Source organism: Paralichthys olivaceus, chromosome 15 (genome assembly GCF_024713975.1).
Source record: "Paralichthys olivaceus isolate ysfri-2021 chromosome 15, ASM2471397v2, whole genome shotgun sequence".
Lineage (NCBI taxonomy): Eukaryota > Metazoa > Chordata > Actinopteri > Pleuronectiformes > Paralichthyidae > Paralichthys > Paralichthys olivaceus.
The window spans coordinates 6,323,626-6,758,153 of NC_091107.1; the positions used below are offsets into that span (position 1 = coordinate 6,323,626).

Below are 434,528 nucleotides of genomic sequence, written 5' to 3' on the forward strand. Positions count from 1 at the left end.
TTTGCACAGACCTCCAGTAATTCCACATCAGCCTTTCGGTCACCCGTAAAGATTCCTCTATATGTGGCGATAGAGACGACTGACAGGAAACTGACCCAGGCCCTCAGTTTTTCTTTCCCATAACAAAACGCTTCCCATTATAAAGTCCAGATGAAGCGTGCTGTGTGAAGTGAAGGTCCATCTGCCTCCATCCTCACTCCTCATTATTTCTGCCTGCCCAGTGGCCCAGTTCCACACAGGCAGATATTTACTGATGACAACTAACTTGCTCCACAGGCTGGGCAACAGACACACACACACACACACACACACACACACACACTCAAATATAAACATGTCTCTCACCTTAGTATAATTCTTGAGGTTATACAAACACAAGTTTAATTCTACTCTACTTTTCGGCTCTTCATATTGTTCAGGATACAGTGATTGAAAATATTATGTCCCCTGATTATTACTGGTTATCGATCACCTCAGCAGTTTTTCCTGACTAAGGGAAATTGCCTGTTTTGGAAAATAAAAGGTTACTAACGAGCACACGTGAGTTTTACTGAGAGACACTTCACTCATCAAAACTAAAACTGTCGCAGAATCAATAATGGGCTGTGAGATCAGCAACACCAGCGAGCATGTACAGTAAGTGTGAGATATGCACTGTGAATGTGTTGAAAGCACACAAAGAAAAGAGGGTGATGCAACGTGGATGTCAGCGACAGGAAGAGAAGTGGAGGCCGGGTGACAAAACCTTCCACTGTCAGCCAAGTGTCGGCAAGTCAGAGACAATGTTCGATAAGACTCTGTAAAAGTGTCTCACATTTCCTTTTTGTGTCCACATCATGCTGGAATCACAACATACTGGAACACAGTGGCCTTCACCTCCTACCACCACCACCTATTTCACCGATCAGGCAAAAGAACTAAATGTACCGTGAACGATCACGCGGCAAAACCTGCTCATAGATGTTATTTTCTGTGTTACTAATATGTTTATCACTATAAAACCGTATCCACTCTCATTGACTGGTTGTTTTTATGCAGGAAACAGAAAAGTGAGAAGTTTAAAAGAGCGATCAGATAACAAATAAACACATCAACATGTCAATCTGAAGTAAAAAACCTACAATTACTTATCCATACAATTATTGGAAAATTATTGTAATTAAAGTGTTTTGTAAATAAGTATGATCCCAAACTGTTGACACTTTGAATTACTATTATTAACCAATCTAAGCTTTTACAGAATGCTGCCAACATTGTCATATTACACAGCAAATATTCTCTTATATTTATATTGACTTCTTTGTACAGGAAGCTCTGCACCAGACACCACTTATGTGCTGAGTATCACCTGGAGCTCAGAGGACTCTTCTTCATCACTTCATGTTAAGTGGAGTATCATCATCCAGAAACATGCTCCACAACTTCCTCCTGCACAATGGATTCAGATTCTGTCTTACTGCTCATCAATGAAACGCTCAGGGACAAAGTGTATATGGTCTGCAGTGTAAGTACTCCAATCAGGCAACGCAAACTATTTTAGAATGTAATGATACGATTTCATAATGACGTCATTTATATCATATGATGACTGGTGCATTTAAATAAGATGATGATCAGATCTCTAATCTCATTAAACCCCCAAATTAATGCAATACTTCACAATATGACATCATATTTTGACATCATCATGACGTCATGATGATGTCATTATCCTACCATATTATTATAAATTATTTTCTCATCTATATAAGTTTTAGGTTTTGTTCATAGTCAAACAGACGAAACCTTCAAACATGTAGTTTTGAATTATTTAATCATTTTCTGACTTCGTTGTGATTTGTTCACGAGGTCACTAATCATATGTTGTGATATGATGGGGAGTAATTTTCTGATCAGTATGAGCTTCAGATTTTCTCTCTAACCTTATTTGTGTATTATGTAGAGATATCTTGGGATATGTATGTTTTGGATCATATTTATGTTGACCACCTCCAAAAGTTGATCATTTGGAGATACCCTGAGAAATGATCATCCCCCCAATTTTGGTAAAAATTCATCCATGCATTGTTGAGTTATTACACACACACACACACACACACACAGTACCCTGCACAGTACGCATGGAGAGCAGGGTACTCAGTTCATTTCAGATTGAAATCATTATGCCGTCTACAGCGAGCATGTACATAGAGGGTGTTTAACATTCTCAGGAAGATCCGTAAAACTTAATAGTTGACAGACGTTTCATGTTTAAACACAGAATTATGGAATTATGAGCCAATTTCCGTGTAAAGTAAAACCTCTGCTAATGCGGCTCTGCTGCGAGTTTCTGGCTGTTCTACCTTCTCTCTGTATCTAACACACTTAGCAGAAGGAGGTGTGTCACCGATTGAACGAGCCCACTTACAACATGTTGCCTTCTGAGTCATTTGGACACGAACCAGAACCATAAATTAGAACATGACCGAGCAGTTTTTACCTTACACTGAATATCAGCCTGCTCCGAGCAGCATGTACGTTTCCCTCTGCTCTGACACTCTCGCTCTGCTTAGAATTGTGAACAAGTGGAATTGGAGGAACAAACAATATAACTTCTGCAGGCTTACAACAACACAATAAGTCACCATTCCCCACCACACCCTCACCACAGCACTACCTGTAATGAAATATGTTGTTATTCCTTTGTGCAACACTCTCTTCAGTTTGTTTTCCACAGTAATAACCTCAAACGACGTCCACGTCCTTCTCCATTTCCAAATCTCTTTGTGTTACCGTGACTCGTCACAGCTTTATTTAAAAGAATAAGACAGACAGAGCGAGAAATCTCTTCTTTTTCAAAGAAAAACTCCCAGTGAATGATCTCGACATTTTCATTAATTTCCAAGTGAAATGGAAAGCCTGATTAAGCCTGTCTCATTTGTAAAAGGTGCAGGATAAATGGGAAGGCAGAGAAGTGAGGAGAGAGCCACTCTAATTAGACCGAAGAGAAAACGACCAGAGAGGATCTCACTCCTGTTACTACAAAGAGGGAGACGTTTAAAAATTAAAAAAGCAGGCTCGCTTACAGAAGATTAAGAGGGCTGGTTCTCTTAATAGGTACATACGTCTGTTTAAGCACAAAGAAATCCTGCTTCTTATTGTAAAACTTTAAGAAACACCAAATAAGGATCTGCTTGCGAGCGTTTTGCCACGTTTCATAAATGCCTCCTGCTGAAATCGAGTTTGTATAATTGAAAGCATTGAAATATCAGAGAAATTATCCACTAATGTGCAGAGCCACAGCATCTGATGTTTACCCTGACCACCTATTGGGAGAGATAGGGCCTGGATGTACATAATTACAGAATGCATGCGAGTATAATATGATTTCCATACCTGCCTTAGGTGCCATCGATAATACTGTGTGAAAATCTCATAATCACCAAATATGTTTTTCTTGGAGGGGATATCAGAGTCCCGCAGCTTGTTCCTGCAAACACGGAGCAGATCAACTGATTCTGTTCAAACTGGTTGAGCCTGTGCTCTTTCACATCCCGTCGACGTCCATTTAGGTCGTGTCCAACAAAATATAGAGATATATAAGAAATAACATTCAAATTTTAGTATCCCTCCTAATTGTGCAAAGGCTAAAAAGAGGGTTAGTGCAGCACTGCAAATGGTTAGAAGAAGCCGTGACCCGAAAGATTAAAAGCTGCAGAAGACAAGACACTGGCGTCTGGTGGCATCTGATGTTGTCTGATGGCTTCTGATGTTGTCTGATGTTGTCTGGTGGCGTCTGGTGGCCGATGGTTACCACATAACCACAAAGCCCTCACTTCGATTCCTGGCAGGAGGATCTTTGTTGCATGTCATAAACATCATCCACTCAAAATGCCACAAAAATAATCTTTTAAAGGATTCTGTCATTTCCAGATAGATTCAAGTGCAAATTGTTTCAATGACAATTAATCGACATGTGATGACTGAGCATTAAATGAAATATATATGTGTGTGTGTGTGTGTGTGTGTGTGTGTGTGTGTAATCTGCTTTATAAGCTACACACATTTCAAGGATTTTAGGATTAAGCCTACGGAATACCAGACGATTGTTTGTAAATTGTTTATCATCTGTGATCAGTGACTAATTATTGTGAAATATTGAGAAAGAAAATAACCCCAGTGTTTCCTATTGAATGGAATTGGGTGAGGGGGTGTCACGAGACCACACACAAACCAAGAAACAGGCTCACATCATGGAGAGGGTCGTCAAAGGGCTGATCTGGTGGCTGAATGGTGCATCACCCTTATGCTCCTGTCTCCACCTAATAAAGGCCAGGAAAGTATATTTAAAATCAGATTTGGCTGCAGTGTGTGTGTGTGTGTGCATGTAAACCAGGTTGTGCCACGGGAAAATCACATAGTGGAAAAGCAGAGTCTGTCACTGATAAGCTCCCAAATGGGCATTTTGAAGTTTATAGTTGGGCTTTACTGCTCACTGCCTTTTAATCAGCCAGGAAAACAAAAATCAAAGTTTGCACAGCAAAGTTTGATTAAAAAAAAAAAAGTAAAACCTCCAGCAACCACCTTGTTGGAGTGTGATAGCAGATGTTGGTTAATCAAGGAAAACATACCAGACTTAAAGCTGCGGTAATGTCAGTTATTTCCCAAACTGGCTCCTAGAGATGTGATTTTATGGAGTAAAAAGTCAAGTCAATTAATTGCAATTTCAATTTGCAGCACATTTCATACAGAGGTAGACTCAATGTGCTTTACAGCAAGTGTAAAAAACATTAAACAAATGAGATCGAAAATATGCATTGATAAGCTAAATTAACATTTCTATATATATTACAGTGACCCAGACAGCATGTATATGAAATCCAATATTCTCATTTGAGTATTTACTCGCTCTCTCTCACACACACACACACTAACTACCTAAACTTTTAAGAGAAAATAAATGTTTGAAGTTTGCAGTAAATTCATCGAACGTTTGCTTAAGATCATTTTCTGACTATTCCTCACAACACTTAGTATCATCACTGTGTCCCCCCCCCCTCCTCAACTGGTGCACTGACACCTTCTACATTGCACCAACTGCACGGCTGCAGACGTGTGTGCACGACACCCCCTGACGCCGCAGCAGCATGTGTGTGAGTTAGTGAGAGGTACGTACAATGGGGGGAACTGATCATAAAAACATTGGCAGGCAGCACTGCTCATGGGAAAAATGTGCTCAGAACCTTAAATTGCCATTTCCTGCAAGGATCCTCAGTGTGTCCTCAACTGAGCTTCCTTTTTTCATTTTATGGCAATACTGGAGCGGTCAGGCTGGAGCGAGGCAAACATCCGTTTTTAGAAAGAAGACGACATTTGTTCCATGACAGCACACGTCCTCTTCTTTTTGTTTCTCTTCCCTCTCTCGTGCAATATGTTGATGTAAACAGTTTCTTAATAACACGTCGCTTCTGTCTGTTTGTAACGACGCAGCAACGTGGAGCCAAAAGGTGACATTTCCCTACAGGGACAATTAAATTATGATCTCTCTTCTCTGCAGTTCAGCAACTTCAAAACAAACGACTTTACAGCTCGTGTGAAATGACGATAGGTTTTTGATTTTGGACTGTTTCTGTTTTTCTACCGTCTATTTCTGTGGGTTTCATCTCTTCAGGTGTGAAAATGAGACTCGGGGCTGCGAAGATAAAAAGACGGTAAATGAGCTGAATTATCTGCAGCATTTTGGGAGCAGGTTTGAAGAGTGAATGATTTCTTCCACATTCTACATGTGAGTGTGGATAAAATTCACCACGGATAACTTCACTGAGCTAGTTGATAATAACAGCACGAGGAAGAAAAGCTCTTCGGTTTTTTTTTACACATTAACTCGACTCTGACAGAATTAAGTCTCCAATCCCCCATTTAATATCAGCTGTCTCCTGCTTTCTTAAAAATCTAATTTAAAAACAACAACTTTCAGTTACTGCCACCTCCCGAGGTCACGCTTCTACGAATGTGGAGGGCAGCGTTGTTGCTCGTTCAGATAATCTGGTTAAATAAGTGAGTTTCAGACATGTGGTGCATCTGTGATCAGCCACGTCCCTCTGGGAGTCAGATTTATGAGCTTCAAACTGGATTGTTCTATTCTACGCCAGGTTTTGAAAGATCAGCAGACGTTTTCTATAATGTCGGCCTTTTGAAATGCCACTTCTTTTTCTATTAATCCTGCTCAGTCTGTAATATCAAACCCTCCCATTTAACCCTCCCAATAACCCTGGTGTGCCTGCATCAGCACACACACACAAACACACACACACAAACACACACACGATATAGAGCCTCCCTCCCATCCTCCACCCAGCTTCCTCACATTCAGTATGTGCTGCACACTCAATGTGCAACTTCCCATAGGGGTGTAATTACGTTTGTGGTTTAAACTGGATAATTAGCCGTGTCTCGACTTAGCTCTCAGCTGGAGTCACGGAGGGGAACGAGCGCGGCAGCCGACAGAAGCATCAGCACATCTGCTGACTGTGATTCCAGCGCAGGATAATTCAGCTCCTGAACAAATCATCACAAAACACATACTAGCATAATGAGAATGACTTTGTACGCTGTGTATACAATCACCACGGGTCCCCTTTAATGTTCCGCTCAATGATTAACAACATTACAAGCAACGCCACACAGACTTTCTGCAGTAAATCCAGTATGCACGTTCCTTTTACCATTTTGAGATCGAGTCGTTTTCAGACAAACTTTGGAGGATGTCTGCAGAACTGGGTCTGGACTCTCTGCGGAGTTTGTCTCTCACACAAATCATGTGTTTTGGTTTACAACACATCAACACTGGCTCTCTTGACATCTTCGTCTGTGTCTTCTACGTTTGTGTTATCGTGTTTTCATCCTGACATATTTTTTGTTTGGTTCATGTTCTTGGAAACTCCACTGAAAGTCCGGAAGCTCTCCCTCAGACATTTGCATCCAGATAATGTCTGGAGGTTCTCCAGAGTTCAATGCATCTCTAAAGCAGCTTAATAAAGAATATCAGACTCTTTATGCAGCTGCTAAATACTCCACTACTTTACCTGCTAGTAGCCAACTGTGTCTGTCTGCTGTTTGGTGATGGAAACTGAAAACAGCTGTCCGCCACAGCTGGATGAGAAGCTGAGAATAGTGACGAGAGTTAAGTGAAACATTACTCTTTAGAGCCAGATGACAGTAAAAGCTGCAGGGAACAGCAGAGACAGGCGATAAAGATTATATACATCATCTAAATTTGATCTAATATGAAAAACAAAAAAGCAAACAAAGACTTTTTCAGCAGCAAGAATCCACTTTATTCAGGAGTGGATTTAGTTGAAGTCATCCCCATCTGTGCCGACTGCATAGTTAAAGCCCTCTCCTCTCCTTCCTCTCACCTGGTAATGGAAAAGTAGAATAAATAGAACCATTCCAGTACAGTAGGTGTATCTAATCCTGCAGATAAGCAAAACAAACAGGATTTATCACATTCTAATCTCTCTGTGATCAGATTAGAGGTTATGAAAATAAGGTTGTGAGACAGTTATCCACCGGCTCATCCAGGCGACACTGCAGGTGCACTTCAAAGATGGCATCACGAGGACTGACTGCAAGACGTTAATCCGCCAGATGGGTGCGGCATTAGGTGCTGATAAACATACCGAAAAATAAAATAGAATTTGAAATATCCCATCATCACAGCTGTCGAGCTCCCACTACTTTGAAGGTACAGTTTTAATCAAATTCAGGATTTCACTTAAAATCTAGCAGAACAGAGTCAAACATGGGTGGAAGAAAATAAAAATAAAAAGAGTAGCCAGACAATCTGACAATTACAATTACTACCAAGAAAAATGTCTAAATATATATTTACATCTTGCATTAATGTGCTTGTGTGAGACGTCTCGGCCACCGTAAGTTTGGATTGATTGGAGAGCTTGGGAGATTTTTGTCTCAACGTTATTACAGTGCAGGAAAATGGATTCTCATTCTTTCTTACAGTTTATATCAGTGTTATATATCTTATTATCTCGACTAACACTGTTTCTTGTACTCAGGATGTGATGAAATACTTTAAAACTACAACAGTGATCCAGTCCCCATAAATAAATAATATGCATAGCGCTGTAGAAGAAAGTGTATATGCTTGTCTCTGTTTTATTAGAATTAAAAACCTTCAGACGGTGTATATAACTCTGCATCAGTGCACAGGGTGAACACCAAGCTTTGCTGCAGTGTGTGATAAACTCACTTCTTCATCTGACTCATAAATGTGATGAGCGTCTTTGTTGACTTGCCTCCAAACGTGCTGAACAATTAAAAGGCAAACATCCATCAGAAGACGGTGTGTCGCCCACTTTGTGCCAGTGAAGTGACATTTAGTTTGGCTGCACACACGTTTCCCACCTGCTCATATTTTTGTGGAATTGCCGTGAACTCACAAGTGAGGCCAGGTGGATGAAAAGCTGTGGCTGGGACAATCATAGCAGGCAATGCAATTTGGATGCTGTGTATTCCAGGTGTTTGTGCTCGTGCCACCCAGCCAACACACACACACACACACACACACACACACACACACACACACACACACACACACACACACACACACACACACACACACACACACACACACACACAGAAACAACCATTAAACCAGTTTTAATGTCTCTGAACTCTGGAGGGATGAACAGTATTTTTCCAAACTTGCATTCTTCTCATTCTGCTGCTGTCAAATCTCTACATTGCTCTCTTCAGGGAAAGTGCAACACATCATCAACTTAACTTTAAAAACATGTTTTGAAGGTTGGTTAAGATTCAACAAAAGATTTGAGGGTTTGGTTAAATGTCAAAAAACACATTCTGCATCGGCAGTTAAAGTGAATTTTTTCTGTATTAACCAAGACCACAATATTTATTTAACATTCACAAAGATAAACCTAACTGAGACATGACTCAGTAATCAAGTATAAAAACTGTATCTTCAGATTCTTCATGTTCAATGAGGGATTCAAACCTGGAGAGATTGATTAGCTGTGTCAGTCAAGACATTCTTGTACGTACAATAGTAACCTTTGTAAATATGTTATATATAACATATCTAAAATATATATATACATGTGCATGTATGTTTCATTTAATGATCAAGCAAAGACAAACTGCTGTGCTCTATTACGAAGCCTTTTTGTATCCACATTGAATGGATATTTTTTGTGAATTCATTCACCTGCATATTAACATTATTAACTAAAATCCCTTATGATTGTATTTTTCATTATTTGTATCTTCCTTTTTCTTTATTTAATTCTTCTACTTATAATTGAATCAGTCCCTGGTTCCAGTTTGTTCTGGGTCTTGTGTAATTTTGACCTTGGTGGTAAAGATGTGAGATAAATATTCAACATGTTATGAATGTGTATTGATGCTCGCAGCACCATCATGAACATTTCATTTCCAGTGAAGTCTTACTATAGACTTATAGTATACCACTATAACGATTACTGTAATGTTCAACAGCAATCTGCCTGTTACAGCCCCTACATCCTTACTGCATCCAACAATTTCCCCATTTCAGTAACGTTGTTCACAGCTTTCCTTCACCGGTCATTTAAAATCTCCCCGTCTCTGAAGAATTATCATGCATAAGTACAGGCACACAGTATTCACTGTGCATGGGAGCCTTGTTTCCAACATGGCCTCTGGCTCTGCAAGTGGAGCAGAAAAAATGTACATAAATGCTGTCGGGCCAAATCTGTTTATGATGGAGAGAGAGAGAGAAAGAGAGAGAGAGAGGGCAAAAGGGGAAGTTTGTTTAACTGGTGGCGGGTAGGAGAGAGAGACAGAAACATAGTCAGAAGAAGAGACGCAGCACGGAGTGGGAACAGAAATCGATGAGCAGCTCAGAGAAGAGAGAGCTGATGATGACGATGATGGTGGAAACTGTTTGATCCAGAGGGTGGACAGGGAGGCGGAAGAGAGACAAATGGGGAGATGCACTTTATCCATCTCTCCGTCTGTCTGTCTAATTCCAGTAATCTGTGTGTGTCTGGATCCCATCTTGAGAACAACAACTTGAATAAACAGACGAGCGGTGCACTGTAGCAGCGACTCACTGACGTAACTGATGACGGTGCGTTCACTGTTTGTATATGTATATATTTCAATGTTACCTTCGTTATCAGTGTTTTTGTATTTGTGTGACCCTGGACAGAGGACAGAACACGGACATCATTATTTCAAGATGTCTGTGTTTTGCACATTAAAAAAAACCGAATGAATAAAATAAAAACCAATGAGACTAAAGTGGTCACTTGTAGAGAAGAATCTGTGGAGGCGGCCGTGGTGTCGTTTCCAGTCACAGGAAGCTGCGAGAACCAGTTACTGCCGGTGAGAGTGTGTTTAGCATCTTGACTGAACTATCTTGTTTTTCTTTTAATCAAATTTTACCTTCACCAACAGTCAGTGAACTAAAAACAATTAAAATGTGACTGCATCTGCGTCAGCGGTGACTCAAACACTCCAATAATGTTCACACACGTTGTTTACTTTGGTAATTAACAACCCCTTACTGACGAGCACCCTCCACTTCCGCCTTAGATGCTAATCTTCATAACGAGGAGTGCTTTAAATTCATGTGTACATTTGTGTGAAATACAATAAGAAAACGTACAAGGGAAATCATTACAGGGCCACTTATTGCCACTCAAACCCCAAGTCTCAGGAGATGGAGAAAATCACAATCAACTTCCTGTGTTCAACCCGGAGAGCCGACTGAGCAGCTTGTGTCGCTACACAAGTGAAGCTAATTACAACAGGAATCAAACAGCGCCATATTAGTTCATTTGTGAGCACATGACTAAATATACCACGACAGCGTCCACAGCCTCCATGAAAGTGGTTTGTTCGCTGCCGATCTTATTACTTCTACATATTTAGATAATATGGAACTGAAATGAGAAATTTCTGAGCCCGAAACCTCAATTATTTCTAGTCCATCATGCAAATATGCAAACTTTCCCGAGGAACTCTGAGTGCCATCATCATCTGATGCAGGAACAGTGGACCGGACATCATGGAGCTGAACGGACGTGTCGAGGGGTTACATGTGATTCAGTCTGTAATAACAACTGAGGGACGTTTTTGAACAGCGAGGATTATAGTTTACTTTAAAAAGTGAGATTAAGGGGGTTTAATGGTCCACAACCAAGTTATAACAACACATTACCCACAAAGCAACTCTTTCAAATGTTTATTACAGCAGCAAGTTAAGAGTTTAATCCGGCTCCGACCATAACTTTGACCCCCTCCTGTCGGAGCCTGCAGGTGGATGCTGGGGTGGTGGGGGGGGCTGAATCGACAGACAGCAACACTGACGCAGAGCAGCAGAGGAGCTGACAACCAAAGGGAGAGATGGGAAATCTTCGCAGTTTAAATCGACAGCCGAACTGGGAGGATGCGTATGATCCAGGAGGAGGTCACACGGGTGGAGCAGCCTGGAATAACTCTCGAGACTTGTTCCATTTATTCAATAATTACAACCACAAATGAGGCAAATGAACGCCAGGGGACCAACTTAAATTTGTATTGGTTATTGCAACGGGTTGAAGAAATCAGTGGCATGACATCATGATCTCTGTAGTTCACCTCCACAGGCGTCCTCAACTCTACATCTGATCGAATCTCTTTATGGTGAGGGTTAGACAAGCGTTTCACTTTCCCAAAGGTTATTTGAATGTGCACAGTATCTCAATGAAAAGCAAATGTTCTGACAAAATAAAAGTGATGTTTGAAAACTGATAGTTCTGGGTCTTGGTCCAACATCTCAGTAAGTACTATAGGTATTATGTTCGGGGGTCTTGAGAATGTAAAGTCTGTCTCTCTCACACACACGTAGACGAGAACTCGAACTGAACTCCAGCGTGTTCTCCGATAAGACCGCTGACAGATAGACTGTGATCAGGACCGCGACCTCGCCGATAACCTCCGCTCATTTCCATTCGCCGTCCTTGTTGCATCACACACTGATAGAGACAAACTGTATATTCACCAGACTGAAGGTCCTGCATTCACAGAAAGATATGACAACCTCACCAGTGATTCAGTCCACCAGCCGCTCAGCACGTCACATTCAGATAAAGTTCTCCAAGGATATTACAAACAAAAAAAAAAGTATTTCTCTTAATCTCTTCAGTGTGTCCTCCTCCGTCCCATAATGCCTGGGGGCGGGCTGGGGATGCAGACTGATGGGTCTCAATCTTAAGTCTCAATCACCAGTGAGGCTTTAAGTTGGAAATTACTTTCTGATCTCATGGACTCTGGTGTAGATTTGTAGAACAGAACAGAGCTGTGTCGTCTGCTTTCACTGCAGAATTTTAAATGTCCCGATTTGAGATTTGACCAAAGCGAATCTGAAGCGTAGGCGTCACTTCACATGTTGTGTGTTTGTTTATCAGTGACACATGATCATCTAACACTCACGCAAACACAGGGAGAACAGGCTAAAGTGTCTCAATCGCCCCCTGGTGGCTGGCTACAGTATTAGCACAAACCCCTCCTCCTCCATATTAGTGGATGGGACATGGAGCATTAAGGTATAGCTCCCATAAGGTAGCTCTCATCTCACTGATCTTTGTTCCAAGTGTTGGATTAGTTATTTGACGCTACAAAAGCAGCGTGAAATGTCATGATGGATGATGTGTCGAGCTTGTGAATCTACTGGACCACGATACTGCGGCAACTGAAAGTCTTGAAACGACTTTGTCAGCACAAAATGGCAGCGTTTCTATCTGGAATATTTTTGGCTTCATTTCTATTGGGGAGAAATATATAGAGGCTACAGCTACAGAGGCGAAAAAAAAAAAAAAAGGGTTGGAGAAAGATAATGGAAAAACATGAGGGAGAGGTGACACTGGGATGAAAAGATCAGTGTGTGTGTGTGTGCGCGTGTGTGTGTGTTTAATCTCCCAAACCTCCTCACACAGCATGGCAGGCAGCAGGCAGGAGATGGCACTGATGATGCTCGGAGTGAGGGGAGCAGGCGGCCCGCTGCCAACATAAATCAGTGTCGTGCCCTTGGGCCACACCTTGGCGGAGAGGAGCGCCACTAAAGCACTGTCCTTGCTTTCCAGTGTCTAAATGTGTGCTCACAGTGAACGAGGAGCAGTTTGAAATGTGATACACACATTTCGTTTCAAAGTGGTTCAGTGTAAATGCGCTTTGAGAGCAGTGAAACACTTGATTAAGGTTTTTTTTAAGGGCTTTTTGGGTCCACATGAGATGATTCACAGTGACAAATGTGAAGGTACAGTGAGGTACAGTTTTTTAATTGTTATATTGTTCTGGAACACTTGTTATTTTAATGGTTCAAATCCTCTTCATGTCCCAATAACATGATTATATTAAGTATAATTAAGTTTGTTAAGTGAAAATAATTTGCTGGCCAGTCTCCACAAGTGGCATAGACACACAAACACTGCTGAAGCAGAGACATCAGCAGTAGCAAGTTATTTAAAACAAAAGATAATTACAAGTCATGATTGAAGATCTTTTTATTCATCCCTTCTTTAAAGGGCAAACAGCAAACCAAACCTTTTTTTTTTTTTTTTTAATAACAAAGAATCCCTTTAAAGGGAACACAGATAAAACAAATGCAAACATCTTCCACACATTTCAGCCACGTCTTCATTTTTAAAACAAAACAAATAAATCTTTGCCTTACTTCAATTCCACTGATCATTATTGAACTTGTAAAAGAAAAGTTGATCTTAACGCACCGATCGAAAACTCACTTCTATTATAAAAAACCTTTCTTAAAATGTCATTAAATTAAAAAGCTAAAAGCAATTTCCAATGTTTCCAAACGCGGCCGGTTGAAGGAAGCGAACAACTAAATATCAGTCTTTTGTTTGGCTGCCATTTCTTCTGGTGAATCACCGTCCGCCTCTCTGCCTCTGTCAGATCTGCCATTATCTCACAGGAGGAAGACGACTGACACACCAGAGGTCGGCTGGAGACGTGTTTAATTACCACACGGCCGTTTGGATGACTCGGACCGAGTTCAGCTGGCCAATGAGCGGATGTTACTGAGGAGTCTCCTGCTGTATTCCCTGTGGTCCAGTGGTTGGACTTCAATAACTGTTACCTTGACTCGAGTCTCGTCCTGAGGAGGGAAGAAACGTTTAGTCTGGATTTCAAGAGCAGCAGCAACGTCTGATGAAAAATAAAGAAGATATTTCTAATGGATTCTAGCAGTCTGCTATTGGAGGGGTTGACCTATACCAGCTTACAGTTATAACAATAATGATAATAACTGTATTTGACTTTACATGTGGATAATTAAAGAGCATGTTACGATACTGCGACCACCACTGGAGAACCAGGTTGTTTCCGCCTCTGAAATTCAGTTTAACGTGACTTTAATTACCAAGGTAAGTAGAGTTGTGACAGATTATTGTTGTTATTGTTTCAAAATTAAAAAGCACAACTAATGCCACATTACTATGAGAAAGCTATGGCTACACATTTCAGTCTGATCCAGTAATAGTCAGCGCTTCAAATTATGTATCATCAAACAGGGCAGAGGTTTCTGATTAAGACATAGAGCCATCCACTCATTTCCATTATAATCGCACTTGCTATGAGCGGGATTAATTAATCAATTAGCAATTCAGTCGGCATAACCAGCTTCAAAGAGTTGACACTTTCCCATTATCTCATATGTGATTCAACACCTCTGTTAGTATTTTCAATTTGCATTTAACTTAAGATATCAGGCAAATTAAACAATACATGTGTCACGACAAAGGCTCCACTTGACAAAAGGTGAAAACATATCTAAATCTCATGGTTTCCCAAAGGATAGAATAGTGGCTGAGGGACTGTTCATTTAATGGACTAATATTCCACACCAGCACACATCATGAAAAGTGATTCAGTGGCCTGACATTCACCCCAATTCTCCAACTCCATTTCTGACAGTGGGGGGAGGTGAGCTTCTTCCCTGAAGAATTAAACTTCTACAGATGCTGGTACTCAAAACAGAACACTTGGGAGAATACCTTCTCACGCTGGAAACAAAAAGTCAACACACAAACCTTTAACACAGAGAATTAATGAGATACTACCCTGAAAAATAAAATGTTACTACGCTGAAGAGTCAAATTATATAAAACAGAGGATCCCTGCGGAGAAGTTTGGATAATGAAGTAGTAAATAGTAGCAGTAAGATGTGAATACGTAATACAGCACGTTTAAAAACAAACCTTCAGCTTCTAGAGACGCTCGTGCTGGCAATGGATGAGTCCAGCACTGTGGTACTGACTGAAATATCTCAACAACCTCTGGATAGATGGTCATGATACAAGATAAATGGTCCACAGAGGGTGAATCCTACTGACTCTGGTGATCGCTCAACTTTTCATCCATCTTTGAGGATCACGGGGGGAAGCTGGAGCCAATCCCAGCTGTTGGGCAAGAGGCGGGGTGCACCTGTACAGGTCACCAGCGTTTCACAGGGCCAACACACACACAAAGAAACATTCCACTCCACACAGACACACCCGGCCTGAGAAGCTTTCTCTGTGAGGCAACAGTGAAAACCACCGCACCAACGTGCTGTGTGAAACTTTTTATCAGACGATCGGAAATGTCTGATCACCACATGGACTGCCTCTAAATTCTCTGAACACATTCATGGTTTCCAGACGATGCATCCCACTGACCTGTAGATGACCTGCAGACATTTCCTGCAGCGTCACCATAACGATAATGTCTCAACAACTTTCGGTAAGTTCACATCTCACTCAGGACACATTGCAATAACCTTTCATCACTTTTTAGCAGCATGATCATCTCTGTAGCCTGTGTTACAACTGACTGTCAGTGTGCTAACGTGCTAATCGTCGTTACTGAACATCCAGTTACGTAAATGATTTGAATGACAGCTTCTTCATTTTCCATCTGCACAGGAAGTTTTCACCTTCAGCCATGTGGAGGCATGAGTCACATTTTTCACATGCTGAGGGACAGACCTGGATGTGAGGTCTGCTAAGTGTGCGGTTTGTTCATGATATAAAGTGAGTGTATTAGGTGTCATTGTGTGGGACTCAATGGCCTGTCTGTTACCATGAGTCAGGAAAAAGATGCTGTCATCTACTAATGTATTCACTGAGATAAAATCGATTCATTCAGTTCAGACAGAGTTCTCTCACACACACACACAGTTATTTTTCACATACACGTTCAAATAAATTCTGCAGACAACTGTTTATATTTGATCTATATGTACATTTGCCTGCCTCATAAACTCAACATTAATTATTGATGTGATTTTTTTGTTTTTACTGCACTGTGTTGGACAGTTAATTAAAACTTTTCCCTTGTGTTATTGTTAAAAGCATCTACACTTTACTTTCAGAGTTTTTAACAGTACTGGATGTTTGTACACTTATCTGGATGATGCATTCATCCTCTTTATGGCCTGAGTGTTGTAAAGAATGCAGCCACTTGAATGCACTTTTGTATTATTTTGCTGTTTATACTTGTTCTTCATCTGTTTTCTTACCTCTTTTGACTGTTTCTGTGTAAAACGTTTCAATCACAATAAAGCGCAACACAATTTACTGGAGTGGAAACCAAGATTTTTAAAAACACATTATTAAGTCGGGAGCAGAACCAAAGACTGCTGCTGCACTGGAATCACCAGCTGAACAACATTCAGCTGAAGGCATCTGTGTTTTCATATTTACAGTTGATGGAGAAAAAAAACCCTTTAGAGATTCGAGTGCATTGTGCTTTTAAGTTTTATCTTCACTGCTCTCCCCTTGAATAATTTTGTTTTATATACAAGAGACACAAAAAAATATGATCCTAAGTTCTTCCTGTGTCCCACTAAAAAAGTAAAAATTGTGTAACTTCATTTGTCTCATTAAAGATCCTGATAATGCTATTTGATTCCACACATTTTTATATTTCCCATCTAAACACGAATGGAAAGAACTGTTGTGAATATTGATCAGTGTTTACAGAAGTCAATAGTGCAGAATCTGGCCCCTGTGATTATTTGAACATGGAGGTCATGATCACAGCGTGCTCTCTGTTGCTCTGACTTCTCACCACCTCCTTCACTTACGCCTGCGGATTCAACACATGAATCAGACAGTGAGCAGGTCAGTAACGTGCAGAAATTATAGTCATGGGTGGTTGAAATTCACAGAATGAGTAAACGCCCCTGAGTTAAAATAGTTTTGCAGTTTTTTTAATCAAGAGATACGATTAACAAAGTGGAATACGGTATTCAACAATTTAACATTGTAGGGACTGTGGTTTGTTGGGGTTTCAATTCTTGTCAGTTTCTTCTGCACAAAAAACACAAAAGATTTTTTAATACATTCATTAAAGTTAATTTATTAAGCAATAAGAGCATAATACAGTTGTATGCAAATGCCTGGGCACCTCTGAGAAACTACATATTTGATGATTTGTTCAGTGTGCGGTCTTCAAGATCTTGTTTTAACTTTCATCATTTCCCTCAACTGTCATTTCTTAATGACATTCCAGACTGTGGAAATTTCAAGCTGTAAAAGCTTTGATATCTTCTTTTATGGCCTCCTTTGCTTTGCAGGCATCATTTAGCTTCATTTTCAAATCCTCTGCCGGTTGCTCGGAGGAGTCCATGGCTGTCGAGTGCTGCCACAAGGTTTAAATACAATTTTATGGGTTTTGGAAATGCCATTAGCTGACTTTTCTAAATGACAATTCTTGGTTCACCTTACAAGTCTTTACGAGTCAATTAAGGCCTAACTAGTTAATTTAATTCTGAGTCTTCCATAACGAGAATAAGCTCAAACAGTTGCACGTGCCACAATTACAATTATTATAATTTTTTTCTGAAATCTAAAGTGTGAAGAAAGGCCCATGTTTACGTCTTCTTGCTGAAGGGGATGTATTTATATTTTTGACTTCAAAAATTGGCAAAATATGTAATTTGCCCAGAGGTGCGTAAACCCTTGTTTTTAAAGAGAAAAAGCTGCATAATAATACTTCAAACTGCCGCTGTAACACTATTTACTATTCCCATTATTTGCCGGGTGGGGCCTCTGGCTTGTGATGACTGTCAGTCTATATGTCCACACTGTATTAAATTTGCTGTGTACTCATGTTCCTCAAAGGACAATTTACCAAGAACATTCGTGCTCCCAACTATTTGTTTTAAATGACCCCATGACTCTCTCTGTAATGCAGCCCTGTGGACAAACTATATTCCGAGCTCCACTTCTGGTACGACTGTAATCTCAGAAAATAAATATCAGTATGTTGTTTGTTCTGCCCGACATGTCTGTATTGTGGTCTGTAATGAAAAATGCAGCCTCCAGCAGTTAGTTGTTAGTTGGTCTGTAGCAGTGGAGCTCTGACATTTACTGTAAACAGACAGTCAAGCTCATTTTACTTCAGTTGGTAAGATTACTCTTCATTGCAAAACATATTACTGTATGTAAAATTACACTTGAATCTGCAGGAAATGTGTACTCGACTGTATAAAGAGTGAATGGCAATATTTTGCCTGGACTTTGAGAAATTCCTTGAAGAAAAAATGCTGTGCTCCAGACCATGAAGAATGTCTCGTGAACTGTGCACAGCATCTCTTGCAGGTTTTCCTGCGGTCAGGACGCATACCATTCAGAGCGCATCCTACATCTCAATCACGCCTCTCGTCCCTCCGTAGCAAATTAGTTTCTGAATAATTTAGTTAATTAGGCTTCGACAGACAATAGCTACATGCTAATTAGCGCCTAATTAAGAGAAATGAATCCACAGCTGTATTTGTTTTATTATCCAAACTATACTGGCTATGCAACAACTCCCTTGTCATTGTGACGCTAATTAAAATGATTTTGGATTCATGTTGTGTGACTGACAGGATGTTGTGATGACATTACAATTCTGCATCTTGTTTTGTCGCTTTACCTTCTTGGGACCAAAGTTCAGCGGAAGATAACAACTGATGGTCGGTCTTGTTGATATGAATTTCCCGGATGGCAGACAACTAATCAATTAAAACACAACACTGCAATGTACCACGCTTTTATCACCGGGGGAATTTTCACTTTTTCCAACAGTAGTATTCACTGTGTGTTCCTTGTCCAACTTAAAGTCACAAAACATCCCTCACACCTTGTTCTGCCACCAGTTCATCCTAAAGGCTGCTGCTCATCTCGACGTACTTTATACCAAAACCCAAAATCTGTAACTCTGCAAGCAACCGAAAGAGGAAGTGCTAATTGGATCTGGCAAAGACAGAATCCTGTGTGGTTCATAAACATCAGACGCTTGCAATCATATGTCATTATTCTGTTTTTCCTGGGAAACTGAATTGCATCGTATCAAATTCTATTATGCTCCGGTTTATAGTCACTTACATTGTACGTCTCAATCTTGACTTTGTTTTTAAAGATGTGCGTCTTGAAGTGAGCTTTCTGGAAGACTTCATCAAATGTCGTCTCGTCCTGAGGAACACACACACACACACACACACACACACACACACACACACACACACACACACACACACACACACACACACACACACACACACACACACACACACACACACACAATGTTGACTGTAGTAATCTGTTAAAGACCTCCTGGAAAAACGTTGAAGGCAGTTTTCTTGTCTGACAGACTAATTCTTGCAGAACTGTGTGTGTGTATGAGTGTGAGCTTGTCTTTCTATAGTTATGAGGTTCTATACCCTAATTATGAGGACACTGACGTGAGTACATCTTAGCCTCACAAATTCAAAGGGTTGCTCGAGGGTTAAGACTTGATTTTAGGGTTAGAATTAGGTTAGGTCAAGGTCAGGCAATTAGTTGTGATGGTTAAGGGGCTAGGGAATGCATTATGCCAATGAGTGTCATCACAACTATAGAGAGACTGTGTGTGTGTGTGTGTGTGTGTGTGTGTGTGTGTGTGTGTGTGTGTGTGTGTGTGTGTGTGTGTGTGTGTGTGTCTCTCTTACTGTGTCTCTTAGCTCGCCCAGTGTTTGTGCACTGTGTCCCAACAAGACCTCAGCTGTCTCCTGGAAGCATGTCACCCACTGGTTCTGCCCGAAGTCTGCCAAGTTGGCCTGAGAGTTAGACAGACGGGGATGATGAAGGGGAGAGAGATTATTTATGTGCATGTTTGGGTGTGTGTATGTGTGATAACAGAAGATACAGTATTTCTTGCAGTCAGAATCATGGTATGTGTGTCAAACAGGCATTAATGATGTGCACTGTATGCACTTACAGAGAGTAGGAGTCTGTACTGAAAGTTGGGGAACTCTCGGTTACACTTCTCGCAGCGGTACATCCCGTTCTGTTGGTCTATAACCTTCTTTTTGCAGTCCGCAGATGGACAGGCCTGGTACAGACAATTCTCCTTACGAGTGTACAGCAATGTTGCCACACAGCTGAAGTAGTCTGCCTGAATGGAGAGAGGAAATGGAAGAGGAAGAAATCTAATTATGGGGATAGAGCAAAAAGATCAATAAAAAGTGCCAAATCACATCAAACTGCTGCAATTTGAACGTTTAAGAGAGTATAGTCGATTTGCAGGTGCTTACACGATATTGTGCTGAGGAGAACTCAAACTTGCAAATCAAGTTACAAGCGGGGAAAATATTCCAAACCAATTGAACCTTAACACAATCATTTAATTACAGAGCCTGTTTGAGTTGCACTCTGTATATTTGAGTGTGATCATCTCTTTCCATGTTTAACTTGTAGCTTTCTCATTGGACTGTTTTGGTTGTTGCTTGTGATATTGGCAGATATTTAAAAAATAAAGATGACTTTAGCTGCTCTTACAGCTGCCTGATTCTTTAATCCCAAAAAACAACTCATTATTTGAAGTCTTGAGTAAAACAGTGTTCCTTTTCAACGTGAAAAAAAATACATCATATGAAAAATTCATGCCTACATAACACACAAGAGGTTATCTGTTATTGCTGTATAATGCTGGATAATGGATTTCTTTAGCTGAAAATGTCTTCATGTAAATTGTGATATTTATGACGACAGAGCCCCTTTACTGTTGACATTATTCAAAACTATCTCGAACTTTCTGTAGAGAGCATTTGCTTAGAACACAACATATTTTTAAATCTTATTTTATTTGTGTCAACAGGTCCTGGTTGAGTAATCATCTTTGTCTGATTTTGAAATTTAAGGATGTAGATCCTCTCTGTCTGTAAGTGTCATGCTTTTTACCAGGGGATGGTGTAAAAAATGTTTTTGATTACTATGTGTGCTGGAGGAAGAAGAATGGACATTGCAATTTTAAAAGGCCCACAGTGAATAAACCGGAAAAAGACACCTCATCAAAGTGCTTGTTATGTAGGAGGCTGCATCTTGGTAGATGAACAAGATAACAGGTGGCACACAATGAGTAATCACTGGTCCACACAAGAGTTACAATCACAGTACAATCGTAGTGTACAGTGCAGTCACAATACTTCAAAAGTCTTTCCTGTTGGGGTACAACTGCAGGTCAAGTAGCCTAAAATAGCAGTAGTTGATAACTTAAAAAACAATAATGCTGCCACTACAGGAAAGGTTTATCTGAATAATATCCTTGATGTCAGACACATAACAGCAGCATTAGCAAACAGCGATAAAAAGAAACTCATCAAATGGTCTTTGTTCTCATTTGAATGCTAAAACTTTTTCTTTTTTTATCATTATTGGTATCTTTAAATCATAACTTAGCAACACAGAGCAAATACCATAAAACTAAAGCTCATCAAACATGTAAGAGATGAGGATGCGCAAAAGTTGTCCTTCTAGTGCCGGCAGGACAAACTTCAAGAAAATGAATTTGCTGCTTAGGGTGGAGAGAGAAACATTGAATAAAATAAAAATAAACTCAGATCAAACTTGGCATCATAAATGAAACTGTTTCCAGAAAGTCAGTCCAGCTGGTAGATGCACGCTGTTTACAGATCTCTATTTGACTTCCAAACAATCTTGGACGAGTTTAAAAAGAAAGCAGGGAGAGTTTGAGAATTCTATGCATAATAGATGGAAGATGAGATGAATCTCTCCGCATCTCTCATATACATAAATTGTGCTAATGTACACACACACACACGTCTGACATGCAAGTTTATATGCAAAGACCCAAACTTACACATTTGCAATACATATACAATGAGCGAGAGTTCTTTCAGTTATGAATTTAAATTAAAGTGTACACAGTCAAACAGAATCAAATTAAAATGCAGTGATGTTGCAGTAATTTAAACAGATATTAGCACCTTAGGCAGCAGAACTCACACTGGTAAAACCAACAGCAAAAAAAGGGAAAGAAATGCCAATTCTGGGGGAAGAAATATTCTCTCATCCAGTGGAGAAGCACAGCATTTGATTTCCATAAATATAAATACAAAGAATGCACAAAGCAGATGTCTCATCGGTAAGAGGCCCATACATGTGTCCACGCCCGCATGCAAATAAACAGATGCACAAGTGCAAGCACAAACCGATACATGTGCTGTACGTTGTATGTAAGAAACCAGAAAAAATCCTTGTTTAACCAGACTTTAAACAAGATGTTGGAATTACAGCCAGAATGCAAAATGAAATGCTTTAAAATGAATTTGAAACAACAGCAACTACAAGCTCGAACTGGGCCAGACTCATTTCTAATGTTGGCCTTAATGAGTCCATCAAAGACTCTCTTTAGGATACAGGCCAAATTCACACGTACACACACACTGACTGAGGATTGCTGCTCCTTCGTTATACAACCCACAGTTTGCGTGAAGTGTTCGGTAAGAGCATTGAATGTGAAAAGACAATTGTGTTTTCTGCCTTCCTTGCGAGATGGTTGACGATGAGTCCTGCGTCCCCGCGACCTCTACAGATACTGTCAGTCAGACTTAGAGCTCTCTGACACTTTCTTCCCGCGAGCTAACACTGACTCACAGCATCATAATCTGTCCACCCATCCATCGACCCAGCGCCCATGCAACACAGCAAGATCACCCCTCCCAAAAAAAAAAACACTTACTCAGAAGGTTTTATTAATTAGGAGAATTTCTCCCGTTAGCAATAGCCCTCTCGTCCTCAACACTCCACTCCCATGTTTCTGCTTGTGTGCCTGCCTCATCACATTTTAGACTTGGGCAGATGAGATCGCTGGGAGCCTGGAGAGGTGGGAAGGCGATGGGCGGGGAAGGTGGTAGGAGGGTGGACATGGCAGGGAGAAAAGTACAGGATGCTTTCAGTCGAGGCTCTTTCACGGCACGTGGTGTTGGCAGATGCTGCCAAGAATATGAGGGTGGAGGTCAGCAGGATCTGGACCGTAACTGTTCCCTCACAACAAGACCACTCTAAATAAATCCCCCTGCACTTGCCATCATCTCTCCCCTTGTCCTTGTGAGCGTTTGTTTTCCCTCTCCCTCTAAATCCCAGTGTGTACACAGACGCCTTGGGGCAAAGTCTTAACCTTAAGCACACTGTGGAGAACCAAGAAGAACAGCATGACTAACGCTGCACGCAATAACAGATACACAAAAACGCTCAGGCTCAGAAACATTGAAGGATGTGTGACGACTAACCTAGAGATTCTCTCTCTCACTCACACACACACACACACACACACACACACACACACACACACACACACACACACACACACACACACACACACACACACACACACACACACACACACACACAAAATAGTTTTCATTCTCATCACAGCAAATTCCTGTGTCACCTTCTGGCACCTAAATGCAATTAAAATTTGTATGTGGAAGGGCAGCCATGTGAAAGTCTTCCTCACATAATTGACATTAATTAGAAATGGCTTGTACACACCAGTCTCACACATACAGTACATGGAGGCAAACAGGTGGAATGTCATATTAGATAGCTTCAAAGTTTAAGCTAATGATTTGGATTTCATTATTAGAACGAAAGCAGCCTCAGAGTATGTGACAGACTTCCTCCTTAAAGGCGTTCAATTACAGAAGCGTTCGGGGGTAAACAAAGCACAGACAGAGAAAGAATAAGGGAAGGAACTAAAAGAGGAGGAAAAAAAAAAAGAGCTTGAATTATTTACACATTCTCACCTTTCATCTCCTTCTCTCACTACTGCCGGTTAACTGTTCCAATCTCTATCCTTCTCTAAATATCCCTTGACACTTGTCTCTCTTTGTCTCCACACTCTTCTTCTTCCTGTGCCCTTGTTTCCTTCCATCCTTCGACACAGCTTTGTAAGTGACAAGAAGTTTAAGTGGCTGTGCCTGGCTTTTCTACACCTTCTCACTCTACCACAATCTCAGCCCTCGCCATATCCCTCCTGGTAATGTTATGCCCTGAGGCTTCCTCCACCTCCAGCACGTAATTAGAATTTCTTACGAGAAATGACATTGATGCAGGAGCTACCCATATGTGGCTTCTAATTAAATATGAGGAATGATGGAGACAACTGGAAAATAAAGCTAATAAAATAGATGGGAAGTTTATGCAAGGCACCCACAGCTATTAGCTCTACTTTTAGTTAAAACAAGGATAATTCTTTGCGATGACACTTCTTTAAATGGCAAACAGTTAAATTTGATACTTCTACATATGCTACTCCAATCATGTATGGCACTTATTCATTGCAGCTGATGTGTTCACATTGCTATCCCCTTCCAAAGGCTGCAGCAAGAGATTCATGATACTAATCCACGACGTCATAGCAAAGTAAAACCGAGAGCTGCTGTGTTTACCATGAATGGAAGACTGACTGTGGGTTTGTGTTTGTCTAAATGCTTACATTGAAATGAGACGAGGAAGCAGTCAGTCTTATAAATCACTAAACCCGTGTCTGTTCACAGAATATTATCTGTGATAGTTTGAATAAGAGGCTTTCAGGATGATCTCTGTATGGCTGAAAAAACAAACCAACTAAAAAGCCCCCAAACGCAAATTAACATTTATGTTTACTGATGTTCAGCAGCAGGAGTTTTAAGCACACCTGATGTCAGTTTTCTACTTTGTGGTCAAACCAACTATTCCAAATATACTGTATGTCTGCTTGTGTGTGGAAGGCATATCACCAGAAGCACTTATCTTATCGGCATCAAACCTGGCGTGTGTATTGTTAAGAGCTGAAGGAAGGGCAGTGTTGAGTTTGGTTTGATTTGAGATTTCTAGATTTATGGTATTCATCATTAGATTAAGTAAGTAAGTAAGTGAAAGAGGTCAAGATGATTTACTCTTAAAGTCAAAGACCATCAACGTGAAGAAGCTGATGTGGTGCGACTGTGAAATGTTGCTTCGAACCAGTGAAGCTAAACGTTTGATTGTGAGGGACTGACACCAAAACCCAGTGTTCACCAACATCACAGGAAGATTTTCTGTCTGATTACTGTGGCTATGCTGATATTATGTCATCTGTGTGGGGTTTCTCTCCTTCCTCTTTAAACAGCAGCCAGCTGCCTGAGTGACAGAGGGATTTACTGACTCACACCTAAATCTGTTTCCAGCCAAATTTTTTGTAGAGTCGCCTCAATGATCCAACTAAAACTGCAACAGAAATAAAAAAGGTTTCTTTTTTGTTCTTACACACCTTGTGGTTTTATTGATCTACTGTAGATCTCACTTCTCTGTGACTCAAATACGAAAGACTGAGTCAATGTAAAACTCAAACATCAAACCCTGAGTTACATGGAGCAATAAAAGAGCCAATGAAACTGAAACACTAAACATATATGTAATAAATTCTGTGAAATGAAGACATACAAACTTACATTATGTATTCACCGCTTGCTATTTCCACCACTTACTTGATCTTCAATTGGTAAATGATAAATGAGCTGCTTTATATATCGTTTTTAGTCTAATGGACCACTCAACACGCTTTAAAATACCGTCATATTCATTCAACAATGGTACTTAAGGGGCAATTTGGGCTTCAGCATCTAAGGACTAGAGGAGTTGGGAAGCAAACTACTGAGTGACATAAGAGTGGATGCTCGTTCTACCACCTGGGAAAACAATCACTCAGATTCTCTCTCTGACCTTTAATTTTAATAACTAATTGTGTCCAGCCGTGACAGTAATTATGTTTCTGTCTGCCCTGATTTCAAGATTTTTGCATTTTAGATGAATTCCCTGCTGCGTGTGCAGTTTGTATGTCGGCCTTTGTGCACTGTACCTTCTCTCCATGTCCCATGTTTTCGTTCTTCACATCACTCAGTGTTTTCCAGTTTATCTTTGTTCCGCTACTCGCTGACCTTGTGTTGGTCAGGGATTGGCTTTTGAGAGCGAAGCCCCCCTGGTCGTACCTGCACATGAAAACACACACAGCAAACATTCAAATAAAGTTATGCGCAAACACGCCTGAGCATCAAAACACACTTACAGACTCATACATGTGAAATATGACATACATTATGTCAGGTGTAGGGAGACAGAGCGAAAGAAGCAACTAAAAGTGGTTGATAATCATAAAGAAAACCACAAACAGAGCATACCTAGCAGATATAATGATCCCTTAATACTGAGGTTATTATATTACAGAGGGTGCACTCTTTATATTAGTCATATATATTCCATCTTTATTTTGAAAATGGCGTTGTAAGTATGTTTGTTTATATGAACATGTTGTATTACCACACTTTGATTTGTCCTCTGAAGGAGAAACTGAGTTGTATTACACATGACACTGTATTTGTCTATTGCTATCTAAAGAAACCATCTTCAGCCATGACTGAATTTCCCCCTTAATCTCTGACTGAACTGATTCACAGCCACTGCATCTGTACTCTGCCATCTCTTTTATCTGACATACTGACTGCTGTCGAAATGCATTCATACATCAATCAGCCTTTAATCTTTAAATATATTTCAGGCCATATACACTGGGGGAAAGAAGAGAGGAACAAAACTCATCTGTGCTCTTGTCTACCCACTTCATCTATTCATTTATCTACCTTTTTAAACATGCCCTTTAAAATCTTAATGCATCGGAGTGACTCCTGCTCTTTATTTTAGATGAGCAGAACAATCTAACCAAGGCATCATCCAAATTCATCCCTTTCTTTCAATTAACAGCGAGCCCGGTCAAAACAATCCCACAACGCACCACATTGCTACAGGAACTCGAGTCAGACAGACACTCCTCGTGAAGATCTCACTGTTAAAAGGAGTTTCCCCATGAAAAACAGTCATTGTCATTCATTAACTGCTTTTCCTCAAAGGTAGATTATGGCACAAGGAAAGGCATCAAGAGACAAGCAAAAAATGTCAGACAATGTTGTAAAAGGACCAATTAGCTAAATTTATGAAGCAGACATTAACGAGTGAAAGATTGAACACAACAATGCCCTCAGGTACCATGATGCACGCTCCTTTATTTACTGTAACACACTGAAGCTGTGAGGATGTTTTTTGATTGAATTCTACAAGAATAGATTTCCGTGTAACTCTAAGGTAATCACATGCACACTGAAGCCTAATACATACACACAGGTAATAAAAAGAAAAAAGGCCCATTCTTTTCAGCAGTGGCCAGACTTGGGAACAGCCCTAATGAGCGTATGAGTCATAATTCAAAACCCTCCACAGGAACTGGAATCCAGTTTGATGTGGCTCGTTGTGTGCACCGTCTCTCTGCGCACATACTGAACCAGTTCAGAGCTAGAATCCAGAAATATCCGCGTTCTGCTTTTCTTTTATTCCCAACCTCCAATCCTTTCTATTTCCTGTCTAGAGTCCCACTGGGACTGATGAGGCACACGCCACCAGGTTCTTGACACGTGATCATCTGGGCTTGTGAGTGTGTGTGTGTGTGTTTAGTGTTTATTATTAGAGTGATATCTTAATGTTTACACACATGTCTTGTGATGAGTGTCCATGGACTCTGTACATGCCAGCATGACAACACTGTATAGACCTTTCTATATGTGTTTTGAATGTGTGCGTGTTTGTGTGTGAGCACTGCACACCACTGACTCACCAGGCCCTCAGTCTAAAAGCCTCTGGTATGTCTGGGTTGACCATGACAGTTGAGCTGAACAAAGCGGAGAGAGATATGCCTCCAAAATCAGACAAGCGAGCCCCTTTGATAGCGACCACAGGCTGCTCTCTGCCGTCAAACTTCTCTGCCTGGAGAAAGAAAGAAAAAAAACTGCATCAATGAAGGTAATTGAGGAGAGACAGTCTGAACACAACAGACAGCAAAAGCAGTTGTGTTCTTGTTTCTTGTATGTTGAGTCTATGTCTACGGCTTGGAAAGCAATATGCAGTGTAGTTTGCTTTGATAATTGCACAATCTACAAGTTAATTTGAAAGTCATTTTTGGATTTTAGCAAAGAGGAGGGATTAGCTCTTGCAGATTGAATGAGCTTAGAGAAGAATAGCACCATTTCATGCACATTCGAGAGTTATTTAGCCCTTCGTCTCAAATCAGGGACTACGGTCCAAAACACTCCTGAAGGTCAAAGGAATGATTTGACCAATTCAAATTTTCCGGCCCAGGAAACGCAATCAAACTGCTCTGCATGCAAGAGCACACACACTGTTGTGCTATGTGCACTGACACGGATACATACACGCATGGACACCTTTATAAACACACGATTAATTACAGTCTGCTCAACATGTTTTTACATTAAAAATCCATCCCTGGATGCAGAGGGAGAGCAGGGAGACAGATAGAAGGATTATAGTCGTTACCTCCTCTCCCCACAGTGTGACTGTCACCACTGTGCCTGTTGCGTCTATTAGGCTGAGGGCCCTCTTGGAGACTTCTCTGCTGGTTTTCGTGGTGATCCGGGATACATCTTCCACACTCTTACAGACACCGATAACATCTGAAGACAGAGACAAATATTAGGAGGTATTTGTCCATAACGCTCCATCTATAGAAATCCCTTACACATATGATTAAAATATGATTTCAGATAAAAAATTAGAAAACAGTGTGTTGTGTGAACAGAGGCTATATATAGTATCAAGAGTAAAAACGCCTCTTTGATATTTTCGATGTGAATTATTATCCCAACGTGAGGAGTAAAGATCTAACCCGACAGAGAATTGACACCCCTTTGATATTGCCAAGTTACTGCAGACTGACATAAATGTCATAGCAGGCTGGCTAACACCCAGGCCCATATTCCAGATCACAACAAACAAACTCATTCCTCATTCATGTTTCCTGTCAGGCTCAAGGCCTAAACACTTCATTCAGGATTACTGCACTGAGGAGCAGTCACTGCTAAGGTGGACCACCATGACTAATAATCAGAACGAGGAAATTCAATTTCTAAAGCACATTTTTGTATAAATAGAATGGCACTAAGTAGAGCCCATACCTCCGCCAAGGCCAGACGCTCTCCTTAAATTCAATCATGTCGCACCACACTGCCTGCACTCATAAATATCAGTCCCTTAAGAATGCCTGATTTCCCCCCCTGAAGATCCATAAATAATTTGCTGGGAAGTCTGTGAAAAATTTCAAGAAATATATTTTCAGATCCGCAAATTCGTCCCGATCCACACAAAAAATTTGTTGAGTACAAACATGATTTTTTCATAGTTCACATGAAAACTATGAAGGTTTCAGTCTTCATCCTAGCTTCAGAAACTCCACAGGCTTTCAAATGGCTTAACAATGAAGACAATTGTGTGATTAATTTTCTGTCCATCCTCTCATGCCATCAGGACTAGTGCCCATGCATTGGATAAGATGACGGGACAGAATTATAATATAGACTTTTGAAACCAGTCATGCTGTGAACTCCATCCTCCCGTCTGCTAACCTTTTTTTAAACTTGCTCACTCTAGTCCTCCCTTGCTCTCTGTCTACACTCTCCCGGCTCTCCTTAATTCCATTATGATTGAAACGATGTCACCCACCTCTGAACTCTATTATCACCACAGGAACAGGCTGACAGTTCTCATTACCATGTTATAATCCCCTATTTAACAAAGGAGCAGAAAGGAAGTGAGTGGAGAGAGTGTGAACAGAGAGACAACAGATGATGCCCGGGACATGTAATGCTGCCCCTCTGCGACCAACAGAAACACACTCCTCCAGGTAAACCGCTCAGTGCATCCCTTAACTGTGTAATGCTCTGCTGTGCTGCCCTGTATTTCTCTAAGCTAATGTAATCATATAATATTACTGCTCAAATATTAACCCACAATGCTCAAACCTCAGTAGATTCCACCATTGAGTTCTCTATGTCCAGCACTTAAAGGAATCAATAGCCCTCCATATGGTGCTACCCAGCAGTTGCTGCATGTTTTTCATGACCGTATGCAGTGAAGTAAAAAAAACTATTCAACTATGCAATACACCAATCCCATCTGGATGTGTGATCACAGGTACAAGAGACCACATGGACCTGTGCTGATAGGTCTAGTGAGAAAGGCAACTTCAAACCCATGTAAAATCAGTAGAGCAATAATTTGAACCCAAACAAGATTTGGTTGGAAACGTCCCTTTTAAGCCGAGCTTCGTGCTCCGCTTTCACTCTACTTTAGCACATGTTCATCTTGCTTTGAAAACCTGTTATCTGTTGGGTACAGACTGAAATTAGTTTGAATACCAAGTATCAGAAACTTTCAAGTTCCAATTATGTTTATTCACATAGTTCTCAGTTTAAATTAAAAAGAACGGGTCCACTGATTTGAACTAAATCTTACAGTTATAATTGTGTTGTTGAAGAACCAGGGGCTTTTGTAGAAATAGCATGTTTGCATTTCTCAGAAGTAAATTATCTAAACTCTGTATCAAAACGTCACTAGTAAAGAAAACTATTAAATTATACTCATCCCTATTCATAAGTAAAACAAAGACAAAACTGATTAAAGCGAGTCGAAAAAGTTCACACTACTGGCGCTGTGACAAAAATCTCCTACACAGACCATTTTCTAAGACCAAGAGCAGTTTCTAAAAATACTAACGATTCCAAAATAAAAGAAATTAACATCCTAATTGCCACAGCTACAGAGACACCACTATCCTACATGTGCATCATAGCATTTATGACGTTGAGCACATTGTTGAATCACCACGTTCAACCCCAATCTACACATGGACCATCCCAATTTACCTGTCGCAGAGATAACACTTACCTGTCAGGCACAGAGGGCAGACACCCCAACTAAAACAGTGGAATGAGCATCATCCTCTCTTTATCTCTCCCCCTTACTGTCTGCCTGAATTAACCTTCTGATGACCCAGTCATAATGTATTCTTCCATGAAATCTGGTTCACAACTGACAGATGTGAGTCTGTCTATTAACTTCATTCGACTGAACGGAGAGATGGTTCAGCTGATAACCCACATGTTCAAATCTGTTTATAAAGATGGATGACGCCAAAAAGTCTCGATCACCACCTGGTGGCCGGCTGCGGTATAGGTAATGGGCAAAACTAAAAATAGTACACGTCAAATAAGTATTCATCAAATTTGGTTTCTGTCATTTTAGGTAGTTCTTATTGATGCTTTTAATTAGTATTTTGATATAATAGAACAAAACAAGGTCAAATGTCATACACAAATTTATGTCTGGATGTTGTGAGGAAGTGGAAACGTAGCATCCATCTTTATTTACAGTCTATGATTAAAATACTGGCAACAACTTGCATGACAATAGCAGCCCAATTTTTGGTTACTCAGAGTGATTCATTCTGAAGCGGCACATACCAGTGATTTAAAAGAATCTGTGGCATTCACTAGTTTTTGTTATGAGAACAAACAAAATTAAGTTATAATGCCTAATGCCTGTAAATCAATTCAAACTAAATTATTGCAAAATCCTCAGGATGATCACATTATTATCATCATCATGGTTTGAGAAGATTTCCATATGCTGATTTTATTGGCATCTAAAATTAAACAAACATATACAGTTCAGCAGGTTGTTGGAAAATTGTATCAACCCAACATTTGCCTGAGGGTCTTTGTGCAGGTAGCTGTCAAGAAAAGTCTTCAGCTGCACCTGACAATGTAAGATCTCTATATTAGACTTTAGGCTGTCTCATCTAACAGCTACATGATTGTCACATCTCCTTGATTGCCTCTCACATTAGTCATGGACCACTTTGCAGAAGAAAGACATCTTTGAGCAGCTATGTCATGTCAGAACAGTCACTCATATTTTTGTGCCATTGTTGTGCTGCTCAATGACGTCAATGACTTTCCTTATTGTTTCACGTCCCCTTCCTCTAAACCAACACGGCAGAACTTGTTTTTTGTCTCTGACAGCAGGACCTCAAGCTCTATGGCACAAGGGAAACATTTTTGTGAATTAAAGCTTCCCACACAGAGCACAGCAGGTTGCTCTTGAGTTTATTGCAATTTTAGGGGCATTTATATGTGACTGAACACATTTCATGGACAAACATCCTCACTTAAGAGGACTTATGTGTTATGGAAAGATCTTTCTTTACATTGACATCCGTCCAAGTAAATTGAGCTGCAAAAGATTGACGGTCCTCATCATCTTAACCTGACAGTTCTAATGTGCCACACTAGGTTTTACAATTACTGAATCTCTCATCAACACTCTGTTTCAGTCCTTAATCACAAGGTTTGGAGATGCAGAGACTCATATAACATTTGCACAGAGTGCTGATTGGCTTGACACACCTCTCAATCAGATGGTTGAAAATGTTTTTTGAGATTTGATTGTGATTTGTGATCGAATATTTAGCTCCTCAGATTGAGTCCCGAATGACTTTAGACTGCACCTACTCACTCACTGTTTAGTTTCTCTTTTATTGGTGTATGAAATGTAGAAATTAGGTCTCACAGATATGAACTTGTCTTACCAATGATGGCGTCTTTGTCTCTGTTTTCCAGCTCTGCAATGGGCACAAAGTCACAGTGCAGTGTGGGGACTCCCTGGCTGTCATCGCACAACACAATGGACGATTGGGCATGAAGTGTTATTTCATACTGATTCTTCACTTTGGTGTACTGCTTGTTGGCCACCTTCAGTGTAGCCTTGGAGATGTAGTATACCTGTAGGGAACAGATGAATGAGGTGCCATCAAAATGGTTATTCCCGTAAGTCCGGAGCAACTATGACTGATCCAATTGGGCGACCACTTTATTGATCCTGCCAAGGAAATGGTTATAACAATAAAACTTCTGTTCCACCAGAACCTCTTAATAAGAATGAAAAAACCTTCAAGTCCATTTAAGATGTGGTGTCGTATCAGCCCCATCACTTCTCTAATTCACCAGAAACTGTGAGTAAGTGTGCTAAACAGAACAATTTAAACTCGATCGGCAGGGCTCACTTCTTCATTTACTCTTCCAGATCACCGTCCATTATCATTCTCTCTCTCTCTCTGCCTCTGAATTTGTTTCTCTCTCCTTCACTTCTTTCTGATTTACCACACACAAAGATAGGAGCATGAAACTAATGTGATAAGCATTCAGCCCAGTCAGAGCCAGTCACACCAACTTGCTATTCCGTCAATAGTCAGACCACGAAGGGAAGACTGATTCATCCCTTTATTTATCTTTGAGGGGCAGGGGGCACAAATTGGATCTGGGGCTGTGTTGGGAGTCACAGCCAGTTGCTGATACCTGAATCAGTGCGACTAACAAAATGATGGCCGGGGTTAATTGAGTCATTAAGCTCTGTGGGACAGACTGAATTGAGCATGGGCTTTAGCATGTGTCCTACCTGGCTGCAATTGCACAGATATAGGGGAACATGCAAAGGGCATGTTCTGAGGGCATGTCACTGAAACTGGTGACAACTGACAACTGTAATCTGCTCTCTCACTGTGGCATTATGTATCTAAACACCTCATCTTACATTCAACTTTATCTTTTGTCAGTCAATGTTGTTCTTCCACCAAGTGCTTTGGCTACAAGTTCAAGTTCATACCTATTAACTCTTATAAGCCGTTTTCTAATCTAAGATAGATACAATATCTACATGTTGTGAGAGATATTGATCATTCCCCTTGTGGTGTGATGATACCCAAACTGTAACCAACACAAAGAAGCCTCTGGAAGTCCAAGTTGTTTTCCATTGGACAGGAAATGTGAGTATTGTGTAAAGAGAGATAACAACCTAAACTTATCCTTTCATATCTTAGAGGATATGTTTATTTAAAAGATATAATCTCTCCATATAAAGAGGTTCACACATGCACATCCTCCAGAGAAAATACAGATGCAGAGTCCAGTGCATTGAGAGACAAACTTTATATACATACTCCACAGAGAGCTCAGCCTGCCAGACTGGCCGCCACAAGATAACCAGATGTTTTAACAACACCCAAACAATAAAATATTATCCACCCAACTGCTCAATATGTCTCAAACACATATATTTCAGTAAAATATGACTTAATAAATCCCTTCCATAAAATCCTCTTCTACTTGCCTATAGCACAGTGATTGGACAGAAGTCCAGCAGGCATGGGGGATTTTGTAGAAGCGGTTTATTAGACACTACTTTACAAATGATACACTTGTTTGCAGCACTATGTGGATACAAAATAGATGCCTGTGACTGAGGCATAGTCTGCAAGTGTTCTGTGAATTTATTGTAACCTAAAGATATTGTCTTGGTTTTGTCTAAATGAGTCTCGAGTAAATGACTAAGGCAGCTTTGTTCATGAGTTCCTTTTGAAATAATGCTAGTAGACTTGCAGCTTCCACCCATCGTGGGTAAAGTTCTACATGCAAACATTATGTTTTTTTTTAGGTTTCCAAGAGACTCTTATTGCCTAATGTGTGGATGGATATGTGGGAGTGGAACATGCTCACCTTGCCTTGCTCCACTAAAGAGAAAAACTTGTCCACTTCCTTGTTGAATGCTGTGACCCTGATTTCTCCCTGTCGACCAGCACATTTCCATAAAGACATTTTGTGGGATGAATAAAAAGAAAAACAGCCATTTGTGATGTACATTGACATGCAATAAAGAGATATTTAGGCCTCACTACTCTACTCACACTCTCATCCACTATTTCAAAGGTGAAGAGCTGGCCCTCTCCTTTAGAGTTACTCCAGGTGCGGATATTGGACTTGTTGGTAACTCGGGCTCTGATAGTCCATCTAGGAATACACAGGGTAGACATCAGTAATACTAAATCAGAACTTAACAGTTGATAAATCATTTTCTCAATCATTTTAAAATAAAAAAATTTACCTTGATATGAATTAATTTGCTGATAGAGAAAACTTCTCTATCAGCTTTACAGCTATGTGCTATTTGAAAAAGTTGAATCTTCTATTTTCATCCACAGTTTTCTGTTGTGTAAAGACCAATAAATATACAGCATGTACTTGTTAATAAATACATTTTAAAGGTTCTCTTTGACCAACACAGTTATGTGCAAGTTAACTAGAGGATGTGGTCTAAAGGTCAGCACAAACAGAGAAGACTGCTGCAGAGACACTTTGAAAATCTTTTTTTGTTAATGAGCATCCCAACTCTGCTGACATCAGTCACCAATGTGTAACACAACAACGCAAGAGAACAATTCCCGAGGAAATTGGACGAGAGTCTTTTTAAAGTTCCTTGAAAGAAAAAAAAAAAAAGGAAACCATCCAGCAACTTTCTTTTCAAAGAGTGAACTAGGTGTTGTACATCTTCCAACTCTAGGATGCATTTAAAATGTGCCTCTCCTTCCGTTTTTAACAACAGCCAGCCAAGCTCTGCAGTTTATGCAGCAGTGAGCTTTTTGACTGCGTTGATAATTGTGCAGTGGAGGATATTCATACCATAACTTTGCCTGCAATTAAATCCCCTATCATGAGAGCAGCTGCTGGCCCAGAGTGAACCCCATTCCCTGCTCAGTATGGATAAGACTGCTCCAACAAGGTTTATGGCAGCCAAAAGCCAATTATAGTCTTCTCTAGATGCTGTTACTTAATACCAGCAAAAAGGAATGAGAAAGCCATGCAAATGGCCATAAAGGACCACGTGCACATACAAATCATCACCATATAATCTACTGTATGTATGTAGCACTTGTGACACACAAACACACACCAGCTCTTTTCATTTAACACAACCGCACACAGAAGAACCATCGCTGCTGAAGTCATCCATTTTAACTCACCGTAGGTACTCCCCAACATCAAAGTTAGAGCAGTCATCAGTTTATTACAACACCTGCAGGCGCAGTTATCTTTACAGCGTGCAATTTCAAACAAAGCCACGTTATCAGAGCCCAAACATAGACGGAGAGTTGACAGGGTAACTTTACTCCAATCTGGAAAACTACATTTTGCCATTTCTGTGCTTTTGTCTTTTTGTGGTCCAACTTTAAGGTCAGAGGAAGAGACATAAGCCTAATGAAATGATAAGAAGCAAGACTGCAGTAACATTTAACCCTGGAGGAGGTGAGGAAATTGTGAGAGGGAAAGATGTGGGTAAAAAAAACAAGAGGTTGGTCAAACCCCCACTGGATCAAATAACAGAAAAGCTCAGCAGCAAATCAGAAAGACCCAGCGGTACCTGCCATTTAGGTGTCAGTTTCTGAGGCAAGATCGGTCATTCCATTTCATTTCTATGCAAATGGAATAATCAGCGCGCACGATATGTATTAAAAAAATGAATGCTCGCACATACGCATATACACACATGCCCCAAAGTGGCACTAAGAAATGGCCGCAAACAGATGTGAAAGCCCAGCATGATAGTAAATAGTCAGGTTAATGAATGAGCACAAGGGGAAACGCAAGCAAAGTGAAATATCATGAATAACGTGTACACAAAAGAGTTTGTTTGGAGTTAGAGAGGAAATGGACTTTATAACTATCCACTGCAGAAATAAATTTGTTGTGTTTGAATTATCTTAGAAATACCACAGATGTGAAAGAAGTCACAAAAACAAAAACACACACACACACATACACACTTACCTGCTTAGGTAGGGGTGGAGGGTTTCAATAGGCATAACTTTTGTTGAAGAACCTGGAGAAGAGTCGGTAGCCTTCATGGGCGAAAACTTCATGGGTGACGTCTTCATGGGCGAAAACTTCATGGGTGACATCATCATGGGTGAAGCCTTCATGGGTGACATCATGGGTGAGGCCTTCATGGGTGAAGCCTTCATGGGTGACATCATCATGGGTGAAGACTTCATGGGTGAGGCCTTCATGGGTGAAGCCTTCATGGGTGACATCATCATGGGTGAAGCCTTCATGGGTGACATCATCATGGGTGAGGCCTTCATGGGTGATGCCTTCATGGGTGACGTCCCCACAAAACCTCTTCCATCGCCTCTGGGAGGAGAATACGCTGTTTGGAAACAAAGTTAAATACTTACAGGTGAATTCCAAAGATGACAATTTAATTGTGCCTAAAGATTAGTAAATACATGTATTAGTTGACAGAGATCTTTATTTTGTCAAGCAAAAATACAAAATAATATTCTCCAAAGTGAGAAGTTTCTAATTTTAGTTTTAAATCTTTTTTTGTGAATATCTTTGGGTTTTGGAGTATTTGTTTAAGTTTTTGTGTGATCAAGTAAAACACACACTGTGGGCTTATGGATATTGTGAAGGAGAGAACATTTGTGTCTTCATGAGATATATATTAGTCCTATTGTGAGATAGTACCTCAGAGCACATGTCAAAGTGAAGAAAAACTATATCTGACATTGACAAATGTACTGGCTGTAACTGATATGTAACTGGCCGAGCATCAACCCGTTTGCCGTGAGGCAGCACAAACTTAATTAAACCCCCTGATGAACATATTTCATCAGTTCTGAAATATAACTGGTCGTTCTGTTATCTGATCGTGTGAGCTGCTGCCAAAATCATAAAATACCTGAGAAAGTAAAACTCCCCCTACAGACCTCTCTGCAGAGTGACTCAACTCTCTGTCAACCTGTTAACATAAACATATTTAAATGTGTTTTTCCTCTCGTGTAAGACTTTAAATTCATAATAGCTGTACTTATAAATAACATTTTAGGGATTAGTTGTCAGAGTATCAGTCTTGTGGCCAATAACACACCAGGTACAGTCTTCACCACAATCATCCTCCATGACCGTTTGGTATTTAGTTTGAGTCCGAGAAGAAAAAGTTTGTGGTGTGTTGCAATTGTTTTAAAAAGAAACATGATTATTTTCTTTTTAAAACAGGCAGTACAATATATAGGAGCAATAAATAGCTCCCCTCTCAACCACTTTGTTTCTTCATTTGCAACACAAGTTTCCTGGCAGTTTCTGTTTGAAAAACTAAATGCAACACTATGAGTGTTTGAAAATTAGCTCAGGTCTCTTTCTGTCACTCTACTTTCAAGTACCGCCCTTCAGACACTGTGTCCCTTGCTGAATTATATTTTGATTTGATTTCTGTCATGGTTGGGTTTGCACTAACTCCACTAATACCTAAAACAAAACTCATGTACAAACAAATCAACAAAACCTTTAAAAGTTTAGAATAACGTCCATTTGTTTCTAAAAGAACAACTCTGTTTTTTTTTTTCTTCTTTTTACAAATGGCAATGCTGGAAAACTTGAACAGTTTGTCCAGCCCACAGAATCCCTAGGTTTTATCTCACCTCCCACAATGAAGTAGCATCAGCCTCATCAGTAGTGGTTCAGACGAGACAGTTAGCTGTTACCAGAATATTTTTATGTAAGGCCTAATACCCGCCACACTGAACTACAGCGTTTGGGGAAAACTTTTGCTCTTTGCGATAAAAGATGTAATTCCACAGAGACCCTCCCCTGATTTAAGCTCATATGCTGGTGAACAGGAAATTCACCTCTATGATATCCTCCTTTGTGGGTGTGTTCTTCTGTATGTGTGTGTTGCACAAATTCCTTGGGGAAAATCACAGGTTGAACAGCTATTTCCAGGCGCGGGGTAATTAACATCAATATTCATGCACACGCTTTCAGGATGGAGAGTAAGAAGGAAGGAGCTGGTCGCGAAAGAAGAGGAGAGATAATAGGTGGCGGGGATAGATGGAGGGGGAACAGAGCAAAGTGAGGGGCACAGAGCTTTATCAAGGATCTTCATTTTTTGAGATTAAGATCAGAACAGGCTCTTTGTGTGTACGCCAATAACGTATTCAACAGTCCCTGTTTGTAAAGTCTGCTCGGTGGTGAGGACACTGTAGGAAGAGACACAAAGAAAATATACAGAGAATAAAGCAATGAATAGAGAAAGTGAATAAGACACAGCGTGTGAGTGTTTGTGTGTTCTGGAGAGACAGAGGAGAAGAGAAAGAGTTGTGAATACAAAGGAAACCTGCAGAGAATGGTTACTGATGAATAATGAATATTTTTTTAACCGCACTTCAGCGAGTGCAGATCTCTTTGGAATTTAAATATCATCTGCGAAGCAGTTTGACGGTAGTCTATTTTAAGTGATGGCTCCTGATGAATATTTAAATGGTAACAGAACCATCGCTGGCATGATGTCATGACCTCTGACTCGACACCTACTGCTTAAAGACTGTTTTTTTGTCTGTGATTTCAGAATATTGATATTGTGACTTGAATATTGATGTTTTTTTAGATGGTGGGAGTTAAATGTCACTTGTGGCTGACAAGCACAAAAACTATCAAATGCTAACACCTAAAGATAAAGGTTCTCTGATCACGTCCTCCCACTCAGACAATGTCAGAGGTCGCTATAAGACCGCTATAAGGTGCTTTTTGTTCTAACTATGCCTCCTACCGTCCTGCAGCCCTTGACCGGGAAAATGATCAAGGTCCGTCGTTCCAGTCCTGATGTACATATAGGAGAAAGGAAGCTAGGAGGAAGGAATCACAAGTCCGTCCGTCAGTTCAGTGATTGGTTTGTCGATCCGAAGAGAAAGTGCAAGTGAAAGTTTTTATTGAAATAAAACAGCACCGGGGACGGCTCTACTGTGTTTCATGTCTTTAGAGAGAATACAAATTATGAAATGTTTAATCTGAAGTCTTTGACTGATGTTTTCTTCTTTCTTCTTGTTTTGTTCTTCTTCTACTTTTTTCTGCTTCACGTGGCTCTTAACTAATTCAGAGAAAATGCTTGTCCAGCTGATCAGGAAGTTATTATTAGTCCTATAAAATCAAGCTTGAGCCTGAATCGTATGCACCGGACGGCTGAGGCTTAGGAGGGCGTCCACTAACCACAAGGTTGGGGGTTCGATCCCTGCATGTTTAAGTGTCCTTGGGCAAGACACCAAAATAAGATTTTTGACTGTGTCATCTCTAAATGATGAGGTTGTAATGAATGTGTATGTGAATAAGATTTGCAGTTTGAAAAGCTCTGAGTTGAGAAAAGTGCAATATAAATGCAGACCTACTGTATCCTCTCACATTTGAGCTCTCGAGAAACCTACTGACAGGAGCTGAGACACGAGGATGAGACATGAGTAAAGGAGGCTCGAGCCCAGATCCTCCAATAAAACAGCAATTTCTAATCACTGCTTCACCCAAAGCTCATTGGAAATGTGTAGTATTAAGCAATTCTGTGAATGCACACAATTGTAACTTCTTCCTGAAAATGCAATTTACAAAAATATTGGAAAGTAATTAGACACTTAGCTGAATTGCACAAGAGAAAACACTGAGAAATGTTATGCATAAGGTTTAGTTTTGGCTCTACAGCAGCATGCAGGACCATTTCATCAACAGAACAATTAGACAGAGCAGCAGGTCTCCTGTATTTGGCGGGATCTCTGAGGTAACAAGGATCAGAGGATATAATAAGGATAGAGTCTGATGAACAACTTAATGCAGAGCCTCATCTTTGCCGAGTCAAATTAGTCGACTCTTTTCCCTCTCCCACCGTCTGTGCTTAGCTACATGGGGATTCGGTCCACAACACAATATTCATGAAACCATGAACTCGAGGAGCCACCAGCCCACACAAGCTCCCCCAGTCACAACACACACATACGGACACACACCTACGCATGCACAAACACACAATATATACCAAGTGCTCATTATCCACCCACATGCCTACATCCTCCATGGAGGAGGACTATTGGGTACATTTCTGCCACACAACAAAATCAATGTTGATGCTATGAGCAGTCACTGGTATAAACCAACTGAGTGAAACAAAGGCTAAGCTAAAAAAAGAAGCTGCGATAAAACACAGGCTACTTTAGGCATGATACACGGCACCAGTCGCTCTGGCAGGAAACCAAACGTTATTTGGGGGGGGTTCCTACTCTGTTATAAAAATCTGTTTGGTTGTAAAATAGTGAAACAGTGACTTATTCACTCTACCAGCCACGGTGGCTATTCGGCAACAAGATAGTTTTCTTCTCAGATAGCTGAGAAGTACTTATGAAAAAAATTTAATCTGAAAAATAGTCACTTGATCAGAAGGAATTGAGATTTTCAATCAACGTAGCATTACCTGTGGCTGGGCACCTTCAACATTATGATTCTGTTTCATTTTGCTCTTAGCCCACACATAGACTACAGCCTGTGAACACAAGTCCAATGAATATTAGAGGATAGAAAACAACTTTTTTTTATCTGACACATTGAAGTGTCTGAAAAATGAACAACAAGGAATCTGTGGGAGCAATACTATGTCTGCAGAACAACAATACTGAGAAGAACCAGTGAGAGGAGAGAACATCATTTATCAGCAGTCCTCCTTCTAAGGGTACATGGCTCCCTCTGGTGGTGAGATACGTTTTTAATAACTGGGGCAAAACTCATCCAACCATCTGCTCAAGTTTCCTGTTATTTTGGAAGGATCGCTTAGTTCTTAACTTGAAAATAATCTCTACTTTCTTCCCTGGCTTCATATTATTACTGTATGTATGTAAGCACAACTTTTCAAGAGCTACTTCTGCATGACTGCAGAATAAAGCCAACAGAACTATTCAGGTTGCATTATTCTTAATGATCAGTGCATATAACTACTAAATAAAGAAATAAGAACAGGTTTATGTTAGTGAAGTGTTTAATCATTAGAGGAAATAAGTATTAATCTATATAATGTAATACACACAAACATAAAGCTTAAAATGATTTAAGTAGTTTGTGTACTACTGTCAATTCTCCATGGGTGCTGCTGCTTTAAAAAACAGATCTATTAAAAACTAAATCACTCTAAGAATGTCTGCATTGATTTTAATTTGGCATGAACCTCATGCCGCTCTGCTGTGTATATTCTTTGTATATGTAGAATGTAAGTCTAGCAATCAATAAGTGTGCTTGACAAATATGTGAGACATTCATCCAATTTGTTAGCTGTAAAAGATTTTCGAAGTGGAGTCTTGCAGATGATGCCTATTAATGATACAACATGATTCTGCTAAAGCAATCAGATTTCACTTTAATAACTGCTGCTGTGAATGAGAAGCGACTTTGCCAAGGCAAGAAAATCACTGGTGTTAAATGATAATCCTTGAAGTCTAATAAAGAGGATTTATCACAGTCCAGCACTTCAAGTATGTGTAATGACTGAAAAGACCAAAGAATCATGTTTATAGAAGCATATAGAAAATGTTAAACAAGACACACTCACTGCTGCTGCTCTCGTTGGAGGGTCCCGGTACTGCGGCTGATGAAGATGACACAGAAGTTCTTGAGCCCAAATTCCCTAGGGATGGCATCGTATCTGCAATTTGAATAAAGAGCATAATGACCTGGAGAAGCTTATTATTAATGTTTCTTACTTCATGCATGTACATTTTTAAAGAAACAAACCATCTGTGCCATATGCAGTGGGACTTCCAATCCTTCCTTGAGTTTCCTCAGCCGACTGCAAGATCTCTATAGCCATCACAACCACGACACGCCTGGAACACAAGAAGCAATAAAGACAAAGCTGATTTCAAGCAGCAAAAGGAAAGGAGAGTAAGAAAGTAACAGGGAACACATACCTGCCATCTGCCAGAGTGTTGGTGATGGTCTTCTTCAGCATACACACACAGTTTGGTTCCAGGAGGTTCTCTTCAGCCAGATTGTTTAACTGAGTGACCAGCAGGAAGGCTACGTACACAAACACATCAAAACCAAACACATTCATATACAATTCAAAACTAAAATACTCCATCATCTTTGTTGTCCTCTAAAATATAATTAAGGATTTTACTCTTATTGGACTTCAGGTTCATCTGTTAGTCTGCTGCCAACACCCCAGAGACTTGTCATTACATACAGCGAGATACTCACAGGTTGATGAGTGTTGACCGTCACTCATCATAAGCCGGAACCTGTTTGGTCCAGTGGGACTGCTGATCTTACGCATGTTCTGACAAACACAGAGGAAGCAAAGGAAGTTATACACAACACAACAACATTTTAAAATCTCTGGATACTTTTGCTAGATAATGAACAGTTCATGATGACTTATCAACTGACCTGTGTACACAGTGACGCGATACACTTATCTAAATGCTATCTTTTTTTGTCATCCACAAATGATTATCGGCAAGAACGGTATGAGTGCCATTCTAGTTTGATAGTGTGACAGCAAAGGTAATGTTCCATCCTAAATTTCCCTTAGGATATATAAAGGTGCAATAAGTGAAATAAATGAGTCAGATTTCCTTACTGTAACATCAGACTTTTACATGTTTCTATTCAATTTTATCATTGTGAGTATGTATGTCACTGGATAAGCAGAAACTCCAATCTACTTCAAGTAATCCATGACCTGTCAAACTATTTAACTTCACCCTATTCCATTATAATGAGGAAGTTAGACGTGACGTGATGGGAGATTTTATCCATGATCCCTTCTGAGGTGGCGTTTGAGATAAAATATGGGTGGATTGGCAGATAAATGATTTAAAATGCAGTAATGCACTCACCAGCAGCTGCAGAACAGGGTTGTTCACCTGTGAGCCACCCAACAGGGCCTACAACACAAACCAGTTTAACATTCGAATGAATAAAGTAAAACCCCGTGTTAACCTAATGACCTCACGTGAAGAGAAGCTCACGGTGTCTCTCAGTTCTCATCATTTAAATCAAAAAAGTTATTCACCACAAAAGTTTAAACAACAGCTGAATCAGCTGTCACTTCAAATCCCGTTAGCTAACAGTGCTAGCATGCGTCTGCTATTGGAGCTAACTAAATACAAGCCTGGCGACACCGAGTTAAGAGTTAAAAGATTCACTGAGTTGTATTAATGTTCACACTTACGTTGATGGCCCCCTGTGTTAGCTCCACACTCATGTCTCCAGGATGAAGCTGCGCTCAGAGCTAACAGACTTTAGCTTTCCTCAGGCGGAGCAATAGTAAACATGTGGGCGTTATCGCGAGACTAGCGACGCAAACGATACTTTCGAAATGTCAACAGAGAGAAACGTGACGAAGAAGAGACCTGCCCCGGAAAAGGCTCCTTGTTACCTTCAAAATAAAAGAGTAAAAGGGCTCGTTTGCGCGCGCGAGAGAGAGAAACTGTGTCTGAGATCTGATCATTACACTTTAACTTCCCGTGGCAAATAATGGACTTCCTACTTTTATATTCGTTATATGTATATTTGCACATATATACGCCACAGTAAATTCCTTGTATGTGTAAACCTGCTTGGTAATTAAACCAGATTCTCATTCTGATCTCCTCAGACAGAGGTTGTCTCTTAATTAAAGTGTGTTATCTATATTATGTATAATCAGGAGACTGTGTATTTTGGGGGTCGTGGGTTCAAGCCCCACTTAGAGCTTTTAAGGGGAGAAATTGAGCACGAAATGTGTCTTGTAGTTGTGGCTAAGCCAAGAACAAAAACTGTAAGAGATTGGACATATTCCAAAAACATGTGACAACGTGTTTTGGAACAAAGTAATAATGCTACAGCTTAACATGATTAACAGAGGATCTATTTCCCCTGGTTTCATACACACGAATCACGCATCTATAGCTGATCAGTTCTCTCCTGAGTCCAGCAATTTTCTTTGGGGCCTTCAGCTAAGCCAAGAGAAAAGCTCAAGCTTTCCAAAGCATGGTAGGAGTGTACTTGATCATGAAGAAAAAGGGATATATGACATAGTACGGCTAGCATGTCAGAGCATGTGGTCAAAGAAGTTTAGTTTCAAGCCCCATGTTGGTGTTGGAGCTTTGAAGAGGAGGAAATGAGAACAAGATTTCTCATCCAAGTTTTTTCTCTGCTAAAGCTTAATGTGATCCACCACACAGGGAGCCAGATGAGACCGAAGCCCCAACTTAAAAAGGCACCATAAAGCCTGGACACTCGGATGACACCCTGTTCTGCAGGTTACATTACGTTATTTTATACGGTTAAAGAATCGTTCACCATTGACTTTAATTGTATTGGAATGGCTGCAACACTGTTTATCTCACAAACACTTCACCCACCCCTCCATCGGCATAGTGGTGGGTAGAGAATGAGTTAATTGTCGGTTTTGGGTTAACTACCCCTTTAATTATGGAGATAATGATTCCCCCTTGAGAGCTGTACAGCATGCGTCTTATTTTGAAAGTCTTTGTAGGGAAATTCCCTGTAACTTCAGAGTCGGCGGGACACGGAATCAAACCTCACACTCTTCTTCTCTGCTCTGGAGTCTGTCTTCATCATGGACCTTCCCTGTGTCCAGTGGCAGGACCACGTTGCACAGAAATGGACGAGGCTCGATACCGAGTTACAGGAGCGTTTTACATCCCTGACGGAAGTAGATGATGTTTTTAAATGTGCCTTAACTCTGACAACGTGAGTAGCTGCAGCTAAAACCACTGTGGTCACTCACAAGATGTTCTAGAGTATGATCCTATTATTGTTTTTATCTAAACTGTGTAAAAGCTGCTGCTGTGGTCAGTCCTCAGGGGACAATGATCTGGACCAAACCACCTGATCCACTTTTATATTACTCACCAGTAAAGTCTCTTGTCCAGAGTGAATAAACTACATGAATGTGTTTCTATTCCCCTGTAATCCTGCTGGGGTCCGTTTTTAAACAGGACCCTGGTTCAGCTGTCAGACACAAACAGAGAGTTTCCTCTGGGTCTCATTAATGGAAACATGTCTCTTGTCCTCCAGCCAAGATGATCTGGACTTTCTGGAGTCAATCTGTGAAAGAGACTCGGGACAGAAGGACACAGAGCGAGCAGCAAAGTGCAGAGAGAAGGGAAACTGCAGCTTCAGGAGCAGAGACCACACCGCGGCCGCTCTGCACTACTCACAGGTGAGGCTGGTGTTTGAAAAGAGATTTAAACCTCAATTCATCACAAAAGAAGACTTCGTCATTCGAAATATCTTCTACAGCTTTTTATTTCCATCTGATGTGTCTGTTTTAGTCTTGTTCCACGAGTGTTTTCAGGCAGCGACACTGTTTTCGGTGAACTATCCCTTTAATACTTGTGCATCATTGCTCAGCTTCTGTCTCTTGTCTCGACAGGGCGTCTGTTTCGCTCCCCTAAGGTCAGAGCAGCTGCCTCTGTGTTACGCCAACCGCTCTGCTGCCCTCTACCACCTGCAGCTCCACCAGGTGAGATGCTGCCATCCTACACTTCTCCTCCAATAATGGGGGAGCACCGATCCCACGCTGATGTCGCAGAATCAGATACTGACTCACACAACTGGATCTGGTATCTGACATTTGGGGTGATCTAACATTTAGTTATATGAAGGGTTTAAACGTTAATCCCGTAAATTTGGACCAAGGTTTTTCCATATTATATAAAGAAGCAGTGTGTGAATAGTGGTGTCATTAAAATTTGTTTGAGACCAGCTCTGCTTCTGCTGATGTTTAACATTCAGTTTAAACAGCACTGCAGTGCAGTCATCCTGCAGGGGAACGTTACCGTGACGCCTGTTATTACTGCTGTTACAACAGTAATGTCACAGGTTCAACTTGCTGTTTGTACTGGACTCATGAATAACAGATGATTTACGAGGACCCATGAATGAATGATGTTAGAATACAGTGTCAGGATTTGGACCTTTTCACATGCATCATTGACATCTAATTATTTTCTCCACTTGGTCACTCTTGCAATATGCACTGAGTGAGAAGTGTATTATGCAGGTCAGTGTCAAACAAATGCAGTCCAACACAAAATTCCTACAATAACCGTTCATGCGAGAAGTTAATAATGTTCAGTTTGTGCTGAAACTCTTCTGGAATCTTTGAGTTGTGGTGTAAATATAAAATTGCCCACAGCATTTAAATCAATGAGGTTAGGCTGAATAATCGAAAAATCTGCTTATGAAGCAAGTGGTAACAAAATCTGTTATTAAAATCTTGCGAGCTTATTTGTATGAACTGTAAGTCGTCTTACAGATGCATCTCAGCTCAGGGTCTCCTGGTTTACATTTTGGTTTATTTATAAGTAAAATCATTAAGTCTGTTATTTTATCTTTTGCTCACAAGCTTGGGTTTGGTTGTCACACCATGTATTTCTTTTTTTTTTTTTTTAGGAATGCCTGAATGACATTGATAGAGCCCTGAAGAACGGCTACCCCTCTCATCTTCTACACAAACTAGAGGAGCGTCGCACCCAGTGTCTCAAACACATCTCTGGAGGTCAAAAGGAAAAAGACGATCGTCACGGTCCTGCCTCAAAGAATCATAAAGGTGCAGACAGAGCTGAAGCACCATCTGTTCTCAAGAGTGAGATTTGTCCTCAAGCTGCTGTAGGGTTCAGCCCGGAGAAAGGCCGACACCTGGTGGCTGTGCAGAGAATAGCAGCTGGGGAGGTGATCCTCACTGACAGGCCGTACAGCTGCGTCCTCATACCAGGGATAGAGGAGGTACAGGGGCGGAGAGGAGGGCTGGACACAGAGGGAGGAGGGTTTGGAACCGAGCACAGACGCTGTCACAGGTGTTTGAGTGAAACGCTGTGTCCTGTGCCATGTGACGGGTGTAGTTACAGCCGATACTGTTCCACCGGCTGCCAGCGGGACGCCTGGGAGGAACATCACCGCTGGGAATGTCCACTGGGAGCAGATTTGATGGTGATGGGTGTGATGTCACAGCTCGCTCTAAGGGTAACGCTGAAGGCGGGGTTAAAAAACGTCCAAACAGCCAGGGAGCCAATCAGAGGCAAGCACACAAAGTCCGAGCCAGACGGTCCAAGCAGAGAGTCAAGTGAGACTTATACAAATCAACCCGATCCTGCTGCTTCACACTACGGTGACTCTTACCTCAGCGTGTTCCACCTGCTTCACCACCTGAACCGCCACAGCCCTGCTCTGCGTTTCCTCAACGCTGTTACCGTAGCAACGCTTTTCCTGAGGCTGAGGGAGACAGGACCCCCGCCTGCATCTTGGACCCTCAGTGGGCCCTCAGCGGCGCCGGAGGAGGAGGGAGGTAACACAGATTGGAGCACAGAGCTGTGGCTGATGGGAAGTGCTGTTCTGAGGCACATCCTGCAACTTAGGTGTAACGCCCAGGCGATCGTCACGCTGCAAGATGCAGGTAACGTATAAAGATTTAGTTCAATGTTCTCTACCTGACTTTAAATTTAACGTTGTCGCTATTACCAATTAAAACTCCGTTAGAGTGAGAAACCTGAATGAAAAATCAAAGTTTGTTCTCTCATCAAATTCATCAACTCAGAGTTTCAGTGAATCAGTGGGAAAATGAAGGATGATACAGTTGTAGATTATTTGGGTCCCTATATGAAAACCACAACAAAAAACGTTCTTTTTTCTCCTAACATAGTTATGCAACCATGTTTTTTTTTATTATATGAAAAAAAATGTCAATTCCTGCAATTTATGTCTATAAGAACAACTATTTTCATAACAGATTACGCTATTTCATTAATTCATTTCTACACTAAATTAATTAAAAATATTCACTGAATTTATAATTTCGCAAAAAAAATCTCGTAATGTAATTTGACAAAAAATCCAGAGGATCCAAAGATTTTTTACGTTCTCAGTAATAACATCTTGAATTGTTGCTCTTCAGTTACATGTTGACCCTTCACACTTTGATTTCTTGCATCTGACAGGAGCAACGAACTCACCGGTGCAGTCCCGCAGGGAAATCCGCATTTCCACGGCAATATTCCCAACTCTTAGTCTCCTGAATCACTCCTGCTGTCCCAACACCAGCCTGGGGTTCAGCACCGGAGCTGCTGTTGATCCCTCCGGGTCGGATCTGTCTGCAGACCTCGGTGAGAGTGTGTCTGAGCACGGAGTCACTGTGAGTGTCAGAGCAGCCGAAGTTATCAATGCAGGACAAGAGATCCTGCACTGCTACGGTAAGAAAATGATTATGAGCATTTGTATGAATCGAAATCACTTTAAATTTGGAAAAACTGCAAAAAAAGATTCTAAAGCACACCTGAGAAGAGAGAGTGTGTTTGGTTATGTTTTCATATTTTAGATATTTGTTTTATTGATATTAAGGGATTTTACAGCTTTACATTTATATCTACTGAAATAATCATTACTTACAGTTTCCTGTGTGGCTCCATAACCTTCTTCTCGTCTTCTTGGTTTATGTATACGTTTTGCAGCTTAACCAGCCCTCACTGTCTCTTCTCCAGGTCCTCACAGCAGGAGGATGGTGACCCCCGTACGCCAGCATCTCCTGCAGGGGCAGTACTACTTCCTGTGTCAGTGTGAGGCCTGCAGCCAAACCCAGGAGGAGGGAGGTACGGAGGGCAGACAGCAGCGGTCGGGTGGTGGAGGTTCTCGACGCGAGGCTGGACTCCTGTGTTTCAAGTGCAAAGGATCTCTCAAAGTATGTCCTATTTTGAAAGTCTTTACTCTTTCAAGATCGACCTAATGACTGTTGACTTTACCATCTGAACTTTTCTCCAATATTTTATTTTCAGAAAAGCGGTGCAGACAAAGGAGCTGGATTTATGTGTTCCCAGTCGTCCTGCTCTCATCGTGTGTCGTCATCTGAAGTGAGCCTCATGCTGCAGGAGATCAGAGTCGACCTGGAGAAAGCTGTGGACCTCATGGAGAGAGAGAGGACAGGTGAGAAACTAGATACAGATAAATGTACAGTTTAAGTTCTTTGTGACATCTTCATGTTATCCTCCTGCTCTGCCCCCCCGTCAGATGAGGCTCTCAGACTCTTGAACAGGACTCAGTGTCAGGCTGCACGAGTCCTTGCAGAGACGCACCCTCTACAAGGAGAGCTGGCTGATGCTATGGCCAGAGCATATGCCACAGGGGGTGAGGATTTATTTATTAACTGACATCTCTACTGATATCATGTAAAATTTCACATTTCTTTGCTAAATCCAATAATAGAATTGTCAGACACCCTTCACGGCCAGTTAAGATTTTTCCTGCTTTGCTTTGTTGTTCGTAGGTGACTGGAATAACGCAGCCTCCCATCTGGAGCGCAGCGCCGTAGCTATTGGCTCCCAGTACGGAGATGACAGTATTGAACTGGGTCAGCAACTCTTCAAATTAGCTCAGCTACACTTCAACGGGTGAGTAAGTTGTAGCGACAGTGAGGACAGTCTTCAGGGCTCGCCACTTCTTCCTGTCTGATGGGAGACGTGTAGTCACAGTGCAGCTGTCCAAGTAATTTCCTTTAATGAGGTTTAATGAGTTGAAGAGCTGTACACGATTTTACAACTCAACAGTTAGAAAACTTGTAGTATTTATTGTTTTGACTGACGTTATCAGTAAAGGTCCTCTATTCTCGTCTCGTCCCAGGGGTGCCAGAGGCCCGGCCCTCTCTCTCATCCCCAAGGTCAGAAGACTCCTCCGCCTGCACTCTGGTCCGCACTGCCTGGAACTACAGGAGCTGCAGGCCATGGAGGACTGTCTCAGAGGGTAGTCTTCAATAATAATATGAGGAAAAAGCTTCACGCAGTGCATCTTATTCTTAGTGAAACTGAATAAAACTGTGAAATTATCTGAAAGTGCAAATTTGTTGTGTTCTTTTTTATTTTTGTTGTTCTTACTCACAAGCTAAATACTGTGTACAGTGCATGTAAAGTATTAAGTATAAAGAAAGGTAGTTATATACTGTATAACATTTCAAAGTAAGTATACCAGTGTGGATGCAACATGTACAACTATGCACTAGCTGACATTTGATTATTTACATTAAATGCAAAGATTAAGATAGATAAAGATTTACACATTTAAGAGCAAGATTGTTTTGGAAGTGACATGTAACCCTGCACAGCTTCTAAACCATATACTAACAACCTTGTATTTTATATGCATAGTATATATAACAGTAATTTTATACTGAGAATCATTTTAGAGTAAGTATACAGGTTTAGAAGTAACATGTAACCCTGCACAGCCTCCAGTCTGCCACCGGTGTACGTACGGTTCAGTGTGACTCTCTGACCTCTTGGTGTCAGAATGTATCCATCAATAATTTCAATTTCATGCTCCAGTGGTGGTCCTGCAGTGTGAGGCAACTTTTCCGCCAGGTGCTTCCAGGTTAAATGTATTTCTCTAAATAAACTGAAGGACCTGCATGCCTTTTCATGACACTGCACTTTTTTGAAGAAAACGGTTTAAACTGTTGCAAGTTAATTAATTTATACAATCTGCAAATACTCTCACTTACCACACACACGTACAGTGGCCCTCTGACCTTTAGGTGGCAGCCGTTATCCACTGACAAATTCAATTTCATGCTTGGATGGCAGAAAAGCAAGATGTAGCTGTGACTCTTGAACCTTCAGTGCCCACCCCGTGTCCTCCAGGACCTGCATACCTTTATTTTAAATGTCTTTACGAGCCACTTCTATCAAGAGTTAATTAGATACTTTCTCTGTAACTATAGAAGAAGAGAAAACGATTGCTTGTGCGCCACATAAACATTTAAATAATGAGTCAAACCTATTGAAAGCTCTGCTGCTGATGGTTCATTAGTTTTCAGAGATGAGAGAAAGCTCACGTGGAGCAAAGACAATAAAATCTCGATCACAGCTGGAGCTCCTGAGGCATCTGCCAGTTACACATCACCAGTATCTGGAGGGCGGCCAATCTGACAGACGGGCATACGTGCACACAGAAGGTCAAGACTCAGAGGCAGCTGGTGAAATCAGCTGAGGAGCAGTGTTTTTACTGTGAATCCCAGAGGCTCCGCAGGGCAGGTTCCTGCTGATAACTTCAGTGACAGGGTGGCCGCAGGCCCAGGACTAAAACAAGTGAAGACGCTGAGCAACTGCTGGAACTAAACTGAGGTCAAACTGTATGATGGTGTCACAGAGATTGTTCTGCTTTCTCTTATTGAGTCTTTGACCAAAGACACTCAAAGTCAATCATTCTCATCATCTGTCAATCTCCTGTTTATTTTCTAGATGAATCATTTGAAGCCTATCAGAAAACAGTGAAGAATGAACAACAGCCTCCCACAGCCCAAGGTCACATCAATAATGTTTATAACCCCGGAACAATCTCTTTGTGATGGGACTTTGGTTTATATTGATTTTTGAATTTCTTTCTTTTTTTGCACATCCTGTCTTACTTTGAAGCCTCTTCCTTGGTTTACTCCCTGACATTGTCTGGACAGAATCACTTGTTTGAATCCAGATCTTATTTTTGTATAATTAAAATACTGAAGTGACTGAATGAGTCACACTGATGCACAGTCGGTCGCAAATAATTAATTTTTAAATTCAAATTAACTTGATACAGTAATCGCCCTCCCCACTCAAATCCCTCTCAGAAAACCCCAGAGCACATTCCTTTCCTAATAAACTGCTGTAATATGAACATAATGTTGTGATGTGACAGACAGAGATCGTCTCACAGTGGGTGAGTCACTGATGCAGCTTCATATCTGTGAATGTAGAGACACAGATAAGACGGTTTACATAGACATCAAGAGAAAAGAGATACAGCTCACAATAGATGTTCACTTATGCAGCTTAACACTCTGAAATAATGAGCAAGTGATAACATAGTCTTCATATTAATTAGACATAATAAAGCTACAGTATTTGAATTTTAAATGAAGTTACATTCAACTGATGAACTCTAATAAAAGTCACATTTAAAAAGGGTGAAATTTCTTATTTTTTGCCACATAGGTAAATCATAGACCAGCTTAGGTTTGTGTTTGTATTCACACTCTGGCAAATTCTATACATCTCTGCTTATCATGTGTCCTCAGAGCTGTTTATTTGTTTGCTCATCCCTTCCTGTATCTTTAAGCCTTGGAGCCGAGAGAGAAAGATTGCAAAGTGAGGAAAGGGACAAAGGAGGATGAAAAAGAGAGACACCAGCAGCGTAAATAAGTCTGCAGACGTCCCCGTGCTGCTCCGGTATCAGATCACAGGGCCCTTATTTGACTGCCCGGTGCCATTTGAGGCCATTTCCAAAGGCTGTGACCTCGATCTTATCAGATGTCTTGCTATACATAATGCAATCAAAACTGTCCAGACCGCAAACAAAAAGCTGTCGCGTGTGTATTCTGTGACAAGGCCTGCATCAATATCTGTGACATACACCGGCCGAGTTACCGGCAGCCGAGCCCGGCCTGACTCAGCTGCTGGTCATCAACGTTACAACCACCCCCTGCATGAATTATACACACCGTCGCTGCCATGACAACGAACTCTGACCTTCAGTCAGAGGCTGTGGCTGGAATGGAGGGGAAAGACCAGCACACTTACATCCTGAACACATGCTCACACCATCAGCCAGAGGTGAACAAACTACTCAGATCTTTTATTTAATCTTAACACCGATCTTAGTAGTTTTTTTTGTTTTTTTTTACTAAAGTCAGTTTCTTTGACCAAGAAGCAGATTCTTTAAATGGCTTTCCCCAAAACATTTGTCCCAAAGTGGCAACATCACAAAAAAGACATGGCCATCATGTTTATGTTATTTATATGAAGCGGTGAGGTTTCTCAGATATGTTCATAGAATGTTGATAACTATTAGAATATATATACGTGTATTGTTTAGTTTTGTATAGTTGTTGAAAGGAAAGAAACATTGAACCCAGACCAAAAAGGAAGATCATTAGGACCAGAAACTAAAATAGGAGGAAGATTTCGTTTTTCCTTTTATATTTCGATAATAAAGTGGAAGTGTTGACAATAAAGCTGGAATGCCGAGAATAAAGTCAGAAATCGGAGAGAAACATCAAACTAAATCAGAGGATATTTTTTGCACTTGCAGAACAAAGTCGTCTCTTCAGAGACGCAGTTTTTGGCAGAATCTCTGTTAAGTCCTGACACTGATTACCACTGTGTTTGTGAGAAAAGTAAGAGAAGAGAAATAATATATCACCAGTTCATCCACAAGATAATTTGTAGAGGCAGCTATGTGCTCAAGAATAGTTTGATATAATCTTAAATGTTTGATTTTAACTTTGGATTTCAAGTTTACTTTTCACATCTTGACTACACAAAATTAAACACATCTCTGATTCCATTTGACTTTATTCTCCACATTACAGCTTTCCTTTTGAAAAGGAAATGGAAATAAATTCTTCCCCTTCTCTTTTAATTTTCTTGTGCCTGCATGGTCCCAGTACTCCAATGGAACATACAGTATATGTTGCTGTAATAGTTCTACTCGTAACTCTTTTTATTTGGTTGGATCATAACGTCTTTGCACAATAATGTGCCCCCTGATCTCCCTCATCCATCAGCCTGCACTCTGAATCCTCCCTGTAGACCCCTGTGCAGGGTCTTGTGTTGACCTTTATCGAACAACGTATACCACTACCCTCCCATCCTGACAGTTACACGAGCCCCTCACTCCTCACCCCGAGAGCTCCGACCTCCTCAGACTCTCCGGTGTCCGCGTCTGCCTTTAAGTGGATTTGTTCCTTTGGTCCGTCTCCTCCGTCTTTCAGCCCCTCTCTCCACAGGACATCTGATACATGATGCAGATGATGGTAATGTGGCTGGTGCTCATGTAAAAATAAAATCCCCATCGCTCTCTCACACAGGCAAGGTTATTACCAACTATTATGGAAATGGCTGGCGGTAAATCATTGTCACTCACCACTGAATGTTAAGTACAGTGATGAATTTAAAACAGTTTGGGAAGACTCTTGATTTCAGATGGAGCAAAAAATAGAAACATTTATTTGTATTTTTTTTGCTTTCACTCTCAGGCTACGAGTTCAAAGTCCAAATCTTCATTAGAAAGACAAAGGAAGGCCGAGGTCATCGATCTATGTGCTTGAGGGAGGACTCATTTCAGTGAGGGACTTGCTAAATTTGGTACGCGTGCATGAGAGGTGTGCACTGCGCTGGACAAGGTGAGGGTCAGCCGGCCAACGGACCCACCGGCCATCACTCTCCTAACACAGTGTGTCCACCTGCTGGAACAAACACACTGATGACTAAGCAGCTGAAAACAGTCAAGGTTTTAACTGGAGTGAATATTTTTTGCATTGATGACAATTTTTAGCTCCACAGACGGAAATATAGGTTTGATCATCGATAGATCGATTGGTGAACTTCACCTCATACAAGCAGCTTATGTCTTCATGTTTGACATTAAGCAGGATTAAGCAAAAGCTACGGGAAAGTTCATCACAAAACCTGGTGGAGGGATGAGGTTTGGGTCAGGAAAGAAATCAGTAAAGTTTGGTTCTGCACTGTCACACTGCCACACTTTCATCCGGCCCACATACCGTGTGGAATGATGGTACTCGGCTGCTGCTGTTTGCCAGATCTGGGCCACAAGTACTGTATGTCTCAGCAATGCTGCATTTCAACCAAAGAGTTGAGAGATCCAAATAAAAATCTAGATCTAGTGGATTTAAGTGTGACACTTTAAGAAGCTTTCATCAGTTGATTCTTGTAATTTAAATCTTTATTTACATGAGTGAATTTTTTACTCTATAATAATTAAATCCTGGATTCATTGTCAACACATTGTTTTCCACAGGGAGAGATGTTATTATCAAACTCCACAGAGGAAAGATTTCTCTCATCCTCTGACTAGAGCATCGGCCTTCTTGTTATGATGTTCCCAGATATGAAAGTTGAATATTGCTGACATCATTCATCCCGCTCCGGGGAACAATAACATCGATGACATCCTTCGAACCTCAATATAAAAAATATTGAGGAGAAAGTCGCCGCTGGGGAAATTTATTTATTTACTTAGGTTATTTTCTGTGGTGTAAGCATTTCTCTCTGCCTTATGCAGAACTAAATAAGTGAACGGTAGAATAAAAGGCCGTAAACTATCTTTTTTTCATTATTTCCATAAAATTGTACTCATTGACAATCCAGTATTTCCCTCTCATTTGTGTGTGTTTGATGCAGCAGTAGTGTAAGAGAGCTGGACTTTTGGGGTTGGGGTTGTAAAACGGGCTCAGAACTGAGGAGCTGTCCTGTGGACCAGCCATGGGGTAAAAGCTAAGAATAGATCCCTCTCCCTCTTCTCTCCAGATAAAAATAATTACCTCCCCTGTTTAATTTGCTCCACCATAATAAATGTAAGATAATCTCCTCCTCCTCCTCCTCGCCCATCTATCCACACCTCCTTCTCCCTGCAAATGTTCTGCTCTGCTCTCGGCCGTAATGGCACGAGTATTTTCAGCACAGTGGATGGATGATGAAGACATTTACCCTTATGGTTGTCCATGCTTCCCATTCATCATCTGCCCCTCCCTGTAATGTAATGTAATCCTTTATTGAAAGGGGTAAATTTCATTTCAACTTTCTCCATTGCAAAAAGAAAAAGTGCAGGATCAGCTGCAGAACAGTTTGTGATTTGGAGACGTGTTCAAGGACATCGTGTAGGGATGATGCTCACTGGTCCTCCTGTTAATGACTAGTCCCCCTACTACAGGTGGTACTATCAGCAAAATGTACTGTACAGCAAACTGTCAGAAAAGTAAGAAAACATCTCCTTAGGCTGATACAGTATATGATGATATACGACATTATGAGATTGTTCCTACTGATGTAAAGATGTTTTTGACTTGTATCACTGGTTGGAGTGATTTCTATATCTTTTGGTAGTTCAGTAGTTCCAAACTCATGTGTAGGTGAGGGTCAGAAAGTCAAAAAGGCTTGTAAGTATGCAACATATTAAGTACTCAACACATAGTACATAGTACAACATAGTATGCACAGGGTGGATCTAAGTTGTCTTTGTTTTGTTGTTGTATAATTTATCCTCTCTGGGATGTGAACAGTTCTAAAATTAGAACTTGCAAACAAGAAACATGACAATAGGCCTCAAGCAGACTGGATCACAAACCAAAAACTGGCTCAGGAGGCAGAGCAGGTTGTCCACTAACCAGAGGGTCGGTGGTTCGATTGTGTGGAAGTGTGTGAGTGATGTGTGATAGAGAAAGCGCTGCACATAGATGCCATGTGTGCAAATGGCCAAACGTTACTGTAAAGTGCTTTAAGTGGTCGTCAAGCCTGGAAAAGAAGCTTATAAACAAAGACCATGTACCATCAGCCAAAAGGATGTGAATGATTAAGCTTATCATGTTTTTGACTTAAACTGTCATGTAAATGTATCGCAGTTAGTACACAAGTGGACGTATAAAGTAGAGGACAGTGAAAATACTCCAGTGTTATACTTGAGTACAGTACTTGAGTGAATATACTTAGTTAATTTTCCTGCACTTCTCACGTCACACGTCTCTCAGCAGCTACAAATACATTAATTATTGAATAAATAAGAGTGGAGAGCACCACACTCTGCAGCCGTGAAGCTCCTCCCTGACTGAGCAGAGGCGAGAATAGCTGGTGATGGATGAAGGGCACCACTAACGCTCATCGTCTGACCCTGCCCAACATAAATATTGTCTCTTACTGTGCCCCCTCAGGACAAGCTGCCAGGGCCAAAGTTTACTGGAATCAGTCAGTATCTGGGTGCACGTACATGACTGCTCTGAAAAATGTTGTTCCAGTCCTTTGTCATTTTATTTACTATATATATATATATATATATATATATATATATATATATATATATATTATTATATTTACTGTTATTTAATTATCCACTGAAAAATCGTTAACCAAACCCAGATCCGAACAGTGACCCTGATCCCTGATAAACTAGAACCCCGTCTTAAATCAAATTAAATTATCTGTATTTTATTCCCTGGTTTTATTTACCTTAGTCCTGAAATATTTGAATCCTATTTCCATATAAAGCACTTTGAAACTAGGTTGTACGGTAGAAAATCACTATTGTGTTATTGTATTTTAATTAAATGGGAAATATCTATGTTCCTGGGACATAAAAACATGCAATACAGTATCTATAGTGTGATTACATAACACATTAATAAAGGTAAACCCCATTTTCCAAAAATATTTTATCCGTAGAGTACTGTAACCAGATCACCCAGCCCTGGGACTCATTAACCCCTTCTAACCAGACTGGCGGCCGCCCATGTCTCTTGTGCCTTGACTCGAGCAGTTGGTTCACTTTCCAAGGTGTCACTGACACATGGCAGCGTCTGAACCGCCGCGGAGGCCCCTGCACCATCAGTCAGCAGCCGGGCGAAGGACAAATAGAGGTCACCTGCACATCAGATATCAACCGTTATGTAATTCAATCTAAATAGAGACATTGCAAGCCAAGTATCCATTATCATTTCTCTGTTACGTGATCGTTAGAAACTCAGTGTTCAATATGGACCAGGAAGAGACGTGAAACCAATCCAGCTGGAAACTGGAGGAGTCAATACTAACTGTGTAAAAGCATAACGACGACTGACGCTTAAAAAGATGCAGGAAGTCATAGATATCTGTTTGTGTGTTTGTCACTTCTGATCGCATTACTTTAAAATCTTCAAATCCATATTTATATGAGTGACTGTAAACAACATGAATATACAAACAGTGATTACATACAAACATTATTTTGATCCTTAACTTGTGGGATTCTTTGTTTCTCAAGCTCAAAGTCTTAGAAGAAAGAAGTAATGAAGTTGAATTTTTAAACATTCTAATATATAACTGGTATAAAGTAAGTAAAGTAAAGTTATATCTGTAAAGAGACTATACATGTATTTAGGGACATAAATCTTCACCACTCCACCAATACCTATTGTATTCCACATCATGTTACATCCAGGTTCTAAAATCATCGTCTAAAAAGAGTTTTAAGAGGGACGATGGATCATCACTGAGTGAATGTGACACATCACATAAAAACTACATACTCCCAGTCAAGCCTGTAATTTGAAAAGTGATGAATTCACACTCTGTTGTAAAGTCTAAAAACATTCTTCACCTGCAACCTTGACGTGGAATATTAACTTTTCATTATATGAAGGCTATTTGGTAGGTAAGATGGTTAATTGAATATTATATTGAATCTATAAATATATTGTTTAAATAAATCATTTTTATATTAAATAACAATTCAATACATGAAGAGAATAAGAGAAGAACCATGAACTTATATAGCCTGTTTGTTTTTTAATATTCTCTTTCATCTTGCATGTACTTTTACTACTTGAAGTGTATTTCTCCTGTTTTTAAAAATCCCATATTAATGTTGTATGTCCGTTTCATACCTTGAATCAGAATCATTTACTGCTGTTGTTTTTAGGGTCCTACATTGATTTACATTTCATTTTACTGCACACTGACGAAAGGCTATTAAAGTTAAATTATTATTATTGCCTCATAAATTATTCTACCTATAATCTTTTATTTCTGTCTCTGAAAACCCAACGAAGACAATATAAATGTGCATCTGCATGTGTTTTATCTTGTGTTGTGCTATGACATGGACTCAGTGATTCCCCTGCTCACTCTTTAGTTTTCCACTCAGGACACACACAGAGTGATCAGCAGCCACAGCTAACTCGTCTGACTGAGTGACTTGGCTTTGTTTGGCCGCTTGTGTCTGTCTGGCTGTGGCTCACTCCATTACAAGTCTAAATAACTAATTAATGGTCCTGGGACAGGTGACACCGGCTCCTCAAGATCCATTTACACCCTGATCCCCACAAGGCTCCGACTGGACTCGGCTGCACATCTTCGCCTCTCATCCACCTCCATCCTCTCCTCCTCTGCCTCATCTCTTATTCATCCGGTGGCAGAGTACTGTTTAAGGAGCAGGTCTGCGGACAGACAGATCGGCAGATTGAGAGACAGGTGGACCCGACGACTGCGGGTGCAAGCTGCATCCTGGATGAGAGGGAGGGTGGAATAAAAAAAGAGGGAGGCAAACGATGTGTAACTATCTTTACTGGCTTTTTTAAAAATAGTTAGTCTGCACGGAAAATTAATGAACCCTGATCTCCACCTCATATGAGCGTGTGTCCCTTAGCCCCCATCATGGGGGGAGAACAGCAGAATAACTGTGTGTGTGTGTGTGTGTGTCTGTGTGTGTGTGTGTGTGTGTGTGTGTGTGTGTGTGTGTGTGTGTGTGTGTGTGTGTGTGTGTGTGTGTGTGTCTTCATCCTATACGCCGTTGGACTCAGCTTCTTATTTCTTTTTACAACTTCAAGTCCTTGAGCCTCTAGAAATCAATTTCAACTTTTATTAAAGTTACTTCTCATCTTTTCCTCCTTTTCAAGCAAAATTTTAAGGAATATTACTAATCCGCCGTAGGGAAGAGGGGCAGAAACCACTGAAGCTGTAATATTGGACACTGTGGGAAGCAAAATGCTGTTTGGTCAAAGCACTGCACATTCAAGACATTATTACATAACATTTCGAATCTGCAGTATTTCGTTGTGCAGCATCTTCACACAGTAGTTTCTCTCTGAGTGATTCTCTGCCTGAGATATCATCAAAGTGCAGGTAATGTTTCTGATTTGTTCCGAGACGCTGCGTTGAGTCGTGTTGGGAGATCTAAGCTCACGCTTCCTGCACTGACTGCTTTGTGAATTGTGATACCTTCAAGCATTGAAGTCTGTTTCTGCAGTCTTCACATGGTCCGCGCTGCTTCTGTCCTTTAGATGAGATGTATTGGTTCATGATGAATAATTAGTAAATCTCAGTCCAGGTTGGCCGTTAAAACTGTTATATTATTGTTAGACATCATGCTTTTGCCTTTTATGCCATTTGATGATGTGAGAGCTGCTAAACTAATAAGACTGGCATTCAATAGAGTGGCACATTGCACACACTAATAAATATCAGTCCTCTGATATGTGTCAGATTCATCAACATCCATTAATGATTCCCTGGGAAATCAAAAACAACTTTATCTCCCAATATTGAAGAAAGTGATCAAAGAAATTCCCAGATCTGCCGCTTTGCCCAGACATCCAGGTAGGTCTCAATTGACCCATGTCCTATCCTACCACCAAGTTTTATGGAAATCTGTTATGTCATTTTTGCATAACCTAAATAGCATTCATGGGTATCATGCCTGACTTTTTAAATAAAGATCCATGAGTTATATTCTGAGAAATCAACAAAAATGTTGAAATGATCTCACAATGTATCCTCGACTGTTCCCTGCCCTTAACCCCTTCCTTCCACTGAGTTTCCTGATAATCTGTCCAGCAGTTGTTGTGTAATCCTGCTAACAGACAAACAAACGCAGCAGAAAACTCAACCTCCTTGGTGGAGGTGATACAGAACCAGATGTCCCGTGAACACTTGGTCTCATGCACTTTTATCCACTGTGAAAACTCTGCAAGAACAAGCTTAATAAATGACAAACAACACAATAAGTTTGAATGATGAAGCCAAAATGTGAGAGAGGAAACTTAGTGGACATATAATTCTACACGCAGCACACACGCAAAATGTAATCCTACGACATAACGCTCACTACACAGTACACATATCCACAAAAAACAGTACGTTGCTGCAAATTAGCACGTGCACCAGAGCTGTCACAAATAACAACACACTCGAGGACTGGAGGAAAACTCCAAGGTTACTGGCAAATGGTCGCACGCCCACATCTTTGGACACACACGCTGTCGTCTGGAGATAGGGTTGGGCAGCCTTGGGTAAATCAATTACGAGGTTCAGTGTCAAGTTGAAGGCCAAGAGGAGGGCACCATAACAATATCCCAGCAACAGCCTGTGAATAGCCGCCACCACTAAATCAGCTCTGTGTGTATTTCTGATAGAGAGGACACCCATACAGCGGGCGTAGGGGTCCTGAGAGGGGGACGAGCAGGACTGAGCAGATGTCCTTGTTTGTTTGGTGGGAGAAATACTGTCCCGTATGCTGTAAGAGGCACAACAACTTGACATTATTATGGCCTGTTGTGCTTATCAGGAGCACCAGACGTAAGCCTGCTCTCCATCATCCTCTATCTCTCTCTGTTTCGTTGTCTCTCTGTCTCAGTTTCACCGTCTCTCCCTCTGTATTTATATCTCTTCTGTTTATGTCCCTTTCGTCCAGATGGAGTGCTGCAAAAACAACAGGCCTAAAAAACCTTCTATGTTTCTTTTTGACCTTTTCAAGTAAAAGTTTCCAGTTTCAGGAAAAACTATTCTTATTTGCTTTTTTTGTGTCCAATGTCCTGTTAAAAATAGAAACCACATTAAACCCAGTACTAACAGTGATGATTGCTGTTTGAATTTGGCTTTTCATTCCGCAGTTCTTTACTATCTTATATCTTATCCTACTATCCTATTTTATCCATTGTTCTGAATTTCTCTTTCTTTGTGTTAATTCACGTCCTTTTCACTTTTTTATTTGTTTTCCTTTCTTCCCTCTTTCACTCTTTCAGAATAAACTGTGCCGCTCTGTCATTCGGAGCTATCCATGGTGCTGACTTGTGCACTATTTGAGATATTGTCTTTTTCTTCACTTCAAGTTGTGTTTTCTATCCTTTCTTCCTTCCCTCCTTCTTTCCTTCTTTCCTAAACTAAGCCCTGTACTGAACTGCTGAACCTCTAAACCTTTTTTTAACTGACTAACATCTTGAAAATCTAAAAATACTTTTATTATTCTGTTCATTCTTTGACCTTATTTGTGTGTCCACTACTAATTATTTTATTGAGCACTGGATTATATTGGTAAGTGGAAGAACAGTCGAAACATTATAGAACATTATAGCAGTGTATTTTTGTCATCACATCCTCATACAGCCAACTCTTTTCATAATTAGAGTAATTCACTTCGCCCTCATTAGCCTACTTTCTGACTTAGATAGAAAACCTTATTGTTTCATCCAGGTGAGATGTGAGCTGAGACAAAATGACAGATTAGTCCCACATGACTGTGCAGCTTCACAACCCGATGCAAATCTCCCAGTTGGAAGCATATATTCAAGCCTATTGATTTGTTTGCCAACTCTTTACTGCCGACGTGCGTGAGCAAGACCCCGAAAGCAAATTTTGTATCTTCGGGAAAAAAGAGATCAATTGGAAAGAAGTGACTGAGCCCTCATTACACAGGCTCTAGTGCCTGTGTGTAATTACAGCAGCTGATTTGTAGCAAACACGATGCTGTAAATTCACGCTGAGATAATGGAAACAAGATGAAAAGAAAACAGCCAACTCCTTTTTTCTGTTAAACTATCCTCTAACAATCTGGTCATGATGTTTGAGGTCATTGGTGTTCAACAGTGATTCTGTCTCTTCTGAAAACAAACAAGTGAATCTATATAACATATAGAATATATATAATCAAAACTGTTTGATGAGATCTGGCCGAGGATACAGAAAACAAATATCGCACAGGAACAAAATGCAAAACAAAATCTCCTCTTGTCTTTATTTGAGGATACTCCCTCAGAAAAAAAACCTAATTTACTTATGCATCTATCTTTCCTTTTGTTCTTCTTCACTCATGTTGGTTAAAAACATGTATTTATTTATTTATTTCAAATGTATAATGATGATGATGGTGATGATTATTGATGTTGTTATTATATTGGACAATTTATACTGTGAGGGTCTCAAATAAATACAAAGTATAAAAAGTATATATTATTATAATTAATAATAATATTAATAATAAAAATAATGATAGTAAAACAACAATATACATTAATAGTACTTGTGTTTCAGCCCCCCTCTCTCTCTCTCTGTTTCTCTCTCTCTCTCTACCCCCCCCCCCCCCCCCCCCCCCCCCCCCCAATCGCTCTCCCCCTCTCTCTCCCCCATATCTCTCTCTCTCTCTCTCTCTCTCTCAGTGACAGGCGTCAAAATTACCACCAAGGGAGCGTGGATCAGCAGCTCTCCACGCAGCCACACCGCGGCTGATGTCCGCGTTTCCGATGCGTAATAACCCTGAAGAAGACCCATCCTTTCTCCAAATGCAGGCGGGCAGAGGAGACATGACACCGGACGCAGCGTCTCCGTGTCCCGGTGGCTCGAAGTAACCGGTGCCGCCGGTTTAATCGACTTTAAAGGCTTCACCTGAGGAGATTGTTGTGTTTGGTCGCGGGACTCGTCGGTAGCTTTGTGCTCTGAGATGAAACTGAGGAGGAAGATGTGGATATTTCACGGTGCCAACAGTTCAGTGCGTCTTTCCTCCACTTGGACCCAGTGGTGCTTGCGTTACGCTGCGGTGTTGTGTTTGTTGTGTTCGCCCGTCAGGACGGATGACGCGTGTCCGTCCTCCTGCGTCTGTGCCAGAGACTCGGGGACGGTGACCTGCCGTGACGGGGAGGACACGGAGGTACCGGGGGACATACCGGAGTGGACGTCCGCCCTGATCCTCCGGGGCAGGAACATCTCAACTTTACAGCGCGGTGCGTTCATGAGCAACGGTACAGAGTTGGACATGACGACTCTCTCGCTGTCCTACAACGGGATACAGGCTATTGAGCCTTACGCCTTCCTGGGGCTCCCCCGGTTGCATTTGCTGGACCTGAGCAATAATCGGCTGGAGTCGATCTCATCCAGAGCTTTCCATGGATTACCTGATCTGCGCTCTCTTTACCTGAATAACTCTGTTTTACCTTCAGCCGCAGTGCAGCTCTCAGACGCGCTCAACACACAAACTTTGCAAAACCTGCACAGACTGGAGCTGGCAGGGAACAGACTGAGGTCAATACCTCTGCTGAGGTTGGACATCTACAACCTGCACGCCTTGGTGCTGGTGAATAACTCCATAGAGAGCCTCGACTGGGAAAACGTGACCAACCTGTACCAGCAAACGCGAATACGCGTCTACTTGGCGTTGAACCCATTCCGGTGCAACTGTGGACTGGAGGCATTTTACTACTGGCTGAAGAACTCGTCCCAGTGTGCAGATGCAGGGCGTCTCCTGTGCAGCGAGCCGGAGGCCAAGAGGGGGGTCCCCGTGGAAATGCTCCGGGGAGAGGACATGGATTGCATGAATGAGAACCTCGAGGCTGTCTCCTACGTTTTCCTCGGTTTAGTGCTGGCTCTGATTGGGGTGGTGTTTCTTATGGTGCTCTATCTCAACCGTGGGGGCATCAAACGTTGGCTCACCAACATCAGGGAGGCGTGCAGGGACCAGATGGAGGTCTACCATTACCGCTATGAGCAAGACTCTGACCCCAGACTGGCCAACGTGGCTGTTTAACCCATTGAACCCAATAAAACATGAGTGAGGAGACATGGAGGCCAGTGTTTCAGGAAGGATGTCTATGACTGTAATAGACTGAGGTCATTCCCTGGCTGTATCCTGTCACAAGCAAAAATCTATAGTTTTTAAAACCATTTTTATCATTTTTAGCAGCTGGAACATTAACTGCAAGTGGTGTCCCTCTCGCTGTGGGATTTTCACACAGCCAAAGACAGTGAAATGACTATAAAGCTGTTTTCAGACATGAACTTCGCAGAACTGGGTCACTGGGACTTTCTCTGGAGTTTCTCCATGTAGAGATTCTCCATGTAGATGCATTCACAACAACACAGAAGTCTCCGGTCGGCCGGTGTTGTCTCTTATCACAAAAGCTCTCTTGACATTTTTGTTGGTGTCCTCTACGTGTATGACTTTTGATCCTGGGGTATTTGTATTCTTTTTGTTTTGATCATTTCTGCGTCTGTCACATGTTAGAAATGTCATCAACATGCCCTCTAGCTCTCGGTAATTCCTTAGGAGAATCTCCTGCATTCTCTGGAGATTGTATCTGGGGGCTGGCTGGAGAAACTCCTGACAAAGTCCAGACCCTCTCACTTGGACATTAGCGTTCTCGCCGGAGAGTGTCCGGAGATTCTGCGTAGTTCAGTGAATGTCTGAAAGCAGCTTAGAGACCATGAAGTGTTCAACTTGCACAACTTCTAAGCAGTAGCCTATTGTACATATTGATCATAAGCGTCCTCTTAAGAGAGGGACACTTTTCATGCATCACGTTAACTTACGCAGTCTACAGCAGCTTATCAGACTAACTTAGGCCTATTTATCTTATTTATAAAGGGACAGCTATACAGTAAAGGTACATCCGAATTTCTGGTGCTGGAATACAATCGGTAAATCAGTGCAGCCTCTAAAACATGTGCAATAGTCTCCATTCAGGACGCCCTGCAGGGAGAACAAGGTATTTCTGCGGATGAAGTGAAGCAAGGGAGCTGACATGTTTCGTCGGAGTGCCATGTTCGTGCAAGCAGGTGACTCTGGAGCAGGCTGTCATGTTTCATCATCGACCTCATGGGATAAGTTACCGACCCTGTCTTCGTGAGCAGTGGTGGATCTCTGGAAATAGCACTTGTGTGTATCATTTGACACGAGGTCAGTTCATCAGTGAAGGGGCTAAAGAGGAAGAGACAAAGTCTAACCATGCATGTGATTGTTGTAGACATAGGAAACCAACCAAAACGTGAATAAAAAGGTCAAATAAAAAATTGGTGAGTTAGCAGTGTTCTTTACGTCAGTGCTATTCACTGTCACTGTCAGAGAATGTTGACTTCATGCAGCACCGTGCCAGGCGTTAAACACAGGAAGTGGATCCCTGTTGTGTTTTGTGAAAGGAAATAAAGTACATTTGGTGTGTGTGTGTGTGTGTGTGTGTGTGTGTGTGTGTGTGTGTGTGTGTGTGTGTGTGTGTGTGTGTGTGTGTGTGTGTGTGTGTGTGTGTGTGAGAGAGCTCTCCCTGACTCATAGTCTGAACTATCTTAAGATCGTCACCAGCTTTGCGCTCATCAAATAAAGTAAGAGACTATTTCTCATCCACCTGATTTTTTTGTTGGGAAGAGTGAAATACATGCAGAGAGCAAAGGTGTTAATCGAATCAGGTTTGTGTTTAACAAACCGTGGAAATTAATGATCGACCTTTGAAGTCAGTGTCTCTCTTCGGCCCAGAGCTCATCAAGCCTGTTGCCTAAAGGGTCTGAGTTATGATCACAAGGATTTTGGAGGCAAGTCAAACGTTAAAGTCTGAGGAAGAAAAATAGGAAGAAGGTGTGTGTGTGTGTGTGTGTGTGTGTGTGTTTGTACATTTTGATTATTTCTTAACCACTTTCAAAAGGCTGCAGGTTTACACTTGCTTTTAGGGTTTTTAGGATTAGGTTACAGTTAGGATAAGGATTAATGTTGTGATAGTTAAAGTCAGGGGGCCAGTTGGGATTTGTGGTTAGGTTAAGGTTTCAGGAGTATGTATGCGTGTGTTTATCACAATTCACCTTTTCTCTTTATCCTGTAAATCATACACATGATCGATACCCCTGGTTTATCACAGTGAGGAGAAAACATCATCATTTACAGTGGTAGACTTGATGAACAACTAAGAAGACAGAAACAGAGCACTCCCTGAAGACCAGCTATTAATAGACATTTCTGTTCACCACCCAATTATAATCAAAGATACATGCAAATTCAGATGGAGGGAGGGAGGGATGGATGGATGGATGGATGGATGGATAAATGGATTGTCCGTAACGGCCGTGCAGGGGTGTGTGAGTGGTGTGTGATAGATAAAGCAAAGAATATAGTATTGTGTATTGTGTGAATGTAGGAATGTTATTTGTGGAGTAAAACGTTTTGAGTTTTCCATTAGACTACAAAGCACCATGTAAACACAGTCCATCAGTTTACATGAAAAACAGATATTTCATTATCTTTTCTTTGTTATATTCACAATCTCACTCCAACCTGTCTTTGACTGCACGTCCTCCATCTTTCCTTTGTGTTCAACTGTTGGCGTTTTCTGTCTTCAGGGGATTCTGGGAAATAAATAAAGAAGCAGAAACACAATGTTCAGATGCTGATCAAAAAAGACTGAATTTGCCTTTCAAAGCAGTCAGGCCTCAACTCTTCATTCTCCCGTGCACTTCATTCTGTTTCCCCCCACGTCTTTGTTCCTCTTTTTATTTCGCTGTGTTCTCCCACGACGTTTGTCACAGACTTCCTCTCTGACCTACACTCTCTCCCTCTGACTGTTCCCCTCTTTCGCTCCTCTTCATCCAGGTAAATGACTTTATCCAGCTGAGTGACTTTGTAAGGAAGCAGGGACGGGTTTAAGCTGAGCCTAGCAAAAGGGAAGAGCAGCGAAAAGGAAGATAAAGAAAAGGGGGAGTAGAGAAAAGAGTTCATTAGAGTCCTATAGTTAGGACACCCTGTGTCCTTCCCTTGTTCAATAAGATGACTCATCCTCTTGCTCTATATATGAACATTTGGCTAAATCCCAACTTCCAACCAAGGGGGAGTTCAAACGTGAAAATATTATCTTTATTGTGAAACAGCTGCTGCTCTGGAAGAATTCAATCACATCAGAGCATCTGCACCTCAGATCACTTTTTAAAATTTTCTCCACCTTTCCTCCCGAGCGACACTTTCAGCATGATGTGCTGTTTAAGGTCTCACAGCCCATCAACCTCTGATTGAATAATATTGTCACTAAGGTTGTGGGGCTGTGTGAAACCACTCTGGGTGCAGTCACACATAAACAACGGTAAGTAAATGTTGACGGCCTTCCCGGGTGGAACCGGTGTCTTGGGCCGCAAGAAGTTCATGATGTGATGTATGAGGATGAGTTTGTTCGTGTTGCAGTTTGTGCTGATTATGGGTTATTGATCGCTGGATGTGCGTCTCCTGCTGCCTGGAGATAAGAGAAAAGATTTGGCAGGGAGAGGACATGGAGAACTGTGGCTGTGCAGGAGGGAGCTGAAAGTCAAGAAACATTTTGAACTAAACTTTAACTGTAATGTCAGCAGCATAAAAAAAGTTTAAAAAAATGCATTCTTGCTTCTGGTATCATTGTCCTACACAAAACCAGTGAGCAGAACTTTTAATGCTCTCTTTCAACTTTAAAACATAAATCATGAGCACGCTGCCGCAGCAATTAGGAATTTATTGCAGGTCATATTCATTGTTAACAAAAATGGTGTTGGACAGACGGAGAGAGCAGCTGTTAATTTGAATTAAAAGGGACATGGAGGACACTTCACAAGGACTGAATCATTTGACGTTGCTTTGTTGTCTCCTCTGAGTCACGGAACGCACCGCAGCTATGTGCGTCACACGAGCAGCCGCATACAGACTGAAGGGACAAGGAGTACAGGACTCTGAAATTAAATGTAACCTCCACTGATCACACTCACGAACATCAATCAAACATTAGAAATGCATTTTACGGATGGTTTATTAGAGTGATGGATTTCTAACTGTGCTGGAAATCAAACTTTGGTACTTTTTTTGACATTGAAATGTTTTTTCAAAAACTGCACTTTGTCTTCTTTGATCCAGTTGACATAAATATTGATACGTTTTAAAAATCAATAATATATCAGCAAATGATATTTCTTACATGAACACATGATGATAAAATAACCTTTATTATGATCTAATTTGTTTTTATTAGCTCAGCCAAGGAATTTATGTTTTCACTCCTGTCCCCTTCTTATTTGTCAGCAGGATTGTATAAAATTACTCTGATTTACGTTTAAGTCAAAATGTTATCAAAAAATATTGCTTTGTTTTAACTCTGAAACTCAGATATCGTGTTTCCACTCCTGAAAATGTTGAAACACTATGTACACTTGTATATCATCACTTTATATCCTAGGATAGGACAGAGGAAATAATGAAAGATCAGAATGCATCCTGGGTAAATACGCTCCTCGAGTGTCCACCATTGTTCACTGACTCCCTAAGCTCATGAAAGGGGTCGATCACACAGGCATCCACTCGAGATGTGACCTGAGGTTTCCGAGAGTCGGCTCGTCATTTACAGTAAGACGTGACAGGGATTCCCACAAGAGGAGGAGCTGGAGGAAATGTCAGAGAGGACGTGGCTGAAACACACACACACACACACACACATACACACTCACACACAGTTTGCCGTATGACAACCACCATGTTTACTTCAAATTGTTTTCGTCCATTTCCACTGTGTAGACTGGTGGGTCTTAATGAGTTCTAGCAGGTTCTAATGAGATTAATTAAGCTTGAATTTGAACAGTCAAAGGTTTGTTTGTTACAGAAAAGCTCATTAACCAGTAATTAACTGGTAATGTCATCACACATGGAGCTCATTACAAAGACTCCCAGGAGTTAAAAAGGCACAAGTCTTTTGTCTGAGGTCACCATGTCCTACTTGATGATAAACACACCCTCAGGGAATTCTGTGCATTTGTTCCATCATAACATGATAATCTGGACTCTTTCCTTACATCCAAAGCTTCCACACAGGAAGATAAATCTGTATATAGGAGTAAAGGAATATTTCTCCAGTCAATATTTCTGTTTTCTGTCGACTGTGTTGTTATTACAAACCATGGGAACCAATGTGCTTCAGTCTGACACTGTGAACGTTTGTCTGGTCTCTGAGCTCAAAGGCCACGAGGGGTTCGATCAGGAGCATGGGCCAGTGCCACGGGTCGATCGGCCTCTGACCATGAGAGCGGATTTCTGTCTTAACAAGCAGTACTACAGATCTATACACTAATTAAGACCACTGACCCGCCTGTCAATTACCAAAAAGAAATAGTCAGCATTGTACAGTGTGAGAAAGATGTAGCGAGGAACTTCTGACCTTAATCTCTCAGAGGACAAACTTCATTACATGTTGATTAACAGTGTAAATGCAAAGGTGTGTCTCAGACAGTTTCCATCATTCTTGGATTGCGACCTCTAAAACGGAGGACTTGCACCTTAAACCATTCCCGGCTGCAACTGTTTATGTGTTTGTGAGTCATGACTGAAATGTTAAGACTATGATTTGATCTGTAAGAGTAAAAGAAAAGGTGTATTGTATTGTATAAATGTTTCCCCAGTAGACAGTGCTGTGATGCCTACACTGCTGTAAAACCTTGTTAAGGATAACTATGCTTCTCTGTGCATCACAGAAAGATTTTCTGATGATCTTACCGGTAATGTCATTTCTTAAAAGCCTCGTCCACAGCAGTTTTACAGGTTGTTTCCCATGGTACTGGATATCCGCTGCTGAGAGGCTCTTAATTAAGCTTTTACTGGCTGGACCGTCCTGTCAAGGACAAGAGGGAAGAACAAGTGGAAATAACTCCATCAATAACTGAATGAATAATTACTTGGTATGAGTATTAGCTGTGCTTTTTTTGTGCCAAGCTCATTTTGGCAAAAGAAAAAACTAACACTTTCTGTGGCTCCTGTTTGAATCCTGCATGATATGAATATGATGCTGAAATCAATTTAAAAAACAATTAATATTGGTTTGCAAATTATTAATACTTTCAATAAGTTATATCTTCACCCTTTTCTTCTTCTTCCATGTTGGTTAATTGGTTGGTTGGCCGGTTGGGTAGGTGGTTGGTTGGGTGGGTGATTGGTTAGTTGGTTGGGTAGGTGGGTGATTGGTTAGTTGGTTGGGTAGGTGGTTGGTTAGTTGGTTGGGTAGGTGGGTGTTTGGTTGGTTGTTGGTTGGGTGGGTGGTTGGGTAGGTAGGTGGTTGGTTAGTTGGTTGGGTAGGTGGTTGGTTAGTTGGTTGTTGGTTGGGTGGGTGGTTGGGTAGGTAGGTGGTTGGTTAGTTGGTTGGGTAGGTGGGTGTTTGGTTGGTTGTTGGTTGGGTGGGTGGTTGGTTAGTTGGTTGGGTAGGTGGGTGTTTGGTTGGTTGTTGGTTGGGTGGGTGGTTGGGTAGGTAGGTGGTTGGTTAGTTGGTTGGGTAGGTGGTTGGTTAGTTGGTTGGGTAGGTGGGTGTTTGGTTGGTTGTTGGTTGGGTGGGTGGTTGGGTAGGTGGGTGATTGGTTAGTTGGTTGGGTAGGTGGTTGGTTAGTTGGTTGGGTAGGTGGGTGTTTGGTTGGTTGTTGTGCTCAGGATTATGCATAAAAAACTAAAGAACAGATTTCCACAAATCTTGGTAGAAGTCTATGAGTGTGTGCAATTTAGTGCACATTCTAATCAACTACTAGATCCGGCGGACTGATGGCAGAGGTGTGCGTGCCATCTGAGGATTTCATGCCCTGACCTTTCTGGTGGAAAGTGTTTTTGGATTTTACTTTTTAGAATAGATACAATCACTTATTTTTGGCATCTGTTTTAAGTTCACCAAAACAAGTAAAACGTAAAATATACATCATTATGTTTTGAGGGAATATTTTCCTCCGATCCCTCCCCTAACCTCCTCTGGGGTTCAGGGATGAGCACCCAGTCAGTGCAGCCATAGAATAGTAATAATTTGTTGTTACTCTATGTTCGCCTTAGTTTAGGACATATAAGCCAGATCATTATCATTTATTTATGAACCCATGAATCGTATTAAAACATAATCAAAGAAGATTCTCTTGTTTTGATGAGGGAAAATTCTCATTTAATCGTATACGCTTGTTTCTCAACAGAACTATCCAGCTCCACTTGTCTTGCTTTGATTGTAAAACATTTACTCATCTCTTTGGTGTAATTGACAAAAGTGCACCACAGTGGCTTCAGTTTAATTACAGTTTAACACAAAAACACATTCCAACACACTGGTTTTCCCTTTTTTATTACTGAACCATTCAGATGCCGTATGACAATTACTCATCCACATGACTTTGAAGCGTTAAGTGCTCATTAAATCTGGCTCTCATTAATCACACCACCATCTACTGTAGCTCTGCTAATTAGCCGCCAGTGACCGTGAGCAGTGTTTGTCTGTGATGGGCAGCGTCTCACTCAAACGGGTGTAGAGGAAAAAAAGTGCAGAGTCTGCAGTTTGAATATTTCATGTTGTCCTTCACTGAAGAGGAGCTGCTTATCATCACACCCACCTCCGTTACCTCAGGGAAAACAGCATCCGTTCTGACAACCTGTCCGTCAACGTCTGAGCTTTTTCTGCTCGGTGCAGTCTGAAGTCAACCTGAGTTTTAATATGCAACCTCAGTCACTGTGCAACACCATCACTGCTTCTACCCTCCAATGTGTGTGAGATGTTCTGTAAAGCACATGTGCACATATACCCAAGAATGTTAATTGTGACAGAACACTGACCTCTTCTGGATCCTGCACATGTTATCATCAAACTGAAGGAGCTCTGACATCATGTTTTCTGGAGAGGATCAGTACAACCTATATCACTCTGTGTGCACATGAATGCACACTAAATTTTTGCAGCATCCAATTTTATGATATCTAGTGTTGAAATTGCATGTTGCAGTTGAACACCCCTCACCTCAACCGCCCCTTCCAAAAGTGGAAAAGAACCTGTGGTAGCCTTTAGTTGTCATAAAAACTTGTCTGGACTGATGTAAAAAAAACATGGCGGCCTCCGTAAAGAGGGTCCCCTCGATGTAAATATAAAGTATTGGAATATAAAGGGCCTTTTCTGGGGTAAAGAAAACTACAATTCATACAATTTAGATGAAATGAACTAGATAAAACATCATGAGGAGTAATCTCCATTAAATATCTGCCAATAGTTCCCTTTCACCTAAATCTTATACACTGGACCTTTAAAATATGTCAACCACTGCCTCCCTGTAGTTTTTTTGGCAGCTGCAACATTTCAGTTGGTTTTCCATGTTCAGGTGTGTAGTGTTAGCCAAGCCTTTTCCTAAATAACCCTTGGGATCAATAAAGTAACTATCTATCTACTATGCACCGCCTGCAGCACACTATATTCACTTATTCTAGTTTTTATGTTGCCTGAAAAGTCAAGTTTGTGCTCAACTGTTTCACAAAAGAACTATTCTCAGAGTTTCTATCCAAGCTCCCGAAACTTCAAAACCAATTTTCTTCTCCGTTCATGTCAGTTGGAGGAGGTTTTGCTTCATTAGGAGCCTCCTGGCCACTCATCTATCGTCAACCAACAACCTACATAAATCAAAGTCCAGCCTTTATCCTCATGATTTGATTCTGTCCCTCATTATAAGTTGGACAAGGTCAGTCAACTAAAATATGGCTTGAACATACGATAGAGTTGCATTGCAGGGAACGCATAGAACATTAATGCTGTGATTATTCATGGCCTTGTCTTAGAAGTACATATATTCAGTCTAATCTGGCAATCTGACACTTTCATGACTGACTCATCGGAATTTATAACAAAAATTCATTTTATCATTAAACTAGACCTACTGTCTCCAGGTCAGAAGCATTTGTTTCAGGGGGTGCACCAGAGCTTCTTCTTCGTCTCTCTCCCAATTGGGAGATAACAGGTGCATATAATCAATCTGGATTTTCAAAATAAGCCCCCCCCCCCATAGCAACAGGATGTTATCAGGAAATGTGTAAAGAACCTTGATTTTCAAAATAAGCCCCCCCATATTGAGCGGTTCATATATCAGCCGATCAACATCCAATACTGTTTCTGAAAGCTCATAAACACCTCACTTGGTATATGTTGTATTCCAAACATCATTACAAGGAGATCTTTTAAAGTTGTCTAGGAATGTTCGGATGTTGCACAAAAGTAACTTCTCCATGTTTTATGAGTCGTCAGCACAGTCTCCAGCCTCTGCTTCTGCAGAACTTTGTCTATTCAGCAAAGAACTGTGCAAACAATCTGAAGTTTAATGGCACCTGAAGTTCAGTGTTTGTCACACTTAACCCTCCAATTAAAGAGAAGTGACTTCAGAGAGGGTATCAGGGGTGTGGGGGGGCTGCAGCCCTTTAGAGAAGGTTATAATTGCGAATCTCCTAATGGATGCAGATGAGATTAATTAGGCTTAAGTCTAAACAGTTAAAGGTTTGTTTGTTACATTCAAGGTCATTAACCAGCATCCTTTGGTAATGACATCACAAATAAGGCTCATTAGCAGGTTCCCAGGAGTCAGAAAGGCAGCGGAGAATCCTTTTGTCTGGGGTCACCATGTCCTATGTGGGTGTTAATAGTCCCCACGGGAAAACTGTTCATTGCCAATGTCATTATGTTAAGTCGTTGAGTCACTTTATACACTTCAAGTTTATGCAAAGTTTGGTGGGGTCTTTTGTTGGTGTTGTTTTTGCACTTCTTTCTCACTTGTACTCAGACTATTTGCAATTGGATAACGGGTCCGAACTGGGTCAAGATGTGACAATAGTACCAGCATCTCAGACCAAAACAAATCATCATCCATCGAAACCTCATTCCTCAGTTCCTGTTGTAATCAAGGTGTGCCAGCCATACAACTACACTGTCTACAAGTGTTGCAAAAACCAAGTAAAGTAATAGTATTAGTTATACATTGTATTTATTAGTGCATTTCACAACACTCAAGGTCACCTTACTAGGCAGAGATAAAAACAGAACATAAAAACCAATGTATCAAAAAGATCAATACAATTAACAGTGAGTGAAACATTATGCAACATATCAAACTGAATATGCCAAATTAAAAATATTTTGCTGTTGAGATAATAAGTTGAAGTGCTTAGTTTCAGAAACACAATCATTAGAAGTTTGTTTGGGCGACTCTCAGCGGATCAATCTTTTATTTCGTCCTTGTTATTCTTAATTAGAAGGTTGAATGTTACCTCGGGAGAGAAGTGAGGGGGGTATATTTTCTACTGAGGTCAGGTCAGACGTGCAGACAGTCAGTGGCTGCTACTGATGGTGTCAGCATCATATGGAGTCCTACTGTGCACAGTGATCTGCAACAGACCAGGTGCAGCAACAGTAAACTTGTATTTTGTCCTGTGTTCAAATGAATCATTATAATACAGAATGAGAAACAATGTTTTCTTAATGCACATGTTTAAAGGTTTGTTTTGATGTATGTGATTGGAAAGACTAATGCAGTCGGTGATAAGATGTCATGTTTTCCTCTCGTTCAGACTTGAGACATTTCACACTGTGTGGTCCAGAGGAGGAGCTCAACTATGTCTCTTGTAAATGACTCTGGCATCATTCATCCTCCAGGATTCTATATCATCGGATTCCAGACGTTTCCCTACATCAGTGTCTTCATCATCTTTATGGCGTTTGTCTATTTAGTCACAGTCGTGTTCAATTTGTTATTGATGTGCATAATTGCTCTTGACCACAACTTACACACCCCAAAGTTTTTAGCAGTCGTCAACCTTGCGGTAATTGATGTGATGTTGAACACGAGCACGATTCCCAGCATGATTAAGACGTTCTTGGTTAAGGACAACTTTGTTCCCTTCAACCTCTGTCTGCTGCAAATGTTTGTGCACTATTTCAGTGGATCTCTGGAGTCTTATGCGCTCGCTATACTTGCCTATGACAGGTTGATTGCAATTTGTTTCCCTCTGCGTCAGAACATTTTAAACACACGGGCAATAATGTTTTGCATTGTTGGTGTGACTTGGGTTTACAACGTGGGATTGCTTACATACAGCACAGTGATCATGACTCGACTGTCTTTCTGCAGATCTGTCAGAGTGTTCAGCTACTTCTGTGACTATGCGCCGGTGTTTAGACTCGCCTGCAATGATATCTCACTGCAGTGGTCCGCAGCTTCAGCTTCTTTGTTCAATCTGTTAGGCCCCTTCACTTTCATTCTTCTGTCCTACATCAGCATCATTGTGACTGTGTTCAAGATGAAGTCAGTGAGCAGCAGGATGAAGGCTCTCACCACTTGCATTGAGCACCTCATTCTTGTGGGTATATTTTTTGTTCCTATTTTCAGCATTTTCTTAATTGGGCTCTTTCTAGGATCTGTTGATCCAGACCAGCGAGTGCTCAGCATGTCGCTCGCCTATTGTCTCCCCCCCTGCATTAATCCCATTGTCTACTCATTGAAAACAAAGGAGATCAAAACCAGAATCGTGGCATTGGTGTGGAGAGTGAAAATAAACCCTTGACATCTTCATTTCAATCCTGAATCAACGAGAAGAGAAGAGAGAGAGAAGAGAGAGAGAAGAGAAAGAGAAGAGACACTTTTCTGAGCCTTGTTTTTGAAATTTTCTATTGATTATCTAACTCGTCAGCATGTGGAACGGATAGAGATGAAAATCTTATGATTCAATTTTCAGAATATTGTTTTTTTAAATGTTCTGTTATTACATTGACACTTGGCAAATGTATGAATAAAATACATGTCCCAGGTCATTTTTAACACTATCGTTCTTTCTGTAGCCAACACTTTAAATTGAACATGATGTGATGAAACATAAAGTGCAGTTATTGTGTTTAACTGTGGTACTTGCAGAGATTTTAAGTCTATGTGCTGTTTGTTGTTCCTCATCAGAAATGCAGTTTGTTAATTAAGTTAAGGTCGATCTGAAGGTTCATTTCACCTCACTGAGGACACAGGCCTCCAGGCCTTAACTTAAATGTATTGTTCTTCATGTTCTGTAAAACTGAGTAAATAAAGACTATGATACAGTGTGAGACAGTAAACCGTCCTTTGTGTTATTATACTCAAATGTAAGCTGTACCTGTAGAAAAAGGTAATTGCATTTCTATAAACTCAGGATTGATGGATGAAGATAAACTGTTTGGATAGGAACACTTTGTTTGTTCATTTTGGTGCAGCGCTCCAGGAGAATGAGGAATAATTCACATGTATTATTGAATGTTCCTCTTCATGAAGTGACACAGAGACTAAAATGAAATAACATCTATATTTAAAGACACTTGCCTAAAAACGAATCTATAACAACCAGCGGATAATTAGGTTTAAAGTCTGAATGGATGTTGGTGTTTTAAGGTCTTTGAGAAGCTTATAATTTATAAAACAAAGCAGAAACTGCTGGTTTGAGCTTAAACATCTCATTTGGTAAAAAAGAAAAAAAAAGGAGTAACCAGAGGAAATTTGCCTTCATCTTCAAACTCTTAAAAAGTATAGGTGTTACTTCAAGTAAATTGCAGCCTCTCAAAAACAAAAACACTCAATCTACTTGTTTTTATCACCAGTGGGTACAACTGAGATTAATTAGCCTGAAGTTTATACAGTAAAAGATTTGTTTGTTAAAGACAAGGTCTTTAACCAAAACTCTCCAGCGATATCAACACAAACTGAGCTCATTAGATGTGTTTAGTGTTCACTCACTATGTGACCTGTTTAATTATAAATGCATCTTCAGAGAACATTATGCAATAGAGTGTTCAACTTACCCTTTGAAAAGATATGTTTGCAACAAGCTCTGATTTCTGAGCAACAGAAGTAATACAAATAATATTAGCACCTTTCATACCAGAAATACCACTCAAATTACTTCACATACAATAAAGATACAAAATTAAAACATACTTAACTGTACTTTAAATAAGAAGAGAACACATTCTAAGAAACATAAGGACATGTTAAGATGACATTTACAAGAAAAGGAAAGAAAAAAGAAAAAGAAATCAAATTAAATTAAAATTAAAAAATGCAGAAAAGCAGAAAAGAAAGAAAGTAATCAAAAATATAAGAGTGCAGGAGTGCAGGCAAGTGCAAGATGGAGTTAAAGGCTGAAGCGAAGAGAAATGTTTTGTGTTTTCTTTCACAAACATTCACTGAACTAGCTTCTCTGATGTCAATTGTTTTCTTCGGCAGGCCTGTAAAACTGCATTGATCCAGTCAGCTAGAGATAAAGGCATCAAGGTGTGCCAGCCGTACAACTACACTGTCTACAGGTGTTGCAAAAACCAAGTGAAAGTAAGCATTTTATTTATAGGCGCCTTTCTCAGAACTAGAAGTCACCTTACTAGGCAGAGATAAAAACAGAACATAAAAACCAATGTATCAAAAAGATCAATACAATTAACAGTGAGTGAAACATTATGCAACATATCAAACTGAATATGCCAAATTAAAAAGATGGGTTTTGTGACAGGATTTGAAAATGGAGAGAGAGTCAATGTTATGGATGTCTGTTGGGAGGGAGTTCCAGAGGCAGGGGAGCGGAGTGTCTGAAGGCTCTATTTGCCATGGTGGTCAAGCGGGCAGGTGGTACAGTGAGGTGGATGGAAGAAGAAGACCTGAGAGTGCGGGTGTGTGTGTCAATATGCAGGAGTATGGAAAGGTGTGAGGGAGCGAGATTATGGATGGCCTTCAACAGTGGCTACAAAACACAACCAGAAGCACAACTGAATAAAATCACTGTGTGCAGGAAACCAAAGAAGAGAAAAAATCCAGCTAGCCATGTAGACTGGTAAACTAGACCCACCAGCAGCTTCCTGTTTGGGTCTGAACCTCTGTGTGAGACTCTCAGTGGGCCTACGTGCAAGTTAGCATGGCTGGCATTGTTAGCACCGTGCCATGTGTAGCCCAGAGACTGGTGGACATAGAAAATAGTTGTTGTCTGCCATATTGAAGTTTAAAATCTGATATATAACCTTAACATTTCAGTTCCAAACCTCGCTGACTAGGTTTCAATGGTATTTATTACTCCACCAATATTTTGCTGTTGAGATAATAAGTTGAAGTGCTTAGTTTCAGAAAAACAATCATTAGAAGTTTGTTTGGGCGACTCTCAGTGGATCAATCTTTTATTTTGTCCTTGTTATTCTTAATTAGAAGGTTGAATGTTACCTCGGGAGAGAAGTGAGGGGGGTATATTTTCTACTGAGGTCAGGTCAGACGTGCAGACAGTCAGTGGCTGCTACTGATGGTGTCAGCATCATATGGAGTCCTACTGTGCACAGTGATCTGCAACAGACCAGGTGCAGCAACAGTAAACTTGTATTTTGTCCTGTGTTCAAATGAATCATTATAATACAGAATGAGAAACAATGTTTTCTTAATGCACATGTTTAAAGGTTTGTTTTGATGTATGTGATTGGAAAGACTAATGCAGTCGGTGATAAGATGTCATGTTTTCCTCTCGTTCAGACTTGAGACATTTCACACTGTGTGGTCCAGAGGAGGAGCTCAACTATGTCTCCTGTAAATGACTCTGGCATCATTCATCCTCCAGGCTTCTATATCATCGGATTCCAGACGTTTCCCTACATCAGTGTCTTCATCATCTTTATGGCGTTTGTCTATTTAGTCACAGTCGTGTTCAATTTGTTATTGATGTGCATAATCGCTCTTGACCACAACTTACACACCCCAAAGTTTTTAGCAGTCGTCAACCTTGCGGTAATTGATGTGATCTTGAACACGAGCACGATTCCCAGCATGATTAAGACGTTCTTGGTTAAGGACAACTTTGTTCCCTTCAACCTCTGTCTGCTGCAAATGTTTGTGCACTATTTCAGTGGATCTCTGGAGTCTTATGCGCTCGCTATACTTGCCTATGACAGGTTGATTGCAATTTGTTTCCCTCTGCGTCAGAACATTTTAAACACACGGCCAATAATGTTTTGCATTGTTGGTGTGACTTGGGTTTACAACGTGGGATTGCTTACATACAGCACAGTGATCATGACTCGACTGTCTTTCTGCAGATCTGTCAGAGTGTTCAGCTACTTCTGTGACTATGCGCCGGTGTTTAGACTCGCCTGCAATGATATCTCACTGCAGTGGTCCGCAGCTTCAGCTTCTTTGTTCAATCTGTTAGGCCCCTTCACTTTCATTCTTCTGTCCTACATCAGCATCATTGTGACTGTGTTCAAGATGAAGTCAGTGAGCAGCAGGATGAAAGCTCTCACCACTTGCATTGAGCACCTCATTCTTGTGGGTATATATTATGTTCCTATTTTCAGCATTTTCTTAATTGGGCTCTTTCTAGGATCTGTTGATCCAGACCAGCGAGTGCTCAGCCTTTCGCTCGCATCTTGTCTCCCCCCCTGCATTAATCCCATTGTCTACTCATTGAAAACAAAGGAGATCAAAACCAGAATCACGGCATTGGTGTGGAGAGTGAAAATAAACCCTTGACATCTTCATTTCAATCCTGAATCAACGAGAAGAGAAGAGAGAGAGGAGAGAGAGAGAAGAGAAAGAGAAGAGACACTTTTCTGAGCCTTGTTTTTGAAATTTTCTATTGATTATCTAACTCGTCAGCATGTGGAACGGATAGAGATGAAAATCTTATGATTCAATTTTCAGAATATTGTTTTTTTAAATGTTCTGTTATTACATTGACACTTGGCAAATGTATGAATAAAATACATGTCCCAGGTCATTTTTAACACTATCGTTCTTTCTGTAGCCGACACTTTAAATTGAACATGATGTGATGAAACATAAAGTGCAGTTATTGTGTTTAACTGTGGTACTTGCAGAGATTTTAAGTCTATGTGCTGTTAGTTGTTTCTCATCAGAAATGCAGTTTGTTAATTAAGATAAGGTCGATCTGAAGGTTCATTTCACCTCACTGAGGACACAGGCCTCCAGGCCTTAACTTAAATGTATTGTTCTTCATGTTCTGTAAAACTGAGTAAATAAAGACTATGATACAGTGTGAGACAGTAAACCGTCCTTTGTGTTATTATACTCAAATGTAAGGTGTACCTGTAGAAAAAGGTAATTGCATTTCTATAAACTCAGGATTGATGGATGAAGATAAACTGTTTGGATAGAAACACTTTGTTTGTTCATTTTGGTGCAGCGCTCCAGGAGAATGAGGAATAATTCACATGTATTATTGAATGTTCCTCTTCATGAAGTGACACAGAGACTAAAATGAAATAACATCTATATTTAAAGACACTTGCCTAAAAACGAATCTATAACAACCAGCGGATAATTAGGTTTAAAGTCTGAATGGATGTTGGTGTTTTAAGGTCTTTGAGAAGCTTATAATTTATAAAACAAAGCAGAAACTGCTGGTTTGAGCTTAAACATCTCATTTGGTAAAAAAGAAAAAAAAAAGGAGTAACCAGAGGAAATTTGCCTTCATCTTCAAACTCTTAAAAAGTATAGGTGTAACTTCAAGTAAATTGCAGCCTCTCAAATACAAAAACACTCAATCTACTTGTTTTTATCACCAGTGGGTACAACTGAGATTAATTAGCCTGAAGTTTATACAGTAAAAGGTTTGTTTGTTAAAGACAAGGTCTTTAACCAAAACTCTCCAGCGATATCAACACAAACTGAGCTCATTAGATGTGTTTAGTGTTCACTCACTATGTGACCTGTTTAATTATAAATGCATCTTCAGGGAACATTATGCAATAGAGTGTTCAACTTACCCTTTGAAAAGATATGTTTGCAACAAGCTCTGATTTCTGAGCAACAGAAGTAATACAAATAATATTAGCACCTTTCATACCAGAAATACCACTCAAATTACTTCACATACAATAAAGATACAAAATTAAAACATACTGTACTTTAAATAAGAAGAGAACACATTCTAAGAAACATAATGACATGTTAAGATGACATTTACAAGAAAAGGAAAGAAAAAAGAAAAAGAAATCAAATTAAAATTAAAAAATGCAGAAAAGCAGAAAAGAAAGAAAGTGATCAAAAATGTAAGAGTGCAGGAGTGCAGGCAAGTGCAAGATGGAGTTAAAGGCTGAAGCGAAGAGAAATGTTTTGTGTTTTCTTTCACAGACATTCACTGAACTAGCTTCTCTGATGTCAATTGTTTTCTTCGGCAGGCCTGTAAAACTGCATTGATCCAGTCAGCTAGAGATAAAGGTATCAAGGTGTGCCAGCCGTACAACTACACTGTCTACAGGTGTTGCAAAAACCAAGTGAAAGTAAGCATTTTATTTATAGGCGCCTTTCACAGAACTAGAAGTCACCTTACTAGGCAGAGATAAAAACAGAACATAAAAACCAATGTATCAAAAAGATCAATACAATTAACAGTGAGTGAAACATTATGCAACATATCAAACTGAATATGCCAAATTAAAAAGATGGGTTTTGTGACAGGATTTGAAAATGGAGAGAGAGTCAATGTTATGGATGTCTGTTGGGAGGGAGTTCCAGAGGCAGGGGAGCGGAGTGTCTGAAGGCTCTATATGCCATGGTGGTCAAGCGGGCAGGTGGTACAGTGAGGTGGATGGAAGAAGAAGACCTGAGAGTGCGGGTGTGTGTGTCAATATGCAGGAGTATGGAAAGGTGTAAGGGAGCGAGATTATGGATGGCCTTCAACAGTGGCTACAAAACACAACCAGAAGCACAACTGAATAAAATCACTGTGTGCAGGAATCCAAAGAAGAGAAAAAATCCAGCTAGCCATGTAGACTGGTAAACTAGACCCACCAGCAGCTTCCTGTCTGGGTCTGAACCTCTGTGTGAGACTCTCAGTGGGCCTACGTGCAAGTTAGCATGGCTGGCATTGTTAGCACCGTGCCATGTGTAGCCCAGAGACTGGTGGACATAGAAAATAGTTGTTGTCTGCCATATTGAAGTTTAAAATCTGATATATAACCTTAACATTTCAGTTCCAAACCTCGCTGACTAGGTTTCAATGGTATTTATTACTCCACCAATATTTTGCTGTTGAGATAATAAGTTGAAGTGCTTAGTTTCAGAAAAACAATCAGAAGTTTGTTTGGGCGACTCTCAGCGGATCAATCTTTTATTTCGTCCTTGTTATTCTTAATTAGAAGGTTGAATGTTACCTCGGGAGAGAAGTGAGGGGGGTATATTTTCTACTGAGGTCAGGTCAGACGTGCAGACAGTCAGTGGCTGCTACTGATGGTGTCAGCATCATATGGAGTCCTACTGTGCACAGTGATCTGCAACAGACCAGGTGCAGCAACAGTAAACTTGTATTTTGTCCTGTGTTCAAATGAATCATTATAATACAGAATGAGAAACAATGTTTTCTTAATGCACATGTTTAAAGGTTTGTTTTGATGTATGTGATTGGAAAGACTAATGCAGTCGGTGATAAGATGTCATGTTTTCCTCTCGTTCAGACTTGAGACATTTCACACTGTGTGGTCCAGAGGAGGAGCTCAACTATGTCTCTTGTAAATGACTCTGGCATCATTCATCCTCCAGGATTCTATATCATCGGATTCCAGACGTTTCCCTACATCAGTGTCTACATCATCTTTATGGCGTTTGTCTATTTAGTCACAGTCGTCTTCAATTTGTTATTGATGTGCATAATCGCTCTTGACCACAACTTACACACCCCAAAGTTTATAGCAGTCGTCAACCTTGCGGTAATTGATGTGATGTTGAACACGAGCACGATTCCCAGCATGATTAAGACGTTCTTGGTTAAGGACAACTTTGTTCCCTTCAACCTCTGTCTGCTGCAAATGTTTGTGCACTATGTTAATGTGTCTCTGGAGTCTTATGCGCTCGCTATACTTGCCTATGACAGGTTGATTGCAATTTGTTTCCCTCTGTGTCAGAACATTTTAAACACACGGCCAATAATGTTTTGCATTGTTGGTGTGACTTGGGTTTACAACGTGGGATGGCTTACATACTGCACAGTGATCATGACTCGACTGTCTTTCTGCAGATCTGTCAGAGTGTTCAGCTACTTCTGTGACTATGCGCCGGTGTTTAGACTCGCCTGCAATGATTACTCACTGCAGTGGTCCGTAGCTTCAGCTTCTTTGTTCAATCTGTTAGGCCCCTTGACTTTCATTCTTCTGTCCTACATCAGCATCATTGTGACGGTGTTCAAGATGAAGTCAGTGAGCAGCAGGATGAAAGCTCTCACCACTTGCATTGAGCACCTCATTCTTGTGGGTATATATTATGTTCCTATTTTCAGCATTTTCTTAATTGGGCTCTTTCTAGGATCTGTTGATCCAGACCAGCGAGTGCTCAGCCTTTCGCTCGCCTCTTGTATCCCCCCCTGCATTAATCCCATTGTCTACTCATTGAAAACAAAGGAGATCAAAACCAGAATCGTGGCATTGGTGTGGAGAGTGAAAATAAACCCTTGACATCTTCATTTCAATCCTGAATCAACGAGAAGAGAAGAGAGAGAGAAGAGAGAGAGAAGAGAAAGAGAAGAGACACTTTTCTGAGCCTTGTTTTTGAAATTTTCTATTGATTATCTAACTCGTCAGCATGTGGAACGGATAGAGATGAAATTCTTATGATTCAATTATGATTTTCAGAATATTGTTTTTTTAAATGTTCTGTTATTACATTGACTCTTGGCAAATGTATGAATAAAATACATGTCCCAAGTCATTTTTAACACTATCGTTCTTTCTGTAGCCGACACTTTAAATTGAACATGATGTGATGAAACATAAAGTGCAGTTATTGTGTTTAACTGTGGTACTTGCAGAGATTTTAAGTCTATGTGCTGTTTGTTGTTCCTCATCAGAAATGCAGTTTGTTAATTAAGTTAAGGTCGATCTGAAGGTTCATTTCACCTCACTGAGGACACAGGCCTCCAGACCTTAACTTAAATGTATTGTCCTTCATGTTCTGTAAAACTGAGTAAATAAAGACTATGATACAGTGTGAGACAGTAAACCGTCCTTTGTGTTATTATACTCAAATGTAAGGTGTACCTGTAGAAAAAGGTAATTGCATTTCTATAAACTCAGGATTGATGGATGAAGATAAACTGTTTGGATAGAAACACTTTGTTTGTTCATTTTGGTGCAGCGCTCCAGGAGAATGAGGAATAATTCACATGTATTATTGAATGTTCCTCTTCATGAAGTGACACAGAGACTAAAATGAAATAACATCTATATTTAAAGACACTTGCCTAAAAACGAATCTATAACAACCAGCGGATAATTAGGTTTAAAGTCTGAATGGATGTTGGTGTTTTAAGGTCTTTGAGAAGCTTATAATTTATAAAACAAAGCAGAAACTGCTGGTTTGAGCTTAAACATCTCATTTGGTAAAAAAGAAAAAAAAAAGGAGTAACCAGAGGAAATTTGCCTTCATCTTCAAACTCTTAAAAAGTATAGGTGTAACTTCAAGTAAATTGCAGCCTCTCAAAAACAAAAACACTCGATTTAATTGTTTTTATCACCAGTGGGTACAACTGAGATTAATTAGCCTGAAGTTTATACAGTAAAAGATTTGTTTGTTAAAGACAAGGTCTTTAACCAAAACTCTCCAGCGATATCAATACAAACTGAGCTCATTAGATGTGTTTAGTGTTCACTCACTATGTGACCTGTTTAATTATAAATGCATCTTCAGAGAACATTATGCAATAGAGTGTTCAACTTACCCTTTGAAAAGATATGTTTGCAACAAGCTCTGATTTCTGAGCAACAGAAGTAATACAAATAATATTAGCACCTTTCATACCAGAAATACCACTCAAATTACTTCACATACAATAAAGATACAAAATTAAAACATACTGTACTTTAAATAAGAAGAGAACACATTCTAAGAAACATAAGGACATGTTAAGATGACATTTACAAGAAAAGGAAAGAAAAAAGAAAAAGAAATCAAATTAAATTAAAATTAAAAAATGCAGAAAAGCAGAAAAGAAAGAAAGTAATCAAAAATATAAGAGTGCAGGAGTGCAGGCAAGTGCAAGATGGAGTTAAAGGCTGAAGCGAAGAGAAATGTTTTGTGTTTTCTTTCACAGACATTCACTGAACTAGCTTCTCTGATGTCAATTGTTTTCTCCGGCAGGCCTGTAAAACTGCATTGATCCAGTCAGCTAGAGATAAAGGCATCAAGGTGTGCCAGCCGTACAACTACACTGTCTACAGGTGTTGCAAAAACCAAGTGAAAGTAAGCATTTTATTTATAGGCGCCTTTCACAGAACTAGAAGTCACCTTACTAGGCAGAGATAAAAACAGAACATAAAAACCAATGTATCAAAAAGATCAATACAATTAACAGTGAGTGAAACATTATGCAACATATCAAACTGAATATGCCAAATTAAAAAGATGGGTTTTGTGACAGGATTTGAAAATGGAGAGAGAGTCAATGTTATGGATGTCTGTTGGGAGGGAGTTCCAGAGGCAGGGGAGCGGAGTGTCTGAAGGCTCTATTTGCCATGGTGGTCAAGCGGGCAGGTGGTACAGTGAGGTGGATGGAAGAAGAAGACCTGAGAGTGCGGGAGTGTGTGTCAATATGCAGGAGTATGGAAAGGTGTGAGGGAGCGAGATTATGGATGGCCTTCAACAGTGGCTACAAAGCACAACCAGAAGCACAACTGAATAAAATCACTGTGTGCAGGAAACCAAAGAAGAGAAAAAATCCAGCTAGCCATGTAGACTGGTAAACTAGACCCACCAGCAACTTCCTGTTTGGGTCTGAACCTCTGTGTGAGACTCTCAGTGGGCCTACGTGCAAGTTAGCATGGCTGGCATTGTTAGCACCGTGCCATGTGTAGCCCAGAGACTGGTGGACATAGAAAATAGTTGTTGTCTGCCATATTGAAGTTTAAAATCTGATATATAACCTTAACATTTCAGTTCCAAACCTCGCTGACTAGGTTTCAATGGTATTTATTACTCCACCAATATTTTGCTGTTGAGATAATATGTTGAAGTGCTTAGTTTCAGAAAAACAATCATTAGAAGTTTGTTTGGGCGACTCTCAGTGGATCAATCTTTTATTTTGTCCTTGTTATTCTTAATTAGAAGGTTGAATGTTACCTCGGGAGAGAAGTGAGGGGGGTATATTTTCTACTGAGGTCAGGTCAGACGTGCAGACAGTCAGTGGCTGCTACTGATGGTGTCAGCATCATATGGAGTCCTACTGTGCACAGTGATCTGCAACAGACCAGGTGCAGCAACAGTAAACTTGTATTTTGTCCTGTGTTCAAATGAATCATTATAATACAGAATGAGAAACAATGTTTTCTTAATGCACATGTTTAAAGGTTTGTTTTGATGTATGTGATTGGAAAGACTAATGCAGTCGGTGATAAGATGTCATGTTTTCCTCTCGTTCAGACTTGAGAAATTTCACACTGTGTGGTCCAGAGGAGGAGCTCAACTATGTCTCTTGTAAATGACTCTGGCATCATTCATCCTCCAGGCTTCTATATCATCGGATTCCAGACGTTTCCCTACATCAGTGTCTTCATCATCTTTATGGCGTTTGTCTATTTAGTCACAGTCGTGTTCAATTTGTTATTGATGTGCATAATCGCTCTTGACCACAACTTACACACCCCAAAGTTTTTAGCAGTCGTCAACCTTGCGGTAATTGATGTGATGTTGAACACGAGCACGATTCCCAGCATGATTAAGACGTTCTTGGTTAAGGACAACTTTGTTCCCTTCAACCTCTGTCTGCTGCAAATGTTTGTGCACTATGTTAATGTGTCTCTGGAGTCTTATGCGCTCGCTATACTTGCCTATGACAGGTTGATTGCAATTTGTTTCCCTCTGCGTCAGAACATTTTAAACACACGGCCAATAATGTTTTGCATTGTTGGTGTGACTTGGGTTTACAACGTGGGATTGCTTACATACAGCACAGTGATCATGACTCGACTGTCTTTCTGCAGATCTGTCAGAGTGTTCAGCTACTTCTGTGACTATGCGCCGGTGTTTAGACTCGCCTGCAATGATATCTCACTGCAGTGGTCCGTAGCTTCAGCTTCTTTGTTCAATCTGTTAGGCCCCTTCACTTTCATTCTTCTGTCCTACATCAGCATCATTGTGACGGTGTTCAAGATGAAGTCAGTGAGCAGCAGGATGAAAGCTCTCACCACTTGCATTGAGCACCTCATTCTTGTGGGTATATATTATGTTCCTATTTTCAGCATTTTCTTAATTGGGCTCTTTCTAGGATCTGTTGATCCAGACCAGCGAGTGCTCAGCCTTTCGCTCGCCTCTTGTCTCCCCCCCTGCATTAATCCCATTGTCTACTCATTGAAAACAAAGGAGATCAAAACCAGAATCGTGGCATTGGTGTGGAGAGTGAAAATAAACCCTTGACATCTTCATTTCAATCCTGAATCAACGAGAAGAGAAGAGAGAGAGGAGAGAGAGAGAAGAGAAAGAGAAGAGACACTTTTCTGAGCCTTGTTTTTGAAATTTTCTATTGATTATCTAACTCGTCAGCATGTGGAACGGATAGAGATGAAATTCTTATGATTCAATTATGATTTTCAGAATATTGTTTTTTTAAATGTTCTGTTATTACATGGACACTTGGCAAATGTATGAATAAAATACATGTCCCAGGTCATTTTTAACACTATCGTTCTTTCTGTAGCCGACACTTTAAATTGAACATGATGTGATGAAACATAAAGTGCAGTTATTGTGTTTAACTGTGGTACTTGCAGAGATTTTAAGTCTATGTGCTGTTAGTTGTTCCTCATCAGAAATGCAGTTTGTTAATTAAGATAAGGTCGATCTGAAGGTTCATTTCACCTCACTGAGGACACAGGCCTCCAGGCCTTAACTTAAATGTATTGTTCTTCATGTTCTGTAAAACTGAGTAAATAAAGACTATGATACAGTGTGAGACAGTAAACCGTCCTTTGTGTTATTATACTCAAATGTAAGGTGTACCTGTAGAAAAAGGTAATTGCATTTCTATAAACTCAGGATTGATGGATGAAGATAAACTGTTTGGATAGAAACACTTTGTTTGTTCATTTTGGTGCAGCGCTCCAGGAGAATGAGGAATAATTCACATGTATTATTGAATGTTCCTCTTCATGAAGTGACACAGAGACTAAAATGAAATAACATCTATATTTAAAGACACTTGCCTAAAAACGAATCTATAACAACCAGCGGATAATTAGGTTTAAAGTCTGAATGGATGTTGGTGTTTTAAGGTCTTTGAGAAGCTTATAATTTATAAAACAAAGCAGAAACTGCTGGTTTGAGCTTAAACATCTCATTTGGTAAAAAAGAAAAAAAAAAGGAGTAACCAGAGGAAATTTGCCTTCATCTTCAAACTCTTAAAAAGTATAGGTGTTACTTCAAGTAAATTGCAGCCTCTCAAAAACAAAAACACTCAATCTACTTGTTTTTATCACCAGTGGGTACAACTGAGATTAATTAGCCTGAAGTTTATACAGTAAAAGGTTTGTTTATTAAAGACAAGGTCTTTAACCAAAACTCTCCAGCGATATCAACACAAACTGAGCTCATTAGATGTGTTTAGTCTTCACTCACTATGTGACCTGTTTAATTATAAATGCATCTTCAGGGAACATTATGCAATAGAGTGTTCAAAAGATATGTTTGCAACAAGCTCTGATTTCTGAGCAACAGAAGTAATAATAATAACAAACTGTATTTCTATAGAACTTTTCATATAAGAAATGTACTTCAAATAAAAAGAGAACAGATTTGAAGAAACGTGTTAAAATAACATTTACATTTTCTTTTAGCAAACAAAAGTTTATATTCATCAATCAATCCTGAGTTTATAGAAATGCAATTCAAAATGTTTATACGTGTACAGATTCAATTTGAGTATAATAACACAAAGGACGGTTTCCTGTCTCACACTGTCCCCGGTTTATTTTCACTCTCCACACCAGTGCCACGATTCTGCCTTTGATCTCCTTTGTTTTCAATGAGTAGACAATGGGATTAATACAGGCGCCGTCTCGGCCACCGTAGTTCTCTCCACACAGCGGAACTTTTGTCTGCGTGTCCGCGGAGGTATTTTCCGGGTGCACTGTTGTCCGCCGCTCTAACGTGTCCCCCTGTGTGAAACCGAGTCGTGCGGGTTATTTTGAGTTAAAGTGGGTTTGTGGACGGACCCGTCGTCACACAGACAGAACCAGCAGCTCAGGACTGTGGTGAGAGATGTGAATATTTGCGGTGGTTAGTTATATTCTCGAAAATGTTGCGTAAAGTCCGAGGAGCCTCTGCTGCAGTTTGACTCTTAACCACAGCAACTCAACAGATCATCACATGTAGAAGACCTGTTTTCAACACGAACATTTATCTGTATCGTTGCCAACTGAAATTACTTGAGTTTTGTCAAATGTTGTAGTTTGCAATTTATTTAGAATAGAGGAGGAGATGGTGGATATCCATGTACGTTTGAAGGACAATGTAAGTGACGTAACCTCAGGTGTTCACCTTAGCTTCATCAAGTGTTTGTCCCATTTTAGAACGAAGGACAAAATGGAGAATATCCCTTTTAGGTTCTACCTCAGTAATTAATGACTACCTCCATCTGATGTTATTGACCACCAGCAAAACAAACAGGTACAAATAAAGTAATCTAACCTAACCAGTGGCTGTTAGGGACATATCTCCAGTAGTGTACCTTAGTGTCATCAGGGGTTTCGGCCGTGTAATCACAAGAGACCCTCTTCTAATACAGATTCCAATGCTACGAGAACAGCAACGACTGCGTGAAGGAGCGGCTACATGGTTGTGTAGTTGTTTTGTGGTTGTTGCATCGCTAGTTTATATGTAACATGGTGTGTTTTCCTCAGCAGCGGCCTGAAACAACACAGAATGACGTCCCCCTCACCCCATGACCGCAGCCGGAATGATGACGAGGACGACCCCGTTGAACGGATGATATCTCAGACTGGTTGTGCCGAGCTGCATTACGCTGTGCAGGAGTGCATGGCTGAGCACCAGGACTGGAGAGTGTGCCAGAGCCAGGTCCAGACTTTCAAGGACTGCATGATGGATTTCCAAAACGCCCGGAAAAAACAGCTGATGAAGCAGCAGCCAATGTCCACTGAGTCTACTGCCAGCTGAACTCGCCAAACCACTCTCTCACACACACACACACACACACACACACACACACACACACACACACACACACACACACACACACACACACACACACACACACACACACACAGCAGGGCCTGCTTCACATGTTTTGAATCAAAAGACTGCACCTACTTTAATAATATATGAAACTAAATTATAAGCATCTTGATAAAATCCTGAGTTAGATTTTTTGGTGTGTTGTGGGGAGCTGAACGATAGATATGATGTGTTGATTAAAATAGACTTTTCATACTGATTTATTTATATTTAATGAGTGTGTGTGCATGTTGGAAGAAGAACATTTTATTTTCTGCGCTCATTACACATCTTGGTCGGAACAGTTATAAATATTATTTTTGTGTTTACAAATAAACAACCTAAATTATTGAACTAGTTAAATACATTCTCTAGTTTTCATTAAATGCACTAATTCCCCAAACTTCTTCCAGGCCAACTTAGCCAACACCACAAATTGTCTAGTTGGTTTATATGGGTCTCTTTTAGCTCAAGATTATCTTTCAAAACTCAAATATTCACAGTTTCAATTTCCAGTATATTGTCAAGACACAACCTCTAAAATATTCCTCAACAAAATGTGATGCTATCAAAATGTAACATCTGATATTTATTTGTATATATTATAATATAATACAAAGTTACCATGAACAATATTAGTCAGTGATTCCAAACAGCAGTAGGTTTCCAGGCTGGTCACACATGCCAGAGAAAATCAATATGTTTGTTAACTTGCTGGGACAACAATTTTTATTTTTTAAAAAAGTATGAGAGCGCTGGTTTAGACGACGGTTTAGTGAGCCTGACTCATCTGTCACTGATTCTATTTTGATAAGTTCGTATGTTTTTGAAAGTGGCGTCATGAGATACTTAAACTAACTTTTTACATCAATAATCGGATGTTTATTTGGAGCACCAGAGAAGCTGAGTCGGAGCAAACAACCACCTGCTCTCCATGGATACAAGTAACCTCAATAATAAGAGTTTTATCTCAGGAGATCAGTGAGGACTTACTATATCTTCCACTGTTCCCTGGTCAGACTGCGTGAAGATGAAGCATCAGACAGAGCTGCTGCAGAACAATCCTTTCATTAACAGAGCATCAGGTATGGAATAGTCAGATTTGTACTTTTCTACTTTTGCATGTATGTTATGAATATATTCTATATAACACTAATACGGTTATGCATGTACCCAAGTGTTTATTGAGGTCTAATGTAGAATAAGATCTTAATGTCCTTGTTCTTTAGACTGAAGAGCCTTCACACAGAGGCCGACCTCCAGCACTCTGGAGCCTCTGGAGCTCAAATGTCTTTTCCCAGGACTGTTTTAAACGACTCTGTCATCGTTCATCCTCCAGGCTTCTACATCATTGGATTTCAGAAGATTCCCTCTGTCAGCGTCTACTTCATCTTTCTGGCCTTAGTCTACGTGGTCACGGTTCTCTTCAACAGTTTGGTGATCTATGTAATTGCCTCTAATCGTTGCTTACACACTCCAAAGTTTCTGGCTGTGGTCAACCTGGCAGTGATCGATTTAGTCCTGAACACGTGCACGATTCCCAGCATGATAAAGATATTTCTCATGAAGGATAACTTCATTCCATTCAACCTATGTTTTGTACAAATGTATGTGTATTACACGTGTGTCTCATTGGATTCGTACGCTCTTGCTGTACTTGCTTACGACCGGTTGATCGCGATATGTTTCCCTCTGCGTCAAAACTCGATCAACACACTACGGAGCATGTCTTGTATTGTGGGCCTGACGTGGTGCGTTGCTTTGGGAGTGACGGCATTTGCAACCATTATAATGACCCGACTGTCTTTCTGCAGATCTGTCAGCGTGTTCAGCTACTTCTGTGACTATGCGCCTGTGTTCAGGCTCGCCTGTAATGACTACACAATGCATTGGTCTGCAGCTTCTGTTCTCTCTTTTGTGAATCTCGGACTACCCTGTACGTTTATTTTTCTGTCTTACATCAGCATCCTGGTGACAGTGTTCAGGATGAAATCTTTAGGAAGTCGATTCAAAGCTTTGGCCACGTGTGTTGAACATATCATCCTTGTTGCTATATTTTACATTCCTCTGCTGGTCATTTTCATGATTGGGTTTTATCTGAGGGTCATTGAGCCAGACCAGCGTGTGCTCAGTCTATCACTGGCCTCCTGCATCCCCCCCTGCGTCAATCCTATTGTATATTCATTAAAAACTAAAGAGATAAAAGTCAGAGCCCTGGCGCTTATTAGAAAACATAAAACCAAGACGCAACAAAAAAGCAATTTTTGGAGGGTCAACATAGCACAGCAATAATTTAGGATAATTGTTTCAAAGCCTAAACTATAATCTTATGACATCTTTAGCGTGAAATAATGCATACATATTCTTTTTGCTGTCAACTGATGACTCTGGGCCTTGAATCTAATTCATATATAATTGAACTGTTTCATTTTACCTCCGTCATGTAACATGAAGCTTAAAATAAACGTTTTCCCACATATCTGAATAAATACTGGGCAGATGTGATATAACTGTTAATAAAACATAATTTTATCAAAAGAATCATTTTGTTTGTCAATGCTTCACAGAGTGATTGCACCACATATACTGTTTATACTTAGGGGCGGCTGTGGCTGAGGGGGTAAAGTGGTCGTCCTCTAACCAGAAGGTCTGTCATTTGATCCCAGATTCCCATCTGACGTATGAATGTGTGTGTGAATGGCAAAACAATAAAACAGTTGTACTGTAAAGGTCTTTGAATCATCAAGACTAGAAAATCTATATAAATGCAATGTATAAAAAAGTGATGCAGCTCCTCAGATGACCCTGCAGGTTCTGCTCCTCTCACACAAACACACTTACACATTCACACGAAAGATGGTTTTTGGCAAACTCCCGTCATTTCACGCAAGACTACAAGTGATTTGATTATAAAATCCTGTCGTTAATTTTTCAGGTTTCTCACATTTCAAACCACTTCAGCTGTTCACTAACGCTGAGTTTAACTGATGAGACATTTTACTGATAAACTGAACACGGTCGATCCCTCGGTCAGACATGAGGGGTTAGATGTAATTCAAGAAAAGAAGAATATAACCATTCTGTTGTATTTACTCAATTCTAGTGTCACACCTACAGACAAGGAGTCCCCAATTAACCTGCAACTGTGTTTAGGCTGTGGGCAGCATTCAGAGTAACTGAGGAAAACCCACACAGGCACAGGGAGTGCATCGAAGAACACTAAACCAAAAAGTGATCTGAGTGTGAGAAGAAAATCTGAAATGTTATTTATTAAATTACACTAAAAAGTTACGAGGCCAACAGCAGAACAGTTCTTCCCCATGAACATGAAACACAAGTCTGTGAATAATTATAGAAGCAAATAAGAATCGGAATGAAATCAAACTGTACATTTAAATCTACTTTTCTAGCATAAATGCAAAAGTCAGTGGTGACCATGAATTTACTTTGCATATAATGAAAGCTCCATAAAAACATTGTACACTTCCACTTGATCCCCTCAAGTTTTTAATTGTTATTCTTAATTGGTGCAACTGAGATTAATTAGTGTGAAGTTTAAGTAAAGAAAGCTTCAGTTGTTTCAGACAAGGTCGTTAACTATGATTCTCTGGTGACGGTTTCACGTCTTGGTCTCATTAGAATCGTTTTGTTTTGGCTCACAATCATTTGTTTAATGATAAATTCATCCTCAGGGAACATTATGCAATAGATGAGTCTGTTGCACTTTGAAAACAAAGTTCTCAAAAAGTTCTCAAAGTTTTATAAAGTAACTCATGAAGTTGTTAGAAGAGTACATTTATTTATATCTAAACAAGCGACATCATTTCTTCTCCGAGTTTAATGTGACCAAGCACAAGAGAGAAACTGTGAAGCAGGTCAGAGGTCATCCTCAGCAGGTCGGACGGTTTTCTTTGCTCTGACTTAGAAAAAGAACTGTTTATGTGTTTCAGGCAAACTAATGAATAGAACCTGCAAATTTCTATTATTGTTATTAATATTATTATTTGAAGAATCAGACTAATAGCAAGAATAATTTTGTATAGCACTTTTAAAAGCGGTTTATCAGTTCTTTACTTAATCGGAATACACACATACAAACATCATTTCCCAATTTTGCCCTGTTTTATTCTATTTTATTTTATATTAATTTGGTTGCATGTGCAGTATCACAGCTTTGAGAAGGAACGGTGAGATGATCAAACTCATCACATCACTATGACACAAATCACAATTAGATGTTTATTTTGAGTGCATATCGTTTTAAATCTAAATCTGAGCTCCAGCGTTGCTCTCTGAGGATCAAATTAAACGTCTTTGACTTCCTCGATATCAGTTGGACGTAGAAATCCCTGGAGGTTGACAGGGAAAGTATATTTTCTGTCGTCAAAGAGTCCGACAGCTGCTGACACTTCTGCTGCAGGAGTTGGCGTGACACAGAGTTCAAGTCAACCTGAAAATCAGGTGAGACGTAGTGACGATGATAATGTTTCAGTGATGCATCTTTATTCCATGATTGTGATTTTCTCTCTTTCTCAGACTGAAGAAGCTGTGTGAGCCCAACTATGTCTTTTCCCAGGACTGTTTTAAACGACTCTGTCATCATTCATCCTCCGGGCTTCTACATCGTGGGATTTCAGATGTATTCTTCCATCAGCGTCTACTTTGTCTTCCTGGCGTTTGTCTACGTGGTCACGGTTCTCTTCAACAGTTTGGTGATCTACATCATTGCCTTTAACAACTGTTTGCACACGCCAAAGTTTCTGGCTGTGGTCAACCTGGCAGTGATCGACGTGATCCTGAACACGTGCACGATTCCCAGCATGATAAAGATATTTCTGGTGAAGGACAATTTCATTCCCTTCAACTCGTGCTTGGTTCAGATGTTTTTCTACTATGCTTTTGGGACTCTGGAGTCGTTCGCTCTTGCTATACTTGCCTACGACCGGTTGATCGCAATATGTTTCCCTCTGCGTCACAATTCCATCAACACTCTGCAGAACATGACTTGTATTGTGGGCCTGACGTGGTGCGTTGCTCTGGGACTCCTTCTGTTTTCAGTCGCTATAATGACTCGACTGTCTTTCTGCAACTCTGTCAGAGTTCTCAGCTACTTCTGTGACTATGCCCCTGTGTTCAGACTCGCCTGTAATGACTACACCATGCACTGGTCTGTGGCCTCCTTGCTCACTTACTTGCTCCTTGTTGCACCCTTCACTTTTATCCTCCTGTCTTATCTCAGCATCCTGGTGACAGTGTTTAGGATGAAATCACTGGACAGTCGGCTTAAAGCTTTGGCCACTTGTGTCGAGCACCTGATCCTCGTCGCTGTGTTTTACATTCCTCTGATCACCATTTTCATCATAGGGTTTTATCTGCGAATCATCGACACAGACCAGCGAGTGCTGAGCCTGTCACTCTCCTCTTGTCTTCCTCCCTGCGTGAATCCCATTGTGTATTCTCTGAAAACCAAGGAGATCAAAACCAGAGCCCTGGCGCTGGTGAGAAGAGGAAAGATTGGAGCAGTCCATCGTGAGAACAAACCTCGGAGAGTTCTTCCAGTGAAAGAAAAATCAACACGATGAGTAGATTTTGAAAACTTTGCCATTTCAGATTTTTTTTATTAATTATAATTTCTAATTGACCCTCTGCCTTTCTATGGTCATTTACAGTATTTAAATAAAATTAGCTGAAAGGCTTTCAGAGGAGGCCAAATGTAAAAAATAAATAAATTGTTTCTTTTACCGTTTGTTTCCTCTTGTAGGTTTTATTCTGTAAATGTACTTTTAACATCTGTGTGCTCTGCTTCTTTTAAAATGTTCTTACCAGCAAATCAGTCTCCACTTTTCTTTTGGAGAAACTGATTAAATGAGATGTTTGCTGTTGTTGAACTCACTAATACAACATCCCTGTGCATGTACGCATCATATCATTCTTACTCACAGTATGGTGATTATATTGTATTGATGATAATGATAGTATGGTGAGGGGCTGCCCTCTAGTGGCTTTATGTGCATAATGCTGTACGAGTGAGGGGCTGTCAGGGTCATTCTTTAATTTAAAATATTACAAATTGCAATGAGAGTTAGATTTGTAAGTTTCATTAACATGTTATTATTGGACATGTTAACCTTGTCTTTAAATAAGCATTATGATAAATGATGGTGTTGATATGGAAGGGTCATATAAATGTTTGGCCCCTTGATCGACAAAAATTCACACAATAGGATTAAATGTATTGTCAAGGAGGAATGAATGCATTAAGTTTAGAGCCATTCTGAAAACATCCAGCTAAAGGTACATGACATCAAGTCATTGGGAATTATATAGAATAATATATATAATTACATAATTAATTATAATTCATGTTCCTCCTCAGTCTCTAACTTAAATGCTGCCACAGAAGGTATGGATGAATATTTTGATCGCTGGTACCTAAAATTTAATGTTAAATAAAATAACTTAACACTCTAAAGCAGGCTGAAATGACAGCTCATCATAAAACATAAATCATCATAAAATACATAAAAATAACCTTTAACAATACAATTGTTGGTATATAATTATATTTAAGTGATGCCTCATGTTACTTTGCAAATACTGAGACATTTTGAAAAATAAAGCAGAGAAAGAAAACTGATCAATATTTTTGACTTAAGGTACTGATGTGAATATCAGGGGACAAAGTGTCTCTTGTTCTCTACACTGTTGAGTTTTATGATCCAGGCGTACGGATGTTGGTGCCCAGAAAGAAAACTGGATCATGTGTCGTGTTGCTGATCGCAGCACAGAAGGGGAGGAACAAATACAGACTCAACAGACAGGCTGCTCGAGTGAAGGAGATTTAATGGTGTCTGGAATAACAGATTCAAAAATGTAACATCATTTGACAGTAGCAATGACAGCAGCATCAATAAGTTACAATGATAATGATTGTGCAGCTCTGGAGTCACATACCTGCAGAATGAGAACAGGGGGACAAGGTGTCATATTTTTCATTTAGTAAAAAGATACTGAAACATTACATGAAACATTACATGAGCGGAATGAGGAACATAATTACTCATGATTTCATTGAAAACTCATTCACCTTTATTTAACATCTGCCCTTTATTTAATACACTTAAAGTGGTTGTATTGAACTTTATTATACGTAAAATAAAAAAAGGATTGAAAACTCACCTCCAAGTTGAACATCTGAGTGAAGTCAGTGAAAGAAGTTGAAAATTGCGGCTCTCTCTCCACAGGGAGGCGCCATCACTCCTCCGTATTTAAAGCCGGGATCAATGACTCACATCAATTAAAAAGTGTTTTAAGGAACAATTGGAGACTTTCTGTCTTTGATCTTATTTTAAAATATATATTATCCTTTTAATACTCACTCCTGTCAGTGGAATTCAGCGGCTAATGTGCAATGCAGTCCAGTGTATATAGTCTGTTGTGTATATGTGTGTATATATATATATATATATATATATATATATCAGGGGTTCTCAACCTTATTTACTTCAAGGCCCACCTTTACACACACGTAGTGGTCCAGGGCCCATTAACACACATATCCCTAATTACTTCCGGCTAATTGATTCTAGTCTTTATTTTATCTTCATTGTATTAAATATCTACAACAGAGCCACTCCCTGTTTTACAGAAGAAGAAAAAAACATAAAATACAATGTACAGATAAAAAACTAACCGCTCCTTTAAATAAACAACATCCTACACTCGTATGAACTGCGAGTATATGACGAAGGCTAATGGAACGAAGCTCAACCTGCTGCAGGAGTCTGAGAACTCATGATTCAACATTTGCCAAAGCAAACCAGGAAGTACTTCAAACCAGGAGCAGCTGGTTTTAAACGCACATCGTGAGTTAGAAATCAAAGCACAGACCTTCTCTGCTTTCTTTGAAGTAGTGGACTGGTTTCCCAGCGACAGGTGTGAGTCTGCTCCCAAGATGCTTCAGCGTAAACAAAGTAAACAAACCGAATCTAATGAAATCAGGTTTCACTTCGTACAAATTGGAAGTTTGTTGTTGGATCAGTAGCGTCACTGTCTTTGTTTCCCATCACTCCACTCACTACAGTCCAGAGTTAGCATTAGCTCACCTGTCGACCCGTCTCAAACTGATGACGTACGCGGCCGTCGCGGCACTAGTATTAAATTGAAAACGTTTCACGGGCCACTAGAGGGCGCTCACAGATGGTTGAGAGTTGTGTTCTATATAAGATTTCTATTATATCTCTATTTAATTGCTCTTATATTGCATGTTTACTTATTTATTACTTTTACCAATGACTATTTTTGACCATCCCCACTATTACTGCACCACAGCAGATCTCCCCATTGTGGGATAAAGAAAGGATCTTTTTATTTTTTCTTAATAGATGATCAAAATCATCGCTGACAATAAAATGTTAAAGTATATAATGTAGGATGAATATAAAAAGGATTGTACTAGTAAAAAACCATTAGGGCCACATTGAAGAAGACAATCTATCCATCTATACTGTGTTTTATCTAAAGTTAATTTCAATAGTACATCATAAAATATTTGGAGAACAAGACTTGTTGAATCAACTTTATTTTGGCCCCTTTAAAAATCACGGAATAAATGAGTACAGAATGCAAAGTACAGTGTCAGGTGACTTTTTAAAATACATGTCTAATCTATGTAATCTTTTCCTTTTTACCTTTATTCACCAATTAGTATATAAATATAAATAGGGATATAGATAGGTAGTGGACACAATGTGTGGACAAGGACAAACAAATAAAACATGATAGTTATAATAATGATAATAATAAATTAAACAGAAAACATATGATATAAAGACAAATTTACATAAGACAAAATTAATTTAAAAAGAGATAAATAAAATAAGTGTAATCTGTTGTGGTTTGTAAATATTCATAGGCCTTTACAGGATGGCTGTGGTACTTTGTTCTGTTCATTTAACACAGCTCCACTCTTCCACATTTCCGTTCTGTTCCTTTTTCCCTTTTACTTCTCTGTTTTCCATTTTATTTTGTATCTTCCTTTTTGCCAACTTACATTACTTTACTTTTCACGTATAAGTTGGGGCATTAACTCAATACAATACAATAAATTCAAAGATTGTTGAGTAGCAGTTATAGAACCGTTTTATTTTTGTGCTGCTGGTTGTTGTTCTATTGATATCTGTTTGCTAAAAGATCCAACCATTGTGACGTACTGATTTATTTCTTGCTTTTTCCAGTTGTTATTCTTATTCGAAAGTTGTAATTTCTTTCGTGATATTTGCTTTAAATGTTCTCTTATATTTTAACATATGTGAAATGTTGTAAAGCAACAGTTGCTGGGGATTCAGCTATTTTCCCACATTATTGTCAATGTGCAGTAACAACACATCGCATCATTATCCACCTACTGTCAACACAGCTTCGATGGATAGATCACAATTTGGACGAGGTGAAATTATTGAGTCTGTTTCTTTTATAGAGTTTCTTGATGGAGATCAGCACTTCCTCCGTCTTCAGGGAGTAAACTATAGGATTGAGTAAAGCAGGTATGGTGTGTGTCAGAGAGGAGTTTATGATCCTGGCGTTGGGGTGGAGGGTCGATGTCACTGCTGCTATATTGGTGCCCAGAATCGGTAGGAAGAAAATAGCCACGATGATGAGGTGAGAGGTACAAGTCCTCAGAGCTTTGAGTCGCTCCTGCGCTGACGCAATCCTGCTCAGAGCCACGGAAATGCCAACATATGTGAGCACAATCAATATCAGAGGTAAGATGAGCACTATAATGAAGGCAACGTAGGCCATTATGTTATTTAAAGAGGAGTCGTTACAGGCCAGAAGATACACCGGAGCGTGATCACAGAAGAAGCTTTTCACCACCGTAGATCCACAGAAGGAGAGACGATCGATGAGTCCAACAGTGAAGGCCACCAGGCTCAGGAGAGACGCCCACACTGACAGCAGCATGACCCCGATGGAGGGTTTGGTCACCATGCTGTGGTACTTCAGAGGGAAGCAAATGGCTACAAACCTGTCGTACGCCATCGTGACCAGCGTCCACGACTGCACACTCAATAAAAAAAAGACAAAGAACATGTAACTCAAACAAGCCTCGTACACAATGTATCTGTTGTTGAACAAGAACGTGTCCAGGAGTTTGGGGATGAGAGCGGTGCTGCCAAACAGATCCGTCACAGCCAGGTTGAACACGATCATGTATCTGGGAGTGTGAAGAGTCTTGATCAGGCAGATCATGGAGAGGAGGAGGCCATTCCCAAGAACAGTGAAGACGTAGACAAAACACAGAAAGATAAAGTAATACTTCACATAAGGGATGTTGGAGAAGCCACTGAGGTAGAATTTAGCCGGACGAACAAACGTGGCGTTGAACACGGCGGCAGCTCTCTCCTCTGAGTCCATCATGACAATCTGTTGAGATGTGAGAGGAGAAAATAAGAAAATACATACATGATAAAAGACAAGACAGGAAATGTTGTGACCAGACTCACCTCAGACTGAGTTGTCTGTGGGAGAAGTGACAGTTATATTTCATCCTCTTCACCTCAGAGCGGTGGAGACCGAATCACGTGATCATAAACTCCACACTGATTTACTGGTGTTTCTGTCACTGATGTGATGATGCAATATAATTAGTTCACTTTCCACTAGAGGTTTATTATCAATGTGACAAAAACACAATATAACATATAAAGCATAAAGTTGATTAATAAAGAACATTGAAAACAACCAGTGTTGTTACATAAAAACAAAGAGTATACAAATAAAATAAAATAAGAGGCAATAACTAATTGGTGACGAAGACTGTTTTAATAAATACACCGTGGAATTACAGGTTTGGTTTTTATACTGAAGGATCGTTGAAAACAAAAAGTCTGATGAAACTTAAATTCTTTAATTGGAATTTTCCCCTGTGGATGTTTGCTGATAATAGAAGAAACAAAGTCAATTTGTCCTTCTACAGTAAAATCTAATTAAAACACTAGATGGTGCAAGACTCACAGAATCATGAACTCTTCCCTGTCTTTCTTAATGTTCTAATTACTGCAATCCATGGAATGAAACCTCCATGGAATTCTTTTTCTTTTTTTTTTGATTGAGTGTCATATTAAAGTTTGATTCCACAGCTCCACTATAACCTGACTCAGATTTAATCAGACTAAACTGAAGGTTCATTTAATTTAGTTCATTCAGTCCTGATTCACCTGGTTTCAAACCATCACAACACACTGAAAAACTGGAATGAAAAATCAATCAATCTTTTTCAGAAGTACACACACTCATAGATATCACTTTCCTAAATGTGCCTTTTTTCATGAAGATCCATGAATTATTTATTTATATATTATGTATATAGTAAAAATGTCGAAATGGGTTTGGAATCTAGATCAGTAAAAAAGAAGATCCTGCTCAGGACAATTAAATATTTGATTTATAAATAACATTAAAAGAAAGGTGGAAATCAAGAAAATCTAAAAAGCAGAACAAGACAGAGACTCTCGGTGTGTGATGGATTCACATATTGGGTTGTTTCTTACAGTCACTTAATGTGTAGTAAAATAATCTAAGCTCAAAGTTCCACTTTGCAAAGCTTTCAACTGCTCTGCATTTGACAATTAGAATTCTTTACACTTGATATAGACGTTAACTTTTCGACAGAGGCAGCTACCTCCTGTAACACATCATTTAGATACAGGTTTTATTCGGAGTAAGACAGAAATGACACAACAAATATCTGATTCAGCTCAATTTTAATTGCAATGACAAAGTTAAACATGATTTGAATCTTTCAGTTAATAAAAATGACAGAAGGAATATAAGTCTTAGGCATGTTGCTATGCATTATAAAAAGAATTTCTTTTAAAGCATTCAACTTAAAACACCTCTGTACTCTGCACTAACATGGTTATAGACTCTTAGACTCTTTTAGTCATATAAAAATCCATCCTTTTTTTCTACATGTAGAAACTTAACTCAGTTACGATGCACAGAAATATCCATAACAACAAAAACTAACTCATCACTGATTTTAGAAAAACAAAATTCAGCTTCATTACACAGCTTTCAACAAAAGAAACTAGATTCAAATAAACCTCATATAGTTTTTCTATTTTAATATTCCTATGACATTAACAGCAGCTTTACTTTGAAATCACAGAAATAGTTTTACCTCAGTGTCAAACATGAGAGTTGTTATTTTATGCTGCTTTGATTTCAATATCAAATATCTACTTCATCTATAGATTTGTTATGATTGTGTGAGTATATTTTTATAAATATTTCATACACAGCAACTAAAGCACTCAAAGAGACTTTATAATATATTCCAGGTCTAAATGGTCACATAGCTGTTATTTTTTTTAATTTCCCTCTGATGTTTAACAGCTTCTTCAAAGATTCTCTGATTTCCTGTGTCTGCAGAACGTAAACTATGGGGTTCAACATGGGAGGGAAGACGGAGGTCAGAGACAGGTTTATGATCCTGGCATTTGGTTCAATCTTCTCCATCAGGGTGAAAACGATTAACAGAGGGATGAAGTAAACTGCCACCAGTGACAGATGACCGATACACGTCTTAAACGCCTTGAGACTTTGATGAGCTGTGGCCACTTTAGCCAAAGTGCAGCCGATGTACAAGTAACCCATCAAGATGAAAACGAGCGGCAGCCAGAAAATAAGAACCGGGTACAAACAACTGAGGACATAATTAGGGTAATGGTCGTTGCACGACAGCCGGTAGATCTGCCCGTGGTCACAGAAATAACTGTTAACCACCACAGACTCACAGAAGGAGAGTCTCGTGATGAGGCCGACTGCAATCAACACAGCGACGATAACAAAGGCCCAGAAAGAGGCGATCAAATACAGCATGAACCTGTGGGTGATTTTCACTTGGTAGTGCAGCGGGAAACTGATCGCTATGAGTCTGTCGTAGGAGAGAGCCACCAGGTTGAAGGACTGCATGGAGAGGCAGGTGTAGCAGAAGAACAGAAAGGTCAGGCAGTCGTTGTACGGGATGTGGTGATGGTTGAACAGGAAGACGTCCAGGACCTTCGGCACCAGAGCAGAGTTACCAAACAGGTCCACGAAGGCCAGGTTAAACACTGCAATGTACTTTGGAGTTCTCAGATTGTGATCCAAACAGATGACGGCCATGACGGCGGCATTTCCCAGCACTGAAACGATATAAACAAAAAACAGAAAGACGTAGTAGTGTTTTATATTTGGGATGCCAGAGAACCCACTGATTATGAAATACGCCGGGTGGACGAACGTGATGTTTTTCCCCAGAGCTGAGTTGAATAAATTCATATTAAAAACAGCGTGAGAGCTGGGAGTGATGTGGAGAAGTTTCTGTCTAGAGACGGAGGTGAGCTCTTCTCCTCCTCTCTTCTCCCCTTCTCTATCCCTCCGTCTCTGTAATGACAGAAGCTTTTATCTGGTTTGACAGAGGTGGAAACTAAAAAACTGTTCTGTTTGATCCCCTGAGTGTATTTCATGTTCACTCATCATCAGACAAGGTTGTGAAGTGGAGCGGTGGCGGCTGTTAGAATATCTATTTATCTATCTATCTATCTATCTATCTATCTATCTATCTATCTATCTATCTATCTATCTATCTATCTATCTATCTATCTATCTATCTATCTTTCTTTCTTTCTTTCTTTCTATCTATCTATCATCCAACTATTTATCCATCTTACTTTCTTTCTATCTATCTATCTATCTATATCTATATATAAATATATACATAGATATATACATGTATATATAAATAAATATATTTATATCTTTTTATGTAAATACCAGTTCTCATTTTCTAAACTCACTTTGTTTCAGTCATTACAGACGAATCTTCCTCTATTACCCGATGATTCTAACTTGACACGTTCTGAAAACCACCTCTGTGTTTATTCATCTGACACATCAGTAAACAACTTCTATCAGCTGATGCAGTGAATCTCTCTGTTCTGCTTCTCCTGGATATTAGAACAGAATTGGACACACAGCCGAACCGACCCGAGCACAGACTGTCAGCCACTGAAACACATTTCTGCTGATTAAAGTTCCACCTCTGGCAGGATTTCAACTGCAGACCAGTTGCTCCAGCTCGTCTGTGTCGGAGCGTCTCTGCTGGATCTCACAGGGATTTGAGCTCAGTCTTTTTCACATCTTACATCTTAACATGAAATCTGAGATTTGTTGGTCTGTTTGCTGTTTTCCAGCTGACACAGTGAAGGAGAGAACAGGGGGCGAGAGAGAGAAAAGAGGAATGATGCAGATTCAAACCAGGGAGCTGCAGCTCAAAGCACATGTGCCTAACATCAGGTTCTGTGATATACTGTAGTATTGACTTTTATATATGTTATGGAACACAAGAAAAAAAGGTTTATGAAAGATTTGTCTGCCTCACAGACATGATGATGTGCATCGAATCATCCTGCAGCTAAAAAAAGACAGTCGGCTAAATGATCCCAGAGACAGACTTTGTTCCACGACGACGATGGACAGCTTTACTGTCATCTTACAAATCCTGAAGTTCACATACACAGACTCTGCACTTCTTGAAGATGCCTCACAATAAAATTCACATTAAAAGAAAAGTCATGATGTCCTTGATCGGCAGCAGAGGTTTAATATGAAGTTGTGTTTCAGCAGAGATGCAGTGAAGTGCTGCAGAGCAGAGAAACACACACACAAATAAAAGCTCTCGTTACTTTTTCACCTTTATGAGGAATCAAAAATCATCAAGAGGCCGAACATTTGATCAGAAATTATCTCTCTTCTTTAATCATTTATTTAAAAAATACAAATGTGCAAATCTTTTTCTTTGTCTAACATGTTGCATGAAAAATAAAAAAATATTCTGATATATAAATATACAGAAGTCTGATGATTACAATAATAAACTTTATTTCTAGGCACATTTCAAAAGTCACAAGCTGCTTCACAAAATCAACTATAAGAGCAAAGTTAAGAAAAGAAAAGCCAGATCATACTCAGCAATGCAATAAAACAACACCGATGAAAGAACTAGAATGAAAGAATAAAGAACAACATTAAAACAACTAAATAAATACAAATATATACAGTTGACTGTTTGAAGAATAAACTTGCAGTTATCACACAGTACATAAGTATAAATAAATGCAATTAGCAGAGAACTTCTTTCTTTTAATTAGCTTTTATATTTCACCCTGGTTCTTTCAAAACATTTTCCTTGATTTGAAGATGAAATGTATTACATGTGACTATTTTCAAATTCTTCTGGATTCAATTAATATCAAGACATTTGTGGGATTCTAAGATATTTATTTATTCACCTATTGGTGTTACTGTAATAGACATAATGTCCTGAACAGAACAGCAATTGTTATTTTAAATCACTTTCTTAATATTCTGATCTTTAATAATTTTCTCACAGATTCTTTGATTTCTTGCGTCTGCAGAACATAAATAATCGGGTTCAACGTGGGAGGAAGGACAGAGCTCAGAGACAAGTTTATGATCCTGGCGTTGGGATGAATATTCCTCCCAAATATAAATGTGAATAATATCGGAAAGAAATAGATGGCCACTAATGACAGATGAGCTGTGCAGGTTTTTAAGGCCTTCACTCGCTCCTGAACCGTGGCCACTTTGGTCAAAGCATAGCCGATGTAGAGGTACGTGCACAAGATGAATATCAGAGGGAACCAGAGGATAACAACTGGTAACAGAAGAGCAACGACAAGTGTGGGTGTGATATCGTTGCAGGCCAGACGAAACAACTGACCATGGTCACAGAAATGGCTTTTGATCACTACGGACTGACAGAAGGAGAGTCTGGTGAGAAGGCCGACTAAGATCAGTAGCGCAGTGACGACAAAGAGCCAAAAAGAGGCGATAACACAAAGCATGAACCTGTGGGTGACTTTCACTTGGTAGTGCAGCGGGAAACTGATCGCTATGAGTCTGTCGTAGGAGAGAGCCACCAGGTTGAGAGCCTGCATGGAGAGGCAGGCGTAGCAGAAGAACAGAAAGGTCAGGCAGTCGTTGTACGGGATGTGGGGATGGTTGAACAGGAAGACGTCCAGGACCTTCGGCACCAGAGCAGAGTTACCAAACAGGTCCACGAAGGCCAGGTTAAAAACTATGATATACTTTGGTGTTCTCAGATTGTGGGCCAAACATATCACGGCCATGACTGCAGTGTTTGCCAGCACAGACACGATATACAGAAAACACAGAAAGACAAAATAATATTTAACATTAGGAATTCCGATAAATCCGCTTATTATGAAATAAGCAGGACGCACAAAGGTGATGTTCTTCCCGAGAGCTGAGTTGAAAAGTTCCATCGTGAAAGATGGACTGACGTGAAGAAGAGCGCAGCAGGTTGTGTGGATGATGGAGGTGAGCTCGTCTCTGTCTGTTCTGATGAGGCTCGGACAAGCTCTGTTAACTGATCCTCTGTTTATTTCATTCAGCGTCTGATCCCTGGAGTCTATTCTGTGCAAGCAGGAAAAAACTTCTCAATACACTTGTTACATTTCATTTAAAATATTATATTATTTATGTATTTTATATTATATTGCATTATTGCAATCGAGCATCTATTTTCATGTATTTTCAGTGTATTTGAGTTTGTGACAGTTTGGTTAGTTTGCTGTTTTCAATTCATTTGTTTTCTATAGAGATAATCACAGATATACAATGAACAGGGACAATAAGCACAGTTAAGAGGAAACATGTATCAATGATTATGGATCTTAAAGGTTATAAGATCCACTCACATTTAATACTACTAATGCTTCCAATGAGGCTCTGTATTTATTTACCTTGAAACCCAAACTAATAGCGTAAACATATATTTGTAATCTCAGAAACTTCAATATAAATAATAGTACTGATTGTATTTGCACAGCACACATCAATCACACACTGTCAACACAGCCGTCAGAGATAACTTGGTATCTTGCCCAAGGACACGGGGGTCGAACCACTGACCTTCCAGACCCCCGCATCCCCCTATCTATCTATATAGATATAGCTATAGATATAGATAGATAGATATATACATATATAAATATCTTTTTATGTAAATACCAGTTCTCATTTTCTAAACTCACTTTGTTTCAGTCATTACAGACGAATCTTCCTCTATTACCCGATGATTCTAACTTGACACGTTCTGAAAACCACCTCTGTGTTTATTCATCTGACACATCAGTAAACAACTTCTATCTGCTGATGCAGTGAATCTCTCTGTTCTGCTTCTCCTGGATATTAGAACAGAATTGGACACACAGCCGAACCGACCCGAGCACAGACTGTCAGCCACTGAAACACATTTCTGCTGATTAAAGTTCCACCTCTGGCAGGATTTCAACTGCAGACCAGTCGCTCCAGCTCGTCTGTGTCGGAGCGTCTCTGCTGGATCTCACAGGGATTTGAGCTCAGTCTTTTTCACATCTTACATCTTAACATGAAATCTGAGATTTGTTGGTCTGTTTGCTGTTTTCCAGCTGACACAGTGAAGGAGAGAACAGGGGGAGAGAGAGAGAAAAGAGGAATGATGCAGATTCAAACCAGGGAGCTGCAGCTCAAAGCACATGTGCCTAACGTCAGGTTCTGTGATATACTGTAGTATTGACTTTTATATATGTTATGGAACACAAGAAAAAAAGGTTTATGAAAGATTTGTCTGCCTCACAGACATGATGATGTGCATCGAATCATCCTGCAGCTAAAAAAAGACAGTCGGCTAAATGATCCCAGAGACAGACTTTGTTCCACGACGACGATGGACAGCTTTACTGTCATCTTACAAATCCTGAAGTTCACATACACAGACTCTGCACTTCTTGAAGATGCCTCACAATAAAATTCACCTTAAAAGAAAAGTCATGATGTCCTTGATCGGCAGCAGAGGTTTAATATGAAGTTGTGTTTCAGCAGAGATGCAGTGAAGTGCTGCAGAGCAGAGAAACACACACACAAATAAAAGCTCTCATTACTTTTTCACCTTTATGAGGAATCAAAAATCATCAAGAGGCCGAACATTTGATCAGAAATTATCTCTCTTCTTTAATCATTTATTTAAAAAATACAAATGTGCAAATCTTTTTCTTTGTCTAACATGTTGCATGAAAAATTAAAAAATACTCTGATATATAAATATACAGAAGTCTGAGGATAACAATAATAAACTTTATTTCTAGGCACATTTCAAAAGTCACAAGCTGCTTCACAAAATCAACTATAAGAGCAAAGTTAAGAAAAGAAAAGCCAGATCATACTCAGCAATGCAATAAAACAACACCGATGAAAGAACTAGAATGAAAGAATAAAGAACAACATTAAAACAACTAAATAAATACAAATATATACAGTTGACTGTTTGAAGAATAAACTTGCAGTTATCACACAGTACATAAGTATAAATAAATGCAGTTAGCAGAGAACTTCTTTCTTTTAATTAGCTTTTATATTTCTCTCTGGTTCTTTCAAAACATTTTCCTTGATTTGAAGATGAAATGTATTACATGTGACTATTTTCAAATTCTTCTGGATTCAATTAATATCAAGACATTTGTGGGATTCTAAGATATTTATTTATTCACCTATTGGTGTTACTGTAATAGACATAATGTCCTGAACAGAACAGCAATTGTTATTTTAAATCACTTTCTTAATATTCTGATCTTTAATAATTTTCTCACAGATTCTTTGATTTCTTGCGTCTGCAGAACATAAATAATCGGGTTCAACGTGGGAGGAAGGACAGAGCTCAGAGACAAGTTTATGATCCTGGCGTTGGGATGAATATTCCTCCCAAATATAAATGTGATTAATATCGGAAAGAAATAGACGGCCACTAATGACAGATGAGCTGTGCAGGTTTTTAAGGCCTTCACTCGCTCCTGAACCGTGGCCACTTTGGTCAAAGCATAGCCGATGTAGAGGTACGTGCACAAGATGAATATCAGAGGGAACCAGAGGATAACAACTCGTAACAGAAGAGCAACGACAAGTGTGGGTGTGACGTCGTTGCAGGCCAGACGAAACAACTGACCATGGTCACAGAAATGGCTTTTGATCACTACAGACTGACAGAAGGAGAGTCTGGTGAGAAGGCCGACTACGATCAGTAGCGCAGTGACGACAAAGAGCCAAAAAGAGGCGATAACACAAAGCATGAACCTGTGGGTGACTTTCACTTGGTAGTGCAGCGGGAAACTGATCGCTATGAGTCTGTCGTAGGAGAGAGCCACCAGGTTGAGAGCCTGCATGGAGAGGCAGGCGTAGCAGAAGAACAGAAAGGTCAGGCAGTCGTTGTACGGGATGTGGGGATGGTTGAACAGGAAGACGTCCAGGACCTTCGGCACCAGAGCAGAGTTACCAAACAGGTCCACGAAGGCCAGGTTAAAAACTATGATATACTTTGGCGTTCTCAGATTGTGGGCCAAACATATCACGGCCATGACTGCAGTGTTTGCCAGCACAGACACGATATACAGAAAACACAGAAAGACAAAATAATATTTAACATTAGGAATTCCGATAAATCCTCTTATTATGAAATAAGCAGGACGCACAAAGGTGATGTTCTTCCCGAGAGCTGAGTTGAAAAGTTCCATCGTGAAAGATGGACTGACGTGAAGAAGAGCGCAGCAGGTTGTGTGGATGATGGAGGTGAGCTCGTCTCTGTCTGTTCTGATGAGGCTCGGACAAGCTCTGTTAACTGATCCTCTGTTTATTTCATTCAGCGTCTGATCCCTGGAGTCTATTCTGTGCAAGCAGGAAAAAACTTCTCAATACATTTGTTACATTACATTTAATATATTATATTATTTATGTATTTTATATTATATTGCATTATTGCAATCGAGCATCTATTTTCATGTATTTTCAGTGTATTTGAGTTTGTGACAGTTTGGTTAGTTTGCTGTTTTCAATTCATTTGTTTTCTATAGAGATAATCACAGATATACAATGAACAGGGACAATAAGCACAGTTAAGAGGAAACATGTATCAACGATTATGGATCTTAAAGGTTATAAGATCCACTCACATTTAATACTACTAATGCTTCCAATGAGGCTCTGTATTTATTTACCTTTAAACCCAAACTAATAGTGTAAACATATATTTGTAATCTCAGAAACTTAAATATAAATAAAAGTACTGATTGTATTTGCACAGCACACATCAATCACACACTGTCAACACAGCCGTCAGAGATAACTTGGTATCTTGCCCAAGGACACGGGGGTCGAACCACTGACCTTCCAGACCCCCGCATCCCCCTATCTATCTATCTATCTATATAGATATAGCTATAGATATAGATAGATAGATATATACATATATAAATATCTTTTTATGTAAATACCAGTTCTCATTTTCTAAACTCACTTTGTTTCAGTCATTACAGACGAATCTTCCTCTATTACCCGATGATTCTAACTTGACACGTTCTGAAAACCACCTCTGTGTTTATTCATCTGACACATCAGTAAACAACTTCTATCTGCTGATGCAGTGAATCTCTCTGTTCTGCTTCTCCTGGATATTAGAACAGAATTGGACACACAGCCGAACCGACCCGAGCACAGACTGTCAGCCACTGAAACACATTTCTGCTGATTAAAGTTCCACCTCTGGCAGGATTTCAACTGCAGACCAGTCGCTCCAGCTCGTCTGTGTCGGAGCGTCTCTGCTGGATCTCACAGGGATTTGAGCTCAGTCTTTTTCACATCTTACATCTTAACATGAAATCTGAGATTTGTTGGTCTGTTTGCTGTTTTCCAGCTGAGACAGTGAAGGAGAGAACAGGGGGAGAGAGAGAGAAAAGAGGAATGATGCAGATTCAAACCAGGGAGCTGCAGCTCAAAGCACATGTGCCTAACGTCAGGTTCTGTGATATACTGTAGTATTGACTTTTATATATGTTATGGAACACAAGAAAAAAAGGTTTATGAAAGGTTTGTCTGCCTCACAGACATGATGATGTGCATCGAATCATCCTGCAGCTAAAAAAAGACAGTCGGCTAAATGATCCCAGAGACAGACTTTGTTCCACGACGACGATGGACAGCTTTACTGTCATCTTACAAATCCTGAAGTTCACATACACAGACTCTGCACTTCTTGAAGATGCCTCACAATAAAATTCACCTTAAAAGAAAAGTCATGATGTCCTTGAACAGCAGCAGAGGTTTAATATGAAGTTGTGTTTCAGCAGAGATGCAGTGAAGTGCTGCAGAGCAGAGAAACACACACAGAAATAAAAGCTCTCATTACTTTTTCACCTTTATGAGGAATCAAAAATCATCAAGAGGCCGAACATTTGATCAGAAATTATCTCTCTTCTTTAATCATTTATTTAAAAAATACAAATGTGCAAATCTTTTTCTTTGTCTAACATGTTGCATGAAAAATTAAAAAATATTCTGATATATAAATATACAGAAGTCTGATGATTACAATAATAAACTTTATTTCTAGGCACATTTCAAAAGTCACAAGCTGCTTCACAAAATCAACTATAAGAGCAAAGTTAAGAAAAGAAAAGCCAGATCATACTCAGCAATGCAATAAAACAACACCGATGAAAGAACTAGAATGAAAGAATAAAGAACAACATTAAAACAACTAAATAAATACAAATATATACAGTTGACTGTTTGAAGAATAAACTTGCAGTTATCACACAGTACATAAGTATAAATAAATGCAGTTAGCAGAGAACTTCTTTCTTTTAATTAGCTTTTATATTTCACCCTGGTTCTTTCAAAACATTTTCCTTGATTTGAAGATGAAATGTATTACATGTGACTATTTTCAAATTCTTCTGGATTCAATTAATATCAAGACATTTGTGGGATTCTAAGATATTTATTTATTCACCTATTGGTGTTACTGTAATAGACATAATGTCCTGAACAGAACAGCAATTGTTATTTTAAATCACTTTCTTAATATTCTGATCTTTAATAATTTTCTCACAGATTCTTTGATTTCTTGCGTCTGCAGAACATAAATAATCGGGTTCAACGTGGGAGGAAGGACAGAGCTCAGAGACAAGTTTATGATCCTGGCGTTGGGATGAATATTCCTCCCAAATATAAATGTGATTAATATCGGAAAGAAATAGACGGCCACTAATGACAGATGAGCTGTGCAGGTTTTTAAGGCCTTCACTCGCTCCTGAACCGTGGCCACTTTGGTCAAAGCATAGCCGATGTAGAGGTACGTGCACAAGATGAATATCAGAGGGAACCAGAGGATAACAACTCGTAACAGAAGAGCAACGACAAATGTGGGTGTGACGTCGTTGCAGGCCAGACGAAACAACTGACCATGGTCACAGAAATGGCTTTTGATCACTACAGACTGACAGAAGGAGAGTCTGGTGAGAAGGCCGACTACGATCAGTAGCGCAGTGACGACAAAGAGCCAAAAAGAGGCGATAACACAAAGCATGAACCTGTGGGTGACTTTCACTTGGTAGTGCAGCGGGAAACTGATCGCTATGAGTCTGTCGTAGGAGAGAGCCACCAGGTTGAGAGCCTGCATGGAGAGGCAGGCGTAGCAGAAGAACAGAAAGGTCAGGCAGTCGTTGTACGGGATGTGGGGATGGTTGAACAGGAAGACGTCCAGGACCTTCGGCACCAGAGCAGAGTTACCAAACACGTCCACGAAGGCCAGGTTAAAAACTATGATATACTTTGGCGTTCTCAGATTGTGGGCCAAACATATCACGGCCATGACTGCAGTGTTTGCCAGCACAGACACGATATACAGAAAACACAGAAAGACAAAATAATATTTAACATTAGGAATTCCGATAAATCCTCTTATTATGAAATAAGCAGGACGCACAAAGGTGATGTTCTTCCCGAGAGCTGAGTTGAAAAGTTCCATCGTGAAAGATGGACTGACGTGAAGAAGAGCGCAGCAGGTTGTGTGGATGATGGAGGTGAGCTCGTCTCTGTCTGTTCTGATGAGGCTCGGACAAGCTCTGTTAACTGATCCTCTGTTTATTTCATTCAGCGTCTGATCCCTGGAGTCTATTCTGTGCAAGCAGGAAAAAACTTCTCAATACATTTGTTACATTACATTTAATATATTATATTATTTATGTATTTTATATTATATTGCATTATTGCAATCAAGCATTTATTTTCATGTATTTTCAGTGTATTTTAGTTTGTGACAGTTTGGTTAGTTTGCTGTTTTCAATTCATTTGTATTCTATAGAGATAATCACAGATATACAATGAACAGGGACAATAAGCACAGTTAAGAGGAAACATGTATCAATGATTATGGATCTTAAAGGTTATAAGATGGGGCAGCAGTAGCTCAGTCCATAGAGATTTGGCTTGGGAACCAGAGGGTGGCCAGTTCAAGTCCAGCATGGACTAAAAAGTATGGAAGGTGGAGTGGTAGTTGGAGAGGCACCAGTTCACCACCTGGTCTCTGCTGAGGCACCCTTGAGCAAGTCACCAAACCCCCATGGGGCTGCCCATCACTCTACCATCTCTCTCCATATTTGCATGTCTATGAGCCCTTTGTGTGATTGTGGGTTAAAAACTGCATGTATAAATAAAAAATGAGTGTAAAAAGAATTTCCCCCTTGGGCGATCAATAAAGTATGTCTTCTTCTTCAAGATCCACTCACATTTAATACTACTAATACTAATGCTTCCAATGAGGCTCTGTATTTATTTACCTTTAAACCCAAACTAATAGTGTAAACATATATTTGTAATCTCAGAAACTTCAATACAAATAATAGTACTGATTGTATTTGCACAGCACACATCAATCACACACTGTCAACACAGCCGTCAGAGATAACTTGGTATCTTGCCCAAGGACACGGGGGTCGAACCACTGACCTTCCAGACCCCCGCATCCCCCTATCTATCTATATAGATATAGCTATAGATATAGATAGATAGATATATACATATATAAATATCTTTTTATGTAAATACCAGTTCTCATTTTCTAAACTCACTTTGTTTCAGTCATTACAGACGAATCTTCCTCTATTACCCGATGATTCTAACTTGACACGTTCTGAAAACCACCTCTGTGTTTATTCATCTGACACATCAGTAAACAACTTCTATCAGCTGATGCAGTGAATCTCTCTGTTCTGCTTCTCCTGGATATTAGAACAGAATTGGACACACAGCCGAACCGACCCGAGCACAGACTGTCAGCCACTGAAACACATTTCTGCTGATTAAAGTTCCACCTCTGGCAGGATTTCAACTGCAGACCAGTCGCTCCAGCTCGTCTGTGTCGGAGCGTCTCTGCTGGATCTCACAGGGATTTGAGCTCAGTCTTTTTCACATCTTACATCTTAACATGAAATCTGAGATTTGTTGGTCTGTTTGCTGTTTTCCAGCTGAGACAGTGAAGGAGAGAACAGGGGGAGAGAGAGAGAAAAGAGGAATGATGCAGATTCAAACCAGGGAGCTGCAGCTCAAAGCACATGTGCCTAACATCAGGTTCTGTGATATACTGTAGTATTGACTTTTATATATGTTATGGAACACAAGAAAAAAAGGTATATGAAAGGTTTGTCTGCCTCACAGACATGATGATGTGCATCGAATCATCCTGCAGCTAAAAAAAGACAGTCGGCTAAATGATCCCAGAGACAGACTTTGTTCCACGACGACGATGGACAGCTTTACTGTCATCTTACAAATCCTGAAGTTCACATACACAGACTCTGCACTTCTTGAAGATGCCTCACAATAAAATTCACCTTAAAAGAAAAGTCATGATGTCCTTGAACGGCAGCAGAGGTTTAATATGAAGTTGTGTTTCAGCAGAGATGCAGTGAAGTGCTGCAGAGCAGAGAAACAGAAATAAAAGCTCTCGTTACTTTTTCACCTTTATGAGGAATCAAAAATCATCAAGAGGCCGAACATTTGATCAGAAATTATCTCTCTTCTTTAATCATTTATTTAAAAAATACAAATGTGCAAATCTTTTTCTTTGTCTAACATGTTGCATGAAAAATTAAAAAATATTCTGATATATAAATATACAGAAGTCTGATGATAACAATAATAAACTTTATTTCTAGGCACATTTCAAAAGTCACAAGCTGCTTCACAAAATCAACTATAAGAGCAAAGTTAAGAAAAGAAAAGCCAGATCATACTCAGCAATGCAATAAAACAACACCGATGAAAGAACTAGAATGAAAGAATAAAGAACAACATTAAAACAACTAAATAAATACAAATATATACAGTTGACTGTTTGAAGAATAAACTTGCAGTTATCACACAGTACATAAGTATAAATAAATGCAGTTAGCAGAGAACTTCTTTCTTTTAATTAGCTTTTATATTTCACCCTGGTTGTTTCAAAACATTTTCCTTGATTTGAAGATGAAATGTATTACATGTGACTATTTTCAAATTCTTCTGGATTCAATTAATATCAAGACATTTGTGGGACTCTAAGATATTTATTTATTCACCTATTGGTGTTACTGTAATAGACATAATGTCCTGAACAGAACAGCAATTGTTATTTTAAATCACTTTCTTAATATTCTGATCTTTAATAATTTTCTCACAGATTCTTTGATTTCTTGCGTCTGCAGAACATAAATAATCGGGTTCAACGTGGGAGGAAGGACAGAGCTCAGAGACAAGTTTATGATCCTGGCGTTGGGATGAATATTCCTCCCAAATATAAATGTGATTAATATCGGAAAGAAATAGACGGCCACTAATGACAGATGAGCTGTGCAGGTTTTTAAGGCCTTCACTCGCTCCTGAACCGTGGCCACTTTGGTCAAAGCATAGCCGATGTAGAGGTACGTGCACAAGATGAATATCAGAGGGAACCAGAGGATAACAACTTGTAACAGCTTAGCAACGACAAGTGTGGGTGTGACGTCGTTGCAGGCCAGACGAAACAACTGACCATGGTCACAGAAATGGCTTTTGATCACTACGGACTGACAGAAGGAGAGTCTGGTGAGAAGGCCGACTACGATCAGTAGCGCAGTGACGACAAAGAGCCAAAAAGAGGCGATAACACAAAGCATGAACCTGTGGGTGACTTTCACTTGGTAGTGCAGCGGGAAACTGATCGCTATGAGTCTGTCGTAGGAGAGAGCCACCAGGTTGAGAGCCTGCATGGAGAGGCAGGCGTAGCAGAAGAACAGAAAGGTCAGGCAGTCGTTGTACGGGATGTGGGGATGGTTGAACAGGAAGACGTCCAGGACCTTCGGCACCAGAGCAGAGTTACCAAACAGGTCCACGAAGGCCAGGTTAAAAACTATGATATACTTTGGCGTTCTCAGATTGTGGGCCAAACATATCACGGCCATGACTGCAGTGTTTGCCAGCACAGACACGATATACAGAAAACACAGAAAGACAAAATAATATTTAACATTAGGAATTCCGATAAATCCGCTTATTATGAAATAAGCAGGACGCACAAAGGTGATGTTCTTCCCGAGAGCTGAGTTGAAAAGTTCCATCGTGAAAGATGGACTGACGTGAAGAAGAGCGCAGCAGGTTGTGTGGATGATGGAGGTGAGCTCGTCTCTGTCTGTTCCGATGAGGCTCGGACAAGCTCTGTTAACTGATCCTCTGTTTATTTCATTCAGCGTCTGATCCCTGGAGGCTATTCTGTGCAAGCAGGAAAAAACTTCTCAGTACATTTGTTACATTACATTTAATATATTATATTATTTATGTATTTTATATTATATTGCATTATTGCAATCAAGCATTTATTTTCATGTATTTTCAGTGTATTTGAGTTTGTGACAGTTTGGTTAGTTTGCTGTTTTCAATTCATTTGTTTTCTATAGAGATAATCACAGATATACAATGAACAGGGACAATAAGCACAGTTAAGAGGAAACATGTATCAATGATTATGGATCTTAAAGGTTATAAGATCCACTCACATTTAATACTACTAATACTAATGCTACTAATGAGGCTCTGTATTTATTTACCTTGAAACCCAAACTAATAGTGTAAACATATATTTGTAATCTCAGAAACTTCAATATAAATAATATTACTGATTGTATTTGCACAGCACACATCAATCACACACTGTCAACACAGCCGTCAGAGATAACTTGGTATCTTGCCCAATGACACGGGGGTCGAACCACTGACCTTCCAGACCCCCGCATCCCCCTATCTATCTATATAGATATAGCTATAGATATAGATAGATAGATATATACATATATAAATATCTTTTTATGATGGATGGACAGGTGGACAGGTGGATGGATAGATGGATGGGATGTACAGATGGATGGACGGATGGACAGGTGGATGCATGGACATATGGACATATGGCTGGATGGATGGAAGGGATGGATGGATGGATGGACAGATGGACGGATGGATGGAAAGACAGATAGATGGATAGATAGATGGATGGATAGACAGACGAATGGATGGATGGATGGATAGATGGATGGAGGGACAGACAGATGGAGGAGAGACAGACAGACAGATAAATAGATGGATAGATGGATGGACAGACGATTGGATGGATGGATGGATGGATAGATAGATGGATGGACAAACAGATGGACGAATGGATGGATAGATAGAAGGATGGACAGAAGATTGGACGGATGGATGGATGGACAAACAAACGGACGAATGGAGTCCTGGTTTAAAAGTTTAAAAGTAATAAAAGTATAATGAATGTCAGTAGTGAGATTAACTCAGAGTCTTCTTCTTCTCCCTGATTGTTTGTGTTTTGTCGTCGTAATGAGTCAAAAGTTCACTTGACTTTATTCCCTGGTTGGAAGCTGGAGCGCCTCGGCCTAATGAGGCTGTTAATGACTTGTTTGTCGACTGTGCTGTTGCAAGATGATGACACATCAGAGCAGTGAGGTAAACACTTTGTCCTAAACAGCAGGAGACAGGCAGGAGAGAGCTGAGGGGATTAGGTCAGGTACTTTAGAAAGATGCAAGAATTACACACTGAAGTGAGAAACTTTCCTGGACCTGACATCTGGATTTCTGCCACAGGAATAAAAATAAAAGTATTTGTTGTTTCTAAAACTAATCTGAATCGTAACGATGACTCTGCAGCAAATGTATTAGTAAAAGAAATTCTAGTCTCACACCGCAACTGAAGTCTGCGCATGAAGTGGGAGGACACATACTGTATGTGGCAAAGGAGAGAATCATACTATATTTTAAAAACTTATTTTCTATAATTCACAACTCACAAATACAGAAAGAATCACTTTCTGTAACTGGACTGATTCTCAGAGAACGGATTCCTCCACCAAGGCCCGACAGTCGTCTCATGGAACCACATTGAAATTCACCAGATCCAGATTTTACTGGGCTCTGCATCACACACTCATGAACATCAGTCCCCCAAACACATAAGTGATTCTTTTCATCACCGAGGCCCAACACTCCCCTTCAATTCAACCGAGCTGCACCAAATTTTAAACACTTGTAGATATTAGATTCTATTTTTTTCATCAAGGTCCATGACCTATTCTCTGAGGACTCTGGATCTGGATCTCAATGAAAATTCAATGGGTTCTTTTCTGACCCGTAACTCATCCTTCCAACAAGTTTCATAATAAACCGTCCTTTCATTCTTTGTGTAATGCTGCTGACTAACAAACAAACAGACAAATGAAAACACAACCTCTGTAGCAGATGATATAATGTGAGATAAACTCTCTCCACACTAACTCCTGTGTTGGAGAATGTGTTCACTAAATTCCTGAGATTCTTATTAATTTCATTTTCTGCCACTAAACCAACATGAGAAGCTTCTCCAGAGACTAGTGAAGCCTAATACCTGGAGTATTATCTATTAAGGCTTTGTGGCCAAATGAATGAAATTAGCTCCCTGGGTGTATTACAGGTGTTTGAGATTCTCCCACAGAGACACGTTGAAATAACAAAGAGGACAGAAAGGACAGGATGCATCGTCTGCCTCAGGCCTGCGGGACAGTTAATTACACGACAAATTAGCCTCATGAGGAATCAACCACCTGCTGGTTTGACAACATTATAATGTTTCACACAAAATTCAAGAGACCTGGAAAAAAACGCTGTTTCTAACCTGAGCTGCAGAATTATTTAAATTTGAACACCAGGAGGTAAAGAGTGTTTTCACTCGTCTGTTGCTTTGTTGGTTTGTTGGTTTGTTTGTTTGTTTGTCAGCACAGTTACACAAAAACGATACTGAATGGATTTCCATGACGCATTCAATCAATCAACTGATTGTCTTTTCCGAGATGTGAGAAAAGGGAGGATGAATTTCATAATTAGATCAGTAAAAGGAAAGTTGAAAACCCACACTCCTATAAGAATTTGGTTAAATTTATGAATCAGTTATTACCTCTGCTGAGGCCATTTTGTTTCCGTCCGCACTTGTTTCTTCGTTTGTCTGATAGTTAGCAGCGTAACGCAAGAGCTACTGAACACATTACCTCAAAACCTGGTGAAAGGATGTCGGAATGGCTCGGAGAAAAATCCAGTAAACTTTGGTTTGGATCCAGATCAGGGCACAAATACTGGGTTTATTCATTTTCTTTAACTTCGAAAAATCGGATCAATATTTTCCTTGATTTCTCACAGAATGATTCATGGATCTTGATTTATTTAAATAACTGATGTTTATGAGTGTGAGCAATATGATGCAGACTCTGGAGGTGATTTGCTCATTTCTGGACTAAATTAAAATATACAATAAAATATACATAAAATATACAGTGTCTTTGAGTTCCTTGAAAAACAAATAAATCTATTTATCTTATTATTAGTGATGTATCTATTGCTGTAGTTGCAATTGCGGTAATACTAGTAATACTATTCAAATACTAGTAGTGGAAGTGGTATGCACAGTATCAGTTGTCTATGTCAGTGATAGTTGTATAGTTCTAGGTGTGACAGTAGCAGTAGTAATGGCATTAGATGTTGTTGCCACATTATATTTTCTTATGTGGGATTTCAGAGTCGACACTTTCCTCCATCACAAACAGGTCCGCCAGCCCTCCTGGAGGTCTAGAGTCCCTGCATGTCTCAGCTGTCCCTCAACACCGGAGACCTCTGGAGAGATGGAGAGAGCGAGAGATGTTTGTCTCCTCCGAACAGGTTGTTTCCCACAAGACCACAGTCGGACTCAAACCACACTAATCGGTCCTGAGAGCTTTTCCCCTTCAACCCCGAACACACAAATATTTATCACATCGATGTTGCAACTTGTCGTTGTTTAGGCACTTTAGTTGATGTGAGTCTGATAGAGTGGTTTCCTCCACAGGGAGTTTTCTTACACTTGTAATGTTTGATTAAGCTGCGTGTTGTTACCATAAGAACGTGATGTTAGTGGAGAAATGGGGCCTTAGAAGAAATTTGGGTGCAGATGAAGATTAAACAGGCAAATCCAGAATTATTATTATTTTTACCAAAAGGTACAGTGTGTAGAATTTATGATATCGAGCGTTGAAATTGCATGTTGCAGCTGAACACCCCTCATCTCCCCCTCTCCTTCCAAACGTGAAAAAGAACCTGTGGTAGCTTCAGTTGTCATAAAAACTCAAAAGGTGTTTAGTTTGTCCGGACTAATGTAAAAAACATGGCAGCCTCCATAGAGAGGACCCCCCTAGATGTAAATATTTAAGTATTTAAAAATTAAAGGGCCTTTTCCGAGGTAAAGAAAACTACAATTCATACAATTTAGATGAAACGAACTAGTGAAAACATCATGAGGATTATTCTTCATTATATTTCTGCCAATAGTTCCCTTTTAACTAAATGTTTTATGACAAACTAATATTTTAGGTTTATATCAGGCAACTTCCTTTATTCTTTATCCTTTATCTTTTATTTCACTCATGTGCAGGATTGTTCGGTCATGTTCTAGTTCTTTATCATGATTCAGTCTGTTCAGTCGTTATCAAATATACTTTTGATTAGCCGTGATATGACATATTTTATCAGATGGTAAAAGAACCAGGTCTTTATCTTCTTCATTGTGCTGGTCTGACTCACATGAGACCTGATACATTTATTATGAAGCATGAAAGCCATCTCTTCACTGAGGATACAATACATGTTTACTCTAACTCCACACATTCTCAATGAAAAGTCAAATCACTCTGAATGCAGCACTAATCTCTTACCACTGCAAGGTGCTATTTCTCTGGTGTCAGCTGCAGTAAAATCTATGGAGGACTAAAATGACTGAAGTATAAAGAAATAAGTGTATAAAGACATTTCCACATTTATTTACTTATTTATTTTCTCATTTCTTATTTCTGTATTCCTGTGTCCATATGTAAATGAGGTTGGAGGTCCTAACCTCAGTCTCGAGCAGGATTGGTCAACTGAGTGATACAGACAGAAGAGATCTGTTCCTAGCGACTCTTTGCTGTAGTGTAGTTATCAAACTGAGTGAACGTCACTCACGATCACGTTCATTTTTTTAATGTGTGTGTGTGTGTGTGTGTGTGTGTGTGTTTGTGTGTGTGTGTGAGCAACAGAGCGACACAGTGAGATCAGAGCAGAGTAAGTGACTTAGTTGAAGAACAGTGGAAACAGCGAACACAGAGTTTCTCTGGTCGCAGCTGCTCAGTGATCAGCTGCTTCAGGATCAGAGCTGAAGCTGCAGTTGGTTTGTATCAAGCTGGAGTTTCTGTTTCTGTTTCCTCCTCCACTCTGAGCTGCTCTCACTATAACTAATAAACTCTCATCACTAGTTATCAGGACCTGATCAGTGCATGAAGTTACTCAGTGTTTGTTTGATTCCAGAGTTTATGAGACTCATTTAAACATCATGAGAATTGACTCGTCAACATGTTGTGCTCAGTACAACATGAGAGGAGACGCTCACAGTCAGGACTCAGTGATAAAATGAGCGGAGAAGATGATCAGACCCCATCGATTAATAACTCAACACATGATCTTACGTCACCTTAATCATTCCAATAAAAAATGAACTATGAACTTCAAATACTTCATTTTCATCTGCATGAACTGAACTTTGAACTAGTTATATTAAGTGTGAACTGACACAACACAGCAAACAGCAACTAACAGTCAGCATTGACAGGCAGAAGTAGTAGAACTGGATCATCACACTCCTGTGACCAATCCTGCTCAAGACTGAGGTTAGGACCGCCTCTACTCATTAGCATACAGACACGGAAACACAGAAATAAATAAATGTGGAATAAATTAAAGACATTTATTTATTTATTTATTTATTCATACTTGAGTCATTTTTCTTCCTCCATACCTTAGGAGAGGCAATAAAGAGCATTATTTCAAAGGATTAAATACCTCTAAAGAATCTTAAATTAGAAAGTAAGTCATCTGCAGTTGCAAATGGAGCAAAATACCAAGACTAGATATATTACATACATATAATATATATAAATATATATATATATTAAACATATTAACAAACTGAATAATAATATCAATGAGCTGTAAAAAAAAAAAGTAGTTTTAAATAAAGTTGAAGAGGTAAAATTGTTTCACAATAATCCAGATAATATAATATGAGCGATGTTATACAGGTGATTTACCAGAAGATGGGGATGTCCTCAAACCTGCAGTCAAGTCTTTCCATGTAGCTCTGCCTGTTGGATTATACAACATAATTATATTGTTGACAATCCATCCAAACACAAGTAATGACTACTTAGCTTTATGAAAGGGTTTCTCCCACATGACCACCATGCTGGTCCTCTTCATGTCATCATCAACATCAGATACATGAAATTATTTCAGTTTCATTCACGTTTATTGACGGGTTGAGCTTGAAACATTTATTTAGTTTAGAGGGGAAATATCTGAGCAGAGATCATGTTTTCCTGCTTAATGTTTTTCTGATATATAATAGTAATATAACTTTGTTTGTTAACTCTTCATCTGGAAAGTGACTGCGCCTGTCAGATATATGTAGTGAAACACATAGTACTTCCATGTCACGTGCAGCAGAAAATTAAAGTAGCATGAAATGGAAACAGGGAAACAGGAAATTCTAAAAATGAAAAGAGGTACAGGAATCAAGTTTATACTTTAACTATATTCATTATATTAAAGATAACAGCTACTTGGCAGTTATTCACTTGAATAAAAGAACTGAAATCATTAAGTAATCTAAGTCACAACATGTTCTTTGGTATTCACTTGTTAAGATAAGGATATTCTGCTGACATGTACATTTATATCTTCTATATTCATAATATTAATAATGTATTCTTGGTGATGCTATATCAGGGAATCTGAATAGTGTGTTCTTGTGGCATTTGTAAGAAACAGACACAGACTTGACAGAATAAAAGTCTTTAATAATTAAGTGAGCTGATGGAGTGGGTGGGGGGGGGGGGGGGGGGGGGTCCTTGGAGGACATGGCAGAGGACAGGGTCCGGGTTAGTGAGCTGCTGTGGGCTTCAGACCTTAATGCAGGCACAAAGTCGTAAACAGGACAAACGTGTTCAGGAACAACTGTCAGAATGACTCGGTCAAAAAGCTGGATTTCACTGTTTCAACAAACCTTTGCACAGAGAGTCGATCCAGCAGCGACTGAAGTCATCAGTTATACCGAGATGAGCTGATGAGTCAGACCAGACTGAGTTTACAAGAATACAAGGAGGAACTGTCACCCAGATGATCTTTACTCTGAGTAAACTTTACTTCACTGTAGAATTCAGGACTTTTAATGGAGTATTGGTGGCACGGTGGCACGGTGGCACGGTGGCACAGTGGCTGGCAGCATAGCCTCTTGGTTCGAGTCTTTCTGTGTGGAGTTGCATGTTCTCTGTGTGTTGGTTTTTCTCTGGGTCCCCGATGTGTGTGACTGGTTGTTGGTCTGTGTATGTCGGCCTTGTGATGAACCCCACCTCTCAACCACTTTCAGCTGGGATTGGCCCCAGCTCCCCCATGACCCTTAAAGCTCCAGTGTGTAAGATTTAGGTGAAAGGGATCTATTGGCACAAATTTTGTGTAAAATAACCCTAGAAAGGTTTTCATGAGTGTGTTTCATCTAAATCGTAAGAATTGTTGTTTTCTTTTACGTAGAATGGGCCCTTTATATATCAAAACTGTATATTTACATCGGAGCGGGTCCTCTCTCTGGAGGCCGCCATGTTTTTCACAGTCGTCCTAAGTGCACAAACTAAAAACCTTTAGAGTTTTTATGACAACTGAAAATATTCCACAGGTTCTATTTCATGTTTGGAATGGGAGGGTGAGGTGAGGGGTGTTCAGCTGCAACATGCAACTTCACCACTAGATGTCACTAAATTCTACACACTGTACCTTTAAAGGATAAGTGGTGTTAAACACAGAGTTAACCAACCCAAAGAGTATTTCTACATAAATACCTCACAACCCAAATCCATGTTATTGTCAGGGAGATGGAACTTTTAGTTGAATTACTGTTAAATATCATCTCTGAGCATCAAGAGGTTCATGATTCAGCAGCAGTGAGTCACGACAAAAGGCGGCGCACTTCAATAATCTTTATTTAGTTTACAGATGTATTTCATTTTGAAGTTCGGAGGAGGGACAGGGAGCATTAGTGCTATTTACAATTGGTTTGAAAACATTTATCTCTGTACAGATTTGAACCCTGATCAATATAAACAATATTTTTTTAAGACCTAGTGCTGTTACAAAGCGATTCTTTCAAAGCAAAAGAAAAATAAAACACACAAAGAAAAAGGATTACATTAAATTATAAACAAAATGAAAAATAATAAAGAAAGAAAAGAGCAACAGAAGAAAGAAAATAAAAATACAGATGATTAGGGAGGTTTTGCTGCTGTTTAGCACAAGACGTTGTCAGCGAGTGACTGTGAACTGGCTAGAAGCGAACCGCATACACAATCATAGACTAAACACCAATGATACTGTATATCAACAAGATCTAGAGTCATCGTGTTCTATATAAGATTCATATTAAATATATTCTACACGTTACCTTTGTCTGGAACATTACTTCCATTGGAAAAATATAAAATAAAACCATAAAACCTTTTGTACATTTTTAATTAATCTGATGAAGGAGCACATGCTTCAGTTGTGCAAAATGGATTTATTAATGCAGAGAGAGGATTAAGGAGAAAGAGAAAGAGAGAAAGAGAGAGAGAGAGAGAGAGAGAGAGAAGAGAGAGAGAGAGCAAGAGAACAAAGCAAATTAAGACGAATAAGGAGCAAATTTCCCTGCTCGGACAGCAGCTGTCAGAGAGATCCTTCACAACACTGTTAAAAAACGGGAGCACAACGAGCCTTTCCTTTTAAAGAGGGGGAGGAAACTGACGTGACGTTTAATTCATCACAACACTGGTCGGGGAGTAATATGCACAGACTGTCAAAACACACACGGACGAACAAATAACCCAAAACAAGAGCACCAACACTGGTGGTTTGGCTATTTGTTTGTTTGTTTAGGCCTTGTTTGGCTAGAAATGCGACGGGTGAGAGAGAAAGACGTGTTCGCTCTCTGCAGATAAAAAGGACGTTCTCATTTGTGACCTTTAAGGGCACATGCAGACTAGGGCAGTATAAAGGACACAAGGTACTTCCGTACGTGTGTACGTGTGTACGTGTGTGTGTGTGTGTGTGTGTGTGTGTGTGTGTGTGTGTGTGTGTGTGTGCATCCTGGTTTGAGTTCTCTGATCAGGCACGTCTAAGCTTCATCTGCTGCACTGAGGGAGATCTCACAAGCACATATGTGTAGGCGTTGTGTTGATGTGTGCGTGTGTGTGGTGTGTGTGTGTGTGTGTGTGTGTGTTGTTAGTGGTTAAAAATCTCTGCAGTCTGTATGAGAAAACAAGGCCACGCACACAAACTCTGGCACTGCATCACAGTTACAACCAGCTAGAATGAGGAGCCAGATCGAGACTGACTTTTAACAGACCTGCTGAGGACTGCTTGACAATGTGTCTGTATGTGTTCGTGTGTGTGTGTGTGTGTGTGTGTGTGCATGTGTGTGTGTGTGTGTGTGTATGGCAGAAGGCTTTAAAAGGTGTGCATTAAGAGAGAAAGAAAAACAAAACATGCATCTCCAGTTCCTCTAATTTTCCGTTATGACAACAAATCAAGTACAACGAAGGAATCAACTCTATCGTTTATCAATTTCCTGCTCTCAGCTCTGTGTCCTGGATCAGCCTGACTGAGCCTGCTGTCTTTCCATGTTACGTGTGAGTGTATGAAAGAGGGAAGAAGAAGAAGAGGAAGAAGAAGAGAGCGTGTGTTTGTCTGTGTGCATGTCCGCAGTGTGGACAGACTCCAGGACAGGACAGGGACAAGCTCATGGGGTCCAGAACGTTGAGGGCCAATGAGAGGGGTTAAGAGGGCTGGCAGCGGAGGTGTGTATTTACAGAATGACACAGCAGTTACTCTCCCCGGTCTTCTCTCTGTTCCTCTGACCTGGGAAAACACACACACACACACACATCGTCAACAACAAGAAACACTGATCCTGCACAGGTACTCAGAAAAATAAATATCTAAGAATATCTTTTCCTCTCAGGCCAGATGACAACAACTTTTACCTTTTCTAAAATGGCCTCCAGTGTCTGAAACAAACCTCCGGCTTTTTGTTTCAGTGTGTACAAGTAAACGAAGACTCAGGGACGGTAACTTTAAATACAACATCCTTCATTTGCCTCTGACTTATACTATGGGATTATCAATAAACTCAATGTATCTTCATTTTATCTGATAACATCGAGATTTTATCTCAGCAGCTCCAGAACATATCTCAATTTCATATTTGTTCAAAAAATACAATAATATGTGAATGAGAACAACTACATTGTGAATTCAGCAGATGTTATCTGTCTGTTTTGTTGTTTTTCCGACTTAAAATTGTGAAAAATAATCGATTCAACCATTTTCATGAATTTCAAATGTTTTACTGTTGACAGAAGTCTCAACAAAAAGGCCCTGGAGACACCATCACTGACAAAAATTGTCTTCAGTGTTTGGAGATTCAGACGATTTAAAAGTAAAAACACTGCATGAAGAAACACAGCACCTTCACTGAGCCGACACTGGAGGTTCAGCCAAAATAATGCCGGGTCGTCCCGAAAAAAAGGATCACAGATACAACCACTAAAAGTAGACCTGTCTCCTAATATGATTTTTATTGGCTATATATCGTCCGCAGTGGACTGTCTCTTGGGGATACATTTAAGGCCAATTACTTGCACCAGTGGCTTTTCCCAAAACTGAAGCCATGTGTAGAGATAAATAATGGCTGGGAGCATAGAGCGCTTAAAGTTGCTGAGAGTGTGAAAGGCCTTCTGAAAGGAAGGAAGGGAGACGCAGAGCTGGTTACCTTGGGAATTTGGCTCAGGCAAAGTCTCTCTGGCAACTAAATGCATCACTGTGGTCTTCCCCAAGGGCAGTTTGAGGGCTAACAGGAGAGAAGAGAGAGACAGACAGAGAGTTAGAGGATATTCACTGAGCGACAGTATATCTGTCTGTACACCGTCAGGTTCAACTTTACACCAGTTTCACCTGACTCTTCAAGACATAAAAACGGATTATACAACACTGGAAGGTGTTAAGCTAGGAAATACAACATTGATAAATAGATAGAAAAGTTATAAAGTACTTTTAAGCTGCTTCATAACACACAGAATGTAACAGAAAAGTACCTGAGGCTTGATATTTAACAGTTCAACCATAAACCTTATTATAAATGGCTAAATATAAAAAGAAACCACACACAAATATATAGAGTTATAGAAATTTGCATTGCTTTTTTCCGTACAATAATGATAAAATAATCAAACTGATGGTAGGGCTGTAATAATATGCTGTAGCTGAAGCTAATGAAATATTTGACTGCATGGTCATTTTGATCCAGAACAATAATAATAATAATATTTGCAGGTAACAAAACAGTCTGAAATGATGAAGAATGTAAACCTGTCTGTAAAATAATTATTTGTTATTTTGCACACGGTGTTTGGCTGCTGCTCCTGAATGTGGATTGAAACTGTATGAACTGTGTAAACAGGAAGCAAACTCATGAGAGAAAAATCTAGTGAATTACATTTTGACAGTGGAGGATAAACAACTGACAATGACAGTAGAAAATATATCAGGATGACATAATCATATGTTATTTATGTTGTCCAGATCAATGATTATCAATATCAGGAATTTAACCCTGTCAATAATGCAATATTGATTTCTGCTGTGTCCTAGTTTCAACTCCATCACCACACAACAGAAATGTCACATTGTCAAACATGAGAAGTTGTATTTGAATAAATGAACCTACGCATACATTTTAATAATCAATTAAACAAACGATTAACTGTAGTTGATCTTAAGGTAAGTGTGTGTGTGTGTGTGTGTGTGTGTGTGTGTGTGTGTGTGTGTGTGTGTGCTGCGTCTATGTTTGCATTTCAAAACCACAGACTTTTGGCTCCAGGATGCTGTGTCAATGTGCAAACACATTAAATGAACGATAAGGGAATTATCCCAGTGATGGGCTGAGTGTTGAAGGGTTAGGGACAGCACACACACAATACTCCAGTCAAATCAAAATTGGGTTAAGTAGAAGAAAAAACCGGGGGAAGTGAAGAGGGCCTGCCTCAAAAGACGACATCCTCCTTTTCTCTGTTCACTTATGGCATTCATTTTCACGCCCCCACCCTCTCCGTCTCGTCTTTGTACTGCCTGAGGTCTACTCCGCTGCCAGTCTTGCCCCTTTCCTGACCACTCTCTTTCCCTTCTTTTTCTGTATTTCCTCTCTCCTCCCCTCTCTCCGTCAAAGCCGGCTTGTCCGGAGCACTGAGGTACCTCTGTTCTGCGGCTCAGGGAAAAAGATGAGAACAGCAGAACTTTCCAGCAACGCACACTGCCGTGATTTAGCGTTTATGTCTGTGAGCACATAAGTCAGGGAGACGTGGGGAGGGGGGGCTTTCTGTGTTTTCTCACCTCCTAGTGTTACGTTGCCATGTAGAAAACGTCCCTGGTAGATGAGCCTCAGGATGTTAGGACTGCTGACCTGCTCTTCCTCCCAGTCTGAAAAAAGACATGGACAGATTAAAAGAGAAAAGTCAACAAAATATAATTGTCTCACTGTGTCCTCTGTTTTTTTTCCTATATGCAAATTTAGAAAAGGGAACAAGGGATGTAATTGTTAAGGGGCTTTGGCTTGAGCAGACTCAAAACAGGACAACACTAGTTCTGTTTTGAGTCTTTCTAAGACACAGTGTAGTGAAAAGAAATCTCTCATTGCATCGGGGGGGAAACGACCAACAACAACAACTGCGTTTTAAGATATTTTGAGAAGTTCACAGACTTTATATTATTACAAGCAGAATGTGTAATGTGCGGGCTTTGCGGGATGCACAACATAATGTGAGAGAGAGAAAAAAAGACAAAAAGGTGCGGCTTGAGAAGAGCTATAGACAAAAAGTTGAAGGCATTAAATGAGAGAGAGAGGGCGAGAGAGAGCAGCAGGAGGGGGGTGGGAGTTGCACAGCAGCAGCAGAGTCTGGCCACCAGATGTTTGTCTCCAGATAAACAGAGGGTGTTGGTGCTGAGCGAGTGCCTGCTCTGGGTCTCACAGGGTTCAGATCTGTTGTCTAGGAGGGACATGTTCAGAACTGACAGGGCACAAAAGGTTCTGTTCTTTCTAGCCCATCCTCTTGTCCAGGGTAATCGGAGTCCTTTGGTATAATTCATCGTTTTTGTTTTACGCAGCCCAGCACCGTGGGAAAAAGTCTGTTTCAGATTTGAAGGTAGCATAAGGCGTAGCAGCACTTAGGGAGTGGGTGTATTATAGAAAGGAGGTGGCTGTACTGAGATCCCACATTCTTGTATGCAATGATAATCAGGCAGTAGGGCGGAGTGTGATCTAATTGTCCTACACCAAAGATTTGCACATTGCCACACGGTTAAACAGAGCTATCTGTAAGTAATTAGCAGTGGGTCTGAATGTGGAAATAAAAGCTTCTCAGCCTTTATCATTGAAATGTGAAGAAACATCCAAGAAAAGTCAGATCATCTGGTTTTTCGAGTGCGTTTGCAGCTAAACATGTCAAACATGGTGCAGCTGTTCTGAGTTCATCAATGCGATGAACAATGATTAATTAATTAATGTGATGTAATTCAGAACGTGTCAGTGAATATCACAGCATAATAACATCGAGACAATACCTGGGTAATAGTGATGTAATGTTCTCTGACTGTACATCTTCAAACACCCTGACTCACGCCTGTGCTCGCCTCCCAACTCTGGCTCCCTGTTAAATTTCGTATTGATTTTAAAAATGCATCGCTCGCTTTTTGACCTGGTGTGTGCTCTCTCCACCGCTAAGGTCAGCGGATGTAGCCCTGCTGGTTACTCCCAAGTCTCACCTCGTAACAAAGGGTGACTGAGCTTTTGCTATCAGAGCATTGAACTTAGAGAGACTCTATCTATAGCTTCTAGAAACTTTTCTTATTGTGAAAGCTTTTACAAATGATTGACTCTGGCTCTTATTCACACTCGTGTTATTTCTTCCCTGTAAAGCTCTTTGTAAAATTATGCAAAAGTGCTATACAAACAAAATAAATGTGAGGTACTTCAGAAGGACCTATTGTACTTTTAACTCCAATAATACATTACTTCATAGTTACTTGTAACTTTACAGATTAGGATTTTAAACATATATGCACTATGGATCAAACAAAGTGTTTCCTATGTTGACACAATTAAAACATACATATGTGGGTAATTATTTAAGTATTTGACAAACTTACCCATCGGCCAGTTATCGTAGACATGTTTGGCGATGTCTGCAGCCGAGTCATTTGGAGAGAAGAGGAATTCTTTTGTCTTCCCACTGACTAAAATAAGCCGCAGGTTTATCTGCAACACAGATTTAAAAAAAAGAAAGATAACATTAGGGCTGTGTGTGGGAAACATTTGGGACACATCAAGAGGTACAAACATGTGTTTAACATGTCACACTGAACATAGTCGAATCAGAACACACACAGATTCATGTAATTTAACAGGAAACCAAAAAAGGATCAAAATGCTGAGGACGCAGTCGTGATCAGCTATCATCTGTCTCTCTAACTTCCTCATGACGTTTCCCTCATCCCTCTGACTGCTTCTTTGTCCATGGTTCCCGTTTCTGTCACATACTGGTAGTCCGTCCCCCTTTCACCCTTTACACTGCGAGTGTCTTTCTAAGATCAACACTCTAATTTCAACACATTCAAACATGACTCACTGTGAGATATACAGGAATGTAAGCAGTGGAAATGTGCAACCTGCCCCACACGGCGGCAGTCGTTGGTGACAGCCACGTATAATAATAAAAGGACTAATAGTGTGAGAGTTGTTTCCAGAAGGCCAGACCTCTGGCCCCCTCTACACAGAGGTCAGAGGTCAAAGGTCCGACTCTGCTACTGAGCAGCACCTCTGGGGTGAAACACTTCAGCATGTCTTTCTGAGTTTAAAGGTGGGAATATACCTTTAGATTATTAACATTTCTGAAACCTACAGAGAGACGAAGGCAACAGTGAACTGTTCAGTGAGAGCTGGAGCTGCGGTGGATTATTCTTACTCTCACCATTCTGCTGCTCCTCACTGTTTTCTGAATGTTACATTATTTTTCCTTTAAACACATCAACAAGGTTCAATCCAGCTGTAAAATTTTAACATCTTTTAAATACTGTGAATGACTGATAGAGAATGACAGCGGCTTGATCAAAGGTCAAACACTTCATTACACGCCGCACATTGTTTTAGTATCAACACAATCTGACTCTGTCCTAATGAATCCAGTCAATTACAATGTCCAAAGTTTAACTACCATCGACTTAACTGGAAACAAACACAGGAGAGAGGAGAGGCACAGATGTTGCTCAGTGCCGAGTCTCTTTGTGAATCTCTCACCTTCCATCAGCCAAGTACAGGTGTGAAGTGAACACAGAGAGGTGTTTTGCATTTAGAACCATTCATATGAATATCAAGTAAACTGCGCGGTTGGTGTGACGTGTGTTTAAGAACGTGGTACAGATAGTATGCCTTTAAGAGTTAGAGCAAAGGTCTGTGGTGTGTGTGTGTTTGCTTAATGTATTTGTGTGTCTGGCCTGCAGTGTGCCCATGGCACAAGCATGTGTGTGTCATTGCTGGTAGTGTGTCTCCATGTGCTGAGCGTCTGTTAGCCTTCTATACCACCACCGCCCCTACCCAACCACCACCCAACCCACCCTGCTGAGCAAGACACACACACAGAGCGAATACGTACACACACACAAAGCCAGCCGCAGTGATGTAACCAAGCTAAAACCAAAGGATTGAAACGGAGATCTCTGTAAGCACCTTATCAAATCAGCTTATAGGTTTAAGCATGGGAGAGCCATACAGAGACATATATACACACATTCACATATATATATATATATATACGCATATACATAGTGATAATCAAAAATAAATCATCATATTTGACCTCAACATTGACCCGACGTACCGTAGTACGTAAACATGGATAAAGCTGCTTCCAAGAGATGGGCTGAACTGAATAGTTTTGAGCTGAAGCTGCAGCAGAATCCTGGGCCTTTAAACACACTGCATGAACACAACACATGCATCCAGGCTCCTCTACCAAGCAACTGTTGTTTCCTGCTGTGACTCAGAAGGGACAACTTTCTGAGAACTGCACAGATGAGAGAGGGATCATAACGCGATGGAAAAGGTCATTTGCTGAATGGAAAAATAAAATTACATCTGTGATTTTTAATATGTAAATACACTTTTGAGACAAACGCTACCTGCAGATGGACCCGCTGAATAAAACGGATAGAGACAAATACTGAGCAAGAGGCACACAGAGGAAGCCCCTTTGCATAAGCAAGGTTTTTCTCCTTCTTGGTTGAACACCTGGTTGTTACCATGGTGTCACCATGGTGACAGCCAGTGGTGGGTGGCTTAACCTCATAACACCTACGAGATAGCTTTACCACCCCCCACCTTCCTCCTTCTCCCTCCTGCCAGTTTTCCACTGTGTCACATCATAATGTCTTCCTGTCCTCACAGCAATCTCTGCATTACCCTCCCTCACCCCGTCTCTTTCACTCTGTCTCTCTCTCCCACTCCGTCAATCCCTCGCTCGGCACAGCATACAGTGGAGGAATGTACAACAGACACTGAACTAGCCCCAATTGAACAATGTAAATGCAACCTCTCTTGTGTTATTGATCAGTGCAACTTTCAATCTCTGTATTTGCTTCTCTCTCCCTCGTTTCGTTCCTCCTCTGCTGTCTCTGTTCTTTCAGGTCACTTTCTGTTTAGCAGAAAATAAAACAGAAAGTTACATAATGGCTGCACATTCTGTCGCCTTTGGAGACACCTGATACCTAATGGAGACAGCACGCTCTATCATCATTAAAATACTAAATGAGGAACTATCTTATGATGAAATAGTGTTCATCCCTTCTCCTCTCATGCAGAGCTTTGTAAAATACAAACCAGGTTTATTGCAGCTCACTAAAACACTTGCAGGTTGTTTTTCCACCATTAATTTAGGTAGAGCTTTTGCTGGCCGTTTCTCCTCTTTTCCCTCACTTTGCTCTTTATCCTGACTCTGATTTTAACTGAATCACTGTCTCTCTTGCTCTTTTTTCCTCTCCCTCCCCCCTCTCCCTCAGGGCCACTGTGCCTCCTCCCCGTACTCCCTTCCACAAAGGGACTGGTAATGTGGCTTTACAGCAAGCTGAGAGAAGTATATTCAATTACAGTCTATTCTCTGCGACAAATACAACAGCTCCAGGTATGTGCAGAGTGATGCTTCATGCATTCATGCATAATAAACACACACATACTGTATCTGCAGGCAAACAGTCGCTTAGTCATATACCCGGTGTGTCCTTGCTTACAATCCGTCTCAAAATTCAGCTGCGTGAAGGGAAACTGCAAGAAATGATTTCTGTCCACACAAGCGTTTTGGCTCTGAATCTGTTTTGATTCCCGTCTGTTCTAACACGACTGAAAACATATATCACGTGACCACTCATGTACACTGGGCGTGCGCGTGCTGGCGTACACAAAAATTGGTCGACAGGGTCACTACTTTCCTACACTACCTTCCATTTTACACCGGTAGCCGAGGCTAATGCTGGTTGTTTTCTTCCGGTATGGGGTCATGTGATAAGAGCCTGCCGAATCAACGAAGGCAAGCGTAAAACTAAAACACAGACTCAGCCACTAGCGCCTCCAAACTTCTCTGTTTTAAACTCTGCATCCATAACAGAGTTCATGCATTTATTGAAACGTATTAGAATTGATGTAGCCCAACTCTGCTGATACATCCTGGTGCAGCAGTTTCCAGTCCTGGTTATTTAATAATAAAACAAGGCTACTTGTACGTCTGTCTGGCAGCTCCCTGCTCCTCAGGCCCGACTGCAGATATTCAGTCACAATAATGTGACCCTGCTGCCAAGTAGTGCCACAGTGTAAACATGTGAAGTAAGCAAACGCTCTTGGCGGCACCCTGTTTGCACATGGTGGAGAAGGAAATTCAATGCCATCTATAATTATTCCTCCCTGAGTACCGCTCTCAACTCTTTCTCAAGGCAATAGTGTGTCTGTGTGTTTGTGTGTATGCATGTGTATGTTTATGTGTGCTTGTGTTTATAGAGGCATTAAAGAGTACTGCTGCTCTTTAGACCCTGTGCACCAGTCAACAAATTACAGAGTGGGAAGCCGTCCTGTGGGAATATATTAGAGCAACTTTATATGTAGTCTACACAGTAAGGTTAGCCACTGCTGTCAGAGTGGATTCCTAACTGTATAAATGAATTTAAGAGAGGAGGTGGGTGATTAGTGCGACTGTGGTCTCTCTAAAACAAACCAGCTGGACCCAGCAGCTTTGACTTTGCACATTTAATCCAGAGAAAATTTGACTGTAAACTCAAGAATGTAACAACACAGCACTTTGACAATACAAATCCCACATGAATTATCAGTCGCTGATTTTATTGTTAATTACTTGTAGGCGCTTTTCTTTCTGGCGCCACATTCTGGCTGTCGGATTTAAATGAATATAAACAGCTACAAAATAGGAGACACACCATAATGGGCGATTTGTGGCTTGTTTGACAAACTGCGAACAACCTAAAGAAAAACAGCAGCTTGAGAGACACCCGTCCCATTTTTAATTAGTCTAAACTGAATGACAAAAACAGCTTTGCAAGCTCTTAGTGATTTTGCAAATTATAATGCAATTATTAGCTCCCATTAGTGTAGAGATTCTGTCAAGGAGCCACTGCCTTCTCTAATTAAAAAAACACTGAAAAGGTTGCGTTTAGAAAATCCCTGCAGATGGTGGACCAACAGGCTGAATGCACGTTTCAGAGGCTGCAGCAGAAAATAAAATCTTTAGATCTGTCAAACAGCCTCATTCTGAGTTTGACAAATTGAATACAATATTATAGTTTTTTGTTTGTGAGTTCCTTCCTGTTTGTTTGTGCTCTCACGCACGCACGCACACGCACACGCACACGCACACACACACACACACACACACACACACACACACAAAGACGGAGCTGTTACATAACAATAGCTGACTGATAATACTGTGATACGCGAAACGAAGCCTAAGGCAAGGATTTGTAATCTCAGAGTCACTGTGAGTGCGTCGAACAGGGTTGGGAGCTGTGCAGCGCTGAAATCAGTTTTTCTAAAACTTATTTTTATTATCTATTTTTCTCCCTCAAAATGTGGTCTGTTTTACATTCATTTTAAACCATGACACATTATGAACTGAAGATAAACAGCAGAGAATACAGGCTTCCTATTTTCATCCTGGGAAGGAGGGCGATCTTCAAAATAAAAGCAGATAAGGTTCAACTGAAGTTACACAGCAACTTCAACAGAACTTGACAAAGATATGAGAACATTCATGACTTTTTTAAAACACCAAGATGAAATCAGGCAGAAGATGCAAACTACAAAAACTTTATTTCAGAATCTTGTGGGTGACACTGTATCTACAAACAGGGATGACGTGAGAAAGACAAAGGACACTTTTAGGAGTCAAAACAAAGTCATGTTGTGTTTGTAGGCTGCCCAAATATAGCTTCGACGTGGAGACAAAAAACAATAAGCACATAGCACAAACACCTGCCTTTATTATAGTCAACAGACCTTTCCACTGCAGTAAAGATCTAGAAATTCACCATTGGGCCTTGACCTAGCTGAAGTTTGTTTATTATTGACTTATCAATCTTTATAGAGCACTTATCTGTAAAGGGTTTGTTTTGACCTACTTTACCCACAGCTTGCAATACGCAACAAGTACCATCTGCTCGTTCCACGAAATAGAGAGAATAGGTGAACGAACCAAAGGTTGAAGACGGATCGTTTTATGTAAGTAAGTCATACTTGCCAAACTTTTTATCCTGGCACAAATTGTCGTTTTGTTAGCTGTTGTGCAAAGCTCCAGACACGCAATCTGACTGATCAAGATTTATTCCAACTCTGCTCATGGTGCCTACAGTCATGCTCTGCTGGTTGCCATGCCAACACTTGCGGTAACCAGGGAGCTAGTTAGTCATCTGTGCTGTTTCTTCCTGTTTTGTATGCATGTGCACTATATGAGAGTTTTCTCAGACAATGCTCATGTAATAGGTACAGAAAATAAACACGAAACACGCCGTCATGTGCAGACAAATGTTTAATATTTAGTTCCATCTAAAAGCTTCAAGCTGAGATAATTTATCATAACAATTAATCAAAGGTGGAAACAATGTAAAGATATGAGAGAAGTTGTATTGTGAGTTTCAGTTCAAGTTTACCTCTCTGGCCTGTAAATGCACTAATCAGTTTCATTGTTACTGCTTTCATGGCGTTGGTTTCGGCCAAAGCTGTGATCAGAGAACACAGTGCACCTCCTGCTCTGCACCGACCAGCAGACAGATAAAGTTAGCTACTACCTTAGTAGCTAGGAGAAGTATTTAAACATATTTCTCCAAGGAGATGGTATAGACCAACAGCTGAAAGATTAGTTAAGTGTGTATTAGTCACACTACAGGGGAAATGCCGTTCAAAAAAAAAGGCACTGCTGGGATTTGAACCCAGGATCTCCTGTTTACTAGACAGGCGCTTTAACCAACTAAGCCACAGCGCCCTGTACAACAAATGGGGCCTCCTCCTCGATAGAGCATAGTTCCTCTGCAGTGGAATTGGACTCATGTAAGTAGGTCTGAATATGTGTACACTTTCAAAACACAATTTCAATTCAGCATTGGAGGAGACCAAACACACAGCTAAAACACAAGATCAAATATCCTTTGTTAGTCCCACTACAAGGACATTGTCCCCCTCCCCAAAAAGACACGGCTGGGATTTGAACCCAGGATATCTTGTTTAGTAGACAGAAATTTAACCAACTAAGACACAACAACATGGAACCATCAACCAGGTCTGGTGCTGCTACAGTCTCTGCAGCAGTGGCTACTAAATAAGCAATTATAATATGTCACCATGTCAGGTTTGTAAAGCAGAAATGTGATGATGAGGTTTTAACATTTTGGTCCTTTTGAAGCGACATGTGATGCTGTTGCCTGTAATCAAATCCCAGAATCACTTCCTCTCCCGTGGTTCCTTTTTACTGTATAAAGAAGAGCAGCCTGGTCAGTGGACATAAAACACAGAGCCCCATCCGGCTGAACTCTGTTACGGCCATTAATCATTAAAGAGAGCGTCTACTGTAAGAGAGATTGTAAGAGTCGACACCGCAGACCTTTCTGCACTCTCTGGTGCCGCTCGTTAACTTCCTGTGGCACGGGCGTCTAATGGCTACATTATAGATCTAATAGCATTTTCAAATTAAGGTTTCGTTTCTTCACAATAGCATCAAACATTCAGCAGCTGATTATCTGCACAAAGTAAAGACACTGTCCACTTAAAGTGAAGAGTTAAGAGACCGACCAGTGCTCTAATTCTTTAATTATTAGAGAAATCCCATTATTTGACAATGAATATTTTTGCATATTCTATCGTAAAGCATTTTAATTTTCTTTTTTTTTTCAAAGATTTATAAAAAAAATCCCTTTAGGACCTGGTGTCATTATTTCACTGCTGTAGTCGTAACTCTGATTTTGGGATCCAGGAGAAATTGTAAAACACCAATTCTCCTTCTAGCTGCTCTCAGTACCATCAGCCACAGTCTCATCACTCATCTGTCCCATCACACCTCATATCTCTCTCCAAGCCCCTGTCCCTTTAAACTGTCATTCAAAAAGAACCATGCTTTGATATGCTGACGTCCTCATCACAGCCAAAATCCATTCCGCTCCTCTTCCTGCTCCACTTCCTGCTCCACTTCCTGCTCCCTCTCCTTCCTGTCACGAGCACGATCAGCTGTTACGACAGTGTGCCAGAGGGCACTGTACCTGACAGCTCCCTGCTTTCTGTCCTCTCTCTTCATCACTGCCTTCTCCCCCGTTCACATGCAGATAACCCTTTAATCCATCAGCTGCTTCTCCTCTCTCTCTCTCTCTCTCTCTCTCTCCTTCTCCTGAAAAACCGGTAGAGCTCCCCTTCATGTTGTCATCTCCCCTCCCGGTGTCTTCTCTGAAGACTCGCCTTGCTTAACTCACACATACACCCATGGCTGCATTTCTCTCCCCTGACAGATGCTAGGTTGGGCGCATTTGATCACACGTTCCTCGTATCGCTACCTCCCTGTGATCAGAGCTGTCACGAGAGGCGAACATGGATTTTCCTTGCATGCCAGCCCCCTGCCACTCCCTCCTCTCCACGTCTCGCTTCCTCAGATTTCAAAATGGCTGTTGAACACCCCCAGGGCCAAATGAAGGAATGTGCCAAAACTGAAGTCAACTATTACATTACCTTAACCACGTGCAACCTGCACGCTGATGGGATGCATGAGTGGAAGAAGAGATCAAACATTGTTTAATCCAGTATTACTGCACTACATTATAAAGCTAGAGAAGTGTGAAGATGTTCACACACAATGTAGAGTTAGGTAGTCTAGTGAAAAGGTTCAATCCCACCAATAACATTTACCCAAAAAGCACTTGTGTCAGCTTTGACCTGTTTGGCTGCCCTCATTTTGAAGCTTGCTTCTGTTTTCTACAGCTGAAACCAGAACAACCGGAAAACCACATTAAATAGTAACAGTATGCAGGAAGAAAATAAAGCGTGGCAGCAGGAGAGAGAAGTTAAGATGAGGAATAATGCAACAAACCGTAGAACTCTATGACAGGAGAACAGTTTTTAAAGATACCCTTATTCACTCTCTTGCCAAGTGTTAGATGAGAAGGACGACCTGAGAGCCAAATGGTTTAGGGGGCCGACCATGGTTACAGCGTTAGATGAGAGTATTGATACCACTCTCATATCTGTTAAGCAGATGGTTAGCTTAGTCTAGCACAAATTTGGGATATAACACATTAGCTTGATAGGTACTTATCTTATGCTAAGATAAGTTATTCAGAGCTGCAAGTTCAGTGTATGTCTGAAAGATTAACTGTGTGCAACTGAAAATAAAGACAAACACACAAACACTGATATGTGTATTTTAAGATGTGTCATCGATTTAGCTCTACTGAAGATAGTAGTGTTGTCTTTTAACTTTACTATCGACAGTGGGACAAATATAACACAGTCTGCACTCCATGTTTTATTAGCAGCATCAGTGGCAGGCTGGAACAATGACCAACTTTGGTTAATCTAAACTGCCTGTGGTGTATTAGAAGTGAGTTTTAAAACACACCACACTTAATGCCTCACAGAAGTTGGGAGAACAGTGTGTGTGTTTGGATTTACAAACTAGCCACAGGTATTAAGCCACACACCACTAACCACCATTTTTCAAGACCCACAAAAACATATACACACACACACAATTGCCCGTTACTGTTAATTAAAGAATGCATTGGCCATGCTCTGCCAACAGTAAAATTAATTTCCCAAGATTAATTAGCGGCTCTGATTAATGAAACAACTTCCCCCCTACATGTTGCTGCAAGAGTGGGACATATCTCTCCAAATTCAAATTGGCCTGTTATTGGAACCTTGTGTACGAGAGACTGTCAAGACAGATTAAGACAGGCGTCTGGCAGCACCCTTACTCTTCCTGGTCATTTGTCTATCGAATGAACACCTGCAGACAGTCAACATAAGTAGTAGGGACACTCGAAAGAAATCAGAGAAGGATGGAAATGTGGGAAAGGGAGAAGGAAAGTCACTCAAGAATGAAAAAGAAGACCGTTTTGTTTTAAGATTTACATGATTTTTTCATCCTGACATAGTTTCTATAAGCGTCCGTCACAGTTTAGGGTTGAAGACAACCCCACATCAAGCACCGTGTCCTTATCTCATTAGTGAGAAGAAAAACCCTTCAAATACATTCAGATCAACAGGAAACAGCAAAGACAGTGTGACACCAGAACACACCAGAACAAACCTAAATAAAGTATAAGTGACCAACAGACATGCAGGGACAGACATTAATCAGTGAGGAGAGAAAAAGACAACAAAGCTTTGCAGTGTCCTGTATCACACATCCCAACCAAAGCGCTGATGCTGTACAGAGACCATGATAGTGATGACGGGGTCTGATGCTATAGGGAGGACAGAGGAAATGCTGACACTTCTGGAGGCGAGCCCAGGGGACCGGGGGAGGAAATGAGAGCGAGCGGCGAGAGAATCAAAGAGGAATCAAAGTGGGAACAACGAAGGTCAGAGAGACAGGCGGCGACAAGAGGAACCGTGAAGGTGAATGAGGCGATGAAATCCACTTAGTTCTTCCGATTATCCACTGACTATTTAGTGTTTGACATTAACACACTTTTGCACATGCATTAACGCACCCAACATTTTGCGTTCACACTGAAAATGCCTGCTTCTTCTGCTGGCGTGGTGGCGCAGCGGTAAGGCAGCTGAGGCTTTGCTTTTGAAGCTGTGGGCCGAGACGTGAAATTGCTCTTGTATGCTTCAATCGATTCTCCTCTCATCCCTCTGTCAGTGTCTAGACTGTCTGTCCCTTTTCTCCCAGTGAAACATGAGGCAAGAGATGAGATAGAGAGTGACAAGGTGCTACACGTTGAAATAAAGACGCAACATCATTGGTTGAGCGAAAACATAAGAGAAACAATGCGATAAAGGTATTGAAATTAATTCAATCACCCTGCTTCTCCAGATACAAACTGTGTGAAAGAAAAATAAATCTAGTACTGTTTTTGAACCCTTCTCCGGCTGCGGGAAGGACCAGTATTGATTGTGCCGATTGTCGGGTGATTCTATAGCATCAGAAACCCTTTCTGAATCCATTCCTTTGCTCATATCGCTATTACTTTCCAAATCAAACTGACAACTGCTCTTTTACCTTTACTTCAGGAATTGATTGGTCAGCTCTGTGGAGGACGCAAAGTAAGCTTGAAGGTTTGGACTATGTTCTCAGGGTCTCTTGTTTCAAACCTCCCCTTCCCATGTGCTCAACTGAGTGCAACACTACGAGTACAAAAATGTGCACAGATAAATGATACTGTAGCTGTGTCGCAATCAAGGTGGCACATCATTCAGAATCTGCATTTGAGGGACAGATTGTGTCAAAGTCGCGTGACTTGATTGTCCCCATTTCAAAAGCTCTGACTTCCTCCCATCCCAGAGAAACAAAGGCTCCAACGGGTCGATCCTTCTCAGGCCAGACTACTCCCAGGATTCACTGCGACTCAGTGACGAATCATTTGTCAAGTATCAGGCTTCAACTCAGCCATATCATTAACGCTTCACGTGTTAAAACAAAAAAAACTCCGGAATACTTTCTAATCGTATCCAACTGCAGCTCTGTTGCTAGGTGACAGCAATAAGGGCAGGACAAAGTGCCTCAATCATCTCATTCTGGTTCAGCTTAAGTCTACATGGCCCACGAAGACTTTATGGGCCGCATACACCACGTCCTCTGAAGGAGGCAGCCCATGAATTGGGACTCCTGCTCAGTTAACAGCAGACTGCAGGTACATGATGTCCTCTGAGTCAAATATGTACCTAATTTACTAGCAATATGGATAGTTACAGTATGTTCAGTCTTTTGTATCTGGTGAATGGGGAGAAAATTGTCATGTTGTCTGGGGAGCAGAAAGAAAAACAAACTGCTTCAGGAAACGAGAAGAGGCACCAGACATCTGTTCACCTGTTTGGCAAAACAATAATATTATTTCAAGACAATAGATTCTACAGAAACTGTTTGAACGTAAAGAAATCAAAGTGAAGATTTAACATAACCAATAGTTGTATGGCTTTTTTGTCCATGAAAACGTTCTGCTCTGTTACAAAGGCCAAAGTCCGCAGCAAAGGGAGAAAACCCGTCCTGAACTTCCTGGAATGCCTCATTTGCATTTCTTGCTTTTTACTTCCTGTAAAGCATCAACATCACCAGGTATCGTGGAATCCACCTACCGAGCGGTTTGGCTGAAACTGGTCCAGCAGAGCAAATAGCATTGTCACCGTAGATACACTGATGTTTATGGTTGAGGAAGCCTCAGGGTAAGCCTCATTTCCAGCACAACCTCTGAGCTAGTGATGAATCACAAGACAGTTGGCCCTGCAGCAATTTAAAAGTATAAAACAGATAACACATTTACATTTTAAACTATTTTAATAGACTCCCAAATTAAAATTATGAAGCTGTAAATCTTTTCTCTGTGTGAATTTCAGTTTTCTGTTCTGCCTCATCACCTTCATTCTGCCAGTTCAAAAACCAGCAGAAACTCAAAGGCCAACATGCCACATGTCGGCACGCTGCTGGTGTGAGGGGACCACACAGAGGGTTGATGATCCCTGGTGAAGGCTTTGATGAAAGGACCTCCTGTCCTTCTCCTCCTTCGTCCTCCCATTTGCTCTGCGGCAGCTCTGTCCTCCTCACCCCTGCTCCCCCTCTCACTCACCCCCACTTCCATCCCAGGGTGTCTCACCAATGTGACTTCCTCCCCATGCTTTCCTGACCCCCGCTATGTGAAAGCCCTGGAGTCAAATAAAGCGTCCCCATGTTGTTCTCCCCCCTCCTTCACACCCGAGAGAACTACCTACTCTGCGGTGACCTCTGTCTCCCCCCTCCTCCCTCCTCTGTCTCTACATACCGACCACCCCTATTCTCTTTCCCTGGTGGTCTCCCTGGTAGTGTGTAGTTAATGCCCTGCAGTCAGGATTAGCTTGATTTATAACCTTTTAGGTTGTTCTTTTCATGCACAAGTTTTTCCATGTGTGCAGCCAAAATAGGAAAATGAAATCCATTTATTCTTTAAAGATTCATTGATTTCATGCTCCCTCACTGGTACCAGTATGAATTGTTCCATTTATTGTTTTTTATATGGATTTATGTATGTCACAAACCTTCTGATCAAGTTATATCATCATTAATTTAAATTAGAACTCATTAATAAAGTAATAAAACAATCAAATGCAGCTTTAAAATCAATAGAAATTCTCTGTTCTCTGTCTGTAAAGATATTTGTTGTAAAAGGTTTTGATGGAGGAAGATGCAGGGAGATAAAAGTAACTCAATCCAACATACCTGTAATATAATATTTATTATCAATCATCTGTCATGAGCTTGTGTTTAATACTGCTGGTGAAAATGTGGCTTTAAATGTGTTGAGAGTAAATAGAAAGACAAAATTAGTATGTGTCTGAACATGTGTCGCTCTTTGAGTCGAGAAACCACGATGTCACAGTGCATGGTTGTCTGGTAATTCCAATTCTGCTCATCAGTTTCTGACACGTTGTTAATGAGGCTGTTTTCCTACCATAAACGATAACAGCACAATGAAGCTCATATTGAGGATCCAAAAACAATCGCTCCCAATATTCTAACGTCTTAATGCAAAGAATAAACTGATGATGGATTATAAGAGTAAGAGAGACAGAGAGAGAGAGGAGGAATGGCAGCTAGAGCATTTCCCTTTCTACTTCAGAAAAGAGCACTGCCCTGCAGTCACAGCTGATGCCATGTGTGTGGAGGAGAATATTTGTGCGTCTACATGTGTGTGTATGAGAGAGAGGGCAAGCGAGAGAGAGAGAGGCACACAGATAGAGACTGCTGGCAAACTAAAACGTCCTCTGTGCTGGAATTTACCAGATGGCACTGGACAGGAACAACCAGGGGTATTATTACCACACACACATACGCACACACATGATCGTGCGCACACACTGCATTTTCTGGGGCCTATTCGGCAACGAAGCTGCATGCAGAGACAGGAATAGATGCGGGTTTACATGCAAGTGAAATACTGAACATAACAAACACAAACACGTTCTTAAACCAGATTTCCATCTACAGTCTCCTGGTAAATTACACCTAAAATATTCACACACATCACACACAGTTACAACAGAACAACCAGCACCAAGTCTGGTAAAGCTACACAACAGACACTAAAATTTGCAGAGTTGCTAATTTTGGTGCAAAGAGCAGAAGGAACACGGTGCACTCCTTCATGATGATGCAACATCCTTGATTGTCTTCGTATGTTAAGACTCAGCTCTAATGTTACTTTAAAGGCAATCTGTGGTCTTGTATAAGATTTAGTTGTAGTCATAACTACTAATTGGTCCACACGTTACGTGTCGGTTCATTTAATGCGCTGCAACACTATGGATTCAGTAATTAGAGCGTGAGACTGACAAACCCACAGAATTGTTCTAGTAGTCTGAATGGAAACTAGGCAACGTCATAGATTCACTACCAAGTAAAACATTTCTGGTTCGTAGTATTTCTGTAACTAAGGAGCTGACTGCAGAATTGACCATGTGCTTCAAGTTAACATCAGCACACACATGCCCAGTGTACATCTAGGGTCATGTGTTCTCAGGTGAGTTAGCATAGACGGTGATCACTTTATTATTAAAACGGTATAAAAAAAAAAAGTATTGGTGTTTGTGTTTGCGGCATGAAAGGCGGGCATTTCTAACGTTTTGCTATTTGTCTTGTTGTTTGTTTCTTTCCATTGTTCCATTGACGTCTGTTTGGAGATCTGATGTAGCCACTGGTTGTTTGTGTTGCGCACGACAGGAAAAAGGCAGCCTCACTGGGGAGACAGCGCAGGAAGCCAGTTACACTGAGGGGGGAGGGGGATCTCTGAATAACATTGTTCCACACCGAGGCAGAAAAATAATGGATACAGATGATATCATCAGATGAGAGGGGGGGCTGCTGTTTAGGGGGCTGCCAGTTACATGAACATAATTAAGATGTCGGATAAAACGGTAGCTCAAAGGTTAAGACCATTTTAAAAAATGAAGCACACTTCGCCTTCACAGATTTGTTTATTCAACACTGAGACCTTTAGATTAAACAGTACGCAGGATTACTGTACCTGCTATCTTGCTGCCTTACTGGTTCTTGAGAGCCTTAAATCCCACTGTACTATGAACTGTAATTATACTCCGATCAGCTGACTGAGCGATTACGTGCCAAGCTAAATGGAAGTCAGCTAAACTTAGCCAAAATATGCCGGCCTTACTCACGCACAAACAAGCGAGCTTTCAAACCAACTAGTCTAGATTACTGATCCCGATACAGAGCCAGGGAAAGACTGCTGCTTTTGTTAAATATAGTCAAATGATCCAAAAACTTCTAATTCAATCAAAGGTCGATATCTGATGTCCTGTTCCCCTCAGATAAACCAACGCTTCCTCATTACATGAAACAGAGAAATAACAGATGAAAACCCCTAAATCATTCCAGTCCAAGGTCCAATGCTTCATTACTGCTCGCTTTCTGATAAGAACACACAAACACACACACGAAACACACACACGTGAAACACACACACGTGAAACACACACACATGCACAAACCCTGCTGTGATCATTAGGGACATTCATAGTCAGTGTGCTCTGTAGCAGTGACAAATTTGTGCAGGACAGCATGAAGGCCAAATATACCCTCGCCATGCTTGCTATGCGCACGCACACGCACACGCACACACACACACACACACACACACACACACACACACACACACACACACACTTCCCTCATCATCGCACTTTAACTCCTCGGTGATCTCAGCCTCATAAGAGAAGAGAAGCTGCCAAAAAAAAAGGCTAATTGGCTTCTTCACCATCCATCTCCCTGTTAGGCTTTCCTCTGATGTCCCGACAACCTCTCAGCAAAAAGCATTTTCTACAAATTTCTTTTGAAGATGACATTACAGCTACAAAAAATTAAGTACACAATCCATGTTCGATCATCCTGCTCAACATGGGCTCAACACCGCTCCAGCATGAAGATCACAATCACGGTCCAGCACACAGGAGTTTGTCTTCGTGTGTTCAGAGAAAATGAAAGATTACCTCAGTCAATAGTGTTCACATAGTGGAAAACCTCTAAAAGCCATGATATTGGCTTGAGTTACCAGCTGAAGATTAAGGCTTTAGATATGACACACATGTTTCAGAGACGGTTACCTAGCAACTGTTGCTCTGCTACATGTCGGTTGATATAGTTGCTAAGGAGCCACTTCTTCCACCATTCTACGTTAAAATACTTCCTCGATATTGTTTTACACAGAAACACAGAACTGCTGTGGATAGTGTAACAATCTTTTAGTTTTGTTTTATATTACATTGTATTAACTCATGAACGACACACAGCTCCACCGTTTATTTATTATCATTTAAAATCGTATCGCAAAATATCTAGCTTTGAAAAACTTCTATACTAATGTTTCAAGTGTTTCAACTCAATCCAACCCATTGATATGTTTATTACATGGTACATTTATAAAGCAAAAATGCCCCCCCCCCCCAAAAAAAAATATTTCACTTCCTCAAATGTGATATCTTTGGGTTTTAGCTTCTATCTTTGGGTTTTGTACTTAACCTGATTTGATCATTTTACCAATATTTAAAAGATGAAAAATCAATCGATAAACCACAAAACGTATCTGATTATGGAAACAATAATAAATGAGGCCCCCTCTAAGCCACAACAACAACAAGAAAGTCGCAGTGTGTCATGTTGCCTGAAAGCCACATTCAAACACAAAATCTTGTCGGAGCATTTATGTTTTAAAACCATGAAAATAAGATATTTTCTCTTTGACAGCCACAGCAGAGTAAACGTCTGGGTTAAAGGACTGAAAGTGAGGCCGGCTGATCCTGCTGGAACATCCGGTTGATGAGCCTTGACCTCCGGAAGACTGCTCTGCGGCTCTTGCGTGACATGTCTGGGACCCAAAGAGACACAACACTGACCCTCTAATTCCCTCAGTAAGTATTGTCTGTCTGACGGACTGACTGACTGCACTGGCACAGGTCGTTCAGATATCTGCACAGACTTAAGCACTGATTTAGAAATGGCAGCCTGCTCCCAAAATGCATCAGGAAGAGGGACTGTCGACTCTTGATGGCTGGCTGCTCTGATGTACACACACACAAGGACACACACATACACAGACACACACACAAGGACACACACATACACAGACACACACACACGTACACAGACAAACACACACACAAACACAGACACACACACACACACACACACACACACAGTCTATGCTGGCAAGGCAAAGCTTTAATATAAATGTCCCCTCAGCTGGAAATTGTTTCCAGTGCAGCTGAAAGACTCCTTTTATTGAGCTAGTCAAATAACCCCCCCCCCCCCCAAACACACAAACACACACACACACTCTCTCTCTCTCTCTGTTTCTACTCAATATTTAGAAGTACAGAGAAGAGAGTGTGTGTTTTTTTCACTTGAGTGCTTTTGTTATACATCTATTTAAATTATACGGAAAGGAAAATTGCAGCCATATTCTGCAGCTTTATGCAAAGTTCCCCTTCCTGCAACATCCCTTGAATGTCAATTATACGGCAAGAGACAATATCAGGATGCCAGAGATCGTCAGTGCAATTAAAGCCTGGTGGAAAACTGAGACGGATACTGTACATGCACTTAGCAGCAACAATGAGAACATTATTAGTGCAGAATTTCCATTAGAAACCTGTTATCTAAAAGGAGCACGTAAACTGCAAACTGAGTGACTCACTGTTTGCATCCATGATTTACATGAGTTCAAGCTGCTGAACGACAAAAAGTCTGAGGAGAATATTTGATAACACAAATTGTGATGTCCCACCACACAGCTGCCTCAGTTGACAAGGAAATCAAACAAATATGAAAAAGTCACTCGCAGATGTCAAAAGACTTCTCTTAGTTAAGTTCACAGTAAACTGAGAATTTGTTTGGCTTTTCATTTCATCAGCTCAAGTTTCTCTTCCTATTTTCGGTTCCTTAAATCAGTCAGACGACAGCATTCTTTGATTTCTTTTCATTTTTTTAGCAGGCTTCTTTTCAAGAAGCTTGTTTTTTTCTTTGTAACATGTGCTACAGTGAGGAGCAGCAATGGTGAAAAGTAAGAGAAGAGGTTTCTTTTCTTGGCCCGATGACGAGGTGGAACTGTTACAGTAAGTGTTAGCAAAGTTTTGAGAATGAGTCCAGACTGATAAGAACCAATCAGGAAGCGAATGACCGCCAGAGTTTCCAAAATAAATTCTACAACATTTCTTAAACTTGGGAAGTACAGATGGCAGGCGTAACCATAGCAACAGTGATGTGATTTTAAACTAAAATGAAGTGATATGGGTGTAACTGTGGAGGACACCAGAGTGTTTTTCACATCATATTAGGGTGTGGTTTTTTGTTTTTTTTATGACCTGTGGAGAAGTTAACATTTAACAATTACACACAAACAAGTTGTTTTTTTTAGGAGGGAAATACAATTGTATTTAGATTCAATATATCACCACCACGATAAATTAAAGCTCCTAATTTAGTTTTTAACAGCATCATGTCTGTTGATGAATTACTTAGGAAATATAAGAGTTAAATGTTTATCGCTGACTTTTCACTGGCTGGTCGGTTTCAACAGGACACAAGGGACTGAATGCAACTGTGCCAAACGTCAGAATACAATGGCCTTTGGATGCAGCTCAATTTGTGCTGGTATCTGAAGCAAAAGTCAGCCGGAGTGGGTGTTACTCCATTTGCAGAGCAGACAGCAAACACATCACTCTTAACTGGAAGAACAGGTTGTTCTTGAGCCGGTTTTTCTACAAGAATCCATGCACGCCTATCTACGAGACAAAATACAAAAGCACTCACACGTACCTTTGAAAGTGTCTGTAGGCGCACAGAGGGTAGTAAGGATTACTTTGTTGTTTTAGCGCCATTTGACAGCCTGCACATTACTCCCCCTCACACCTACTCATTTATGTCAGGCTGCCTCTGTAACACTTGGCATCTAAGCTGAAGAGTACCCTCACTGTACGTCTGTCCTGAATTGTGCCGCTGCTGTAAACATGGTGTACCATCACCATCGCTGCTCCAAAGTCTCCAGAGACAACGAGTGCCTATTGACTTTCAAGAGAGATCAGCCCTGGAATCAACCAGACAAGTTTCCCCTTGAACTGGGAGCACGGGAGCCCCCCGCCACCCCACCCCCTAAAACAGTGAAGTAGTTCAACACATTCCTCAGCCTGAGCACAGCCATACCTGCCAACAATGACTGCTGAACTGACGGCTGAAAAGACGGGGAATTTCCAGCAGAATAAGCCCTTCTCCCAACATGGTCACACTGGCACTTTTTTTCCCCCTAAGTGTTCAGGCTTCTAGCTGTGCTGATCAGAAATGCAAACTTACTGCTGAGGTGACGGGGTCTCACTTTCAAACCATGAGATGAGTGCAGAGACAATGCAGTGTCTGTGCTTATTTAAGTTTGCTTTGTGAGATGTCTCTCTTGCTCCAAGGTAAAGCAACAGTTTGATTGAGACATCTACATGAGTCCAATAGACAAAGTTTAATTGAGGTCTTCAGCCTCCAGAAAACAGGAAAACAAGAATTCTGTGACTTTTGTAATCTTTATTTTAGCTCGAGCTAACTTTAAACTTACCCGCATGCTCAGCCTCTGAGGGTAAGGATAACACGCCAGCTGTAGAATGACTTTATTATTATTTTCACCCCACCATATTCTTCACCCACACCACTTTTCATTGGTTCACACAACAGCAGACAAAACCCAGGTTTAACTGTATATAAAAAACTTCACCGTAGCCTTACTCTACTATGATTACAATCCTGGCACAAGCAGAACACATAATGCATGTAAATACTGTGTAGCTTTTACTAGAAGGGTTCTTGGAGAGTGCATATTTCCTGGCTAACACCCTTTCTCACTATGTTAAAGACAATTTAAAAAATCCCTGGCCTGACCTGGAACTGCAGAAAACTTTAATGAGATCTTTCTTAGGTCACGCCCCCCTCCAAAAGATTTTAAAGGAAATCCATTGAGTAGTTTTTGCAAATGTGACAAGCGATGATGAAAACTTAAACCTCCTTCTCTGAGGTGATGAATTGACATTTATTAGCTGCTGGAAACTTGATATTTGGCGAAACACGCAGATACAGGTCACACCATGAATATGTATCTCAGCTGGAGCGGACATGAAAGATGGAGAAGAGAAAGCACGTCAGTGTTGACAGGTATGTGTAGTTGGATCTGTGCAGGGGGTCAGTACACAGGATACACATGCACAGACACATGCCCCAATGACAAACACACATAACCAAGCAAACAGTTACATAAGCAATCAATGGATGGGAGGCTTTCAATAGGACTTCCGGTTGCTATTGCAGACATACATCAATACAACTAAATTAACGCTTCACAGTCACAGAGGACTGACGAGAGCTTTGCTACTAACAACAACTGTCAATACAAATATATTAAAAAACAACTCAACAACCAGCAGAAATATCACCACAGTCACAACGTTTACAAATTTCAAATTAGATTTCCAATCATACCAATATCAATAGAACTATTCAGCTTCAGTTGTTGATAGAAACACAATGAAGCCATTTATTAAGTCTGCGTACAGTAAAACTACTGGTCTGGGCAGATTACAAATAAAGGTTACTGTTTTCCTTGCCTGGCGGATGTAGTGCACAGTTGGTCTAAAGGCCATGAGGAACCTTTTTATAGTTATTAGTATTATTTTTATTAACTACACGAACAACTGAGTATTCATCATAAGTAAAGCAGCTGCTTGTTACACAATCTGTGCTTGAGCACTGAGTCGTCTTTCCCGAAAGGCTTGAAATGAATATCGAACCTGCACCTTCAGAACTCCAGTCGAAAACTTTCCGTGGTGCTCCGAAGGCCTACATGTGACAATGTCACAGTCAATACATCAACTCCTGCAGCCGGGCGGGATGATGTAATCCTGATCCGTGATTCAGGCCCTGCAACACATGGCTTCTGTAACACACACACACTTATTCGCCAGCATGCTTCATCCAACTGGCACTGCTGGGATTCAATAGTGTTCCCTCTCCCTCTGAATGTGTCAATCAAAGCCCTGTTGGCAGCTCCTGCCTGAGGCCGGAGGACGCACCCGCGGACCGGCTCTCTGTCTCCAGCCACTCGGTGTCACACATGCTGAGCTCAGCTCGAGTGGGAAGAGGGACAGGGACTGCTGCTTTCAGCAGCAAGGATTCCCCACCCATTGTTCTTTCATCTGTGACCCACACCACTGACCTCTGACCCCGACCTTTGACTCCTTTGTGTGTGTCTCTGGGAGTGTGTGTGTGTGTGTGTGTGTGTGTGTGTGTGTGTGTGTGTGTGTGTCTCTGGGAGTGTGAGTGTGTGTGTGTGTGTGTGTGTGTGTGTGTGTGTGTGTCTCTGGGAGTGTGAGTGTGTGTGTGTGTGTGTGTGTCTTTGTGTGTGTCTGTGCCCAAAAGGAGACTCTTAACAATGTGGGAATGAACTATAAACTGCTTTTAAAACCACCAAAATTAGACTAAGCCACACACAGAGTGGCAGAGATAACTCGCTTTTACGGGAAAACAAAAATCCATTATTCTTAATGGGGTTGACAAATAAGATACTGAACCAACTACTCAATTAATCGCTTTGTTGGATGATAGAAAACTAATTGCAAAATCTTGATAACTGATTGTTTGTAAATCATTTTTTAAGCATAAATACCAAACATCCACTGATTCAATGTATTTGCAGATTTTTTGCACAATGTTGAACTGAATATTTTTGGGTTTTGGATTATTGGTAGGACAAAACAAGACTCTTAAACACCTCAGGCGGATTAATGGAAAATAAATCTCAGAACTACTTTGACTCATGTGTATCTTCCTCTCTCCCTCCTTTCACTTACAAATGTTCTTGTCAATAAAAGCAATAAATGCCAAAAAAATATAAAAAGGAAAATAAGAAAAAGTGCTAATGTGGTGCAGGTTCTGTCTAAATGAATGACGGTCAAAGAACTTAATCATTGTTAATAAAGTCAAATGATTCTTCGGTTCCTTCTCCTTCAAGAGTTTATGATTCTGTAAGCTTGTGGTGTAGAAGTCAAAAATCTAAATTGAGATTCCTGATCGTCGCAAACCTGCTGATCATTACAAACACGTCCTGGTCTGCTTGAGTCAGGGCCGTCAGGATCACCACCTCCAAATTAACACATACTCACTACCGCACAAACGAAGTGGTGTTTGAATACAACCCGCTGTGTGTGTACATGTAGCAACAGTCTTTAATTCTTCATAACATGTCAGGATCAAACGTATGAATGTAGAGCTGAGGAGCCTCACAGTCATGTTTTTACTGTACTACTATTACCATAATACTACATGTTCAAATGAAAACAAAGTAGTATGGATGTGGCTGAAGTGTACAGAGCGATAAAGTCTGTGCTCCCAAACTGATAGCACTGACAGCCTGCAAACGAACACAGGTTCAAACTGCAGCGACAGTCGCTCCTGTCTGCCTTTTGCGTCATTACAGACTCCCTGATAAGAAGCAGATAACTGAATCCCATTTTTCTAACTTGTGTATTTTATTCAGCACTAGTAAACTAATCCCACTTGTAAAGCCCTGTAAGAAAGTGTGAGTCATGTCCTTCTTTCTGTGTCGACCTGGATGTCCTTGTCCCGTCTGCTGTGCTGGGACATATCGCTGATGTTTGACATTCACTCCCTGCTCCATGGGACTCTCACTCCTGTCGGGAGTATATTCATACAGCAGGTTTATATCTGAAATGAGGTGCTTTATTCTCATCTGCTCGTTGTTTCAAACACACACACACACACACACACACACACACACACATACACACACATACACATACATACCTGCAGTGCACCTTGACCCAGTCCCTCCACACACACACACAGGCATCCAGACTTCAGATCTGAGCATTTCTCTGTTGCCAGGGGAACCATTTCAACCCTGTCAGCACTTCTGAGATCTGCCTGGGGCGAGGTAATTTGCCCCCTCCCCATCCTCTCGAGAAAAAAAAAATCCCATCCTCCATTCTCGAGGGGCACGACTATTCCTTCTCCTATTCTTTCTCTCAGATTCATTCAGCCACAATGTTTGGCACCAGCAATCTCCTCTCCTCCTACTCCTGACTCCCACTACATACAGCCTTTTTTAATGGGTGTGTGCATACTCCTCTTTCCGCAGACGAAGAGGGGATGGGGAGGAGGGCTGGTGGTGGCGGTGTGGTTGAAATCATCTGCTGCTGATTTCAACCACACAGGATGAGTTAAATGCAGATAGCTGATATTTCCTCAGATTTCCTCGGGGAACATAAGGAGCTAGTTTGATGTATAGATTGAGCAAAACCACAAAGGGAAGCAACTGCTCTGAAGATTTACACTGGCTGAAAACGTCTCACTCATGTGCCGAGTTTGACCTTTTATGTTTCCGCTGCTGGTATGATAATAACGTGAGCCTGAAGACGGCAGCTCCGGCAAAGAATAAAATACCATTCAAAAAGAGATTGTCTCAGAGTTGGCAGTTGAAATAATATTATTACTTTATCGTTGGAGAAATTAACTTACTGCCCGACACTGGCATTAAATGATGCGATAATGCTTCCCCCACAGGGAAATACTCGGAGCGCAGATCAGGCTGAGCTGTAAAACCAGCTGGCAGGAATTCAGCATGTTGCTTCAAGGCAATTCTGCAGGGCGGCTGGAGGCCTGAACCAAACTTGGATAATCTTATGCTATGACTAATACACCAGGAAAATACTATTAGGAGGAGTATGGCGGTCAAAACTGAGGATGAGGGTCAGCAGTATATATTAAATCTTAATCCAGTGACAAATCTGCCCTTTGGAAAGTAGTTTGTTTGGCGGAGAGTGAAAACAAACCTCACTCAGCACAACAAAATCAACTTCACATGTTTTGTGTAAAAAGAGAAAAAAAAGACGACAGGATTTGGGTCTATATGTGTCTAGATTCAAGGACTGCATCATTCAGAGGCAACATCTGAAGACAATCCCATTCCGAAGGCTCCTTCAAACGAGTCCTCCTCTCTTGCCAATCTATCACAGGATTCAGTGCGCGCCTGTGACGAAGGAGCTAGCTATGCAGACGACTGAGGGTAGCTAACAATGCAATGGTTCAGTACAGACAAGCTGGTGACTCTAATCAGAAATCCTCCACCAATCTGTATCATTTCAATTCAGTCCTTGAGTGAAGAGTGAATTGGAACATAGCTTTACACTAATTATACAGTAATTGACGATCAATGCTTAACCGTGGTCCTTCTGCTGTGTGAAAGCGTTTTAGGGATTTTCACCACATATTTTGTCACCACACTGTGCCATTCATTACACCCCCCCGACTCATTTTGCTCCTCACCAGGGGGCTGCGCTACAGCTGCAGAGGTCAAAGAAGCTTAAGGAAAAAGGACGCAAGGAAAAATAATTAATAAGTTGATTCTACTTCATCATTCAGTGAATTTAATTTTTTTTTTAAAACACTGACATTGAGCACAGGGCACTTATTAGAATAGAAACAGAACAAAATGTTGTCATTGTAGTGTACAAAATTAAGAACCATGGTCAGCAAAAAATTGCATCACCCTGGACAAATTCATTGCTGCACTGCTAGAGGACACAGAATATTATGGGGGTCACAGAATACGTTGCAACATTCGTGTAAAAAAAAAAAAACGCCTGAAATTCTTATTTGCACATCAAATGTTGGATGGAAGACATGTGATCTCATGCTCCTGCAAATATTATGTATTGTAGCTGTCACATTGACTTCTAGATCCAAAGTATTGGAACCCATCCAACACAACCATACCACTGTGGGTGACGTTCATATGATGCCTAACACACTCGCACTCATACACATGGTGACATAACACAACACCTTCTATGAATGTTCTTTAGGACGAGGATTTAGCGACCAGTCATAACAGATCAGAAAATGAAAGATTCATCTCTCAATTACGTCCATAATCCATGGAGTTTCCTTGAAATGTGCTATACTTAGATGCTTGAGCTTTAGCCACATATACATACAAATGGAGGACGGCACAACACCAACTTCCTCGCTGCATTACATCGCAGCTTCCTGACACCGTAATGGACCTACTGTTCAGGGGATCAGCTAAACTCGGACATGCAGGCGTACAGGCACAGCTGGGACAGCTGATCTGTGTGTGGAGGGGCCCATTATGTGGATTATCCTTTCTATACATACACCTGGAGGTATTCTTAGAGCCAACACACACAGGCAGCCAAGATGACATGAATAAAACTGACAGAGGGGAAATATTACCTCTACGGCTGGGTAGACCCGGCTAAATGCATTTTATATGCCTTTTAATTTGTAGAATAACTTACCCACGAGAGGCTGACATAAACATTTATGATGAGAGTTCATAAAGGGAAGCACACAAGGAACAAGGAGATAAGTCAAATGAGGATAACATCTCATCAGGGTAGACTGGTAAAATAATTCCAGTTGATGACCAGAGTTAAGGTCACAGTTCAGCCTCCCTTTTTAAAGCACCACTAGGTGTGACATAATGAGGTGTTAGCAGCAGTGCAATTATCAGTCAGTGCACACTCGGAGCCAGCAAAGCAGCACCTCGCCTCCTCCTGAACTCCTGTATCTTCCCAGCTCTGCTTCCTGTGATGCTGGAGGTTTTCGCTAAATGTCAAACATAAAACCCACAGCAGACAAAGCCTCGGTTTGATAAGAGCTCTGGGGCCGGATGTGAGGGGAATGTTAGATTTGAATGATGGAAACTCAGGCTGTTTACTTTTGAATAATACAAAACATTATGTCATTGGTGATTTGCCTTTTTTATATATAAGCATTATTATCATGAAGTAATTGGAACTTTTCAAGTATTTATATCAAGTATTATATTGTTATATTGCTATGTTTACACCTGCTTTCGCTGTTTCGCCTCTTTCTCAGGTGCTCTGTAACATTTGAATTTCCCTACAGGGATTAATAAAGTACTTCTGATTCTGATTTCAAGTGGGGCTGAGCAATAAAACAATATCAATCATTCCATCAACAGCAATATAACTATAACTAATATATTGCTTCTGCATTGAGGAAGCACAGTGAGGTTTAAAACATTAATGATCTACGGAATTGGACAAACTGCGCAACTTTTATCTTTATACTGCACTCTAGAAACACAGCCTTTTGTAGAATATTTCAATGTTCATATCATATCTTATCTTGTCTGTAAAAGATTTGTGCTCGCTCTCTTTCTCTGCCCAAAGAGAAGAGTTTAAAACCACAACCTTCACTCAGGAGCGAAAAATCGGCGTTGAAACTTTTAAAAAATAGCAATTACTCAACGTAAAGAAATATATTGTAACATTTATCGTGACAATTATCGAACTACTCTCATCCTATCCACCGTGTGCCTCATGGCTGCATACCATGACTTACTGTGTGCTATGTTTTGAGTACTCATTATGTTGCGAACTTCTATGTTCTGTCTAATATGTTTACACCAGGGATCAGAGAGAAACCGCAATTCAATCCCGTCTATGTCCAGTTGACTTTGATATAACTGATACTAATTTCAATGTAATCTTAATTTAAGTTTTGTTCCCACTTCCTGGATGTAGATCACCTCCACACAACAACGATGTGACTCAGAGACATGAATGGAGACGTGATGATCGATATGATGGATTACATGAGTATTGAGAGAGTGTCAATGGAGACTATAGGGAGCTCATTGGGACCCAATGAATACAAGTACATGTAGCACAGAGAAGGATTTCTAACATTCCTATGGACCAGGTATTTCAGGGTTTGGATCCACAAACTCAACTTCACATTCGCTTCCAAACCAACACCGTGGAGAGACCACAGCTTTGACTGATCAGCTGTTTTTGCTCAAAAACCCTGCGGGAATAAATGGAGGTCTTAAAGTGTTGAGAAAGTGACGGCAGATGATCTCACCATGTCCGCTGGGGTGCTGCCCGTCATCTCGAAGGTTGACCCGGTCCTCGGAGGGGTTCACTCACACTCACACTCACACACACTCATGCACAAGGACACGATTACTCCCTCGTTCCTTCTCCCTTGAAACAACACGACGTGGTTTTAAAAGGAAGGAAACAAAAACACAGACTTCTTCTTCTCTGGATCAGTCAGTACGTGCGCGGCTTCTTCTTCTTCTTCTTCTTCTTGTCTTATTGCACAATCATGTCGTTCAATCGGTTTGAGATTTCCCTGACGTATACGAGAGGCGTTAGCGGGATAAGGTGCCGACCCAAGGGCCTCCTCCGACCCCAGCGAACACGAAGGATACCCCGCTTCAGGAAAAAGGTGCCTGCGCCACGCGAAACACCCAACACGGCTGGCACATCCGGACACGGAGCCTGTTCCGTCTCTCTCGGTGAAAAAGGAGCCGAGTTGCGTTAATTTCCGCGTCACCGTCCGCTGGCGAAGTCACACCCGGCCCCCGGTGGTTGGAGGAAGGCGTCTCGCGGTGAAACGCGTCGGTGCGGCTCTTGAAACCGGGGCTTTCGTCGCGACTGTTGTTGGGGCTCCGGACCGCGATGCTGCGCCTCCGCCTCCCGTTCAGCTGTCACCCCGCTGCCGCTACAACACCCACAAGCTAGCTGCCTCACACCGGAACTTCACTTACAACTTCCGGCGATGTGTCTTTTCAAGATAAAAACCACTTCAAACCTTATTTTCAACTTGACTGCAGACACAGAGGTCCATGTCTAATGTGGAATAAAGTATTTATTTGGAATAGAGTATAGGATCAGATTGTGAATATCCCTTGTATGGTTGAAGGTCACCGAAAGATCACTTAATATCTAGTGTTTGAGTCTCAGGGGTAAACAGCGTTGCAGCCAAATCCAATTCAATTTAAGTTAACGGTGACGGATTCGTCTATGTAAAGAAACAACATAAAAAAAACACATGAAATGCCTCCATACTGCTCCTGGGTTGTCCTCTGGAGCCGTGTTAGTGCATGGATCACAGCTGTAGCACATTTAGGCTAAAACACGGCGTAAATGATGCTGTTTTCAGTCACATGTGAATGTCAGGGCTTACAGACACTTGGAGGCATTTTATGTTTTGTTTCTTTTGTTTTTTTACGTTTAAAGAATCGGTCACCATTTACTTAAATTGGATTGGATTTGGCTGCAGCACTGTTTACCCCTGAGACTACAACAGTGTTTTGTGGAACACAAACGCTTCACCCACCTCTCCATTGGCACAGCAGATCATAAGGGAATTGTCATTTTTGGGTGAACTATCCCTTTAAGCTGTACAACTGCTGAGCTGGATGGAACTTTTTCAATCTGAGTCGTCTCGTATTCACAGTAATACTCAAAATTGAACTGTGTACAGTCACATTTTACAGTCATGCTTGGAGACAATTGGTCCATTAGGAGCAATCTGCGATCAGATAGGAAGGCTGCTCATCCACCCTCCAATGACTCAATCGTTAAATTAGTCAATCATTCTTTGGGATTGTATGTGGTGTCATGAAGAGTGAAGAGTCTGAAATAATGGTGTTTTTCAAGCAATACAGTGCATTGTGGGGGGAAATTATTGCTTTTGTTAATACACAACATGTAAAGTTAGTCTACATACTATATATTACACATACATGTCACTTTATGATATTAGTTCAATATGGTTGTGGGGTTATTTATAGCATGGATCCAATACATAATGTAATATAATATCCTGACCTTGGTGAAGTGTGTGTGTGTGTGTGTGTGTGTGTGTGTGTGTGTGTGTGTGTGTGTGTGTGTGTGTGTGTGTGTGTGTGTGTGTGTGTGTGTGTGTGTGTGTGTGTGCGTGTGTGTGTGGGCCCTGCCTGCCTGTCAGAGGTCGAGATGCGTATCAGCAGCAGGTCTGTCCTCTCCCTGGTGCACTGAGTTAAATCCATTGTGGTATCAGGAGTGGCTTTTTCTCTGAGATCTACAGGATTAACGACCTAATCTCCTCACCATAAAGGGAGAGTCTGACACACCCAAGCATGTCTGCAAAACACAGTGAGGTGTGAATGTGTTTTTGTTCAAAATTAAGGTCAATGCATAATTTTCAGCCAGTGAGCCAAGTAGGGCAGGAATTAAGGACTATTGTCATTATCAACTCAGCCCTTGATTATTTTCTAAATCATTGATAATTCTTTCATCTATAAAATAATCAAATTACAAAAAGTATCTAGAGCTTTTTGTTTTGTTTGATAAAACAGTGGTAACATTAATGTTTTTAAAATTTTATTGAAAATGACAGCAACAACATGACAGGTTCAAATTTATAATCATCCCCTTACTGTTTGAACGTCCATCATGACAATGCATGAAACCAGATGCTTGTGTATCATTATCTGACCAAACCTTTCCCACTAAAACTAAAATGTACATCAAATATATATGTGTGTGTGTGTGTGTCTGTCTGTCTGTACAGCTCGTTTGACAGTGCAGGTCTGTGTAACTTGATCCAACAGGTCACCAGTCCCTCAGCTTCTCACTTTAAGGTTTGCTGATCAAATACAAGTGCTACATTTTGTGTAAAGACAAAACAACTGTAATCCTCTGAAGCCTCTTGACTGTGTGCATCGGCCAGACCACACACAGTAACAGTGTACACATGAAACACCATTCATGACGAGCAAATAACACTAACTACTTCCTTTGAGCTTCAAATGTCAAAGGGCATGTTGAGAGTTTATCCAGCGCACTGTAACCAATTGCTCTCAACAGAGGAGGCGAACTTTGATCTATTTCTGTTTCCAGTGTCACTACAAGACAGTTGCCGCATGCACAGCACACTCAGTGGTTACCACAGCTCCATATATAAACACTGACGCTCAGCACAGCAGCACTCGAACGTCGTGCTGCGTCGCCTCCGCTGTCTCCCCATGTTTTCCACAGATTATTAACATGCACCGTTTGTCTTCAGCTATTCTGGGATCCAGCAGCAAACTTTGAGCTCAGACTGTGGCGCAAAGGTTGGTGCTGGGAGCCGCCGTTGCTTCACCACCCCAGACTGAGAGGACTATTCAGTTTGGTTCTCTCACAGGAAGTGTGAGCAATTATGTCCCCACTGGAACCACAGTGTCTGTCCTCAGGTTCCCCAGTGTCCAAATGTCCCTGACTGGGCACAATCAGTGACTGGACCATGGGATGTCTTGCTTTGAAAGGAGGAGTTAACCTGTGGAATAGAACAAATTTAACTCAAAGTTCTACACACTTCAGTGGTGCACATATAATGATACCAGAAAAGTGTTGCTGTATCCTGCCATTTAAAACACAAACACCACATTAAATTGTATCAGTGCTCTAAGAATGACAGTGTTTGAAACAGAGCTGTATATTTCATGAGTTGGGTGGTGGATAAGAGCCTGAGTCAGTCTCAGCTTTTTTAATGGCATTATATAACTTATTAAAATCAAGCTTCTGATGTGATAGGAACTACCAAAAATCTGAGAAACAAATCTTGGGGAAAAAATGGTTATTTAACGTGTATTTTGACTTTTTAGTTTGGTCCATGTAACATGAAGGCGGCTGGGTTTATGGTGTATGCAGCCACCAACCAGGGGGGCGATCTAGACTCAGCTTCACTTTTGGGGAACTATGATGTCGTCCATCTTTATATGCAATCTGTGATCTCTAAACATTCAAATGCAGTGTTCACACTAGTAAGGACCAAAGCCACTTGTTGTCTTTTGTCATTACATTGACACGATGACAAATTATGTCTGAGATTGCTAGAAATTCCACACTGCATTTCCACGTCTATCCTGTAGTAATAATGCTGGTCTGAGTTTTTTCTCTCAAAGGTAAATCACAGGTAAATCATCGGATTCATCTGTACTCTGGATTTAACGTCCTCTGTCCTGTCATTGACATGAACCATTCTTTTCTATGACTTACAGCTCTGAGCACAATGTTACCACACCTCAAGGAGCTGCCTCTTATTCTTCGGATCAAGTCCATCTCATTGGTGATGGTCTAAACCTGAGTTGGATTTGGCTCAGGCTTACGAGGAGACAGCCTGAGCCTGAGCTTATCTTCATCAAACTGGGCGCTCCTCTAATCTTCCCACCTGTCTTACTAATTCCGTGGTAAATATACTCAGGGATTTGTCCTGAGAGCCCTCTGATGGACCTTTTGCTGGAGAGTAAATCTTAGATAACAGTTACCACATTAGCATTTTGAACCTTTGGTTTTTCGAGCTGAGGCAGCACTCGCACACTTGTCACAGCTGAAACCCTCCTCCCCTTGGCTGTGAAAACAATTTGTCATCATCTCACGTTCTTGCCATCTGTCTGCCACAGACGGGGAATCAAGAGCATGTTTGGAGCTTGTATTTTGTATCTACATTCGCCTGCCGCTGGGAGCTGAGATGCTTATCTGTTCTCTCTCTGTTTACCTGTGAGTGGGAGTTATTCCGCATTTTATGTGTTAGTATGAGCACAGTATGTCCCAGAGAGGAACCGAGCAAGTTTACACCAAACCTGCTCCACTGACAAGCTCACACACTGGCATTAATAACACCTGTACATAACACAACACTACCCCTGAGGCTGTGTCTCAGTACTGTACATTTACAGGCATATCAGGTCCTGTCCGTTTGAATGATGTGCTGGAGTGCTGCAGTTTGACAGTGTCCTCTCTCTCTCTCTCTCTCTCTCTCTCTCTCTCTCTCTCTCTGTTTATTCCTACAACTGTTTGATGTATTGTAATGATGACTGTAGACGTCTGTTTTCCAAGAAGATGACTCCTATTGGATTTGTTTGTTGACACCAAAGCCAAATTGTTTTGGGTGAATTAAAAGTCTCAATAGTATTAATTTAAAACGACACAAATTTGATTAGGATATTCATGTTACCTCACTAGATGAATTATATTTTGGCTTCACTTTATCTTTCATCTTTATTAAAAGTCTATGCTCGTAAACAAGGGCGCTGGAATAAGGGGGCTGCAGCACACACCTGCTGGGGATGGTGAAATATTCTAAAGCTGTAAAATGTTGTTGGCTTTTCAAATACATACAGAAACTATGATTGTTGCGCTGATAAACTGTATTTAATACGATGTCATTTTCTCTAATCAAACTCAACTGCTATTAGTGTCCTTAGCTTCTGATACTGGAAAAATCCAACCACTCTAGAAACTTTTATATACATTAAGACTTCTATGTTTTGGATGTATATCAAGGGAGGATAACCATTTAAGAATGCAGCACTATATACTTCTGCCTTTCCAGACTAACAGAAGTATTTTGTAAGAAGACGTGGCATCAGGAGGGCCCTAAACCTGTAAAACAATGATTCAAAAGATTAAAATCACACAGCAAAAGAAAACTCGAGCAGTCACCGTGACACATCACATGTTTGGAATAACCGTCATCATCCTACCTTCCTGAGCTACGCCTGTCATAATCACGTCACATGTCTATTCTTGTGATTCTATCCGACCCCTATTTGCTCCAGCAGTAACAGTTAGACATTGCTGGCACACACCCGTCTGCACACACACACACAGAGGTACACAGTCAGGGCCATGCTCCACCAGGGTGTGAACGCACAGCTGTGTTTTTGGAGCAAGCCACAGGGAGTGCCAACCTCCAAGTACCTGAGTCAGCCTCCGCTTCCCTGAACGCCTTCCCCTCATTAACTCTTCCTCTTTCCATTCCTCCCTCTCTAACGGTGACTAGGCAGGTATAAAGTGGAGGCCGAGGCGGGGTTATCAACAGTGCACAACTGGCATTATGGCTGCCGTGTGGATGTCAGGCAGTTATTATGGCACAAAATAGCTGTGATTAGATGAGCCCTCTCTGTGTGGAGCTCAAAACAAAAACACTGTGAGGCAGCATCAGTCGTGGCTGTTTCCCCTTCCACCATTATCTGTCCATCTCACAATATTGTGATACAACAGAAAAGTAGATTCAGTCCGTGTCGTATACTGCACTATGTCTTTGTTCAATGAGCATGTGTCACTCTAGCCAGCACATAATAGGATTACATGTTATTTTTGAAACGCTCTGTCGTCAAGAAGACATTGTCTTTCAGGTGGTCACTGGATTGGTGTTTGTTCCAGGATGTGACTTTGAGTCATAATGTGCGAGCGCCTTGTTGTTGTTGTTGTTCTTAGGTTTCGTGTTTTTTGAAGAAAGGGCACGGTAGGTTCGTCAACATCGAGTGTTTGCAGGGCATGGAAAGAAACGAATACAAAGACGAGAACATAATCTGCCACAGACTAGAGGGTAAATCTAGTATGTCAACACAAACCACTGGTTCTAAACTAGACACAAACACACACACACACACACATACACACTCACCCATATACAAAGAAGACATTAAAGTGACTTACGTTAAAACTTAACCTAAAACTCAACCTAACCAAGCTAAACCTTAAACTCAACATTACCTTTATTCTTTCTGACCTACATAACCTTGACCTGAACCTGAACCTACCCTTAAAACATGTTTTCATTTTGAAATGTAATAGTTAACTTTATGGGGACTTGCTTTTTGTTCCAATAAAGAAGACAAGTCCCCATAATGCAACAGTGTAAAAACAGATTTAGGTCCCCACAACATGAGTAATACCTGGACGTGCACAACAACATGGACATGTTCTTTTAGGGAGCAGCTGTCGACATTTATCTTCCTCTGCCTCATTCATCCCTCTGTCTATATTCTGTTTGCTACACAATTAAACAGCAGTGACATACAAATACAGTTTAACACATAAATACAAGCAATAGTTTTCCAACAAATTGTGTAACATCTCTTTGACTGAGACGGTTTGTTGTCTTTCGGGTGTGGCCGCACATGTGTTCCCTCACTTCCTGCTGTGGTTATCATCAGCTGAAATGCACTCACTTACAGTCAAGAGAGGATGTGTCTGTTTGAATACCAACACACTCACGCACACAAACACGCAAACTTGATTAGGCACCAATGGCCGAAAAGTATGTGAGTGATTTAGGGTTTTTTGACTTAATGAAATTACTCAGAGGAGATCTTAAATGAAATGATTGCTTCCTCATGAGAGAGAAAAGTGCAGGAAATGATCGGAGCAGTCGAACGGTAAATCACTTAAAAAGACAACCTGGGAAATTTCTCAACGAGGTGAACACACTTTAATGCACTCACATAAAATCTTCAATATGACACAGGGTTTAGTCAATATCAGTATAATTCAAATTGACAAAATGATTTGATTTTATTTCATAGACTATATTTATTTGATTTGATATAAATAAACTGTAAGGTTCACAGAATATTATATTGTGCAATGTCCTTCTTGGATTTCATGGTTATGGAGGTGTTGATCTTATTTTTCACCTCTCCAGTGAAACTACATCGCTGCTGTGTCCTTATTTTGGACGCTCTCTAATATTTACAACTCTTATTAAATATCCAGTCAAGTTGTAATTTTTAATCAGTTGATGATTTTGGCTGACAAACCATTCCAGTAATGAATGTGCCAAATCTGTGTCCTAATTCTGCAGAGAAGATAATATAATATAAGCTGCCATATTTTTACTCATAATAACCATCTCTGATTTTATGAGCGGCTCCAAATCCTCAGTCCTCCTCCCAGTGGAGGACAATGGACAGTGAGACAATGGCTTTAGCCTGTGTAAGGACATAGATGGTCAAACAGCAAACTGTGTAGCCCCTCAAATCCTGAAAGATTATATATATTTATCTTATGGATCCTGCTCTCATAAGATCCATATGTTTTGACCTTGTGCAAAACAAGATCAATTGTGATTATTTGAATCATTTTTCAAGACTCCAGCACCTGAGCTGCTTTTCATGTAGTGATAAAATTATAGTGTTTGAACGATGTATGTTTTTTTGTAAGATTTTTACAATGCTTACAATAGAAGCCAGTGAATAAAAATACCCAATAAAAACTCACTATTTGTATCTTGCTGTGCTAAAGGTAGGTATTTTCAGTTGGTTGCAATCTGTACCCTCACCACTAGAGGCCACTAAATCCTGCACAGTCCGTGGGATCCCCAGCTGGTCTCACCCAAATGAAAAGTGTGAAACATTCACTGTGGCCTTCAAATCTTAACCAGTTAAAAGTTCTCTCAGATATTATCATCAAGACAGCAAATGAAGGAATGCTTATCTGTAGTTTTTTATTTTATAAATTTTTCAACAAAAGATGTGGATGAGCTCAATTTATTTGTTTTTTTCTCTTTGTCTCTTTTATTCAATAGCGATATTATATTTTTAAAAAGCAAAGAATTTAAAATAACAATATTTCAGCAGTGGATTTTGGTACATATATATATATATATATATATAAATCTACAATAATTCCTTTGACGTCTTTATCAAACCCTAATGACAAAGAAATGCAATTGAAGCTTCATATTTTACACATTAACCCAAACTTCTTTTAAATTAAAGCACAACTAAATTCATACAACTAAATTTTTACAGTTTAATTGGCTAAATAAAAGTTTTAATATCATCAAACACTGATACTATCCGTTTGCAGCAACCGATAATTCACTCAGGCTACTGCACAGTTCTTTGTTCTGTGTACTGGCAACAAATTTTCACACAGTTTGCACATATTGGTCATATTAACACAGAAAACACAATATTCATTCCCAAACAGCAACACAGTGTCAGACAAATGACACATCAGCACAAACACACAGGCTGGAGGAAGACCACGATTCATGAGAGAACAATGACACACCTGATTTCACAAGAACTCAACATTTGTTTTTCAGCCTTCTCAAGGATTTGCAACACTTTGTCTGCTCAGAACACAGAGTCATGCACGACCGCTGTCTTTCACAAACACAAACCAGATTACTGTAAATGCACACACACACACACAATGAATCAGTAGTGACAGAACTGCCTCCCTCTCAGACAAATGTCCATTTACTCAGCGTCCAAACACACGCATGCACAATTTCAACTCAGACCTTGTATCTCTGACAAGAAAAAAGTGTAAATAAGACTTTTTTACAGAACAAAATGGAGGCATTGTCAAAGTCGAGCTCTAACACAAGCTCGACCGTTGGATCTTTTCTCTAATCTGTATGACCCTGCTGTCATGTGCCATCTTTATACTGTCGGTGTATTTCAGACAATTTCATATTGTTGTTTTCTTTCTTTGGTGAACTCTGGTCTTCAGAAAGTTTGAATTAGCTGAATTATTTCTCCTGTTGTAAGACATTAAAATGACTCTACTGTACAACTGAGACCTTTTTACATGTGTACTTTTCTGCAACGTCTAATGAGAAGAAAAATTACAGTGAAGTTTCAGATAATATGAGTTAGACTTGTAATGAGTGGTAGATTTCAAAGACTGGTTGTGACTATTAGAGGTAATTGCACTGGATAATTTTGTCCTTTGCAACAGCATCACCCAGTGGTGGAGCAGGTTTCTAACAGGATGCAAAAATGCAGGAACATCAATAATTCACAGAGTCGTTGGGAGAAGCTCAGATTTTATATTCCACAAAACTAGGTTACTTTGGCACGTCTCTCACTGTTTAATGAAAACCGATGTTTTCTCTGCAAAGTCAGACAGAGTGATGCTCCAGGCCTGAGGGAACCAGCCCTCACGTGATTGGTGCAGAGGTAGGCTGGTACAGAGAAACAGCAGCCGATTGGTCCCTCAGACACACACACACACACACACACACACACACACACACACTCACACTCATGCACACACACTATGATACCTGAAATGCCTGTGTGAACATCTGTGTATTTGCATCAAAGCCTCTGCTAGTACTCTATCAGAGTGTTGGCCTTTTCTTTACATGATGTATGATGTATGATTTATTTCTAACACACCACAAATAAACCACTAATGTGGATCTGAAATCAAATGGTTGAAATAATGACTTTTCATATAAAAGAAAAGGAGATAAAAAAGAAACAGAAAGGCGAAACGTAACTGAATCATCTTCCCGTGACCAGAGAAAAAGTAAATGAAAAAAAAGTAATTAATCAAAGTGTTGTGCTGGTCGACTGCAGAGCCTTGATAAGTGCATTTCAGTGAACACAACCTCAGGGAGTTGATGTGCTTCTCCTGCAGGGCTGCAGGTGGCTGGACGTACAAAATGTCGTCCCAGAAAAGGGACGTTTCTGTAAAGGTTTTCCTTTTTGCAGCTGAGGAATCAAACGAAGTGATGTTCACATGTACAACCGATGAACAAAAAGGTTGCAAATGAAACCACAGCAAAGAAATTCCTGCATGATGTCAAGTCAGAAATAAAATAAGGATAAATGAATTGTAAGTCTTAAAAACTTTGTAAAAAGAAGATTTGATTTTAAACTGTTTCCTATAGAGCGTGATATCTTAAGGTTTAAGGTAAATGAATTGCTTTGACAACCTGTCGGAACATGAATGAAGCAAATCTGTACTGCACACTTAAATAGTACATAAACACAAGTGTCAAAGATGTTGATGTTATGAATGTGCTGCAGTGATTAACACACAAGATTCTGGGCTTGAACCTCATGGCCGACTCTGGTCTGTCTGTTTTTTCATGTTTTCTCTATATGTCTGTGTGGGTTTTCTACTCCAGTTTCCTCCCACAGTTCAAACACATGCAGCTTAGGCTGATTGGAAACCCTGAATTGACAGTAGGTGTGGATGTAAGTAAGGCCTGTGGTGGACTGATGATCAGGGTGTAACTCATCTCTCGCCCAATGTCAGTTTGGATTGGCTCCAGCTCCCTCATGGCCTTCAAAAGATAAACGCTATAGGTCATGGATGGGTGGAACTTCATTTCATTAACAGCAGGGCTGACAAGTCTTAGTCAATTAAATTGTTGACAAATCTGATGGACTCGTTGAAGGAGGATGGGTTAACTGCAACATAAACAGTATTTCATTGGTTAAATGTATTTTTAGTATGTATTTTTATCAGTGGGGTTATTCATCATGTATCTTAGGTCCTTATTCATAAAATACTAAATTGATTCCATACAAATATGTTTGCTGCAGAAACAGGGAATATGGCAGTGCTTGGTGTTAACCGTAATTTAACAACAAATTTTATTTAGAATTTTAATCTACGTCCCCCTAAAGGTTCAGCTCTGAAATTCATAATTATTCATGAATAAACTTTATAAAGTTGTTTTCAATTTAATTGGATCTGAACTGAATTTGTGTCAGAAACATTGCAGAGCTCCAGCACAAATGTCAAGACAGAAAAATTACACACAAGGCAAGGCACACGGCAAACAAAAAATTGCAGAGATTGTTTGTGTAGCATTCTTGGTTCATGGGAGGTTATGTTTGTTTGCTTTTCAGAAAGATGTGCAAAACCATGACAGATTTGCACAATAAAAAAATGAGAGAATCAGAATCACAAACATTGTGAAATATGTCTTTTTTAAACATTTTTACCAATTTTGATGATAAATTAGATTTTGGAGACTGATATCTATGATTGTTTATAATTTGGAGCGGCCTGATTGATTAATTAAAGGGCCTGTTTGGGCCTTGGTGGAGTTATGTGCTCTACCAGGTGCCAAGTTTTGTTCTGGACCTTCTCTCAAAAGGCTTCAGAGACCTCTAGCACATTTAAAGTTAAAATAATTTTGATTAGAAGTTTTTATTCTCAAGTGTCTGTGTAAAAATGGAGGACTTTTACTTTTATCTTTCACTTAAACCCAACACTAAACTTGAGGCTCAGTGTTTCCTCAACAGTTTGGATGCAGGTTCAGGGCTGTGGCCTCTAGGTGTCAGCCAGAGACCACATATTGACTGCAGTGTGTACAGTGGACACCAGGTGGCTGGGATTAACAGTGGCTGTGTGGCTAAAGCTGCTATACTGTATGCGCACTTGTGGCCTGTGCAGGCCCACACAGACACTGATCAACAGCTGAGAGAAGCCAGGAGGTGCTGCAACTGTTTCTGCATAGTTTCCCCCATCCTGCCACTCAGCAGCTTGATCCACTGCTGTGTGGAGAGGACGAGCTGTTGGACAACACACTGTGGATATGTGCAAGCATTCACCATTTTCACTGCACTCCTTCAGTGTGCTGTGAGTGTACAGAGGCCGTGTTGCAAACAGAGAACAGTGGGGACGTAATAATCAGAAGTGACAGCAGCTTGCAGCTGTCACATGTTTTGGCAACTGTGCGTTTGCCTTCTACAACAGATGTACACAACATATCTATGATATGAACCTAAGGTTGAGGGTGTTTTGCTGTGTTCCTCCATGGCTGTCATAATGCTCTGGATTTAAATTTAACAGGAACGTCAGTGAGTGTGTGGACTGATTGGGGGTAGCAGGGGAGCTACGTCGCCTTCATGGAGTCGCTGGGCTTTATCAGAGCGATGCAGAGGTCAGCTGCTGCCCTGCGTCCGCCTGTCCTCTGGTCTACTCCACAACAGGCCTGAGTTAGGAGGCCGAGCTGAGGAGACATGCGGCATAGGAGGAGACACATCCTTGTAATTTACACCATGGATCAGAGACATGCCTGTGCTGCTCTGCTCATTTCTATGAATACTTGTATACACTCAGGCCCAGAGTTGGTGACCCCTAGACTGAATGAGCTCTCTCCCATATGCATGTACAGTATGTTGGTGTGTGCCTTTTAGCTGCTCTGCCATGGTTTGTACACACCAGCCATTTTCTTATGTCACAGGGTTTTTAAAGCACATAATCCTTCTTATATAAATGGTCTTTTTTATTTATTTATTTTTCTCTACCCTGAATGGGACCTAGAGTGTACGTGAGAGATGAAGCAGCTGTATCTAAATAGAACAGGAAGAGTCAGTGATGCATGCTGGCATGCAGCGCTGAAAACAGCGCCACAACTTGTAGTGTGCCTCCAACGTGGTGGAGCCTCTACATACAGCCTCCTTTGCATACAACCACAGTAGAATTAAAAACACAGGATACGTAAACAGCTGTGGTGATGAGTCATATCTCACATGAGCAGCTTATCAAGGGCTGGGTTGTTTGATGTTGTCCTGCTCTATTTATTTCTCCTTGGGAAACCTGATTTTACTTTTCGAAGTATAGACTTAGTCATCTTCAAAAAGATTAATCACACTTATGTCTTAAAATGCTGGTGGAGCAGATCATCACATTTATGTATTCCCAAGCAGCTTTTGGCTACTGTATATTTAAGTTTTCATCAGAGTACACAGAAACATTTCATCTGAAAACAAGCAAACCTGCAGTATAAACTGTTCAAAGCAGTTTTCAACCCACTATACAAAACGATTTATTTAAAAAAAAAGTTTATTGACATCAGAAGCAATTTAATTTTCAACAATAAACAAGGCGTTTTTTTCTTATTTTTGCTATTACAGTGGTACATAAAGATCAGTAAAACAACTGTGATACGTCAATCTTGATAACGTCATTTCAAAATAAAAACACACAGGAAAAAGGAAAGAAAGAAAAAACACTCAGCTCTAACAGAATGATTTTTTATGTGCTGTGCACCTCTAGCTAGGGTAAATACTGTAAGCCCACCCCTTTATACTGTACCAGGCAGAATAGTGGCCCGGGAACTACCACTGGAAAAATAAGACTGGCAGAAGGATACAGACACAATACTTGTGTAGTGTTAACTATACAAAAAGGAGAAAAAAACTGTACAGCATAAAAACAACTGATATACACAGCCTTTTTTGTTGTTTTTTTTTACCCCTTGGATACTAACGTATTTTCTTTCAGTAAGTGAAGTGTGTACAAGGGGGTTAAATGCTTTATAAACAAGAACATGACCACTTTATATATGTCACTCGCAATCTACTCGTCATCATCATCATCGTCGTCTTCCTCTTCCTCGTCATCATCATCATCGTCATCATCATCCTCAACCTTCTTCTCAGCCTTGGCCGGGGCTTTTCCTGGTGCTCCGCTGCCTGGTTTGCCCTTAGCGCGATACGCGGCGATATCCTGCAATTTAGAAAAGATATTGATATTGAACAAATGTTGACTTTTAACAGTCACTGAAATTTAGTATTGATGAGGGAAAGCAGCCCAATGTGAACTCATTGTTTACATGTGCGATAATAAGTAAGTTGCTTCTTTACCTTCTCATACTTCTCCTTCAGTTTAGCAGCCTTCTTCTCATAGGGCTGCTTGTCCTCTGCAGCGGTGCCGTTCCACATCTCACCCAGCTTCTTGGCAACATCACCAATGGTCAGACCAGGGCTCTCACCTTTCACCTTAGGGCGGAAGTCTGCGCAAAAGATGAAGAAGGCAGATCTGGGGGAAAAAAAGGGAAAACATTTTTCATATTATGCCTTTACAACACAAGTCAGATCTTCATGAATTGTATTTGTTTTTTTCTGCAGAGACATTTTCTTGTTGCAAGGGGCTTGCAGTACTTACGGGGGTCTCTTGGGGGCATTAGGGTCCTTGAACTTCTTCTTCTTTCCTCCCCTGACTGGGACATAGCTCATCATCTCTCTCTCATAACGGGCCTTGTCCTGCCTGGCCAGGTCCTCAAACTTTCCCTTCTCCTTGGCAGACATTGTCTGAAAACAGAAAGATTATTTGCAGATTGTTACATTTGTGGCGACACTCTTACTAAACAACATTTTTTTTACTCTCAAGACTCCAGAGGATGGTGCTGCATAATCTTTCTTATTGCACCATGTGCACATTTAACTGTAATTAAGAGCTTTAAAATGATCCCCCAGCCTAAATCTGAAATATCTTCTCTCACCTTCCATCGCTCAGAGCACTTCTTGGAGAACTCGGCAAAGTTAACCGAAGCTTCCGGGTGCTTCTTCTTGTGCTCCTCCCGACAGGTCTGCACAAAGTATGCATAGGAGGACATCTTCCCCCTCGGCTTGGTTGGATCCTTCCCCATCCTTATGGCAGTATGTCTGCAAACAAGTAGAAATAAGATGTGCACAACTGCACAGATGAAGAAAAATTATCATCATTTTACTTTGGGTAATGTTTTTTAATTAATTGTATCTCTAAATCATAATTGAGATTAAATCATATTAACATATGTGTGTGTTACTTAAGTACTACACAATGATCACGCCTTTCTCTCCATTAACCACTAGTTTTGACAGTACTGTCAAAAGTGACCCGCCCTCCTAGCTGTCAACTGGAACCAGTTGGTAAATCCCGTTCTATAAAAATGTTAAACTGATGGTAATTAAAAATCACTTTATTCATTTATTAATGTCACCTGTAAGGTGTCATTTCACATAAAACTCACTGATGCGTAATTTTAAAAACTCACACCAGCTTCCATTAATATTTCTCTCACTTCCACATGTAAGTGCAAAAGTTGTCTTTAAGTAAAAAAAAAACAACAACCCATAAAGTAAAGCTCAGTGCTGTGTGGGACTCTTCACTGTGAACTCACTGGATTTGGAAAACATGACTCGTGTTTTTGCAAAAAAAAAAAAAAAATAGAAATAAACATAAATAACATATATAAATATAATAAAAGCTCATCTGTCGTAAGAACAGGGCTTCGGGAACAACTCGTGTCATTTGTGTTCGTGTTTTCATGAAAAAACAACTTTGACAGAGAAAAGACACAAAATACACAAAAGACGTATTTATTGTAAAGTAAAACATCAAAAACTGCGTCTGGATGAGATTTAACACTCGTTTCCTTTAAGTCTTCGATTTCCGTCATTCTGGGAAAAATTCCGAACTGTTGTGAAAATGTGTTTTAAAACGCGTTATTTCTTCTCTATATTCTTCCATTAAACGCTACAGCGAGTCTCCAAGTAAAGCTGCGTCGACCGAAGTAGTAATGGCGCATAGGCTCTCGTTGAGGAAAAGGAGGTCAACAACGACGGCAATATTTCTTCTTCCATTTTGTGAGAATGCCTTCCTCATGAAAGAAAGTCCCCCTCAAATGTCTCCTCCCGCCCCGCAGTTCGCTTTGCAACACGACAGATATGCTCGAAAAGCCGGCGATCTTGGCAAAATATTTCCCCCGATTGAATCCTATTGCACTGGCCGCCTTGTATAGTAATACATTGGGTCTGCGCTGTGTCTATGAGCGGGCTGAGCCACTGACTTGGTTTCTATGAGCTCCTAATGGCCGCTCGTCTTCATCCACTAACATGGAGAATATGGCTCCTTCTCTTTGTGTCAGCGCACAGCCATTGCACTGCATGCAATAGAGGGCAGAGCGACCGCGGCGACCACTTCACTTCAGAGCCCGGTTTAAAGCCCTTAACAGCGGCGGAAAAATCCCGCAATGGTGCCGTTGGAACAAGGGAAGCCCGGGCTTTCTTTTGCCGTCGTTAGATGCCACAGTTGCGGGTTCGCTTCGCTAGAAAACACGGTTAGAAAAAGTTGAAGTGAACTGCGCCTCTGTCGCTGGCTTCCCATTTGCCTCGCTGCCTTGTTTCCTATGCGAATACAGTCAGCCATTACAGTAAAAGCGCAGATCGTGAGGCAATTTTTCCACTGTCTCCTCGGGTGACTTTCACCCGACAGACCCACGGGTGTGCTCGTCTTGACACGGCCTCTCTTTTTCTCGTGTTTCCCTGAATTTTCGCGTCTTTCCCTCGGAGCCGCACGCTCGCTGCTCTTCACATGACAGTCATTCAGCTTCGCAATGCACTGCAATGGCTAGCTAACGGTGATCTTCTACCATTGTCGCTAACAGCGTTCGTCCGCTGGACATTCGGGAATTTTTACGCGATAACCACCGTTCGACTCGCCTCCATTTTCTACAAACAACACGAAGGCAAAACACAAAATTAATCCTATTCAGCAAAATCGACGTTTTTCGTCGAATTCGCTCAAGGTTAATATTATTTCTTCCCCTTTTTTTTCCCCCCTTACAAGCGTCTGCCTCTCACTCCCACAGGCAGAGTGACGTTAGCCGCTGAGCGCCGGCTATTTAATTTTTTTACTTGTTGTTGTGTTTTTCACACGGTTTTGCTGAAATAAAAAACACACAAGCGACAAAATGCGTTAAATTCGACCGCGGTTAACACGCACGGGGTGTTAACGATGCACGTCGCGGTGGTTTGGAGCGGATTCCGGACAGTTTGAGTGTTGCTGTGTGATACTCACCGAGGGACAGTCTCTGGGTCTCAGCGCTCTGCAATGGCTGTGTACGAGGGAGCAGCGATACGCAATGTCTTCAGTCTTCAGCTCGCTAACATTACTCTCGGCGGGGCCCGCACGCCATTGGCCGGCTCCCGGTCTGGCGCCGCCGCGATTGGCCGCCGGCTTTTCATTGTCCTAATAGAACACGCGCGCCGATTGGCCGTCTTTTGTGAAACGTCACCGAAGTTTTCCGAGGCGCGTGGATACGAAAACACGGGCGAGCAGCGTGCGGGGAGCCGCTGGTAGTAGTGCAGGGTGTTCGCCATAGTATTCAATTCACTACGTCGAGCGCAGTGTACAGTGGAAGGAGTTCAGTGAATGAGACGGGCTGCGCTCGCAAACAGGGCTGCGAGACGCCGTCCGATCGCGATGCACGGGCCGCCGCCCCCCTCCTCTCCTCCTCCTCCTGCTCCTCACTTCCCCCCCACCCCCCCCTCAGCGACCACCTGCATTGTGCGTTCCTCTGCAGCTTATTTGCAAATGACACCTGGGCAAAGTGCGTGAGGAGGAACTTCACGCATTTCCCGCGCTGGATGTGAAGTTGTTATGGTTTCAGCTGCACGTTGGAGTGAGATCACGAAATGAACCCAGCCAATCATGTGTCCTTTGATTAATGGACTCAGTGCATCATTTGGATGGAAAAAATAAAACGTCACACTGGCTGTGATGATATGTTTTTTTTATTTATTCTATTGCTTTCTCTTAATTCTCTGTGTCATTAATAATCCATTTTACTTGGTGCTGTGGTTGTTTACATAAGAGTCTGCAGTCCCCAGACATCATGATAAAGGTATTCAGTGCATATACATATATTATTTTTCATGTTTCTCTGCAAAATATGTTTTTGTTCCTCATTCCTATGGGCTTCATATAGTTGATTGAAACCATGTTGCTGATTGCAGGTTGAAAGTGTGCTCCTGCCCAGTTAAAACACTGGTTAATATGGTGCGAAACAGTTTATAGTCACTGTGAAGGCAAGATAATGATTTTATTTTCATATAGTGGCAAAGAGTCCAGGTTTGCTTTTATGTCTGTTCCGATAGATATAAATAAAAAGGTCCCATAGATAAAACATATCTGTATCATTGTGTCATTGCAGATGTTCAACCCCAGACACTGTGTAGTGCACTGAAGTGCAGGTTCAAGCACTAGATTGCAATATACTCAAATAGGAAAATGACAACAGTGAAGAAACTATTCTTTTAAGTTCAACTCGTTGTCTCCAGCTAAATATATTAGGCTATACGATGGGAACATGGCTTTCACAGGGTTTCTAAAACATTTTTAATTTTGAAGGCTGTTGTTCCAGATGTGTAACCACTTTATTACCAGTGCTAACTGCGTCCTTCCGATTGATGATTTCACACAGACTACAGGACAGAATGTGTCTTGTCACATTGGGTGTTCCTGTAGTTTTTGCAAAAAAATGTCTCCTGCATATCAGGTATTTATTCAACAATGTCTTTAAAACCTTGTTTCACTGTGTTGTTGTACGGTTGAATAATTCACCTTATTACCTGTGCAAAGAAGTGTTAAGAGATTGCGTAATTGCATTTGTTTATCTGATCAATGCCAGTTATTGAAAAATCTTATGCAGGCATACAATATGTCGTGCTAGTCAAAGACACCTAATGACCTTAATGACCCTGTGACCTTGATCTTTCACCGTCTCCAGGATAAGATGCACATTTATTGAATTAGTGCATCTCTCATATTAACTGTGTTGTTATGTTGTTTCCTGATTTATAACTAATACACACATTAAACGGCTTGCTGTTTATTCTACTGAAGGAGGGGGCTGCATCAATTAACATTATTATTATCATCATTATTATGACTATAGAGAAATTGTGCATTCTGTGTAGATTCATATTTCAGGTAACATTCATATTTCTGTGACCCAGTGACCTAAGCTCTAGCGCCACCATTAGGCCAAGCTTAAGAACAATTAATGATCCTTTCACTTGGCCAGGCCTACAAAAGAAATCTGCAAAATGATTTGGAGCCATGAAAGAGATTTTTTTAAGATGACTCGCTCACTTTGCTCAAAGTGGAGGTAATGTAATCATCTGAAAGACTTGTCTTGTCTTGTCTGTTGAAATGCAGTGGTAGGGGGTGGGGTGCTAAAATAAAGAAAATGTCCACGTTCATTATGACTTGCAAAAAAATACTCATATGCCTACAGGGGATAATCCTATATGTGCTGGACAATGGTTAATTATTTCTCTGAACATATTAGTAAAGAAATTGATATTTAATAAAAAAGGCTTATGCTAAGCAGCACGTTAAGAAACAAAGAAAAATGGCTGACACAGAGTTTATTCTTATCCCTGAATTAAGAATGGGAAGGGTGAACTGATTCCAAATGCCAATCACAACCCAGACTCAGGCCACATGTCTGCCTGTGATGCTGCCTGTCTGTGTCTCATTTTTGCACCAGGAGATGCCACGGCAGGCAGAAAGCTGGAGCCCGATCATGAGGCTCGGAGGCGGCCGGTTTATGCATTCTAATGAGTGCTCCCTGGGAAAGATATGCAAATTCATTTTGTCATCAAGAGGAAAATAGAGGACAGGAGAGCAGAAGATCCAGGAGGGGCTTATAGAGGAGAGGAGGGCACATGCAAGAGGAGGGATTGGGTGGAGATAACGTGTGTGCGCATTATTGTGTATGTGTATGTGTGTGTGTGTGTGTGTGTGTGTGTTTGTTGGAGGGGGGTGTACAAGAGCAGGAGGTGTCAGAGCTGGGGCACTATTATAAAATCAAAGTGAGGGACATATGTATCCCCCCACCCACCCATCCCCATCCAACCAGCTCCACCCCTCCACTTATCCCAAAGCCACAGACAGCATAGGTCCATTACATATTAAGACAAACAAAATAGACGTATGACTTTAAATCATGACAAAATGTTTGTCTTTATTACATTCTTCTACTACAGTTAAAATTAAAACGTGTATATACATATATATATGTGTGTGTGTGTGTGTGTGTGTGTGTGTGTATTATCATGATTCATGTGTATTATATTGATTAATTATTAATTATGTTTTTCATATATTTCAATATGTTTGTACACGTATATCCCGGATAGAGATGCCTCTTACAATTCTATTGCACCTGACTATGACGACAATAAAGATTTATTAGAAATTTTGATTAATAGATTAATAGTTAAAAATAAAAACCATGAAATTACTTGTTATTTTTTGCATACTTTAAAGCTGTTAACATAGTTAAGTTCACTTTCAGAAACATATCATGCAAAGTTTATATTCCTTCTTTTAAAAAAATAACGTCGAATAATAAACAAAATAGAGACTATTTGTGCAAATGTTAATCTCCTTTTCTAGAAAATATGGATCTCAACAAAAGCCCTGGTAATGAACATTCGGAGCTGCTGTTATTAAGCAATGTAGAAAATGAGAATGAGGCTCAAACCACGCACTCGCACCGGTTTGCTCTGGTTTCCCGGCAGCGCCATCATGAACAATAAGAGTGCAGGCTGCTGCAGTTCACCCGAGCGACCGCGTGGGGCTGAGCGGAACCATCCGTCCGTCACGATAGGCGGGGGGAAGACAAAGGCCGCTGCACAAGCGCTCGGCTCATCGGAAGGAGAACGTCTGCAACACGAAACTGACGAAACGACGCACATGGACTCGCTCCGCCGGCGGGAGACGACAAATGCAGACATGTGTGGATGGATTGCACCGGCACATCTCTGAGAATATAACGTCTGGGCTCGGTACGTACGATATTAATTCACTCAAAGTGGGAATATAAGTCAGCGGCGACTGAAAGTGACGCCCGCTTTAAGCTAATGTGTTAGCATGCTAGTCGCTAGCTGCAGGGGCTAATAGCATGATGCGTGGAGGCTTTTGAATGGATTCAATTGGACCCAAAATACTTTATTGTAACGTTAATGCTTTAAGCGGAACCTGTGAAATCAGTGCTTTGCATTTTATCAGATTATCTTTCTCCTAAATGAAGCAGCGCAGACTGCATCTGCGAGGAAACGTGTTCCCTCCGTTTTCCTTGTGACCTGCCAGGCTCCATGATAAATCTTAAGCATTATAACCATGGCGTGTTTTAGTTTCGCATTAGTTTGTCGTTCGTGCTGTTTACACTGGTTAAAGCAACTCCAGATGTTTTCGTAGTCCTGCATTAGTTGTTGTGCTTCCAGTGTAAATATCCGCCTGAATGATCCCTCGTGTGTGAGAGCATGCACCTGTATCCTTCAGAGGACTTGTGTTGCACCTGAACGTCCCATTTATTTCTTCTAATATAATTTATATTGGCTGAACTAGTTTTTCAGATCCAACCTCTTTATTCCTCTGAGGGAAGGCTGGAAACACATCTGTGTAATGCAGTACAGCTCAACAGCTCCAACTTTGTCATACAGTTGAATCAGCGCCTAATTAAAAGTTTATATTAAGTGAATTAAAAACCTTTGACTGCATCAGTTTTCGCTTGGTTTACGTTGAGATCAAGTAAACCTTCAGAATATTCAAACAAGAAACTCTTGATTAAACATATTAATAATAACCAGTTTGGAGTGGCACCTTTGCTGAATACCTGACAAATTAAGGTACGTCATGAAATTTATCCAAGCATTTTGTAAATGTGTTAATGCTGCCATACACCTTGTAGCCTGTTGACATGCAACATGCTCTGCAACATAACCGGATATAAAAAGGATAGTCTCCACTGCATAAGAGTAAAGGTAAAACCTTGGTTGACAAATTTCTAATGTTTTATGTTTCAACCTGAATGTGAAGAGCTTTACCATGCAAACGTCATGATTTGTAATTTTTGAGTAACATGCGCCATGTGATGCTGTTTTTTCTCCCTCAGCTCCCTCAGAAGTGCACCAGGTTGCAGTGACATGGTAATGATTGTTGAATGGTACAGGACGACTGTGGACCAGAAGAGCAGCGGGGGTTTGCCAATGACTGGTGAAGACACTGGTTTGGGGTCTTTGGCCCCACCACTGGCGGGGTATTTGGGAAAAGTCAGTACAGCTCATGCTTTCCTCGCACTGGTCACTTGCGCAAAGCTGAATTACATTTGAAAAACACTGTGACTGGGCAGTACCAATCCAAATTTAACCAAAGGAACTCTGTTGGAAATCTTTGAAAGTAAAAGGCGAAAGTTCTTAGGCAGGCTTGAAGCCTCCAATGATATGAGTGTTTATTTGAAAGACATGTCTGCTTTCTTCTGTTTCATGTATTTTTACACACAACTGCTGTGAGAATTCACATAATGATGAGCAGAAATAGGAGGCTACAAAAACAACAAACATTAAAACCTGACAGTTACTTTGAGCAGTTCTTACACATACTTGTTTTCTCCACTTCTGCACGGCAAACCAAGTAAGACCTTCCCAATTAACTAATGCAATTGTACAAATATATATTTTAATGTTATTGGAAGAATAAAATGATGAAGGTTGCTGGCAGTAGGTGGAAAATGAAGGAGATGCTGGAAGCAGTGGAGTTGGTAGAAATATGTAATTGGGCCGGATTTGTATGTGTTCAAATGTCAAAAATAAGATTTGTTTTTTTCAGTCTTGCAAGTGTCTGATAATTTAGGTTTGTAGATGTCAGACTCAACTAAAACAATGTTTGTGTCACTTCACATTTTTCTTTAAAGATTCAGGAAAGAGCTGCATCACTCGAGCATTGTCCCTGGTGTACTTCAAAGGGCTTAACCTATGCTCTGCACTCATACCGCATCAACCTCCAGGAGTCAATCACCCTCTGCACAAACCCACAGGTACATCCCATCACAGCGGTAGCACACAAACATTCTGCTGAACAACAATGTTCCCTGTCTTCTGTGTTAACCTTTCTGTTTCTATGCCCCACATAGTGCCTTTTCCCTCTGGTCAGTCACTCCTTGGAGGATGTTTTTGCTAGCTTGGTTCCTGTGGAGCCCACAGTTGGGAACAAAAGAAAAACCCTGTTGCCACTGGAGAAGGAAGAGCTGATTAAACCCCCCCCCAAACGCCCACGATCAAGTGAACCTGATAGTTTTGGGACACCAAATGTTACCGACACGCTTTACTGCCAAGCACAGCGTTGTGCTGTAAACACCGTCAGTAATGGCCAACATGCAGCACCCGAGGCAGATGGTGAAAAGATTAATGGATACAACGGGGTCTTTGATTGTCCAGCTGCAGAGACACCAGTGGGGGCATCGCTGCAAGTTGAGGATGTTGTTCTGGAGATGGAAACAGACAGTGCTGCCTGTACAGAGGGATTTACTCCTCCTACATACTCGGCCTCAGCTGGACACCTGCAGAGCTCATCAGAAGCCTTGTTGACTGCTGGTGGGGATCGTTGTGCTGCTCTTGTTATGTCAGAGGCAGAGGATGACTCCCGGCAGGTGAAGAGTCACCCTGAGGTGCTGAACAGACAAAGCAGTCTGGTCTCCAATCAGTCCAACTTTACAAATGTGGGCATTTTTTCAACTGAAATCAATGGTCCATCGCTTCAGCTCAATGAGCAGACAGCAGGAACAAAGCAGAAATCTCTGACTGCAGCCGTCATCAAGGACATAGCAGACATTCAATTAGAAATTAAGGATTTTTCTCCTACCTCACTAACCGACTCGGAGGAGTTTGTATCGGTTCCCAATCAGCTTTTCTGGCGGAACAGGGACAAGCTGTGTTGGCTGGACTCGCTCCTCGCTGCTTTGATAAACTGTAGGAGCTTGAGGAAGTGTAAACCTCGAGATGAGCCTCAGCGATCATCTGTCTGGCAGCTGATGAGAGAATATGGGGACGTTTGTGCTGCCGTTCAAGTCCATCAGACCAACAGTGGTAAGTTTAAAGATGATCTTCAGCTTACCTGCGTGTTACTGAAGTTTTTTTAAACTGGGTGCACCTACAACCATCATAACACTAACAACTGATTTCGTAATTGCTTATATTGTTCTTGTTTTAGAAAACATACTAAATAGAAACTGCTAATTTCGATTAAAAGGACAGTCATAAATGTTTCCTAGCAGTTTGTTGTGGTCTGAGATATCTACCTTTGTGGTTTATTCTGCCATCTCGATGCAATATTTATTTTTGTGCTGTTAAAAACATTTAACTATTATATTAAAAAAATGCATCAACATGACTCACCTCCATTGTATTTGTGATTACAATGAGATGGCAGCAGATGTTTGAGAGGCGGATATCATGTTTTTGTGTAATTATTTAATACAATGCTTTTACGCGAACTTTGCTTATCTGAATTTGTTTTCTGTCTAGATGGTGTGATGAGGGTGCCAAGTCATGTGCTGCAAACGGCTAGCAAAGACCTACATAGACTCAGGATGTCGGTCTTCAATCTGCTGCAGCCTAAGCTGCACTGCAAGCTGGGTAAGCTCATTCACTGGTGGTCCCTTTTTTTATCCCTCTGGCCCGCCGTGGCAAATCAGAACTTTCTTATGTGGTGGTGAGGTGAATCTAAAGGATAAGTGAGCGCTGCAATTTTGCACAATGTAATAGTGATTTTTTATTTTCAAGTCAATGAAGTTTTATTGGCAGACCTTGGCATGACCATAACGTGACACAACAACAACAATGGCAATAACAATAATTGCAACAGGATATTAACAACAAAAAGAAAATGTGTGTGTAACGTTAAAACATTTCTTCACTCTCTCAGGAGGTGTTACAATGTTCCCCTCACTCAGTGTTGTTATTCTGAAATCTTATTAAGGTTATAAATAGTTTAAATCAATTCTCTTCATCAAAGAAATAGTTTCAGAATTTTTTATTGGTCTTAAATTGTTCTATCAAGATGCCTGAATTATTCCCCAGGAAATAGATTAAAAATAAATATATTTTTAAGTCAGAGATTGCTCAGGTCCACAGCAAAATCTTAAGAGTCCTTTCTTGGCCCATGTCCCATCCATCCATCAGGTTTCAAGGAAATCAGTTCACTAGTTTTTATGTAATCCTGCTTAAACATAAGAAAACTAACAAATGGACAGGGGCGAAAACTTAACCCCAACCGTCATACCATTTCAGGTGTGTGGTGGTTAAAGGTGCCACAACCATAGTGTTGGTGTCAGGAATACTGCTGCTCAGAAAAGCATCCTGAGCGAGTATGTGTCACATGAGGTTTATGTCTGCTTGTTCTGCTCAGGATAGTGTACATTTTTATTATTCATGACGAGAGAAGCAAGAGGAAAAAATTCAAGTGATTTGTTGAGCTACCACTTCATCATTGTTTTCTTGTCCTTTCTCTCAGCTTGGTGTGGAGATTGTTTAATGAAGCAGAGGGATAATTTCACAGTTGTTATAATACAGAGACGAGACAAAAACGTTGATCTCGAAATCAGCCATTGTTCCGGTGAAGTTCGTTTTTTAAAATCCATTTCATGAACACATATTTTCCTTTTGGGGCAAGAGAATAAAGAACAGACTCTCCCAGAAAGATGGAGAAAAGTTGATGAATGCAAAGAAGTTAATCAAGATAAAGAAAGAAAACATTTCTTTGCACTCTATTTGTGGAGTCACCAGCACTAATTTGAAACCAGTGTTAGATCAGCAACAACATGCAAACAGTGCCAAGCGGCTGTGAGCAAGGGAGAGCTGTCTGAGCGAATGCTTTTCAAACCACACAACACAATGCTCCAAAGGCCCCTCAAGCCTTCTGTTCATGAATGTTAGATTTCATATACCCTAATGCCACCCTTTTGCCAAAGAGATTACTGTGACAAAAAGAAGTATACAAAGGACTAGTCAGGTTTTGTTGTTGCCAAATTGCATCTGCAAAATGTAATCACATGAAAAATCACAATGTAATCACAAAACATAAGATCTTCACAACAACTAAAGCCCTATTTGCCTCAACTGCTTCATATTTTTTACATCTCACTGGAACACAATGTTTTTCTGTGTCGTGAATCCCTCTTTGAAATTAAATATACAGAAGGATAGTGATGGTGCAAGCAAAGGAGATGCTGTTTAGATAAAGTCAAAGAGACATACTTTTCAATTGCATGTGTGCAGACCCACGCAACTTGAAACCCCATCTTGTTCACCGATGATTTGTAAGTGGACGTGTTATTGTCTCAAACCGCTGTATGTTTTGGATTTTCAGGTCAGAGAGAAACTCCGGTATTCGCCATGCCGCTTCTGCTTGCGTTGGACTCCTGGGCGGAGCCTCTCTTCCAGTCGACCTTTCGGTGGGAGTTCAAGTGCAGTGAATGTAGAGCAACTTCCTCAGAAAGGTAGGTGATGATTATATCATTCGCTTGATTCACGTTAGAGCTTTGTCTTCGATTTGGAAACTTGGTGGGAAGAAATACATCTGTCAATGTGCTGTAGCCATTGGATGAGGGTCCTTTCTGTCTCATGTGTGTCTGGAATGAGAAAATAAACAAATTGGTTGGTTTAAATTCTTTGTTAAAAATGTTTGGTTTCAGCTGAAGTGACAGTGGATTGTTGATTTATCTCTAATAATGGTGTGAAACTCTCAGCTCATTAAGCTCTGGTTATTAGCGACATGTCTGGAGAGAAAGAAAAGCATACTCAATTAAGCCATTTTAAAAATGTAGTGAACTGCACAGAGCTCTAGTGGTAGAAATGTTCTCTCCAAAGGTGCTTGGTCATGTTTTGGTGATGTTATGCTACCACGAGCCGATCATGATTCTGTAACAGATGCATAAACTGAGAAACCTTGTGAAGATTAAAATGTTGAAAAGTGTCCATCACAGTTTCTCAGAACCCAAGGCAACATCCTCATATTCTTGTTTTGTCTAACCAATAGTACACAACTCAAGGTTATTCAGTTATATTGGACAGAGGAGGGACAAAAGCAAAACTGTTATGTGAGTGTAAGTGAACATGAACATTTTTACTTAAGAAATTTGTTCTGGTATTCAGCCAGTTGAGTAAAAGGCTAAAATTTTGAGCATTAAGCTGGAGGAAGCTTTCACAGGGACAATGTTTTGTTTTCATCAGACAGCTCACTCTTCAGTCTATCAGGGACATGCACCCAAACTAAATAGTTCAGTTTTAACCGCACTCATATTAAGTTTTCTATTACATGTTTTATGACAAATAACATAGCTAAACTAGAATAAGCGTATACCTCCACCAACGCCCATAGTCCTCTTATGGCACCAAGTTTAAATTCACTAGATTTCTTCTTTGGATCTGCATAAGATTACTCACACTCATGGATATCAGTCCCCTGAATATGTCTGATTCTTTTAATGAAGATTTATTTTTATCTGGGTAATCTGTGAAAATGTCCAAGTACCTTGTCTCCCAATGTTAAAAAGAGTGGAGAAAGAAAAATCCTGGATCCACACCTCAGTCCGGATCCTCACCAAAATTTCCTGGAAATCCTTTCAGTGGTTTATTGTGAAATCTGACAAACAAACAGAACGGGTAAACACTCAGAGGAATTCATCAGCTAATACAAGTTCATCTTACATACTACAACTACACAGCCTTGACGCCACTTTGTAAAGAAAATAATATTTATATGGACGTTTTCTTTTGTGGAAAATTGCTATCTTCCTGAAACTGTTTAAACCTAAATATAATTCATGCTGTACTTTTCAGGGTCATGAAAACTCTTCCCACCTTCACAAATATTGAGCCTGATTGGAGCCCACTTCATGCAGTTCATCTGGCTCCGTGCAATGTTTGCTGCAGAAAGAACCAGAAGAGGATGATGATACTGGAGAAGTGAGACTTCTTTGTTTTATTGTTGAAATATTGACTTTATGGGAATTCAGTTTTTGTATTGACTGAGGTGTGTGTTGCATGTGCGTGCTGCCGTTTTCTTACACTCATTGAGCTATAACTGAAAGTTTTCCTACTTTGAGAATTGCGAGGTGGTTGCCTCTATTAACTTTTTTTCCCCCAGCTCAGTCAGTATCTATTGCTCCTCTCTGTGTCACTATCATTCAACCGAATCGAGCCAAACCGAGTGTGCCCCGTCATCTCCTCGGGCTCTTCATACATTGTACCCCGTCTAAGTTTACACGTGTCCGATCACACTGATTGTGTGTGTGTGAGAGTGCATGTGTCAGCGTGAGACAAAGAGAGCGAACAGAGTCAGGCTGGGTGAAAATCTGTCACCTCTATTTTTATAAGTTGTGACATAAAAAGCATCGGTTGTAGTAATTTCTTTTCACCACAATTATCAACATAACATGTCATTTAGCAGGTGCCCACACTTTAACCTACAACTGTAGCTTTAGGAGATGATTACACTGCAGGTGTTGAAACTCAGGACAAAATTACAGGTTGTCAACAACGTTTTAACGCACAGTATTAACTACATAAGGTATTACTCTATGGAGGTCAAATAGATTACCCTCGGAAGAGTCTGTTGTGTTATTGGAAAAGGACAAACTTTCAACTGAAATCTTCAGGTTAAACAAACAAAATGACGCAATAAAGAAACTGTGCCTCTATATCTGCACCACGGATTAACCAATTAACTTTAATTGTCTGTCTAGTCACAGTAACAAACTGCCAGGGCAAGTAAAATTGTGCTTTTATCAGTAAATGTCAATGATCACAATAACATTTCAAATATTGCTGCCTTATACTCACACACATGCTCGAGTAATCACACGTTGTATGTGTATTGGGAGGAGTGAGAACAACAATACAGGTCCTGAAGCTTTCGTTTAAACTGTGTTTGTCAAGTATTTTAAAAAAATAAAACATGAACCAAACATCTGCTTAACCAGATTCCTGCTTTGTGTTTCGTTTAGTGTGTCTCCAGTGTTCATGCTGCACTTTGTCGAGGGGCTCCCTGACAGTGACATCAGAATGTACACCTTCACCTTCAAAGGAAGACGATACTCGGTCACCACTATCATACAGTACGACCAGCGACTGAAGCACTTTGTCACCTGGATGAGTCGTTCTGACGGTGGGTATCTCTCCTTGGGTTATTACCTTCATTTGACTGATGTGAAATGTGGACAATATCTGGTTCTCCTGCCTGAGGCCTGTACTGTGTATGTCATCATGGTAACTTATGCTACGCCTAACCTGCTCCGGGGCCGGTTAGCAGGTTAAACATCTGAGCATCAGTTCAAAACAACAAATGAGTAAGAGTGACGTATGAACGATATTTTTATGGATCAGGTCAATATTTGTCAATGTTATTTTACAGACTTTCCACTTGTCCACTCTTAAAAAAGAGCTTCTAACAAACGAGGTGATTGTATCACACTGTAGAACAACGATTACTATTATCACTTCATTTTAATTCAGCAGGACTCCTGACAGTGTGAGTGCTGTGACTCTTATTCTGTCTCAGCAGCTCAGAATAACATGAGAATTTGTGATGAAGATAATAATAATAGGGTCTAACGTCTTTTATTAGAAAAGCTTTATGCACTGTTTAATACAAATGAATTCCTGCAGGGTCTTAAAAGGTATAAAATCTGAATTTCATGTCTTAAAATATCTTAAATCTGGTCTTGATTAAGTTAACGTTCAGAATTTATTGCAGTACCCTGCCTGTCGTTAAAAACTATGGACACTCACTGATTCTGCTGTAGTTTGAGAGGTAACGTGGCTTTTTTTTAGGGTTAGTCGCTCCTTGGCTCACCTCATCTTCAGACACAATAAAATCAGTCAGATTGAGCTCATCAGACTTTTCTTCTCTTCAGCAGAAACTATCTGGTGTTGTCAACTGAGTGCTTGTGCATCAGTTGCATATTCAGACAAAAGAGCAATAATACTCATGATATGAAATTTGATTAATTTCCCTTACTGATAATACTGACTGATGGTCACTTTAACCCAATATACCTGCAGCTCTCTGTGTTTCTTCTCATACCACATTCAGCAGCTGTAATTAAGAGCAGGACAATAAAGGGCAGGATTAACTGAGGCTGTTGATAGCCAGCTTCGTGATACAGGTTATGGAGGACGATCAGTGTTGTGCTCAGTGAAGTCAGGAATTTAAAAGAAGTCCTTGGTATGCTGAACTCGTTTTACAGTTCACTCGTCTGGTTTGTTTGCAAGAGAGAAACTTTAAATACAAATAAATTACTTTGCCGAAGATGTGCTTTACTACAGGACATTTTCATGGATCAGTTAAATAAAATGTCATGGAGCTTGTTTTTAGCTGTCAAATTCTAACCTACATTTGCTAGTGGTAGGAAACCATGAACATGAGGCATGCAGGTTAATAATTGAATTCTTCTACGTTGTAGTTTCCCAACAGCACATTCTGCTGGACAGTATATGTTATGTTAACCTGAAGATGTCGATCCAGTCATTTATACAGAATTTAAACAGATATTTTAACAAACAATTGATGAGGCTTTCTAAATGAGATTTTTATTATAAATCTGTTATTTGAGATTTCTCTCGTTTTGTATGTGTTTCTGCCATTTTTGAAAGAAATGATTGATCTCAATGAAAACATTAAACCAAATATTTTTCTAAAAAAGCTGCTATTATATTATTATTAGAGCTACAACAAATCTGAAGCTGAGACCCAAACTCACCGAATAACAAACATCCACCAATTTGCTTCTGATGAAAAAAGTTAGACAAGTTGAATAAGCTCAAGTTGGCAAATAACCTAGAGTTTGAGGCTCATCAACTCCGCTACAGATACGCCTGGAGTCCATGCTACTCCCAAGTTTGGAAACGCTGCTCGCCCTGTTATTTAGTTTGAAAACTCTGTCGTTGCATTTTCTTCTAAACTGATATGGATCCAAAACACTTGTGTGGACAGGGATCGTTTTAGTTTGAAAAAAACATTAATAAAAATTTAAAAAATATATAGTTGTATGGATGTAGCCTGAAAAACTGAGGTATGAAGCAAACCTCAAAAATCAAGATTGATCCGAGTGAGTATTGGGTTGTAATCATAACACATCTGTATAAACATGCAGCCCACACATGCTGATTTACTTCTGTAACTGTGTTCCTGTTCCTCGCAGGGTCGTGGCTGGAATACGATGATTTGAAACATCCAGGATGTAAGACCCATCAGAAGCTCCCGGTCCCTGCCCAGGAGATGCACATCGTCTTTTGGGAAGTGGAGGAGGATAAAGAGCCTCGTCTCTGTTCTCCCTCCAGCACATTTACTGACTCTCCCCCATCGAGAGCTGAGAAGAGCCCGACTCTAAACGTAGCAGCAGATGAAGTGTTGGTTTGCTCCCCCGATCAGTCTCTCCTCACACATCACGACACTGACATTATCTCTGTGCTGAGCAGCAACATCATGGAAACGACCATTCCAGCCGACACATCGATAGGTTCCACGACGCTGCTCGAAACCTTCGAGGGCCTCAGCCACAACGACATCATCACACTCACGCTGGTGGAGTTAAAAACGGATTCAGAGATGACGCCTGCACATGACGACAAGCAGACTCAGGATTTGAACGACCCCTGTAAGAACCAAACGCTCGATGCGTCACCGGACAGCTCCTCTGCCGTAATAGGTGGTGAGATGTGTCACCCCCCCGATGCCGATCCTCCCTGCATCTCCGACACTGAATCTGGGGACGGCTCGTTGAACGATCCGACGTATGTGCCCGGCGCCAGGAAAGGACGAGGTAGAGGAACGGGCAGAGGCAAAGCTGTCGGTAGACAAAAAGATAAAAAAGCAACTCCACCTGTTTCACAACCTGTGATGTCTGAGCCCTCTAAAGTAACCAGTGACAAACCTGAGGCCGCTGCAGCTCAGGAGAAAACGCCACCAACTAAAACTGCCGCGCCAACGCCCCCCTCGCTTTCTACTGGTACCAGTCAGAACTATCCCACAATGCAACCAGCACTAGTTCAGCACGCCCGCTGGTCCTTCCTGCTCAGCAAAAACCCTTTAAACCCAGTGACCAAGTCCAATGCAAAATTCACCCCCACCTTCACACCCACCTCGGCCACACAGGTGAAACCCACTCCCATCTCTCGCTCTATCCCCAAACCTGTGAAGAGACAGCAGCAGACTCCCGGAGGAATCCTCCCGAAACCCCAGCTCAGGACGGAGGAGAGTGACAGTCTCCCTCCGAAAGCTGCAGAAATGTACGGTGGATTCGGCACCAAGAGCTCAAACGCACCGAGTCCACTCGCGTCCCCCGCTCCTCTCAGTGGACAAACAACGCCGTCTTCACCCATCACTTCTCTCTGCCAAAAACCACTAATGAACACAACATTGGTGCCTTCTGCATTCGTCCCTACGCCCAAAAAGAACGGGCACCCTAAGTCTTCGAAGGTTCCTCTAGATCTTAGTGACACGGACGCCCTCCGCTACAAGCTGCAAAAGAAACTGAAAGCGAAGAAGAAGAAGCTCGCCAAGCTGAATCAAATGTTGGGTCATCCGCAAGGAGCGATCCTCCGACCACACAGCACTGACCTGAGCTCTCCCAACACTGTTAGCTCCAGTACGTACGACGGCTCCACCTGCAGCGACTTCCTCTCAGATCTGCTCTCACCCGCGACCACAGCCAGCAACCTGTCGCCAGACAGCACCGACTTCCTGGAGATGCTCGCCAAAGGACAGGGTGGAGTCAACCAGTTGGACTACGGGGTTAACGCCGGTGGGGCAGTGTCGCAGGCAAGTGCTTTTATGAACGGGGCCGACACTGAAAACTTTATGGACGAGTTTCTGTCTCAGGCTGTGGCTCAAGAGCCGACCGGGCTGGAGAGCGAGGATCTAAGTGCACTCGATCTGTTCATGTGAACCGTGAAATACGTGTTCACTGCTGCACTGATAACTTCCACACTGACTAACTGCTTTGAGAAAATTATGCAAAATGTTGTCATTTAAATATCGGGACCTCATCAATCAGGAGGGATGGGTTCTTGCAGCCAGTAACGATTTGGTAAAAACCCAAGATGTGTTAAGATCAGTTGCTAATGAACATCTCACCAAATTCTTGATTGTCGTTCTCTCTCTGGTTCGTTTGGTTTAGTCGTTCTCTTTATCCTCTCTCCCACACTACACACACAGATGTGCGTTATGCTTGACAATTAGTGACGCTATTATCAAGACCACACACGGCAACGTGGTTAAAACTGTTCATTGAAACTACTGTAAAGTCGCAGCACAGTGACCATGGTTTAGGTTTGATCCTTATTCAAATTGACAATAACACATTTATCCACTGATTGAGCCTTAAGTCACAAACTGATATCTTTATAAAATAAAGGCTGTATCATAAAAGAAGAATCTAGATTCTTGAAATTAAGTTATATCTTTTGTTTAATGCACTAAGGGAAATGAATGCACATCTCGTTCCAAATAAACCACCTGACAATGATTTCAGATTTTATCAAACGCTTCTGATCGGGTTCAAACCCACATGAAAATGTTATTTGCCTGTAAAAGTATAATTGATAATTTCTAATAACTTCATGAAGTTTAAATGTGTCAACAATGTTGGCTATGATTTGTTGAACAAAATTTGCTGACGGCATTTTGATGAGTTTTCTCCAACTCTTGCACTTTTGTAGTTTGCATGTACTGTATGAACGAGGTTGTATGAAGCTGTCGTGTTTTCAGCCAAAGCTGTTTGTTTGTTTGTTTGTTTTGTTTTTCTTGAAAAACCACTTGAAAGTTCTTGGGGACGAAGTTTCTTTTTTTAGGGTCGTTTAATAAATACTCTTATATGTACAAATTGTGAGAAATGTTTTGACTCAACATTTAGAAAACGTGCATACATTTCATTGAATCCACCTTTCTGGATACTTGCTGAGGAATGGAATATTTATATATTCTGTTTCTGCGCATTAACATTACTGCATGTGCATGTTATGAATCTGTGAATCACACAATTCAATCTATTCCAAGTACTCAACTCTTGAAGTTCTAGTACAGATCAACCGGAGACTCATTTGTTTTTAGCTCAAGAGGAAAATATAAAAACTAAATTACACGTAGATAGTATTAATCTTTTATTTACCAAGATGTAGGTGATAATGCCAGTCAGACATTAAATGTGAATTATTAGGAATCTCAATCTCTGTTCGACATGTTGAAATCAGTGTCCTCACTAGAAATCATCGTGTTATAAAATAGAGTTTAAAAACTATGTTCCACCCAATACATTGAAAAAACCTATTAACTAATTTACTGTTTACAAAAATATCTTATGTTGGCATGGAAACCTGAGCAGCTGCAGGCAGAGCAACACAACTCACAAATATTTAAAATACAGAAACTCGATTGTTTGAACAGGTTTCAACGTGTTCACAGGTTCAGACATGAAATGACAACGCGCTGAAGGAAACTTCCACCGGAGGGAAAAAGAGCAGTTCCCATACCGGGAGTCGAACCCGGGCCGCCTGGGTGAAAACCAGGAATCCTAACCGCTAGACCATATGGGACACCGTGGCGGGAGAAGCGGGTGGAATTTGTTTTTAAATGTGACATATAGAATGTTGAGGAAACACAACGTGTTTGCTCTGTTGACAATTAATTCTGTGAGCTTCTCTAATGTGAGTTCTTATAACTAAAAGAGGAATGTGAGGGGCTGCAGCTACTTTCAGTTTGTGACTTTAATAATTTCTTTTGCTTTTTTAATTCATGTGAATTCATGTCTCGTGAAGGAGGCTCAGATTTTTCTTCTCCTTTTATTTTCAAGATTTGGGATTGTGTGTTGTGTGCTTTTAAATGGTTTTGTTTGGTGAATGAATGAAATAAAAGTATAAATAAAAGATAATAATAAAAATAACTCCAGCTCAACAAAACAGCAGTAATTTATTTATGTATTTGTATTTGAGCAGTTTATCTGTTGGATTTATCTGAACACAGCTCAGGTTTGGGGACAGGGCTTTAATGGTTTTAATAATTTCATTTCAGAGAAATGACATTAAGAGGAAGCTGCAGCTCCGGTGCTGTTTGACCAACCACAACAAATGTCACTGGATCTGCACATTCAGAGTTCACTTGGTTAATTATTATCATTTCAGTCCAGACCCACGTTTTGCATGAAATTCTTCAGCAGAGTAGAAAGGGGGAGACGTTGCTCTATAGCCACAAACATGTGGCTCGCACTTGTGCATTTTGGAAAATTCTGAATTTATTCTGAAGCTTTTCCAGTTTTCCATGAATATTGCTGCTCCACAAGGTTGCTGTGTAAGATGGAATATACAAAAGGCTGTACACATGGAAAACTTGCATCATACATTGAAAACACAGGGATTTCCAATAACAATTAATATAATGATTAAAACATTTTTTTATTTGTTTGTCTGGTTAAAAATGACAATTTCAAATTGTTGAAGAGCCTGAGGTGATTGGGATTTCTTTGTGACAAAAAACAAATTGCATTAGTTTTGCTTATTTGGTTGAAATTCTCCAGAGTAGAGTAGAAGATTGGAAAACCAAAATACAAAGTAACAGCTGCATGGATTTAACTGCAAAACCTTTCTAAATGTCCCTCGGGATAAATTAAGTATTTATCAATATCCATCTATGAAACTGTGTCTGCATCTAAGCCATCCTCACACACAAACACACAAACACACACCTAGAGAAAGCATCATTTACATAAAGAGGAAGCCACAAAAAAGTGTGTGCGTGTGTGTGACGTGGTGGAGGGAAGCATCATGTTTATTCTCTGCTGTCGACAGTGAACGTACATTCACTCCCAGCCTCCCTCAGCCTCAGCATCGATCATGGACTCCAACCAAGTGGTGGAAAACATCTACCTCCTGGTCATCGTCACCCTCGTCAGCGTCCTCCAGAACGGTGAGGAGAGAAGAGAAGCAGCTTCTGACTCTAATAACGGATTTTTAAAAATATATTAGAAGTGTTGACATGAATTCATTTAATTTCTTTGTTTTTTATTTGTCAATGTTTTCAGCATTCTTTGCCCAGAAGGTAGAGAAGGAATGCATGACCCACACACCTGCCTCTGACAGAGTGTCCTGTGCCAAGTAAGTGTCTTTCTCTCTCTCACAGTCAAACACTGACGCAAGTGACGCAGTGACTTCTATGTTGTATTTATTTCCTTGTAAAAACCTTGCACTGAATTTTGCATCCTTCTGATTATGATGCTCAGTGAGAGACAGTCCTCATTTGCCTCACACACAGGGGAACATTCATTACAGAGCAATACAGATTTGAATATTTGCTGGGAAAGCAACAAAGGTAATTTGTTCTCCAGCTTCTCGCTCAGGTGGGACATTTTAATCATTCACAGGTCGAGAGCGAGTACGACTCTGTGGACAGAGTCTTTCACATGCAACATAACAGCAAGTGTCCCAATTTTGACTTTCACGCTTATTGCAAAACTGGTTGGCAAATAAGTGTTAGTCAACTCTAGACTGTTTTTACCTGAATACTGAACAATGTGTGATGTAATATTCATTAATTTAGCAGAAGACAATGTATTTCCTGGTTTTCTTTTGGTGCAATACTCCAATTATTCAGTGTCATTTTGTGCATTAATTCTAAACTGCATAGTCTATTTCATATTATATGTTTTTAGTTGATAATATATTTCTTGCCTAAGTTTCTTATTTTGTATTTGTATTTATTACTTATAAAGCTGACTCGGTGAGCCAGGCATAAGAATTGTAGTGTTTTGTGATTTTAAGAGCATATGGGTCACCTGACATTTAAAAGAATGTGCGATTAATTTATTAATCAGAAGAATATAATGATGAAAATAATAAGTCGAATAAATGTAACTCCTGTATTTGTACCTGACAGAACAGTTCAGACTTTGCTTGTGCTTGAACTCTATGAGTACATCAGCCACAACGTACTTCCTGTTTCAAAACGTTTTGGCTCAAACTTTCTCAAAATTTTAATTTAACGCAAAGTATCAGATCTCCATCAGAACTCAGTCAAGCTGTATATCGGCTCTGGGAGTGATGTGAAGTTCTAAACAAGTGGTTTGTTGTGAGGCAAAGTCGACTTGTACACAGGTCTGTAATTACTTATGGTTTTTATTTCTGATTAAAGAGTCAGTTATTTTCTCAGGTTAATCATATCATCTATGAAGCAGCAAAGATCTTAAGTGAAACCTCATCTGACCAACGGGACATGGTTCATGATCTGATTGATTGACTCCAGCGCTGGCCTCAGTCTCTTCCTGATTCTTCACTTTGCTCCTTTCAAACTCAGAAAACCAAACTGCTCCTGCAGCTCATGCACAGTTAGGCAAAGCCACTTCTGCTCTGCAGTTTCAGAACATTTCCCAACAGTCACAGGAGAAAGGGCCCTGGTATCAGTCGCCACTCACACCGACAGACTGGCGATTGCTTCACGCTCTCTCATTGCTCGTGACTTTATGAAACAAACTGTTTACGGAGCCTTTTTACTTTTCTTCCAGTCGTAACTGCATGGACGTGTATCCCACGTTCCTGGCAGTGATGTGGTGTGCCGGCGTTTGTCTCAATCAAGGTAATAATCTACTTTAAACACTTTTGTGCTGTCAACAGACGCACACCCCAGTCAGTGCTGCTTAAGAAGGTCAGGTAGACGTACAAGAGGTTTTGATAATGTTGTGATCATTAGAAATTTGAATCACTAGAACTATTTCTACTGATCAATGAGCCACAAGCGCATGTCTCCAGCATTATCAGCATTATTTTATAGAATTAAATAACTAGAACCAAATAAAGAGAACTTAAACAAACATCAGTGTGATCAGAACAATCTAAAATGACAGAAACTGTCTTTGAGAAAATATTTAACATATATTTTGACTTTTTGGTTTGGTCCATGTCCCATCCGCTAACATGGAGGGAGGCTGTGTCCATGCTGCAGCCAGCTACCAGAGAGACATTTCACTTTAGAGGAGCTGTCATCATTTAATGTTTGATTTATTCATCTGTTTGAAGCTCCTGCCGCCTTCGCTGGAATCATCTACCTCCTGGTCAGGCAGAAGTACTTTGTCGGATACTTGGGACAAACCTCCCAAAGGTAAACCAACACGCCACGGGGGGGGAGGGGGGGTCTGTGTGTGTTTTGAAAGTGATGTGGTGTAACTTAAATTTTTTGTATTTTCATGCAGCACCCCCGGCTACCTGTTTGGAAAACGCATCATCTCCTTCCTGTTCCTGATGTGCGTCGTCGGCATCTTCAATTACCTGCTGCTGCGTTTCTTCGGCAACGACTATCACGAGCACGTGCAAACCATCACCAACGCCGCGTCTGCTCTTCTTCTCATCCCGTAGCGTCGTGCACTTCACAACAGCTGCACTCATTTATCTTTTCACTGATGACAACTGTTGCATTAAAGCAGGTTATTGTATTTGTTTTGCAAGAGCATTTATTGTATTTGAGTTAAAATAAAAAAGAAAACCTCTGAAACTTCTTAAACGTACAATACAATACAAACATCTTTTAAAAAAACATTTATTCAAACATATGATTTCACTATAATAATCTGCCGGTCATTCTGAATTTCCTTGTCAGTCCCCATTTGTAGTTTCCATCCGCTAAACTCAAGAAGTATTCAGACCCACGCTCCCGTCCAAAGAGGCAGAACTGGCAGTTTGGTATTAAAGCCATTCGTCTATCCATCAAGAAACTCCCTTTTCTTCAGTTCACGCCTCCAAACACTCAGCAGACTCTCCATTTATCCCAGATCTTCATCTGCTGCTGGGTCATGTCAGTCTCAACTTCAGAGATATGAGCAGAGAAGGAGGGTTAGAGAAGCCTGAGCATGCTGACAAATCCAGAAAAATACTGATTTCAATATGTAATGAGAAGAATATTAGTCAATTACCTTGAAGCTTCTTTTGCTGAAGCCAAACCAGTGAGGGAAATCAAAGAGGGCGTCAGAGTAGTATTTGAGGGTGAAGGAGGCGTCTCTCCACAAGGGCTCGACTTTTAGTAGTTTGTGGATGTTTTTTGCAGCCCAGCTCTCAAGCGTTTCAGTCAAGTCGATCTGAAATAAGGAAAATCAGGAAGTCATCAGCAAAATACACCCACGTGGCAAGATTGTTGTGGCCCAGATCTGGCTATAGCAATACCGCTGGTCAACCAAAGGTGGCCTGAGTACGTTTTTAGCTATTTGGATCGTAACCACCATTTACCACATGGGCCACTTTCTGTTCACATCCAGATTACACCATGCGATGTCAGGTCAACATTTGTTTTGGGTCATTTGCAATTTAGTGGGTAAGAGGCAACAAATGGGCTGCATCATCGCCTAAAGCGGCCCACATCTGTACGTTATCAATGGACATAGGTTGTTAAAGTCCTGCTCACATCCACCCTGTAGCTTTCTCCAGTGACAGAAGAGATGGTCCAGTCCAGGCCTCGCTCCAGCTGCCACTTGATCAGAGGGTCGCTGCCGTCGATGGACACCACGTACTGCTGCAGCACTGAAACACAAATCACCCATGAGGAAACCAGCACAGAGGACTGAAGAAAACTTCTTGATATGTGAGCTACCAAAGTGCTGCGCTGTCTTTTGTTATTTCTCCACCTCGCCCACTCCGAACAGAGTCAGCAGGTCAGCTTCATGAGTCACCCGAGCAACCAAACTGCACACAGAAATGCCAGTGGTGCCTTCAAAGACCATTTATTTTTCCGCTGCATGATGACACTGTAAATTCATGCTGATGAAAAGGTTCAGTCTCCTCTCACTTCATTCGCTGCCTTTTTGTTGCTGGCTGAGACGTTTTCCTGGCAGGCAGACGTCAGCAGGTAGATCCTCTTGGACAGGAGGCTGTTTCTCATGCTGGTGTACTCCCATAGATCATGCATCTTAACCTTCCTGCAACAAATCAGAGAGTTTCTAGTGAGTTTCTCTGTGTATAAGGCAAAGAGTCATATATATCTTTATTTTTTTATCCCATCATATATGAAGTCTCTGTTCCTCTCACCTTCCTGGCGAGTTCTGGAAAACTATTTTCCCTCTGCAGCTCTGGAAGTCATCGATAAGCACCAGGACCTTCTCCGGGTCACTGCGGACTCGGTAACCCGAACCTGGAGCCTCCTCCACGGTGAAACCTGCCGGAGGTTCCCGCAGAAACGCCTCCACCTCCGTCACTGTCATCCGGCTGCGGGACGTTTTGTCTAACGTCATGATGTCACTGATGTCACTCCTTCAGGAACCCGCAGCTGTTTATGTCTGAGTGGCTGCAGCTTTAATACTCCTCCAACCACCACTGTCAAGTTACATGTGTTAACTACAGGAACTCAGCTCCCACCAAAATAAACCACTAAAGATAGATGGATAGATAGATGGATAGATAGATGAATAGATAGATAGATGGATAGATAGATGAATAGATAGATAGATGGATAGATAGATGGATAGATGGATATCCACAAAAACAACAACACACTTTTCTGGATTGTAAGTCTTTGAGAATCAAAATGCATTAACTAGTAGAAGTGAATATTTTAAGTCTGTTGATCTTTTACTCAATGAGACAAACAACAGATTAAGAGGAAACTGATTCAAGTCATTTACTAAGCAGAAGTGCGTCGATAATGGAATTTTAATTTTATTATGAATAAAACCTTGAGTGAAATGGCAATTTATCAATAATAACTAAAATATAAATAATATGTAGAAACAATCATATTCACATCATTTTTCAGCAATACAAAGTGAAGATAAGACAACAGTGAAGATCCGTTGTTCATATGGTGCCTGCAGAAAAGTTAATATATACATAATGGTAAATAGTCCTACCCTTCTAAGTACCGAAGACTAGACTTTTATTTTGAAGATACGTGTATTTACTTCCTGTTTCATTCACGCCACAACTCTTCCAAAGGCTCTCTGACGTTTTACTACTGAAGTGTTTCAGTCAATTCTGAATGAATCATCCACAGACAAAACACCAATAATTTAAAAAAATAATTGAAAATATATAAATACGATAAACAAATCCAATAAACAAGCAAATAACCACGTTAAAAGGGCTTTTAAGACTTCGGATGGTGGAATATACGACTTTATGGGAAACTCCCTGAAGGCAACATTTGGCCCTGTGCTTGGAAATAACAGGAGACAGATTCTGAGACCAAGAAGGAAACTTTGAAACTCTGGACTGAGTCACCTGAAGGCCTCGGAGCTGCAGGGACAGTTTTTTCATGTGTTGCATATTTGACTTTCACACCAACAACTTCTCCGATCGCTCTTTGTACAAACACTGTTTGCTCAGGCCTCGATTTCCTGGATCTGTCGACACAGATTTCCAGAAAATCACACACCTCGTTGAGTCCACACTCATAAATCATCTCTGGTTTCATTGTTGTTTGATAAAGCGACAAGTTTTCCTTTTGTGTTGGAGCTAATTTAAACAGTCTCTGCCTGCGTACATCAGAACTTTTATTTTTCATTTAAATCTCCATTGAATGAAGCTTTTTCATCTTGACCTAAACACATGATTTGCAGAAAAATGTGAGCAGTCACAGCTGTGGTTTCACAGCAGCAGCCGCCTGTTTAATTTGTGAGAGTCCATGTTTAGTTGCTGTGACTCATTTGTTCTGGATGTTTCCACCAGTCTGCACGACCGAAGACAGACTGTAAATGTGCTCCACTGGGAATCAAAACTCATGATGGTTTCACAGACAGTGAGGCAGAGAAAGAGGTTTTTATGTTTGGTGTTTTAAAAAAAACTTGTTGATCAAGTATTTGCATCATATATGACATTCATACCAGGGCCTGAATGATATGGATGTTTAGGGACGGATATTAGGGAGTAAAAACATTGTGATACTGAAATATCGGCTGATGCATAAAAACAAAACACATGACTAAAATTGGCAATGATTCTTATGTCGTTTTCAAACCCCCATGACAAAGAAATGTAATTGATGTCTCTTTCTCTTCTTTGTCTCTTGAAAACAGAAAATGATCGAATTGATTCAGAAAAACTGCAGATTTTTCTTCTGAAGTGAATAAAATACACTTAAAGGTACAGTGTGTAGAATTTTGTGATATCTAGTGTTGAAATTGCATGTTGCAGCTGAACACCCCTCACCTCATCCTCTCCTTCCAAACATGAAAAAGAACCTGTGGTAGCCTTTAATTGTCATAAAAACTCATAAGGTGTTTAGTTTGTCCAGTTTGGACTAATGTCAAAAAACGTAGTGAGAGGACCCCCTCGATGTAAATATAAAGTATTTAAATATAAAGGGCCTTTCTGGGGTAAAGAATGAAAACATCATGAGGATTATTCTACATTAAATTTCTGACAATAGTTCCCTTTCACCTAAATCTTACACACTGGACCTTTAACTGATTTCTGTAGTGGAGTGAAAGTGAAAAGTAAAGTAAAGTACTGATAGATGAAAAGTTAACCCAGATAAGTATGTATAGTATAGAATAGAAATATTGTAAAGTAAAGTGCAGCGGCACAGGAGGATTGCTTGTGCAAGTAGAAAATTGTACATAAACACAAATTAGCAAAATATATTTTCCTGTTAGAAAAAGTCAAAAAGAACAAGCAGAGTGACATGACCAGTGCAGTATTTTATTAAAGTACTAAAGTACATGAAGTAACAAAGTACCTGTACTCAGTTTCATGTGTACTAATACAAAAAGTGTCTGAGCTTCACTGAGCTGCAGCGGTAGTGACCTGGTGTCCGCTAGAGGTCGCTGCAGCTCCACCGTGCTCGGCCGCTGTTAGCATGTAGCCGCTAACACGTTTCACCGGCCGCCATGAAAACACGGAGACTTTAGACGGAGCAGCGGAGGAGTCATGTCGCTCCGGGATGTGGCGGAAGGATGTCAACTCTTCGCGGTGCTGCTCCTGGTTCTGGGTAAGTGCAGCTAAAACCGACACCGCTAATCTGTTAGCAACATCTACAGCTACAGCCAATGGTGTTAGCATGAGGTGCTAGCCAACCGGCTAGCTCCAAGGAAGTGAGGGGCTGAGAGAGACCGGAAGTCGCTTCGATTTGGCCTTCAAAGTAAAATGCTGTCCATATAATATAACACATGTTAGTGTTTCAGTTTGTTTTTAAGGACAAAGTTATGTAAATGTTGAAATGTTTTCATTTTTCAGTTAATTTTGTTTGGGTGAGGTCTTTAAATATGCAGGAATAATGAGCACAGGATATTAACAAGAATCTAATGTGCTATTAATGTGTGTGTGGGTGTTCATGTTTTATTCTTATTCTATTGTTGTGTATGATTTTGTTATTTACTATTTTATTTTTCATCACTGTTTTTATCTTATCATTACTCCTGTCCATCTTATTGCCTCTTCTTTTTATTACTTACCTATTTTAACTTCTACCTAACTCTCTCTCACGCCGATGGAGCTTTCCTATAAAAGTTTTTCACTCTATTTGTATTTGGCAAATGAATAAGACAGATAAACATGTTGAATCTTGGTCAACATCTGCTGATACCCATAGCTCAGGTATCAGTATCTCTATTGGGACGGAAAAAGTCAGAAATGTTTCCTTTTTTTAAAATTTGGCAAAGTGTTGAGCTGCGGGCTCATGCTAATATCTAAGGTTTGTACCTGTGATGGTCAAAGTGAAGAAAAATATATTAAATATGTTTAATAATGTTCATCAGCAACAGTTATGAGCTCAAGGTGACTTAATCTGTTCAAAACCAAAATCAATGTCCAGTGATATGAACTCTATTATTATGTTGATATTGCTTTGACACCACTGCTGCATCTGTCTCACTGTCTTCAGGTCCCTCTGCTGAAGACAGACACACTGGTTGTGCTCATGTAAGTGCCGCCCCCAGATTCTTGCTGTGATCATGCTTCATCATGTGCCTTGGCAGTGTGTGTCAGACTAAATCAACTTTGTCTGCCCGCAGGCAGCGGAGCACCAGGCGCACACTGCACACAGATCTGCTGGTGAGTGAGGAATTCCACCACAGAGGTTCTGATGCTTTGACCCAAGAAGCACACACACACACACACACACACACACACACACACACACACACACACAGACACACACTACACAACCAAACTAATGTTTCGTGGTGCATTCACTTTCCATGCCACTGTTTTTTATTGACATTTTGCAAGTGAGTAAAAAGTTCAACCAAGACTCCAAAATATTGTAAATTGTATTCACTTTCTTACTGAGAACTTCATGAGATGATTGACATGTCATGAGTGTGTGTGTACGCTTCATAGGATGCTACAGCCACCTGCCAGCCAGCTTAGCTTTGCTTTCAATAAGAAATGAAATAGAACAGGAAAGAAAATCCACCTGACAGCTCATAAAACAGGTTTTATCTCGTTTGTTTAATCAGGACAATAACCGAAGCGTAACGATGAGTCATAAGTGGTTGTAAAAGAAAAAGAGATCTTTTGTCATCTTAGAGGAATTAGTGAAAGTCAATGAAACAGCTGACATGCATGTAACGTACTGTAATTACATGAATTAGGAACCATTTAGAATTTATATATAAAACATTTTTGGATCCCTGTTTGATTCTTTCACTTCTCCCTGTCTCTTTGCATCCGCACGAGTCCTTACTCTTCCCACTCATCCCTTCTTCTTCTCTGTGAGTGTGTTTCTCAGCACTGGAGGAGGTGGTCTTTGTGATCCAGAGTCAGAGAAACTCCTACCACGCCCGTCGAGGGGTCCAGAGGAGGACGGAGATTCTGCAGCAGGCGGCAGAACTTGGACAGGTAACACCTCTCTGGCCCTGGATGGTTATTGGTCCCTTAAAATGAGGCACATGATTTAGTAACAGGTTTATAAAGAGCAGTTCAGTAAAATATTGTAATCACCATGAGGAGTTTGGAAAGACGTGTGATCTAGGGTGCTGGCATTAACAGGATAATGATGCTACATGCTTTTTATTTTCAATGTGTACAAGTGACACTGACACACACACAAAAAGTCAGGGGTTTTACTTGCATCCTTTACTTTTGTGTTACACTGTGGTATTACACTGGTACCAATAGATGTCCCCCTTGTCATAGAACTCCGCTGTTTGAGTCGGGAGGAACGCTTGTTCACAACATCTGTCTGCAGGGGACCTCTTGAAATTAAGTAGAGAAGAGACAGAAGTTTAGATCTTCTGCTGACAGGAGAGGATGTTGTGAAATAAAGAGAGTCCCACTCTAGTCTTAGATTTGTCCTCCAACATCATTTTTAATCCTCAAAAGACTCCTGGATAGAAAAAAGAAGGAGAAGCTCTGTTCAGTGATTTCTACAGCAACATGTGTAGAAATGAAACATGTCCGACTCTGTTCTGGATAAGTTAAGTTTAAGTCAAGTCAAGTTAAGATAGAGATCAGATGAGATACATTTAGTTTAAGTCAAGCCAAGTTAAGTTGATAAATTGAGATAAGTTAAGATAAACCTAAGATAGGAATAGGAATTGTCGTCTGAATTGTATTTACCATCATCTTTGAACTTCGCTGAGTCTTTATCTGTATTTAAGGCAAAAACGCAGCAGCCTGTAAACAGTAGATGTGTAGCAGCGGCTCGAAAAATCACATAAAGTCGTGTTTGTGATGGAAGCGACACGGATGTGATTGAATTTGACACGTCTGTGATTGTTTTTTATTGAAGCCATGTGTTGTCGTCGTCGTTGTTGTTGTTGTTGGTGGTTCGAGGTGTTTACTCACCAATTTCTCCCTGAGAGACAGAGAAGACGCAGCTAGTGAGAATGTTGAGAAACATCAGTTGTGAAATATACAGCTGCCCGTCAACAATCTCTTATTCAATGAGTGTTGTCATGTCGCAGCTGTGAACAGCAGATAATACACTGGGTGATATGTCAGAGAGGCACATGAGAGCAGACGGAAACAAAGATGATGGATGTGTCACCAGAGGAGGTCGAGACTCAGAAATACTTAATTTATCCTCAGGGGGAAATTAGGATTTGGTTTGTCATGTACATCATTAATTAGTCATAAAATGTGACCTGATCCAAGTCACACGCATCTCAGCATGTATGGGCTGTGATGCGAGTGTGTCGAATCAAAGCTTATTTTTGGATTTGATAGAGCTTGATTGCAGAAATCTGTTTTTTTTTTTTCATTTTTTTTTTTTAACAAGGGCAGGTTATGCTTCACTCATTTCCTGAATGACGTGTATGCAGGTGTCATTTCAAGAAGATTAAAGTTGGCAAACTCTCGTAAACTCTGACATGCAGCTTGTTTTACGTATTAATTTGTCTTTTCCGCAGCCTGGCTACATATTTATAATTTAACTTTAACATTTGGTTCGTGCCACGTGGCTTCAGTTTGTTATTGTTCACAAGTAAAAGCTTTTATCCTTAAATATCGGCGCCTGTGGTTCATTACTGATCTGTCTCATTTGGCCCCCGCTCGCAGCCTCGGTTCTTTGCGTCTCACATCTTACCACAACACCACAGCAGGTGGTAAAAATATCCCCTCAGAATGTGAAGTGGACCCCTGAAGAGCTGTGTGTGTGTCGGCACACGCACATACACCTGTTCCCAGTTTCTCATCTTTGCTCCTTTGTGTTCCTCATGTGATCCAGTTGTCTGCCTGTCTGTCTTCTCATCAGCCTGTTAAATCGCCATCTGCCAGTAAACCTGTTTTTCTTTATGAGAGTCCATCAGCACTGCCTTGTGTCTGCATTCGGGTCATTCCTCCCTCCAGCACTGCTTCCATCAGCTCATTGTGATGGGGAATGGGGTTAATGGTGTTTGGTCTCATACCTTCAGCTTTTCTTCAACATGTGACACTTTTAGAAGTTTGTTGATAGGCCAGAGTTTAAGCGTGAAAGGGGGAGAGAGCGCAGGTAACACACGCAGAAAAGGGCCGCGAGCCGGAACTGAATCTTCTGAAACAACTCTTTCTCCTTGTTTTTTTCCTTTTCATTTTGAGCCAATAACAAATCAATTAAAAAACAAATTGCACCCAGCAGGTTGTGCAGATGTTGTCACTCAACATGTTGTTGATTAAGGTCTCACCCCCCCACCGGCATGTTCAGGTGTATTCAGCAGATCATCTGTCAGTGTCACTGTAGAATCCCGTTTTCTTTTTCTACCCGAGTTATTCCTGCTTGTTATTTCCTGTGCCCAGCTGTGTTTAGATGGGTTCATGTGTTTTGTCCCAGATTTCAGTAAGTTTTTTTTTTACACTCATCTTAATTTAAATGCACTGAAAGGAAATGTTTTGCTCTGAATTGTATTAATGCGACAGCAGGATGTTGAAAGTTTGACAAAAATGTAATTGTTTTGTTTCAGGGAGTTCCGGTTGTTGTTCTTCTTCATGAGCTGTCGGAGTATGCAGGGGATTGGAGTATCCTCCCTGCGCTTCCTCAGTGAGTGTTAAACATGTGGAGATTATTACAAAATAATCAAATCACAATCCACAAAGATTCATTAAATGAAGCATTAATGATGAACTAATGGTTTCTCATGGATCTCTCCAGTCTCTCTGCCACATGCGGCCAATCAGCTTCCTGGTTTTTCTTCATAGAGGAAGAGACCAGAGTCTCACTGGCTGCTCTGCTGCAGGTCCTCCACAGGTATCAAGGCCACAAGGTGAGAAGCGAACACAACGATGAAATAAAAACACATAACCAACAAAACCGACGATATAAAAGTTTTGGGTGATTTTGGCTCAGTTTCACCCTGATCTGACCGCAGCACCTGCATGTGTCATATGTCAGATGTTTTCCTCAGACGACATTCATTCATTTTCCAGGCTTAATTGTTAACAAGAGGTTTGAACAGTCAGAGAATTCATCACATTCTGGAAACGTTATCAGCTGATGTAACTTAATGATGATTCTTGACCTGTATCACAAATACTAATGCGTCTATTTAGCCGTAAAGGATTAATGAAGGTATCTTACAAGTAGAAGGTGCGTTAACATACAAACACAAACTTGCTCACACTTAAACGTACAACAGTCCTCAGCTCAGAGGAACCTTCTGCTCATATCAACATTTTTTCCTTTTCGCACCTCACAGGAATGGTTTTTGGGTAAACGTCTCCATGACAACGAGGCTTCCATCATCCACCATTATGCGTTCTCTGAAGACCCCAGTTCCTTTGGTTACCCTGACCCTGCAGCAGGCTGGGCACTCAGCACGCCTCTGCTCCACAGGTGTGTGTGTGTGTGTGTGTGTGTGTGTGTGTGTGTGTGTGTGTGTGTGTGTGTGTGTGTGTGTGTTCTTTCTTTGTTATTTTGAAAGTGAGTTGGGTCACAGCTGCAGCAAAGCTTTTTGTCATCAACGTTGTAGGAATAAACGTGATTACAACAATTAAAGACACTCAAGTCTAATAAATAAAAATAACTGGCTCATACAAACAAGAAAATAAAAGTCACCTTTCGGCTGTATATGCCTGAACTTTAAACGGGCACTAAATTAATATTAAACAGGCACTTCATCAGATTTATAACATTAAATGAACAATGAAGACTCATTTGCTGAATTCTCTACAAATGCATTTATCAAGTCTTTTAACTTGCTCCATCTGCTTTCCATTGCCTGTGTATTCATACTTCAAAAAAACTCACATTTTATTTAAAACAGGAGACAAAGGAACCAAAATGAAACCAGCTACTTGAATCGGGACGTCCTATGCCTCGTCTTTCAACATCTTTCACATTTGTTTTCAGACTCACTGAGCGGATCCGACACGGCCACCTGAAGTCAGATTTTACCATCGACTTGAAACATGAGGTAACATTAAGTTTCTTGAATGGTGTGTGTGTGTGTGTCCTCCTGCCCGTCACCATAACAATAATGTAGTTATTCTTAAAACTTGCATCATTATCATCAGTGTCAACATCCCTCCAGCCCCTTGCTGATCACGAGATGTTGACAGACAGCATTGCCCCAGTGACTAATGACTCTGTAGTTAAAAAAGCTCTCAGACTCAACCCCTGCAGCTTTGAATAGGTATTTGTGTGTGAGTGTGCGGGACGAACAGTTGATGATGTAAAAGATTCAGTAGTTTTGCAACAGAAGATTAAAAGAGCAGAAATTGACTTTTTGGGCATCAAACCAATCTAATGCATGTTTGCTGCGTGAAGCTTTTAAATTCCCGCAGTTCGTAATTTGACAGTGAAATCAAGGTCAAATCAAAGTTGTGAGTCACTTTGCGTTTGTGGTTTCCAGACCCTGCAAAGTTATTAATTCATCATGTTGCTCCTCCTTTAAATGAACAGGACTGATACATTTAAAAATTCATAGCGTCAGCCGGAGCGGCCCCCTTTTAAAATTCTCCGAAGACTTATGGGTAATTAAAAATAAATCATTGGCTGTGTAAGTGTATACGACCAAGACCAAGTCTCTGAGGACGTCCAGAGCTGCCAGGGAGTCAGAGATTTTCACTGTCTGAGGAGCTGTTGTACTCGTCCGACACTGAACCGACAGTGACTGGTTCCTATACATCATGATAGTGTCTGTAAATACTGGTGCAGTCTTTTACTTTATCAGACGCAGAACAATGATAAAAATACGTCACTAATCCCTGTTCCCGACAGCCGAGCTTCTTTTTCCTGTGCTTTTAGATTGCTCTGTATATTTGGGAGGAAGGACGTGGACCAAAGCTGACATCAGTTCCAGAGTTCTGCACAGAGTCAAGAGACGACTGCGCTACCACATTTACAACCTACCTGCCTAACTGTGTATGTGCAACTCTTATTTATTCCTTTACATCCTAATGCTTGGATCAATCATTCACCTATTTTAGCAGGTTTCCTGTGTTTACAAAAACCTGCACATACCCTCTAATTTAGCTGTACTCCAAACTCGACCATGCATTACATTTACTTTCAGTCACATTTGCCAAAAAATAATGACACATTTTCTATCACATTCGACAGCCATCGGACACAAAGAACACATCAGGAATCTAGCACACAGGAAAGAAACATATTCATTTGTACTGAATATTCTGCAAAGGTCGAAAGATGTGAATGAGTAATAACACACTGATTACTATTGGTAATTTTCACACCTGAAATGAGAAGTCACTGAAAAAAGAAAATCATACATCTGTCCAGAAATCCGAAATGGAAGACTAAAATATTGCTGTGATTCATTTCACCACATAATACTGTTAGAACTGAGTGTGCCTCATTTTGCCATTCAGACTCAATTTTGACTCCATTACATTCTGTATATGCTGCGCCTCACTCTGTGTGCTCCTGTGCACTTCTTTTTTTTCCATCTTCTTTTTTGCATGCAACGTATTTTCTGTGCAGAGGGACATTGACCGTTTTTCTCTTCTCTGTCTTTTTAGGGAGAGTCGGTCTCGAAGAATGACGTGTTTGTTGCTGTGAAAACTTGCCAGAAATTCCACAGGGAGCGAGGTGTGTGTTTTAGAAGAATACTGTTTCATTAATGACCTCCGCCAAGCAGTTTATGAGACGAGAAAGAAGTCAGAATAATCCACGGATCTTGATGAAAAAAAATATCATTCAGGGGACTGATAACTATTGGTGAATGTAATTTGGCGAAATTTGATTGAATGTAAGGGGATTGTTGGACCTTGGTTGATGACCCCCCCCCCCCCACTCCTCACAGTGCCAGTGGTGAAAGCTACATGGGAGAGGGACGCTGGGTTTCTGGAGTATTACAGTGATGTCGCTGACGCCTCCATACCCACCGTCAGCCTGGGAGTGCCCAACACTGAGAGAGGTGAGCTGATCAGCAGCAGCGTTTATTGAAGCCTGCAGCACAGATCCACAGCTTAGACATAGGAGGCTGGATTGTGAAAGAGACTTCGTCAATAGATGGTGAACAGACCTGCGCATTAATGGCAAAGATGCTGTCCGGGTAGACTCTTTAGCATTTAGCTCAAAACAAGATTGTTCCCCCCAAAGCCACTGACATGCCTGTGATTTTTTTATCCTCATATGACTCTGTGTTCCATCCCCACATTGTTCACTGATCTTCAAGTTAAAGTGAATTCAAGTGTAGTTCATAAAAACCACAGGCAGCTCTGACCTGTCGAGACACGGACTCCACAAGACGTTTGGAATCCCAGAATTCAGCAGGATATAGCTCAGAGCAACACACTGCCTCTGCTGACTTGCCGCCCTCCCACAGTACATCCTGCAGCAACTCTTCTTCAGGTTAATGACGTACATGCACCGGCTGGAGCTCACATCCTTGGCGGTGGACCATGGTCGGCCTCTGCACTCTGACAGATATGCAGCCAAAGTCAAAGTGGCTCACATCTTCACATCTGCACATTTTTCCTCCAATCACTCACTGCCTCATATACCTCAGCTCTCTACAGGTGTAAGGAAATAACCAATGTTAATCAATTCACCAATCTGTGGCTTTAACATTGTACAGACATCTGTGTATTGAGTGTGATCTTGTCTGAGCTAACCCCTGATTACAGCTCTTTTTTTGTTGTTGTCTCTCATGAACACCTACAGTGATTTGGTTTGTTAGTGACACCTCAGTGAAATGAACACAGTCTGATACAACAGTCCTTCATGATGGTTGTAATGTTTATCTCTTCTTGATAGTTTTTTATGAGGTCTTTATTACATTTTATGATTATTTTAGAGGCAGCAGTTTGTGTTGCTGATGATTTGTATTGCAGTAAAAGGACTGTTTCTATCATTTCTTTTTATATTAATAAGGAAGGACTAAAACACTTCTCTGAAGTTCACTTCAACATTTTGAACATCCGTCAAAATGATTATCTTCTCCATAAATTATAACTGAACATAAAACCAGATTCAGGATTTATTGCAGGGCTGTTGAAGTACATTTCTTCATTGTTGTCTTGTTTATCTTATTTTCTCTTCTACATTCCTTCATCTCCACTTCAGTTTGTTTCTTTTTTTTCTCTTGATATGGACATATTTTTCTTTTTCTTCCAAATCATCCATTCAAGCTGGTGAGCATTCCTCTCTGACTTCTTAAAAGTGGATGAATCATTTTGTGAGAAAGTCTTAGTCACAGACGCGCTCAGACACAGTCTCTCTCTTTCTCTCTCTCTCTCTCTCTCTAACTCTCACTCTCTCATTTGTGAGGTTTGAGGTTTTATGAGTCACAGACCTCCAGGATCAGAGCTGGTGACCTTCTTCATCATTCTCACACTTGCTGTCTTTATGTTGTATCCCTGCAGGACACTGTGGGAAGACATTTGCCATCTTGAGGCGGTTCCTTAGTGACACTGTGCCAAAGGCTGATTGGCTTCTCATTGTTGATGATGATACACTCATCAGGTAACTGGCACAAGAGTTTTTCTTTGACTTATGACTCCAAGAAGATAAATTTAGTCTTTGTCCGTCTGAAGTTGCTCCGTCTAAAGTTTACCCAGATTGCGGCGACTGCTGCGTTGCTATGATCCAAAGGAAGCGGTGAGCCTCGGGGAGAGATATGGCTACAGCCTGGTTAACCACGGATACAGCTACACCACAGGAGGAGGAGGGTGAGGCTGCTGTAGCGTGACAATCCAATGAGGCTGAGAAAAAAAAAATCGGGAAAGTCATAGGATTTTGCACATTTAACATTTTAGTGTGGTTGGAATCAAATACAGTTTTGAAGGGATTGAACATCTTTTAGATGCACGACACAAAAGCTACTTGGATCTGACAGTAATTAAACACAAAGTATTGATAGGCTGAATCCTGTCCGAGTGGGGGAGGGGACAAATAAATCAAGATATGCTGATTCTTCAAAATCCAAAGAAATAGGAAAATATTTAATTACCATGGTTACTTGATTAAACAGCTACTAAATGTGGGTCAGATGATCACACAGTGGCAAATAAATCCACTACCAGTTACATTTTTGTCAATTACGTCCCTTTATAATTGAAAATCTGTGTGTGTGTGTAGGATGGTGCTTAGTAGGCCTGCAGTCTTCAGGCTCGTCTCCAGTGGTTGTAGATGCTACACTGATGACGCTCCTGATGACATGGTGCTGGGCCGGTGCTTCACTTCCCTCGGTATCCCCATCACACACAGTCCCCTGTTCCACCAGGTAGAGACACACACACACACACACACACACACACACACACACACACACCAAGCACATGTTATGCTCTCTCACCTGTAAACCCTCAGATGAACTCAATAAAAACAAGGTTGGATGATCATGTTAACTTTACAGATGCCAGTTTTTTGCAACCCCCTGTAAAGAAACTGAAATAAAACTGTTCTAACTGAAATAATATATAACTCGCTACTAATTATAGGGGAAATGACAATTTGCTCACTTGTAATAAATTGAAAATGTAAAGATGTCACATTCCTTTACATACAGTTCCTAAATTATATGTGTTGGATTAAGTTTCCAGTAATAATTAATCAATGACTCAATTATTTCAACCACCCTCTTGAAGAAATTAGCTGCTTTTATAAACTCAACACAACAACTTCATTAACGCTCTCTGAGCTTTGTCTCTGCAGAAACCTCCTCATGCAGCTCGTCAAGTTAAATCTGCCTCCATTGTTTTATTATTGTAATAATGCTCTCGCCAATGTTCGAACTCTAGAAAACATTCATCATACATCATTCGCTCAAGCCAGAAACCTGCCTGTTGTCTCAGAGAATCAGCTCTTGTTTTTAATGTTGAGCTTCTGTTTTTGGGGGAATTTTATAAAGGTTGAAAACGCATCACGTTATTGTGCCTACGTAAATTCTGTTAGTTGTTTGCACTGAAGAAGGATCTATCAGTGCAGGCAGATGAAGGCAACTAATCATCAACTTGACCAAGAAACAGTCTTATTCTGCAGTGAGGGAGTCAGGAGGAAGCAGGTCTGTCTGTCTGTGGAACAGAGTGAAGGATTCATGTGTAATGCTGTGGTGTTATGTTTCTCTCTCTCTTTGTTTCTGCTGCCTTCCTGAAATCTTCTCTCACCATTCTGGTTCACAGACATGAGAACAGAAACTCCTTACTAAGACAAAAAATGCTCCAAGTATTGATGAGAGCCAAATTTATTTATTGACCTTCATTTTCCGATATCAGGTGGCGCGCTGCACGATGCTCGCGTCATGTTATCTCTCCCTGAGTGGAGGGGGTAACAGACAGAAAGAATAGCTTGTGGGTAATGGAGGCTAAAACAACAGAACATTGAGCTGCGCTACCCTGAGGTCAGATAGTTTGCAGCAGTGGGAATCCTCTGAATAAATGAAACGTGAATCATTAAGCAGACACACACACGAGCACACACACTGACAAACGCCTTGTTTTTGATGTTATAGGCCCGACCGGATGACTACAACGACACGCTGATCTCCTTGCAGCAGGCCATCTCCTTCCACAAGCACTGGAACATAGATCCTGTGGCTGTCTACAAACACTGGCTGCAGGAAACACACCCACGAGATGAACTGTAGAAACACTGCACTGTAACAAACTGTAGAAATGTTGAGCTATAGCGCACAGTTAACAAAGTGCAAAGACACCGGAACATAATTCTCACAAGACTTAATATCTACATAAATCAATATGCTCAAGAGTTTAACTCATCTTGGATAAATAAACTGCACAATCACAGCAAAATGTACCTAACTTAGAGACGATGCTAATGTTTCTTGTCAGGAGATAATTGTTTGTTAACATATTTGCCAGTATCGGTGTTTAAGCCATTGATAAGTGGATGGTGGTGTCTTAAAAACGTTTTTGACCAAAAATATGAAATAATACATCTTAAAATCTGTCTGGAAAATCAGCTCAACATGCATCAACTTCATTGATAAAGAATATGGAGAACTTACTGTCGACAACAACTATTTTTGTGTTTTGGTTGAGCATCAGTCAGAGTCTGCATCTGTAAGTCAATACTGAAGTCCCTGTTTGTTGCTTGTTTTGTGAGTCGCTGGTGTTGTCACTTTATCCCCAAACTGAACATGAACTCAGACAGAATCCATACATACACAGATGGTCCTCGTCAACGTGAAGACACCAAACCAACGGGTGGCGACATAACCCGAACTGACAAGTCAGGACGACCAATGAAAACAAAAATTACATCTGAACATTTTTACCCCCGGAGGGAGTTTTACAAAAAGACTTGAAATGCAGCAACAGTGGATGATTAGATCTTTAATTTATTAATGAGTGATTATTCCAATGTATTTTTTAATGTTTGACAAGCACCTTTTTCCAGAAAAGTAAAACCAGATCTTTATGTTTTTCCTTTTCTTATTTTTGTTTGTTTTGTATCTGTGAAACAAAAAGTTTACCAAGTTGATTACAACTGCATTTGTGATTCTCTAAAGGATTTTTTCAATTGAATTTATTATAATTTTATATTTTTGTGAGGCAGTCCGTGTGTGTGTGTGTGTGTGTGTGTGTGTGTGTCAGGTGGCAAGCCTGTATAAAAATGCCATTTTAGAGCTAAAATATAAATGTCTGTGCGCGTACTGAAGAAAATAAAAAGTTAATTTAGTTAATAATAAAACTTTTATCTGTGTTTTTATTTGTTCGTTGGCACAGAAACACGCGCACAGGAACACCAAATAACATCAACTTTTTTATCTCACTATTTTGCACTTTTACTCTAGGCATTGAAATGTTGGATGCAGCTTCACTTCCTCTCACCACAGCTTGGAAATCTTTCTTTTTGAACTTTCGTCTGTGACTGAAGTTGTTAAAATGAAAGTGGATTAGGTCACTGATTGATTACAACGTTGGGGAGGAGACACCTTTTTCTTTTCTCTGCCTCCGCCGTGTTTCTCATCTCTCCAGACGTGTCATTCTCATTGAGGCCTGGATCACCTGAGGATCGTGTGTCATTGTGACTTCAGTTACTATAGCAACAGGGGTACTGACTGTGACGATGTCTCTATCAAGGCTCCGTGTGTTGACATATTGTGATAAATATAAATTCAGCTTCCATTACTGAAAACAGAACTCAGCAGCTGGTGTTAAACACTTGAATTGTTTCTGGTGTCTAATTGGCTTTCATTTGATTTTTGCCTTCTGTGTGAGCACGACAGAGATAAACGCTTTGATACTTAAATCAAGTCAAGATTGTCAGAAAAATTAGTCTCCTCTACTTTGCTCTGAACAGCTCTGCGGACGCTCCCCGGTCACAGGCCTATCATTACATCGCTACTTTCATGCTTGAATGCAGCGTTAACAACCTCACACACTGGGATCACTCTGTTCCTCCCACACTTTCATTCACACACTGGAGTCATAAATGCAGTGAGGTTTCTCCAAGTGCTCCCTGTCTCGTCAATGTGCAGGAGACTCAAAGAAAAGCTGTTGCTTGTGCAGCTGAATCAGCTTCAAAATCTGCAGCGGCATCGGTTCCAGTCTCTCACTCTTTCCATCAATGAGCAGTAAACTGATTTGTTAAACACACAGGTTCTGGTTTGTGTTCTTCAAGCATCTCGTAAATCCAACACGGTTTAGGTGTGACGACGCTGAGTGGGTCGACCATTACTGACCCCCTCAGCACCCCTACATCCAGCATCCACCTCTAATCTGGCTTCTGGATCCACTCATCCAGGGACCAGATTAGCAGTGTGTTTACAACAAATGTAAATGAGCCTAATTGAAATTCTGATTTGTGGACAGTATCACAAAATAACATCTGACATGCACTGACATGTTTTTAGCTTCTGATAAAAATTGGACTTAGAACATGCAAATTACTGTCTTATTGTGTATTCTTTGAGTATTTCAAGGTCGCACCATCAGTTGCTGAGCGTGCACACGAAAGGTGTCCTACAAACACCTCGTTGACATTGTCCAGCTGTCGAAACAGGCCATCGCTCCTCAGTTCAGGTGGCTGCTGGAGGTAAGCCGCGCTGACTCCATTTCCTGTGGTCGATCATGTTTGATGTCCAGAATCTCGACATCAGAAGAGGTGACCCTCCATCTGACAGCAACAAATAAAAAAATAAAAGTCCCAGATGTGCAGAGGCCCAGCTGCACCAGAGGTGTCAAACAGTGACAGATGTCGCCACTGTTCATGAATGCAGAAGTCACAACACAACAGCGAGAGCCACACAACAGAAACAAGCACAAAACGGAAGTGAGACACAAGCGGATGTGGACAATGAGACAAGTCGAGCTGCTTACTGAGGTCGAGATGCGTGTCTAAGTGAGATATTACGGTACAGGTACCCGGAGCGCCCAATAAGGAAAAACACGCACCTGTACCGTAATAGCTTAAATAGACGGGCATCAGATTTTCAGCTAGCTTGGCTGGATCTGTTGACTACACAGTGAGTAGCTTCACTTTGTGGTTGTGTTGTAGCTTTTGTGGTTGTGGTTGTGTTGTGGTTGTGTTGTAGCTTTTGTGGTTGTGGTTGTGTTGTGGTTGTGTTTTTTTCTTTTTAAGCACCAATGATGATCTCATGTAAATGCCTTTGTTTTGTGTATATTGTTTTATGGTGAAACCAGCCACTCGTTGGTCGTTCATCACTCAGGTTGTTGGTGTAATGTGCTCCAAGCTTTGTAAAATGGCCGACCTCTCGAGTAGAGAGGAATTCATCTGTTCATCCTCGAGCACTTCCACAGCTCGGCCTCTTAAGTTCTGACTCTTTGTAAACTGCTGAATATATAACGGCCGTGTTTCGTCTACTTGTTCTACTCAGTAAATCTCAGTAAAATAATGAAGCAAAGGTCCCCAAAGCTGTCAAGTCACACATTCATATTCTGTGGGGATATAAACTAAAGAGGATGTGTCACAGTTTGAAGAGGAAGCTCTCATCCTTCATTGGTCTTCAAGTCCTGTCGATGTGACTTACAGTATCTGACCTCGACTGGGGATGGGAGGAAGGAAGGTTTTATGAATCCACGCGAATGATTCATGCAGACGCCGGCTCCAGAGAGAGGTGAGACACATTTCTTTCACTTTTGAACACACCAGCGTGAAATTAGCTGGTTTCAAAAATGTGTTTTTACACCACTGAAGGCTTTGTTATGTACCAGAGGAATAATTCAGCGTTCTGGAAGCACACCCAGATCCAGTGAACCGCTCACTGCCCATCTCACTTTTACCACCATGCCTCACAGCTGCTGAGCGGCTGATTTATTCAGTTATTCTGTCATTTAAACAAACCGGTTGTTTTCACTGAACCATCCAAGGAAGGTGGCATTTTAAAACCATTCTCGTGGTTTGATTCTCATCTTGAGACAGTGTGTTATGTTTAAAGTTTCATCTCTCTGTGGACTCCAATGAAAGTGCATTTGTTCCTCTCATTCAGGAAGTTGTAGCTGGAGGGATGAATGCATTTGCCCAGTTCGAGTACTTCCTGGTGCCAGTCCTGCCGGTAAACTCCTAATGAACAAATATATCAACTTATATTATGTTTTATATTTTATAATGAAGAGTTGTTGAAATTGATAAAAATCACTGTTTTGGTCAGCTGACGCAAAACTGGGTTAACTTTACCAATGGGTTGTTAACCCCCACCAGTAACTATAGAGTCGCCAAATCCACCCAAAAGTTGAAATCTAGTTTAAGAATATTAGAACTGTTCAACCTAAAGGATGGGTGAGGAGTTTGGACATTTGGTGAGAGCTGGGAGAAGAACTGTCCAATAAGGACAGTTGACGTGGTTCGGGCATCTAATCAGGATTCCTCCTGGGGCTTTCCATGGGAGGTGACCCTGGGGTAGACCCAGAACTTACTGCTAACCTTAGCATGCTAGCGATTTTTTTCATTTTTTGCATGATAATCCTGTATTTTGACATAAAACAGCAGGTGTATGTATGACTCAAACAATAACAGTCACCACTTGAATGTTTTTAATTGTTTAATTTAAAACATTGTGCTTGAGAACTGAACTGAAACTATGACAGAACTGTCCCACTTTATCGGGTTGCCATTCTTCTGTTCGATGCAGAGCCTGCTGCAATTTTCTCATCGAAGATACAAATCGATTTCCATTTCACCTATGTAAGAAACTGTCCTCTGCAATGCATCAGCAGTGTGTGGGGGGTGCCAGAAGATAATACTGGTAAGGTCAGGAATAACTGATTGGGGCCAAAGTAAAAGAGGCACTTCATCACACTTGTGATGAACTGAACCAAACAGATGATACCCCACGATATCATAGCATCAACGAATAGGCTTGAAATAAAAATGGACAACATGGCAGCTTCTCAAAAGTAAAGCCAAATTATTGTCATTGCCCCCGGGGTGGATCCAGGGGCAGAGCTCTGGCCCTAGCTCAAATCTGACTGGCCCATCAATTGCCCCCGTCCTGTCGTTTGATTATGACAAAATTAATACATTTTGTCAAATTCTACTTGACTCCTCACTACATATGTTATTTCATGAGTCTGGGCAGATGTGGGTGTGAACTAGAGCTTTTCTGGGAGTATTGGTATTTATGGTAACTCCAGTAGTTGTTTGTAACACATTCAGCGAGGGAAATGTCAGGCTGTCTGCTCGTTGCTAATTTATGTGCTCAGGCTGCTAAGGATAATTTGCATTGCTAATTGTGCCCATTATAGCCAAGCTTATTTGCCTTTTTGGCAGTTTAGCTTGTGAATTAAGAGACTTTCATGACTCTAATTTAATTTAATTTTTAGCGTATTGCCTCTCAGGTTTGTTGTCATGAGTCCTATTGATCCTTAAGAAATCAGACATTAAGAGAGGCGTTGAAATGTCATTGTTCTGCATCCACAGCCTGATCACATGATTATTTCTCCACAATACTAACATCATGTAATCCTAACAACATAATTCATCTTAAAGAACTTTAGGTTAAGACCCCATCACTTCATGTGAAACTGTGTAAAGCTATGGTTCTTAAACAGGTCACTAGTAATGAAGAGAGAGGGTTTCGATGCAGAAAAGACAGAAATTGGATCTGCTCATTTTGCATGTTGAGGCTTGTTGAGGCTTGAGAAGCTGTTGGAATCACAAAAACAACAGGTTGCTTTGCTGCTCTTCCTATTTGATTTGCAGTGTGGTTTATGCTGATGATACAATCTTATGTCTATCCATGGTGGTCATCTACTGTTCAACCATACCACATTAAACGCCAGGAGGAGATTGTCTCTTATGACATGTGAATTTATTGTTTTCCGGGCAAAATCAGGTCAAGTTAGATTTATTTCCAGTGTGTAGCACATTAAAAACAACAATCATAGTAAAAAGGACAAAACCTATGTATGGGTAAAAGAAAGTTGAAACAATGTGAGAGAGGAAAGCAGTAAAAGACATAGAAGATAAGTTAAAATCATACATGTATATATCATATATGTATTGAGATGGATGATGTCCTTTGGAGTCTAGACTAGTGCAGTTGTGATTGTGGTGTTGACTGCAATATCAATACATGCGCTCGACCAATCATGAGTTAGTCTCAGCTGACAATCATGAGGTTTTTCCTTAATTTTATAGGATGAAATAACAATTAAAACCAAACATAGGGCACAAGGACAAAAATCACTATGGTAGGAACTACCTAAAATGACAGGAACCATCTTTGAGAAAAATGTATTTAATGGTTACTTAGACCTTTTATTTTGGTCCATGTCCGATCCACTAAGATGGAAGAGGCTGGGTTTATGTCTTGGCCAGCCACCAGGGGGGCAACAAAAACTATTTGTCACGTTTGGGAAACACTCATGTCGTCCATCTTTATACACAGTCTCTGGATAAAATAAACAAGATAAAATAATGTGAGACATTAACAGAAACATGAGACAGAATCAGTCTGAATAATTAGCAAAATTCAGAAGGTAGATAACAAATCATCAATTGTGAGACAAGACCTGCCATGAGATGGACGTCTATTCCATATAAAACACAAAAGATATGATGGTGCGAACAGACTCAAACATCACTCTCATGTGAAAACATTTTGGTCTGGAGCTATTGGCATTGATTTGCTGCTGTGACAGTCTCCGAGTTCAATGACAGCTCTCCAAGAATTATTAGAACCTGGCATTCAGCCGCAGGAGCATTTGGAAGGTCAGGCACTGAAATTGGGCAATAAGGTCTGGCCTGGTTCCACATCATCTCAACGGTGTCGTGTGATATTGAGGTTGAGGCTTTGTGCAGTTTTTCTGCTCAAAACTTATAAAATGTATTTACTGACCTGTCTTTCTGAAAAAAATAAGTTATCCTGTTTATGTCTACAATAACACAGTAGGCAGTAAGATTTACCTTAATTTGAACTATATGGCCAATGCTTAAAGTACACAAATGTATTGTGTAGTGATTCCAGTAATATAACAGGCCTGTGCTGGGATTTATGAAGCCTGACTCAAGGTTGCTCTGCAACTTTGTGCCAACTTGGCTCATGTTTGATGACTGGATAGGTGGGGAGATGTTCAGCATGCTCATATTCGTCAACCTGTAAACTTTTGATTGATCAAGTCTTAAACCTTGAGGCTACATCTGAAAAAGAGGATCCTTGAATTATCCCCTGTAAACTTTATTTTGGGATGTTAAAGAAAGTGATAAAAAATATCATGATCTGGACACAACCAACATTTCCAGATTTCTTTCCCCATGTGCCATCCTTCCACCAAGTCTCGTAGAAATCTGTTTGTAGTTTTATCTATTCCTGCTGCTAAACAAACCAAGACAGGGTTTGGTGGAGGTAACAAATCAAGCCTCGCTATTCAACTGACTCTTTCTGCTTCTTACATATTTGAAAACCTTATTACTCACTATACTTCATTTAATCTCTCCATCTCTGTGAGTCACTGGGGTTGCTTTTCCCAGCACAAAACACATGTTGACATTTTAAAGACTCGTTGTCCTCTGAAACTGTAACCAAGGTTGCCAACAAAAGAGGAACAAATACAACCTGCCCTGAGCTACTCATACTATCATGAGACCCCTAATTCAGTTAAAAATGGCACATTATGCTCTGGTTATTCATTCAGAGGAAGTATTCATATGCAATCAATTATGCACACTTGTTAACGTCTCTTTTTTCTAGGTTACTGTGCAGAATCGTATTATGTCTAACAAGCTGCATGACGGGAAGCAAACCACTAAAATCTTTAGAGGCCTTTTGTTTTGGGAAATTTCTGTTGTAGCCTTGAAATGTTTTTTGGACTTGTGTACTGTATGTGCGTTTACATCTGGTAATGGGAATTTTGCGTGCGTGTTTCATATTAAGTTTATTCTATCGCCTTTCAAAGGATAGAATTCAAGCTTTTCATTTTATTGCATTCATTAGGAGACTGATAAAGACTGAGTTGACACAGGATACATCTACGGAATAATTACAAATTGCCTCACAAAACAATTAAATGAATAAATATTTAGTACTACGACTGCTCTGAAAAAAAAGCAGTGGTAGTATTTAACAAAGCAAGGAACATTTTGCTAACTGTAATATTGTCCTTTTCAGAACAGCACAGTATTCTAACACTGTTCTCTATGTAAAGCCTATTTTCAGAGAGAAGATTTATCTAGAGGGTAAACCTTAGAGGAATTTCTTACAAACCAGATTTACTTCCCTTTGTGCAATAAAGCTTATATAAATTTTTTATTCATCGGTGGCTTTGGGACAATTGGTTTCATAAATTCTGCTCTGCACAAAGTTAGGTTTGCCTGAAAGAGTGGCAGTACACCTTTTGAATATGATTCATGAAGTACTGACTGACTGAATTTTCGGCCTTTTGCAAATTCAGTAAAATTGCATAATTTAGATCAGGTTTGCTTAGTGATCATAGAGCAAAAATATTGTCAAAGACATTCGGAGGGGAAACATAGTTGTTTTATGGATATTCATCGCCATTTTGTCCTATGAGTTAAGTTCATAATTCTACTTCTGCCACTGTTGCAGAGTGGGTTATTTGACACAAGATATTAAAATGTTAATAGTTCTTCCCTATAGCCCCTGACGAAACAGCTTCGAGATTAATCATCATCATCATAATCAATACCATCTGACATCAGATGCCTTACCAAAGAGCAGCAGTTCCAGCCATCACATGAGAGAGGTCACTGGGACGTATCTGTTCAATAAGGATGTCATCAAAATATTAAGTGTTTTATATGTTGGAGAAGGGTCCCCAGCCTGTGATGAACCATATGGGGGAGGGACTGGAGCTGAGGGAGTGAATAGATGGAGGAGAAGCTTCACTAAAAATATCTCACTAATTTCCCATATTATCTAATCACCCTTTACTGTACCATGAGACATTATCTCTGAACCAAAATGGAATTTGGAGGGTCTTAAATACGTTCAATGAATCATAGCGTCACTTTTGACAACCACCTGATTATCCATCCCCTGAAAGTCCTCTGGTCTATGACAAGCTCTGTCCTGGTGTCTGTTAAAGACCGATGGATGAAGCCTAATCAAACCCTTTAAATGTATTAAATTATGAATAACAAATCTGTTTGTAAATATATATATATTTTGCAAATGCACCATCTGAGAGCACATGAGTGCAGAATAACTATCACACCTACATGAGCTTTCTACTGTGTTGAAGCTTTGCAGGGTTTTCCCCTCATGTTTTACTGCTTTGTGACGTTTATTACACCTCTCCTGTCTCATTCTGCTCCTCACTGGGGGACTGTGCTTCTGCGGCTGAAGACAGTCAAAAACAACAACAACTTTTCAGAGAATGTTGGTTGTCGAAAATTGTCTCTTTTGTTGTATGCACGGTTCCAAAGAAATACTAGAGAACTACATTCAAATTGGAACCAGCTATCAGAACCAAACCATAGTCAAGTTCTATCTAAGAGTAAAAGGATCGAAACTGATCTGATCTTTTTGGTAGAAAATGCATTGTTGTGTTATGCATGTAGGACTCAAATGGGGAGAGATCTGCGGAGGTTGTCTTTAACTTTATGGGCTTGTTGAAAACAGGGAGAAAAAAGTCTTGCTACAAGATGCTATATAGAGCATGACATGTTTTCTTCTTCTATTGTAAATGCTTACTTCTTGCAATTGGTCCAAAAGTGTTTGGTCCGGACCGAGACCACCTCTTTATGTAGTGAATACATTTTGGACAGTTGGTCTGAGGCACCTCTCACACCTGTTATTTTGGAATGGTCTAAAGGGAAAAGTCTGGAGGTCTGAACCAAACAAGGCAGGTTAGAAAGTTAGTTTTTGATAAATCAACTTAAAATGGAAAAAAAGTAAAAGATAAAGATCCAAACAGGACAGTATTAAAATGTTGAGATACATGGTATGTGTGCTCTGGCCTTTCCTCTTCTCTTCTAGCTTACATAGTACCTACTGTTCCCAGGAGCAGAGCTTCACCACACCGGGGCTGTGTATTGTTCTTTGTCAAAAAGCTGGTCCGGCTCCGCTCTCATGTATCCCCACCATGGTGGCTCATTATCAGTGTATCGGTGCAGCATGTCCCACATGTCTTACTCGAGATCTTCCATCTCTCCCACTCTTACTCTGGTCGTTTGCTGCTGCCACCTCTGCACTACAGACAGAACACATTTCACAGTTGACTGGAGGATTTAAAAAAGTTTTTTTGTGTTGCTGGATCACAGAGAAATGGATCTCATAAAAGCTCACATAGGATAAACAAATACTGTTAGGGAGCGAGACGTTCAAGCCAACAGTTTAATGGGAGTAGAAAGTCAGAAATTTGATCCATGCAAACAGTTGAATGTTGGACAAGATGACCTCATGTGAACTCAGGTCAAGAACTGTACTATTCCCTTATAGAACTGGGAGAATATATCCCATGTTTCTGTTTTCTGTCCACTCAGGGAGAACTTCTTCCTAACTTAAGAATAGAATAGCGAGCGAGCCATCAATGTTAAACATGATTTGGCTTTCTGCCTGTAGCCTCACCAGAACACCAGAATCCAATCCAATCCTTCTTATTTTCCCAGTCACAACTGATCTCTCCACCTACATCTGTGTTATCCCTTCATCACACAGTAAGCTATTGGTTCTAACAGGCCCAGAGGTCTCAGCTTTTTTGTGCTTGGAAAGTAATTTAATGTCCTCCAGGATTTGGGAGAGCTCCAGTTCTTAGTAGTACTTATGAAATAATTTTGTTGGTTTATTAAATTACCATTGAGCCTTTTGGCAATGCATGAAAATGTATGTCCTGTGAGGAGGTGTGGTCGCACACCTCTGTGAAGCTTCAGCATCCATTAAGCTTTCATCTTCCTGATGGGAAATTTGACTTGGAGCTGCACTCAATAATAATCAATACATAAAATTAAAAAAGTCAACGCCATTGTTGCTGGTGTCATTTTCAACACAACTTTTAATTACACAACTAAGTGTCTGATGTGCTGATCATAATTAGCCAGTTGCTAATCAATTGCATTAATTGTTGTGAGGGCAACAAGCTGTGAACACAACATTGACATATTATTATCTTCTGAATTTATTCATGTTTTGCTGTAAAACCAAGGTTGAATTCAACCAACTGTGACTCAGACCCCAGAAGCTACATAAGCTCTTGTATACTGCTTTTCATTTGGGTCCTCAAATGTGACCAGATGCCTTTCTCATACTTCACATCCTTACTTTCCTCTTCTTTTGTCACTCAGCAAAAACCAACCGTCTTGAAGCCCGGCAACCAATCACAAGTGAAGGGCACTCAGAGAGCAAATACCTCCACCAAGGCCTAGCAGTCCTCTAATAAACCACATTAAAATTCACTAGATATCAGTCCAGTTTTTTTTTTTTTATCAAGATCAAATAACTATTCTCTGAGAATTAAATCACAATTTTAAAGAAAGTCAGGGGGAAAGTTTACTTATTATTATTATCCCATGGGGTCTATTCTAGGTCCCTAATGCTCCCCCAGGGCACATCAGGCATGGACATATTGTAATCGCCTGAATATAGGACAAAACTATTCCACTTTTTCAACATGGGTTTTCTAGAGAGGAGCTGATTGAAAAGTTACCATGATTAGTCCTCAGAAGAGAGAGAAACTCAGTCACAGACTCACACTCTTTACCTTCAGATTTTTTTGAGCTCATTATATCTAACAGCCATAATCTATGTCAATCTACATAATCATTTCTGCAGTAATGATTTGAGACCTTAATTTCACCCGTCATGAATTTATTTCCTCACAGTTTAGCAGCCCTCAGAAACTCCTGCAGGTTAAAACAGGATATGAAAGCACTTTTAGAGCTGATTACATTTGAAAAACAAACTGTAAATGGACTTTAAAACACTCACGGGTCAAGCATCATTAAGATTATGGAAATCCCATAATGCAACACTCTATAGAGGACTGCACGCAATACCTTATGTTGTGAGCACGCAATCATCCTGCCCTCAGATGTAAGATGAAAAAAAAAAAGCTTTGGGCCAATATAGTAAAATGTGGTGCTATGCATCCTGCCTAGCTGAATTTAATTTGTCCAAATGTTTCCAGCAGTTCAATGACTCCAAATCAGAAAGAATTATAACTAAAATGCCACACAACAGAGAGCATTCCTTCCATTAAATTACACTCACTCGCATCAGTCCCTTTAATGTGCCTTTAATTTTCAAGATCCATGAAGTATTACTGGGAAATTGGTGTAAATGTCAAAAAACCCATCTCTTAATGTTAAAAAAAGTGAAACATTTGCCCGATTGTCTGGATCCAAAATTTAATGGGTTCTGTCTTGGCCCATGTCCCATCGTTCCACCAAGTTTCATGGAAGTCCGTTCAGTAGTTAAGTGAAGTCCTGCTGATGAAAAGCAAACAGGGGCGATGGTCTGGAATACATCGGAGCACAGGTATGATTCACTGTTTATCTGTGAGTTTCAGAATTTAATTTTTCACTGGTTGTTTTTAAAGCCATGAATCATCAGGCCTCTGTCTGAGCCTTTGAGATAATTGTCTGCTTCATGTGGTCATTTGAGAGTAAGTATTTCTAAATATGCTTTAAAGCTCTGTCCCAGTCCTGCCTGGAATATGTTAAATGGATCCAGACATTTTAACAGGTTCCAGTTAATAGTCCGTGATGTGATAAAACATCTGCTGCACTGATCTAATAAATCTCTCTTCCTTCTCTCCCTCCTCTCTGCCTCTTCCTGTTTTACATCTGTGTTGGTATTAGCCAGCTTCCTAGTTTGGTGTTATAATGGACTCAGTTGCTTTTGTACAAGTCTGGTGGTGAATGATTAAATCATGTTTAATTGGAGTGATAAATATAATGGGGCATTTACGAACCACAATCATGAGAATTTACCGTCAGTCTACTCATATATGGTAGTAGCTGTAGTGTGCTGTGTGGAAGTTTGCTTTTTGTTGGCTTTAGTGCTCGTGGTTCTCTCGGCCACATCACAGGATTATCTGACTGTGAGTGTCGAACCCCTCTGAGAAGGAGGAACAGCTGCTGTTTGTAGATGGTGGGCCTGGGTCAGCCAAGTAGTAGTATAATAACTACAGGCAACATTTTGTTGTTGTTGCATTTCTGTTCAAACAGAGTTTAGATGATGAATTAGCCTCTCGGGGCAACATACAATATTTTGGTATGGTCAGTGGATATCTGTACCATGACCCTGTCTTCTGTTCACCGCTGTGAATGGATAGTTCTCAGCTATCTCATCAAACAACTAGGTCCTGTTATTATATCGCCATGTGCTGTCTTTAATACTTTCGTTTTAAGTGTATTAAATTAACCTACATAGGTAAGTGTGTTATAGTTAAAAGCCTAAGAGCTGAAGAACCAGTTATTTGAGAACATTCACAGGAAAATAGGACAACCTGAGATAATCCCTGCCACAAGTAAACTGATTAAACAACCGCAAGTTATCTTTTGAATTCCTGTGCTGTCAAATAACATAGGCTTTGTTCAATTGTAGGAAACACCCACCACGGTATTGAAGAGGCCTTTTGGAGTAAAGTTCCTGTAATATTTATCTTTGTTTTACTTCCCGATTGCTTTGGTTTGTATTGCATTGTAGCTGATGGGAAGTTTAGAGCTGGTTCTCTCTCCAGGTGTTAATTTCTCAGTGGGAGTATGGTCTTCCTCATCCTGCATGTTGGTGGTAACACAATCACTTCCCCTTGGTTTGACTGTGTGTTCTGGTGGTTGTGCACAACTGTGAGTAGTGTCCCCTCTGTTGGCCCATAGCCATGACCTCCATCCAATTCCAAGCAACGTTAACTGAAGTAGAGAGAACTGGTGTCAGTCTCCGTAGGGTTTTGACGTATTTTATTTTGAGCATATTTTTTATCTTAGAGTGAAATCCACAACACTCATGAAGCTTTGATGAAAGTTCACAGGGGAAGATGTTCCTCTATAGATGAACATCTGCTTTTCTGTTTCCTCCAGCAACATAATTTTCCCACGCTCTTAAAATCCTCAAATTCACTTTTTAAAATCACCATATACTTACAATCATACTTCTATTTTTCTTCACATATTACTATTCATATCTTCATTTCAGCTGTATCAACATTCCCATGCTATCACTAAGCATTGGCGAGCACACACCCTCAGCAGTGGTATTCTATATTTCTTCTGACTCCCCTGAAGGACCATATTTTCAGTTTCACATCAATTAAAAGTGTCAAATTAAATTCTTGAGCTTGTCCCACAGGCTGTTTTGCCTGAAAATTGTAAATTGCAACTTCTCCAAACTAAGCTGCTTTTTTAAAGAGAAAACCTCACTCTCAACTTTTTAATGTAATGTCGAGGCCAAAAATTCTATCTAGACGTGTTTATCAGGGTGTCTCTAAACTTTAACTACACAAGGACGATTTAATTTTTATATCTTAGTGAAGACATTTAGGCCAGTCCTTAAAAAGGCTGAAGATTAAGACAGGAAAGGTTGAATTAGTTGATATTGTGGTTATATTGTTATATATTGTTATCTCATTATAGTGAGAAGCAGTGGTCCTCACAAGCACAGACAACTGGAATACATTTAAACCAAAACTACATTTCTGAAGGATAAAAGTGTTTATTTTTAAATGCCATGTAAAGAGATGAGGAAATGTCAGTTCATGCCTCCATGATTCTGTTTTCTTGTGACTTCTGTCACAAATACATGACAAAAGCCAATTCTTCTTGATATCCCCCTTGTGGCTGGATGCAGTATCGATCGATTGATATAAATATTTAAAAAGCGTGTAAAATGAAACAAAAAGCTCTACAATTTCTCTTTAATATTCTTAAAATAAATCTAAAAGTTGTTTTTATTTTACTTCTCTATTCATCTTTCACAAACTCAAGTCACTAGCATATTTTCAGTCAGTTTGGTTGAGAAGATGAAAAATGAAACAAGGTGTCATAGATGAATATTGACATAAATCAAAACCTGATTTATTTTAGCAGCTGGTCGTAAAGTTTTTTTAATTAATTGATTGTTGGAAGAAAAGTAACACAATATTTCGGCTGCTTTTGACATTACAATAATATTGATGTATTTTGTTACTGCTGATCAGCTTCAGGACTCCATACAACACAAACCTGGTCACGCTAAAAGAAGTATATTGTTAAGGATCTAGATTCAGTTGTTTCAATCAATGCTCTACTGATGATGAAGTAAATTGATAATGAACTAAACGTATTTGCACATCCATTGTTCAGATAAGAGAGTCTGACCTTTCTACATCTGTGCACTCATCGTTTTCCCCAATAAGAATGAGACAAAGGACGAAAGAAAGCGTCTATTGGATCCGACTTGACTAATGAATAATAACTGATATGAATAATAAGAGATCTGAATGGTTTCAATTTATGTTTTCAGCTCGGTTAAGTTCATAAATGTTGTCAAATGCAAATGTTTCTCTCCACAGAAAATTAAATGGCTTGATCCTCCAGCTGCTGACAAACTGCTCATGAATAAACATCAGTCCAACAATGTTTGTCCTTTTTATCTTTAACTGCTTGATTATGCACCTTTGAGTGCAATGAACCACTTTGGTCTGTACGAGAGCGTCTGCGCATGTTTGCCCTTCCAAACGTTATCCACTGCAGATGGCGAGGGGCCCATCCCTGGCAAAAGTCAATTTGTCTGTTTTCACTCTCACTCTGATTGTGAAGCAGCAGCCGATGCTTTTTGTTGTACGTCTGTTTTTTTTCTTTTCTTTAGTGCCTCTGAGCCCACGTGAGCTGCCTCTTATGAATTATAATGAATTTTGTAATGTGACGAATTCATTCATTCAGTTTTTTGTCAAGCTTTTACTGTCAAGATAAGGCCTCGTATTTCAAATGTTCTGAATCTGAATGTTGTGTAATGGATCAGAAATGGGCTGTTACAACCTGACTTTGATACTAAAAATTCAAGTGGCAGGAGAAATCTGAGATGAATCTACATTATTTCTCTATATTTGGTTTGCACTGATGGGTCTAAACACAAGTTTGTATTGCACCACATTATCTGTGTTCATATTACTCGGAACACAGCATTCTTTTTATTTGAAGTCTCGTTAATGTAGACTTTATCGCCACCTACTGGCCCGATATGCTTGTTTGAGCCTTTGTGGTCATTTTCGTGGTCTTGTCTGGACAGAGGTATTTTGTAAAACAAAGTAAAAATGGAGGGTAGCAGCAGTACAGGCAAGGTCTCCATGTAAACTAGGTCTTTATTCATCCACTATCTGATTATGATCAGTTTTGGTTCATGGTCCCCAGAGGAGGATTTATTGTGATGTGTTGTATCTTTTGCATTGTGCCAGCTTTATGGTCACGGTTAAAGTGCTTCGTCAGGTCAGTGCCGCTCCTTGTTCCTGGCAGCTGCAGTGGGTCGATTGGAGATGCTCTGAATGACCCCTCTGGAGCAGAGCACTGGTTCTCCCATCAGCCAAGATCCAAATTTAAACTGACTGCAGATCTCTAATAATAGGAAGGGATCAAGTCCATATGGGGGATTTCCTAAAACTAGATTACTCAATATCAGAAAACAAAAATAAACACGTATCACAAACACATGGCTCCGATCCACAGCCATGTGCTCCTGTCTCTACGATCGATCCTGAGGAACTAACATTGACCTCTTTAAATGTTCTATTAAAACCGCTGATTATCAATATTATTGACCAAAATGTATTAAATTTTTGAGGAGATAATGAGCAAAAGCATTTGAAAATGTGCTCATTCATCAGACGTGGTGAATCAGATAATTAATTATTTTTGCACATGGGTTTGCAAAAATGTCTCCAAAGGCCCTGGCTAAATCACATTTAACCCATATACGAATTTCAGTAATCCCAAGATTTCAAAAAAGGCAAACTAAAGAATGAATTATGAATTATTCATTATGAACACTGAACTTTTACGTTTTCATTCATCAAACTGTGTGGCTATGGCAACCGTCAAGATTTCGCCATTGTGCTTGGAGCACCTGTACCATAACACCTCAAATAGACAAGCACCACATTTTAAGCAGCGGTTAACTTGACCAGGCTTTCAGGTTTCTGTCACTCAATTCCGTTGTGATTATGTTTCCATTGTGGGTCTTTTGTAGCTTCCTATTGAACAGACACAGACTTAAATTACTTTGTTATCAGTCGTCTCATTTAACACAAAAAAAAGTTATTCAACAACATCACAGTACTCTCCACTTCCTTCCTAATAGTTCTGCATTTCAGTTTGACTTCTTATTTCTATAAAACCCACTGTAGTTGCTGCAGCTTAATTACAAGAGAAGCTTTCATCCTGCAGCCCAGCAGATACAATACTTTTGCACAACCTGCACATCCTGCATGGGTGGGTGGATGGTGGATGCAGCTCCTGCTTTTATCCTCTTATTCGCAGATTGTCTGCACGGTGCAACATGACTGAGCCTCTGCACGCGAGAAAGTGGCTAAGAAAAGACAAGACAGAGGATGAAAAGATGTATTTAAAGAAAGAGGAGAGAGAGCAAGGAGGAGGAGGAAATGTTTGCACACCTTGTTGTGCACGTGTGTGTGCGTGAGAGGGAGTGTGTGTGCGTGCCTGCGTGTGTGAGAGAAAGAGGGAGGGAGGAAAAAAGAGAGAGGGAGGTGGGGGAGTCCTTCACAGATCTGACAGAACAGTGTTGGAGAGGATGTGGTTGTTTTTACACACCAGCTCAACGCTGCTGCTGCAGCTGATTCATCGGATGGTTTAGCGCCTTTTAAGCGTCTGGTATGTGGTTTTCTAAGGCTCAGGACTGAGTGGGACTGCTGCTGCTGACTTGTGTGCCGGTTGTTTTCACCTGAAGGTGGTGAAACACCATCCTGGATTGTGGTGCGGCGGCACGGACGCAGAGCGACATGAGCGCAGGGAAACTTCTGAGGCTCAGGATGGACGTACCTGTCATCATGCTGCTCATCCACTTGACCTACACGGAGATCAGAGGTAATGAAGAGTGGAGGAGGGACATTTTGAACTTTTTAATTATTATAGGCTTTTATTGGTTTATTGAGTTTCAGATGTTATTAATAAGAAGATGAGAGGTTGTGTCCCATTTAAATTATGTTTCTGACAATGTGGATAACAAAGTATTCCTGTGAGAATATTCAGGTCATTCAAAAGCACATTTTCACTGCCTGTACTTTTCTACCACCTCTATTGTGTCTGCAGATGTGTGGCAGGATGAGATTCTGTATGAGCATTTCTTTAACACACACACACACACAAACAGAGGACAGATGTTGCCGCTGTTCTGTTTCACACTCAGCCCTCTATTTAATTTAAAGATAATTAAAACACTGTTTCAATCAGGCTGGAGGACTCTTTCAGGACTTGATGTGAGATTAGATGGAATTTTTGGCACAATGAGAAATTACAGCAAAATGAAGGACATTGATTTTACAGAAAGGTCAAGATTTTGTTCAGTTTAGTCAAAGTTTAAATAGAATTAAAAACAGCAACACAATGAAATCATACAACTGAAAGCCTGTCTTAAGTAAACACATTAATCTCTCATTTGAGACAAAAAAGCAAAACTACAAAATATAACTCCAGAGTTAAACCAGTTAAACTTTTTCCCAAGCATGTGAGATGACGTATTCACTGTGTCAGATAACATACGTGTCAGATCAAGTCCTTTCTGTCCTCAGGGAGAGGGGCTGAGTGACAGAGGATCAGGGCTCAGACTATTACCAGAGAGATTGGTTGACTCCAATGTGATTTATTGTAGAATATTATTGTAATAAGGATTACGATGATAATGTTGATACATGATCTTCATTCACCTTCTCATTTTATTATATGTTGCCATAACGTTACTAATTAAGTGGCTGAGATCCAGTAATTGTTTCTCTTCCTCTACATATTTACATTTTATTTAATGAACCAGAAAGATTCTCTTGTTCTTTTTTTATAGCTGTTAAGCCTGGTTTTATTTGACTTGATTGATTGATTGATTGGTTGCTTGATAGATTTATCAAAATAATTTCACAAGACTACTAGAATTCATTAAAAAAAATTGTTTTGCAAGATTGAGATATTAAATTGTACCTAAATCAATCAATCAATCAATCAATCAAACCTTTCATGTAAGTCAAATGCAGTATTAAGATCTTTACAAGTGACTGAGAGCTGCACGGCTTGGTCACAAAATGTATATAACCAGGCTATACAGCTATAAAAGAGAAGAATAAGAGAATCCGACAGCTTCTATCTGGTTCATTAAGTTGAAATGAACCATCTTTTGTCTCATGAAGCACCAGATACGATGTGAGTCTGAGGTGGGGGGGTAGCAGAGGCTGGCGTGATGTCAGTCTGCATCTCCTCTTGCCTCCAGTCTCGTGTGTGAAGGTGTGTGAAGGTGTGTGAAGGTGTGTGAACTGTGTGTGTCAACCTCTGTGGCAGGGAACAGTCTGAGTGTCAGACTGGATCTACTCTTTACGTCTGGGTGGACACTTGACTGACTGCTGCACTGATTCAACAGTCTTTTCTATTATTGTCTCCGTGTACGCAGCAGCTCTGCACCACGGCCTCAATATTACTCACGAATAATTTTCTTTGCCCAGCTTTAACAGTCGGCAATTATATATGTTTGTAATAAACCGAAGGGAAACAGAAGCTGTGGAAGTGGCTCGTATAAGTCACCTCGCACATCCGTATGACTCAGCAGGCTGCAGAGAGGGGAGCTTGTCATGCTGTCACTGTCGGAGCTCATGTCCCAGCATGCACCATCCACAGAAAGGAGGTAAATGCAGGAGACTTTATGTGATTACACCGCCTACACTAGAAGAAAATAGCAGTGGAAGTTATAACACTTACACTGGCAGAGTTATATTCATGAAACATGTTCATGGAAGCTTCATTTGACTTATTTTCCTTTAGTGTGTGAACCCTCCTGTGAGCTACTCTTCTATTTATCCACATCATGGCCCTGTTAGAGCTGAGCTTTTCATTTGTCTACTCAGCATGGTGGCTCCATAACACGATCCCACAACACATTATCACATTTTTATCACCGTGATGGCCCCGTCTCTCTCCACCCCTCACACTGGGTTCGAATAAAACATTTGCCATGAGGGCGCAGTACTTGTGTTCGGTCTTGAGTGCTTGCTCACACATTCTAGGACTATCAGTGAAAGTGAGCATCACCTCACACACTGCAAAAATTAAATAGATAGATAGAAATATTTTAGAAATAAATAAAGATCAAATAATTTGTGCCAAATAATGTGTTTTTATTCTAATAATTCATCTTTCATAATTATAAAAACTAACAGCTCTAGCGTTTGAGTGTCACTGCAGATCCAAAACCAAAATGTGCCACTGTCCAAACACTGAGACATCACTGTACCTTCTGTTACAGCATGGCATCAATCTGTCACCGTCACGGTTTAAACAGGATTTAACTGGAGTTGCTCTCATATAGACACATTTTCAGTGTTTATGGAGCTTTGCATTGTATATGATATATACATATATGTATATTTCTGTTGATTCTCCTGGATATGTCATTTTGATCTTGGAGTGAATTATGAATCATGGCCTCAGCTTTTCTACCTTTTGTCTCCTGCTCTGCTCTTAGTTTTTCTCTTCCCACAATGAGGTTGTTAGTAATGTACCTGTTTCTTCTGACATTTTTTGGGCCGTGGAATTTCCTGATATGCTGTTTGTTTGTTTCAACCTTGTGGTGCAAATATACAGTCACAAACTCCAGGCATCCTAACAAATCCTTACAGTTCTTTTGGGAGAGTCACATTCTCTCAAAAGACAAAGTATTGATGTAAGAATTATAATATAATCAAAACATATAGAGAAACATTCAGGTCATAATTTAAAAATAAATTCCTACAAATCAAAGATATGAACCAGTCATTTTGTATCCAACAACATTTAAAATGGTTCGTGATAATAAGCAGTTTGAAAGTCATTTGATACAGTGGAACTCTCTTACATGAACATACTTGTCCACACCATCGTCCTTTTTTCCTGATTTGATGACACGACATTTTTCCACCAGTATTCTGCAAATGTACAAGAAGTACAACAAACAGCTCTTAGGTCTGTGTTTGATGAGTGTCAATAGAGAGGGATCAGAGTAATGCTGCATGTGCTCCTTGCAGATATGAGCAGGGCCTTGTGTTGGCCGGCAGGCGATAAAGAGGGATTTGTTTCCGTAGATTAACGGAGAAAATAAATCGTCACACCAGAGTTTTGTGGCTGACTTGTGTTTCGTGAAGCAGTGATAAAAGATGAATCCTAAAAGGTTAATGGTCCTTTATATAGTCTCACTTCAGCCACACTAAAAATAATAGTCAGTTAATGCGGAGGCCCGTGATAATTAATCCATGATCAAAATATGGGATATGGGTGTGTGACAATTTTCTATTTATATAACTTTAGTAAACAAAATAATATAAATTAATATGCAAAAACAGTTTTTGCCAAAAATCAAATATCCTGCCAGGTAAAAAAAACAACTAAGATATGATATTTTGAGTATATATTCATAACCACAGCTTGTTTCCTCTTTTTATAGTTCAGATTTGTCCAACTGTGCTTGATGAGCTTTTTGCGGAGTCGCACATTTTTCTCTGATTTCTAACGGGAAAAAAAACGTGTCTGTAATGTCACTCCTCCATCCCTCTTTCAGCTCTGGTGGCCAGCAGCGGGGTGGAGGGGGAGGACAGATGCCCCCTTGGCCAGTTTCCATGTGGGAACCTGAGTGATTGTCTCCCTCAGGCGTTGCAGTGTAATGGACACAAAGACTGTCCCAACGGAGCGGATGAGCGACGCTGTGGTAAGTGTTTGTATGTAAAGTAGAACAGTGGTGGTAGAAAAGCAGTGGTGGAGTACAAATATGCTTTAACTGAATAACTTCATGTGACGAGTTCTTGTTTATCATTTTTTCTGACACACAAATAATCTAGTGCCAGCTTTCATTGGTTGCTCAGTCCTAATAAATACCACAACTATAGTAAAATATACAATGGGGACGTCCTCCAGCAGTCATGATCTTCATCTAACACTGTCAACCAGAGGATAAAATATGAAGAATATCACTGTTATCTCAACCAATGCCTCAAGGTTTTTCTCTCAGTGCAACCGCATTGTCTCCTCTGTCCAAATGTATGAGACCCTCCAACGTGATCAGCAGAACAAAAGTTATTCAAGAATATCTTGATCTCCAATGGGTTTTCATCCCTAACCCTAATCACAGCCCTAATTTCAACCCTAATTTCAACCCTAACCATATTCATTCCACACTGCTTGCTCGAAACGGGCTGAAATTCGGTGTGGGTGTGTGGTACGCTCCCCTTCATTAATCATGAAATGCCCGAGTCTCTGAGACCTTCAGAAAAAAAGTTATTCAAAAATGTCTTGTACTTTTTTTTATAGATTTGGTGGTTTGACCCCTTCTGAAGGTCGTAGAAACTCGGGGATGCTACCAATGGATCGGGCATACCCACATTAGTCCAGATAGAACCAACTTCCAAGTCCCTATGACCTTCAGAACAAAAGTTATTCAAGAATATCTTGATCCCCAATGGGTTTTCATCCCTAACCCTAACCCTAATCACAGCCCTAACCCTAACCCTAATTGCAACCCTAACCCTAACCCTAACCCTAATCACAACCCTAATGGCAACCCTAACCCTAATTTCCACCCTAACCATATTCACCATAGGGTGAATAACTCCACACTGCTTGCTCGAAACGTGCTGAAATTCGGTGTGGGTGTGTGGTACGCTCCCCTTCATTAATCATGAAATGCCCGAGTCTCTGAGACCTTCAGAAAAAAAGTTATTCAAAAATGTCTTGTACTTTTTTTTATAGATTTGGTGGTTTGACCCCTTCTGAAGGTCGTAGAAACTCGGGGATGCTACCAATGGATCGGGCATACCCACATTAGTCCAGATAGAACCAACTTCCAAGTCCCTATGACCTTCAGAACAAAAGTTATTCAAGAATATCTTGATCTCCAATGGGTTTTCATCCCTAACCCTAACCCTAATCACAGCCCTAACCCTAACCCTAATTGCAACCCTAACCCTAACCCTAATCACAACCCTAATGGCAACCCTAACCCTAATTTCCACCCTAACCATATTCACCATAGGGTGAATAACTCCACACTGCTTGCTCGAAACGTGCTGAAATTCGGTGTGGGTGTGTGGCACGCTCCCCTTCATTAATCATGAAATGCCCGAGTCTCTGAGACCTTCAGAAAAAAAGTTATTCAAAAATATCTTGTACTTTTTTTTATAGATTTGGTGGTTTGACCCCTTCTGAAGGTCGTAGAACCTCGGGGATGCTACCAATGGATCGGGCATACCCACATTAGTCCAGATAGAACCAACTTCCAAGTCCCTATGACCTTCAGAACAAAAGTTATTCAAGAATATCTTGATCCCCAATGGGTTTTCATCCCTAACCCTAACCCTAATCACAGCCCTAACCCTAACCCTAATTGCAACCCTAACCCTAACCCTAACCCTAATCACAACCCTAATGGCAACCCTAACCCTAATTTCCACCCTAACCATATTCACCATAGGGTGAATAACTCCACACTGCTTGCTCCAAACGTGCTGAAATTCGGTGTGGGTGTGTGGTACGCTCCCCTTCATTAATCATGAAATGCCCGAGTCTCTGAGACCTTCAGAAAAAAAGTTATTCAAAAATGTCTTGTACTTTTTTTTATAGATTTGGTGGTTTGACCCCTTCTGAAGGTCGTAGAACCTCGGGGATGCTACCAATGGATCGGGCATACCCACATTAGTCCAGATAGAACCAACTTCCAAGTCCCTATGACCTTCAGAACAAAAGTTATTCAAGAATATCTTGATCTCCAATGGGTTTTCATCCCTAACCCTAACCCTAATCACAGCCCTAACCCTAACCCTAATTGCAACCCTAACCCTAACCCTAATCACAACCCTAATGGCAACCCTAACCCTAATTTCCACCCTAACCATATTCACCATAGGGTGAATAACTCCACACTGCTTGCTCGAAACGTGCTGAAATTCGGTGTGGGTGTGTGGCACGCTCCCCTTCATTAATCATGAAATGCCCGAGTCTCTGAGACCTTCAGAAAAAAAGTTATTCAAAAATATCTTGTACTTTTTTTTATAGATTTGGTGGTTTGACCCCTTCTGAAGGTCGTAGAACCTCGGGGATGCTACCAATGGATCGGGCATACCCACATTAGTCCAGATAGAACCAACTTCCAAGTCCCTATGACCTTCAGAACAAAAGTTATTCAAGAATATCTTGATCCCCAATGGGTTTTCATCCCTAACCCTAACCCTAATCACAGCCCTAACCCTAACCCTAATTGCAACCCTAACCCTAACCCTAACCCTAATCACAACCCTAATGGCAACCCTAACCCTAATTTCCACCCTAACCATATTCACCATAGGGTGAATAACTCCACACTGCTTGCTCGAAACGTGCTGAAATTCGGTGTGGGTGTGTGGTACGCTCCCCTTCATTAATCATGAAATGCCCGAGTCTCTGAGACCTTCAGAAAAAAAGTTATTCAAAAATGTCTTGTACTTTTTTTTATAGATTTGGTGGTTTGACCCCTTCTGAAGGTCGTAGAACCTCGGGGATGCTACCAATGGATCGGGCATACCCACATTAGTCCAGATAGAACCAACTTCCAAGTCCCTATGACCTTCAGAACAAAAGTTATTCAAGAATATCTTGATCTCCAATGGGTTTTCATCCCTAACCCTAACCCTAATCACAGCCCTAACCCTAACCCTAATTGCAACCCTAACCCTAACCCTAATCACAACCCTAATGGCAACCCTAACCCTAATTTCCACCCTAACCATATTCACCATAGGGTGAATAACTCCACACTGCTTGCTCGAAACGTGCTGAAATTCGGTGTGGGTGTGTGGCACGCTCCCCTTCATTAATCATGAAATGCCCGAGTCTCTGAGACCTTCAGAAAAAAAGTTATTCAAAAATATCTTGTACTTTTTTTTATAGATTTGGTGGTTTGACCCCTTCTGAAGGTCGTAGAACCTCGGGGATGCTACCAATGGATCGGGCATACCCACATTAGTCCAGATAGAACCAACTTCCAAGTCCCTATGACCTTCAGAACAAAAGTTATTCAAGAATATCTTGATCCCCAATGGGTTTTCATCCCTAACCCTAATCACAGCCCTAACCCTAATTGCAACCCTAACCCTAACCCTAACCCTAACCCTAATCACAACCCTAATGGAAACCCTAACCCTAATTTCCACCCTAACCATATTCACCATAGGGTGAATAACTCCACACTGCTTGCTCAAAACGTGCTGAAATTCGGTGTGGGTGTGTGGCACGCTCCCCTTCATTAATCATGAAATGCCCGAGTCTCTGAGACCTTCAGAAAAAAAGTTATTCAAAAATGTCTTGTACTTTTTTTTATAGATTTGGTGGTTTGACCCCTTCTGAAGGTCGTAGAAACTCGGGGATGCTACCAATGGATCGGGCATACCCACATTAGTCCAGATAGAACCAACTTCCAAGTCCCTATGACCTTCAGAACAAAAGTTATTCAAGAATATCTTGATCTCCAATGGGTTTTCATCCCTAACCCTAACCCTAATCACAGCCCTAACCCTAACCCTAATTGCAACCCTAACCCTAACCCTAATCACAACCCTAATGGCAACCCTAACCCTAATTTCCACCCTAACCATATTCACCATAGGGTGAATAACTCCACACTGCTTGCTCGAAATGTGCTGAAATTCGGTGTGGGTGTGTGGTACGCTCCCCTTCATTAATCATGAAATGCCCGAGTCTCTGAGACCTTCAGAAAAAAAGTTATTCAAAAATGTCTTGTACTTTTTTTTATAGATTTGGTGGTTTGACCCCTTCTGAAGGTCGTAGAAACTCGGGGATGCTACCAATGGATCGGGCATACCCACATTAGTCCAGATAGAACCAACTTCCAAGTCCCTATGACCTTCAGAACAAAAGTTATTCAAGAATATCTTGATCTCCAATGGGTTTTCATCCCTAACCCTAACCCTAATCACAGCCCTAACCCTAACCCTAATTGCAACCCTAACCCTAACCCTAATCACAACCCTAATGGCAACCCTAACCCTAATTTCCACCCTAACCATATTCACCATAGGGTGAATAACTCCACACTGCTTGCTCGAAACGTGCTGAAATTCGGTGTGGGTGTGTGGCACGCTCCCCTTCATTAATCATGAAATGCCCGAGTCTCTGAGACCTTCAGAAAAAAAGTTATTCAAAAATATCTTGTACTTTTTTTTATAGATTTGGTGGTTTGACCCCTTCTGAAGGTCGTAGAACCTCGGGGATGCTACCAATGGATCGGGCATACCCACATTAGTCCAGATAGAACCAACTTCCAAGTCCCTATGACCTTCAGAACAAAAGTTATTCAAGAATATCTTGATCCCCAATGGGTTTTCATCCCTAACCCTAACCCTAATCACAGCCCTAACCCTAATTGCAACCCTAACCCTAACCCTAACCCTAATCACAACCCTAATGGAAACCCTAACCCTAATTTCCACCCTAACCATATTCACCATAGGGTGAATAACTCCACACTGCTTGCTCGAAACGTGCTGAAATTCGGTGTGGGTGTGTGGCACGCTCCCCTTCATTAATCATGAAATGCCCGAGTCTCTGAGACCTTCAGAAAAAAAGTTATTCAAAAATGTCTTGTACTTTTTTTTTATAGATTTGGTGGTTTGACCCCTTCTGAAGGTCGTAGAAACTCGGGGATGCTACCAATGGATCGGGCATACCCACATTAGTCCAGATAGAACCAACTTCCAAGTCCCTATGACCTTCAGAACAAAAGTTATTCAAGAATATCTTGATCCCCAATGGGTTTTCATCCCTAACCCTAACCCTAATCACAGCCCTAACCCTAACCCTAATTGCAACACTAACCCTAACCCTAACCCTAATGGCAACCCTAACCCTAATTTCCACCCTAACCATATTCACCATAGGGTGAATAACTCCACACTGCTTGCTCGAAACGTGCTGAAATTCGGTGTGGGTGTGTGGCACGCTCCCCTTCATTAATCATGAAATGCCCGAGTCTCTGAGACCTTCAGAAAAAAAGTTATTCAAAAATATCTTGTACCTTTTTTTATAGATTTGGTGGTTTGACCCCTTCTGAAGGTCGTAGAACCTCGGGGATGCTACCAATGGATCGGGCATACCCACATTAGTCCAGATAGAACCAACTTCCAAGTCCCTATGACCTTCAGAACAAAAGTTATTCAAGAATATCTTGATCCCCAATGGGTTTTCATCCCTAACCCTAACCCTAATCACAGCCCTAACCCTAACCCTAATTGCAACCCTAACCCTAACCCTAATCACAACCCTAATGGCAACCCTAACCCTAATTGCAACCCTAACCCTAACCCTAATCACAACCCTAATGGCAACCCTAACCCTAATTTCAACCCTAACCATATTCACCATAGGGTGAATAACTCCACACTGCTTGCTCGAAACATGCTGAAATTTGGTGTGAGTGTGTGGCACGCTCCCCTTCATTAATCATGAAATGCCCGAGTCTCTGAGACCTTCAGAAAAAAAGTTATTCAAAAATATCTTGTACTTTTTTTTATAGATTTGGTGGTTTGACCCCTTCTGAAGGTCGTAGAACCTCGGGGATGCTACCAATGGATCGGGCATACCCACATTAGTCCAGATAGAACCAACTTCCAAGTCCCTATGACCTTCAGAACAAAAGTTATTCAAGAATATCTTGATCCCCAATGGGTTTTCATCCCTAACCCTAACCCTAATCACAGCCCTAACCCTAATTGCAACCCTAACCCTAACCCTAACCCTAATCACAACCCTAATGGAAACCCTAACCCTAATTTCCACCCTAACCATATTCACCATAGGGTGAATAACTCCACACTGCTTGCTCGAAACGTGCTGAAATTCGGTGTGGGTGTGTGGCACGCTCCCCTTCATTAATCATGAAATGCCCGAGTCTCTGAGACCTTCAGAAAAAAAGTTATTCAAAAATGTCTTGTACTTTTTTTTTATAGATTTGGTGGTTTGACCCCTTCTGAAGGTCGTAGAAACTCGGGGATGCTACCAATGGATCGGGCATACCCACATTAGTCCAGATAGAACCAACTTCCAAGTCCCTATGACCTTCAGAACAAAAGTTATTCAAGAATATCTTGATCCCCAATGGGTTTTCATCCCTAACCCTAACCCTAATCACAGCCCTAACCCTAACCCTAATTGCAACACTAACCCTAACCCTAACCCTAATGGCAACCCTAACCCTAATTTCCACCCTAACCATATTCACCATAGGGTGAATAACTCCACACTGCTTGCTCGAAACGTGCTGAAATTCGGTGTGGGTGTGTGGCACGCTCCCCTTCATTAATCATGAAATGCCCGAGTCTCTGAGACCTTCAGAAAAAAAGTTATTCAAAAATATCTTGTACCTTTTTTTATAGATTTGGTGGTTTGACCCCTTCTGAAGGTCGTAGAACCTCGGGGATGCTACCAATGGATCGGGCATACCCACATTAGTCCAGATAGAACCAACTTCCAAGTCCCTATGACCTTCAGAACAAAAGTTATTCAAGAATATCTTGATCCCCAATGGGTTTTCATCCCTAACCCTAACCCTAATCACAGCCCTAACCCTAACCCTAATTGCAACCCTAACCCTAACCCTAATCACAACCCTAATGGCAACCCTAACCCTAATTGCAACCCTAACCCTAACCCTAATCACAACCCTAATGGCAACCCTAACCCTAATTTCAACCCTAACCATATTCACCATAGGGTGAATAACTCCACACTGCTTGCTCGAAACATGCTGAAATTTGGTGTGAGTGTGTGGCACGCTCCCCTTCATTAATCATGAAATGCCCGAGTCTCTGAGACCTTCAGAAAAAAAGTTATTCAAAAATATCTTGTACTTTTTTTTATAGATTTGGTGGTTTGACCCCTTCTGAAGGTCGTAGAACCTCGGGGATGCTACCAATGGATCGGGCATACCCACATTAGTCCAGATAGAACCAACTTCCAAGTCCCTATGACCTTCAGAACAAAAGTTATTCAAGAATATCTTGATCCCCAATGGGTTTTCATCCCTAACCCTAACCCTAATCACAGCCCTAACCCTAATTGCAACCCTAACCCTAACCCTAACCCTAATCACAACCCTAATGGAAACCCTAACCCTAATTTCCACCCTAACCATATTCACCATAGGGTGAATAACTCCACACTGCTTGCTCGAAACGTGCTGAAATTCGGTGTGGGTGTGTGGCACGCTCCCCTTCATTAATCATGAAATGCCCGAGTCTCTGAGACCTTCAGAAAAAAAGTTATTCAAAAATGTCTTGTACTTTTTTTTATAGATTTGGTGGTTTGACCCCTTCTGAAGGTCGTAGAAACTCGGGGATGCTACCAATGGATCGGGCATACCCACATTAGTCCAGATAGAACCAACTTCCAAGTCCCTATGACCTTCAGAACAAAAGTTATTCAAGAATATCTTGATCTCCAATGGGTTTTCATCCCTAACCCTAACCCTAATCACAGCCCTAACCCTAACCCTAATTGCAACCCTAACCCTAACCCTAATCACAACCCTAATGGCAACCCTAACCCTAATTTCAACCCTAACCATATTCACCATAGGGTGAATAACTCCACACTGCTTGCTCGAAACATGCTGAAATTTGGTGTGAGTGTGTGGCACGCTCCCCTTCATTAATCATGAAATGCCCGAGTCTCTGAGACCTTCAGAAAAAAAGTTATTCAAAAATATCTTGTACTTTTTTTTATAGATTTGGTGGTTTGACCCCTTCTGAAGGTCGTAGAACCTCGGGGATGCTACCAATCGATCGGGCATACCCACATTAGTCCAGATAGAACCAACTTCCAAGTCCCTATGACCTTCAGAACAAAAGTTATTCAAGAATATCTTGATCCCCAATGGGTTTTCATCCCTAACCCTAACCCTAATCACAGCCCTAACCCTAATTGCAACCCTAACCCTAACCCTAATCACAACCCTAATGGCAACCCTAACCCTAATTTCAACCCTAACCATATTCACCATAGGGTGAATAACTCCACACTGCTTGCTCGAAACATGCTGAAATTTGGTGTGAGTGTGTGGCACGCTCCCCTTCATTAATCATGAAATGCCCGAGTCTCTGAGACCTTCAGAAAAAAAGTTATTCAAAAATATCTTGTACTTTTTTTTATGGAGTTGGTGGTTTGACCCCTTCTGAAGGTCGTAGAACCTCGGGGATGCTACCAATGGATCGGGCATACCCACATTAGTCCAGATAGAACCAACTTCCAAGTCCCTATGACCTTCAGAACAAAAGTTATTCAAGAATATCTTGATCCCCAATGGGTTTTCATCCCTAACCCTAACCCTAATCACAGCCCTAACCCTAATTGCAACCCTAACCCTAACCCTAATCACAACCCTAATGGCAACCCTAACCCTAATTTCAACCCTAACCATATTCACCATAGGGTGAATAACTCCACACTGCTTGCTCGAAACATGCTGAAATTTGGTGTGAGTGTGTGGCACGCTCCCCTTCATTAATCATGAAATGCCCGAGTCTCTGAGACCTTCAGAAAAAAAGTTATTCAAAAATATCTTGTACTTTTTTTTATGGAGTTGGTGGTTTGACCCCTTCTGAAGGTCGTAGAACCTCGGGGATGCTACCAATGGATCGGGCATACCCACATTAGTCCAGATAGAACCAACTTCCAAGTCCCTATGACCTTCAGAACAAAAGTTATTCAAGAATATCTTGATCCCCAATGGGTTTTCATCCCTAACCCTAACCCTAATCACAGCCCTAACCCTAATTGCAACCCTAACCCTAACCCTAACCCTAATCACAACCCTAATGGAAACCCTAACCCTAATTTCCACCCTAACCATATTCACCATAGGGTGAATAACTCCACACTGCTTGCTCGAAACGTGCTGAAATTCGGTGTGGGTGTGTGGCACGCTCCCCTTCATTAATCATGAAATGCCCGAGTCTCTGAGACCTTCAGAAAAAAAGTTATTCAAAAATATCTTGTACCTTTTTTTATAGATTTGGTGGTTTGACCCCTTCTGAAGGTCGTAGAACCTCGGGGATGCTACCAATGGATCGGGCATACCCACATTAGTCCAGATAGAACCAACTTCCAAGTCCCTATGACCTTCAGAACAAAAGTTATTCAAGAATATCTTGATCCCCAATGGGTTTTCATCCCTAACCCTAACCCTAATCACAGCCCTAACCCTAACCCTAATTGCAACCCTAACCCTAACCCTAATCACAACCCTAATGGCAACCCTAACCCTAATTGCAACCCTAACCCTAACCCTAATCACAACCCTAATGGCAACCCTAACCCTAATTTCAACCCTAACCATATTCACCATAGGGTGAATAACTCCACACTGCTTGCTCGAAACATGCTGAAATTTGGTGTGAGTGTGTGGCACGCTCCCCTTCATTAATCATGAAATGCCCGAGTCTCTGAGACCTTCAGAAAAAAAGTTATTCAAAAATATCTTGTACTTTTTTTTATAGATTTGGTGGTTTGACCCCTTCTGAAGGTCGTAGAACCTCGGGGATGCTACCAATGGATCGGGCATACCCACATTAGTCCAGATAGAACCAACTTCCAAGTCCCTATGACCTTCAGAACAAAAGTTATTCAAGAATATCTTGATCCCCAATGGGTTTTCATCCCTAACCCTAACCCTAATCACAGCCCTAACCCTAATTGCAACCCTAACCCTAACCCTAACCCTAATCACAACCCTAATGGAAACCCTAACCCTAATTTCCACCCTAACCATATTCACCATAGGGTGAATAACTCCACACTGCTTGCTCGAAACGTGCTGAAATTCGGTGTGGGTGTGTGGCACGCTCCCCTTCATTAATCATGAAATGCCCGAGTCTCTGAGACCTTCAGAAAAAAAGTTATTCAAAAATGTCTTGTACTTTTTTTTATAGATTTGGTGGTTTGACCCCTTCTGAAGGTCGTAGAAACTCGGGGATGCTACCAATGGATCGGGCATACCCACATTAGTCCAGATAGAACCAACTTCCAAGTCCCTATGACCTTCAGAACAAAAGTTATTCAAGAATATCTTGATCTCCAATGGGTTTTCATCCCTAACCCTAACCCTAATCACAGCCCTAACCCTAACCCTAATTGCAACCCTAACCCTAACCCTAATCACAACCCTAATGGCAACCCTAACCCTAATTTCAACCCTAACCATATTCACCATAGGGTGAATAACTCCACACTGCTTGCTCGAAACATGCTGAAATTTGGTGTGAGTGTGTGGCACGCTCCCCTTCATTAATCATGAAATGCCCGAGTCTCTGAGACCTTCAGAAAAAAAGTTATTCAAAAATATCTTGTACTTTTTTTTATAGATTTGGTGGTTTGACCCCTTCTGAAGGTCGTAGAACCTCGGGGATGCTACCAATGGATCGGGCATACCCACATTAGTCCAGATAGAACCAACTTCCAAGTCCCTATGACCTTCAGAACAAAAGTTATTCAAGAATATCTTGATCCCCAATGGGTTTTCATCCCTAACCCTAACCCTAATCACAGCCCTAACCCTAATTGCAACCCTAACCCTAACCCTAATCACAACCCTAATGGCAACCCTAACCCTAATTTCAACCCTAACCATATTCACCATAGGGTGAATAACTCCACACTGCTTGCTCGAAACATGCTGAAATTTGGTGTGAGTGTGTGGCACGCTCCCCTTCATTAATCATGAAATGCCCGAGTCTCTGAGACCTTCAGAAAAAAAGTTATTCAAAAATATCTTGTACTTTTTTTTATGGAGTTGGTGGTTTGACCCCTTCTGAAGGTCGTAGAACCTCGGGGATGCTACCAATGGATTGGGCATACCCACATTAGTCCAGATAGAACCAACTTCCAAGTCCCTATGACCTTCAGAACAAAAGTTATTCAAGAATATCTTGATCCCCAATGGGTTTTCATCCCTAACCCTAACCCTAATCACAGCCCTAACCCTAATTGCAACCCTAACCCTAACCCTAATCACAACCCTAATGGCAACCCTAACCCTAATTTCAACCCTAACCATATTCACCATAGGGTGAATAACTCCACACTGCTTGCTCGAAACATGCTGAAATTTGGTGTGAGTGTGTGGCACGCTCCCCTTCATTAATCATGAAATGCCCGAGTCTCTGAGACCTTCAGAAAAAAAGTTATTCAAAAATATCTTGTACTTTTTTTTATGGAGTTGGTGGTTTGACCCCTTCTGAAGGTCGTAGAACCTCGGGGATGCTACCAATGGATCGGGCATACCCACATTAGTCCAGATAGAACCAACTTCCAAGTCCCTATGACCTTCAGAACAAAAGTTATTCAAGAATATCTTGATCCCCAATGGGTTTTCATCCCTAACCCTAACCCTAATCACAGCCCTAACCCTAATTGCAACCCTAACCCTAACCCTAACCCTAATCACAACCCTAATGGAAACCCTAACCCTAATTTCCACCCTAACCATATTCACCATAGGGTGAATAACTCCACACTGCTTGCTCGAAACATGCTGAAATTTGGTGTGAGTGTGTGGCACACTCCCCTTCATTAATCATGAAATGCCCGAGTCTCTGAGACCTTCAGAAAAAAAGTTATTCAAAAATGTCTTGTACTTTTTTTTATAGATTTGGTGGTTTGACCCCTTCTGAAGGTCGTATAACCTCGGGGATGCTACCAATGGATCGGGCATACCCACATTAGTCCAGATAGAACCAACTTCCAAGTCCCTATGACCTTCAGAACAAAAGTTATTCAAGAATATCTTGATCCCCAATGGGTTTTCATCCCTAACCCTAACCCTAATCACAGCCCTAACCCTAATTGCAACCCTAACCCTAACCCTAACCCTAATTTCCACCCTAACCATATTCACCATAGGGTGAATAACTCCACACTGCTTGCTCGAAACATGTTGAAATTTGGTGTGAGTGTGTGGCACACTCCCCTTCATTAATCATGAAATGCCCGAGTCTCTGAGACCTTCAGAAAAAAAGTTATTCAAAAATGTCTTGTACTTTTTTTTATAGATTTGGTGGTTTGACCCCTTCTGAAGGTCGTAGAACCTCGGGGATGCTACCAATGGATCGGGCATACCCACATTAGTCCAGATAGAACCAACTTCCAAGTCCCTATGACCTTCAGAACAAAAGTTATTCAAGAATATCTTGATCCCCAATGGGTTTTCATCCCTAACCCTAATCACAGCCCTAACCCTAATTGCAACCCTAACCCTAACCCTAACCCTAATCACAACCCTAATGGAAACCCTAACCCTAATTTCCACCCTAACCATATTCACCATAGGGTGAATAACTCCACACTGCTTGCTCGAAACGTGCTGAAATTTGGTGTGAGTGTGTGGCACGCTCCCCTTCATTAATCATGAAATGCCCGAGTCTCTGAGACCTTCAGAAAAAAAGTTATTCAAAAATGTCTTGTACTTTTTTTTATAGATTTGGTGGTTTGACCCCTTCTGAAGGTCGTAGAAACTCGGGGATGCTACCAATGGATCGGGCATACCCACATTAGTCCAGATAGAACCAACTTCCAAGTCCCTATGACCTTCAGAACAAAAGTTATTCAAGAATATCTTGATCTCCAATGGGTTTTCATCCCTAACCCTAACCCTAATCACAGCCCTAACCCTAACCCTAATTGCAACCCTAACCCTAACCCTAACCCTAATCACAACCCTAATGGAAACCCTAACCCTAATTTCCACCCTAACCATATTCACCATAGGGTGAATAACTCCACACTGCTTGCTCGAAACGTGCTGAAATTTGGTGTGAGTGTGTGGCACGCTCCCCTTCATTAATCATGAAATGCCCGAGTCTCTGAGACCTTCAGAAAAAAAGTTATTCAAAAATGTCTTGTACTTTTTTTTATAGATTTGGTGGTTTGACCCCTTCTGAAGGTCGTAGAAACTCGGGGATGCTACCAATGGATCGGGCATACCCACATTAGTCCAGATAGAACCAACTTCCAAGTCCCTATGACCTTCAGAACAAAAGTTATTCAAGAATATCTTGATCTCCAATGGGTTTTCATCCCTAATCACAGCCCTAACCCTAACCCTAATTGCAACCCTAACCCTAACCCTAATCACAACCCTAATGGCAACCCTAACCCTAATTTCCACCCTAACCATATTCACCATAGGGTGAATAACTCCACACTGCTTGCTCGAAACGTGCTGAAATTCTGTGTTGGTGTGTGGCACGCTCCCCTTCATTAATCATGAAATGCCCGAGTCTCTGAGACCTTCAGAAAAAAAGTTATTCAAAAATGTCTTGTACTTTTTTTTTATAGATTTGGTGGTTTGACCCCTTCTGAAGGTCGTAGAAACTCGGGGATGCTACCAATGGATCGGGCATACCCACATTAGTCCAGATAGAACCAACTTCCAAGTCCCTATGACCTTCAGAACAAAAGTTATTCAAGAATATCTTGATCTCCAATGGGTTTTCATCCCTAACCCTAACCCTAATCACAGCCCTAACCCTAATTGCAACCCTAACCCTAACCCTAATCACAACCCTAATGGCAACCCTAACCCTAATTTCAACCCTAACCATATTCACCATAGGGTGAATAACTCCACACTGCTTGCTCGAAACATGCTGAAATTTGGTGTGAGTGTGTGGCACGCTCCCCTTCATTAATCATGAAATGCCCGAGTCTCTGAGACCTTCAGAAAAAAAGTTATTCAAAAATGTCTTGTACTTTTTTTTATAGATTTAGTGGTTTGACCCCTTCTGAAGGTCGTAGAACCTCGGGGATGCTACCAATGGATCGGGCATACCCACATTAGTCCAGATAGAACCAACTTCCAAGTCCCTATGACCTTCAGAACAAAAGTTATTCAAGAATATCTTGATCTCCAATGGGTTTTCATCCCTAACCCTAACCCTAATCACAGCCCTAACCCTAACCCTAATTGCAACCCTAACCCTAACCCTAATCACAACCCTAATGGCAACCCTAACCCTAATTTCAACCCTAACCATATTCACCATAGGGTGAATAACTCCACACTGCTTGCTCAAAACATGCTGAAATTTGGTGTGAGTGTGTGGCACGCTCCCCTTCATTAATCATGAAATGCCCGAGTCTCTGAGACCTTCAGAAAAAAAGTTATTCAAAAATATCTTGTACTTTTTTTTATAGATTTGGTGGTTTGACCCCTTCTGAAGGTCGTAGAACCTCGGGGATGCTACCAATGGATCGGGCATACCCACATTAGTCCAGATAGAACCAACTTCCAAGTCCCTATGACCTTCAGAACAAAAGTTATTCAAGAATATCTTGATCCCCAATGGGTTTTCATCCCTAACCCTAACCCTAATCACAGCCCTAACCCTAATTGCAACCCTAACCCTAACCCTAATCACAACCCTAATGGCAACCCTAACCCTAATTTCCACCCTAACCATATTCACCATAGGGTGAATAACTCCACACTGCTTGCTCGAAACATGCTGAAATTTGGTGTGAGTGTGTGGCACACTCCCCTTCATTAATCATGAAATGCCCGAGTCTCTGAGACCTTCAGAAAAAAAGTTATTCAAAAATGTCTTGTACTTTTTTTTATAGATTTGGTGGTTTGACCCCTTCTGAAGGTCGTAGAACCTCGGGGATGCTACCAATGGATCGGGCATACCCACATTAGTCCAGATAGAACCAACTTCCAAGTCCCTATGACCTTCAGAACAAAAGTTATTCAAGAATATCTTGATCTCCAATGGGTTTTCATCCCTAACCCTAACCCTAATCACAGCCCTAACCCTAACCCTAATTGCAACCCTAACCCTAACCCTAATCACAACCCTAATGGCAACCCTAACCCTAATTTCAACCCTAACCATATTCACCATAGTGTGAATAACTCCACACTGCTTGCTCGAAACATGCTGAAATTTGGTGTGAGTGTGTGGCACGCTCCCCTTCATTAATCATGAAATGCCCGAGTCTCTGAGACCTTCAGAAAAAAAGTTATTCAAAAATATCTTGTACTTTTTTTTATAGATTTGGTGGTTTGACCCCTTCTGAAGGTCGTAGAACCTCGGGGATGCTACCAATGGATCGGGCATACCCACATTAGTCCAGATAGAACCAACTTCCAAGTCCCTATGACCTTCAGAACAAAAGTTATTCAAGAATATCTTGATCCCCAATGGGTTTTCATCCCTAACCCTAACCCTAATCACAGCCCTAACCCTAATTGCAACCCTAACCCTAACCCTAACCCTAATCACAACCCTAATGGCAACCCTAACCCTAATTTCCACCCTAACCATATTCACCATAGGGTGAATAACTCCACACTGCTTGCTCGAAACATGCTGAAAGTTGGTGTGAGTGTGTGGCACGCTCCCCTTCATTAATCATGAAATGCCCGAGTCTCTGAGACCTTCAGAAAAAAAGTTATTCAAAAATGTCTTGTACTTTTTTTTATAGATTTGGTGGTTTGACCCCTTCTGAAGGTCGTAGAACCTCGGGGATGCTACCAATGGATCGGGCATACCCACATTAGTCGAGATAGAACCAACTTCCAAGTCCCTATGACCTTCAGAACAAAAGTTATTCAAGAATATCTTGATCTCCAATGGGTTTTCATCCCTAACCCTAACCCTAATCACAGCCCTAACCCTAACCCTAATTGCAACCCTAACCCTAACCCTAATCACAACCCTAATGGCAACCCTAACCCTAATTTCAACCCTAACCATATTCACCATAGGGTGAATAACTCCACACTGCTTGCTCGAAACATGCTGAAATTTGGTGTGAGTGTGTGGCACGCTCCCCTTCATTAATCATGAAATGCCCTAGTCTCTGAGACCTTCAGAAAAAAAGTTATTCAAAAATGTCTTGTACTTTTTTTTATAGATTTGGTGGTTTGACCCCTTCTGAAGGTCGTAGAACCTCGGGGATGCTACCAATGGATCGGGCATACCCACATTAGTCCAGATAGAACCAACTTCCAAGTCCCTATGACCTTCAGAACAAAAGTTATTCAAGAATATCTTGATCCCCAATGGGTTTTCATCCCTAACCCTAACCCTAATCACAGCCCTAACCCTAACCCTAATTGCAACCCTAACCCTAACCCTAATCACAACCCTAATGGCAACCCTAACCCTAATTTCAACCCTAACCATATTCACCATAGGGTGAATAACTCCACACTGCTTGCTCGAAACATGCTGAAATTTGGTGTGAGTGTGTGGCACGCTCCCCTTCATTAATCATGAAATGCCCGAGTCTCTGAGACCTTCAGAAAAAAAGTTATTCAAAAATGTCTTGTACTTTTTTTTATAGATTTGGTGGTTTGACCCCTTCTGAAGGTCGTAGAAACTCGGGGATGCTACCAATGGATCGGGCATACCCACATTAGTCCAGATAGAACCAACTTCCAAGTCCCTATGACCTTCAGAACAAAAGTTATTCAAGAATATCTTGATCTCCAATGGGTTTTCATCCCTAACCCTAACCCTAATCACAGCCCTAACCCTAACCCTAATTGCAACCCTAACCCTAACCCTAATCACAACCCTAATGGCAACCCTAACCCTAATTTCAACCCTAACCATATTCACCATAGGGTGAATAACTCCACACTGCTTGCTCGAAACATGCTGAAATGTGGTGTGAGTGTGTGGCACGCTCCCCTTCATTAATCATGAAATGCCCGAGTCTCTGAGACCTTCAGAAAAAAAGTTATTCAAAAATATCTTGTACTTTTTTTTATAGATTTGGTGGTTTGACCCCTTCTGAAGGTCGTAGAACCTCGGGGATGCTACCAATGGATCGGGCATACCCACATTAGTCCAGATAGAACCAACTTCCAAGTCCCTATGACCTTCAGAACAAAAGTTATTCAAGAATATCTTGATCCCCAATGGGTTTTCATCCCTAACCCTAACCCTAATCACAGCCCTAACCCTAATTGCAACCCTAACCCTAACCCTAATCACAACCCTAATGGCAACCCTAACCCTAATTTCAACCCTAACCATATTCACCATAGGGTGAATAACTCCACACTGCTTGCTCGAAACATGCTGAAATTTGGTGTGAGTGTGTGGCACGCTCCCCTTCATTAATCATGAAATGCCCGAGTCTCTGAGACCTTCAGAAAAAAAGTTATTCAAAAATGTCTTGTACTTTTTTTTATAGATTTGGTGGTTTGACCCCTTCTGAAGGTCGTAGAAACTCGGGGATGCTACCAATGGATCGGGCATACCCACATTAGTCCAGATAGAACCAACTTCCAAGTCCCTATGACCTTCAGAACAAAAGTTATTCAAGAATATCTTGATCTCCAATGGGTTTTCATCCCTAACCCTAACCCTAATCACAGCCCTAACCCTAACCCTAATTGCAACCCTAACCCTAACCCTAATCACAACCCTAATGGCAACCCTAACCCTAATTTCAACCCTAACCATATTCACCATAGGGTGAATAACTCCACACTGCTTGCTCGAAACATGCTGAAATGTGGTGTGAGTGTGTGGCACGCTCCCCTTCATTAATCATGAAATGCCCGAGTCTCTGAGACCTTCAGAAAAAAAGTTATTCAAAAATATCTTGTACTTTTTTTTATAGATTTGGTGGTTTGACCCCTTCTGAAGGTCGTAGAACCTCGGGGATGCTACCAATGGATCGGGCATACCCACATTAGTCCAGATAGAACCAACTTCCAAGTCCCTATGACCTTCAGAACAAAAGTTATTCAAGAATATCTTGATCCCCAATGGGTTTTCATCCCTAACCCTAACCCTAATCACAGCCCTAACCCTAATTGCAACCCTAACCCTAACCCTAATCACAACCCTAATGGCAACCCTAACCCTAATTTCAACCCTAACCATATTCACCATAGGGTGAATAACTCCACACTGCTTGCTCGAAACGTGCTGAAATTCGGTGTGGGTGTGTGGCACGCTCCCCTTCATTAATCATGAAATGCCCGAGTCTCTGAGACCTTCAGAAAAAAAGTTATTCAAAAATGTCTTGTACTTTTTTTTATGGAGTTGGTGGTTTGACCCCTTCTGAAGGTCGTAGAAACTCGGGGATGCTACCAATGGATCGGGCATACCCACATTAGTCCAGATAGAACCAACTTCCAAGTCCCTATGACCTTCAGAACAAAAGTTATTCAAGAATATCTTGATCTCCAATGGGTTTTCATCCCTAACCCTAACCCTAATCACAGCCCTAACCCTAACCCTAATTGCAACCCTAACCCTAACCCTAATCACAACCCTAATGGCAACCCTAACCCTAATTTCAACCCTAACCATATTCACCATAGGGTGAATAACTCCACACTGCTTGCTCGAAACATGCTGAAATGTGGTGTGAGTGTGTGGCACGCTCCCCTTCATTAATCATGAAATGCCCGAGTCTCTGAGACCTTCAGAAAAAAAGTTATTCAAAAATATCTTGTACTTTTTTTTATAGATTTGGTGGTTTGACCCCTTCTGAAGGTCGTAGAACCTCGGGGATGCTACCAATGGATCGGGCATACCCACATTAGTCCAGATAGAACCAACTTCCAAGTCCCTATGACCTTCAGAACAAAAGTTATTCAAGAATATCTTGATCCCCAATGGGTTTTCATCCCTAACCCTAACCCTAATCACAGCCCTAACCCTAATTGCAACCCTAACCCTAACCCTAATCACAACCCTAATGGCAACCCTAACCCTAATTTCAACCCTAACCATATTCACCATAGGGTGAATAACTCCACACTGCTTGCTCGAAACATGCTGAAATGTGGTGTGAGTGTGTGGCACGCTCCCCTTCATTAATCATGAAATGCCCGAGTCTCTGAGACCTTCAGAAAAAAAGTTATTCAAAAATATCTTGTACTTTTTTTTATAGATTTGGTGGTTTGACCCCTTCTGAAGGTCGTAGAACCTCGGGGATGCTACCAATGGATCGGGCATACCCACATTAGTCCAGATAGAACCAACTTCCAAGTCCCTATGACCTTCAGAACAAAAGTTATTCAAGAATATCTTGATCCCCAATGGGTTTTCATCCCTAACCCTAACCCTAATCACAGCCCTAACCCTAATTGCAACCCTAACCCTAACCCTAATCACAACCCTAATGGCAACCCTAACCCTAATTTCAACCCTAACCATATTCACCATAGGGTGAATAACTCCACACTGCTTGCTCGAAACGTGCTGAAATTCGGTGTGGGTGTGTGGCACGCTCCCCTTCATTAATCATGAAATGCCCGAGTCTCTGAGACCTTCAGAAAAAAAGTTATTCAAAAATGTCTTGTACTTTTTTTTATGGAGTTGGTGGTTTGACCCCTTCTGAAGGTCGTAGAAACTCGGGGATGCTACCAATGGATCGGGCATACCCACATTAGTCCAGATAGAACCAACTTCCAAGTCCCTATGACCTTCAGAACAAAAGTTATTCAAGAATATCTTGATCTCCAATGGGTTTTCATCCCTAACCCTAACCCTAATCACAGCCCTAACCCTAACCCTAATTGCAACCCTAACCCTAACCCTAATCACAACCCTAATGGCAACCCTAACCCTAATTTCAACCCTAACCATATTCACCATAGGGTGAATAACTCCACACTGCTTGCTCGAAACATGCTGAAATGTGGTGTGAGTGTGTGGCACGCTCCCCTTCATTAATCATGAAATGCCCGAGTCTCTGAGACCTTCAGAAAAAAAGTTATTCAAAAATATCTTGTACTTTTTTTTATAGATTTGGTGGTTTGACCCCTTCTGAAGGTCGTAGAACCTCGGGGATGCTACCAATGGATCGGGCATACCCACATTAGTCCAGATAGAACCAACTTCCAAGTCCCTATGACCTTCAGAACAAAAGTTATTCAAGAATATCTTGATCCCCAATGGGTTTTCATCCCTAACCCTAACCCTAATCACAGCCCTAACCCTAATTGCAACCCTAACCCTAACCCTAATCACAACCCTAATGGCAACCCTAACCCTAATTTCAACCCTAACCATATTCACCATAGGGTGAATAACTCCACACTGCTTGCTCGAAACGTGCTGAAATTCGGTGTGGGTGTGTGGCACGCTCCCCTTCATTAATCATGAAATGCCCGAGTCTCTGAGACCTTCAGAAAAAAAGTTATTCAAAAATGTCTTGTACTTTTTTTTATGGAGTTGGTGGTTTGACCCCTTCTGAAGGTCGTAGAAACTCGGGGATGCTACCAATGGATCGGGCATACCCACATTAGTCCAGATAGAACCAACTTCCAAGTCCCTATGACCTTCAGAACAAAAGTTATTCAAGAATATCTTGATCTCCAATGGGTTTTCATCCCTAACCCTAACCCTAATCACAGCCCTAACCCTAACCCTAATTGCAACCCTAACCCTAACCCTAATCACAACCCTAATGGCAACCCTAACCCTAATTTCAACCCTAACCATATTCACCATAGGGTGAATAACTCCACACTGCTTGCTCGAAACATGCTGAAATGTGGTGTGAGTGTGTGGCACGCTCCCCTTCATTAATCATGAAATGCCCGAGTCTCTGAGACCTTCAGAAAAAAAGTTATTCAAAAATATCTTGTACTTTTTTTTATAGATTTGGTGGTTTGACCCCTTCTGAAGGTCGTAGAACCTCGGGGATGCTACCAATGGATCGGGCATACCCACATTAGTCCAGATAGAACCAACTTCCAAGTCCCTATGACCTTCAGAACAAAAGTTATTCAAGAATATCTTGATCCCCAATGGGTTTTCATCCCTAACCCTAACCCTAATCACAGCCCTAACCCTAATTGCAACCCTAACCCTAACCCTAATCACAACCCTAATGGCAACCCTAACCCTAATTTCAACCCTAACCATATTCACCATAGGGTGAATAACTCCACACTGCTTGCTCGAAACGTGCTGAAATTCGGTGTGGGTGTGTGGCACGCTCCCCTTCATTAATCATGAAATGCCCGAGTCTCTGAGACCTTCAGAAAAAAAGTTATTCAAAAATGTCTTGTACTTTTTTTTATGGAGTTGGTGGTTTGACCCCTTCTGAAGGTCGTAGAAACTCGGGGATGCTACCAATGGATCGGGCATACCCACATTAGTCCAGATAGAACCAACTTCCAAGTCCCTATGACCTTCAGAACAAAAGTTATTCAAGAATATCTTGATCTCCAATGGGTTTTCATCCCTAACCCTAACCCTAATCACAGCCCTAACCCTAATTGCAACCCTAACCCTAATCACAACCCTAACCCTAATTTCAACCCTAACCATATTCACCATAGGGTGAATAACTCCACACTGCTTGCTCGAAACGTGCTGAAATTCGGTGTGGGTGTGTGGCACGCTCCCCTTCATTAATCATGAAATGCCCGAGTCTCTGAGACCTTCAGAAAAAAAGTTATTCAAAAATATCTTGTACTTTTTTTTATAGATTTGGTGGTTTGACCCCTTCTGAAGGTCGTAGAACCTCGGGGATGCTACCAATGGATCGGGCATACCCACATTAGTCCAGATAGAACCAACTTCCAAGTCCCTATGACCTTCAGAACAAAAGTTATTCAAGAATATCTTGATCCCCAATGGGTTTTCATCCCTAACCCTAACCCTAATCACAGCCCTAACCCTAACCCTAATTGCAACCCTAACCCTAACCCTAATCACAACCCTAATGGCAACCCTAACCCTAATTTCCACCCTAACCATATTCACCATAGGGTGAATAACTCCACACTGCTTGCTCGAAACGTGCTGAAATTCGGTGTGGGTGTGTGGCACGCTCCCCTTCATTAATCATGAAATGCCCGAGTCTCTGAGACCTTCAGAAAAAAAGTTATTCAAAAATGTCTTGTACTTTTTTTTATAGATTTGGTGGTTTGACCCCTTCTGAAGGTCGTAGAAACTCGGGGATGCTACCAATGGATCGGGCATACCCACATTAGTCCAGATAGAACCAACTTCCAAGTCCCTATGACCTTCAGAACAAAAGTTATTCAAGAATATCTTGATCTCCAATGGGTTTTCATCCCTAACCCTAACCCTAATCACAGCCCTAACCCTAATTGCAACCCTAACCCTAACCCTAATCACAACCCTAATGGCAACCCTAACCCTAATTTCAACCCTAACCATATTCACCATAGGGTGAATAACTCCACACTGCTTGCTCGAAACGTGCTGAAATTTGGTGTGAGTGTGTGGCACGCTCCCCTTCATTAATCATGAAATGCCCGAGTCTCTGAGACCTTCAGAAAAAAAGTTATTCAAAAATATCTTGTACTTTTTTTTATAGATTTGGTGGTTTGACCCCTTCTGAAGGTCGTAGAACCTCGGGGATGCTACCAATGGATCGGGCATACCCACATTAGTCCAGATAGAACCAACTTCCAAGTCCCTATGACCTGCAGGGTTTAAACTGTTGGTGCCTGTCAAGTCTTCTGATAGCTGAATTTAATCTGTGCCCAAAATAAATCAGAATCAGAATTCCTTTATTGTCCCAAGATTGGGAAATTAACTTGCATTAAAATGTCCAGGAAAATCCCACAAAAACAGCCTCTGTTCATCCTCCCCCCTGTGCTGTGCTGCATGTTTCACTTCTAATTAGACCTCTGAGGGTCCCAGTCTAAAAAAGAAGAGGGACCAAAGGGCAGAGATATGTCTGTCTGTGCTTCAGTGATTTAAATAAGGAGAATCCCTTTGTGCTGCTGATGATCATTTACCAGCTTCATCTTGTCCTGTACTGTACTTACATTGTACACCATCAGGAATCAACACCATCCAGCTCCGTCCCTCTCTGGGTTTTATCTGTGATGCACTCATAACTGGCTCCTTGTTTGTCTTTGCAGGAGACAACGTCGGATGGGCTGACTTGTTTGGTCCAACTCTCCAGAATGCCAGTCCTGTGGACCAGTACTTCCTCAATGAGTGTTGTAAGTGTGTGTGTGTGTCAGTGTGTCTCAATGTGTGTATTTATATTTATCATTTACAGTTTATCATGTGTGTACGTTCATGTTCCATTTACCAATTTTTACTTCTATAATATCTAAACTCCTGTCACTACACAGTACCTTCCTACACTATACTATACTTTCCTATACTATGCTATTCTATACTACACTGAACTGTACAATACTATACTATGCTAAACTATATACTGTACTATACTACATGATACTATACTATACTATACTGTGTGTTACTATAGTGCACTATACTATACCATACGATGCAATACTATATAATATAATACTGTACTACACTGTACGGTTCTGTACTATACTTTACAGTACTTTATGGTACACTGTGTTGTACAGTGCTATGCTACACTATGTTACTCTATAGGCAAGGCGAGGCAAATGTATTTATACAGTGCATTTTAATATATAGAGATTATTCAATGTTCTTTACAGAAATATAAAAGAAACATGAACCTACAGATCAGCAGCATAAAATATATTAAAAGTAGTAGTTTTTTTAAGTGTTAAAGCACAAATTATAAAACAGATAGTGCAGGATTAAGTATTTAAGCTATGGCACCAGAAAATATACTATACATGCCATACTGACAGAAGTATACTCGTCAGATATCAGTGCTTTCTTTTCCCCTCATTTGAAAGCAGCATACGACACTGCACAGACCTCACTGTGGTTTGTTACATAAGGTTTTATGACACCAGCAGTTGCTTTGAGTCAGAGTCTGTGAGTCAGAGTTCTGCTGTGACTTTAAGAAAAAAATTCTGATATGAAACGATCGCTATTTAATGGGGACTGCTCATGGTTCACTTGACTTGGTCTGTTTGCCCTAAAGCTGATCTGGTGAACATGATGTTAAATAATTAAATGTTTTGAGGATCATTGTACATTGAATTCTGTCCTTGTGGCCAATGAAGGTTTAATGTTGTGTTTTATACAATCACTTGGCTTCTCTCATAGACCACTGTATCTAAAATTCATTCTCATAATGTCTGTGTAATAATCTGTGCATGTGCGTGCATGTGTTTTGTGTGTGTGTGTGTGTGTGTGTGTGTGTGTGTGTGTGTGTGTGTGTGTGTGTGTGTAGTTCTGCAGGAGTACCCAGAGAGTTGTGACTGCATACGGACGGATGTGGAGTGTGTGGAGGTCAACCTGCAGGACGTTCCTGCCCTCTCTCCAAATGTTACCTGGCTGTAAGTGTCCTCAAACTGTAGTGACTCTGTTTACAAACGTGTGTTTGTGCCTCTGACTGTCATCACAGTCTTTATTCCCTCATTCATTTATTTCAGGTCCTCAGCATTAAGCTTTGAATAGACGACGCAGATTCTTGACATTCCTGAAAATATAGAAAGAGGCAGAAGAACAGATCATTTAAATAATTTATTTTACACATTGAAATGATCATAACACAGCTCAAGCTGAACTCACCGATATGTAAAAGTAATTGCCTAACTACATATGTTACATAGAAGTGTAATTCTTTTTAGCAAATTTTGCCTTTATTTAAAGAGGTGTGATGATATAAACAAATACACATTAAAAAAACATACAAAATATTCTAATTATAAGAAAAACAGCATCACTGCAAAAGGACCTTGGGCTCTATAAAGCCTCCTTCCCACTGGTCAAAAAACCCAATACCAACCACTAACATCCGGCTTTTGTCTGCAGTGGGAATGGCATTCACTCCCACTTCTAATGACTCTGCAGTAGACAATGATTTTAATTGACTCTGGCTTTTCTAAATTATTTAATAGTATTTTAGTGGAAGTAAAACCCAAATTTGGTGCATCATTCAGAACCCGAGCACTGGGACACACTGAAAGAACGTATGAAAAACCACAGCAATTGCTTTCAAATGATTAAACATAGAGTCAGCATGTGCCTGGTCTCGTTTGTGTTATGTGCTGAAAATGCAAACAACATCAGAAACTCTGCTGGTCACTGTCTCGGCTGCTGCAGCACCCAGCAGGTCTGATTTGTATTTGGGGAACGACAGGCTGGTGGAGCTGCTGGATCACATGTCAGAGCAAAGCCTGAGGACTCCATGGAAACCTGCCTGTCTCTGAGCCCACTTCACCAGCAGGGGAATCCTCAGAGACAGAACCCGCACCCAGCTAAAAATATACAGTTTTTTTTTTTATCTGTACGAGACAGAGTTTTTACTTTTTGCCAACAATGTCGTTATAGGAACAATTCAACCAAACTGCAAAGTCTGCTGCAACCTCACATTGTGTTTGGATTAAATAAAACAAACGTTACAGACGTTAAATGGTGGATATCTGCAGTTTCGAGACATTCAGACATGCCCCCCCCCCCCTCTTTTTATGCTTTTCACACAAAAAAAAAATCACATCACATAGAACCAAGGTGATCAACAATAAAATCAAACTTTGCTATATTACAGTAAACCATTTAATTTCCCTTCAAGGTTAACTTTAGTGATTGAATGTGAAATGTAATCCATAGACGTTTACCCAAATACCCAATGTAATTTTGTAGTTTATATAATTTAAACTTAGGTATAGAACTAATTTCCTAGTTGAATTTACCAGGATTCATTTTCTTTTTGTTCCCTCGTGTCTTCATGATCAAATCAAATAGAAGTATTAAGTTAAATGTCAAACTTGATTTTTGAACTTTCTCATTTCATAAATTCTCTTTTTGTCACCAGTTTCTACAATATTCATTATCTATTTTACCGTCTCGTTTCTTACATGATGCTTTCTGTTTGCTGTGGTTTTATTTATCGTCTCATTTACTTCTTTTATTTAGTTTAGTTAAGCCGAAAGTTAATTTATCAGCTGCCGTTTATAATGAGTTGAGAAAAATCCCTGAAGAGAATAAATGACATTAGACTGTTGTGATCCAATACCTTTAACTTCTCAGAGAAGATCGATGGATCATTTTAGTGTCGTAGTGCTCATCCCTGTCTCTGCGTCTGAAGCCTCATTCTAGTTTAAGGTCTAATCACTTATTTGAATCATCACCTCACTATTGATCGCTCTGTCGTGAGAACCAATTGAAATGACTCTGATTATCTATTGAGCTTCTAAATGTTGGCTTTTTATTGTCTTAATTAGACAATCATTACTAACGGCTTAAAATCAGCTGTATGTCTCATTGACTGAATCCAGTCTGAAATGATCAGATAGTGTGGTGTGGTGAAGCGACCATTCTTTAAAACAACTTTTAACTGTAGCTCCCTATCGCCCTTGTTTTGTTCTTTTCCCTCTGTGGTGATGTATCTGTCCCTCAAAGCTCCCTACCCAGCAACTCATCAGACTTCGTCCACAGAGGACCACAACAAGCTGTCAGCGACTAAACTATAACAAGTAAACACAAAGATCTTTGGGGACTTTTCTGTTTTGTACTTTGTGCCGGAGGTCATTGACATACTAACATCTTAAACTTTACTTTCCCAGAATGTAAAATGAGTCTTAAGGATCTCACTCTTATTCTCAACACATCCACGACCTTTGAATGAAATTTCAGTTTCCTTAAGTGCTATTTAAATTGTGTTTTCATTAGCATATTCGTATTAAAAACTGACAGCCTTTTATCTTTATCAAACATACTTTTATCCAGGCTGTCACTCAGTTGTCTATGTCAAATGATGTATGAACATCCAGACATACTTTCATCGCTTTATATTATCAAAAAACTGTGTAACAATCAGTGTTCAAGGTCCAGTAACTGCAGGACTGTCCTCCTCTCCATTCTCTGCAGAGGCTGCTTATTTTCTGATGACAACCTGGCTTAGATACTTATTGAAGATTATAATATGACACTAAATCCACTACTTGCTAGAGCACAGTTTGAGATCTTATTGGTATCACCAAAATATTTAAAATATAAAAAAAGGCAATCGACTCATTTCCCTTTGCCAGCAGAGGAGTTTGCCTTCCTGTTTTTTCCCTTGTGACTCATGTTCAACGTCACAAACACCAAGAACTGAGGCTCTCTCACCCCGCTGTCTTGTTAAATTAGCACATTCACCCGGGTGACATGTTTCCATCCCTGCTGATCGGTGCTGGAGCCAATAAATAACATCTCTACTACAAATTCATTTAACCTGCGATTGTGATCTGTCAGATGTGTTTCTGCAGGACCTTATTGTGTTGTTTCGCACACACATCTGGAGTGTTAATGAGAGAAGTTACTTTACAGACTTTATTTTAAAATCTGTGAAGTAACCCTGAGGCTCTGGAGGAACTTTTTCAAGTCTGACAGACACCGAGACGTGGGGATCATCTCAGTTTGAGCTTGGAGAGGACCAGTTTTAACAGGAAAGCCTGAGAGGGTTGCTTCTCCTCTCACCAGGGACTAAAAGTCAGGATATCTCGCTGCATCGATTTTCACATGCCTGTTTTTAGATGTCGAACAAGTTATTATTGCAGATTAGCAATAGTAAAGGCATGTTTTCATTTCAGCTCCACTTAGCTTAAACTTATAGACCTTGATATTGCAGAAACGTTCTACATAATAGCCTACATTAAAATCTGCATTAGTGATCAACAAGTTCAAGCCTTTTCTAACCTTAATGATCCACTTTAATAAATAGAAAACACACAGATGGAAAATGGCCTGTCAAAAGTTCCTCTTGTTTATATGTGACAGCTGTGATCACAGGCGTTCAGTTTTGAGCCGTCCCTCCGTCCCATTCTTGTGAATGTGATATTTGAGGAATTTCCTCAGGGAATTTCTTCAACAGACGTTCACTTCGACTCTAGGACAAGCTGTTAGACTAAAAGCTCTCGCCACTATGACCCTGTGTCCATCCCATACACATAAACATGATATATCCGGAATACCTGGTGGGAAATTGTATTCAATCTGAAACAGACGTCCATTCAGACTCAAGGAGGCTCTTATTGGGTGGTAATTCTATAGTTACTGATATCTTATGTCAGAGTGACCTCACAAATCATGTCTTTGGTCTTTTGGTATCTGAAGTCTGCTTTTAGGGAATTTCTTCAAATTTTGACCGGTCGTCACTTGGACTCAAAGATTAACTGATTAGATATCAGTAGTCTAAGGTCAAAGGTCATGGTGACCACATATGAGGACACAGTCACACTATGTACGTTTTTACGGGTTGTGTTACAGGTCACTGAGGAGCAATGACATCCGAGTGTTGTCGGATTTTGTTTTCTCTGAATACTCGGCTCTGCAGAGACTGTGAGTATTATTCTGCTTTTGCTGCTTTCCTCATCCTTACAATGTTTTACAACTACAATATTTCAAGTTTTTGCAGATGATCTGATTGGATGTGGATGTTAATGAGGGAACACTGTTTTCTCACAGCATGCAAAGGCAAACATATAAAATTGTTGCTGCTTATTTAGAAAAATGGACTAAAGTAGAAGGTAATGATAATTTAAAAAGAAAGTATAGACATCATTAATTTGCATTTTGATGAGGAAACACTTTTTTTCCCTTTGAGTTGCAGATGTAATGTTTTGCTTGGAGATGAGGTCACAAAGGATGCAGCAAATTATCATTAATATCTCTGCAACATTATTATCTATCAAGTTCTAGAACAGAAGAAGACAGAGCAGTTTTCATTGAAGGTCCACAAGACTAAAGCAGTCCATGTGCTTATTCAGTAAAAAAAGATGTGTAATGATATGAACAGTGATAATTAGTTTTTATCTGGCAGGTCTGTCTGCAGGATCTATAATAATAACAGCTGCTAATTGATACACATTCAAAAATATGCTCGCTGTCTTCAAAGTTCACGGAAAGTTGCCCATTTCTAAACTTTAAACACAGATTAAAGGTCAGTAAGTGCTCGCTTGTTATTATTGTGTTTTTTAAGTGTCATCATTTGCATCTGATTGTTTCCTGCTGATGACTGTCCTGTGCCTGTTGTGGAGGGAATATGCTGATTATTGTATTATCCTGTCATTGACATCTAAAAAGGGAATGATTGTGCAGCAGATGATAATTATGATATTACCCTAACAGCAGGGTATTAATCACTTTGATGTTGTTCAAGTCAAGAGAGTGTGTGTGTGTGTGTGTGTGCGTGTGTGTGTGTAAATTATGTTTATATTCATGAGTTTCAGGAAAGAACAACAGAATAATTTCCCCCAATTATGATTCCATTATTTTCCTCTTTTCTCAGGTTTCTACAAAACAACAGCCTCCAGTTCATTTCCACACACGCCTTCAGCAGCCTGCACAAATTAAAGCGTCTGTAAGTTTCCTGCTCACTTCATCAATGAGACTGATCTCTCCTCACCCAACTACGTGGATATTATGTTCCATTAAATCACTTTTCACTTTCCTCCGGCGTATTTATCGCTCAGGTGCTGAATTAAGATAAATTAATTCTAAACCTTTATTTTATCATTTAATATAGCATGTTTTCTACAGCATATGGATTCTGACTAGTTTTATTATTGATAATGTTCAATTTAATCATACTCGAATGAACAATTCCTCTTCTTGTTTCATACAGATCGAAATTATACTGTGATCTGACAATGTTTGCAGATGCTCTCCACTTTTAATGTTTTGACTGTGATGATTTGTATTTTAAACAGCACATGCTGTTGAGGACAAAAGTGGAAGGAATGAGATCAGTAAGCCTTTACAGAGTTTAAATGAACTGCAGTCACTTTATCCTGAAAATGTCAAGAACGCGGTTGAGACAGGTTTTCAGCCAGAGGGAGGAACTCTGAGGTGTCTGAACTGATTTCCTTGTTATTGTTTTAGACAGTTAATCATCAAAAAGTCAACCTCACAACTTCTCCCAGTCTAAGATGACACTTCAGAATGTGTCAAATGAAAACTGTATGTGAAATCCTTCCTTTGAGAGGCAGCAACTATGCATTTTTAGTTATTGTTTTCACTATGATTGCTCAACTTATTACCCAAATGTTTTATTAAACTAGCTGCAATCATGAGCTGATTGTTAATGAAACTATTTGCTTCAGGTCTTCTCTGTTTCATATGTCACTTTACAACATAATGACTGTAGGTATGTTTTTGTCCACTGCATCGATCAGGTTTCTCAGCGAGAACTTGATATCCTCTCTCAGTCCTGGTGTGTTCAAGGACCTCCACCAGTTAGAGTGGCTGTGAGTAACTCACTCACACACACACACACACACACACATACACACACACACACACACACTCTGTGTTGTGTTGGTGGTATTTCTAAAGTTTGAAATATAAATGCACGTCTCATGCGTTCATGGATATTCTTGTAGACATCCTTTTGTTTGTGTCCCTATAAGGAATCTTAAATATGTACAGCTGAGTGGATTAAGCCCTATTTTCTCCACAGAATCACATTTGAGTCAAGTGCACTTTGAAACTTTAAATACTTTTCTGTTCATCTATTGAGATTAAGAGCTTAAGGGAAGTGGATTATTTTGCTATGAGCTCAGAGTTTATTACTGTGCCCTTTGTATTTTGGCCTGTGGGCTTAGTTTTCTGTTGCCAGCATCGGGTCTTTCTGACAGTTGAAGGAATAAACCATCAACTGGCCTCCTTGAATCTTCGGGGAAAACTCAAATATGCCAACCAGCTGCCAAACAGTAAAGCAAATGGTACAATGTAGTATAACTGAGAAATGTCTGCATGGTTTTTCTGAGGCCGCCAAAGATCTAGTGAGGATAGTGGAAGTAGAATCTAGCAGAAAGCACTCATTTCATTATGTGTAAAGCTCATAAGAAAACTTTGCCTAACAACATCCAGAAAATGAGATCTTTGAAAAATAAATTCTTTGAAAGAGATTCAGAATCAAAATGATGGAAGGAACTAATAGAGGGAAGTGAGGGGCTGTGTTGGCCTACAGCTGTTTTAATTTTTAATTTTATTGAATGATTCGCTTTGTTAATTCATGTCTTGTGAAAGAGGCGCAGATTATATACGTATGTTCTACTTTCTGCTCCTTTTCATTCCTCCTTTTCATTCAAGCTTTGAAATTTTGTGTTTGCATTTAAATCGTTTGGTTTGGCCGATGATTTAAATAAACTTATATATATATATACTTACACTACATTCCATCAAAAACCATGCTGTGCCATGCATTTCTGGATCTTCAGGGTAAAACCGATCTAAATGTGTTTCAGTTCGAGAAAACTCATGTTTACTTGGGTAACCTCTGAACATCAAACATGTACTGTCTGTTTTAGCCTCATACTGGAAATACAGACAGAAGAGTGGCACAAAATACATAAATAATAGTTTCAGTTTGCTGCGTAACTTAATTTAATATATTTCTTTTTTTTCATGTGTTCCAGGATCTTGGATCATAACCCACTAACAAGTTTGTCCCAGGACACGTTCATTGGGCTCAAGTCTCTTGTGTATCTGTGAGTTTTATCATTTCTTCCTCTGTTAATAATCTGTTTCACACCTTGTTTCATGCTCAGTCATGTCTCTGTGTTATAATGGGGATCGTGGTAGTTTTATTTATTTCACAAGCCAGTAAATCAAAAGTCAAATGTATTTATAGAGCATCTTTAAAATTGAGAAGTGTTGACCTTAATGCTTTACAGAGAAATGTGAATTACAATTAAAATGATTTACATTGAATAGATAAATAACAGACAGTGAGTCTTTAAGCAGTGTCTGATGGACATTATATTGCACGTTAGTGGCTGTTATTGACATTTTGTTCTCTCAGATATTTCTTCAAAGTTCAGTCTCCATCCTTTCAAACTACGTCACGTTTCTCTTCCTCTATCTGTACCTGTCAAGTACTTGTTTATCTCTAGCCATCCTCTGCTCTGGCCTCAGATCAGCTCGATATTGTTCTTTGTACAACAGTAAGATATTGTTCTGCCAGGTTTTGTTCCACAGCAGGTATCCATTTCAATAATGTCCTTTCAATGTTTATGCATGAATAAGAGATAAGAGACATGTTAATGTGCTTCTACTCTCTCTGCCTGTTTGGCAGGTGTGACCATATTTGGAATTCTGTGGTATGTAATAAGACAAACAGTCCCTTCAAGTCAATGATTAAATGTAATCGTTAATTTTTTTATTTTGTAAAATAGACATCATTGTGACAAATGTGCACACTGATTCCTAATTTCCTTTTTGTCTAACAGATTAATCAACACCTTTCTGTACCAGTAACTTCCATATGTTCATTTATTCCCATGCAGCAGTTGTTTCGCTCATTTAAAAAAAAAACACGTATCTTGTTTCCAGGTATAAAAGCTGGAAGTGCTCTGCTCTGTTACTGAAACTCCTGCTGTCAGAAGTTCAATTTCTGTTTTTGTGATAAAGTTATTTTCCCCTCGCTTGTCAGATCCATGGTGGACGCCTCACTGCAGCAGCTTCCTCACCCCAGCTTCTGCGAACACATGCCTGCCTTGGACTGGCTGTGAGTCTGCTCTGACAGTGTACTTGTGTGTGTGCAGGTGTGTAGTGCATGTGTGTGATTCAGTAACTGTCTACAGAATTTGCCAGTCGGACGGATGTGTATGTGTTTGTGCTTTTGTGCGTCCATAAAAACAAAAGAGGACTGGTAGATAGAGGTGACGAGGGGTTGCATAGTTTATGATATGAGGCTGAGACGAGTGGTCCTCCAGACTACATGAGAGCTGAACTTCCCCTCAGCACATGTCACCACGGTCGGTCAACACGATCGTCTATTTTGGGTCTGAGTTTAGCTTGGAGAGCACCAGCCAGATGAGTATGAAATTGTAATGACCTCATGCTATCTTTAGCTTTTATGTCTTTGTGTTAGCAACGTGCTGCCAGTCAGCACTCATACCAACTTATTTAAATTTCAAAGAAAACAATGGCTGTCACTATTTCCCCTTCCCCCACTGTAATTTCATTTTTATTACCCTCAAACACAAACTCCAGATAAATCACATACTGTATTTTATCACCGTACTTTTTACCATTTTCTTTGACATTGCAAAATGAAGCATATTCATATTCATATTTAGGGGAATGTTATCAATGAGTGTGTGCAATTTAGTGTAGATGCAAATAAAAATCCAGTTGTAATTTGGAAGAAAGATATTAGAGGAAAAAGTTAATTTTGACAAAATCAATTGAACTCAAACAGAACAACAGATGAACAGCCAGTGTTTCGATCTTGTCCAGTGTTCACACAAAGTTCCTTATCTCAGCTTTTTTGCTTCAAGGGATCTTGAGGGAAACCAGATTCAAACTCTCAACTTCTCCATCTTGAAGACCTGCAGCAAGCTCGAGGTTCTGTGAGTATCTGACTTCACAACATTTAAAAAGCCAAACAGCGTCAAACGCAGTTTTTGGAAAACAGAATTTGAATGAGTCTCTTTTCTGTCCGCTGGGAGGAATGAGTGTGGGATGTTGGACCTCCACACAACATCCGTCAGTTACTGAGTGGTTGTGTCTCTGCTGTCATTCATACCATAATGTCTTTACCCTCCTCAAGTGCTTTATTTCAATTTCCCATTCACATATAGTTAATTTATTTGTGAAGTAATTAAAGGTTGGCATTCAACTTTTCAGCCTCTTCAGTGTTAAAACCATTGCATGTTTAGAACAATGACTCTTCTGTGTAAACACAAAGTTGGAGCCACGCTAATTCAAATTTTCAATTGTCAGTGTATGTAAATAGAAATAAAAGTCAAGCGTTACATCACTGCCGGGAAACTTCTGCTGTATCTCTGGAGCCTTAAAGCCTCAGCGGTTCATAAACACAATCTGGTTTTAATGTTCCTGTTCTGCTTCATCTTTAACATGGAGATAAAAATAATCAACTTTGTCTTTTATTATTTTCCATCATCATGCAGAGTCTGGTCAGCCTATTTCCTGCTTTACTAACAACTGGATTATCAATATTCAAGACTGTCCAGCTGAACCTGAAAGTTCACACACACACACACACACACACACACACACACACACACACCCTTATAGTCCTGCTGTGATAAGTTTAGCAAACCAAACAGCAGGTCCTCTCAGCAGCAGGGTCCCTGCACAGCTCAGGCAGTGACGATGCTCAGAGGAAGTTAGCTGAGATGTATTTGTAGATATTAGCATCATCATATTCAAAGGTAGAGGACAGTTGCACAGATTGTTGCACTAAAATGCCGACCAGATATAGTTTCTCCAAAAATCCAGATTAAGGGGGGTATAAATCTAAGTTTTTTCCAAGGAGATGCATGAGTGACTTTATCTTTTAAATGTCCTCAAACAGGAAAATAAACCTGAATTTAACTTGAACCATTGATCATCAAAGAAAAAGTCAGAATTATTATTATTATAGTCGTCAGTGAATCTAGACCAGACCTGTACCTGTTGATAAAGTTACACTGAACAAATGGATGAACTTTTAGACTTCCTATGCTTGTTGTCTGACAGACACCGCAACAAAGAGGCCACAGTCTCAGCCTCAAAGCCCAGACTGCCAAACACAAGTGCTGGTGACAGACAGATCTTTTTAAAGGTATGCTGTCACAGCAGCAGATAACGTGCAACCTACTTCCAAAACCTTCCAAAACCGTAACGGCATCTCCCGTACTCTTCATGCTGTTCCATTTGTTTTCATGGCTGCGAACAGAGAAATAGATTTATTTTAAAGATATTTTTGGCCATTTGCAGATGGGACGGGATGTATCTTGAAAGGGGGAGAGACAATTAAGAAGACATGCAGCAAAACCCCAACTGCTGCCGCTGTAGAAAAAAAAAATAACTTTTCAGTGGGGAAAATTGTGCATGTGTGTGGTTACTTGTAACCTTTTTTGGACATTTCCCAACTTAAACACTGACATTGTCTCATGGGGACTAAAATCCGGTCCTAATGAGGCAAAACATCCATTCTCAGGTCCTGGTTAGAGGTCAGATGTGAATTTAGTCAGGTTAGGGTTAGGCCACCGTTGAGGATAGGTTAAGGACACTAATCAGATAAGTTGGTTCGATCTCTGGCTCCTCCAGTCTGCATGTGGACTATGCCATAAGTGTGTGAATGATGTGTGGTACTTAAGCTCTGCATATAGAAGTGCTGTATACATTTGTGTGTGAATGTGATTATATAAAGCACATTGAGAAGTGACACTAGAAAAGTGCTGTACTGTATAAACCCTTTTTCAATTTGGTGTGTGTTTGTATTCAAGACATTTCTGATCGACCATGTTAAAACTTGACAAGATAATTGTGATCACAATGAAATAGAGAGCGAAATGAAAAGTTGTGTGCGGCGTGTGTGTAAACGGGATTGTGACAGAAGAGTCGACAGTTTGACCCTGAGGGATGACGTGAAAGAACAAAGTTTGGTTTTCCTTCATTAAAACGGTTCTAATATTCTGTAACAAGACAGTTGCTGCCATATGCTCCAGTGTTTCTCTGTAGTTCTAGGCAGCAATTAAATGTGAATATATGAATAAGTGTGGGCACGAGAACGCCAAAAAATATTTTATATGCAACGTGGAAACTCCTTCTTTTCTTCAGGCAGAGCTTTTGTGTCTGCATTTGGATGAATGTTGATGGACTGAGCATTCTGGAAATGGGCAGCCATATGTTTAGATGGTGCCACAAATAAGAGTGTATCCAGTCCCTGCAGGGATCCACCACAGGGGGCTGAACACATCACTTTGTGCCGTGGTTTCTGACAGCAGCTCTATCCTGTGCAGATTACTGATGGAAAACAGGATACGAAGAGTTCCTGAAAACACCTTCCAGTCCCTGTGGAAACTGGCTGAGCTGTGAGTGATGCACAAGTTGTATATGTCTCTTTCTGTTCTGTTATTTTCAGCTATTTATATATATAAAACAGACTGATCAAACTATGGGAACTACTGTTTATGGTTATCTTCAGTGGTTAATGTGAAACCACATTGTCAGAGTCTCAGGGAAAAAAAGGGCCCAAGAGCCCAACTCAGAAGGCAAATAAAAAAGTAAAGAGACTTTTCTTAGAATAGGAAAAAAAACAAGGATACAATAATCCAAGCAAGAAAACGGAGAACAAGAATCCAGCTGAAGCAAATTCTAAACAAAAAACCACAGGCAAGGTCAAGTAACATGATAAGGATCAAAAGAGACAGGAAAAGAGCAGAGCGCTGGAAAAACAAAGGCACATGGCACAGAGACAATCTGACAGAGAGCGAGTGGAAACGGACGAGAGTTGATGAAAGAATGGGAACAGATGAGGTGATTCCACTGGCGGGAAAAACCAGATAGGTGGGGGCGGCAGGGTCTGAAATAAAAAGATTTCCACACACAACTGACGGACAGAACTCGACACCATGACACCACATTAAATCTGGATCAGTGAACTATGTAGGTTATATTCTAGCATTCTGTTAAATTAAGGTTATGTTGGTTTCTTGATGGATCCAACATTAACCACATAGTAACAAGAAGAAGGTTTTGTTATAACTCACATAGAAAAGCATTTAGCTATATTGTGGACACTACTGTAAATTTGTATTTGTTATTTATCATCAACTTCTTTGAAATGATACACACTCTGGGCTGGTTGGGGGAAAACAAAGAAAAACAGTTAAGCTCGGTTAGTTTTCTCTCAGGCTTACACAGAAGATTGCAGCCTGAGCTGCACTCTCATTCAGACTGAAATAATGAAATATAATAAAACAAATCTGTAGTGAACATAATCAGTAGCCGTACAAGAAGAGACTACATAAAAAGGAAATGGACAAGGCAGGAGCATTTCAAGGGATTTTATCTTGTCGATCAGTATTTGAGATAAATCTCTGCAAAGCAAATACAACTGTTTTGATGATTTCATTTTGCTTTTGTCTGTTTTCATTTTCTCCTTTAACGTGTTTAGGAATCTGTCCAGCAACAGGATAAAGGAGCTGCCAAAGAACACCTTTAAAAGCCTTTCTAAGTCCCTCCTTAAACTGTGAGTAACTGATAGTCTGGCCCCGGGAAGAGGTGTGTTCCACTTCAATTCACGAGGATTAAAACAGGAAGGAATTAGTCTTAAATGGATTATAAAATACTATTTGGATCTCCAAGGCATCAGCAACCATAAATTAATCTTACTGGTAACGCCTCCCACTGGAAAGGAATTCAAAACATTGAATATACTGAACAAAAGGTTTTAGCCTTGTGATGGACTTATTGACAGAAATGTCATTGCGGTGGTTTTTAAAGCAGAGAACAAAAACTGGTCAACAAAGCAACATTTGAAAAGAATAAAGTATTACATATTTTTACTCTGTGGTATTGCCACTTTTGCTTGAGTAAATAATCTATATATCTCTTCTTCCTTTCCCGTGGAAGGGATAAGTGGCCATCAGGGAAAGTTTCAAAAAAGGAGCAGATGTTCTCTTCATGATGTGCAAACATTTTTTAAAACCATGTTCGGGACAACATGGTCGAAGATTTCAAAAACATTTCAATCTCCTGTCAATGTTTTTCTTTCTTATTGAAATGTGTTCAAATATCCACATTTCTGCACTGTTCCTTCACAGCTGGGGAGCAGGACCAACAAAGCTGCCAGGCCGAGTACCACCTCATGAATAATGCTATTATAAAGTTAATGGGCTCCAACCATTTCATTAGTGGTGGGCGTGAATGATAAGAAAACAAATTACTGCATCTAAAAAAAACAGTAAACAGAGTGATATTGTTTGTCACAAGACGTAACTCCCTGGCTTTAACTTTCTGAAATCACTTTGAACCAACTTGACAGATTACCACTGTCTGTTTCAACCGACTCTGAAGTTTCACGCTGGTGACGTGACATCAATCTGGGCAGCTCTTCACAGGACAGTAACACATTTTATCACTTTAACTGAACACATGGTCCAAAATTTTCAGAAAGACATACTGTAAACAGATTACTCAAATGTGGAGAGCTTCCTCATTATTTACTCCAGTGTTCCAACACTAGATACAGGAGCCATATGTTCATGAATATTTGTTCTCATCTTCTCTCATTTCATGAATTCAGCAGCTTTGCCACATTCTTCCACTTATTTGAAATTTAATACAGCATGACAATGTTAAAATACCCACACGCAGCGCAGTAAAATTCACATCAGCATGTAACTGCCCTACACACATGCACACACATATTTATTGGACTGATACCGATCTTCTGTTGTGGCTTGATTGAATTTAAGGGGACTGTTGGGCCTTGGTGGTGGTATGCAGTCTACCGAGTGCTATTGTAGTCTGTATATGTTTTTAATAGCCAAGCATGTCACTTTTTTAAAGTCAGTATGTTGCCCTGAATCAGTTTCTCTCTCTTGCCATAAGTGTCAAGCTCTTAAAGGTTCAGTGTGTAGAATTTAGTGACATCTAGAGGTGAAGTTTCATGTTGCAGCTGAGTACTCCTCATCTCACTCTCCCATTCCCAACATGAAGGAGAACCTGTGGTGAACTTCAGTTGTCATGAAAACTCAAAAGGTTTTAGTTTGTCCAGTTTGGACGACAATAGAAAACATGGCGGCCTCCACAGAGAGGACCCCCCCTCCATGTAAATATACAGTTTTTAAATATAAAGGTACAGTCTATGGTACAGAAAACAACAATTCATACAATTTAGATGAAACACACCAGTGAAAACATCACTAAGTGTTACTGTATGTATACATATATATATGTATTTATATATACATACAATAACTCAACGATTACTTGCTACTGGTGTGATGGTGTGATGGTGTGATGTAACCCTAACAAAAGGCTGTTAACTGAAGCCTGGTTTGTAAAAAAACAAAAAACAAATACTTTGTCCGTCCTTGTCCTTCTTCCGTGGCTTTACTAAAAATCGAGTGAGTTGAGTCTAACAACACTCTGAGCCAAATCCAGCGTAACAAACCTGGGCTTATCTCCTGCCATCCAGAACGTGAGCTACATGATAATGAAGGCACAGACACTACGCTCTCACTTGATGATAAGACCGATTTTTTTCAGAGCATAGACAATATAAGGCAGGGGGTATTAAATTGTGATTAAGAAAAGGAATGAGTCAAAAAGTAAAAAGACAAGTCAAGAAGATAAATTGATGGAGTCGAGGGCCACAGTATATAGGCTAGAAAAAATACGTAATTTTCTTTTGAGTGTTACATCCTTGATACAGTGACTTTTGCAGTGTTTTCAGTGTCATTACCTACATTTTAAGAAAGTCAGTGATGTGCCAAAGGAGACGTAAAAATGGGCCCAACAAAAAAGTAAAAGAACATCCAGATAGTGTTGGTCAGGCAGGTGAATCGAAGGGACCACACCACCATCAGGTCACTACTACAAGAGGGCAGGTCCCATTTTTTGGGCTTCTCATCTGTACAGTGGCAGGAAGAAGAGTCATGTGGTTCCAAAAAAAGCTAACAAACAAAATGTCAGCATACCAGAAAGAGAAGCACAGAGGGTGTATGGGGGTGAATTGGAGGGGAAAAAAGAAACCAGGAAGCAAAACCCAAACAGCCACACACAACAAACAACACATGAGAGGGACGGGGAACTATGGCAGGAAACATAACAGATCATCAGGGAGTAACAAAACAAAAAATAACTAGAGGCTAACAGCAATGCCAGCCAAGTAATCATTCACTGTATATCGGTGGTTAGATTCCTCTGTTAAACGTTATGCACAGTGTTTGTGCACTGAGCATGGAGCTGTGAAGCACAGAATAAGTACATGATGCAATTTGCACCCAGGGTGATTAAGGACTGAATACAAATCACCCTCCAATTTTCTAATTAACCAAAAACAAACACTGGATTTTACTGACATTTGGCCGCATTTGACATTTTATCCCGACAAGCTCCACTGAGTTTATCTCTGTGTGTTTCTCTTTGCAGAAATATCTCCCACAATCCTCTTCTTTGCATTCACCCCAGTCATTTTAGCCATTTGTCACAACTTCAGTCTTTGTGAGTACACACACACACGCAAATACACACGCATGCACACACACTTCTTGCTGCAGCCTGTGCGGGGATAGACATGTACTCTGCTCTCTATAGGGCGCTGGAAGGGATAGAGATCCCAGATATTCAGACTAAGATGTTTCTGCCCATGAAGAACCTGTCCCACATGTTCGTATGACCCTACACAAGTATCACAATCCCCACACGTCACAGAATAATTAAACATCATGTGTCTTTATCTGTTTATCTCTTCTATGCATATTTGTTTCATTTCTAATTCTTGCTCTATTCTTTTTTAAATCTACCTCTGCCAGATACTTCCAGAAGTTCCAGTACTGCTCGTATGCCCCTCATGTCAGGTCCTGTAAGCCCAACACAGACGGCATATCATCTTTTGAGGACCTGCTGGCCAACATCGTGCTGCGGGTGTCTGTGTGGGTCATGGCCTTCATCACGTGCTTTGGTAACCTCTTGGTCATCGGCATGAGGTCACTGATACGAGCTGAGAACAATCTGCATGCTGCGTGCATCAAAGTCCTTTGCTGTGAGTAACGACACACTACTACACACCACAGAAAATAATGCTGATATTATTTACATATGGAGAAATATTCAGTTTGATACATGTAGCAACTGCAGGTTAGGGTGGAGGTGTTTGAAAGTGATTAAAGGTACAACAATTTCAAATAGCACCGAGGGTGAATTTTAAAAATCAAAGAAGCTATTGACCAGAAGTGGATATAAAAAGGCTTTTCCACAAAAAAATTACAAAAAAGTGAAATCCATATACCCTTTTTCATACTCTCTCTCCCTCGACATTCACCATTTGGTTCCTCTCCACTGCGTCTCATTGTATTCTCCATCAGTTCTCTGGTCACGCTTATACTTATCACTCCTCCTCCTGCCCTGGGTTTTATTCATCCTCCAGGCTTCACTCCCCTCTGCTCTGCTCTCTCACATTTTGAGGCGGGACGTATCTTTTTAAACTAGAATGAAAAAATAACTAAATCTATGTTTTATCCATAGACTGTAGGCCTAAAGAAAGAGCTTTTGTTCTATTATCCTTAACCCTATCTTTAGATCTCTGTAAAATTAAGTCATTGTGGCTTCCTTAAGTCTTAAATTAACTTAACGACTCATCAACTTTCTCGCCCACCCACTGCTACACACACACACACACGCACGCTCATGCACGAACTCACACACACACACACACACGCTGACATTCAGTCATACACCACATGTGTGTCCCATGCTGGCGAAAACACTCATATTCATGCATTTTAATAAGAGAATTATGGAGTCTGGCTGCAGGAAGAGCCAGCACCTGACAGTTCACCAGTAAAACCCACATTGAGCACCTCTCTCTGTAAATGGACTCAGGTCACTGTCTCTCTTCGTGCAGGTGCAGACTGCCTCATGGGTGTGTACTTGTTCTTTGTCGGAGTGTTCGATGTGAAATTTCGCGGGCAGTACAATCGGAACGCTCTGCTCTGGATGGAGAGCGTAGAGTGTCGCACCATTGGATTTCTGGCCATGCTTTCCTCAGAGGTAACTTAATGTGGAGTAACATCCCACTCACTACCACACATACACACACAGGCCTGGAGACAGTAGTGTATGAAGTCACTGCAGTTCATACTATCTGTCACATTCATGTAGTCTTAAAGTGGCATCTCGAAGAATTCAGTCATCGATTTTGAGACAGAGATTCAACTAAACCTCACTGCGTGGAACAGTTGGGCTCATTTGTACGTACATGTAACTTTAAGTGTGACATCTCTATGGATCTATTACCTGAGCTGTTAGCACATCGTTAACAAATCAAACCCCCAAAAAGGTTTGCACTCATTTACAGCATCTTGTGAATTTAACAAGTGTTACTGAGATATGATTAATGGACATTGCAATTGTTTTGTTTATATTTTGCCTTATATTGAATATAAATCATGTTTAATTAATTTCAGCATCAGAGAAGACAATGAAGAGATTAAAGTCTTAATTGGCTTTAGAAAAAGCCCCTGAATGCACCAACAAGGAGGAGTTTTCTCGTTTTTTATTCCTTGCTCGAGGCTGCATTATTAATTGGAGATGTGATGGTAATAAGACAGATGTTATCAGAAACATGTCTCAAGCCTCATAATGAGCACAAGACAGTGTCTATGTGGAGGGAAATAAATCTAATCTAAAAGTTTGTAATGTTTTCTCTCAGGTGTCTGTTCTGCTCCTAACCTATCTGACGCTGGAAAAGTTCCTGGTTATCGTCTTCCCCTTCAGCAATCTGCGCCCGGGCAAACTTCAGACTGGGGTGAGCTGCTCTACACACACTGGAAATTTCACATTAACTAGATTGAATTCTTTTTAAGTTTTGCTATATTTATATGAGAAATTTCTAAAGAAACTGCACCAGAGTTTATTGCACTCTTATGATGTGGGCTGTGTAAAAATAATCATACATCTTAATAATATGAAAATATTGGATTTGTTCTGCTGGAGTATTTCTTCTTCGAAATGATTGCGCTATTGTGGCATTATTATGGTTAGTTTTCTGCTTCAATGGACGTAGTATAAAGTGGGTGGACTGCAGCTATAGCTGTATAGTGTGTAGAAATAGACAAATTATATGCAGTCTGATTCACAGTGAATCCTCAGATTCTCTTGAGCAGCAAAGCTGTTTAATATGTGGAGGTGCAGTGTTTCAGCTCTGGGTCAGAGAGGCTGTGAAACACCAGCTTTATTTATAGATAAGTGCATTATGAACATTAGAAAAAAGTAACACATAAGTAAACATGCAATATAAACACATGAAAAAAACAGAAATAAAATAAACAATGTAAACAGAACATATACATAACATGTTGTCAGTACATAATAAGCAATGTTTTTGAATCAAGATTGAGACCCAAAGATTAATGAAGCTTCTCACCCAAATCGCTGTTAATTTATGACCCTTCAGCCTCAATGAAAAAAAAATATGTTAACATATAACATTGTGCCAAATGTTTACTTTCAATACTCTGCACCCATCTGCCTGATAAGTCTGCTCTGTGAGAGAACTCTGCCCCCTACTGTTGGCTTCCTCAGAGTCCAGAGGCTGAGACGGCTCGTCAGTCAACAGGCTCTCCTTAATTAACTGTCAGTGAAAGTGTGGAAATTTAATGAGTTGCCAGTTAACTTTAATCATTTTTTAAAGTGGGCTTTGAAGAGCACCGTGTCAGAAACTAACAGCATGTTTGTCTTCCCGCTGCTAGGTGGTGTTGGCTTCTATCTGGCTACTGGGCTTCATTATTGCTGCAGTGCCCTTAATGAATGAGGATGTGTTTGGAAACTATTATGGACGTAATGGAGTCTGCTTCCCCCTGCACTCTGACAGGCAAGAAAAACCTACTGCCAAAGGATATTCCACAGGGATTTTTCTGGGTAAATTTATGAAAAATGTGTTGTCCCCCCCCCCTCCCCCAAAGCTCAGTTTTAAATGAATATAATTTTTAATAATTCATTATAAAGCTGGTAGCAGCTTTTTTTGTTTATTTGCACTGGAGGTAAACTGAAGCACTCACTTAATAATTCAATACTGTTGGAAAAAAAATAATGAATGAGAATGACCCAAACATAAACATGCATTCATAAAGACAAATGTTGAAGGACAAAATAAAAAAGGAGCCCTGCAGCAGATGATGAGAATATTTATCCATTTATTTCAGTTTACTTTGCTTTGTATGATACCTGATAAATAAAACTATTTATGATCTGCATGCAGACACCAGCAGAATTGCTCTGTAGACCCTGATTAAACTTTTACTCACTCATTAAAGTGTTTAAAATCATAGTAAGATGAGAAATTTTTGTTTTTCACAGTGGGCTGCTTTATTTTTCTTGAAATCCCATTTAAAGTGGCGTTGTACTCAGTGTACCAACCCACCACCAGAACATGGGATAGCATTGCACCTTAGATGGGGCTATTACACATCAAACACCATGACTCCATGAACATTTCATGATAAGTCTTGGTTCCTGTTACTCAGTGTTCTCACTGCGGAACCATGTGGAAATCTGGCAACAGGGATGAATGAATCTCGGGGATATTCTCTCTTGAAAGGTGCGAGTATCACTTGGCAGTTTGAATAAGAACAACGTGAATTCATTTGAGGTGGCGCCACTTGTTGTTGCCCGTCACTAAAGTCAGCTTGGAATTGAATGTCTGTGTATCTTCATGAAAAATTCTGTAATGTACACAAGTTTCAAATTTCAGCTTTTAATTCCTGGTATTTACATTGACATTTGTTTGACAGCTTTGACCATGGCACCTTTTAATAAACTTAATACTTAACTTGATTGACATAGCACTTTTCTATACCACAAGAAATAACACCTGACAGGCAGATAAGATTAGAATAATAAAAACATTATGAGCTGAGCAAATAGAACAATAAATCATAATAGATCATAAAATACATAAATGGATTAGTTAGAATAAACGTCATTTTTCAACGTTTTCACAAATAGAAAGGTTTTAAGACGTCTGTCAATTGTGAATGAGTTCCACAATGTGTTGCTGCTGACAGCCACGCCTTGTTACGAGGTGTGACCTGTGAGTAACCTGCAGATGATTTGGTGCAAGGCCAACAACAGGTGATGATGTAAAACCCCCAAAACAATATATCAATAATATATCAGAGGAAAGGGGCCAATTCTATTTTTGACACTATTCAAGTACATTTTGCTGATTTTACTACTTTTAGTCAAGCAATGCAGGACTGTTACATCAAATATATTCATACCTTTATGAACTTCTACTTCAAGTGTGTGAATAGCATGTGCGTTTCTTTAGGTCTGAACGTGGTGGCGTTCCTGGTGATCGTCTTCTCCTACTCCAGCATGTTCTTCTCCATCTATAAAACTGGCATCAATGCCACAGACCTGAGGAGCAGGCTGCACAGGGACGTGGCTGTGGCCAACAGGTTTTTCTTCATCGTGTTCTCCGACGCCCTCTGCTGGATCCCCATATTTTTGGTGAAAATCCTCTCACTGTTGAAGGTGGAGATACCCGGTAAGCACTGAAATTGCTTTGGGTTTTACAGGGCACATTAACATTGTTAACATTGTGCAGCTATTGTTTTTATATAAATCATTAATCACATCACCCCCACCTTCATTCATTTAAATCTACACTGCTTTTCTTTTCTTCTCCTTCAGGAACCATCTCCAGCTGGGTTGTCATCTTCATCCTCCCCATCAACAGCGCCTTGAACCCCATCCTTTACACCCTGACCACCAGCTTCTTCAGAGAACAGGTGGAACTCTTACTCTGTCGCTGGCAGAGGAGACACCTCTTGAAAAAAGACCGCAAAAGCCTCACATCCTCCACAATCTTCATGGAGACGGCGCGGGCAACGTGCTACCAGCAGCCGGCCTACCTCCAGCGGGTGTCGCTGACTGTCGCAGACCCTCGCTACGCCTGAGAGAGGCAGGAACTCTCCTGGTATTATGTAAACTATGAGTCAGGGGACTATAAATGTTAAATATTCAGGCTCCTGCATGTAAGTGGAACCAGATTAACGAGCGCTGAGCTGTGTCTTTATGCTCTTGACATGTGTTAAGATGTCAACAATTTGACACTTTTGTCCAAAGCAGTTCAGCTTTTTTTCTGTCCTATACACACACAGAGACTTAAGGGCCCAGTGCCTTGCTCCGAGGCACAGGAGAACGGGATGGGAAAGAGCCAGACATCAAACCAACAACCCTACAATAGGTGGTTGCCCCTTTGTGCCACTTGAGCTACAGTCACTCCCATGCTTTCATGCTCATGTTGCCCCACAGCTGAAATGGTTCAGGGTAACTGTTCTGTAAAGGAATAACACAGAAGAGGATGTGGATGGAAGAATAAATACCAGGGAACTGTATACTGCAGCTCTCAGTGCCACCATGAGGATGTTCAGACTAAACGTCAAGCAAGAGAAGTACTTTTCTGGAACAATCCCTCAGATGTTTGTGACTCCAGAGCAGGAGAGGGAGCTGTGAAACAAAGCAGCTGAGACTCTGTTGTCTCACAGACATGTTTTGTATGAAGGGTGACCGCAGAGTCACAGATACCGAAAACGAGTTCAAGGATCAATAGCTTCAGTCTCGACAAAATCAAAGAAGGATTCTTGGATTGCAAAAAAAAAAAAAACTTGCCGCAGTCTGATGTTTATGAAGTTATAATGTTGGCAGAACAAAACCAGCAGTTTCAGTGAATGTATGCAAAAACTAAGATTATCACATTGTTTGAAACGCAAAAATACAGCTTGCATTTTGTAAAATATAATCAAACTGTTAGAATGCAAAGCCAACTTTTCATTTTAATCTCTCATCTTTCATGACACTATTTAAATTCAAATTAATAACACAATTAAGTTTATCATCAGACATTCATTCACACATATATCAAGCACTCTGCTTCCTCTTATTTCTATTCTCTGTGTTTGCTCATGTTTTCTTCTCATTCTGGTCGTTTTTCTTGCTCTATCGGTTGTTGGGTTTACTGGTGTGATTAGCTTTTTTATTTTAGTTTTATTCTAAATATGACTTTACTTCAGCCTCCTTGACACAGAAATGTGGTAGCGGAGTTAACCTGCAACAGTAAAGGCAAAAAAAGTCAAAGTCAAAGTTCAATTTTTAACAGATTTTCATTGAAGTTAAATGTGATCCTTTTAATTACCATGAAAAAATTAAAATTTGCGAGACAATTCAAGTATGATTGAAACCAGTCAGTGGGAGAAAGATTTGCATCAGTAATTTGCAGCAGCAGCTATTTTCCCTTTTTAATATATTTTTTATGTTCTCATATAATGTGCATTATCACATTTTCGTGCAATTTTGTTTACTATTAACTCTCCGTCTACATGAACATTATGTGCTCTGACTATGAATCTGCAGCATTTTGACACTGATAAGTCAAGCTGTTTTTATTTGTTCAGACCTGAACCGGATTCAAATATCTGGTTGAATCGTGTTTAATTCCACACATGAGGAAAGTGTTCAGTTCAGTTTTGTTGTTACTGTGTTTGTCAGACGTCGCCTGGACTGTTCTACTTGGTTCATGTATTTATTTATACTTTTTTATACTTTTATATACTGTGTAGAAGACAGTATTGCTTTGTTTTAGCAACAATTACTTTAATTAAATTACAATAATCAACAACTGGATAATGTTTAACGAGCAACAAGTCAAGGACAATGACATTTTTATATACAGTTGAACCATTGTGCGATTGTATTGCCACGGACACCGAGTAGTGGAACCCCTCTGATAAATCATTTCCTATTACGCTGTGCAGATTTTTTGTTGTATAATATTTGGTACAGGAGTCTGTCTCTGTCAGTGTATGTTCTGTACATCACTGTGTTTGTTGGAGTCAGATTTGTGAATTATGTGTTAATTGTTTTCCCCACAGAGACGGCTCTTTGTCTGAAACAATAAAAAAAAGACGAGGAAAAACACTTAAAGTATTTTGCCCTTCCATTAAAGCCTCTTTTTTTAGGATCTGTAGATGCACCATCGGGGAGGCGTGATTCATTCTGGAGCATGACAACGACCCAAAACACACAGAGACACATTGAGCTATTTCCAGCAACAAGAAGAGCAACAAATAGAAGTGAACTTTAACAGCAAATGTTCTGTGTTAGAACGTTTTGGCTCCACATCCTTTCAAAAAGCACCAAAGCAGCTTTTTTTCCGATGAAACCAAATACCCATTTCACACAAGTAAATTAATTTCTTTCAGAATACAATCGATGACAAAGCTGCAAATGTCTTTCCAGAGCTTTTTGGCGCAAGAGCAGACGAGGAACTGTCTCGTCACAGAAGGAGCAGTTTGTGTTTGCCTCTTTTTAATTCCTGCATAGAGTGATTGGCACAGTAATATTTATGGATGAGATTTACCTTTAGCTTCAGCATACCCTTGAACATTATTGCGATTAAAAGACCGAAACAGCTGACGATGCCAAGTGAAGAAAATTGTTGTCAGTATATAATAAATAGGTCTGACTGAGCTCAAATATATAACTCTTCCTGCTACAAAACACTTTTGGAGTTTCAGGGGTAAACTGATTTTGAATGTCGGGGCCTTAGGACACTTGGATGACACCACAGGAGCAGTATGGAGGCATTTTTTCAGTTTTTTTGTTATTTATTGTTGTCACCATTTACTTTAATTGTATTGGATTTTTTTAATGGATTAATATGTGATTCAGTGCAAAAAATTTAACTGAATTGAATCTCTTTTATTTTAGTTGATTCATTTTTTGCCATGGATTTTGCGAAGCACTTTGTTTAGATAAGTGCTATAGAAATCAATAAAGTTACTATTATTATTTAGTTGGTTTTGTTTTGTTATTATTTTGAAGGACACCTCCTCAACCTTATAGACAACTGTAGTGGGGGAAGCTTCACAGCATGAATCATTCACAGACTGAATCCAATCTGCAGAAACAAGTGGAGCAGACACAGCGTCTCTCTGAGAGGTGGCACATGTCGCTTTATTATCATTCGTCTTTCTCTTCACTTGTTCTCCTCTCATCCCTCTCATCCCTCTCTCCCCTCAGCATCCCTCCCTGACAGGTGTCCCTCCCCCCTGGTCCACGGCTGCGCCCCTAGCGACACGTCGACGGACACCGCGCCGGACCAATGAGGAGCGTCTCCTGCCTCCGTCTCGGGCGCCTCGGCGTGCGATTGGTTGCTAGGGGCGGGGCGCTGTCATCCCGGAGCGGTGTCGCTGTCAGCCGGGAGAGAGACGGAGAGGAGACGGACTGATGGAAACCAGCCGCAGCATCTCACCGACAAAGAGCCAGCGGAGGGTGGGAGTGCTCCTGTAGCCGCCGAGGGCCTCGCACAAAAGGTACCGTTCGATTCCCTGTCACGTTAGCGGCGCGTCCGGTGTCGTTTTAACCGACGACAAAGCGACGTCTTCCCCTCAACATCGATTAACTGCCACCGACTGGGGGGGGGGGGGGTCGACTAGCTCGTTAGCTTCTGAGTTAGCATCCATCCATGAACACGTCAAATGTGGAGAAAATACCGGCTGCGCTGAACACGCTTCCTCGTTTCCTCGGCAGCGGACACGCAGAGAACAATGGCGCGGCGAGGCAGCAACAGTGTTTACGTCCACGGTGATAGTAAATACACGGGTGGGGATGGCGGGGAAAGATAGCACGCTACACTCTCAGCTAACATGCTAGGTGGCGGTTGTGTGTGATGAAACACCAGCCTGGTCAACAGCAGAACCACTGACCGAGTTCTCTTATTAGTGGTGAAAAACAACTTATATTATATGTATAACATTCATTCATTCTGCTACTACCAGGCTGCTAAACTCAGACAGTAGTAAGTGACATCTTTTAGTGACTGTATCTAAATCTATTATTGTCTTTTTATTGCTGTTTATTCTCCCTCCTCAGTCTTTATCTTGATGTCCTTCACCGACCTCTGTTTGTTTGTTGACCTGTGCTTTTTGACACACATCATATTGGGTGTTGTACGTGTGATGCCCTCCCTGGGATCGATACAGTCTGAATCTGATTGTCATGTAGCTTTGGCGGTCTCGTCGCCTGTATCTGAGCCTTTGGAACACCCGGTGTTTCCTCATTGTGAAGATGATTACATATTATTGTGCTGCTGATTGAACCGTTCTTATGGGTCGGAGAATGAACACACAGCCTTTAAATTGAGAGACTTGAACTGGTCATGGTCCAGTGGCGCGCATCATCTCGCCTGAGTAGCTGTGCACTTCTATTATTCTGCAGCTGAGATTCTCAGAGTCAGTCTGAATATTTTGTGAGAGAAAGCCAGAGTTTGACCATGTATTATTTATATACAGGCAGACAGCAGGCAGCTCCACTATACTGTTGCTGCCTTCATTCCTTGTGTATTTTTTGGTTTTGACTATTTTTAACGTATTTCTCTGAAGTTAATTGGTCGATAACAGGATGATCACACCTGCTTACGTTTTCTACTTTTTCCTGCCTGGTTTGTTCATGCTCCTACTTTTGGCCCATTCCTTAATTTCCTCACCCACCCTGCCCTCTTTCCTTTTGACTCAGTCACCCTCCTTATCCATCTCTCCAGCTGTTTGGCACAGCCAGTCGGCGACCCAGTTAACGCCATTGTTCTGTGTCTGGACTTACGCTACAAGTAACACACACAGACACACGGCCTGTCACATCATTGTGCTGCTGTGGCGTTTCCCCCACTCCCACATTTCTGTCATAGATTTACAAAGCCCCACTCAGCCCAATTATTTTATTGTATTTTACATTAGGATACTATTAACTACAGCACAATTTCAGCAGAGCTTCATAATGCAAATGTAAGGAATCAGGGTTTTCTAATGTCTGATGCCACTACACTGTCCATAGCTAGTATAATATGTTCACTGCACCACTTGAACTTATTCATCTATATTTTAGCACCATGACAATATATCCTGAAAAGAAAGAAAAATAAAATAAATAATGCAATTCATCTCAAGGGACATCAAGTGGATTAATCATCACTCTACATGTTGATGTAATGTCAAGACCTTAAAAAAAACAAAGAGAAAAAAAGATTTTATAGCAATCACCACACTGTGTCTTTCCTGATTCTTAAAAATTTTGTTTTTTGCAATGCAAATGTATATTAATGGTTGATCTCCCTTTGCTGTATTCATAGAGCATCTCACACAAAGGATTTACTAAGAGTAAATCCGAACATTTCTCTTTGTACAGTCCAAGCATCAGACAGTGAAATATATCCTGCTGCACAGTTTCACACATTCCTTGCCAACTTCGTTAGGTAACAAAGATTAATCTTATCAGATGTGATTCCTAAGATTGATGTGTTATTGGTTTATAAAAAAACTCACCTATGTGTGAATAAACTTCTTTGTGCAAGAACCAAAGACGTCCAACGTCTAATCAGGGGTCGTAATACATAATACTGTGATTTACATATATTTTACATTTGTCTACATCTTCAGTGATGAGCTAAAGGTAGAGAGGTGCGAGAAAGGGGGAAAGAGGGCAGAAGTGTTATTTTGGTCATCTTTGGCTCAAAGGCAGTGTGGTTAAATGGTATATGTTTTGTTGTTTGTTTCACAGTTCAAGTGCATTGTTCTCTACAAAAAGGCTCCATTATTACCCAGTGACACCTCCCTGTATCGTAGCTCCATTGCTCTCTTGCTGACTTGTACTAACCGATCAGATCCTTTGCTGTAAAGATGTAACCGAGCTCCGCCTGCATGTGGGAAAGAAGCAGAAACTGTACTTGACCTCCCACGCTCCCTGCTAGTGAACCCTTATCCCTGCTGGTGAACTATCCATCTTCCCTCGCTGTCATCGTTTCCATAGATACCACCAGGCACCTCACTCCCACCGGCTTACATAACCTGGGGTTTCTGCCAGACAAACACAAGTCCACACATATACAGAGACATCAGCACACACACACATTCCTTACCATCGCTCTCCCTGTCTAGCTTTGCCTCAGGTGCTGTTGCGTTAAAGATTAATTTGTATTTTGTGTGTAGCTCATCTCCTCCATGCTGCTTAGAGGTAAGCCTCCTGGTGTCTTGTGTTGACATAATTCTAAAGGAGTTTTGGTCGAGCATTAATTTATTTGGCTTGTGTGTTTTAAGTGTTTGATTTAGGACTTAATATAATTGGTCAGGGGATGTTGTTGAACTGCTGTTAGATTTGATGGAGCTCTGGGGCTGTTTACTGATGCATTAGTCTGCACATTAGAGACCCCAGAAGTGGTGTTACATAACACAGGTCTATATATGTATAGAAAGGCCGATGGGCATACTGTACTTGGTGCGTTTGCATGTACACATTGATGGATAATATCTTTGCATGACTTATTTGATATGGTAGTGCTTAAAATTAAACAATAGCAGGTTTAATGTCTAAACCCTGGTCTTTCTGTATATTAACAATTAAACACATTTTCACCTAGAAGCAGAATTTATCATATATTCTCTCTGCTACATTCTCCCTCCCAAGTGAGTGACAATCACATACAGATACTAAAAGTCTCTTTTAGGTTTGTTATATACTCCAAAATTATTAGACTTCATCGAGAGAGCAAACATAAAAAATATAATAAAGAATAATTTCTGCACCAAAGGAGCAATAGTTTCTAAAAACATAAATATAAGAAGAATAATAATGTTCAAAAATGTCTTCAGAACTGACCTACTCAATCAGAAATGGCATTAGAAGACTTATTATTTCTCTAATAGGCTCAAGGGGGCACCATTGTAGAGCCGCTGTGGTGGCTTGTTGACGACAGGAGAAAACTAGAATGATACTCAGCAGAGCGCAAACGTCCTCCACGGCCCAACTCTCCCCTTAAACTTAATCATGCTGCACCAAATAACATACACTAATACATATCAGCTCTCTAAATGAGCCTAATTTTTATCTCCTAGTCCCATTATTATTCATGGTATTGGTGTTAAAGACAGTGAAAAATAATCCTGGATCTGCTCCAGATGGTTTCTTTCTCGGCCTGTGTTCATCCTTCCACCATGTTTTGTGGAAATCTGTTTAGCAGTTTCTGAGTAATCCTGCTGAAAGACAAAAACAAACTTGTAGTTGTACTGTCCTTATCACTGCTGCCTGAGCTTAGTGCAGCCCTTTGAATTACTGCCCATTAAACCTCCCCTTTTTGACCACAGATTAAAGTGGGGTTAAAAGAAAAAACAGTGAGAATCAGGCTTCTGTTGTCCATCTATATTCTAATAGTTTAGATGACATCTCTTCTTTGTAGTCCACATGAGAAATCCCTGCAAAGAGAAGTGAAAGAAAAGAGAATGTTTTGCTTTCATCCAGGGAAGATGTGTGTGTGGCACCCTCAGTGCAATGCCTGTATAAACATGCAGTGAAAACAAACTAAGCTAATACTGTATCTGTTCCTGTGCCTGTTAAAACCAGTTGTCGGAATGCACCACTACACTTATATTCACCTAAAACCAGTGGTGGAAAGTAACTAACTACATTTACTCAAAATAATTAAGTGCAGTTTTGAGATCTGTTAACTTCTGTTTTTCTATTATCTGCTACTTTGTTAAATCTAATTTATATCATTTCATAGGCAAATTAATTTTTTAGTTCACTACTTTTATTTGGTTTGTTGCTTTCCTGATTCAGATAAATGAAACATAGTATAATCAACAAATAAATGATAATGCTTGAGTACTGTATAATTTAAAATAAATGACTTTCATAAGCTACCCAGCAGATATAATTAACCAACTACATTATTATGCAAAATATGTACAATGCACAAAGTAGTTATCTAATAATATAATAGAGTACATTATTTTGAAATGGACCATTCTAAATAATGAGTACTTTTGGTACTTATTTTGATGATAAAACAGTTGTGATTTTGTTAAAGTAAAGTTTTGAATGCCACTGTGGTGTTGCTATTTTTACTTTCCACCACCACTGCTAATATCACAAGTGTCAATAATATCTATACTAGAAGAATCTTCAAAAAAATACTGCAGTTTGTTCCTGCTGTTGTTAATTTAACTTGCTTTAACAAACAAATCTAAAGATTTTCCTCTAGAAACAGACTCATATTTTTGTTGACAATGTAAATATTTAAAATATTTATGTAATCATACGTACTTTAAATAAAGTAATAAATCCCAGCTTGTTACGCAAAGCTTCATGGTCTTGAACAAAGAGACCGGTTCTTGTGGCGACGCTCTGCTATCATTAATTTTACCCTTCTTCCCAGTGATCCCCTGAATTGGAGTCTTGCATCAGTGCATTTGCCAAAAGTAAACTTGTTTTTGCTCTCAGGTCTCCTGTTAGACCGGGTTGCTGGGTTTTGCGGTCTGGGCAACTGTTAACGTGGTTACATATTTGAGTGACAGGAGACATAAAAGGTTTGCGGCAGAGGTCTCAGAGGGTGCAATTTAAATGATAAGTGGAAGGATTATAATCAGCGACGAAATGATCTGTTGGATGGGGAGAGTTCACCTCCGAGTCAAAGCAAGACACATAGTTGAAAAAGGTGCGTGGTACCCACTGATAGCATCTTGTGTTGTATGTATGTGGTAGTTAACGTTTAAAAGCACAAGACATACATGTTAACCATAAACCAAATTCACAAAATAAAACCAAATTAATGATACAAACACTTTAGTAAAATGGTCTTTAATTATTCTGAATAACAATTAATCGACAAGCACACAAGCTGCTGCTTTTCCTGCTGTAGTCATTGAGAAAGGGATCAAGATAGCATGAATGACGTAGTAGGAAAAAATTGAGGAAATGAAAAAGCATATGAGAAAGTAAATGATATGAATAAGTGCCTAAAAAAGAATTGTGGCACATTCTCTTCAGCTTCCTTATAGGCCTCGACCAAATCAGCATGGGAATGGATTTTTTTTTTTTTTCAGACAGTATGTGAGGTGAGATGGCACCAGCTTGTCTTCTCTATGTCCACATAGGTAGGAAACATTTGTGAAGACAGAAGAAAAAGACAGAATGAATCATAGCTAAGACATTGTTGTTTACCTGGTGTTTAAAACAGCCCATGTCCTTGTGACTTGCTTGTCTGTTTGGGTGTGTTTGGTTGTCCCAGTCAACCAAAGCGTGTCTGAACAGTGACGCTTATAGCTCATAAATCACATTCAGGTTCCTTTATGTGTCAATGACGGCTCATGAAAAACACATAATAGCAATAGATTCATTTTAATTTTCAAGTTGCAGAGTTGACATACGCCTATTTGATGAATAAAATGAATTTATACAAGTAGGTTAATTCTATTTCCTCTTTATATACAGATAAGGGATAAGATATATATTTAAATAAAGTCAGCTGCTCTACCTCACATCATTGATATCTCTTTCTATACCTTTTGAAAAAAACATTTTACAATGCAGAGTAAATAGGGAAGAATAGATTGGATTATTGTGTGTGTAATAAGTTTGAGTTAAATCACAACTGACTAATCAGGTCAAGCAAACACGAGAGTGACAAACCTGAGTAGCTTGTCAGAGAAACACAGTTGAGTTCATTATCACACATCCGCCACTGTGGAAGCAGGGCCAATAGAAACATCCTAAAAAGTGATGCTTACCATCTCCAGAGTGTAGATGAGCATTGCAGTGAAGAAAGTATGGAAATCAACAATAAATGAGAATAAATAAATAAGTGCATGGTTTTGTTTCTCAACAAATTCTTGTGGATGATTTGCCAACCTGTGTGTTTTCTTTGATTGGTTGGCCAGAGATGTCAGGTTAATCAAAGCACAAAAACAATATCCTGTTTGTGTGTTCATGTCTGTGTGTGTTTGTGTGCGTAAGCGTGAGTGTCTTAATACTTGGCTGTTGTGTCCCCCTAGGGGATGGCACGCCTCTCTAACTGACTTTGGCACCGTGCCTCCCTCTGCCTGTTTGCCACCTTTAACTATTTCCTCGCCAGATTCGAGGAAGCATCAACTTTGTGTGCAAACAGACTTCTGCTTTTCTACTCCGATGGCAGAGAAGCATCTCAGTAAAAGTACCAAACTGCTTAAAAATGTCTTGTGCTGCCTTGTGTTTTAATATCTCACCTACAATTATGTTTTTCAAGATACTTCTCATGTTAAAGAACGTGTTAAATCCACTGGAAGAAATACAGAACCTTCCCACCAGTTCATATATTTTCTTTTATGCATTTGATTTGATTTTTTTGACTGTAAGAAAGACAGGATGCCTCCATTTTTTGCTTGTTTCTAGAAAAATAAAGACTATATAGAGATTTCCGTAACCTTTATCATGTAACCACTAAAAAGAAAAATACTGCTACAACTACAAGGGGATATTGTACCGCAAGATTCGATATTTACGCATTTTAAACAAGTAAGACATCTGTTTTATTTTACTTACAATGTTAAGTACATTTTTGACTTGACAGTTGTTCTGTCAGAGATTGATTGGACTGTGTTTCGGTCATAGCACAGATGTAGCCCCAAGCTACATGAAATCTCTTGAGGCAGTTTATTAGACTTAAGTTGCCTCCCTCTTTTTGCACAAACAAAATAGTACCCCCACATTACCTGTGAACAAATGTGTAAAATTGGTGGAGATTCATATATTTTTTTGTGTAACTCTGGTATTCAACCAAGCACTGCCATTATATTCATCACGTCTTCTTAAACATGCATTGCAGCCTTTTCAAAAAGGATATGAATGGTTTGTTGTTTTTACACCTAAAAACAAAGACTTAGGTGAAGCACTCAATGGAGTTGATGTCATGACAATAGTGGAATAAACAGCAAGAAGTCAGCTCAGGGTATAGGTGTCTCCTGAGAGGTACTAACTACCTAACAGAGAAAGAGAAAGTAAACTGCAGGATTAACAAACATGGGTGTGAGAGAATTAAGTGAGTGATAAAGAGAATTAAAAAAACATTCACATTGATTTTTGTTCGTAAAAGAACTTATATTTCCCTGTGGTAAAATGTTATTTATTTCATTACATTTAACATCAGTATTTTTGGTTTAGCAAAAGCATTGAAGATTACCTGATTTCCCCAGCATGATAGGACCACAGTAATTAGGCCTGGGACGAAACTGTTTACTTTTTGTATTGCGTGTAAGATTTGTTTATGTGGAAGAGCTTCGAGGTCATTTGTGACCAAGGTTAATTCTTTTATTCTTCTCAGGATTGGATGTAGGAAGGATGACTTTTATCAATTTATATGATGCTATTATATAAGGAGAGCAGTTCTGTTAAATCAGTTTTCTTTAAATCAGTTCCTCATTACGAGGGGTGAGTATTTAAATGTATATTTTTCTATCTGTGTGGGCTGATTTCAGGCTGCTTGACTTTGTTATCTTACAACTGCAACTCAAGAGTAACAGCTAACTTTCACAAAAACACATTCGTCAGTCTCTGTGTTCAGTGTTCTTCCTGTTTGTGTTTGGCTTTGTTTCCCTCTTCTGTGAAGGGGCGTGTCTGCCCTCAGTAATCCTACACCTTAACACGTTGAGGTTAACTCGCTAAACAGCCTCGACCAGTGAGTACAGGGACTCTTACTCACACCCACATGCCATGTGTTGGCTGCTGGATCAAGCTCATGCATGCCATTCTGCCGCGCTTTACTACTATGTGAGACAAAAAGGATGAAACAAGGAGAAGGAAACAGGTGTGTGAGCGAGGAATCAAGGAAGAAATTATTCTCTCTGTCCTTGGTGACACAAGGGGTCTAGTTAGGAAAACCCCTAGAGAGAGAAAAAAAGGAAAGAGAGAACGGTGCGAGGGAGAGGGGATGAGAGAACCACCCAAACTTCCCAAACCGCCCTATCAAGCTGCGCTCTAGGAATTGGATCCCTCCCTTGTTCACCACCTGAGAGCAGAGAAACACAGTTGTGCCTCAGAGAGGAGCGAGTAACACAGAAAGAACTAAACAAAGAACAGGTGAGAGCAAAAGAAGACTGCTGAACTTTTACCTCTCAAACACATGAGGACTCAGAGATTGCACATTTTGTAGTTCAAGAATAGTAGATAGAGAGTGAAAAGGGACTCGAGAAATGTTAACCCGAACCCTCAGGAGAGCTTGTGTATCTGGAACAACAAAGCAATGAGCTCACTGTCTCGGGATTGAATGAACTCAACATAAATCCTTTTTAGAAGAAACTGGAAACCAAAATCTGGACAAAAGAAGAAGAATGAGATGAAGAAAAGGAAAACAGGGATTTTGGGACTACCTGAACACTTTGTTTAAAACTTTTTTTTTCAAAGACTTTTCTAATGGTTTTTTTTACCAACCTGCTGTCGAACCATCATGTAGTGTCCCCTTGCTAGTTTTGTGGATGGCCAGGTTTTGATAGGTTTTGACATAGTGGAGAAATGTCACTTGAAGATGTAGGAAGCACGAACAGTCTTGGGGTTGAAAGTGGTGCTTCAGACCCCTACGATGGCCATTCTCTGAGCCAAGGTCAGGACCTGCATCTAGAGAACCAGAGCCAAGGCCAGGATGGGATAGTTATGGAGCGCATCGCCTCTCTGTCGATGGACATGTTTGACCCCAGTGACTTTACTGGGAGGTTCAGTAAGATCCAGTCGAGGTCCAGAAAGCGGACAAGGATAATCGGAGGTAGGTGCAGAGTCTGCAGACAAGCAATATTAATTTGAACATGGCAAGAGTGATGCAAGAAGCTGGATTAGTAAGAAGTCTGCTTTTTCCTTTTTAATGTGAATGCTAGTGTATCATGACCTGAGGGTTCATGCTGGAAGTACTGAAAAGTTTGGCGGAACACCCAGCTAAAATACTGATTCTCAACCCCCCCCCACTGGAATGTGGGCTGGGTTTTATTCAACCTGGTATTTGAAAAAAATAAAATAGATCTCTTACAAACTATTTATACTCTGTCTCTCCACATAGCTCGTAATATTGTTTTCTTTGCTGTGATTTGAAGACCTGATTCGGAAAGTGTCTTTGTTGTGGTTTTTGTAGACCCTGTGAAAAGTGATACCTTCTCTGTCTTGAGACAGACAACAACAGCAGCAGCAGAAATTATACCACAGCAGAGATAACGCCACTAATCCTCATTCTGCAGATTGAGGAAATAGACTTGTCTATGTAACACTTGCCTCAGATGTAAGCACAGTTTTAATGTGCTGGAACAATTTATTGATTCTCAACTTACCTTAACTTCTGGGACTGACATGTCGAATACTTCCAACAGTGGGAGAACGCCAAAACCTCAAGTAGTTAGTTAGAATATAAGAAAAGAGGCTCTGATTAAAGTTAATGGGGATATTCCTTTGTTTTACAGCATGTTTTCAGACAGTACAGCTACACTTTTATGTTTTTTCTTTGCCTGCACTTATAACCCTGCAAGATGATCTATTTTCCTGTGAGACTTGCCCTCAGCCTCTGTTGCGTCAATCTCTCAACCGGCAAACAGATCCAGGGTTTCTATTAATTCCTTAAGAGCAACAGAAAGGTCAAAATCAAAAGGAGGTTATGCCTTTTAATATTTATTAACTGGTGCAAAATATTAAGTTAAATTTATAATAAACCTGTCATGCTGAAAAGACATGTATATAAAGTCAGCAGATGTTAATTTCATCATTATCGCATATTAGGGCGAGTAGAGCAGAAAGGTTTTAGGGAGTCATTATTTATCTGAATATACATTTTTCTGAGGCAGAACTTCAAAAGAAGTGGGTGTACATTTGATGTTTAAAAGGGAAATTTGGAGTTAGGTAGTGTCTGTTACAAAGTACAACCTGCACGAGAAATCTTTGAATAGAAAGTTAACAGTAACTTTTCAATAAACAAAGGTAAACTTGTAGACATACGAAATGCCATGAGATTAAACATTCAAGGGCTTCTATGTGATAATGTGTGTGACAGAGGCTTTGATGTTAGGCGAGAGGTGCCCCCACCCCCACCCACACACACACACACACACACACACACACACACACACACACACACACACATTCTTCACAATATCTATTTGATCAAGACAGCTTTGTCAAGGAGATACCACTGTGTGAACCTCAAATATTCCCTGTGTGTGTGCACCCGCGTGTTATGATAGACCAGTTAGTACCCAGGACCACATGTCATACAACCATAAGAGAGACAGATGAGTGGCAGGTTTAATTTAGTTTAATTTAGTTTAACAGATGTGCTGTGATGATGTAATTAAGTCAGTGTAATTTAGACCTTACAAGCTTAGTTCATCAATAAGCCGATTGACAGAAATGTAATCATCAGCTGTTTAAATAACTGATTTATTTTAAGGTCATTTTTATCATTAAATGTTGAGTGGTTGTTCCTGTAGTTTCAATACATCCAGCAGATTACTATAGCACATTCATTTTCTCAATTCAATTTTCACTCATGCTAAATAAATAATAATTTTAAATGATGTAGGTATCCTCTCAGACATGGAATTTGCAGATGTGTGTGTGTGGGGGGGGGGGGGGGGGGGGGGGGGGGTTGCAACTGCTAAAAATATAATAATTTTAGGTTAAATGGAATGTAATTGAGTATGTCATGTGTCATACGCATTTGTGTGTGTGCATGTCTGCATGCATGTATGTGCTGAGTGTGGAGGCACATTCAACAGCTGGCACGCTCAGGCCCCTGCTTAGAATGTGTGGAATCCTAGGACTTCCATAAGGGTGTGCATGGTGTGTGTATGTGTGTCTTCCCGTCCATGATTTTATATTTGTCAGCGAAATAGATGTGTGTCTCTCATGGACAAAGAATTTCCATCACAGGTCATGAATTTGAATATATTTTCATACATGGATGCAAGCTTCTCTCCAACAAACTAAACTGAACAGCTGTTCCCTCTTCAGAGAACTAGAGCTTGATATTGGCAAGTTTTGGTCTTGTGAACGTGATATGACACACCCGGAGGGAATTTCACTACATTTGGCACAAATGTTTACTTGGACTCACAGATTTGCTCAAAGGTCAAAGGTGAAGGTCATTGTGAACTCACAAAACCCATTTTTGGTGACTACTGAAGAATTAATCTACCACCTATTCATAAATACCTTCAAATTCTTCACTATTATATAAGACTGGACAGACATGGATGTAAACTTCTACTCAACTGGTTGACAGAGAGATACAACCTGTAGGTTTTGTTCTTGTGCTTGATGTAATAACTCAATTTCTAGCACAGTACATTTGCTGAGAAAAGGCACACTAGCAAAGATTGATCTCAGGATTGTAGGGTGGCTGTGGCTAAGGGATAGAGCAGTTGTCCCCCAACCACAAGGTTGGCAGTTTGATCCCCAGTCTTCCCCATCTGCATGCCAAAGTGTCCTTGGGCAAAATGCTGAACCCTGAATTTCCACTCATAGAACAAAAAGTGCTGCTCATAGATGCACTGTATGTGTGAATGGGTGAATGGCAAACTGTACTGTAAAGCTGTTCAAGGGGTCATCAATACTAGAAAAGAGCTATATAAATATAAAACCATTTATATTGGATCATTCAAATTAAAAAAATAATGAACAGAAAGTTATTTTCTTTTTTCTTTCTATTTATCCACATCTCTTCATTTAGAGAAAGTGAGGACAATTTACCAGAGACAAATGGCATCTTTGTTTGGAAAGTCCTCTTCTACTGTCTTTGGTAGTTGGTCGTGCTCTTCCTCCAGGTTTCCCTCCCACTCAACAATTAAACAGTTAGAAAATAAAATCTCCTATATCAGCCACATGCAACTTTTTAAACAAATGAGAAGTGTGAGAAATCTTACAATTTACTTTTGGAACGTTGGAAGACGATACTTGTCACGTTTCAGTAATCAGGTTAACTTCATTGCTGATACGATTTGGCCCAGGACTGTGATGGAGTAAGCACAAGTTGCAGACAGGAATAGACCTGCAGTGCCTCTCTGCTATATTTCTCCTCCTTTGAGATTCGACTGTAATTGTCTGTTAATGTGAACCAGGCCATCCTGTGCTCAGTGGCATCTCCTGTGAGATGCAGCTTTACATGATGCTGTATGTTAAGAACCTTCTACTCACCCCCCCCCCCCCCCCATCACTTCTCCCCCCTGCCTCTGTTCTTTCTCTCACCATGTTTCACTTCCACAGTTCATTGGGGGAATTACATGATGACCCTAATTATCCACTTGCACTTCCACTCCTACCGACCCAACCATAGCATCATTGCAGTGACGGCCATCATGCCTTCAGCTTAGGCAACTGTGAGGGCAGCCAAAGATCCCTGTGACTGTGAAAGGTGGTGGGAGAGAATGTATTCACTTCGTCTAATTGTCTGAAACTATATTCAATGGCCTGTCAATAATCTGTTCTTTTAGGTTGTAAGGTTAGTATCACCCACAAGCAAAGTAATATTTGTGTTGGCCTATTTAACAACTTAAAACTGGGTAAAACCAGTGGAAATTTTTGGGGAGGGAAGCGAAGGCTCATCAGGCCCTCAGACATTCTAGCTAGGATAAGCTAATCACAGTGCAGCAGTAGGTGAGTGTTTTTCTTCAATCAGAGTTCTGGGACAACATTTCCCAACATGTCTGCTCTGTACAATTGCACAACTAAAAACCGCTGTTACGCAATGCTTAGACAACAAAGAATTATGCCTACTGGCATTCTATGAAAATCATTTGGTGCTTGGTAGAATTTAATATTGATTGTTTGAAAACCAGTGTGCTGCATCATGGCGCCTGAAATAAATCGACAACGTGTTTATTTACCAAGCATTTCAACCGACCAGGCTGCCAAAACATTGACCTACAAATGACATAACAGAGTTAATTGATCATGCAGCACCACCCTATGTCAGTGCTGTCATCATCTGGATAATTGTTAACTTTTTCTGCTGATGGTGTAACAGGCAAATTAAAAAAACATATTAGGGTTTAGGTCTAGAAACGGTGCCACTGTCAGCTTGTGATAGCCTAAAGGTTTAAAAAGATTTTAATTCTCTCCGTGGGTAATCCTCTTTACTGTTTTTTGATGGAGTCCTGCCTACTCAACATTTATTTTTGAGTTCCTTTTCACCTTCCAGAGGTGGTGAAATATTTTAGTGGAATTGTTTCTCGTTTGTCTTTTTAATACTTTTACACATAGGTGTTTCTATTGTTGTCTCCATCCAGCTTATATATACAGATTAGGTAATGAAGGTACATCCACTAAAATGACTAAACTTAAATCAACCTTTCTTTTAAACAGTTTTAACAACTAATCCGGGTAATATAATGTTGTTTGCAGTTACTCCCTTGCCATACTTCCCTTTGGTGACATAATTAAAAGACACGACATTGTCTCCAATATTTTCAAGTTAAGCCTGAAAAATCCATTAGCTTTTCAACCATAAGACTGTTTAATAGACTTCAAAAACTGCATGTGTTTGTCTACTTTGCTCAGTTAAATAAAAAAATCCTTACTGTTGGCCCTGAATACTGATTTCCAATCCTATCACTTCGTTGATTTTCCAACAGACTTCTGTGAAAAACCAGTGTAGGCTGGCCTAGCCACACTATCTCTCTGAATTTTCTGTGTTCTTATCAACCTCTGAACCTCTACAGTCCTCTGGCAGAAACCATCTAGAGGTTCCCATGTTTGCATACACATACACAATCTGTGTTCAGTTTGGTTAATTAAAACATTGTGTATGTATATTTCAGTTAACCTCTGGTTTGGTAAGCGCATATAAATAAAATGATGATTATTATTATTAGATAATAGTAATGGACACATCTGAGGCAGTGATGCCATTGACCAGTAGTTATTTCTGCCTATTGGTTGGTGCAGCCTCCTCGTCACTGCTTCTCTTGGCTCTGATTGGCCGGAGGAGGCATGCAGCATGCTCACTCAGCACTTATTGTTCGACAGAATTGGACAACAGTAATCAGGAAATGTTCTTTATCTCTTCCATCTTAATTATTCCATTTTCCTCTCACTCATTCGTTTTTTTCCCCTCCCATCTACCCTCCATATATTTCCTGCAATTCCCTTGTGCAGTACTATTTACTGTATGTCTCTCGCTCGCTCTCTCTCGCTCGCTCTCTCTCTCTCTCTCTCTCTCCCTCTGCCTTTCCTCTAAGAGGATTGGCTGCTTGCGCCTTACCAACATCTGTGTATCACTGTCCTGAGAGAGCAAAACAGAGAGGGGATGGGGGTGTTAGCCAGAGAGATAGCAACACAGAGCGCAGGAAAGGCTGTGTGCTGCTCTTTCTTTCTTTCTCTCTGACACACACACACATAAACAAACAAACGCACATACACTCAGCAGCAGACAGCCGCAGCATCCGCATCGCTGGCTGCCCACCCGCAGCCCTCTCTCCTTCTCTCTCCTCCCGTCTCCCTTTCTCTCTGGGAGCGTACTCCTCTTTCTCTTGCTTGCTCTGTCCGCAACGCCTCATCCTGCCATCCTGTCCCCCCTCTGCTGTCTGTCACCGTGGCGACATATCCTCTGCAGCCATGGCGACTAGCCAGCAGGATTCAGGCTTCTTTGACATCAGCATCAAGTCTCTGCTCAAGTCCTTAGGAGGGAGTGAGTACAGCTAACACACTACAGTTGTTGTTGCTGGCATGCCAAACAAATGTTGTGACACCGTCAGATTCTGTAAGACTGATTGGTCGTCAATGTTTCCTGCAGTGTACAGATTATTCTTGTTTTGTGCATTTCTGTGTATGTATGTGTTGGATGAGACTGGCAGCATACATACAGCATCATCCACACTTTCAATATTTGGCAGTGTTATATAATGTAATAATGGAAGACAAGGGTTAGAGAGAGAGAGAGACAGAGAGAGAGAGAGGGAACTGCTCCAGGGGTTAGCAGAGGGTAAATCTGGCTCCTCAGCAATTTTCTATATTAATTATAGAGCAAAATAACTTAGTCTTTTACTTTGTTTAAGTCTTTGTGCTCAGCATTAAAGGGGGTTGGATCAAAATCTCTTTCAAGATCTGCAACATTTTAAATAATAATTAAATACAGAGCAGACCTGTGTGTTTACAATCTATTTACATTTCAACAGACTCAAATCACATAATCAATTCCTCCATCAGTAAGTTAGTGTTTACCAAACAGAAGGTAAAGCGACTGTCTGGCACGCAGGCAATCTGGGGTGAATACTCAGGAGTATCATCCCAGACTGTTGCCAACTGGACGTTCTGTACTTTCGCCCACTTTCAGCAGTGGGCTCATTAACCTGAGACATTACAGTAAGCAGAAAGCCCTGGTGTCTTATTGCACCACTGGGTCTCTAATATAGTCATCACGTTGCAGCCTGTAGTTCACCTTTACTGTAACATCAGTATTTCTTTGTTGTTGAGAGTGCAGAGATGAGTACTGGCTTTCCTGTTATACTTGAGCGATTTCAAATATCGACCAAACACTATTGCTTTCATTTTTTTGTATGTACTGTGGGCACTTGTCTGTGAGTAGTTTATGAGTTATATAGAAGCATCTTTGTGCTCTGTTGCTAAATAGTGAAGTTGTTTGTACCCTTTAGATAAAATAAAAACATTCTGTGTGTGTGTGCGCAGAGCAGCTGTGTCAACCTCCTATATTAGGTGTGTGGTGAAGGACTGTCAGCGGGGGTTATGTTGGTTACGTAGGAATTGCAGGGGATGTGTTGATGGCTTCCCCTCAGCCATTGATGATGATATGACAAAAAAAAAGGAATCAGAGGCCGTGATGAGACAGTATGTATGTTTTATTCTTATATGTTTCAGCTGTTGGACCAAATTCATTTACGCTTAGCCTTGTCTGCTCCAAGGTCACGGTAATGATTGCAGTCAGAACGCTATAGAGCTGAGAAACAGGCCTGGCAAGTTCAAGTATAGGTTTGTGTTTCAAGCATGGGTTACTCATCGAGTGAAATCACTAGATAAATAGCTGACCTCATCAAGTTGAACTTGTTCCATCTCATACCAGCCTTACGAAAAATCACACACACACACATTTTTGATGCAAGCTACAGCAATTGTTTTATTTGTCAATTCATGATAAATGGTTTAGTTTCCAGTCTTATCACTGATGCACACATCCATTCAGTGCTTGGAGATCACATCCACATTAGGGGAGCTAGGGAATTGAACCACAGACTGTCTGGTTCATTGACGACCCTCTCTACATCCTGAGGGGCTCCACTGTAAAAACAGAAACACAGTATTGTGACCTTCCAGTTAAATCTCAGTGAAAATAATTTTCTCATCCTCTAATAGATGTGTTTACATCTACAATGTGTATGATAACGTGCATAGAGGACGAGGCCTGCATTTTAAATGTAATTGTTGAGAAACAATATTTAATGTTTACCCACATGTCAAAAATTCACTTATAAATGTGAATATATGATTAATATGTACAGATTTGTCTTGTTACCATAGTAGGTCATGAGTCAGTCATACAGTGGAAGATTTGGTTCTGTGTTTTTGGTCGTAAACCTTTTAGTATATACAATGTGCTGTAAACAGAGATAGGCAGGTATTGACTAGACATGACGGATATCTGCTGATTCATCTCTTAAAATGCTGTGTCATGCAGATTTCTATGAGGGTCCCAGGAAGCGCTGGTGCGCTTTATCGACAGCTCTATTGAACGCCGTTGTCTTCCTACTCTGTGCTCTGTTCTCCCCACTGACATGCATAAGATAAATAAATGCACTCACACACATTTACTCACACCTTAAAGTCATGCCACAGTGAAGCTGTAACAGATTAGCTCTGTTTATAGTCAACTCTGAGTTAGATTAGTACCATTTGCTTTTTCATTTAACCACATATATATATATATATGTGTGTGTACATTTATTTTTTCCAGATATATTACTTCTGCGTGTGTTTGTGTGTCTATGAGTATAACTGTATGGTTGTGTGTGCACTTGTGTATGAGTAGGGGTCAGTGGGAGTGGTGGGTATGTAAGAGAACGACCGCCAGTAGTCTATATATAGCTCCTCCCTCCTCCCCTTGCCTCCCTCTCGGGGCAGTGTTGAAATTCCAACCCAACTCTTCTGGTCAGATCTCCACAAGGAGTAGACTTTACTTAACTGCTACTGACAACTGAAGGACAGCCACGAAACCACACTGAAAGAAGCACTTTACTTCAGTACAACTTTCCAATGGGCTTCAAGGATTCCAAGGTCAAGGGAGGTGTCGTACAGAGACGTGACGGCAGGCTGGAGGTGGAGCAGAAGCTGAAGTAGAAACTGATAGGTGGCCTGTAGGCTCAGGTAGCTGTCAAGCATGGGGCCCTACAGAGCCTGCGATCCACCCAGGCCTCTGCCCTATCAGCACAGTGGAATAAGATTCTCTTTTTGAAGTTTTAATGACGCTTTGACAACGTCCCGTCCTCTGTTATTGCACCACTCGCAAGCTTCAAGCCGTTCTCTCCGGTTATGACTCTTCTGCTCTGTGGATGCAGCACGTCTTACGGTTTGAGTTGGATCGAACGCGGAATACAGCTGTAATGCTGCTGTCAAGAGTCTTCCTTCTTGCCTCAGGCACATGTCTTTCACTTTACCTGCCTATCATTTTCTGAAGGATGGAGCTCCACACTTTAAGCTTCGGATAAAAATCTGAACCCACCTAAGCCAGAAGTTACTACCATGGTGGAGTAGTCAGGCGATGGAGACAGACTTCTGTGCCTCTAATCTCCTGCAAGGAATTAATATTAAATGCTAATCATGGAAGCTGTATTTTCAACCCTGTAAACTACTCAGTGAATTAACCTCCCAGTTCCCAGTTTCACTTTACTTCTCCATCCCACTGGTTACTAGCATTTTGAACCCAACTTTACCTACTGTATCTGTGTCCCACCGTGTCCCCGTCTGCACCATGGAAGTGCCAACTAGATGGAGCAGGGCAAGTGTCATCAGCTTCATCAAGGGCCTTGGTAAGCCTGCAGGGGGTGTTCGTGTGCACGCATGTTTGCATCGCTTGAGTCGTCACGTTTCTAACAAACAGTTTGCAGTGAAAGAGACTGGGGGTCCTGCTGTCCTGAATTATAGTGTCTATGGACATCACCTCTTCAGTGAGGTCCAATCACGTGGTCATGAAAGGACAGAGTTAGACGTGAAGCTTTTTTAACAACACACACTTGTCACTTCACCTAGTGGAATGTTGTTTCAGTCTTTGAATACTGTCTGCCGAAGTGTGTGTTTGGGGGTTTTTTCAGATAATTTTTACATGCTTACATTTTCAGCAAAGTCTTTCTTTCTCTTATAGTACATATTAAAGACGCTGAAGAAATGTGTTTTTACTTAAAGTGATGCGTTCATGTTCATATTCTTAGAGATGCATGACAGGAAATGCCCATTGTTTGTTCCTGTCTTTCCGTCTCTCTCTCATTCAGACTCCAGAGCCTCCCTGTGTGTCTTTCTCTGTTTTGTTTATCATTGCTAGAATTAATAGCTCCCAGTTTCCCTAATGATGCAATCAGAATGCTGAAATGAAAACATGGGCTGCAGAGCAAGTGTGTGTGTGTGTGTGTGTGTGTGTGTGTGTGTGTGTGTGTGTGTGTGCCTAGAAAGTGTACATACTCAAACCTGGAAACTGACTCAGCATGAATTAATCATTGCTAAAGAGTTTGAACATTACAGAAAGAAAATAATATGATTCTGACAGTGACAAATATTGTTTGTTCATTACAGTCAGTGATTCATTTAGAAGGAGAGACGCATGGGGAGAGGACAATGTCGTATGTAAGACAGGCATTTAAGGTGGTAGTATATGACCCTGCTAGGGAGATGGATGGGGCTGGGAGTTTGCTGAGGGACATACATCAATCAAAGCAATCAATCAAATTTTATTTGTCTAGCCCATATTCACAAATCACAACTTGTCTCATAGGGCTTTACATGAGACAAAGGTACAGGTCTACGCTGATGTTCAGAAAACAAGTGAAAGTTACTGTTGTTCTGGCCCATTGATTTTGCTGTTTATCAAGACAGTCAGCAGCTGGAGCATCAGCAGTGGTTGAGACACACAAATCATGGAGGCCAATAAGGTTCTGAAAAACTTTCAGCACCTGATTTCTGTCAAAAACCACCTGATCCATAACACATTTCATATTTTTACCTCCTTAAATCTGCTAAGAAATCACAGAAAATATCGATTAATCAAGAGCTTTCCTGAAAAACAACAGGTTTCGTAAGTTTCCTTTTGTACCAAAGTACCTTATTGACAGTGCATTCATGTGTACATCAAAAAGATATAGTCAAATAGATAATTCCTCAACCTTGTTATGGTGCCAGTTTGCCAAAAGTTTAACAAATATATGCTACACTCATGGTTTTCAGTACGTTTTAACTCTAACTTTCTAAATCTAAATTGCTTGTTTACATCCCCCAAAATCCGAAATAAAATTACGACCGCAATAATAAGGTATGTATCTACCCCTCCATGTCTGAGAGGGGCCTTTTAATATCTATGCTTTAGACTGACTGACTGGTCCTGTCTCTCCGCAGCCTCTCCCGTGGGTCTGAAACCACCGCTCCCGCCAGTTAGTGGAACCTTAGGGGAGAGAAGGGGTCCTGTCGTCATGGCGCCAGTCAACGTGGACCCTGAGAGTAAGCCGGGCGAGTTCGTCCTGAAAAGCCTGTTTGCCAACTTCACCTTGCTCTCCGAACGCAAGATCCGCATCATCATGGCCGAACCACTGGTGAGCGACTTTGCATCAAACTCAAATAACACTTGTGTTATTCAGTGTGGCTTAATTGATATTGTTAACTTGACTTGTGAAAAGTTATTCCTATAAAATCCCTACAAGTTTGACAGGCATATTCACGTGGACTCAAGAATGAACAGATTAGATAGTGGTTGTAACAGGTCAAGTTTAATGTGATTTCACAAAACAGGTTTTATGGCCTCTTGAATATTTTATTTAAAGATTACTTGGAAGGAATTTCTTCAAATGTGATGAAGATGTTTCAAGTCAAAGTCACTATGAGCAAACGAAACGAAATGATAAAATAACTGAGTTTAGGTTCAAACCCTGAAAACATAATAAAGGAAAGACAGAAAGTTTTGAAAACTGGTTTGTGTGTTTGTCTACCTGCTTCTGTCTCTTCTGACGTGAATGTCTTCTTATCTCACAGGAGAAGCCACTTAACAAATCTCTACAGAGAGGAGAAGACCCACAGTTCGATCAGGTGCGTATATCTGACATGGACACATCATCATGGCATAAAGGTTATTTAGGATACATACATCTTGTTTTCTTTTCTCTCTTTGCTAAACCTCACCTGCTCTACCTCCTATCTTCTCTGCAGCTGATCAGCTCCATGAGTTCTCTGGCCGAGTACTGCCTGCCGTCCATCCTTAGGACTCTGTTTGACTGGTACAAGAGGCAGAATGGCCTGGAGGATGAGTCCCACGAGTATCGACCCAGGGCTAACACCAAGTCAAAAAAGTGAGAACACAAACAGCACATTCAGACACTAATGAATTCTTCAATGAATTTGATTCAGAAGGTTTTTTTTAACAAATCTTAGGGATTTGTGTCTCTTTTAATCAGAAATATTGTCATGACATAATTCTTACACAAACGTAGTAATGTTTCGATCTATATAGGCTTTAGATAATTTCTAATCTAATACAGGATGTAATGATACCATGGAAAATGTATTTCTCTGACCATATTTGTATTGACCTTGACCTTGGACTTTTGACCAATCAGCCACAACCATTAATGATCTGGAGATACAAGTTACATTTCCACCAAGTTTAGTTCAAATCTGTCCATGTGTTGTGAATATAATCATGTTTGTGTTTTTTTTTTTGTCTTAGTGATGAACAACAGAAGGACTACTTGTTGGAGAGGAGAGATCTGGCAATAGACTTCATCTTTTCTTTAGTGCTTATAGAAGTTTTAAAGCAGGTGAGTGTCATTCTGCACAAGGATTGTCTCGAAATACAACTCTAAATGCTCTAGACTTGAGCAAAATAGGAAGAAATTAGCACATTTTATTGAACACATTTTTATTGAACACTGTTTTAATCATATGTTTATGTCTGTTGTGAGTTGAATTGAAAAGTGACTACTTTGTTTCTCTATCCAGATCCCACTCCATCCTCTTTTGGATGGACTCATCCAAGAAGTTATAAACCTGGCCTTCAAGCACTTCAAATATAAGGAAGGGTAAGAAAGATAACATAGATAACTGGGACTGTGACTGAACACGTCTTTATTACTGTACACTTTCCCAGAGAAAAATACAAATTCATTAAAATAAAATTAAGTGAATCTAAAATACAAACAAATCACTGTGAGTTGACACACAGTTATGACATCAACATGCACGTATGCACTGCTCTTATAAATGAAAGGAGTGTGTGTAGTTATCACAGACGTATCCATTGATATTGATGTTTATCTTTGCCTCTTAGGTATCTGGGACCCAACACTGGCAACATGCACATTGTGGCTGACCTCTATGCTGAAGTAGTGGGAGTCGTAGCTCAGTCCAGGTACTGTACAAGTTCACAAATTAATGTTTATACTGTCTGTTTGTTTGTATGTTTGTATATATACAGGAAGGTAGTTGTATCTGTTGACATAAATGTGTTAATCTCCTTTTAATTGCATACTAACTTAAGTGAAAATCATATTATTATTTTAAGTGTATTAAATATCTCAAATCTACTGAAGATGCAGTTTGTCACAGTTCAGTGCCATGACCCCTTTTCACCAATTACAAAAGCTGCCTGTGTGTGTGTGTGCGTGCGTGCATGCGTGCTGGTAAATGATTTGTGTGTGGTGGCAACTGAGGATAATGACACTCCAGATGATGGTCCTCTGTGCACCATGTTGTGCGTGATGAGAGATGAGCATTGTTCCCATTTTCCAAGAGGTTATTACTGTGATGGTGAAAGTGTGGGTTTACAGGGCAGCTCGATCACTACTGTCACACATTCACGCACTAGCTGAACCATCACATCATTTGACACAATTATCGATCTAGTAAAGGATCAAATTCAATATACTGAGACCTATTTTAGCAAACGTGGACTGTTTTCTGTGTAGATAATGGATTTTCCACTTGTTTAAACTTCTAAGAAGATTCAGTGTTATTTATTTGTACTGCATTATACACACACGGTACTAAAATACACACTCTGATCACACATTCTTTCTTCTTGACATTTTCTATGTGTTTTTCCAGCTTGGTTTATAGAGTACAAAGTTTACCTATGTCTTATTTAAACACCAAACAGAAGGCTGATGGCTGCTCAACTTAACTGCTGTGGCAACCCCGTGAAGCAAGCACAAGCATGTGCAAAAAAACACAGACGCCCTCACAACAAGTGCGCACACACACATTCCCTCCACATCACCCCTCCAGATGCCTTTCTAAATATAGACCTGCCTAGCACTGTTGGGAAAATCTATCTGGATGGGTACATACACAAACACACACACAAGTATACACACTTATGTGCACATGCAAAAAAAACAGTTGCGTAGCCGAGTAAGAATTCACAATATTACTCAATAGAAAAACTGGGAAAAATAAATCTTTTCTGAGATCTGGATATGATAACATTAGTAAAGAGTAACTGTTAACATCTGGTCACCATTTCCTCATTAGGTTCCCAGCAGTGAGGAAGAAGTTCATCTCAGAACTAAAGGAGCTGAGGCAGAAGGAGCAGAGCCCTTACGTCATCCAGTCCACCATCAGCCTCATCATGGGCCTCAAGTTCTTCCGCATCAAAATGTACCCGGTGGAAGACTTTGAAGCCTCCTTCCAGTTCATGCAGGTGGGTTCACGAAACAGTGAGTGTTTACAGGACAGACGCAGTTTTTCACTGCATACATTCATGTCTGGAAGCAGTTTAGGGACAATCATGGAGCTGTCCTGCTGACTACTGAGAAGTTCCATGTAATTAGAGGTTAAGTGCTGTATTTATTGGCCAGTTGATGGTAATTGCAGCAGTGAGAGTTTTCCTCATTTCCTTCACCCATAACGGAACTTGGATTTGAATCGTTGACCTTGTATTTGCTGAATTATCTTGTACATATGTTGTTTCGCTCACTGTCTCTGACCATGTCTCTCTTTCTGTCTACAGGAGTGTGCGCAGTATTTCCTGGAAGTAAAGGATAAAGACATTAAACACTCATTAGCCGGACTCTTTGTGGAGATACTTGTACCTGTAGCTGCTGTAAGTGCATTTCCTCTTGATGCTCAGACTAATACTCATTTACTAGATCCTCAAAATACATTTTTAAGATTATTCCAAGCCAAAGGTAAATGTTATATATTATTGTTTTTCTTTCAATTGAAAATCTATCTGTATAACAGTGTGTCTGCTGCTCTAAATATATAGTTCTGAAACTGTAGTGTCTTGTCTGTCTGCATCACATAAAGTAGAAAAAGTAAAAGCAAACTTCTAAAATAAGTGTGGATGAATGTAACCTGTACAATATTTGTCCTCTCTCAGACTGTGAAGAATGAGGTGAATGTGCCGTGTCTTCGAAATTTTGTGGAAAGTTTGTACGACACCACACTGGACCTGTCCTCTAGGAAGAAACACTCTCTGGTAAGTTTCTCCTCATACTCTGTGTCGTCACCGCTCGTTCTCCTTATTTCCTCTCCATTACAAGCAGTTGGTGAAAGCACTTACAGTAACTCTCCAACATGTGGGCTTTTATCTCTGCATGGGGAAGGAGGCAGGACTGCAGTGTGCATCACACAGTGCTGTTTTTGAAGCGATGCCAGATGGGCAGTATTTGCCCACAGCATGGAGGCTGGCGGAGCAATCTGCAAATTAGATGCAGTACATCTCCCTGATCAAGACAGCAGTCTCACACAAATTAGCATCCAATATAATCTGTTTAACTGTCACAACTGGTATGAAAATTACTTTTGCCACTACCTAAAAGTTTTAACCATGAAAGTTAAGAACGTAATAGAACAGGCAACATTTTTTATGACACAGGATAATCAGTCCTGTTCTCATAACAAGATCTTTCCAATAACGTCATTTTTGCCCAATAATTTGTTCCGTTTAGGTTTTTGTTCTTGTGTCAGTGTAAATGCACTGGTTTCAGTATGTTCCAAACTCTGTTTTAGTGCTAACCTCTCTTCAAGTCTGAAACAGACACTCATTTATGGAAGTTGATTGATTGTTTTATTTATAGTTTTTTAGAAGGAATTGATCTGTTAAGACAGAGGCTTTGACATAGTCCAGGTTTCTGCACCTTCGGTTTTTATTCCACAGCTGACAGATTTGACAACAAGACGTGGCAGGAGGCCTGCTGGTGAAATGCTATTTGTGATGTGTGCAGTTTGTTCCGCCTCAGGGCTGCAGACATCTCACTTAGCCACTATGCACATTTCCTTCAATAGATTCTCAAAACAATAACCTGCCACCATGTCAGAGCAGAATGGACATGACATGAATGGAATGACTGTCATCTTATGTATTTCCTTAATTGTTATTCTTTTACATGCCTGAGAAAATTTTCAAAAACTATTCATGACAAGGGTGGGTGTACCTGGTCTCACAACGATCATTAGCAAGATATTTGTGTTTAAGAATGATCTGCATGTAGACTTTCACAACCTTACCAGACGAGTGAACAGACAAGACCAAGTTCACCTTCCTGTCAGTCAACTTTAAGTTGAAATATTTTTCTCTCTTCTGTTAACATGTTAAAAAATTAATGAGTGAATTAAACAAATGTCAAACTCACTTGTTCTTCTTACAAAACAGATTGTCAAGCTAAAGCACAGACAAATATACGTTTTTGTTTTGTTAAACCGACATAATTACACGACGCAGTAGACATTGATGATTGAGGAAAAAAAGGTTAATTATGGATTTATCACCTGTGAACATGATTCTGAAAAAAAATTCACTTCAATTTTAATTAATACGATTGCTTATTGTTAGGTAATGACAAAGGAAGAACAAAGAAATTAGATTTAAGCTTTAATGAGTAAAAACCCCTAATATAAACAGTTTCAAAGTAATAAGCTGCATACTTTATGTAGGAAACTGGTGAGGAAAACTGAATTTGATTAAGATATTTTACTACTTGTCATCTATAGTGCCTGATGCTAATGTCTCCCCTCTGTCCTTTCTCTGTCCACACAAGGCTCTGTATCCTCTAGTGACCTGCCTGCTGTGTGTCAGTCAGAAGCAGTTCTTCCTCAGCCGCTGGCACATTTTCCTCAACAACTGCCTCTCCAACCTCAAGGTCAGCCTTTCTGCCGATACCACTGCAAATGCAAGATTTCATAGAGTAGGGGGTTATTTGTACAGATCACAAAAAATGTGAGGCTCACACACAAAAACTATGAAGTCTGCGAAATACATTTCTGCCCTAGGGGAAGGATTTTGATAAGTGCATGAACATAAGAATGAACTACACATAAGCTCTGTGCACTAGTGCTACCTTACACCTCTCCAGCAATAAAATCCACCCATCAGTATGTAGTGCCTCAAGGGAAACACTGCATGTTCAGAACATTGTGCTCATGGAGGGATCATAAAGATTTCTGGAAAGTTTCATTCAATACTGTACTTGAAGAAAAATAATTTATCTTTGTCTGAACGCAGAATAAAGATCCCAAGATGGCACGTGTGGCTCTGGAATCGCTCTACCGTCTACTGTGGGTCTACATGATCCGAATAAAGTGTGAAAGCAACACTGGAACACAAAGGTAAAAGCCTTATGTAGTTTGATTTCTCAACTTTAAAATGCAAGGAGCGTTTTGAGACTAATCAATATCTTATCTAATCGCTGTGAAAATGATACTTTACTCTTAATAGTGATGTGTATCGTTAAAGAAACATGTGTTTCCTCTTTCTCCCCTCAGTCGTCTGACGTCCATCACCTCCACTCTGTTCCCTAAAGGGAGTCGTAGCGTCGTGCCAAGAGACATGCCCCTTAATATTTTTGTCAAGATTATCCAGTTTATTGCTCAGGTGCGTATAAAACACATTCTTCTGTACAAAATTGCATTATGTCGTTTCACATTTATTCTGGATTAATTTTTTGTGATATCACTGAAAGAAACCAACACTGGTAAATCCAGAATTTTCATTGACACAGTTGTTGAAACAGGTCAAAACCTAAAAAAAATTATAAAAATACAGGATAACCGAGAATATAGGCCATCAGATATTTTCATATTTTTCATTTCAGCAGAAACCATTATCACAATTGATTACTTTTCATCTAAACGCCATATTAGAGGTTGATGTTTTTAATACTTGCACCAATGTTGTTAGGGTTGATTTAGTACATATTAATTATTTACTTTTTCTTATCATTTGATTAATTATGTTGCCGGTGGCTCACACCGCATTAACTCTGAAATCCTCTAACACCGGTTTGTTTGTCCTCTGCTCAGGAGAGACTGGATTTCGCCATGAAGGAGATCATATTTGACCTGCTGAGTGTTGGGAAACCTGCCAAAGCTTTCAGTCTGAACCCAGAGGTAAAAAAAGAAAAAGGCAAACACAGACATTAACTACAGGGTGTCTCTCAGGCCAGGTTACAAGGATGATCTGAGGGAGTAAAGATACAGCAACAGTAAAGACAATATATACACTTGCTCTGAAGTATCAAATCTATTTTTAAATAATCCCAAATAAACATTTAAATACACAAGTTAATATCTTGTTCCAGCATAGTGTTACTAACATTCGCTCAATCCCTGCCACAAATTCACCATTGCTCTTGATGAACAGACTCTGGCCTGTCAGTAAGGATGATGAGCTTTGTCTGTGTTTCAGCGTATGAACATTGGTCTGCGGGCGTTTCTGGTGATAGCAGATGCTCTGCAACAGAAGGACGGAGAGCCTCCTATGCCCAACACAGGAGCCACCCTGCCCTCTGGAAACTCTCTGAAGAAGAAGAAAACTTATCTCAGCAAGACCCTCACTGAAGAGGAAGCCAAGCTAATAGGTCTGTTTGTGTCTGTAGGCTGATCATGTTAGTGCAGTTTGACTGTAGTCTCCTAACTCCATGTACCGTCTGTTTGTGTTCCCCTCAGGTATGTCCTTATACTACTCCCAGGTACGAAAGGCACTGGACAACATCCTCAGACATTTGGACAAGGAGGTGGGACGCTGCATGATGCTCACCAGCGCCCAGATGCTCAACAAAGAACCAGAGGATATGATCACGTATGTAACTACAAAGTGCAGCAATGGAACTGTTTCTTTTATTCGTCTTTGTGCTTCCTGTCGTTCTTTGCCCAAAATCTTTAACTTAAAAAGGAAACTTGAATAACTTCAATAGAGCTTGTTTTCAATTTTGAAAATTTGTGTGAGTGAGTAAGTGTTGCTCTACATCCCCTCCATCTTTGACAGTGGTGAACGGAAGCCTAAAATTGACCTGTTTAGAACATGTGTGGCTGCTATTCCTCGCATCCTCCCTGATGGCATGTCCAAACCTGAGCTCATTGACCTGCTCTCCCGGTGAGTTAGATGGGACCTTCTCAAGTCTCAAGTCCTGTTGACTTTTTAAATGTTGTGTGTCAAAATCACTAAGAATTGTTTATTCTGCTCTCTTGTTATTCTGTCCTCTGCCCCTCAGACTTACTGTGCACATGGACGATGAGCTTCGTCTCATTTCCCAGAACTCCCTGCAGAGTCTGTTACTGGACTTCTCAGACTGGAGGGAAGACGTTCTGTTTGGTTACACACATTTCCTTCTTCGTGAGGTATAACTGAACTTGACAGTGCAACTGGCAGTGAAGGATTGGATGTCCTATTTGTCTTGATGACTGAAGTGTTGAAATGTTATGAAAGCATTCCCATTAATTGTTCTGGTTTTTAACACCACTACCACTAATAATGTATCCTGATTAATTTTAATGGGCTTGTAGATTTAAGCCATACATTATTACTGCTATTTATCAGTCTTCATTCTATATTATCTAAGTAGGTTGCTGTATTTTAACCTTGTGTCCAATCTGAGGCCACAAGAAAAACATGACTGGAGATTCATAAAATAACCTTCCATGCTAAAATAACGACATTTTAACGCCCTTCTTGGTCCCTCTCCAAACTTTATCAGGTTCAAGACACACATCAGGGTCTGCAGGATGCATCTGTGAAGCTTCTCCTCCAGCTGCTCACACAGTGGAGGTTAGCTCTGCAGCTCCAGGGGAAGACGCGAGGCGGAGTCGAGGTTTGTACATAGCAGCGCTAAGTTGAAATGATTACAGACACACTTGGTTATTTGTTCACTTATAAAACCAACATCACAAAAATCACTGTTAATTTTGGTAATTTTTTCTTCTATCTCTCTCAGTCGAGCCCCAGACTGCCAGAACGAAGCCCCCATTGCTCAGTGCTACATGCGGTTGAGGGCCTGGCTCTGCTGCTCCTCTGCTCGTGTCAGATCAGCACAAGGAAGCTGGCGGTTGGCGTGTTGAGAGAAATACGTTGCCTCTTCACAGCTCTGGGACATGCTGAGGTACAGTACAGGAAACTGACAAGTGACTTGGCAAAACAGATGAATATAGAGTTCAATGACAGCTGCTGGTAGAAAGTCACTAAAGAGGAGATGTAAATAGCTGGATGGAAGAAAAGGCATCTGATTGTAGGTGTGACTAGAGATGCAGCCGTGAATTCTGTCACACTGTGTGACGCAGTTTCAAAAATAGATGATTCTATAAATGTCTCTCCCTCCAGGATGATGACAAACCAATGATAGAGGTCATGGACCAGCTGAGCCCAGCTGTAATGGACAGCTTTGTTCATGTGGCTGTCTCTGACTCGGTGAGTTCATTCAACATTAATCCATCAGATCAGTTATTTCGTTATTTAGTCTTCTAAATTACTGCTGTGTTTCATTCTTAAATTCTTTCCCCTCTGTTCCTTCAGTCCACCTTGCCGCTCAGCCACCACGTTGACCTCCAGTGGCTGGTGGAGTGGACGGCTCGACTGGTGAGCAGCTCCTATGACGTGAAGAGCCCCAGCCACGTCTGGATCTTTGCCCAGTGCCTGAAGGACCCATGGGTTCTCTGTCTGCACATCTTCTTGCGGCAGGAGCACCTGCCCAAACACTGCCCCATCGCCCTGGGATACGCCTGGCCCTACGCTTTTACGCGGCTACAGCTTCTACTTCCTCTGGTTGACCCCAAGTACATGAACACACTTTGATTACATTGTACATTTAAGGCATCTAACTGAAGAGACAACCATAACCACATGGCGATGATGTCTAACCACTTTTCTCAACTATTTCCACAGCAGCCCAGTGAACGCTAAGAAGACCAGCACAGCGGGCTCCAGTGACAACTACATCTCACTGTGGCGTAACTACCTGATCCTGTGTCTAGGCGTGGCTAAGCCCAGCATCATGTCCCCAGGTCACCTTAGAGCTTCCACACCAGAGATCACGGCCACCACGCCCGATGGCAGTGTCACCTACGACAACAAGGTGTGTGTTTTACATTGAAAAAGATAACCATCAGTGTTTAAAATGTCCACCACAGTCTCTCTGAACTCAGCTCCATGTCCTCACGTGTTTATCTATGTTGAACTGAGGTAGCTTAGAGATTGACCTATTGATTGATTGTGAGGAAAAATATTTAATCTGATGTTGCTCTCATCTAATCCACTGATGAATGAGATTTTAATCATAAAGAATCTTTTATCATACAACATGAATCCTTTAGATTTTCAGGGATTTGCATGAGTTTGGATTTAGTTTTTGATTTGTTTTAGAGTTAACGTTGCACTTAGTTACTGCATAAATATTTATGCTGTCCTATCTGTCATTCTGATCGCTATTTGGGTATTTTTCTGTTTTTTGCTCAGGTGATAGGCACTCCCTCTGTGGCCTGGCTTTTAAAACAGCTTGTCCCACTGATGAGAGCTGAGAGTCTGGAGATCACAGAGTCTCTGGTTCTGGGATTTGGATGCACAAACGCTCTGGTCTTCAGGTACTGGAGCAGGAACACATCTACAGAAACACATGTTGCAGCATGTTCAAGAATCATTAAAAGTTGTTAGATAATGTTGTGTGACTGTTGTGTCAGGGACTAAACACAGGAAGCTTAAATGCAGAACACCTACAATAGAAAATGAATGATGTGTTAGATTAGTCTTTATACCTAACGCAAGAAAGATATGATTCATCAGTCAATTTTGTGCTGTCTTGATCCATCACTTATCATTATCTGTCTGTACATTCTCTTCATAACTGAGATGAGCTGCATACCTCTCTGACGTTCAGGGAAGAAAGTACATCACTGTTCTACAAGGGAATTATAAGAGGAACAGACATGTGTCACATTTTTTCACAGTACAGTGGTTCCATTGTGAAAAGGAAGTATTTTCATTTAAAAAAAGCTCATCTATTTTTAACCTAAAATGTTTTCCAAAAGGGCGTTCTTTGTTATTAAAGAGATTAAGGTCTCCCCAGACACATTTTTCTGCCATTACTGTGTTTGAGGATTAGCGCTTTTAGGGCATGTGACATTTGGGTTGCATGAGATAAGTATCTGTTACAAACTTGACTGTTCTCTTGAATCTGACCATACTCTGTGTACAGGGAGGGAAAATGTGATCAGACTCATTTAGCAACTCTGCGATCAGAAAGTCAATTGATTTGTACCATCTTTGATCCTGTGTGTCTACAGGGAGCTAGTAGAAGAACTCCATCCACTGATGAAGGAAGCACTGGAGCGTAGGCCAGAGGTAACACTCACTCACACACACACAAACACACACACATACACACACACACACACACACACACAGAGTGGAAGAAGAACAGGAGTATTGATCTTGGACAGGAAACCTGCAAATATCTTGCAGATCAATTATAATGTTTGTATTTTAAATACACCAGATATTACGTCAATCTTTCCACTTGTATACAGTGTATGCTATTAGAGACGTTTACCATAAGTAAATCATTTATAATTTATGAAAATGGACTCATGGATTATTTGTACTGCTAATATAAATGTAATGTATTTTCCTTTTGAAAAGTTATGCCAGTATAAACTACAATGACACTCAGAAGAGCGTATCCCTCTGCCAGGGCCCAACAGCCCCATTAAATTCAATCAAGCCGCACCAAATTGCACATACTCTTAGATATCAGTCCCCTTATGTCTTTGTCAAGATCCATGCATTATTTTCAAATCCCCAATCCCATGATTTTAAATAAAAATGACTGGATCTGCCCCCAAAAGTCAATAGGTTCCTTTTTGTCCCATGTTCCATCCTTCTACCAAGATTTGTGGAAATCTGTTCTGTAGTTTTAAGTAATCCTGATGACAAACAAACAGACAAATCAACATACGAGGGGGAAACATTACCTCCTTGATAACATATCTATATTAACATATATTTGCGTGTGTGTTTTTAGAACAAGAAACGCAGAGAAAGGAGGGATCTTCTCAGGCTGCAGCTGCTGAGGATTTTTGAACTGTTGGCCAACGCAGGAGTCATCAGTGACAGGTAGCACTCAGACTTTCATACAGCCAGTTGCCCAAGTTGTAACTTAATTTTTAGATTTTTTGTGCTGTTAATTTACACATATACCATTCATGTCAAATATAAAAGATGGTTTCTGTCTGTAGCACCAATGGAGCACTGGAGCGTGACTCCCTGGCACTGGGTGCCTTGTTCCTGGAGTATGTTGATCTAACCCGGATGCTTCTGGAGGCTGAGAATGAGAAGGAGCTGGACGTGCTTAAAGACATTAGAGCCCACTTCAGTGGGATGGTGGCTAATCTCATCCAATGTGTTCCTGGTAAATCCTTTTATTCTTCTTTTATGATATGAAACATATATCTTAATACATTGGTCTTTCAACAGTAGTTGACTCTGTAGCCATGGCTTTAGCGGTATTCTGTAGCCACAAGAAAATTATAATGGCAGTCTGTGCAAATGCTCATAGATTACAATTGCAAATGAGGTTTACTCAAAGGTCTGTCTCCTGTATGACCTTGCCTGCTCTCTCTCTCTCTCTCTCTCTCTCTCTCTCTCTCTCTCTCTCTCTCAAACTCAGTCCACCACAGGCGCTTCCTCTTCCCTCAACAGTCTCTGAGACACCACCTCTTCATCCTCTTCAGCCAATGGGCTGGACCCTTCAGTGTCATGTTCACCCCCCTTGATCGTTACAGTGACCGCAACCATCAGATCACTCGCTACCAGTATTGTGCTCTCAAGGTAAGTGATGCCCAAACCAGAGTTATTCTATCACGTTTTCCTCACATGGTGTTTTACAGAAAACCTTAGCATTAACTCAACTTAACTTTTGTCACCCAGGCTATGTCAGCAGTTCTGTGTTGTGGTCCTGTGTTTGACAACGTGGGTCTCTCTACTGATGGATATCTCTACAAATGGCTTGACAACATCTTGGCCTGCCACGACTTACGGGTATGTCAACTCCCTACTGTTGCCTTTTTAGAATTTCAGTCAACCCAGACACTGCTGCTCTTTTTGTGCTATGGCCAATCTGTGGATTCCCTCTTCATGATAACTTGTTTGCTACAGGTGCACCGTCTGGGGTGTGAGGTCGTGATCCTGCTCTTAGAACTGAATCCAGACCAAATCAATCTGTTCAACTGGGCAGTGGACCGCTGCTTCACTGGATCTTACCAGCTGGCGTCCGGCTGCTTCAAAGCCATTGCCACTGTGTGTGGTAACAGGTAGGGGATCACATTTTCTCATTTAAGACAATGAATATCCATCAAATACAAGGAAACTGCTTTTTGTGTTCTGACCTTTATGTTGAAGATTAAAATAACAAATCTATAAAGACAGATGTAGCACATGATTTTAGTTTTTTAATAAAACATACTTAAAAACATCTAGTTGTCTAATAGGAGTTGTATTATTATGTTAATTATTGTCCACACTGCCTGTACATATCGTTTTATTTGAAAAGGTTTGTAATAATTTCTCCCTATTTTTCCAGGAATTACCCATGTGACCTTGTGACCTTGCTCAATCTGGTTTTGTTCAAAGCCTCCGACACCAGCAGAGAAATATATGAGATATCCATGCAGCTTATGCAGGTACATTCACACATCGACAAAACACACAGACGACATAGATGCAATGTTAAATGTCATTAACTGCACACATAGAGGTGTAAAGGAAAACTTGAGCATGAAATCAAATCCTGTTGATGTATTTGTCTGCAGGTGCTGGAGTCTAAGCTGTGTGCATACTCTAAGCGGATGGTGGAGCAGAAGCCTGGTAACATTTTATATGGAACACACGGCCCCCTGCCTCCCCTCTACAGCGTCAACCTGTCTCAGCTCTCCATCCAGCTGGCCAGCATGTACCCGGAGCTCACTCTGCCTCTTTTCTCAGGTAAAGACTTGATGCTAAAGATCACACAGGCAATCCACAGACAGTGAAGCAGACAGATCTCCAAACAGCTCTCTGGACCCTCAAAAATCTTAAGTGGTCGTTATTGACTTAAAGACAAATGTTAGATTTGCTCTCTGACATTTCTTAACCCTTGCAGAGGTGAGCCAGCGTTTCTCAACCACCCACCCCAATGGAAGACAGATCATGCTGTCCTACCTGCTGCCTTGGCTTAGTAACATTGAGCTAGTGGACACGGGGCTCTTACCCCCTGCTTCAAGCCCCTGCACACCAGAGGAAGAACCTCGCGGTCAGGCGCGGGGCATGAGTCTGTCCCCAAGTCTGAGAGGTAACGGCTGGGGCTCCCTGCAGGCGACCTCGCTGGTGCTCAACAACCTCATGTTCATGACTGCTAAGGTGAGAAGCCATGCTTGTGAATAACGCTTTGTCCCAGCGACATCTTTTAACTGATTTTGTTTCTTTACATCTTCAGTATGGAGACGAGGTTCCTGGCCCAGAGATTGAAAACGCCTGGAACGCTCTAGTGTCCAACGAGAGGTGGAGCAACAACTTACGCATCACCCTGCAGTTCCTTATCAGCCTGTGTGGAGTCAGTAGTGACACTACACTGTTGCCTTATGTAAGTTTGTACACATAGACTCACTTGAAACATCACCCTTCTGAAAATCTCAATAATCAAAGGGATGTGTGTATTACATTTCATGATAAAAACCTAAATACAAATGAGCAAGGTTTAATGAGAAACATTTTTTTATCTGTTTTAGATTAAGAAGGTGGTGATCTACTTGTGTCGCAACAACACGATCCAGACTATGGAGGAGCTCCTGTTTGAGCTGCAGCAGACCGACCCAGTCAACCCAGTGGTGTTGCACTGTGACAACCCTCCCTTCTACCGCTTTGCTGCCAGCAACAAAGCCTCCACCTCACAGACCGGTGAGAGGAGACGTCCCTGTCCTGATCTATGATGTCAAATTACATTTTCATTTCAACGCTGACTCTGTGTCAGAGCTTGACAGCTTGTTATGCAATGAATGGTTGACACTGTAGTTTTGAAGGTTATCTTGAATATCTCTCATTTGTAGGCACCACCTCCAGCAGTAACACTGTGGTGGCCGGTCAGGAGAACCTGCCAGACACGGATGAGAACAAGCTGGTCAGGGAGGAAGAGCGGTCAGTATCAATACATTTTTATAAACTTATACTGATTCCAATTTGGAATAAAACTTTCCACTGTAAATCTGTGAACTCTGAATCTTACTTGTAATGTCATTTTTTTCACAGCAGGGCGAGGGCACACAACAGACTCGAGTCTCGTTACAGCAACAGCTCTGGAGGTTCCTACGAGGACGAAAAGAGTAAGTTGGCCTCGTCCGTGTGAAAATTAATGGGAACAAATTTACTGAACCTGTATAATATGTACAGGTACACACACACACACAGCCCAAGGGGAGTCCCACCTGTCTGTCTTTTGAAGGGAGCTGTAGGAAAGGGATTATTTTTGTCAGTCACTATTTGTTCACCACTTTAGCGTAAGACATCTTAATGCTAACTGCCACTAATCCCCTCACATACCTACAGTGCAAACTGACACTGGAAAGCATTTGAGGTGAGACTGACAGGGAGTGTAGTACAGTGTGAACGAATACACATCTTTATTTAAATTGTTGTAGCTCATATGTCACTTTATCTGGACTCAAGCAAAGACCCACCATTTCCCCCACCACACAGACACTGTACAACTTCTACCTCAGTCTATCTTATGCAAGCATCTGTGTTGGGTGGCTTCCAGACATGAGTCTGCTGCTGTTGTCTTCATGTGACTAAGCAGTGATGTAACTAGCCAAGTACAAGGACAGGTCAATTTAGGACCTTAGCTGACTGAGCAGGGGACACTAACTGAGCCAGTGTATGACAGGATACAACTATTTTAGACTTAACTATAACAAGAAGACTCTTTTTCATGTCAATCACATTAAAAAGAAAATGTCTTGGGGTACTGTTTAATTATTTCTATTTTTTGAGTTCCAAGGCTAACATTTACCTAACAGCACATTTTATATAGATTTTATCTTTTTTGTGTAGAAGTTTAAAACACTCAAGTAAGATTTTGCTCAATTTCTGTTTGGGTTATGTGCCCAAATATTTAGTTTTGTATACACTACAGTACATTTTATTGACTTGATCTTTGTTTTTGTAGCTGACCCTCTCCCACCATATGCTGGTTGGCTACTGAGTGTTCTGGAGACTAACCGTCCTCAGCCGTTACCAATGCCTGTTAACGGTGGCTGCTGGGCTCCTCTGGTTGACTACCTCCCAGAAACCATTACGCCTAGAGGACCACTGCACAGGTACTCAGCAAACTCAACATGGACTCACACTGAGCAGATAAATCTGCTCTGAAACAACTATGAAAGTTGCACAGAGAAATCAGGCTCAGATTCAAAACAGTGATGTTATTATCAGCAGAGTCAGCAGTCTCTCAGACTAGACGAGTCACACCTACTCACAGATGGTTTGATAAACTGCAGCACAGAATGAAACCGAGTCAGCTCTGCTATATAGAGAATAAATATTTTACTCATTTGTCTTTGTCTCTCTAGAAACCTCAAAAACCACTTACCTAAAATAAGGCAAAAATGAGACTCAGGTTAGATGTATGATACTTTTATAAACATCACAGGAGAACCAGCTTATACAACATTAATGGAGCTTAATATCCATAAAATATAATGAATTATTATTTATTTTTCAGATTTCAAATTGAAGAAGATTATTTGTTTCTCAGTGCAACTTTATACAGAAGTGTTCGTGAAGAGTATCAATGACAGAAAAGCCTTGTCCAGTCATCGCTCCAGGGAAATACTGTTGCTTTGATTGTGCTTTGACAGAGATTTGCATGTGTTGGTCCTCAGGTGCAACATTGCAGTGATATTCATGACTGAAATGGTGGTGGACCACAGTGTGAGAGAAGACTGGGCTTTGCACCTGCCCCTGCTACTCCATGCCCTTTTCTTGGGTAGGAATACACAATGCACAGAACTTCAGTCACAAGTCTCTTGGTACAAGTCTTGTCTTTAGTTGATTCATTTTAGAAAGATAAATAATAGGCGTAAATGTCATTCATAATACACACACCTCTCAGACGTAGATGCAAACTCATCTTCTTATCTTCCAAATGAGAGACTATGAGAGCTGAAAAAACAAGATAAAAAATCAATCAATCATTCACTGTGCTCCCAGACATGGTGTTTACTCATCTCACACAGAAATAGCCTTCAGGTGTGTTGGGGTTGTCTTGGGCGTTGAATAAATTCATAGCGTGACAGGGTGAGCTTTTATCTCCACCACGTTGACAATGCATTTCATTACAGGCAGCTCATTGTTTCCCCACTGACACATTCCCCGGGGCCTGCATTTTACCGTATTACCTAACATGTGGATACATACCTGACATGTCAGAAATGTATTGTTATGTTTTGCATCTTCAACATTGTAACCCTCGAGCTGTGTATTATCATTCAATCTGTGCCATGTGTGCAATTAACTGTCTTAGAATCTATTTTGCAAGTGTTTCATTTTATATGTGTGTTATATATGTTATATATAGTAACTTACATGCTGTCCACAAGAAACAGGAGACACTGGATCACGCGAATTGTCTTAACAACCAATCAAGCACAACAAGCCATTGTGGACATTTAAGAAACTCAACACTAACATTTTTGGATACATGAACAGTGTCCAGTGTTACTTCAAGTCTCTTGGTTTATTTAAATTCTAAAAATGTACAAGCTTGTGTTTCCAGGAGGGTATGGATAAAAATAAATGTCTGTGTAGTATAGTTATATTCAGCTTTTTGTGCAGAATCTTAATGTTGTTGTCTTACTGGATGTGTATTTTATTGGCCAGGTCTGGACCACTACCGACCGGAGGTCTATGAACACAGCAAACGCCTCCTTCTCCACCTCCTCATCGCCCTCTCCTGCAACAACAACTTCCAGGTCAGAGTGGGATTTTATAACATTATTTTACAATTTTATTCTGAGTTAGTAAGAAATTGCACATAGTGGACATGGAAGGTTTTACTAGTCTCTGAAGGAAAGTTGAATCTTTTTTTTCCAGGTCATAGCCTCAGTTCTAATGCTGACAAGAGAGATCGGTGACAACAAGACGCTCACAATCAAGTCCAGCTACCACACAGAGTACCAGCAGTCCCGTAAGCAGAGTCCATATACACATTTAGTATCCTCCTGGAATATAACGTGTGGGGATTTAGTGATCAGTATGTCCACCTGTCTGTCTGTCCATGCAGCTATCCATCTGAAATCATTTTGTGAGCATGAAAGTTCACTTCATGTAGAGAACTGGTGCCTTTTGATTTTTAGGGTTTGCCAGAGGGATGTTGTCTCCTGATTACTCTTTTTGATTCTCTAATGTTTACCATTATATAGAAATGACTGGGAAAATGTACTGGAACAATTCAGTGCATAACAACATGATAATAAAGCCGTGGTATAAATTAATAGTACACCTAATCATTTTATTAGATGCACCAGACTTCCTGCGAGAGTGGCAGGCGTCTCCAGTGGCCGACTCAGGCCTCAGCTCCACCTCCAACTCGTCCTCTGCCAGTCTGGGTGGCGGCAGCACTGCGGGCAGTGTTGGCAATCTGCCTCTCGTGACACCCGATGACCTGGAGGATCTTGAAGATGCGTCCAATGAGACAGATGAGAAGACAAACAAACTCATTGAGTTCCTCTCCACAAGGTACACACAGCTCCGCCATTGTTCTTCTAGAGGACACCACATGTCCATCAGTGTGTGAGTGTAAGTCTCACTATCGAGCACGCCGTGTGTGCGCTGTGCAAATTTATTTTTTAGTGCTTGTGTAACGTGTATGTGGTGTTACTGGTGGTGGGTATACAGTGCCTGGAGTACTGTGTTGTTGTTGCTCAGAGCGTTTGGGCCGCTGTGGGTGCACGAGGACATCACACCAAAGAACCCCAACTCCAAGAGCTCGGAGCAGCTCTCCAACTTCTTACGGCACGTCGTCTCTGTCTTCAAGGAGTCCAAGTCTGGTGAGACACCAATCATGTTACTGCTAGATACCTTTCAATAATTAACAGAGATATCAGGGAACATTGCTACCTTATGAATCATATCTGAAAATCTGTCCCAGACATAATGAAAAATCCAACACGATGGCACAAAATGCACAATAAATCTTCTCCACAATTACATCACTTCTTAAAAGTAATAAGCCTTCTGCATAAACTCTTTATGCGTGTGTGTCTTTATGTGTCTTTGTACCTCATCTGTTTTTCAGACTTCCACCTGGAGCAGGAGCTGAGTGATGTGGCTTTACAGACAGCTCTGTGCAGCTCCTCACGTCACTATGCCGGCCGCTCTTTCCAGATCTTCAGAGCCCTCAAACAGCCAATCAACAACCACGCTGTCTCTGACCTGGTCTCACGACTGGTGGAGGTGGTTGGAGAACATGGAGATGAGGTGCAGGTGAGAGATGGGATAAGTGAGAGATTGTTTGTTTGGAGACAGTAAAGGAGAGAAGTGCCCTTTCAATCAAACAACACATGTGTTTCAGGGGTATGTGATGGAGGTGCTGTTGACGCTGGAGTCAGTGGTGGTCAATTTAGCAGAATGTCTGAAAAACAGCGACCTTATGGCAGCTCTAACCAGGTATGCCTCTGCGATTTCTAAAAAAGAAATGTGAATTTACATCAAATTAAATATTTTGCCAAAGTTTAATTTGATACAGGAACACGATACTCAACATTTATTAACGTATTCTGGTGTATTGATTTCTTCTTCGTGTGGTACACAGGACGTCCTCACCAGACTTTGTGACTAGTGACAAACTGATGAACAGGAAGAGCACGGGCCAGTTGAACTTTCCTGGACCAGGATTTGTGGGGTTGTCATCACAACGTCATCAACGCTCTTACTCCGTCCCCAAGAAGTTTGGTGAATGTTGCAACCAGTCGTTCGATCCTCCTCGCAGTGCAACTCTGGATCGCATACAGGCAAGAGATGAAGATTCTTTTTATATCACATAGTTATTGTTTTAATACTTGTTGATCACAATACATCTGACATATTGCAATTTCTTTTTCCCTGCTGACGTTTGATCTTGTCTGTGTCTTGTGTTGTTGTTTTTTAATGGAGTCACAAAGATCTATTCCTTATTTACTTTTCAATCTACAGGCCTGCAACAGTCACGGTCTCTCCCGATCAGGAAGAACCCCTGGCTCCTGCACGTCATCCACCAATCGCATCGATCCCAGCGTTCTATCAGACCCCGCCCACGTTTCTCATCCCTCATCGATACTGGCCACAGTCTTCTGGGTGGCGGTGTCACTCATGGAGTCAGACTTTGAGTTTGAATATCAGATGTCACTTCGTCTGGTTCACAAGCTGCTTTCAAAGGTGGATAATATGAAACTTACTGATCTTTGAGCGAACCAACCGAGCCATGTACACACTTTCTAGAATTGCTAAAAATGGTAGTTTATTATATTTGAAAGTTAATGCATCCTAAAATATAAGGGAATGGTGAGAACAGCTATGTGCCACAATTAGCTATTGATTCATGTCAAGTGAGAACAATTCCTAACCTTCAAAATAAAATACAAATGCCTCTAAACCAAAAAAAACCTCTATATTTCCCAGGTTCCCTTAGACAGAGCGGAGAACCGTGAGCGCCTTGAGAAGCTGCAGGCTCAGCTGAGGTGGAGCGGCTTCTCTGGGATTCAGCAGCTTTTGTTGAAGGGTTTTACCTCCCAGTCCACTTCTGACCTCACCCTACAGCTCTTCTGCCAGCTCACACCAGTGTCCCGTGTGCCTGTTGTTGACAGCTCACAGTCTATAGGTAAGTGTAGTGTAATTTTAGAATCCTTTAAAACCTATTTAGCTGAGTCAGGGACAAACTGTTGCTTTTATTCACACTAGGTGTTGATGAAGATTAACCTCTTCTCTCTGTGCAGGTTTCCCTCTGAATGTGCTGTGTCTGCTGCCTCACCTCGTGCAGCACTTTGGCCACCCAACTCAGTTTTGTAAAGAGAGCGCTGAGAGGATCGCACAGGTACAATGCAATTCACTTGAGATCAGTCTTATTTATTTTAATTTCCTTTGGGTTACTGCAGTTTATTTTATGTTGGGCTTTATTAGGCAGGTGTGAGAAATAAACATGCACAGAAAAGAAAGGTTGCATAAAAAATCATTGCAGTTATAAAGCTGACTGCCTTGCTTTTTGCACTCTCTCATGATCTGTCTATCATTGCCTCTCAGGTGTGTTTGGTGGAGAAGAAAACAAAGCTGTCACATTTGGCCCATGTGATGACACTCTACAAGACGCGTTCCTATACACGAGACCCTTTCTCCTGGGTCAGTGTGGTTTGTCGCTACCTCCATGAAGCTTTCTCCGACATCACTCTGAGCATGGTCACCTATATGGCTGAGGTTAGTGTTGATAAATATACATAGATTACTTTATTTCTAGATTAAGGTGGTTATGTTTTTCCTTGTATAGCTACAGAGATTTATTATTATTATTATTAAGTATTTGGCTTAACTTGTTGCATGTCAGGATAGTAAGTTCGGTGAATAGTTATGGTGCTAGTTACTTGTGTATGTGAAGCAATGCCAGCTAGTAAGTGATCCATTTCTCCAGTGAGAGGAAGCGAGATTCATTTTGTGTTCCCATGCCTTTTCATGAGCTAAATGTCTCTCTCCATCTCTTAGCTGTTGGATAAGGGCCTCCCCAGCATGCAGCAGTCTCTCCTCCAGATCATCTACTGTCTGCTCAGTCACATGGACCTGACTGCTGTTCAAGTCAAAATGTTCAATGCTGATGTCACAAAGACCATTGAGAAGTTTGTCCAGGTTAGCGTCCTACAGTTCTTGTCTTTACTGAAGCTCAATCCATTTCTACTCTGATAAACTATGCACTGCAGTCCCTCTTATACTGTGTGTTTGAAATGTGATTCCACAGACCATACACTGGAAGGATGCTCTGAACATCTTAAAACTCGTGGTATCACGTTCAGCCAGCCTAGTTCATCCAGGGTACGGCCACACGCAGGGTGACCTTTCCAACCTCGAGGTCAGCAGGGTGTGGGATGGCTCTGCCAAGGCTCTGCCTGGGAAAACACTAGACTTCACCTTTGACATTTCTGAGGTGAGGAAACAACAAAACAAAACACACTTAACAGTATGATGCTTTTTAAAAATAATTTTAATGACACATCATTTTTTTCTTGACAGACTCCAGTGATTGGCCGTCGGTTTGACGAGCTCCAGGGTTCAGGGGGTAGAGAGGGAAAAGCCAGAGCCATGGCTGTGACCCGCAGCACCTCCTCCACTTCCTCTGGATCAAACTCCAACACCATCTTGGTGCCCGTCAGCTGGAGGCGACCACAGTCCTCTCAGGTGAAGTCAGACGCTGACATTAACGTGTTGCCATATCAACACTGCAGATCTGTCACAACTGTCAATCTGTCTCTTTATGTGCATTTATTCATGTAGCTTTAACCGTAAGTCTTTGACGTGGCATCTTAACGGTGCTTGGTATTTTCACTCTAGCACTAAACTGACCACATATATCAAAGCTGCCACTGCTTGATCTATCCAGTAACAAATTGTCACTTGCCCTGATTTGTTTTGAGAGTCATATTTCTCTGCAGATTCTTGCTGTAGTTAAATTGCACAAACTATAAACAATGTGAGACTAAATGCAAAAGTCATCAAACAACTGGGCGTAAATTATTTATTGGTAATTAAAACATCTGAAGCAGATAAAAAATGAACAAGCCAAGAAACTTCAAAGGGACAATCTTGAGTATGTTAGAGATTATGTTTATTCCTTCTTTGATTAATACTTTTTTTAATCGCTCAATATCTTTCTTCTACATACAGAAAAGAACCAGAGAGAAGCTGGTGAACGTTTTGTCTCTTTGTGGACAAGAAGTTGGACTCACTAAGAACCCATCTGTAAGCTACTTCCCTCTTTCTTCTTTACAATATTCTCCCTGTGCTGCTTGATAAATTACAGTCAACAGAAATCTACAACAGAGCAGAAGTCATTTTACAGAGAATCATTTTCAAAGATCTTTCCCCTCCGCCTTCAATGACTTTGAATACCTTTCTCGATCCTCCTCATCAGGTGATCTTCTCATCATGTGGGGACTTGGACATGATGGAGGTGCGAGAGAGTGGCGTGTCCTCGGAGGAGGGCGGAACTAGAGAGGACACACTAGATGACACTGCCAGTGAGCAGCAGTTCAGGGTTTTCAGAGACTTTGACTTCTTGGACGTGGAGCTGGAGGACGGAGAGGTGACATTTATATATGACTGTATCTCACCACATGCTCACTTGACATACAGTAAACAGTATTTAGTGTCTGACTCTTTCCTTCCCTTTTACCTCTTTTTTATATGTTTAAGTTTTTCCACCTGTCTTTCTTTAACATCAATATATTTGAAATGTGTTTCTCTGCCCCTCCTCTGTGTCTGTCTCTCTGTCTAACTCTGTGTCTCTCTCTCTTCCCCTTGCTACCTAGGAGCTCCAGGTAAGGTGTCTCACACTGAGCACTTACATCAGCTTTAATCAGCGCTTTGGTGTTGCTGGCTCCTTTGTTTCCCACTGAAAAAACAAACATGTTGATTGTGCTTCCTTTTGCTCTCACAGCTTGGTTGCAATTACATTGCTATCAGTCATAATGGAGATAAATGATGTTGTTAACTCTTAATGGGAGAAAGAATATCACATTGGATGCAAATGGCCTTTCCAGCATATTTCCACGCCATGAATAACAGTTCATTTTGCATTGTGTGCTTGTCATCAGATGCTCTTACACAGCAACCATTGTTCTTCTCCTTTGCAGTGACAATGACTGCAACTGTTGCCTCTGCACTTGTCTTCCAATGTATATGTGTGTGTTTATTCAGGGCGAGACTGTCGATAACTTTAATTGGGGTGTGCGTCGGCGATCTCTGGACAGTACGGAGCTGGGGGATCTGTTAGAGGAGAGCCAGCACTCAGGCAGCACTCCCAGCCTGGGTCACGAGGACCCCCACGATTCGGATGAGTCGTCAGAGGAAGAGGAATCTTCAACCAGCCAGAGCCTCTCTCACTCTCAGCTTGTACGTAGCCTTAACTGTTGGATCTGTGCAAACATACACATCCACCGAAGCCTGAAAAACTTGAGTCTCTATTAATTGTATAATAAACAACAGACATAATTTGACATAATAACTCACAATAATAGATATTCCTGTTTTCCCTTCCTATTCCAGACTAACCCTTCTCCATCAGAGGAGACAAATCACACTGATTCCCTGTCGACTTCTTATGACACATCTGCTGACCCACAATCCCTAAATGCCACCACACCAGTCCATGGGGGTCTCCATGATGACCTCAGCGGCCTACATGTGAGGAATAAAACACCTTAGTAAAGATATACACTGTTTGTATTTGTACATATACATTTGCAAAAACATAACATCTGTGTCTCCTCAGGGGAGGGCGTATGGTGAGGATGAGGACACTCAGGCCCAGGATGACGAGCTGTCACTGAGCACCAACGAGCTTCCTCACGGCTCAGACTGCGGTGAGAGCTTTACCCTGGAGCTGCCGGGGCAGCCTCAGGATCAGCTGCCCAACCTGGACCACCGGCTCAACCCAGACTACTGCCAACCACCACTGGACTTTCTAGACCCCAACTGTCTGCCCAGGTGAATGAGACTGAGGAGACATAGAACAAGAACACAACTATATGGAATATTATCTCACTGGAAGTTTTTATCACCAGCCAGATTGACGGACAGTAAACTGCAATTATGAGTTTATTTCAATCTGCCACAAGCATAATGTTTGTGTAAACAACACTTGGAGAGATCAGGTTGTGATTATCATATCATTCCCAAATTTGCTGAAAAGACATTTTAGATATTAGTATTTAATTATTCCTATTGGGTCCATTAGCTGTAAGCTTTATATTTTCTGCTATTTTTCTACATAGAAGCAAACACTTTATCCAGCTCATAAAATCCCATGATGCAGCTGGGCACTTGATTTGGATATAAAACCTTTTTTCTGGGGGGAAAGGTATCAAAACCTTTTTTTTTCTTTGTGCCCCCATTTCTTTCCCATTTCCATGGTGACAGCTTACGTGATGATGTAGATGACTTGGAAGACCTTGGTTTTCCTCCTCCCCCCTCTCCATTTTTCTCCGCCATCTTGGCAGCCTTCCAACCCACAGTGTGTGACGACGCAGAGGAGGCGTGGCGTTGTCATATCAACCAGCTTGTGACAGACTCAGATGGGTCCTGCGCCGTGTACACTTTTCAAGTCTTCTCCTCTCTCTTTAAGGTAAATCAGTAGACCTATTTGTTGAATACAAACTCTTCTCTCGAAGTAGATATAATTTTGTTGTAGTGTTTTTGTTCATCCCTCTGTTTCTCTTGTGTGAAAAAATACAATAATTCCTCAACCTTTCTTCCTCACCCAGAACATCCAGGGTAAGTTCTGCACCCTGACAACTGATGTTGCTACTTACCTTGGAGAGGGCTTGAGGGGCATTGGATCAAAGTTCCTCAGGTCCTCACAGATGCTAACTACATGTTCAGATTGTCCCACAATCTACATCGATGCTGACACGGTGAGCATTGCTGGCAGACATAACTGATTTGACTTTAGTTGCAGCATTTTGCTTGGATCAGTTCATGTTTACCTGCAAAAAATGCAAAAATGGGATTTATGTTGAATTAGTCAGGCAAGTCAAATGTACGCAACTCTTCTTTTTCTCTCTGTAGATCATGTCCTATGGTCTCCTTGAAAAGATGAAGTTCAGTGCTCTGGAGCTGCAGGAATATCTGGACACCTACAACACTAAAGAGGAGGCTGCTGTATTGGTAACTCATCCTCTTACCATTATTGCTAAATTAGTTTTTCATCATGCAAATGAGTGACTAACTAACCTTCCTGTATCTCCTGCCTTCTTCCTCCCACTCCTGTTTTTTTACATTTTTTCCCTCAGTGGCTGAGGAACTGTAAGGACACATTTCCAAGGTGTCCTGGTGACAGCGTAGTTACATGCCAGCCTGGAGACTCGGAGGAGAAGGTGCGAACAGTCTTTATTTACTGTAACAAACAGATACATGTAGAATTTTTACTCAACCTCACTCAACATATAGGTAACTTCCTCATCTTGCCTTGTTGCTCCTCTGTAATTTTGTCACACTGGAATATTTCCCCCCTTTGCGTGTTTGTTGTGTTATCTATTTTATCATCCTGACTTTTCCTCCTAGCCACCAAGAACTAACTGAAATGTACAGTTTCTGGGTTCTGTTTACTGTTGACTAATTCCTGCTAGCTTGAGTGTGAATATTTGATGCTGTGCATGTGTTTGATTGATGCTCTGTCTTCCTCTCACCTCACTCTGATTCCCTAACATGCTCTCTCGCTGTCTAGCAAATGGAGTCTCTTGCAGTAAGTTCTCTTACAAGTTTCTTCACTTCACTGCTTTAGTTTCCTATGGAACAGATTAACTTTGCACAAGACAATCAGCTAGTTGTGTTACTGTGTGTTTGTGGTCCTTGCATCTGTGTGCATGTGTGACTGTGTCTGTGTGTTCTTTGCTATTGATAAATCTCACTCTGTTCCTTCTTTAATGTCTTTTAGCAACTGGAGCTTTGTCAGAGGCTCTACAAGCTGCACTTCCAGCTTCTCCTACTCTTCCAGTCCTACTGCTCGCTCATAGGTCAAGTTCATGCCATCAGCTCTGTGCCTGAGGTGAGACAACTCATACTTTCAAATGAAGATGACACTTACAGTCGTAACACAGCAGCTTATTTAACTAATTATTCTCTGTACATGTGATAAGATTCATTTTATAGCCCATGTACACACTGGGGCTGTAAAGAATAGATAGCATGAAAAAGGGACATATTTACTCGTGATTATCTTGCATCAAAACCGACAGTGACAGTTTCAACATCTGCACAATAAAATGTTTGAATAAATTCACGTGACATCCTTCTTTAGATAAAATTATGAATTCAACATCATCATGTGATGAACACAGCAGGGTTTTTCTTTTCTTGGAGCAAGCTAGCACAACAAATTTCTTCTGGATTATTAAAGTCTTATTTTATAAAGAACATTTTCTCCTCATCTGAGTAGACATTTTACAAATTTCTCCCATATCTAGAAATCTAGTTTTCCTCACCCACTACTAATAACGGAAACAAGTGTATCTGATTTAATGACATTTATGACAATTCTGCAGCTTACTAAAGAAACCCAATTGTAGCCTAGTTACTTAAGTGCACATTAATGTACTGAGTGCTTCTAAATTAGCTCTATCATTTTCATTTCTGTACTGTACAGCACAATATAGGAAATTATACCATTACTGTAACACTATGTCCATGAATGGCACATTTATTTTAACAGAGTCTTCAGTTTGTTATGAGATCCTTATTCATGTTTTAGCTAAATGCTGATGGAACTGTGATTACATTAAAGCTCACACACACACACACTCTATCCCCATCTGTCCCTCCCTCCTTGCAGCTGCTGAACATGTCTCGAGAGCTCACCGATCTGAAGACCAGCCTGCAGGCGGCAGAGGCAGCAGTGGCCAGCGACCTGGAGCAAAAACTCTTGGCCCACACTCACGCACACGCCACCCAGGTGGCGGCCGTGGTCGTGCCCAGCTTCCCCACCTCAGAGGCAGCCGTTCAGGCCATACTGGAATGCCTTAAGAACCTGGAGTTCACCAAAGCTGTGCGCTACATCCAAGAGTGCAGGTGAGTAACAGTTCTGTTCACAAAGCTGCTACATTAGTTTTCTCAGATGATATAAAACACATTTATTGTCCAGTGCTGCAACATTTGCTCCCATTATTAGAAATACATAAAATCCCTCCCAGTATTGGACGTTATCAAAAACTGTTTGATTCTTTCCCAACATTCATCAACATGACATCAAAACATGTGCTTGTTCTCCCCTTAAAAAGTCATCCAGAAAATGACTGAACACACAGTAGCATCTACGCACACAACACATACACATAATAAACTGCTCTCTTTATTTAAACATATGTATTAACTGATCACACCCTCTTTATCATCTCATTTTCAGGAGGCAGTGGCCCAGTGGAGTGTTCGGTGGCAGCTCAGAGACCGAGGTCCAGACGCTGCTCAACATCTATTTTCGCCACCAGACCCTGGGCCAGACAGGAACCATCGCCCTGGTCGGTTCCCGCCAGGACCTCAGCCTGATCTGCTCCAAGCTGTTGGAACTCAACGGGGAGATCCGCGACATGATCCGCCGCGCCCAGGGTTACCGGGTCGTCACAACCTACCTCCCCGACTCCAGCGTTTCTGGGACCAGCCTCTGACAGGACCTCAGGAGCTCCCCGCCACCACCTCCTTCCCCACCATCACCTCCCCCATCACTGCAGCCGCTGACCCTTCCAAGACTGCCTCCGTCTACTCTGGAAGAGGAGGCCCAGCACCCTCATACCTGGCCTTTGCCTCCGCCTGTGTGTCTGCTGCCCCGGATGCACGGCTCCAGGCAGATCCATGCCTACCGCCCTGTCCATCACTAGAGCCAGAGCCACATTCAGAGCGGGAGCCAGACTTTTCTCTCCCCTCCTCATCCTCCACTGCAGACTCTGATTCCTCTTGGCTTGATTTTCCCAAACCCCCAGACCTTTTCTCATCACATAGCTGCTCAAACACCCCAGGCCAACAAGATTTTAATCTTCCACACACACAAGAGCCAAGGAGGAGTTATCTTGATGAGAGCACTAATCTGTATTATCCTTTCAGAGGACGTTCATCTCACAGTTCCCCGCTGTCACATTTAAACAGCAACAAACACTCATTATCATCTCTAACATCCAACACATTGACGACTGTAGCTTCAGAACCCACCTTTCTTTCACACCATAACACACATGCATCGCCCATGCCCCCACCCACCTCCCATCTCCCACACATCCCCCGCTCCCCATACAAACACTCAAGCCCGTCCCCACTTCAGCACTCTGGCCACGACACAGTCTTAACCCACGGCCCCGTCCCATCTTCATCCCTCCTCCCTCCCCCTCCTCCTCCCTGCCCCACCGGTCCAGGAGAGGCTGCAGCGTGGGGTTGTTGCTGCTCCCTCGGTGGAGCCGCCACGCCCCTATCTCGCTACCTGGGGAAGGTGGGGCACGCTGCACTGCCCCTATTGAACGTAGGGGGGCTCCTGAATGCTGAACCGTCAGATGTTCAGACCTGAAATGTCTAAACTCACCATGACAGAGAACTAATTACTTCTGACCAACCAAGATCTTTTAATCTGAAAAGGAGAAGATGACACACCAGATACTTGGAGATTTTAATGGTTTAAGAAGAGCGACTCATGACCCAGAAATAATGGGATGTATCACGGAACCCACTGGATACTACAAAATGCTGTATGCTGACAAAGATGACCTGATGTGATTCTATCTGAGAACGAGCTTCGCTTTACAGCTACATGTTGTGAAATTGATGTGCGTGTAGTTTAAGTTCTCATCATTCAGCACAGAATCTGCTCAGCTCAGATTTCTAACTTGCTTCCAGAGGAACTCGAGACCTGATTGAACTTGATTGATTGCTACTGCCTCTTTCAGGAAAGACACCGTTTGCTGGTTGTATCACCAGTGAGGAAACTACCTGCGACACTTCTCCTATAGCTGGTAGAGTTTTCGCTATTGCACTAAATGGAATTTTGGTATTAAATTTAAAAATGTTACAGGAGGGCAGTAACGTTACTGTTTTTGTTACTGTGAGAGAAAGGGCTGTCACTTTTACAGAGAAGGAAAAGCCAAAATCTGGAGTTACTCTTCTCTCCTGTTGTGTCCACTGTTTTGAGACCTCCTCTGGAGGAAACTGTGCAATGCATGACGCAGCTGAATGCTTTCTACTGTACGCCCATGTCCCCTCTGCTCCCTGAAGTCTGCCCTCTCCAGACTGACTGAAAAGACTGATTGAGAAAGAGTGGATGCAGAATATTCAAGAGTAATTCCTAATGCTGCCCTTCGCTCTGTTTATATTCTGTGTCAGCTTGTCCTCCGGCTACTGTTGTAAACAATGGTGGACTGATCACACTCCTCTGTGGCTAGTTGTAGCATCATTAGTGAGTGTGCACACTGTATATATATCTCCCTGTCCGACACTGTAACACTTTGACCTTACATGTTCACGAAGAGGATGGTGCATGTATACACTCAAATATTTTTGTCTCTGTATACTGTTAATAGATATGGGTGCACAACCATAGTAGCATATGTTTGTGTGTGGTTTGTAGTTACCTTACACGTGAGGGAATGCTGACATTCAGCGCTCTCTGTTGTTCAAAACTCGTGCTACTACTGATGTTCAACACTTCCTGTCGTCTGCCACTTTTTGTGACTCCCCTTTGTTTCCCGCTCGAGCGGTCACTTCCCCTTCGCTGTACAAATGTCTTTTCCCTATTTATATCTGATCACTATAAATCGACACTCATTTGAATTAGGTTTTATATTGATGTTTTGTCCTCTCAAACTGCCATGCATGCATCTTCTGTGTACTGAATGGAGTGTTGGAACTATTTATTAACAATCATTTTATCTGAAAGATGTTTGTATGAGGTACAAAAGGGAGCTTTAAGCTCATGCAGGTATGTGTCCCCCCCATTAGTGTGGGAGAATGTGTGTGCATGCCAAACATGAAATTGCACATTTTTAAAGCTTTTTAGATGAAGACTGTAGTTGTTTTTTTCACCTTGTAAATACTTTTACAGCCTTTGTGAAGTTGTTTTGAGTTGATGCTCTGTACAAGTCAGTGTCAAAGTAAAGACATATCAATTATTTTTCTTGTTTTGCTTCGTCCTCACATCACACACACACTGACAATCAAGAGTTGCACTGACCTCAGTGTTTCATTGACAGAACTACTGATTCTAATGTTGCCTCCAAGCAGTAAGAGTCAAATTGAACTGAGCTGCAAAATGAATGTAAAACACAGCAAGTTCAATACTAGAATGATGCTCGAGGCTAAAGCTCTTTCTTGTTTAAGTGAAAAAAGATCCTGAGTCGATCCATTTGTCTGGATCCAAAATGGAATAGATTCTTCCCTGAGTCGTGTCCCACCCCTCCACAAAGTTTTGTGTCAGTTGGTTGAATTGCTTTTGCGTAATTCTAACAACAAACAAACAAGAAGGGCACTCAGAGCATCAACCACCACCAAGGCAGATCGGCAACTTTATCACCATATTGCATAGAACACTTGTTATAATTGCATCTGTTCGCAGATATTAGCACTCAACATATGGCTGATTGTTTTCAGTAAGAGCTTTGCACCATTTGAGAAATTCACATCAAAAACAGTAATCTTCTCGTAATCCTCCAAACACACAAGCAGGAATCACAACACAACTTTGGTGGGAGTAATAATCTACAACCGTCTCACATTTGAGGTGCAATGTTTATTTCGTAAACTTTCTTTTTGCAAAATAATGTTTTCATGTCAAGTTACGCACCAGGATTCACAGAGGGAAACAAAGAGCCCTGTAGACATGTCCCCCCCCCCCCCCCCAAACACCAAGAGACTCAGCTACTCGCTGGTTGGAGAATAAATAAATCTCTTCCAAGTCTGTAACTGGAGGCAGCTTCCAATCATGACATGTACAGGTAACCCACACGTGTGCTGACATCAGTGATTTGGCCTTGACCCTTTGTTAACAGAGGCAGTTGGAGCTACGTGAGGAATGAGCGGCTCCGGACCAGAGTGTGGAGCTCAGACGATGTACTTGAAGCTGTAGGTGGCGTCGCAGGACAGCCTCATGCCCTTGCAGCGACAGCACAGGTCCTGGCGGTGAGGTCTCTTCATGTTGATGTGTCTCTGCTTCTTTTCACAGCTGCAGCAGGTCTGAGAGCAGCCCTGAGACGAGAGAAGAAACAGAACAAGTCAGTCTGGGAAGAAACTGAACAGCCTCCAAAACCGGATGATTCAACATTTCCCCTTAGTGCAGGACAGAGTGGATGTACCTTGCAGAGGATGGGCTCCACTCTGTAGGGGTTGAACCCCACCTGACACTTCCGGCAGAGCTGCTTGTAGTACACCTGACCAATGAGAAATCAGTATCATGATTTAACCATGATGGGGTCCATTTTATTAATGCACCACTTACCTTACTGGTTCCAGAGATGCACCATACATAAGCACTCTCCCACCGGATGTTGCACTTCTTGCAGTGGAAAAAGCCATACCTCTGCTCCAGGAACTAAAAACATGACAAAACATTTAAAATGTGTTTGTGCAGAGACCTTGTAGGAGATTATGTTGTGATGAAGGTTGATGCAAATCTAAAACTGCAAATCTAAACTATCATTGCCAGGAATGAGACAGGATTATAAACTGATCCCAGACCTCCAACAGCCTCCCCTCATGCTCATTCATTTTCTGCACTGTACAGTACTTTTTATTCTTTTTTGAATTGTTATAATCTTACGTTACATTTCTACCTTCCATAGGTCCTATTAATGTTTCATGATGTTTCTTTCACATCCTGTTTTTATTGTATTTGAAGCACTTTTGAATAACCTTGTTGCTAACAGTGCTAAGATGAAGATAAGGAGGGTTTAAAGATTACTACATCTACTGAAGTCCTGCATGTCTGTATGAAATCTGATTTTAAGATCTTCATGTGTTCAGTTTTGTGCTGAGGATGGGATTATTACCACTGAACTCAGGGATATTTGGTGTGTGTGTGTTTTGGACACACCTCACACTCCCTGTGATCCAATTTATTTTTGGACCATCTTGAATGTTTTGTATTAAGTGAGTTTCTAATTTGAATGCGATTGATATCCAGTGGAAATCTAATCCCAGGTGTAGTGACTGTGTGACCCATCACAAAGTGCATGTCCCCCAATAAAGATTAGAATAGAGACTCATTTTGAATGTTTGGGGTTTGTATGTGGAGGAAGGGATTGGTCATCACAGAGGAAACATGAACCCAGGTGTAGGGAGCGTGTTTTTGGACACACCTGGAAGTTGGAGCCCTTTGCGGACTGTCTGAAACTTGTCTTTATGTCCTTCTCCGTGTCTTCGCTGCTGTGATCGGCCTCTTCGTCCCCGTCAGACTCGTCTTGTTCGGCGGCCTCAGGTTCTCCCTCACTTCCGCCGTCGTCTCCGGCTTTCTTGGATAACACCCTGCGGTCAAACACCGGCGAGTAGATGGACACAGGTCTGAGGAAGCGCAGGCTCATCGGCGGCGTGTCGTGCTGCGACTTCCCGCCGGGCCCGAGACCCGGGCTTTGCGGGGACTTCGAGGCTCCGGGGCGGTCGCTCTCCAGGCCGAACAGCGTCTTGGGACCCAGCGAGCACTGCACGATTTTATCCACCTTTGCGTTCACCTGCACGCCGCACTCCTTGGTGGTGGCCCTCCGCAGTGGAGCTGGCAGAGCTCCGGGGCTGACCTGGGACAGGATGGCCCTGCAGAGCTCCAGGTAGTTCAGGCCCTGCGGGGTCATGAAGCGGCCCTCCCGCTTCCCCCAGGTGCTGCCCGGGGCTGGCGGAGCGCAGACCGGGGCGCCGCGCAGGCCGTACGGTGGAAACGTGGTGAGGAACCCCTCCATCCTGGAGCCATGAAACCGGTCCCACTTCTTCCTGCTCACATTTAAATGGCTGCAGCACTGATTGGTTGATGAAGAACAGGAGCGTGCACGATGCAATTAAGCTGCTTTTTAGACAAATACTAAGAATTAATAAATTATAAATGATTCAGCTTCTAGTTTATGATTTCATCAAATAGTCTGATTACTCACCAACAACTTTATAAGAGAGTCAACACAATAACGTGGTGTTTGTGTGGTGCAAAACCTTTATATTGTTTAATGTCTTTTTAAGTTGTGTTTAGCCTCTCATATCTTTTGTGGATCATTTTTTAAAAACATTTCCATCTTAGTTCGATTTATTTGCAGTTTCGCAGTTTTGAATTCATCATATTTTCATCCTTTCTATTTTTTTTCTTCACTCATTTCCCATAAACATATGTTTCATCTAAAAACTGATCTTAAACTCAGCAGTAGAATTGAACAGCTGGAGCCAGAGTCAACACATTCAGGCCTCACGCAGGTTAATACAAATGTGCTTTAATATTTCTAACATTTGTCTCTGCGTGTTTTTCTCCATATGAGCTCAATATAAATATCAAAAATAAACAGTGAAAGTCTGAAACATTATATTGGAGCGCCCCCTACAGCTCATGTTGACCAGGGAGCCATCATAAAAACAAAGAGTGGAGCTGATCTTAGAGACATTTTATTCCTTTTAGAACATCGAGAATATATTTGTTGCTGAAAAGTCATGTGGCTTTTTCAGGAAGAGTAAAATCAGTGATAACCTCAATAGAATCTCAACCTACTGTATGTTGTTGTTTAGGGAGAAATTAACGACTCCAATAACCTGACTGAGAAAATGCTGCATGGATAGAAAACAAAATCACTTAATAGATTTTAAAAGACTGATTGATTTTCTATTTATGGATTAACAGACAAAAAGACAAAAGAAATCTATAGTATAACATGTTAAAGTGATTTGTGACTCACCAACATAAGCACTAATCAAAACACAACACCCCTTTAGACTCATGAATTGTCTCCTCAGTTAATGGATAATAAATACAGTTCACACAGAGGGGACGCAGACGTCATCAATGAGAACAGTGTGTTTGTGTGACCTTGTTTCATTCATCACTTTATTTTAGAAAAACTCATTTCAAACACATCCTGCTGCTGCGTTCAGGTGCTGTGGGAAACTACACTCTCCACACAAACCACAGAAGTAAAGGCAAAATGTCACTTAGTCATGCAAGACATTAGTTTGGCATTTAACATAAACACTTCATCTATTTCAGAGTATGTTCACTTACAGGCTGTAGTCTAACTTGTTATTAGAGTCATTTTTTCTCCTTATTTGTCACAGTGGTCAGACCACAGTATTGAATTTACTTCATAGAAAATAATGAAATTTTTTCTCTATATTTTTAAGATGTTAAACTGAACATAGTTTAGCAGAACTGGTAAAAGAAAAAACTATTCACACATATAAACAACTTTATTTATGAACTAAATCAAAGACAATACGTACATTTATTTACACATACCGCTTCAGTTTTCAAATTATAAGAAAAGAAATAGCAAAAGAAGGACTGTAAAGAGCTATGAGTGGTCATCAAGACTAGAAATACTCTAATAATAATATATATAATTAATATATATTTAAATAAGGAAAGATTTAATAACCACAAGGACTCATCAGAATACTGTACAAAGTAAAAGTATTGCACTTATATGAAATTGATCTTGCACGGATACCAATGGAATAAACACATTATCTCAATTATATATTTAAAAATAATAATTTGAGTGTATGTGCAGTGACATGAGGATATTGTGATGACACGAGCACCACAGCCCTACACGCAGTCGCTCTATAGGTGGCGCTGTGCCCTCGCAGGTCATTCGTACCCATGGGCTCCAGAGCTCCACATATTGGCGCCATTTTGGAGCTAGGAGGGGGAAGAGAGCTGCAGAGGAGGACGCGACTGATCCCGATTCACCGTAACAGGTAAGAGAAATGCACCGACCCGCTGGATTGACACGCGGCTGTGTTTTATAGACGCGGCGGCGGAAAGCGAGACGCAGCCCGGTGTGCGGGGGGAAGTGTCCGCGGAGTAGCCCGGTTTCCCTCCCTCCTCCCCCGGGCGGAGAGCTGAAGCGCAGCCCGCCTCGCTCGCTTGTGTTCCTCGGCTGCCGCGGCTCGATTCGCGGCGCTGGTCGACCTGGTCCTGCGGCGCAAAAAAAAAAAAAAAAACTGGTTAGCAATAGAAATTCGAGACCCGTAGTCCCGACAGCTCCGGTGAACAGCGGCTCGCCCCGATAGCTTCACCGCGATCGGGGGTGTCGGTGTAACGGCGGTTGAACCGGGCTGTTTGTCCAGTGTCCGCCCTCTTGTCACTGAGATTGTTGCTGCTGATGCTAATGCTAACGTTAGCCCCGCTGTGCGCACTAGCTAGCTGGCTAACTGCAGCTAACTCGATTAGCAACATTACAGCAACACGGAACCGGGCATGCACCGCGGTCCTCGGCCCTGACACGCTGCCGTACCACAACAATAAAGCCCCGCGCATCCACGCGGTGTTTCCCCCTCTCTGCGCTCACTCCCTCCCGAGAAAACACACTAATGCTAACAGTGTCCCGGCGGCTGCTCGGAGGCTAAATATTGTCGCTGTGACTCCCAGCGTGGCTGTTTTTTTTTTTTTTTTATTGCAGAGACGTCGCCTCGTAGCGTAAATGGTTTATTTAGCTGCTGATCGGCTGCGTCTCAGAGATCGGAGCCGTGTTTAGCCTCCTCTAACCCGGGCTCTGCAGCACTGAGGGCAGCGCACATGGTTGTTGTTGTTTTATTCATTATAACGTTTGCAAACAACACAAGCGGGCTGAGGAGAAGGAGAAGCGGTGAGAGAAAAGCACAAAGACAGGAGGAGGTGTTCCTCCGGGCACAGCATGGTGGTAGATAAAGTGAGTCTGGTTTGACAGCTATCAGTCTGGGATTATTGATTATTGTCTGATGGTCAGTGGGTAACACAAGCGTCTTTATTACCTGGATACTTTGCATATTTACTACAGTGCAGCTCTGTAACTATTCACACATTTTAGTTTTCATATTATAGTTGAGCCTTCTCTTCTGATTCTGCTCTTGTACTTTGGGTTCTTACAGTATATATATTTATCCTCCTCATTACACTCACACTATTTTATCCATGTCTTGCTTTATTGTTTCTCTCACTTCTCCTCTGACATTCATCATTACAAGTTAAGCACCATAACACCAAAGCAGATTCCCAGTGTGTGAACACCTGCTCGATTGTGATTCTTATGTGCCAAATTATATCAAGATAAAACCCGACATCAGTTCATGTTGCTCGTCATCACATTCCACATAATTATATAAACACAGATTGTTGCTCCTGATTGAAGTTTGGGTTTTTAAACTCTTCTTTATGAGAATGATAAACAGAAAAAACAATTCAGATGTAGATCAATAATGTGTCTGCACAGTTCATAAGTATTCTATTAAAATATATTGAGCCTTTGTTATATGGCTATTGATGGAACTTGTTTTTGAGAATAATTGATATTGCTTAATTACCAGCCCCAATTTAAGGACTATTAGAATTATATTTCATTGAAATAACCTTTATTATTCCATTTAATATGACTACAAAAAAAGCTAAATGGGAATTGAATATAACAACACATGTAGGGCAAGGGGAAATTTTGTGTTTGAACTTGTACATATTTTTTTGCTATCTTTATTAAATGGCTTTGCACAAAACCACATTTCACGGATGAGTGTTTCATCAGGAATTGCGCTGTCATACTTCTGGTTAGAGTTAATGTTTCCTTTCGCTGGCTGCAGCCCAGAGACTTCACTTTTCCTTCACTAAAAGAAAAACAGAGCAAAATTGCATCTGGTCAAATTCTTTCTCTGTAAAAATCCACGCTGGTCTCGTTTCAGTTTTGTTGAATGGATACTGGAGAGGGGAAAAACAAAGTCTGAGCAGCCAAATAACTGCAGACATGTGATTGAGCTGGGCTGTCTGTGTGTAGTTTGTGTAACTTCTTATGAGGTTTACCTCAACCTCTCTGTCTCATTTGAACAACCTTTGGACTTGTTTTAGTTTCTCTGCTTCATTTATTTAAAGGTAACTGAGCTAAACTGGTTCTGATTGGAAGAGATTTGTTTGTTTGGTAAATGTCTTATTTCATGTCATTGCATCTGGGTGTAATCTGATGCTTCCCTTAGCAGTGGGTTTTCCTTCACTTTGTGTGTGTGCCTGTGTGGAGGTCGTTGAGTTCCCTCGTACAACCCTCCGGTGTCCAGTGGTGTCCTTCCTCTTGTTGCTGCCTGTCGCACTCTCCTCGCTGGGTAAAAACCTGGGGGTGTCAGTGTCAAGGTTCAGATTAGGTTAGGAGAGCTGCCCTGAGTCTTCCTATTTCTGCTGGCAGATTTGTTTAAGGGCTTAAAGGGGCAAGCAGCAGACTGATAGAAAACACTCAGTGGGGGGATCAATGTGTTTTGACTGTGATAAAGTAGTAATGAGTAGAATGGGGCCCATGTTCAGGGGGTTGACTGTAGGGTAAAGTTTGCCTGTTTGTGATCATTTGGTTCAGCTTCTGATTCAAAGTGAAATTGTCCCAGATGGATGGTACCCAGACCATCCTAAGTCGAGAAATACTCTACTTTGATTGGCTGCCAGCGCTCTCTGTGTCAATGCGGTAGATGGAGAGAGATATGGACTCAAATTTGGCAGCAGCTGGGTGGTGGAACAGAAGGTCAGAATCAAGCAAGCTGGCTGCCTGCCAGTGTCCAGTTTGTGCTTTTGGCTTTGTGAATCTGTGTGTGTGTGCGTGTGTAAAAGCCCAAGTACAACTGCGGGAAATTGTTGGACTGCGATTAAAAACTCAGTGTTGCAGTCTCGCCTCTAAATCAAACCCACAAAGAGCCTTTGTCAGACGGCAGACCTATTGACCCAGACTCCTTCACAATAATCAATTGTCCTTCAGAGATAAATGTGTTATGAGAAAATCACAAACAAGTGTGTAGTCACACAAGAAAAGCAGATGGTCTGTTCATTCATCTAAAGCAGTTATTAACAGTATACATGCAAGTCTTTGTGTGTAGTTGGGATGGATTTTATAGGGTGTGATATTGGAGCAGGACAGAAACACCATTTATACATTCAGCAGGCGCAAGTGCTGAGGCATATTACACTTCAGTCAGTTTTGGTCGTTAACCAGTGAAAGCTGCGTAAGTGCCAAACTTGTCATATATGGCAACCATAGTGGAAAAAAACGAGACGAAATGTACCTTGTGGGAAGTGCTGTCTTTGCACAGTAGTTCTACTGACTTTGTATCTGTCTATGTCAGATGTTTATAAATGGTCTATAGTTTGTAATAAAATCATGAATAGAGCAATAAAGGGCACAGAGTAGAGGATCTCTCCACCAAGGCCCAGCACAACATGTTCATGTTTATTCATGCAAAAGGGACAATGTACTTTAATTAACATGCATACTGACATCCAACATGTAAATGTGTCCAATTTAGCCATGCAGGCCAGTTTTCATCTGCAGGTTGATGGTTTAAAAAAAAAAAAAAAAAAGATGACGCATGTATAAAAAACAAAGAGGTACAGACACTTAAACACAAATAGTAATTACTAAGAGTACAAATAAATAGTAAATAGTGTATAAATGTACAATATGAAGACACGAGTGTCAGGTAAAACGCATATATGCTTAAAACACACACACAAATCACTCTCCTTAAATTCAATCAACTGCACCAAATTGCAGTTTGGTTATGTTTCCTAAATATGCCTGATTTATTCCATAAAGATGGATGAATCATTCCATGGGAAATTGGTGTAAATGTTGAAAAATGCCCAACGTCTCAAAAATTCAAATGCCTGGATCTGCCCCCAAAATGGAATTGACATGTTTCTCTGTGTCCCATCCTTCCAGTCGTTTTTTAGCATAATCCTGCTGAAAGCAAACAAACCATGTCCAAGTTAAAAATGTAAATAAGCAATGTCATAAATTCTCAGTTGGACATTTCTGTTTGTCACATAGTCTGGAAATAGCATCGAGTCACACAATTAGTTTTTTCCTCTAACGTATTTTTTTAGGGGAGAACACTGATACTGTAAGACCCATTAAATCAGGACAGAAATGGAGCTGGTTAACAATCTGGAAAAAGACGATGCAAGGCACACAAATATCATCTGTGTTTACGAAACTGCTACAAAGCTATTATAGGGAGCTTTGTTGTGACCCATCGAGTTTAATGGAAGTGTACTTAAAAACATTCTTTACACATACTCATCCATGAAGAAGTTTTAAAATCCCTGATTGTAAGAAACGGCTCACTTTGGTGGAGGTCAGGGCTTTACATCTCAGCTAATGACTAACATCCAGTGTGAAATACCCATAGTCCATGTCACGTTACAGCTGCTCAACATTGACAATGGTGTTTCTGTGTACGACACAAAAAAATGTTGATTATTTAATCAGCCATGTGATTTCAGGTACAGATGATGATGATTTAACATGAGAAGAAAACACAGTCATAGTTTTGTCTGTGAAATGTAAAACTTTTCACCAGTTTCCACAAACTAAATGTGATTTCTTCAACTTGCTAGTTTTTTCCAGCCAACAGACAAAAACCCAAAGATATTCAGATTATTGTCATATTATTAAAAAAAAAAAGCAGCTAATCTTTACATTTGAAAAAATCTTGAATATTAGACTTCTTTTTTTATAAGAAATTAATCGACAGGCTTGTTACTAGCAATGACAATAAATGTCATTGATTGCAGCCCTTTGTAAAATATTTCTAGGATGAACTAAGAGACTCAGACGTGGATCTGCTTTGTCCCTGGTTGTCGCATTAATCACACGGTTGGTGGTTTGATCCCCATCTCCTCCGGTCCCCATGTCGAAGTGTCCTTGAGAAAGATACTGATCTCAGAACTGTCTTTCTGGAACTCACTTAATGACAACCAACAAATAACCATAAAATGAAGTTTGTCAACAGGCTGTCGTCAACATGCTGTCAGGCTGACTTCACATTATGCAAGTTGTGTGTCAATATACTTAAAAATGAGAACCTGACCATGAAGACACTCGCCTACAAACCCCGACACCGTGAAGGTGGCTGAGCCCTGCTGAAATATTATTAGTTGAACATATTTGTCTCTTTTTTTAATTTCTTAAATGGACAAAAAGCAGCCGTGAGGTCAGGCAGTCCAGTTTTCTAGCAGAGAGCAGTGTAAAGTGCAGTTTGACTTATGTGACCATGAGCGGTGCACTAAATTGAAATGGAAAATGAAAGCACATTTTGCATTATATGAATGCCCCAAACATGAATCTGTTATAAACCCTGACAGGCAGCAGTAATGATTTGTGGAAGATAATTATCACAGCAGCTCACAGTGAAAAGTCAACTCTGAATACAGCTAATTAATTTTGAAGAAAGCTGTACTTGTCTGTGAACCCTGCTGAACAGGTTCTGTTGGTTCTATTGCAACTTCTTGTGAAGCATTAAAAAATATTTGCCTTGGGTTGCAAGTTAGTAAACAGTGTTGTTGGGCAGTTCGTCTAAGACTTGGGATTTTTCAGTCAGTTGTTTCTGTTCTGTTGCACATTCTCTCTTGCTCTCAGGTATTTCATAACCAACGTTGTTCTGTCTCCTCAGGCAGTGAAGAGCTAAAGAGGATGGCTCACTCTAAAGCTCGAGCCGCAGACGGGAAGGTGACCTACCCCCCGGGGGTCAAGGAGATTTCTGACAAAATCTCTAAGGAGGAAATGGTCCGCAGGCTCAAGGTTGGTGTCTTTCTCCCTTTCTGCAGCAATTATTATTCATCATATGTATATTTTGTTGTATAAATATTGATTGATTCAGATTCTTATCTAGGAATAATTGACCAGAACTAATGATCACTAATGCATTATTGATTTAAATGTTTGATTTTTGTCATTGCATGGTGCAACAGAGCAAACTGAAGGCCATGGAGGGATTTTAAATCTCTATGCCCTACAGTTATGGTTCCCAAGGTTAGAAGAACAGAGAAGCTATTCAGCCAACAAAACCACTAATCTCTGCTCTCTCCATTTAACACCCCTCGTCCAGATGGTTGTAAAGACCTTCATGGACATGGACCAGGACTCTGAGGAGGAGAAGGAGCTGTACCTGAACCTGGCCCTCCACCTGGCATCAGACTTCTTCCTCAAACACCCAGACAAGGACGTTCGTCTGCTGGTGGCCTGCTGTCTAGCGGACATATTCAGGATTTACGCCCCGGAGGCACCCTACACCTTCCCAGAAAAACTTAAGGTACGTTCCTGCGCTCCATCAGAATTTCTCAGTGTTTTAATTACATAACATAATTGCATCTTCCCTGAAGTATTCACTGTCCAGTAACTGATCGATTGATTTGTAATTTCATTTGGCAACTTTAGTGGAGTTGGCAGACATCACTATTCACTACATGCATAATTGCTTCTTATTGTGTCTTCAGCTATTTTAAGTTTCTTCTATTGATCATTCTTAACTTATACTGTAGCTGCAGAGTGTAGCACTATAATGTAGCGGTGCAGTCCAAATCACACCTAAATTCGGTAAATGACTACAACTGTGTGTGTGTGTGGAACTTTTATTGTGTGTTTCTTTATTGTCTGCAGGACATTTTCATGTTCATCACCAGACAGCTCAAAGGACTGGAGGACACCAAGAGCGCTCAGTTCAACAGATACTTCTACCTGCTCGAGGTGTGTGACTTTATCGAATTAAAATCCAGGGTTGAATCTGCTTGAGTCTGAATCCTTTACAATTCTTCTTCTTCTAACCGTTTAACATGTCAAGTATCTCAAACATCACTAATCACCTTTTTTTGGCTGAGAAGACAGAAAGTTTTTATGGTGGCAGCCTAATCAATGCAGAAACAAATGATCTCCTGATTCATAACTGTGAAGCTAAAATATTGATATGACATACATAAAAAAATGACCAAGATATTTTCCTGAAAATGCTGTGATTTGATCTGATTTCTTAAGATAAGACAGCTTGCAGAGAGCACATCCGATTTAGCCCTTACACAATCGGCAGCAATTAATGGCAGCCAACACAATCTGCCACCAGAAATATTTACGATTATACCCAGTGACAGGGTCAGTAAAACGAGCAGCCTTCTACGCAGACATGTTCTTAATTTCTTATCAAAAGCACATTAAGAGTTGAAAGGAAATGTTGGATAAGAGATGTGTCACCATTGGCCCATAAGAAATCTGGTCATTTTGCCACCTGGGAACCGGCTACTGGAAACTCACCGCAGTTTTATACAAGTCTCAAACCTGAGCAATGATTCATAAAGGCAGAACCTTTTAAAGCCTGTCTTGTAGTTTGATATTGTTGTCAGTTGAAAGCTGAAGGTTCCCTATAATCTGATTCAAGACATGAACGAGGGAGCAGGATCTTTTTAGTTTGGGAGCCACAATGGTGCAATATGTCATTTAAACAGGTGCAGTGTGGAAACCTGATGCCTTTAGTGAGCACACACTGAGAATGAAGCTTTCAGAGAAGTAGAAGGCAACTTGTGAGCAGTTAAAAACAATGTAGCTTGAAAATAAGGGAGGGAGGAGTAAATGTAATAAAGATTTATATGGGGATTTAAAATTTACTGTGGAAAAAATCCATCTGCCAAAACGTTATTATTCTAAGCAGAGTAATATTTAAAAATATGACTGGAGGGGATTTTTCAACATGAGCTGATGGTATGTTGGAAATGTTATGGATAAGTTCCATGGTAATTTAGGCCAAATCTCCTTCATGAAACAGTCTCTCCTCAAAATCAAGCCTGGCTTCAGTTGTAATCTATATTAAATAGCTGTGTGGATGAAGGCCTCTACTTTTTGGATAGATGCAATTTATAACAACTAGTTTTGACATTTTTCTCTTTTGCTTTTCACTTAATTTACACTGTTCGGTGTTGATGCAAAGTCTTCTCCCTCTGTACGAGATGTTATCTGCTGTTGATCAGTCAGGAAAGAGAAACCAGTGTTTGCTGGTGAAGTGATTTCTTATTGAACGGTTTATAAATGGCAGCTGGGACGGACACTTTCTCCCAAGGTTAATGTGGACAACTCAGCCCAGTCAGGACTTCATTTGGTGTTTGGATTCTTGACCCTAATATCTGTTTCTGTGCATAGAAACACTGTCAGGTGTTTTATTTGAATTTGATTATTTAGATTGTCATAGAATTTGACCTCTGGAAATTTGCTGTCTCATGCAACCATGTGTTAAATAAATAATGTGGCAGAAGAGTGTGGAGACACAGAGGAAGCTGTGGTGACAAAATTACATGCACTCTCTCCTGCTGTGTAACGGAACATTATACGTTGGTTAATTACCCAGTACTACTTATAGGAAACATGTTTATATCTGCAGTTTAGTTTTCCCTCTCCTTCAGGCATTACTTGTGTTTCCATCAACCCCCCCCCCCCCCCCCCCCCGAACTCTTTTTATACACCAGTTCAAAACAAATCATAAAAAATGTTGTGTACCTTCACAAGCCCTTCAAACCTCATCAGTCAGAATCCTTCTTCTTATGACCTTTTTTTTTTTTAAACATGAACTCTTACAAAGCAAGTTGAGTCTAATTGGAAGTAAACATATTTTGTTTTCAAGTCAACTTGTATTTACTTCTATTTATTTGTTTTGAATGGATGATTTGTCATGCTCGAACTGTTTCTATTATTAGACCCCCTCTGTGATTTTTTTTTTTTTTTTTCTCCAAAGAAGCAGCTCGCAATAAATCAAACAACTTTTTGGGACAAGCTGTAGTTACTTTCTGTGGAAGACAAATGGCAGAATGTCCCTCTGAGTAAATGTATCTTTGTTTTTCCTTATTATGTCATTTACAAGCCAGTTTTATTTGAAAAAAAACAAAAAAACATCAGGAATTTAATATATCTGTTCTAACGATATATTTTTTTGTGACATTCTGATCCTGCAGTTTTTTTTGGCCCTGATTTTGTGTGAAATCCTTTATAATCAAGCTTCTGCTGATAGTTTAATATTGATTTAAAAAGCCTTTGCATCTGACAAATTGAAGTAACACAACTCTAGACGTCTTCATTTCATAAACCTCTTGACCTAAATACTGAAGATCATCGGTCAAAAACATAAATATTAGAGTTTTAATTTGCTGCCGGGAGAATGCAACATGTGACATGAGCGACGAGAGAGAAGATGTCTCACTCTGTTGGATTTGTTGGAACTGAAGATAAGGTTTAATAATTCTGTAGAATTCTCAGTTCTGATTTTGTGATAACTGACACGACGAAGCGTTATTATAACAATGACTTTCTTAACTGGCTAAAAGGGAAAAGCTGCAGCTTAAAGTGTTCTACACTGATTTGATTGTTCGTTGTGGAACTTAATGAGTCAGAGTCAGTAACCGCTGCACCCAAATATTACTTAGAATTTTTATTTGATAATTATCATTGTGTTATGCAGCAGGGCACTGCAGAGTATAAACTTTCTTTGAAAGTCAACCACAAAGCAAACACTGCGGTCCTTCCCTACCCTCGTTCTTTCACCTTCCTAATTTGCATTTGCATTGTGAGTCACATTGTCACTAACGTCCTGCCTCCTCTCTCATTGTTCAGAACATAGCTTGGGTGAAGTCCTACAATATTTGCTTTGAGCTCGAAGACAGCAATGAGATATTCACCCAGCTTTACAGAACGCTCTTCCAGGTCATCAAGTAAGTTGTTTTAAATCAAATCTTTCATGGTCACCTGTTCAGTGTTATTGATCATATTTTCATATTCATGAGGTGTTTAGCTCTGGCAACCCTTAACATAACAGATTGAGCCTGTGTGGCCATTTCTTCTTCTACCTCAGTTTGTCTCTGCTGCTACATCATGAAACCAACCAAGTGTGGTTGTTTGTCTTTGATTGCCCTCCCTCCTTCCCCCCTAACCCCCCATTCTCAATTTCACCCCGCTCGACACAACCTTCAGGGCTGAATTCTGCAGCACCAGAGTTGGAACTTTGCCACTGGAACGTGTGTGTGTGTGTGTGTGTGTGTGTGTGTGTGTGTGTGTGTGTGTGTGTGTGTGTGTGTGTGTGTGTGTGTGTGTGTGTGTGTGTGTGTGTGTGTGTGTGTGTGTGTGTGTGTGTGTGTGTGTATATATGTATATGGGTGTGTGTGTGTGTGTTTTCATAGTTCAAAGTAAATTGCAGCTTGGTCACCCAGCATAGGTGATTTACACACACAGAAATATGTAGGAATATTTGACCCAAAGGAATCAGTGTTAAATGTCATATTTAAAATAATGCAGTGATGCCTATCTTGCCCTTTGACCCGTCTTGCTCTGTTTCCTGTTTCCCTAGCAATGGCCACAACCAGAAGGTGCACATGCACATGGTGGACCTGATGAGCTCCATCATCTGTGAGGGAGACACTGTATCACAGGAGCTGTTGGACACAGTGTTGGTCAACCTGGTGCCAGCACACAAGGTAATGTGCGCAATGAGGCAGACATGATAGAAACACACAAACACACTCGTACTTCTAACATGAAGTTAATATGAGAAACTGCTCAGTGTGGGATGTTGATCTGCGTTGAGTTGAAATCATCAGTAGACTGAAGCCAATTTCATTTTCCATACCTCGTAATTCAGTGAGACCCCTGCAGGGCACAAGTGGTAAAGCATCATTTGCACAGACATGTCTAATTCAATCTTCCTAATGAGATTCTTCTGAGTGAATAACAAGAAATCACAGACTACTGTATTTTTCACATTATATTAATTAGTTTCTGTCACAAAGACACTTGGACGTGTTTCTGGTCTGCTGTTTTTATCCACCTGTTGTTTTTCTGTCTGTCTAGAATTTGAACAAACAAGCTTACGACCTGGCCAAAGCTTTGCTGAAGAGGACTGCTCAGGCTATTGAGCCTTACATCACTAATGTAAGATTAACACACCCTTGTTAATTTTGTCTTTGCCTTTTTTAGCTGGTTGGTGATTGACTTTCTACATTGCAATTATGTACCTCCTAACTAGTGCACTCGTAATACAATTCAGAAATAATGCTTTTCACTGCTGTGACATTTGTTGGTGAAAAGGTGTGAACTGTAACCACAGAGTTTTCCTCATGTATCCTAACAAGAAGAGCAGGAAACAAATGTTGCTACAGAGCCAGGGCAGGTCATGCTGTAATTTTTCAACGCAAGAGGCTCATATCAGAGCAAATGATACAGTGGATGTTAAAATCAGCTATTAAACAGAAAACATTTGATGCATCCAAACATTTGTGCCTAGCCTCATCACACTTATCACCAACCAGATGCATGGAAGGCAATAAACAAGGAGCCATATATCAGAAACGTCTGGTTGAGTCGCAAGAAAAGCAAAAAAACATTTTTCCTCCCTCTCTTTCTCCTTCATCAGTTCTTCAACCAGGTGCTGATGCTGGGAAAGACCTCGGTCAGTGATCTGTCCGAGCATGTTTTTGACCTCATCTTGGAGCTTTACAACATCGACAGCCACCTGCTGCTTTCCGTGCTGCCTCAGCTAGAGTTTAAACTCAAGGTAAAAACACTCTTTCAGTTCAACTTTGAAGAGCAACATTTTCTTAAACTCTAGCTGCCTGTTTTCTCTTTGAACATCCTACAGTTGTCATATCATAAGTAAAACTAGAGACATTATCATTATCAAGATCCATGAATTATTTCTGTAATTGTAATTGTAAAAGAAAAATGTCTGGATCTGCTCCTCTGTTCAGATCCACACCATAATACAGTGGTTTCTTTCTTGGTGCAAAAACATAATCTCATCTGCAAAAATGATAAATGGCATTTTTATTGTGTTTCACTCTTAATTAATTGGACGTACAGAAACTGAAGCAGCAGCAATCCTCATGTTGATGTTGATATTTTGAGTTTATTAAGGCACCAGACTAAAAACCTGAATTCTCTGACTCATTACCCGCAGAAATGCACATTCTCTCGTCCCTATTTGTTGTTTCATATTAGAAAGATAAAGCAGCCAGTCAGCATAATGTTGCCTCTGCAGTGTCTCATCAAGGCATCCTGCTGATGGATAACGCTCATTAACTGTTCGGAGGGAGTGTAGATCACGGCTGCCTTCTCAAAATAATAGCTGTGATAAAATCTCTCCCCCACAGTCAACACAAGCGCTCATTCTGTCTCTTTTCAACTTTCTCCTGTGAAAGTAAACCAGCAACCCCCTCTCTCTCTCTCTCTCTCTCTCTCTCTCTCTCTCTCTCTCTCTCTCTCTCACTCTCACCCTCATCCTTTCATCCTTTCATCCTCACTCATTCCCTCAACCTAACTTCTCCTCCTATGTCTGTGCTTCTAATTGTCTCGGCTGTTTCCTCAACTTCACACCTTTTCCCCCAAAAAAACATTGCTTCCAAAGAAACTGCTGCCTCTGTGTGCTATGAAGGGATTTATGTTTCCAGCGATGTTAATGTAAATGACTTGGCTGTAAAATCAACAAATTCTGTGCATGATTTCTCTCCTTCCCTGTGTCTCTGCAGAGTAACGATAATGACGAGCGGCTGCAGGTGGTGAAGCTGCTGGCTAAGATGTTTGGAGCCAAGGACTCAGAGTTGGCTGCGCAGAACAAACCACTCTGGCAGTGTTACCTGGGCAGGTGGGTTTCAGTATTGTGGCAATGGCAACTGCAGATCATTGGAAAAGTCTTTAAGTACCTGTATTTTAATACAATCAGAGAAATGTGCAGATTTGACTGCTTGTTTCTTATTAGTCTCGCACCCTAATTAGATTTGCTTTGCTTAACTAGTTTTTATTTGTTTAAACAAAGATATTTGTGCTCTATTTACTTTGGGATGAGCTTGTTTTCTGTCTCTTGGTTTATGACTGTTCTTCTGAGATGCTGCATACACACAAACTTTTAGTTTTAAAATGCATCACGGTTGCTACGTTTACGCCTGAGCTGACGTCAATAGTACCAAAAGACCACGAGGTTTGGAATTGTGCTTGCTTTTTGAAAATACAAGGTCTTACACACTCCCTTCCCCATTGGTTCTATCAGCCATGGCTCTACTAGCAGCGGTGAAGGCAAAACACTCAGTGTCAGTAACAGTTCCACCTCTTCATCGGCTCGAGAAAAAGAAAACCCTCTTTTACTTTCACCATGGCCTTTCCTTATCCGTAATGTTTTCTGGGAAAAAAAGCAACAAACTAGAGTAGACATTTTCCTTCCTGTTTACACTGACACACTCATGCTCAGTGAATGTGAACAGTCATGGGATATGTGTTTTCAGATGGGTCAGTACTAACAGAGCTATTTACAACATGGAGCCAAAACACCTGTGTGTACGGAGATCGTTTCAGTTTTCAAATGCTGTAAAATGAAAACGTATAAGTGTGGATGAAGCCTGAATGTGTGTGTATGCAACAAATATGCTCAAGGCTATTTTTGCCTTTCTGTCACCTTGTAGAGTTGCTCTCAGTAAAGTTTGTTTTTCTCTTCCTAAAGGTTTAATGACATCCATGTGCCTATCAGACTGGAGTGTGTTAAGTTTGCCAGTCACTGTCTCATGAACCACCCGGACCTGGCCAAGGACCTCACAGGTAAATCACAAAAACCTGCTCTTATGTAAAAATTACTTAAAAATACAATTAAGTGTAAAACCCATTGCAACCACTATAGTGAGTCTGAGTGTATAATTTAGATTCAACGAGAAACAGTCGGCAGGTTTTTTTTTCTCTGTGTTAGAAGTGGCTGTTTTTTTCTCACATCCCACTCGTTTGTTCCTGTGTTTCTCTCCCAGAATACTTGAGGGTCAGATCACATGACCCAGAGGAGGCCATTCGCCATGATGTCATTGTCTCTATAGTAACCGCTGCCAAGAAAGACTTGTCTCTAGTCAATGATGCATTGCTCAATTTTGTAAAGGAGAGGACCCTGGACAAAAGGGTGAGTGGCCAAATTCAGTGTATGTGTTTGGATGTTCTCATATAGTTTATAATGTGTTGTATGTAGGTCAGGACAATACAGCAGAGACGTTTTCAGATTTGTTTTCATTGGGCTGATAATTATATTTGTCACAAAATGTATTACTAAGGTGGATTTTCTGTTGTGGTTTAAGAATCACTGGTAAATTAAGCACAGAAAAATGACCTGTAAACAAACCGGTACACCTCTCTAATATATCTCATCTCACTTTCAACAGTACCTGTCAGCAAATGTTATTTGCTTTAAAGAATAAAGAATTGTGCAATATGAGGTGGCTAGTAACCAGGAGGAAGGCCATAGTTATGTTGCGGTTCAATGCCTCTTTGAGAGCCTCACTGCGTGTTTCAGCGATTGGGTCTAATTAATTAATGATGCTTCCTCTCTGCCTGCTTTATTAGATGGTGATGCTGTAGTTTGTGGTATTCTCATCTTTTTGCTTCTAGTTTTCAGTGTAGATTAAATTATACATCGCCAATCTGTATCATTTTGCATTGAGCTGCATGTTGGACTGTTTCGTCCACTCTGTGGCCTCAATCAGCTGGAGTTCCACAAATGTGTTGATTTTCAAGATCTCTTTTTCTTCTTGTGCTGACACATGAAGTTTCTTTTCAGGGAAAACTTCCCCCTCTTCTTACTACCCAACATTTGATACTGAGACAACAGCATGTGGTGTGTTTAGCTAACTCGGCCATCCCCGCTGTGCTAATCTGGGAAAGACGGCTGTTCATTCCTGAAGGACTGCTGCATATTCAGCAAGAAAAAGCTTATATTCTGTTGTGCCAAGTCAAGGAAAATAGCTTGTCAACAATATATAGTGATTTTTTTTTTTTTTTTTATCTCTTTAGTGTTTACATCGATCCTGTCGCACTGCTTCAGTTAAATGATAATTTTTCTTTTAGGGTTTATGACACATCTAGGAACAAATAAAGGTCTGTGTTAACTAGTTATCTCTCTTTGTCTTCCTGTGTCCTCTCTCATCAGTGGCGTGTACGTAAGGAAGCCATGATGGGTCTGGCATCGATCTACAGGAAGTACTCACTCCAGGGAGAAGGAGGCAGGGAGGCCTCGAAACAGATATCTTGGATCAAAGACAAGCTTCTTCATATCTACTACCAGAACAGCATTGATGACAGGTATGTGTGTGCATATGTTTCTGTCAGTTGTCATATAAATCAAAACAGCCCACGGGGTAAGTGTTTAAAAGTATTTAAATCTGTTTCTTAAAGATGCTGGTTGTACTCTATGCGCTGTGAGATTCTTGAATTATTCTTGAATCATCTCTTCAGCTGGAAAATTCTCCAACATGGAGAATGTGCAGTAGCTCTCTGGGGTCTGTTGAAAGTCATTCTGTGAAACGTCAACGAGCCATGGTGAGGCTGAGTGGGCACCCCTGCAAAAAAAAAACAACCTATATGGAAAAGACAACAAATTCTCAAAGCTCAATGGTCTCAGATGTAACTTCAGAGGAATGTTTGAGGGTGCAGTTAATCTTCGAATGACTCTTTTGCAGGGGAGCAGCTCAGCTGCCAACAGGAAAATCCTGTATTGTAACAGGCAGTTCCTGAGGGTGTGAAAGTGTGTAACTGGAGCTTCAACAACTTCTCTCCTGAGGTTTTTCCGCTATAGGCTCTGCCATAATCCTGGTCACTGTAGCCTGCTCTATCGTATGGCCGCTCCCTTTGCAGCGCTGGCAAACCATTCATTGCTGTTTGGCATAAAATGCATCAATGCATAAGCACAGGAATAATGCCACAGAAGCCAGATTTAAAATGCTGGTCTACTGCAAAATACAGAGAGATGTACTCGGCTCTGATGGGCTTAATCAGCATTTTGTGAACTCATTTGGCGAGGGCTCACAGATGTTGCTGTAAAAGTCCTGTACTTTAAATCTCCTGCTTTAAATTTGTTTCTGTCTGTGTGTTTAGATTACTGGTGGAGCGCGTCTTTGCCCAGTACATGGTTCCTCACAACCTGGAAACCACAGAGAGGATGAAGTGTCTTTATTACCTATATGCCACCCTGGACACTAATGCTGTCAAGTAAGTTTTTCTCACTCACGCAGACTTTTAGGCATCATATTAAGATAGTCCTGTTCATGTTGTAATGATAAGTGAAGATTTGGATCTTTACACCAAATTAGTGGGTTATTTAAACTTGTTAAACCCACTTAAAAAGGTGATTTACTCCTCTCCTATTGCCTCTACAATAGGAGAGCAGTAGAGGCAATAGGAGAGCACCCCCCCCAGTGCGTCATGTTCGACGTGACGAATTCATGGAACACTGAGACACTCTCTCACCTCACTGTCTTGCCAAATTGGAGTGTTCACCTCTTTGTGTCATTTCCATCACTCCTGATTAAAACCTGTGTGTCCTACAGAGCCATTTAAGCCAGAAGTGATTAATGATTGTATCCATGTTTGTGGATTTTAGAAACAAATAGTAATTTAGTCCTAAAATAACTTTCTTTAATAGTAAAGTAACTCATCTGTTGGATAGGAATATACACTTCTCACTCCACTATGCTTCTACTAAACCTCATCCACATTTGTTTGTCCAACCTTTTGTTTCCTTCTCCTCCTCTGTGCCTCAGAGCTCTGAATGAGATGTGGAAGTGCCAGAATCTGCTGAGACATAACGTCAAAGACCTGCTGGATTTGGTTAAAAAGCCCAAGGTAACTCTGAGCACAACACAGTGCAAATATATAAAAGCCAGCAGATAAATGAATGTCCCCTCACCTCATGTTTCTTGTTGTTTTGTTCATGTATTTATTGTAGTCTGAAGCATCCAGCAAAGCTGTATTTGCCAAAGTCATGGTGATCACAAGTAAGTGATTTCAACAAGCAACTAATGGTTTGAATTAAGAGAATTAATGATCAAGAGAAAAAAAATCGGAAACTGGGAAACTTTACCGCCAATAAGCTTTGAATCCTGCATGTCTAAAGGGAACCTGCCGGACCCGGGTAAGGCTCAGGACTTTGTGAAGAAGCTGGCTCAGGTCCTGGAAGATGACGAGCGAATCAGAGATCAGTTGGAAACCTTAGTCAGTCCCAGCTGCTCCTGCAAGCAAGCGGAAGTTTGTGTGGTGAGTTACCGTCTGAAATCACAGTAGAGACATTCTATCACTTCTCCACCAGCTCTTTTTTTATTTAAACACATATAATGTCTCTAAGTTTGATTCCTCTTTGTTTCTTTGAAGTTGCTCTGTTTTCATTTCTTGTTGAACATTTAATCAGAGTAACAAAAACTTGTTTTATTGGTGATATTTTATATTTTCATAGTCTGCAAAGCTTGGTGGCAGCTTGGATTCATGGTTACATTAGGATGCCAGCAACAACTAGTTTTTAATGGTGTTTGGAACTAAAATTCTAAGAAAAAAACAACAATTTCAAACTACCCATCTAGCATATTTAATTTCACCATCTTCTGTATCTTTGCTCAATATGTTTGCTACTTTTCGTGGTACAACAGTATTTAATGTGAAGTAGGGGTTATAATTTTACTGTAATAAGACCTTAAATACTTAAAATTACAAACCTGACAATCCGTCCATCTCACAGAGGGTCCTCAGCTTTTCTGCATTTCAGAATGATTATTTTTCTTACCAATATTTCTTTTTCATTTTTTCTATATTGTATCTTCAGAGAGACATCACTAAAAAGCTGGGCAGCCCCAAACAACCCAGCAATCCATTCCTGGAAATGGTCAAGTTCCTGCTGGAGAGGATTGCTCCTGTACACATCGACACAGAATCCATCAGGTACGCCGTCATATTTACTCATAGATGACAAATAGCAGTCGCATTGAAATTGAACCGTGCAGTATTTGACCTTTCTTCCTCTCTTTCATCTGTTCTATCATCCATCAGCGCTTTGATAAAACAAGTAAACAAATCGATAGATGGAACTGCGGATGATGAGGAAGAGGGCGTTCCCACTGATGAGGCCATCAGAGCAGGACTGGAACTATTGAAGGTAAAAATGGCAGCTGTATACCACTCTGTATCAATGATGAATGAATGATGTTGTAACTTATTCCATTATCTCATATTATTGCTCCATTTAACAAAATGGTCTGTAATATCGCCCCTGCTCTGATCAGTTCTGCTGCTGGGGTGTCAGAATTTATTGAGGTCTAAATATTTCATCATTCTCTGTTCGGGTTGAGTGAAATAATTAGGGACTGACAAACGGGTAGAAAATGAACATCCATTGATGGAATGTGCTTTCCTGCAGTTTCGCACCTGGAAGTGGAGCGGGCAGCAGCAGCCGTCACTGTAGCCATGAAAAAATATTTATTATATTATTATATGTCACATTAATAATGATGGCGTGAAGACGTATCCCTCTGAGTTTATATTCAGCCCCTTCTTAAGAGAGCATTGATCATTATTTATCAGAAGTCGTCTAGTTGTTTGAGCTTTTGTTTTTCCTCCTCACAGGTGCTGTCGTTCACACATCCGGTGTCGTTCCACTCTGCGGAGACGTTTGAGTCTCTGCTGGGATGTCTGAAGATGGATGATGAGAAGGTGGCCGAGGCTGCGCTGCAGATCTTTAAGAACACTGGCAGCAAGATGGAAGAAAGTTTCCCTCACATCAAATCGTACGGTTCCATCACCCCACTGATGTTTTTATTCATTCTCTAGTTTACAGTAGGATGTGTGCAGTCACACTCCAGTGTTCAGTCACACAAAGAAATCACTGTTGTTTCTTTATCTGACGAAAACCTGGCACACTGGCACAGAGCACACTGCACTCTGTAAGTCAAAACAATTCTTACTGCTGGGTTTTAAACGTGTTCTTCTCTCCTGCTCCCCTAAGTGTTTTACTGCCGGTACTGCAGGCCAAAGCCAAGAGAGGCCCCCCTCGCCAGGCTAAGTATTCCATCCACTGCATCAACGCCATGTTCACCAACAGAGACACACACTTCGCCCAAATCTTTGAGGTCAGTCAGTCTAATGTTTTTGGCTTTATACTTTTTAACATGTGAAATTAAAAAGCTTGTGAACCGCTTTGAACAAATCAGCCTTTATAACCTTTTTAACTGTTGTATGTGCTCTGTTTGATTGTATCTTTTGTGTAATATTTTAACAATATAAAAAAGATACCACATTGAGTAATGCTCAGTTTTTACTTCATGTGCTGTCATCAGGAAAACAGTGAAGAAACTGAACCATGTCTTTCTAACCTTGACATGCAGACATACTGTTGGTCCTTGATCAGTCAATGAGATGTTACTTGTTTCTACAGCCTCTGCACAAAGGTCTGGACCCTGCAAACCTGGAGCAGCTCATCACTCCTCTGACCACCCTGGGTCACCTGGCTCAGCTGGCCCCGGAACAGTTCGCCGCGCCGCTCAAATCTCTTGTTGCCAATTTCATCGTAAAGGACCTGCTCATGAACGACAGGGTACGCACGTGATCTTTTGTTTTTTGATCAACATGTCATATTTTGGGGAAGGTCTGAACGATACTGCTCTGAGCTCCTTGGACAGATTTCTGTCATGTGATGTCAGGTTTTTAAAGTGTTTGTGTGTTTTTCTAGATTCCAGGCAAAAAGACGACTAAACTTTGGGTTCCTGATGATGAAGTATCCACGGAGACTCTGGCCAAGGTCAGCAGTGAACGCTTTTTTCTCTGAACAGTGTTTATATGAATTTCCATATTATCATTATCTAGTTTTTTTATGGGTTTTGACTTTTGACCCTCCTCTGTTCAGATCCAGGGAATAAAGCTGATGGTGAGGTGGCTGCTGGGAGTAAAGAACAACCAGAGCAAGTCAGGCAATTCCACCCTGAGGATGCTGACTGCTATTCTACACAGTGATGGAGACCTGACTGAGCAAGGCAGGATGGGGTAAATGACAAAGCCTATTCTTCTTAATAAGACAAAGTGTATGTGCGTTTCTAGAACAGCTCAGAAAAACCTTGGTCTCCAGATTATAATCATGTAATTTTCAGTAATGCACTGGGTTTTTTGGTATTGTGGAGCCTCGGGGTGTATGGCTTTAATCTTAAACTCATTTTCAGATGTATAAAGAAATCTTTGTCTCTGTCTCCTTCCTCTCATCCTCCAGTAAACCAGATATGTCAAGGCTGCGGCTGGCAGCTGCGTGCGCTCTGCTGAAGCTGGCACAGGAGCCCTGCTACCACGAAATAATCACACTGGAGCAATATCAGCTGTGTGCTCTCGTCATCAATGTAAGACCTGCCTCATATCCCCTTCTTATTCAAAACTCCTTTTCTTTGCATCCTAGTTTTGATTTATAGTTTAGATTTCTATAGTTTGGATTTCTATTGTTTTTAAATTATGTATTACCCAATCGTTCTCTGAACCCTTTCACTGCTGTCTCCTCCTCCTCCTCCTCATCTTTGCCTTTGTTTTCTCTTTGCTACACAGGATGAGTGCTACCAGGTGCGGCAGTGTTTTTCCCAGAAGCTCCATCGTGGCCTGTGCCGCCTCCGACTGCCTCTGGAATACATGGCAGTGTTTGCTTTGTGTGCGAAGGACCCTGTTAAAGAGAGGCGGGCTCATGCACGCCAGTGCCTGGTGAAAAACGTCAACATTCGCAGAGAGTATCTCAAACAGCATGCGGCACTCAGCGGTAAAAAAATGAAATGCCAGTTGTTGATTATTGCATGAAATCTGACACTTGTACAATTCTGTAGTGTGTAAATGTAAACTAAAAATGTGTCAGTTTCCAAAGATGCCTTTGACAATAATGACATGACGAATTAAGAAAAAACCTAAATCAATAATTGGTATCACTACAATTAACCTTTTAAAATGAGGTCAGTTCTTGCACAAGCATCTTGTAGAACTTGCCTCAGTTTTTCTTTTCATGTGACGTCAGGCTTGAGATCAGAGCTCTTTTGGGGCCACACCATCTGTTGCAGGATTGTGTAACAAATAACAATCTAAAGTTTCTAGAACTGTAACAAAAAGGCTGCGATAAGAATATTTCATTCGACCTTAAAGAAGAAAATAAAATGTAAATAAACTTTTGCTTTTCTTGGCAGTAGTATCACTGTTGTTATGAGGTCAAATTGTAATATTTACCTTGTGTGCTCGACAGACAAGCTGTTCTCTCTGCTGCCGGAGTATGTGGTGCCCTACACCATCCACCTGCTGGCACACGACCCAGACTACGTCAAAGTACAAGACATTGAGCAGCTCAAAGAAATTAAAGAGTAAGTAGTGATTGATAAAGTCATGGTTGCTGATTAGAAAGGTGATAAACAATACTATGACCCACCCCCACTTTATTTTCTGCTGCTACTGTTTCATTATTTCGATTATTCATACATTTAATCTTCCAAGAGCTTTAAAGGAAAACGCTAACAATCATGGCTGCCCTGTGTGCTGATGTCAAACCTCTCCTCCTTGTCAGGGCTCTGTGGTTTGTGCTGGAGATCATCATGGCCAAGAATGAGAACAACAGCCACGCCTTCATCAGGAAAATGGTAGAAAACATCAAACAGACGAAAGACGCCCAGGCCTCCACCGATCCCAAAACCAACGAGGTACACAACAACTTCATGTATTATAAAGACGGTGTATATATATAAATGCCATCCTGAGTATCGTCCTCCTAAATGTGTGTCTCTCACAGAAACTCTACACAGTGTGTGACGTAGCCATGCACATTATCATGTCAAAGAGCACCACCTACAGCCTGGAGTCCCCAAAAGATCCTGTGCTGCCCTCTCGCTTCTTCACCAAACCAGACAAGGTTGGTGGTTCCACCCCAACGAATTCTCCTAGAAACCTTTTTAAAAAGCATGTTTCATTGTATGTCATTAGATTTTGTTGTATGCACTTAAAATGTTTCATTTAAGAAACAGATAAACAGCTGATTTATATTTTCCTACTTGTGGTAGCCAATAGGAACCTGTTGTTAGTGTGTACTCACCAGTGTTTTGAGTTAACATGGTCTTGTTTCCAGAGGAATGATCACATTAACTGACTAATAACGTTGTTTGGCAGAAAACCATCTACCCATAATCCTCAGCATGTGTTTGATTTTGGAGGTGGTTGTTGTTGTTCTCTATGCGAACAAGCTTTCTGACATAAAATCGCTCTCTTTCAGAACTTCAGCAACACAAAAAATTTTCTCCCACCAGAGATGAAGGCGTTCTTTACCCCAGGAAAGGTAAGAATAATCAAATCTCCCTGTATTACTGTTGGTTTTGTGTTTTGTGGAATGGAACACGTTTCAGCTAAACTCTTGTCGTCTCTCGCTCTGGTCTCCTCCAGCCCAAGTCTGCAAACGTTTTGGGTGCAGTTAACAAGCCGCTATCGTCAGCAGGGAAACCGATCCAGAGTAAAGCTTCTCGTATGGAGACCGCCAGCAACGATGACCCCTCCTCAAACCCCGGTTCCCCACAACGCAGCAAGACCAGGTTTAAAACATATAATACATAATAACACATTTGTGTTCAAACCCTGATGTCAGCCAGTGTTCTGCACTAAATCCAGGTGCAAGGAAACTGTCTCACAGAGAGTGAAGATGTTCACTGATTTATGCACATAGATTATAAAGAAAATACATTTCTGCATCGTTTTTGCACCGTGAGTTAAATGTATAAAATATTAATTGAGTAATTTGTGTATTTCAGACTTGACAGCACAGAAATGGATCACAGTGAGAACGAGGACTTCAGCCTAAAAAGAGCTGACAGCACTGACAAGGTATGACACCTCATTATATACACTGATATATCAACAATGACGTTCCACCGCTGGATGTAATACATTGACAGCTTCTGTTTTCTTTTCATGCTCTTTAGCGACATTATAATTGAGAGTTCTGTGTTTTATCAGAGTGAAAATGATCATCAGAGTATTCTTGATGATTAGAATTTTCTGTCTTGTGTATAAATACCTTCTGACAGCTCCAGCAATCATCCTGAAAACATCAGTTGTTTGGTGTCAGTCTCCGACTCCAGTTAGGAAGTTATTTTTATCACAGTAACTGTAAATTAGTTTGTATTAAACAATTGGGACAAAATTCTGGGTTGTTTTATAAAACGTGATCGTAATGTCAAATCTTGATGAAAACATGCGGTTCCCTCATTGTTTTACTGTTGCTGCACAAATAAACATGAAACTTTATCTGACACAGAATCTTGGTACAAGTGGACACGGGCGTGTTGCTGTGAGCCAGTGAAGTGTCGCCTATCATAAACCCTTGTGTCTCTGTGTTTTGATTCTACTGAGCAAACACCAGCTGGATTTAAGTCAAGATAGGATTCACAATAACACTGTGTCCCAAATAACAGGCTCCAAAGCAGCTTCGCCCTTTGTCTGGTTTTTTTTGTTTTTGCATCTGTTTAGTTTAACAATCCAAAAATTCAGACTGTTCAAAAAGAACTGTAGTCTTCATCACAGGTATAAGAAATAATCAGTCACACATTCTGCAGCAGGAAGCAGGTCATCAACCATTCTTTGTCTCTTTTACAGGATATTGAAAAGCCCCGAGGTCGCAAACGTGTCGTAGCCTCCAGTGACGACCAGGACAACAAGCCAAAACGTGGGCGCAAGAAGGCGGTAGCCAACACGACCACAGCTGCCGAGTCCGAGGACCAGTGGGACGAAGACAATCGGCCAGAGGACGAACAGAACAGCCCGCCGAAAAAAGGACGCAGGGGCCGGCCTCCGAAATCTGCCACTGCCAGTCAGGACACACCCGCAAAGGGGAAGAGAGGGCGAAAGAAGGCAGCTCCTCCACCAGAGGACGAAGAAGAGGAGGAGGAGGAGGAAGAGGACAGGGGTGAGGAGGAAGCAGAGGACGACGACGAGGAGGACAGGAGCAGTGAAAATATGGAGGTGAAGACCAAAGGGGGAAGACAAGCCAGGACGCCGCGGCGATCACAAGGGTAAGAAACAAAAATCCAATCATTCAGCTTCACTAACAATGATATTCAGGTTTATTTCTGTCTGTTAGATTTCAGTCTTGACTCAGCCGTTGTTTTACACTTTGAACAGCTCGGAGTCAACAGAGTCGACACCACAGAAGAGGAGAGGACGTCCGCCCAAATCAGCTCAGCCACCCGCCAAGAAACCAGCGTAAGATTCTCAATAACTATGAATACGTCCATAGGACGTGGGTCCTCCATGTTGTTGTCGTCATCATGTTCAATCACACGGGGAGATGCCTCCTTTTAGCATTTAGCAAAAAGACATGTTAAGCCAGGCTGCAGCGTGGGCCCATGTGGGTGCTGCTGATTTGTCCTCCTCATGTTTTTACACGATGTGTTCCTGTCGCATGATGAAGCTAACGATTGATTGTCTGTCCCCTTGTAGTCGTGGCGGTCGATCGAAGGCAGCTGCTGCTAAAGATGACTCTGAGGAGGAAGATGAAGAAGAAGAGGAGGAGGAGCAGGAGGATGAGCCAACACCGAGGGTACAGAAAGCATTACATTTGTCATTTCAGGGAATTCTGTGTCTCAGACCAAGTTGTACAAAGAAGCTTAAAAACACAGTTTCCTGTCCAGAGTTTTCACCTTGTTTGTTGTTGTCTTTTTCCTCAGGGTCGCAAGAAGGCAGCAGGACGAAGAAGATGAGCTATAAAAAAAAAAAAAAGAAGAAGAAGACACTGTCTACTCTAAAGTCGTGGACGAATGACGTAGGAAAGAAAAACATGGACATTGAACTTTTTAAACTTTTCATACGCCGATGCTCCCTACTGTTACACAAACTCACACACTTGCATATACCACACGCACACAGCATCAGTACATCCAGAATCATCAGCTGTGGTTTGTTGCATTGTGTTGCATTGTGATGATGTTCGCCACATTAAGTAGAAACAATTTTAACAGAAAAAACGACAAAAAGATCACGCTCTTGTAAATAGTCTCTCGTGTCTGTTTCATGTTCTGTTGTTGTGTTTGATGCTGACTGGGGGGATGCTGTAAAAACCTTCAGCCACCGATATCATTATTAGAATTATTATTATTATTATTCAAATGCTCCCATTAAGCAGCATTGCTTATCAATCTTCCCTCTGTGTCCCACTTTTAAAAACTGAACGAGATTAACCATTATCTTTTTTTGTGACGTTAATCGTGTCATTTTACTTTAAAAGACAACATCTGTTTTTGTTTACAGCTCTGTATATTAATACGTTTTTTTTTACCATGTATTGAAAAGCTAAAAAAATGTCAGAAACCTGTCCGAACGTAGAGTTGCCTCTAAAAGCGATTGTAGTGTGCGTCTCATTTTTAGGTTTGTATTTACCGGTAGACAGAAGTCATGAGCAGCCGTGGTTGTAGTTTTACTGCTGATTTAACTTGGTTTCACATCCACCCAGTCAGATCCTCCGTTGTATCAATATAATTCTCTATAAAACCTGACACGCTCCACTTCTCTTTATTTCACTTGTCTTCGCTCGTTCTTGTTGACATCAGCAGCTGGGATTCCATCAGGTGTGACACAGATCAGGCAGAAGTTTGTCAATCAGGTAGAGATAAGTTTTCAGAATGTTTTGTGTTTCTTCTAAATACCTGAAACTGAGTCCATTTTAAGCTTTACCTTTATTTATTAAAACCTAAAAAAAACACACACACACACTGCAATCAGAACCTACCTAGAATTATTAAAAGGTTGTTTTAGAAGCTGATAATGATTTTTTTATATTTTGATAAATATAAAAACTAGTGTTACTCAGTAGTGTGCATACCTTCACCTCAACAGAATCACGTAAAATATCACTACTTAGATTTTTGATTGATTTTGATCTGCACCAAAATGTAATTAGTTTCTTCCCTGACCCAAACCACATCCTTCCACAGTGTCAGTAATTCATCAAGTAGTTTTTGCATAATCTTGCAGACAGGGATGAAAACAAACTCCTTGGCAAAGGTAATATTTGGCAATAATTCTGAGCCTCTGACAAAGAAATGTCACTGACACTTAATATTTTGCAGTTTAAAACATAAACTGTATCATAACAAATCTACATCTATCTACAAATACAAAGAAAATGCAAACACCATCAAAGTTTTTTGAATATTAATTAAGAAAACAACATGATTTTCTGCAGTGATTCAAATTAAACGTTTTCATATCAGTCAACAAACGCAGATTCTGTTTTATCGGGGACGGATGATATTGGATAACCCACAAACTGGTCCTGCTCTTGGTTCTTTGGTTTTGGTTCTTACTGAATGTCACCTGTTAGAGAAGAGAGGGAAGAGTTTGGGATATCGAGGCTGAAACAGCTGTTGGTTCTAAATTCAAATTAAATCTTCTGTGTCTGAAAACTGAGCAAATTAACCTGCTGCATCTTTTATCTTTTACCAGGTTTAAAACAGAAAAAGCAAAGTGACATCATAATGACTTCAGAAGGTTTTGGAATCTTGCAAACAACCAGAGGAAATTCACTCTTGCTGTTGAGGTATTATTGATTTACACGACACAGCACACGCCACATGTTTGATGTGGATGGAAACATAAAAACCACCAACAGCTTTAGCAAACTGCTCAGAAGTCTATTTTATTTCAGTGTTAAACCGTTTGGCACCATTTATTTTGTTCTTCCTGTGTTTGGATATAAAGACTTGCTGTGCTTTATGTTAATGTACGTACGTTTGAGATCTGAACTTTCCAGCGCAGCACAACTCAGTGGAAAACCCCCACACACCACGTTCACACCCTGGTTATGATCCATGAGCACGATCACGCTGCTCAGCTGCCAGCAGGTTTCCTACATCAGATAAAACACCTGCTCTTGGAGGCAAATCTAATGAACGACGACCGTCCTCAGCTCAGTCGCTCACTGAACTCAACGTCTCTGAGTTCCTGTTCAGATTCACTGAATGAAAAAAAAAACATGGGCAGAATAAAAAAAAGGTTAAATTAGACCTTTAATTGTCCTCTTATGATTTAATTAATTTCATGAGTTAGTATATTTTATATTTTAGGCTCAGTATCTAAAGGTACACACACACACACATACACACATACACACACACACACACACACACACACACACACAAACACACAAACACACACACACACCATGGCCCAAGATGTCCAGATGCACTAAGAGGCTGAGGAGTTTCCGAGCAACCGGAGATGAGAGCAGGAAGATAGAGAAGCAGTGTGACCGTGGTGCAGCATGGGTAACTGATTCTGCTGTTTGCATATCTCCTCCTCACCCTCCTCTCTCACCCTCTCACCCTCCTCTCTCACCCTCCTCTCTCCTCTCTCACCCCATCTGCCTGCTGAGCTTGATCCAGTGAGAGATGCAGATGAGACTCTGACATGTGACATTTGAATGGACTCCTATGAGATTATGAGCTGAGGATGTATGATAATGGTGCTGTTGAGATCATGTGGGAGCTCTTGCACCTGGGTCGCTCTCCTGCTTCTGTCCTCTCAATGAGGCATTAAGGATACAATTGCGTCCTTGCTCCACAGACGATTGATCATTTGGGGCTCTCACCATCATGTTGTGCCTGGAGACCTTCGTGCGTCAGGCGCTTTGGCTAATAATTGACAGGTTTGGAGAGGTGGTGCGTGTGGTGGGTTCACAGCTGGCTGGCTTCGCTCCACAGTCCCCTGTTTAATCACTGAAAACCCTCCAAGCATGGTCAGGTGAAGAGTGGAGTCGAGAACTGGACGTCCGAGGCCAGAACAGCCCGGAGCCATGCGCGCCCTGCTCGCCTTCCTCACATTTCTCGCCCCCCTCATCTCTGCGTCCGCGAAACCCAACGCTGGGCTGAAAACGTGGAGTCACTTCAGTAAACTCCCATATCCCGGAGACAAGGCTTTCCTCTACGACACCTTCCCCAGGGACTTCGTATGGGCGGTGGGCACGGCCGCGTACCAGGTGGAGGGCGCGTTCGAGAAGGACGGCAAGGGGCTCTCCATTTGGGACACTTTTACGCGCGGCGGGAACCGGATGACCACCGGGGACGTGGGCAGCGACAGTTACCACAACATCCACGCCGACATCAGAGCCATCAGGCAGCTCGGGGTCAGCCACTACCGCTTCTCCCTGTCCTGGGCCCGGATTTTCCCCAACGGGACGCGCGGGAGCCACAACGAGATCGGCACCAACTACTACCGGACGCTCATCAAGAGGCTGAAGGAGGTCCGAGTGCAGCCGGTGGTCACGCTGTACCACTGGGACCTGCCCGACCACCTGCAGCAGACCCTCGGCGGCTGGAGCAACCCGGAGCTGGTGGGCATCTTCAAGGAGTACGCGGACTTCTGCTTCCAGACCTTCGGGGACGACGTGAAGCTCTGGATCACCATCGATAACCCGTTCGTGGTGGCGCGTCACGGGTACGGCACCGGAGTGGTCGCTCCCGGGATCAAGAGCGACCCCGACCTGCCGTTCAGGGTGGGACACAACCTGCTCAAGGTACAGACCAGAGGACACGTTGTTCTACGTTAGAGTGATTTAAACTATTTATTATATATCGAATTAGTATTTAAATGTTTCTCCCCAATGGTGGTTTCATGTGATTCTGTGGTGGAAGAAGTTTTAACTAAACGTGTCCACATCAGAAATACTGATCAAGATTTATTTAACATCATATGTTGTTATCTGTTATCATTTGATTTGGGGTTTAAAAAGTCTGTCTTATCTTAGCAAAAGAAAATTACTTTTATTATTAAAATTCTGACTGACCTGTCATTATTATAGAAACTGCAAACTAGTTAGTAATCTGTGGAGGAGTTTAATCTATGAAGTATTTTCCTGTTCTCTAATGTACAATAGCTGATAAGCAGATGGAAGAACAGTGTTTCTCTTGAAATAAAAAAGTATAAAATCAAAAAAAGAAGAGATGTTGAAGTAAAGTACAGGTATCTAAGATAATAGTCCTCATATTGTATTTATTTATCATTTTTAATCTTTATAAACCTTTTTGAGACATGAAATGACGTTTAACTGATGGATTTTCTTCATTGCATCCTCAACTTTTCTCTTTCCTGCATCATTTCTATCATTTTCTCCTCCGCCTCCATCACTTCTCTCTGTGTCTGTTTGTCCTCCAGGCTCACGCAGCTGTGTGGCATCTCTATGACCGACACTACCGCCCCCGTCAGCAGGGCAAGCTGTCCATGGCTCTGGCCTCTCACTGGATCAAGCCCAGTCGCACCCGCCTGGAGAGCCTGCGAGAGTGCCAGTGCTCCCTGGACCACGTCCTGGGCTGGTTCGCACGGCCGCTGTTCACAGACGGGGACTACCCCCCCTGCATGAGGGCCAGACTGGGGTCACGCCTGCCCACGTTCACGCGGGAGGAGAGGGAGCAGGTGAGGGGAACGGCAGACTTCTTCGCCCTCTCCCACGGAGCGGCCCTCAGCTTCCAGCTCATCAACGACAGCCTGAAGTTTGGGCAGCAGGAGGATCTGGACCTGAGGATGCTGCTCTACTGGGTCAACGCCGAGTACGACCGGCCGCCCATCTTTGTGGTGCAGAGCGGCTGGTAGGTGTCATCTCGTGGTGTTTCCTGTGTGTTGCTCTGGTGTTTGCTGAACATGTTGTTGTCCCCGCTGCTCTACACAGGTACGTCCTCGGCAGCACCAAGACTGAAGACCCCAAACACATGTACTACCTCAAGAGGTTCATCGCTGAGGCCCTGAAATGTGAGTCCTGACCATAGACTGTATATAAAGAGGTCCTGACCCATCACAGCAGCACGAGGATCAAATCTGTGGACACGGATCCATTTACATGAAACTGAGACCTTAACAGAAGTAACAACTTAAATCTGTCTGTGTTTATCTGTGTTTGTGTCTGTCTGTGACTGTTTGTGTTGTCTGTCTGTTTTTTTTGTCTGTCTGTGTCTATTTGTCTGTCTATACCTGTCTGTGTGTTTCTATTTGTCTGTCTGTGCCTGTCTGTTTTCCCCTGAAGCGATTGCCATAGACGGAGTGAATGTCATTGGATACACAGCCTGGTCTCTGATCGATGGTTTCGAGTGGCACAGAGAATACGGGATACGACGAGGACTCTACTACGTCGACTTCAACACTCCTGACATGAAGAGGGAGCCCAAGACGTCTGCCACCTTCTACAGGTGAACACTGACTGAGGGATGAACAGCACAGACAACAGCACAGACAACAGCTGAGACCATTTATAGATTCCTGCAGAGTTTATGAGAAAAACACTGTTTCACAGATGATTAAAAACGTCCACAGTGTTTTCAAGTTTATTTTTGTCACTTTGCTGAGTCGTTCCATTTTTCCACTGCATGTAAATAATTCACAGCTTCACTGTTGATTCAGTTGAAAACAACTATTTCAGATATTAAGCGTTTCGAGATGTTCATACCAAATGTGACATTTAAACAAAATGTCTTATTACTTTAAACAACACAGAACAATCGGGTGTAAATGATCTTAATAACAATGGACAAATTATTACTTAATGTCATTGTTTCCTTTTGAATATCATAAAATCATCAGTGAATGCTACTACACATAAACAGTAGGTCCAAGAATTTCAGATCTAAGCAAAAGAAGATAAAACAGTTATTTGAAAGTAAAAGTTATTAGATCTTCAGTTTTCTGGAAAGGAAAGAACTACTTATTTATTTATTTTTTAAAACTGCACATGAAGATGTAGTTTTCATCTCAGCTCCTTCTAATGTGATCATAATTTTTTTTATTCCCTAAGAAACGTCATCCAAAGAAACGGTTTCCCGGAACTCCCAGAGAACAGACCGGCGCAGGGAGTCTTCCCGTGTGATTTTGCCTGGGGTGTATCTGCCAACTCCATCCAGGTACGAGTGTGTGTTCATGTCGAGGACGGGAAGACAGAGTTTTGTGTAGAAGGATGATTCAGCGTAATATTAGGTGAAGAGTGGATTTGTTAAATCTGCAAAACTTAAAACATGACTTTTGAATTGTCTCCAGCTGAATGAAGAAGGTTCAGGATATCTGTTAAATTCACAGCTCTATTCTGTGTTTTTGATTCCCTGCATGTTGTGAAGAAGGAATAAAAAAAAACACAGTCCTCCTCTGCTCTGACTAACTCACATCATGTCCACTACATTATTTTGAACTTGCAGTTTTCATGGTGAAAGTCCAGCTCAAGCTCAGCCATGACGACGATTCCTCTCTCAATCATAAACCAGATAACCTCACAGGACCCGCTCCTCCTATCCACCTGCCCTATTTGGCCTTTATTTGCATTAGTGTGTGTGTGAGGTAAGCGCAGCACTGGGCGGTGAGCAGGTGCATGTTTACATTAGTGTGTGTTTGTGTGTTTTTGTGCGGCCTGCCCTCGTGTCGCAGGTGGAGATGATGCCCAGCCAGTTTGCTGACCCCAGTGTTTACCTTTGGAACATCTCCAACAATGGAGCCCTGGTGAGGCTGGAGGGCTTCAGCGCGCCGCCTCTACGGAGAACTGCACACTGTGCTGATTACGCCACCGTCCGACAACAAGTGTGTATCTCTCCCATTTAAACACTGATCAGTTAAACAGCTCAAGTGCACGATGAGCCTCACACGTGGAGCTATAGGTCTGTGATTAAATATAAGTTGTGGGAAGTCAGTGAGGGATCATGTCCTTTTTATTGAAATTTGAATTAAAGTGAAAACATCATAATAAAGTGGCCCTCTGGTTCTTTCACAGTCACAGTTTTTTGAAGATCTATAAATCATGCTTTATGGTGTGTAGGGAATGGCACTTATGAATATACAAGCTGCAGGACTTCTACATGTACACTATGAACAGTATTTGAAGCTTTGCCTTATTTATCCTCCTCCCTCTCCTCAGGTCAATGAAATCCAGCAGGTCGGAGTAAACCACTTCCATTTCTCTCTGAACTGGTCGGCCCTGGTGCCCACGGGCGACGTGGCTCACCCCAACACCACCCTGCTGGGCTACTACCGCTGCTTCACCCACCAGCTGCTGCAGGCCAACGTCACACCCGTGGTCACGCTGTGGCACCACACACGCCAGCGCAGCAGCCTGCCGGCGCCGCTGGATACCACCAACAAGTGGCTGAACAGGTAGAGACACAGATGCTGGAGCTGGACATGTTGGTTTGATGTCCGAGGCCTGAGAGTTAAACTACACTCTTCCATCTCACGACTCTTCCTTCAGTTTCTTATTTGGTTTCAAACGTTACATCATTTACACGAGGGTTGAACAAGCGTCATTATCGGTAGAACTTGGAAATCTGTGCCAAATACAGAGCAGTAACACCCCCCCCCCCCCCCCCCCCCCCCCCCCCCCCACCTCCTTCATCTGATGTAATTTATTACACTTTATGACGATTTACGACTGTTCCGATGTAAAAGTAAACATTCAACACTGTTCCCAGAAACATTCTGTCTTTTATCTCTTGCTGCCATGGTAACATCTTTCCTCTTCCTGTCATAAAGATACGTCACTGTACACAGTCATCATCGTATTTGACATAGCTTTGATAAAATACTTTAACTGTTGATTAATCTGCTAATTATTTTTTCTCTGTTGACAGAATATTGAATTTGTTGTTTTGTGTCAGAAAATCATGAAAATGTCCATCATGGTTTCCCAACACTCAAATCCACTTTTTGAAACTATTTGTATCAAAAAAGAAAGTGATAAAGAAAATCACATTTGAAATTTGAAATGTCTGTGAATTTTTGGTATTTCGGCCTAAAAAATAATTGAATGCTGATAAACTGATAAATTAACTTGCTCACATTTAACCTCCAAATGCAGCTGGGACAGAACTACCATGCGAGTGATAAATGTCACCCGTGATACATCTCAGTGTATAAAAATAAAGATGTCCTGACTTTTCTGTCAGGAAGACTCCGGAGGCGTTCGCAGATTACGCCAGACTCTGCTACAGAGAACTCGGCGCCCACGTGAAGATGTGGATCACCCTGAACGAGCCCAACGACGAGATGGTGAGCTACCAGGAGGGGCATCAGATGCTGCGGGCGCACGCTCTGGCCTGGCGCGCCTACGACCGCGAGTTTAGACAAACACAGGGAGGACAGGTCAGTACAGAGATACAGTTTAAATTTCGTTACATTTAATGAAGTCTTTATGTTGTTTTTAGTTCAAGGGTTCATGCATGTCACACAACTAATCCTGCAAGTTCCTAATTTTATTTTATAAACGTAAGTCACATTTAGCAGCGGTTGGAATCAACAAGAGAAATGTCTCAGACGTGTGCTGCCATGTTTACTGTTGTGTCTCAGGTGTCTCTGGCTCTGCACATGGACTGGGTGGAACCGGCCTTCTCCTTCAGCCGTGAGGACGTGGAACCAGCTAAAAGGGTCCTGGACTTCAGCGTCGGATGGTTCGCGGAGCCGATCTTTGGCAGCGGGGACTATCCTCTGGGGATGAGGAGCTGGCTGCGTCAGCTCAACTCACTGGAGTACGAATAGTGAAGTTTTATTCTGACATTCATGGTCTTCGGAGGACTTGGATGATCCTCTGACTTTTCATTTATCGCCACTGAGTGTCAGGGAATTCATTACAGATCTCAAATTCCAGAGCTTTCAGTCGGGAACATTTTCTGCTCTGACCGACCTCACCCTGAAAACTTTTTACAAAAACCCACCACATGCTTTCTGCAGCAGATTATTGATGATCTGTTGAGTCTTGAGTTTCATCCCAGTGCTGCATTAAAAGGGGATCGATGGTTTCTTGGGTTGATTAAGTCATTTTGAAAGCTTATGCTTTGTCATTAATATTAATACTAACTGTGCACAATATGGTTAATTGAGCAACTTGTACTTAAAATTCTACTGTTCTATCGTCTCCACAGGCTGCCGGTCTTCAATGAAGATGACAGACAGCTGGTTAAAGGAACGTACGACTTCTTTGCCATCAGTCACTTCAGCACCAAGTTGGTGACACATGCGAAGGAGGACTCGTAAGTTTAAATCCGTTTTTAATTTGACAGTGACGGATGGGAAACAAAGGGGGAGAGAGGGTGGAGGTATGAGATGCAACAGAAAACGGTTATACTGCTCTAATGCAGTGACGTGTTGAGATTACATCCCATAATGAGCGTCTGTATCATCACCATGTCTGCAGGTACACCTACACGGCGATGCTGGAGGTCCAACACATGATCGACACCACGTGGATCATGTCCCCGAGGCCTGTGGTGCCCTGGGGCCTGAGGAAAGCCCTCAACTGGGTGAGAGAGGACGGGGGAGTCAGACTCACTGTGTGTTTGGTGGCTGGTTCATTCACATCTTATCTGTTTTTCATTTACAGTCGTGTGTAAAGTAGACTTTTCCCCCAGACATCGAGCAGATAATCTTCATGCAGATGTTTGCTCATTGCACATAATGGAAAATGTGTGTAGCACAATATTTCTATTCTCATTGATTTTGCAGATGAGGTATGTCATTTTTGTGGAAAAACATGGTATCGAATATTCAGAGAGAAATTCCTTCAAACATTTCTGTGTCAGGTGAAGGAGCACTACTGTGACGTCCCCGTCTTTGTAATGGCTAACGGGGTCCAGGAAGACCCAGCCCGCTTTAAAGACAGCCTGAGAGTCTACTACCTGTACAACTACATAAATGAGGCTCTGAAAGGTGAGAACACAGACACACACATTTACTGTGGAGATAAAATAGAATGTTAATAATCCATTATAAAGGGTTTTTTCATGTCTCATCCTTCTGCTACCCAACACGTTTTGTGGAAATTACTTAAGTAGTTTTTGCATAATCCTTTGCATAACCTTGGTGGAGGTAGAAAGTAAAAAAATATAGTAAGAAATAATATAATATACACATGTAAGATGTTGAAGTTTTCCCTGAGTGAGGGCTCAAAGGATTAACACATTATCAGTGTGGTTGTGTAGAGTCATCAGTCCTGCATACGTAACTGACATCCTCCCTCTTCTTTCATTAAACAACGTCTACAGGGCTTAAATATTACCTGAGCATGTAGGTCACTGACCTCTGAACAGCCAGCTGACTCAGACACACACACTCAGACACACACACACACAAATGTCAACAGAGGTACTCACTCTGCACTGAAGTGAGTCAAGGTCACTCACTATCTAGTTCTCTGTCCTTGTGGAGTTTTACTCTGTGAAGAAGTCACGAGAGGTTGTGCTGTCATGTTATTGTGTTGCAGTTTGCTCTGTCACCACTGAGTGGCAGCACCACACTACATTTATAATCCTTTATTCTGTGTTTACATACTTTGTTTAAAGGTTGTGTTGCCTTTTTTCTACGGTCACATCCAGTCCACCACCTCACCTTCACATGCACACATAAATTAATAATGTCCCATGTTTGGCGTTTCCTCCTCAGCGTACACTCTGGACGGCGTCAACCTGAAGGGTTACTTTGCGTACGCGCTGAGCGACCAAAGGGACCCGGGGTTCGGTTTGTACGGCCAAGTCCACGAGGAGGTCATCGTCAAGGCGTCTCTCTCCAACTACCGCAACATCATCCAGCACAATGGCTTCCCCATCCCGGGGGCCGCACCGCAGCAGTGTCCCAGCTCCCCTCAGCCCTGCCTGGGCTGCCACGTGCTGGTGAAGAGGCCTTTGGTGGGATTCTTGACACTTGTGGGCTCAGGGGTGCTGATCACCCTGTGCCTCATCATTTACTACACAGCCAAGAGAAACAAAGAATGCTACTGAGGATTCTCACTGTTCTATAAATGAGTCTCAACAGAAGATATTGAGCTTGTTGTTCAGCGTGTGTAGAGTTCATGTCAGTTTGTAATTATAGTTCGTCTGTTGACTTTCTTCTAAATGAGGTTTGAATAAGTACTTTGTGGTAAAATCCTCATTATTGAGTGTTATTTAAAGATGGTTTAAATTTGTTACAGTAGCTGAGGCACATTTAACAGCTGATGAACCTGGAAATGTCATTGAATCTTTTAAAGACACTGCTGCTCCTGATTTTTTAGAAAAATGGTCGTGACAGAGGAAAACTCTGCATATTATTTATTATTCAGGTTTAACTACCACAAGAATTATCAGCTCCAGGTAATGTTGTGTGTCACAGGAAGAACTTATTTTTTGGGGGGGTGGTATGCTGGTCAGAGAGACGGTCATTTCCCACAGACTCACAAGGAGAAGATATCCAGAGTAAGACACCATTGGACGATGCATTGTATTGCATTGTGTACCTGCTGTTATGGGTTTCTAGAAAATCCCAACAGAATATTTTTATCTGCTTCATTAGACTAGTTTGTGCAGTTCTGTGATGATGATGAGTATTTGTTTACCTGTTAAACACTGACGACAGTTTCTGGTGAATTAAATCTCAAAGATTTAAACCTGCAGAATCGTCTCCCCATGTTCTCTGACTGTCTCACATACTGAATCGTGTTGAGGGCAGTGTCATGTTCTGTCATACTCAACAGGAGTGATGGTCTACGAGAGTGAAGTGGAAAAACACAGTTTATGGTAAAAATCCATGTTTTGTGCATGGAGCAATATCAGACTTTTTACATGTTGGAAAAACAAATCAATTTATTGTAAATCTTCTACTTAACACTGTTAAGAAGATTCTCTCTTCTTTGTGTGTTCTGTATGATCTGTATTTCACTGAACTGTCCAGTGCTACTGTCAAGATTCAAACTGGGGTTGCCACAGAACACACATGTACATCTGTAATATTAGTCTTGTGTGGGCCAAGAGGAAAGATTTCAAGAAATAAACTGTTAGTGCTGTTGATCTCCAACTTCAAGATAAGTAACAGTATTTAAGTCCATTCAGAGTCAAAACATCATGGCGTCCAGACCGTCTTCCATGAACTTCTTGTAGATGGCCATGAACTTGGCTGTGAAGGCCTCGAGGTGGTAGATGGCTTTGTTTCCCAGCTGCAGCCTGTGTTCGTAGTAAGCCGCCATGTGGGCGACCTCCGTCTTCAGCTGACCATCGCAGTTACTTAGCAGCTCCGTCACCAGTCCCTGTCACAGGATGGGCCAAGGAAAATAAATACTTAACATCATGAACATTACTCTAAATTGTCTGAGCACTTTAATGGTAAATGGTACCTTCATGATGATCTCAGGAGGGATGCAGTGAGTCAGCAGCTCGTACAGTCTGGCTCGAACCTCCAACAACCTGGAATAAAGACAGATTCAGTCTGATTACGTTCCTTTACTCTCCAACAGAACCAACCCTCTGCTCTCTTACACTTTGCCTCTCTTACCTCTGAGGGCTCTGCTGGCTGACAATGGCATTGGCTGTTTCTCTGAGGTACACCTCCCAGTCCGTCTCTGGGACGTCCTGGTCCACTGAGAACGGATACCTGCAGGAGATAAACAAAGCCTGAATAAGAAAAAAAACATTTTGTTTATACTAATCCACTGATAATGCTGAGACATCACAACTTACTGCTGCACTCTGCAGGCCTCACACATCAGGAGAGCTTTGCGGAGGTTGCGACCGGACTTCTCACTGATTTGCTTGGCGAGCTCAGGCGGGAGGAGCAAACCCTCCTTTTTACAGACTGATGTCAAAACATTACAGACCTGAAAGAAACAAGACGAAAAAAGAAGTTTGAAAATCCCTTGATCCTGATTTATAAAGAAAAGGTGGGGCATTTTAATAAGCAACTTCTACATCTATTCTACCTCTTCCGTGCTCGGCAGAGGAACCCTGATTGCCAGACAACGGCTCCGAATTGGCCCAATAACTCTGGAGGTGGAGGTAGAGCAGAGGATGAGCCGGCAGGTGGACATATACTTTTCCATAGTGCGACGCAAAGCGTGCTGAGCATCCTTCGTGAGTCTGTCCACTTCTGTTAGCAACACCACTGAGAAGGAAAAAGTGTGGAGATTACTACGAGAATGACAGTGTGATATCAAAGCCAGAGGGGGGGGGGCATCAGGGAAAGCTGAGGCTCTGAGACCAGTGGGTTTTGTCTTTTCTACCTTTAAACTCTCTCTGGGTGCTTGACTGGATCTGTTGAGACTGAGCCACGGTTTTAATCAGCTCTTGAATCACCACACGGTCCTGGTTTCCTGCATCACTGGAAAACACAGGACAGAAACACTAAGAGCTATTATATGCAACAGTTATTGTTGAATGCAGTGAAGTAATAATAATGTAAAGGAGTAAAAGGTAGCACAAAATGGTACCTGGCATTGACTTCCAAGTGATAGTTGCTGGCTATTGTGTTGATCTCAATTTTCTTCTTTGAAGGAGCCTGAATTCAGAAAAACCCACAAACAGCAAATCAACTAAACGTTCATCTGACGTCTCAACCGTGACTCAAAGTAGAGACACCACATGTGACTTGTGTGTTGTAGTGTTGAGACTCTCTCACCACGATGGTCTGGTGCTCTATGCGAAGCTTCTCCACACCAGCTCCATACAGCTCCCGCAGCAGACACATGATGCGGGTCTTCTTCCCCGCCCCCGATGGACCGTACACCAACAAGTGCGGGAAGTCGCCACATTGAACCTGAAACAAACGTTCACAAAAACATGGATCAACTTAGAACAGACCAGAATACACTTTAAAGACTAATGAAGCAAGTCAACACCCGTCGAGCGAGATTTTGTTCATAGAATTTAAAGTAAGCGCAATAACACTGGAAGAAAGCCTCATTTTAATATCCATGGAAACAAAACCATCAAATAATCGAGAAATCATGCAACTTGCCCAAACCTTTGCACAAAGCTGAATTTACTGTAAGAAATTCACACCTTATCATTGTTATTGTTGCTCTTTACCTTTAATCTCTCATTACACTTAGCAGCCAGCAGTAAACAGTATATGCAGGGAGAGCTAGAGATTCTATAAAGAGGTTTATTTACCGAATGGATTTAAAGAAAAACACGTGCTACTCTTCTAAATGTGTCCAATGTAACTGTGAATGTGTTATGACCATAGGTTATGACGTATGTTTCCTTGCTGTTGTTGACACTCAATGGAGTAAAATGACGCTTTGGTGACATTTAACTCAAACTAAAATCTCCTCCTACTTACAGCCAGCTGGATTTATTCTGATGAGCAGCAACATTAAACTTTAGAGGATAAAATAAAACCCAAACAACACGTGTAGCATGATGTGATTCAAGCTAACACGAACACTGCTACCTCAAACAAGCTAGCTTAAATGGAAACGCAAAAATTAACACGTAAACGATTGATTTTGACAAAGTTCTCGAGCACAACAAGTCTCTTCTAGCCTGAACGTGTTGGTGTGTAGCTGCTGAACGTGACGCTAACCCGAACCAGGTTGTTTCTCTTCTCACCAGGTTTCTCAGCTGAGTCGCTTGGTCCTTGTGGAAGTCCAGTTTACCCAGAGACGTCGGTCGGTATTTGTCCACCCACAGACTCATCGTGTTGAGTTCAGAGAGAGTTTTACTTCGTGTTGACAGTTAAACAGTCTCTGTGGCCGCTGCTGATCTCCCGCGAAATATTCACACAACCCGCGCCGCTACTTCCGGACAAGCTACGGAAAGTCGAAGGGGACAAAAAGGCGGAGGGCGAAAGTTATAAACAACCTCAGAATGTAATTTACAATGAAAGTAAAACAAATACACACAGTGGAAACGCATTGTTGTACTAATGTGCATGTTTCATATATCTATGTTTGCTTGATTATATTTATTTTCAGGTACATTTCTATGCACAAGTGAGTGACGGATGTTGACAATGAATCTAACAAAGTTTAATTATTCTTAAGTTATGGCCACGGCAAGGAAGCAGGTTTAATAGAGAGAAATTAAGTTTCTGTTGTTTTCCTCACTGCAGATCTGTTGATCCACACTCCAGTCCAGCAGGTGGCGGTAATGCGCCTGTTAGCTGCTCTGCCAACCGCCATCAAACCAAGAAGAAGAAAAAGCTCTGCAGGTGTGCTGGTGAAGAAACACCTGAGATGGACCCGGACACTCTGCAAGTACTTTTACTGTCAATAAGTATATTTTAAAAGCAAATACTTTATTTAAGTAGAAAAGTAAATGTACATAAAATGATGGATTACTATCTTCTATCACTGGTGGTGTGTGTGTGTGTGTGTGTGTGTGTGTGTGTGTGTGTGTGTGTGTGTGTGTGTGTGTGTGTGTGTGTGTGTGTGTGTGTGAATGTGAATACTCGACACCTCACCCTCCTCTTCCAAACCTAAGAGAGAAGCTGTGGCGGCCTTCAGTTCTCATTAAAACTCAAAAGTTGTTTAGTTTGTCCGGTCTGGGCTACTGTAAAAAAAAAATATATGGCGGCCTCCGTAGAGAGAGGACTCACTTCTGATGTAAATATAAAGTATTTAAATATAAAGGGAACAATAAAGAAAACAATAATTCCATTTCTGCTAATAAATCCCTTTCACCTAAATCTGTCAAACACGAGGTTTAGGTTAAAGTTTAGGTTAAAGTTTAGGTTAATGTTAGGTTAAAGTTTAGGTTAATGTTAGGTTAATGTTAGGTTAAAGTTTAGGTTAGTGTTAGGTTAAGGTTAGGTTTGGCAAAGGTTAGGTAATGTCCTCTGAAGTCATGGAGACACGGGTGTGTGTGTGTGTATGTGCGTGTAGCCCAGGACAAACAGTGTAGGTGGTAATAAACTCAGGGTATGTTGAGGGGTTAAGAGGCCCAGCAGCAGGTTTTCTTTCTCTAACCTTTATGCATTTGGAGAGATAACATCTATCCTTTACTGATTCAGATTTCTGTGTGTTTATGAAGACTGCAACGAAACAGTCTGATGGCACCAAGGAATGTGAGACAGTTAATCCCAAACAACAGAAACACAAGATCACGATGTTCCCAGTCTGCACATTGTGCTGTGGTGAGAAGGTTTGAGCTGTAAACGGTAGATTGGTTGGTTTTTCATACAGGGTACTAATTTAACAAAATAAAATAAAGGGAAAGAATAAATAAACTGTGAAAACATTATATCCCTTTAGGGCTCATGTTACAACAAAGAAAATTGGTTTTCGTCGTCAGGATTTTAATTCCAATTTTTTGGGTCACACAATGATGAAGTTGCAAAGTAACATTCTCTCTTTTCTGGCTGTTTGTTGTCATTATTAGGCTTCATGTGTGTATAGTTTACACGGCCAAAATAATACAGCTTACGTGATTCAATCTTCATAAACTTTTATCTTTCTATCTTTGTTTTACTTTATGTAAACTGAATAAATCTGTCAACCTTTGCCTTCATTTCTCCTCTTACTCTACCCTGCGCTCCTTCAGCCTGACCCAGGTAACTACCTCTCTGCAGGAATGTTACATATGGACGAGCGTGTCATGGCAAGCTGGCGTTGCTTGTATCGAAATGTTTGAGTTAAATTGATATGCATCCATCAGCCTGGCAACATGGGACAGTGTAACAGCCGCATCAACTTGTGCTGATGCTTTATCGTGAAGAGAGAATATCACAACAAGAGGATTTTATTTGGAAAGATATAATGTTTATATATATATATATATATATATATATATATAGAGAGAGAGAGAGAGAGAGTTTTTAGCAAATACCTCGGACCCTTTACAGATTGTTTGTGAGTGAAGAAATGTTGCAGAGAGCAGTTCAGTTTAGAAGCAGTGTGCTCTTAACTCCTCAACCTTGACCAAATCTTCTGTCCCTGTGACCTTGATGGTCAAACATGCCTCAACAGGCAGAATCATCCTCAGTGTTAACCTACAAGAAGACGGTCTTTAGTCCTGACTGAGGACGTTCCTCCAAAAAACATGAAAATTCAATGTTTGCAGGCAAACCTGAGGAATTCCGCAGTGTGTCGACAGATTTGTTAAGAACTGAAGTCCCTTTTCTTGACCATAGGACTCAAAGACGCTGCAGTTTCAAAAAGGTATAAAGGGAAAGAGATCTAGAGTGAGGGCCAGTTTGACATGTTTGAGGCATTACCTCATGTGTTGTCAAGGAATGTGCTTCTGAGGTGAAAAATCCTTCGCCTGCAGCCACATTATACAGCAACGAGTGAGAGGCAGGAATGGGGAAGGTGAACGGCACAACGGAGACGAAAAGCTTTTCAATCAAAGTCAATTGGATAAGATCAGACAAATGTACGTGCAGCTATTTTATCAGTTTGATCAATTACACAACTTCTCTCCTGCCTGCATTCACACACGAATCACAGGTTTTACCCCTGACGCACGCATGCACACACGCACGCACGCACGCACGCACGCACGCACGCACGCACACACACACACACACACACACACACACACACACACACACACACACACACACACACACACACACACACACACACACACACACACACACACACACACCACAACAGCACGAACACCTGCCTGTGGAGCCCCTAGTCTCCTCTCTGAGGTAATGTAGGAGGGAAAAGAATTCCTCAGCCTTTTCTTCTTCTCTCCTCCCCCTCACAGCTTTTCATATATTTCCAGACTTAAAGTCCCTCTCTATCTGTCTCATCTGTGTCATGCAGCCTACGAGTGCCAAGCTGCCGTGGCTGGATACCCGCGTTGCCTCCCTGTTCTTCACACTGCTGCGCTGGATGAGTTCGTGAATGAAACAACTCCTGTGCTGAACCATCTGGTACGTTGACATATGAATTCTCTTATACTTAAAAGCTTCATATAGTACCTTTAATATTTTTTTCTCGAAAGATGTGAAAGTTACAAACACCTTTTGTTTTAATTGTTTAGTATTTACCACTTGAATTACTTACTATGTTACTTTAGAGTTTTTTCCACAGACTCGCTGACACTTGGTTTTTGAACAAATGTGTCTTTGTTCTCATGTGTGTGTACAATGAAACTCTTGAAGGAAAGTTCTGCAGTCTGAGTTTTAAAGTGAAGGAATTTCCAGGGTTTGAAGCTGATTTTCAGACCCACCACTGCGAGTGTGAGAGAACACGTCAGGCGAGGGAAGGGTGTGTTACCCGCAGCCAGAAATATCTTCCAGGAAAAAACAATGGGTTTGAGCAAAATGCTTTTTTCTTTTGAAAAAGTCTGACAGCTTCTTGCTGTGGGGTTGTCACAAACACAAACTTTCTTGACGTTGGCCTGCATGGACCAATCACATCAATGGTCCTTAAATATCCAGTATCAGCAAATCACATTTTAATAGATAATGGCAATACCATATTTTACACTGTTTAATTTTGCATGACAAATAAATTTTTCTTTACAATTTACACTTAAGCCCCAAAATATTGCGCAGTTCACAAAATGTTCTGATGAAATATGAAAAAAGTTGGTATGATGATTATTCACATCTTCCTTTTTCTCCTCTTTGGACAGGATTAATTTATTTTGAATATTTGTCGTCACTTTTTTGTTGTGCCCTTTTCTTACTTGCCCACTGATATTTTTTATTTTGAACAATTTTTAAAACATGTTAGAAATAAAAACCTGACCGAACCTAGGTATGATTACTATAATAAGTTATTTCAATTTTAAAATGTAAGTCCAGTACAGTTTCAAACTCTGGTAGATCGATAAGCTATAGTTGCGTAGAGGACCATGTCTCATTGCCTGAAGGCCTCTATGTTCCAAGACAAAAATGATAAGTCAATCATAAAATGCAAACTTATCCTTCTTCTTAAGCATCACACCTGAATCCATATCTACAGTAAACATTGACCAAGAGAAAACCACCGACACTGGATCATTACATACATTTGTTCTTTAGTGTGAACTTGAATCAATTTGCCCAGGTTTTCATTCACGCTCTTTCTCTCTCTCCTTCTGTCTCCAGCTCAGGTATTTTCTGGGGGAATTCAAATGTGGGCTAAAGTGTAAATTACCGACGACTCACAGCTTCATCTTAGCTGCTTTATCACATCTGCTGATTCATCAGGATCTGTTCATGAGGCAAAGGTGTGCTCACCAGAAAGCAACTCACAGATGAGGACTGGTTCACGAGAAATGCTCGAAGGCCCGGTAGCGGCTGTTCTTCAGCAGCAGCCTAACAGGGATATTTACCTGCAGGCGGTGGGTGTCCCTCTGCATGGCCCGCAAGGTCAAGTTCCCTTCCTGACTCAAAGCTCCAGCAACTGCAGGAGAACCATGTCTGAACTTGTTCCTCTGCTAAACTGTGCTCCAGAGCCTGTGGCCAGTCATGACGAACGGAGGGAGATGAAGGTGGATAACAGCTCCACTTGTGATACAACAAATCCTGACTTAAAGCAGAAAGGACACAGCGGAAGCTCAGAAGTGACTCATGGAAAAGACATGGAGGTGTCAGACCAGGAGAACAGAGCTGCTGCTCATAATAATTCTCATTGTGGAGCCACATCACCTCAGCAACAAGAAAGAAGCCCCAGTGTGTCTCCATCAGAAGGCTGTTCATCAGACGTGCTCAGAATAGTGAAGCACCAGCCGAGCGTCATCGTGTTCTGTGACTATGATTGTGACAACCGGGAGACTTTGTCCAACGATAGCTCTGATGGCGACGAGTCCTCCTCGCCCAACACGGAGGAGGGAGAGGGTGACAATGACGAGGATGATGACTTTCCGGAGACGTTGCAATATAAGGAATTCCTGGTCAGTCGTCGCCGTAGAAACTTGAGCAGGAACAGGAAGTGCTTGAGGAAGAGACAGGATGCCCAGCCTATTGGCTCCGCAGCTGGCCGCCCGAAGCCCACCAACCAGGGCAGAACCAAGTCCACAGGTGGCAGGGAGGAAGAGGAGAACAATGGAAAACAGGTAAGAAAAACAACTGCTGGTGTGTTGAGAAATGTTTTAAAATCCGTTTTCACACGTTTGAACTTTTTTATTTCCCATAAATCATTTTTGTCATTCATTTCCTGTGTTTGCTGTTTTTTTGAGTATTTTTCACATATTGTTTTTTTGTTTTCTGTCCCTGCTAGTATATTATTTCATAGTGGGACCTTCCTGGTTAAGTAAAGGATAAATGAATAAAAGACAGGAATAGTTTGAAAACAAGGTCAGAGATGTATAATTCTAGAAAGAAAGAACTGCAGCAGCTTCAGACAGACCTTCATACATTTGTCTTGTTAAAGCAGAAAAAGCAGCTTTTACTAAAAACAGCTCAAGTTTCTCTCAATGAGACGCGACAGTGTGACAGTGAACAATCATTACTTTTTTATTACTTGTGCTTTTATTACCGCCACATACCAAAGATTTCTCAAGTGAAAAAACACATTTTGTGAATCCTACTTGCACCACTAGAGAGCAGCAATGTCTAATTGTTACAGGTAGTTCAGCCTGAGTATTTTTTAACTGCGGGTCCAGTGAGTTTCCACATACATACCTGTTGTATGTTGTGTATTATGTACAGTGTGCTGCTGTAGCACATGTGTTCTGACTCAGTCCTGTATTTACCTGGTGCAGGATACCAGAGGGTCCACACACACCAACAGGATAGTGTTTCTTTTTTGAGGTTCGGTCAAAGATGCAAAGATTCTGAAATGCAAATTGTGTTCTCAATGTCCTTGATTCGACTTTAGCATAATTCTTCCACTGTTATCCACTTCCTGCTTTCTCTCCATGTTTCCTGTATTTCTGTGCTGTTGACCATCAACAAAGGTGAAAACATATGATACAGTAAAGGCTGTCTAAGGACATCGTCTATTTCTTATAGTAGAAGATTAAAAGAAAAAAGAAGAGTTGTTTTCCAAAAACAGTCATACACCTGCCCCTCAATCTGTATCCGCACCAAAATATAATGGGTGCGTCCCAGATCCCGTCTCTCCAGCATGTTGGGTGGAATTCAGTTTTTGTGTAATCCTTCAAACAAATAAAAAAACACAGGTAGAAACATAATCTCCTTGGTGGAGGTCATAAAGAGCTTTCTTACTACAGCATCAGTTCTCTTGTATATGATTTTTGAAGTAAGGTTGAACACAGTGTGTTTATGTGTGGGACCTGAATAAAAATAAATCTTTTGGCTGCTAAACCCTCAATCATACATTCCTCTCATTTTTCTCCTGGCTCCACTTCCCAGCATTTACTCTACCAGTGGGCATCCTTTATTGTGAGCCTGCCCCCCGACCATGTTCTCACACCTGTCAGAGTGGCCGTCAGACGCTGGCACGTTCCCATAATGCTCCGCTGGCACACCGCAATCCCCTCTTGGCCTGAAGTGAAAGGATCTGTTCTCCCCTCGCTGCTTTCAGAACGTCGTTCTCAGAGTTTGACCAAGTGGTTTTTAAAGTCACTTATTGACAGGTCCGGGCCAATGCTCATTTGAATACCTGTTAAGTCTGAGTGGCCCCATTGTGCCTCCACATACTTGGAATATCTTGGCTCGGGCAGTTTCGTCACACTCCTCATTGTGGGTAACAACTTTGCCAGATGAAATAATTTGAGGAATGTAGAGCAAAGTTTTTAAATGGCCTTTAAAGAGAAATGAGTCTTATAATTGTGACTCTAATACTCATTGTACTTTTCTCATAGAAAATATTATGAATTTTTTTTTTTTCTTACTTGAGTGCACAACACTACTATATATTATTTTTATAGATGAACAAAGGAGTGACTTGTGCATCGTAAAGAACCCCCGTCTTGTTTGCAGTTCACAAAAAGTGCAACTGCCCGTCCTCATGAATTGCTCATTTCTGGTGGTATATTTAGCCTGATAGCTGGAATGTCCCACACGCTTCTCTGGATTTGGAAAATCATCTGAACGAGTTTGCCAGTGAAGCAACTGCTGCAGACGTGCATATCTTTTATATCTGTAGCAGAACGGAGCGCTGAAGATTTCCTTTTTCAATTAGATGATTGAAATCCATTTGATTGTTGTGGTTGTGGATGCTGATAACATAACTATAATAACTCTTAAATGGCAGAAAAGAGTATAGAATGAAAGCTGGTTTCATCTGACATCAGGTTTGGACTTGGTTTGTTTTCACCTCTGCCTCGGAAGGCTATGTTTCCAGCCTTGTCCGTGAATTGTATTGTCAGCAGGATTACACAAAAACGACAGATCAACAGATTGGTAGGAAGATGGGACATGGGCCAAGAAAGAGCCCATTACATTTTGATGTAGATTGTTAGATTTTCAACATTTTCCCTAATAAGAATAGTTAATGTATCTTGATTTAAAAAATCAGGCAATTTGTGAAATTTGGTGCAATTTGGTTGAATTCACGTGGACTGTTGGGACTTGGCGGAGGTATGTGCTCCACTGAATGACATTATATTTTGGTGCATCGATAGAAATTGAAAATACAAAGCAACGCAAATCCCCAGGATTTAGCCAATGAAAACTGACTGATTTCGTGTTTCCTCTCTTCTATATTGTATATATCTGTATTTTCCCTCCAGAAAGGCAGCGCACACTATGGTTCCTCTTCTTTAGCTATTCATACTGATGTGTATCAAGCTAATAGATGTCTCAGTCTGTCCTGGACAGTTCAGACCACTAATAAAATGGTTGTGTAGCAGAGATACAGTGATGCATTAAGAGCTCAATCATCAGCAAATACTTTAGACAGAATCCCATTAACATTTCATGAACTTTGAGAGCACTGTGGAGAGTGAGTGTGTGCAAATGTGTGTATATATATGCAATGATGTGGGTTCACATTAGCACAGTTCACATGCCACCCTGCGTGTGTGTTCCTGTTTGCACTCACTCGTGCCACCAAAAAGCCTCCACTCCCCGTGTTCTCCCCTCGCCCCGGCTCTGTCCCTCATAGTGAGGGTAAAAATAGCCCCCTGGTGCACATAGGCAGCCTTCTGTGTTCCAGTGTGAAGGAATCTGGAGATGTGGGGGCTGTAACACACAGGAAATGGCTTTACTGCCAAAGCTGTTACTGCAGACATTTTTTAAACTGGTCAGCATGATGGGTTTGGGAATAGGAGTGGACAGAAGGGTGTGTTTGTGTGCACGAGTGTGTGTGTGTGGGTGGGTGGGTGTGTGAGGACATACTTGTGTGTGTGTATGTATGTATGAGTGTGTGTGAGTGAGTGAGGGGGCTGTTTTTGGACTTCTAGCTCCTCAAAGAGGCCCTATTTGTGCTATCAGCCTCTGGGACTAAGGGATTGGCAGCGGAGCCCAGAAACAAAGCGGTTTGTTCATTTCCTGGAACCCCAGCGAACAAGTGTCTCAGTCAGAGCCAACGACCAATGGGTGGAAAGGAAAAGAGAGGGAAAGCGAGGGTTTAGGTATGTGCATAACTGTGATACGGATAAATACACGTTTACATGACGTGCATTGGGTGCATTGCTGTTTTTAGATGCAGCAAAAGCAGCTTATTCCTTGCCAACACCTATCTTTACACATTTTTCTCTACTGTCGTCTTTGCTCTGCAATAATCTCATTAAGAAGGCGTCACCTCCTCCACAATGTGGGGTTCACTGTGTTTACTGAAAAAGCACGAATGGGTGGAGTAGGTGGATGAGGAGTGTGTGTGTATGTGTGTGTGTGTGTTGGGGGGGCAGCATAAATGAAATGCCCCAGTGCAACGTTAACCCCAGAGTTTGCCCATGAGCCACATTTACCTGCGTTTATGTCTTTTCAACCCACATATTTCTAGGCTGTGGCTTGTGACTCCATGAAGCTGTTGATGAACAAGTTGGTTCATATCAATGAGGAGAACCAAGAAGTCCAAAGGGCTGATTCCTCCAAACCAGATGAGACCAAAGCTGAACCGGAGCAGCAGAGCACCATGGTGAGTGAAGCTCAGATGACTTAAAGGCACAGAAAAACGGAATTTGAATTAAATTTTAAAAAATGATGACAGGATTTATATAGATTTTCTTGTATAGACTAGAAGAATCTCATTGAAGTTAGGGAGTGCTGTTACCTTCAGCAATATATTATTTGATTTTCAGACCCATAACTTCAGTAACACTTTACATCACACTCTTCGTGGCCACACACACTGAAGCACATTTCTCCATGAAGTCATACAGGGTACCACACACATGGCGGACAGAGAGCCTACTCAGGGGAATGGGTTGCCAGGTCTGCAGTCTCTCCTATGGGGTGGATTCATTAAGAATAATAGTTTGGACTGTTTCCAGGCCTGTTGTTTTTCTGCCATTAACTCCCCTCATGAATCAGGTACTTTCGGATTTGTCTGGCATCCATCTGGAAACTGCAGCAATCCCCCTCAGAGACCACAGATGACGAGCGCTCAGCTTATTCCCGCATATTGTTTTTTTAAAGGTGTATTTAACATAATTTCTGGAGGAGGAACCGTCTGTAGCTGCGTCTCTGTGCTGCGCTCCTCTGTTGTCCTCATTCCAGCTGCCTCATTATGCTTACCCAGTGTAAATCTGGTAACCTCAAACAGCTCTTAAACCAACAGCACAGAAGTTTAGGAATTCTTATAAAAAGCCTGCATTTAATCAGGCTAATCTCAATCAAACTGTCTGGCACGTTGGAAAAACGGCCATAAAACAGACATGTTTAGCTTATGTGTCCCATTTTCTGTCAAGTATTTTTATGTGACCCTAAGTCAAATTTTATTTGCAGTGGGGATAGACGGCATGCAGTGACCCTTGGTGGTGAAATTCACAATGCAGCACAGTAAGATGATCAATAAAAGAGAGAAATCAATAAAAATGTTCAGAGGAGAAGAGGAGCAGCAAGACCATTTATCCCAAACATGTCAAATATTTATAGGGTAATTAAGATTAAATGACCTCAGCCCAGAATGGCAGTAAAAGACTTTCTCAGGGCAGAGTGATAAAGAACTTAAAATAAGAAATGAACTTCATGTGAACTATCATGACTTCTCTTTAATCCACTGTGCCGGCCAATAACTGAACTTTCTGTCATTAGCTTGAGATAGAAAACCCCCCTGAAATAATCACTCTAAAAAATATTATGTGATTATCTCTTCATTCTTTCCTCACCCACTATACTCTGAACATTTAACCACAGGCTCAATTATGCCAATTATATTCAAGGAAGCCAGTCAATAACTCTATTTTTGACACTTGGAAACTTTAGGGATATTTTTAGTTGGAGGGACGTCTGTCAGCGTCCACTGACACATCCTCCCAACTGCCACGGTTCCCAGACAGTGAATCCTACCAAGCATCTGGGGTTTCCCCTGGTATAGGATATTCACAATTGTGGTTTTAAGTGAAATGTCTGAATGTATAATGGAGGGATCACCATGAAAGTGTAGCACATATTCTCTGCTCCCTTGGTATGACTTAAAAGCTTTAGTGACTTAACGTTTGTTTAGTACCAGAGACTCAAATATAGAGAGAACTTCCACGTCCACAATGAATAGAGGCCGATGGAGCTGTAGCCCCAAAATGTAACATTTATGGGGTAAAACATGTTTTTGATATAAGATATGATGCCTCTACATTTAATTTTGCACCTTTTCAATCGTTGCAAAATACCTTTTCTAAAATATCTGTGACATCACAAGACTCTTTAGGGCATTTGCAATTTTGATGCGTCATTTAGGAATGTGACCTGATACGATCATTCGTGAAACTTTAGTTGGAATTAAGGGAATACTAGCGTTACATGGGCAACGTCGCACCACATGTATATATAAGTAGAGACAATGGGACCAGCATGGCCACAGACTCCTCCTCTCTATTGTTTCCATTTAAAAAAGGAGAATTGACAATTTCAATGAATGAATGTGAAAATACAGTTTAGTTGAGACGTTGAGTAACTTTCAGTTTGGACTGAAGGGTCTTTGTTTAGCGGACACAGTCCTTGATGTTGTTATCTAACTGTGACCACACTGTTGAGAAATTAGCGACAGCATCATGCCCTCTCTCTGATGGAAATGTTCTACGAGGTCGGAAAGGGAATTTTCTACACAAGCAAGCATTGTGTGTTGTGATGAACGGGAATTGTGTCCATCTGTGCATTTGTGGACAGGAATCTTTGTTGGAGTAGAAGCTGCTTACAGATATCAATGTCATTTCTCCTTCACTTTCATTCTCACACACACACACTCTCCCATTTGCACACACATCAATGTCATAAGCTCAGTGTTGGACGGGAGGAAAAAGCGGGAAGCACAGCCCTGAAGTGGTACAGTCACTCATGGACTTTCCAGTGTTGTCAGTTAGGGGAGTGAAGATAATGGTCTCAGATAAGGTTTTTATTTCTTGATGACTGAGGGGCAGACACATCATCAACATCGTCTTTATATCTTCAAACACTCCACAGTGACCGACGCTCCTCTGAATACTCAGCAGAGATACAGGGAGCTGCTGGACAGACTGAAGGAGAGACAGCTGCGGTGAGACATGACAGGATGTGTTGGATTTCAGCATAAAATCATTCATTTTGAACCCAACTGCAAATAACACAAGCAAACAAAACAACAGAAGAGAAGAATTGGCAGAGAGTGAGACAGTTTCTTACAATGAGTGAAAGTAAACCATAAAAACCCACAAAATGTAATTCTAATTGATACTCTTTATATCTCCCAGCGTAGGATGTCCATGCCTCCAGAAAAGCTCTCGGTTGGGCTGTGTTTGGTTTTATGTTGCACCTTCTCTGTGTCGCCCTTTTGACTATACTGCTTCTCTGTCCTCCCAGGGTGCCCCTGCTGTGGCCAGGACGGCGAGCCAAGCCCAGAGTCAGGATCAGGGCAGCTGCAGATCTCCAGACAAATGTGAGCCACTGACTAGACGTCGCTCACGACCTTTGACTCGGAGCAGGCCCCTGATCCGCTCGTCCCTCTCGTCCCCCTCTCACCTCCACGCTCGACGGGCCAGGGTGAGCCTGACTGTGTTTCTGTGTGTGTTTTTGTATTGGGTCCAGCTGAAAATGTTCATGCCAGAGACTCTGAGAAACAGTTGTGTATCAGTTTCAGACTTGATTTCTTTGTTTAATCACAGATGCTTCGGGGCTTCTGTCAACTGTAGCCTCTCCAAGATAATTACATCAGGTTATCACTCACAAACAGAAATAATGTCTGGGATTTCAAATCAAATCAAATTTACTTGTCCCCATGGGGACATTGTTCTTGTGCCAAAGTGCTACAGCAGCTGCAGAACAGTACATTGTGCAACAGACACAAGGACATAGTCTGTAAGACCCAGAATAATAACGCAGAATAAAAGCGAGTTGAATATTGCACCTGCCCTAAAAACACTTAAAAAACATAAATCACTAAAAGGATATAACTCATATCTCAGTTTGATCATCTTTCAGATTTCATTCCAACATGTAGTCGTCCCTGCTGATAATTCTGGCCTCACTAAGTCTTTATAAACTGTGTGCACGATGCTTTGGAGCTTAACAACAACACTTTCAGACAGGAGGTTCATATCAACCTTTTGTGATTGATATAAGTTGATTATTTAACTGTGATGTTTTGATTTTTCTACCAAGCTCAATTTGAAACTGTCTGAAGGCTCAGACCTGTTTTGTGCTGTGGAATCGTTTTCTTCCTCTATATGTATGTGTATGTACAGTATAACTAAAAAACGCACAGATGGATTTTCACCGAACTTGGTAGGAAATATAACTTTGGAGGGTATTTTTAAATGATTAACTTTTGAAGCTGATCAGTCAAGGAGACAATTATCAAGATATTTCCGCAAATAAGAGACAATCTAATGCGTATATTGATCATGAAATTATTCCCCATCACATGATGCCTGTTTAAATTCTTATTGTCTCTTGTTGATCTCCCTTTTTCTTCTTTGCACTGCAGTTTAATTATTTCAGCCCAAAGCTCTTTACAGGAAATTAAAACTTTTCTTCTTTTGACTGTTTCCTTGAAATAAACCTCAGTTAACTCCATCATCCTCCTCCCTTTCTCTGGGCTTTCCCATCCCGTCTGCATGTTTCCTGCTGTTGTGTAAATGAGGTGAAAGAAAAAGGATGAGGCAGCTCTGCTCTCTCCAGCTGGATGCAAGGTCACGTCTCTCTGTGTCAGCACTGCGCAACATGATGAAAACTACCATCAACAAACCACTGCACGGTTCAAAAGTCCAACAACCCTCTTTAATCAAGATGAACAGACTTGGGAACTGATCTTAGAAACAGTGTTTTGATCAATGAATCCCAAATTAAAGTCCTTTTCCTGAAGCTTTAATCATCACATGGTCGTCATCAGCACGGAATCATTTGCTCACTCGTCTTGGATTTGCCTCTGTCGGCCTGTTAACACTTTTAAGAATCTTATTCATGTTTTCTTAAAAGTGGATTTTGAAAGGCTCATTGTTCTGCCTCCACAAGAGATGGCATGTCTCTGCAGAATTGTGTGTGTGTGTGTGTGTGTGTGTGTGTGTGTGTGTGTGTGTGTGTGTGTGTGTGTGTGTGTGTGTGTGTGTGTGTAGGTAGGTAGAGAGCAGCAGGGGCCATGGGATCAGACTGATGTTAAGGAGTGGGTTTATTTTCGCCTCACCATGACTGATAAAGTACAGCTGTTCAAACTGACATGGAAACACACACACTCACACACACACAATAAAACACACACTCACGCGCACACACACACACACACACACTAAGATATGTGGTGGATTCTCAGCTCCGAATTTAGAAAAGTTCCAGTTATTCATTATTTTTTAATATATTTTTATCATTGTTTTCTTTATTACTCTCTGCACAGGTTGTCTGGCTGTTCAGTTTTCTGACACTGATGATTAGATGTATCATTTATAACTGACAGACTGGGGAGTTTTTCTACAGACTCAAAACAGAACTCAAAGAAAAACTTTCCTTCTTTTCTCTGGTCCAAAGTTTGCAGAGCCTCTATATTAAACTGGACCAATGTTTTTTCACACTGTACTTTCAAAAACAGCTAATTTACTCTGTAGATTATTTCCCAGAGACAGTTTATTATGAAGTGGTTCCAGGACATTGTCTTTTTTTTTTAAACATGTATTTAGTCATTTCCTGCTATTTAGAAAATAACTATGGCAGTTTCAGACCAATAAAACACAATTAAGATCACTGCTTTCATTTGATTTTCTAATATATCTTAATTATTATTAACAGTTTGACCCTAAAGTTGTGGAAAACCCATGAGAATGTTTCACGAGTTTCCCAAAACTGCAGGTGGATCATTTGGTAAATCCCAGTGTCTTCGAAGGGATGTGGGGTTTTTCCTGTGACAGCGGCGGCATTCAGGAGACTTTAACTGTGTCGGGATAATGTTTCATACACTGGTTAGGAAATTAATCTGGGTCATTAAGTTCCTTGATCTTTGTCATTTCCTGTGGATTCTGGGACTTTTTAAGTGTTGGTGTATGTTTGTAATGTACTCCTCACGATTTGAGTCTAAGCTTTAATTTCCTGTTTTAATATTCTAGCAACTGGAGTTTTAAGTCGTGTGTTTTGTTTTTTTTTCTGGATTTTACCATTACGGTTTTTAACCTTATTTTCATCTTCACTTTTTTTTACTCTACCCTTGTTATTGTTATTACACACACACACACACACACACACACACACACACATCCCCTCTAATTTAATTTCATCATATATTATGATTTAAGTTGCTCCGTCACCAAATGAAACAAGATATCCTTCACTTATATTCTTTCCGGTTGGTTAGGAAATTAATCTGGCTTATAATTAAATAAGATTTTGGTAGTCATTTTCAGGCAGGGTCATTGTCTTTGGATAATGTTGAGTTTATATTCTCCAAAGCCGGAGTCTTCATGTGCAGTGTTAGTATTTGTTTAATTGGTTTTGTTTTTGTTCTCCCATACTTCTTTCTGACCCTCTCTTTATTTTCATTTCAGGCTGCTGCAAGGATCCCCAGCGGATCAGCAGGTACGATAACCCTCGAGTGAAAGCGTGCACTTGTGTGTGTGTGTGTGTATTTGTGTGTGACTGTGTGTATTTGGGGGCTTGTGTTCATGTGGTATCCTTTCTGTTGGATTGTTTGCATTCCCACTTTGGGATAAAACTGGACTTCTGGGAACGTCTCCCACAGGATGCCTGTACGTCAAACCTCAACCACCCAGAAGTAGTTTTCTGCAATAACACGCACACACACACACACTCACACACACTCAGGGCCTTGCTTGTACACATACACAACATGTGCATACTCAGGTGTAAAAACACAGATATTTAAGAGAGCCTATACAAAAAGACACACAAACTTTGAGATTTAGTTTATTTGTCATGTGATAACACACACAGCTCGTCACCAGAACAAAAACAGGTTTTCTAATTGAAACTCTCTGTTCAATTAACAGGGACGTTCCCTTCATTTTGGTCTTTGGTCTCAAATTTTTTGTATTTTCTCTCCTTTGCCTCTTGGACTCGAGTTTCCAGAGTTGGTGATACGAGAGTCTGGAGCCGATGATTAATGAGTCCAACTCTGACCCCTGTCCATATCTCTTATCCTCAGAGTGTGTCCCTTTTGATTGACGTGCACAGGCGTCATGGCGACTGTAGTTAAGTGCAACCCAGGGAGATGTCTTGGCGACAGGGTTGCGTTCCCTGCACAGTGGGATTGTTTATTTTGGTATGTTTTGTCTGTATGTGTGTGTGAGCCTGCACATCCGTGTGCTTGCGTGCGCGCGTGTGTCTCGTTACAGTTGAGGTGTCTCCGGTGTTGCCACCATCACCAGGGGGTCACATTACTGTCCGTGGAGGAGAGGTGCAGCAGGGGTAATGAGGCCCCAGAGGCTGTAGGGAGGTTGGAGGTGATGCCGTCAGTGGCATATGATGAGAGAGTGTGTGTGTGTGTGTGTGTGTGTGTGTGTGTGTGTGTGTGTGTGTGTGTGTGTGTGTGTAAGAAACACTTCATCCAAACATGGCAGCGCTGAGGGAGGAGTGTAGATTAGTTTCATTGTTTGAGCGTTCATGCCTCAGGTTTGTTTTCTCACTTGAGCGTGTTTATTTTCTCCTCTGATATGAGGAAACACTTTGGCTGTTTGACAGAAATCCTGTCTAATCAGACCATGTTTGTCGGCCTGTGTGGTCTGTGTCTCAGCTGCAACGCGACAAGATATGATGTGCACATATCTGAACCCACATAGTCGACATTCACTCTTCTCTCTGTCAGATAAACAGGGAATTCCTCCCAAAACAACTGGAGTCTATACCTGTTTTCTGCTGGGGGGGGTCTTATTCTTATCTGACTGAATGTTTCTAATCAAACACAGCACGTATCTCTCTGTGGTGTGTTTTTTTTATTGAATACATCTGTTTGTGTGTGTGGCTGAAAGGGAAAACATGCCAAGACAGTGTTTGGTTTGAAATAAATCTGCCCTCAAGCCACTGAAGAAAATCCCTGCAAAGATGAAACATTTTTTATTTTAAATTTAAAAAATATGTCAGTGTAATTTTGTATAGATGCTTAAGTGCTTTACTTGATCCCACATTTATTTGCCTGTGCCTGTGAGGTTTTACCTCATATTGCACATTGCAACAAAAGGACGATGACCATTTAGTTTGCTGTCTATATTGTCCTACACAGAAACAACATATTAGATCTGTATTAAGTCCTCATCTAAAATCCCAGTATTGTCCAGGACTAACAAAGGACAAATGGTTTCTCTCACCCCACCAGCAAAGATACAGCAGACTAGATTAATTGCAAGATTCAATAAAACATAATGAAGGAGTTTATTTCTGTGTGAATAAAACTCTTTTTACACATTTTCTTTGTAGCTGAAATGTAGCTGCATTTCATTCATGAGATTTTGAATCCAGCTTGTAAATACAGTTTGATTCCAGCTGTTTATCCCATAGTCCACGTGTCTTCAGAGAAGCTGGAGGAGCACACCACCCACTACTACTGCTAGTAAACATGACCACTCAAGGATATTTTAGATGTGTGCTGCTATTTTAGAGCGGCTGCTAAGCTGCACGCGACCTTGGCCTGAACCAAACACACACAGACAGACATTCCCGACATTTTCACAGAAGTCCAGGATTATAAAAAACATATAATCCATCAGAATTTACATGTTATTGGAAAGGGCTTGGGAGGCTGGGGGTAATCTTGACCTATGGCCTGCCAATCCTTTTAGCGTGTCCCTTCCATGTCGGTAATATGTTTTTAATATGTCTGACTGGAGGGATTCAGCTGATCTATAGCTGCGCCCAACTTCTGACACACATTTCTATATAAGCAGTGTAATGCCGAGATTTAACACAAATATTTTCTCTCCTTTCAGCTGTTACTTAAGTCGTGGGTCACTTCCATGACGTTTTCTTTAGAGTTGTGCTAAACTTGTCCGTGTGTGAGAATGTTTTCTACTACTGCCGCTGCCTGTCATGAATAAGATACCTCACACAGAAAAGCAGTTGGCTCAGCAATTAACCAGTAATAAATCTATATAACTTAATGACGGTGACTCATTAGTGTAAATGTGTGTGTGTGTGGTAAATATAGCAGAAGTGTGCATCTGTGCTTTAACAAGTCTGGAAGTGGATTTGGCCACAGTCCCAGTCTCTTGCTTTCTTTCTTCCTTCACCTCCCCCTGTTCCTTTTTCCTCTCTCTCCTCTGTTGTCTCCTCTTTTCCAACTGTAACTCAACCTCGCACAGTGATTTTTTTTTTTAGGTTTTTTTCCATGACTATTTTCCACCTTGATTTGTTTTACTGCAACTGTTTGCTGCATTCCAGTCTGCAAGATCCTCCTTTTTCCTTATATATAAAGAATACATATGCAAATAACCCAGATTAAATGCACACATTGACTGTTGAAACACTAAAACTTACTTTAGCTTAGAAATGAGGAGAGATTAACATGGAATAACAAGAACATTCAAGTTATAGTATAAGTTTTCATAAACTGGTTTCTTTCTATTCTTACTTTGAATACTATTACTTGTTGTTTTTTACAGTCTGCTTGCAAATAAAATGTTCCTGGTTTCCTTGAGCAAATATCAGACGAATCACATTCAAATGCATATTTATAAAATGCTTTTTTACGCACAAGAGAGCATAATAATATTATCGTGCACGTAGGCCTCTGCTACTTGTGAATTTGTGTGTGCATGGCGACACATGCCGAGGTGCGTATTTGTGTATTGCCTGTACACGTGTGTGTTTGTGTGTGGTCCTGCAGCCTTTTACCAGCGCAGCGAAGAGGCTCGAGGAAGGAAGAAAGATTTTAAAATGATTATTTTAACAGCTAAAAAACTTGCTACATGTGTATGGCTCCTAAGTGCCGTTAAAATTGGACACTCAGCAGCAGGACCTCCTATCAGCATGTGATCTGCACTCCCATGAGTTTCCTCTTTGTCCATTAGCCATTGTTCCCCCTCTCCCAGTCCTGCCCCAAGTCTTCCTATACTTCCATACCACAGTTTGCAGCCTGCACTCAGCTCTTGAACCACCAAATGTGAGGTCTAACGTTCCTCATTTAATTTAAACCTCAGGCTGTGTCTGCTTTCTTGAATTTCCCATCTGTATCATCTCTCTTCTATTGGTCTTTAGGCTGAGACCTCTGCTCTGTGTCCTCTGGCCTCAGGCAGGTCGGAGCAATAGCCACCTCCTGCCGTAGGTGATCCAGTCTCCTGAATGGAAGGTGGACAATGTCAACAGCTTTATCTGCACAGGTCGGACAAGGAAAGTTGTTGTTATTGTTTGAGGAAAGTGTGGCACTCCGAATTAGCTCCTGACCCACTTTCCCCCTGCATGGCCCATTTTTCTTAAGGAACTCACGGGAGCGGAATTCCTCGATGGCGTGTGCAGAAATATTGACAGACACGTTCATACTGTTGGTTCAAGCCCATGTGAGCAGATGTGTATAATTTCTGCTCCCTGTGATGTTGCCGTTTTAGTCTTGTGATGACACATGAGAAGCACATGGATCCTAAAAATGTTGGAAATGTGCATTGTTTCTTCATTCTGCCGTGCTGCGTTCAAGTCCGGCCTGCAGATCAAACTCAAATGTCAGGCAGGAAAATCTAAATCATTTCCATTTGTTTTTCCGTCTTCCACTGGAAAATAAGACGTGTTTGAGCTTTCAACAAAAATGACTTTTCGTCTTTATGGCTTCACTTTGTGTCTTTACTTTCTGATCTCCAGAGACGCCAGCGTTTTTCTCATCCTCATTTCCTCTCCTCCCTTCCCCGTCCTCCCTTTCTTTGCTTTTGCAAGCCAACCTTTTACACCTGTCAATCACACTGTCTCCCTGATGTATAAAAGTCAAGGGTCACGTTAACAATATCACGTCTGAATGCAAAACATAGCAACAGTTTACTTTAAGCTTCCATGTTTTAAGCTTGGGCAGGTTTTCTCTGCATTTATATTAATTGCATTAAAGTTTTTTAAACTGTTAAAAATGTGCAGTTTTCATGCAGTTGATATTCGGTTGCTGCAGGTGAAAAGTGTGGTCATGGGTAAACTCATAAACAGATGTTGTTATCTGAATCCTGCATGCGTTTTGAGGAAGTGAGCAACATATGGAATTACTATGTGATACATAGTAAGATAATTATGCATAGGCGGTTTGTGTGTGTGCGTGCGTGTGCCTGTGTTTGCGTGTGTGTGTGTATGCGTGTGTGTGTGTGCGTGCTCTCAGGGTCTCACCAAAAACAGATAGTATGAGTGAGGAATTTAGGTCACGTTCACACGGTGCCATCTGTTCAACGGTTTCGTTTAATCTGGGTGTTTTCCACTTTAAGTAGACTGGTGGTTCTCACTGCAGCAGGTAACAAGCTGTCCTCTCACGGGATGAGAACCGCCTCCTGGGTCTTGTGTTGTATTGACAGGATCCTCCCTCTGGATTCCTCATTTGAGTTTGGATTGCAGCGCACCTCCAGCTCTTAAGTGAGCTGTAGTTGAGGTGACACAACAGTAAGTGATGGGGGTAAAGTTTGCCAGTGTTTCCAGCTCGAACAGAGTGAAGAGAGCTGAGCAGCTTGGCCTGAATGACTAAGTGTTGCTGAAAATAGAAGACAGAGACCAGGGAGACAGTGGCAGGGATGAAGAGGAGGAAGAGTCAGGGAGGGATGCGTGGTTGCTGAGCAGACATTAGAATAAGAGAGAAGAGGGTGATCATGTGATCTCCTAAATCATTCATTTGTTTAGAAAAACATTCTCGTCGCATGTCAGCGGGATAGGCTGGGCCGTCGGGGGTGGAAGGACGCATTTGTTGGTCGCATTTGAAGGAGCCCTTGAAACAAGATAATCTAGTTGTGCTTCAGTGACTCAGTCTTCAAATGCAGCCTCCGCGGGAGTCAGCTCTGAATTGTGACACAGCTTTTGTGACCATCACATGCTGTTCGTGCACATTTTCAACTCTGGCTCATCGTTCTGCCGGTTTGACACAATTTCCTAACCTCAGATGACCTGGTGTTAGAGACAGGAAGAAGGGGCAGAAACTCGACCTCCTCCTCTTGCGCCACCATCTCCTCCTCAGTCTTCGTAGAAAACATCTCTCCAAACCAGCCCTGTCCATTCTTGTTACCACTGTAAAAATGTGATCGCTCTTCCCCAAGGAGACGCCCATACTCTGCTGTGTATTTGTTCTTGAAAATCAGATCCCGAGTCCGTCCAGAACATGTCCATTGTGCTGCTTTGATTGGCTGTTTGAGCCTTGGAATGTGTTGGGTTGGTGTTTTGATTGGCTGCTGATGCCAAGACAGTGTTCCTGTGGTGTGTGTCTCTGTCTCTCTCTCTCTCGGCCCGGAGTAGAGGTTGACCTCCAGGACCGGCTCACCCTCCACATATAAACGCTTGTAACATCACAGAGGAGAAATAGATCAAAGTCACTACACTGGAAGTTTAGAATTTTTCCCTCAAAGTGTTTAATGTCTGACCTGTGACCTCTTTCCTCCACACTTGTTCTGTCTCTCCTTTAAACACACACTGTCTCTCACTGCCTTCAAATGTTGGCACCATAGGCCGACAATAACACATTCTCTCCCATTATTCGCATATGAAGCCAAAATATCTGAATATATGCCATCGTGCGCCAGTGACGTAATTTGGAGCGCTCCCCGCCGATCCATGCGCTTAACTAATCGTGGGTCAGTCGCAGGTGTCAATCATGATTTGCCACCCTGATTTTATAACATCAAAAAAACGAATTAAAACCAAACTTACGTGAAAAATAAACACACAAACATCCGTGTGATTGAAAAATGAAAGGGAGCACGCTCGTTCCTCAGTGGTCGACTCAACTGAAGATTTTAGATTTTACTTTGCAGCTCAAAACGATGACCGAGCAAATGTTGTCTGGGCTCCTGCAGTAGTGTATCCACTTTACTCAATACGTTTCCCTGAGAACTCGACATCAGCAGTAAATGTTCAGCCTGATGTCAGAGTAAATATCAGTGGTTCTTAATCTTCTGACCATAACACGGTTGTGCTTTTAGTTAGTTAATGTGCTAGCATCCCTTAATCTTGTGGAATACACGTGACTGCATTTCAGGTCTGTTCATTTTTCCTTTATGATAACATTTCTCTGATGTATTGTACTAATAATTAATTTTTTTAGAATCACATCAAACCTTTTTGCTTCCATTGCTTACGCTCCAAGACATAGCAGCAATATGCTATTAAAAACATACTCAGATTATATATCAAACATGAATTCATGAGTTTTAATCATCTTAGTAGTAGTCTCCCATCACCCCCTTCTTTCCTCAATTCCTCCTCCTCAGCTTTTCATTGTCTGTCCTTCTTCTCCTCTCCTCATGGCCGACTGCCAGTGCCAGCCATGGATCTCCCCCTTGTCTCTGCAGTGTAATGCAGGAATATACATACATCACTGGTTCTCTCCACAGCTACTCTGTTATTGGACACCAGGCCACTGCAGAGCCGGCAGGAGAAGTTGGGCCATGACCTCCAGAGTCAATAACAAATATCCCTTCTACATATTTGCTATGTAATTTGATGGGGAATCATTTTGACTGCCGATGTCACATTTGAATGAAGACTAAGTCTTGTCAGTCCCTAATAGTTTAAATAGCTCCATCTATGACTGTCAGGTAGCGAAAGTGGCATTCAGTGTCCAGATAACCTCCGCTGCATTCTGCTGACGGCTCGGGATGTCAAACGCGTCTCAACAGGCTGAAATGTTGAATCAGGTCTCTGCTCATGGATCCCTGCTGACCTGGAACTCAACACCACAAACAGGACATCCGACAGTGTCAGGCAGACGGCAGCTGAAGAGCGTCCTGGTTGGTCCGATCACTCTGCCTGGCATTCCTGGGATGACACCAGTTTATGCACTTTCACTTTAGGTTGTCTGGTTCATGTCTGGACTCACACTTTATCAATCTGCACTCACATATTCAGACATGTTGTGATGCATAATGAAATCCACTCATGGATTCTAAAGGTTTTTATTTTTCCTTTGCATTATTGGCAACCTAGACATGTTCAAATGATCACTGCATCCAGCTCCTTAGATTTGAGGATTCGCTCATTGTAAATTGGATACCTTTTGGTTTATTGAAACAACATTAGCTTGCGACATCAGATTTGTTAACTTGTAATGGGTATTTTAAAGATTTGAAACAATAGACAAAAATATTAACCTGGTACCTATGTAAAGTCCAACATGTGCGTTGGTACATTGTGTACAGCTGCTCTCAGGTCAGATCTGTGACGAGTGGAGATGTGAAGGAAAAGCTTTTCCTGGCAACACAACTCAGTTGCATGTTGTGAGTGTGTGGCATGACTGTGTGTGTTATTAGTGTGTGTCAGGGGATTGAAAGAGATCCTTGTCTGGGTGGGTGGGTTTGGGTCTCGGACAAGATGTGTGTTTTTGTGTGTGTGTGTGTGTGTGTGTGTGTCCATGTGTGTGTTTTCTTGCACAGATGTCTTAGTGAGGACCATTTTGTAGTGTAGAATTTACAGATTGAGGACAGTTTGACCAGTCCTCGCTTTCAATGAGCTGTTTTAGGGTTAGAACTGTAGGTTTGGTTCAGGATTAGGCATTTAGTTGTGATGGTTAAGATTAGGATAAGGGACTACAGACTGTGTGTGTGTGTGTTTTCCTGTAGTTATATCTTTGTGAGGATGTTTTGATCGGTCCTCACTTTTCAATGGGATGTTCTGATGTTTTGAGGGTTAAGACCTGGTTCAGGTTAGACAAAGGGTTAGGCATTTAGTTTGGATGGTCAGGGTTGGGAATGAATCAAAAGGTAGTGTCCTCACTTAGACAGAAGTACGTGTGTGTGTGTGTGTGTGTGTGTGTGTGTGTGTGTGTGTGAGAGAGAGTGAGAGAGAGAGAGAGAGAGAGAGTGAGTCTTGCACATGGGGAGTGGGGGGGGGGACCGCCTCCCACATCTGGCTCTCCTCGTCAGAGCTCCAGCTTCACATGCAGAAGTTGTGATGAAACATTTCTGTACCTCCGCTCCACAGACAGGAGCCAGGAGACAATGCATCGGCTCAATCGGTAGCATTTTTCTGTAGTTTGCTCCAAATCCTTCCGACGGGACTTCATCAGCTGCTGCTGCTGCAGGGAGGTGACGCAGCGCGCACGGAGCTCATAACCAGGTGGAGCGGTGACGACCATTGCGGCAGCCCGGACGCAGCAGCCCGGTGGTGGCAGGGCGCGTTGTTGCTGTCCCGGTCGGTTTGGAATTAAGACGTCGAGGAGTGATATAATTGGTGCGTTGACGGACGGACCTCTGGTTTGAGTTAGTCCGGGAATATGCGCCCGGTCGCACCGCAATGACAAGCCAGCGAAGGTCTGCCAAGCTACAGCTGCGGCGGTCGATCAGCGAGCAGCTGCGGGACTCCACGTCCAGGGCTTGGGATCTGCTGTGGAGGAATGTCCGGGAGCGACGGCTGGCAGGTCAGAGAGCCCGAGACAAGGCAGTGAAAGTCATTCAATGTGCGGGAGATTCTCATTTACACTGACACCAGTCTGTCACATTTTATTATCACTGGCACAGCAGAACCAATGAACTGTGATGAGGTCTGAAAATAAAACAGAAACGTGTCTTGACAACAGGAATATTTCTATTTTGCACATGGCCACTGTTTTCTTATTTATCCCATGTTTTATTTACCACTCCAAAGACTATACAGCTTATATTTAAAACAACTTTGCTGAATGATAATAGAAGCATTTAAAGACAAAAGTCTTGTGTCCATGTAGCCTCTGTGTTGGGTTGTTCTTGGAGCACCATGCGCACGCAGCGCGCTCCCTGATATTTTCGGAAGGTCATTGTCAAATTTAGTGTCCAAAAAGGCGCAGGCATGTTCAGCCACTGCAGGAGTCCAGCCAGGATCTCAGCTGCCAGCCTGCGTGTTTGTGTTTCCATGGTTTAATGTATTGCTTTGTCCAGAGCACGCAGTTTGGATTATAGATCTAATATCTGCATTTAGTGAAATGGTCCTACATGTACGCGCCAATGCGCCAAGTTTGCAGGGTCAGCCAGTTTGCTCCGTGGACTGGGTGCGCAGAGTTGGAGACGTCCGTTCTCTCTCTCTCTCTTTCTCTCTCTCTCAGCCGTGCGTCACAGAGGGAGGAGAGGAGGGAGACAGAGATGCAGAGAGGTGCAGCTGTCTCCTCGCTTTAATAGAATTACAGAGATGCCCTCCTCTTAGGCAAATTAAGAGACTAACATTCCCAAACACAGATCCATGCATGAAAAAGTCGCACGCATGAGCAAAGTGCCACCTGGACTCTGTTTAAGATAACTTTCAGGATTGCGTGATTATCCCACTATAACTTATGAATTCCGCTTCGCACGCCACTAGCAGAGGAATATATCGGTCAAATGGAGCATGGAGCACCTGCTGCCCCAGTAATCCTCTTCACCCCTTCATCCTCCTCCAGCCACATCCCCAAACCCCCCACCAACCCTCACCCCCACTGCTGAGAAGACACACGGTTCACATCTGTCTGGCTGAGATGTGCAGATGAGGAGTGGGAGGGGGGTCCTTAAAATGTGCACATCTGGCCTTAGACCCTTACGCTTTCATTTTGCTTTTTTAGTTTTCCACTCTATGAATTATTCAAATAAATATCACATCAAGAGGTTCATGTTGAGAGTCAAATGTATTTCATTTCAAACGTTTGATTTATGTTTCATTTCTGTATTTGGACAACTGGGATGTGATTTCTACAAAACATAAACTGTCGGTGAGCTGGAGTTTGACCACAATGATAAATAAAGACATTAGATCAGGTGAAATGCATCATCAGGTGGAAAGTAAGATCACATTTTGCTCATATAGATCTAGTTCAAATATCAAAGAGTAGAAATCAATCAATCAATCAAACTTTATTTGTATAGCGCACTATGACAAATCACAATTTGCCTCGTGTGGGACTTTTGCATCCCCTGACCTTTACCCTCAACTATAGTGAGGCATTAGCATCTGTAAATTCAAAAATGTTTAGAAGCCATGATAAACAAATGGGTCCTAAACATTAGTGCTGAAACTCACTCAGTAGTAAAATGTATTTGATTGCATACCGGGTTCCATTCAATCGTGTGTGTGTTCGTGTGCATGTTAGAAGAACGAGATTTCACAATCCCAGAGGCTTTTTAGGTTAGCGGGGGAGGGGTGTGTGTGGGATCTCCCTTCACGTGTGGGATTTGTGGGTCTTAGTTGCTTTGGTGTCAGCGTTGACCTTAAATCACCTCTTCACATCGAGTTGTTTGGCTAATTTGTTTTACCTCTATGGGAATGGGTTTACCTGGTATCTGACAATAGATTAACACGTTGACAACTTCACTTACACAGACACACGTCAAACAAGCACCAGACGAAGCAAACTAACAAAAGTTATGACTTACTCGTTCAACAACAACAACACCAGGTCGGCATCAGAATTTATATTTTTTTATATTTTTTAAACTCTATTAAGCCCAAGTCCAGCCTGAGATACTCTGCTATAGAGTAACTCTACTTCTGCTCATATTTTCGTGGGTGGTGTAAATACTCAAAATCTGCTGTATGACGAATCATCTTATATCAGCTTGGTTCTCCAGTCTGTACTCTTCAGTTTGCCTGTTTAGTTTCTGCTGTGTCTCATCCAGCTGTAACTGAGACTGAGTTATTATATTACTGAGTGCTAACTACAGCCCGGTGCGTTTACACACATCTATTCAGCTCACTATAACTTCACTGTGCCCTGCATGCGTGCTAATATTACCCCAGAGCATCGTGTGGTATTTTTACTTTTTTTAAAAAAAACTTTTATTATTTATTTCTATCTAGGCTGATATGTTATTCTTCTGAGCTTGCCTCAAGAGGGCAGTCTTATCAAATCCAATCAAATGATAGATTTAGTACTTCACGCCATCTCTGAGTGTGTTTGACTGAGCACGACTGTGGTTGAGGCACATTTCAGCTGGTTCCCTCACACCTCTCTGACACTGTACCACCAGCAGACTGAAAAGCCTCTGAGTAATCCCTCTCCACTGTGAGATCAGGTGTGTGCGTGTGGGTGGGAGACTGCTGACCTGAAACTGACTTTGCTTTGACCTACTTTTCACGTGAGCCCCCTCCACACCCGTTCTTATACCTCCTACCCCTTCCCCTCCCTTAAGATGAATTAAAATCACCCCCCTATATCCTCTCGTCCTGGCGGATCACTGTTCCCCTGAACTAGGTCAAAGTATGAACCTGCCTCCTCCTCTCACTGCATTCCATATGTTTATCTGCTAAATCGCTGACTGTATGGCAGCATTCAGTCACACATTTCAGACATTAGCGTTGCTGCAGCTGCTATAAGGCAGATTTTCTATTTTTTTTTATTGGATGTGGTCGCGCTCCGAGGCCCGAGCAGGGAATGGGAGAGAGCGGTGCATAGAGAATATGGTTATGATAAATGTCATGTGGTGTGATGGCGTGGATTTAGAGAACATTTCTGAATAGCATTACAGTCCCACTCAGCATTAGCGACAGTAGCTGGTCCTACACACATTCCTCTGCACAGACTCACACACCCACACATTCTCTATTGTTCTGCCCTTTCCACTTTGGGATGTGGCTGCTGGGATAGTGGTTTTCGCCAGGACCATCCCCTGACTATTCACACACACACACACACACACACACACACACACACTCACACACTCACACATGCTCGCTCACGTCCTCGGCTTGTACTCCAATTGTTTCTTTGGCAGAGGCAGAGTGTCAGGAAGCACTGTTCCCTAAACATTCCTGCAATTGGCTGTTGAGCATGTGACCAAAACTTTGTGGAAACAAGAGTTTGTGAGTCTCCCTCCCATCTCAGCTGAGAAGTCTGAGCATGCATGTGTGTGTGAGAAGAACAAGGTGGGTCATCTGAATCAGGTGGTGTGATGATGCCTGTGTGTTTGTTTTTGACTGTGATGAGCTGCAGGGAGGAGACAGGCGGACGGGTGGGGAGCTGACTCCGCTTCCAGTGAGGGCATGTCAGAGGCAGGAATTCACAAGGAGTGTTCGCACAAAAACTCATCAGGGCGAGAGGGTGGAAGGCTTGTAGCTTAGCAAGGATTATATTGTCGTGTTCCGGAGGCTGTGGACAGCAGCATGGATGATGTGGACGCTGCAGTGGATGTGGACAGTGGAGGTGCAGACCAGGCAAGTTCTGCAGGGGATGAAGGGACAGTAAATTCTAACCTGGACAGTGCAAACGCAGTAGCAACTCCACAGGATGAAAACGTCATCAGTGCTGTGGATACTGGCGAAATGAAACGCCCTACGAGTGCAGCCATCGCTGACAGTGGGGGGGGCACTGTGCAGAGTGCTGACACTGATGCTGCAAACTGCAGGAGTATGGAAAGTGGTGACAGTGTGGATCAAAGTGCAGAGGACAGTAAGAGTAATGACTGCCAGGGTGACAGCAGCAGCACCAATGAGAGAATTTGTCTGGAGGTCATGACACCTGACGGGCAGGACTACTACTTGAGGCTGGGCGACACCCCTCGCCGCCGCTCTGCCCTGCGCCTCTCACGCATCATTGCGCGTCAGCAGCTGCTTCGGAAGCTGGAACAAGGTAGAGACGGAGAAATAGAGAAAGTTATTGCCTGAATTTGACTTGATTAGAATATAAGTAAATATCAGTCCACTGATGTATTTATTTCACCTAAAGCTTGAATTTTTCTCCAAATGTGCTGAGATGGAACATGAATGGACTTGACATTATGGCTTTTTGAGCTTCTTATGAATTCCCCTGTAGTTACAAAAGCAGTAACTGTACTCCCTCAGTTACTGCTTTTATAATCGTATCTGTTGATTAATAACCATTTATGTGATGTTTTCTTTAAAGGTGGTTGAACAGAGTTTTTGTTTCACAATTGCAGCCCAACAAAGTTCACTGAATTTTTTGCTTTGAGAAATATTTGCCCACGTGTCGATGAACCACTGATTCTCATCTGCCATGCTGTTAACTATCATGCATGAAATAGACCCTATAGTAGAGATGTGATGTACTTTGACCAGACGGCACAGCCACAGATTCTTTCTAATCATTCTGCTGGTTGGTGGACGTAGCTTGGATCCGTGTTACTTAGGTAAATGTAATGAAATGTCAAGATTATCTCTATTATCATTATCTCTATTCTCCTGAAAAAAATGATGAGCCATTTAGGCTTCGATAAAGAAATTGTCTGTTTTAAAATATATGAAGGATTTTTCATGCAAGACTGTTTTTCTCATTGAGGACTTTTCAGTATTTGACTTCTCCCACAGACTTTTTTTACTAGACCAGAAATGACTTTTAGAAGTAGAATATCTTCTGTTTCATCATAGTATGATTTTTTGGCAAGAGCCCACACACTCAAACTATGCCAGTACTCCCACTTCCTTCTGGTTTTACTCAGTTGGACATATGGAGCCATTTCTCCTCACAAAAAATATCTTTCATAAATCTCAAAGAAGTCATAACAAGTCTTGAAGGCACTATAGTGTTATTGTTTTTGTCTGTGTCTCCGTTACCAAACTCGTCAAGGCTTTGTATTCCGTGGTTAACTTCCTCAACTTCCTGTCATGTGTGCCGTGTTTCCCGGGGAGTAAACAGAACTTCCCGGTGTTCATGAAATTGTCGCAGCTGAGGCTTTGGACTGTTCCACTGGCTGCTGTTAGTGTGGACTGAAAACGTTGTAGAAGATGAGTTAGTGTCCTCTATCAGGTGCCATATTCTGCGTGTCTGTAGCGTGTTTGTGTGAATTTCCACGATGGCAAGAAGGAACCTGCAAAGTCTTGCGTTAGGTGTTTTTTTTTCCCCCACCTGCTCACAAATTTGAGAGTGAGTGGCATGATGGTTATGGCAGGTGAGGAATGTAGATGGAAGAGCAAGTTTATGCCTGTGCTGGGTTTGCATGATGGTATGACTCATTTAACTTTCACTCAATTTAATCCTCCGATTCTGCAATTATACTCTATCTTTTTTTCTCTCTCTCTCTCTCCACACACACACACACACACACACACACACACACACACACACACACACACACACTTCCCAGTTGCATTCCACTTCTCAGCAGCTGGTCGACTGTCAGACAGACTTAAATAAAAAAAGAACTCAGTGACCTCACATCTGATCCCACTCAAAAGCAAGAGATTTTGATTTGTATCTATAATGCATGGCCTCTCTGGCCATTTAGATTTATATATTCACATGGTCTATATGTAGATGGGTAATGATTTAAAGCAACTCTTGTCAATATATTGATCATCACAATGGAAAAAATGCTGTATCTAACACAGATGGAGCGATTCCTGCCCGACAGCAAATGGTAAAATTACACAGTTGACAACCAGCCAGTTGATGGTGGAGCAACTGGCAAATAAAAAGCCTGATATTTGGCTCAGGAGTTGGTGGCGACCAAGAAAAGAGCTTAAGAGAAAGTAAATGTTGGACTTGTGTTCATCAGGTACCAAGAAATAAAACTCAAAATGAATTGCTCTGTGTCTGCTGGTTGTGGATGAAGACAAAAAGCTGCTAACAAGTTCACAATAAAAGCTTAAAAGGTGATAATATGGTATGGTCTGTTTGAGGGTTTCAGGTTTCCAAAAATTCCCTGTTTGAAACTTACTTATTGCTGGTTCAGGAACTTCCTGCGTGAAACTGATCCATCAAGGATGCTGACGTTTTTTCCACAGTGTAGGCGTCTTTAAAAACTTGTAACTGCAAACATGTTGTTTTGCTTGTGGTTTGAGGCCCAAGAGATTTCAGTACCGAGGGTCTGATGACTAAGTCCAGGAGTTTTCTTCCATCCTTTCCTCATCAGGCTGCATTTTCTCACGTATAAAGAGGAGAAAGGTGATGGTTGAGATTTTGATACATCAGCAGACTCATTAGCTTAATCTTCCTCTGGTCTACTGTGGAAACAAATCACACCAAGTTCTTGGGAAACTAAATTTCCTGGAACTTGTGGTGGATTAATCTGAACTTGCTGGATTCTGAGCCCATGATAAATAAGAGTTTTCAGTACACAGTCTGAGTAAACTGAGTTTAATAATAAACTGTCAGCATATATACTAAAATAGATTGTTGCGTGTGTTGTAATGATTCACTGCTCTCCCATGATGCAGTGCTCAAGGAAACAGAGGAGCTGCTTTCAGCTGCAAAGAATTAAAACAAGTATTGGCTGGAGGAAATGCACATATGATATAAATGTAATTAACAATTCCCCAGGATGCTGTGCCAGGGAGCAGACATGAGTAGTGTTAAGACCCTCGGACGTCCTCTCCTAAATTAGATGCAGTCATATATAATACTATAAGTGGTTATTTGCTGCTATGGCAAAAATGTACACAAAGTCAAAAATACCTATTATATCTGTGAAAAAAATACACTTCATTCAAACTGCATAGTTTGATTTGCATACATATGTATACAGCATTATATAATTTTCCTCAGGACACACTAATGTTTTCAGCTTTCACTTTCAGCGATGGAAGTAGTACTTTTACGTTTTTCTCCCTCTTCTTTCCTTCAATTTGTCACCTGTCTGTGTTTCTTTTAAAGGAAACTCTCATTGAATGTATCTGTCTATCACTCACCACCATACCCACAATTGCTACTGGCAAACCACAAGTACTCTACTGGCTGCTACTCCAAGCTGAGCACTTAACGTTTCAGCCAACTTACAATAAATGCTCAAATCACTAAAATTGAAAGACGCAGCACATGCAAAATAATCCCCTTCCACCTCTTCCTGTAACCACAGCCTGAAGCCATATAATAATTGGACTGTAATGCAAATGCATTGATGATATGTGTTACTTTTACACCCTCTGGTGGAGAAAACGGAATATCCCCAACTCACATTCAGTCTTGTCTCATACACTCTCATCATATCCCACTTTGTTATTGCACTGGGTTAAATCTCACCATAACCCCAGAGCTGTTAATAATTATGGTCAACTACCAACTCCCAGCGCTCCTGCCAGGACCTGTCATAGTATATTATAGGCTGCATATGAGCCAGAACTGATTTCATGCCAGTGGACTCTGTTTTAATGCACATTCCTCAGGGCAAGACATCACCACAGATGAACCATACGGGACAGGACATACATATTCCTCTTTAACCTCCTTCTCTCCCTCCCTCCCTCCCTCCCTCCCATCACTTCTCCTCCGACTTCTTCACTACTATCTTTTTTCTGTGTGACCTTTAAACATGAAGGACTAAGTGCTTTAGCTTATGTGGGAATATGGCTGCTTTCCAAACATCCTGTGTGTGTGTGTGTGTGTGTGTGTGTGTGTGTGTGTGTGTGTGAGTGTGTGTGTGTGTGTGTGTGTGTGTGTGGTGTAGGACTATTACTCACTTCATGCCTATTTAGTCAAACTTCAACTTATGTCTCTAGACTGTTTATCTATTATTTAACCAATTATGTCTGAATGGAACCATTGAAATAAACAGCATTTAAAATCAAACTTTGTAAAATGTAGTAAGCAAGTTTTCTCTTGTCCTACTCTCTGTACCGATCATCATACATCAGTGTGCATCGGTACAATTACCCCCTCCAAGTCCGACTGACATGTTCAGTCCAAGGACTTCCTGTTGCGGTTCTTAGCTCACATGCCACTCTGGACACATGGGAAATCCAGAACAGGAACTGATGTCATCCGAGGCACTTCAGGGTCCTTGAGACCCAGTAATAGTCAGACATAACACTGAGGAAAGGTTTTCTGGCTCTGGATGAAAGAACAGAGAAAGAAAATGAAAGTCAGAGGAAAGATAGGTGAAGTCATCGGTCCAGAGGTAAAAGGAAGGATGTTGGGCTGTTTGTGTTCTGTGTGTTATGTAACACCGTGAGCACCTGGTTATGTAAGGAGTTACCTCTCAGCCCCTTTGTCCCGTATATGGACGCTCACATTCTAACTGATACACATACCATCTGTCTGCCTTTCCTGCTGTTGTTCCAGTGGCTCGTCGTATATCCTACGCAGCAGGAATGCAGCGCCACGGAATAGACCGAAGGAAAAGCACAGTTTGCAGCGTGGATTAGCTCCGTCTGACTGTGCGTTGTGCGTTCTGTGGCCCTCTAACATATTTGTGTACTAATTAATCTCTTGATTAAATCCTGCACAGATGAATAACAGTGCTTTGTTACCAAGGTGACAGCAGCTTTAACACTCAGCTCAGGGCAACAAACACTAAGATGCATCGCACAAATGTATGCACAACACTGTAATGAAGTACACAACTTTGCTTTTGTAAAACGTTATCTGGGCACTGCAATGGCTTTATTAATACTGATCGCTTTTCAGTGAAACACCAGAGGAGATGGAGGGATTTGAGGATCTATAGAAAGTGTGCATTACACATGATATGTATTTATCAGGTACTGTAGGTTTAGCATTTCCACTGTCTGTGCAACAGCATGCAAACAGTGTGCAGTTACAGCTGAGTCAAAGGAAACAACCAGAGCTGAAATCTATATTATTCTAGATTATGTGTATGTGTTCATTTTGCCGCAGAAACTGTGGAGAATCAGGCAATGGTTCTGAAAATAATCTGACTGTGACTCTGTAATTTATGACCCTGTTTCTCCTTTGACTCCTGCTATAAGTCGGCAGTTTGAATCATCAACCTTGAATTAAATCACAACAAATTCTGGTTTGGTTTTGGTAGGTTTGACTTTTTGACCGACTTCCTTTTCCCATTCCGTTGTGTGTATGTGGCCATTTGGGTAAAGATTGTTAAAAAAAAGCTTTTATTCATTTAATAAAATTGATTTGCTTTACGAGGGATTATTCATGGCCACACAACATTTTGACTTGATTGACTCACAGTAAACCACAGTTCCTGTGTTCACTGTAGTGAAGGACCAACCTGTGCGTGTGTCTCACTATTTGTAATTGAGGTCAAAAACTGAGGTCTGTGGCATAATGTAAACAACTCAAGATTATCAGCTCTTTACTGTAAAGACATAACGTGGTGTGATGTGGTGTGATGTGATGTGGTGTGTCCTCCCTGCGATTTTGTCTCTGGGGTTTGTCCATCTCCGCCCTCCGCTCTGCCTGTCTCATCCTTTTTACATTCTCTGACTCACTGGGGGCAACATCTGGACTCTGTGCAGTTTGTGTGTATGTGTGTGCTCTCCCACACGTTGATCAGGTCGTACAGTAAATGTAAAGGAAGATGATGAGGTCTGAGCGTCCTTGCTATAGCCCGCTTGCCTGCAGGTTCAGCTGACACGTGAAGTTAACATCCACCAGTCGTCAGTCTGTTACCTCGGGGGGGGGGGGGGGACTCAAAGCAAACGGAAGCTGAAGCGAGTAATTTCCTCCATGGATGAGATTTGGACAACAGCAGCTCTGCTCATGACAAAGAAGATGCGGAGTTGTGTTGCATCACTGTGGAAGAGAGGGTGAGGCTGAACGAAGGAGGCAGGTGAGGATATTATTCTTTAAGGGTAGAAAAAGGCAGGTGAAAGAGGACAAAAATGCAAAACTATTTATTTAAGCACAAAGAGAAGGGAAAAGAAATGTCAAGACTGTGATAAGAAGGGTGGAGACCGTCATGAACACAAGAATGAGCAAAAGAGGAGAAGAAAGAGCAGAATAGAAGAGAGAGAGAGAGAGACCTGTAGAAATAAAGAGATCTTGTACGTGGATCCCAACAAAGCAGAGAGTGCGAGACAGAAGAGGCTGAGGAGAAAATTAGAGGGAAGAGAAAACGTGCATGGGGCAGGCTGGTGGAGGGAGTCCGAGTTGTAAACACAAGGGTTGGAGAGGCAGCGAGGAGGAAAAAGCTCAGAGAGCTGCCACTTGATGGAGAGCTGGGTAGTAGAGAGTGGACGAGTGATTGGGATGGAGAGGAAACGTCAGTCTGAGTGCCGGAGAGGAAAATAGCAGCATGTCATCACTGGCACCATGAGGGCTTCAAGTAAGTTTTCAGCTCTCTGCCTCTTTCTCTCTCAAGTTTTTCTCTCTTGGAATTTCTTTGTCTATTTTCAGCATCTCAAAATATTTTTCATGATCCAACCTCGCATGTGATTTAGAATGAGCAGCTATGCCGAGAATGCCGGGAGAGGGATGTAATTGCTGGATTGCGGCGACGGGATCGTTTCCTGTTACCGTTCTCATCTCATCTGATGGTGAAAACAGAGGCTTTTTATTGCCCCTGTGAACTTTGTCCACTGCGTCTCTGCGGTGCCTCTTCCAGCCACTGCCAGCGCCTTTAAAGCCATGAATGAGACGAGTGAGAGTGAATGAGTGGTGTTGTGAAGGAGCCGTGAAAAAAGAGCGGTGACTGTAGAATGATGCAGATGCAGAGGCTCGGCTATTCGTGCTGTATCGTGTTGTATTTGTGTGCAAGTTCATATTATTTTTAACTTCAAAACTGGTCATATCAATTTATTTTCTTCTTACATAATATATAATAAATGTAATTTTATACCAACATTTTTAAAACTCATCATTTATGGTTTGTCTGTTAGTTAGAAACCTTGTCAGAATGGGTCATTACAGAGAGATATAGGAACTTTTCTTTAACTTGCGACTTTTTGACATTTTCACAGATTTCTCAGGGAATAAATTATGGATCCACATGAAAAAAAAATCTATGAGTTTGTGCAAGTTGGTGCAGCTTAATTTACTTTAAGGGGACTGTTGGGCCTTGCTGGATATGTGCTCTTCTCTGAGTGCTATATTAGTTATTGTATTTTTTTATATAGCCCCTAATGCATTGAAGGGTGTGCAGAAAAGTGTCATGAAGTAAAATGTATTATTATTATTATTAAGATCATTCCATTATCTTTGCCAGCAAAAAGCTTTGCAGAACGATTGTCCAGAACAAAAGATATATACACTTGTAGAAGTAGTGAATACAAACTCCTCTAAAACATGTATTGATGTTGGCGGCAGCACCTAATGGGGTGTGGTGCCATGTGAATACGTTGTTAAAAATTTTTGCATTAACAGCTGAAACCTGACTGTTCATCTGAGTGTATATTGTTTGGAAGTATATACAGGATATTTAATGTTGAGCTGTGTAAACTGTGCAGCCTTTTCTGGCTCACTGAATTCCCACAGGAAAATTAAGATGTTCCTCCCCCATATGGGAAAGAAAATGTTGGAACACACGTATACAGTCTTAAGTTCTGTGTTTCCCTCCTTGACTCTTAATTCATCTGTGTTTTATGCTCATAATAGAAAGTTAATAATTCACTCAGCTGATGATTGGGCTGGAAGACATCAGTCCATTGAGATTCCAAGAGGAACATTCAGTATAGTAAGAATTTCCTCCTCTAAAACCATGTGTTGATATCAGGTTACTTACTATTAACTTCATTTTTTCTGTTTTACAGATTTGAACCAAAATCTGCATCTAATCTATGAGTGTAATCAAAATGCCTCAACTGCTTTATTTTCCCTTTACAGAGATTGAGGCTAAGGAGGCTTGCGATTGGCTTAGAGCAGCAGGATTTCCACAGTACGCCCAGCTTTATGAAGGTAACACACACACACACACACACACACACACACACACACACACACACACACACACACAGAAGGAGCCAAAGTCCAGAATTTACCCAGCTGCCTTGCTAAAACACAAGACTTGTCTCTTTCACATCTCTCCTTGTGTTACCTCCTGCTTCTATTTCTCTCTCTCTCTCTAGTTTTTTTCTTGCTGCTCCTCCTGCTGCTCCTCTTTTCTCTTTCTGCCATCCCTTCATCTTCGTATCTCCCAGTCTTCTGGGCCGCTGTGTTCTATTTCCAGGCCTCAGTTCCTGTCCAGAGGGAGGGGTCATGGGAAAGGCCTTGTTATCACTGCTGGGACTCTCACAGCTTCTCTCTCTCTCTCTCTCTCTCTCTCTCTCTCTCTCTTGTTCTCTCTCTCTCTCTCTCTCTCACTTCTTTCCTCCACCTTTCTCCTTTCTGCCCTCAACTCGCTCCCCACTTCTCTCTCAGTCATCTCTCAGTCAACGCCTGTATTTTCACAGCTTTTCTTTCTTCCTGCCTTTCTCTCTTTTCACTTCACGCCTTCTGTCCTCCTTCCCTTCTTCCATCTCACCATACTTCCACCTATCTGTAAAAACTACAGGCGTTCATTCATGTGATGACCATCGGGCACAAACAGGAAGTGGCCCCAGTAATCTCAGAAGCAGCTCTTAAAATCCAGCAGTCCCTCTTTAACAGCACACACACACGAACACACACACACACACACACACACTGCGTATGCTGTGAGCAGCAGTAATGGCCGGCCTCTGCGCCTCTGCGGCGGCTTCCGGGTGCACATGATGCAGAGAATCACCAAAATGAAAGGCTTGAGTCACTTTGGCATTGTGCCCAAGTTTGAGGGTTTGAAAATGTGTGTAAACTTCACATGCCGATGACAGGTGTTAAGTGTAGCGGCAGCAGTTGTGCACCATACTTCACAGACCAACTGCTGATCTCCTGTCTCCCGTCGGTCATTAATCACCACAACTCTCATTGTCTCGTTTCTCTCTTGTGTAGATTCACAGGTTCCAGTTGACATTTCCTCAGTGAAAAGGGACCATGACTTCTTGGACGGGGATCTGGTGGAGCCGTTATGTCGGTGAGGTCACTAATGCACAAACACACATCTTCATACAGTTCATTCATACTCAGCAGTCGCACATGAGGAGCTCATTCTCATCCACTACGCATTCCACTCATCATTTAACACCATTAAAATCTCAAAACCCTTTTCTGGTCCCGCTGGTTCTGTTACTCCAACTTGTCCCCGCGGCCTGGTGCTAACCACTAATCATGAGTTGTCTGACCCTGACCCTTAATGAACTCCCCATCCCTGTCTCCCGCTCAGACACCCAACCTTTGATCCCGTCGCCTCCCCTCCCCTCCATCACGCTCTGATCTCCCATTCAAAGAGCAGAAACCCTCAGGGGGCAAAACGAACAGGGGCTGAGGGTAACAAGGACGGAGCGAGGGGGAAGCTGATGTGCTCTACCAGATGGGGCTTTGAGAGTGTGTTTTAAGTACGTCTGCACACCTCGGCGATGTTTCAAATCATTGAAGTTTTCCCCACACACCCCTCCCTTCCCATATCTTTCTTTCTCCTCGCCCCTGTGTGCCCAGTGTGTATGGTAGAGGAGGGTGTGGTAATTATAGCCTTAGTGATTCCTGACAGATATATTGCGAGTGAATACAGTCAGGTCTCCTGTCTCAGGAGCTGTAAAACACAGCTAATGAGGTCTCTCTTGTTCATGCATTGGTCTTTAAAAAAAAGACCAACCTTCGTTTTTTTAAAGAACCGTTTAGATTTAAGATTATAGACTCATGTAGCGTACAGAGCTACAGTCTAAATCTGTAATGTGGCTACGCTGCAGGAGAAATATAGGGTTTGGAGATGACAGTGGCTCCCTCTGTATTTTCCAGCTCGTGTGTTTACTCTCAGCAGTTGATATGACAGCTTTCGGCTTTCTATTCTTCAGGTTTATGTAGCAACAAGCGAGCCCTTGTCTGCCCGGACAGAGAAACATTGTACAAATCAATGTGCTATTAGAGGCTGAAATCTTTCAAATGACAAAGGTCTCAAAAAACATGTTTTTAATGTCCCCTGTCTTGAAAAGACACACAGACACAACCCTTCTACCCAGCTGCTGTTCATGTCCCTGGAGTTGTAGGAAGGAGGGAGGATGTCGGTGGGAAAGGTGGGGGCAGGCTGCAGAGTAAGGTTTGGTAAGGATTCTAGCCCCCCCCCCAGCAATCCAGAGGATGGACGTGAAAAAAAAGGGGATTGGAATGGGTGACATGATGAAGGGAGGAGAGAGGCAAGTGGGGGAGGAGCTGTCTGTGTTTTGGGGTAGGATTTGCCCCTGGAGGGTGAGGATGCCAGAGGAGGAGAGGGTGGGAGGAGGAAGGGATAGTCCGAGAAGAAGATGAAAGAGGGGGATGAAGAGGCTTGAAGGAAAGGGGGAAGGTGGGAGTGAAAAGAAAGATAAGACAATGAATGTGAGCAGAGTGAAGCCAGAGACAGAACACATCCAAGCTACCAGCTCTAACATGTGTGACTGTGTGTTGCAGACGACTAAATACTCTGAACAAGTGTGCCTCCATGAAACTGGATGTCAGTCACCCCAAGAAGAAAGTAAGCCAATTTATTATTATCTATATTATTAGCTGTAGTAGTAGAATTGGTGTTATTATATTATCATTATTATTATTATTGTTATTATTGTACCACACATTTTTCTGTAATATCCTTGTTTCATTAGTTTCGATAACAGTATACAGTATATTATATTTGTCGTAGCTATGTGACACACCATTTGATTCCATTTATTGTTCTTACCTGTAAACCTGGTGCATTTACATTGGTCACAGATAAAGTTCTGTTCATCAAACTGGATCAATGAAGAGTAACGGCTGCTCATTGACGTACCAAACCACACATCTTAGCGAAACACTTCAGTCTCAGTCTGAACTTTGTCAGGTCAAAATGTTATAGCGCGCAGACGCAGGGCGGAGCAGCAATCATTCCAGTCATTCCATGTGACATTGTGTTAAGATTTGATTTATTTATTGTTAAACAAGAATGGCCATCAGTAGAGCACATGCCTCTGCCGAGGCTCAAAAGACCAGTTTCCTAAATTTGCCTGATTTTCCTAAATTGGGATCAATTAATTATTTTAATCTCACACTGTTAAAGAAGGAGACGGAATTCGTGGATCTGCTCCCGACCTGCACCAAACTTTAAGGGGTTCTTTCCTGACCCATACTGCATTATCTTACATGTGTGAAAACAAGATGTAATTATTAATCATAATTTTTGTTCACTTAAATGTAAAATTATATGTGTGAACACAATTATTTCTGTTGTCATTCATCACTTCCTTTATCCCTCCACAGGGTTATGACTCTGATGAAGATGACCCGTTGGCGATCAGTAAACGGTGGACGTTTGAGTGGAGCAGCCGGCGCTGGTCTCGTCTACAAGACTTCCTGTTGGACAGCACCACTGACAGCAGCCCGACAGGTCAGGGGGAGGGTCTGCGCAGCACAGTGAGCAGCGAGAGCGTCCTGACAGACCTAAGCGAGCAGGAGATCACGGAGATCTCCTCGCTGCACAGTGAGGACTCGACCTCCGCCATGCCCGACTCCATATCCATGGCTTCCCTCTCCGCTTCCTACCAACCACCCAGTGAGCTTTCACACTACAACTCCCTGCCAATCAAAAGCAGCCGCCATGGGCAAGGAGGGCGGAGCAAAGCCAAAGATTTTTTGCGTCGAATGGAAGTAATGCGCACCTGGGGGCCGTCAACGAGGCGGAAAAGCTCAAACCGACGCGCCGCCCTCGTCATCAGTGGGCCGGTGTTACAGGGGGAGGAGCCTCAGGCACTGCAGGTGCTCCAGTGTACTCCCATCAACCAATTAGAACCCAGTCCTACACTTATGCACCAAACTGATGGCGACACTTCTGCTGACACACTCAGCATTGATTTTAAAGACCAATCCATGGTGAGAGTGAGCGCCAGCAGTGAGGCAGTGACGGCCAATGTGAAGGAGCCGAGGAGCATGAAACCACGCACAGCCAGCAAGAGAAGCAGCATGTATCTGGAGGACATGGAGCTGCGTTCTCAGGGTAAGAGAACTGATGGACAAAGTCAGTTTGGCAAAAACCAATTTCATTCGTATGAAAACCTCCTCATTCATATCCCCAAAGACCATAAACCAGGCACCTTCCCCAAAGCTCTGTCCATCGAGAGCCTGGCGCCTTCCCCAGGTGACAGGACCAATGGCCCTCAGACACAGACCCAACCTTCTACACCCTGCAACGGCCTGGGTGAGCCCTGGTCCAACAAACCTCTCTCCAAGCCCCCCTGTCCCGGAGCTCCGCGGGGCAGTAGGGTGAGCGTGTACGACAATGTGCCGGGCTCGCACCTGTACGCCAGCACGGGAGACCTGCTGGATTTGGAGAAAGAGGACAACCTGTTCCCTCACCTGGATGACATCATCCAGCATGTCAGCGGTTTGCAACAAATCGTGGACCACTGGAGCCGCAGCGTGCTGCCCGAGGGTGACACGGGGGAGGAGGAGGGGGAGGGCCGGACCACCCCCAGCGAAGGTGAGAGAGACGGCATCTCCCTGAATGATACAGATTCGACAGGGACCAGTCGGGAGAGGCGGGACTCTGGAGTTGGGGCCTCACTCACGAGACCACGGTGGGTTTGAGGGTTTTAAAGATTATTTGGTTTTATTACAACTTTTAAATTTTGTTTTATAAAAAGTTTTAGGTTATCAGATAATTAGAACTTGCAAACACCACTGCAGAAAAGCCTAACAGCGCTACGAAAAATCTGCCAGACCAACTATAGACAAGCAAAGACTTTATTTGGTGGAAAGACAGAGTGAAAGAGAGAGGGCAACCGAAAAGTCAGTAATAATCAAATCAGGCAGATAGGTTATGAAAGTGAGGGATGTTAACAATGAAGACTTAATGAGTCATAATTCAATTTTTTTCTTTTTGCTGGAGTTTGATAAACCTTCATATTTGGAGCCAGTGTGAGGACAGTGTGATGGTTGTACTTCCTTTGTCCAGTTATTGTGTTTGACTACAAGGATTTTATTGCAGATAGGAAAAACATCCAAAACAATGATAATAGGACCTCATTTGTGTGAAGGAAGAATTATGCTTCAAATGGATCCATTAAGTCATTCTGTAACGTTCTTTATTCATGTATTCTCTTCTCATCCCAGTCTGCGATGGCCCAGTTTCAGAACCTCTGATCATCTCAACCAGCCGGCATCCTCGCTGCAGATCAGCAGCCAGTCAGCAGGCCAGCTCAGCCTGCTGCAGAAGTTCTCTTTGCTCCGCCTCACTGCCATCATGGAGAAATACTCCATGTCTAATAAACACGGCTGGACATGGTGGGTCCACATTCTTCAAAACATCTTGTAGATTGTTTCGTGTCTTTTTCCATTTTTTACTCCTCTCTACAAACTGCTGAGAACTTAAACTGTCATTCATACACTGATTTGTAATGCAGGGAATTTACTAAATGTGATGTCAGACAGGGAAATTGTCTGAAAGTTTAATAAACTTACAATTAATAATTAAATAATCAATGTATTTTTATATAAACAATAAGAGCAAATGTATTTATTCTTATTACCTTATTTCCAATTCTCTATTTGAACTAAGGCAAGCACAGGCTCATCAGTGTGTTTTTAATGACCCGTCCTGTTTATTTTTATTATCCCCAAGAGGGAAATCCTGCTCAACATGAAGAGTTAGTTAATGAAAGCACAGACATTTCTTTCTCTCACTCACTTCCCTCATTTTATCTGTTGCTCCCAGGTCTGTGCCCAAGTTTATGAAGCGCATCAAGGTGCCTGACTACAAAGAGAAGAGTGTGTTTGGTGTTCCCCTCATCGTGCATGTCCAGCGCTGTGGTTTTCCGCTCCCTCTGTGTTTACAGCAGGCGCTCAGCCACCTCAGAACACACTGTCTGGACCAGGTTAGTCTGGACTTTTTTCCTCATTGTGCTTATATTGGTTGTTTATGTTTTAAAAATGAGGTAGCTTAATTAAAACCTTTAAAAAAAAATCCCTCTCTGCTTTCTTCGTCTTGCCCTCAGGTGGGATTGTTCCGCAAATCGGGCGTGAAGTCTCGTATTCAGGCTTTGAGGCAGCAGTGCGAGTTGTCCCCTGACTCCGTGAACTACGAGGACCAGTCAGCTTACGACGTGGCCGACATGGTCAAGCAGTTCTTCAGAGACTTGCCTGAGCCTCTGCTGACAAGCAAGCTGGGGGAAACCTTCCTGCACATTTACCAATGTAAGTCGCCTCAGAGCAATGATTCCTGTCTGTGAAATACTGCATCTGCCTCAACTTTCAGACCAGTGAATCAAAGTCACAAGTTGAATTATAAAGTAGTTTTCATTGCAGGTAACGAAAGGACACCACAGTCAAATCAGTACTTTGATTTTCTTTTGTTATTTTATTTTTGATCATACCCAAATTACGGCAAGTTCTGGACAACATTAGCTAAGTTTTACCAAAAAATAATGATCAAGATTTTATGTTTGAAATGTTTACATGTCCACTCGGAGACTAGATCAAATTTTGGGTGTTGGTGGCTGATTGGTCAATTGTCCACTGTTTGATTCCCAGCAAGGGAACTTATGTCAATGTTGGGAAATGTGACTCCTTCTTTTCCTCCTCATGTCCTCTTTCCTCTAGATGTCCCGAAGGAGCAGAGGTTGCAGGCCATCAGAGCGGCCATCTTGTTGATGCCGGATGAGAACAGGGAAGTTCTGCAGACATTGCTCTTCTTCCTGCGCGACGTCACTTCCCTGGTGGAGGAGAACCAGATGACGCCGATGAACCTGGCCGTTTGTCTGGGGCCTTCGCTCTTTCACCTCAGCATCCTGAAGAACGAGACGCTGTCGCCAAGGTGCACATTTGAGCTCAGAGAAAAACTCAGTGGTTTAAGTCTGTTGTTATTAACAATGAAGATTTGTTGATGATATTTGGTAAAAATGTGTTGTTTGTCATTTGAAGTGAATTACAAGTTATAATGTTCTTCCGTTTTTTTGCTACTTTTATCTTGTTTTATTGTCTCATATCTGTTTTAATTGTGGCTATTGTTGCATTTTAACTTGAAATAGCAGATGTATAATACTAATAACAGTTACGGTCATTGTTATTTCGCTCACCTATTTTCCTCTGTAGCCACCGGGACAATATCAATGTCTGTATTATTTCTCTCAAGGTCGATCCAGAGGAAGTACACCACTGGCCGTCCTGATCAGAAAGACCTTAGTGAGAACCTGGCCGCCACTCAGGGCCTGGCACACATGATCACCGAGAGCCAGCGTCTGTTTCAGGTCAGGATTTACTTCTTTATTTGTTTGATAGTTGTTTGTTTCCTTCATAGTTAAATATGACAGAAATTATACCATTCATTGTGCTGACTAAGAAATAATACATGTTCACCTCGTTATGTGTGAAAATAACAAACAACACAAAAGCCGAGAGAAGTTAACGCTGTATAACTGTTTAATGAGCTCAGTTCTAAAGCTGTACATCATCATTACCTTGAGACTGTCAGTGTGCACAGTATAAACTGCTGCTGTCAGTGGAGACCTCTTCAGGGACAAAGACAAACACACTTCATTACCATGTGTTACTGAGTTTAATGTAGTTCAAGGAGTTTTTATGTTAGGAGTCAACAGCTGTGAATACTGCACTCTACCAAGAATACTTGAGAATACATGAAAGTGACCCGTGTTAGATTTTAAAGGCCTCTGCAGATAATATTTGAAAGAAGAGAGGACCCTGGATATTAGAATAAAAAACTACATATAAAATAATATAAAACTAGTACAGTTGTTTTTTAAATATGCATATCAAAGTGGTAATTAGGCCTGAGCAGATGTGACACATTCTCCGGCTGTTCCCCAGATCCCAGAGGAGATGGTGACCCAGTCTCGTAACTCCTACATGGAGGCTGAGCTGATGGTGCAGCCGCTGGACGAGCTGTGCAAGGCTAATGAGGAGGACGTGGATGAGGAGGAAGAGGAGGAGGATGAGGAAGGATCTTATCATGCACACATAGAAGGCCTGGTCCAGAACCTGCTGAAAGATGCCAAGGACAAGAGCAAAGTCTGGGTGTCACGCCCAACTGCTGACCATTCAGAGCTGGCTTTTAAAAAGGTACATCATCAGCTTCTGGAAGTGTGGAAAGAGTAACCAGGGAATATCAGCATCTCTATGAGATTTTATGAATCTAACAGGCATGTGTTTGTGCATCAGGTGGGAGATGGTAACCCTCTGCGGCAGTGGCGTGTGGGCGTGGAGGTGCCTGCAACTCCCAATGAGGTGCTGCAACGGCTTCTTAGAGAGCGCCCCCTGTGGCAGACTGAGCTATGGCAGGAGAAGGTTCTGGAGACGCTGGACAGACAGACCGATGTGTACCAGTACGCCTGCTGCAACATGGCACCTCATCCCAGCTGTGACTTTGTGGTACTAAGGTCAGGACTGATGTATTTCTTTGGCATGTTTTGTGTGTTCAAGTTGTTGATTAGGACATTTGAGCAGCATTATTTTTAAGTTAGTATTAGAATAAGAATATTCAATAAATTCTGCCTTAATTCCCCCTGAAATTCAGTAACATTCCTAAAATAACATGAGAATTCGCTGCTCATGTGGTTTTACAGAAATAAACTAGTAAGTTTAATTGTAATTTGAATTTTTGGGTTGTTTTTCAGACATGAAATGGACATTTTTCATTGATGAGTGTATCTACCCACACATAATTTGATTCAGTAGGTTTATGTGGAAGTTAGCTATGTGAATAAATATTCACATTCACATGTCTGCATTAAATGTCTCATAAAACCCACATCTTTTCTCTTTTTTGGCTCTCCGCCTGCTCAGATCGTGGCGCACAGATCTGTGCAAAGGTTCCTGTGCGCTGGTGTGTGTGTCCGTGGAACACGAGGACAGCCCACGCATGGGAGCGGTGAGGGGGGTTGTGCTGGAGTCGCAGTACCTTCTGGAGCCCTTTGGGATGGAGAGGACCAGGCTCACACACATCTCCAGAGTGGACCTCAGGTGTGGACGGACTTCAAGTGTCCTCACAGTTAAGGTTTCAATCAGCAATGCAATTATTGATGTGCTTTAACTGCTGTTTCTTGTTACAGGGGAAGATCTCCAGAATGGTACAACAAGGCCTTCGGTCACTTGTGTGTTAATGAAGTCCAGAGGGTCTGCTCCTCTTTTCTCCCTCCGGATCAGACGAGCACTGAGGCCAAGATCTGAACCCCAGGAATCAAGCTTTGTCTTGGGTCACGCTGCCGAAGCAGCTGATCCAGGAGGGGAATCAACCAGGAAATCGACTTTGGTGTCTTTTCATGCTGCTGAGCCACACTGAGCCTGCCTGTACCATAGTGTACTGAGTCACAGTCATTCACACACACGAGAGTATTTGTTTTATCATGTTATCATGCACAGGCATCTTTAAACATCAAGTCACTAATTTATTTTCCAGTGTACCTTAGAACAAACATTTTAGTTTGTTCTTATACATAATCAGCTCTTAACCATGTGCAGTTATTGGAAGTTATTGTCCAGTTTCTTGATCAAATGAAACAGCCTGCGTCGGCAGGTTTGATCATGAGATGTTTGCCATAGTGTTTGGTTTAATCTGCAACACCTTAATTCAGTCCTTTGGTAATTGTAATAGATTACTTAACTGAAGCTTACACACAAACTTATTTTGTAGTTGTGTATTGTCAAAGTTGGCATGAAATGTTACTCAAATTGTACGCAATCAATACCAGTCCACTAAATATGCCTGATATTTTTTAAATCAAGATCCATGGCTAATTCTCTTGAACATTTTGGAAAATGATCTGTCAAAGAAAGTGAAATAAATACCTTATCAACTCTGGTAGAAATTTAGTTATGTATATTTTATGTAACCTGCTAAAAAACAAACAAGTACACAAACCAAAAGTTCACGAATGAAAACATAACGTCTTCCGCAGACGCAGCAATTTCTCTATTTTCATAGAATAGACCTGAAAAACAGGAGATATTCTCTCCAGTCTGTTTTTGTCATTTTAGACATTGTCAATTTCAAAAAGCCACATTGACAAACATCTGATGATGACATCTTATCTACAATTATTATTTGATTAATCTTTTAAAAAACTAGTGGAATCTGGATTTTCTTATACCTACATTTATAGCATGCACTTAATTATTCTTTATTATTCTAGAGCCTTCTACAGATACTGTAAAGATCCATAGGAATGACTAAGACCAGTACAATATGGATACATGACAGCACTACATTGTGAAAAGTGCGATAGTTTCAGGAAAATAGAGGACACAAGGGATCTGGATCACAGAAAATGGGAAACACTCATCGGGTCCATAAATGTGCTTTAACCGTGTTATGGAAACATTGAGTTGGATATCACTGTTGATTTAGTTCTCTGTAATTATTTTCAGTGTTAATCTTATATAAATTAAATGTTATTTTAAAGTTATTACTGTCATTATCTCTCCGTTCATGGTATCATTGTGTTTTTATTGTCATTTATACAATGTCTAAGACATGAGACCATTTCACTGCTTCTGGGAAGCTTGTTTGAATATTTGCGTGTGTGCATGGATGTACCTGTGTATCTGCATTTTATATATACACCCACGAGTCTGTGTTACAGCGGGGTCCAGAGGTTTGGACCCTGCTGTAACTAATAATATCTGACGCTTTCTGTGCTGTGGCAGCAGATCAACCTTCATTGCTTACCTACCTATCATATTGATATGCTGAAATGTGAACTTCCCACACAGCATCCTACTAAAGCAATAGCAGATTAGAGCTTGCTCCGCCATCGGCACTGCCTTGGCTTTTTTGTGTTTCCGCTGTGAGCAGTGTTGCTATGGTGTTGCTATGATATAGTATCTCTACAGTGCCACCAAAGTCCCATGTGGATGCTGCTTGCTGGAGAACCATGTGTGTATGTGTGTGTAAATATGTGTGTATGAGACCGACAAAAGAGCGAGTGAGTGACTTTGACTTGAGCCCTCGGCTGAGTGCGGAGAGGTCCAGAATGGAGTAGCTGATGGGTGCTCGGTTATTTCTGACAAAGTGACGGAAAATAGAACCGTTGTTTCTAAACAAGAGAATAAAAAAATGTATGAATTCAACAAATATGTTCTCCAGTGTCTCTTTTATTCAACTACTCTAAAGTTACAGGGCACAGTGTGAAGACGAGACCTCCGCCAAGGCCCAACAGTCGCCTTGTAAATCCACATTTACATTAGATTTTGGATGTTTGGATCAACACCAAACTGCAAACTCTCAAATCAAGAGAAATTTTGCTAAATGCTCCATCTCACAATGTAACAGGGAAAACAAAATCCTGGATCCGCCCCTGATCTGGATACACACCAAAATCTAAGGTCATGCCCAACCCCTGTACAAAGGTGAATGTAAATCGTAAATAGTTTTTGTGTAATCCTTTATGAATATCAAACAGATAAAACATGACGTCCTTGGCAGAAGAACGATTCATAGTAAACACTGAGAAACACAGATAACATTTTCCTTTGTCCTGTGCTCCTTTGTCCATTGAGTGGTGCTGTTGCCCTGCTGGAGTCTGAAGGTCATGAATGAGAAAAAGTATGCCATGGAAAATATTTTTAGATAAGTGAGTGAATGAAAAGTCTGTGTGTGTGTGTGTGTGTGTGTGTGTGTGTGTGTGTGTGTGTGTGTGTGGGGGGGGGGGGGGGGGGTTCTTCTCTGAGGACCATTTAACTGTCTGTGTCCTCTCAGTGGATGAATGAGCATGAATCTAAACCAGCACAGCTCAGATCAATACTCAATCACATTTACCTACTTAGCTGTGTTAGAGGGGGGGGGCTCCCACAGAGGACAATGAAGGTGTTGGAATACAGACGCTGCTGAATGTAGCCAGTGTTGTGTGTTGCTTCTGTAACAACACGGAACTGAGTGAAACATCGCTGTAACTTCTACCTCGTTTAACATGTCAGTGGTTTTATGGTCCACTGGTGCACTCTGGGCCCCTGAACGTCAATGGTCCTCTGCTCTGTGGGACTACTTTAACTCCACCGCTCCATGGGCTCGGGCTAACGAGGAACACCATGCTGCAAATTGCACCATCGTGGGGGGAAAAAGAGGAATAATGATGAAGTGAATCAAGCATTGATTTAAACCCCAACTCCATCCACTTCAGTGCAGAGAGCTTGAGTGAGTTTTTCTTGGGGCCACAGACTCAGATAAAATGTAGAGGACCATTCAAGATTCACTTTATTGTCATTCAGAGCAAGACACGCTGAACACAGTGGAACAAAATGAATATGAAAATGTATACTGACAAATGTAATGTGGAATGCTGTGGGTTTCCCAAGTACATATCTGAAGTTAAAAAGATTATTTGTATATGTCGTGTAAACAGACAGAAAATGCACATGTTGAATAAATGAATAAATATGTTACTGACAGACACATTAGGGTATTACAAGCAAGTGAATGAATTTACACATAGTGAGTGAAAAGATAAATAAGATGTAAAAAGATGAGAAATATTGCAGATATTGCATGAAAGTGCAGCTACTAGTAAATACAGTGCTCTTATTTCCTGTTAATTCTAACTTTAGGGGGCAATCTCGTGCTGCGGTTTGGAACTACAGTACCCACAATTCAATTGGTGACTGATGGATGTAACCAGGAAGTAGTTAACTGAGGGCAAACAACTTATATCTTTTTAAAACCGATGATTGTTTATATTTTGGTCAAAGCTCGCACCATTAAAAATGTGACGAATTACTCATTAGTAGGTAATCTATTAGTTGTAATAATGTGTGTGCAGACAAGTGTCAGCAGAGAAGTGTGATACTGAAGAAAACTTTAAAACGCGACAAATCCCAGGCAAGTTCTGGAGTCAACACGAGCGTCCGTTCTTACAATGAGGATTTATGACTGTGTATTCGCTGTGGACATCAGAGACTCTATCAGAGAGGACACAGTGGGTAAGTGTAAGAAACACTGAATCTAAGCATGTGTGTATTTTGTAGTTATGTTCAGATTTGACTGAATTGTGATGAAGAAACAAATACGTTTTGACTTTTGTAGGATACTTCCATTATCTCCTCTGCTTTTTTGTTTTAGGACTTCACATCAGAAACCACTCAGTTTAACATGTCGGGTATATTAGGACGAGTTAAATACATTTCTATATTTTCATTGCATATATTTAATTTTCATGCATGTACATGTTTCTGTTAAAAAACTAAATTAGTTCAAAAGTTTTCTGTTAAGAGTGTAGTTATATAGAAAAAAAAAGTAATCAAATATTAAATATTTAGGTCACTCAAAAGCACCAAAAGTAGGCTAAATGTAATCATAGCTTAAATATACTCTTAATTAATGATTTTAATAGGCTATTTAAATGTGTAAGTGTCTTTACTTTATTTAAACACATATTCTTTTAGAAAATAAAGCGTGAGTACATTTTAAAGGCTGAATGATCAAATTGTTGATGAAATCACTTTTATCTTTAGAAACTAGTCAGTTCTGTCTTGCTTTCCTTGGATTGCAAATGAAAAAGATTGTAGGAGCTCGGCTCATCTCAACACAGCCTCACTTATTCAACTGCCAAATGAACAGCTCAGAAATCCCTCTCCTGTCATTAAAGAGACCAGCATCATTCACACCATGTGAAGAGCTCAGTGGAGGTTTGCTCTGATGCACTTTCAATGTTGGTGTTATGAAAACTGAACGGAGAGAGAGGGAAAGACGGGGGAAAGAAAATCTGCTCTGAGTCTGGCTAATCCGGCGTCTTCTTTGAGACAACCACGATAAGGTCATAGATGAATAAATTATCCTTTGGATGAATTATTGATGAGGCTATGTTGGCAGTTGTGTGTACATTGTACTTGAGTGTGTGGTAACCATTGGCATGATGATTTTACCAACACTGTGCACACCGAGCCTTGTAGCCTCTGAAGAAAGGATAAAATAAATGAATTCAATTGAGTAGATTTGTCCTTGATCACACTGCAGGGCTAAAAGGTTGAGCATGACCATGATAAAAAATCAACAATACAAGTATTAACTTGTGAATACCAAGATTGCTCAAAGATTAAAGTGTTTTCTATTTCACCCATTTTACCAGTTTAATCCCATTAACAAGGCCAAAGACCTGCAGATATTATTCAGTAGTTTTTGTTTGGAGTTGTTGACAGAGTTTGTATAGAGGAAACGTTAAGGCTGAGTAAATTCACTGATTTTGAACCTGAGCATTAATGATTTATATCAGTGAACTTTTTTTTTGATTTATTGCAAAGGAACATCAATATAACTGATGTATTTTTACCAGCTCCAAGATATGTTTTCACCCCAGTCTGTTTGTTTTTCCGTTGGTTTGTTTGTTTTGTTTGAAGGATGCATTATGGGTCAGGGAAGTACTCGTTAAATTTTGGTGCAGATCCAGGATTTTTGTTTTTCACTTTCTGTAACATTGTGAGAGATGGAGAATTTTTAAAAACATTTTCACCTTTTCCCAGGAAATTATTCATGGATCTTGATGGGAAAAAAAAATCAGACAGACTGATATTAATGAGTGTGTGAAATGTGGTGCAGTTTGATTGAATTTAAGGGGACTGTTGGGCCTTGGCAGAGGTAGGCGCTCTACGGAGTGCCGTTCTAGTTTTATATGTAATTTCTGGCTAACATCTTTGTTTGGATGGATTTAAAAACTAGAATGGCACTCAGTGGAGCTCATACCGCCACCAATACCTAACGGTCCCCTTAAATGCAATCAAGCTTCACCAGCCACACTCATTGATATCAGTTTCCTGAATATACCACAAAGATCCCAGTTTTATTCCCTGGGAAATTGGTGAAAATGTCAATAAATTATGTTGTCCCATCCTTTTACCAAGTTTTGTCAAAATCCATTAAGTATTTATTGCGTAATCGAGCTGAAAAACAAACCAAACACACAATGCAACAGACGGGCGAAAATATAACCCTTCTTGGTTTTCTAAAGATTTCCAGCCAATAAACCAGATTCTTAACTCTGTGACTTGAATGTAAATTAATGTCAATTCACCAAAATATCTTCCTGTAAAAACTAAATAGTGAAATATCTGAGATTTCTGGAGTCAGCTCAGTGTATGTAAAGCTTTTGATATTATATTGAGATAACATCTCAATTCTAGCATTTTAAGACATGCAGCTTTACACACATGCCTGCAAGTTGAGATGCCTTAATTTCCGCTACACACAGATTTGGCAACAGTCAAATCTTCTTTGTACGTTGCTCTCTTTGTGTACACGTTTTCAGAGCTGACCTTGCAAACCCGGTGCAGCCATCGGTTCGATACACCTTACGTAAGATTTCCCATCAAACTGAAGTGCCTGTTTCATCTCGGCTGGATTATTCATGGCCAGCGCTGCGGTTCAGGAGCTGCCGTGTTGCAGCCCAGTCAAAGAGCCAAGTCCTTGATCCCAGGTCGTGACCCCTGTCAAGGCACTGGCTCCTTCATCCCTGGTGACAGCTAGCCAGAACAAATGGAGTGTCACTACTGCATGGTAACGAAAACGAGGAGCTGTGACACGGTTTATACAAAAGAATATGTTTCAGAATATTTGCTTCTGGGATATTTTCATCTGATACATCTCCGAAAAGGCTTTTATTCCCAGAATCAGACAGAGCAGTCGAGTCCCGTTATCGCTGTTCACTTCTGAGTTCCTATAGATGCCTCTTGAAAGAGATTCATAAAACCTAATCCAGTCTAATCTTCTTAAACATAAGACAAGTGTGTAATCCCTAAAACAGGACAATGACCAATATTAAGGTTATGAGACTTTAGCAGGATGACTTCTTTTTCTTACCTCATCCACTCTTTCCTTCAGACTGAGCCACTCGTTTAATCTCTAAAACTTTAATAAGATACTCTGTGGTGTCCTTTGAGGATTGTCCTCTGCAGTTCCACCAGTATTAGTGTAACTGAGTGAATGCGACAGGGAATATGACCCACTTGTTGAAAGTAATTAGTCCCGAGACTGCAGATGATCTTAGCAAAGGAGCGAGAGAAAATCTGGTCTAATGCCCTCGGAGTCTATTACTAAGTCTCGTTTTCAGCAAATGTGTTAAAAACTGCCATGAGAGAAAGAAGTTATCACCTGTTAAAATGCAAATCTAACGAAAGTTTCATTAAATATTCAAGAATGTAATTATTTTTTTTAATTATGTACAATGAATTGCTTTAATCTGTCTTGATTACACAGAAGGTAATGTCTCTAGAGAATTCCAGAACAAAAGAAACAGTACAAAACAAAACTGCTTTAAAGGTTGACACTGAATCATTAAAAATTTTTTGTATTGTAACGCAAAGGAAACTTTACAAAAACTAGAACGTCATTCAGTAGAAGCGTGTTTCCGTCCACCAAGGCCCAACAGTCCCCTCTCCTCCAAGTATAACATGCTCATAGATATCAGTCTTTTAAATATGCCAGACTTTTTTCATCAGGATCCATGAATTATTATTCCCTGGGAAATTTGTGAAAATATAAGAAAGCACCCATTCTTGTCATGGTAACAAAAACAAAAAAAAAATATCCTGGATCTGCTACTGCTGTACGAATCCTGGCCAAAATTTAACAAGCTCTTTTCTGTGTACCATCCTTCTTCCAGCTTTTGTGGAAATTCAACCAGTAGTATTTGCGTAATCCCAGTGAGAAACTAACAAACAAACAAACCCCATCTGTTGTTGCCTTCCTCTGTCATGGGGCTGATGAAGGTTGGATGCAATGCCCACATTTCAAATGTTATTCTCACCTTCTATTTTACCTAACTCATTCTGCTGTGTCTTGTCTGAGCTGTTTTTATATATATATAACAAAAACAGACTGGGGTGAAAACCTAACAACCTTGTTAGAGGTAATAATACAGCAGAATACCATTCACCCCGGGGAGAGAGAATAGGAAGGGGAGGCAGAGTCTATCACAGGGCCGACATATGGTCACAACCAACACTCATTTTCACACCTACAGGCAATTCAGACCTGCACGTTAACCCTAACAGGCCCTGTGTGGACTGTGGCTGGAGGTCGGTGCACCAGGAGGAAACCCACATATTCATGAAGAGAACACAGGTTAGAATCCAGAACCTCATTGCTGTGAGTGTGATAACCACTGCACCACCGTGCCGCTGAGATGAAAGTAAACCATTGTGAATTAAAAACAATGACAGAGAATAATCATTAAGAGCAAAATTCTGTGTTGTGCCAACTCTGTTATCAGTTTCTTTCCATCTCCCTTCTCTATCACCTCATCACACACACATTCATAACCACATGGATGCACACCCACGCTCAGTGTTCCTGGTGATGATTCACATCCGCTGGTGAAAACAGGAAGTAATTACCTGTGTCTCTGAGGTCAGCGCTTGATAAATCCACAAGTCTGATTTTCAATTTACTCTGATAACACGCACCGAGCTCAGGATCCTAATATTTCACATGTGAAAACTGTGGCGTCATTTTGGCACGGCCTTTCTCTGAATTACCAGAAGTGGTGTCACACCAAATCCAACACAAACAAATCCATTGGAAGCAAACTGCATTTTCTCCAGTCTGCACTGATCAAACCCTTTGTGACAGATGTCCCCTCCACTGCTCTCTCCCTGCCTGATCCTCACCAAGTCCTGGTCCCCTCTGAAGCTCCAGCACTCTGATCATCAGCCCCCACAAGACAGACACTGGCACTACCTCCGTACACATCTCCCTACAAAGGTACACGGCAACAGAGAGGAGAAACGACTGCCTGTGTCCGCGAGTACTGCATCTCTGCTGGAGGTGAGGGTGGGGAAAGAGGGAGAGGTGAGGTGGAGGAGGGAGAGAGAGAGAGAGAGATTGGGGGGGAGAGAAGCAGAACAATGTTAGTGCTTTTACCCAATCACCAACCAGATCCCGGTTAAGACCTCTCTTTCTGTTTAAGTCTTTTGTGGAATCATGACAAAGCTGCAGAAGCAATCCTTTGTCTGAAAACAATGAGGAGTGTGTTTCTGAGCAAGAGAGCGCCCGCCATTGTGATTGTGTGTGTGTGAGAACACAAGTGTGTGCACGTCCGAGTGCAAGATAGCATGTGCTGGTTTGAGAAAGTGCCTCTATGAGTGTGAGTGAAGCGTGTGACAGATGCAAGCTAAGCATGCAAGTGTGCAGTTGACGGAGCGTGTGTGTGATTGTCTCCTTCATTTCCTTTGTGCCGAGATTAGGTCGAGGAAAAACAGGAGATGGCCTCTGCTCATCTGTAAAATTCTCTAATCATCTCACGCGTGCATATGCACACGCAGTAAATGTGACGCACGTACACACACACACACACACACACAAACATGCAGCCAGAAAATGTCACCCCCAACTTGCCAGCCCTTGTCAACAGCCAGCATCTCAAGAAAAATAAGGACATCAAAGAGACTGTCGTCGCTGCCTATATGAAAATACAAACACACACACACACACATATAACAGACGTGCACAGACTGACTGGCGAATCAACCTCTATAGCTTCCTTGCTAATGGAAATCCTACCTGGCAGATGTGTCCTCTTAGAATTACTCATGGAGTGTGAATCAGGCTCATGTGTGCATACAGGTTGTGAACCAGCAGTGATGGTTTGTGCCGCCACCAGAGGATACTGCAGGTGTGTGAGTGTTTATGAGAGACACCGACTGGACCTGTGTGTCCGTGCAGAGTGCATGAACTAAAGAAATGTGTAGGAATCAATATCCAGACACACTCAAGGATGCAGGACAGGGCATTCATCGATAAATCTACGATTTGCACATGTAGTACCTTGTGCACGTGTCAAGTCTGGCGCTGCCATCGCTGCCATCATGTGCATTTGGAGCCAGAGTTTGTTTTGTAGCGGTTGGGGAATGGCGCTGCAGTACTGATGTCCCATGATGCACGTACTCGACCGATCGTGAGTCAGTCTCAGCTGTCAATCATGACGTTTCACCCTGTATTCCTCGCATCAAATAACCAATTAGAACCAGACTTATCAGAAAAAATGGCACTTAAACAAACATCCATGTGAAAATGCGAGGCCTAAAAAAACCAAAACCATCTTTGACGTTTTACGTGCGCTTATGTTGGTGCATGTCCCATCTGCGAACTTGAAGGAGGCCGAATGAGGATTTATGACCTATACTGCAGCTGGCCACCAGATAGCGATCAAGGCGCTTTGGCTTCACTTTTGGGAAGCTGTCATGTCGTCCATCTTTAAATGCAGTCTTTGATTTAAACTTGCAATACCGTTGAAAGGCTAAATAACAACAACATAAGGCTACTGTACTATAATGCTGTCAAAAAACGAGGGGTAGTGGCTTGCAGCTCTTTCTTAAACAGAGGGGGCAGAAAGTGAGCGGGCTAAGCCCCCTCATGGCGCCGGGCCCGGCATGTGTGCTACTGGTTTTCAAGCTGATACTAAATCAAAGGAGTCCAAACAGAGGGGGGTAGTTTACATAAAGTGCTGTCGTTCTATGCAGAGATATACAATGTAAATCTAGTTTAAGACTGTATATTCTACACCAGGGCCTTTTAAGAATCTGG

At 41.1% G+C, this 434,528-nt stretch overlaps 29 protein-coding genes and 2 non-coding genes across 50 annotated transcripts; 17 read left to right on the top strand and 14 right to left on the bottom strand.

The window, feature by feature from the left end:
- Positions 1–13,529: 13,529 nt before the first annotated feature.
- Positions 13,530–44,253, bottom strand: LOC109635662 (replication protein A 70 kDa DNA-binding subunit-like). 3 transcript variants are annotated; one of them, XM_020096995.2, is made up of 17 exons: positions 44,100–44,252; positions 43,765–43,812; positions 43,124–43,202; positions 42,832–42,940; positions 42,656–42,747; positions 42,474–42,566; positions 36,890–37,268; positions 34,972–35,074; positions 34,784–34,852; positions 32,821–33,013; positions 28,713–28,849; positions 27,994–28,142; positions 26,191–26,320; positions 20,287–20,463; positions 20,018–20,125; positions 19,416–19,502; positions 13,530–14,158 (listed from the first exon to the last, which is right to left on the bottom strand). In XM_020096995.2, the coding sequence occupies exons 1-17, from the start codon at positions 44,130–44,132 to the stop codon at positions 14,057–14,059; spliced, it is 2,088 nt and encodes a 695-aa protein (XP_019952554.2). In that variant the 5' UTR covers positions 44,133–44,252; the 3' UTR covers positions 13,530–14,056. The 3 variants fall into 3 exon arrangements, with proteins under 3 accessions (XP_019952554.2, XP_019952555.2, XP_069396022.1); XM_020096996.2 differs by lacking the exon at positions 13,530–14,158 and adding an exon at positions 17,239–17,354 and having other exon boundaries at positions 44,100–44,253; XM_069539921.1 differs by lacking the exon at positions 13,530–14,158 and adding an exon at positions 19,065–19,248.
- A 1,149-nt stretch (positions 44,254–45,402) lies between these two features.
- On the top strand, positions 45,403–50,754 carry smyd4 (SET and MYND domain containing 4). Its single transcript, XM_020097011.2, has 10 exons — positions 45,403–45,625; positions 45,953–46,097; positions 46,311–46,400; positions 47,333–48,332; positions 48,874–49,125; positions 49,414–49,610; positions 49,705–49,852; positions 49,937–50,053; positions 50,193–50,316; positions 50,546–50,754. The coding sequence occupies exons 1-10, from the start codon at positions 45,492–45,494 to the stop codon at positions 50,667–50,669; spliced, it is 2,331 nt and encodes a 776-aa protein (XP_019952570.2). The 5' UTR covers positions 45,403–45,491; the 3' UTR covers positions 50,670–50,754.
- Positions 50,755–62,190: 11,436 nt separating this feature from the next.
- Positions 62,191–65,374, top strand: tpbgl (trophoblast glycoprotein like). The gene has a single exon (XM_020097138.2). It carries the CDS (start codon positions 64,154–64,156, stop codon positions 65,231–65,233), a length of 1,080 nt encoding a protein of 359 aa, XP_019952697.2. The 5' UTR covers positions 62,191–64,153; the 3' UTR covers positions 65,234–65,374.
- Positions 65,375–75,375: 10,001 nt separating this feature from the next.
- On the top strand, positions 75,376–77,688 carry LOC138404827 (olfactory receptor 1M1-like). The gene has a single exon (XM_069509928.1). The coding sequence runs from the start codon at positions 75,842–75,844 to the stop codon at positions 76,787–76,789; it is 948 nt and encodes a 315-aa protein (XP_069366029.1). The 5' UTR covers positions 75,376–75,841; the 3' UTR covers positions 76,790–77,688.
- A 958-nt stretch (positions 77,689–78,646) lies between these two features.
- On the top strand, positions 78,647–82,600 carry LOC138413830 (olfactory receptor 1J2-like). Its single transcript, XM_069539949.1, has one exon. It carries the CDS (start codon positions 79,792–79,794, stop codon positions 80,737–80,739), a length of 948 nt encoding a protein of 315 aa, XP_069396050.1. The 5' UTR covers positions 78,647–79,791; the 3' UTR covers positions 80,740–82,600.
- Positions 82,601–83,357: 757 nt separating this feature from the next.
- Positions 83,358–84,805, top strand: LOC138404834 (olfactory receptor 2A12-like). The gene has a single exon (XM_069509977.1). It carries the CDS (start codon positions 83,730–83,732, stop codon positions 84,675–84,677), a length of 948 nt encoding a protein of 315 aa, XP_069366078.1. The 5' UTR covers positions 83,358–83,729; the 3' UTR covers positions 84,678–84,805.
- A 2,493-nt stretch (positions 84,806–87,298) lies between these two features.
- On the top strand, positions 87,299–90,230 carry LOC138404849 (olfactory receptor 2A12-like). The gene has a single exon (XM_069510104.1). It carries the CDS (start codon positions 87,682–87,684, stop codon positions 88,627–88,629), a length of 948 nt encoding a protein of 315 aa, XP_069366205.1. The 5' UTR covers positions 87,299–87,681; the 3' UTR covers positions 88,630–90,230.
- An 80-nt stretch (positions 90,231–90,310) lies between these two features.
- coa4 (cytochrome c oxidase assembly factor 4 homolog) lies at positions 90,311–91,660 on the top strand. Of its 2 annotated transcripts, none has more exons than XM_020097008.2 (2): positions 90,311–90,461; positions 91,113–91,660. In XM_020097008.2, the coding sequence occupies exon 2, from the start codon at positions 91,132–91,134 to the stop codon at positions 91,381–91,383; it is 252 nt and encodes an 83-aa protein (XP_019952567.1). In that variant the 5' UTR covers positions 90,311–90,461; positions 91,113–91,131; the 3' UTR covers positions 91,384–91,660. The 2 variants fall into 2 exon arrangements, with proteins under 2 accessions (XP_019952567.1, XP_019952568.1); XM_020097009.2 differs by having other exon boundaries at positions 90,312–90,461; positions 91,110–91,660.
- A 299-nt stretch (positions 91,661–91,959) lies between these two features.
- Positions 91,960–93,981, top strand: LOC109635668 (olfactory receptor 1M1). 2 transcript variants are annotated; one of them, XM_020097007.2, is made up of 2 exons: positions 91,960–92,525; positions 92,670–93,981. In XM_020097007.2, the coding sequence occupies exon 2, from the start codon at positions 92,728–92,730 to the stop codon at positions 93,730–93,732; it is 1,005 nt and encodes a 334-aa protein (XP_019952566.2). In that variant the 5' UTR covers positions 91,960–92,525; positions 92,670–92,727; the 3' UTR covers positions 93,733–93,981. The 2 variants fall into 2 exon arrangements, with proteins under 2 accessions (XP_019952566.2, XP_019952565.2); XM_020097006.2 differs by having other exon boundaries at positions 92,780–93,981.
- A 449-nt stretch (positions 93,982–94,430) lies between these two features.
- Positions 94,431–97,323, top strand: LOC109635720 (olfactory receptor 1M1-like). Its single transcript, XM_020097073.2, has one exon. The coding sequence runs from the start codon at positions 96,003–96,005 to the stop codon at positions 97,020–97,022; it is 1,020 nt and encodes a 339-aa protein (XP_019952632.1). The 5' UTR covers positions 94,431–96,002; the 3' UTR covers positions 97,023–97,323.
- A 3,081-nt stretch (positions 97,324–100,404) lies between these two features.
- LOC109635721 (olfactory receptor 13G1-like) lies at positions 100,405–102,583 on the bottom strand. The gene has a single exon (XM_020097074.2). It carries the CDS (start codon positions 101,857–101,859, stop codon positions 100,873–100,875), a length of 987 nt encoding a protein of 328 aa, XP_019952633.2. The 5' UTR covers positions 101,860–102,583; the 3' UTR covers positions 100,405–100,872.
- A 1,196-nt stretch (positions 102,584–103,779) lies between these two features.
- LOC109635722 (olfactory receptor 1F1-like) lies at positions 103,780–104,829 on the bottom strand. Its single transcript, XM_020097075.2, has one exon. It carries the CDS (start codon positions 104,764–104,766, stop codon positions 103,795–103,797), a length of 972 nt encoding a protein of 323 aa, XP_019952634.1. The 5' UTR covers positions 104,767–104,829; the 3' UTR covers positions 103,780–103,794.
- A 2,009-nt stretch (positions 104,830–106,838) lies between these two features.
- LOC109635723 (olfactory receptor 52E8-like) lies at positions 106,839–107,795 on the bottom strand. Its single transcript, XM_020097077.2, has one exon. It carries the CDS (start codon positions 107,793–107,795, stop codon positions 106,839–106,841), a length of 957 nt encoding a protein of 318 aa, XP_019952636.2.
- A 2,149-nt stretch (positions 107,796–109,944) lies between these two features.
- Positions 109,945–111,077, bottom strand: LOC138404872 (olfactory receptor 52E8-like). Its single transcript, XM_069510249.1, has one exon. The coding sequence runs from the start codon at positions 111,075–111,077 to the stop codon at positions 110,121–110,123; it is 957 nt and encodes a 318-aa protein (XP_069366350.1). The 3' UTR covers positions 109,945–110,120.
- Positions 111,078–113,347: 2,270 nt separating this feature from the next.
- On the bottom strand, positions 113,348–114,367 carry LOC138404890 (olfactory receptor 52E8-like). The gene has a single exon (XM_069510270.1). The coding sequence runs from the start codon at positions 114,365–114,367 to the stop codon at positions 113,411–113,413; it is 957 nt and encodes a 318-aa protein (XP_069366371.1). The 3' UTR covers positions 113,348–113,410.
- Positions 114,368–116,841: 2,474 nt separating this feature from the next.
- On the bottom strand, positions 116,842–117,974 carry LOC138404870 (olfactory receptor 52E8-like). The gene has a single exon (XM_069510232.1). The coding sequence runs from the start codon at positions 117,972–117,974 to the stop codon at positions 117,018–117,020; it is 957 nt and encodes a 318-aa protein (XP_069366333.1). The 3' UTR covers positions 116,842–117,017.
- A 7,990-nt stretch (positions 117,975–125,964) lies between these two features.
- ubl3a (ubiquitin-like 3a) lies at positions 125,965–159,485 on the bottom strand. The gene is made up of 5 exons (XM_020096985.2): positions 158,787–159,485; positions 132,232–132,340; positions 130,420–130,506; positions 128,804–128,881; positions 125,965–127,890 (listed from the first exon to the last, which is right to left on the bottom strand). The coding sequence occupies exons 1-5, from the start codon at positions 158,811–158,813 to the stop codon at positions 127,838–127,840; spliced, it is 354 nt and encodes a 117-aa protein (XP_019952544.1). The 5' UTR covers positions 158,814–159,485; the 3' UTR covers positions 125,965–127,837.
- On the bottom strand, positions 138,544–138,617 carry trnat-agu (transfer RNA threonine (anticodon AGU)). The gene has a single exon. It is a non-coding gene; the product is annotated as a tRNA-Thr (tRNA).
- A 12,573-nt stretch (positions 159,486–172,058) lies between the features above and the next one.
- On the bottom strand, positions 172,059–176,045 carry hmgb1a (high mobility group box 1a). Of its 2 annotated transcripts, none has more exons than XM_020097159.2 (5): positions 175,853–176,045; positions 173,514–173,676; positions 173,177–173,322; positions 172,876–173,050; positions 172,059–172,738 (listed from the first exon to the last, which is right to left on the bottom strand). In XM_020097159.2, the coding sequence occupies exons 2-5, from the start codon at positions 173,658–173,660 to the stop codon at positions 172,589–172,591; spliced, it is 618 nt and encodes a 205-aa protein (XP_019952718.1). In that variant the 5' UTR covers positions 173,661–173,676; positions 175,853–176,045; the 3' UTR covers positions 172,059–172,588. The 2 variants fall into 2 exon arrangements, with proteins under 2 accessions (XP_019952718.1, XP_019952719.1); XM_020097160.2 differs by having other exon boundaries at positions 173,514–173,707.
- A 3,431-nt stretch (positions 176,046–179,476) lies between these two features.
- uspl1 (ubiquitin specific peptidase like 1) lies at positions 179,477–192,506 on the top strand. 2 transcript variants are annotated; one of them, XM_020097157.2, is made up of 9 exons: positions 179,477–179,631; positions 180,741–180,897; positions 181,539–181,661; positions 181,758–182,709; positions 183,148–183,258; positions 184,991–185,120; positions 186,463–186,588; positions 187,629–187,789; positions 189,825–192,506. In XM_020097157.2, exons 2-9 carry the CDS (start codon positions 180,772–180,774, stop codon positions 191,567–191,569), a joined length of 3,474 nt encoding a protein of 1,157 aa, XP_019952716.2. In that variant the 5' UTR covers positions 179,477–179,631; positions 180,741–180,771; the 3' UTR covers positions 191,570–192,506. The 2 variants fall into 2 exon arrangements, with proteins under 2 accessions (XP_019952716.2, XP_069395839.1); XM_069539738.1 differs by having other exon boundaries at positions 179,508–179,631; positions 180,741–180,841.
- Positions 192,507–193,143: 637 nt separating this feature from the next.
- On the bottom strand, positions 193,144–193,215 carry trnae-uuc (transfer RNA glutamic acid (anticodon UUC)). Its single transcript has one exon. It is a non-coding gene; the product is annotated as a tRNA-Glu (tRNA).
- Positions 193,216–194,422: 1,207 nt separating this feature from the next.
- Positions 194,423–197,096, top strand: alox5ap (arachidonate 5-lipoxygenase-activating protein). The gene is made up of 5 exons (XM_020097142.2): positions 194,423–194,581; positions 194,697–194,769; positions 196,173–196,243; positions 196,684–196,765; positions 196,857–197,096. The coding sequence occupies exons 1-5, from the start codon at positions 194,509–194,511 to the stop codon at positions 197,017–197,019; spliced, it is 462 nt and encodes a 153-aa protein (XP_019952701.1). The 5' UTR covers positions 194,423–194,508; the 3' UTR covers positions 197,020–197,096.
- A 91-nt stretch (positions 197,097–197,187) lies between these two features.
- On the bottom strand, positions 197,188–199,002 carry LOC109635775 (mesenteric estrogen-dependent adipogenesis protein). The gene is made up of 5 exons (XM_020097143.2): positions 198,679–199,002; positions 198,433–198,569; positions 198,059–198,174; positions 197,574–197,735; positions 197,188–197,466 (listed from the first exon to the last, which is right to left on the bottom strand). The coding sequence occupies exons 1-5, from the start codon at positions 198,879–198,881 to the stop codon at positions 197,452–197,454; spliced, it is 633 nt and encodes a 210-aa protein (XP_019952702.1). The 5' UTR covers positions 198,882–199,002; the 3' UTR covers positions 197,188–197,451.
- A 2,281-nt stretch (positions 199,003–201,283) lies between these two features.
- On the top strand, positions 201,284–214,124 carry b3glctb (beta 3-glucosyltransferase b). Of its 3 annotated transcripts, none has more exons than XM_020097022.2 (15): positions 201,288–201,574; positions 202,466–202,503; positions 202,596–202,635; positions 203,303–203,424; positions 205,965–206,041; positions 206,153–206,264; positions 206,697–206,833; positions 207,350–207,413; positions 208,247–208,363; positions 208,981–209,050; positions 209,265–209,378; positions 210,829–210,928; positions 211,015–211,134; positions 211,544–211,688; positions 212,916–214,124. In XM_020097022.2, exons 1-15 carry the CDS (start codon positions 201,514–201,516, stop codon positions 213,048–213,050), a joined length of 1,452 nt encoding a protein of 483 aa, XP_019952581.1. In that variant the 5' UTR covers positions 201,288–201,513; the 3' UTR covers positions 213,051–214,124. The 3 variants fall into 3 exon arrangements, with proteins under 3 accessions (XP_019952584.1, XP_019952581.1, XP_019952583.1); XM_020097024.2 differs by having other exon boundaries at positions 201,290–201,574; positions 203,315–203,424; XM_020097025.2 differs by lacking the exon at positions 211,015–211,134 and having other exon boundaries at positions 201,284–201,574.
- A 1,717-nt stretch (positions 214,125–215,841) lies between these two features.
- On the top strand, positions 215,842–283,153 carry rxfp2a (relaxin family peptide receptor 2a). Of its 4 annotated transcripts, XM_069510153.1 has the most exons (22): positions 215,842–215,894; positions 216,422–216,506; positions 230,724–230,860; positions 234,564–234,710; positions 257,922–258,005; positions 259,136–259,241; positions 263,158–263,229; positions 264,179–264,250; positions 265,065–265,136; positions 266,310–266,381; positions 267,326–267,400; positions 268,176–268,247; positions 270,648–270,719; positions 271,805–271,879; positions 274,789–274,860; positions 274,954–275,025; positions 275,172–275,401; positions 276,263–276,408; positions 277,070–277,165; positions 278,109–278,277; positions 279,689–279,907; positions 280,054–283,153. In XM_069510153.1, the coding sequence occupies exons 3-22, from the start codon at positions 230,776–230,778 to the stop codon at positions 280,317–280,319; spliced, it is 2,274 nt and encodes a 757-aa protein (XP_069366254.1). In that variant the 5' UTR covers positions 215,842–215,894; positions 216,422–216,506; positions 230,724–230,775; the 3' UTR covers positions 280,320–283,153. The 4 variants fall into 4 exon arrangements, with proteins under 4 accessions (XP_069366254.1, XP_069366257.1, XP_069366256.1 ...); XM_069510154.1 differs by lacking the exons at positions 215,842–215,894; positions 216,422–216,506 and adding an exon at positions 230,520–230,647; XM_069510156.1 differs by lacking the exons at positions 215,842–215,894; positions 216,422–216,506; positions 280,054–283,153 and having other exon boundaries at positions 230,121–230,860; positions 278,109–278,230; positions 279,689–279,885.
- Positions 283,154–291,892: 8,739 nt separating this feature from the next.
- fryb (furry homolog b (Drosophila)) lies at positions 291,893–334,557 on the top strand. 5 transcript variants are annotated; one of them, XM_069539745.1, is made up of 67 exons: positions 291,893–292,978; positions 303,799–303,992; positions 304,429–304,482; positions 304,603–304,742; positions 305,120–305,210; positions 305,392–305,471; positions 305,720–305,800; positions 306,922–307,090; positions 307,400–307,492; positions 307,772–307,870; positions 309,432–309,533; positions 309,896–309,999; positions 310,156–310,264; positions 310,693–310,779; positions 311,078–311,249; positions 311,338–311,470; positions 311,657–311,764; positions 311,883–312,009; positions 312,366–312,479; positions 312,603–312,767; positions 312,986–313,072; positions 313,178–313,437; positions 313,547–313,736; positions 314,117–314,241; positions 314,941–314,998; positions 315,678–315,769; positions 315,892–316,064; positions 316,323–316,483; positions 316,583–316,693; positions 316,811–316,965; positions 317,235–317,334; positions 317,464–317,635; positions 317,793–318,049; positions 318,126–318,272; positions 318,418–318,586; positions 318,736–318,823; positions 318,935–319,008; positions 319,851–320,001; positions 320,566–320,669; positions 321,563–321,654; positions 321,776–321,869; positions 322,201–322,420; positions 322,580–322,731; positions 322,980–323,167; positions 323,256–323,350; positions 323,496–323,694; positions 323,876–324,097; positions 324,341–324,539; positions 324,655–324,752; positions 324,959–325,129; positions 325,412–325,552; positions 325,662–325,847; positions 325,934–326,098; positions 326,585–326,659; positions 326,832–327,002; positions 327,229–327,237; positions 327,617–327,811; positions 327,965–328,102; positions 328,191–328,405; positions 328,838–329,042; positions 329,182–329,331; positions 329,486–329,584; positions 329,710–329,793; positions 330,144–330,161; positions 330,354–330,464; positions 331,248–331,483; positions 331,818–334,557. In XM_069539745.1, the coding sequence occupies exons 1-67, from the start codon at positions 292,732–292,734 to the stop codon at positions 332,074–332,076; spliced, it is 9,330 nt and encodes a 3,109-aa protein (XP_069395846.1). In that variant the 5' UTR covers positions 291,893–292,731; the 3' UTR covers positions 332,077–334,557. The 5 variants fall into 5 exon arrangements, with proteins under 5 accessions (XP_069395846.1, XP_069395847.1, XP_069395848.1 ...); XM_069539746.1 differs by having other exon boundaries at positions 322,610–322,731; XM_069539747.1 differs by lacking the exon at positions 327,229–327,237 and having other exon boundaries at positions 322,610–322,731.
- A 779-nt stretch (positions 334,558–335,336) lies between these two features.
- On the bottom strand, positions 335,337–337,365 carry zar1l (zygote arrest 1-like). The gene is made up of 4 exons (XM_020097212.2): positions 336,739–337,365; positions 335,880–335,972; positions 335,737–335,811; positions 335,337–335,629 (listed from the first exon to the last, which is right to left on the bottom strand). Exons 1-4 carry the CDS (start codon positions 337,327–337,329, stop codon positions 335,486–335,488), a joined length of 903 nt encoding a protein of 300 aa, XP_019952771.2. The 5' UTR covers positions 337,330–337,365; the 3' UTR covers positions 335,337–335,485.
- A 1,807-nt stretch (positions 337,366–339,172) lies between these two features.
- On the top strand, positions 339,173–364,688 carry pds5b (PDS5 cohesin associated factor B). 2 transcript variants are annotated; one of them, XM_069510460.1, is made up of 35 exons: positions 339,173–339,322; positions 345,017–345,144; positions 345,452–345,655; positions 346,003–346,089; positions 348,988–349,085; positions 349,718–349,844; positions 350,218–350,298; positions 350,780–350,920; positions 351,891–352,006; positions 352,856–352,950; positions 353,151–353,296; positions 354,317–354,468; positions 355,261–355,374; positions 355,926–356,007; positions 356,111–356,159; positions 356,279–356,418; positions 356,978–357,093; positions 357,202–357,307; positions 357,775–357,935; positions 358,154–358,277; positions 358,583–358,741; positions 358,877–358,945; positions 359,051–359,187; positions 359,408–359,531; positions 359,731–359,935; positions 360,407–360,521; positions 360,722–360,854; positions 360,944–361,063; positions 361,421–361,483; positions 361,588–361,733; positions 361,950–362,022; positions 362,794–363,209; positions 363,319–363,399; positions 363,637–363,736; positions 363,864–364,688. In XM_069510460.1, exons 2-35 carry the CDS (start codon positions 345,037–345,039, stop codon positions 363,894–363,896), a joined length of 4,221 nt encoding a protein of 1,406 aa, XP_069366561.1. In that variant the 5' UTR covers positions 339,173–339,322; positions 345,017–345,036; the 3' UTR covers positions 363,897–364,688. The 2 variants fall into 2 exon arrangements, with proteins under 2 accessions (XP_069366561.1, XP_069366562.1); XM_069510461.1 differs by lacking the exon at positions 339,173–339,322 and adding an exon at positions 340,256–340,275.
- Positions 364,689–366,537: 1,849 nt separating this feature from the next.
- On the top strand, positions 366,538–375,155 carry kl (klotho). Its single transcript, XM_020097357.2, has 13 exons — positions 366,538–367,705; positions 368,344–368,774; positions 368,855–368,934; positions 369,206–369,368; positions 369,971–370,076; positions 370,591–370,740; positions 371,075–371,310; positions 372,099–372,294; positions 372,499–372,677; positions 373,071–373,178; positions 373,343–373,448; positions 373,728–373,854; positions 374,587–375,155. Exons 1-13 carry the CDS (start codon positions 366,986–366,988, stop codon positions 374,919–374,921), a joined length of 2,937 nt encoding a protein of 978 aa, XP_019952916.2. The 5' UTR covers positions 366,538–366,985; the 3' UTR covers positions 374,922–375,155.
- A 516-nt stretch (positions 375,156–375,671) lies between these two features.
- On the bottom strand, positions 375,672–378,707 carry rfc3 (replication factor C (activator 1) 3). The gene is made up of 9 exons (XM_020097358.2): positions 378,501–378,707; positions 377,566–377,703; positions 377,378–377,445; positions 377,171–377,268; positions 376,871–377,052; positions 376,632–376,768; positions 376,447–376,545; positions 376,289–376,358; positions 375,672–376,201 (listed from the first exon to the last, which is right to left on the bottom strand). Exons 1-9 carry the CDS (start codon positions 378,585–378,587, stop codon positions 376,010–376,012), a joined length of 1,071 nt encoding a protein of 356 aa, XP_019952917.1. The 5' UTR covers positions 378,588–378,707; the 3' UTR covers positions 375,672–376,009.
- Positions 378,708–379,117: 410 nt separating this feature from the next.
- On the top strand, positions 379,118–426,095 carry stard13a (StAR related lipid transfer domain containing 13a). Of its 4 annotated transcripts, XM_020097325.2 has the most exons (19): positions 379,118–379,147; positions 381,665–381,774; positions 382,939–383,888; positions 387,686–387,820; positions 390,679–390,858; positions 393,843–393,873; positions 414,818–414,889; positions 415,901–415,982; positions 417,452–417,515; positions 418,277–419,589; positions 420,125–420,295; positions 420,726–420,885; positions 421,006–421,204; positions 421,610–421,823; positions 422,142–422,256; positions 422,834–423,085; positions 423,185–423,402; positions 423,809–423,985; positions 424,075–426,095. In XM_020097325.2, the coding sequence occupies exons 3-19, from the start codon at positions 383,088–383,090 to the stop codon at positions 424,190–424,192; spliced, it is 4,302 nt and encodes a 1,433-aa protein (XP_019952884.2). In that variant the 5' UTR covers positions 379,118–379,147; positions 381,665–381,774; positions 382,939–383,087; the 3' UTR covers positions 424,193–426,095. The 4 variants fall into 4 exon arrangements, with proteins under 4 accessions (XP_019952884.2, XP_019952888.2, XP_069366559.1 ...); XM_020097329.2 differs by lacking the exons at positions 379,118–379,147; positions 381,665–381,774; positions 382,939–383,888; ... (1 more) ...; positions 390,679–390,858; positions 393,843–393,873 and adding an exon at positions 402,292–402,823; XM_069510458.1 differs by lacking the exons at positions 379,118–379,147; positions 381,665–381,774; positions 382,939–383,888; ... (1 more) ...; positions 390,679–390,858; positions 393,843–393,873 and adding an exon at positions 406,052–406,972.
- Positions 426,096–434,528: the final 8,433 nt, after the last annotated feature.

Excerpts from the sequence above, each read along its gene's own strand:
- LOC109635662 (XM_020096995.2), bottom strand. The coding sequence starts at position 44,132 with ATGAGTGTGGAGCTAACACAGGGGGCCATCAAC. Across the intron at positions 34,853-34,971 it reads TTGAAATAGTGGATGAGAGT|GGAGAAATCAGGGTCACAGC; the intron begins GTGAGTAGAGTA and ends GCTGGTCGACAG. Across the intron at positions 28,143-28,712 it reads TCACACTGTGGGGAGAGGAG|GCAGAGAAGTTTGACGGCAG; the intron begins GTAACGACTATA and ends TTCTTTCTCCAG.
- smyd4 (XM_020097011.2), top strand. The coding sequence starts at position 45,492 with ATGGACCTTCCCTGTGTCCAGTGGCAGGACCACGTTGCACAGAAATGG. Across the intron at positions 48,333-48,873 it reads CGTCACGCTGCAAGATGCAG|GAGCAACGAACTCACCGGTG; the intron begins GTAACGTATAAA and ends TGCATCTGACAG. Across the intron at positions 50,054-50,192 it reads CAGAGCATATGCCACAGGGG|GTGACTGGAATAACGCAGCC; the intron begins GTGAGGATTTAT and ends TGTTGTTCGTAG.
- tpbgl (XM_020097138.2), top strand. The coding sequence starts at position 64,154 with ATGAAACTGAGGAGGAAGATGTGGATATTTCACGGTGCCAACAGTTCA.
- LOC138404827 (XM_069509928.1), top strand. The coding sequence starts at position 75,842 with ATGTCTCTTGTAAATGACTCTGGCATCATTCATCCTCCAGGATTCTAT.
- LOC138413830 (XM_069539949.1), top strand. The coding sequence starts at position 79,792 with ATGTCTCCTGTAAATGACTCTGGCATCATTCATCCTCCAGGCTTCTAT.
- LOC138404834 (XM_069509977.1), top strand. The coding sequence starts at position 83,730 with ATGTCTCTTGTAAATGACTCTGGCATCATTCATCCTCCAGGATTCTAT.
- LOC138404849 (XM_069510104.1), top strand. The coding sequence starts at position 87,682 with ATGTCTCTTGTAAATGACTCTGGCATCATTCATCCTCCAGGCTTCTAT.
- coa4 (XM_020097008.2), top strand. The coding sequence starts at position 91,132 with ATGACGTCCCCCTCACCCCATGACCGCAGCCGGAATGATGACGAGGAC.
- LOC109635668 (XM_020097006.2), top strand. The coding sequence starts at position 92,471 with ATGAAGCATCAGACAGAGCTGCTGCAGAACAATCCTTTCATTAACAGA. Across the intron at positions 92,526-92,779 it reads TTTCATTAACAGAGCATCAG|GCTTCTACATCATTGGATTT; the intron begins GTATGGAATAGT and ends TTCATCCTCCAG.
- LOC109635720 (XM_020097073.2), top strand. The coding sequence starts at position 96,003 with ATGTCTTTTCCCAGGACTGTTTTAAACGACTCTGTCATCATTCATCCT.
- LOC109635721 (XM_020097074.2), bottom strand. The coding sequence starts at position 101,859 with ATGATGGACTCAGAGGAGAGAGCTGCCGCCGTGTTCAACGCCACGTTT.
- LOC109635722 (XM_020097075.2), bottom strand. The coding sequence starts at position 104,766 with ATGAATTTATTCAACTCAGCTCTGGGGAAAAACATCACGTTCGTCCAC.
- LOC109635723 (XM_020097077.2), bottom strand. The coding sequence starts at position 107,795 with ATGGAACTTTTCAACTCAGCTCTCGGGAAGAACATCACCTTTGTGCGT.
- LOC138404872 (XM_069510249.1), bottom strand. The coding sequence starts at position 111,077 with ATGGAACTTTTCAACTCAGCTCTCGGGAAGAACATCACCTTTGTGCGT.
- LOC138404890 (XM_069510270.1), bottom strand. The coding sequence starts at position 114,367 with ATGGAACTTTTCAACTCAGCTCTCGGGAAGAACATCACCTTTGTGCGT.
- LOC138404870 (XM_069510232.1), bottom strand. The coding sequence starts at position 117,974 with ATGGAACTTTTCAACTCAGCTCTCGGGAAGAACATCACCTTTGTGCGT.
- ubl3a (XM_020096985.2), bottom strand. The coding sequence starts at position 158,813 with ATGACGGGCAGCACCCCAGCGGACATG. Across the intron at positions 130,507-132,231 it reads CTACGATAACTGGCCGATGG|ACTGGGAGGAAGAGCAGGTC; the intron begins GTAAGTTTGTCA and ends GTCTTTTTTCAG. Across the intron at positions 127,891-128,803 it reads GCCTGAGCCAAATTCCCAAG|GTCAGAGGAACAGAGAGAAG; the intron begins GTAACCAGCTCT and ends GTGTTTTCCCAG.
- hmgb1a (XM_020097159.2), bottom strand. The coding sequence starts at position 173,660 with ATGGGGAAGGATCCAACCAAGCCGAGGGGGAAGATGTCCTCCTATGCA. Across the intron at positions 173,051-173,176 it reads AATGCCCCCAAGAGACCCCC|ATCTGCCTTCTTCATCTTTT; the intron begins GTAAGTACTGCA and ends TTTTTCCCCCAG. Across the intron at positions 172,739-172,875 it reads TGAAGGAGAAGTATGAGAAG|GATATCGCCGCGTATCGCGC; the intron begins GTAAAGAAGCAA and ends TCTAAATTGCAG.
- uspl1 (XM_020097157.2), top strand. The coding sequence starts at position 180,772 with ATGGTAATGATTGTTGAATGGTACAGGACGACTGTGGACCAGAAGAGC. Across the intron at positions 180,898-181,538 it reads TGGCGGGGTATTTGGGAAAA|ATTCAGGAAAGAGCTGCATC; the intron begins GTCAGTACAGCT and ends TTTTCTTTAAAG. Across the intron at positions 181,662-181,757 it reads CCCTCTGCACAAACCCACAG|TGCCTTTTCCCTCTGGTCAG; the intron begins GTACATCCCATC and ends TGCCCCACATAG.
- alox5ap (XM_020097142.2), top strand. The coding sequence starts at position 194,509 with ATGGACTCCAACCAAGTGGTGGAAAACATCTACCTCCTGGTCATCGTC. Across the intron at positions 194,582-194,696 it reads CGTCAGCGTCCTCCAGAACG|CATTCTTTGCCCAGAAGGTA; the intron begins GTGAGGAGAGAA and ends CAATGTTTTCAG. Across the intron at positions 196,244-196,683 it reads CGGCGTTTGTCTCAATCAAG|CTCCTGCCGCCTTCGCTGGA; the intron begins GTAATAATCTAC and ends ATCTGTTTGAAG.
- LOC109635775 (XM_020097143.2), bottom strand. The coding sequence starts at position 198,881 with ATGACGTTAGACAAAACGTCCCGCAGCCGGATGACAGTGACGGAGGTG. Across the intron at positions 198,175-198,432 it reads GGCAGCGAATGAAGTGAGAG|TGCTGCAGCAGTACGTGGTG; the intron begins GAGACTGAACCT and ends TTTGTGTTTCAG. Across the intron at positions 197,736-198,058 it reads GAGAAAGCTACAGGGTGGAT|ATCGACTTGACTGAAACGCT; the intron begins GTGAGCAGGACT and ends TCCTTATTTCAG.
- b3glctb (XM_020097022.2), top strand. The coding sequence starts at position 201,514 with ATGTCGCTCCGGGATGTGGCGGAAGGATGTCAACTCTTCGCGGTGCTG. Across the intron at positions 201,575-202,465 it reads GGTGCTGCTCCTGGTTCTGG|GTCCCTCTGCTGAAGACAGA; the intron begins GTAAGTGCAGCT and ends CACTGTCTTCAG. Across the intron at positions 206,042-206,152 it reads ATCCTCCCTGCGCTTCCTCA|TCTCTCTGCCACATGCGGCC; the intron begins GTGAGTGTTAAA and ends GGATCTCTCCAG.
- rxfp2a (XM_069510153.1), top strand. The coding sequence starts at position 230,776 with ATGAGCGCAGGGAAACTTCTGAGGCTCAGGATGGACGTACCTGTCATC. Across the intron at positions 234,711-257,921 it reads AGCGGATGAGCGACGCTGTG|GAGACAACGTCGGATGGGCT; the intron begins GTAAGTGTTTGT and ends TTGTCTTTGCAG. Across the intron at positions 266,382-267,325 it reads CTCAAGTCTCTTGTGTATCT|ATCCATGGTGGACGCCTCAC; the intron begins GTGAGTTTTATC and ends CTCGCTTGTCAG.
- fryb (XM_069539745.1), top strand. The coding sequence starts at position 292,732 with ATGTCACTTGAAGATGTAGGAAGCACGAACAGTCTTGGGGTTGAAAGT. Across the intron at positions 304,743-305,119 it reads GCTAACACCAAGTCAAAAAA|TGATGAACAACAGAAGGACT; the intron begins GTGAGAACACAA and ends TTTTTGTCTTAG. Across the intron at positions 326,099-326,584 it reads GGCGACCACAGTCCTCTCAG|AAAAGAACCAGAGAGAAGCT; the intron begins GTGAAGTCAGAC and ends TTCTACATACAG.
- zar1l (XM_020097212.2), bottom strand. The coding sequence starts at position 337,329 with ATGGAGGGGTTCCTCACCACGTTTCCACCGTACGGCCTGCGCGGCGCC. Across the intron at positions 335,973-336,738 it reads CAAAGGGCTCCAACTTCCAG|TTCCTGGAGCAGAGGTATGG; the intron begins GTGTGTCCAAAA and ends TCATGTTTTTAG. Across the intron at positions 335,630-335,736 it reads TGGAGCCCATCCTCTGCAAG|GGCTGCTCTCAGACCTGCTG; the intron begins GTACATCCACTC and ends CTCTCGTCTCAG.
- pds5b (XM_069510460.1), top strand. The coding sequence starts at position 345,037 with ATGGCTCACTCTAAAGCTCGAGCCGCAGACGGGAAGGTGACCTACCCC. Across the intron at positions 345,145-345,451 it reads AAATGGTCCGCAGGCTCAAG|ATGGTTGTAAAGACCTTCAT; the intron begins GTTGGTGTCTTT and ends CCCCTCGTCCAG. Across the intron at positions 358,278-358,582 it reads ACTTCGCCCAAATCTTTGAG|CCTCTGCACAAAGGTCTGGA; the intron begins GTCAGTCAGTCT and ends TTGTTTCTACAG.
- kl (XM_020097357.2), top strand. The coding sequence starts at position 366,986 with ATGCGCGCCCTGCTCGCCTTCCTCACATTTCTCGCCCCCCTCATCTCT. Across the intron at positions 368,775-368,854 it reads TTTGTGGTGCAGAGCGGCTG|GTACGTCCTCGGCAGCACCA; the intron begins GTAGGTGTCATC and ends TGCTCTACACAG. Across the intron at positions 370,077-370,590 it reads TATCTGCCAACTCCATCCAG|GTGGAGATGATGCCCAGCCA; the intron begins GTACGAGTGTGT and ends CTCGTGTCGCAG.
- rfc3 (XM_020097358.2), bottom strand. The coding sequence starts at position 378,587 with ATGAGTCTGTGGGTGGACAAATACCGACCGACGTCTCTGGGTAAACTG. Across the intron at positions 377,446-377,565 it reads TAGAGCACCAGACCATCGTG|GCTCCTTCAAAGAAGAAAAT; the intron begins GTGAGAGAGTCT and ends TTCTGAATTCAG. Across the intron at positions 376,769-376,870 it reads CTCTGCCGAGCACGGAAGAG|GTCTGTAATGTTTTGACATC; the intron begins GTAGAATAGATG and ends TGTTTCTTTCAG.
- stard13a (XM_020097325.2), top strand. The coding sequence starts at position 383,088 with ATGAGGACTGGTTCACGAGAAATGCTCGAAGGCCCGGTAGCGGCTGTT. Across the intron at positions 421,205-421,609 it reads CTTCCTGCACATTTACCAAT|ATGTCCCGAAGGAGCAGAGG; the intron begins GTAAGTCGCCTC and ends TCTTTCCTCTAG. Across the intron at positions 423,086-423,184 it reads CAGAGCTGGCTTTTAAAAAG|GTGGGAGATGGTAACCCTCT; the intron begins GTACATCATCAG and ends TTTGTGCATCAG.